The 576,716-nt window shown below is 41.9% G+C and overlaps 3 protein-coding genes across 20 annotated transcripts in view; 2 read left to right on the top strand and 1 right to left on the bottom strand.

The window, feature by feature from the left end:
• The window catches only part of sdccag8 (SHH signaling and ciliogenesis regulator sdccag8), a 263,176-nt gene extending 91,280 nt beyond the window's left edge, over positions 1 to 171,896 (top strand). For 3 of the 8 annotated variants that reach the window (XM_067988651.1, XM_067988652.1, XM_067988649.1), the window contains 6 exons: positions 30,269 to 30,411; positions 55,226 to 55,353; positions 63,799 to 63,907; positions 92,886 to 93,017; positions 159,207 to 159,351; positions 171,115 to 171,895. In XM_067988651.1, coding sequence (XP_067844752.1) covers positions 30,269 to 30,411; positions 55,226 to 55,353; positions 63,799 to 63,907; positions 92,886 to 93,017; positions 159,207 to 159,351; positions 171,115 to 171,132 — 675 coding nt within the window. In that variant the 3' untranslated portion in view covers positions 171,133 to 171,895. Of the gene's footprint in view, positions 1 to 30,268; positions 30,412 to 55,225; positions 55,354 to 63,798; positions 63,908 to 80,247; positions 80,412 to 92,885; positions 93,018 to 159,206; positions 159,352 to 164,596; positions 164,666 to 171,114 lie in introns of those variants that run through there. The other 5 variants (XR_010963604.1, XM_067988650.1, XM_067988655.1 and 2 more) reach the window with 5 other exon arrangements.
• Positions 171,897 to 187,604: 15,708 nt separating this feature from the next.
• On the bottom strand, positions 187,605 to 491,774 carry akt3a (v-akt murine thymoma viral oncogene homolog 3a). 9 transcript variants are annotated; one of them, XM_067988642.1, is made up of 15 exons: positions 491,480 to 491,774; positions 489,876 to 490,029; positions 442,671 to 442,826; positions 375,932 to 376,057; positions 303,884 to 303,995; positions 277,620 to 277,767; positions 253,136 to 253,267; positions 250,218 to 250,283; positions 248,930 to 248,998; positions 234,049 to 234,171; positions 226,067 to 226,195; positions 214,879 to 215,093; positions 208,978 to 209,065; positions 199,154 to 199,256; positions 187,605 to 190,121 (listed from the first exon to the last, which is right to left on the bottom strand). In XM_067988642.1, the coding sequence occupies exons 3-15, from the start codon at positions 442,702 to 442,704 to the stop codon at positions 190,036 to 190,038; spliced, it is 1,431 nt and encodes a 476-aa protein (XP_067844743.1). In that variant the 5' UTR covers positions 442,705 to 442,826; positions 489,876 to 490,029; positions 491,480 to 491,774; the 3' UTR covers positions 187,605 to 190,035. The 9 variants fall into 9 exon arrangements, with proteins under 9 accessions (XP_067844743.1, XP_067844744.1, XP_067844741.1 ...); XM_067988643.1 differs by lacking the exon at positions 491,480 to 491,774 and adding an exon at positions 445,471 to 445,565 and having other exon boundaries at positions 489,876 to 489,916; XM_067988640.1 differs by lacking the exon at positions 442,671 to 442,826.
• A 42,539-nt stretch (positions 491,775 to 534,313) lies between these two features.
• On the top strand, positions 534,314 to 539,601 carry zbtb18 (zinc finger and BTB domain containing 18). 3 transcript variants are annotated; one of them, XM_067988283.1, is made up of 2 exons: positions 534,314 to 534,473; positions 536,160 to 539,601. In XM_067988283.1, the coding sequence occupies exon 2, from the start codon at positions 536,174 to 536,176 to the stop codon at positions 537,749 to 537,751; it is 1,578 nt and encodes a 525-aa protein (XP_067844384.1). In that variant the 5' UTR covers positions 534,314 to 534,473; positions 536,160 to 536,173; the 3' UTR covers positions 537,752 to 539,601. The 3 variants fall into 3 exon arrangements, with proteins under 3 accessions (XP_067844384.1, XP_067844382.1, XP_067844381.1); XM_067988281.1 differs by lacking the exon at positions 534,314 to 534,473 and adding an exon at positions 534,484 to 534,693; XM_067988280.1 differs by lacking the exon at positions 534,314 to 534,473 and adding an exon at positions 535,305 to 535,563.
• Positions 539,602 to 576,716: the final 37,115 nt, after the last annotated feature.

Here is a 576,716-nt window from a genome sequence, read left to right as displayed (position 1 = left end):
AAAATGTTTAAAACTTCAGTCTCCCATGATTTTCCCATGTTTGGGTGACAGGCTATTTGCATGTCGAGGTTGAAGTACATTCACGATTAAGGAAGACTAAGTGAAAGGTATCTCTGATTCAACTGTTAAAAACACTGAATCCACATGTAAAAATATATCAACCCCATATTCTTTGAAATCTTGTGGCACAGTTTCATGTTCCCAGATTTTATTGCAGTGGGTGAGGAGTTTCTTCTTGAGCTTGTGGCCTGTGTGTGTAGATCTTTGCAGGGATATTGTCCGAACTGACTGCTTTTCCACCCGACATTTATTTGACCGTAAATTAGATTTCAGCAACGTCAAGTGGGATGGTAAGCTGGTCTTGCACATGTAGTGGCGGTCTGTTGTTTCACCGTCAACAGATACTGCAGAGGGTCAGTTGAGGACTTGTGCTATTCTTGCCCACACTCTCAAAGATATTCAGCTACTATCTGACTGCTTTACTTAGGCACAGCATTTTGGCCTTACAATCAACTTAATAACGATTGAAGGCATGGTCTAGCCCATACCCAGTCACACGTCCTGTGGTTATGATCAATAATGTACCAAGTAAGGTCACAGACAATTTCAGCTACTCGGTAGTGTTCTCTCGGAGAGTGTCACCATCCAGTGGTCAAATCAGTCACTAGTTCCATGTATTACACAAGTGATCATTAACATCTTGGATGTCACCCAAATAACACAGTCAATCAGGTGTCAGTGGCCAGAGCGAGCATGCAGCCAGGAGATTTTGTACTTGTTGGCTTGTTGAAAGATGGGCCTCGATGTTAACCCCCACATCTCCCGTCTTGGAGAGGTGGGACACTTCATTAACATATTTAAATCAGGATCCCACAGTGCTATTGGGAGCCTGATTTAAATTTAACTACTGTCGGCTGGGTTTCCCAAAACTCAAGAAACCTGGCAACGAAATGGAGGTGGGAACTGCTGGTTCCAGAAGGTAATTGCTTTTTATAGCACGCCTTGTGGGCCAGGAAGAGCAGGAGTGTTCACCCGGCCTCTCAAGGAAGCCTTTGGCCTCTTTTCTGCTGATCGCAGCCTATCTCTCCCCTGCCGTGATCGGCGACAAACATCCCCCCACCCCCAAAGCCCTGATCTGCAGCTTACGATCCCCTCCCGATTGCCAGGGACCATTCCTAAGTGTCTCCAGCTGCGGCCTCCTGCTGCTGATTTTCCCATCCAGCCAGCCTGTCGATTTGGAGGAAAGTGGCAGGACTGGGTGCCTAACATTGATGTTCTCAAGTGCTGCAGTATAAATGGAATTGAGGTCAGTCACAAAGGTCCAGTCCCCTTGGGATGGGTACATCATTCAGATGTTTGATTATAGAATCCCTAAAGCTATCTTCTACAGCGAGCTGTGGTCCAGATCTCTCAGCAGTGAAACTCTATAAAGACACACTAAAGGCCACCTTGAAATCTTGCAATATTAACTCCCAACAACTGGGAAAACACTGCCACTGACAGACTACGATGGCAGCATGTCTGCTGGATTGGTTTGAATGAGGCTGCGAGGTTGCAAGATTTGGTTGCCAAGAACCTGGCACATAAGGCAACCCATCAACTGCCTCATCTGGCTTTCAGTGCAATATCTGTGGCCATATAAGTGCACCCAGGATCGGGCTCTTCTCCCATCAGCTCACCCATAACAACTGAGACTCATCTGTCCTTTTGATGGGAGATGCGATCATCATATAGATATTATATACCCTTTGCTTTTTATTTATGTTAGTGAGGAAATTTACCATCCAGTACAGAATAGACACCCTCAAATTTCCCTTCTTGGCCACATGCCACTTATGCCAACTAATATCACTGCCATATTAATGCTGTTCTTTGGTTAGCTACAAGCAGGTGCACAACAGAAGTCTGATTGCATTCAATTGCCAAACAGTTTCTTCCCAGGTCTGCCTCCTACTCTATGGGTTAGTGGGAATGATACCTGTGCTAAATATAGTCATTTCTGGCCATACTGACCTTTACTACCAGATCTGCTTCCTACTCAGAAAATCTGAATTACCTTGTGTCCTTTTAGTCATGCAAGCCATTTCTAAATCAGTTCTGCCATTGGTATTGCACATGGTCACTTATTGGGGGTGGGGGGGGCAGTCAAAGACCCCACATTGGTCTTGTTTAGCTCCTTAACAGCAATTATCACTGGTTTCTGTTGGATAGATTCTTGCCACTGGTAATAATTTAAAACTCGGGAACTGAAAATGGGATATGACCTGTTCAACAGTAATTGTACAGAATTCCTGCAGCTATCCTGTTTGAATTACTTTTACATCCAATAGGCTAATAATAGTGCCTGGTATATTGAAAGTTGTAAGGGCCATTTGAGTACTCTAAAGGGTGAATCAGACTGCATCAATAAAAAAAATTAATTTGTTATTTTAAAAATGTTTTGTGACTACAAAAATATTGTAACGGTAAGATCTGTTGTCAAATTTTTTGAGAGCAGTAAATAATGTGATGCCTGAAACATGTATGTCATCCATATGTATGTGAGTCTGTTGGGCTCAGGCAGCAAGTTTGTCAGATTGTGGACTGCAAATCACTGCCAAATGAGACTGCTAAAGATTTTTTCTCGAAAGAGTTGTGAGCTGCTATGGGTTGGGATAGGTCCCAGTATATCACTCCAGTGCTACTTCTGTTTATCAGTATTGCTGTTCAGATGTCAGTGCCAAATATCCTGAAACATCTGTCAGTTTCACTGAACTGCAGTCTAGAATTTTAGTGTTTGTGAAGCTGCATTTTTGCTGCTGCAATCCAAAAATGGAGTAACTGTATTAACTATTCTAACCAAACCCTGTTAAATCATTTAGTTCCTTGCATAAAAGAAAAATAAGCATAAATTTTATTTCGTAGTGTTGACTGGGGATGTTAACATTTCAATTTTGTAACTGAATGAAAAATAAAACATTTTAGCTGCAGCAGTAAACCTTTTAACCAAGAGAAGTGCCACAAAAATTCCAGGGAGGAGATCTCATGTCAGTAGGGGCTATGAATTTCATTGCATTGCTACTTAACTGACTTTTTTTTTACCACACAGTCCCATGTAATTGAAATAAGAAATTTGAGAAAATAAAACTTAGTTCAACAGCAAAACAGTATAATGCGATTACTTTGAAAAAAAAATTGGTGAAAAACAAATTAAAGTGTCTGGTGAATTCAGCGCCCATTTTGTGGAAGTGCTGCAAATAAACCAACCCAAACATAAATGAGTACAATGTCAAAAGCTGACAAGAGATGTCTGTCTCTGCATAGTCACAATAACAGTTGATCTGTGAAAATTACCAGTGAGTGAACTATTCATTACTGATAAGAGCATAGGTTTTCAAACTGGGGTCCCCAGATGCTGGAGGATCCATGATGGGAGCCCAGGATGTCTATGCGGTCATTCCATTTCTTTATTTGTTGCATGGCATTTCTGTTGCTGTAATAAAAATGTTTTCTGTAATGGCAGTGCTGTTCTCCTTTGAGGAACTGACACGCTTTTGCAAGTTAGGATACCGGATCCGAAGATGTGTTAAGATTTGGATCTCACAAACTTGCATTCCTCTCGCAGAAAAGTTTGAAAGCCAGTATGTTAGAGCATCCATATCAATATGGACTACAGTGTCACTTTAGCAATATTATATTGTAATAGAGTACAGTATTAGTAAATAGAGACTGCAGTGGGAATAGATACAGCATCAATAATGCAAATATTCTACAGAAAATTATGCAAGTAGACTTGGGGGAGGAGGTTATGTATTGATTTAATTGTTATACTTTCAGGTGCTATGATGTATTGCATCTACTTTTTAAAAAAAATTATAATTGCAAGTAATCTCCCTCTACCCAACCCCCCCCCCTCTCCCCCCACCAAGCCCATTTTTCTGTCCCGGTTTCTCCAGGTTATGCACCAACTGTGGCCAAGAGACTGAGTGACCTGTTCCCAGGGTTCCACCAGTGCTATCTGGAACTGGCTGCTAGATGATGCATGAGAGAAGACAGGAGGCAACTTTCCCACCAACAAATGCCTGCAACAAAGTTCCTAAACTCTGTTCAATACTTCCAATTTGGCTGAGATTGGGGACTCAGTAGATAGAGGGATAGAACCACTTTCTGTGCCACTTGCTGCTCAGTGAATTGTGCAACAGTTCTGCACCTCAGGTTTTTTTTTTGAAGTCCATGCATTTAGACAGTATGGAAAAGTATTGTAGAATTTATTGTGGTCTTGAATAATAAAAGATATTTCCAGAAGTAAACTTCCAAAGAGATCCAAGTGCTTTATATTCTTTAAGAATCTAGATAGCCCAGAATTGTAGAATTGGACAACAACTTGATGAGGCTGATGGACAAGATTACATGAAGAAAATGTTAATTTATTTAAAAATGAAATCAGGACTCTTGGGCATTAAGCAAAGGAAATATCTCACAATTCTGAAACACTGCCTTCAATGTGACAGTTCTACATTGAACGTTTACTGAACTGACTGTTTTGTATAAAAATACAACAGCAAAGAAGGGCTGTCTACAGTCCCAGCTGGTAGTTGTGGCATCTAAGCCAGCACAGTGATTATACTTTGTTTAGTTTCTAAATTTTCTCAGCTTAATTAAGTTCTTTATCATCTTGAATTAACTTTGTAATCAAATGTCTTTTTGTTAAATAGTCAAGTCAATTGGTAATCTATGTGAGTGGGTCAGTGAGTGTAATTATTGCCGAACCATCCCGGTAACTGATCTTCACGTCTAGTACTGTACCTTCTGAATTATGATTTCTGATGTGAATGTAATGTGATATTTGTGTAATTTATTTAAAAGAAAATGCTTTGAGTGGCTGATGAAAACAGAATAAATTGAACAGAGTCAGAGAAGCTTGTTTGCTTTTTGTGCACAGTATGTTTAATACATTACACGAGACTGACAAAAATAACGTGCTCCCAAAGAACTATAAGCACAAAAGTATTACACGGTTTTGTTTTGATTCATAATCTTGTCTCCTACTTTTGCTGGACAGTGTCTATTTATGTACAATGGCAACCTTAATAACCTAACACAAAAATGTTTAAACTGGAATGAAAATGTATGGATTAATTATAACCCTTTAAAGTATTAATCCCAATTGTCATGTAAGCCATGCATAGCTGTTTATTCAATGTTAAATAAATCAAAAGCCATTTCATTTTGTTGTTTTAATGGTATACTTTCTTCAATACTACTTAACCTAAAAAAGATTAAATTAATCAATAAACATTCACTTTTCATCAAAGTCACCTTCTTTAAATAATCCCCTCCTGAACACACATTCAGTTTCTGTGCTTTTGGAGCACAGTAACAACCACGGGAAAATGCTTTGAGAACCTCATGAACATAGTATCATAGTATCGCCATAGTAGGTACAGCACAGGAGGAGGCCATTCATCCCATCGTGCCTGTGCCAGCTCTTTGAAAGAGCCATCCAATTAGTCCCATTCCCCTGCTCTTTCCCCATATCCCTGTAATTTTTCCCTTCAAGTATTTATCTAATTTCCTTTTGAAAGTTACTATTGAATCTGCTTCCACCACCCTTTCAAGCAGTGCATTCCAGATCATTACAACTCGCTGCATAAAAAAAATGTTTCCTCATGTCGCCTTTGGCTCTTTTACCGACCACCTTAAATCTGTGTCCTCTGGTTACCGACCTTTCTGCCACTGGAAACAGTTTCTACTTATTTATTCTATCAGAACCGTTCATGATCTTGATCACCTCTATCAAATCTCCCCTTAACCTTCTCTGTTCTAAGGAGAACAACCCTAGCTTCTCCAGTCTCTCCACATAACTGAAGTTCCTCATCCCTGGTACCATTCTAGTAAATCCCTTTTGCACCCTCTCTAAGGATTTGACATCCTTCCTAAAGTGTGGTGCCCAGAATTGAATACAATACTCCAGCTGAGGCCTAACCAGTGTTTGATAAAGGTTTAGCATAACTCCCTTGCTTTTGTACTCTATGCCTCTATTAATAAAACCTAGGATCCCATATGCCTTTTTAACAGCTTTCTCAACTTGTCCTGCCACCTTCAAAGACTTGTGTACGCACACCCCCAGGTCTCTCTCTCCCTGCACCTCGTTTAAAATTGTACCATTTAGTTTATCAAAAGCAAAATACTGCAGATGCTGCAAATCTGAAATAAAAACAGAAAATGCTGGAAATACTCAGCAAGTGAGGCAGCATCTGTGGAGAAAGAAACAGAGTTAACGTTTCAGATCGATGATCCTTCATCAGAACTGGAAAAAGTTGAAGATTAAACAGTTTTTAAGCCAGTACAAAGCCAGGGAAAGGGGGGGCAGTGGGGGAAGGGGAGGGGAGCAAAGAACAAAAACGAAGGTCTCTGATACAGTGAAGGGAGGAGTAATTAAATGGCAAAAGGGATGGTGGTGCAAGGCAAGGAGGGTGGTAATGGCACAAGTACAGAAACAAAAGATGGGTCTAGAGGAGCTGTAAATGGCAACATTAGAACAACTACCAGCACTTGCTGTCCAAAAAAAATGGGAGTAGTGGTTATGATCTGAAGTTATTGAAATCAATGTTGAGTCCAGAAGGTTGTAAAATGCCTAACTGAAAGATGAGGTGCTGTTCCTCGCGCTTCCGTTGAACTTCACTAGAACAGTGTCAGAGGCCGAGGTCAGAGTGGGAGTGGGACGGGGAATTAAAATGGCAAGCGACCGGCAGGTCAGGTCAGACTTGCGAACTGAGCGGAGGTGTTCAGCAAAGCAATCACCCAATCTGCGTTTGGTCTCCCCAATGTAAAGGAGACCGCATTGTGAGCAGTGAACACAGTATACTAAATACAGAATATCCACCGTTTAGTTTATATTGCCTCTCCTCATTCTTCCTACCAAAATGCATCACTTCACACTTCTCTGCATTAAGTTTCATTTGCCATGTGTCTACTCATTTCACCAGTCTATCTATGTCCTCCTGAAGTCTGTTACTATCCTCCACATTGTTTACTACATTTCTGAGTTTCATGTCATCTGCAAACTTTGAAATTATACTACCACTACTCTGCTTTCTGTCCCCGAGCCAATTTTGTATCCACACTGCCACTGTCTCTTTAATCCCATGGGCTATAATTTTGCTAACCGGTCTATTATGTGATACTTTATTAAATGCCTTTTTAAAGTCCATATACACAACATCAACTGCATTACCCTCATCATCCCTCTCCATTACTTTATCAAAGAATTCAATCAAGTTAGTCAAACACGATTTTCCTTTAACAAATCCGTGTTGTCTTTCATTTAGTAGCCAATACTTTTCCAAGTGCCAATTAATGTTGTCCCAGATTATTGTCCCTAAAAGTTTCCCCATCATGTTGGGCTGACTGGCCTGTAATTGGCGGGATCATCCCTCCTTTTTTGACCAGGGGTGTAATATTTGAAATCTGCAGTCCTCCGGCACCGTCCCCATACCTAAGGAGGATTGGAAGATTGAGGCCAGAGCCTCTGCAATTTCCACCCTTATTTCCCTCAGTAACCTAGGATGCATCTCATCTGGACTGGGTGACTTTTCTACTTTGAGTACTGCCAATCTTTTAAATACCTCCTCTTTATCTATTTTTATCTTATCCAATATTGCTAGTACCTCCCCCTTTACTGCCATAATGGCAGCCTCCTCTTCTCCAGTGAAGACTGATGCAAAGTATTCATTTACTACCTCAGCCGTACCCTATGCCTCCACAAGAAGATCTTTTTTGTCCCACCCTTTCTTTGACTACCCTTTTACTATTTATATGTTTATAAAAGACTTTTGGGTTCCTGCTAATGTTAGCCACTAATCTACTCTCTCTTTGCCCCTCTTATTCCTGTTTTTAGATCTCCTCTGTACTTTCTGTATTCAGCCTGGTCCTCTACTGTATTATGAACCTTATATTCGTCACAAGCATCTTTTTTTGTTTCTGTTTCATTTTAATCCCTATATCTTTAGTCATCCTGGGAGCTCTAGCTTTGCATGCTCTTCCTTTCCCCCTTGTAGGAATGTGTCTACTCTGTACCCGAACCAACTCCTCCTTGAAGACCTTCATTGTTCAATTAATGTTTTGCCTACCAATTTTTGATTCCAATCCACCTGGGCAAGTTCCCTTTTTAGCTCACTGAAATTTGCCCTCTTCCAGTTAAGTATTTTCACATTTGAATGTTCCTTGTCCTTTTCCATAACTATTCTAAACCTAATGCTATTATGATCATTGTTCTCCCAATGCTCCACCAACCCCACTTCATTCCCCAAAACCAGATCTAGCACCTGCTTAGGCTGGAAATACACTGTTCCAGAAAGTTCTCTTGAACACATTTCAGGAATTCCTCCCCCTCTTTGCCCTTTACACTGTTACTGTCCCAGTCTATATTGGGATAATTGAAGTCCTCTATTATCACTATTAATCATGAAATAATAGGAGCTTGTAACAAAGATAATACAGTAATCATGGGGGACTTTAATCTTCATATTAACTGGGCAAATCAAATTGACAAAGGTAGTTTGGAGGACGAGTTCATGGAATGCATTTGAGACGGTTTCCTAGAGCAATATGTCATGAAACCAACCAGGGAACACGCTATTTTCGATCTTGGATTGTGTAATGAAACAGGGTTAATTAGTAATCTCATAGTAAAGGGTCCTCTGGATAAGAGCGATCATACTATGATAGAATTTCACATTGAGTTTGAGAGTAATGTACTTAAGTCTGAAACTAGAGTCTTAAACTTAAATATAGCCAATCATATAGGTATGAGGTACGAGTTGGCTAAGGTGGATTGGGAAATTGAATTGAAGAGTTTGACGGTTGAAAAGCAATGGCAAATATTTAAGGAAATATTTCAATATTCTCAACAAATATACATTTCATTGAGAAATAAAAACTCCACGGGAAAAGTGATCCACCCGTGGCTAACTAAAGAAGTTAAGGATAGTATTAGATTAAAAGAAGAGGCCCATAATGTTGCCAAGAAAAGTAGTAAGCCTGAGGATTGGGAAAGTTTTAGAAACCAGCAAAGGACGACCAAAAAATTGATAAAAAGGGAGAAAATAGAATATGAGAGTAAACTAGCAAGAAATATAGAAATGGATTGTAAGAATTTCTACAAGTATATAAAAAGGGAGAGAGTAGCAAAAGTAAATGTTGGTCCGCTAGAGGCTGAGACAGGAGAAATTATAATGGGGAATCAGGAAATGGCAGAGACGTTAAACAAATATTTTGTATCTGTCTTCACAGCAGAAGACACAAAAAGCATACCAGAAATAATGGGGAACCAAGGGGCTAATGAGAGTGAGGAACTTATCAGTAGAGAAAAAATACTTGAGAAACTAATGGGATTAAAAGCCAATAAATCCGCTGGACCTGATTGCCTACATATGAGGATTCTAAATGAGGTGGCTGCAGAGATAGTGGATGCATTGATTATGGTCTTCCAAAATTCCCTAGATTCTAGAACGGTCCCAGCAGATTGGAAGGTAGCAAATGTAACCCCACAATTCAAGAAAGGAGGGAGAGAGAAAACAGGGAACTACAGGCCAGTTAGCCTGACATCGGTCGTCGGGAAAATATTGGAATCCATTATTAAGGAAGTGATAACAGGGCACTTAGAACACTGTAATATGATTAGGCAGAGTCAACGTGGTTTTGTGAAAGGGAAATCTTGGGCTCATAAGTGGCAAGTAACATTCGCGCCAGATAAGTGCCAGGCAATGACCATCTCCAACAAGAGAGAGTCTAACCACCTCCCCTTGACATTCAACGGCATTACCATCGCCGAATCCCCCACCATCAACATCCTGGGGGTCATCATTGACCAGAAACTTAACTGGACCAGCCATATAAATACTGTGGTTACGTGAGCAGGTCAGAGGCTGGTTATTCTGTGGCGAGTGACTCACCTCCTGACTCCCCAAAGCCTTTCCACTATCTACAAGGCACAAGTCAGGAGTGTGATGGAATACTCTCCACTTGCCTGGATAAGTGCAGCTCCAACAACACTCAAGAAGCTCGACACCATCCAAGATAAAGCAGCCCGCTTGATTGGCACCCCATCCACCACCCTAAACATTCACTCCCTTCACCACCGGCGCACTGTGGCTGCAGTGTGCACCATCCACAGGATGCACTGCAGCAACTCGCCAAGGCTTCTTCGACAGCACCTCCCAAACCCGCGACCTCTACCACTTAGAAGGACAAGGGCAGCAGGCGCATGGGAACAACACCACCTGCACGTTCCCCTCCAAGTCACACACCATCCTGATTTGGAAATATATCGCCGTTCCTTCATTGTCGCTGGGTCAAAATCCTGGAACTCCCTTCCTAACAGCATTGTGGGAGAACCGTCACCACACGGACTGCAGCGGTTCAAGAAGGCGGCTCACCGCCACCTTCTCGAGGGCAATTAGGGATGGGCAATAAATGCCGGCCTTGCCAGCGACGCCCACATCCCGTGAACGAATAAAAAAAAAAAAATCGTGTTTGACAAATCTATTAGAGTTTTTTGAGGATGTAACTAGCTGGGTAGATAAAGAGGAACCAGTGGATATAGTATATTTGGATTTTCAAAAGGCATTCAATAAGGTGCCACATGAAAGGTTGTTACGCAAGTTAAGGGCTCGTGGGGTTGGGGGGTAACATATTAGCATTAATAGAGGATTGGTTAATGGACAGAAAACAGAGAGTGGGAATAAACTTGTCATTTTCGGGTTGGCAGGCTGTACCTAGTGGGGGTACCGCAAGGATCGGTGCTTGGACCTCAGCTATTTATAATCTATATTAATGGCTTGGATGAAGGGATCGAGTGTCATGTGTCCAAGTTTGCTGATGATATAAAGCTAGGTGGGAAAGTAAGCTGTGAGGAGGACCAAAGAGTCTGCATAGGGATATAGACAGGTTAAGTGAGTGGGCAAGAAGGTGGCAGATGGAGTATAATGTGGGGAAATGTGAGGTTATTCACTTTGGTAGGAAGAATAGAAAAACAAAATATTTTTTAAATGGTGAGAAACTATTAAATATTGGTGTCCAGAGAGTCTTCGGTGTCCTGGTACAAGAAACTCAAAATGTTTGCATGCAGGCACGGCAAGCAATTAGGAAGGCAAATGGCTTGTTGGCCTTTATTGCAAGGAGATTGGAGTACAAGAGTAAGGAAGTCTTACTACAGTTGTACAGGGCTTTGGTGAGACCTCATCTGGAGTACTGTGTACAGTTTTGGTCTCCTTATCTAAGGATGGATATACTTGCCTTAGAGGTGGTGCAACGAAGGTTCACGAGATTAATTCCTGGGATGAGAGGGTTGTCCTTTGAGGAGAGGTTGGGTAGAATGGGCCTCTGGAGTTTAGGAGACTGAGAGGTGATCTCATTGAAACATATAAGATTCTGAGGGGGCTTGACAGGATAGAGGCTGAGAGGTTGTTTCCCCAGCTAGAGAGTCTAGAACTAGAGGGCATAGTCGCAGGATAAAAGATCGGCCATTTAAGACTGAAATGAGGAGACATTTCTTCACAGTGTTGTGAATCTTTGGAATTCTCTACCCTAAAGGGCTGTGCATGCTGAGTCGTTGAGTATATTCCAGGCTGTGATAGATACATTTTTGGACTCTAGGGGAATCAAGGGATACGGGGATCGGGCAGGAGAGTGGAGTTGAGGTTGAAGATCAGCCATGATCTGGTTGAATGGCGGAGCAGGCTCGCAAGGCCGTATGGCCTACTCCTGCTCCTATTTCTTATGTTCTATAGTTCTTGCATCTTTCTGTGATTTGCGTGCAAATTTGCTCCTCTATCTCCTTCCCACTATTTGGTGGCCTATAGTATACACCCAGTAGTGTAATAGCTCCTCTATTGTTCCTTAATTCTAACCAAATAGATTCTGTCTTTGACTCCTCAACTATATCATCCCTTTCCAGTGCTATAACAGTTTCTTTGAACAATACTGCCACCAACCCTCCTTTCTTTCCTTCCCTATCTTTCCTGCATAACTTATAGCCAGGAATATTAAGTACCCAATCCTCCCCTTCTTTGAGCCAGGTCTCTGTTATTATCACTACGTCATAGTCCCATGTGGTGACTTAAGCTTGCAACTCACTAATCTTATTTACCATGTTACATGCACTCTAAACTCATCTTAGACTGCCTTGCATTTGCTCCATGTCTGATCCCTCCTATTTCTAAACTATTCTTTACTCTAGTGCTACTTGTCCCTCCCAGTCCTCTGTGCACCTTATTTCTCCTCTCTAATGTTTCATCCTGGTGCCCATTCCCCTGCCAATTTAGATTAAATGCTCCCTCACAGCACTAGTTAACCTCCCCGCGAGGACATTGGTCCCAGTTCTGTTGAGGTGCAACCCATCCATCTTGAACAAATCCCTACTGCCCCAGACCTGATCCCAATGCCCCAGGAATCTGAAGTCCACCCTCCAGCCATGCATTAACTTGTGTTATCCTACTATTCCTATACTCATGGCACTGAGAGTAATCCAGAGATTACTACCTTTGAGGTCCTGCTTTTTAACTTCCTCCCGACCTCCTGAAACTCTGACTGCAGGATCTTGACCCTTTTCCTTCCTTTGTCATTGGTTCCCACATGGACCACGACTTCTGGCTGTCCCCCTTCCCCCCTCAAAATGTTCTGCACCCTCTCAGTGATGTCCTTTACCCTGGCAACAGGGAGGCAACACACCATGCGGGAGTCACGTCGGCAGTTGCAGAAACGCCTGTCTATCCCCCTGGCTATTGAAACCTCTATAACAACTGCATTTCTTTGGCCCCCCTGTGCAGCTGAGTCTCCCACGGTGCCGAAGATCTGCTCCTGGCTGCACTCCCCTGAGGTGTCAACATCCTCACTGGTATTCAACACTGAATATCAGTTTGCAAGTGCCACATACCCAGGGGACTCCTGCACTGCCTGCCTGTTTCTGCACATCTGCACACATATGACTTAAGTGAGTATCAAATAATTGGCATAACATCAAGGTCCCTCCTTCCCCCTAATTTTTCCGTCCTTTCTCAACAGTGTTGATTCTTGCTAGGGTACAGTTTCCATTAGCACTAGAAGCCTTTTGCTACCATATCCAAATGTTCATAAGTCTAGACAGCAAGTATCATTCATTGTCTATTATTTGTTGGAAGGCATCAAGGCCGAGCATGTCTTTCCCCGACACGCATACATATGAATGTACAGGACTAGAAAAGACCGCAGCAATCCATCTGGACACCGTGGAGAACTCCCCAGCTCTTCTTCGAAATAGTGCCGTCCGCCTGAGAGGGCCTCAGTTTAATGTCTCATCCAGAAGACAGCACCTCTGATAGTGCTGCACTCGCTCAGGACTTCACTGAAGTATCAGTCTAGATTATGTGTTGAAGTTTCTGAAGTGGGACTTGAACCCATAACCTCTTGACTTAGAGGTGAAAGCACTACCAACTGAGCCAACGCTGACACCTTTGGCTTACTGGCATCCATCTGTGCCGTGAAACTTCTATGGCTCCCTTGACATTCATAACTAGGAGGATTTATTTGGTGGTGTTATTCATCTGTCTGTTCGTACATAAAGAATAAGTTGCCACCTCAATCAATTAAAAAAAAAATGAGGAAACCAATTACAAAGTTAAGAAAATTTGACAAATGTTTTTCATAACTTTGTAATTGGTTTCTCATGTAAGATTCACAAAAACGGCCTCCACAATAACCAGTAATACTTCTGCCTATTTGTCTGTAAATCTTCTGCGCTAAAGACCAGTTTATCATCTCAAAAACTGAAATGCATGCTTAGCTTTCACCAGACTTCAACTGGGTTGTCTTGTCTGGGATTCTACTAAAAATGGGCTTCTTTGAATCTAAATGTGCTTCATACATTGCCGCTACAGTAATTCAAAACATTTCACTACATCTTCAGCAAATGTCAGAACTGATTTCCTCTTATCACACTTGGAATTTAACACCACATTCAATGGCTTGTGTTATGTTTTTGGTGAAGATTACTAATTTTACAACTGCGCAATGTAGTTTAGAAAGATATTTGCATGACCTTTTATCCTGCTATAGTTTCCTTTTGGAAGCTGTACAAGTCGTCTGTTGAAACATTCATCAACATCTGCTGAGTTATACATTCAGTGATTGTGTAACAAAAAAAAATGTAAGTGAAGTCCTACTATTTGCGAATCCTAATTAAATAGACGCACCGGGTCCATTCAACATGGTAACATTAACTTGGACAAAAAAAAAGGTACAGAAGCTTTAACTGAATACAGGAGTATGCAACAGTGTTTGGAAGGAGACGGAAAGCAGGCAGCACTGCATTCTAAAGCTCCACGTTGCTTAACCCATCTACTTAGCATTTATGAATATGGAAGTCCTTCTAGACATGCCAGTTTCACTGACAGGCGAACAATAAGCTTATCAACAGTCATGAAAGCAAGATAAAATGACTAGTTCAGGTGAAAGATCTTTCTTGGTTCTGTTTATAAAAAAAAAGGATGCTCCCGTGTTGAGGCTGCATAAAATCTAATGTAGCCATTTTAGTAAACTGAAAATCACAGGATTGTGTGAGGGCTATTTAGGGGGAATTCACACCAGTTCATTTTGTAATGGACTAGAAGCTGAACAAGAATTGAAAGAATAAAACAGGGGCTGTTGGAATTTCTTAAATATCTGACACAGCTCTTCAGGATAAACATGTCATCCATGTAGGGAGAAAACATTTCCTTTTGCGAGTTACCAGAATATTGGTCCATGTTGGGACCAATGACATAGGGGTGAAAAGGGAGGAGGTCCTGTTAAGGGACTATCAGAAGTTAGGAACTAAATAAAAAAAACAGATCACACTGGTGGTAATCTCAGGATTACTACCAGAGCCACGTGCTAATTGGCATGGGATAAACTGATCAAGAAGGTGAATGTGTGGCTGAAAGACTCGGGTGGGAAGAAGGGGTTCCATTTCATGGGTCACTGGCACCAGTACTGGGACAGGCTCCACCTGAACCAGAATAGGACCAGTGTCCTAGCGGAAATGATAAATAGGGCTGTGGATAGGACTTTAAACTATTAAGACAGGTGGAGGGATCTGGTGAAAATAACATAAGTTTGAAGATAAAAGAAATAGGAGATAAGAGTAAAGGTCAGATCAAGGTAAAGACCAAGGGTAACATAAATGGTCAGGGAACAAATATAGTTATAGAATTTCAAAATTCGCAGACGACACCAAATTGGGGTGTGTAGTTAATACAAAGGAAGAATGCGTCAAAATGCAAGAAGGCATTAATAAACTTGCAGAATGGGCGTGTAATTGGCAAATTAATTTCAATGTAGATAAGTGTGAGGTGGTGCATTTTGGTAGGAAGGATAAGAAGGCCACATATTGCTTGGATAATAAGAGTCTAAATGGGGTAGATGAGGAAGGGGATCTCAGGGTACAGATACACAAATCACTAAAAGTAGCGACGCAGGTTAATCATGTCATAAAAAGGGCAAACCAAGCACACGGGTTCATTTCTAGAAGGATAGAATTGAAAAGCAGAGAAGTTATGTTAAACTTGCATAGAACCTTGGTTAGACCACACTTGGAGTACTGTGCACAGTTCTGGTCTCCATATTATAAAAAGGATATAGAGGTTTTGGAGAAGGTGCAAAAAGGATTTACTAGGATGATACCAGAACTGAGAGGATATACGTATCAGGAAAGGCTAAACAAGCTGGGGCTCTTCTCTAGAAAAGAGAAGGCTAAGGGGTGACCTGATAGAGGTTTTTAAGATAATAGGTTTTGATAGAGTAGACGTAGAGAAAATGTTTCCACTTGTGGGGGAGTCTAAAACTAGAGGTCATAAATAAAGAATAGTCACTAATAAATCCAACAGTGAATTTAGGAGAAACTTCTTTACTCAAAGAGTGGTAAGAATGTGGAATGCATTACCACAAGAAATAGTTGAGGCAAATAGCATAGACGCATTTAAGGGGAAGCTAGAAAAGCACATGGGGGTGAAAGGAATAGAAGGATATGGTGATAGGGTTCGATGAAGTAGTGTGGAAGGAGGCTCATGTGGAGCGTAAATGCCGGCATAGACCAGTTGGGCCGAATGGCCTATTTCTGTGTTGTAGACTCCATGTAATACTGTTCTTCCCATGCAACGTGGGTGAGGACAATGGCCATCCAATCTGAATAACTCAACAAAAGAGGACAGTGTTTCTCGACATTGTTATGTGGAATTGGCCTTGGAGGGCGTACTGCATAGATTTACTAGAATGATACCTGGACTGCAGGGGTTAAATTACGAGGAGAGATTACACAAACTGGGTTGTATTCCCTGGGACTTAGAAGATTAAGGGGTGATTTGATCAAAGTTTTCAAGATATTAAGGGGAACCGATAGGGTAGATAGAGAGAAACTATTTTGGATGGTTGGGGAGTCTAGGACTAGGGGACATAGCCTAAAAATTGGAGCCAGGACTTTCAGGCAATGAGTGGTAGAAGTTTGGAACTCTCTTCTGCAAATGGCAGTTGATGCTAGCTCAATTGTTAATTTTAAATCTGAGATTGATAGATTTTTGTTAACCGAAGGTATTTAGGGACATGGGGCTAAGGCGGGTATATGGAATTAGGTCACAGATCAGCCATGATCTCATTGAATGGTGGAACAGGCTCGAGGGGCTGAATGGCCTAATCCTGTTCCTATGTTCCTATGAATGACTTCCTTTGTTTAATTGTAAACAATTTTACAACACCAAGTTATAGTCCAACGATTTTATTTGAAATCTACAAGCTTTCGGAGGCTTCCTCCTTCGTCTGGTAAATGTGACGAAGGAGGAAGCCTCCGAAAGCTTGTAGATTTCAAATAAAATCGTTGGACTATAACTTGGTGTTGTAAAATTGTTTACAATTGTCAACTCCAGTCCATCACCGGCATCTCCACATCATTCCTTCGTTTAGGCACTGAAGTTCTTTGGCTTTGTCTGATTTATTAATGTTTCTTCATCTTCATTGCTTTCTGTGACATACTGAAGAGTTAAGGTAATCAAACTTACTCCCAGATAATTTAAATGGAGAAATCCAATTCAGCTTTTAATGGTACTAAGAATAGGAGCTTTGTGTTTTTATTTTCATTTTTTGTAGGGGATACAGGAGAAGAGCTTATCTACAAATGAAGGAAAACAAAAAAAAACTTGGGGTGAGGAGAAAACTATTGAGCTAAGAAATAAAAAAATAGTTATTGGGATATGGAAGAGAGACTATAACTGAATGCTGTGCTAAGGCACAACAGATGTAAGACCCTTCTGGTTTTAACTCATTAAGCAGGATTGAAGAGGCACACTGTACAGTACATACACTTCAACCTCGCCTCCTCAGGCAAATCTCATTCTTCATCTGTTGGAAATCTAGTTGCTATAAGCATCATGCTTTACAAGAGTATGAGGCGAGACCTTTGGAAACTGAAAACAAGGATGAGGGAAGGTTTGAATAAGTACTTTAATTTCTGTGGCTGATATGTCTGCTTCAGACCTGATTAACCAGTCATCCAGATACATGTGGAATCATGGATGCCCAGAAACCATAGTTGAGCTGCAACTGCTGCAAAAATACACCTTTAATTGCCTGATGGTCTAAAGCTAGACCAGATGGTCGAGCTTGTAGGGATAAAATATCCTAGTCCGCAAAACCTGAAAAAGCCTGTTGTTTTTCTGTGCCGGAATGTGGAATAAGTATCCTTCGGGTCCACAGCACAGAGATAGTTGTCTGGTTGGATGACTTTCCTAATTATGCCTAGGGATGCAATATTAAAATACTGTGCGAAGATGCTTGTTTGGATTTATGAGGTCAAGCACAGGGCAATACAATTCTGATGTCTTGCAAATTAAGAAATACCTAAAAATAAAAGCTTTCATTCTAAGAATCAGCTTACACATGCTCCAAATGTAGTTATTAATTTCTTTGCAATATTTGCCGGTCTCTCTTTAGTAACTACGACTGTTACTCAACTAGTTAATATTTCTCTATTTAAGAAATTCTGTATTTGCTTATTTATTTCTAACATTTATTTTTGAGTCCTAATTGTGGATAAATGAAGTATCTGTGGAGTTACAGTTCAAGCATAGGACCTCCATCCTTTGGCATTCTGACATAAGCGATGAGACTCAAATGACACAGGAACTACCAGTCTGCACTAACAATATTTACTCATAATCTTATTTTATGTGAATTTTGTCCTCATCAAGATAAGAGATGTCGAGGCTTGGGATGGAGCTACAATCACAAATGCATGTGAGCTGACCACTTAAGTGTTTTAATTTTGGGCTCCAGTATTGCTTTGTTGATGTCATTCTTCAGCAGAGAAAGAGTTCTTAATACTGTTAGATGACCTCCTTTCTACCTCACATGCACAATGAGCAATCATAAAGGGCAAGGAACGAGTCATTTGAGGACTTGTGTGGGTGTTTTTTTTCTCATTATGTTTATATGGTCATTGTGAATTTTCTGTTTTTGATTGGATGACTTGTAACTTTTCGACACAGTCAAAATAATGTGGTGTTTTGGCTTTCTGAGGGGATGGTGAAGTGTTGCTTCATTCTCTATTTATAGATGTGGTGTGAGAGATATATAATCAGTATAAAACTGTCAACACATACTTGGGAGGGAGTCAGATGGTTAATGCAGCCTTAACTGCTAAACTGCTAAGCCTTTCTAGTGTTTATTAAACTCAGCAATAAGGCTGGAAAATTGTTGGCCTGTTAACTAAAGCAGCAGAGTACCACTGTGTCATAATATAATTCTAACTGAAAATTTTCTAGTATATTAATACTTCTAATCAAATATGTGGTAAATGCAATTATTACCTCAAAATGATTAAACAGTAATAGACCTCAAGGGAGAAGTACTTTCAATATAAAGTATTTCCCCCTCCTTCCCATCTCCCATCTAGCTTGTTGACATCTTCATATGTGCTGGTGATAAAACAGCTTGTGGAGTCCTGCCATGTTGAGTCTCTTGAATGGAAGAGATGAACTTGGATGATGTATCTGGTGGGACACTCTTTGGCCAACTGCAGTTGAAAAGAAGAGAGATCAGCATTCTCCCCACTCCTGGATGCTGATCTTGTAGCTAAAATATGGATTAAGGGCTTAAGCAACAGCTGAGACCCTTATAACCAGGTTAGCTGATCAGTGATGTTTTAGCTGAAAAACAATGTTCTCTGTTTTAACAAATGTGTAATATTTTTGTGTGTATATTGTTAGTTATAAGAAGCAATTTCTAGATATATTTCTACATATAATTTTTAAAACCAAAATATTGGGAGAGCATTGTAAATATTTCTGTTGTGTCCCTTGTCTTCAATCTGAGCTAATTCTGATTTCTCCTAAACATTTAAGGACAGAAATTGCGAGGCTCCACCACCAGCATAATGCTTCACTAGATCGGAGCAGGAGATTCAGAATTGAGGCTTGTAATATTTTAGCTCCATCTCCAACCTGGGTTCGAGTGTCTGGGTTTCAGTATTGATCCCCAGATTGTAGTATGCAGATTACACAACCTCTTTAACAATTATGCCCTAATAGCTTTGTTCCAACTTCTGCAACTTAATTAATACTCTTATTTTTTTATAAATTCACCATTTTATTAATTCCACCGTTAGTAGTGTCGAGCTGGCTCAAGCGCTGTCCACTTTATATCTCTTGATAACAATACTGTGGCCAAGTTGGTCTCTGCTGATTACTTGTTATTTTAGACATGTATACTGCTAAGAATCATTTCTATCTCTGTTGGGAGTTGACTTGATCTTATTTTGCAGGATGTCATCTGGCCCTGAGCCCATCCAGCTTCACAAAATACCAGAATGATCCAACTTAAAATTTGTACATCCTACTCACTATACCTCTATTATTCTTAATAGAAATGTTTCAAAATACTTCCCATTATCCAGTATATCACAATAGTTTCCATTCCATGTGTTTTGGCACTGTGAGAAGCTACGACCTTTCTGGATACACATTCATGATATAATCTGGAGTATCCTAAATCTGCAAGCGCAACTGACCTTTTGTTTTTACTTGGGACAGTGCCCTCGCTTCCTTCTAAGAGTCTGGCAAGATCCTAATTTTGACTTGAAAGAGATTTAGGGATTATGCCACTGAATAAGCCAACATATTCAACATATGCAGCCGAGGCCTGACTTTTTTTTAGATCAAAATTATCAAGGACCGCAAGTTTCAACAACTTTTGGATACCAACACTCCTCTTGATCCTTCTTCCCCATCACTTTCCTCTGACTCCATCCCTCCCTCCAATCTCACCCTTTGTCGTGTTTTCACAATCCCCTCTGACCTTCCTGTCTCTGACCCCGAACGATCAGTCCTCAGCAAAGGCCTCAGCTTCATCCCCACCTCAATTAATTTTGAGCTCGACACGATGCTGAGCTTTTCTTCTTCTTCCGTCGCCTTCAACTCCGCGCCCACTTCTTTGGCCAGGAGTCTTTGCCCCACCCCCCGCACAGCAGACCCTTTCTCCCACCTTCAGAATTCCCGTTCCACCTGGATCCCTCCCTCTGGCCTCTTACCCTCTCTTGATCATTTCATTGGGAACTGCCGGCGTGACATTGGCTGTCTCAATTTCTCTACTCCCCTCACTCATTCTAACCTACCACCCCTGAATTTGCAGCACTCCGTTCTCTCAGGTCCAACCCTGACATTGTCATTAAACCTGCTGATAAGGACAGTGCTGTTGTTGTGTGGTGAACAGACCCCTACCTTGCAGAGGCTAAATGCCAACTCTCCGACACCTCCTCCTACCTCCCCCTAGACCACAACCCCACCGCCGAACATCAAGCAATAGTTTCCCAGACCGTCACTGACCCCATCTCCTCTGGAGATCTTCCTCCCCCAACCCCGCACAGCCCGCTTCTACTTTCTTCCCAAGATCCACAAACAGGACTGCACCGGTAGACTCATCGTTTCAGCCTGTTCTTACCCCACGGAACTTATTTCTCCCTATCTCAACTCTATATTTTTCTCCCCTTGTCCAGTCTCTTCCGATTCTACATCCGTGACTCTTCAGGCGCCCTCCGCCACTTCAACAGTTTCCAGTTCCCCGACCCTAACCGCCTCCTTGTCACCGTGGACATCGAGTCCCTCTACACCTCCATCTCCCACCAGGACAGCCTGCGGGCCCTCCGCTTCCTTGAACGGAGGCCCAACCAGTCTCCATCCACCCCCACCCTTCTCTGCCTGGCTGAACTTGATCTTAGGTTGAACAACTCCTCCTTTGACTCCACTCACTTCCTCCAAACAAAAGATGTCGCTATGGGAACATGTATGGTTCCCAGCTATGCCTGCCTTTTTGTAGGATACATGGAACATTCTTTGTTCCAGTCCTACTCAGGTCCCCTCCCTCACCTCTTTTTCCAGTACATTGATAACTGTATCGGTGCCATTTCCTGCTCTCGCCCCAAACTGGAAAATTTCTTCAACTTTGCTTCCAATTTCCACCCTTCCCTCATCTTTACATATTCCATCTCCAACTCTTCCCTTCCTTTCCTCAACTTCTCTATCTCCATTTCTAGGGATAGGCGGTCAATCAATATCTACTATAAGCCCACCGATTCCCACAGCTACCTTGATTACATTTCATCCCACCTCGCTTCCTGTAAGGACTCTATTCCATTCTCTCAATTTCTCCATCTCCATCGCATCTATTCTAACGATATCACATTACATACCAGTGCTTCCGATATGTCTTCCTTTTTCCCCAACTGAGGATTCTTCTCCACTGTAGTTGACAGGGCTCTCGACCGTGTCCATCCCATTTCCCGCATTTCTGCCCTCACCCCTTCCCCTCCCTTCCTTAACCCATGATAGGGTCCCCCTTGTCCTCACCTTCCACCCCACCAGCCTCCACATACCATATGGTTCTGATGTTGCCATTTACAACTCCTCGAAACCAACTTTAGTTTCTTTACTTGTCCCATTACCACCCTCCTTGCCTTGCACCGTCATCCTTTTTGTCGTTTAAATCACTCCTGCCCTCCACCCTATCAGAGACCTTCCTTTTTGTTCTTTCCACCCCCACCCCACAACTTTGCCCGGCTCTTTACTTGCTTAAAAACAATCTAATCTTCAACTTCTTCCAGTTCTGATGAAAGGTCCTCGACCTGAAACGTTAACTCTGTTTCTTTCTTCACAGATGCTGCCTCACTTGCTGAGTGTTTCCAGCATTTTCTGTTTTTATTTATAATAAATTATCGCTATTTATCACTTTTAAAGGCGATTGACAAAAATAATCTAGGTAAGTTGATCTCTACGCCAATGAGATTCAAATGTTAAGGGGCATATAGTGAAATTTGGAAGAGGGAGGTGGGGCAGAAATTATTTTTGCACAAAGGGTAGAAGACTTGGAAAATAAATTACTGGGAAAAGTCATTGAAGTTAATGGGTTCAAGAGCCAACTACAGTTATTTCTGGAGAAATACAGGACTGAGGGATATGTTGGGACGGTGAGTTTCAGATCAATCAAAAAGTTATGGGTAAAATAGCCTTTTCTTGTTCCTAAAAATGTTCACTGGTGGTAAGTCATCACTGCAGTGTGGGTACATGGGATAAGAGGAAAAGAGGAAGGGGCTTTGTAACACCACCAATACACCAAGTGGTATTTATACTGCACTCTCCCTCAATTGCTTTTAAGAGGTAGTATCAAGTGGATTTACACTGTTTACTGTGCAGTACTATGAATTGAATTACACAGGAGTACTCATTTCAAGTTACACTGGACTAAAAGATTAAAACCAATAATCAGAAAGTAAGCTGGTGGCATTGCTTTGCCTGGGGAATTTAAAGACAAGAACAGTGTACCTAGATGGTCGGTGAGCTGAGGTGCTGTTGTCAACGATAGTTTATTTCACTAACATGCAGTACGGTTGAATCCTGATAAATACATAATTAGTTGCCAAAAATAAAATAAATTCCATGCCGAGATCAGGATTATATTTGAATCAGGATTTCTGTAAACTGCAGATAAAAAAAACAATTTGCAAATCTTTGTACCACAGCCCATTAAACGATTCATTCAGGAATTTAATTTAAACAAGCACAGCAGAAACACTTAACAAAAACATATATTTTACACTAAAATGATTAGACTTGTAAAATATGCCTTCTGTGGATACATTTGGCAGCAGATTGACTATGCTTAGTGTGTTGCTGATAATTGAGGACTGTTTGGGTCAGGAATTCCATACAGTAGGGGGGAAGGGAAAATGATTTGATACATTGGAATTCTTGGATCAGGGTTTTTTTAAAATGTATCCTTCAGTTGCATATTTGTAGTCTTAGCCTGGTACTAAGAAACAGAAAAAATAAAATCTGAAGGGAAAGTTGACTAACTAAGATGAAGAACCACAAGATCATTACTTTTCAAACATTTTTGCATAGGGGATCCTCTGCGAACATTGACATACTGCCACGGATCCACATGCAAATATTGAATTTTTCTGGAGATCTCTTCTCCTAATTTCCAAAAGACAGTATCAACTTCCCAGAAGAAAACTGCTATGTTGCAGAAAGTGTGTTTTATTAGTATACATGAACGTAAACGTTTTTTTTGTAAGTCAACAAATCGAGAAAAAATGAAGAATACAGAATTCTCAAGACTCTGTACTCACAGCATGTGGTATGCCCAGCCCCAGGAGGACAGAAATCTGATGATCTCACAGGCTACCTAGGATCCCAATGCACTAGTTTGCAAGCCTATACATTCAATCCAATTCCCTCCAAACTAGTCTTCGCTAAATTTGGCTCTTTACTTTCTCCTTATTGCACCTCCAAAGAATTTTATGATTTACTGGTATCTTTTCAACAATACTTTATAGCTTCGCACTTGCTGCCAAAAGCCAACTACAAAATATTTCTCAATGAAATGCTCTTCATTTCAACCCATGATAACATCTCTCCTGTAAACTCAGAATTCTAGACTGCATTTATTCAATACAAAATCAAATTTAAGGTTAATTTATGGCATTACTGGTGATGCTTGCTGTGGTTATCCTTCAAGGCTGAAGCAATGTTTGCTCTGGTTATGCCGTTTTTCCATTATTATACTTTACGATGAAAAGCCTTTTGGCTATGGCCAGGATCTAACTGATCTATTGTTTGCAAAGTCAAGCTTAACCTGAGTTTGTTCATAAAAATGGCTGGTGCATTTCAGAAAACTTTACTCATCTATTTTACTATATAAAAGTTTTGCATCCATCATATTTCCTGTGTCATAATTCGACATCACCCAGTAAATCCATGTAAAATTCTGTGCCACACTTGCACCTCGCTAGCTGAAACTTTGTAAACACAAAACAATGATAAATCACAGCTATGGAATTTATCAATCAATACATAGCGAGCGGGAATGAAAAGTACCAATCAACAGCATCAAACAACTTCCATTTGTAAATTGGCAATCAGCAAAATAATAGCGAGGAGTCAGTGAGTCAGTGAAGTTGCTCTAAATACTTTTTGAAAATATTGTTGACTGCCATCTTGGTTTCTCTGTTAAGGTGAGGACTACTAGAATAAAGTTTGTAGCAAAATAATGGCATTAAAAAATACAAAATAATTAAACATATCCATACGATAGCATATTCTGTATTTGAAATCCCTCAATGGTTTCCATCAGAGGCCTATGCCTCCCTAAGAAGCCTGAGGCTTGAGTTTAGAGGGTTTTTAAGAATCATCATTCTTAAAAAGGAGATCTGCGCATGGAGGCAGAGGGCATGGCTGATGTACTAAATGAGTACTTTGCATGTGTCTTTACTAAGGAAGGAGATGCTGCCAAAGTCACAGTGAAAGAGGAGATAGTTGAGATACTGGATGGGCTAAAAATTGATAAACAGGAGGTACTAGAAAGGCTAGCTGTACTTAAAGTAGATAAGTCACCCTGTCCAGATGAGATGCATCCTAGGTTGCTGAGGGAAGTATGGGTGGAAATTGCAGAGGTGCTGGCCATAATCTTCCAATCCTCCTTAGGCACGAGGGGCTGAATGGCCTACTCCTATTCCTATGTTCCTATATGGGGGTGGTGCCAGAGTACTGGAGAATTGCAAATGTTGCACCCGTGTTCAAAAAAGGGTGTAAGAATAAACCCAGTAACTACAGGCCAGTCAATTTAACCTCGGTGGTGGGGAAGCTTTTAGAAACGATAATCCGGGACACATTTAGTAGTCACTTGGACAAGTATGGATTAATAAAGGAAAGCCAGCACGGAATTGTTAAAGGCAAATCGTGTTTAACTAACTTGATTGAGTTTTTTGATGAGGTAAGAGAGAGGGTTGATTAAGGCAATGCGGTTGATGTGTATACGGACTTTTAAAAGGCGTTTGATAAAGTGCCACATAATAGGCTTATCAGCAAAATTGAAGCCCATGGAATAATAAAGGGCAGTGGCAGCATGGATACAAAACTGGCTATGTGACAGGCACCAGAGAGTAGTGGTGAACGGTTGTCTTTCGGACTGGATGAAGGTATACAGTGGTATTTCCCAGGAATCGGTACTAGGACCACTGCTTTTTTTGATGCATATTAATGGCTTGGACTTGGGTGTACAGGGCACAATTTCAAAATTTGCAGATGACACAAAACTTGGAAGTGTAGTAAATAGTGAGGAGGATAGTAATAGACTTCAAGAGGCTGGTGGAATGGGCGGACACATGGCAGATGAAATTTAATGCAGAGAAGTGCAAAGTGATACATTTTGGCAGGAAGAATGAGGAGAGGTAATATAAACTAAATGATACAATTCTAAAGGGGGTGCAGGAACAGAGAGACCTGGGGGTATATATGCACAAATCTTTGAAGGTGGCAAGACAGGATGAGAAAGCAGTTTTAAAAAAGGCATACAGGACCCTGGGCTTTATAAATAGAGGCATGGGGCCCGATTTTACCAGGGGTGCGGGTTCTCGGCGGGTAGGCCAGCGGGCGCGTTTTCAATGCGCCCGGTGAAATTAGTGGGTTGCCCGCGCGATCGTAGCAGGCAACACACTAATTGGATCCACTGACCTGCTCCTCCGGGTTCCCCGATGCTGATCTGCGACTCGGGCGGGCTGCGCATGCGCAGTAAGCTCTGTCAGATGGAGGCGCTCTATTTAAAGGGGCAGTCCTCCACTGACAGATGCTGCCACAAACAGCAAAAATTACAGCATGGAGCAGCCCAGGGGGAAGGCTGCTCCCAGTTTAATGATGCCTCATCCCAGGTATCATTAGATGGGGTGAGGACAGAGATCTTCCCCCCGGCGGGCGGGAGGAAGCGGCCCACCTCTGCCACCAAGAAGGCCTGGCTCGAGGTGGCAGAGGGGGTCACCTGCGCCACCAACATATCGCCCACCTGCATACAGTGCAGGAGGCGCTCCAATGACCTCAGTAGGTCAGCCACAGTGAGAACACGTAGTCTTTCCCCTACACTCCGCCTGCCACAACACTGCCCCCACCCCACATCTCCTTCGGCACTGCCAACACTACTCTGTCACATGACCCCTCATACCCACTCAAACCTCATCCTCAACTTACCTACACCTACTCACCTCGCGAGTACGCACCCCGCCACTACCACGCAACCCAATCCTCATACAATCTCATGGCTCTATCCCATGCTCACCCTCTCGTGCATCTCTCTCACGGCCAGCCTCACTCAACCTGCCACCACCTGTGCTGCAGCCACAGGGCATGCATCACATATGTGCAGTAGGCAGCGTAAGGCAAACGTGTCGTGAGCATGAAGGGGATGCACAAGGGTGTTTGACGGTTCGTCATGGTTCTTACTTCTATTGAATTAAAGAACAACTCACATCACACATTATATTGGCACCACGACTGCCATGTCTTCGCGAATCCTGTCCGGTTTGTGCAATAATGCCCGCTCCTGGGTATCCCTATGAGGACCCACCACTGATGCCACCCAGTGTGTCACTGCAGAGTGGGTGTAGGTGTATTTGCAGGGCTCTTCTGCGCAGACGACTGAGAGACATCGGGTATGTCCCCGGTTGCAGCCTGGAAGGCTGTGGAGCAGAAGTTCGGGGGGGCAGTGGTGACTTTGACAGCGACAGGTAGGAAGATGGTGCACGGGACAGCCAGGAGAAGCTCGGCATGAAAGAGGCTGCAGATGTCCACGGCGACATGTCGAGTGACTCTGAGCCTCCGTGTGCACTGCTGCTCAGAGAGGTCCAGGAGGCTGAGCCTCGGTCTGTGGAATGTGTGGCGAGGGTAGTGCCCTCTGCGACTCATCTCTCTCTGCGGTAGCCCTCCCTCCTGCTGTACAGGTGGATGTGTCACAGCACTCTGTTGTGGAGCTCCACGTGTCAGAGGTGGACGGCGTGGATGGCGAGGCTGGTGAGGCTGGTGATGCCGTTCGCCCTCCGAGGAGGTCATGGCTGCAGCTACGGCGACCCCCATCCGCAAGATGTACATCTGAGGTGGTCCGCAAGGTAGGTACATGTCTCCGGACCCCGGGGTAAGTGTGCAGGTTGGTGACTTCGACCATCAAGAGGAGGGTGGTGGAGGCCAAACTTTGTCCCAAATGACAGAGCGGCCTCCTGCAATGGCTGAGGGTCTCCCGCCCCCAACCTGTCAAATGGACCTTTGCAGCTGCCACAGGCTGACGGCTGCAACACGTCCATTTCAACTGGGACTGTTTCCCCCAGTGTGTGAAACAGTCCCATGTTTATCCAAAATCACACAGAGTCCCTTAATCAGGTCAGTTAATGACCTGAACAACCAAAGTAAATACACTCAAGTGGCATCCCGTTGGCTTTAATTGCCTGCGGGATTCCCACCAGCGCGGGCTGCGCACGCACCTCCGCACGTCAGCGCGGAACCCGGATGTGGGCGGGATCGAGGCGCGATCCGGTCCCGCTCCGGGATTTCGGGATTTTCGGGGCCCCCCCGCCGAGAACGCACCCGGTAGCGGGTGCTAAAATCGGGCCCATAGAGTCAAAAAGCAAGGAAGTTATGTTGTACATTTATAAAACACTGGTTCAGCCACAACTGGAGTATTGTGTCTAATTCCGGGCATCACACTTTAGGAAGGATATGTAGGCCTTTGAGAGGGTGCAGAAAAGATGTACTAGAATGGCACCAGGGATGAGGGACTCCAGTTACATGGATAGACTGGAGAAGCTGGGGTTGTTCTCCTTAGAGCAGAGAAGGTTGAGAGGAGATTTGATAGAAATGTTCAAAATCATGAAGGGTTTAGATAAAGTAAATAAAGAGAAACTGTTCCCATTGGCAGAAAGGTCGAGAATCAGAGGACACAGATTTAAGGTGATTGGCAAAAGAGCCAAAAGCAACTTGAGGAAAAACTTTTTTACACAGCGAGTTGTTATGATCTGGAACGTACTGCTTGAAAGGGTGGTGGAAGCAGATTCAATCTTGGCTTTCAAAAAGGAATTGGATAAATACTTGAAGGGAAAAAATTTGCAGGGTTATGGGGAAAGAGCGGGGGAATGGGGCTAACTGGATTGCTCTTACAAAGAACTGGCACAGGCCCGATGGGCTGAATGGCTTCCTTCTGTGCTGTAACCATTCTATGATTCATCACCAGCTGAAAAGACTCCACAACGAGCGGAGAAACATTTCGAGCATGCACCCATGCCTACAGCTCCCAGAATTTCTTTTTCTGTTTGACAGCAGACTGGCAAATTAGAGTTGCTGCCAGGACTTACTGTTTGTAAGCTTCACCCCTCTAGTACGCCTACGTTTCACTGGAAAATTCAGGAGGACAGAATCTCCGAGGGAAGCCATTTTTAGGAGCAGTGAAAGGAAATTGAATTTTTTTTGTATGAAACATCCAAACTAGATTGTACGTGAACTCTCAAATTTTTTCTTAAGGTTTTTTTTTCCCAGGAAAGCTATGTAACAAAGATGGCTTTGAATTTGTAATGAAGTGTGACACTTTGAAGCATGTCATGCTGGATGAAAAGTTTATATTAAAACAAAATGCCCACAATGAGTCAGAGGTTACGCTGTTGCAAGGAGATGTAGCTGGGCTAGGAAGTGATGGCTGGTATGTACATCTCTACTGCAAGAATTTGGAAAATATTTATAAGAGATCGGCTCATCCAGTAGGGACAGAATGGCTGAAGCTTTATTTTGATATATGGGCCAAACTACGTTTAACCTGGGAATGTTTAATGCTGACAACAGGTGGAAAAACGTGGTAAAGCATTCCAGTTTCCAGCTTGAGGAGCACAAAATATATCATCAAATAATATAAATTAACTCGTTTGTCACTGGCAATCTGTTGGTTCATGTTAACTATGGATTTGGTCAGCAAGTGGTTCCATTAAACAAATGGTAATCAGCATTTTTTTGTCCCTGGATATTAGTTTGAAACATCAATTGATAGTGACGGACTACAGAATTACAAAATTACTGTTGTTGTGCACTTTCTTTTGACATTTTAGGTTATTCCTTCTCTCAGTCCTCAATCAAGTATCTGAAAATTTGGGCTCTGATTTTGACCATCACCTTTGGTTTTAAGTTAGGTTGACTAGTCTCTGTGATATTAGAATATTGATGACTTATACAAGAGGGGAAAATGAAATGTTGTGTACCTGAGTGTACAACATAGTAGATTGATTTACACAGTGACAAAGTCATTGCGTTCCAATCAGCACAATTAAAACTGTAATGTAAAGTGCTATTTGTTAAAGCTAAGTTGTAATTTGAATGCCTGAATTTGGCTATGGTGTAAATAGATTATACAATATTTTAGTAATAAATGGAAAAAAAAGAGTTTAAATCAATAAAGTGACAGGACCTTAGACATAAATCAGCTGGTTGAGTCATGAGTCCAACATGTCATTTGAAGAGTGTGTAAAGATAGGAGTTGCTTGAAAGTAATAAGTTCTTTTCACTGATTAAATAAGCTGAAAGTATTCCATCACACTGCACTGGGAGAATTAGCTGAGAATATTCACTGGTCTGTGGTTTCTATCCTGTACATATAGTTGGTGAAAACAAAAGTGGCTATGTTTTAGAATTCCTATTATCTTGATTTTCATTTGATGGGAAGTCATCGCTGCAGTCCTGAAAGTTAATATAATTAAAACAACAATCAAGTTTTGACTGCTAAAAATCTCGTAAATTACATTTTTTTTCTAGTGCCCCCAACGTGACAAACAGTGCGGTTCTATTTACTTAACTGAGATTTTCACCTATCACGGTTTTACAGATTGGACTGTTGTTGTGTTGGAATTTGTTTCATATCTATATTTCTTCTTTAGGAGCTACAGAAACTTGAGCTGGAAACGAGTGAAACTAAATGCCGTTTGGAGCATGTCCAGCAGGATGCAGCAAGAGCGAAGGATGAATGTCTAAAGCTGATGGAACTACTGAGCAAATCTGAGCACCAACTGCACCTCACCAGGTACAAATAATCCTGTTATCTGCCAGTGGCACTTCATAACGCCAGCATCAAGCTGCCTGTTTTTACCGCAGGCAATAAAACATTTTACAGATATTTTTGGTGCTTTGCAATACCAACTGTTCACATTTTTGCCTACTAATTGCTGCGGTATTAACAGGTGAAGCTATTAAAATACCAAACTGCAGGTATGTAATTATAGAAAACCAAATGTGATGATTTTTCTAATCTGTCTTAAGGGAAAAGCAGCATGATGTTTGTAACATATGGACGGGTGATGGGATTACCAGATGTTCTGAGGTTTTTGTTTTTTTCTACTCTAAGATCTCTTGTATTCTGTCAGTTTGAGTTGTAATGATGTGGGGAACAGCACAACGTACAATATTGTATCATGATAAATGGTCTTAATAAGAGGTTGTTATAACAGGATGAGTAAGTCATTTGTATAATCATTTTTGTTTGTTTTTTTTGTTAACTTGTAAACCTTTGTTTATTTTCCTCTTTGTGCCAACAGCTACAGTACCTATTTAAATTAACTACTACATCTCGATCCGTGACTGACATAGTCACAATGAGTTAAGTCACACTTCAGTAATCAAACATCCTATATTGAATCACATTTTGATGGAGTAGAGACTCTGTGCAATGCCCCTTCACTATGGTAGCCAATTTCAGGTTCAGTCAGCCTTCATAAAATCCTCAGCCTTGAATTTTCTTTCCAATAGTTTTTTTTTCTATGATTTTCCCTCGTATTTTCACCGTCCCCCTCTTCCTGAACACAGTAAATCATGCTGGGGTATCATTCTTTGCACTTCGGTTACTCTCCAGCATTTTGTCCAAGTGATTATTCTTGGTCAATGTGAGATCATCACAGCCAAACCCATTCCTGCCTTTGCCTGACATCCATGCAGGAGTAGTTCTAACAGAGGGCATTGGATAGTCAGGAAAGGAAGAGCAAGCTCGCATTTAACACTAGCTAATTGTTTTCTCCCTTATAGGTGCTGAGGGCAATTGCAGTATCCTTACTGCTGCTCCAGCTGAGATCAGCTAATTTAGTATATAGTTAGTATGGCTCAGTACAGTGGTGCATTTATCTTCTGGATTACATGTTCTTCTTAGGATATATTCTGCCAATTGGAGCTTCCAACGCCAGGTAACACCTATAGAGGAGAGGGTGGGTGGATGACCTGCTTTCAGCCTCCGCCAAATCCGCTCTTTAATTGCTGGCTGGCCGTGCTTAGGAGTGTCCCATTTGTGACTATGCCTCCAATTTTCTCTTCCTCTGCATTAAGAAGCCTTGCACCTACAAAGCCCATTCCATGGCCATGTGGCCAAGATTGAGAAGTTAATAGTGTGGGGAATTATGGTGCAAATGTAAATCCAAAAACCCCATGGTACAACCTGTTGGCACTTTAATGTTTTGACTGCTGCATTTCTCTTTTCTAATATTTCTGGCGTTACGATAACCATCAAAATAACATGGCAGCAATAAATTATTTGAGTTTATTGGCAAAATTAGTTACAAAATATATACAGTATGACTTTGATAATCCAAGCATTCCATTATCCGTGTACCCCATTATCTGCTGATTGTAAACAATTTTACAACACCAAGTTATAGTCCAGCAATTTTATTTTAAATTCACAAGCTTTCGGAGATTTTCTCCTTCCTCAGTCCATCACCGGCATCTCCACCCCATTATCTGCGACAGTGTTCATGGCAATTGGGGCTGGGTCAGGAGAGCCGTAGTAGTTGGGTCTGGCATCAAGTCTGACCAGGTCAGAATCTCTGTCATGTTCATGTAGAGAGAACAATCTTACATTGAAATCAGCCAGAAAAGTAAATCCACTGATCGTGAATATTCCCTCTAGTCACCCCTATTCTGAACTATTGATTCTTCTAAAGATGTCTTTGTGGGGGGAAGAACACACAAGTATTTTCCATAAGAACCAGCAGGAATCAGGCTGCCAGCAGTCAAATGAGTAACCTTGTTTTAAAAAATGGGAAAATATAGGACTCTCAATTATCTGCCAGTTTCAATTATTTACTAGGGGTCCCCTTCATTATGTTGGACAATCAAGGGTATATAAAATATTTCTTCTGAGAAACTGTACAAAAAAAAAGTATCCCAAATTCGAACTCCAAAAGTAATTAACCATCATCATACTGCAGATGAGGCTACTCATCTAGGTACAGACTTATTCTGTGAGTTGTTGATGAGTGGATTCATCTGTTGGGACCCCTTCCTGTTTTGACATATTTTAATGCTGTGATGGTGGCTAAAATGTGACACTGTCATTCTCTTTTTGCTTTTCAATTGATGAAAAAAAATGGCATTTGGAACTATTTTTCAACTGTCAAATGTGTGATTTTTATGGGTTCTGCCATAAAAGTAGCAGATGGAAGTCAGAGTCAGTAAGTATGAGGTGGTATATTTTGGTAAAAAAATAAGTAATGGGGAAGGTTGGGTGACGTGGAAGGGCAAAGGGATTTGAGGATTCTGGTTTCAAAATGTTAAAAGCAGAACCTCAAGTGGATAAGGCCATAAAAAAAAGCTAATAGAATACTGGGTTTATTGGCAAGAGGTATAGAGTAGAAAAGTTGAGATGTAATGGTGAATCTATATAAAGCCCTAGTAAGACCACAGTTCTGTGTGAAGTTTTGGGCTCCACACTATAGGAAGGATGTTGAGGCAATAAAGAGGGTACAGTGCAGATTCATTACGATTCTGCCTGGTATGAGGAAATCCAAATCCAAAGACAGACTTGAAAAACTGGAGCTATTTTAATTAGAACAGAGGAGATTAAGGAGTGATTTGATAGAGGTGTTTAAAATTATGAAGGGATGGAACAGAGAAGATAGAAACAGACTTTTTCAGTGGTTATGGGGACATAGATATAGGACAGGGAGCAGGCAAAACATTTTTACAGACGGTTGAGAAACTGTGGAATGCACTTACCAGAGTTAGTGACTGAAGCAGAAACCAAGTTCAGAGAACAGACAGCACGAACACTACCAAGTTCAGAGAACACACAGCGCTGACACTTTCGAGTTCAGAGAACGCACAGCGCTGACACTTTCGAGTTCAGAGAACGCACAGCGCTGACACGTTTGAGTTCAGAGAACGCACAGCGCTGACACTTTCGAGTTCAGAGAACGCACAGCGCTGACACTTTCGAGTTCAGAGAACGCACAGCGCTGACACTTTCGAGTTCAGAGAACGCACAGCGTGACACTTTCGAATTCAAAGAACACACAGCGCTGACACTACCGATTTCAGAGAACTCACACTGCTGACACTACTGATTTCACAGCGATGCCAAAACTGCTCACTATTCCGTGATCATCCAAGAATGCAAAGATAACCCCATGGCTTCTCTTCTGCACTACAAACCATCTTCTTAAACTCCTCTCCCCTGCCTCCTCCACCCTCACCTCCTACAACAAGTGCGAGGAGCTCATGGACTACTTTGTCACTTAGATTGAGACCATCCATTCAGCTGCCTCTGCCGCTTTTATGTTCCCTCCTCCCCCTAGCTCACCAAGCCAAACTTCCCCTAAGGTCCCACCCTGCCCTAGCCCTAGAACTCGCATTTTTCTCTAGTTTCTCTCCTATATCCCCTCATGCCCTTTCCGAGCTCATCTTGACCATGAGACCCACCTCCTGCTCCCTCAACCCTATTCCCACCAAACAGCTGACCACCCAACTTCCCTTCCTGGCCGAATGTTAGCTGATACTGTTATCAGTTCCCTCTCCTCAGGTACTGTCCTCCTCCCCTTTAAATCTGCCGTCATCACCCCCCCTCAAAAAACCCACCCTCAACCCCTCTGACCTTGCAAACTACCATCCCATCTCCAACCTCCCTTTCCTCTCCAAAGTCCTTGAACTTGTTGTTGCCTCCCAAATCCGTGCCCGTCTTTCCTGCAACTCCATGTTTGAATCCTTCCAATCAGGATTCCGACCCTGCCACAGTACTGAAACTGTCCTTATCAAAATCACAAATGACATCCTATCTGACTGTGACCATGGCAAACTATCCCTCCTTATCCTTCTCAACCTGTCTGCAGCCTTTGATACGGTTGACCACATTATCTTGCTCCAACACCTCTCCTCTGTCGTCCAGCTGGGTGGGACTGCACTCGCCTGGTTCCATTCCTATCTATCCAGTTGTAGCCAGAGAATTACCTGTAATGCCTTCTCTTCCTGCTCCCGCACCGTTATCTCTGGAGCCCCAATGATCTGTCCTTGACCTCCTTATTTCTTATCTACGTGCTGTCCCTCGGCGACATCATCTGAAAACATGACGTCAGATTCCACACGTACGCTGTCGACACCCAGCTCTTTGTCACCACCACCTTCCTCGACCCCTCCACTGTCTCTGATTTGTCACACTGCTTGTCTGACATCCACTACTGGATGAGCAAAAATTTTCTCCAACTAATTATTGGCAAGACCGAAGCCATTGTCTTCGGTCCCCGCCACAAACTCCGTTCCCTGGCTACTGTCTGAGGCTGAACTAGACTGTTCGCAACCTTGGCATCCTATTTGACCCTGAGATAAGCTTCCGACCACATATCCGCTCCATCACCAAGACCGCGTACTTCCACTTCCGTAACATCGCGCATCTCCGCCCCTGCCTCGGCTCATCTGCTGCTGAAACCATCATCCTTGCCTTTGTTACCTCCAATGCCCTCCTGGTCGGCCTCCCATCTTCCACCCTCCATAAACTTGAGCTCATTCAAAGCTTAGCTGTCCATATCCTAACTTGCACCGAGTCCCGTTTACCTATTACCCCTGTGCTTGCTGACCTATATTGGCTCCCGGTCCGGGAGCTTGTTTTCAAATCCCTCCATGGCCTCGCCTCTCCCTATCTCTGTAACCTCCTCCAGTCCGACAACCCTCCGAGATCTCTGCGCTCCTCCAATTCTGGCCTCTTGCGCATCTCCGATTTTAAACGCTCCACCATTGGCAGCTGTGCTTTCAGCAGCCTAGGCCCTAAGCTCAGGAATTCCCTCCCTAGACCTCTCCGCTTCTCTACCAATCTCTCCTCCTTTAAGATGCTCCTTAAAACCTACCTTTTTGACCAAGCTTCTGTCCTAATATCTCCTTATGTGGCTCGGTGTCAAATTTTGTTTGATAATCGCTCCTGTGAAGCGCCTTATAATCTTTTACTACATTAAAGGCACTATATAAATGCAAGTTGTTGTTGTTGATCATGGTTGATTTGTATCTCAACTCCACCTACCCACCTTGGTTCCATATCCCTTAATACTCTTGCCTAACAAAAATCTATCAATCCCAGTCTTGAAATTTTCAATTAATCCCCAGCATCAACAGCTTTTTGGGAGGAAGAGTTCCAGATTTCCACCACCCTTTGTGTGAAGAAGTACTTCCTGACATCACCCTTGAACGTCCTATCTCTAATTTTAAGGTTATGCTTCTTTGTTCTGGTCTCTCCCACCAGAGGAAATAGTTTCTCTCTATTTACCCTATCAATTCCTTTGATCACCGTAAACACCTCTATTAGATCACCCCTTAATTGTCTATACTCAGGGGAATGGAAGTCTATGTAACCTGTCCTTATAATTTAACCCTTTTAGCCCCGATTTCATTCTGGTGAATCTAAGCTGCACCGCCTCAAAGGCCAATATATCCTTCCTGAGGTGCGGTGCCTAGAACTGAATGCAGTACGCCAGATGGGATCTAACCAGAACTCTGTATAGCTGTGACAGAACATCCTCCCCTTTGTATTCCAGCCCTCTTGAGATAAAGGTCAACATTCCATTAGCCTTTTTTATTATTCTTTTGTACCTGTCTGCTAGCTTTTAGTGATTTCTGTACTTTGACACCTAAATCTCTCTGTTCATCCTCAATTCCTAGCTTCTCACCATTTAGAAAATACTCTGATCTATCTTTCAAAGTGGATGACCTCACACTTCCACACATTGAACTCCATCTGCCACAGTTTTGCCCACGCACTTAATCTATCAATGTCCCTTTGCAACTTTCTGCTCCCATCTACATTATTTACTGTGCCACCCTAACTTAGTGTCATCAGTAAACTTAGATATACAGCTCTCTATTCCTTCATCCAAGTCATTTATAAATATAGTGAAAAGCCATACAGATCACTGGAGGACACCACTAGTCACTTCCTGCCAATTTGAGTACATATCCATTATCCCTACTCTCTGTCTCCTACCTACTAACCAATTCCCTATCCAATAGGTTGCCTCCAATTCCATGCACTCTTGTTTTTGTTAACAATCTCTTGTATGGAACTTTGTCGAGTGTTATCAGCATGATCTGTAAAAACTCCAACAAAACTCCCCTGTCTGCTGGAGCAGTGAGGCCTCCACATTGAGCAGCCTCCCACCTTGCTTTGACTCTGAAAATACTCCACACCAGACCAACCCAGCAATTGACTTGTGGGCCCCTTCAAATATGCGGTCCCCTGAATGGGCACTGCAAGATCATGCTGGATGCTGTAACCATTTCTCTGAGGCTGAATTTGACAAATTTACATAGTTGACTATTGTACATAATTTGAGCTACGAGGTTGGTTTAGTGAGGCACATTTCATTCAACAAGAATGGGTGAGGGCGATGTAATTTGGAGTGACATTACAGCTGAGCTGTAGCTTTTTAGCATGTGCTGTGAGTGACATCATTGGGTGGCCCGGAGCATGCGCAAGAGGACCTCACGTGTCGATCGAAAACTGGAAGTACACACATTGTCGCTAATCACTCCATCAAACTGAACTCTCTGGGAGACAGCTGCGGTCACTGATGGGGCATTGTGTGCGGGCCATGGATTGTTTTCAGATTTATTGGGTATAAAGTTGGCGGGGGGGGGGGGCAGTGGGGAGTCACCTTCTACATTACAAAGTAAATAGTGGAACTTCGTCCGATGACGTAACTTACCGCGCATGTGCCGGGCTTTCCGAGAAATCAACTCGCCGCCATTCATGCTCAAAAGCGAGATCCAGGTCTAACGGAAGTGAGGAGATGAACGTGATCCATCTCCCCATCTGGACCACGTTCTCCCTTTTACCCCCCCCCCCCCCCCCCCCAGACTTGGATCACATTCTCTCTTTCCTCCCCGCCCCGGTGCTCCGCTCCCTCTGGGCTCTCCCCTTCCCCCACCGCTTCTGCTTCCCCCCTGATTCTCAGGAGACAGCTTAAGAAATACAAAATGAGTTGGACAAAATGGGGGCGGATCAATGGTAAATTAAACTTCTTATGGACAAGTGTAAAGTACTGCTCGTAGGAAGGAAAAATGAATAACATAAGTACTCCATGAATGGTGTCAAAATAGCTAAGCATGAAATTGAGAGATTTCAAGTAGATTTGACGCTCAACAAGCACAGCAGCAATCAACAAAGTAAATAGAATGTTGAGCTATATAGTCGAAATAGTGAAGTACATGTCAGCAGAAATCATGCTTCAGTGGTTAGGCCACACTTTGGGTACTGTGTCCTGTTCTTGTCACTGAACCGTGAGGGAGACACTAAAGCACTGGAGACAGTTAGAGAAGAGCAATGAGGCTGATACCTAGTGCTGGAGGTCTGAATTATGAGGAAGGACTGGAGAACACTGAACTTTACAGTTCTAAAGGAGGAGGTTGGGAGATTTATAATCTAGTAAACAGTATTGAAAATATATATCCAGAATAGAACATAAAACTAAATTACAGGAGTAGGATGATTGTATGTTGAAAATAATCCCGCAGGCTAAGTGATTTAATTAACATATTTTTGGGAAACAAAACATTGCTTAATTATAGAATCGTTACAGCACAGAAGGAGGCCATTCGGCCCATTGAGCCTGTGCCGGCTCTTTGTAAGAGCAATCCAGTTAGTCCCATTCCCCCGCTCTTTTCCCGTAGCCCTGCAAATTTTTTCCCTTCAAATATTTATTCAATTCCTTTTTGAAAGCTACGATTGAATCTGCATCCACCTCCCTTTCAGGCAATGCATTCCAGATCATAACTACTCGCCATGTAAAAAAAAGTTTTTCCTCACGTTGCCTTTTGCTCTTTTGCCAATCATCTTAAATCTGTGTAGACTGGTTCTTGACCCTTCCGCCAATGGGAATAGTTTCTCTTTATTTACTTTATCTAAACCCGTTATGATTTTGAACATTTTTATCAAATCTCCTCTCAACTTTCTCTGCTCTAAGGAGAACAACCCTGGCTTCTCCAGTCTATCCATGGAACTGAAGTCCCTCATCCCTGGAACCATTCTAGTAAATCTTTTCTGTACCCTCTCTAAGGCCTTCACATCCTTCCTAAAGTGCGGTGCCCAGAATTGGACACAATACTCCAGTTGATGCCGAACCAGTGTTTTATAAAGGTTCAACATAAATGAGAATTGTTGAGTAGTTAGCAGTGATTTGTATAACATTTTGGAGACTAATGTAAAATTTAAAAAATATTTGCATAACCAAGCAACTCTTTATCCATTTGCCATGGATGATATATTTTTGTTAACACATGGTTTAAATGGAGACTGGTGCCATGTTTACATTGCAGGATAACTTCCAGCGGCAGTAACACTGAAGCAACTGTGTTACCTAATTGTAGGATTACCCACAGGGCATAATATAGCCAATCATGTGCCCACCACCAATCTTGTAACGTACCAGATTAGGAAGGGCTATTATTCCATAAATGTGCAAATAATATGTAACCCTGCCAGAAAAAAATACTTATCAATGTGCTTAAAGGCAGCTTCCACTGTCACTTTAGCAGGACTACTTATTGGCATAAAACTGCAGCTATCGTGAGTGGCTATCAGCCACTCTAGTGCTGCTCCACATATGCCATTGCTGGAGGGCATCTCTTCATGATGCCCACGGATCTGTGTGAAGCACAGATCATTGGGGCACCTATAAAATCTCTGAATCCCTCCTTCATGATCACCTGTAACTGCTCTGCAAATGAAGTTGATGCCTGTTATGATTGCTTCTTAGAGTATGAACCCCAAAACAACAGTGGGAGTATTCCTGAGAAATGCTCCTGCTATGTCTGTGGCCTGGGTTGCTGAGGTTTCCACTGCAGATGTCACTGGTGGTGCCACATGCTTATTGGCAGACTGCACTGCAGACAACAATGGATCCAGCCTAACCACATCACCTTCCACTGATGTGCATGGGGAAAATAAGTGTTCAATATGACCATGTGTTCTAACATCCTTTGTTAAAAAGCAGGCCTAATAAAGTCTGCAACCCCATGCAACTCAGGAGAGTAATTAGCATTCTGGGTCTCTGCACTGTACCTCCTGATCCTTCATCACTATTACCCCTTCATCACCAACACCATGGGCTCGATTTTACCGTCGGGTTTCCTGTGCGTTTCCAGCGGGGGGGCCCCGAAAATCCCGATCTCCAGGCACGTGACCGGATCGCGCCACGATCCCGCCCACTTCCGGGTTCCCCGATGACGTGCGGGGTTGCGTGCGTAGCCCCCGCTGGTGGGAATCCCGCAGGTAATTAAAGCCAGCGGGATGCCACTTGACAGTATTTATTTCGCTTGTTCAGGCCATTAACTGACCTGATTAAGGGACTGTGTGTGATTTTGGAGAAACATGGGACTGTTTCACACACTGGGGGAAACAGTCCTAGTTGAACTGGACGTGTTGCAGCCGTCAGCCTGTGGCAGCTGCAAAGGTCCATTTGACAGGTGGGGGGTGGGGGGGAGACCCTCAGCCATTGCAGGAGGCCGCTCTGTCACTTGGGACAAAGTGTGGCCTCCACCACCCCCCTCCTGACGGTCAGAGTCACCAACCTGCACACTCACCCCGGGGTCCGGAGACATGTACCTACCTTGCGGACCCCCTCAGATGTACATATTGCGGATGGGGGCCGTCGTAGCTTCAGTCATGACCCCCTCGGAGGGCGAACAGCATCACCAGCCTCGCCATCCACTCCGTCCACCTCTGACACGTGGAGCTCCACAACAGAGTGCTGTGACACATCCACCTGTACAGCAGGAGGGAGGGCTACCACAGAGAGAGACGCGTCGCAGAGGGCACTACCCTCGTCACAGGGTCCACAGACCGAGGCGCAGCTCCCCGGACCTCTCCGAGCAGCAGTGCACACGGAGGCGCAGATTCACTCGACATGTAGTCGTGGACATCTGCAGCCTCTTTCATGCCGAGCTGCTCCTGGCTGGCCCCAGCACCATCTGCTTACCTGTCGCTGCCAAAGTCACCACTGCCCTCCACAACTTCTCCTCCGCATCCTTCCAGGGTGCAGCCGGGTACACCGCCGATGTCTCTCAGTTGTCTGCGCGGAAGAGCCCTGCAAATACACCTGCACCTACTCTGCAGTGACACAATGGGTGGCATCAGTGGTGGGTCCTCATAGTGATACCCAGGAGCGGGCATTATTGCACAAAACAGACAGGATTCGTGGAGACATGGCAGTGGTGGTGCCAATATAATGTGTGATGTGAGTTGTTCTGAAATTCAATATAGGTAACACCCATGACAGACCCTCAGACACCCTTGTGCATCCCCTTCATGCTCACGACACGTTTGCCTTACGCTGCCTACTGCACATATGTGATGCATGCCCTGTGGCTGCAGCATTGGTGGTGGCAGGTTGAGTGAGGCTGGCCATGAGGGAGATGCACGAGAGGGTGCGTATGGGATAGAGCCATGAGATTATATGCGGATTGGGTTGCGTGTTAGTGGCGGGGTGAGTACTCGCGAGGTGAGTAGATGCAGGTAAGATGAGGATGGGGTTTGAGTGGGTATGAGGGGTGATGTGACAGAGTGGTGTTGGCGGTGCCGAAGGAGGTGTGGGGTGGGGGCAGTGTTGTGGCAGACGGAGTGTAGGGGAAAGACTACGTGTTCTCACTGTGGCTGACCTACTGCGGTCATTGGAGCGCCTCCTGCACTGTATGCAGGTGGGCGATATGTTGGTGGTGCAGGTGACCTCCTCTGCCACCTCGAGCCAGGCCTTCTTGGTGGCAGAGGCAGGCTGCTTCCTAACGCCCGCCGGGTGGAAGATCTCTGTCCTCCCCCTCCTCCTCACCCCATCTGGTGATACCTGGGGTGAGGCATCATTAAACTGGGAGCAGCCTTCCCCCTGGGCTGCTCCATGCTGTAATGTGTACTATTGGTTGCAGCATCTGTCAGTGGAGGACTGCCCCTTTAACTAGAGAGCCTCCAGCTGACAGATCGTACTGCGCATGCGCAGCCCGCCCGACGCGCAGACCAGCAGCACGGAGCCCGGAGGAGCAGGTAATTGGATCCCATTAGTGGTTTGCCTGCTACGATCGTGCGGGCAACCCACTAATTTCACCGAGCGTGTTGACCACGCTCCCGAAATCCAACCCGCCGGAAACCCGCAGGCCTGCTAAAATCAGGCCCCATGTGTTCCACTTTGTACATCCTTAAACTGCATAACTAAATTGCATAACTGCATTGTTGTAAAATATCTGGATGTGTGTGGGTGTTTATTCAAGTGTAAGTGGTAAATGGTGCTCTTGAGTGTGCCTTGTAGACCATTGGTTTCTTTTTGCTCTGAGAATAGATCCTATGGGATATTATGAGAAAATAAGCACACTTATTTGAGTGGTTTGTTGTCGTTATTTGCACTACACAAGAACATAAAAAATAGGAACAGGAGTAGGCCATATGGCCCTTTAAGCCTGCTCTGCCATTCAATAATGATCTTCTGATCTTCTACCTCACCTCCACTTTCCCATCCTATCCCCATATCCCTTGATTCCCTTGGTGTCCAAATATCCATCGATCTCAGACTTGAATATACTCAACGACTGAGCATCTACAGCCCTCTGGGGTAAAGAATTCCAAAGATTCACAATCCTCTGAGTGAAGAAATTTTTCCTCATCTTGGTCCTAAAATGCCGACCCCTTATCTTGAGACTATGACCCTAATTCTAGATTCTCCAACCAGAGCAAACAGCATCTCAGCATCTATTCTGTCAAGCCCTCTTAGAATTTTATACATTTCAATGAGATCACCTCTCATTCTTCTAAACTCCAGAGAATATAGGCCCATTCTACTCAATCTATCTTCATAGGACAACCCTCTTATCCCAGCAATCAATCTAGTGAACCTTTGTTGCACCCCCACTAAGGCAAGTGTATCCTTCCTTATGTAAGGAGACTAAAACTGTACACAATACTCCAGGTGTGGTCTCACCAGAGCCCTATATAAGAGTCCTTACTCTTATACTCCAACCCCCTTGCAATAAAGGCTAACGTTTTGCTTTCCTAATTGCTTGCTGTACCTGCATGTTAACTTTCCATGATTCATGTACAAGGACACCGAAATCCCTCTAACTACCAACATTTCTTAGTCTCTCACCTTTTAAAAAATATTCTGCTTTTCTATTCTTCCTACCAAAGTGGATAATTTCACATTTCTCCATATTATACTCCATCTGCCACCTTCTTGCCCAGTCACTTAACCTGTCTATATCCCTTTGCAGTCTCTTTGCATCCTCCTCACAGCTTACTTTCCCGCCTAGCTTTGTATCGTCAGCAAACTTGGATACATTACACTCATCTAAGTCATTGATATATATTGTAAACAGCTGAGGCCCAAGCACTGATCTTTGCGGCACCCCACTAGTTACAACCTGCCAACCCAAAAATTACCCGTTTGTTCCTACTCTCTGTTTTCTGTCCGGTGACCAATCCTCATTCCATGCTAATATATCACTCCCATAGACATGAGCCCTAATCTTGTATAACAACCTTTTGTGTGGCACCCTATCGAATGCCTTTTGAAAATCCAAATATACTACATCCACTAGTTCCCCCTTATCTACCCTGCTAGTTACATCCTCAAAAAATTCTAATAGATTTGTCAAACATGATTTCCCTTTCATAAAACCGTGTTTCCTCTGCCTAATCGTATTATGATTTTCTAAGTGCCCTGTTACTACGTCCTTAATAATAGATTCTAGCATTTTCCCTATTACTGATGTCAGGCTAACTGGCCTATAGTTTCCTGTTTTCTCTCTCCCTCCTTTCTTGAATAGCAGGATTACATTTGCTACCTTCCAATCCACGGGGAGCATTCTACAATCTAGGAAGTTCTGGTAGATCAAAACCAGTGCATCCACTGTCTCTGCAGCCCCCGCTTCCAAGCCCTAGGAATTAGGCCATCAGGTCCAGGGGATTTGTCAGCTTTTAGTCCCATTCATTTCTCCAGTACCTTTTCTTTGCTAATCTTAATTACATTAAGTTCCTCACTCTCATTAGCCTCTTGGTTCTTCACTATTTCTGTCATGTTTTTTGTGTCTTCTACTGTGAAGACAGATACACTAGTATATTGTGTGTGCACAGTTAGTGCATATAGACACATTAATGTAACATATCATGCATATATGATTTATAGGGTATATATCAGTTAGTCTATGCTGCGATCCAACTTCTAAAGTCCGAAAGCTATGCAGAGCATCACTCCCAAGTAAATTAGGAATTAATATTTTGCAGAGGAATTTAAATGAGTTATCCAGATGGGCAGATAAATGAAATATAAAATTTAATGCTGACAAGTGTAAAGTATTTTATTTTGGGAGAAGAATGAGCAGTGTATATATACAATAAAGGCATTAGAATTAGTACAATGAGACTTAGAGAAGCACCTAGAAATGACACAAGACTTGTCACTTTCAGTATTGATATAATGTGAAGAGGCAATTTACAAAGCCAATAGAACATTGTGATAGCCAGAACAGTGGAGCATGAGTCTACAGAAGTTATGCTGAGGCTTTCTAATGCACTGGTCAGACCTCGCTTGGAATAGTGTGTGCAATTCTGGTCACCACACATCAATAGGGAGGGTACAGAGAAAAGCAGTAGAAATAATCTTGTATAAAAGGCATGGATTATGAGGAAAGTTTAAACTCTTCAGTCTAGCGAGAATGTGGTTAATGGTAGGGGGGGGGGTGCAGAGGGGGAGAGAAGGTTCCTCATTAAGGTAAATGAGATATAAAATTGAACGCAGAATATTACTTTGAAGTGAATAAAGACAAGAGGACATACATTTCAACTAGTGAAAAATAAATTTAAAACAGATCTTAATTTTTTTATCAAAGGGAGACAGAGGTTTGGAATAATGTACCATAGTAAGTTAGTGGAGTACAAAATATAGTTGGTTAGTAGGCTGACTGAAAAGGAACATTAGAAGGATGAGCTGAATGGTCTTTATCATCATTGATTGTTTCCTTATGATTTCTTTTCATATTGTATGAGCGATTTTTGTTGAGAAGGTCCACCATCCCTTCCTTTACATGTGAATTATTCTTTTAAACACAAGAGCAGGGTGAATTGGGATGGCATGATTTGAACCATAGAAATTCCTTCCGGCATTGTATTCCCTTTGTCTTCATGGCATGTATGATGCAGTTTACATAGCCCTGCTACCTTCATTTTATTTACCATATCCTTGCCAACATTTCTCTGTGAATACAGCATTTTTATGCAAATATCTATTTTTTAACAACTAAATTTGCTATTAAATTGTTCTTCAGCTGCCAGTTCCCATAGTAGAGCGGAGAAAGCAGGGCAATGGGATTTGTTTTGGATTGCTGCAACAAAGAGCCAGCCCAGACACGATGGGCCAAATGGCCTCCTTCTGTACTGTATAGTTCATCCAATGGCAATATGAAAATAAACTTACTGTTTTTTTTAAGAGCAGCAGCTTGGATGACCCATTCTTGTTTTTCAACTGGGCCTTCACAATTGCCGCAGGACTTCCTAGGGCCAGTAAATATGCTGCTGATAATGTCATGGTCAGTTTGTGCATGTACAAATTAATGAGCCCAATGTTGCAACCAGATTACAGGCCACCAGTTGAATTATCTACTGTCTAATTTGGGAAAGGGGCACAGTTAGGTCACTCTCCCAAAACCCAATTTCAGTATAAAATAAGCTTAAGATTTTCCTTTATCTCCATATCTGTCCTGTACTACCTTACAGTGATACCCTTGTCTTACCTTTATGCTCTTTTTCTATGGTGTGCAGCTTCTTCTACACTCCCAGACAGGTCCTCTGACTAGTGGACACTGAGTTTTTTTTATTCGTTCATGGGATGTGGGCGTTGCTGGCGAGGCCGGCATTTATTGCCCATCCCTAATTGCCCTTGAGAAGGTGGTGGTGAGCCGCCTTCTTGAACCGCTGCAGTCCATGTGAGTTCACATCCTCTCTGACATGTTGTTACATATTTTGCCTCTGTGACATGTTTTGGGTCTTCCCTCCACACCAAAAGGTCCTGTTGTTCCTGCATTGTACAATTCAGAACCATCTGCAGGACGTCATGGAAAAGAAGCAATTTTTATGAAATTGCCACTCAGCTATTTCAGACAAATATTATGCAGTCTACAGATGGATTATCTAACCTTGCATTTGGCCAGAATTTGCTGTAGCCCATCAACGAATGGCGCCCGCTTCTAGTTAGACTTGCCCTTAAGCCCATTTAATCTCCATGATATTTTGTGCCGCATGTTGCTGGAAGTGCGAAATGGAAATAGTGTGGCGCCCTATACAGGGCATCTGGGATCTGAGTGAACAGGGCAAGAACTTAACCGATCAGATTGAAGGATTGAGAAATAAACAGCGCAAGGACTGAGAAGGAAGTGTAAGTTGGAACGGTGAATTCAATGTCAAATCAGGTAGAGAGGGAAAGAAAGATTGGATTGAAAGAGAGAAAAAAGAGACAAAGAAAAAGTTTTTTTTTAAATATAATTTTAAAAAAATCTCCAACAACAATTAAAACCAGAAGGAGTGAGACTCCATACTTGTAATAGTTAATTTTCAGTGCCAGAGAGGTTGACTGGCAATAATTAACACTTATCACATCGTTAAAAGGATACATCGACTGGACTGGACAAGCCCTAGCTTTCTGTGGCAAGTTTAGTTCATATCTACTGTGCAAATACATGAACTTCACGACGTTCAATGCATTTTAATGGTGAGGAAAGCAGCGAGATCCTGTTTTCACGAAGCTAACGGTGAAATGTCGCATCTCGGACGGCAGCTTTTGGATTTCCATGTTTAACCGCGCATCAGCCCTCGCCTGAAGTTGCTGTGCGATTTGTGCATAAATAATGGTGAGTGCCGTTAGCCTCACTGTTATTTTGACAGCAAATTCCGGGCCATTATTTTTGCTGGGTAAGTTGCTCGTTAGGCGCTTGAGCATATTATGTGATCGTTCTTACTAGTGCTGTGTGATAAGATTTTTCTTTTGTCTTTCCTACTAAATGCAAGTCTCATTTTGTTAGCAGGTTGTAAGTTATAGTCAAAAAAAAGGTATTTGATTCCCTTTTTGACAAAAAAAGGAAAATAGTTACAAATGGTCCTTGGTATATTTGGGAATATCTGTACAGTTGACAATGTAAAATGTTACTTCTTAAAAATTAGTGGACACATCTGTGTAATGAAACTTGCTATCCCAGCTGAATCAGACAGTAGTTATGATTCTGTGCAGGAGAGTAAATTTAGAAGTGTGTAATTCAGCATGCTCCATTTAAAAACCTTAAAAATTACTGTCAATTTTGAAAATGTACAGCTTATTTATATTAACAGACAATATTTGTAATATTTCAAATGTTTTCTCTTCTGTTGATTTACTTAAGATGTCAATTAATGTTGTGAAATATTAATACAGTAAAATAATTCCACATTTCATTTTTTTGATCAAAGATATTCTATATTTTATTTAAATGTGCACTTAAAAGGCACAGAAATATTCTTGTGGGCCTGAAACAAAGAGGTGCTAGCATTATCGGCATGCTTTTTATCTGAACTAATTACTATTTCTTTGGGTGCAAATATACACAATATACACAAGATTGTTGCATAGGTTTGACTATATGTTTGAATCTACTAGAAGGCAATGCATTTGCAAAAAAAATCTGTATAGTTATTTCATTCTGTAAATTGACAGAAACTTTTTTATTTAATTCTGTGGGAGCAATAGTTATTTCTGAATTGTAATCATTTAATCATGGAAACAGAATGAAGTGCATCTCCTTTGCTGAAAAAGGGTGGGAATTTGAAAATTAATAAAAAAAGTGAACAGATGCAGTAATATGCCAGAGGGAGATTAATGTGGAGAGTAAAATCTGTGTGCAACAAAACTGCAGCAAACATAGTCAGTGGGAGGTGGTTGTACAATCAGAACAGGGATAAAAGAGAAATTACAAACAACCCTGCACTTGTCAAAGTAGTGGTAATGAAATCCTGATTGTGCCAGCAGCGAGAACCTGTGTTAGCTCTTTGGGGTAAGGCAAGTAGCTGGATGCCAGGTAGGAGGGCAGCATGCATTGCTGGGCAATAGCCATGTTGCCTATAACAGATGGCAGGCAAAGATGGCAGGGGAGGGGCTGCTTAGCAGAACTAATCAGACAGTAACAGATAGGGCAGCTGGGAGGACTGACCACAGAGATGGGATCTGCTGGGCAACTGCAAAGTGCTGTGATGTTTACAGTGGTGCGCCTTGTGGCCTTGGGTAAGACCTTGCATTGTCTTTACTGATCTTTACTTTCAATCCAAACTGCACACAGAAAATGCCTCAATATCAATGACCCACTGTTCAGTTATTCCCACATAAAACTTAAAATCACCAGTAACTGTTAATTACAGAGATAACCCTTTGAGTATTCACACATTTGTAGCAACATGTTTCCGTGGCAAAACTCTTTCATATTTTTAATTAATTTTCCAAAGACTAGGAGATGGGTAAAGGATGAAGAATATTGTTTTCTAAGTATTTGAATAAAATATAAATATAAAGGTAAGAAGCTAACAAAATGTGTTGACTTTGACCTTTTTTACTGTAAAGTAGCTAGGAAAGATACAGTTAGGTGTGTGTGGTAGGGGGAGGGGAAAGATAGTGTCTATTGCTGTGCGAGTTAATGAAGAAACTGATTCTTTACCCTGAAGGGAAAATTAATTTTGGATATATTAAACAGGCATAACCAAACCAACACCCTGATTAATTAAAAAAGAGCTAAGGGTATAAAGAAATGTTTTAATTTTTTTTTTATCATTCTCCAATGTAAAATGTCTCGTGTTCCCATTTTACAGAATATTCTTAAAAATAAAACACAAAAGGATGTGTATTCTGCTACATGCTGCAAAAAAAATTCTGCAATCAAATGGCAAGTGAAAACTGCTCTCGGGAAAAATGAAATACTAAGTTTGATGCTGTTTTTACTAGAACAAGATAGATCAGTGTATTCTTCCTGCATTCATACTCCCTGGATCACTGTCACAGAGTTGCTTTCTAAATTCTCTAGCTAATTGATAAGCCATGAGATTGCAACATGGGGTCTGACAGATAGACACGTAGAAACATAGAAAATAGGAGCAGGAGTAGGCCATTCGGCTCTGTGATCAGTCTAATTGAGACACCAAGCCAACATACTCCTACAACCACCACAAAAAATTGCAAATCCTATTTGTAAAATTGTACCAGAATGATGCAGAAAAAAAACTGCTTCACCATATCTCGCAGACAGATCCAGTGAAATCCTGAAAAAAAAAATCTGCATCTACATCCTGTCAAATGCATTCTTCCCACAGCAATGTCAGAACAATAGTAATTACGGAACACTTAAGGAATGATTGAAAACCATTCCACTGGGGGTGTGCAGTGCGTTTCCACATTGTTCTTTCACCTCTGAAGCCAAGCTTTGAATTAAGTCTCAACTGCTGAGATGCTATCCTCCTCTCTCTTGTGACAGTATGTACTCTGTGTGAAATTAAATTGGGTAGTCTTAACCCTGTTCCCCATGTGTGTCGGTCCACAGCATAAAACTGCCCACAAGTCTGCAATGTTACTGAGCGAGACCGTAAGAATGGTTGATGTGGGAAATGGAAAAATTCATATTGGTGAAGTCGGGGTTACTCTGCTGAAGTTCATGCTTCGGCATAATGTTGGGCCAGAGTGGGAAAACATTTATTCCACATGTTGTCATGCTATATCAGACATGGGATTGTTTGATGCTGACACCGGTTCCATTGCACCATGCAATATATTCAGTGCCTTTATCCTGCGTACAACATGAATCTAGCATTTATGACGACTTCCTGCTCCCATTGCAGGGCCACAACAGCAGTGTACAATTGCAGGCCCATGTTCTAGTGCAGACCCACTTATCAGTTTACTTTTGAAAACATCCATACACCAACTTTAAAACATTGAGGGTGTTCTTGTATCCATGCACTGCAGCAGTTGACTCATTTTAAACAACTGCTGTATCAACTGAAAATGCTAGAAACACTCAGCAGGTCAGGCAGCATCTGTGGCAAGACAGAGTTAACGTTTCAGATTGATAATCTTTCGTCAGAACTGTCCACTGAAATGTTAACTCTTTTTCTCTCTCCACAGATGCTGCCTGATCTGATGAGTGTTTCCATCATTTTCTGTTTTTGTTTCAGATTTCCAGCATCCGCAGTATTTTGCTTTTGCTGTATCAACTGACTTGTCTTGCAAGCAAACTTTCTTCAGAACTTACAAAATCCAATTGAACTCAAAATTGTCAATTCTAAAACATAGTTCTGAAAAAATTAAACAAAACAAAACATGATTTAAATAGAATGATGTAATTGTGATTATGATACTCATACAGCTGGTACACCAGACTACCGTAACACACTCATAATGACTTCACTCTTGTGTTAGGCAGTCATGATAGCTCATATAAATATCAGATCACGCCAAGAGCCATGGGATATGTTCTGTGCAAATTGCACATCAAGCTTGTACTGCAGATGTTCAACACACAGCAACCTTTATGCATCTTTACATTTCCAGTCTGTAAAGTCTACATCTGTCAGGTGACTTAATGGTTATCTAAAGCCGATCCTTGTAAATGACAGCACTGAATAAGATACGATTATTACATGATAAACTCAGCGTGCGCTGTTGATGTATCGTATTGCAAAATAGGATTTGTTTCCATTGGTCTATTGCAATATTCTGAGTACTGAATTACCTTTGCATCTCATAGCATTCATACATCATTTTATATCAGCAAAATCAATATTGTTCAGCTTGTTTAAAATAAAGAAAATGTTTGCTTTGGATAATCTAAGAAATTATCAGTTTTCTATCTATTTAATATATATATACAGGCTTCAAAAGATTAATGTTACTGAGTTGGTTTTGCAAAATGTCCTAGCATAGCACTTTGTTCTGTTTAGCTAACAGTGGGGAATGTAGATAGACTAAAGACAGTGCATTTTCCAGTGACCTTGAGGAGCTGCACTACTTCAAGAAACAAGAAGTAGCTTGTGGTAAACAAAGTTCACTTCTGACAGATGGATTGAATGACAAAAAGATTGTGTGTGCCAGAATAGCCCTGGCAGAGGAGGAAATCTTTAGTGGAATCCAACAGGAGAGGAGGTGTGAACAGGTGCGGGACTGCTGACGGAAGGGGAACCAGATGGAGGGAGCCAGAGCCAGTTTAGTTAGAGGAAGGGAAAGGAGGAAAGACTATGGGATAGATGGCTAAATATATGCACAGAGGAGGGTAAATAACACAACAATCAAAGCCACCCGTGGGGGAGGAGGTTTGAGTGCTTAGTATAACAGAAACATATAGTAGGGCTTAGTTTGATTAATGTTGTTTGTGCATAAGAAGCAGATGATTAATGTGTTATGTGCAATGTACAAAATGCAGACAAATTAACAAAACTAAAATTGTTTAAATTAGGTCTTTGAACTATTCAGTGCTGTAGCAAGTTCTGCCTGCTGTCGTTTGGATTTTTGTTCATTAATGCATAGAGTGCACTGTATAGGATGTTGTTTTGTACTTCACTTCAAAGAAGACCTATTTAACACAAGTGATGAAGTAAAATAAATGGCATATTTGATTAATTTCTATGCAGCTTCTGATTTCTAAAACATTTTTTTTGTATAGTTAGATAGTTATAGTTGTATACTCAAAAAAAAGCTTATTTTTTTATTGGAACTTTGGTTCACCACTGTGGTTTCTACTCTTGTATGGTGTGGGGGGAGGGTGTTCATTGAAAAGCGCCCTGAAATGTTTAGGAATAGTCACCATTGTAGTGCACATCCTATTGTTACTTGCCATTTGTAAACAATTTTACAACACCAAGTTATAGTCCAGCAATTTTATTTTAAATTCACAAGCTTTCGGAGATTTTCTCCTTCCTCAGGCAAATATAGAAATATAGAAATTTGCCTGAGGAAGGAGAAAATCTCCGAAAGCTTGTGAATTTAAAATAAAATTGCTGGACTATAACTTGGTGTTGTAAAATTGTTTACAATTGTCAACCCCAGTCCATCACCGGCATCTCCACATCATTACTTGCCATTGGTATTCAAAGACTTTTTATGGAAGTGTTGACTCTATCAATACAAAGACTCTGTATTCAGAAGTTGAAGTCAAGGACCCCCTTGCAAATATTGACACACTGACGGAGATCACCTGTAAATGCTGACATGCTCCCAGCATCCCTCTGCTCTAACTTCTGAAAACCAGTGTCAGCAACCAATGGGGAAATAGTGTCAGCACTGCAGCAAACCATTTTTAAAAATGAATATACAACAACAGAAATACAATGCTAATAAGTCAACAAATATAGAAATTTGACAACAGAAAGCAAACTGACGATGAGGATCTCGGTACCCTAGTTTGAAAATCTATGGGTGAAAGAGTGTGTGTGACTCCTGGGTATTAGAATGTATTCTTGTTGGGCAGAGGGAGGCTGCCTAGGAAAGAAGAACAGTTGGAGAATGAGTTCCTCCTCAGTGCATTCTTGTGCGTCCCCTAGTGATCAATTTAAGAGTGACACTTTAAGAGACATGGGGCTCGAATTTACCAGGCCTGCGGGTTCCCAGCGGGTGGTCCTCCGGGAGCGTCGAAAACGCGAACGGCGAAATTAGTGGGTTGCCCGTGCGATCGTAGCAGGCAACACACTAATAGGAATCAATTACCTGCTCCTCCGGGGTCCACGGCGCTGGCCTGCGCGTCGGTCGGGCTGCGCATGCGCAGTACGATCTGTCAGCTGGAGGCTCTCTAGTTAAAGGGGCAGTCCTCCACTGACAGATGCTGCAACCAATAGAACAAATTGCAGCATGGAGCAGCCCAGGGGGAAGGCTGCTCCCAGTTTAATGATGCCTCACCCCAGGTATCATCAGATGGGGTGAGGAGGAGGGGGAGGACACAGATCTTCCCCCCGGCGGGCGGGAGGAAGCGGCCTGCCTCTGCCACCAAGAAGGCCTGGCTCGAGGTGGCAGAGGGGGTCACCTGCGCCACCAACATATCGCCCACCTGCATACAGTGCAGGAGGCGCTGCAATGACCGCAGTAGGTCCGCCACAGTGAGAACACGAAGTCTTTCCCCTACACTCCGTCTGCCACAACACTGCCCCCACCCCAAATCTCCTTCGGCACCGCCAACACTATTCTGTCACATCACCCTTCATACCCACTCACACCCCATCCTCATCTTACCTCCACCTACTCACCTCGCCAGTACTCATCCTGCCACTAACACGCGACCCAATCCTCATACAATCTCATGGCTCCATCCCATACTCACCCTCTCGTGCATCTCCCTCACGGCCAGCCTCACTCAACCTGCCACCACCTGTGCTGCAGCCACAGGGCATGCATCACATATGTGCAGTAGGCAGCGTAAGGCAAACGTCTCGTCAGCATGAAGGGGGTGCACAAGGGTATCTGAGGGTTTGTCATGGGTGTTACCCATATTGAATTTCAGAGCAACAAACAGCACACATTATATTGACACCACCACTGCCATGTCTCCGCGAATCCTGTCCGTTGTGTCCAATAATGCCCGCTCCTGGGTATCACTATGAGGACCCACCACTGATGCCACCCATCGTGTTACTGCAGAGTAGGTGCAGGTGTATTTGCAGGGCTCGTCCGCGCAGACGACTGAGAGACATCGGCGGTGTAGCCGGCTACACCCTGGAAGGATGCGGAGGAGAAGGTGTGGAGGGCAGTGGTGACTTTGCCAGCGACAGGTAAGCAGTTGGTGCTGGGGCCAGCCAGGAACAGCTCGGCCTGAAAGAGGCTGCAGATCTCCACGACTACATGTCGAGTGAATCTGCGCCTCCCTGTGCACTGCTGCTCGGAGAGGTCCGGGGAGCTGCACCTCGGTCTGTGGACCCTGTGGCGAGGGTAGTGCCCTCTGCGACGCGTCTCTCTCTGCGGTAGCCCTCCCTCCTGCTGTGCAGGTGGGCGTGCAACAACACCGTGTTGGGGGGATCCACGTCTCTGCGGCGGACGGCGTGGACTGCGAGGCTGCTGGTGCTGGTCATGCTCTTCGTCCTCCGAGGGTGTCCACACACCACCCAACTGGCAGGTGTTGGTCTGAGGGGTTGTGCAGGGTAGGTGTGTGGGTCCTCGGACTGGGGCTGCGGTTTCGTGTCGGTCTGTCCTCTGGCTTGGCGGGGGGTGGTGGAGGGCAGGGGTTGCCCTATGTGACGCGGTGGCCTCCTGCGTGGGTGAGGGCTCTCCCCCGTGGAGCGCACCTTGGCACCTGCCACAGGCTGCTGGCTGCAACACGCCTGGTTGGAGGGAGTCTGTTTCCCCCAGTGTGGGAAACTCACTGCCTTGAACCTAAAATCCCACACTTCCTCTTTTGACAGCTGCTTCAGCTCATTAACTGACCACAACGAGCAAGTTAAGTACTCTCAAGTGGAACCCCGCTGGCTTTAATTGCCTGCGGGATTCCCACCAGCGGGGCTTGCGCGCGCAGCCCCGCACGTCAGCGCGGTACCCGGAAGTGGCCGGGATTTCGTCGCGATCCGGTCACGTGACCGGAGATCGGGATTTTCGGGGCCACCCCGCTGGTAACCCGCCGGAAACCCGACCCTAAAATCGAGCCCATGGTGACAATTTGCTAGCCTATCTTTAGCTGGGGAATGGTAGCACACAGAGATCTAAAAAGGGACGAAAAATTAACAATATGAAATCAAAATTCTCTCTCAGATTATGCAGTGGCTTCAAGTGTACAGTAATGTCGTCAACCTAAGAAGAAAGAATGCACTTGCATTTATGTAGTGCCTTTCACAACCTCAGGATGCTTTACAGCCAATGAAGTACTTTGAAAGTCATTGTTGTCATGTAGGGAAACACAGCAAGGTCCCACTTGAGATTGTAATGACCAGATAATCTGTTTTAGTGAGAATGGTTGAGGAATAAATATTGTCCAGGGCACTGGGGAGAACCCCCCTGCTCTTCTTCGAAAATGCCATGGGATCTTTTACATCCACCTGAGAGGCTTAACGTCTCATCCGAAAGACGGCACATGCGACAGTACAGCACTCCCTCAGTACTGCACTGAGTGTCAACCTAGATTTTGTGCTCAAATCTCTGGAGTGGGACTTGAACCCACAATTTTCGGACTTCGAGGCAAGAGTGCTACCACTGCCTGACACTTAATAATATACTCTTAATCATTTCTACAACCCTTAGGGAATGGTTTATTGCAGTTGTCCTTGGAAACAGACACAATTTGTATTTTAACTATAACATTTAGTAGCTTCTGCACAAAAACATTATTGGATTTTATTAAGTGTCAACAGCAGTATCTAAATTAATCACAAAATACAAGCATTTAGTTTAAGAACATGCTGTTTTCCCTTTGAAATAAATTAAATTCATATGATGTTGTTTATAATCATGCAATTGTTTTCGCATTTAAATGTAGCTAATATTTAAACAGTGACTACGGAAAAAGTAAGTTATTATTGCAATCTGAATGTGTTACTGATTTAAAAAGTATTTTTTTTTGCCCTATACTTTTGACCTTGTTGCTTCTTTCAGGATGGAAAAGGACAATTTCTTCCGTAGTCACAGTGATGATGTCAAGGCCCTGGTCTTTCAATCCCAACATCGTGAGCAAGAGCTAACAGAAAAGATACAGCAAATGGAGACCCAGCATGATAAAACTGGTAGGTGGTAGGCATAGATTAGAGCCAGGACACCTCTCTTGCAGGCCAGGCCCATACCTCACTGTGAAATGACATCAGGAACACCTGTAACCTTTGGCTGGCCAAAGGGAGCAGATGCTAACTTCACCGGAGATTCCGAATTACATATCAGTTAGCGTTTAAAAGGGAAATGAAAACCGTTGCCCACTGTCTGTTGATTTCAGAGTGCTGCTCTCACATCTGTTGCACCATCTGGATTATGAGTTTATTTACCTGTGTTAAGAAACTTAAAGCAGAGTGTTGCCAGCATAAAGTGCAGAACAAAGGGGCTTCTTTTGGCTTGAGTTTAGGGCACACATGTTACATGAGGAAAATCGCATCAGAAGCTCAGCGGGAAATGCTGCAGGCTTATGTTTAAAACTCTGTTTGAATACCATCTTGCTATTGCCACATAAATTTGGAATAACTATTCTTAATAGGCTGACAACTTGGAATTGGTTTCTGAATTGGAATTAATCTTTAGGCTTTAGTCATCACCTACTATGTCAATTCCATTAAGTAAAATAAATACAAGTTTTAAAAAGGTATAGCAACCTGCCAGTCTGCTTCTCCTATGCTTTATTCTTCCAATCTTTAAATGTTATTTTAATCATCATTTGCACTTTATGTATGAAGCTGTTTTCATTATTTTTATCCGAAGGATAACTGTAGTATCTACAGGCCGGCATACTGAGTGAACATGTAATGTTTACTTTGGATTTCATAATATCATGTTATAACCATGCTGAACTACCAGAGGGAAACTCAATAAATGCAGCTTTTTTAATCAAGCCAATACCAGTATAAATATTTTTAAAACGAACACCATCTTGTGGATATGAATGTGGAGAGTAAAACTGAGGAGTCCTCGGTTATGAGTCAGAGTACATTCATTTGGTGATTTAATTTTCAAGCAGTGATCCCATATGTAGACTTAAAGGACAGACTCCAATCATGCTGTAGTCTTTATTTTTCTTGTACTGACAAGTAAGAAATTCTGATTCCAGAAGACATTCTGTGATGTTGTCGCAGAATAAGAAAGGCGGAACTTTGTTCCCAGTAAAATGCGAGAGTGTCTGTAAATGAATAAAGTGACACATTTTGTAAATTTACTGAAACAGTGATAATGACAGTTAAAATTTCTCATCTTCATGATGGGACTTTCTTCCACCTTATATTACCGGGGTGGGAATTGTGAGACTCTTATGGAGGTAAGCATCTCTGGCTGTTCTGATAAATTTTTTTAAACATCACATTTTAATAAAATGTAACTTTAAAGCATATTTTCAACAGCACCCCGATGGTTCAGTTGGTGAATGCATGGCCCAGTGTGGAATTAAAAATGATGTTTAAAAAAGTCATAGATGCTAATTAGTCATTGTGAGGCTTCACTGTACTGGCTTTTAATGGCATCCAAACTCCTAGCAAAAATTACAGTTGATCACTCCAAATCATCAGTGAATCTATTTATTACTAGCTGATCTCCTGTGGCACTGCTCGACGTTAGTCTAGGTCTACACCACAGATATAATGACTGCTGCTATGATGGAGCTGTGTTAACCTGACTTGTACCTTTAAGGCCACTGCTCCAGCGTTCCCTGTCTAGATAGGTACACCCTGAGGCTAATTGTTGAAGTAAGTTTCAGTAGATTGGTAGCTGCTTGGGGAGAGGATTAGTTATCAAAGTCAGAAAAGCAGTAGAAAATGACTGGATTTCTTTGGCATATTGAAGCCTGATGGACACAGACTAGACACAAGACTTGTCTATATATAAATGATTATGGCATGTGATTTGTTACCACTTAGGTCTGCTCAGAAATCAGCTCTTTTTGCATCATTGCATTATTTGGGAAGTGAATCACAGTAAGTGTAAAAATTTGTGAGAGTTGTTGTGCATTGTTGTACTGTGCCAATCACTTGCCTAATTGTGGTGGGAATAAAATTATCCTTTCTTTCCCCCCCCCCCAATATTATAATACATACAATAAGTGATTTATTCTTTTACATCTTTTCAGTGTTGCCAAGGTTACAGAATATTTCAGAGATACTTGTGTGTGTACATGAAGATTCTTTCCACTGCATGATCTTTTCTAATGTCATCTCATCATCGTGATCATTGCTCACGATCATTTGAGAGTGACTTTGTGATTTACAAAAGCTTTCGCAATTCCAAATTTAGCAAATAATTGCAGTCCCTTTCATGAAGTTAAGGAATATACTTAGAATACATTTCTGTATAATATGGAAGACTGTTATTTCTTGTTAGCAATTTTGATGCCATAGGGAAAATTTATAATGTGTAGATTAGTTAAATGGCTAGCTGGTCCCTCATGGCATTGCTCGTGGGGAGTTGTGTCTGTGTGACATCTACGACATTGGTGTCAGGGGTCAGTGTAGTGAAGAGGTACATCTGCAGAGGGATCATAGAATGCAAGGACAGGGAGACCCAAAAGGCAGGGAGAGGTATATCATACAAGGAGTTAATAATCAAGAAAATTTACAGAGCCCTGGGAATAGAGCAGAATGCTGGGAAAGGAGAGGCTTGTGAAGATGAAAGTTTCTGCATATAAGGTAAGAGGTATTGGTTAACTGTATTGATAAGTTTTATTTCATTTTTCAGGATCTTTAAGTACATCTTCATTATGTGATATAAGTATAATTTATTTTTAGTTTATTATAGAGTTGGTGAGGAAGCAGTTTGGCCATTGTTAGCTTTTCATATTTTCTTACCTTATGCCGTGTGCCTTTTTCTTTGTTTAAATGTGCAACTTGAATGAAAGGGATATCATGTTGAAAAAGAAATGATCGGTGTACTTATTGTTTTGGCTGTCAAGGGAGAAAATCAAGGACCGTTGTGGTTCCCTTTTGCTCTGATAATTCAATGTATGAATGAAATGATCATGTGTTTCAAAACTGTTTACATTACCCCCACCGTTCCATGCTTGCAAACAAAATTAAAAATGTGTATGGTAGTGTAGTGGTTATGGTACTAGATTAGCAAGTTCAAATACTGCCATAGGAAATTACTACTGCTACTGGTCGCCTACTCCACCAATGGGAGTGTGGCTGTGCGTGGGCGACATTTTCAACCTTCTCTGTTTTGCACGTGGTACCATGCAATGTGGAAGCCTAAGTTGTGTTGTTTTAAGTTCTGCATGGATCCAAGTAGTTCTTGGTTGGTCTCGGTCCATGACAGTCTGGAGGTAAACCTTAATTGGGATGCCTGCAGATCCCTCTTCATGTCAAAGTTCTCATCTGAAAGGGCGTTACATCCGCCCGAATAGTTGCACTCATCAGAGACGGACTCAGTCAATGGCAAGCTGAGAAATTGAATTCAATAAATCTGACATTTTTGAGGTTTTTTTTTCAAATGAATGCTTGTTTATTGAAGAATTTTTTAATATTGTTTTCGTTTTGCTTGGCTGTTTTTTTTAAGTAAAATTTGAATACAGAAGAGTAACAGCAACAGTGAGAAACCAGCTTGTGGTGGTTGAAGGTAATCCTGTGAAAATGTGGTATCCCACTGCTCTATGCAGTGTATAAATACATTTCAGAGTTGGCTTTTCAATAAATCACTGATCTGGACAACTGTTTCCCTTATATGGGCCAATTGGTCTCTTTCCCCACCCCCTCCCAAAATTTCTAACTTCCTGCTCAGTGTCCACTCCTTCCCCTTGTAAAGTGCTCCAAGATGTTCTTTTACACAAGGCCAGTTATATAAATGTACGTTGTTGTTGAACAAATTGTGCTTCAGTTAATACTGAGCCAGATTCCTATTTGGACAGCTATCTTTAGGGTTTATTTTTTTTAAAAAAGCTATAAATTTTCACACCTGTCCAACAATCTGTGAATAAGCTGCAAAGACACAAGACAGCTATGCTAAAATATACTTGTACTCCTGTTAATATTTAGAGTAGAAAAAAAATGGTCAGGAAAACAGAAATTTAAACTAACTCCGTAACAAGGTATTAAAATGCGTGATAATTTGGGTGGCTCCTGTCTATTAATTTTAATGCTGACCTTCAGGGACACTTTCAAGATGATAGACAATATCTTCTGGAGTGAGCTAAAAGCTGCTTCACATTAATATATGGGAGGTACTCGAGTGCTTTGTGTTTACGGTGACGCAGACTGAAATAAAATTGATTCAGTAATTACTTTCTACCGTTTTCATATTTTATGCAAATAATTGAAGGTAAGTTGATGAATACGAAACTGATCGTAGTACTGAGTTAACTAGCAGGACAAATTCCGTACAAATAAATTCCATATTAAGCAGCGTGCCTTTGAATGTCCTTTATATAGTCATCTGAAATGTTTCTGTAAATGTTCTAACTTACCATGCCCCCATTTCATATTTAGATTGATTAAATATGAGCACTAACGGTGTCTATGTTTGCAAGTAATTTGGCTTAAATAATTTGATAATTGTATAAAATGTTGAGATAAAATAATTCAAGGATGTTTGGCGAAATTAATTTAGTAAATTGTTATTTACAAGTGTGAACACTATTTACACTGCCCACATTTTGAAGCGAAATTTATCTTTCAAAGTGTAGTCACTGTAAGAACCGGTAGTGATGCAGCCTGGAACCCATGGCTGGCCAGTTGTCATGATGCAGAATCTCTGTGTATGCCACTTAATTCTGATTATAGTGAGGTTATGTTCGACATTTGCTTTTTTTTTACCCCATCTGTGAGTTTCTGATTTATTTTATAATTTTGATGACATTTCTGTTTTTCAGGTTGTCATGCAAGTGTGAAAATTCATTTTTTAACACTTTTTTACAAAAATGATAGCTGCAAGAACAGAAATTTGGCTTGGGGGTTGTAGGGCTAGCACAATTTGTTCAATAGCAACAATAACTTATGTTTACAGAGCCCTCCTTTTGGAAGTGCTTTACAAGGTTGTGGGAGGGGAGGGGGGAAGAGAGACAAACATGGCACAGTAAGGGATTTTGGGGAAGATCAAGCGCACAGTTGGGGAGGTTTTTAGGAGGTTTTGAAAGCAGGGAGAGAGATGGCAAGACATAATGGTTTTGGGAGAGAATTCTCGAGGGCAGGAGCATAATAACTCAAAAATTGGTCTCTAATGATATGGTGGAAGTAGCCTGGAGCCAAGGAAATGGAGAGGGTGCGAGCTGAGACATATAGCTGGAAAAGATTTTCCAAACAGAGTTGGATTGAGACAGTGGAGATATTTGAAAATGAGGATGAGGACTTTGAAGTCAATTTGGTGAGGCACAGGGTGCTAGTAGAACTGGGAAAAAATGGGATGATGGGCACGTAAGACTTTGTGCAGTCCTTTCAATGGCACAACCTGTATTTACAGTGAAATGGAGATACTGCAAATATAGGCATTTACAGCAACCACATTCATTAGCCTAGTGAATATCAACCACGTGGAGAGCAATCTAACACAGAGAAAATATGTGAGATACCATTTCTTTATGGCTGTAGAGATGATGGAAAAGCATTTGCTGCATGAGTGTATGGTTAGCAATTCTAAATGAGCTTAATGTAGAACCATTTAATAAGGGTAGGCAATAAATGCTCTCCAGGGCATCGGCATTATGCATTGGAATAAATAACCTCACTATTATGCAGAAATGAATTCTCATTTTACCTTTTATGTCGTTTTTATTCCGATGCAGTAAATACTGAATTTCAGGTATAATGTGCCCTTAATTGCAGTGTGCTATTTAGCTGTCACCCAAACACCAGGCTCGAATAAAACGCAACTCTATTTCAGTGCTGTGTGTTGTATTTTTCGCTAATGGGTAAAGCTGAAGGGTCGAAGAGATTTTCGATAATCTGATCCCAAGTGGATTCAGTCTGGCTCACCCCACATTCTGTTTGGCTTTTTTTTAAACAATTGCTAACAGTCACTGACAGAAACTAGCAGACTGTGAGAGGACACATTGATGCGATTGATGTGCACACTGGAACCAGAAGGTTGCCACTTTAAATAAGTAGTGTATTAGTGATGTATTGGTGCTTCTGGTTGAGATTGTGAGAGTTATGTTCCATCCTTATCTACAGTTTAAATTGTGACACGCAGCTTTGCAGAGATCAACAATCCAATTATTTATTTTTTGAAGATATAAATTTTGAACACACAAATTTTTGGTCTGGTTTTGTTGAGCATATTTTTTTTGCCTTTTGAGTTGGTACTGGAATTATACAGCTTTATTACAAAGTGAGTATTTAAACATATCTGAAACTCTGTGTGAATCTTTGCACTTAATTTGCAGTTCAAACATCCACACGCTATCAGTGTACTGAATTTATTCAGCAAAATGATCTTCATGTGGCCTTCATTCGAATATGTTTAGCCTATGGTGAACATTAATACTCTTTGTTTATACTGTTTTCCATCTATAGCAGTAAATTTCTGTTAGACTCTACTGGATTGTGAGGGGCTGGGTGGGGGGAAGCGACATAAAAGGTAAAATCAGCAGTGTCATGTATTTCCTTGTGCTGAATTCACTAATGGTCGTAATATACTTTTATGTATAGAGTCTGTAGCTAAGCAGTTATAAGCCAATCTAAGTAATGTAACCCATGCATGATACTGTATGGGGTAAGTCAGAGTTGTCCAAGCTTTTGTCTTCATGGACCACATAGGTGCATACCATTGAGCCTCGTGGCACACATATAGGCCTAGGATCAGGCAGACCGGTGTGCAAACTGGGCACAGGGAACGATCACTGCACCTCAACAGGTAGGCCTGAAGCACATCCGATATTGGGCCTCATTTAAATGACCGGCGAGCTGCAGACACCTGCTAGGCATTCCTCAGGTAGCTCGCCGGCGAAGAGGCTTAGAATTTCAGGCTGCTGCTTTGCCAGCAGCGGCCCTCAGGTAGGTCATTAAAGGGGAAGGGGATGCTAACAGGAGAGGGGTGACTGGGAATGAAGGGGCGATTAGGAGGGGGAGGCGATCAGGAAAGGGAGGGTGATCAGGAGGGGGGCGACCAGGAGAGGGTTGATTGGATAACCGGGTCAAGGTGGCGATCGGGAAGAGGGTCAGGGCAGGGAGCGGGAGTGACGCAAGCAGTGACAGGCAGCGGCCCACGGTTTTAATAGGAGATCGGGAGGAGCACTTGTGCTCCGATTGGCTCCACATTGAGGTACTTTTTACAAACTTACCTTTTTGGTGGCGGTCTGCAGCGGTCCCTTTAAGGACTGCCTGTTAGGCTGCATGTAGACCTGGTTTCCCTGAATGCAGCCATGCTGGCACCAGGGCAACTCAATTTTGCACAAAGGGGTTTCAAATAGGTGTTAGACCCTTTGCATATGCAAATAAGCGGCCTAATGCCTGTTTCAGGCACAGGCCCTGGAAGCCATTTTTTTGCCTTTACCAATAAGGCAGGCGGCGCACTTCCGGCTGGTAATGAGCGTGCACTTTCTACCTGCCATATTGGAGTCCTAGGCATCCATTTGGCGCCCGAGAAACAGACGTGGCACCATAAATCTATGCTTCCACTAACTTGCATATATGATAAGTTACTGATACTAATATCCATTAATGAGGCAATAATGCTAAAGAGAAAGGATATGATGGACCAACTAGCTTCCCACTGTGGTTCTATGATGTAAGATAATTCAAAACAAAATTATAGGCAGCTCTGCAGCTTGCACCAAATTCACAGTGAACTTTGAAAATATTATCACAAAATATTCAAATCATTTTTGTGTAAATGCTAATCTTCCTAGCTTATGCACATGATATGCACGTGTACATATGTTACAGGATAACAACCTATTAAAACAAGTTTGGTTGGTCACACAGATTTCAAACACTTGCAGCCATCCACTAACAAAGCTAAATTTCATACTTCCTCTCATGTTAAATACAGTGACCAGGTACAACTAGTGGTGGAAAGTTGGAATCCCAACTTGAATGCCAAGCTTGAATCTCAACTGGCATTCAGACCTGCTTAAACTTCTCAGATGGTTTTACCTGAATAATCTATCAGTTAGCTGGTCAGGATATAAAAATTTTAAATCAGGAAGCACTGCATATTAATGAGAATTCTTATTAAAACATGAATAGAATTACAGCATTGCAGCTAGATTAGCATTTTAGAAGCCAGATCATAATGCCAACACAAATCCATTAAAGTGAATGGGTTACCATTGGCATTATGATTGGAAAACATGGACCATTATGGCTCGGTGTCAAATTTTGTTTGTTAATACTCCTGTGAAGCGCCTTGGAACGTTTTACTATGTTAAAGGTGCTATATAAATGCAAGTTGTTGTAACAATTTTGTCTCACTTATTTTATTTCAAGTTGTCAAATCCTCAAGAGATAGAAGAATTGAGAAATGGGAAACCAGTTCAGAGGGAAAGGTCTTAATCACTAAGTCTAATCTCCACTTAATAGACCAATGTAATATAAGCTCTTTTGCTTTTATCCTAGTTAATGAACTGGAGGCACTACTTAGTTCCCAGAATACACTCATAAACAAATTGAAAGTAGAGTGTCGCACTTTAAGCCAAAAGCTGCAAAAGATCACAGAAAAAAACAGGTAGGAATTATTTCTGACTTTATCCCAAATCCTGAGTTTATAATTATTGCTATAAGAATAAGTAACTTCTAACTGTCTCAGTATTGTATTCATGGGATCTGATTATTCTGATCCCAATCAAAATTTAAGGGGCCTGGAAATTGTTTTCTGAGGCAGATGGGCTGTACATCCATATTTTGCTTGTATTAACAGTCTTGTTTGTAATATTGTCTTCTCTGATTTTCTGTGTCTACTGACTTGCAAGTAATATCCTACAATATACACACTATAAAAATTGCAGTCCCCCCTGAATTTTTCACTTGATGGCCAGAGATTCTGTCATTGTAAGATATTTGCACCGTAGCATAATGCTACTGAAAGGACCAAAAAAAAATTCCTCTTGTATTCGTCAACATTAGTGATGAATGTTTGCTGTTTTAAAAAAAAAGTAGGCAGAGTCATCTAGAAAGAGACGGAGGCTTGTTTATTCCAGGATTTAGACAACTTCCCCTCAAACCGTCAACATAACCCATAACTGAGAAGGAAACAAATAGTTAAGTCCAAGCAAGGCTTAGTTTATTATTTGTAATGAGCTCATGGCAGTGTTGGGATAGGAGCCCATATAGGCAGCAGCACTTTATAGGAAAATGCACGCTGTGGTATCATCTAGCTACTACCATGCCATGCAAAGGAAAACAAAGCGTCTACACCTTGTAAACCTCCCTGAAAGTAATTACAACAAGCAAATTATTTTGGTCACAAGCCCAACACGAGTAAGGCCAAATACAGGTTTTGGGTAGTTGCAAATGTTATGGCCTCTGCTGCTGCTCTGCAGTCACCAAGTAAGGGAAAAATAACTGCACCCATTGTTTTCCACTTTTTTAATAGCTTTTCCCCATATTCTCTTCTTTCCTCCCCTCTTCCCATGAAGGTGGCAACTCATGTTGGGGCGCAGTTCCGTAAGTGCCTGCCACCCTGTGGTACCTCACCCAAGTGGTGATTCTTAATGCATGAATCAAAGCCATGTATCAACTGGCTATTCATCTGTGGGGGCATCACAGCAGATGCAATCCCTTCCTCAGTTGATGTCTTCAGGCATAAGTTCCCTTAAATGGGGTGGGGGTGGGCGGTCATTGGATCATAATCATGAGCAGGAAAAGTGGCAGGAAATTCAGCTCCCTAGCCAAGGAACACTGAAAGCAATTAAGTACGCCATTGCTGCTTCAAGTGAGATCAGCTAACATCAACTCAGCAACGTGATGTAACCTAGGATCTGTATCATCTGTGTAGCTCAGTAGTGTTACATTACCCATTGAGCCATCTGAGGAGCCTCTTAATTATTAATAAATTTATCTAAGCATCAAAAGTGATATTTCACAGGCCTTGTAAAAAGCTTTTTCTTTCATCCCTTATTGAATGTTGATGATGATTGCTGAACTGTGTGGAAAATCCTGTCCAAATGTGGCCAGTAGTCTTTGATCAAAATTGACCTTTGCCTTTAAAAGCTTGAATCTGGCCTAATGAGCAAAATCATGAGATTATCTCAGCAATGTGATGATGTTGAGTGAAGTTATTAGATGTGCCTATCCTAGAAGGCTATTGAGGTCAGAAAGATAACTTCCTCAGTTTCCTTTTCTCTGGGGTTCTAGTACACCTATGGGGCCTGCCAAAGATGTTGTCAGAACGAGAATGCTAGTGGGAGACTTGATGCCTGGGAGACTGTAGCCAACTGAATCACAAAGAAAATTAAATGGAATGACAAGCTCTCTATTTGTAGACAGAGCTTCCCACGCTGGAGTAGATGGGAGCTAGGGGGGGAGCAGGTACAGGTCCAATCACAGTTGTCCATGTCGGAGTAAACATTATAAGAACCACCCATTTTCGAATCCTTAAAGATAGAAATGTAGGAATAGGTAGAAAATTGAAAGAGGGGAGAGATCGTGTTTTAGGCATTCCTACAAGCTTAGATAAGAGGGTGGGATTAATAGGAAAATTGAGGGAGCTAGCAACTGGTTAGGTGCAAGAGAAACAAATTGAAGTTTGTTAATACCTGGGATTCTTTTCTGGATAGAGGGTGATGGGTTTTGCCTCAATAGGACAGGCAGTAAGAGGCTTGTGAGTTGCAAAGCATTACTAATGAGAATTATTTAAATTGGATGAGAGAGGGAAGGTCCAGACGTTGCACAAGAACGCCAAGACTGTACAATTTCTTCGAGAGAATAAGGAGGCAAGGACCACAATTCAAGCAGGAGATCTTTAGGGTACAAGCTTAAAAAGGTGTATGAGAACTCAACAGCTAATAATAAAGGAAAATCAGGTGGAGTATAAGAATATAGAGTGGAAGCAAAAGTTATTAGAAATATTTAGAGTATGAAGAATGCCAATTAATATAAAGGGAAATAGTAAGGGATTTTATCAACATCAGAAGTAAGACAGTTAAAGGATATAGAATCATAGAAAATTTACGGCACAGAAGGAGGCCATTCGGCTCATCATGTCCGCGCCGGCTGAGAAACGAGCCACCTAGCCTAATCCCACTTTCCCGCATTTGGTCTGTAGCCCTGCAGGTCACGGCTCTTCAGGTGCACATCCAGGTATTTTTTAAATGAGTTGAGGATTTCTGCCTCCACCGCCCTCTTAGGCAGTGAGTTCCAGACCCCCACCACCACCCTCTGGGTGAAAAGTTTTTCCTCATTTCCGCTCTAATCCTTGTACTGATCACTTTAAATCTATGTCCCCTAGTTATTGACCCTTCCACTTTGGCTGATTAGAGATGATAAAGGAAATATTATGGAGCATGAAGAGATGCTAAATGAGTACTTTGCCTTGCTTTTCACAGTGAGTGGGCAAGAGAGGAGAAGGACTAATTAGATAGGATAATTATATAGAAGGAAGTAGTACTGAAAAAAATGGTGGAAGTCAAAGTGTAGAAAAGCACTGGGCCCTGATGGCATGGATCCTAGAATGTTGAGTGATCAGCGGGAAAATAGCAGAGACAGAACATAATCTTTCAAGTATCCTTGGATATGGCAGTTGTGAACTGGAGGGCTGTCAATGTAACATCTCTGTTCAAAAAGAGAGAAAGGGATTACCCAAATAACTTTAGACTATTTAATAGTGGGTAAGTTTCTGGAGGCCATAATATCGGATGAAATGAATACTCAGAAAGACAAGGTGAAGCTGGGGACCTGCATCATCTGTATAGCTCAGTAGTACAGTAGGCAATGCATTGACCCATTGAGCCATTAAAAAGATTAAGAAAAACGGGCCACTCTCAAAGGGAGAAGGGGGAGAATGGCTCTTTTTTCTTAATAAGAAAGTCAATAGAGAACTAGAAAGGGAAGGGACATAGCAGCAAATGCAAAAGAATGCACCAAAACATTTTTCCAGTATCATATACAGCAAGAGAGTAATCTGAGAGGAATTGAAAATCCTAAGGGACCCATATAGAGTTGAAAATGAGGATGAACAGAAGAGAATAAACATGCAAAATAACTAGTTCTTGGAGGATCTTTCTTTTAACTGTGGAGGACACTACTAATTTATTATCAAAAATCAAACATGGGTTGCTTGTGCTCCCGGACCTCAGAAAAGCAGAGATTCTAAATAAGCTAAAGGATCCAGAAAGCAATAATTCCCACACAGGTGAATTATACTCCAGGGCACTTACAGAGACAAGGGAGAAGATTTATGAAGCACTGATGGTCATTTTGCGAGGGTCCTTGAAAACTATGGAGGATTTGACAGACTGGAAACAGACAAATGTAAGTCCCATATTCAAGAAGGGTAACAGAGCCATGTCTGGAAACTACAAAACTGATGGCATCAATGGCAGAAACAAAATGGAACAGTACCTGTATGGAAATAACCTAATAAGTGACAGCCAATATGGTTCCATCATGAGTAGGTCTTGTCTGAACAATCTCATTGAATCCCAATTTGATTGGGGGGTGGTTGTGAGGAGGACATCAGTATTAAACAGGATACTTTTGACTTCAGAAAAGACTTCACCATGCTCCTTTACAAACTAAGTTCAGTCATATTGAGAGTAAGATATGGGTGTGAAATAGTAACTAGCTATAGCAAGGGAAGCTGTAGATAGTCTGGGAGAGCAAGATCGAAATGGGGAAGTATTTAAATGATGTGCCCCACAAATTGGTGCTGAGATCCACCTTGTTCCTAGTATATATGAGTGACCTAGATTTGCAGTCTCAGTGCAAAGTAGTTAAATTGCAAATGACACAAGTTCAGAGGAAGCAGCCAAAATCCTACAAAGAGCTTGATAAGGTCTGCAACTGGGCTGATCAGTGGTAGATGAAGTTCAATCCAGACAAATTGGAAGTAAAAATAGGAGGCACATGAAGTTTGTGGATGGGATAGGCTTTACCAAGGGATAAGTTGAAAGAGACCTAGGGTATTATTTTACTTGTAATGCACTGTGTCTAAACAGTATGAGGCACTAAAATGAACAGGATGCTGGGTTACATTGCCAAATCAATTGAGTTCAAGCCCCCAAAGCTCGTGATGAAGCTGCTCAGTGCTCTTAGGCTGCACCTGGAGTACTGCATATAGTTCTGACTAAAGCAACATACGTGGTTCATCCAGGCTTTAGAAGCAGTGCACAAAGAAGTAACAAGACTGATGCCTGGTATCAAAGGGATGAATTTTGAAAAACGATTATATAACTAGTGCTGTTCAGCCTCGAAGACTTATCGCAAAGGGTTGTTTATGAAGGTATGCAAGTTATTTAACAGAATAGAGAACGTAAACCAAGAACAATGCTTTCAGATACACAGATATATCCAGGTACACAGGTAGGACCTGAGGACATAGGACCAAGATTGTGAAAGGGTAGGTTTAGGACACACGACAGGAAGTGTTTCTTCAACTAGAGATCAACAGCTGGAAGCAGGTTGCCAGGAAGCGTAGTTGAGGGTAGAACACTGGACTCAATTAAGAAACGGCTAGATGCAGTAACCGTAAGATGATGTGATTGATACTCTGGAAAGATGAAATCAGGTAAGCTGAAGGGCCACCTTCATCCACATGTATTTTATGACAAGGTCAGGCCAATCATGATTTCAATCTCGTAGCTATTTCAGCAGCTCAGTCTCGGTCACAATTTCGAAACCTTATCAGAATATTTCATTAGGTCCTTCATCAAGAGCTCGTAGACATTATCGTCTTGTTATACACACAGTGAGAGTTAATGGGGCGGATGGAAGAGAAGGAGAAGTATGTAGGTAGCCCTTTAATACAGATTTTAAGACCCGAAGTGTTCACTTCAGAATTATTAGTCAATCAGTTGACAGGGGACTCTGCTCCATCCTCTTCCAACATTATTTCTGATTCCACTAATTCTTCAAAGACATTGAGAGGAACAGGGTAAGGAATGATCCCTGTAAGCCCCCCCCCCCCCCCCACCATGTGACTTTGACAGCCATAATTCTCATCTGGTCTCCTTCATAAAGAGACAATCATTTTACCTTCCCGACAGGCGAGAGCTTCTCTCCAAGAGTCTGGCACCGTGAAACATTCAGCCTCCAGCTGCTGGCTTGGCTGTTGAACAGGAATGGTTAAAAAGCCCAGGGCTTATGAAAAGAAGTGATAGAGATCATCATAGCTGCAAGGAAATCTACCACACAGTCTGTTTGTAACAGTAAGTGGAAAAGGTTTGCCATCTGGTGCCAAGATCATGGACAGGATCCCGTGCTGTGTAGGATCCTTGTGATTCTCGACTATTTGGGTATTCTGGTAGAATCTGGACTGAAGCCCAGTTTGATCAGAGTACATGCAGCAGCTTTCTGAGTGTCAGTATAAAGGAGCCAGGTGGGTTTTCATCCTATGCTGTCACAGTTTACAAAAGGAGTTTGGAAAGTCAGAACTGCACATAAGTCCTTCGCTCCCCAGTGTGAACCTGATTTTTTTTTTGATAATTGATTTGATTTTATCCCCCTTTTCCCTTTGTAGACTTTCACGTGCACCTTACACATTCCCTGGATGGGAGGACAGGATGAGTATTTGCTCCTAGATCTTCGCTAGCTCCCTTCTGTAGCCAGCCACCAGGAGATGTGCAAGTGTGACTCAAGGTGACAGGTCGGCCTATTTTCTTTTCTTCCCTGTGGCGAAGCACCTGTCTTCCACTCAGTGGTTTCCCACTGTGACCTCACTCAGGAACAGATCAGAAACTCACCCTGGAGGGAAGAACTGCTCTAATGTGTTTGCAGTTTTGCTACACATAGTAATTGCAGCAATTCTCGTCCCCCCGCTCCCCCCCCCCCACTTCCCTCACATGTGGGGAATCATTGGCATGGGTTCATCTCACACTGCTTTGCAGGGTAGAACATTGGAGCCCCAATCCACTGCACAGCTCCAAAAACCTGAAGCTCTTATAACCTCTATTTGGGCCCATGAAAAATGGACACTGAGTCTGTGAATGATGAATGTTAGTAGCTGATCTTCTTTATGTCCAGATAATTAAGGATGGTGAGCACTGTAACATTCTACATTCTTTCCTAGGGTTCCCTCTCTTTAAAAATAATCACTGCAACATTCCTTCTTTCTTGCCTTGCATTGGTCAGTGAAAGAGCATATGTTCAATTATTTTGATGTGTGAAAAAGCATGTTGTTTTTACCTGAATAGAACGAAATCTGTGAGAATACACAGTTGAGGGGGTGGTACAATAGGTTAGAATACCACCTGTTAAGCTCTAGTTTCAAGTCTAGCTCAGAGTGAATGGATAAAAGTCTTTTTTCTAATGACTTAGGATGATTAGTGAAATAAGTTTCAATGGTCTCAATTCAATTCATAGTGGGCATGAATCCATAGCATAAACTATCTATAATTTGCAACTAATTAGCAGTCTCTCTCAGACAGTCAACAAGGAGGTTGCAGTACAAACACTTTGTTTTCTCAGTACATTGTGGAGTTTTATTTGGAGCTGGTGTACTTGATCACCGCGTTTGTCCCTTCCGACACGGCGTGCTTGGCCTTCCCCGGGGCAGCAGCAGGCGCACGGCGGTCTGGATCTCCCGGGAGCTGATGGTGCGGCGCTTATTGTAATGGGCCAGGCGGGCATCCTCACTCTCAATGCGCTCGAAAATATCATTCACAAAGGAGTTCATGATACTCATGGCCTTTGAGGAGATGCCGGTGTCGGGGTGAACCTGCTTCATCACTTTGTGGATGTAGACGGAGTAACTCTCATTCCCCGACTTTCTCCGCTTCTTGCCGTTCTTTGCTGGCGCTTTATTCACAGTTTTCTTGGCACCCTTCTTCGGAGCTGCTTTCTTCCCCTCAGACATTTTCAAACTGTTTCAGACCCAGAAAAATGGAAAACAGTATAAGAGGTAGTTTTACCATTTTTGACTTGAGCTTTAGTTAACTTGAGAGTCGGCCATGCTGACACTGGCTTCAAGGTTTGGGAAAATTCTCCATTTTTTGGTAATGACACCCATAATCTGCAATCTATGTTGCTATTTCAATAGTCATCTAATCTCTTTTTTTACATTTTCCTTCTCTGTTGTATTATGTTTATTATTTTCTTTTAACTTCTCAGCGTGTTTTGTACTCTTTTGCGTTTGGTTCTTCACCTTTATTCCTCTTTTACCTTCCTACTTTTAATTCTATTTTTCTGATCTGTTCTTATCTTCATCATCATTTCTCTTTTTATATTGTAATATCTGTTTTTAAATGTGATTTGCCATCTTCATTTTTTCTTGTTTGTCCTTTGTTCTCTTTGTGCCTCTTTGCTTCATCTCCTCCATACTTTTACGTCATTCTCCTGATCTCACAAGTCTGACTACAATACAAAGGTACCCCACTTCTTCTTGTCCTCCCTCTCCATACGATGGCATCTGTTTTGCTTCCTACCACATCCCCTGCCTCTGATTCCTACTTTTCATATATGCTTGGCCGCTGTTCATTCTCTTCCCACATCAGCAGCTTTTCATCTGTACCATCCTACTCTTCTGTCATCAGACTTAGATCAGCTTCCTCTCTCATTGTGATGGAGAGTTTCGTTGAAGCTGTGGGAGGTGGAGCTTACTCAGACCCTCTCCAGTCACAGAAGGTGCTCCATAAACATATTGCCACACTGGGTGTACAGCACTTTCATTCACCTACAGGGGATTGAAATTCAGGCAACAACTTTGTTAAAATGGCTCACACAAGACTCTGAAACAGATGCATTAACTCGTGCACTAAAAATAGCCTATAGAGAAATTTAAATCTCAAGAAGTGTTGGTGAGCTGGACCTTCTAAAAACATCAATGGCACTCCGATTTGCTCTGAGAGACAGCAATCAATCCAAGGCCAGAGACAAAGGGAGCAGCTGGGCACAATCAAAAGGTCATGGATGTACGAAGGCAGTCTGCAAAGTGTTGCTAGTGCTTAGGTCAAAACTCTTTGTTTACACAAGGATCACAATTACAAGAGCTGCTGCAACTATATCATCGTGTTCTGTATCATTCCACTTTTGTATGATTATGCCTCTGTGAAACGCCTTGAGACGTTTTCCTATATTAAAGGTGCTATATATGTGCAAACTATAGTTGTTCTGTATCATTCTAAAATGCCTGTTCAGACTCTAATGACTGAAGATTTACACACCACTCCACTGCCTGTGGAACTTTCTTCCAGATAGCATCATTACCTAGAACCCTGCCAAAGACAAAATGCAGACCTAACTATCGCTTGCTGAACCCAGGATTAGACCATGCATTAGGCTGTGAGAAATCTGTGGTTTCGTTCTTGACACCGCGGTAGAAATTTCTCCAGATCCTTATGCAATAGGAACTCTGTAATAACTTTCAGGAACAACCAAAGCTATGTGAGACCTTTGTTCTTGTTACAGGACCCTGCAGCTACACTCTGTTGTTACACCAATTAATAAATAAATAAAGCAAGAATGAAGTTACATTCATATACCACTTTATTATGTCACGTTACAAGGAACTGCTTTGAATTTCAGTCATTATTATTATGTAGGTAAACACAGCTGCTGTTTTGCACATAACAATGCCCCCACAAAAAGCAATGAGAAGAATGACTATTTAATCTGTTTTTACTGCTGTTAGTTGAGGCAAGGAAGTTTTCTATGACACTGGGAGAACTCCCAGATCTTTGAATAATGATCTTCAACATCCACCTGATGACAGGAACCTCATTTACATCTCATCCACAAGATAGATATCGAAAAAAAAATAGCCTTACAGCCAGAGAACATGTGTAAAACTATCACTTGGAGAAGTGCAATGAATTTATTAAGCATCACTATTATTATTGACTAAATTTATCCTTCTCCAAGTATTTACAGTTTGGCAGCACAGTTTTGTTTTCATTTGATAGTTCTAAAATTACTTAGTTTAGATGAACCAGATGTTCCAACTTTTGCACTTCTCCTGCTGTGGTGCAGTGAATCATTGTTCTAAGAACAGATGATTTTTCTTTATTTGCAGTCCTGCACACGCCCTAGAGAAAACACAGTAATTCAACAAGACAAATGGACACTGTCCTGTTGAGATTTTTAGATGCTGTGGTCTTTGCTGCAAGTATACCTATCTCTGGACTAATCATTTTATTCTTGTTATCTGTGTCAGCAGTGGGTTTATACCATTTTTAAAATTTTGAATGTAGAGAATTACCAAAAAACTCTTTTGTCATTTAATTACCCCATTGTTGATAGAATACCCCTAATTATGCTTCAAAGAAATATATCTGTTACTTATATTCCTATAAAATGAAAAATAGTAGATAAATTTTTGTCCTCAACAAAGTGAGGAATGATGTGGAGATGCCGGTGATGGACTGGGGTTGACAATTGTAAACAATTTTACAACACCAAGTTATAGTCCAACAAATTTATTTTAAATTCCACAAGCTTTCGGAGGCTTCCTCCTTCGTCAGGTGAACGGTGTGGAAATGAAATTTTCGAATCCTTCGCATTTGAAAATCACAGAACAATGCCTGGTGATTACTGCCCGTTGCCAAGGCAATCACAGTGAGCAGACAGAAAGGTGTAACCTAAAAGGCCACCGAATACACAAACCCCCCCAAAAAAGAGAGAGAGAATACTCCAAGGCGGCCTTCGAGACACACGACAATGCAAAATCGTCGAGCAGAAATTGATAGCCAAGTTCCGCACCCGTGAGGACGGCCTCAACCGGGATCATGGGTTCATGTCACACTACACGTAACCCCACCAGCGAACAAATGTTATCTGTTTTTAATATAACGGGTCATTGACTGTCTTCCTTCTCTCTCTCTCTTTTTTTTTGGGGGGGGTTTGTGTATTCGGTGGCCTTTTAGGTGACACCTTTCTGTCTGCTCACTGTGATTGCCTTGGCAACGGGCAGTAATCACCAGGCATTGTTCTGTGATTTTCAAATGCGAAGGATTCGAAAATTTCATTTCCACACCGTTCACCTGACGAAGGAGGAAGCCTCCGAAAGCTTGTGGAATTTTAAATAAATTTGTTGGACTATAACTTGGTGTTGTAAAATTGTTTACAAAAGTGAGGAATGTTAGCGGTGGGGAATGCAACAGTTTTCCAATTTTTAGCAGCCAGCATCAATATCGAGTATAACCCAGCCAGATCCAGATGAAAGATCCCTCTGCGCTTCCCGAACAAAATAGACTTAACTCACCCCAAGATGAGCAACCTCCACTACACCAACAACAACTTGTATTTACATATTGTCTTTAATGTAATGAAAATCTCCTACAGCACTTCACAGGAGCGTTATCAGACAAAATTTGACACCGATCCACATAAAGAGATATTAGGACAGATGACCAAAAGCTTAGTCAAAGAGATAGGTTTTAGGGAGTGACTTAAAGGAGAAGAGAGAGGTAGAGAGGTTTAGGAAGGGAATTCCAGAGCTTAGGGCCCAGGCAGCTGAAGGCACGGCTGCCAATGGTGGAGTGATGAAAATTTGGTGATGTGCAAGAGGACAGAATTGGAGGAGGGCAGAGATCTCAGAGGGCTGCAGAAGATCACAAACTGTGTTGCATCTAGAGGGCTACAGAAATAGGATCGTGCAAGTTAGTGCAAGGTATCCAGGCCACTGTCACAATGAATTTATCCTACGATACTCAACCATTTCCCCCAATATTCGACCCTTCCACCAACTTGACAGATGGCTGCTAGGGGGGCAAGCGATATCCCCTACACACGTGACTCATGACACCCCTGTGCAAACCTCCACCGTGTCCTACATTTGCAGGAGGAAGAGCAACATCAGCAAACCTCATCGAATGAAGAAGATCAGGGAGAAGACGAGGAGGCAAAAGAATGAGGGCCACCTGAACGCCTTGCAGCAAGAGATGTGAGGGATGAGTTAATTGCTCAGTGATTCCGGTGACCTGCTCGTTCCCTGCACTGAAAAGCCCCTCTACATTAACAGTTGTTGTTATACCCCTCACCACTCCCTTAATTTTGTATTAAAAAAACAATGAAACCATTAAGCGAACTTCCATATCAGTGACATACTGACAATGCAGACTCAGAAGCTGCTATGAAATCACACTGCAGACCAAAGTACCAAAAGTGATAAAGGTGATGAATTTAATTCCCAACTCAACAACAACAACTTGCATTTATATAGCGCCTTTAACGTAGTAAAACATCCCAAGGCACTTCGAGACCGAGCCACATAAGGAGTTATTAGGACAGGTTGGTCAAAGAGGTAGGTTTTAAGGAACATCTTAAAGGAGGAGAGAGAGGTAGAGAGGTGAAGAGGTTTAGGGAAGGAATTCCAGAACTTAGGGCCTGAAAGTATGGCCGCCAATGGTGGAGCGATTAAAATCAGGGATGCGCAAGAGGCCAGAATTGGAGGGTTGTAGGGCTAGAGGAGGTTACAGAGATAGGGAGGGGTAGGCCATGGAGGGATTTGAAAACAAGGATGAGAATTTTAAAATCGAAGCGTTCCCGGTCCGGGAGTCAGTGTAGGTCAGCGAGCACAGAGGGTGATGGATGAATGGGACTTGGTGCAAGTTAGGATAGGGGCAGCAGAGTTTTGGATGAGCTCAAGTTTATGGAGGGTGGGAGGCCAGCCAGGAGAACGTTGGAATAGTCTAGTCTGGAGGTAATAAAGGCACAGATGAGGGTTTCAGCAGCAGATGATCTGAGGCAGGAGCGGAGACTGGCGATTTTACGAAGGTGGAAGCAGGTGGTCTTGGTGATGGAGCGGATATGTGGTCGGAAGTTCATCTCAGTCAAATAGGACGCCAAGGTTGCGAACAGTCTAGTTCAGCCTCAGACAGTGGCCAGGGAGAGCGATGGAGTCGGTGGCTAGGGAACGGGGTTTGCAGCGGGGACCAAAGACAGCGGCTTCGGTCTTCCTAATATTTAGGTGGAGGAAATTTTTGCTCATCCAGTACTGGACGTCAGACAAGCATTGTGACAAATCAGAGACAGTGGAGGGGTCGAGGGAGGTGGTTGTGAGGTAGAGCTGGGTGTTGTCAGCGCACGCATGGAATCTGACTTGTTTTCAGATTATGTCGCCAAGGGGCAGCATGTAGATAAGAAATAGGAGGGGGCCAAGGATAGATCCTTGGGGGACTCCAGAGGTAACAGTGCGGGAGTGGGAAGAGAAGCCATTGCAGGCGATTCTCTGGCTACGACTGAATAGATAAGAATGGAACCAGGCGAGTGCAGTCTCACCCAGCTGGATCAACAGAGGAGAAGCATTGGAGGAGGATGATGTGGTCAACCGTGTCAAAGGCTACAGACAGGTCGAGAAGGATGAGGAGGGATAGAATAATTGTCTTACATTCATTTCTTGTCCAAGTGTCTTTCTTATAAGAAAGTTTATCTACTCCTATGAGATCTTCCCCTAGTGGTCTCAGCAAAGCTGGTGGAAGACTTTTTTTATTCATTCATGGGATGTGGGCGTTGCTGGCGAGGCCAGCATTTGTTGCCCATCCCTAATTGCCCTTGAGAAGGTGGTGGTGAGCCGCCTTCTTGAACCGCTGCAGTCCATGTGGTGAAGGTTCTCCCACAGTGCTGTTAGGAAGGGAGTTCCAGGATTTTGCTGTTGTTGCTCATGTTGGGACCCTTGAGATGCTCATGGCTGATGACTCCTGAGTGCTTGGGCCTGAGGGGCCGACTGCAGACTGCTGCACCTCGGCTGCTGCCAGGCAGCCCAGCTGACTTGCTGGCACCATGTGGGTATTGGTTATGGGGATGGCGAACGAACAGACATAGCGACATCCTGAGCGAGGGCAACATGTACTGCTCCCATCACGCCACTGCTATTCCCGTGGAGCTGGAGCTCATCACTTCCAGTGATCTGTGGGAGAGCAGACAACAGGGGATGAGTGACTCTTTGAAAGCTCCTATCTATTCGATGTACTAATTTGTCCACAGTGTGCACATGTCTCTCCAATGTGGAGCCCAGAGCCTGCATGGTAGCCACTTGAGCTGCAAAGGCTGGTGACTCTGACTCTTATTGTGAGGGCCCAGCTGCAACGTCCCTGGAGGTGACCAAACTCTCCAAAGTAGACTGCAGAGTGCTGATGCCCTGGTAGATGACACCACACAGGCTGGAAGCAGACTCCTCCTTGCTTTCAACTATTGTGCTGAAACTCCTTGGCACGCCATCCAGTGTCTGGTGTAACTTCCATCTTCTATGACTAATGTATGATGTTTGCAGAACATTCTGCATCTTGCTGCTGAGATGCTCTATGGTATCTTGGTACTCGCCTGGAGCTGAGAAGATTCTTTCTTAACATCATAATGGCTATTCATGCATACTCCAGAATAATGCTTAAGGTTAATAATAACTCTCAAAAAACAAGTGCACTTCATAAAGACAATAGACAAGGATATTCTGTAACCCATCCTACCCTTTGCCTTAGTAATTGATGCATTAGTCACAGCAGCGTAAGTAAATGTGAGTATCTAAGTAACCTGCTCCTCCTCCACACACACACACCCACCCACACACATACCCACATATTAAAATACAATCCGTGTAGGGAATTGTTTTGCTGCACATGCTTATACAGCTTCCCTTTGAGCCCATGGTTTCTATGGATTTTGTAAGAAAGAAACAGCACTGGCTTCAGCCATGAGAGTGAAGAAACTTCAGTCCTCAATCCCAGTGCCTCCTACCTCCTCTTTGATGACATGAGAACAAGGCAGTCTTCTGTGCCTCTGAAATTCTTACCCAAAATGGCAACAGAATTCTATATAACCTAAGAGCCCTATGTTAAATCTGACCGAGAGTGACAATTCCTTAATTGGAATTGAGACGTGACCTTTTATGTTGATGGGGTAAGGATCTTAGTCTTTTCAGCTGTTCTGAGGGACTGCTTGCACATTGGTTGAGTGGAGAATATTGCTGTCTGTTAGCAGGTGGCAGGGCACAAAGCCCCTTGCCACATTAAATAGCATTTTACCAGGATAGTAGCCAATTCATGGCAAAATCTGAGCAACATAGGACGTCTGCAATTCAGCCATGTGGAATAACCTTTGCACCTCACTAGACAGCTTTGACCTTGTTGCTGAGGCAGGCATCTAATTTAGCAACCTGTTCTAACTTCAGTTCTGAATACACACCATATTGTTCTTCCTACAAACTAAGTTCCTACAGTGCCATATATCTATAGCATGGATTAGCTGTAAATGAAGAATATAACAAGTTAGAAAAAAGGTAGTTTCATTGCTCTCAAGTATTTCAGCCATCATTCATCACATGTTTACATACTCCAAATGCCATAGTTTCCACCCTCTTGGACTGATGTACGTTTGTCTCCTACTGGCTAGTAGGTTGGTGGCATAACAACTAGTTTCCACTGGGTACTTCGCCCAAAAGTTTTCTTTACCTACCTGGGTATATAGAGGTTCAAAGAATAATTGCATTCAGGGCAGACCAATTTTGCAAAGAGATCCTCAAACAGGCCTTAGGCCCTTTATTTGTATATGCAAAGAGCCTAACCGCCTGTTTCAGGTGTGGTAGACTTCTTTTTCTGCCTTTACCGACATGGCGGCAGCACACTTCCAGCATGGAATGTGCACATGCACACCGTGTGTCACATTGAACGCGCTGTCGCCTGTTTTACGCTTGTAAAATGGGCACAACGTCAGTCAATTTCTCGGCCAAAGTGTCAAAAGTGTAGGTCGGTCAGTAAAGGAAGTATGAGATTTACAGATGGCCCGTGATTGGATTGTTGAAAAGAGACTGTAATCCTGTAAACGTTCTGTTCTGTCTGAACTGTTAATTTACCAGAAAGAAAACCATAGACTTGTTGCTCCTTCAGAACTAATGAAACAGTTATAAAGTCTGTGTGCACTTTTTAAGTATTGATAAATTTACAGAAAATAGTTTGAAGCCAGGAGGTCCACATCCGGCCTGGGCTTGCTCCAGACAGTGGGATGAGTTGTTGATTTTCAAAGCTTAAGACTGTGCTAAAGGAGGTAAATTCCAACGTGGAGTGGGGGGTGGGGGGGTGGAGAGGAATAAATAAATGGACATAACTGTAGCATACTTTCGAACTATGAAGTCTAGTCTCTGTTGCCAAACATAATCCACTACAACGTGTTCTGAATTTTGTGCTGCTTTGATCCATATTGTTGTACTGCACCTGGGAGATATTATTGCATTTTTGTATTCAGTTCATTCTGGTAATAACCCTTAGTAGTATGGTCACTATGCAGTATTGAAGTTGGCAACTTAATAATTTTAAACCGAACAGCAAAAGCCTGGTTTTCCAATGCTGGATTTAATAAAATGCTCTGTATTTAGCTAAGGGTTCACACCACCTGGTGGCTGTCTGTTTATGTGTAGTTTCTTTGACTGTTGTTTTTCAATTGAGAAATCAAGGTGAAGGACCAAAATTCATGATGTAGGACACCACCAAATTTGAAAGAGCAAAAGAGGAGAGGTAAATTAGAAAGTAGTGATTAGGTGATGTAAAGCCTGAAGAGTGTAGGGGGAAGGAAAGAATGAAGGAGGTAATGAATTCAACAGCTTTGAGTTCCTGTGAAAGAATGAGTTGGAGTAGGAGTCTGTGCCATGACAGCATTGCCAAAACTTGTAATGTTTAAAGGGAGTCCTGTCTCAATGTTCAAGCAGGTATCTTAAGGTTCCACTACTCTTGCCTGTATGCTGCATCTCGAGTCCTTTCAGAATCACAAATGTTGCCAACACTGGATGAGTCTTGATTTCAACAGATTGGCAATTTAAGGAAGAGGAAGATTGTGGCAGATGGTGAATCTGCAGCTTAAGAGGAACCAGAGAGGAAATTTCAGAAGAGTACTCAGAATACTAATATTAATGAAATAAAGAAATGGTTGTGATGGGGTGAAGGAGGAATTGCCTGTTAGACTACTAGCTTTTTCTTGTATTCTATCCAGGAATTTAAGAGAGGGATTAAAAGAACCTCCCTAGATGTCTTGGGCTTTGGCTACACAGAGGATTAAGAGTTGATGAGGGAAAAAGAAGTGTTTGGCATGAAAGAGGAAATAAAACTTCTTGGAGGAAACTTCAGCAAAGATATGGGAGACCCATTTGAGGTATCAGGAGGTCGTGAGACCATGAAGAAAGACTAAGATTGGAGACATCATACTATTGTTGAGTGGTAACAATTGTTGGATTTGCAAAAGATGAAAAAACTCATTATACAGTGGTGCCTCTGCTGATAATGCTTGTGTGTGATCTTGGCCCTGATGAAAGCTGCAGTTGAACATGAAGAGTGACCAGTGGAGAAAAACCAACCCCCATGGAACCGATGCCTTCAAGAGTGGAGGAATTGGGGAAAAATTGGTTGAAAAACACATGCCTAGCTTGTTTGTCATTTTGTATTATGATGTTGGAGCCAGTTGTTAAATTCCATTGATGCCATTTATTTGAAGATCATGGAACTTAAATATTAATCTTATAAGGGTGTATGCAAAAAGAGATAACTAAACTACTGGTTGATGTTTATATGCTGATTTGGCTGGTGTCAATTATAAATCTAGCTAGTTCATCCTTTTGTATTGTGCTGTTACAAGCAGATTTGAAATTCCATGCATGCATGTGTTGCAAGTGCAAAATTTCATGCATATCTGTGCTGCAGGTATGAAATTCCATGCATACATCTGCTGCAAGTGTGAAATTTCATGCATAACTGTGCTGCAGGTGTAAAATTCTATGCATACCTGAGCTGCAGAGGTGAAATTCTATGCACACCTATGCTCCATAATAAGATGAAACAGGAAATTCCCAGCCTGATCACCTAAAAGGTTACGACTAATCCTTGGCAATCCTGCACAAAGTCAATGAACATTTTTTTTTTAAAAAGAGGTAGCATTTGAAATTCTAATAAGTATAACATAATGTATGAAGTTGAAAACCAAATCAAACTCTACCTGAAATGACACGTTAAGTCAATTACATGGCTTGCTGCAAAAGAGAAGCATTCAATTGTTGCTTACCTTCCCCAGAATCACAGCATGGTAGGGGAGCTCGGCCACATCACTCACAGGAAATGATGGATTTTGATAATGGAATTTTGTCAGTTATTCACAGTTTGAGAATTATCTCCATCTCTAAACTAGTGGTTAATTGTTTATATACCTTTGGTTTGACTGCTATTAATAATCTAGGCTGATACTTCAATGCAGTACTGAGGTCATGCAGTTCTGCCGAAGGAGTGGTCTTTCAGATGTGATGTCAAGCCACTCAGTTGGGCATCAAAGTTCCCACGGCACTTTTTGAGAAGGAATAGGGGAGTTTTCCCAATGTCCTGGCCAAGATTTATCCCTCAACCAATACCATTAAAACAGATTATATGGTCATTTATCTCACTGCTGTTTGTGTGACCTTGCTGCGCATAAATTATCTGCTGTATTTGCCTACAATACAGCCACGACTCAAAAGTACTTCAAGTACTAAAAGTACTTAGTTGGCTGTGAAGTGATTTGGGATGTCCTGAGGACATGAAATGTGCTATATATATATATATATATATGTATACACACAATCTTCTTTCCTTCTTTCTTTCCTTTTCTTCTTTCTTTCTTTCTTTCAAACCTCATCTCTGTCCAGTTTTGCACTGGGTAAAAAGTGGCAGTACTACTGTGCCATAATGTCAGATGATCTGTAGCTTTGCTTTACAGCTTTCTTGGGAAATTTTAGTTATTAAAATAAATACTTTGTATGTGTTGTTGTAAATAAAACAAAATATTGCAATATGTAAATTGTATGGAAACAATTTTGATCCAAATTGGAAATGCATGCTGAATTTTTGTGTTTGAAAATTTGATATGCTTTTATTCCTTTTTGAAATACTCCACTTGCTTTCTTCTCCTTTTGTCTAATTCCAAATCATTTGGCACTTTTCCTTTTCTCTAATAGACTGCTTAATATTTGCAGGGGAAGCTTGCCTTTATAGTTACACCTGCGTGACACTAAAAAAAAATCCAAGTGGGAGGTATTAACCAAATTGCCTGGTTAGTAGCAAAATGTTATTGTATTCTGCTATAAAAGAAGTGTATGGGAACTGAGTATTTGGGTAGTAGCATGTTTTTTGTTAACCCAGAGTGCATCCAGAAAACAGCCTGACAATGGAATCTACCCAGAAAAAAAGGCACATAATGATCTGTTTGGATTTGGGGTTTTTTCCTTTTCAACCACTATTGTTTGATGTTTCTAGGAAAGTAAATTTCTCACTCATTAGTAAATTGAAACATTTTTGCAAGTAGAGTTTAATATGAGGATGTGTTTTGGACAGTTCTCTTGGAGTTGGTATCCTCTTTAAATGTTGTAGCCAGATATGGTTACTCTGTAGCCGAGACATCTGTTAACTAAATAGCAGCGGGAGTCAATCCTGAGTTAAATAATTCTGAATTGATTACAGGACGGTTTTTCTTAATGTTATTGCCCATACAACAGTTGTGCAGATGTCTGCACATGTGGCATTGCAAATGATATGTAGCCTATTGCACACAAGCTTACCATAATTTGTTTCATCATGAGTGTTGCCAGCTGTCTTTAGGACATGAAAGAAATAGATTTTTTTTCACGCAGATGAATTAATTTTGTTACACTTCGACCATATCATATTGACAGAACCACAATATTTGCAATCTTGACTTCACAGTAATAGCGTAGCTATTTTTGGCAGCAGCATTTTTCTTAAATCTAACCCATTTAACTATTTCCTTAAACCCATCTCCCCTGCACCCTTCACCCTCATCTCCAACAAGCGCAAGGAACTCGTGAACTTCTTTGTCACTAAGATTGAGATCATTCAGCTCCCTCTGCTGCATTCCCCCCGCCTTCCCTCTTCCCACCAAGCCAAACCTCCCATAAGGTTGTCCCTGCCTTAGCCCTGAACAAGCATCTTTCTCTGTTTTTTCTTCTGTCTCCCCTCTACGAGCTCATCTTGTCAATGAGAACCATCGTCTCTCTTGATCCTATTCCCACTAAACTGCTGACCACTCAACTTTCCACCTCGCCACCGCCTCACTCAACCACTCCACTGCCTCTATGTTGTCAGCCTGATATCCACTCCTGGATGAGCCCCAATTTCCTCCAATTAAACGTCGGGAAGACCAAAGCCATTGTCTTCGATCCCACAACAAACTCCATTCCCTTGCTCTCCTTGCCATCGACTTAATCTGCCTCCCTGGCCACTGTCTGAGTCTGAACCAGGTTGATCACAACATCAGTGTCCTATTTCACCCCAAGCTGAGCTTCCGATCCCATATCCTCTCCAATCACAAAGATCACCTACTTCCATCTCCATAACACTTCTAATTGTAAATGGAATGGATTAAGTGTTGTGAGAGTCAGTGATCACGCAATTTTTGAGCAACAGCTGTCACAAAACATTTTGGATCCTAATTTTTGGCAGTCTACAGCAGTTAAAATTATTGTTCTTATTGGGATGTCTTACAGATGCTGGCCTTTAGGGCTTTGAACAGAAGCATTGCGTGCTGGTTTCTGCTTCACTTTCCTCAGAAGAGCCCTGTAGTACTCATATGTTCATAAAGTTTAAGGAATCAATCTTTATGATACTGCAGTTATCACAGTTTAACACATTAACAAGCAGGAAATGAGTCTCATGACCCCCATAAGAAACAAACCAATTGGGAATCTGGGTGTGTTAGCTGATGAAGAGTACAAAGATAATCTTCAAGTCAACTCCTATTTGACACGATTGCTTCACTGGAGAACCATAGAAGTTTATAGCACAGAGGGGGAGACCATTTAACCAATCCTGTCTGTGTTGACTATTTGCTAGAGCAAACTGAAACCACTCTCATTGCCCTACTCTTTCCCCATAGCCTTTGACTTTCCTCTGCTTCAAATGTTTATCCAACTTTCCCTTAACAGATGCTATGGTCCCTGACTCAACTATTCCATGTGACAAAGCAATGCATGCTCTATATAAAGTCTATTATGTATCACCTTGTCATATGTTGTATGCAAATCTATACGTACGACATCCATCACATTCCTTTTATCTATGCATTCCAATTTCCTTATAAAATTCAATTAAATTAGTTAAGTATGGCTTGCTTTCTACAAATCCATGCTGACTATTCTTGATTAGCCCATGATTTTCTTAGTGTTTATTGCTATGCCCCTCAAAATGGGCATCCTTCTGTTGCACTGAGGCGAAACTGAGGCAGAAGGGCCAAGAATGCCCCTTTCCACCTCATTTCCATGTCTGGCCTTACGTGCCTTGTGCCTGTTGTAGGTGCAGGCCCGGGTCTGCCTCTCTGGAGGTGCTGGAAATCCTGCGCAATGTACTGTGGACGGAGACATGTCATAATGGGTCCCCACCCCTTTTCCTCTCCATAGCACCTGGGAAACGAATGTTCCTAAGGCACCATAGAGAAGAATATCAAGGCCTAGAAATCTACCCAAAGCCTAAGTGAGACTAATTGGCCTATAATTTCCTAGCTAATCCTTTTCACATTTCTTGAGCAGGAGTGCTACTTTTGCCAATATTCACTCTTTTGGCACAATTATTGTTTGGAAATTTTTATTAGTAATGCTGATATCTCTTCTTCAGAGTCCTTCCGTATTCCCAGATGCATATTGTCTAGGCCTGATGACCGTTCTATTTTTAGTCCCATTAACTTTCCAAATCCATTGTCCTTTTGAATACTTATCCTCAGTTGAGATTCTTCCACATTCTCCTCAGGTACTCTTAGAGTCCTACTTTCATCTTTTAGTAGTAAAACTAATGCAAAATACTTATTTAGCAAGTCCACCATTCTCTCAAACTCAAGTACAAAATGGTATCCTTCATCTTGAAGTGGTCCCACCCTTCTTTAATTGATGTTTTTGCAATAGACTCCTAAACTTATGTCCGGCATCTTATAAGTAAAAAAGCAGTTAGGGAGAAGTTAGAACTCTTAAAGAATAAAAATGTTAGAGTCATTGAAGATGAAAAGAATATAGTAGAATTACTTAATGGCCATTTTCTAGAAGCATTCACTAAGAAAATACTGACTTCCTATCCAATTATTTTAGAATATCTAAGAGGATTCTGAAATCTTTGAAGAGGAGCTATTTGATAGATTAAAGGGATTGAAGACTATCAAATTCCTTAGGCCTGGTGGCATATATCCTAAGATGCAGAGGAAGAATTGGGGGGAAATCTGTGGGACACGGTTTATAGTCATGAAAAAGTCATTATGCACAACTCTTTAGGATTGGAAGCAAACAAATGTCTTCCATTTTAAAAGGGGCCTAACCTGATCCAGGGAAACCATAGTACAGTCCCACCCACTTATCTCGAACAAGTTTATGTCGATATCTGCTTATTTTGACAAAAAAAAGAAGTCTTTGCATATAATACCAAATACTTTACTGTTTATGTCGACGTTGACATAAATTCTGGCATGCTTAATTTTACAAATTTTTAAAGTCCCTAACAGTATTAAAGGCCGTTTATTACCACTTATGTCGACAGGCTCTTATCTTCATGTTGCAATGAGGGTAAATCTGCTGAAACAAGGAGGTGGAGAAACACGAAGAGCATCATTACACATGCGTTATTGTCGCTTTGTCTTTTGGGATTGTAGTCTTTTTGCCTTTGGTCGTCCTTTGAGAAAAGGTGGATGATGCCATCTGCCTACAACTCCCAGAATTCTATGGGGTCCCGGCTACATTTTAGGATCAGCTGACTAACTCGACCCAGTTGGCGAGTAGCAGTTTCGGGCAAACGTAACCATTTCTTGTAAATTTTATTTCGACGTTGGTTTGAGAAGCTGCAAAAAGTTGCCAAATCGATCAAGCAGATTCCAGGATAGAGTGAGGTGGTGAAAGTGAGATGTCAGTCATGAATCCCGAGTAGTGAGTGCCTTTTTTCTCAAGATCCACGTTTGTGGCAAGAAAGCAAAGCTCCGAGTGACTGACTATCTGGGCCCAGAAGTTCATGGAAGAAAACAGATAAGAAGAGGCGGGCAGGACAGAAACAGAAATCTGCCGACATGTCTCTCATATGTCGATAAACCGCTTATGTCAACAAAACAGAATGATCCTCAACTTGTTGACATAAGTAGGATTGTACCAACATCAATAACCTGCTTTAAAAAAATGTAAACCATTCTAAGGAGTATACTGGAGGAGTAGTTATGTAGCAATAGCTTAATGAGAAACAGCCAGTGTGCATTTAGAAAGGGAAGAAGCTGTTTGAAATACCTTGACTTCTTTGAAGCTGTTATAAACTCCTTATGATGTAGTTTATTTGAACTTTCGGAAAGCCATTGACATGGTTCCATTTGAAAGATTTATAAAAGAAAAATCCTGTGAATCTGAGATAGTATACAGGACTGAGTAAAAACGTTTGATATAAAATAGGAAACAGAGAGTACTCATGAAAGGTATCGTGTTAGACTGGGGGAAGGTATTGAGTGGAGAGTGGCAGGAGTCAGTACTCAGATCTCTGCTGTTTTCTATCTGCATAAATGACCAGGATGCAGAAATCACTTGTAAGATTGTGAAATTTGCAGAAAACACTAAAATAAGGATGGAGAATGCAGTTAACAATTTGTAAAAGAATTTACATCATTTATGCAATTAAGCAGATAAAAGCAGCAAAAGGAATTTAATGTATTGCATATTGGCCAATAAAGTATGACATATGTATAAAATTAAAAGAATCTAAGTAACACAGGGACACCTAGAAAGTGAGTGGGGGAGTAAAATGTTCATCTACAATGTGGAGAAGCAATTAAAAACAAATAAAATGTTGGATACATAGCCAGAACAGCAGGGTAAAAGTCTACAAAAGTTGTGCTGAGGTTTCATAATGCATTCTTCAGCCCTTATTAGGAGAACTGTGTGTATATATATCTATATATATTTATGTATATATATGTCTTATACAATTGACATGCCTCTGCTTAAAAAGAGAAATCTGTCAATTGTAAATGATGCCGGGAAGAGCAACAAGAATGATTCCAAGTGTAAATGGGATGAGCCATGAGGAATGATAGGAAAAGCTTAGGCTGTACAATCTAGAAAGGAGAACTTTAATGGTGGATACCATCGAGGTATAGAAAATATAAAATGGTATACATAAAGTGATCCTAGAGTATTATTTCAAAGTAAGTCAGGTCAGTAGGACCAAAGAAGATAAATTTAAACTACTGAAAAGTGAATCCAAAGTGCACATATAAGAGGGAAAAAAACTCAATTCAGAGTGATAAGCACTTGGAATAACCCACTGGGTAAGGTAGTAGAGTCAGGATATTGAGGGTGTTGCAGTTGGATGTTTGGCTGGGTGAATTAGAATACCAGATAGACAGTGGCTGATGGGTCACAGTTTCTCTTCCTCATCCATGACTTTTTCTCATGTTCCAATTTCTTAAACGTATGTTGAGAACTGATAACTTTAGTCCATAACAGACACCGGACTTGATGTGCACATCTTCAAACATATTACTGACACCTGGAAATTCACTTCATTATCACAAATTTTCTCACTTCTATTCTTCAGCATTTTGAAACTTTGTCAGCTGTATGTTTGCAGTGGAATTTCTATCATTTTTATTCATGCTTCCTTTTTGTGCGCATTAAAAAGTTGGATGACTATAATGCAGAACTGATCTTTACATCTGGTAAAATAAATAGCACCAAGTGGGGAAATTCAGGTTTGATTCCACACTTGGCTAAATTTCCATTTTCACCCATGTAGCTATGGAGAGCTGCCAAGCAAAAACAATGTGCAAAATTTTGCTCACAGTTATTTATGTGCAAATCGGACAGTAACTTCCAGCGACCGCACATGCGCAGTTAAACGTGGAAATCGGGAAGTTGCTGTCCAAGATGCGATGCTCCTCTAAAAGCTGCGTGAAAACGGCATTTGGCCAGCTGACTCACCATTCAAATGTATTGAACAGCGTGACATTCCTGTACTTAGCTGATAGATATGGACAAAACTTGCCAAAAAAAATTAGGCCTTGTCCATTCTGGTCTAAGCACCTTTTTAACGGTGTGGTAAGTCTTAATGACTGCCGAACAACCTCTCCGGCACTGAAAATTAATTTTTACGAGCATGGAGTCTCAATCCTTCAGCTTTTAATTATTGTTGGACATTTAAAAGATATTTTATTTAATAAAAAAAATGTTCTTATTTTCTCTTTCTGTCTCATTTATCTCTGTCTCTTAATCCAATATTTCTTTCCCTCTCTTTATTTCGCTTACTGTACCTGATTTGACATTGAATTCTGTATTCTAACTTACATTTCCTGCTCCTTAACGATTCTTCAATCTGATTGGTTAAGGGGATACACAGGTGCTTGCCTTGTTCACACAGATCCCAGATGCCCTTTAGAGGGCGCCGCGCTGGATGGATCTCTAACTTACAGTAACTTGCCGTGCAAAAGCTCATAGATGGGCAAGTGCAAGTCTAACGAATGGCTGGGCCGTTTGTTCGCCCTCACAGCAAAATCCAGCCCTATGTATTTACCTACAGATGTGGGTAAAAAAATCAAATGCGGAGTCTTCACTAGGACACTGTCACACACCTCCTGTTGGCCAGCTAAGAGGGTGGTATTTGAGGTGGCCTCTTAGATGGGGTAGGAGAAAGCAAAGGTTGGGGATCAAAATCTAGGTTGGAGAGAGGATATGTTCACCCTTGTGACAAAAATTAAACATTTATGTCTAGCTTTATTTCCTATGTTACAACAGTGACTACACTTCAAAAGTACTTCATTGGCTGTAAAGCGCTTTGGGACATCCTGAGGTCATGAAAGGTGAAACGCACGTCTTTCTTTCTTCTTTCTTTCTTTAGCTTGGTGTTGGCTCCTTTAATTCTGTCACAGTCTAGAAAGAAATAAAAAACAGCTGCAATTACAAAAATCATGCAAGGACTTAGCAGTTATTGCTGAGCAGTGTAGGAACAATGGAATCAATACCCTAACAGGAATATTTATCAAGGGCGTCCTTAACCCTTCAATTTAACTCTTCATCTAGGAACCATCAGGACTTTACCACCCAGTTTATGCCCAGGAGTTAATTACGCCTCAACTTGGCTCAACGAACTGTCTTATATCAACCAGTTTGGATTATATTAGTATTTACACTTCCAACCTCCCATCAGGATCCACACAAACTACTAAGTGAATGAATTAACCCTTTCTTGCCAATTATCAAAGAAGTCAGACAACAAAATTATGGACTAACAATTCTTATTTAATCTTAGAATCATATTTAGTAGCACTTGAACATAAACATTGAGTATGCAAATAATTAGTAGATGGGGTTAATTGATGAAATAAATAAGAGGTTGCAAAAGCAATTCAGCTCTGTCAGAATATTATAGCAATAACAGTTTTCTGTGTATAAATTTACAGTTGAGATTAGTGTCTGAGATTGATATAAATTGATGAAATTAATTTAGGATTAGACTCCTTAGGTATCTGACAAATTAACAGCATTAGATAGCCGGTCTATTGAATAGATGCTTGTAGTTAGTAATGTTTCCAAAACTTATACAACCCCCTTACGAGCTGCCGTGGGTGAACTGGTTACCTCATCTTCCTCTGGAAGGATGGTGTTAGCCTTCTGAGATGTCAGAGTGATGAAACTCTGTCTGTAGAGGTGCTATTTATTCCTCCTGGATCCTCTGCTCCTGGGTAAATTCACCTTCTCTGTTGGCAGCTGTATCTGGACTATCAGGTTTAATTCTCACCTTCCTTGATCTCAGGGAAATTTGTATATCTAAGTTGCACACTTGAATCCGGCTGGTATAATCACACAATTTTAACTTTTCTCCCTCACTAGCCCTTCCTTTCCAAGCATTGAGACTGATTACTGACACCACTTTGAGGACACACAAGGCAATCCTTAGGGCATTCCTCCTACAGCAGTTGTCTTGAGGGAGAAATCAAGTCACGCAATTCAAACCCAAACATGCTGTATGATTGGCAGCTTTTTGAATTGAACAGATAGTTATGTAAAATTCTGTCTATTCAATTTAGTTACTCTTTTATCAGTTTGCTTCTTTTAAAATCTTTGAATCAATCTGAAGCTTTCATACAGGTACTAGGCTTTCGGCAATCTTTAGAGTGATTCTGTCTGGAACTTTCAAAATGCTAACTAGCCAGGTACTCCCATTATTGGCAAGAATATAAATTACAACTACCTCACAAAAGTTAGTTATAATATGTAGTTTAGTATGGAGACTGGGAGTCATTTATTATTTTCCTTGTACGAAGAGTTAGTATAGTCTATCAACTGCTGCAAATATAAATTAATACTGTTATTTATTCACTTGTTCCTTTAACGATGAATAAATTTGTTTAGCCGAAAACAATGTCTGGTGTTTGCCATGCTGCTTCTTCTCGAAGATGTGAGGAGGATACCGTAGGGGCACAAGATAGAAACAGAAGCTAACGCAATCTAAAGACAGGTTTCTGTTTGTTATCCTCAGCGTGCTGTCAAACTTACCTTGATATCAGAGCAGGTAGAGCCACCCTCAAGAAAAATGTAGGGAGCACGGGCTCACCTACAGGAGTAGTCTGAAACACAAAAGTCAAAAATATATCTGGAGTAATAAAGATAAAAATAACTAAAAATGTAGCAGTCCTCATAGTAAGGCAATATACCTTTGATTTGTTCTCAGGATGTGGGCAACACTGGTGAGGCTGTACTTATTGCCCATTCGAAGTTGTATTGAGCAGGTAGTGGTGAGCCTTCTCCTTAAACCACTGTGGTCCTTGTGGTGATAGTGTTTCCAAGATGCTGTTAGGTATTGGAATTGCAGGATTTTGACTCGGCAATAATGAAGGAACGGCAGTATATGTGCAAGTTAGGATGGTGCGTGACTTGGAGAGGAACTTACATGTGATGATGTTCACATAACATTGCTGCTCTTGTTCTTCCCGGTGGTGGAGGTTGCGGGGCAAGTTGATAGAAACATAGAAAATAGGAGCAAAAGTAGGCCATTCGGCCCTTCAGGCCTGCTCCGCCGTTCAAAATGATCATGGCTGATCATCTAACTCAGTACCCCGTTCCCGCTTTTTCCCCATATCCCTTAATCCCTTTTGCATTAAGAAATATATCTATCTCCTTCTTGAATACATCTAATGACTTGGCCTCCACTGCCTTATGTTCTGTGGTAGAGAATTCCATGGGTTCACCACCCTCTGAGTGAAGAAATTTCTCCTCATCTTGGTTCTAAATGGCATACCCCATATCCTAAGACTAGACCCCTGGTTCTGGACTCCCCAGCCATCGGGAACATCTTCCCTGCATCTAGTCTGTCTAGTCCTGTTAGAATTTTATATGTTTCGATGAGATCACCTCTCATTCTTCTAAACTCTAGTGAATATAGGCCTAGTCGACCCAATCTCTCCTCATGCGTCAGTCCTGCCATCCTAGGAATCAGTCTGGTAAACCTTCATTGCATTTCGATGTACTGCATCCTGTAGGTACTACGTACTCCAGCCATAGTGCACCTTTAGTGGAGAGTATAAATATTGAGTTCAGGGGCAGGGCACCGATCAATTGCACTTCCTTATCCTGGATGGTGTCAAGCTTCTTGAATGTTGTTGCAGCTCACCCACCCAGGCGATTGGTGAGTATTGGATCACACTCTTGACTTGAGCCATGTAAATGGTGCAGAGGCATTGAGAGGTCAGAAAGTAAGCCACTTGTCTTAGAGTACCTAGTCCTATGCCCTGTTCTTGTAACCATGGTGTTGATATGGCTGGTCCAGGTAAGTTTCTGGTTGGTGGTGACCCTCCAAGATATTGATGGGAGAGGACTAGATGATGATTGTGTCATTGGAGCTCAGGAGGGGTGGTTGGGCCTCCTTTTGTTGGAAATTGTCATTGGTTTACACTCATTTGGCACAAATGTTACCTGCACTTGTCAGCCCAAACCTGGATGCTATCCAGGTGCTGCTGTAGGCTAGCATGCACTGATCCACAATTGCAGAAGTTGTGAATGGGACTGAACACTGTGCAGTCATCAGCGAACAGCCCCACTCCTGACCTTATGATGGAGGAAAGATCATTGATGTAGTAGCTGAAAATGATTGGGCCAGGGACACTGTCCTTTGGAAGTCTTGCATTGGTGGCCTGAGGTGTGATGATTGGCCTCTGACAATCAAAGCCACCTTCAGGTATGGCTCCAGCCATTAGAGGGTTTGCCATAGACCCCTGTTGACCAGATTTGCTAGGGCTCCTTAATTCCATACTCAGTCAAATGCTGCCTTGATGTTGAGGGCAACTATTCTCATCTCAGGATAGTGTGGTCAAACACGTCAAAGGCTGCAGAGAGGTGGAGGAGGGATAATGCACCACCGTCACAGTCACAGAGGATGTAATTTGTGACTTTGGTTAGAGCTGTTTCAGAGTCAAACATTTTGTATTAAATGATTAATATTTTCTCCCTTCCTCTTCCTTACCCCTTCCCACGACAACACATTTTCACACAGACAGGCATTATTGTTGTTTTTCTCATTCGGTGTTTCTTTCTTACATTTGGTCTTTCTTGATTTTCTCTCAACTATTCTCATCTGTAAAATTATATATTCCAGATCGGAGGTTGGGCAACTTTGCCAGGAGAAAGAGTATTTACAGGAAAGATTGGAGAAACTGCAAGCAAGAAATGACGAAATGGAAGACCAATGTATCCAGCATGGAACGATGCATGAGAGAATGAAGCAGAGGTATGTGTTCTTATCCTGAATATCTTTACCAGCAATTTCTCCATTTTGAGTTGGGTGTAAACAACGCATTCCTATAACAGGGTAAAAGTCTTGTACAATGGAACAGAACATTACTGTGTTCAGTGTGTTTATGTTCAGGTAAATTTTATTTTGAAACCACATTGGGGAACAGCCTAAAAATTACTTTTGTTGACTTCTAGATAAATGGGTACCTGATCAAAGCATGGGACCTTAATATACTCATACACTTTGATTATATATAATTTCTGGTCAAGGCATAACCCTTAAATGTACAATCCTTATCACATTATTAATTAATCTTCAATTATCTGTATTTTAAAAAAAATCTGTCATGAAAAATAAAATCTGCAAACTACAGTCATCAAAATGCCATAGGCATTACATATTCATGGTGACTACAGTTCATGCTTTCAATCAGTCACCATTGGAAATGTTGGAACAGGAGTGGCTTAATTTTTCCAGTATGTGTTCTGTTTCTTTTAAATGGTTTTACTTAAGAAGAGAAGATGTTGAAAAGCTTAATTGCTTTTCAATGTACTTTTGTCGATTTTGGGCCTCTTCACTTAGTGTCATGCTGTTGCTGTTCATCCTCTCACTACAACTGCGGTAGTAAATCTGCCTAGAATTGATGAAACACTATGTAAGAAATTCAGAATTTAAAAAATTTAACTTAACTCTGTTGCATAAACAGAACACACATTAAGGACCTGTGGTTTACAAAAGTAAGCCTGTCATTTCTGTCATGCCGGGCACAATGCTCTTGCTCAGTGCTACTTGGTTATGTGGTCAGCTGATCGCTGACATATATTATACATTGATCACTTAATTAACAATCTTTACTGAACAAAACTGATTTTCTGTATTTTCAATTATCTGCAATTCTTATAGATTTAAGCCACCCTTTCCATACTGGAAATCTGTTGTGGAAAGTTATATTATAAGACAAAGTGTTTTCATTCAAATTCAATAGTAGCATAAGTTGGATGAGATTCAAGTATTATGAGCTGGTTGTTTTTCTTATAAACAGTCTATAGAAATCTTTAAGCATAACTCTGATCCAAATCTAACATTTCTTGGCAAACTGGTGATTCATTAATCAGAATTCAGCTGCATCCCAATTAGGGATGCAATAATCTACTCCAATGTAAGTGTTCTGTTCAGATTGATTAGAATACACCCACATTTTACAAAGCTTAAAATCTGATACAAATTATTAAAAAAATTAAATATTTCCATTTAGAAATTAACAAAGAGAAAAGCACAAATGTGTTGTCAAGTTTACTTAAGTTGTTCACTGCAAGCCTTCCACTCTTCATATCCTCACGAAATGTTATATCTGCCATCTTCCTGGGTCCAGTGTCTATAATGGGAACAATGCCAATGTTGAGGTGACCACTTCACTATTAAAGTGATTAATATTTGAATTAATTTCTGTTTTGTGCAGTAACCACTTTTAATTATTTTCTTTTACTGTTCATTTATTTTATTACTTGTATTGCTGTTAATAGTTTGACATCTTTTCTTATGCTTCAATTTACCTAACCCAGGCTGAATTATATTAATCTTTACATGAACCAACCCTGTCAAAACTAGTACTGCAGTGTGAGTAAATCCCACTTACCAGAATAGTCATAGATCAAGTTGGATACAAAGATGCATTAACTAATACTTTTTTTAAACAATATCTTTGATAACGCAACTAACACTATCAGAAGGGTAAGCATTGTCAGAATTACAATAAGTACTAGGTCATATATTTTCAGTCAACAGAGTCTAGATTGTCATAGGTGCAATGGTAAGAAAGAAAAAAAAATGAACACTTTACAGCCAATTAAGTACTTTTGAAGTGTAGTTATTGTTGTAATGTAGGAAACTGAAGTGTATTACAATATCTCAGCCTTAACTGGGTTTTGCGAAATAACAATATCAGAGTGCTATGCTCAATGATGAAGATTAAAGGGCAGCTTAGCAAAGTTAAGTTTACAATTTGGACTCAACTTGCCACTGATAAGTGACCTCTTTCTTTAATAGGGTTGGCTGCTGTAGCATGAGGCAGTTTTGCCTTCCTCTGGGATGCTTGGCTACATTTTTCCTTTTTTTGCTAGTGCCCAGATTACAACTAGGACACTGGAGCCTTGACCCCAATTGCTTTCCAAGGCTCTTCCTTGCTTATTACTTTTTTTGCAAGACCCATTGCACATTACTCTGTCCATTAGTCTACAACTTTGAGAAGTCTTGTTCAGATCCCACTGAGCAGCTAAATTGAGAACTTTGATAACATTGGATGTAAAAGTCCTTTGTTTGAGTTTCAGCGTCGCAGAATTTGAGGATTAACCCTTTCTTTAACAGAATGTCTGTAGCGTATGCAGCCTGCTTTCCTGCAACAATATCTTAGCTGTTTCTTAAATGAGTCCAGTGCCCTAGTTTCTTCTGTTCCAGCTGTTCATCACCCTCTATGTCAAGGAATACTCCTGGCCTCTGCCTTAAATTTGTAATATCTTAAGCTAGTTTTAAAGTATCTAGTTACTTTATTCTATGCTCTGTACTTCTTTTCCTGAAACACCAGGGGTGATTCTAACCCTACCCACCCAGTGGAAACTGGCCAGGTGGCCAATTAAAATCACCCAGGTTACTTACCTGCCAGAAAACCACCAGGATCCCACCTTTCTGAATTGTAACCATAAGGCAGCGATAATACCCGGTCAAAGCCAGCGGGGTCCCTTTGTACATATGCACGTTGGGCCCTGATGACGTCATCGGGACTGCAATTTTAACTGAGGCATGAGCGCAGTAGCTGTTGTGGCTATCCTGCTAGGTGAAAGCCAGTTGGGAACTATCAGGAAGAAGAGGTTGGAACATGTGCTTTTTTTTCATTCCTTTGTGGGGCTAGGAGAAGGAGGAGTGCTCCTTCTGGCCCTACAAGGAAAGTTTAGGCTTGCCATGCTCCGTACTCCCCTCCGCCACCACCCCCCCCCACCCCACCATCCCGTCCCGAATGTGAGACCCTTGCGAAATGGCCTCTGCAGCTGATCCTGCCATCTACCTTCTGTCTGCAGGTGGCTTCTGGGATGTGCGGTTTTCAGCTGCTTCCATCTCATTCCTGGCGGGAAATCAGCCAGCGGGATTTAATGAGTCCTGGGCGTTGAAATAAGCTGGGCCTTATTTCTGGAGCAGTGGGTGATTTCCAACTTACCCACCCAAAACCTGCTTGGAGATAAAATCTGGGCCATTGGCTGCTGCTTGTTTGAATGTTGCCATTCACTTCCAGATACTCAAGTACTTTTCTGATATGTGCTACTGGTGGATGAGGTTCCCTGCAGCCAGCAAAACACTCAGGAAATTATCCCTTAACTCTGGTTTTATATCTAGGTTCTCGGCATCTTTTTCGATCTTTATTTAGTTATAAGCTGATCTCACTATTGTCCTTACAGATTTTGTCTTTACTACAATATATATCGCCTATAAAAAAAGCCACAGCATAGAGATAAATTTACCTTCTATGAGATTCTGAAGTGTGAACAGACACAAAATATAGCAAACTATGTGCTATTTACACAAAATTCTTCTTCTCGTGTTTTAAAACTATTTGATTTCAGAGAGTAGGTTATCTTAAATTAAGAAATATGAAACGTGATTAAAACATACCTGTGATTAACATAAGAACATTGGCACAGCACTTTGGTGCACCATTGCACTGTTTCACAGAGCCATTGGAAACAGATCACGCCCGTGTGCACCACATGGACTTTCCAATCTCAGCTATGGCATAAGGATAGGCGATAGAATCGTCACCCTTGCACACCTTTTGGCTACACATCAGTATTAACCCATATTTGGGAGCAGGTTGCTCGCCTGGTATCTTATTCAACGACTCAGATGAGGAAAAAATGGGGAAGAAATGTGAAATAATTTACTGCCAAAAAGTAACAATTGTAATAAATTAGTACAGTAATGAAAGAAGTTGAAAAGGCTTGTCTGTTCGGTGGTGCAATATACTTCACTGCTTATGCTGCCTTTACTGTAATACCTTCTCCATATTCAACCCATGCCTATAGTTGTCTTTCTACAGTGACCTCTTTCAGTTTGCCTATTCCAGCCTTGTTCTCCTACTTTTCCTGCAGCCGTTAAGAACAAAATTGTGGCTTTCCCCGTGCACACCAGTTTCACTTGTGTGTTGATCCTCCGTTATTGCCAAGAGAAATTATTTCATTCAGTACTGAAGACAACATTTGGCGTCATTCCCACTGTAGTTCTTAATCCTGGGAAAATGCCAGATGGTATAATTATTCCAACGGTACAGAGTGGATGTAACTTATAACAATTGGCCTTCCAATAGCAGTGTATAGTAAATAAATTATAATATTTTAAACCAATCACAGTTAAAACTGTTATTGGTAGATACTTTTATATTGGCAAGCAGGGTCCTGAGAGAGCAGTTCCAAAGTGGGGAGCTACGACCTTTGGACGTCACTTTAACCCCGTTGTTTTTGTTTACGCCATTGCTCCGTTCAAGGCCCATTAGAAGCCAATGGCCCACAGTTTTCATAGCAAAAGGAAGGTTGATCCGACTCTGTGGGCTATAAATTAGGCAACGTAGTGCCCGTTTTGTAGGCGCTATACGGCCTCCTAAGGACCCAAAATGGCATCCGAAGTGTGCGCACACGCTTCCAGCATGACGTGCACCGGACGCCAGCTTGGTAAAGGTGTTTGCGCACGTGCAGATAACGAATGCCGGGAGCGTGTAAAATAAGGAGAATATGCGTTAGATCAGTGTGCAATGCTGATTTAAAGGGACAGATGCCATTTTGGAATTCAATGCTCCAGCCAACACACTGTCTTAACCACGCACAGCTGAACAGGTTGTAAACGGCCTGGAGGACCCCCCCACGAGCGCTATTTAAAGGGATCATGCAGGTGTTGCTGGTTAGTTGCTGGATTATTGCTTCTGGCTGCTGGTACAATTGGACGTGTTTGTTGAAGCTTGCTATTCTTGGAGAAAGTTGCAATATTATATAGAGAGTGGTCTGGCAGGTCCTGCATTAGCGTTGGCGGCATTTACAACAGTTTGCTGAACAAGATTGCTGGCAAACATGAGTGGCCTGCTAGGGCTCCCACTGGGCGTTGAATATGACTGGGAGCAAGCAAAAAGGCCATGCAGAGCAGGTCAAGCTGTGAGGAAAGGGAGGAGGAGGAGGGGCGCAGGGTACTGAGCAGGAGGCCATATCCAATGAGGGCCCTCAGGGGCCAATTCTCTTACCTCAGCCTGAGTGAAGCTCAGTGCATCTGACGGCTGCGGTTCACGAAAGAGGCTTCTGACAGAGATATGTCAACTGCTGCAGCCACAACTACAGCTTCAGAGCAGAGCAAGGACAGCATTGCCTGAGGCTGTGAAGGTAACCGTGGTGCTGAACTTTTACGGCTATGGATCCTTTCAGGCCGCTGCTGGTGATATGTGCAGCATCTTGCAGTTTGCAGTGCACTGCTGCATAAGGAAGGTCACTGAAGCACCGTACAAGCTGCGCAACAGATTCATAACCTTCCCACTCGACAGAACGAGCGAGCACGAGGGTTTGCTCACATTGCAGGCTTCCCCATGGTTCAGGGTGGCCATTGACTGCACGCATATTGCCACGCGTGCTCCACGTCTCAACTCGGCCATCTTCATGAACAGAAAGGGCTTTCAATCCCTCAATGTGCAGCTGGTGTGCGACCACGTTTTTTTAAATATTCGTTCATGGGATGTGGGCGTCGCTGGCGAGGCCGGCATTTATTGCCCATCCCTAATTGCCCTCGAGAAGGTGGTGGTGAGCCGCCTTCTTGAACCGCTGCAGTCCGTGTGGTGACGATTCTCCCACAGTGCTGTTAGGAAGGGAGTTCCAGGATTTTGACCCAGGGACGATGAAGGAACGGCGATATATTTCCAACATTTGGAGGGGAACGTGCAGGTGGTGTTGTTCCCATGTGCCTGCTGCTCTTGTCCTTCTAGGTGGTAGAGGTCGCGGGTTTGGGAGGTGCTGTCGAAGAAGCCTTGGCCAGTTGCTGCAGTGCATCCTGTGGATGGTACACACTACAGCCACAGTGTGCCGGTGGTGAAGGGAGTGAATGTTTAGGCTGGTGGATGGGGTGCCAATCAAGCGGACTGCTTTATCTTGGATGGTGTCGAGCTTCTTGAGTGTTGTTGGAGCCGCACTCATCCAAGCAAGTGGAGAGTATTCCATCACACTCCTGACTTGTGCCTTGTAGATGGTGGAAAGGCTTTGGGGAGTCAGGAGGTGAGTCACTCGCCGCAGGATACCCAGCCTCTGACCTGCTCTCATAGCCACAGTATTTATATGGCTGGTCCAGTTAAGTTTCTGGTCAATGGTGACCCCCAGGATGTTGATGGTGGGGGATTCGGCGATGGTAATGCCGTTGAATGTCAAGGGGAGGTGGTTAGACTCTCTCTTGTTGGAGATGGTCATTGCCTGGCACTTATCTGGCGCGAATGTTACTTGCCACTTATGAGCCCAAGCCTGGATGTTGTCCAGGTCTTGCTGCATGCGGGCTCGGACTGCTTCATTATTTGAGGGGTTGCGAATGGAACTGAACACTGTGCAATCATCAGCGAACATCCCCATTTCTGACCTTATGATGGAGGGAAGGTCATTGATGAAGCAGCTGAAGATGGTTGGGCCTAGGACACTGCCTTGAGGGACTCCTGCAGCAATGTCCTGGGGCTGAGATGATTGGCCTCCAACAACCACTACCATCTTCCTTTGTGCTAGGTATGACTCCAGCCACTGGAGAGTTTTCCCCCTGATTCCCATTGACTTCAATTTTACAAGGGCTCCTTGGTGCCACACTGTCAAATGCTGCCTTGATGTCAAGGGCAGTCACTCTCACCTCACCTCTGGAATTCAGCTCTTTTGTCCATGTTTGGACCAAGGCTATAATGAGGTCTGGAGCCGAGTGGTCCTGGCGGAACCCAAACTGAGCATCGGTGAGCAGGTTATTGGTGAGTAAGTGCCGCTTGATAGCACTGTCGATGACACCTTCCATCACTTTGCTGATGATTGAGAATAGACCGATGGGGCGGTAATTGGCCGGATTGGATTTGTCCTGCTTTTTGTGGACAGGACATACCTGGGCAATTTTCCACATTGTCGGGTGGATGCCAGTGTTGTAGCTGTACTGGAACAGCTTGGCTAGAGGCGCAGCTAGTTCTGGAGCACAAGACTTCAGCACTACAGCTGGGATGTTGTCGGGGCCCATAGCCTTTGCTGTATCCAGTGCACTCAGCCGTTTCTTGATATCACGTGGAGTGAATTGAATTGGCTGAAGACTGGCTTCTGTGATGGTGGGGATATCGGGAGGAGGCCGAGATGGATCATCCACTCGGCACTTCTGGCTGAAGATGGTTGCAAACGCTTCAGCCTTGTCTTTTGCACTCACGTGCTGGACTCCACCATCATTGAGGATGGGGATGTTTGCAGAGCCTCCTCCTCCCGTTAGTTGTTTAATTGTCCACCACCATTCACGACTGGATGTGGCAGGACTGCCTTTCTTAGCGCTCTTAAGGGGTGCATCCCCAGTGGCTGCAGCATGGATGGTGGAAGGCTGCCAACCTTCAATTGAGAAACGTGCCAACGGTCATGGAGATCGACCTTGAGCAGCTCTGGGCCGAGAGGGCCCGGCTTCAAACTGCATCATCTAGGCGTGGGCTGCAGCAGTCTGACCTGGCTGGCTGACAGACAACAGCAAGGACACTGATGGGGTGGGAGCAGGAATGCTGTCGTCCTGAGAGAGGACAGCAGGTACGACTGCCACTAACACGGGGCGGCCCCTCGGCGCTCCTGGTGATCTGCTGGAGAAGAGATTGCTGAAGCGCTGTGATGCCCTGGAAGCCCCGTTCCACAGTGGTACCCAGAGTACGATATCAGCAATCTGAGCCTGGAACGCATCAGTCTGAACTTTCAGAACAGCAGTTTGAGCTCCAGATGAAGCATGCAGACCTTTGATGACATCTGTTTGTGCTGCAATAGAAGCCATTTGTGCTGCAATGGAAACTGAGACCTCGGTCATCAGACGCTGCATCATGGTGGGTTCCACAGGTGTGCTGATGGAGGTGACCACCCGTTCCATGTGGGAAAGGATGGGCTCCAAGCTCTGCATAAAGCCCTATGCCAAGTTGGAGCTGGACTCCTCCATGCCCCTTGACATTGTGCATAGACTTTCTGGCAGGCTTTCCAGTGCACCAAGCATTTGGTTGCGTACGCCCATCAGCCTTCTTGCGTAGCCTAGCCCATCAAAGTCATCATCTGACTCCTCGGCAGCAGAACCATTGTGCAACCTCGCTCTCTGGCGAGCTGGCACATGTGGTATCTGTTCCCCCCCCTGCCCTGGCTCTTGCGCACATGTGCCCGGTATCTCACCACGTGCAGATCCCTCCTCTAACCTAGCCTCTAAAAGACGCGCGGTGTCAGTATCTGAGCTGGTGGATGTGAGCGTCAGATCGAGTGACGGTGCAGATTCAGTGTCCGTGCTCTCCACCTCCTGCTCCTCCACCTCGGATGGTGCTGGCTTCAGTTCCTGGGTATCTTCAATGACAAAGGGAGACGGGTTCAGTTGTGGAACGGGGAGAAGAGCAAGTAAGACGTGCATGCCAACACCATCTGCAGCACGTGAGTCTGAAAAGATTGTGGGATGAGGGAGATGTGGGAAATGAGAAGGAGGATTAGGTATGCGGAGACCCCCATCGCCGGGAGCTGCAGTGCTGCCAGTGGCCACGGCCGTAGCAACGGCTCGCCCAATGATCCTCAGCACGGTCTCCTCCATGGGAGTGAGGACATGTAGGCATGCTTGTCCCCCATCCCCCGTCCATTCCTCCCTGCTGCTGGCTGTTATGCGCCAACTTGTCCTGCAACACAGAGGGAAGTATGTCAGTGAGTGTCTTGCAGGATGTTTGGGAGTTGTGCCTGTAACGGTAGAATAGCTGCCAATGTGTGTTCTTTTTTATTCATTCATGGGATGTAGGCATTGCTAGCAAGACCAGCACTTACTGCCCATCCCTAATTGACTTTGAGAAGATGTTGGTGAGCTGCCTTCTTGAACCGCTGCAGTCCGTGTGGTGAAGGTTTTCCCACAGTGCTGTTAGGTAGGGAGTTCCAGGATTTTGACCCAGTCACGATGAAGAAACGGCGATATATTTCCAAGTTGGGATGGCGTGTGACTTGGAGGGGAACGTGCAGGTGGTGGTGTTCCCATGCGCCTGCTGCCTTTGTCCTTCTAGATGGTAGAGGCCGTGAGTTTGGAAGGTGCTGTCGAAGAAGCCTTGGCGAGTTGCTACAGTGCGTCTTGTAGATGGTACTCGCTGCAACCATGGTGCGCTGGTGGTGGAAGGAGTGAATGTTTAAGGTGGTGGATGGGGTGCCAATCTAGCTGGCTGCTTTGTCTTGGATGGTGTTGAGCTTCTTGTGTATTGTTGGAGCTGTACTCATCCAGGCAAGTGAAGAGAATTCCATCACACTCCCCACTTCTGACCTTATGATGGAGGGAAGGTCATTGATGAAGCAGCTGAAGATGGTTGGGCCAAGGACACTGCCCTGAGGAACTCCTGCAGTGATGTCCTGGGGCATAGATGATTGGCCTCCAACAACCACTACCATCTTCCTTTGTGCTAGGTATGACTCCAGCCACTGGAGAGTTTTCCCCCTGATTCCCATTGACTTCAATTTTACTAGGGCTGCTTCTTGCCACACTCGGTCAAGTGCTGCCTTGATGTCAAGGGCAGTCACTCTCACTTCACCTCTGGAATTCAGCTCTTTTATCCACGTTTGGACCAAGGCTGTAATGAGGTGTGGAGCCGAGTGGTCCTGGTGGAACCCAAACTGAGCACTGGTGGGCAGGTTATTGGTGAGTAAGTGCCGCTTGATAGCACTGTCGACGACACCTTCCATCACTTTGCTGATGATTGAGAATAAACTGATGGGGTGGTAATTGGCCGGATTGGATTTGTCCTGCTTTTTGTGGTCAGGACATACCTGGGCAATTTTCCACTTTGTCGGGTAGATGCCAGTGTTGTCGCCGTACTGGAACAGCTTGGCTGGAGGCGCAGTTTGTTCTGGAGCACAAGCCTTCAGCACTATAGCCAGGATGTTGTCGGGGCCCATAGCCTTTGCTGTATCCAGTGCACTCAGACATTTCTTGACATCACGGGGAGTGAATCGAATTGGCTGAAGACTGGCTTCTGTGATGGGGAGGATATCGGGAGGCTGCTGAGATGGATCATCCACTCGGCACTTCTGGCTGAAGATGGTTGCAAACGCTTCAGCCTTGTCTTATGCACTCACATGCGGGACTCTGCCATCATTGAGGATGGGGATGTTCACAGAGCCTCCTCCTCCCGTTAGTTGTTTAATTGTCCACCACCATTAACGACTGGATATGGCAGAACTTCAGAGCATTGATCTGATCTGTTGGTTGTGGGATTGCTTAGCTCTGTCTTTAGCATGCTGCTTCAGCTATTCAGCATGCATGTAGTCCTATGTTGTAACTTCACCAGGTTGGCACCTCGTTTTTAGGCATGCCTTGTGCTGCTCCTGGTATGCTCTTCTACACTCCTCATTCAACCAGGGTTGAGAGAGGGATATGCCAGGCCATGTGGTGGAACACAATTCTGCTGCTGATGATGGCCTACAGCGCCTCATGGATGTCCAGTTTTGAGCTGCTAGATCTGTTCTGAATCCATCCCATTTAGCACGATGATAGTTCCGCACAACAAGATGGATGGTGTCCTCAGTGTGAGGACGGGACTTCGTCTCCACAAGGACTGTGTGGTGGTTACTCCTACCAATGCTGTCATGGACAGATGCATCTGCGACAGGTAGATTGGTGAGGACGAGGTCAAGTAGGTTTTTCCCTTGTGTTGGTTCTCTCACCAACTGCCGCAGGCCCAGTCTGGTAGTTATGTCCTTCCAGGACCCAGCTAGCAGTGGTGTTACTGAGTCACCCTTGGTGATGGACATTGAAGTCCCCCACCCAGAATACATTCTGTGCCCTTGGTACCCTCAGTGTTTCCTCCAAGTGGTGCTTAACATGGAAGAGTACAGATTCATCAGCAGGAGGTTTCCTTGCCTATGTTTGACCTGATACCATGAGACTTCATGGGGTCCGGAGTCAATATTGAGGACTCCCAGGGCCACTCCCTCCTGACTGTATACCACTATGCCGCCACCTCTGGTGGGTCTGTCCTGCCGGCTGAAAGGTATGATTCTGTCAGGCTGTTGCTTGACTAGTCTGTGGGACAGTTCTCCCAATTTTGGTACATGTCCCCAGATGTTAGTGATGAGGACTTTGCAGGGTCGACTGGGTCTTGGTTTGCCTTTGTCCTGTCCAGTGCCTAGTGGTCTGTCTGGTTTTATTCTTATTATGTCTTTTTGTAGCGGGATTGTACAACTGAGTGGCTTGTTAGGCCATTTCAGAATCAACCACATTGCAGTGGATCTGGGGCCACTTATAGGCTAGACTGGGTAAGGACGGCAGGTTGCCTTCCCTAAAGAACATTAGTGAACCAGATGGGTTTTTACAATAATCCGGTAGTTTCATGATCACCATTACTGATACTAGCTTTTTATTCCAGCTTTTTATTGTCTGAATTTTAATTCTGCAGCTGCTGTGGCAGGATTTGAACTCATGTCTCCAAATTGTTAGTCCAGGCCTCTGGATTACTAGTCCAATATCATAACCACTATGCTACCGTACCCTCGTGTGACCTGTGAGTTGTGGGTGTTTGGATTGCTGGAGTACTACTGTGTGAGGGTGAAATGAAGCATCTGAACTGCAGCGAGAATATGGATGAGAAGCGTTTGTTGGTGGGTGGGTGGCGGGGGATGTCGTGCGTGGAGCAGTGGTGCAGTTGGTAGGATGTGCCACTTGACACTTGCGTTCACTCACCTTGACCACTTGTGTCAAATCATTGAACTTTTTCCTACACTGCATCCATGTGCGTGGTGCAGTGCTCCTGGCATTCACCTCCAGGACCACTTCCTCCCACTGCTTCCATAGCTGGTGTCTGGAGGGTTTCCTGCCACCCTGTGGGCACAGGATGGCCCTCTGTACGTCCACCTGCTCCAACAAGGCCTCCAGTGCATCATCGGAGAACCTCGGTGCACGTTCTCTTGCAGGTCCAGCCATTCCAATTGTCTCCCTCCACCGATTGCATTGACTGTGCTGCTGGTCTGCTAGTAGTGCTGGGGCTTGCAGCCACTCACCAGCGCAGGTCGTGCTGGCTGCACGAAGGAATCAGGTAAATGACCAGGCAGCACGAATCTCACTTGCTGCCTGCATCTCAACCACCAGGTTAATCGTGCACCGTGACCCCCACGCCCGGATTCGGGGGTTGTCGAATTTAACCCCCTGTGTGTTTAGTTGTAAGTGGAGACCCAACAGAAGTTTGCACAATCCACAAAAATATGGGTCTCTGATGCCGTCAGGTCTCTGGGGGGTAGATTCTTTACAGTTGGTTTTATTTTGGTGTCACTGGAGTGTTTGTGCCACCAGTTCCTGGAGCACAGGTCTTGCTCAGCCAGCAGCAACCCCGAGGTAGGTCTGCTGCATCCCCTAAGGCCTGTGTTCAGTAAGATCAGAAAATGGGACTTCCCGCCAACTTTAGAGAATCTGGCAAGTTTACACTGGGGTTGCCACTGGTTGTGTGAGAATTGCACATCAGAACTTTTTGCTGCAAACACCCCACTGATACCAATATAAAAGGAACTTATATTAAAGAGAGCGATTGATGGTGGAAGCACTTCAGGTCTGCCGTTGATGGTGCCCCTTCAATGTGAAAAGGTCTAATTAATGCCTTTGGGACTTGCTTCAAATACCCTTTATAGTTAATGGTTACTAGTTTAGATGTTAGGAAATAATTGCTAATAATGGATCTTTGATGTTTGTGAATATATAAAAATATATACATCATAAGCACTAAAAGTGTTAACTTGCTGTTGGGCATTTTATACAGGTGGTATTTAAGATAGACAATACTGCATTATCTTACCCTATGATGAAGCCAGTGTGTTCAAAAAACTCTGTTTCTGTAGCCCAGTGGCTACCCTAATTTCCAGTGAGATATGTTTAATATTCTTTGTTTGCTAGTTTATACCAACAAATTCCTGGATTTTAAACAGGAGGAAGTAGTTTAGTGGTTATAGTACTGGTCTAGCTACTCAAAGGGTGAGCTCAGTTCCACGATGGCAAGCTGTAAAATTGGATTCAATAAGTTATGGGCTGGCCTCGGCAAAAGAATTACCATGAAAACTGCCAGTTTGTCGTAAAAGGCCAACTGGTTCACTGATTTCCTTCTTGGAAAGCAACTTGCGACCCCTACTCGATCTAGCCTACATGGGAATCCACTATGTGGTTAACTCTTAATGTTCTCTGAAGTGGCCTAGGAAGCCATTCATTTATGAAAAGAAACACCACCTTCTAGTGGCAGAAAGATGCAGCTTTGCCATTATTGCCCACATCCTGAGAACAAATAACAAAAACTACCTCTAATTGACCTTTGCTCATTTTTACCTGAAATTGATGAGAGTTGTTAACCCAAACATAGTTTCTCCAAATCTGATGAGTTTTGTGAAAAGTGAGAGATTTTGTTCAAAATGTCTTTCAGCTGCGTGTAGAGATAACATCTGATGTTATCTATAGTGTTTCTCCCATCTGGTCCAACATATCAAATTAAAAATATTTGTATAGCATCAAAAACCAAAAATGTATTTGAGAAAAAGTGATGTAACAGGTAAAAGTGAATTCGCATGCAAAAGTTTTTGCTGAGTTTTGAGTAATATTGAATTTCTGCTCCTATTCCCCCACCCCCAGCCCTAGAGTTTCCACCCAGAATATGTTTTTTTTAACATATCTGTGTCCTGTCCCATACTGTCACGCTTGCCTATCAGCCTTGCCCTCAATGACCTCTCGTGGCTCCCCATCCCCCAATCCATTGAATTCAAAATCTTTGGTTTAGTGTATCAATCCCTCCACAACCTCACCCACCCGACCTCTGCAACCTCGTTCAGCCATATGTCCCAGCTCCAGCTCTTGGTCTTCTGCTCTGGTTTCTTTTGCAACTTGCCTTTCCTCTGCTTCAGCACTGGTGGCAGATCCTTCAGCCATTTTAGCCCTACTCTCTGACACTCTATCCCAAACCCCTCCATCTTGCTATTGGTGTCTCGAACTTTGAAGTCCTCCTCAAGACCCATCGCTTTGACCATACCTTCAGTCATCTCCCTTAACGTCTTCTGTACTGCTGTTCAGTGTCGCCTTTACCATTCACCTTGGGGCATTTACTGCGTTAAAGGCACTCTATAAATACATGTTATTGTTCTCAAATTTTCACCTGATTTTAATTTAAAAAGCAACTAAAGAAATGGAACTTCAGATACTCTGCAGACAGCACCACTGAAACTCAATCTGCTTGCTCAGACAATATGTTAACCTCAAAGTCATTAGTGAACACAGAAACTGCTGGTGTGATCGTTAACAGTATATAGCTTAACCTGGGTACTGTATTAATTTTCATGGAGTTAACTCTTCTCTGCAGGATAAGTGGCAAGTGTCCCATCCCACTAACTTTAACTTGGGGCACTCGCATTCCAAAATGAATCTCCATGACTATGAGTCTGTCAGGAATCATTGTGATTAACAGCTTTATCTGAGTCTGGAGCTGTCCTGCAATCTGAAACAACATATTTTCAATGATACTGTGTCCAATTTTTCCCAATTTATTTTGTAACCTGAAATCTTTGTACTTGCATTCCAACACACAAAACCAGCAATTTCTAATGGCCCACTGTATGTTCCAATAACTTGATTCAGTGGGGTGCTTTCTAATGCTACTTGTGCATTTCTACATGTATAGTTAAAAGTACTACATGATGACTTATCTGTGTAGGGTCCACAGTGGGCACAGTAATGTGTAAAACTTTGTCACCACTATTCAATATAGAATGTTTAGGCACAGCTGTTCCAGCTCCACACAAAGCATCAAGGTGGATCTTGGACATGGGATGATAGAATATGGTGTGGGAAAGAAGAGGGCGATCTTAGAGACATAAAGCAAACAGGATAATACTTTTAATACTTTTTAAAATACTTTTAATACTCGGGATTGGAAACCATCAGGTCCTGGAGATTTGTCTACCTTGAGTCCCATTATTTGGTCCATTACCAGTTTATTAAAACTTATATTAAATCCACTAAGTACCTCCCCCTTGATTTACTTTTCGTCCTCTCCCTCCATTGTGAAAACGGATACAAAGTACTCATTTAATAAGTATTACTTAACAAGGAGGACAATCTTTTTCAAAACTGGGGAAAATCACCACGAGCTCATGAAACTTAGTTGATGATTTTTCACATCTCTATGATGTAAAATATTAACCCAGAAAGAATGGTTTGCATTTTGTGAAGATCTTTTACTCCTTTGCATACATGCACTGTGTGTGTGTCTGAAAGAGCAGATAAATTTGTGGAGATAGGTATTGTCATCTGTAAGGCCAGTTGCTCTTTTCTAGTTTATTTAACAAACTGCAAAAGAATAATTGATCCTAGTTGGACCAAGCTGTTTATCTTTGACCTCAAAGTTATTGGTGTAGAATGGTTGTCAGGATCATGGTCACCTTGGTGACTGTTTATGGGGCCATCTCAATTCAGTAAAGCCTATCCCACCACAAACACTTCTTTCCTTTTTATTACATTCTATCTATTTCATTCCTTTTTGAATTCTTTTATTCCACGAATTTTAGTTCCCATCAAATTACTCCAGCCCTTCAACCCTCCGAGAGATCTGCGTTCCTCCAACTCTGGCCTCTTGTGCCTCCCCCATTTCCTTCGCCCCACAATTGGTCGTGCCTTAAGCCGTATAGTCCCTAAGCTCTTGAATTCCCTCCCCAAACCTCTTCGCCTCTCTACCTTTCTCATCTCCTTTAGGAGGGTGCTTAAAACTTACCTCTTTGACCAAGCGTTTGGTCACCTGTTTCAATGTCTCCTTCTTTGGTTCAGTGTCAATTTTTTGTCTGCTTACACTCCTTGGGACGTTTTACTACATTAAAGTTGCAATATAAATGCAAATTGTTGTTGTACACACCATTCTCTGATAGAGGGGGCGTGGCAGATGACATGCTTCTAGGAGTCTACCGCTATCCCTCTTAATTGGTCATTATTTGGTGCCTGAGAACTATCTGGGCGACTTCTAGTTTTCCTCTACCTCCTTGTGGAAAAGCAGTCAGACTCTGCTCAGTACTTTGCACGAAGGTCCAGTGAAAATTAGGAACATAGCTTTGTAAGCACTGCTTCACACACACTATGTCCTGTTAGCAGTACATTGGTGGGTCAGTACGTTGTGCCACCAGACCGTCTGTTTCCTTCTTTCTGTCTTACCATTTCCCTTATGCATCGGTGGAAGCACTTCAGAAGACTTAGATTATGTTTCATTGTGCAAAGGAACATGGTTAAGGTCTGCCATTTAGATTTACCCAATGTGATCCTTAACAACTGAGGCACAATGAGGTTACTAAAAAGCCTATGATCAATGTCAAAAATGTTTAGTCATCTGTTGATCTATACACACGCGGAAATAAAATGGTGAGCTTACGTAGCAATGTTATATCTCTCAATATTTTATTATTAAATCTTAGTCACAAATATTTTTGTTTCCCCTTTTCTAATCTCTTAGTTTAGACAGGTAATTACAGAGCTACTGTGAGCTGGTACCTGTATACAAAAATTCTGTCTAAGAGGTTGGGTGTAAACACGTTGATTGTGACCTGCTTGGAATTGACCCATTCTGTTCTATTTATACATCCTCTAATTATGTGAACATTTGGAAATTCCATGCAAGTCTTAAACTCCAGTTACCAATCTTCATAGAACACTTGATTTTATTTTAAAACCAGCAAGTGAGCGCACAAAATTCAATTTCAGTTTAAGTCATATCAAGTTATTCTTTTTTTTAAGCAATAAAGATTTAATTTGGTCTTTATTCAGTAAAATAAAACAGTACTTGTTAAACTGTCACACTCTGCCTCAGACGTAGCACATCTTACTGAACAGATTGTAATTAAAATGTTTTTTTTACTATTTCAAAAAAATATGCCACCACCCTTTATAAAACTTGCAACCTTATGCTTTACATCATATTGGAATCATGTCCACTCAATCCTAGTTTCTTTCAAAATGGTCAGAATGCACCCAATTTATTTGTGAAGGTTTTTTTCCCCAGAATTAGCTGATATTGTCACTGTACTGGTGAGTTTTTGTACTCGATCACTTCCTGGAATAGCCTACTCTAGTCCGTTCAAATGATGAATTGGTGGCTACCACAAGTACATACGACAGCAGATGCTAGACCTGTTCCATCACATTGACATGTACTTTTCCAGTATTTATTCTGGCTTTTGGTTGGAGTTTATTTTGTATTCCCAATTGTGTTTAAAAACAGACTTAGAAGCCATTCAGTAGATGATTACAGATTTTCCCTGATTAATTACTGACTGGTGGTATATTATTCCTCCCCCCCCCACCTTCCCGGGTTTCTCATTGAAATAAACAGAATATTGGCACAGTGTTGCTGAGTGTTAAACCACTGTTGTCTAGTACCTTAGAGTCAGGACCCACATAGATTTGATCCCTATTCCACTTAAGTGCCAACATGAGCTAAATTAGAGGGTACAGAGCAAGAAATAAAAAAAAGAGCTTAAAGCGCCTTATACGACCTCTATAGCGATTTTCAGCCAATGAAGTACTTTTGAAATGCAGTCACTGAAATGCAGCAACCAATTTGCGCAGAGTAAGGTCCCACAAAGAGTAGTGAGATACATGACCAGATAACCTGTTTAGTGATATTAGTTAAGGGATAAGGACACCAGGAGAACTATTCTTTAAATAGTGCCATAGGATCTTTTATGTCCACCTGAGAAGGCAAGTGGGGCCTCAGTTTAACATCCCATTTGAAAGGTGGCACCTGTGACAGTGCAGCACCCCCTTTGAACTGTACTGAGGGGTCAACCTGGATAATGTGCTCAACTCTGGAGTGAGGCTTGAACCAATAACCTGCTGACTCAGAGACGAGAGTGCTACCACTGAGCCAAGGCTGACACCTTGGAAGTCACTAAAGTTAGAGCTTCGAGCATTTAGAATTTGGGGCATCTCCATGTCAAGTACAGAGGGGAGCGGAGAGGGAAAGAATTGGAAGCAAAAGTCATACTTGGGCAATTCCTTGTGGATGCTGTGGTTGGCTGCCCCATTTAGACTCTTTTGTTTTTCAAGGAGTAGGTGGCCTCCTTAGTCCTCCTACCAAAATGCACCACCTCACACTTATCCATATTGAAATTAATTTGCCATTCATACCCAATCGGTGGTGTTTGTTCAGGAAAATAAAACCAGGATTTCCAACTGTTTAAAAGTAGTTTATTGTCCTTCACCTATGTGCTACTTAGTTTACAGTGATAGCAGTCACTAACACCTAGTTATCTCACCAAGTCAGACAGTTCGGTGTTAAGTCATAGTTGACCACAATGTAGTGTACCATTACCAATACTGAATGGTGTCAGATAGAAGTAAAATTTTCTATTTATAAAGCACTTATCACATCTTCAAGACATTTCAAAGTGCTTCACAACCAATGAATTATTTTTTGATGTGTAGTCATTGTTGTTATGTAGACAAGCTTGAAAGCCAATTTGCACACAGCATGGCCCAATATATGAGATAACTTACGAAGTAATCTCTTTTTGGTGGTGTTGGTTAAGATAGGAATGTTGGCCAGGTCAGCAGGAGAACTCCCTGTTCTTCTTCAGATGGTGCTACATTCTCCTTAACAGACAGAAGGGGTCTTATCCAAAAGATGGTACCTTCAACTGCAGTATTCTCTCAGTCCTGCACTGGAGTGTCATCTAGTTTATGTGCTCAAATCCTGGAGAGAGGCTTCGTCCCATGACCATCTGACCCAGCGGTGAAATTGCTGCTAGCTGACCCAAACTGACACGAATCTACTAACCCCCACTGATCTACAAATCACTGATCTCCCATGCATTTCACACATTGTAAACTTCACTAACTTAACAAGATTCTGCAAAACTGTTGAAATGTGCACAGTGTGAAATGCATGAGGCTTAATGGTTGCAAACAGATGAGAAGATTGGTTTCAACTGACACATGAGCACGATTTTAAAAGCAAAATGTGGGTGCATTGGGGGCGGTGGGGGTGGGGGGGGGGAAGAAAATCAGGATTACTTGAAATGTGCATAAATGTAATTAACAATGATGGCAAACGATTTCAAAGGTGCCTCAACGTGTTTCCTGTGCTGTGTGAAACACGGCATGGGAAACTCGGCGGGTTGCAGCCGGCAGCCATTTGGACATTTAAATCCCCATTTAACAGATGGGGATAAAAGGTGAGTTATTGCAGCAGGGCATTCATTTCTCTCAGAGAAAGTTTTGGCTGGGCGATCTTTGTGTTTAGACTTGGAATTCTTGGTTTAAACTCAGAATTGTTCTGTTTGCACATTTTTATCTACTTTTTGGACACCCTCAAACTGACGACGTCAGGATGGGGGGGCGCAATGACTGCATTCACCAGTACATCCGAGGAGGAGGAACATCACTATCCTCGCCAGGCACGGAGTGCACTTCCACCACTTGCAGCTCCACCACACAGAGGTGCGCCACAGGCACCTGCACAAGAGCAGAGAGGGGAGCACAGAGGGACCGATGTTGGAGGAGGCACTATCCTTGTGAGAGGGTCTACAGACCGAGGCTGAGTTTCCTGCACCTCTCTGAGGAGCAGTGCCTACGGAGGCTGAGAGTGAGTCGCCAGGCAGTCGTAGACATCTGCAGCCCCCTTCATGCTGAGCTGCTCCCAGCTGGGTCTGGTGGCATCGCATTGCCCGTCACAGTTAAAGTGACCACTGCCCTCAACTTCTTCGCCTCTGGGTCATTCCAGGGCACGACCGGGGACGCCACCAGGGTCTCTCAGTCGTCTGCCACAAGTGCATAAGACAGGTCACCGATAGTTTGTTACGTAGGGCAACTTCCCCATGGATGACCTCAGCCAGACGAAGAGGGCAGTGGGTTTCCACTCTGTGGCTGGCTTCCCATGGGTACAGGGTGCAATCGTTTGCACGCATCTAGCAATCCGAGCACCTCCACACGAGCCAGGATTGTTCATCAGCAGGAAAGGATATCACTCCATCAACTCGTTTGCGACCACAGGAAAAGATTTCTTTACGTGTGTGCTAGATTCCCTGGCAGCTGACATGATCCATTCATTCTGAGGGAATCCAACATCCTGCCCCTCTTCCACGCACCAAACAGCCTTAAGGGCTGGCTCCTTGGAGACAAGGGAATACCCCCTGCACACGTGGCTCATGACACCTCTGAGGAACCCAATCAGCGAGGAACAGCTGCGATACAATGACAGCCACATTGCCACCAGGTCTGTCATTGAACATGTGATAGGACTGCTGAAAATGCGATTTTGGTGCCTGGATCGGTCTGGGGGAGCACTTCGATACGCACCAGCGAGATTGGACCGAATTATAGTCATCTGTTGTGTCCTGCACAACATTGCGCAACAGAGAGGATTACCGGTTGATGAGGCCCCATGCCCTCATCCAGCAGCTACATGTGCCATCAACATTGAAGAGGAGGCGGAAGAGGAGGAGGAGGAGGAGGAGGGGGGGGGGTTAGGAACCCACTGGCAGAGCAGCGGCTCACCTGGCTGCTAGTGAGGCCATGGAGTCACTAATATTTGAACGATTCTCAGAAGGACAAAGTGAGGATAGTCCAGTCCTCACACCACCTGAAAAGCGCAGCGCTAACACCAGCCCCCAACTCCTGCACAAAACAGTCCTACAACTACACATACACCCACTGTGAATGCAGATGCTGAACCCCGGGGGCCATCCTTTAAAAGGAGAATGATCGAGGGGCAGCCGCACATTTGCGAGGTACTAGAACAGGTGCCAAGCATACTCTCCACAACAGTGCAGAGGATCAAGGAGCCCACCTCCTGCATGAGTGGAATGGTGGCACAGGCATGTGCGGGAATGTCTGCGATGCAGAGAAGGCTAGCCTCCATTGAGCTTCAAGCATGGCTCACAAATGAGTCCATTCAGGGCCTGACAACGGCCATTCGGTCTCACGGTGAACAACATTCTGCTGCCTTAAACAGGCAGTCAGAAACTTTACAACAAGGCTTCCAAGGCATCATACATGCCCTCCAAACTGTTCTCCAGCTGGGTGGTAGGAGTGATGTGGGCTGGCCCAGGGGAGGGATGATGGCGAAAGGGAACATGGAAGTGGGGACGCTACTCAAAGCGCTCCCATGTCTCACCCGTTGCCTCCCTCTCAACCGATACCCACAATGCTGCCTCCTCTCCAGGTGACCGAGTCTGCCCCTGCACAGGTGCAGGTGGAGCAATCTCTGGCGGGGCCTTCACGGGCTCCAAAACCCAGAGTGCGTAGGCTTAAAGCATCTAGGCAGTCAGGGCATGAACGTGAGCAACCTGCCACTACTTCTGCTGCAGCCCCAGGGAATGCACCACGTAGAAGTAGCAGGAAGAGAAAGGCTAAGGTTTTGTGATCACAAAGGGTATGCACAAGGGTGTCTGACAGACTGTCATGTTTTTCATTTATATTTGTTCTTTGTTAAATTCACATTAAATGTCATAATTTTCACCATTACTGCCACGTCTTGCCCATTCTTGACTGCCTTTTGTGATAGCGCCCTTTCATGTGCTGCTTCATGAACGGCAAGACTTGATGTCACCCCCAGCCTGGAGAGGAGTGCGCCCACCGACGCGGACTCTCCACAGCTGCCCCTGCCACCAGTGTCTGCTTGTGCTCACTTGTGTGTGGTGACTCACCAGATGCCAACCCAACTAACTGACTAATAGGACCCACTGGGGTGTGAGTATCTGCGCTGGTGGATGGCTCGCTAAGATGTGACAGTGCGCCCTCAAAGGCAGGGAGCTCCTCTGAGGAATCGACCTCTCCCGTCCGTGCAGTCATTGAAGGGCCTGGAAGAGAACAGAAGGCAGTATTAAGCATCATCACAGATGAGTAATGTTGCCATGAGCATACTGAGGTGTTCAACATGCCAATCGTTCTTAATATCAATTCATGTTGTGTGTGATGAATGTTAAAGTTGTGTCACCAGACGTTTGTGGGATGCCAGTCTCTGCGTCCCCGACGGACAGGCACTCGAGGGTGCGGCTGATCTCCAGGGCGTCCTCCTCCGCTTCTGTGAGGACCACTATTTGTTGTGGCCCCCCTCCAGTCATCGCCCTCTTGTGTGCATTTCGCGCTCTTCTTCTACAAGGAAAGAAAGTATAGACGTGTGAGTGATTGAGGGTGAAGTGGTCAGCCGATGAATGCATTGCTTTGGAAGAGACTGACCATGAAAGAGATGCATCAGAGGGTGAGTATCAGACAGAGACATCACATTGGATCAGGATTGGGGTGAGTGGTAGAGGTGGGTTCATAAATGGGGAGGTGAGGAAGTGCTCAGGAAGTGAAGGTAAGTTGAGGATGAGCCTTAAGTGGGTGTGAGGAGTGATGTGATGGAGTAGTCTTGGCAGTGCAGAACGATGTGAGGTGAGGAGGGGGTGTGCGTGATGTGCAACACGGAATGCAGGAGAATCAGTAAGTGTACTCACTTTTGCTGACCTAGTTAGGTCATTGAAGCGCTTCCTGCACTGGACCCAACTGCGGGATATGTTGCTCCTGCTGATGACCTCCTCTGCCACCTTGAGCCAGGCCTTCTAGTTGGCAGAGGCAGGGTGCTCCCTCCTGTCAGACGGGTAAAATTGTTCCGTCCTCCTCACCCCGGCCATCAAGTGAGGCGTCACTGAATCTCTGAGCTGACTTGCCCCTCTGCTGCTCCATTCTGCCTCCTTGCTCCTTGCTTCAGCAAAAGCCAATGGTGCAGTGGCCCTTTAAATCCAGACACTCCAGCCGACAGCCCCGGGTGGGCAGTCCGCCCACTGCGCAGCTCTTGGACGGCAAACCCGGAAACAAGGTTAATGGCCACCAATTAAGTCGCGATCGCATGGGGAACGGTAAGGTTTAGTATTAGGGTTACCCTGCACGGCCATTGATCCCCCCCGCTGCCATCCCACCGACATTTTAAAATCCTGCCCCATATTTTTTTAATTCGTTCTCAGAATGTGGACATTGCTAGAGAGAGCCGCACTTTCTGTAGTCTCTCATCATAATTAAAGATACCCATGGAATAATTCTTAGTAAATCTCTATGTACTCTCTCCATGGCCTTGATATCTTTTCTAAAGTAGGACTCATGTTACATGTTTGGGTCTTCATAAAACCTCTTACTCTATTTATTATTTCAACTCTTGTAGTTTAGATGACTCCTATGGATAAATTCCAACTGCACATATCTTCACGAGTGTCTATCCTTGTCTTGAGATCTAGGTAAGCTTTTGGTTACACACTGAGGAAAGTTAACAGCAAACACTGTCTGGTAATTGCGTTTAGGCGCTGGCCTTATCTTATGTCTCCATAAGCTTTCACTTCACTCTTTGAAAATGGCAGAGCAGCATATCAGACCTTGTTTTAGGTTTAAATCAAGCAAATTTATTTTACAAAAAAAAGTAACATTCATAGAATATAGCTCTACATCTTCAGTGGACAATGCTGTTATTTTTTTTTTTTTATTCGTTCACGGGATGTGGGCGTCGCTGGCAAGGCCGGCATTTATTGCCCATCCCTAATTGCCCTCGAGAAGGTGGTGGTGAGCCGCCTTCTTGAACCGCTGCAGTCCGTGTGGTGACGGTTCTCCCACAATGCTGTTAGGAAGGGAGTTCCAGGATTTTGACCCAGCGACAATGAAGGAACGGCGATATATTTCCAAGTCGGGATGGTGTGTGACTTGGAGGGGAACGTGCAGGTGGTGTTGTTCCCATGCGCCTGCTGCCCTTGTCCTTCTAGGTGGTAGAGGTCGCGGGTTTGGGAGGTGCTGTCGAAGAAGCCTTGGCGAGTTGCTGCAGTGCATCCTGTGGATGGTGCACACTGCAGCCACAGTGCGCCGGTGGTGAAGGGAGTGAATGTTTAGGGTGGTGGATGGGGTGCCAATCAAGCGGGCTGCTTTATCTTGGATGGTGTCGAGCTTCTTGAGTGTTGTTGGAGCTGCACTCATCCAGGCAAGTGGAGAGTATTCCATCACACTCCTGACTTGTGCCTTGTAGATAGTGGAAAGGCTTTGGGGAGTCAGGAGATGAGTCACTCGCCGCAGAATACCCAGCCTCTGACCTGCTCTCGTAGCCACAGTATTTATATGGCTGGTCCAGTTAAGTTTCTGGTCAATGGTGACCCCCAGGATGTTGATGGTGGGGGATTCGGCGATGGTAATGCCGTTGAATGTCAAGGGGAGGTGGTTAGACTCTCTCTTGTTGGAGATGGTCATTACCTGGCACTTATCTGGCGCGAATGTTACTTGCCACTTATGAGCCCAAGCCTGAATGTTGTCCAGGTCTTGCTGCATGCAGGCTCGGACTGCTTCATTATCTGAGGGGTTGCGAATGGAACTGAACACTGTGCAGTCATCAGCGAACATCCCCATTTCTGACCTTATGATGGAGGGAAGGTCATTGATGAAGCAGCTGAAGATGGTTGGGCCAAGGACACTGCCCTGAGGAACTCCTGCAGCAATGCCCTGGGGCTGAGATGACTGGCTTCCAACAACCACTACCATCTTCCTTTGTGCCAGGTATGACTTCAGCCACTGGAGAGTTTTCCCCCTGATTCCCATTGACTTCAATTTTACTAGGGCTCCTTGGTGCCATACTCGGTCAAATGCTGCCTTGATGTCAAGGGCAGTCACTCTCACCTCACCTCTGGAATTCAGCTCTTTTGTCCATGTTTGGACCAAGGCTGTAATGAGGTCTGGAGCCGAGTGGTCCTGGCGGAACCCAAACTGAGCATCGGTGAGCAGGTTATTGGTGAGTAAGTGCCGCTTGATAGCACTGTCGACGACACCTTCCATCACTTTGCTGATGATTGAGAGTAGACTGATGGGGCGGTAATTGGCCGGATTGGATTTGTCCTGCTTTTTGTGGACAGGACATACCTGGGCAATTTTCCACATTGTCGGGTGGATGCCAGTGTTGTAGCTGTACTGGAACAGCTTGGCTAGAGGCGCAGCTAGTTCTGGAGCACAAGTCTTCAGCACTACAGCTGGGATGTTGTCGGGGCCCATAGCCTTTGCTGTATCCAGTGCACTCAGCCGTTTCTTGATATCACGTGGAGTGAATCGAATTGGCCGAAGACTGGCTTCCGTGATGGTGGGGATATCGGGAGGAGGCTGAGATGGATTATCCACTCGGCACTTCTGGCTGAAGATGGTTGCAAACGCTTCAGCCTTGTCTTTTGCACTCACGTGCTGGACTCCGCCATCATTGAGAATGGGGATGTTTGCAGAGCCTCCTCCTCCCGTTAGTTGTTTAATTGTCCACCACCATTCACGACTGGATGTGGCAGGACTGCAGAGCTTTGATCTGATCCGTTCGTTGTGGAATCGCTTAGCTCTGTCTATAGCATGTTGCTTCCGCTGTTTAGCATGCATGTAGTCCTGAGTTGTAGCTTCACCAGGTTGGCACCTCATTTTTAGGTACGCCTGGTGCTGCTCCTGGCATGCTCTTCTACACTCCTCATTGAACCAGGGTTGATCCCCTGGCTTGTTGGTAATGGTAGAGTGAGGAATATGCCGGGCCATGAGGTTACAGATTGTGCTAGAATACAATTCTGCTGCTGCTGATGGCCCACAGCACCTCATGGATGCCCAGTTTTGAGCTGCTAGATCTGTTCTGAATCTATCCCATTTAGCACGGTGGTAGTGCCACACAACACGTTGGATGGTGTCCTCAGTGCGAAGACGGGATTTCATCTCCACGAGGACTGTGCGGTGGTCACTCCTACCAATACTGTCTTGGACAGATGCATTTGCGACAGGTAGATTGGTGAGGACGAGGTCAAGTAAGTTTTTCCCTCGTGTTGGTTCGCTCACCACCTGCCACAGGCCCAGTCTAGCAGCTATGTCCTTCAGGACTCGGTCAGTCGTGGTGCTACCGAGCCACTCTTGGTGATGGACATTGAAGTCCCCCACCCAGAGTACATTTTGTGCCCTTGCTACCCTCAGTGCTTCCTCCAAGTGGTGTTCAACATGGAGGAGGACTGATTCATCAGCTGAGGGAGGACGGTAGGTGGTAATCAGCAGGAGGTTTCCTTGCCCATGTTTGACCTGATGCCATGAGATTTCATGGGGTCCAGAGTCAATGTTGAGGACTCCCAGGGCCACTCCCTCCTGACTGTATATCACTGTACCGCCACCTCTGGTGGGTCTGTCCTGCCGGTGGGACAGGACATACCCAGGGATGGTGATGGAAGAGTCTGGGACGTTGGCTGAAAGATATGATTCTGTGAGTATGGCTATGTCAGGCTGTTGCTTGACTAGTCTGTGGGACAGCTCTCCCAATTTTGGCACAAGTCCCCAGATGTTAGTAAGGAGGACCTTGCAGGGTCGACTGGGCTTGGTGTTTTGCCGTTGTCGTGTCCGGTGCCTAGTGGTCCGATGCCGGGTGGTCCGTCCGGTTTTATTCTTATTATGACTTTTCGTAGTGAGATTTTACAACCGAGTGGCTTGCTAGGCCATTTCAGAGGGCAATTAAGAATCAACCACATTGCTGTGGGTCTGGAGTCACATATAGGCCAGACCGGGTAAGGACGGCAGGTTTAAAATTAGTGTTTCACGTGAGACTGATAATTTAAAACAAAATTTTGGCATCTTAGCGAGGAAGATTAAACAAATTCTTTAGCCATATGTGGATGGTAATTAAAAATTTTCATTGGTTCATCAAAGTGAACCTTTTTATTTTAGCCAGTCATCTAGCAAGCATAATGTGCTAACAGCCCTCTTAAACAAACAAATCATCTATAAAGAATGGACTTTCAACAGAACAATTCGGCTTCATATATTTTGTAGGTTTCAACAGTTAGAAGTGGATTGATTAACTTCAACCAGGAAAGCTAAAATACTGGGGTTCTGCGCTCTAATTTGTAGTAGGACTCTGAGTATCATTGTGATGATATTCCCTTCAGCTGATCTTCCAACTTATGAGAAAAAATAAGATGTACAAAGGAGCAGCAGTTATCTTCCTGTCAAAGTCCAAGAGCATGTTTTCCATCAGAGCCAAATTATTTAATGCAAAAAAATTGTCTATTAAGAGGGAATACCTAAAGAGGGAGTGGGGCTGAAGATCTGCTCAGCAACCTTAACTGCAGTGGAATGGGAAACATGCCCTGATCCTGCCGGAGTATCTGGGATCTGGGTGGGGCCAGGTAATTATAATAAAGCAGGTGCCCGTGCTGTTATGGTCACTTCATGGGTGCCGTTGTAAGAGGGGTGCAAAATGCGGCACTTGACAGTCGCTCAGGGGAGAAGCAGCCACGGCCGACCGAAAATGCCAAAAGCAGTGGAAATTGGTCTTTTCTAAGAATGGCCGATCTCACTGTGGCTGCAAGCAGTTTTCTGGAGTGTTGTAGGCCAAGGCCCAAGCCTGGACACCCCAGTGGACTCCGCTTCCACTGCTCCTTTAACCTGGATGCCAGTATCTTGCTGACATGATGGTCACTTGGAGCAAAGGAGGCAGGAGCAGGAGGAATTCCGGAGGGTGATGCCATCCTACAGGCTGTCCCTCCTTCCTGACAACAGGCCATCAAAGGTAAGAATGGAGCTTCCACCTGCTCCCACCCCCACCGCCAGTGGGGATTTCCAGTGCATCAGCTTCAGGGTGGAGACCAGGCCCCACTCCATTTCCTGCTCCTTTTGTTCCACTCATCCCTTCTACAGTGGAATTCAGACCCAGACCCCAAGGAGATTCTGGGCCACTGTTTTAATAATAAAAATGTTTGGCTAACTTTTTTTTGGCAGGGGGAGGAGGAACATGTGTCATTTTCATCATGATGATGTCATGTACAAGTGACATGATGTTGCACTTTGACGTATCAACAAGTCATGTGTTTGTAAACGGACAGAAAAATTATTTGCCAAGCATTCTTTCATAAAGACAACACCCATTTAATGAATTGGTATTTTCTAATCTGTCACCTCCATGATGGGATTAGAAATATGATTAGCGTAGTGTTTGATGGAGAAGACGGCACCAGAACAGGCCTCCTTCTGCACCAAAATTTGTGTGATTTTAGCTTCTCTCCACTAATCCTATGTACAGCTATCAACAAAAAAGACTATTTAGTGTGCTAAGCACTAATGAATCTGGTCACATGTAGCTACTGAGATTGCAGAACACTTGTTTATAATCTAATTACTTATCTGTTTACATATCCGTGTGTCAGATTTGATGAAAGTTCCGGCAAGTGCGCACCTACCAGTGAAAACCACGGAGGGAGCCTTTCCATCATGATCGTTCATTATCCTACCCTAACAGGTTGGGATTCTAACCTGCTGCTGTCCAAGCTCATATGACAGTCCTTTGGAACAGCAGCAAGGTGTGAGCTAATATAGCTATCCTGGAAAAACACTGTTGTTTCTGGCCATGACATCAGTCAGGAGCCTGAGCGAACTCCAAGGCTCAATCATTCACTTCTGCTTCACACAAATTCTCAGTGACATGTCCGTTATTCACCCTAACCTGAAAATAGTTTTCAGTTCTTTTCTCAGATCAGACCTTTTGGCATTTTTATTCATGCCCAGAAAAATCTAATCTAGAGAACAGTTACTCATTTTGCACGTATTAGGACTTTTTAAATCTACGTTGATTTGGCAAAATCTGCTCGATATTCATTGTTTGTTTCATACAGGAAAGTAGGTCACCTAATTACCAAACAATGACAGAGAGCATATCACTTGGTGACTCACTAACTAATAAGGCCTGTCCTTTGGGGATTAGTCGCTTCTGCTGCAAGTTCCTTTGTAACTGCAGTGGCTCTTCTACAAAAGAAATTTGTAGATGAGACACGTGGCCTTCACCAAGTGCTTTCTCAGTACTGTACATTGTAATCTGGTGAGGTCGCAATTGTGCAACCACCGCTGCCTGCAAATAGCTGTTCTTCATTCTAAAAATATTAGAATGAATTCAAATGGAAGGAAAATATACCAGGAGTACTTTTTGTTCAAAGAATCATGAAAGCCTAGGAAGTACTTTTGGTAATATTAGCCGCCAAGTGTTTTAACATGTTCACATGGCATTCCTTTATCTGTTATACCACAAGCATTGACACGTTTGTGCAAAATGGGCTGTGACCTCTTAGCAGACAGAGGAAAATTGAGCCTCGCTCTCTGCTAGGTACCTCTGGTGATGTCACCAATGATGAGGAGCCCCACATATCTCCGAGTAATTCAGTGGGAAACTGTGGGGGCCATGACTTCACACAGGCCTGTGAGCTGCCCCAGAACCCAGGAAATCAGGCTACAGGCTGGGCTACAGACTATTCAGCCTGTAGCATGGATTCATGAGACGCCTTGGTGCACACCCCGGCCCCCCCCCCACCTTTAATGCCGGCATAGGCCTGGGGTGGTGAGGTGCTCTTAGGAGGTGGGGGGGGTCCCCACAAAAATGAAAACAGACAGCAATGGCTGCTTCTGTAGATGTCCTGAAGAGTACCCTAGCCCAGGGCGTTCAGGACTTGATTGTGATTATTTGGCCTGCTCTTACACAGACCATTAACTTAACTGAGCCCATGCCCAGCACTAGTGGGCTGCAAGGAGCGGGCGCAGATGTTGCTGCTTCTCATGACAGTGACGGTGTGCTGTCGTCAATGCAGCCCCCTCTGATGCCAGCACAGGAGGGAGCTTTTTTTTAAATTCGTTCATGGGATGTGGGCGTCACTGGCAAGGCCAGCATTTATAGTCCATCCCTAATTGCCCTTGAGAAGGTGGTGGTGAGCCGCCTTCTTGAACCGCTACAGTCCGTGTGCTGAAGATTCTCCCACGGTGTTGTTAGGTAGGGAGTTCCAGGATTTTGACCCAGCGACGACGAAGGAATAGTGATATATTTCCAAGTCAGGATGGTGTGTGACTTGGAGGGGAACGTGCAGGTGGTGTTGTTCCCATGTGCCTGCTGCCCTTGTCCTTCCAGGTGGTAGAGGTCGCGGGTTTGGAAGAAGCCTTGGCGAGTTGCTGCAGTGCATCCTGTGGATGGTGCACACTGCAGCCACAGTGCGCCGGTGGTGAAGGGAGTGAATGTTTAGGGTGGTGGATGGGGTGCCAGTCAAGCGGGCTGCTTTGTCCTGGATGGTGTCGACCTTCTTGAGTGTTGTTGGAATTGCACTCATCCAGGCAAGTGGAGAGTATTCCATCACACTTCTGACTTGTGCCTTGTAGATGGCGGAAAGGCTTTGGGGAGTCAGGAGGTGAGTCACTCACTGCAGAATACCCAACCTCTGACCTGCCCTTGTAGCCACAATATTTATTTGGCAGTTTAGGGCACAGTAGGCACTGTATGCGTAAGCAACATAACACTGCAAGGACATCGGCATCGTTGAGACAAATGCCACCTCAGTCCTCAAGGACGATCCAGTCCCAACCACAAACCTTTCAACCTTCTGACCTGGAAGAGTAAGGCGGCAATTCCGTGTGCTTGTTTTTTTTCCCCCAGAGAGGTCACCTGTTGTCCCTCTTGTATGGTGATTATTGTTTGTAACTGTGCTTTCTCAGAAGTATATATCAGTGGTTTTACTGATTTGCTGAATGGTTGTCTGAGCAAGGCAAGGGATCATGAAGAGCTTTATTGTGTCATGCAGATGAAGGGAATCCTCTTTATTGGAAGGTTGATGACGATCTTCTGGTAGGTGGCATGTGCTGCTCTTCCTCTCGTGGGTGTTTTCGTTGCGAGCAGGGGATTGATTTGAACCACATTCTTCATCTTCCGGCTTAGTGCTTGGAAGGCCCAATCCCTTTGTAATGGCCAAATTATGGCTCCCCCTGACCTGTCCAAACACAGGAAACAGAGTTTGAGAATTCTATTAGTCCGCTCCACAATGATCCTGGTGGTGCCCAAGGCTTCATTGAATCTGTTTTGGCCTCGGGGTCATAAGACGGTGTACAAATGCAAGTCTTGCTTCTTTCATTTACAGCCAGTGGTGTTAATCTGAGATTTGAATCTTGTTTTGCACAAATTTGTGACGTGTGATCCTCATTTTCTTACTTTTAAGATTGCTGGAATGTTTGCTCCTAGTTTAACTTGCCAGGTTAATAAACTTGATCCTCTGGTGGAAATTACACTTTACATGGTTTGGAATTTCGATAGGGTGGTCGAATGAGTGTCATCAATGTCGGAAAACTAAGATGCTGAAATTGTGGAAGTATAATTTTGTTGATGTTTGCAGAGTCTATATGAATACAACAATTTGCATTCATATAGCGCCTTTGCAATAGAAAAACATTGCAGTGTGCTTCACACAGGAAGCAAGGAACAAACAAAGAGCTTTTGTACGGGAGTTAAAAGGTGTGAGCAAAGGCTTGGTACTTGAGAAAGGATTAGCAAGGCTTTTAAAGACAGAGAAAGAGGTAGAAGGCAGAGGGTGTTTTTGAGAGTAGGGGTCAGGCTCTGCCACCAGTGGTAGGAGGGACACATTCACAGAAGGCCCGAGTCAGAGGACCGCAGGAGGGGACTTAAAACCACTGCAGATTGCAGCAGTATGGATTCGTAGATGAGAATTTCATATTCATTTTGCTGGAGGACAGGGAACCAGTCAGCGAGAATAGAGTTATGTTGGAATTGGGGGATGCACCGAGTGGTTACCTCGGGAATCATTACTGGGACCACTAGTGTTTCTAATTTATATAAGCAGATTCAGAAACTCAATGAAAAGTGGTCAAATTTACAGATGACACCAAACCAAAAGGGGCAGTGGAATCTGAGAAGGCAGCTCAGAATTTACAGAATGAGTTGGACAGAATATGTAAATTGGTAGAACAAACTCAAAGGAAATGAAAGTGGAAAGTACGAGACATAGAAAGGAAAAATAAATGACACATGAATTCTATGAATGGTGTTGAAATAGCAAGGATGAAGCCGAAAGAGACCTAGGGGCCTTAGTAGACTCTGTGTTCAACATGTCCAACCAATGCAGAGCAGCAATCAACAAAACCAATACATTGTTCAACTACATAGCCAAGTGAGAGGAAATTGTGATCAAACTTTATAGCGCTGTGATCAGACGGCATCTTGAATATTACATCCAGTTCTGGTTGCTAAGACACATGGGAGACATTTTAATGCCTGGGGATTTAGTTTTAATACTGTGAGATACTTGGTACGGTAGCCTTGTGGTTATGATACTGTTCTAGCAACCTAGAGGTTGAAAGTTCAAATCACACCATGGCAAATTGTGTAACTGAATTCAATAAATCAGGTAATTTATAGGCTTGCTTCAGAAAATGACGATGATATCTGCTGGATTGTTATAAAAACCCAACTGGTTCACTACCTGCCACGCCTAACTGGTCTATCCTGCAGCTGACTCTTAATGCCCTTGAGGAGAGAGGCGACTAGGGATAGACAATAAATACTACCTTGCCAGTGTTGCTCACTTTCCAAGAAGAAATTTTAAAAAGTGTATGTGTAAGACCCTTAATTCACTTTGTCCCAATTAGACCTCGTCATAGGTTTGATTCAATCCCTTAAAATCCTAAAACTGCAGTGAGGTTGAGAATATTCTGTTCCACTGTCTACGTTCGTCTTCAAGAGTTGTCCCTTTTTGGAAAAAGGTGGTGAGTTTCCTGTATTTGACAAAGTAGCAATTGGAGCTGCAAGAATTTCCTTACAAACTAGCGCAGCTATGTGTGGTGTGTGATAAATTTAAATCATTTGGGAAAACTCTGTAAAATGAGCTGAAAAGTAGACCTGTGCACTTATCATAGAAGAATGTTGTTCATTGTTTTAAATTGCTATAAAAACTAGAGTATATATTTCATCTGCAGCTTTTATGAATGACTGAGTTGCTCACACAGTTACAATATGTCACACTTCTAGGTTTGCAGATTGTTAAAAATCTATGTCAAGGTACAACATGTATGCCAGATTTTGTAGACTTTCTACTAATAAGTCACCAATGTGAAACCAGAGGCAGAAAATGCTATACAAGAATGCTCCATTCCTACCCCCAGCCAACATCAGCAAAGTGTCTATTTCCCAACTGCTTCAATAGGATGTCAATCTGGCAAGCTTTTACAGAATAGCTCTTTAGATGAAAATTGTTGCTGGTAATTTTTTTTTCTAACCAAATCTGTGGAAGATATAAAGACATTGCTCCTTGACATTGAAACTACCTCACACTACTAATTCTTACTTTGAGAAAAAAACATCATGGGTCCACTAGTACTAATGTTAATGATTTCTTAGTCTAGATTGCATTTATTTTAGCTCAAAGATTAATCTTCACTGGAACCAGCTACTGATGCATTGATGACATTTTATTTTGTTTAAATTCAACTGTGTGATGTTTTTTAAAGTTACACTGTCTACTCCAAAAATTGTTTTTTTTCTTGCCTGATAGTTGATTTGAACAAAATAACTTACTACCAGTGTACCCTGCAAGCATTTTATTTTCATGTGATAATTTGATTTAGCAAGGTGTGAAGATATTCCTGACGGTTGCAGTGTAGGAGACATGCCATATGGTCTTGTGACCAGACAGCCTATCCGTTCCTTTCAGTACGTCAATACCATTCACGTTAATGGCTTATTAGTAGAGTCACTTTAATTACTTTGTTAAAAAAAACTGAGAATGTGAAGAGCAAAAGCAATATATCTTTTTATAAACAAAAGTTTCTTGGCACAACAGGATGAGTTAGCTAAAAGAAGTAGAAGTAAGGTTGAAAGTATTTATTGAGAAAAATATATTATTCTTTTATACCAGTCCAGATTTTTTAAGAGGATTATGGAGTATAATGTAGACTTGAGGTAAGAAGGGTTTATTTTAAATCGGCCAATTTACTTTGGTTTCATTTTGTGTGGCAATAACAGTTAAAACTCACCAAAGTACAGATTGTGATTTTATTTATTTACTTTAAATCTTTTTAAATCCATGTGATTCCCAGTGAACTGTGTAATTCACAAGAAAAAAATAATTGGTGTGCTAACTTGAAACTCATTACAGAATGCTAAATTTGTGTGTGGTTGTATTATAAATATAAAATATCCTGTAGCACTGCCCACAATAAGATAAAGAATGTGCTTTTTTATAAGGACTTGAACTCTAGATCATATAAAACACAATTTATTATTCTTCTGCTAAAAATGTGGATGTGGATGTGTGTCCCTTTAAGGTTTCCAAGTCTAATTGCTGTTAAGTACATACGAATTATTGGGTGAATATTGGGTGAGTTCATAGAGGTCAGTTAAGAGGCCATAGACGTTCTGGCTCTGGTGTTTTGAGTTTTTTAATATTTTTTTCTCTGAGAGGGACAAAGTTTGACAGATAGGAGATGTGCTCCAGAGGTACAGGACTGGGTTAGTTAAAAGAAGTATGCTCATTTGTTTGTAAGATTGAAAGTATCCAATGAGAAAAATATGGTGAAATGCCTGTTTTTTTCATAGTTATTTGTGAATTGCTAATAAAATGGTGGGAACACATAACTTTGAAATGTGTATTTTCCAGGAATGAGACTATGTAAGCGGTAACGGGGTGGTGGGGGGGGGAGGAAGAGAACACAATCATGAAGCATGGTGTTCATTATCTTTAAGCAGCAAATGAATCATGTAACTAGTATAGTCAAAGTTAGTGAATGGAGTGGTGGAATGCGCATATCTTTTTGAAAATGGGTCCGTGACCACAAAGGAAAGCTAGATTTATGGACCATGTCCTGATGTGCATTTGACCTCTTTAATGGAGAAATGCAATGATAATTTCAACACAGGACAGCCCTCAAATATGCTATTGAGGGGGAAAAAAGCATGGCACTGTGTCACAGACAATGTGAACTCCTTGCACAATCCTGAGGACATGGCGGACAAGAACTAAAAGAAGAAAGCAAATTTAAGGCAACAATATTATTGTACGATTGGGTCAATTTAGGATCGATGTGAGGAAGTGCATCTTCACACAAAGAGTGATCAGTGCACGGAATGGACTTCCAGATAGAATAGTGGAAGTAAAAACTCCGAAATCGTGTAAGAAGCAATGAATACTGAAGTGGGAGATTCTCGGGGTCTTTCTGGATCGATAAATTAAAATGGGGACAAATAGGCTTCTGAATCTGGGGTTATATTGTCACCTAGTGAATATCAATGCAGGATCTATATTGACTTGAAGAAAACTCATAATTGCTAAAGATATATGCAAGCACTGAACTAACTCTGAAAAATGTTGAAAAGATGGAGCAAGCAAGGAAGTAGAGGTGAAAAAAAGCAGGGTTATGCAAATTATATTATACATGCCATAATGGGAAGGATAATGTACTGCAGAAAGGAATTTCCATTGTCTAGATCATCCTGTCTCAAACCCCACTGCTTTTATGTTTAACGGCAACACTGACATGTAGCTCAGGGCACGGATTGGAACAGGTGGTGGACCCTACACGCACAAACAACTCATTGTATAAAAGAATAAAATAGTAGATTTATTTTTGAGAGAGACTCTGGAAGGCATTGGGCCTGTGGATATTGTAGGGGTGCAGAAACCAACTACAACATGTCATATTAATCATATGTTCAGGAAGTTGAAGAGCAAGCCCTCAAAGGTGGTAATCTCTGGATTACTCCCAGTGCCAGGAGATAGTGGGTATAGGACCAGTAAGATAAGACAGGTTAACGTGTGGCTGGAGAAATGGTGCAAGAGGGAGGGCTTCAGATTCCTGGAGCATTGGGCCCAGTTCTGGGGCAGGAGAGACCTGTACAAGATGGACAGGTTGCACCTCAACAGGGCTGGGACCACTGTCCTCGCAGGGAGGTTAACTAGTGCTGTGGAGGAGGGTTTAAACTAATTTGGCAGGGGGAGGTGTACCAGAATGAAGCATAAGAGAGAAGATACAATGTGTACAGAGGACTGGGAGAGACAAACAGCATTAGGATAAAGAATAGTTCAGAAATAGGAGGGATCAGACACTGGGGAAATGCGAGGCAGACTAAGATAAATGCACATGGCGTGGTAAATAAGGTTGTGAGCTGTAGGCACAATTAGCCACATGGGATTATGATAACGTGGCAATAACAGAGACCTGGCTCAAACAAAGGGATGAATGGGTGCTTAATATTCCTGGCTGCAATGTACTTAGGAAAGATAGGGAAGGAAAAAAAGGAGGGGGCTGGCAGTATGGATCAAAGATATTGTTACAGCACTAGAAAGGGAAGATGTACTTGAGGGTTCAAAGCCAGAATCTATTTGGTTAGAATTAAGGAACAATAGAGGAGCTATTACACTGCTGGGTGTAAACTATATGCCACCAAATAGTGGGAAGGAGATAGAGGAGCAAATTTGTAGGCAAATTGCAGAAAGATGCAAGAACTTTAGAGTAGTGATAATGGGGGACTTCAATTATCCTAATATAGACTGGGAAAATAACAGTTTGAAGGGCAACCGGGGGAAGAATTCCTGAAATGTGTACAAGAGAACTTTCTTGATCATTGTGTTTCCAGCCCAACGAGGAAGGAAGCAGTTCTGGATCTAGTTCTGGGGAATGAAGTGGGGCAAGTGGAGCATGTTTCAGTGGGAGAGCATTTGGGAAACAGTGATCACAATATCGTTAGGTTTAGAGTAGTTATGGAAAAGGATAAGGAAAATAAAATGTGAAAATACCCAACTGGAGGAGGGCTAATTTCAGTGAGTTGAAAAGGGACTCTGGCCCATTTTGGGATTGGAATCAAAGATTGGCAGGTAAAACAGTAAATGAGCAATGGGAGGCCTTCAAAGAGGAGATAGTTCGGGTACAAACTAAACACATTCCAACGAATCAAAAACTAGAGTTCCCTGGATGACTAAAGATATAGAGATTGAAATGAAACAAAAAAGGAGGCTTATGATAAATGGTGGGCTCATAATTCAGTAGAGAACCAAGCTGAATACAAATAGTACAGGGGGGAACTGAAAAAGGAAATAAACAGGGTAGAGAGTGTATGAGAATAAATTAGCAGGTAACATAAAAGGAATCCCAAATTTCTTTTATAAACATATGATTAGAGGAAGGGTAGTCAAAGGAAGGGTGGGGCCGAATAGGGACCAAAAAGGAGATCTTCTTATGGAGGCAGAGGGCATGGCTGAGGTACTAAATGAGTACTTTGTATCTGTCTTCACTAAAGAAAAGGATGCTGCCAATGTCACAGTAAAGGAGGAGGTAGTAGAGAAATTGGATAGGATAAAAATAGATAAAGAGGAAGTACTTAAAAGGTTGGCATCGCTCAAAGTAGAAAAGTCACCGGGTCTAGATGGGATGTATCCTAGGTTGCTGAGGGAAGTAAGAGTGGAAATTGCAGAGGCTCTGGCCACAATCTTCCAATCCTCCTTAGATATGGGAGTGGTGCCAGAGGACTGGAGGATTTTAAATGTTGCACCCGTGTTCAAAAAATGGGAGTGAGACAAACCCGGCAACTGCAGGCCAGTCAGCCTAACATCGGTGGTGGGGAAACTTTTAGAGACATTAATCCAGGACAAAATTAATTGGCACTTGGAAAAATATGAGTTAATAAATGAAAGCCAGCACTGATTTGTTAAAGGCAAATCGTGTTTGACTAACTTGATTGAGTTCTTTGATGAAGTAATGGAGAGGATTGATGAGGGTAGTGCGGTTGATGTATATATGAACTTTCAAAAGGCGTTTGATGAAGTACCACATAATAGATTTGTTAGCAAAATTGAAGCCCTTGGGATTAAAGGGTCAGTGGCTGTGTGGATACGAAATTGGCTAAGGGACAGAAAGCAGAGAGTAGTGGTGAACGGTTGTTTTTCAGACTGAAGGGAAATATAGAGTGGTGTCCCCAGGGGTCGGTGTTGGGACCACTGTTCTTTTTGATATATTTAATGACCTGGACTTTGGTATACAGGGCATAATTTCAAAGTTTGCAGATGACACGAAACTCAGAAATGTAGTGAACAGTGAGGAGGATAGTAACAGACTTCAGGAGGACATAGACAGACTGGTGAAATGGGCAGACAAATGTTAAAGAAATTATACACAGAGAAGTGTAAAGTGATTCATTTTGGTAGGAAGAATGAGGACAGGCAATATAAACTAAATGGTACAATTTTAAAGGGGTAAAGGAACACAAGTCTTTGAAGGTGGCAGGACAAGTTGGGAAGGCTGTTAAAAAGGCATACGGGATCCTTTGCTTCATAAATAGAGGCAGAGAGTACAAAAAAAAGCGAGGAAGTTATGCTAAACCACTATAATACACTGGTTAGGCCCAAGCTGGAGTATTGTGTCCAATTCTGGGCACCACACTTTACGGAGGCTGTCAAAGCCTTAGAGAGGGTGAAGAGGAGATTTACTGGAATGGTATCAGGGATGACAGACTTCAGTTACGTGGAAAAACTAAAGAAACTAGGGTTGTTTGCCTTAGAGCAAAGAAGGTTAAGAGGAGATTTGACACAGGTGTTCAAAATCATGAAGGGTTTTGATAGAGTAAATAAGGAGAAAGTGTTTCCAGTGGCAGAGGGTCAGTAACCACAGGACACAGATTTAAGGTAATTGACAAAAGAACCTGAGGCAACATGAGGAAAAAAAAATTACGCAGCGAGTTGTTATGATCTGGAATGCACTGCCTGAAAGGGTGGTGGAAGCAGATTCAATAATAACTTTCAAAAGAGAATTGGATAAATATTTGAAGGGGAAAAATTTGCTGAGCTATATGGAAAGAGCAGGGGAGTGGAATTAATTGGATTGCTCTTTCAAGGAGCCAGCACAGGCATGATGGGCCGAATGGCCTCTTTCTGTGCTGTATCATTCTATGATTTTACGATTGAGGAAGAAACACAAAGTAAGACCCAGAGTATGGGTGATGCAGTAGCAGTGGGTGGAAGTTGATAAAGTGCCAGCAGGTGCAGGGCAGAGGTCCAGCATGCTGAGTTGCCTGGGGATACAGGACTTAGTGGGACTGCTTTACATCAGAGGGTATTAAAATACAAGTTTTGGGTAGAATAGTCACTTGCCTTCATGCACACTGCAGCGCAAGGTGGTATGATTAGCTTGGACCAACAGTGTGTATGGGCATAGTGATTGGACCAGCAGTTGTCTGTACTAAAGATCAGCCATGATCTTATTGAATGGCGGAGCAGGCTCGAGGGGCCTTGTGGTCTACTCCTGCTCCTATTTCTTATGTTCTTATGTCTACCATTGCCATGTAACAACACAATGATATCCGTAGCAAAGACCTCATTGACACTGCTATTGAGGCTTTGTGGTCCAAACTGCATCACTATCTGCAGAAGAGGAGAGATGCCGACATGCAGCTTTAATTTGCTTATAGAACGGTTCTAAGCAACCAAGAAGAATGGGTTCAAAGACCTCATACATGCCCAGTATTCTTGCTCACAGTGTAGTACAGGAGCAGACAGTTGGTACTCAAGTCAGCAGCAGTTCTGTGCCATCACGTATCCATGTCCAGGTGACAGTAGGCACCAGCTCTGAAAGCAGTGAGCCCATAGCAAGTCCATGAAAGGAGACCCTTGCACCAGTGCAGGTGCATCAGTGTTTACAAGCAGTGGGTTTTCTGTCTCCCTTGCAGCCAGCCAGTGCTACTCCCTCATCTAGAGTAACACTTAGCAGTTGGGCACATCATCAACCAAGGGTGACACACAAAGGGCAAACATGCAAGCAAAACATATTAAACACATGCGTCACATCACTGAAACACGTAATAAGATGTATTCACTTTTACTTGGAAAATATTTCAAATATATATTGATACAAATGGCAATGTGTGAGGATCAGCAGTTTTTAAAGCCCTGTTTATGTAACACCAGTTAATTTTGTTGTGAAAAAATATGCATCACTTTTCTTCTGTAGATGGTGATAATTATATTTAAAAAATCATATATGCTCTCAGATTCATCCAAAACTAGAATTTTAAAGAAATATTATGGATTGGGGCATCCTAGTGGCATACTGAACAGCACTCTGTATTTTCACCTCTCGGGCATGAGGGAGATTGAATCCAGCCCAGAATGAAAGTCTCCTCACTGTGCCAGCAGCAAGGGGTCTACATAAATTGAGTTTATAATAGCATCACAGCATCATGACACCTGTCATACCAGCACTAATCTACTTATCAGTATGAGTCTGACCACTCCTTTCTCCTGTACATCCTGCGCCATGCAATGCCAAAGGGTGCTCTGAGTTTCAGGTAGAACCAGAGCCTCATTGACCGCAGGAAGCGTAACTCAGCTGGTGTAAGTGAAGTGGGATCAAGAGTCTCTAAGTAAAATGGACATGATCAGAGGTTCATAACAATGAGAAGCAATAGAACTTTAGCCACGTAAATCAGTGCTACAGGGAGGGATCTCATCGCACAGTACTGCAGTACAACAATATTTCTGTAATTTAATCGAGCATTGGATATCTGGTATATCAAATGATCATGTGTGTTTCTGTTCTTTTTCCCTCAGTTCTTTTCCCTTTTTCTATTGAAAGTGGTAGCTCATATTGGGGTATCTAGAAAATGAAGCCCTAATAAACAGTGGGCGGTGCATCTCGGTGTAAGTGCTGAGATGTGCCCAACCCCCGACTGCTACTCCTGACACTGCCAAGGTTCCTGGAGTCCTGCAATTTAAATGCCTTTGGTGAGCCAGAGGCACATCTTGGAGGGCCCCATGATCTCCCCCCACCAAAGGAGCAGGAAAGTCTGGCCGAAGAATCTAAGGCCTGGGGGGAGGGGATTCCATATTCCCTCAGTGTTGCCAGGGTATTTGACTGTGAGAGAGTCAGTCAAGCCCAATCTTGTTCTTAGTTATTATTCACACATGTGCACTTTACAGCAGTGGTCCCTGGATAGGGATCGGGAATTGGATTTCACACTTGCCCAGCTCTCATCGAGGACCAGCTGTGATCAGCTAATTCAGCAGAGTCTAGGGATGAAACCCTAGGATTTGTATGACTCAGTAGCAACGTCAGTCAGCAGTTCCCCCACTGAGCTGCTGCTGGGGAGGGGGAGCCTCGTGTCTATAGCTTTTGGGAATCCTGTAGAGATACTAGTTCACACTTAACACTGAACCCAATCTTTGTGCATAGTAGCATGCTTGACATACAGGAAGAAAATGAGAATGTGATCTTCTTAAATCAGTAGGGTATATTAAGGCTAAAGGACATAAGAACAGGAAAGCAGAGCCGTGAAACTGAATGGAGTAAAAAAATCATACATGCAAGCAAGTTTGGTCTGATCAGACTTAAAATTAGTTGGGATAGCTTATATTTCAGAGAATGGCTCATTGATTGTTCGTATTTTTTAGCTGTATCTTGTGTTTTTCTCCCCCTGGGTTGTGGCTCTGTGTTTAAGGTGCACAGGGAATAAATGAAGTTCATGCTAAAAACATTTGTAATGTTTAATTTAGTAATCAATCAAAATCAAAGCCCTAAAATCCCCCTACTCTATAAGAACAGTTGCACACTGATAGCAGGTATTATACATCAGTATCTGATATATTTTATGTGCATCCTATTATTGCAGACATAAAGCAAAACAGAGATGCTGAGTCTCCTGCCATTCCTACACAACCTGTTTTTTTTCTCTTGATGGATGCTGATGGACCTGCTGTGCGTTTTTAGCATTTTATGTTTTTATTTCTGCACAATTCATTTTCACAAATTATTTATAGTTCTATCCTTTGAGAATTTTTTTTAAAACTTGCTTTATGTCACTTCTTCTTTGACCAACTGCTATATTTTTTTAGTTGCCCCTCTTTCCCCCGCCCCCCCCCAATTCATCTCCACATGTGACTCCACAACCCCTCACCCGGCTGTCATCATCCCTGTTGGTTCTCTTTCCCCCCACCCCACCCCCCCCCCCCCCCCATCAATAAGACTCCAGGCAGATGCTGAAGTTGAAGTGAAAACATTTGTACTATCAGCCTGCTTTATTCAGCAAGATAAAGGTGATAAGAAATGAGCAAGGAATGAAAAAGCTGAGCGTAAATTTACAAAAATAACCCATGGATGTTTGTCTAAAAGAGGAAAAAAATAATAACTGAACAGAGGAGGAAATACATTTTTTTTTAAATTTCAACAAAATCTTAAGTCCAATTTATTTCTGATTACAACTTAATTTTTCCGCAGGTGCTATGTTTTTATATCAGTGACACTCAATCCCTGTGAAACCAATGGAGACAGGAACTACATCATGAAATAAGCCAAAGCTGACTGGAAAGGGCTCTGTTTAAACTGGTTTCCATTAGGGTTTCAGATTTTATATTAATGTTCAACCTTCCAGAGTTATGGAGAATCACGGTAATTTTCACAAATCTGCGTTCCAGCCGTTATAGGAGTTGTGCCACATGGCGTGGCAGTGAGCATTGAGTCGTGGCATGGTCTCTCTTTCACTGCCCCACTCAGGTTCTGGTCGCAGCTTATGGAGGGGGAGATGACCGAGCTGAAGCAAGGGATAAATGAGGGCGAGTCCATCCTCGGCTCTCTCACACACTCTTCCAGCAGAGGCATAGAAATAGGTCGCATGCCTTCTCTGTAAGGTCAGCGAATAGGCTGCATCATAACTGGGATCTATTACTAAAAAAAACCGCATTACATATAGAACTACTTTTGGGTGCAGTGACATTTATTATTTCATAGAATTACATAGAATACGCAGCACAGAAACAGACCATTTGGCCCAACAGGCCTCCTCCCTCCCTACTTCATCTAACCCTATCAGCATATTCCTCCATTCCTTTCTCCCTCATATGTTTATCTAGCTTCCCATTAAATGCATCTATTCTAGTCACCTCAACTACTCCTTGTGGTAGCAAGTCCCACATTCTAACCACTCTCTGGGTAAAGAAGTTTCTCCTGAATTCCCTATTGAATTTATTAGTGACTATCTTATATTTACGGCCCCTGGTTCTGATCTCCTCTGCAAGTAGAAACATTTTCTCTATGTCTACCCTATCAAACCCATTCATAATCTTGAAGACCTCAATCGGGTCACCTCTCACTCTTCTCTTTTCTATAGAAAAGAGCCGCAGCCTGCTCAATCTTTCCTGATAGGTATAACCTCTTAGTTCTGGTATCATTCTAGCAAATCTTTTTTGCACCATCTCCAGTGCCTCTATGTCCTTTTTATAATATGGAGACCAGAACTGTTCACAGTACTCCAAGTGTGGTCTAACCAAGGTTCTATACAAGTTTAACATAACTTCTCTGCTTTTCAATTCTAGCCCTCTAGAAATGAACCCCAGTGCTTGGTTTATTTTTTTATGGCTTTATTAACCTGCATCGCTACTATTAGTGATTTGTGTATCTGTACCCCCAGATCTCTCTGCTCCTCTACCACCATTTAGACTCTTATTATCCAAGCAGTATGTGACCCCCTTATTCTTCCTACCGAAATGTAATACCTCACACTTATCTATATTAAAATTCATTTGCCAATTACACACCCATTCTGCACGTTTATTAAGGTCTTCCTGTATTTTGTCGCAGTCCTCCTTGATATTAACTATACCCCTAAATTTGGTGTCGTCCGCAGATTTTGAAATTGTACTTCCGATTCCTGAGTCCAAATCATTATGTAAATGGTGAACAACAGCAGTCCCAGCACTGATCCTTGTAGAACACCACTTCCCACCTTTTACCAGTTTGAGTAACTACCTTCAACCCCTACTCTCTATTTTCTGTTTTGTAGCCAGCTTGCTATCCATCCTGCTACTTGTCCCCTGACTCCTTAGTCATGAGTCCAATACGCAGTACCTTATCGAAGGTAGGCACAAATGTAGCACCTTGTATAGTCTAGCACACAAACAGCAATGAGATGGATAACTGCTTAAACAGTGTTTGGTTGAGGGAGGAATGCTCCTCTTTCAGTAGTGCCATAGAATACTTAACATCCACTTAAACCACCAAAACAATCAGAAAGGGTCTCTGTTTAATGTTCTATCGAGAAACAGCACCTTTGACAACGCAGCACTCCCTCAGTACAACATAACATTTGCAGCTCAGGTTATGGGTTTGACTTCTGGAGCCGGGCTTGAACCGGCAGACCTCTAACTCAGAGGTGGGAGCACTACCAACTATGGGGAGAAAATGACTTACAGAATGGTGCTGGGGAGGAGGGGGTTAAGTGTATATCCCTCTTATATAGTAATTACTGCAGACATTTATTTGTGTACATTGCTAATATTCTCCAATTGTAGGTTGCACCAATGAACACAGCCACATATTTCTTACACCGTAGTATTTTCTGAAAAAGCATTAAAAAAATTGAACTCTTCCAAATTTTATATAACGTCTTACTGCAGTCCTCAAACAGTTAATTGGGTGCACTTATTAAAAAGTTCAGTCAGCATTCCAGATTACATTTTTTTTTGTGGGCGTGTATACACTGAAGTTTATTTTTAAATCACAGCTACTTCAATGAAAAATATCAGCAGCGTTAACGTCCCTTCATTTTAATTATTGTGAATTGAGCTCAAATATAAATGTAACATGTTCAATATTTTTCTTCCATCTAATTTTTAACCTGCAAATAGGAAAATTCTGAAGAACATAACTATTTAAAATTAATGCAAGCGGTTAGAATTTTTCTCCACAAAAATTTAATTGGTTTGCAATTTGCAGAGATGTGATTTTACCAAGATTCTGCTGAATTGAATTATAAACATATCTAAATCTAGAAAGCACTTTTTTATATTGGCATACGAATGCTTGACATGTTGATATGACATTCTTCTGTCCACTATGTTAACAGAAGTGTTAACTCTTTAATGCCTCGATTAAAAGAGAAGATAGAGGAATGTTGGGCAAGCACACTGAGCAGCTGTACTTAAAAACTGCAAACAGTCATTTCCAGGCTGTAAATGTGCGTGAAGCATATAGTGCAAGAGGTGAAATTCCTCTTACAAAATTAAGTTAATTTTTTCAAAATGGAAGCCAGTTGCTGGGTACCATCACTAATTCCATGACTGAACACACACGCTCGTACATACTTATTTACATAGCACAACTTATCCCCATCTCATTTTATCATTTACAAGTTGTGAGCCAGAATATTATTGTGTAATGAAATTGAACAGAACTAATCAGCCTCTTAGATTTATATTATCCTTTTTTTAAAAATGTACTTTGTAAAGAATTTCTTCTTTTAATTTGTACTCTTGCGGTGAGGTTTTTTCAGTATATTTCTGTCAAAATATTTGCAGTAACACGCTCTCATCTTCATTGTTCACACATTTCAACAAAAAAAAAAGCTGTGGACCTTTAAGGAAAAAAAATAATCTACAAGCAGATGTGCTGCTAAATCTACAGGCTTCTGACAACCATATGGCAACTTAAAGAAAGATGGTTAGAGCGTCTGGATTAGCAAAGAGTCAGAATGGAGAGCCATGTGTCGTTTTGGTGCAGGCAGTTGTTTTAGCTCTCCGCAAAAGGCTTCAGGAGATTGTGTAATGGAACAAATGGCATTCGTAGCTATAACAGCCTTACCGCTGCTGGAGAGGCAACCAGCCCGAGGCGGGTACTGCTTCATCTGGTTCTGTTTTTTTTACCTAAGAAAAAGCTACAGGGAAACTTTGAAATGTTCAAGATATTAGTACCCAAACTTTTATCTGCTTGCCCAAAAGCTGCTGAGCAGAAACATTGCAGCAAGAGGCATTCTGTGTGTAAAAAGTTAACACATTTGTAGTCACAGTTAGTATCTAGCTGGATTCAGTGGCTTAACCTGGAGCCACCACACATGTCACTGTTGAAGAGCTTTAATGCTCAAGCTATTGTGGTGGTGTGATAAAATACTTCCATTTTTTGGACTCCATTTTACTTTAGTGATGGTTGCTATTTGCCCTACATTTTAATGTAGTTGTTTAATGCTGACATATTCATGGGGATTTTAATTTCATGGATTTTATTTTTCTACCATGAAATTACAGGTCTACAAATATTCTAAGGCAATCTACAGTAGCTTTGTTCCTCTCCCATTAATTTAGTAATATGTGGAAGTCTTTACATACTAGTCTTTATTATTAGTAAAGCCCTGTTGGTTTATTTTAATTTCTACTGTGATTTCAAAATATCATTATGGAAGAACATGACAAGCTATGTTTTCTCCCCACTTTCTTGTGGGTTTCGTGCTCCACTTACAGCGGACTTTGTCCTGATAAAGATACAAACGGGTCAAACCGCGTCTGCTTGAAATCCAGTTACTTCGACCGGACGTGACTATCGATCTGTCTGGACACGCCAGTAACACGTGCATTGCTTTTCTGTACAAACATCAATAGTTCTCCCTGGCTTTCGACTCTGCTCCCCCACCCCATGCTTCACCCATCCGCCCACCCACCCGGTTCTGGAAGTGTTTCTGATGAATGTATTAATGTGTCTGCCTACATCTCACAAACAGAGCTGGGGGTTTTTCTTTCAATTAGACACAAAGCAACATATTTGTGAAACGATTCTTAAAATAGTTTGTCCGAATTAGATAAAATAACTCGTTTTTTTTAACAGACCAGGCTATTTGTAATGTTTTAAGAAAGTTTTTCCCACCCTTTGTATCCAGATTTTTTTTAAAGCTAATTCTGTTAACTCCCTAAAATATTTTGTGGAAGGAGGTTTTGCTTTTATTGAGAATCTTTTCACACACTTTTGGTTTTAACCCTTAGCAGACTGTCATTAAAACGGAATGTTTCTTCCCTGATATTCAGTGGCTAAATGCACCACCTGAGCCAAACAAACTGGAAGATCCCAGGTTCAATCCCTGGTAAGAACCGAGTTTGCCAATTTTAGCTGGGGAGCCCTTACATTTGGCCTCAGATTCATTCAGCTAGGGAAGGGGAAAACTGGCCAAGGATCCTACCCCTGATCTCAGTCCAATGAGCTCAGCTGGGCACCGGTTGAGAACAGGATGGGGCTCTGCTGTGTCGACCCCCACCCCACAGTTCAACAGGCTGCTGACACTCACACATGAAGAATGGCCGCACAGGTTACCAGCACCTGCGGAGCTCTAGCCCAGCACTCCAGAAGAGAGGGAAGGAAACTGGAGGGAAATGTAAAGCAAATAAATAGATAGTTTTCTTAGGGAGCAGTTTAATTGATGCCAATATTTATTGGCCATGTTACACAACTGTATGAAACATCATTTCCGGAAACATTGGACCTGCAGATTCCAATTAACCCAATATAGTGTTCTGGTTCAGATTAGTTATTACCTTCTGCAAACAGAACTAAATATCAAAGAAACAAAAGGAATCTTTCAAAATGGACAACAAAGAACAACACTCCAGTTCACGTTTTCAGGATTTTACAGAATTCAGGTGATTATATTATCTCCATTGAAATATGCATTCAACGATAAAATATATAAAATATCAGATGTTGTACCCAGTGTGTTATGGTGCTGATTTACCAGCATACTATGCCATGGAGTGATAGCACACAGGTTTCTAGCTGTGATTTCCCTGCACAGTGAGTTCCTGATCTCAGCTGAGCTATGACAGCAGAGGCCAGGTGCTTACCTGCAAGGAGGGAGAAAGCAAAGGGACAAGTCTACTTGGGCTGCTCCCACACAACCTCTAGCAGCTGGAATGGCCATGGTGGGGGAGGCTTGTGACCTTTCCCCTTTCCCCTCTCCTCCACTTCCCAGCATTCATTGATCAGGGAATGGTGTGTCAAAGCGACTCCCAAGCGAGGCAGGAAATAAGTTGCAAAAAAGAAAGGGTAAAATATGTCTCATTATTTATGGTGTATGTAGCAGCACAGATGCAAAGAAGAGAGACTGCAAACACTGAAAAGCTGAGATAAAAACAGAAAATGCTAACAATACACAACAGGGCCATCAGCATCTGAAAAGAGAAGTTAATGTTTCAGAGGTAGAGCTTTTTTCAGATGCTGACGGACTTCTTGTATATTTCCGGCATTATTTGTAACTTAGAGTTACACAGGGGGTAATCCTAACCCAAAGCCCGGAAGGGGGCAGGGGGTTCGAATCGCGGACAGGAAACCCGGAAGTATGGGTTTCCCGGCTGTCCCTACGATTTTGACGTAAGGACGTCTTTTATTTTTTTTTGTCGGTTTGCCGTCCGACTGACCGGCCTGATTGACAAGGAATTGATTGCAAGGAAGAGAATGTGAAAAGGTAAATCTTCAGGTAAGTCTTTTATTGTATGGATGGGGGGGGCATGGTGGGCACAGGGGCACCGGTGGGCATGGGGTCATGGGAGGAGGTGGAGTCAGTCATCGGAGGAGTCCGTCATGGGCGGGGGGGGATCGGGGGTCAACGCGGGAGTCCGCGATCGTTGGGAGATCGGGGAGGGGGAGCCTGCGATCGTTGTGAGGTCGCTGCAGATAGGCTTGTAGGGCCTGGGGGAAGCACTCCTGCTACTCCGGGCCCACAAGCAGTGCCAGAAAGGCACTTAGCTGCAGTTTCAGGCCTTCTCGCCTTCTTTCGCGTGGCGTGAAGGACAAGGCCCCGGAATCCCAGCCCCCAGGGGTTGAAATCGAAAAACCTTTGAAAATGGAGGCCCGCAGCCCCCTTGAAAGGTTTTAGTGATCAACCCACCTCCTGGCAGCGGATCGGTTGCCCACCCCTCGTCCTGCCCCGGTGAAAACCGGAAATGGGCGGGTTGGGTGCAGGTTGGGGGCGGATCTGAAATAGATGCGATTTTCAATGCCCCCCTGTCCCCAACCCACCCATTTATCAAAGTTAAAATTCTGCCCATAGAGCCTACAGCACAGGAACAGGCCATTCGGCTCAACTGGTCTGTGTCAGTGTTTATGCTCCACACGAGCATCCTCCCACCTCTCTTCATCTAACCCTATCAGCCTATCCTACTTTCTCCCTCATGTGTTTATCTAGCTTCCCCTTAAATGCATCTGTGCTATTCACCTCAACTACTCTGTGTGGTAGCGCATTCCACGTTCTAACCACTCTTTGGGTAAAGAAGTTTCTCCTGAATTCCCCATTGGATTTATTAGTGACTATCTTATGTTTATGTTGTGTGCAGCCATATGGCTGTATTCGGTATGTTGTCAATTTAAGAGTTGAGGGACCTGGATTTGCACTGGGGACGCTAGCAACAAACACTTAAGTTCCTCTCTTCTATTTCAGCAAAGACGCTAACCCGCTTCAGAATAAATAGATCTTGTTAAAATAGCATAGGAAGGAATTCCAGACAAACGTGTTTAACCTCCGTGCACTGGTATTAAATGAGGGGCTGGGGTTTTTGATTTTAGATGTTGTGTTCAATGTTCAGAGATTTTTGATGCTGACATGCGAGGAGCTAGTCTGAGGAATTTATTTTTATAAAAATCAGTACAAGCTGGACTTGATGAACCTGATTATGGATGCTGTTGAAATCTCAGATAAAAATATAGAGCTCCATCTGTTTCAGTAGCGACTTTTAGAACAGCAGGAAACACAGCAAAAACAGCATTTTCGGCAGATGCGGGTCAGAATTCAGTGTTTAGGTAAGTAAGTCATCTATTATAATCTAGTACCAGCAACTAGGAGGATTTTTTTTTTAAAATCTCTGAGCCAGGAAAATGTGGTTATACTTATTGTTGAGGAAGCTCGTACAGCACATAGGAATGTAGAGGAACAGAAAGGACCATTAGTCCACCAGGCCAGTCTCAGGGCCTGAAAAACATCAGATTCTATTCCCCTCAATCTCTTCCCTCACTAAACCTCCATCTGAAGGGCCCTATGTCTACCATAAAAACCTGCTATAAAAATCTATGAAAGCAATTATGGAATTAACATCATTTTTATGCAATCTAAGGTGGGAAATCAATGTTTATTGACCCAATGCATGGCCCTCGAGGCTAAATGCAAAAGAAAAATAATGCAGAAACATTTTTAAATGGTTACAAAACGAACCTTTTAAGGAGACCACCGCTTTGAATATAGAACTAACTGAATCCAATGGACTGAGGCACATTAGAAAATAGTTTACATCAGCAGTTTTCTATTGTACAGGAAAGATAAAAACAAAAGTCTGACTTACGATGGCATTTTGGCGCAGAAAGTCAGGGTACCAGTATGCTATGGAGATAATGTGATACGAGTTTGCATCTGTTGGGGTCCCCACATTGTGAGTTCCCAATTTTACCCATGACTCAGAGAGCTTCAGAATGAACGCTGAATTATCCACGGCTGTACTCTCACATATTTTAGTGACCTGTGGAATGGGACATTGGCAGAGGTATGAGACTAGGTAGCAGGTCGGCCCTCTCAGCCAGCAGTTGGTGCATGGAGTGAGGGGGACCCTAAAATAGAAAAACAATTGAAATTGAGAAAAGGACTGTACCTACTATTTATTGTTGGGCAGGGCGAGGGGAGGAGGGATATAGGAAAGTTTGGGCCACTGATGAACATAATAGCAGACTTTTTCCTCTATAGAAATAAAATGGTGAAAGGTAACAAATTATTATCCCACCCCCTGCAAAAAGCATAGCCTGTAATTGTTTGTTAAAAAATTATAAAGCTTTAAATATATATTTTTGGTTTGAACTATATGAACCAGGAAGGTCTCTGGCTTGATCCCCAGTCAGTGTGGAGTTATCTGATCTCAGGGCAGCTTCCCTCAGTTAAGGACTGTAAAATCACCATGGCTCCCACTCCATGAATCCCTGCTGGAAAAGCACATGAGTGAACAGTGGGTGACGATAAGGCCCGTCCCTGGTGATCTCCATAGTTGGGAACACTCACCTATCGAGACTAACACATGAATAATCTCCATTTGAGCTAGGTAGCAAGTGGGAGTCAACCCCTTCAGGAGGAGGGGGAAGTTATATACCTACAAATAATGGCATTTGCAGAAACCAATTGTGCCCACATTTTGAAACAAATCTAATCTGAACCGTTCCCTAACAAAGAAAAAAATGCACAAGAGCGAAACGTAAACTGCAAGACATCAGTCAGAACCAGGGGCCACATCTCGATACTTGAACTGACACGAGTACGTCATTGCACAGGAGCACAGCAGAAAGAATGTGTGTTTCAGTATTCTACGCATTTAAACTCCATCATCACTAAATGGTTGGAAGTCTCAAGGTCCCTGATTCACCAGCTATATCAAAAGGAATAGAAAGTGTTAAACCAGTTTGTGTCTGTACTGAGACAGAAGCAAATCCCATCACATTCCAGGGATGCGCTACTAACACTGGCATTTTGGAGCCTTCCAGTTTCTTCTACCATCAGGAGTTGTGAGCGCATAGATGCCATGATTAATGTCGCAACAATGTCACTTTAGATAACAGTTACACTGGCACTCGGAGCTCAGCTGTCTCATTGTAACTTCCTTCAGGTAGCAGTAAGTGTTTAAAGTGGTGTGATATTTAACAAGAATTATCTGGGTGGAAGTAATTCCAACTTAAGTATTTCATAAACATGCCTTAAAAAAACAAAAATAATTGTTAATTTCTCCCATTTGGAAGGGCAAATTCCAACTTCATTTGACAGACGCACTTACTTGATGTGTGTGGTAGGTCTGCCGTCTGCACTCTCGTTATATCGAACAAGGATCCACAACTTTGCTGGCCTTGGATGCCAAATAGGACTAAAGTTTTAAAAAATCAGTAGCAGCTGGGGCTTGAGTTGGAATTTCTCCTCTTGGGTAGGAAATATTCAGATAATTTTTTTCCCTGGGGAGTAGTTCAAAGCGACTTCAGGCCTCCCGGATATCCTGATATCACAGACATTCCTGTGTGCTTGAGAACACTCTCTTTCATTTTGTTCTGCATAAGGATAACTATCCCACCTCTACCATTGGCCTGCATCAGTCTTCTCTTCAGAGATGTGAGCACTTGAGATCAGTATAGTCCAGAAGGACATTATTTAAAATTCAGTTGGATGCTATGATGGGTACTAAAGGGATGGGCCAAATAACCTTTTGTCATGCCTGATTCTTCTAATGTTTTTCTTTACTTATTAAACCATTGCTAATGCAGTATTCTCTTACCAAAAGATAACCCTAGGATTGGCCAGATGGGTTGTCGTGGTGTCTTTCAACCCTGTATATTCCTATGTAATTCTATGCTGCCTGTTTACAGCATAGAGCAGAATGGCTAGAAAGTGAATTGCCAGCAGTACGAAGCACTTGCATGCCAAATTACCACAAAGCAGTTTACATCATGCTACATTGGACCAATTTCACCGTCTGTAATCTCTTTGCTGGATACCGGATATAAAACTAGTGCAGGAGCAGATTCCAGGACAGTGGGTTCTGTACTCGTTTTGCACTGATGCCGTTTAATCGGGAGAATTTACTGATCCAAAGCCTCCTTTGTAAATGAGGCTTAAGAAACATTTCAGCTCAGGAATCCTGTAGACTGACTGCCCACCAGTTCTTTCAAATGAAAGCTGATTATCATTTCCAGAATAAATCTGTACATGGGGCTACTGTTCAAAATCTGGTGTTTACAGGGGTCATTCTGAGCTTCTGTACCCCCGGTGATAAGTTATGCTCACAGGGAGTGCAGGTCAAAGAATTGGGGCTACTGTAGCCGATCTCCAGTCTGCACCCCCTCCCTGTGAACATGGTTACCCTGCTGGGAGTGCAGAATTACCCCTTATTAGTCACCCTGATCTGACCAGCTAATTGTTTTTGCTTTTACTCAGAAGTGCTTGTGGCTACAGTATATGGAATTGATCAGTTTATCACGTCTCATCTGATTTGGACCAATTGGAGAAATATTTCCGTTGAGTAAATGCTAAGCCCATTTTTCAGCTTTAGGTGCTGTTTATGTGAAGAATTATCCATTTCCAGTTGAAAGAAAAATAAGAGTTCTTGCTTGCATTTAGGTAGCACTTTGTCATGTCATCAAATGTCTCAAAGCACTTCACACAATTAATTAGTTTTTTTATTGAAATGCAGTGATTGTTCTTATCTGGGCAAACTCAGCGGCCATTCTAAACAAGCAATATCCCAGAAACAGCAATGTGATGAACGGCCAGTTTATTCTTCTTTCTTTTTGCGGTGGTGGGTGCGGAAGGAATGTTGGCCAGGAATTGCACTCCCGACTAGGCCTGAAATTAATGTTGAGAAGTGAAATTTGTATCGAAAAGTTTCAGAATAAGAATGTTGAGAAGACTAATTATAAATCAGAAATACTGTACTACCTCTGTCTGTCTCTGGTAATTCTCATTTTTGTATCGACAGATTTGGGTTTTATATTTAGTGCTGTGGGGTTCCTTATTATTAACCTACTCCCTGATGTTCTGTGACTGTGACTTTATTGCCCAGTTTATTATAGAATTAAAAACTGTCTTTGGTTGTCAGCATTTTTTTCTTTCTGTTCTGACTTAAAGACTTCAGTTAGCATAGGAACCACCAGATGGGGTCCTTTGACAAGGGGTCAGCAGGGAGGCTGCCACTGCTGTATAGAGAGGGTGGAGCTCAGGGACGTGCTTTCAGGAATAACAACATTGCTTTGTTTGGTCAAGGGTAGTTATCAGCTTTTCTGCATTAAAATCTAATTAAGATGTGTGCCAGTAAATGGAGGGTAGTTATTGTATTTGTTAGTTTAGCTGCTGGACATTGATATAATTTAATCAGCCTCCTATAGTGAACTCTGCCTTGCAGAATCACTATAATGTGCATCTAAGCTAGGCCTTCTTCAGAAAAAGAGACCGTACAAATGATAGCTTTAACCTGTAAAATCTGTGACAGTGACTGACAACCAGAGGATGTTGCAGAGCATGACTAACCCCTCGAGTACTCGGCAGGACATGAATATGCTGTTTTATTATCACAAAATATGTAGGAGAATGAGGTCCAGCAACTTTAGAGTGCTAAAAAAAAAATGTGAAAACAAGATGCATGTTACTGATATTTTCCGGAGGTGGTGAAAAGAGATTTCTCAAACCTTTGAAAATTGGCAAAAAACATTTAGAAGATTAAACTGTTGACTTTTAAGCAAAAGGACATTTGAAATACTATAAAGAGGACCTGCTATTCTGACATCACCTTGTGCCCTTGGTCTTTATGATTATTAACTGACTCACTCAGCAGTGAAATATTAAACCCCAGTTTGCTTCCATCTCAGGTCAGACACACGTCGGGTTGGCTCAGTGACAGCACTCTCGCCTCTTGAATCCGAAGGTTGTATTTTCTAGCTGCACTCCAGGATTTGAGTGTATAATCTAGGTTGACACTCCTGTGCAATACTAAGGGGGTGCTGCACTGTTGGAAGTGCGGCCTTTAGGATGAAACATTAAACTGAAACAGCATATGCTTTGATCCCTGTCTGCCTGTTCCGGTGAACGTTCAAGTAAATGCTAAAGCTTCCAAGACACTTTCTGAAGAATGACAGGTAGTTCTCCCACTGTCCTGGACGACATTCCCTTTTCAAACAAAACCACCAATGTGCATTAACTCACCATTCATTGTGGGATCTTGTAGTGTGCATAATGACTGCCTCATTTGCCTACATGACAAACATTTCAAAGTAATTCTTTGAATGCAAAGCACTTTGAGACTTTTCTGAGAGATATGATAAGGTTTTAGATAAATGAAAGTCTTTGTTGCCACCTCCAGACTTGACTATTCCAATGCTCTCCTGGCTGGCCTCCCATCCTCCACCCTCCATAAACTTCAGCACATCCAAAACTCTACTGCTCATATTCTATCCCACACCAATTACCATTCACCTATCACTCCTGTCTTTGCTGGCCGACATTGGCTCCTGCTCCCCCAACCCCATAAATTTAATGTTTTCACCCTGGTGTTTAAATCACCTCACCCCCTCAATATCTCTGAAACCCCCCTTCCTTTTTTTTTTATTCGTTCACGGGATGTGGGCGTCGCTGGCAAGGCCGGCATTTATTGCCCATCCCCAATTGCCCTCGAGAAGGTGGTGGTGTGGCTTGCTAGGCCATTTCAGAGGGCAATTAAGAATCAACCACATTGCTGTGGGTCTGGAGTCACATATAGGCCAGACCGGGTAAGGGCGGCAGGCTTCCTTCCCTAAAGGACATTAGTGAACCAGATGGGTTTTTACGACAATCCGGTAGTTTCATGGCCATCATTACTGTACTAGTAATTTCTGAACTCTCCATTCCTATGACTCTGGCATCCTCTGACCTCTTGTGCATCTGCCCCCTCCTTTTCTCTCACTATTAACGGCCATGCCTTGAGCCACCTAGGCCCCACCCTCTGGAATTCCCTCCCTAAACCCCTCTACCTCTCCTTTAAGACCCATCTTCAAACTCACCTCTTTGATCAAGCTTTTGTTCACCCTTCCTAATAACTCCTTTTTTGGCTCGGCGTCCATTTTAAAAAAAAATTCACCTTTGTGAAACACCTTGGGACGTTTTTCTATGTTAAGGCCGCTATATAAATCCAAGTTGTTTTTTCATACCTAAAAACAAAGTCATATTGTGATAGAACTTGTGGTGTTTGCGGTCACTGTCACGGCGGCTGTATGTGATAAAAATGAAAAAGTTCATTCTTAATATTTTGGGATTCGTTCATTAAGTTTAAATGGGCAACAGCAATGATGCAAAGCCTGCCATTTCAAGTCTATCTAGGTATTTGATATGGTTCTGGTCAGGGATTTTAAATAGGATTCATTAAGTGTTGTGCATATATTGTATACAGCATTATTTTTTTGATATAAGTATCTTCCTTTAAAGACCTGAAAATGCTCCTTTGCATTGTTGGTGCGGCAGATCTGACAGCAGTTTCCTAGCTACCTTCCAGCAGGTTGCCAGCTAATTCACAGTCATTCCTGTGCACGTTGCTGTGGAGTAACAGAGGGAGCAGCCAAATCCTGCCGCTCCTGCTGGGTTAATCAATCCTGGTGGAGGCCTGACTCGGGCACGGCACGGAAAACCTTTTGACAGCAGGTGGGGGTGTTCACAGGTAGCACGGTGCGCATGTAACAAATGGTATCTGACAGAAAAAGTGGTGGGAGGTCGGGATACCATTATATATTTATGAATAAGGCACGCAGGACTGCTGACAGGAGTGTACTCTTGATGAAACAGGATGTCTTCCACACGGAGTGTGTGCTTCTGATTGATTTCAAGTAAGGAGGAATGTTACTTGTATTTTTAAAGTTGTATCAGATTTCACATATTTCAAGGAGAGGAGAGGTCAGGAACTTCAACATTTTTCCTCTCTACCACACACGAAAGTTCATTTCTTTTTACTATAATGCACCTAACGACGATATGTTAGTAAAGCAGCAACATCTGAAAGATGTATCTCAAGAAATAGAGGCCTCAGTATCATCTGTCAAATAGATAAGGTTGAGGACTATTTTTTAAATGTTTGTTTGATGAGCTTCGCACCTTTCAGTCATGTTACTTTTTTTTTAAAAAATTTGGAAGCTAAATTACTTTGTATTTTCTCCTCATTTGTTGATGATGTGCTTCCTAGATGGCCTTCTTGTAGCCTCTGTTAATGCAGTTCTGACAGTGATCACTAGGAGGTGCACAAGAGGGGTCAGATCTCCCTTCAACTGTCCCTAACTCCGTGTGGGCGCATCGGTGCAGGAGAGATAGGAAACTCAGCAGAGTGTGAAAGTTTGGACACACGCCCTAAGAGCACCAACTGTGCTGCCCTCAGTACCTTCACTTTTAATTTTTCTTAATCCCTCACGTGTGTTTAAACAATCTCACGGCTTGTATTTCTATATACGTTTGTATATAATATATGGAAAACGCACCAATTTACACAAGAAAGGGTGTGACAAATGTACAGTTGTTTGTAAGGGAAACGTGCTGGAAGAATCGTGTGTCAGTTTTGTCACACTGACACATGACCCACCTCTTTGACCAAGCTTTTAGTCACCCCTCGTAATCCCTCCTTCTTTGACTCAGTATCCATTTTCCTCATACCTCTGTGAAGCGTCTTGGAACATTTTGTTACATTAAAGGTGCTATATGAATACGAGTTGTTGTTCTTCACTTGAGCCACAAGCTCAGGCATTCTGATGGCATGTTTTTATTGTAGAACAGCTTCCAGTGGCAGTGCTCCTGCAATGAGGTGGGGCTGCTGGGAATCTGAATTCACCCCATTTAGACGCAGAAGCAAATTCAAAGCACAAGTCAATATAAGATTCAATAAAAGTATAAAAGACTGGTGATGGAGAAACTAATGAGATGAAAAATAGACAAATCTCCAGGACTCGATGGTTTCAACTCCAGAGTATTAAAAGAAGTAGGTGAGGAAATTGTTGATGTGTTAGTCATGATCTTCCAAAACTCTCTTGATTCAGGAATTGCTCCCTTGGATTTGAAAACTGCCAATGTCACTCCATTATTTAAGAAGGATAGGAAAGATAAATTAGGAAAGTATAGGCCTATTAATCTAACATTCGTTGTGGGGAAGTTATTAGAATCCATTATTAGAGACAGAGTGACTGAGCATTTGGACAAATATGAGCTGATTAGAGAGAGCTAGCATGGATTTGTAAAGGATAAGTCATGTCTAACGAAACTCATTGAATTTTTTGAGGGCGTAACACATGTGGTAGATAAGGGACTGTCTATGGATGTTATTTATATGGATTTCCAGAAGAAATTCAACAAGGTTCCACATAAGAGATTGTTTCCAAAAATGAGAGCACGTGGAATTGGAGGCAGCCTATTGGCTTGGATAGGGAATTGGTTAGGCGGTACGAGACGGAGAGTAGGGATAATGGGTATGTACTCAAATTGGCAGAAGGTGACTAGTGTCCGCCAGGGATCTGTACTGGGACCTCAGCTTTTCACTATATTTATAAATGAGTTGGATGAAGGAATACAGAGCTGTATATCTAAGTTTGCTGACAGCATTAAGTTAAGTGGCACAGTAAATAGTGTAGATGGGAGCAGAAAGTTGCAAAGGGACATTGATAGATTAAGTGAATGGGCAAAATTGTGGCAGATGGAGTTTAATGTGGGAAAGCGTGAGGTTGTCCACTTTGGACCTAAGAAAGATTGGTCAGAGTATTTTCTAAGTGGCGAGAAGCTAGGAAGAATGCGTCAAAATGCAAGACATTAATAAACTTGCAGAATTGACGTGTAATTGACAAATTAATTTCAATATAGATAAGTGTGAGGTGGTGCATTTTGGTACAAAGAATAGGGAGGCCACATACTGCTTAGATAATAAGAGACTAAATGGGATAGAGGAGCAGAGGGATCTGGGGGTACAGATAAACAAATCACTAAAAGTAGTGATGCAGGTTAATAAGGCCATAAAAAAGGCAAACCAAGCACTGGGGTTCATTTCTAGAGGGATAGAATTGAAAAGCAAAGAAGTTATGTTAAACTTGTATAGAACCTTGGATAGACTATACTTGGAGAACTGTGTGCAGTTCTGGTCTCCATATTTTGAAAAGGATATAGAGGCACTGGAGAAGGTGCGAAAATGATACACAAGGATAATACCAGAATTGAGAGGATATACTTATCAGGAAAGGCTGAAGAGGCTGGGGTTCTTTTCTATAGAAAAGAGAAATCTGAGGGGTGACCTGATAGAGGTCTTTAAGATAATGATAGAGTTTGATAGAGTGGACGTTGAGAAAATGTTTCCATTTGTGGGGGAGTCCAAATCCAGAGGTCATAAATATAGAATAGTCACTAATAAATCCAATAGGGAATTCAGGAGGAATTTCTTTACCCAGAGAGTGGTTAGAATGTGGAACTTGTTACCACAAGTAGTTGAGGCAAATGGCATAGATGCATTTAAGGGGAAGCTAGATAAGCATACGAGGGAGAAAGGAATAGAAGGGTATGCTGATAAGGTTAGATGAAGTAGTGTGGGAGGAGGCTCATGTGGAGCATAAACACCGGCATGGACCAGTTGGGCTGAATGGCTTGTTTCTGTGCTGTAGACTCGATGAACTTTGGTTGAGCAGAGAGATTGAGAGGTCCAAGTAGAGAAATCACTAAAAGCTACTGGACAGGTACAAACAATTATTAAAAAGGCTAATGGAATGCTGGCCTTTTTCTCAAGAGTGCTGGAATAAAAAGGGGTGGAAGTTATGTTACAGATGTACAGAGCTCTGGCCAGACCCCATCTGGAGTACTGCATTCAGGAAGGATAGATTGGCCTTGGAGGGGGTGCAGCGCAGATTCATCAGAATGATACCCGGACTAAAAGGGTTAAATTATGAGGACAGGTTGCATAGACTAGGCTTGTATTCCCTTGAGTATCGAAGATTAAGGGGTGATCTAATTGAGATGTTTAAGATGATCAAAGAAGTTGATAGGGTAGATAGAGAGAAACTATTTCCTCTGGTGGGAGAGTTCAGAACAAGGGGGCGTAACCTTAAAATTGGAGCTAGGCTGTTCAGGGGTGATGTCAGAAAGCACTTCTTCACACAAAGGTTAGTGGAAATCTAGAACTCTCTCCCCCCAAAAAGCTGTTGAGGCTGAATCAATTGAAAATTTCGAAACTGAGAATGATAGTTTTTTTTAGGCAAGGGTTTTAAGGGTTACGGAAGCAAGGTGGATTTAAGATACAGATCAGCCATGATCTAATTGAATGGGTGGAACAGGCTCGAGGGGCTGAATGGCCTACTCCTGTACCTAAGTTCCTAAGTCGCAACACTGAAATGACCATGCATGGCAAGGTCACTTGTACATAGCAGCATATGCGTGTACCCCTCGGTATGTGGTCCTTCCCAGTGTCGGAACGTCCGCAAAGGCTGACAATGGGAATTTGGCCTGAAGCAGAACAAATGGCAGCCTCCAGATTCCAGCACTGTTGGTGTTTGCCATTGGAAATCCATGTCCGGAGCTGGTCTCAGTACCTCTGGGGGCACTAGCGTGGCTTTGTTTATGCTATAGCACTGTTAATATAAATGCAGCATTTAAGAGGGGTGGCTGAAGACCCATTAGTAGTGCTCAAGTTTCCATTTGTTTGAAGAACCCCACTTGCCTCAAGCAAATGCTGCTTACTCCAGAAAACAAGATGCTAACTGCTGTTGCCAAGGAGTTGTGCACAGATAACCACAGGAGAACAGCTGTTACACAAGGGATAGTAATGTCCAGTGATGAAGCAGTGGTAACGAAGGGAATGTTGTGACAGAATTGCCCTAAATGTTAACTACTCAACTTCTTTATATTAATGTGAAGTAAATTGCTGCAATTTATTAACAAATGTAATAGAATTTTAAAACAGCAGATAATAAGAGTCTAAATGGGATAGAGGAGTACCGTGCATTAGTTATCCCCACAGACGGGCGTAGGATGGCAGTGCACGGGTCTAATTACCCATATCAGAGAAATAGTCAAGCAGTGGCTTGGCACTTCGAAGATACGAGAGTGAAGAGTCTAGTGCATCTGTCCCATTACTACCTCAATTACTGGCCTAGGAATAAGTCTCTAAGCCTGCCCAAGAAATTATATTTCTCTTTTGCAAAGACACTAACTCCTTGGGCCAGCAGCTCATTCAAATTGTCGTTCTTCATGTGAGTGTCAATCACAACCACATGTCACAATCACAACTGATCCTGCACTTTCCAGCAGGGGTCACTGGATAGCTATCAGAAGTAGGAACTGATCTGGCTGATTTTTTTCCTTCTGAAAGGGATTGTAGCAGCTCCAACCAGAAGCACCTAACTCAGCACAGATCAGGGTTGGAACCTGTAAGCTCCACTTTGTATGGCAAAGTAATGTTCTGGGCAGTGCCATTAACTATTCAACAATTGACAGAGCCTAGATAATGATTCATAGCACAAAGTGACATATAAAGAAAAGGGAAAGATAAACTGGAGATGCATTTTTTTTTAAAATCCTGCCGGTTTTAAAAGGTAATAAGTGACATTTTTCCATTCTGTTTGTATTGCGTTGATTTTAGCATTAACAGCAATTCTGGGAGACACAGCATCAAAAGCATATCTGTTATTTCTTTTTGTAGCAAGCACGTGATGATTGCCAGAGGTCTTGACAGCATATACTTCTGGCTTTTGGTTTTAAAAAAATGATTGAAAGACCTTTTATCAAAAAAATCTTAGAAGTATCAAAGACTTTTTTATCCTCCTTCCTTGAGTGCCTACTACATACTTTTATACAGTATGTTATACGCCCATAATCGTTAACTTGCAATTTATTAATAATAGTAAAGCTTATCATAATGAAATTGAAAGTGTCTAACTGATTAACCCTCTCTGACCCGTGTTAATAATTCTTAAGATATATATACACACCTTCCTGTTTTTGCTGTGGCCAAAGATTATATCAATATCAGAAGGGAATAACACATTTTCTCTGCCTTGTTTTGCAAAACAAATTCATTTTATTTGGTAATTAGGTTCCAAACTTTTAATTTTAACCCCCTGGTAAAATAAATGAGTGTTTGGAGTGGTAGGGAGTCTCCTTCCAGCAGTGATGTGAACAACACGAGGCTTTAACTGCTACATACTGTAGCTCTTATTTCAACTCAGCTTCCCTTTATGAAGTGCAAAAAACATTTTTTTTTAATTTGGAAAAGAGAAAACAACCTTTTGAGATGAAGCAGATTTGGTTTGCCGCTTAGTACCGAACCCATCTTGATTTATTTTTCAAAACATGCCATTTATTTTTAGTTGCTTTATCACATATTTATTTACAGTGGGGAGAGAAGCAAAATTAATAGAAATTGCACTACAGACTTATTTTGCTACTAACTCGGGTATAACTAACGCTGGAAAAGTCAGATTTACTATTTATGCTACAATAGCCTTTGCCTTTTTCTCTGGTCAGGTTTCTCCCGTACCCTCCTGATGCCAGTGGCTCCTTGCTGGGGAGGGTACAGATTGAGGGATGTCAAGCACCCCTAAGTACACTGCCCAAGTGATCATTACTCCTTAGTGAGTCTGGACAGTGAGCGCTAGCAAGCTATTCAACTACATGGGACATCACGATTAGGGTTCCTCTGATGCCACAGCGAGTTTAGAAAGTGAATAGCTGAGGTCCCAGTTTTGACCCCACCCGGTCTGTGCTAATTTAGCTGATCTCGCTGGAATGGTGGTAAGAGCAGTAAAACTGGCTTTAGGGAAGGGAAATTGGCCAAGGTTCCCACTCCTGTAATTAGTCTACTGAATAAACAATAGACTTATAGAGGATGTTGGTAAAATATTATTCCTGGATGAAATTCTACTCTACTACATCTGTATTAGAATTCTGTCTAAATGGAAGTGATTTTAGTAAATTGAAATTACAAAAAAAAAAATTGCATTTATACAGCAAGGTTAATGTTGATAAACATCCCAAGGTGCTTCACAGAGACGTAATCAAAGAAGAATGGATGCTGAGCCAAAGAAGGAGATGTTAGGAGGGTGACCAAAAGCATGGTCAAAGAGATAGACTTAAGGAGGGTTTTAAAGAGGAGACAGAAGTGCAGAAGCGGCTGGGTCAAGGGAGCAGGAAGTGGATCTTATGGACAAGTTGGAATCCGAGAGGGAATGAGGGGAGATTGGAGAGGACCTGTGGAAGACACAGGATCAGGGCTAGGGCATGGGGGAGCCTGTGGGGAGGTTTGGCTTGGTGAGCAAAAAGGAAGGGGGAAGCAGCAGAGGCAGCTGAATGGATGGTCTCAATCATTGTGAGAAAGAAGTCCCTGAGCTCCTCACACTTGTTGGAGGTGAGGGTGAGGGGGCAGGGGAGAAGGGTTTAAGGAGCTAGTTGATAATGGAGAAAAGGAGACTGGGGTTATCTTTGGTCTCCAGGATGATCCTGGAGTAGTGGATGGTTTTGACGGATGAGAGGGAGGCCTGACAGCACTTGATGTGGTCCAGCCAAATCTGGTGACGGATGGTTAAGCACACTCAAATCTGCGCCTTGGACTTGAGGGAGTGAAAATGGGGGCCATACCAGGGGGAATGATGAGTGTGGAAGAGAGTTAAACGTTTTATTGGAGTCAAGGGCATCAAAAGCAGAGGTGAGGAAAAGGTTGAGCGGATTGATAGCTTATGATGAATGGAGGGCCAAAGGCTAGGCAGTTGGGATTTAGAAAGTGCAATTGTAAGTGACTTGGAGGAGAGTTTTTTTCCAGGGATGGATACAAAAGGAAGTGGGCTTGGAAGGGGGTAGGAGAATCTGGGTGGTGAAGGATACAGATTGGAGATAACAACCATGGGAGATGGCAGGCTGAAGGAGGTGGCACACCTAATTCTGTCCTGATACAGCGTCCACATATGCACACTTCCAGCAGGGTGTATTGGACTGTAATCAGGAATGGGAATGCTAGCCAGTTTTCTCTCCCTGAGGCCAGTAGTTGTAGTCCTGCTACCATCTCAGCTGAGAACAGTTAACTGAGCACAGCCTAGGGATCAAACTTTGAACCATCCTGGTCTGCACGAATCGGCTACTCACTTTCTAAGCTCTCTGTGGCTTCAAGGGGCTGATTGGCCTACTCCTGTTCCTATCTTCTTATGTTTCTAATCATTGCCGTTTTAAATCTAATTTACAATGTACATCAGTGAATCTCATCTTGTAAGCATGATTGTATTGGTTGCTTTGGCAGGCAACCTTGAGGCTGTAAGTGTGGGTGTTGAAGAGCCTCAGTGAAGTGCTTTATTGCTTCCAGTCACGACAAATAACATTTTTAAAAAATCTTTAAAATGTGTCAAGGACGATTTGACAATAGTTGCACACTTACCTTCTGTAACTAGTCCACTGAATAAATAATAGGCTCATAAAGGACATGCATGCTTTTTTTTATATAGTCTAAGAAAAACACACGCAGATAGCAGAACTCAGCCAGCTGAGTCCTGATAAATGTGTAAGTAATTTGCCAAGAAATGTTATGCTTTAATTAGGATTTCTTACAGATTGCTTGTGCAAAATAACCAATTTGTACTGAAATCCATCTAATGATTCCTTCTGCAAGTGAAGCTAAATTAAACAACACAAACACTAGGTTTCTAACATATTCCTGCCTTGATGTGAAACTGGAAAATGGATTGGCAATAATTAGGGTGTTGAACATTGAGGGCATGAATAAGGAAGTAAAGCATTATTCCTGGATGAAATTCTACTCTCTGCTGCTACATCTGGATTAGAATTCTATCTGAAGGAGTAAATAGTAAGTGACTTTAGTCAATTGAAATTGAAAGTTCAGGCAGGCACCTGTTTAGTGGATGGCAGCTGAGTTGCTAATGAAAATTATGGTGTTTCTTCATTCCTGGAATCGTCCACACACTCTAGGATTAGCCATGGTAATCCTCAGCGTTCATTGGGAAAAATCATGAGGACGGGTGTGTCCCTTTAAGATTTTTTTTAATGTCTGTGACATTGTGGCATTGCCCATATGACCATCTCATCAGTCATAGCACCAAGAAGAGGTGAGGTTTCCAGCAAAAAGGGAAGGAGTGGGAAGCAGTAGGGGCCTCTACCAAAGATCAGCCTACAGCATCCCCCTCCTGGTGGATTACAGAGCAACCAAAGCCACTGAGATAACCCAGTGAAGTTACCCATCCATCTCAGTCATTCCAGGGTGAAATGGGATATAAAAATAAATTTTAAAAATGTAGGTCTTGTCCATGTTCAGATTTCACTTGGATAGTATCCTAACTAAGTTGAGTTTGACCAAGCCTAAATATTCCTGCCTTTACATGTACAAGAAGTATTACAAGCTGTATTAACTGAGCTACTTTATTTCTGAACATGACACAGTAAAGGTTCCATGCACCTGATGGGGAGAAACTTCACCAGCAAAGTATATAGTCCAGAGACAGCAAGCAGCAGATCCTACCTTCCTGTAACTATTTTAATATAAACACTATACCTGAATGTGAGTTATACTTCTCCTGAAAGGAAGTCTTAGTTTCAATCTGGAACTATCAAATACAGAAAGATGGACATTAATTAACTTACTAGAACTAAAACAGCAACAAATTGTACATTAATTAGCTGTCTAATCAGTTGGCCTGAAACACAGCCAAGATCAGATGAGATTTAAATGAATGCACAAAGGGGACCTGGCCAATTTAAATTGATATTGAACTCATTTAAATTATAAAATTGTGTTAGCACCACTTACTGGTTTAAGTGGCTAGGCTACTTCGTCTGGCTCTCTTTGCACAGTTCAAACCTGGAGCACTGATGTTTGATGTGCTTTAGTGGGCCCTGACCATGCTTTTCTTCACTGGTTATCATTGAACAGCTACAATCAAATTGTTTTGTCAGCAATATTAGAACTAACTTCAGCTTGTTTAGAAAAAAAAATACTTGCTTTGGGATAAATTAAAAAAGAGCAGAATTGAGCTTCCTTGAGTGGAAAACACGAAAGGAGGGACACTCATCAGTGTGCCAAGGTTTGGGGAAAGAGAGTCAGGTATATAAACCTTTAGAGGCTGTAAATATTTGTGGAAGGAAATCAAAGAACATTGTCTGGGTCTCCAACTACAGACATTTCTACTCACTCTCCTTTGTAGCTATTGGCTAGACATCTCCGTATGATATTTTCAAGCAGAAGTGAGGAGCTCCCTATTCTAAACTGTTCAAAGCCACTTCAATACTTGACTGCACCTTATTCATTTAACAGCCCTAAAGAGTGGTATGTCCAGATCAGATGCTTTCTAAAGACATGTGCAGATCTGAGCCCCACTTTTACAGTCCAAACAAAATCAGTGCTGCACGTGCCTGTGGTTTGGTGCAGTTGTAGCAGCCGCACTGAATTTTGCAATAAAAGGCCGTATCTCCCCCTATTTTGAATAGGCTACTGCCACAGGAAACGTTTAGCTACAGAGCTTGGTCTGTAGCTTACTTGTCTGAGAAGTGCAAAATTCAATGAGGCATTAGCTCTTAAAGGGTTGCAGCTCACTGTTAAAAGGCAAGTTGTAGCGTTGACAGAAAAGTGAACTAATTGCACAGCACGGTGGAATGACTACAGGAACAGGATTATCTGTGATGCCACTCATATCGAATAGTTTTGCTGCGCTTGATGTCAAGGCTCAAAATCCTTAGGACCACCAGAGTTTTGATTCTAACTATTGAATTAAAAATCAGAACTACTCCGAATAGAGACCAAGTTTACCACAAGTTTATGTTGTTACAGGGCAGAGGATGTTTTGAATTTATCCTGAAGTGGCATCTGTGGTTGTTTTCTGTCTTTGCAGACTGCAACAATTGGACCAGCACAGTCAGGCCAGTGCACAGCAGGTGATGGAACTATTGGACAAGCAGAATGAGTTGATAAAAGAAAGACAAACCCTCTTGGAAAAGGTGCAGTGCCTGAAATCATCAGGAAATGTCACAGGCAAAGTAGGATTCATCTCTTATTTATACCACATTAATCTGAGATTATTTTAGTAAACATGATCCCAAATGATATCAGTCACAGCCAGCCCCAGTGTTGCATTTTTGGTCTGAGAGAGCAGTCTTGACAGCAGCCTCTTGTACCTTACTTACACTGCCTAATTCATTTAAAGGTGAAGGATAGTCGAGCGGAGAGGCCTTTTTGTTTAAAGTACTCCAACATTTTTTAATTGAAAAAACATACTGCCAGAAAAATAAAGTTTTTTAAAATGTCAGTTTTCTTAGCTGTTCAGAAACTCTCCAGATTCAATCTCCTCACTGACTCTCAGGGTTCAATCTCCTCACTGACTCTCCAGGTTCAATCTCCTCACTGACTCTCCAGGTTCAATCTCCTCACTGACTCTGAGAGTTCAATCTCCTCACTGACTCTCCGGGTTCAATCTCCTCACTGACTCTCCGGGTTCAATCTCCTCACTGACTCTCCAGGTTCAATCTCCTCACTGACTCTCCGGGTTCAATCTCTTCACTGACTCTCCGGGTTCAATTTCTTCACTGACTCCCAGGTTCAATTTCTTCACTGACTCTCCGGGTTCAATCTCCTCACTGACTCTCCAGGTTCAATCTCCTCACTGACTCTCAGGGTTCAATCTCCTCACTGACTCTCCGGGTTCAATCTCCTCACTGACTCTCCGGGTTCAATCTCTTCACTGACTCTCCGGGTTCAATCTCCTCACTGACTCTCCGGGTTCAATCTCCTCACTGACTGTCCGGGTTCAATCTCCTCACTGACTCTCCAGGTTCAATCTCCTCACTGACTCTCCGGGTTCAATCTCCTCACTGACTCTCCAGGTTCAATCTCCTCACTGACTCCCAGGGTTCAATCTCCTCACTGACTCTCCGGGTTCAATCACCTCACTGACTCTCCGGGTTCAATCTCCTCACTGACTCTCCAGGTTCAATCTCCTCACTGACTCTCCGGGTTCAATCTCCTCACTGACTCTCCAGGTTCAATCTCCTCACTGACTCTCCGGGTTCAATCTCCTCACTGACTCTCAGGGTTCAATCTCCTCACTGACTCTCCAGGTTCAATCTCCTCACTGACTCTCCAGGTTCAATCACCTCACACACTCTCAGGGTTCAATCTCCTCACTGACTCCCAGGGTTCAATCTCCTCACTGACTCTCCGGGTTCAATCTCCTCACTGACTCTCCAGGTTCAATCACCTCACTGACTCTCCGGGTTCAATCTCCTCACTGACTCTCCGGGTTCAATCTCCTCACTGACTCTCCGGGTTCAATCTCCTCACTGACTCTCAGGGTTCAATCTCCTCACTGACTCTCCGGGTTCAATCTCCTCACTGACACTCCGGGTTCAATCTCCTCGCTGACTCTCCAGGTTCAATCACCTCACTGACTCTCCGGGTTCAATCTCCTCACTGACTCTCCAGGTTCAATCTCCTCACTGACTCTCCGGGTTCAATCTCCTCACTGACTCTCAGGGTTCAATCTCCTCAATGACTCTCCAGGTTCAATCTCCTTACTGACTCTCAGGGTTCAATCTCCTCACTGACTCTCCGGGTTCAATCTCCTCACTGACTCTCAGGGTTCAATCTCTTCACTGACTCTCCAGGTTCAATCTCCTCACTGACTCTCCGGGTTCAATCTCCTCACTGACTCTCCAGGTTCAATCTCCTCACTGACTCTCCGGGTTCAATCTCCTCACTGACTCTCAGGGTTCAATCTCCTCAATGACTCTCCAGGTTCAATCTCCTCACTGACTCTCCGGGTTCAATCTCCTCACTGACTCTCAGGGTTCAATCTCTTCACTGACTCTCCGGGTTCAATCTCGTCGCTGACTCTCCGGGTTCAATCTCCTCACTGACTCCCAGGTTCAATCTCCTCACTGACTCTCCGGGTTCAATCTCCTCACTGACTCTCAGGGTTCAATCTCCTCAATAACTCTCCAGGTTCAATCTCCTTACTGACTCTCAGGGTTCAATCTCCTCACTGACTCTCCGGGTTCAATCTCCTCACTGACTCTCAGGGTTTAATCTCTTCACTGACTCTCCAGGTTCAATCTCCTCACTGACTCTCCGGGTTCAATCTCCTCACTGACTCTCCAGGTTCAATCTCCTCACTGACTCTCCGGGTTCAATCTCCTCACTGACTCTCAGGGTTCAATCTCCTCAATGACTCTCCAGGTTCAATCTCCTTACTGACTCTCAGGGTTTAATCTCTTCACTGACTCTCCAGGTTCAATCTCCTCACTGACTCTCCGGGTTCAATCTCCTCACTGACTCTCCAGGTTCAATCTCCTCACTGACTCTCCGGGTTCAATCTCCTCACTGACTCTCAGGGTTCAATCTCCTCAATGACTCTCCAGGTTCAATCTCCTTACTGACTCTCAGGGTTCAATCTCCTCACTGACTCTCCGGGTTCAATCTCCTCACTGACTCTCAGGGTTCAATCTCTTCACTGACTCTCCGGGTTCAATCTCGTCGCTGACTCTCCGGGTTCAATCTCCTCACTGACTCCCAGGTTCAATCTCCTCACTGACTCTCCAGGTTCAATTTTCTCATTGACGTGCCAGGTACTGGAGCTGTTGGACTCCAGAAACTGCGCTCCGACTGAGTGTAGAGATTAGCAGCTAGGTCAGTCCCCCAGGGTGTGAGTAGATCTTCTTTCTTCACTTTGTCTGATCTCTCCACTCGCTGCCACTTTTATGATTGAGGCGTGTTCCAGATACTTTCTATCATCCCCGGGGCAAAAGTCACCTTCCACAGTCCAGTCTCCACTCCCAGTGAACCAAAATGTGACCCTGTGTCTTATCTGGGATAAGAAGCCACAGGATGAACAATGAACCCCTTTATTGTTGAGAGTCATACGGAGCATATGCAGTTTGCCACTGTAAGCTCTTTATTTCTGAATGAAAACTAAAGTTCTGAAAGACCGCATATCTCAGCTGCAGATACAGATGACTTTATTAAGAGGCAAAATTATAGTGCCTTAGATCTCCAGCAAGTCTTGGAAGTAACAAGCATCCATGATTGAGAGGTTCTGAATGAGATTGGATGCTCACAGATTGCCCTAATAGTCCTGACTTCCTAGCTGCCTGACAAAGCAGTAATACACTGAAAAACAAGAGGTGCTGCCCTGGGTTAGCAAGATCAAAAAAGTATTCTTCACAATCAGTCAAAGCTGTCAATCAAAGTGAGGTTTAAAGACACAAAGCACAGGTTTCCTGATCCAATTTTTAATATCTGTAGAACAAAGCAACACTGGCACAATAGGTCATTCCCACACCTCCCAATGGAATGCCAATACAGATGATGCTTGGCATTTGTAATACTTGTTAAGTAATCTGCATAAACAGAGGTCAGACACTCACTTTGAAGTGTGTGGATTTGCTCCCTCTTGCAAAAGCAGACTGCTCCCAGCTGCCACAGAAAACTATTTTTTCATTAGATACAGAACTGACACTGACACAAATTTCCATGAAAATGTATAATATGCAGATTCTTAAGGACAGACCCCTGATCATATACAGCTGCTTCAGGTGGGAGCTCTCTATCTGGGGGAATCCTTAGTGTGACAGTCAGCAGAGGATGGAATTGAGACTCTGGGTCTCCTGCTCCATGACGCAGCTGCATAAATACACTGCAGTACCAGGCACCATGGCAATAAGTCACTGGCCTCCTGCCTTCAGATTAACTGCATGTTTCTTCCATACTTGGTTGAAGGATTAGTGTGATGCGCCTAGACTCCCCTCCCTCCTCCTAGAGATTTAGAAGTCCAAGTGTCACACTGCATGCACCACCATGTAACTAACATAATAACTAATTAACTTTTGGAAAAACAATGTAACTTAATTTTCTTTGCTTTAATTATTGACTCCAGTTATCTTTATTATTTTGGAGCAACATTTATGTACTTGAGACTGTGCATGTTTCTTTCCATCAAGATCTGCCACTCATATTAGCTCCAATGGGCACTGGTTTGGACACAGAGCTGTCTGTATGGAACAAGTAAAACAATCTTCCTCCAACAGCAGTGAAGACTTCTGGATAAACACCAATGTTTATTTGTTACTCTAGGGATAATTTGATAACTAAGGAATTAAATATAAAAGGACAGGAGTGAAAGTACTTAGAAACTTAACAATTTTATACAGCAGTATACTGGTAATTGGGATATCATGATGCTTGGTGGTTTGCAGTAAACTTATCTCAGAAATATTACTGTGAAAGTATGCCCCTTCAACTATTGTCTTTCAAACCTTTCTTTTAACCCATAAAATACATATATAACCCATAATATATATATATATATATATATCAATACTGTAAAGAAACAAGAATGCAGCATCTCTGTATGCCCATTGTGGTGTCAAATGTCATCTTAGTTTCAGAGAGGGGAGATCAGTGCTCTTTTCATACAGTAATATTTAGTGCTAGTGTAAATAAGAAGGCTGTCATTAGACGTAGGTTAAACCCGCCAATTCTGAATGGGTAAGCCAGGCCCTTCTGTCTCCTGGCTGATGTAGTACCAAACAAGCATTATATCTACACTTTAATTTTAGAGCATGTTTGCCCTCAGAGAAGCCCTATGCCTATTTGATGTTTTGATAGCAGCACATTTGAAAGGTCGGGCACTGAGTGCCATCTCGTCTCACTCAATTGTAAATGTACACAGTCTACTCTCATTTCAGAATCACTCAATTCAAATTATTGGATAATTCAATTTTTTTAGTTGCAAAAAAAAACAACTATTATCAGTAAATTGTAATTGTATAAAAGCGGCTTTCTGAGATTTTTATAAATGTTTCATTTACTCAACACACCTTTTGTGAGACTGAACTTTGAAGGTCAGAATGTGAGTGTGAATATTGATTTTGTGTTCCTGTTACAAAATCATTAACAACATGGGTTATGTACAGGAGGGCTGCGGCTCCTGCAGAGACAGGTTTCTGGTCAAAGAGGTGGAAAGCCTGTAAAAGAAAATCTGATTAAAATATCACAAAAGTGGCCAAAAATGGAATAACCATTAGGTTTTGGTCTTAAAAGAAGCAAACAGAAAAAAAATGGCAGATTGTGTGTTGAGCTGTAAGATTAACTCTTCTATTACTGTCTGTACTCCGAGGTTGGATACTAACTGAAAGCTGACGGTGGTATTATCTGTTTCACAAAACGGGGCAGTAAATGTGACTTTCTTTTCTTTCTCTCCATTTCTTTCTCTCCTGCTAATCTATCCAGAAGGAATCCAAACTTTGAAATGAAACCAGAAATACACAGGAAGTCAGTCAGCAACAAAAGAGAAGACAGGTTAATGTTCCACTTTTATTTCATACTTCTAACCATTCACCTAAAATTTGTCACATTACATTTAAAGGTCCTTTCTCCTTAAAAATGATGTTCTCGCAGACAAGAAATTCTTGTTTTTTTTCCAAACATCCACTACATAGGACAATGATTTTGATAGGCTGTTCTGAGTTTTCCAGAATGTTCTTACTGTAAAAGCTGTCTTGAATGTGACACCTGCATCATCATTGTTACTCCTCTCCTCATGCACTGAATACATCCAAACACAGTCTTGCTTCCAATCAAGAAATTCCTGTTGATACTCGCGGCTTGGATTTACCAACGGAATTGGACATAAACTGCACTTCTGCCTGTAGGTATAACTTTGCCGAGAACCAGCCCAATTTTCCTCATTACATCATCATTACATATTCATGGTAAATTTCTGCCGCTATTAGTACCCTCCATTGGGCAATTTGTTCTGGGGGGTGAGAAAATCCAGTGCTGTTACAGTAGCTGAAAAGGCCAAGGCAGCCATGTTGTGTCGGTACCAACGTGGCTGACTGCAAAATGCGGTGCTTCTTCAGGGCACCGAGCCCACAAATTTAAAGACTCTTCAGCTGAGTGTTACTGTCTGTAATCCAGCAAAGGAAGACCCAGCTTTTCAGCCTGAGGGAAGGAGGCCCATGATCCAGGAAGGAGAAGGCTTTGGCAGCGAGTGCCACCTCACCCCTGTTAAGGAGTGCATTCTGAAATGTGGGTTGTATTCTGTATGATTGCATGCAGAGTGCCTTCACACTCTTTACTTTCTTCTTAAAGGGGAAATAGCCCACAACCAAAGACAAGGAAGTACTGTCTCAGTCCCCCAAGACTCCTGTACAAATCATCAGTCAGCCACTATAAAAAATTATGAAGGGGTTCAATAAGGTAGACGTAGAGAAGATGTTTCCACTTGTGGGGAGTCCAAAATTAGGGACCATAAGTATAAGATAGTCACTAATAAATCCAATAAGGAATTCAGGAGAACCTTCTTTACTCAGAGAATGGTGAAAATGTGGAATTCACTACCATGTGGAGTGGTTGAGGCGAATAGCATAGTTCAATTTAAGGGGAAGCTAAATAGGTACATGAGGGAGAAAGGAATAGAAGGATATGTTGATAGAGTGAGATGAAGTAAGGTGGGAAGAGGCTTGTGTGGAGCATAAACACCAGCATAGACCCATTGGGCTGAATGGCCTGTTTCTGTACTGTAAATTTCTATGTAACCCTTCTGCCACTGTAGGAGAGTGAGATTGAAAGAGTGTGCAAATATAGGCACCAAGATGAGGCACGGTGCCCTTAAACAATAGGGAGATTGTCAGATTTGTCGTCAGTGAGATCTTTTTGATACTGACTGGATATGTGCAGAATGATTTGTGGTGGTGGGGAATGCTAGCACGAGGGAGTTCTGGAATGATTTGCAAATGGGAACCTTGATAGTTGAGGAGGAAAGATTAATGTCAGCAAGTGACTCAGCTCATTTTGTTGCTAATGATGGGAGGATTCAAGACCATGACCAACGGGCAGGCTTGATCACTGGACGAATCTTTGGTCCTTGACACAACTTAGATCCTGGAGCACAAATGTCAGGCAGATCATTGCTCTGATCTCCAAGCTGGCCAAGCTTTTCCAGTCTTTTGTTCACCAGGCAAGCCCCAGAGTGTTGATCCACAGGCAAGTTTCTATCTTCTAATCACCTGTATGAACCAGAACTTTCTGCAGCTCAAATTTGGCAAGACTAAAGATATCCTGTTTGGCCCCCGCCTGATTCCATCCCCCTTTTCTAGATTCCCGCTCAAGCTCAACCTGACGATGCAGAATTTTGATGTCCTGTTTGACTCTGAGTTTGAGCCAAGACCACCTATTTCCAACCATGAAATATCGCCCATCTCCATCCGTACCTCACCCCCACTGCCACTGAAACTGTCATTTACACTACAGATGTTTCCAAATTACTCCCAATTAGCCTCTTGATCTGCCTGACATTTGTGCTCCAGGCCACAACTCATCCAGAGATTTGCCACCTGGAGCCTATCTGCACACCTATCTCACTCACCTATGTCCCCTGTTGTCACCAACCTTCATTGGCTCCCTTCCCATCAGTGCATCAACTTCAAAATCCTTACCCTTGTCTGTAAACCGTTCCACGGCCTCGCTCCACTGCAATCTTTTCCAAATCTTCATCCTTGCTCTTCCAACTCTATTCTATTATGTGTTCCCCCTCTCTCTGCTCTACTAAAGGTGGCACGGCTGCAGCCTTCTCACCCTCACACTCTGGAACTACCTTGTTTAAACCCTCCCCACCTTCAAAAACCCCTTTAAAACATACATCTTTGATACACCTTCAATCATCTCCTTGGGTCCAACCCCAAAATGTGAAGTGCCTTCTGATGTTTTGCTACTTAAAGCTGCTATATAAATGTAAGTGTAAATGTGATATTGGCTGCCCATCCAAACGTACAGTCAGGAAATGGTAATCGACTGGCTATATATATATATTTATATATAAATATAACATGTACTCAGAGTACAATGTACTCCCCATATCTGTAGAAGTTAAGAAAGAACCATATAATTCTTCGATTTAGAAGTGTACTTTATCTCCCATGGAGAATTGCACTCAATATTGTAGATTATAGGGGTACCACACATATGTACTGCCCTTGCCCATTCTCTCCAACTGTAGCCCCATATCTAAACTCCTTTTCTTCTCTAAGTTCTTTGAGTGTGTCGTGACTCCGAGGTCTGTGCTCACCTCTCTCACAAATCCCTTCAGTCCAGTTTCCACACTGCTCCCAGCACCACGGTCAAGGTCATCAATGATATCTTCTGTGACTACAGCCATGGCACAATATCCTCCTTGTCCTCCTTAATCTGTCTGTGGCATTTAACATCCCTACCTCACTCCCACCACCATTGAAATTATTATCCACACCTTTGTCACCATCTTCCTTGCCGATCATCTCCCTCCATAAAGTCAAAACTGTGCCACACACGTCTTGCCCTATTCACCCATCACATCTGTTTTCGCTCACTAATATTGGCTCCATTCCCTAATGCATCAAATTTATAATCCCTGACCTCAGCTACAATTCCCTCACTAGCTTATCTCACCCTACCTTTGCAACCTTCTCCATCCTTATGTCCCCTCTGGTCCTTTCACTCTGGCCTTTTGTGCACCTCTGCCCCACTTCGGCCTCATCTGCAACTCCCCAAATTCTTCTGCTTCTCTGACCCTCCTCAAATTTAAAAGTAAGTCACGTTGCATAGACGAGGAAGAGCAAGTGGTGGTGGCAGAGGTGGAGAAAGAAGCTGATGCCTGGATGGGTATCTCGCATGTCAGTGGCCCTTTATACCATGGAAAGTGCAACTGAGCAATGACATTGAGCAGCAGTGTCATGCTTCTATTGCTATTAAGTGGGAAAAGAAGAAGGAAGTGCTGGCTATGCTGACTGTTGCATCAGTCACATGTTCGATAAATGTGTGAGAAACAAATGGTCCCACCCCTAACCTGGAAAGAGGCATGGACATAAAAGTTGAGGGTGGTGGTAAATTTGTCTAATGCTGGACCTATAGTTGGCTATAGGTTTCCTTGCAGTAGATGGTACAGTTCTACAAGAGACTCCCTGCTTATCCAGAACCTGCAGAGGCAGTTGTCCTCATTCATTGCCAAGCATATGTTAGGGCCTGCAGAAGTAATTGGTAGCATAATAGTGGGTGTGGCCTCTGGTGTGCTAATCTTCCTGGCATGCCTTCTTTCAACTTGTGCTTTAAATATATGATTGAAATGGTACTTTAAAACTAACCCTCATCATTAATTATAAGTTGACTTAGTGACCACCATGGGACGCTGCAGCTTGTACTTAGATACCTTGTCACTCCTATGTAAGTTTGTGTTGCAAGTGTTTTCAAAACATTTTTTTTAAAAATGGCACTAAAAAGGCATTGGAAAAAATAAAATACAGCACCTGGCCCTTTAAGAGCTCCATCACACATGGAGCTTCCCTTTTCAGCCACTGCAGTTGGCCAGACAAAACAATCCAAATCAGCTGTGCTTTATTAACACATATTTAAATTAACCACTGTACATTTTGTGTGAGAGGACTTCAGCGTGATCGGAAGATTGTATGCTTTGCAAATCAGGTGGTGATCCTGCAAAAAAGGGATTCCCTGCCTGATTATCTGGTGCCCACTCGGGACCAAGTCACCAGATGGAAAATATACCCTATCCTAGCTGCAGCCTGCTAAATAGGACTACAATACTTCAACAGAGATAGCTGTACCTCGCAACCGTGAAAATTTGAGCCTCAGCTTCTTGAGGATTCTCACGCATCGGTCAGCTTTTCCAGCCATCCTCACCTAATTTGTTTCAGTATAGATCAGATTTAATTACTAAGACAAAGAGCTAAACATTTTAAGGAAGAGTTTGCAGTCTTTATATAGAGGTGGGGGTGAGGGGAAACATATCATGATCAATCTGTCTCGAGTTATTGACTGACCCTTCTAAGCACGAATATAATGCACTGTTGATTCACTCACTGTACAGTTCTTTCTATATATACCTGCAGATATAAACTGTATACGAGGGCCACTGCTTGGCTTTCAGATTGGGATTTTACCAAGCTATAGGGGTGGTGGTGGGACAGAGGAAATCGGCTTCATGTTGAAGTGCAGTAGAAGCAGGAATTATTGAGCTGACTCATACATTTCTATCAGGTTTTATAGAATTGATTATTTCTCAAATGGTAGACAAGTTTATTGATTTTTTACAAAGCACAGATATGATACAATATTTATCCCTTGGACAACAATGAAGAACTATCACATTGTAATGCTATCTGAAGTAAATATTTATACAGTATGTGACTACATTCCTATGCTTAAAGTACACCCACTATATTTAATGGGTTAAATCATATAAATTCTTATTATAAAGAAAGCAATATATGTGTGTGTATATATATCAATAAATTGTTTGACTGATTTCAAGCTAAATTGATGTAGAATATAAGAGTTATTTAGTTGTGGGAGCCTTATGTCCCTCCATTATCTGCAACCTGCATTAAGAACAGGTGACTATTTAGGATTAAATGCTTCTTAGATTCAGCAACTTTAAAAACATTCTGAGGTGTTCTGTTGCCATAGGATCAATGGGGTTGATCCATGAAAAGGAATGGAATCAGTACTTTCTACAAAATTTATTATGTTTAGGTTTTTAGTAGCATTTAAAATATGTAGTAACTTGGTTTGTGTACTTAATGCATCTTTAACGTGTAGTTGTGTCGCAGGCTGCAATCTCAGCAAGCATCAGTTTTTATACCCGTCCCTGTAGAGTGCATAAATGCTAATTAAGCTAATGTGAGAATTATAATAATGTACGTTTTAATACTGAGGTACAAATAGTATTTTAGAAAGTCAAAAAGTGAGGGAAAAGCATCAATTGTAATCCTTAGAATGCCAGCAGGACCAAGGAAACTCCTTGTTGCTCTTGTACAGTTCCACCTGGGCTGTCTATCCCTTCACCTGAAGCGTACACACATGCACTTTCCGGTAGGGGTCACTACATAGTGATCAGGATCAGGAACCCTGTTCAACCCGTGAGTATTGAGGTTAATTGTATTACCCTAGCAGTGATGGAACCTGGGACCCACCAAGTCATTGGGCTGCCCTAGTCGAAATGTTTATTTACATGAAGCCTGCAGACCCAACACCTTTCTAACCGCTAGTTAATCCACTTGTTCTCTACTACTGTTCCCCAGGCACTTCACATTTTTTTTAACATGGAATTTTCAAATGACCATAAAAATACATTTTATGCATTGAATGTCTTAGTTAGTTGTTTCCCACACATTCTATTAAATTAAAAAGGATGTAGACTTTACCAAAATGTATTACTAGACCATTTCCTTAAACAAAATGGACTGGCACAATTTAATGAAGTGAATGAAATGCTACGGCAATTCTCATGTTATACGCCCCATCAAGTGAAGTCCACTTCCTGTTTTGCACAGCTGCACAGCCCTATGCAAACCAAACTGGTCACAGTAAACAAAATCTGGTACTGAACTTGTTTCTTCTTTCCTTGAAACAGGAAGTTCTACAAAATGTGCTTGAAAGCAACTTTTGTTGCTGTTAGTCACTGCTTTGAACAATACTTATCTAATGAAACTCATTTTCAAATGCAACAGTTACTTATGGGCTACATATTTACTCAAGTAAAGATGAAAATCACTGGCATGACAGTCTGTTTTTCAGAGGGAAGCTTGTGAGAGACTGAACTGTGAGACTTTCATAAAACACTCGTTTACTGGAGCAGCAACTAACCACTGGTGAAATTCTAAGAATCCAGCAGATGTGGGAAGTGGTGCAGTAAATGGAGGCTTATTTGCTGAAAACCAGACTTAAAATATCCATTTTTTTCTCTCCCTTTTTAGCCTCCTGTTATGTCATAAGACAGAGAAGCAACAAATAATCAACTGGATGTCAGTCTGCAGCAATACAAGAAATTTTACATTTTTATTTGATTAGCTTTGTACATATTTTTGATATTAAATGACTAATTACAGATATACTGTAAAGATATAAAAGTTTAAGTGTGACCATCTAATATAGCCATACCACCACCTTGGTGAGGGACAGTTTGCTCTAAAATACTATTACAATTGTAAATACAACTTTTTACACTACTTTAGTGATCCTCATGTACCAACAGATGGCTGAGTGCTCGTTTTCAGTTGCAGATAAATAAATATGCTCGTAACCTGGTCAGACCCACCTAGTAGTGTTTCCTGAAGTGATGTATATGATTTTATAAAAATATTTCTTTATGCTTCTCTGCCTTGCATCACTTCAGTTGACAACAGTGGCTGATCCCCTGTTTACAGACAGTAGAATTTTCTTTGTCTTTCTTGTTGCTAAGTGCATAGCAGCAAATATTGGCAGCAACATTCCATTACTAAGATGGTAGCAAAACTGTGTGCATACAAATCTTTTATAATATCTTTACCAACTGTGAGATATTTAACCTGGGATTCACAGACAACTTGACAGCAGCCTTCTTCAGTGCTTTAATTCTGAACTGAAGAAATACTTGTATAAAAGAATGCCTGTGTAAATTATTTCATATTTATCTTAATTGAAACTCAGCTAATGTGAACCTTGAGATGCTATCAATTCAAAATGTATGCAAAAAGTGAAAACTATTTTGATGTTTACATTAAAATTTATTTTCCTACAAGCACTAGAAATGTGTGTGAATAAGCAGCCTCATTCTTGTGTGGAACCTGATCGAATCATAGAAATTTACAGCACAGAAGGAGGCCGTTTGGCCCACCTTCCAGCTCCTGGTCCATAGTGCTGTAGGTTATGGCACTTCAAGTGCTCATCCATGCACCTTTTAAATACGATGAGGGTTTCTGCCTCTAACACCCTTTCAGGCAGTGAATTTCAGACCCCTACCACCCTTGGTGAAAAAAATCCTCAACTCCCCTCTAATCCTTCTACCAATTACTTTAAATTTATGCCCCCCTGGCCATTGACCACTCTGCTAAGGGAAATATGACCTTCCTATCCACTCTATCTAGGCCCCTCATAATTTCACACACCTCAATTAAATCACCCTTCAAACTCCTCTGTTCCAAAGAAAAAAACCCCAGCCTATCAAATCTTTCCTCCTACCTAAAATTCTCAAGTCCTGGCAACATCCTTGTAAATCTCCTCTGTACCCTCTCTAGTGCAATCACATCTTTCCTGTAATGTCGACCTCACGAGAACTGTACGCAGTACTCCAGCTGTCGCCTAGTGTTTTATACAGTTCTAGCATAATCTCCCTGCTCTTATATTCTGTGCCTCGGCTAATAAAGGAAAGTATCCCGTATGCCTTCTTAACCATCTTATCTACCTGTCCTGCTACCTTCAGGGATCTGTGGACATGCAATCCAAGGTCCCTCTCTGTTCCTCTACACCTCTCAGTATCCTCCCATGTATTGTGTATTCCCTTGCCTTGTTTGTCCTCCCCAAATACATTAACTCACACTTCTCCAGCTTGAATTCCATTTGCCACCTTTCTGCCCACCTGACCAGTCCATTGATATCTTCCTACAGTCTACAGCTTTCCTCCTCACTGTCAACCACAGGGCCAATTTTTGTATCATCTGCAAACTTCTTAATCATGGCCCCTACATTTAAGTCTAAATCACTGATACATACACACATACCACAAAAAGCAAGGGACCTAGTACCAAGCCCTGTGGAACCCCACTGGAAACAGCCTTCCAGTCACAAAAATACTTCCGTCGCCCATTACCCTTTGCTTCCTGCCACTGAGCAAATTTTGGATCCAATTTGTCACTTTCTCTTGGATCCCATGGGCTTTTACTTTTCTGACCAGTCTGCCACGTAGGATCTTGTCAAAAGCCTTGCTAAAATCCATGTCGACAACATCAAAACGCGCTACCCTCATCGACCCTCCTTGTTACCCTCTCAAAAAATTCAATTAAATTAGTCAGACACTACCTTCCCTTAACTGTCAACTATGCTGATTGTCCTTGATTAATCCGTGCCTTTCTAAATGCCGATTAATACTGTCCCTCAGAATTGTTTCCAATAATTTGCCCACCACCAAGGTTAGGCTGAGTGGCCTGTAATTATTTGGTCTATCCCTGACTCCCTTTTTCAACAACAGTACAATGTTAGCAGTCTTCCAGCACCACGCCTGTAGCCAGAGAGGATTGGAAAATTATGGTCGGTGCCTCCGCTATTTCCTCCCTTCCTTCTCTTAACAGCCTGGGATACATTTCATCCTGGCCGGGTGATTTATCTACTTTCAAAGATGCTAATGCCCGTAATACTGCCTCCCTCACTATATTTATCCCATCCAATATTTCACGCACCCTCCTTAACTACAATGTCTGCATCATCCCCCTCTTTTGTGAAGACAGACACAAAAGTATTCATTAAGAACCATACCCACATCTTCCGCCTCCACACATAGGTTACCTATTTGGTCTCTAATAGCCCCTACTATTTCCGTAGTTATCCTCTTGCTCTTTATGTAGTTATAAAACATCTTTGGGTTTTCCTTTCTTTTACTTGCCAATATTTTTTGACTTAATAACACAGTTTCTAATGTAAAGATAAATGGGGAAGGTGGTAAAGAATGACATATTTACAATGGCAATCTGGTCTGCTAGTATTAAAATTGTAACTATTTAAGGTTCAAGCAGAATAAGGTTTCACTTTGATGGTTATTGCTCAGGGCAGCTCATAAAGTTACACAACATACAACTGATTGGTTGGTATTAATTGATAATGGGGTTACTTAAGATTTAATTGCCAAAAGTTTACAAAAATCTTTAGTCTTTAGACCTAATACTCTGAAAATAGCTGTACACTGAAATTTGCAATCACAATATGATGACTAAACACGGTGGCTGCAAAAGGAGCTCCTTAAGTTTCCTGGGGCACTAGAAAGGCTTCCAAAAGGCACATTAGTGGTAAGAGGATAATCAAGAAGTGAGGAGGGATAGGGCTACCAGTAGATGAAGGAGGCAAAATGGTAATGGAGAGTGAGGGGATGGCAGAGATACTAAATAAGTAGTTTGGGTCAGTTTTACAAAGTAGGCAAATGTTGCAATTGCAGAACACCAGAGGTGGATGTAGAACAGTTAATAGAGATTATTCGAAGAGAAATGGCAATAAATAACATAATGTAGACAAATCACTGGGCCCAATGGTTTACATCTGAAGGAAACTAAGGAAGAAATAGCAATGGCTCAAAGTTTTTCAAAATTCTGTGGAAAGGAAAATTAAGCCAAAAAACTGGATAGTGGCAAATGTGACACCCATCTTCAAAGAACAAGATTGGGCTCAGCTGCAAAATTATAGGCCAGCTAGTTTTACTTTGGTAAACTACTTGAGTTTATCATACAGGATGAAACTACAAAGCACTTGGAGGAATACGAGTTATTGCACAGATGTCTAAAAGGCATGCTTGACCAACCGTGCAGAATTATTTGAAAAAATGACAAAAAGAGGATGAAGGAAATGCAGTGGAGATGGTTTCTTATGGATTTTCAAAAGCATTTGGAATTAAGGGGACTGTGGCCACATGGATGTGGTGAAGTTTGGAGGGCAGAAAGAAACGTGTAGGGCTAAAAGAAAGTTTCTTGGGCAGTAAAGAGGTGGTGAATGATGCTCCACAGGGGTCTGTGTTGGGGCCACACTCCACCATTGGCAGCCATGCCCTTCAGCTGAAGCACAGAGTACATCACAAACAGAGTGGATTGTGAACCGAGTGGGAACTTGAGAATTTGGTGAGAGTGGGAATTGGGTGTCGAGGGGGAAAGGAGGTGGTAGAATTTTTTTTAAAGCAAGATAAAAAAAACAAAAGACAAAAAAGTAATTATCTATAAATAAATATAGACTAAGATATGGCAAAGCAGGTGGTTTGTCTGGACTGCAGTACGTGGGAGATTGTGGACAGCAAGAATGTCCCGACGAACACATCTGCAGTAGATGTCTCCGGCTCGAATCTCTCCAGAGTCATTGAGCTGTAGTGCGAGTTGGAGACACTCCGACAGAGAAGGGAGGGGGAGGAGTAACTGGACAGTTTGCTCTGGACCTCAGTCATACCTCAGAGAAGGGTACAGAGTCAGAACGGGATTGATATGACCAATAGTGTAGAGTAAGGAGAACACAGGTGAGATAGAGAACGAGGATCCGCAGAAACTAATCCAATACAACAGGTACAATGTACTTGCTACTTATGAGGATAAGGATAAAGCCTGTTGGAAAGACAGCCAGAATGCTGACCATAGCACTTTGGAGCAGGAGGCTCTCCAAAAGGAGAAGTGTGATGTGGTAGTTTTAGGGGATTCAATAATTAGGGAGACAGATAGCAATCTTTGTAAGCAGGATCGAGAGTCCCACATAGTATGTTGCCTACCTGGTGCCTGGGTGAGGAACATCTTGAACTGGCTTGAAAGGATATCAGAGGGGGAGGATCCTGTCGTTGTGGTCTATGTTGGGTCCAACAACAAAGGAAAGAATAGGCAAGAGGTCCTGTTCAGAGTACCAGGAGCTAGGGGCTAAATAATCTGTGGATTATTACCCGAACCACGTATAAATTGGTGTAGGGATAAGCAGATTAGGTAGGTGAACACGTAGCTGAAGGAATGGTGTGAGAAAGAGGGGTTCCATATCATGGGACACTGGCAGTACTGGGACAGAAAGGAACTGTACCATTGGGACAGGCTCCACCTGAACCGGGCAAGAGGATAAATAGGGTGGTCACAGGGACTTTAAATTAGTAAATGGGGGGGGGGGGGGGGGGGCGGCGGGCAGAGGCTCAGGTGGAAAAGGTAGTATAAATAATAATTCTAAAACAAACAAAAAGGGAGTAGAGTAATAGTCACAAATTATGCTTTAGGCACTACAAGTAAAGGAAAACTAAAAGATGTAAAATAATTAAATCAGGAGAAAGAAATAAGAAATGTGTGACAAAAACATTCGAGTTGAAAGACAGGTTAGAGTACGTGGCCCAAATAAGTGTTCTTTATAAAAACACATGGAGTATAAGGAACAAATTAAATGAATTGCAGGTGCAAATTCAACTTAGAGGGTACGACATGGTAGCTATTACTGAGACATGCCTGCAAGACGGTCAGGACTGGGAACTGAGTATGCCAGGTTATAAGTTCTGTAAGATGGATAGGGAAACTGGTAGAGGGGGAGGAGTAACCTTAGTGATTAAGGATGAAATTACTTCAATGGTAAGAAAGGATATAATGAGAGGTAAGCAGGTAGCAGAGACATTATGCTTAGAATTAAGAAATATGGATTTGTTAAGGGAAGATTGTGTCTAATTAACTTGATTGAATTTTTTGAGGAGGTACCAAGGAGGGTCGATGAGGGAAGTGCATTTGATGCAGTCTACAAGGATTTTAGTAAGGCTTTTGACAAGGTCACACATGGCAGACTGGTCAAAAAAAGTAAAAGTCCATGTGGTCCAAGGGAAAGTGGCAAGTTGGAGGCAAGTCTAGAACTAGAGGGCATAGTCACAAGATAAGGGGTCAGCCATTTAAGACTGAGATGAGGAGGCATTTCTTCACTCAGAGGGTTGTGAATCTTTGGAATTGAGGGCTGTGGATGCTGAGTCATTGAGTATATTCAAGGCTGAGAGATAAATGTTTGGACTCTAGGGGAATCAAGGGAAATGGGGATTGGGCAGGAAAGTGGAGTTGAGGTTGAAGATCAGCCATGATCTGATTGAATGGCGGAGCAGGGTCGAGGGGCCGTATGGCCTACTCCTGCTTCAATTTCTTGTGTTTTTTTTTTATTCGTTCATGGGATGTGGGCATCACTGGCGAGGCCAGCATTTATTGCCCATCCCTAATTACCCTTGAGAAGATGGTGGTGAGCCACCTTCTTGAACCACTGCAGTCCGTGTGGTGAAGGTTCTCCCAAGTGCTGTTAGGAAGGGAGTATGTTCTATGTTCAAAATGGCTCAGTGGCAGGAAACAAAGGGTAATGGTCGATGGGTGTTTCTGTGAGTGGAAGGTCGTTTCCAGGTGGGGTTCCGCAGGGCTCAGTACTAGATCCCTTGCTTTTTGTGGTATATATTAATGATTTAGACTTAAATGTAGGGGGGCTGATTAAGAAGTTTGCAAATGATACAAAAATTGGTTGTGTGGTTGATAATGAGAAGGAAAGCTGTAGCCTGCAGGAAGATATCAATGGACTGGTCAGGTGGGCAGAAAAGTGGCAAATGGAATTCAATCCAGAGAAGCGTGAGGTAATGCACTTGGGGAGGGCAAACAAGGCATGGGAATACACAATAAATGGGAGGATACTGAGAGGTGTAGAGGAACAGAAGGACCTTGGAGTGCATGTCCACAGATCCCTGAAGATAGCAGGACAGGTAGATAAGGTGGTTAAGAAGGCATATGGAATACTTTCCTTTATTAGCCAAGGCATAGAATATAAGTGCAGAGAGATTATGCAAGAACTGTATAAAACACTAGGCCACAGCTTGAATACTGCGTACCATTCTGGTTACATTACAGGAAAGATGTGATTGCACTAGAGAGGGTATGGAGGAGATTTACGAGGATGTTGCCAGGACTGGAGAATTTTAGCTATGGGGAAAGATTTGATAGGCTGGGGTTGTTTTCCATGGACTGAGGAGGCTGAGGGGAGATTTAATTGAGGTGTATAAAATTATGAGGAGCCCAGATAGAGTGCATAGGAAGGACCCATTTCCCTTAGCAGAGGTCAATAAGCAGGGGGCATAGATTTAAAATAATTGGTAGAAGGATTAGAGGGGAGCTGAGGAGAATTGTTTTCATCCACAGGGTGGTAGGGGTCTCGAACGCACTGCCTGAAAGGGTGTTAGAGGCAGAAACCCTCATTGCATTTAAAAAGTACTTGGATATGCACTTGAAGTGCCATAACTTACAAGGCTGCAGACCAAGAGCTGGAAAGTGGGATTAGGCTAGATAGCTTTTTTGGCCGGCACAGACACAATGGGCTGAATGCCCTCTTTCTGTGCCGTAAATTTCTATGATACTATGAAAAGGATTTAAGATTGTAGTGTATAGGCCGCCTGGTAGCAGCTGTGAAGTAGCAGAAAGTATAAATGCAGAGATTAGACAAGCATGTAGCAAAGGCAGGGTGGTTTTAATGGGGGATTTTTACTTTCATATAGATTGGGATAAGCAGATGAACTCATGTCAGAAAGGTAGTGAATTTCTTGAGTGTGTTCAGGACAACTTTCCACAACAATGTGTCCTAGAGCCAACAAGGGGGCAGGCCATATTAGATTTAATAATGAGTAATGAGCCAGATTTAGTTAACAGCCTAACGATGTGTGAACATTTATCCAATAGCGATCATATAATTGAGTTCAACGTTGTGTTTGAAAGGGAGAAACCCGCAATAGCTACTAAGATTCTAAATTTAGGAAAGGCCGACTTCAACTGGATGAGCAAAGGCTGTTCATAGTAAATTGGGCAAATCTGTTAATGGGTGAAATGACAGAAGATCAGTGGGAGGTGTTCAAAAAAGAATTGAATGTGTTACAGAACCAGTTTATACCCCTAAGGGGCAAGAAGCTCTACTTGCCAAAAAAAAACAGGCGTGGACAACACAAGAGGTAAGGGACAACATAAAACTAAAAGAAAAAGCATACAAAAATGTAAAAAATAGCACAGCTCCTGGCGACTGGGAGAGATACAAAGAACAACAAAGGATGACAAAATAAGTAACAGCTACAAAAAGGGAGTATGAAAAGAAACTTGCAAGGGATCTCAAAATCAACAAACGTTTTTACAATTATATTAGGAAAATGAGGGTGGTCAAGAGCAACGTGGGCCCTTAAAAACTGATAATGGTGATATTGTAAATAAAGATAAGGAAATGGTGGACACGTTAAATAATTACTTTGCGTCAGTATTTACAATAGAGGAAGAGGATAGCTTGCTGGACACCCCAAGGAAACTGATTTTGAATCAGGGACAGGGACTCACCATAATTAACATAAGCAAATTAACAGTAATGAAGAAAATAATGGCACTAAAGAGTGACAAATCCCCAGGACCAGATGGTTTTCATCCCAGGGTTTCAAAGGAAGCAGGTGAGAACATTGCAGATGCCCAAACTATAATCTTCCAAAATTCTTTTGATTCAGGAACCATTCCTTTAGATTGGAAAATTGGGACATATTGCTCGGCTATTTAAGATGAGAGGGGGAAACCAGGGAATTATAGACCAGTTAGTTTAACATCAGTGGTCGGGAAATTAAGAGAGTCTATAATTAAGGATAGAGTGACTGAACACCATGAAAATTTTCAGCTGATCAGAGAGCACCAGTATGGATTTGTAAAGGGTTGCCTATGCCTGATAAACCTGTTTGAATTTTTTTGAAGAGGCGACTAAAGTTGTGGACAGTGGAATGTCTATGCATGTTGTTTATATGAACTTCCAGAAGGCATTCGATAAAGTCCCTCATAAGAGACTGTTAGCTAAAGTTGAAGCTCATGGAATTGAGGGCCAATTATTGACCTGATTAGGAAATTGGCTGAGCAGCAGGACACAGAGAATAGGGATAATGGGCAGGTACTCAAATTGGCAGGATGTGACTAGTGGTGTCCGGCAGGGATCTGGGTCGAGGCCTCAACTATTTACTGTATTTATTAATGACTTAGATGACGGAATAGAGAGCACATATCCAAGTTTGCCAATGACACAAAGATAGGCAGCATTGTAAGCAGTATAGATGGAAGCATAAAATTAGAGATGTTAATTAAGTGAATGGATTTCAATGTAGGCAAGTGTGAGGTTATCCACTTTGGACCTAAAAAGGATAGATCAGAGTACTTCCTAAATGGTGAAAAGCTCGAGCCATGATCTCACTGAATGGCAGAACAGGCTCGAGAGTCGAAATGGCCTACTCCGATTCCTATGTTCCTAGACCCTAAGCTCTGGAATTCCTTCCCTAAACTTCTCCACTTCTCTCTTCTTTAAGATGCTCCTTAAAACGTGCGTCTTTGACCAAGCCTGTCCTAATATCTGTGTGGCTCGGTGTCAAGCTCCTGTGAAGCGCCTTGGGACATTTTTACTACATTAAAGGCACTGTATAAATGCAAGTTGTTATTGAAAGTGAGTGCTATAGAATTACAATGCAAAGACCGTATTATAGTGGAAGGTAAGAGTAGGGAAGGTGGGCTTTCTGGTTATGTTAGGTGGGCGGTTCTTATGGCGTGAGGGAAAAGGAAATCGAAGGAAATGGAGGTTTATACACATACACTCCATAAATATTTTAGCTGCTTTTGTATTTATTTTGTGCTTTACTAGTGCTAACAGATCCTGACTTGAGTCTTGTGCAACCAGCATCAACCACAAACTTGTTGGATTTGCCAAGGCTTTGGGAACCTTGCATTGGCTGTCAGTGGCACTAGCATCTCACTATCCAAATGTAAAAGGAGCCTTTGTTTCTGTGTGCGTGGTGGTGGGGAGGGGATTTGTGTGCACACTCATGCATGTGTATATGGGGATAAGGGGGGACGAGACTGTGTGCATACATACACACACAACCAGGTGTGCGTCTTCGAACAGACTTAAACACAAGCCACAGCTCCCCTGATGGCTCAGTAGTAGCTCAGGCAAATTGGCCGGGAAGATCCCAGGTTTGATCCTAGCCTATGTTCAGTTTGCTGATCTCCGCTGTACCTGACCTGGGAATATTTGAAGATAAGCATTGAGTACCACAAAAAAAGTTTCATTTTTCCAGTACCAGCAGTAACGTTCACCAATTGGATGTGTGAAAAGCTCACCAACCGGCAAAAATAGAAAAGTAAGCCCTAAAACATCTCTTCTGTTCAATTTGCAAGTATCATATCTAAAATGAACTCATTTAATAAGCAAATAGGACACAATGGTAACCTGGACATAGACATCAAATGCATCCAAGCCTGAGAGGGAACAGAAAACAATGCTGCAGACACCTGCCTCCTTGTGTATTTTTGTGCGATAGACTGTGTTGAGGGAGTATCAGAATTGGTGAAGGACACCAATCTGCATGTGTGTAGTGGGGGGTGTAATGTGAAGAGTATGAAAGACTCTAGAATAGGCATATAGGTGGCAGATGCAGTTCATGTAAAAATGTTAAGTAATATATTTCAGAAGAATAAGGAAATGTATAACTGATAAGGCTGTAAAATGGCCAACAAAATCCTTGGTTTTATATATAGAGACATAAATACAAAAACAAGGAAGTAATGTTCAACTTTTACAAGCCCTTGGGATAGCCAGAGTTGGAGTACTGTTTTGTGAACCCTATTAAAGGCAGGCTATAAAAGCAATGAAAAAGGTGCAGTATATGTTCACTAGTTTTTTTTTAAACCAGGGATGAAGGGTCAAGTTATGAAAAGAGACTTGAGAAGTTGGGGCTTTTTTATTTTAACTGTAACTGAGAAGGTTAAGGGATGGCCTGATAGATGTCTTCCAGGATTATAAAAAGTTATAAGGTAAATAGTGATGCATCATTGCCACTGGTTGGCGAGATGTTAACAAGAAGGCACAAAGATGATCACAAAAAATAATTCAAGGAGGGGTTAAGAAAAATCTCTTTACACAGAGGGTAGTTAGAATGTGGATTTCTTTGCCACAAACCAATGTTGAAGCAGAGTCCAAGGGAATTAAATAGGTGTTTGAAAAAACATGTAGGAGGAGCAACAGAAAAGTGGGATGAGACTAGGTGGCTTGTGAAAAAAACTACTAGACCTAATGAGCCAAATGCCAGTTTCTATTCTGTAATGATTTAAAGTATCATAACTGAGGACAGGAATGTCTCTGGCTTGTTAAAATGAAAAAGTGAGATTGATTTCACTTTGAATCTCCTACATTTAAAATGAAAAAGGAAACCTCATACCTTTATGGTGAAAAAGATTAAAATCCCATAAAGGTGATGCAGATAAACATACAATTTGAGTTTCTAGACCCTCTTGACAAACCTTGATATAGGGTGGTGTGTTTTCTATATATTTTCAAAATAGCAGGGGATAAAAAGCTGCAATAGCTGCTAAATGTACACTACCGAAGGTAAGTTTAAATCTTCAATTAAATGGCTGTTGGAGATAAAACAAGTCAATTTATGGATGAGTTATTTTTTTCCTTGGTTTCATTAAGTTACTCTCTTCTAATTGTCATTATATGCCTTTAAAGTAGAAGATAGTCTGGACACCGAGGCAGCGTACACTACTTAAGGCAGGTGACCTTAATATTCTTTCCTTACAGAGTTGAACCATCTGTGGAAGTTCCTCCTAAGAAACTTTATGGGAAGTATATCTTACTTAAAAGTATTCCCTCTAGTCTTTGCTTCTCTTTTAATTCTAATTAATGATTAAAATTATAAATAGATACAAGTGATAAAAATGCACATAAACTGCACAAGGCTTCAGGTAAAATCCTATTGCTCCTGGGAATCTCACTTCAGACAACTGGCTATGGAAGTGGAACAGCACATGTTGGTGCTGGCGGTTTTGAAAAAAGGAAAGGACTGCCAATTACCCTTTAGTTTTAAACTTGACAACCTTCCAGTGTGATCCTATTTTAGTAATTTACTGCAATATAATAAATTACAGACAAAATCAACTCCAAAAGTGAATCTCAACTGTTTACATCATAATTTCAGTTTGAATTCTTCCCTTTTTATTGTACAATGACATTTTGGACACCATCTACCTGAATGGAGATAAAGTTCATGAAGTATTCTTCTGCTGCCACTAGAGGCCTCTACTACATACATTATCAGGCAGCATGGAGCAAGAAAAGGGTGTTTGACTCATCCGCAGTTACCTCTGGAATCCTCCAAGAATCTATCCTTGCACTCCTATTTCTCATCTATATGATGAGAAACATCGGCAACATCATCCAAAGACATGTCAGGTTCCACATGTATGCTGACGATACCCAGCTGTACCTCACCACCAACTTTCTCAACCCCTCCACAGCATCTGTGTTGTTAAGACTGCTTGTCCGACATCCAGTCTTGGACAAGCTGAAATTTCCTCTAATTAAACTCTGGTAAGACCAAAGCTACTGTCTTTGCCCCCACCATAAACTCTGTTCCCTAGCCACCAATTCCATCCCCCTCCCTGGCCTCTGAACTAGACAGTCCATAACCTCAGCATCCTATTTGACCCTGAGCTGAGCTTCGGACCCCATATCCTCTCCATCACCAAGACTGCCTACTTCCACCTCAGTAATATCGCCTGTCTCTGCCCCTGCCTCAGCCCATTTGCTGCTGAAATCCTCATCCATGCTTTTATTACCCCCAGACTCGACTATTCCAATGCTTTCCTGGTCAGCCTCCCATCTTCCACCCTCCATAAATTTGATCTTATCAAAAACTCTGTTGCCCGTATCCAAACTTGCACCAAGTCCCGTTCACCCATCACCCCTATGTTCACTGGCTCCCGATCCAGCAATGCCTCAATTTTAAAATTCTCATCCTTGTTTTCAAATCCCTCCACGGCCTATCTCTGCAACCCTGCAACCCTCAGAGAACTCTGCGTTCCTCCAACTTCGTCCCAGCATTAGCGGCTATGCCTTCAACAGTCTTAAGCCCCAAGCTCTGGAATTCCCTCCACTAACACATGCTTCTGCACCTCACGCTCCTCCTTTAATACACTGCTTAAAACCTACCTCTTTAAATAAACGTTTGGTCACCTGTCCTAGTGCCTCCTCCTTTGGCGAGACTATTTTTATCTCAATACCACTCCTGTGCAACTCCTTGGGACCGTTTACTATGTTAAAGATGCTTTATAAATGCAAGTTATTGATTATGGTTTTTAAAATGTAAATGTAAGCATGTTACTTGACTTGGAAGAACATAGATTAAGAATTTGCAAGCATCGAGGAAGCACCAGAAATCATAACCTATCCTTCCCCACCCCCTAAGGTAACAGATAGATGGAGCAGAAACCCAGCAAAAGCAGTTATGCTGAATCAATTAACTCCTTTGAAAACAGCTGGGTAAATAGCTGGATTGGAATTGAAAATTACAGGGTTAAGTATAGACCAAAAGTAATGAGAAGCCAACAGGAAGCCAGTAGGAATACTGAAACCATCTCAAGTAACAATAAAGTATTTTTCAAATATATGCCCAGCAAAAGATGGTATTTATAATAAAAGGGTTAAAAACATACCTGAAAACTACAATCCTGTAGGATTGCAGGAAACATCTATTGCAGGAAGTCTTGAAAACTACCTTGATGGATTAACTGGGAGAACACTTATTAAAGGACAGTCGGCAAGGGATCAGGAAAGGGAGGCAATTAACTAACCTTCTGGAGATTAATGAAGACCAGTACTGACATCTAATGTATGAGGAATGCAGCTAATATATATTTGGTTTTGACAAGGTTCTACGTCTGTACTTAATATTTAAGGTAAAAACTCAGAATAGGAAGTAACGCATGATGCTAGATATAGAGAACTTGGGGGAGCAGTCATCTTGAGATGGAGGGAAGTTACAAGCAGATTATCCCAAGTCTTGATCTTGGCACCCTTTCTATTTTTAATATATACTAATCAACTTCCCATGACATTGTATACAAGGAGTCAAATGCAAGTGTAGTCTTCAGGGCAAGGATTAATTGGACCAAGGCATGTAGATGTAATTTAATTCCCATTTAAAAGTCACGCCTTTTGTTTTCATCTTTGTCTACTTAATTTTTAAATTACAAGTTAAATAGAAAAAGTTACCACAACAGCACCAACATGGAAGGATGGTGTAATTACAGCATGGTGAGTTTACATAGGTAGTTTCTATTGTGGACATAGGAATTTAATGAAAGTGCATGCTGACATAATTTTTTTAATATATACTAGCCAATCTTCTGTGGCATTGCACATGAGTCAAGACCAAGTGTAGTCCAGATGAGGCAGATTGAGTGGGAGATGTAATTCTGTCCCTATTTTAAAGTCGTACATTTTATCCTTATTTTTATATAATACTTTTATTTGATATTATCTAGTTAAAGAAAAGAAACAACTTGCATTTATATAGCACCTCAAAACATCCCAAAGCGCTTTACAGCCAATGTAGTACTTTGAAGTGTAGTCACTGTTGTAATGTAGGAAACAAAAGTTACAGCAATTCAGAAATCTCAGAAGTTAAAATATTGTTTGGAGTATAGGAGATTCTCTACAACAGTGGCTGGAGAGCTGGGACAGAAAACTGAGGAGCTATAGTGCCACCACTGGTAGGTGGGTGTATTTACAGCATAAGTTTACATTAGCAATTTCCATTATAAATGTGAACATAGAAATTTATAATGGCAAAAGTTAACATAGGAAGTATGTGCAGATGTAAGATTTTTAATATACAGATCATTGATAATTTTATCAAGATATATTAAGCAACTTTGCAGATGATACCAGAGACAGGATAAATAACTAACAAAGCAAATAGATTCAGAAGGACAATAGCAAAATATTGCAAATGCTGGAAATCTGAAATAGAAACAGAAAATGCTAGAAATACTTAATAGGACAGGTAGCATCTGTGGAGAGAGAAACAGAGTTAACATTTCAGATTGATGACCTTTTGTCAGAACTGGAAGAAGTTAGAGATTTAACAGTTTATAAGCAAGTACAGAGTTAAAGAAGGGGGGGGGGGGGGGGAGAGAAGGAAAGAACAAACGAGAAGGTCTGTGATAGGGTGGAGGGCAGAAGTGAATATATGACAAAAGGGATGATAAAACAAGATAAAAGGGGGTGGTAAGGGGACAAGTAAAGAAACAAAAGATGGGTCTGAAGGAGCTGTAAATGGTAACAGCAGAACCATTACCAGCATCTTATGATCTGAAGTTGTTGAAATCAATGTTCAGTCTGGAAGGTTGTAAAGTGCCTAATTGAAAGATGAGGTGCTGTTCCTCGATCTTCTGTTGAGCTGTAGGAACAGTCCCTCTTTACACTTGATTCCTTACCTGAGCTGGAGCTCTGCCTACCAGGATCCAAACCCCAGGTCTCTGTGCCTGGGGGAATGCAGGCTTGGATAACCTCTGGGAAAGATGGTTAGGTTGAGGTTCATTTTGTTGAGTTTGGGTAAGTGTTTCTATTTTTGAAAGTTATGTGACACTGGAAACAGTATAAACAGGTATCTTGGGGACTGGACCTAAGGAAGTATCCATGACCCTCTGTGAATTATGAAACTGGTGCTGGCATCTTCAACAGCATGACCAAGATAAATTAATCGAATCAAATTGAGGTAAACCTTGGTGGGCCAGTACTAAAGTGTAGCAAGTATTGGCATTGGTAGAGTGGTGTCAACTACCAAGGAAAACTAAACTCAAAATGTTTGAAGAAGTAAAAAGCTTTTGAAAAGTTATTACACAAACATTGCTAAACTACAGCGAAAAAGTGATAAATGGCTACACTGAAACAACTTCTGTTGTGTATGGACACTAGGTCAAGATGGCTACCAATGACCGGAGAGAAAAAAAAACTATGAACGCAGTTTAAAACAAAGTCTTGTATACAGCAGGGATGTGGGGAGAACATATTGCCAAAATAGCAATGCAGTGGCACAAAGTTCTTAAGGAGATAATTTCCAAGATAATTTCTCTCTTCCTCTCCCCTTGTAGTGATTGGTCCGTGGAAATGGAACAAATGAGGAAGAAATACAATTTTCATAGCACATCTGATGGTGGAAGCAGTGAATATGGTTGGGGTGGGGGGGGGGGGGGAAGACCATATATACTCAGAATTATGCAGAGCTCCTTTTTAACAAAATATCAAGTATAGAAGGAAAGATGGCTTCGTGGATTTGGGCACCAACTAGTCCTACAATAAGCCATATAGAACAAAGGGCACCAGGTACAATTACTGTTTTCAGTTAGGATGCTACAATCAGCCTTTGTACCCTGGGCCAGGAAGGAAAGATAAAAAAATCAAGCCAGGGTATTCCCAATCCCAATCAATCATATATCTGGATTAGCTTATGATCAAGTTCAGATCTAAGGTTCATTAGTTATTAGTATGCCAAAGCTCATTGTATAGGTTCACATCTGAAGAACAGCCCCTTAGGCAAAGGGCTGCTGGCACCCAGAGAAAGGTACCCTAGTAAGAGACAATGCCTTCAGGAAAGGAGGGGAGAAAATTGTGGAAAATATTATGAAGTGAAAATTGAGATAGGTTCAAATACCCATTCATTAGAAATGGAATCAGTATTTGCAAGATTAACTACAATATCTTTACAAAAATCACATAATTAATGTTCAGATCTTCAGTACAATTCAAATTTTAAATGTCCAACAAAGAAATAGGGTAAAACTTCAGTAAGCAAGTCAAACAGCTGTTACATGGCAAAAATTAAAATCTACAGGACTACAGAGCTAATAAAACACAAAGTACTTGAACATTTACAGAACAGTAGCTTCTGCTTTTATATATGATAGGAATATATATCACTCCAACCTCATTCAGCTATTGATACAGACACTCCAGTGTTAACACTGCAATGACATTCATTGAACAGTATTTTAATTAATGACTGAAAAAATTACATGGTTATGACCTAATATACTGTTGAATTAACCTAGATAATTACCACAACAGTTGAAAATGTTTGATTTAGAGCTTTGCTGATTTAAAAGACTACAGTATAACTGAAATAAAGTGAATAGCATCTGCTTTTTTCTCGAGACAAACAGTTAAAACAATGAGAAAATGCAAACCTAATTTGCAATATTTTAAATAACTTCAATATAAATGTTAAATTTGGAAACATAAAAAAAAAATTTGGTTTAAAAACATCTGAAAATTAGCAGCCCTAGAAATATGTTGAAGTATTTTATGGACCAGTGTTCGATCCATGACTTTGAAAAGGTTCCCCAACTGGTCTGAGTTGCATTTCATATGCTACTGTCAAATAGACAGACACAAGGTAACAATCAAAATTAGTAAGTAGTAAGACTACACAACCCAATAGTGGATTGACGTAGTGCTTTATTTAAGCAGTCTGTAAGAAGGAAAATAATGTGCATCCCTATCATATACATTTATGTGTAAAAATACTAAGGATGTACAGTGTACAAAAACATTTTGTTGCAGTTTTTCACATCCTTGTGGGTCATATACTTAAGGAAATAAACAGTTAAATTTTACTGACAGTAATACAGTTCACTAAGGTTCTTAGTTCCTTCTGCTTACAATTCTTAACCATATGACTAGATCTTTATGGATTTAATGATAGAACTAGCAAGGTCAAGAACTTTCACAAATCCTAGGCTACATAGAGGCAAAATTAATGACCAGTTTAAGAATTTAAAATAAATACTTTACATTTTTTTTCATGCTCATCTGTAATACACTACTAGTAGCAGATACAGGAAGTTCTATTTTAGACAGTACAAATAGTAGCAGCAAAGTGTGTACATTGAGGTGTAATATATAGACCCTGCAGTTAGTAGAGGACCCCACCTTGTCACCTTGCCAGTATACTGTAGTAGCAATGCATGGCCTCAACAAGGAGTGGTAAACCTTGTGAAGTTGCAAATAAGGTGAATACATGTGTTATAGTCATAAAAGCATTTAGATTCAAAATGCCACAGGAATGTGACAGTAAATGGATTAGTGTTAAAGCAAAGCTGTGGAATCTTCACAATCAAACAGGAATGACCTGTTTGCCCAAAGATGGCTGCAGTACAAGAGGGCATACTCAGTCAGTTAAGGTCATCACAAACTGAATCCTTGAAGATCTAGACTTTGCACAATATATGAAAGCTAGGCAAAGTACACAACTTCTTATGGATTGACAGTTTGAAAAACCTTGTACAAAAAAAAAGCAAAAATAGACTAGCACTGTAAAGTTGGTCAACCACCATAACCTATAAACTTCCAGTAATAACTGTTCACTGATGGTGGAGCTTATCTGACACAAACAAACAATCATTACTACTAAAAATAAATACTACTTCTGTTTAACGTGTACATTCAAAATTAACACCAGAAAGAAAGCTAGTCCACAAGTTTACAGGCAAACATTGATGTTTACCAACCGAGGCTGGGTGACACAAATATTCTACCCACATAAATTTGGTGAAAAGCATAAATCTGAACATTATGCCTGTCTACATTCTTCAGCCATCGTAAAACATATACAGGCAGAGGTGCAGAGTATCGATCCATCAAAGTTGTAAAAAAAAAATCTGCGATTGCACTTGATAAGTCTATAACAAGTCTGGTGGACTGGCTAAAGCCTTCAGCTACATGGGTTGTACTAACTTTAACATTGACAGGGATTGAGTCCTGGCAACTGCTCACAAATTCCCATTTTCAGCCAGCTGTGAATGATGCCAGCTCGTTTCTTCAGTGATATGTCTAACAAAAATCTTGCATACTTGCCATACATCACAAACAAATGCTTGCTATGAACAGCAGAAATGAATACAACAAAAAGGTACACAAGTCGCATCAGATGCTTAAATTTCATTTTTTGTCATTATTGTGAAATTTTGCCAAATGACTTCTTCAGCCCCTATTAAAACTCTGTTCCATTTACAGGCTGAAATGCATAAATGCTGCATCATGTACAATACATCCTATTAGGACTTCATATGTTTAAAAATACTCTTTGCAGAACAATTATGTCAAAATAGTAGGAGGTAACAGCTTGAATCTTCAGACTGACATTTAGATTCATGCAAAAAACATTCAACTCGAAATAATTCCTGAAGATGCCCTGCCTTTGAAATCAAGTATAGCTCAAACTCTTCTATTGTTCAGGAATGATTTCCAGTGATACACCATGACGACAGCTCAGCAGCATAAAAACAAACAAACATGATGTCCTATTCTCTTCCACTGGCAGAGTATGAGAACTGGGGGAAATGTGGCCGCCTTTCATTATCCATGCAGTCCATACCATCCTCATCATCTACGAACAAACAAAAATAGAAATCTTTAAGACATTTTACTTTACAATAGACCAGGGTAAGCTTAAATTAATTTACAACCTTCATATCTTGGAGCCAATTTTTTAAAGCATGAAACTGAATTGTTTAGGATTCTGTTCACTTTATGATTATATATATCCCACAGGGCACAATAAAATTATTCCAGCATGCCACACCAATTAACCACTACAACTGCTAGTTTTAGTTATACATTATAACAATTCAATATTGTATTAGGACTAAAATATATTTGCTGAATCGTAGTATCAGAAATAATACAAAGAACCAACATGTTTTCATGAATAGAAAATTTTCATTACATGTTTCAATAGTACATCCAATTTGCCAAGGCACAATAACATATCTATCTGTGTTGATTATTGCAGCTAATAAGAAAGCTGCACATAATCATATGTACAGAAACAGATTTCAAGTTTCTAATAACGGTAACAAAGGGGGAAAAAAAATCACTATAAAAAAATACTTTCATATCCATTTTTATTTGAGCCATTTCAAAACCTGTATTGATTTGGTAGTACCTGAAATTTAGCATACATTTTACAATATACAGATTATAATGACATCATTCATAATATATACATTGTTTAGTAGAAATTGTGGATTTATAGTAACATTGTAAAAATAAATCAATTTTGTTAATGGAGGTAGCCTGCTTCTTACTTAACCGCACATTGGGTGTATTTTAAAAGGAAAGGCTTTGTATGGTAAGTTTCAATATAATTCTTCAAAAGGAAGTTAAGACAATGGGCGATTAGGTCAAAAATAACAGACGTCCTTCCTTTGACTCCTTGGGCTCGATTTTGGGATCGTGTTTCCGGCGGGTTCCCAGCGGGGCGGCCCCGAAAATCCCGATATCCGGTCACGTGACCGGATCGCGACGAAATCCCGGCCACTTCCGGGTACCGCGCTGACGTGCGGGGCTGCGCGCGCAAGCCCCGCTGGTGGGAATCCCGCAGGCAATTAAAGCCAGCGGGGTTCCACTTGAGAGTACTTACCTTGCTCGTTGTGGTCAGTTAATGAGCTGAAGCAGCTGTCAAAAGAGGAAGTGTGGGATTTTAGGTTCAAGGCAGTGAGTTTCACACACTGGGGGAAACAGTCCCTCTCCAACCAGGCGTGTTGCAGCCAGCAGCCTGTGGCAGGTGCCAAGGTGCGCTCCACGGGGGAGAGCCCTCACCCACGCAGGAGGCCACCGCGTCACATAGGGCAACCCCTGCCCTCCACCACCCCCCGCCAAGCCAGAGGACAGACCGACACGAAACCGCAACCCCAGTCCGAGGACCCACCCACCTACCCTGCACAACCCCTCAGACCAACACCTGCCAGATGGGTGGTGCGTTGACATCGTCGGAGGACGAACAGGATGACCAGCCCCAGCAGCCTCGCAGTCCACGCCGTCCGCCTCGGAGACGTGGCACCCCCCAACACGGTGCTGCGGCACACCCACCTGCACAGCAGGAGGGAGGGCAACCGCAGAGAGAGATGCGTCGCAGGAGGCACTACCCTCCGCACAGGGTGTACAGAGCGAGGCTCAGCTTCATGGACCTCTCCGAGGAGCAGTGCATACGTCGGCTGAGAGTCAATCGCCACGTAGTCGCCGACATCTGCAGCCTCCTTAACGACGAGCTGCTCCCTGATGGACCAAGCAGCATCTTCCTACCTGTCGCCGTCAAAGTCACCACTGCCCTCAACTTCTTCGCATCCGGTTCCTTCCAGGGTGCCACCGGGGACATCACCGGGGTCTGTCAGTCCTCTGCACACAAGTGCATAAGGCAGGTCACCGATGGGTTGTTCCGCAGGGCCTCGCACTACATCAACTTCGCCATGGACGAGCGCAGCCAGATGGAGAGGGCGGTTGGATTCCATGCCATGGCCGGCTTCCCACGGGTGCAGGGTGTAATCGACTGCACCCACATCGCAATACGGGCACCTCCGCATGAGCCAGGGCTGTTCATCAACAGGAAGGGGTATCACTCCATGAACGCCCAGCTCATCTGTGACCACCGCCAGAGATTCCTACACGTGTGCGCCAGATACCCCGGCAGCTGCCACGATGCCTTCGTCCTCAGGGAGTCCGCCGTTCCGCCCATCCTGCAGGCACCCAACGCCGGCAACGGCTGGCTCCTCGGCGACAAGGGGTATCCCCTACACACGTGGCTCATGACACCTCTGAGGAACCCCATCACCGAGCCGGAGCGTCGGTACAATGACAGCCACACTGCTACCAGGTCTACAATTGAGCAGACCATAGGGCTTCTCAAGATGCGCTTCAGGTGCCTTGATCGTTCTGGGGGAGCGCTGCAATACACACCATTCAGAGTGGGACGAATCATAGTTGTCTGCTGTGCCCTGCACAACATGGCCCAACAGAGAGGGGTGCCGCTGGAGGAGGCCCCATCCACACCCGCCACCCACATTGAGGAAGGCGAGGGCGAGGAGGAGGAGGAGGAGGAGGCGGAGGAGGAGGACGCGCCAGAGGATGTTGGACGACCCATGCGCCGAACCGCGACTCACCGGGATGGGCGCCGGGCCAGGGAGGCACTCATACGTCAACGGTTCTCCTAGAGTCAGACACTGCGAGGCGCTCGCATCTCCTCACCTGCACATGCGAGCGGCCATACCAGCCCCCTCCACTGAAGAGTGCTGCCAGTAATCCTGCACCCACAGCAGTGTGCCCAATGGGTGGCAGCAGGTGTTCGCCGTCATGATGGCCTCCACGGAACGCACCTATTGCACAAGCCGCGGAAGAATGGACGAGAGGTGGCAGGAGTGGTGAGAATAGAGTATTTAATATCTCCAATGTGACATTATATTAAAAAAAAATGTACAAATTAATAAACACCCTGGTGTATTCCCTTTGTGATTATAACGCCTTTGCAATTCTTTTCCGGGAACCCCTACGTGGTACTACCCCTGTGGCTCCAGCAGAGGTAGTGGCAGGTTGCTCGTGTTCTTGCCTTGACCGGGTAGATGCTTTTGGCGGACGGCCCCTGGGTTTCGGTGCCCATGACGGCACCTCCACAGACTGCTCCTCCTGCACCGGGGCAGGGGCAGACTCGGCCACCTGGAGAGGAGGCACCATTGCAGGTACTGGTTGAGAGGTGGGCGACGGGTGGGACGTGGGGGCGCCTTGAGAAGCGTCCCCGCTTCCATGTCCCCGGTCACCATCATCCCTCTCTTGGCCTCGGCCCACATCACCCCTTCCACCCTGCTGGACGGCAGTTTGGATGGCATGTGTGAGGCCTTGCAAGGCCACCCCTAGTGTATCCGTCAGCCTGTTGATGGCGGCGGAATGTTGCTCACCCAGAATCCGTACAGACGTTGTCAGGGCCTGCATGGACTCGATCTGGAGCTGTGCGTGACGCTCGAGGGAGGCCAGCCTGTCCTCCACCGCAGACAGTCCCGCACCTACCCGCGACACTGTCGCCAGTACCCTCCTGTGCCTGCGCCACCAATGCCCACATGCAGGAGTTGGACTCCTCCATCGCCTGCGCTATTGTGGACAATGCGCGCGGCACCTCTCCCAGTACCTCAGCAATTAGCTGGTGCCCCTTGACGACTCTCCTTTTCACTGGTGGCCCCCTGGGTTCAGCATCTGGGTCCGGCTGAGCAGAGCCTGGAGATGAGTGCTCCCTCCGTCGCGGACCCTCCGCGGCTGCCCCTGCCACCAGGGTCTGCTCATGCTCACTCGTGCGCGGTGACTCACCAAGTGCTACCCCAACTAGTTGGCGAGGGGGACCCACCGAGGTGCGTGTCTCTGCGCTGGTGGATGGTTGGCTCTGATGTGACGATGCACCCTCAGAGACCGCCATGTCCTCTGAGGAATCGCCCTCCACGATCGCTTCACACACAGACGGACCTGCAAGAGAACAGAGGGCACTTTGAGGCATGTGGACCAACTTGACAGTGCGCCTGATGGCAGGTGATGATACGGTAACTCGCGATCATGGGTGTTGAGTGTCAGCTTTCCCTTACCGGCCGTTTCGGCAGCGACACACTCGCCATCAGCCAGCGACAGGCAATGTCGCGTGCGGGCGAGGTCGAGCGCCTCCACCTCGGCGTCGGTGAGCTCCACCACTTGCGGCGGCCCACCTCCGGTGCGTGCCCTTTCCCTATTGTTCTTGCTTCTCTTCTCCTGTGAAGGCAAAACACAGATGTGTGAGTGGGTGCGTATTGCATCGTGAGACGCATCGAGCATCGGTGTGGTTGGGTTGAGCGTGGCGCGGATGGATGGGAGGATGCGTGGGCCACGTGCCCATCCCATTGCATGGGGATTGGGGTGTGTGGTAGTGTTCGGGTGGGGTCAGGGACGGTGGGTACTTGCGTGCACGGTGAGGATGGTGAATGAGTGGCTGTGAGGATTGCTGATGGAGCGCAGTGGTGGCTGTGCAGGAGGGGTTGTGATCTGTTTGGCGTGATGGTGGGGACGGGATGTGGGAGGGTGCGTTGGTGTACTCACCTTGCCAGACCTAGTCAGGTCATTGAAGCGCTTGCGGCACTGCTCCCAAGTCCTTGGGGTGTTGCCCCTGCTGCTCACCTCCGCCGCCACCTCTGCCCATGCCTTCCTGGTGGCGGCGGCAGGGAACTTGCGTCCATCTTCTGGGAAGAGCGTTTCCCTCCTCCTCCTCACGCCCTCCAGCATCAGCTGCAGTGCCAGGTCTGAAAAACGGGGCGCAGCCTTTCCCCTTTGCTGAGCCATCGTCTCAAACCTCTTGCTTGCAGCAGGAGGGGCTTTGGGAGACTGCCCCTTTAAGTGGAGCTCCTACATCGCGTCGACGGTACTGCGCATGCGCAGCCGGCCGGCACGCAGCTGGGGAGCGGAGAACCCGGAAGCAGGGCTTAATCAGGTCAATTATCCCGCGATCGCGTGGGGGACGCACACGATTAGCCGTTCGCGTTTTCCACGCTCCCGGAGGACCACCCGCTGGGAACCCGCAGGCCTGCTAAATTCGAGCCCCTTATGTTGTACACAGCATCGTTTCTGTATTCAATCTTTCCTCTCAATAGTTTGAACTTTATCAATGAAGTGCTGCTCTTAGAACATGCATGTCCTTCAAGGTGCTATTCTTTCTCTGAAAAGGGAGGAAGTGATTACCTGGAAATAAAACACCATTATTACAATACATGAAGGTAAGTTCTCTACTTGTATTGGCAAATGCCTTTCTAAAAATTCAGAATAGTTTTACCTTTTCCTAAAATTCTAGGTCACTGCAGCAGATGGACAAATATATTCTTCCACCCCTTTTGAAGTCCTCGGGTTTGCATCAATGTCATGCAAAGAATTGATATATAAAACATGATAAAAGTGGACAATAGTAACACTATATAAAATTAACATATGTATCACTTGATCTTCTGTCTGTTCCTCCAATGTGTTGATTCTAATAATACTTGTTGTCTTGTCATCACTGCAGACACATTTTCAACTTTTGTCTGATGTATACTTTCATTGTTGGGTCAGCAGCAGGTACAGTTTCTTAAAGTGCAGAAATTAACCATGTAGAAATGAAAGCCTGTTTTTGGAGATGCTGCATCAATCAGACATCTTTTTTTTCCTGTTTCTTTCTTGTTGCAGTGGAAAGTGTCTTCAGGCACATTTTGTGGCAAATGGAACAATCAATTTATTCTCCAGTGCTACTATAAAATAAATTGATACATGTTGCCAGACAAAATCAGAAACAGGAAATGTTTACACTGAGAGGAATGTACTATCTGAAGTACAGATTCCACTCGCATAACAGCAGCGATTTATCTTGCTGAAATGGAAAATATGCAAACTGAATTTTTTCTACCAGGTGATCAAGGAGCAGACGATCATGGCCCATGTCCTTGGCATTGGTACCAGAATTTAATTTAAAACCTGGAACAAGACATTGGCCTCCCTGAGAGGCACCGGAATGAATGGATCAATATAAATTAATTCCTCATTTCTTCAGTAGACCAAATCATAGCGAAAGAAAAATGTTGTCCTTAACCCACGACAGGCAAGACTGCAATTACTTGGGTATCCACTAAACTGACCCCTGCGCGTTATTCTCTGTCCATTGATGAACTAAGTAACATATAAATTATTTGTCCTTGCTGTGTGTACACAGTGAGAATAATTCTTTCAAAAGCAAAATACTGCGGATGCTGGAAATCTGAAATAAAAACAGAAAATGCTGGAAAAGCTCAGCAAGTCAGGCAGCATCTGTGGAGAAAGAAACATAGTTAACTTTTCGGGTCGAAGGCCTCTCATCAGAACTGGAAGATGTTAACTTTACACTAAAAACAGGAAACCTCCTCTGAGGAGCCTGCCAATTGCACTCTACAACCAGGCAGTAAGAAGTACATAAGAGCAATCCAAGGCAACTGGCTTGCTGTTTTTAATTCCCTCCATTGAGAAGAAGCTTACTTGCCGCTTAGGTTGATCAGAAGCTCGCTGCATGGAAAATTTGGGGTAAACCCACATCCGACCATTCTGTTGCATAGTGCATAACCACATTCGGAAGTGTTACTGTTGTTTCTCCATCCCTGAGAAAGCACCCAGCCTCTTATTCACACCATGGACTTTGACCATGAACCTAGGTCACATCACTCAATGATTTAAGTGCAGTTACCCTAACATGATGTGCCACCATGCTTTTTTTGGTATTTTAGATATAATTATAGGACCTGGATATTGCAATGCCTTGAATAGGCTTTTCTCATTCCTCTATTCTTACAATATAATGCAGAGTATCTATTCCTTAGCCATATACATGTGGCAGTCAATATCTCAGGAAGACAGACAGCAGGGTTAAGTCTGATGCTGGTTATAGATTCGACTGTCTCCTGCCAACTAAGTCTTTGATCTCAGCTTGGGATCATAACTTTGTAACACACATGCCAATACAACCTCTATTCAAATATACCACATCTCTGCCTACTGTGGTGCTGAATATCTAAGGGACTGAATGGCACACTAATCTTCATGTCTGTGATTTTGCTGTCACACTTAAGTGGCTCTTAGTGGAGATCTTCAGGTCATCAATCTCAAATAGTTTGGATTCAGCAGAGTAATCAGAAAGGATTGGTCTGATTGCTCTCATGATGAATATGTTGAGCAGTTTGTGGCTTTTTACATAAGGCTCAAGGGAAACTTGCTTAATTTTCTCTGACTTTCATTATGCTTTTGACTCTGTGCCTCATGCTGCCTTCTTGAAGATTAAAAAACCATGAGGGAATTCACGCAGGTTTTGAATTTTATCCAGGATATATACTCCTAAATTTGGTGCCCACCATGATTGATATTGCACTGAAATGTCAGGCCACATTATGCACTCAAGTTCCTGGAGTGGGACCCATAACCCTCTCACTCAGAGGTGAGAGTGCTTCCACTGAGCCACATCTAATCACCACTGTCCTAATGCATACAGTGGTTCTAGCAGGACAAGCAATGGAAAGCTTACCAGTACCAGCAGCAAGTGCACGCGAACACAATCACCTCCAAGTCACACACCATCCTGACTTGGACACATATTGCCCTTCCTCCATCATCGCTGGGTCAAAATCCTAGAACTCTCTATACCCAATACCACTGTGTGAGTACCTTCACCACATGAACTGCAGTGGTTCAAGGCGGCGGCTGCCTACCACCTTCTCAAGGGAATTTAGGGATAGACAATAAATGCAGGCCTTGCTAGCGACACCCACATCCAGAGAATTATGCTGCCAGAATCCTCATGCTAACTGCAATATTTTCTTCTGATTTTTTTTTTCACACTCTTCATATCCTTTTCAGCTTTTGTTACTCCATATCCTTTTTCTTGTGGCATGTCAGTTGCCTGTTTCTCTGGGTTCAACAATATACAGGCAACTACGTAAGCTCAAGAATGCAGTTAAGTTCAGACGTTTGTATGCAATACCTGGTATTTTCTGCCATTCCATTTGTCCAATAAAGCACTTAGTACCATTGATCCAAAAATACCCAGACTTAGTAGAGTGACGACAAAAGAAAAGCAAATCTGACAAACAGTTTAAGGTGTACATATACTAAATAGTGATGTACAACAAGGTACGGTATGCTGGAATACAGTAGTTACATCATAAAAGTTAGATATAGAGGCTTCATTCATAAACACGAAATGTCTCGAGTGGGATATTCTGCATCATATTTTAAGCCATATTTAAAAATTTGACATTTTTTCATACAACAGATTTATGCTTAATAATACAATTAGTGATTGATTTGTGTTATGTGCAATCTGGGTTCCACAGGATGTCTTTAAATAACTTCACAATCAACTGCAAAATGTAGATTAAAAATTAATTTTGCCACACAATTTAAGAGTGCTCAGTTCAAAATATGCAATTATTCTCCCAAAGTTAATTTCATACAAACATAAAACCATGTGCTTTTGCCTCAAATACAAAAACATAGTTACATTTCAGATCATTTACTTTGAAACTAAGTTTATGGTAAAAAGGAACTCATTTCCCAAAAGCTGATCTGGCTTCCAATTGCAACCATAAATGCGACAACTTCAGTTGATTCAGAGTAAATTAAACCCACTTTTTTTAATATGGATTTTATTTATTCCAAATTTTCTAAATGTGATGTTCCCACTAGTACAGATCCTGGCAGGCTCCACAGCTAAATTCACAGAAGTAAAAAAAGCTCTGTTGTTGCCAGCCCACTTCCCACGCTCTTGCTCTTCCTATAAGCTGCTTTAACAATACATACTACTTACATGCATTCGCTCTGTTCTTCTAATCATAGTAGAATGGAGCAGAGGGTGGGAGAGATAAGAAAGTGTGGCCGTATGTAATTTAAACATTATTTTTCCAGTTCCATTTTACTATATTGAAATAAAGTTCTAATAACCTTCTGCTTATTGAAAACTTGAGGCTAAGAGATAAGATCATTTACGGGGAGGACATGTGGCAGGCAGGGGACCACATTTACAATCTAATACTGTGAGCTGAAAAGAACTAGTACACACAATGCAGAAACTTATTTTGCATGGTTACTTACATTTTTCGGGGGGAGTTATTGTAATGGTCTGAGCTGTGAACTCTTCATCAAAATACCTTGTATCTGTCTCAGATGAAACCTGAGGCTTGAAAGGAGGTAAAAGCTGCAAGAGAAGGAGCAAAAAAAAAGGATATTTAAACATGTAGAGGATATGACTGGCTACTGACAGGGCTAAACACTTCCCTACTACTCAAATGATCATGGTTATGCAAATCATGTTTATTATACATATATCAAGGCACTTCAAATATAATTATCAATCACATCTGAGCAGCTATCAAGCACACATTGCCTCTGAATGCCTATGCACTAACCAAAGGACAACTTTCAAACCTTTGCACAAACACCGCACATTACTGCCTGTATTACTGAGCCAAAATGATAAAGACCATTGTTAACAGCATATGATTTTCTGACGAAGCAGACTTTTGAGGTTTTGAAGCAGGATAATTTAAACAAAAGCAGTGCATTAAACATAAGCACAGAACAGTAGGCTTCCGTAACTAATTTAGTAATCTTGGTTAGACAAAGGAAGGTTCTACCACATAAAATTCCTCCCTCTAACTGCTTCCAAGAATGTAACCCTCAATTGATATCCATAGAAATTCTACAGACCTCAGGTCAGTGACTTTCTGTTTTTACTTCAGCACCTTCAATAATCTATTTGTAGCCCGATAACTGCAGCTGAAAATTTTCACAAGTACATTTTTGAAACAGTTGTCTTTACAAAGCAGGTATAACTAAGGGGAACTCTGTCATCATCCTCTAAATAGATGAAACTGTTCAATTCATTAGTTGGTTTTCTTTTCCTTCTAATCCAGGAAACAAAGACCAGTGTTCAGAAAATGAAATTAGTATTGTCAATTAACAAAACCAGCAGAGACTAAGAAGTAAAAGATTTTTTTGCCTCAGTCACCAGTGGTGTTTCTACACTTCACCAGTCCTGTCTTGGCTATTTTCAGGTGCCTCTGAAGGAAAAAATCTAAATATTCTGCATTCTGCATTCCAATCTTTGAAAAACAAAATTTAAAAAAAACTTCTATCGCCAACCCCCTAATAGGCTGTAAATTTGATCATAAACCCCATGTACTTATGCTGCTATATTAATTAGACCAAAAGTCTACCAAAATTAAACACATTTTTAAGAGTGCTGATCTGTTGCACACTGATTTTGGTGTTGACATTAGGGGACTTCATATCAGCATCTGCACCTGACCCAAGATTTTGGATCTCCCCAGTGCTCTTCTCTTAACAAGCAACAGATTTGCTTTTAAAAAATACTACAAAGCACTTCCCTGTCTTTTTTGTTTTTGCCAAAAGGGCAGGGAAGCGCTTTGCTTTGCAATGTTTCTGAAGGTAATATACCACATACAACTACTTAATTAATCAAATTATCTGAAAAGTCTTTTGGCAACATTTTAAACTCAATGCTACTTCTCCACTCTACACACTTGTTCATAGAATCTTAGAAATGACAACAGAGGTAAAATTCAACTTCACTTCCAGGTTTTTATATTCAAAGCCCCAAGTAAAAAAACACAGAATATTGTTGCCTTTTATGGCCTTTTCTACCCGCACATCCGCCTTTGTAAGTTCTTTGTATCCACACCCTTAAGTCTCTCTTTCTTCCTCCACTATGGTAAGAATCTTACCATTTAGTATATACTTCATTTCAATGAATATACTACACATTTCTCTGCATTGATTTGCATCTATCAATCTGCCCATTCTGCTAACCCCTCTATGTTCTCCCTCAATTTACCATAAGAAAAAAAGAACTGGTATTTATATAGCATCTTTCATGACCTCAGGACATCCCAAAGAGTTTTGTAGCCAATGAAGTACTTTTGAAATGCAGCAACCAATTGCACATAGCAAGGTGACACAAACAGCAATGAGATAAAATGACCTGATATTCTGTTTTTAGTTTTGTTGGCTAGGACATTGGGAAAACCTCTCTTCTTTGGGACCTCAGATTAACTTCTCATCTGAAAGATGACATCTCTGACAGTGCAGCACACCCTCAATAATGCACTTAAATGTCAGCCTAGATTATGCAATCATGACTGGAGTGGGGTTTGAAGCAATGACCTTCTGACTCAGAGGTGAGAGCACTCCACTGAGCCAAGGCGGACAGCATCTCCCCTAATTTGGTATTATAAGCAAATTTCATTACCATTACTCTTGTGCTCCTATCCAAATCATTAGTATAAATGAAACAATAGAGGCCCCCAACACAGATCCGAGCCAAACTGTCCACATCATACCAATTTGAAAAACATCCATTTACCCCTACTTTGTGCTTCCTGTTCCCAATCTACCTTTACACATACAGCTAGATTTCCTTTAATATTATGTACCTTTTCATAACAAACCTTTTATGTGGAACCTTTTGAAAATCCATCCACAGCATACCCTTTATACACTGATTTCCTCAAAAAAAAATTCAGTTAAGTTAATCAATCAATTATGGTCTATTCTTTACAAATCCCTGCTGCGTCCCCGATTACTCATGCTTTTCTTTGTTCATTAATCGCATCCTATATCATGGACTAAATCCCGATGTTTACCCACAAACAAAGTGGCCCTGTTTTGGGGCTTCAAACTTGTTAAGATTCCACTTTACTATCAACAGCTTTAAAGTTAGTCAGCGACAGGTCCAGTGTCCAACACAGATGAACATACTTTCTAATCCTAAAACTTTCTTTCTACAGCAAATTAAAATACGCCAAAAGTCATATACCGTAGTGCATGTTAAGGAGTCTGTATAAATTCTATTCCATTTGATTTGTGAATTGTGTGCTCTTTCGGATAATCAAAACCGCTCTAGAATATACAAGGTATGATTTCTTGTAAGTTACATTGCATCTGTATTTGAAATTATCCATCACAGTCATCAGCAATTAAGACTGAATGCAACCGGTACTAGGATACGGCAGTATATTGGTTATAGTACTGGACTAGCAAGGTTAAGACTTAAATTACCACATTCAAAAAATGTGGTTGACTCTGTATGCCCTCTAAAGTGGCCTAGCAAGCCACTCAGTTATACAAACAATTGTTACTATCAAGGCATCTAGGGGTGGGCAATAAGTGCAATCTTGCCAGTGTCGCCCACATCTAGCGCAGAGCATAAACTTTACCTGTCATGGTTCCATTCTGCTCTCAGCATCCATCTGCAGGACATTACTTAAACACCACTATGAAAAAAACAACTGTCACTGTTTAAAAACAAGCAAAAAAATCCTCACAGTAAAAAGTGCCACACTGATTAATACAGGATAATTCCTTGAGACAGCAGTTCCTTCCTGTTGAGAAGGACATTCCTCTTAGAGCAACATTTTACCAGTCTTTGACAAACTGGGATGGGGAAAGGAAGTGAAGTAGAAGGATCAATACTTAACTTACCTCTTGGCCAGTCAGTCAACAAGCAGTATTTATCTTCCCTCTTATAAAGAACATGGATGCACTGGGCTAACGTGCATGGGGTTAGGGTGAAAATCAATAGAGAAAAACTTTTTTGTACAAAATTACCTTTTGCTTGCTTCCTTTTCAGGTTGCCTGTTTACCTCATTTCCATGCAGCCTTTTAACTGGGAAAGCGCACACTAAATTTCTTCCTTTCTTCAACTCCTACACTGCTCTGTACTCATCTATCAAGATCCACACTTTTTATAAGATCATGTCAGCTTTTTATACATAAGGTTCATTGTTCTGCCATCACAACCCAATCGATTTTGGTGAACAGCTAGAAAAGCAAGTAAACTTGTGTGCAGTTGACGAAATTCAGTGTCAGAAAGATTTTTTTAAATTCTTATCAGGACTTGCTACTCTTTCCTTCTAAAAGCTATAGGAAGATAGATATTCTTAAGATATATATTGCCAAGCTTAGAATTCAAATTTCAGTGTCATGGGGAGGTATATGAAAGAGCACATGAATACTCAATGTTGAAGTAACACTGCTCTTCACTGAATGGTTCTGGCTGTATAAAACAGGGCAGTGTCCTAGGCCCAACCATCTTCAGCTGCTTCATCAATGACCTTCCCTCCATCATAAGGTCAGTAATGGAGATGTTCGCTGATGATCGCACAGGGTTCAGTTCCATTTGCAACCCCTCAAATAATGAAGCAGTCCATGGCTTGGGCTGCTAAGTGGCAAGTAACATTCGCGCCAGACAAGTGCCAGGCAATGACCACCTCCCCATGACATTCAATAGCATTACCATCGCCGAATCCCCCACCATCAACATCCTGGGGGGTCACCACTGACCAGAAATTTAACTGGACCAGCCACATAAATATTGTGGTTACAAGAGCAGGTCAGAGACCGGGTATTCTGCAGCGAGTGACTCACCTCCTGACTCCCCAAAGCCTTGCCACCATCTACAAGGCACAAGTCAGGAGTGTGATGGAATACGCTCCACTTGCCTGGATGAGTGCAGCTCCAACAACACTCAAGAAGCTCAACACCATCCAGGACAAAGCAGCCCACTTGATAGGCACCCCATCCACCACCCTAAACATTCACTCCCTTCACCACCGGCGCACTGTGGCTGCAGTGTGTACCATCCACAGGATGCACTGCAGCAACTCGCCAAGGCTTCTTCGCAGCACCTCTCAAACCCGCGACCTCTACCACCTAGAAGGACAAGGGCAGCAGGCACATGGGAACACCACCACCTGCACGTTCCCCTCCAATTCACACACCATCCCGACTTGGAAATATTTCGCCGTTCCTTCATCGTCACTGGGTCAAAATCCTCGAACTCCCTACCTAAAAGCACTGTGGGAGAACCTTCACCACGCGGACTGCAGCGGTTCAAGGCGGCGGCTCACCACCACCTTCTCAAGGGCAATTAGGGATGGGCAATAAATGCTGGCCTTGCCAGCGATGCCCACATCCCATTAACGAATAAAAAAAACAAGGTACTGGTACAAAACATAACTGTCCAATTGACTTGTAATTAGTAGGCCAAAATTTCCTCAATGATTTACACTGCTGTTGCGCCTTTAAAAAGCACATTACATCTGCCACTAGCTTCTAGATGGAGATACACTTGTTGGCTAGGGGCTGCAGTAAAGTTTCCTGGGTATGCTCTTTTGCATATCCACTGGTGCAATCACTGGAGTAAAACTGGTGCAAGCAGCTGAACTAGCAGAAAATGTTTGTGTAGCCTCTTAAATGTACTGTTCAGCCTGCACTATTCAGCAGAACACTGGGGGACAAAAGATAAGGCAGGAACACTGTTCGGCTCTTTAATTTCTCTCTCAAATTACTTCACTGCATGTCTTACCAATATTTTTTATTACACTTTGACAGAATTATGAATATTCAAATGCCATCTGTGCCCAGAGAGCAGCAGGGCATGGCACCAAGAATTCACAACTTCACTCATTCAGCCCTCCTCGCCCTCTTAGGGGATGGGGGGCACTGAAGGCAGGACAAACAGACTCCTGGGTGTTGATGCCACCAAGTCATACCGAATTATCACTCATGCCACCTGGAGGGAGGTGGCACTGGCATTGTCTGCCAATTCCCTCACCCCCAGGACTGCAGAAAAGTGCTGCAAGACATCCCATATCCTCAGCAGGCAAGGCTGCACAATGCACATTGCTCCCTTTGCTTCCTTGCCCAGCCTAGGCACCAGCACACTTTTCACCCTCTTAAAGCAATACTTCCAGAACTAACCCTTCACAATGCTCTCTGGTTGAGGCGCCTCCAACTCTCTATTCTGCACTATAGCTACACAGCTCCCCTAAAACACAACCCCAAATCCCTTCCTCCACTTTAACATCCTAACATTTATTACTTCACCTCACCCATGTCCCACTCCTCAACTGCCAGCCTCACCCTCATTTACTTATCTTTTTGCAAGAGAAATTGGTGCATAATGCCCAAAGGCAGGCAACCAGAGGAGGCTTTCCCACCTCAATCACTTTAAGGATAATGACAGGCAGCTTCTGGGCAATCACTCAGTTCTTGCTGTAGGAGATGCAGAGGTCGGGGGCATCTTGCTGATGCCTGATTACCAACTGAGCAACTGGCATTCCTGTGTGAAGAATCACACAGCCACAAACTTCCACCCCAATTCTCTATCTCATTAATCCCAAGAGGGTGATGCTCATCCATCCTTGCCTTCTACCATCCCTTCCTACAAATTCACCTTAGCAATGGGCAGCACAGGAGGAGGAATATGATGGTGAAGAGGATGATGAGGATCAAACCACCCAGGACTCGAAACTGCATGATTATGCCGTCCCTCAGGGCAGCAGCACATGCCAGACCTCCAGCCACCACTCCCTCGGAGCACCCTCCAAAGATGCAGCTAGTAGCAACTCTATGCCAGGTGCCAGTTGCCATGGGACTACGGTCACTTCAGTCCCATGATCCTTTTGCGCAGCATTAGGACTCATTCATGTCCTGCAATTCTGGCTCTCAAGTGGCACCTAAAAGATGCAAAAGAATAGGCGCCCATAGGGTGCCATACCTGCTCCTGAGCACCCCTAATGTTGGATGGGGTGAGGTGTGCAGGGGGGGGAGGGAAGGGGGTTCCAAATATTTTTGCTGTTGATCCGACCCTTTGAGAAGCAGTCAGAAGCAAGTGCAGGTGTCTGTAGGCAATGCAAAAGAAAAACCACTTTAAAAAATGTTTCCTACCTTCAAAGATCTTCAATAAAAGATCTGCAGGCTCTTCTCTGTCAGGAACTTCTCATTTCCACCTTTAACAGCTGATCCTGACAGCTGCTGCACCTAATAGAAACAGGTGTAACTTACCCGAGTATATTAGCAGGGTAAGTCCAGGAAACTTCCATCCATATCCGCTAGCTGCCAGGTGGCCACATGTAAATGAGGCCAGTGGCATCTGGCAGGTGGATCACGGAATGGCTCCAGAGTTGTGAGGAAGCTTGGGGGAAGCTATTTAAAAGCACACAAGCGTAGTAAACAGCTTCCCTAAAAGTTTCCTTGCTCGAAAAATTGCCTCGCCATTCCAGCGCTGCTAAAGCACTGGAAACAGTGAGGAAATTCAGCCCCTATATCAACCAGCTGATCTTCTGTAGCCTTACTCAGATTTTTTTTTTAAATCAAGTTTTCTAAAATGACCGTCTCTCTGCTTACCTCCCTCTTTTTCCCCCATGTCTCTCTCTTTCTTTCATTGACTTAGTTTGTCTGATTCTCTCCTGCATATATTTCACTGTATACCTTTTACACTTTCTTTCTCTCAAATATACACCCTCTACTCTGTATGCGTCTCACGCTTTCTCTAAATATCTCTCTGCATCCACCTGTCAGAGATTTGGAACCAGACTAGGGACCTATTGATAGCCACAGAAATAATCTCATCTCCCTCGCTGGGTACAATGTGAAAGCTCTGATCCTCAAACTCCTTTTGGAAGATTCTGGTTGCCACAGAAACACTTCAATCAAATTATAAACCAGGAGATAGCTCCCATCAGCATCTGCCTCCCAATCCCATCTCCAGTCTGATCTGTTTGGCTTGCTTATTGATTTTTTTCTTGGAAAGCTGAAGAAAAGCTAATGTCCACTCCAATCCTGATACCTCCTTTGCTGAACTGCTCCATGGAAGCTTGAAACACCAGACTGAAAGCGAGCAGCCAACAAACTGTAGTCTTAAAATAATGCAGCACTTTCTGATGTTCATATCTTAAACAATTAAATGTTCATTTGCTGTCACAAAACATGTTCCTTTAATGATTTACTCAATAAAGCCCAGGGCACATAGTAAGATGGGTACTAGAGCCAGGTGAGAAGAGGCTATCCAGGAGGAAAGGGCCTGTACCACAGGCTGAATTGTCTTCTTTTTGTTGCCATTCAAATGTGGAGTTGTAGCTCTGATCAGAACTGGCATATTTGGGAGTAGCTACGATACATATGGGTGAGAGAGAAGTTGGGGGTGGGGGGGGGTGGGGGGGGGGGGAAGAGAAGATTTTAAACTGATGAGTCAGGCCAATTAGCCACGTGAATAATAATACATTAACGATCATAGGTTAGCAAGGATCAATCAGAAATAAGGGATCTATAATATACATATTTACACCTATACATGCACCTTGTCACAAGATAATTACAGATTAGGAAGGCCATTTGGCCCACCTTAGATCATCCATCCAGAGAGATCTTAGAGTACACCCACCTCAGCATTCCATTGTTCCTTAAAAGATTCCATGATTTTTGCTTCCATTACTTTTCCTGGAAGTCTATTTCATATGTTGATCACTTTTTGTGTGAAGAAGAATTTCCTGACATGAGTCCTAAATTTATCTTTTACTAGCTTGAATCTAGTATGAGGAATGAGAAGGATAGGATGCAGGGGTGAACAGGACAGGATGTAACAGGGGAGTGATGGGTACAGGGCTTGAACGGTACTGTGAAAGGAAAGGGTGTTGGAATGGAGAGAGTGCAATGGGGATTGAATGGCGGGAATGGGCAGTGGTATTGGAGGCGATGGGGGTGGTATAGAAGCAAGAGAGACATGGTGGCAGGGGAAGTAATGGGAATAGACCTGCCGAGGTTCACCATCTACATTTTCCCCAAACCTGCCACTGGAAAAAATGAACTATAGCAATTAAATATTTTTCGAAGCCACAACCTTGTAATCGACAGGGATCTAAATGAAATTAATAATTGTCATCACTATTTTGCAGCTTAGTTTTATTCCTTTCCCCATCAACTTTGTTGTGCTCATACACAACTCTAGAACATTTCAGGTGTGATTCCACGCTCTGTGCTCCCCTTAGGGAGGTGTGCTAGCAGGGAGCATAGGTTGGGGGTAGGGCTACAACACTGTAGTCTCGATTCTTCAACCTGCGTCTCCTGCGAGCTCAGCTCCCCACTGGGATCACAGATTCATTATAAAATAATTTTCTTCATTCAAATTTTGTCCAGTCCTCTCAAAGGCACCAACTCATTCTGGGGTGTGTTCCAAGTGCAACAATTGTCTTCTGGTAACTCGCCTAAGTGGTTATTTTACATAAGTGAGCATAGGCAATGAGTGTTTGCTGGTTATTCAGTCATGGGGGATTAAGAGCCAACATGATCCTGTATTCTCCCCAAGTACACACACATGCACTTTCTAGCAAAAGTCATTGGGTAGCAAGCAGATGTGATTAAATTTTCTTTTCTTTAGTCCAGGGGGTTTGAGGTTAGTTGAAGTGCCCTACTGCTGCCCTGGCTGAGATCAACTAACTCAGTATAGACTAGAGATTGAAACTGGGACATTTCTGGTCTGTATGGCTCAGTTTTATATTGTGCAGCCATATACTAACTGGGCCAGTGGTGGAGCTTCATAAGATTTTAATAGTTTACAAATAATACAAAAATTCCAAAAGCAAATCTCACACGGTGGGATTAATATTCTCCTCAAAACAGAAAAATAAAGTGACTATCAGATTGTAATTTAAAAATAAAAATATAATTTAATGTTAATGTGTGGCTAATGGGCTAATTATTAAAAACCTGATGTTTAAAATTTAAAAAAAAATTAGCAAAATTCAGTTTTCCAATTTTCAGCTGAAATGTTCCAGGATCAAACAGACTCAACCCATGCCATAATCAGAGGAGTAATCCACTGAAAGCAAGGGAAGCAACATAAATTTGATGAAAGTATTAGATATTGAAGATTTCAAAATGATAAACACCATAATTTGAATAAGTGCCTTACTAACTGCAAGAAATTTTAAAATGTTCAGATATTTCAAGTGGAGATTTACTTTAAATCGATATATTTTTTCCAGTTGCTGATTAAGGAAACCATTAGCTGGTTGACCCTGAGTTAGCACAAGAAGGGATGAATGAAGTACACCAACCTTTTTGTCATAAACATCTTGCCAGTTGATTCCACTAAAAAAGCTGTGTTGCATGATGTCCTTTGCATCTTCTGGACCTCCACCAAGCCTGATGGCAAAAAAATCAACAGTACATTTCCAATTTGTCAAAACAATTCTCCTTCACTCCTTAGTGATGCTATTGTAGGGATATTAAGTTCTTGCTAGCACTATATAACGAGACTGTGTTACATATTTAAAATGCATTACCTGACAAGTCTGAAAATTAAAACTGAACTCTGCTTTAAAAAAAAAATATTCATTTTTGTGAATCTACCAATTCTTCTCTTCTCTCCCAAGCTACAGACCACCTGCTGCTGAGAGATGAGGGTGCAGTGAGCTCCCAATCCACCATAAATGCCCATCATCCCTGCGTGCTGGAAGATGCAGGACAGCAAAATATGGATGAGACTACCTACAATAAATGTTTTCTCCTATTAAAAAAATATAATTGATAATATGGCAAACTAAAAAGCTGCTTTTCGAATTCAAAATGAGCAGACAGTGATACATAATTTTGGTGCACTGGGCCATCGGGAACAGAGCCAGAAAAGCTGTGTTCCTCTACTGTTCTGCCTGGTGGTTAGTTACAGAATGACATTAGTCTGAGACAAGGTCATCATCTAAACATCCTTTTGACTGAGGAGAGAGAAATTAAAAATGGGGGAAGAAAGACACTGGGTTAGCAATACTACCCCATTCATCCCTGGGACCTTGATTCAAATCTATTTCAGACAGATGAGATGAAAGTTTCTGCTTTATCTCTACTAGCTGCAAGGGCAGCTCTTATACACTTCATTAGAGTGCTGCCTCTGGTGGAAGGGAACAGTCTCTCCTGAGTTGTTCTTTTTCCTGCCTCCAGGCCCTGCAAAATACCGATGGTAACAGCTGCTGTTGCATCTTTTGTCATCAGGATTGTCTTTTTGTCCTGGCGGTGTCTGTATAGCAATACATTCTAACATTGTTGTCTAGTACTGACCTTCCCCAATATCAGGGAAGGTCCATGGCCAGAATGGTAGCTTTGCAGATATGACTCTTTGGCATTGCCACAAGCAGAAGCCATTCCACAATATAAATGACTTATTAGTAAAACGAGTTCAGGCACTTTCAAGCCAATTCCTAGCAGGCATGTATCCATACCAAAGAACTGTCTGTAATTTGACACTAATTGTCAGTCTCACTCAGAAGCCATAAGGATGACAGGTGCAGGAAATGAACATGAGTTTAAAGTGTTGGGAGAAAGCCCAAATTATAACAAGAGGCACAAATAGGTAGTTGTAGATTGGGCTGGCTATTCTGGGACCAGGGATACAAGGTAAAAAGGGTGCATGTTATACTTGGGCATAAATCACAGCATTACTGTGCATTACACCAGCTCGACCATGAATTATTTAAAATTATTAAAATCCTAAAATAATATCAAGAGGTATTTGCACAGAAAAGTACAGAAGCTTAACTAGGCATCTAACCTGCACTATACCTGACTTGGAGTCACTGATGTGGATATGGATTTTGGAAGTGAAAAAGTATTCAAGTTCTCCTACCTTGATTAACACAAAAAAGAAATAAGAAGGGGTAAGGGAGAATGAATAATGACCGACTCTCAAAATTTATCAATAAAATGGACATCTGTTTCAAACTTTAAATTGGCTAGACTGGGTTTCCCTGCCAATGACTCAGAAAACACCAGGCTAAATTTTTCCACTTATGTTCTCTTAGCACAGAGCCTTCTCCTTTAAGAGCACAAGTTGGGAAAACACACTATTCTCCATCCATTAATTCTAAGAGATGGAAAATCATGGACAGCATGCATGTAATTTCCTGGTGGGCAAAGTTCCATGTCAACAATACAAAGCGGAAAATCTACCATACCACCATCTTAGAGCCAAACAGACCAGGAAGGTCCCATGTTCGATCCCAATTTGTGCTATATTATTAGGTGTGACACTAACAGGGGTGGTACAACATCTCTCAGACCCCACTGCTTAGGGAAGGGAAATCAGTCTTGGTTCCAGCTCCTGATCATTACTCAGTGAACCCTGCTGGAAGTGCACATTTCTGGATGTCAGATGAATGTACGATTGGGCTCAGCCAAAATATTCTTGACATTATTGATTAGCACTCACCATCAAGGTTCACACATGAATAGCAGCCACTTGGGCATGGTACCAGAGGATGACGGCCACCCACAGAACTAGACACCAGTAATGGAATCAATGGTTCAAGAGTGGAGGGGGAAGGAATATATGTACCAGCTCATATTGTATTAGCAAAGCAAAAGGCTTAGTTATTTTATACTTAAAAAATGTTCTATAAAATTGTGTAACATTACTATTCAATGTCATGTGATACTAATTGTATCTATTATGTCACATATTCAGTGCTGTGGATAGTCTATTGAGCCTATTAATAAAACCAAGTCTGAAAAATATTTTAAATTGCGTTTATTTCAACAGTATCAGTTTCTTAATTGTATTTTATGAAGGGGTGTGTGTGTGAGAGAGAGAGAGGGAGAGGAAGAGGCGAGGAACATAAAATATAAATATCCAAATGCAACAAAATTAATGTTTAGAAAATTCTACATGAAAAGGTACACTTCAACTAACAACCTTTCACAATGCAGGTTCCATAGCACACTTCATACAATGTCTGAGATAGCACGGTAAAACCAAATGTGCAACATCTGGAGTTGTATTAAGTGTTTAACATGCTGGCACTAAAATCTTATTAATAAGGCACTTAAAAGCTCTAGCATTATGGGTCTACTCAGGTTTAAGCTGTCAGCCAAATAACCAACAGCCATCATCGTTGCATTATCTTTCCATTTTATTTAAGCGCAGATATTAAAAGGACTCAACAATTAATGCAATTAAGTACGTGGCACGTCACCGAGAAAACCTAGAACATAGTTAATTACTAGAATAAAAATTTCTTGTCCAACTGAAATCCTAAAGAGGGTAATGAAATACTCTCCACATGAAGATAGTAAGATTTATTGATTTTATCATGAATGGGGTAGATATTCTTTGTTTGAAGCAACCACATGAAGTTGGGAAAACTGGTCAGAAAAGATGTACTCAGATGACTGGTCACTTACGTAATACTATCGGTATCAGATCTCCCCTAATGGTGCTTATGGTAGGCCAGAGAATACACTATTTTATCAGGCCCAGTGGTTTATAACGCGTAACACAAGGTATTATTCAGTAGTTGTTTGTAATTTGGTGCGTTCCTTTAAGGCCACAAATTGCAATTCCATATCAATTAATGGTTGATTGCTCGCAGCAGATCCTCACGTTAATTACAGGTCAAACTGGTTTTCCTTCAATTTTTTTTTGCGTGCAACACAGAAATTTGAATGTGTGTGTGATGGACGAATCTCAAAATTTTTATATATCCACTAGCGGATCTGGTTGACCCAAGCTTCTGGTTACTTAAAAATTACATTTTATGACCTTAAAAGGAACAAATATCTGCCTTCGCAACGGAAGAAACATTATGCATCACACGGTATAATACTCCTGCCCTTTTAAAATAGCACATCATCTAACTTACCATAAGTAATGCCACAGGAGATGCAGTAATATTAAAAACAGCATGTCTGTTCACACAGACATCACATTTCATGACAGATGCGAAGCAATCTTAAAATACTGTGTGCTTCTCAGCTGCAACTTGAAACTGACAAATATATTCCAATCGCCACAGTTCTTTGACCAAACAATTAAACTCTGAGCTTGTGTTTACTTAATAACAATTAGCTTTGTGGCCTTAAAAGATAAAGCTCCACCATAACATAATAATAGTAAACAATTTTACAACACCAAGTTATAGTCCAGCAATTTTATTTTAAATTCACAAGCTTTCGGAGGCTTCCTCCTTCGTCAGGTGAACGATGTGAAAATGAAATCCTCGAAATGAAATCGCATTTATAATTCACAGAACAATGCTTGGTGATTACAGACAGTTTTTTCAACTGCCCGTTGCCAAGGCAATCAGTGTGCAGACAGACAGGTGTTACCTGCCAGGTCTCAGAATATACAAATCACCAAAAAAAACAACAAACAAACAAAAAAAAACAGAGATAGAGAGGTAGAAAAAACTGTCTGTAATCACCAAGCATTGTTCTGTGAATTATAAATGCGATTTCATTTCGAGGATTTCATTTTCACATCGTTCACCTGACGAAGGAGGAAGCCTCCGAAAGCTTGTGAATTTAAAATAAAATTGCTGGACTATAACTTGGTGTTGTAAAGTTGTTTACAATTGTCAACCCCAGTCCATCACCGGCATCTCCACATCATAACATAATAATAAGCATTCGATGGCATGACACTCCAGTCCTTATAAAACAATGCATCATCCAGCACTGTTGAGAAAGATTTCAGGAGCTTATTTTTAAATAAATAAATTTAAAGTATTGTCCCCAGTGGATGTCCACCATACTCTAAATGTCATACTATGATGCAGGTGCAAAACAACTTAAAAAAAAGAGCCAGGCATTTCATATTCTTCTGAGCTGGTGCCCGAATTTACTACCACTTTACAACCTTCCGGACTCAACATTGATTTCAATAACTTTAGATCATAACCACTGCTCCCATTTTTTCGGTCAGCTAGTGCTGCTAATGGTCCTGCTGCTGCCATTTACAGCTACTCCTGATCAATCTTTTGTTTCTTAACCACCTTCTTTGCCTTGCACCATCATCCCTTTTGTCATTTAATCACTTGCGCCCTCTACCCTATCAGAGACCTTCCCTTTTGTTCTTTCCTCCCCACCCCTCCCTCCCTTTTTCTGGCTCTGTACTTGCTCAAAAACTTTAACTCTAACATCTTCCAGTTCTGATGAAAAGGTCTTTGACCTGAAACGTTAGCTTTGTTTCTTTCTCCACAGATGCTGCCTGACTTGCTGAGCTTCTCCAGCATTTTCTGTTTTATTTCAGATTTTCAGCATCCACAGTATTTTGCTTTTGGTTTACTAGCAATGTACCGTGCTCTAACTGACCTCACCAATTTACACAATTACAATTACCAGGTCTACCACTAGGAGTACTTGAACATTGGTCTCCAAGGGACAGACTAGGTTAGCATATAATCATGACTATTGTGATCCAGACCACCTCTTAGTAATGCTGCAGGAGTCTGCTAGCAGTTTATAATTCTCACAGATGCGTATATTTATAATTTTCTGAAAAATTAATTGAAATAACACTTGAGCCCCAATTTTAACCAAATCGCCCAACAGGAATGTGGCGGTTTCTGGTCGGACACCCATTTTACACCCCGCCCGATTTTATGCTCCATAAAATCGGATGGGGTATAAAAGGGGCCTCCAAACTGAACCCTTCCCATTCCCGCCAGGCAGGTAAGGTTAAAATCAGAGCTTTGCTTACATACACCATAAAGAAATTACCACACGGCAATAGGCCATTCCATCCAACCTGTCCGTGCTGGTTGTATTTTCAGTAATTGTATCCTGACATGCAAAATGCTTCTATAAGCTGAAACTTCTTACCCAAAACTGATCAATGAAAGAGGTTTCAATTTCTAGCACCAACTTTAGGATATTCACCCAAATGCACACAATAATACAGATTAATGCTGATAGATGCTTGTGCAGGTTGTCTCACATAGTAAGTACATAATTCTTGCAGAAGTCCCAGACAAGTTGTTCACTGAAAACTACAGACATCTCAGATACCTGTAGCTTTACACATTCAGCCAATACCCTGAAACTCTGTCAGGTTTGCAGATCTGGAAATAGTATTGTTCCATAAATTACCCAAGAAACTGCACATGTAGCAGACTGGAAACAGACTACAATGTGGAATTAAAAAAATTTAACAACTGTTAAGGATGTTCCAACAGAAGAATCATAGATACCTTTTATTTGGATCTTTTATAAGTAATCCCGACAGTAATGATTTTGCATCAGATGAAAGAGTTCTGGGGAATTTAATGTCCTCCATTAGGATCAATTCAAAAAGCTTCTCATGGTCCTGGTTGTAAAAAGGTAGCCGGCCACACATCATCTCATACATAACAACACCCAGACCCCACCAGTCAACAGCGCGGCCATAGTCGTTGTCTTCTAAAACCTGTGCAAGAAAACAGACAAAGGATATGTAGTTTACCATAGCTTGAATCCCAATTTTGAGCTTCACGTTTACCCAATGTATTAATAAAAGCAAATTTTCATACAACTTTTGAGTTAAACTTTATCAAAATCACACACTTTAAAATGTCACTGTCTAAAATAAAGAATCACCTCAGAGGCTCTCATTCTTACTAGAATGCATAGTGTTTTACGTGCATATGCAATTTTAGCCCGTTTTCTTAAACTACCCAAAAAGTTTAATTTTCTCCTGTACATAAATCAGAATATCAGGGTACATATCAAACATTTTCTACAGATATCACTCTCCTTCCTCAAGATCTCAGTAAGAGCCTGACAATTTTTTCACCTAATATTTCCAATATAATTGAAACTTTCCTATAAGTTTCCCATGGCAGAGTACATTCAAACTACAGCTCTATGCTGAATATTCTGCTTGTGCTCCAATGCAATGAAGGGAAAACCAGGTTGTGCCAAAATGCAGACAGATATAGCAGGATTTTATAGAGACAGAGTGAGAGATATCACAGGAACAATGAAAGGTTGGAAAGCTTGCAGAGGACAGAGTTGCCAGAAGTCAGTTTGCCAGAGACATGTCTAGACAATTGATGTTGTTTGGCATGGTGTCTCAGATTTGATACAAGTTTTTATTTATCTTTAAAAAGCCTTTTATTACAGTTTTGATACATATATTTACCACCCTTGCATATAAGAAGCACTCCAAAACAGCCCTCCTTCAGGAAAAAATATTGACTGCATCCCCTGATTTAAATTGCTTTTTTTATGCTTTATAGCTGCAGCCCATGTGTAAGTTAATGTTATGTGTAAATAAAATCTGCCTCCTTTTCAGCTATTGAAGGCTTCACATTTGTGATATCCCAATTGTGTATCAAACAACATACAAACTGTCTTCATTTTCCCCCCTTTTTTGGTTAGGGGTAGAGAGTAAACAGTGGCCATGACCTGTAGTATATGTTTGAAGTAAGAGTGAGAACTCTTGACACAATCCATAAAAAGAACATGGCAAAAGAAGTTAATTATATATTGTGCATGGTTTGCTGAATGAACACCATTTAATGTCAGAACCATTTCAACCATGGCTTTAGCCTAAATTTCAAGTAGCTACCATATAAACTTTCCCCATAATGTTTTGATCCTACTTTGGCCAATTGAGTTCTAACATATCAGGCATCCATGAAATCCATTTGTGTCAGGTGAGGCCTCCCACCAGGAACACATGCAGAAGATAAATCATCACTCTGGGCTACGTTAGGATTCCTGACCATAGGCTACGGTTTTACCAAACAATTACTCCACAAATATTATTAAAATTGTTTTAATAGCAGAAGTGCCCGAAGCATCAGATAGTGAAATAAATGCTTATTAACATTTGAAAATGGTCCATAGAGTGGAATCAGAATGGAATATGGTAGGCAAATACATAACAGACACTTATATTCAAGTCATATGATTTGAGTCAGACTTTAGCCAGGACATAAACTTTTCCTGATGTCAATCTAACTTCCAGTTTCTACTGAAATACATATATAGCAAAAAATGTTTCACAAGTTATACATTTGAAAAATCATCTGTCATTCGCAGATGCAGGCATGAATCATATACCAACATTGCCAGATATTTCAATGCCTACCAATATCCTCCCAATACAGCTTGTTCGTCTGAGATGATTTGGTTTATATTTATCAAAGTAGAAAAAAAATTGTAGAAACATATACTGCAATACTTTATTAAATGAAATGGATATTTGGCTGCATTTTTTTTCAAATCTATGGAACAAATCCTGGGGTAGGGAGTTGGGCAAGACTTTACTAACGTTAACGGAGAGAAATTTAGAGAACTAATTTTTAAAAATAAACTGGTATTCAATATAGGTGGATGTATGGTGGTACAAAATACTGGAGCTCCAAAATGCTTTGCTAGGAAGTGATAAAAACTTAATTTGTGCCATGACTTCTTAGTGTGCTCCCAATCTGAGCTGAATGAATTGGAAGATGGTGAATGGGGAGGGGGCTAGGATGGGGGTGGAAGCTGGTGGTGAAGGGGAAGAGTAGGAGGACGAAGAGGGGATAGAGGGCGAGCAAGAGGAAAGGAGAAGAGGGAGAGGATATGGAAAGCAAGAATAATATATAAAAACAGCAACTGAATTTTATGGCAAAGAATGACTGCTGTGACTCTTCCCCTACCCCCTCCCCCAATGTAATAATCAGCAGCCATCATTTTTTTAAAATCACAATTTAATACATGGGCCTCGAGTGGCCCAGCAGCTGACCAGCGAAGTGGGGAGAAGCAGCAGCCCAGCAGTGAGGGGGGCATTTGAATATAGTGGCTGCTGAGCAGTTAACTGCAGGGCGTAGAGTAGCAGGGCCGTAAGGATGGAAGATTGGCGTGCATAGACAAGCGACAGCGACAGGCAATAATGGCCCAGTGGCTAAATAGTCGTGGCTGCTGAGAACAGGTCACAAGACTGCTGTATTGGTGAGCTGTCATTTAAAGAGCGCTGGCAGGGGAGAGGTAGTGCAAGGCCCCTTATAGGGCTACCAGACTGACTGGCATTCACCTCAAATAGCTCAAATAACCTCGAAAGCTTACAGCGAGGAAGATAAAAAATTAAAAGATGAGAAGCCTCAGTTTTAAAAGTTCACTTACCTGAAAGGAAAAATTATTTGGGGAAAAGAAAATCAACAAGCTGCGACATACACATCTGAAATTTGATCTACAGTACCCAAATTGTGCAATTACACAGCGTGACAAGTTTACAAAGGCAAAACCAACTATAAATGTGAACATTGCAATTTATAATAAAAAGCTGACTCTGAAAGTGACAACAGGAAGTCAGGCTCTGCATGCTTATTTGGGATTTTTAGTAAGATATAGAAAGCTATAACATATATAAATATTAAAATATCTTATATCTAGTGTATTAAAAATTTCACATCTGCATGTATTTCCTGTCTACTAAACCTTGTATCTTCATCTTGTCATATTTTTGTCAGACCTCATCAACTTTTACCATCATAAACCGCTATGTCCATTTATAATAGAAATTGTATGTAAACTTGTCTAGCTGTATTTACACCATCCTGCTGGTGGTGGCGTTGTATTGCTCCAATTCTCCAGTTCCTCAGCATGTACTACAGAAAAACTCCTATACTCCAACCAACTCCACTTCTCTGGTTCCCAAACTGCTGTAATTCTGCCATACGTATTTGAATAGTAATATACAACCAAAGCATATTATATTAAAAGAATGTAGGGGAACTGATTTTTTTTAAATTCAAGGCTGGCATTTATTGCCATGGTTGCCTTACAGAAGGCAGTGGTGGGCCGCCTTCTTGAATCGCTACAATTATTCTTTGTAGCGGTTTGATACAATTGAGTGGCTTGCAGAGGACAGTTAAGAGTCAACCACGGTTGGTGTGGGACTGGAGTCACATATAGGCCAGACTGGGTAAGGACAGCAGGTTTCCTTCCCTAAAGGGCATTAGTGAACCAGTTGGATTTTTACCACAAGCCGACAGCTGCATAGTTACTTTTACTGATACCAGTTTTTTATTTCCAGATTTTTAAAAATTGAATCCAAATTTTCAAACTGCCAATTTGAACTTGTATTCTCTGGATTATTAGTCCAAGACTCTAGATTACCAGTCCAGTAACATAACCACTACGCTACCATACCCATTTCATGTCTAATTATCCGCTACCCTCTAACCAACTGAAGACTAAATAGATGATCTGTTTTGGCATTGTCAGAGGTTACTGTGTTACCTTATGAAAAAGAAAAAGAGATTAAAACAATCCTATACTGGTAACAGATAGTCAGAAAAAACAAAGTTTCAGAACAAAGACAAAAAGGGAGCAATTAGGATAGGTAATTAGACAACTGGCTTCATTTTTAATCAAATTTGTCTATATTTGACAAAAAAAAATATTTACATTGCTCATAATATCTGAAGATGACCATCACATTTAGGATCAAAACACTACAAGAACTGATATAGTCATTGTATATATTTTATTACATGCTTAAATGAAATAAAACCTTGACAGAATAATTAAATGCTTTTTCACAATGAGTGATAACACCTAGAATATTTTACTCTAATGAAATACAGATTTTAAGTAAACAGAACACTTTATAATGTCACGTGATTCCGTTAACTTAATGCAAGTCTTTATACATAGTCAAGATGACTCAACACTTCAGGCATAATAACATCGTTTATCCTTTAAATAAATGCTAATTAAATTTGTTCTAATATGTTTAATATATGGTTATTGGATCAGCATCGTATTCTGTGGTACTGTATTACAAAATATCAGGTCATCAAAAACAGGACATGTCTGGGGCTAAATTGCTCAAATCACTGATTTTGCTATTTTACAAATCACACTGCCATCTTTCAGAAGTCAACTGATCCACATGCTCATCTGTGGTCCCATGCCCATATTAATATTTTAAGCGTACATTGCAGGTTTACATGTTGAAAGCCTGCAGGTTGCACTTTATGTCAGGTTTCAGGTTCCGAAACAGGATCATTAACACAAATTCAGTAAATGTCATTCATCTTATAGACCATTCATCATTTTATCACATCAAGTAAGCTACTGGCCACATATATTGCTGCATGTTATCTTTGTGACTTGCCTAGCTCCCTATATATTCCACATTGTATTTTGCTATTGTCACTGACTCAAACCCTAAGTATGCTATGATAAATGTTTAGCATAACCCTATTAGTCCCCTATTGCTAACAAAAAGCGGCATCTTAAAAACTCAAAGCAGAAATTATCACGGTGAGCATCACAATTTTTGGATTTTTATGCGAAATATTCTCTTGGACTGTGTCACCTGTCACTCCTGTAAGCAGGCCTCACATCTCTTACCATCTAGAGTGTACTTTTTTCTGCTCAATATCTAGTTAAATGATAGCATGGCCCAGATATCACAACAGTGAGCCCTTGCTTTGTAGAACAGCTACTGAAATGTTCAAGTTGTCCTGTCAAAATTCTCCTTTCTATACAAAAGGTGGGCTGAAAAGATACTTTATCAAAAGAACTGGCTTATTTTACATAAAATACTTGAGTGAACAATATACAGTTCACAGTGAGTGCAATCAATTTTCTCATGCTGTTCGCTTATAAGAACATAAGAAATAGGAGCAGGAGTAGGCCGTACAGCCCCTCGAGTCTGCTCCGCCATTCAATATGATCATGGCTGATCTTCTACCTCAACTCCACTTTCCCGCCCTATCCCCATATCCTTTGATTCCCTTAGCATCCAAATATCCATCGATCTGAGTCTTGAATATACTCAACGAATGAGCATCCCTCTTTGGGGTAGAGAATTCCAAAGATTCACAACCCTCTGAGTGAAGAAATTTTTCCTCATCTCAGTCCTAAATGGCTGACCTCTTATCTTGAGACTATGACCTCTGGATTCTCCAGCCAGAGGAAACAGCCTCTCAGCATCTACCCTGTCAAGCCCTCTAAGAATTTTATACATTTCAATGAGATCACCTCTCATTCTTCTAAACTCCAGAGAATATTGGCCCATTCTACTCAATTTCTCCTCATTGGACAACCCCTCATATCCCTGGAATCAATCTAGTGAACCTTTGTTGTACCCCGTCTAAGGCAAGTATATCCTTCCTTAGGTAAGGAGACCAAAACTATACACAGTACTCCAGGTGTGGTCTTACTGGAGCCCTGTATAATTGCAGCAAGACCTGAAAAAGGTGCAACTAGGTATCAGCCATGGCTCAGTGGTAGCACTCTCGCCTCTAAGTCAGAAGGTTGTGGGTTCAAGTCCTATTCCAGAGACTTACGCACAAAATCTAGGCTGAAAGTCCACTGCAGTTCTGAGGGAGCGCTGCACTGAGGGACGTGCAATCTTTCAGATGAGAAAAACCATCTGTCCTTTCAGGTGGGCATAAAAGATCCCATGGCACTATTTCGAAGAACAGCAGGGGAGTTCTCCTCCAGTAGCCTGGCCAGTATTTAACCTTCAATCAATATCACTAAAACAGATTATCTAGTCTTGTGGAACCATGCTGTGTGCAAATTGGCTGCCACGTTTCCTACATTACAACAGTGGCTACACTTCAAAAGCACTTCAGTGGCTTTAAATGGTGCTATATAAATGCAAGTCTTTCTTTCTTTTAAGTCTATATAGATGGGCTCACCTTAACTTTTCAAAGCTAAGCTGGTACAGACTTTTAAAACACAGGCTGCAACAACACAGGTCACCCTGCATTTGAGAGAGAAGGAGAAATAAAGAGAGAAAACCAAAGTGTTTGGAGCTGTCCCTCCCAAAGTCGTCGAGATAAGGGGGCTCAGTCTACTGAGCTGTCAATCGCAGTTACAAACGTGAGGTAATACCTACCCTTTGATGAATGAGCAGGAGGCACCCAACTGTCTGCCGTAACTAAGTAGTCAGAATGATGCCTGGGCCCGCAAACGTTGCAAAGAGTGATCTATTCACAATAACCTGAAATGTCTGAGATTATACATAACGATTTTAGCTCTATATAGACAACTAACACCTCAAAACACCAATGTGACCCAAAATCAACTTTCATAGCGCTGGCTTTTTGTCAAGAAAAAAATGGTGTGTGTAGCCTTGGAAGCTAACCCCTTATAAGCGGAATCTAATATTACAGAATTACAAGTTTAAAAAAATAGCTGATGCAACCCAGGCAAAATCTAATTCATCACAGTGGATAAGATCTAATTTTTATTCCTGTCTTCATGAAGCATCTTCCTAATTTTTCAGATACTTGTCTTTTTTTAAAAAAAGAGAACGCCCATCAACAATAACAGGTGAAGGGGCTATAGAGAACGCTGATGTGCATTCACCTCTACATTTAACTGGTCATAATCTCTGACATACTAAGCATTCTCAAGGGCCTTTAGAATCCAAATAATTATTTTCTTATATACTCCATACTATTCAAGTTTCCTATATACTCCATACTGCCAAGAATTCAATATTAATGATCAACAAACAAAATCAAAGCCAGCTTTGAAGTCCAAAAAAATACTGTTATACCAGGAGTCAGAAGTCATGACAACACTCAATGAGCAGTTGCAGAAAAGTTACAATATCTTGCAGCAACCCTCAACAATGTTCAGAACACTGGTTTCTCTTCTCACACAAAAATACCAAGAAATTTTTTTAAAAAGCAAATAATTTTAGCAATAGTTATTTGCATTCTTACTGTGCTGACATGCTTAGAACTGAGCCATGAGATTGACGTATTAAATTACATTTTTTGGAAAACCTTTATGTTGTATCTTTTCTAACAGTATTTTGTAGTTAGCCCAACACTAAGAATCTTTATACATTTATGTCATATCTTTCATTCCTTCTTATGAGGATATTCTCTGAAATAAGATTTCTTGCAACTTCATAAAATTTTCTACCCCTCTTCATATATTTTCTTTTTAAAAAAGTGGCATAACGATGCAACACGTTGGGGTGCCAATGCCTACGGCCTTAGATTGTTGTAACAAAATTGTCAAGTGATCTGCATTATTGTGGGAAAGGGTTGATTAAAGACCACATCATTCTCCATTAGACAGTGGAACAGTGAAAAAATTCAGGATGAACACCACCCCAGACTACTCTTCCACACTGCCCATCAATTAGCTCTGGGCAACACTCGCTACATTTTTAAGGAAGAGCACTTGTAAGGAGATGCAAAAAAGGAACTGCAGCTATCCTGCTTTTGCTAATGTTACTGTACTACCATCTATATAAAGGCTCATCTGTAAAGCAAATGCAACATTAAAAGAAATAATGCGTTAAGGTACACTACAAAAATAAATGAAACTTAAATTGACTTTTATGGCAATGCAAAAATAAAGCTTGGCTGGATTTCAAATTTGCCACAGGAAAATATCTAAAGCAACATTTTCCCAAGACACAACACTGTATCTTATAACCAATTCAGCTAAAGGTATGACATTTTATTTTTGTTGAACATGCTCTGCTCACTGGCATGGTTCTATGCCCTCTCAAATGCTCATACTCTTGCAAATGGAACAATGACAATGAACAGACAGCTGCAGGAACTGGTACAGGAAGAGGACAATGGCAACATTTTGTGGTGTCTATAGTCATGACCAATTGAACGAACTAGCATATCAATGTTAACAAACTGATTTATGCCTGGCACACTAGACAGTTCAATTTACACACTGACCAGATTACATATTTGCTTCTGAACAAATTCGAGGCAAGGATTTCATAACCTGTAGGATTTCATAACCTGTAGATTCTTAACAACATTTTTCTTATCTTCCCTCTTTTTCCTGTGAAAAGCTGTAAATAATTAGGATTGTAGTATTACTTTCAACCTTGGCGTCCTATTTGACTCTGAGCTAAGCTTCCGAACCCATATCCTCTCCATCACCAAGATCGCAAACTTCCACTTCGTAAAATCATCTGATTCCGTCCCTGCCTCAGCTCATCTGCTGCTGAAACCCTTATCCATGCCTTTGTTACCTCCAGAGTCAACTATTCCAATGCTCTCCTGGTTAGCCTCCTACCTTTCACCCTCCGTAAACTTGAGCTCATCAAAACTCTGCTGCCTCTATCCTAACTCGCACCAAGTCCCTTTCACCCATCATCCCTATGCTTGCTGACCTACATTGGCTCGCGGAACCCCGCGATTTTAAAATTCTCATCCTTGTTTTCAAATCTCTGCAAGGCCTCGCCCCTCCCTATCTCTGCAACCTCTGCCAAACCTACAACCCTCCAAGATCTCAGTGCTTGTCCATTTCTGGCCTCTCGCACATCCCCGATTTTCATTGTTTGGCCCCAAGCTCTGGAATTGCCTCCCTAAATCTCTCCGTCGCTCTACCTCTCGCTCCTCCTTTAAAATACACCTTAAAACCTACCTCTTTTACTGGTCACCTGTCCTAATATATCCTTATGTGGCTCGGTGTCAAATTTTGTTTGATAATGCTCCCGTGAAGCACCTTGGGATGTTTTACTATGTTAAAGGCGCTATATAAATACAAGTTGTTGTTGTATTGTTATTGATAATGTTGTTGCAAATCCGGATATTTTGTTTTAACCTCCTCATATTTCAGACATGGTAGAAAATAGTGAAGGATAAAGTCAATTGCTTGGCTCATCACTTGGGCATTCCTTACAAAGAGCCATTGGTAAAACACTGGCCAACATTTCACAATCTACAAAGTCTTTGGTGCATCCTGCTTTCACTCAAAATGGAATATATGCTGGCAACGAGAGTTTTTACTATTGTACAACAGCTCTAAAGAGCATTTTACTGGGTTCCACAACTACCTGTACCACCCTCCCCATCTGCCATTATTTAGCTTCCACTTTTTGCGAGAACACATCATGATGCAAATATCACCCAGCACTTGAGTTATTTGTTGGCACCAATGAGTGTCAGGCCTCTTAAAATTTATTTTCACATGTTTGAAGTTTAAAAAAACCCACACAAAATGCATTCTCTACACTGAATTTGCAAAAAACAGTTTTTATTCTGTTTCAAGCCTCTCATTTCAGGTAACTAAAATCTAGAGAATGAAAATTGCTCACTTCAGTTTACACTGAATAAAAAAATCTTTCTATCTTAACACTATTCAGTGTTTAAATTATATTCTACACCATTAACTATTTGTGCATCACTGATGCCTGACTCAAATTGAACAAATTCAATGAAATATCTATTGCATGTCACATACCATATCCATGGACCATTCTGACATGCTAATGAACATGTAAAGGAAGCATTTTATTCATAGGTCTTTTAGACAGTGAATTAATTGGAGTTTCACAAAATCTTTAAAACAACATTTACACAGGTGCCTTGAGCCGAAAGATTGTGAGCAAGCATGCTTGTTTGTATTTTCTCCATTTTCCTTTTCTTCGGAAGTCTGCCCCATCTATTTACTGACCAAGAAGATAACTTGCTTCCAGTCCACTGCCAGTGTCACTCTGTAACCAGTCATTAAAAGGTGTGGAAGAGTAGACTTGATGGCTGGCCCTCTGAGTACTCCCCCTTGTGGGTTACTGTCTGCCCTTTGCTTGGCACAGCTTAGATCTGAACTCACCACATTGATATTTGCAGGTAACAATTAGCATCCAAAATATATGTAAATTATTTTTTTAAAAAAACAGTAGGGGATAGAAAATGCACATTTTAATAGTTAATGGAAAGTACTCAAAAAGTTAAAAGTTACATCTGGTGTCAAAATTAGGGCCTACTTGATTGCTTTTCTCAACAGTTAAAGCAAACCATTCTAAATGCTGAATTTCCAAAGGTTAAAGCAAAAGGTTATTTAGTAAGTGTTCTTGAAAGCCTCTCAGAACTGATTTCATAATGCAGCTCTGACTACAGTTTGAAACAAGTACTAGATGTCTGAAGCAGCCATAATTATTATTTTCATCCCTAAAGGGTCATTCAGATCTCCAACAAGGAATATTCTGCTGCCATCTTATTGTGAAAACCATTCTTTCACTCTTCACTCTTAATAGGACAATTTTCTTCTCCGTTCTGTATTCGGCTCATTGAGAATTAACAATTAGGTTATCAAAAACACTTAAATAATTGCAGCAAAACTATTTTACAATTGCATAGTTTTAAAAAGGATTTTGCCAGGGTGTAGAGCCTGAAGAGCTTTATATCATTTTCTTCATGATAATATCACAAGCAAGTGACACACTCCAATAAGATTATGTCGCTATGTCATGTTTGGCAAAGAAAAGATAATAGATTAACCAAACATCTTTTCATGAAGTTAGTAACCTTTTAAAATATAACATTCTGAAATCATTTTAGCAGCTTTTCTTTAGCTCATCTCCAGCCTCTGCTAGGATATCAGCATGAAAGCATAATGCAGCAGCACTCCACAAATCAGGATGGGAAGATCTGGTGACTTCAATTATAATGACCCTACCTCTGGAGCCAAGTATTCTGGTGTACCACAAAATGTCTTCATGGTAGCAGCATCTGTAATTCCTTCTTTGCAAAGTCCAAAATCTGTGATTTTGATGTGACCATCTTTGTCTAACATTAAATTCTCCAGCTACAAAAAAAAATTGAAGAATTGATTTGTATACTATATTGCAAAAATAAGTAAAGCCAACTGTCATCAGAACCTACTACAATGAACTAAAGGGGAAGGGGATGTGGAGTGCTTTTTATTCAAAACACTCCATTTTATAGAAGAAAATAACAGCTTCAGAAGAATCTTGATAAATGTTTTTTTTAAATCAATTTTCTTACTGACACGAATGGAGAACCTCAAGTTGAGTCTCCTCCTCTTCTGGCCATTCTGGAGATAACACCAATGGAGAGTGTCCTGCAGCTCCATTAGAAATAGCAGGAAGCGTGACTTTAAACTGACCTGAGAGTCGCAAAACCCCAACAAACCACACTGCAGAAAAGGGTCACAGTTTGCACAGGTTCTAACATGGCTTCCTGACATACAGCTCTCAGGCCGTTTTGAAGTTGTGCTCCTACTGTTACTAATGGAGCTTAACAGGGATGCTCTCTATCACTGAAACAACCTAGCACAGAAGGAGACTATGCTTGAGAATTCACCTGCCAGTAACGAAACATTTCCTTGGGCTAAGATTTTCTTCTATAAAATATTCACCTAGACTTTCCTTACCCTTTAAGATAAAGAGGTAATTCTAGCAGTTTCATTACCCTCCCCTCCCCAAGGACAAATTGTAAAGTTTACATTTTAACACACTCTAAAAGGATGTTTCTTCTGACAAAGTTCCATCAATGAAAGATGGTTTAATCATCTAATAGATTTGAAATCCGATTTACCAGCCTGCTCTTATGTTGTTATTCTGGCCACCTAAACAGACAGTCACAACAGTCAGAATACAACAGCAACTTCCATTTATATAGCACCTTTAACATAGAAAAATGTCTCAAGGCAGTTCACAGCAGCATAAACAGACAAAAATAAACGAGCTAAAGAAAGAGATATTAGGAGGGGTGACTAAAAGTTTGGTCAAAGAGGTTGGTTTTAAGGATGGAGAAAAGGCAGAGGGGTTTAGGGAGAGAATTCCAGAACACAGGGCTGAAAGCACAGCTGCAATGGTGGGGCGATGGGGGTAGGGGATACACAAGAGGCCAGAGTCAGAGGAACACATCATTCTCGGAGGCTTGTAGGAAAAATTAAACTTTTTCTTTAGGATGAGCAGGGACTTTGGGGCCGATTTTCGGATGGCCGAGTGGATGTGTTGGGGGCGGGGGGATGCCTAAAATGGCGGAATCCCAGAGAGGGTTCGGAGTCCGGCTCCAACCCGCTGACTTCCGGGTTCCCCAGTGACGCGTTCAGGTGCGCAGGCAGCTCCCGAATGCGGGACTCCCACTGGCAATTAAAGCCACGCGATGCTGCTTCACAGTTAGGTAGATAGTTGAGGTACTTGACAGACCTCTGAGTGGAAATTTTGGCAGGTGTGCAATTTTGAAAGAATCTCAGCGTGTTTCCTGTGCTGTGGGAAACACTCCCTGTTGGAGCAGACGTGTTTCAGCCAGCAGCCAGTGGGAGATACAATGGGTTATTTGACAGGTGGGGGGAAAACCTCATTTATTGCAGCAAGGCACTCTCACCTCAGACAAAGTTTTGGCTGCAACACCTTTGTCTTTCCACTCGATTATCAATTTATACCCTAAACTCTGCTGTGCAAACACATTTACCTACTTTGTGGACCCCTTCAAACTCACACGATCAGGATAGGGGCGCCATAAGCTGCATTCATCACTTCATCCGAGGACCAGCAACATCACCAGCCTCGCCAGGCGCGCCGTCCACCTCCGCCATGTGGAGCTTCACAACACAGTGCTGTGCCACAGGCACCTGCACAACGGCACGGAGGGCAACAACAGAGAGAGCGACATCACAGGAGGCACTACCCTCGCCACAGGCTCTACAGACCGAGGCTCAGCTTCCTGGGCCTTTGAGGAGCAGTGCATACGGAGGCTCAGAGTCAGTCGCCAGGTAGTCGTGGACATCTGCAGCCTCCTTCATGCCGAGCTGCTCCCGGCTGGCCCGAGCTGCTCCCGGCTGGCCCGAGCTGCATCTTCTTACTTGTCGCTGTCAAAGTCACCACTGCCCTCAACTTTTTCACCTCCAGATCGTTCCAGGGTACCACCGGGGACATCGCCAGGGTCTCTCAGTCGTCTGCACACAAGTGCATAAGGCAGGTCACCAATGGCTTGTTTCGCAGGGCCTCGCACTACGTCAACTTCCCCATGGATGACCTCAGCCAGACGGAGAGGGCAGTGGGATTCCACGCTGTAGCTGGCTTCCCACAAGTGCGGGGTGTAATCGATTGCACCCATATAGCAATACGAGCACCTCCACACCAGCCAGGACTGTTTGTCAACAGGAAGGGCTATCACTCCATCAACGCTCAGCTCATCTGTGACCAACGCAAGAGATTCCTTCATGTGTGCGTCAGACACCCGGGCATCTGCCACAATTCCTTCATCCTCCGGGAGTCCAACATCCCGCCCCTTTTCTACGCACCGAACACCCGCAAGGGCTGGGTCCTTGGGGACAAGGGATACCCCCTGCACACGTGGCTCATGACACCTCTGAGGAACCCCGCCGCCGAGCAACAGCGTCGATATAACGACAGCCACATCGCTACCAGGTCCACAATTGAGCATGCTATAGGGCTGCTCAAGATGCACTTCAGGTGCCTTGATCGTTCTGGGAGAGCGCTTCAATACGCGCCAGACAGAGTGGGACACATTATAGTCGTCTGTTGTGCTCTGCACAACACGAGAGAGGTGCCGCTGGAGGAGGCCCCATCCACATCTGCCACCCATATTGAGGAGGAGGAGGAGCAACCCATGGGCAGAACAGCGGCTCACCTGGCTGCTCATGAGGCCAGGGAGTCACTGATATGTGAACGGTTCTCCTAACATCAGACAGTGTGAAGAGTCCAGTCCTCACCACCTGGACAGAGCAGCGGCCACACCAGCCTCCACCCCCCCTGCACAAAATAGTTGTGCAACTACACATACACCCACTGTAGCGTGACCCAATGGGTGGCATCAAGTATGGGTGTTCATGGTGAGCCTCATGAAAGGGACTTATTACACAAGCCAATCAAGAATGACCAAGGTGTGGCAGTAGTGGTAACAATAATAATATTTAATGTGCCATTAACAAAAATCAAATATAAATAAAAAACATGATAAATCGTCAAACACCCTTGTGCATCCCCTTTGTGCTCACAAAACCTTTGCCGTACGCTTACGAGTACTCCTATGTGGTGCCTCCCCTGTGGCTGCAGCAGAGGTAATGGCAGGTTGCTTTTCATGCCCTGACCGATTAGATGCTGTGGGCCTACACCCTCTAGGTTTCGGTGCCCGTGAGGGCCCCTTCATAGCCTACTCCACTGCTCCTGTGCAGGGGCAGACTCGGCCACCTGGAGGAGGCAGCATTGCGGGTACTGGTTGAGAGGGGGCAACAGGTGAGACGTGGGGGCGCTATGAGTGGCGTCCCCACTTCCATGTCCCCTTTCGCCATCTTCCCTCCCCTGGGCCAGGCCCACACCACTCCTACCACTCTGCTGACGGCAGTTTGGAGGACATGTGTGAAGCCTTGTAAGGCCAATGCCAGAGTATCTGCCTACCTGTTTAAGGCGGTAGAATGTTGCTCACCCTGAGTCCAAAGGGCCATGGTCAGGGCCTCAGTGGACTCATTGGTGAGCCGTGCTTGAAGCTCCATGGAGGCAAGCCTTCCCTCCATCGGCGACATTCCCACACTTACCCGCGACACTATCTCAGATGTCCTCACGTCCCTGTGACAGTATCTCAGAGATTCCCTCCTGTACCCGTGCCACCATTCCGCTCATGCAGTAGTTGGACTCCTCCATCCTCTGCGCGATTATGGAGAGTACGCTTGGCACTTGTTCCAGCACCTCGCAAATGTGCTGCTGCCCCTCGATCGTTCTCCTTTTCATGGATGGCCCCCAGGGTTCAGCATCCGTGTCCAGCTGAGCAGAGCCTGGAAAGGAATGCTCCCACCGACGCGGACGCTCCACAGCTGCCCGTCACCAGTGTCTGCTGGTGCTCACGAGTGTGGTGACTCACCATGTGCGACCCCAACTAAGTGAGGATGGGGACCCACCAAGGTGTGTGTATCTGTGCTGGTGGATGGCTTGTTCAGATGTGACGGTGCCCCCTCAGAGAGCGGCAGGTCCTCTGAGAAATCGCCCTCCGCTGTCACGGCGGTCGCTGAAGGCCCTGTAAGAGAACAGAAGGCAATATTAAGCATGATGACAGATGTTGAGGTGCTGAAGATGGCAAGGCATGTTAACATCATTTGCTATTGCGAGTGCTGAATGTTAAAGTTTTATCACCAGCCGTTTGTCGGGTGGCAGTCTCGGCATCCCCGAGGGACAGGCACTTGAGGGTGTGGCTTAGTTCCAGAGCCTCCTGCTCCGTGTCAGTGAGGACAGCCATATGTTGCAGCCCCCTCCGGTCTTCGCCCTCTCCCGTGCATTCTGGGCTCTCTTCTCCTATAAGGGGAGAAAATAGAGAGGCGTGAGTGAGGGATGGTGGAGTGGCCAACCGCTGAATGCATTGGTTTGGGTAAGGCTGACCATGAAAGAGATGCATCAGAGGGTGAGTATAAGACAGAGCCATGATATTGTATGAGGATTTGGTTGAGTGGTAGTGGTGGGATGAATACTGGGGAGGTGAGTTAGTGCAGGTAAGTTGAAGATGAGGTTTGAGTGGGTATGAGGAGTGATGCAATAGAGTAGGGTTGGCAGTGCAGAAGGAGTTGTGGGGTGGGGGCGGTGATGTGGAAGACGGAGTGTAGGAGAATGAGTAAGTGTACTCACTTTGGCTGACCTAGTTAGGTCATTGAAGCGCTTCCTGCACTGGATCCATGTGTGGGAGACACTGCTGCTGCAGGTGACCTCCTCTGCCACCACGAGCCAGGCCTTCTTGGTGGCAGAGGCAGGCCACTTCCTCCCGTCCGCCAGGTAGAAAATATCCCTCCTTTTCCTCACCCCATCCAGTACGACCTGGCATCAGTAAATCTGGGAGCAGCCTTTCCCCTGGTCTGCTCCATTGTATAATTTTGGTTGTTTGCTGCAGGAGCATCATTGGAGGACTGCCCCTTTAAATAGGGCTCCTCCAGCTGACAGCCTGTGATGCGGGTGCGCAGTCCGCCTGCTGCGCAGGTTGACGACGGGAAGCCTGGAAGCCATGGTAAGTGGCTTCAATTTACCCGCGATCGCGTGGGGAACGGACGGATTTTACTGGGCGGGTTACCCACCCAGTCGTCCCCCCGCTACCATCAAATATTTACTATTCCTTTCTTTCATTCAATCTAAACTATGTAATTTGTGGATGTCATAAAATTATAATTTCTCAGACTCCTCGCATTTTCAATACATCTTACAAATTGAAATGTGGACATATATAATAAACCATTATATGTTATGATTTTCTCTTGACAGCCAGAAAACCTCAATCAACCCACTTAAACATTAGCTAGTACTAAGCAACGTATTTTATAATGCAATGAAGCAAACAAAAATGGCAGTCAATCCCTGCTTAATCGATCATTTCATAGAAATTTACGGCACAGATGGAGGCCATTCGGCCCATCATGTCTGTGCCAGCCAAAAAAGAGCTATCCAGCTTAATCCTATTTTCCGTAGCCTTGTAGGTTAAGGCACCTCAAGTGCACATCCAAGTACCCTTGAAAGATGAGGGTTTCTGCCTCTACCAACCTTTCAGGCAGTGAGTTCCAGACCCCTACCACTTTCTGGGTGAAAAAATTTCTCCTCAACTCCCCTCTTATCCTTCAACCAACCAATCACTTTAAATGTATGCCCCCTGGTTATTGACCTCTCTGCTAAGGGAAATAGGTCCTTCCTATCCACTCTATCTAGGCCCCTCATAATTTTATACACCTCAATTAAATCTCCTCTCAGCCTCCTCTGTTCCAAAGAAAACAACCACAGCTTCTCCAATCTTTCCCCATAGCTAAAAATCTCCAGTCCTGGCAACATCTTCGTAAATCTCCTCTGTACCCACTCTAGTGCAAACACATCTTTCCTGTAATGTGGTGACCAGATCTGTACGTAGTACTCTAGCTGTGGCCTAGTGTTTTATACAGTTCTAGCATATCCTCCCTGCTCTTATATTCTATGCCTTGGCTAATAAAGGAAAGCATCCCGTATGCCTTCTTAACCACCTTTTCTACCTGTTCTGGTACCTTCAGGGATCTGTGGACATGCACTCCAAGGTCCCTCTGTTCCTCTACACTTCTCAGTATCCTACCATTTATTGCGTATTCCCTTGCCCTCTCCAAATGCACTACCTCACACTTCTCTGGATTGAATTCCATTTGCCACTTTTCTGCCCACCTGACCAGTCCATTGATATCTTCCTGCAGTCTATAGCTTTCCTCCTCACTATCAACCACACGGCCAACTTCTGTATCATCTGCAAACTTCTTAATCGTTCCCCCTATATTTAAGTCTAAATCATTGATATATACCACAAAAAGCAAGGAACCTAGTACTGAGCCCTGCGGAACCCCACTGGAAACAGCCTTCTGATCACAAAAACGCCAGTCAACCATTATTTTCAGAATTCTATTTCAAACTGGTTAAATTCCTTTCCCTTCCCTCCCCAAAATCTTTTAATCAAATTTACACACCATTCCTCTTTCTAAAAGTGTTAGGCAATCTAGCCATGGCTGTGACACAGCTTCTGTTGCAACCAATAGAAACTGTACAGGAACCATAAAAACTTAGAGCACAAATGGTGGCCATTTAGCCCATCATACCTGTGTCAGTGCTTTGTTAGAGCAATCTAAAACTCACCCAACTGTCTTGTTCTTTCCCCAAAGTCTTGTATCTTTCTCTGCTTCAAATATTTATCCAATTTTTCCTTAAAAGAAGCAATGCTCTCTGCCTCAACCACTCCGTGTCAAAGCATTCCATGCTCTAACAAATATGTGAAGAAATTCTTTGTAACCTATCTCCCAACTCCTAGTAACAATTTTAATTTGATGACCCCACTTCACTGACTTCTGTTGTGCCTTCTGCAGCCTAGACCCCATGCTCTGGAATTCCCTCCCTAAATACCTTTGCCTCTCCAGCTCCCTATCCTCCTTTAAGACCCACCTTAAATCCCACCTTTTTGACTAAACTTTTGATCAACCCACCTAATGTCTTCTTTAGCTTAGCATCCATTTTTTTTTATTACACCTCTGTGAAACACCTTGAAACATTTTTTTCCATGTGAAGACACTATATAAATACAAGTTGTTGTAGTTAAACTATATCAGTTACAATTTTGATGTATACATTAAATATTGCCTGCACATTGTATTTGAATAAATGGCTATTAGATAGGTTAAAAATAAAATAACAGTAGCTTGGTGGCTTAGTATACTGTGCTCAGGTTGGCATCCAAGGTTCATCATATGGGAATTTGCCATTTCAACCAATATTGGCTGGGGAATTAACCAGATCACCAAGACTCTTCTTCAGAAGCAAAAGAATAGGAAATGAGAAGGAACAAACAACGTTTTGTCCGTCCACACTCAATAGTGACTGTTTATGGAGAAATGTTGGTAGGACCTGGCAGCAAGCCACTGCCTGCCCTCATAGTTGAAGGCGAGTGTATGGGAAATTAAATAAAATTTGGGGAAATAAATTAAAAATGTGGACAAAAAAAAGTTTTTTAAAAAAGGAAATAACATTTTAAAAAGGTCTTTCAAATTCTTAAGAGAAATCAACCGTGTCCATTATTACAATAATCTGAGGTGGGAACAGCAGGTTCAGCTGTTGCAAGTAGGTTATGAATAATTTCAAGTGTGTTCCTAGTGTGAACAAAAAGGAAAAAAAGAACAAATTCTGATTACATTGTTACCTTGAGATCTCGGTACACAATCTTCTCGGAATGCAAATAATCTAGAGCTGAGACAATTTCTGCGCCATAGAAGCGTGTGCGGTCCTCTGAGAACACTCGTTCTCTCGACAAATGGAAAAACAGCTGCAGGGTAAACAGCGGGGACAGTATTGTAATAATTACTGATTTAGTAGGGAAAATTAACACAAACATAAAACACCTCTCATCACCATATTGTGATGATAGATAGTGTACCCTTGGTAGACACTGATGGCTCCTAGACGGCAGCTGGCTCATCTTTCAAAGTTTCCAAGGGGAAATGTGAGCTGCTAAATCAGCTTTTTAATCAATATACCAATCTTGTTCTAGACATTCAGTGCACTGCCTATTTAACCTCCTACTTACTCCTGAAAAAAAGTGCAGCAGTGCGATCTAATTATCCTTTTCATATTGTCAGATGTTGAGCTGCATTGTCAAATACCTGTATGTTCACACTGTCATAGGCATTCATACAAATTACCACTGTTACCTTCAAACAGTCCCGTATTAATTGACCTGCCATCAAAATTTGCATAAGAAAGACCTGAATATGTCAAACAGGGATTAGTCATCCTAACTAATCTAATGCTGTAGCCACCAAATTTCACATATTGGAACTAAAGGGTCCACTGAGTCAATCCAAGTCTTTTCTGAGATTTATTAATATTTTGTGAACATTTTGCTAAGGATAAATGCTACATTATGCAATGCTGCATTCTGTGATTAACACTAGTTGAATTAAATGGCTGAAATTGCATTACATTTTAAATATTTTTAATAACTTAATTTTATACTGATTCTTTTAATTGATTTACACACAGGAATACAAAATGAAAAATCTGAAACTAATTATTTTAAAATTGTGACCACTTACAATTTTATTCATTTATGTAGGAAAAAGTTATACAAGTTATAGAGACGGCATGGAAAACAAAGTTGTTGTTGTGTTTTGTGGTCAAGTTAAAAAAAACTCAACATTTTGGATTATTGCTCCTTGATGTCCTGGGTTGCAAAAATATGCTTAATAGTCATGACCTCATGAGCACAGGCATATCAAAATCCTATTACTTTGGAATATTAAGACAACACACAAACTTAAAACTAGCAAAAATACTGAAAATATTAATTGCTTTACTCGGAAAAATTTCTTGAATATTTAAAAAAAACATGTATTTAAATGCCCTTAACTTTATGTCCCAGTTCTAACTTTTATATAAAGTTTACATAGCCCTAATCACCCTACTTGTAGTATCAACAGTAAGATGCTAATTACCAGTTATAGTCGACTGCTGAATTTCTTTGACTCAAGGATCTTTGAACATTTCATAACTATAGTACCCCTTCGCAATCTGGTGTTTCTTACTGCATTTAATTATTTAATAGTATACAATATCACAAGGTAATTACAGATAAGGAAGGTCATTTGGCCCATCTTACTTCATTCATCCAAAAAGCCACTAAAGCCCACCACTGTAGCATCCAATTGCTCCTTGAATGATTCCAGAGTTTTTGCCCCTACTGCTTCATCCAGGGGCCCATTTCATGTATTGATTACTCTTTATTTGAAATATTAGTTGATATCAGTCCCAAATTTTTCTTTTGCTAGTTTGAATCTGTGTTCGCTTGCCTTACTCTCACAATGTACAGTAATTTTTCAGATTTACCTTTTCCATACTCTATACCAGAGGCTCCCCAACTATTGTTGCTTAGCCGTCCTTCTGAGATTCATGTCCCATGCAAACCCTCTCTTCTAAAACAGTATTTTTGCATAATTGATGTTAGTGTATATATAGCTGGTAACCCAGAATACTTCAGCAGTTTTGTCACTGTAGCTGTTTTAATTCTGCTCCCGTACACTTTTGGGTTTTAATATGAAGTACCATCGTATCATCAGAACTCACTATAACTGTATAAGCAACTTCACTGATAGGAAAACTGTGGGCCTCTCTGTTCTTCGGGTTGGGGATACAATCCAGGTGCAGGATGAACAATCCTCTGCAGACGGAACTAGCATGGGTCTGTGGTCAGGTTCTTTGGCGGTAGAACAGGGAGTTGCATTGCTTTTGAAGAGGTAAAATATAAGTTTATTTTCTACTTTCAACATCAAGGACCCATGAGTGTGGATGCCATTATTCATTTATTTCTCAATTTAAGATGATGCCAAGCAAGCAGCAACACGAACCCAAACAGGGCAAAATAAACTTCCCAGAATGGTGCAAAGCACTGTGCAATAAAGTAAATTGAGGCTAAGACATGTTTTTTAAAAGGAGGGCCATTTATCTATTTCCTCTAAACGTCACGGGGACCCGAGGGCTCACGAGGACATCGATACAGGGGCAAAAAAGAAGGGACGCTCCACAGAGCTATAGAGCTCGGCGAAAATAACTTCCAACAGATTTTTGAAGCAGAGTAAGGAGTGGGGGGCACAGATTTGCTGCTATTTATCTACTTCTCTATGGCAACGGGGACCCCAGGGCTCATGTGCACTTCCAAAAAAAAATTATGCTGCACAGAGATATAGACTAGAAGGCAAAATAACTTTTTCGTTAACTGAAAGAAACACATTTAAACTGAGGAGTATAGTCACTGTAAACTGGAATTATTTACAGTGGATGCCTGAGTTTTAGACAGTGCAGATTCAGGAATCAGCAGTGTTAAGGGGAGTGCTGCAGCACCACCAATGGTGAAAATACATATCGCAGTCATTACCTGTTAGTGAGTTACAGCTAGCATCCACCTTGTGCCCCCTTATAACTTTGTAACACATTGTTGCATTATTGGTCATCTACAAAACAACCGACTATTATATATTAAAGATAGTAGGTGAGTCACAACATTCCATTTCAAAACGCATTGTAAACCCCTATGTCAACTGTCTTTATGGCATTTTTCCATTAGATTTACCTGTAGGTGGTGCTGTGATAGTGGTTTTTAATGTTATTAACTCCCAAACTGCCAACACAATAGCTGCTAATTTACATTGAGAGCTAATGGGCTCAATTTTGAAATGGTGGCATGTTGGCAGCCGGAGTGGTGGTGGGGGGGGGGTTGGGGGGTGAAGGTGCGCATGGCAAACCTAACTTTTCCGATCGCGATGTAATTGATGGTGATTAAAGTAGTTTCCGGGTTTCGTGCCCGGCAGCCAGCCTGTCAATCAGCCTGAGTGTGGAGGGCACTGAAGATCGGGGGGGGGGGGGGGGGGGGAGAGCGAGAACGAGAGCGAGAGCTTTGTGCAATGGTTTTTTATTTAATTTATTTTGTTTATTTTTACCTGATCTAGCCCTTCACGCCTGGTTTCAGAAAGCCGCCCAGGTAAGTTTAAAATTGTTTCAACTATCTACTACGTCAGAAATAAAGTACCTTAAGTACCTCAATGAGGTACATCTAGTTCTTTAACTATCATTCCAGATGCGTGAAGTGCATGCGCGCACACAGGCGCGTCTGTGGGGAACCCGGAAGTCGGCGTGTTGGGAGCCGGCTTCCGAACTCGCTCAGGCTTTCCCCGATTTTTGGAGCTCCCCCACTTCCAAACTTTGATTTGAAAATCGGGGCCAATGAGTCTGCATGTAGTTGCAGGCGTTGTTGTGGAGTTACCTAAGATTCTGAGCCTCCAACCAAGTCAGCCATATTGGTAAAGTAAAGGTAAGGAGGAAATTTTAACTGTAAATTTAAATAATGTTTTTAAAATTTTGCACACACAGATTGCCTGGAGCCTCCCTTTTGGGCCATCTCCCTGCAAGCTCTCAGTCACTCCATGGGTTGTTTTTTCTCTCAGGCCTCTAACTCCACTTTGAGCTCCCAGACTCAGGAAAGTTTGAAGTGCCTAGCCTCCCCCTATCCCCCACCATGGAATTCCCACCAACTCTGCTGGCTGCTCTTCCCAATCAGCTTTCCTGGCACCTCCCCTTCTCCATACATGGCACCTTGGAAATGCAGCAATTCTTTGACCCTAATAGGGCACTTCTTTACTACCCACTACCCGATGAGATATGCCAATATATTGAGTGGTCCTGAATGCCACAATTTGGTAGAATTCAAGTAAACAACTGTTGTGTTTAGATGGATTTGTGAAGGGAAATGTCAACTAATGCAGGATAATGAGGATATGTGCAAACATATCTGGACATCACTGCAGGAGTTCCTCAGGGCAGTGTCCTAGACATAACCATTTTCAGTTGTTTCATCAATGACATTCCCTCCATCATAAGGTCAGAAGTGTGGATGTTTGCTGATGATTGCACAGTGTTCAGCTCCATTTGCAATCCCTCAGATAACGAAGTGGTCCGAGCCCGCATGCAGCAAGACCTTGGTAACATTCAGGCTTGGGCTGATAAGTGGCAAGTAACATTCGCGCCACACAAGTGCCAAGCAATTACCACCTCCCCTCGACATTCGATGACATTACCATTGCCGAATCCCCCATCAACATCCTGGGGGTCACCACTGACCAGAAACTTAACTGGACCAGCCACATAAATATTGTGGCTACAGGAGCAGGTCAGAGGCTGGGTATTCTGCGGCGAGTGACTCACCTCCTGACTCCCCAAAGCCTTTCCACCATTTACAAGGCACAAGTCAGGAGTGTGATGGAATCCTCTCCACTTGCCTAGATGAGTGCAGCTCCAACAATACGCAAGAAGATCGACACCATCCAGGGCAAAGCAGCCCGCTTGATTGGCACCCCATCCACCACCTTAAACGTTCACTCCCTCCACCACCGGTGCACCGTGGCTGCAGTGTGTACCATCTACAAGATGCACTGCAGCAACATGCCAAGGCTTCTTCAACAGCACCTCCCAAACTCGCGACCTCTACCGCCTAGAAGGACAAAAGCAGCAGGCGCATGGGAACACCATCACCTGCACGTTCCCCTCCAAGTCACACACCATCCTGACTTGGAAATACATTGCAGTTCCTTCATCGTTGCTGGGTCAAAATCCTGGAACTCCCTACCGAACAGCACTGTGGGATTACCTTCACCACACGGACAGCAGTGGTTCAAGGAGGCAGCTCACCACCACCTTCTCAAGGGCAATTAGGGGATGGGCAATATATGCTGGCCTTGCCGACGATGTCCACATCCCATGAATGAATAAAAAAAAAAAATCGGGATCCAATGTCAGTCTCGCTTGACACAACACAGCATTTTTTGTATACATACATGTGCATACACAAAGAAATCAAAAAATTTGGTGTGCCACATCATTCCAATGCAAATCACATTAAAATAAGTTTTAAAAATTCTGTTATTTATATACACGTTAGCAACACATGCATCCCATCTGTATAGGATTTCCTACCAATGGCAGCTGATTATGCTAGAAATCTTAAAATGAAGAAAATTAATACACCAAAAAATTTCAGTTTACAAAAAATGTGGTTAGCATTTGAATCAAATTGCAATTTATTTACAAACAACCAGTGCAGTGCCTTCAGAATACTTTCAAGAGAAAAACTGCTTTGTGACTTTCCTTATTTTATCTGCAACGGGTCTTAAAATCCCCATGACACATCACCAGTTATTTTAATAGACTGCTACAATATGCAGTGTTTCCTAGTAGTTTAAATGAGCTAGAACAGGTACGGCCTGCTCCCTCAGCTACTGTTACTCTCCCTTCAGATTTCGAATCCCCTTTCCCAATGCTGTCTGCTTTGCTCCCAGTTCTGGGTGACAGCTCTAGTCACTCTATGGTGAGTTGTTGCATTTCGTGAATGAAATGAAGATGCATTAAGACAAGCAGTATAAAACCAAAAGTTGATAGGAACAGGAGAATCAGAATCTGAAAGGAAGAGTTACTCCAAGCAAAGCTTCTTGAAATTAATGGGTTTATCAGTTAAAAACATACAGGTAAGATGTTATAGAGGAAAAAAGACTGGAACATTTTAGTCTTGATGATTTAATGCCAGAAATGTTTGCAAAAGACAGAGTCGTAGTGCCACAGTGTATAAAGAAAATTCCAACAGAGGACAACAACTTTCCTTTCTCAGTATGGTAACCTGAATTTGAAATGAGAAAATAACATTGCCATTTCAATTAATTTCTTTACAGTTTGATGCCTTGGATTAAGTACAGCACTGGACTAGCTCAAGTACCCAAGCTAAATCTGAGCACAATTTTTTTGTGTGACAAGCATTTACTCTGTTTTATTTTTGGATACATTTGGAAACTATAACCTACTATTATCATAGGTTTTTCCACTAAAGATTGACGAGAACTTTTTCTTCTATTTAGTACTTTTGTCTTCTGCTTCCAAATGTTAGGGAGTCTCTCCGTTTCAACAAAGTTATTTTTAAATTTAAAAAAATGCTGAAGACAATTTACAAAAAGACATGGAGGAGTGAAGAGAATAAAGCAGAAAGAGTAAAAAAAAGGGGCTAGAACATTCACAATACAGTATGTCATTTTAACTTAAAACTCCATACAAATGGGGTCTCTCGCTGCTTCTCTGCTCTCCACCGGAGTCCAAAATCTCCTCTGAAAGACAGAGTTCTCCCCTTGTCTGTCCCTTTCCATTTGTTTTTAAATTTTGCAACAAATAATGGAGAACTGGATAAAGCCATACAGCCAAGAGTCAGCTACCTTATATGACATTACAGGATTTTAAAAAAAACATTTAAAATCTTCTTAGAAATATCTCATCTGCAGGACTGGGGAAAAGCCATTTCATTTTATTTTTAAACATTCCCCATTAACAGAGAGGGGATTTCAACTCTGGTCTTTTAACCTCATAGGATTTTTAAAAAAGGATTTTTTTTCTACTGCAGGGAGACTGGCAGCAGGAGATACCTAGATTTTGGAGGGGCCTGCAGATTCTGAACATAGGGGAGGGGAGAAACGCAGGCCAGACCTGAGTAGAAGATAACAAATCATCGTTGGGGCCTATTGCTCTATGCTGCAACTATCTTCACTTTTAGCAATTTTCTTTAAATGTACATTTTTGTCTGGTGATCTCAATATGCATTCACAGAGGAATCCTGCAGTCTGATGTTCTCAGCCTGCTTTGGAAATAGTCTGCAATACAGTATTCATCAAGTGTATTGAAGACATTGAGGAACAGTAAAACACTACCTGTTAGGCTAACCCTACAGAAAGGGTTATATATTATATACCATAATTCCAGTTCTCTCAAAGAATCTTGTAGATTTATTTGGGTATACATGTATCCAGCTATCAGAATTTTTCACATTTCATCTGTACCTTTACATGAGACCTACTGCAGTGTGCACTGACCCTCCTTTACATTCACCAGTATAACAATACTTCCAACTTTCCCAAAAGTGAGTGATGAACAAAACTGTACACTTGTAGGGTATATATTACATAACTAAATGTATGTATGACTTTCTTCTTGAGAACAGTAATTACAGCAGCGAGGAATGTTAGTGTGCCTGCTATAGATATGGTTTTTCTTATTCTTTAAAAGAAGTTCAACTTCCATGTATAAATACATTGCTGTCATCTCACAAAGGAGAGGTATTACTTGAAACTCTATCCATTTAAGTGAATCACACAGCAAGGTACTCTGCTGTTTAAGAGGACTTCCTCTGTTCCCCTTTGTTCTTTACAGGAAAGAGGCAACAATGAAACACCAAAAAGCTGCAGCAACATTAAAACATTCAGCAATAAAATGGCACCATGCCTAGCTAGGCCAGAAAGAGAAAAAAAGCTAAGTCAGAAGAGAGATGCATATGCAGAGGTTAAACATTTCAAAGAATGAAGACGACGATATCAACAGCATATAATCTATCATTCTTCTGTATTCATCCAATCTTCACATACAAATTGGGGAACACCAAAATAATACAAAATTTAGCAATGGGATTCTGAGCACTTATATCTTCAGGATAGCATGGAGCACAGCAGCATCAATACATTCAAAAAGCAAAGAAACTGCAGATGCTGGAACTCAAACAAAACAGAAAACTCTAATTCTGAAGGGTCTACATTGGAAACATTAATTTATTTGTTCTGGCCACAGATGCTGACTCACCTGCTGAGTGTTTCCATGGGACTGTTACGTACCACTGAACACCCAAATCAGAACAAAGGTTCAATAATAGCCCCCTTAATAAGCATGTAAGTGCTAGAAATAGAGCTCAATGCTTCAATCCAACTATAGTGCGCGCAAATTGGAGCACTACTAGCGGAAGCAAGGCATAGAAAAGCCTGCTCTACAGATGAGGTGCTGGAAACCTTTGCGGATGGCATGTGGGAATGATAAAAACTCTGTTGTTCAGAAAGGTAACCGTACAAAAAAAAGGCTCAAACAGGTGTGGGGAGCAATCATGTAGGAGGAGAATGCGGTGTCAACACACGGCACTTGAAAGGTCGTTGATGTGAGGAAAGTGCCAAATTAAGCAATAGGGATCACAGTCACACTAGTACATATGAGCATGACAGACACTTCTATCAATGTAAGATAATTGGCAATCTAACAAAGTTGCTGGTAATAGCTATGTGTTCCTGAACAATTTCACACAAGAGCAATAGTTTACCTGAATGTATCCAGCAACTTCCTGGAAGTGTGGTGCAAAAGAGAAGTAATGGGGATATTTCAGAAGCACTAACAGGCTGGGAGAGCCATTTATACTTACAAACTGAAAAAGATTGTTAACTCATTATCGTTATACATAGGTAAACCTAACTAAATAAAAGTATTCAGTCCGCTTTGCCAATATCAACTAGGAAGCTACCTGAGATTTCATTCTGCTAGACCTAGCAACACACTATTCTACAGCCGTTACTTCTCTGTACAAAATTACATCTCAAGCAATGTATACTGTTATTATCTTTGCAGAAGATGGCAAGAGTCAATATGCCAAGACTAGTGGTGGCGGGCAACAAATAAAAATCCTTGCCGGATATGAGGAGGTCATCATGGATTGGAAGGTTGTACGTTGCTTGAGACATCTGAAGTTTGTGGAGACAATACTCTTATTTTGTGCAATGTTGATCACCTACATCTACTGTGCAATTATTTTTTTCTCATGGGTTTCAATGAGATACAAAGTGGCGTTTGAGTCCTGGCACAAAATATAGGATGTACTGTCATTGCAACAACATGTTAACAATGCCTATGTTGTGCACCATCAACATCACTTAAAGCAAATACCAGCATAGGCACGGACTTGAGGTTATTAGTGAGTTTCAGGAAGGAACACAGTGGGAGTCACTGATCACAGATGAATAACGGGAGAAACGAGAGATGAAGAAGGGCTAGTTCTTGCTGAGTGGTGTACAGCATGGACACAGACCCTGTTGAGTTGTGTTGCAATTTCAACAGGCAGAGGCAAGACGGGCCAAATGACCTTCCTCTGTGCTGTAATTTTTGATTCTGTGACCTCATGGGACCCCCAAATGAAACAGAGGACAAGTATGAAGTGGTAAATGAGCCACTTGCCTCATTTCGCAAGAGATTAAAAGTTGGTTTGTTTCGACTAAAATTAGGGATTTTACCACCAATTTAGACACTGTTCTAAATAAATGGTTGTTTGCTCTGCAGAATGCTATTACTGAGCACACAGCATCAGTGGCATCTGTAGAGAAGATGTCATGGTCACAGGGAGCAAGCACAATGGAATGTCCTAATGATAATTTTAAGGTGTTGAAATCCAAGAAGTGATAAGAAAGTTAGAAAGGTCACTTTTGACACACTTGCTAACACACAGTGCTGATCACCAGGGAGGGATTCAGAGACCTGGCAGCAATACAAGTTTCAGAGAGCAGCGGATAGCGTGATTACTTTACCTCCACCAGCAGCATGCAAGCAAAAGCAAAGGAATAAGCGAGTAGCTCTCAAGTCGCAACTAACGTCTTGCCAGCATCTGTCTCTGGATAATGGAAGCACATCCTTCCCACTCATTCAACACACAGGAACGTCAAAGAACCTTTTGACTGAAGAGGCAAGCTGCTCAAGAATTCTATTCTTTTTTGTACTTCTTGACAATTATTTTTATTGCTAATATTAATAAAAAACAGCAGTAACAGCATTGCCTATCTTTGGATCAATGACAATGTCTTGCAGATGTTTTAATGCAGGGGATCTGCGGGAACGTGTCAATATTTGCAGAGGATTCTCCAAAGAGGAAAGTTTGAAACCACTATTTTAAAAAAATGTTTAGAATGGTCTTAGGCTTTTGGGTGCTTTTAAAGCTTTTTGAGGTTACTCTGACTCAATCAAGGCGTTTCCTGAAAAAAGCAGCTCCTTCAGAGCGCAACCATGCCACGTTGCATAGGACAAGATGCTTGGAAGATGTCCTAGCTCCTGTGTCCAATATGAACAGCAGACTGCTGTTGTAAACTAGCCAGACAGCTAAGCTGCAAGATAAATACAGATTAGGAAGGCTATTGCAACCATTTTAGTCCCTCCATCCAGAAAGGCCCTATTGTTTTCTCTATTTAATCATCTAGTTGTTTCTTAAATAATTCCATAATTTTCAACTCCACTTAAAAGTATATTCCATGTGAACAAGAACTTCCTGACATCAGTTTTAAATTTACTGTTAGCCAATTTGAACTAGTAGCCCCTTATCCTATTATCGCACTTTAGTTTGAAGTAATTATCCAGATCTTTCTTTTCTGCACCATTTACTATTTTATGTAACCCTATAAGGTCATTGCTCAGTTGCTTCCTTTCAAGAATGAAAGGCCCAAGTTTATCCAGTCTTTGCTCATACATGAGTCCTCTGAAGTTAGGGAGCAGCCTTGTGGCTTTTCTCTGTACTGCCTCCAGTGCTCAAAATGTCTTGCCTAAGTCTCAGTAACTAGAAATGGACAAAATACACAAGGTGTGGTCTGGCCGGAGCACTGTGCAGTTTAATCACAACTTCCTCTGACTGGACTTTAGTGTTTTGGTTATATAATTCATGATTCAATTTGCTTTCTTGATTGCTGCTCTACAGTGGTTAGACATGTTGAACATTGAGTCTACCAAGACACCGCTTTCAACTTTGTCTTCCGTTAAGTCAACACCATTCATGAAGTACTTTTTGCCCAATATATTAAATTTGATCTGCCGTTGTTCTGCTCACTTACATATTTTGTCCAACTGATTTTGTATTTCTCCAGCTCCCTCCTCAGCATCAACTACAACTTCTAGTTTTGTATCATCTGCAAATTTAACCAATTTCATTGGTCATTGATCTGTTCCTAATACTGATCTCTAAGCACCTCACTCAGCAACCCACCCTCTTTCTAAATAGTACCTGGTGTTTTCTACCCAGTCAATTTCTTATTCATTCCCAAGAGCTAGAAGAGCAGGGCAGAGGTGCTGCGTACTTTTTGACAAGTGGCTCACCTCCTGACCCCACAAAGCATCGCAACTGTCTACAAGGCTTAAATCAGGAGTGTGACGGATTATCCACCGCTTGCCTAGATGGGTGCAGCTGCGACAACACTAAGTTCAACACCATGCAGGGTAAAGCAGTCTTCTTGATCTGCGCCCCTGCCACTGGATTCAATAGCCATCCCCTCCACCATCAGCGCACTATGGCTGCAATATGTACAATATACAAGATGCACTGCAGGAATTCACTGAGTTTATATCAACAGCATGCCCCAGCTTTGCTATCTCTACCAACAAGAAGAATAAGAGCAACAATATCATGGGAACATCATCTCCAAGATCCCCATCCAAGTCGCACACCTCCATGATTTGGACATATTTCACACGCCTTCATCATAGCTAGGTCAAAATCCTATAATTCCCTAATGACAACATGGGAGCACCAATGCCATCAGGACTGCTACAGCTCAAGAAGGCAGCCCACCAGCACTTTGTCACGGCAACTAGGGGTAGACAATAAATGCGGCCTTGTCAGCATCGTCCACATTCTGGGAACAAGAAAAAAATTACCCTGAAACCGCATGCTTAACTAGTAGTCTTTCATGCAGAACGTCCTCAATTTTTTTTTTAAGTCTTTGTACACCAGTTATAGTGGGCTGTCCAGTTGGCATGCCACCTCCTCAAAAAAAAGTCAAGGAGATTAGTAGATCAGGATCTTCCCCATCAGCATTCATGTTGACTACTTTTTACTAGATCTATCCACATTAACCTCTCTCATTCCTGGCAATAGCAAGAGTTCAGGTATTTCCCACGTCAATCCAGGTACACTGTTCATGCACAAACATACCCCAATGTGCTTGGCAAGACACCGTACACATTCACAGCACCCCCTGAGAACACATCAACTGGTACCTTTCTGAATAGGAAATTTGGAAGGCAGAGGGACATAGACATTGTAGATCCTAATTAGAATGGTAAATGCCTATACTGCTTGAAACAACTTTTCCTAGTTTTTTTTTGACGTTCACATAAATGGAGCCCGCTGTAAATTTAAATACAAGCGATATCTATTAAGTCAATAATAGTATTCATGCTTGTCCTAGGAAGTAAAATTGACATTATGTGGAGTTGCTACTTACTTCAGGTGACTACATGTGAAACAGAATCATCAGGAACACAAAAGGGCCAACCACTGAATGAGTAATGGTTTGGTGGTGTTCCTCATTTCACTGATCCATGGTATCATCCATAAATCTTTACTTTAAGGTCAAGCAGGACAGACAGGATGCAATAACACCCTCACAGAGAATGGGATTCAAGAAAAAAAAAGTCTTGAATCCTTACTTTAGAAAAGCACTCTACTTTCTGCTGAAAGGGTAAGCTAGGTTAGTGCCAAATGCCAGAGATTATTTAAAAGGGCATGTACACCATAATTGATAAGGAATGTAGTGAATTAGCTAATAAACTTGAGTTGAAGATTGTGTGGAAAAGCTGACCGATGCCTGCAACCTGGAGTGTGGAGTATGGTTCAACCAGCAACTTAGATGCGATTAAAAATGGAAGTACTTGTGCCAAGGAAAAGATACTTGCTTCAGCCTCATGGGCATTCCAAGCCAACAGATGAACAAGTGTGGAAAGTCTACATAATCTAAGTCAAGAGTCCAAAAACAGAAACCTTGGAGGCTAGTGTAGTGGATCAAAGACACAAATGGAGATTAACAGTAGGATGCCCTAAGTTTCCAAGATGGAGACCTTGTGCTGGTGGAAGCGTTGCTGTATAGCGCCTACAAAAAGAACCAAGTGAGGCTTAACGACCCGGATGTCACCATGATAAAAGATAAACAGTGGCAGGGGAAAGGGAGGCAAGCATAGCTGTTGTCTCCAATATAACTACAGAGGAACCAAAGACTGAGTTGCTTAGTCATGCTGGAAACTGGTGCCAGAATGTAATACAGCTCAAAAAACAGGAAGAAACGATCCAGTGTGGCAGATGAATCTTTAGTTACTAATGACCAGTAATGATGATACTGATTCTTGATCTACAGAGAGGCTGAAGTGAACTAAGAATTTTTGAATTTTAGCTGTACAAATTCCTAGGATTTTAGTTCAATTAAATCTGCCTAGAAGCCAGATTGATCCTAAAGTCCTGAGAAGGAAGACTTCATCTCTGATCCTAATGTCAAAGGCTCCAAGATGAAAACCATCCTCTCCCAATTCAAAGCAAAAAACTATCCCTGGAATAGATGTAAAACTAACATACGTGCAACAGTTCTTTTTGAAGAGGAAAAACTAAAGCTGACATCAGCAAAGAGTTACTTGGGAGTGCAAGCTAATAAGCCTAGGGCTTAGAGATACAAATAGGCAGCCAACATCCAAAGGTGAGGTACCACAATTATCCTTTAGGCAAAGGTGGAAACCATCTTTTCACCACTGTTACTCCCTCAGTCTGGCTGAGAGAAAATAGCAGCAAGAAAAAAAATGCAGCTTTTTTTTTGGATAAAATGCTAAGAAATAGGACTAAACCTAAAACATATCAAAATCAATAGAAATGAGAAAGCGCCGGAACTAATTAAATACTTCTAAGTCAATAGAAAAAGAAGAATAGATGTCAACTATTATGGCATATAAAGGAGAGCTCAACACTTGTGCTGCAGGGCTCTCATAGGTAAATTTAAAAAAAATATATGATTGTACACATCGATAAACCAAAGTGCGTGTTCAGTTAAATGTAACAAGAACAGTCATTGTGCTAAGCTATATGTGAGCAGTCATGTTAAATGTTTAAAGGAAAATTACTGATATAGTCATTGTCTTATGGGAAGGATGTCATGGAACAGAGTTTATTTTAATAAGCGTGGACTGAAGATAATCTTTTCCAGTGTGACTACGTTGCCTATCCTATTTAAAATAACATGAAATTATTAAAATATTAGTACAGTTTGATTAAATGCTATGCTTTATGAACACAAATAATGTTTTTTTAAAAAAACAGCATTACTTTCTTTCCAAAAAGAATCAGTTTAAAAAAAGTTACTGTTAAACCTTGTAACCCCGTAAAAATTTAAACATTCATGGTTTACATTCTTTTGTTTTGTGCTGTTTACTTGAAAAATATTTTGAACCGTAGGCGGATGACATCATTGGGTGTATTTGCTTACTGCCCTGACCATGTGAGAGAGTTGAATTAATATACAGCTGATGCTGAATTATCTGGGTTTATGACTATCTCTAAGGTTGATTCATTTCTGATACAGTCAGACTGACTCCTCAAAACTGCTTAAAAAGTTTTACCAATTGTATCCCATTACTGCCACTATGATTTGCCATCTGTTGTCAGCCCATAGTGGGACAAGCATCAGGTGACAGAAAGGGAAGGTGATTTTTTTTCCCCTTAATATGTTACACAGATATTCATTATCTTGCTCTACTACAAACTGATTCAAGTTTGAAGGGAAAAAAAACACCCTAATTTATTTTCTTACAAGAAAAAAATAGAAATCAGTATAGTTAGGCACTGCAAAATTAATATAGAACACTGCACTGTTCACCATACTTCTCTTTTTAAATAAAAGGCTTACCTCTCCACCATTCACATACTCCATGACAAAACATAAACGATCTTTAGTTTGGAAAGAATACTTCAAAGACTGTAATAAAAAGAATCATAAGTATACAGAGAATTATTTGAGTTATTTAGTTTTGATAGTTTTCACATTGCTGTATAAAACAAAATGACTCAAGATTTTAATAATACAAATGTATTTTCTTGTAAGTGCCTCTTATAACTAATTTTGATATAAAAAAACTGCACTCTCAAAACAGCTCTAATATCACTATAGGTGATGAAAGGTGTCAAATGCTTTTCAGCTAGCAAATGGGAATAGAGCTTACGACACGCTTTTCTCAGGTCAACTTTCATTTGCCCTTTATCTAGTGGGATTTCACCCTCACAGATCTTCATAGGATTGTAATAGAATAATGATAAAAATGAAAAAGTTCCACAGAGACTGCCTTCTGCTACCAGATATTGCTAGTTCACGTCACAATTTAAAGTAGAGCATTTTCAAAGCTTGTTAGAAATACCAAAATTATTGTGATTCATGAAAGGGAACAGAAAATATGACATTTAAAGGGCAATGATTTATTAGAAAATGTTTAACAAACTTTCTTTTGTTTGTGCTATCAAAATAGCCAGAAGTGCAAAGTACCACTTTCATCATGATGACTTCACTAACAAGTCAAGGTGATTGAAGTATCTGAATGTACTTAATATCATGTTGTGTGTTTACAAAAGTTTGCAAAATACTTTTTCATGAAATTTATATTTCTTTAAGGGACCACTTAAATGAACTGTGTTTTTAAATAGAGTGAAAGTTGCAACCATGATATTTTACATTGTAAATGTAATGACAGTGTACATGAACTTTAAAAAAAATCGTAAACAGGCTCACATGTAAAATGCCTCAAGAAATAAACTACTTTTTTTGATACGACTTCATTATGACCTGCTTTATTTTGCCTCTGCTTGTGGTCTGCAACTGATTGCTGCTACAAAAATTGCGGGTAGCTTCCTCACACTACATTAATTTTACTTCATAAATATATCAGTTAATACATTTTCAAATTCAGGATTGCATGTGCAGTGCCCATTTCAATGTTTTAATTTCAATACAGAACAGATGTTGATCTATAACTGTGTAGATAAGATATAACTAACAGTCACTGTAAGCACCAATTATTCTCTGTAGGTCTGGTTAGTACCAAAATATGTTATAAATTTAATAGAAAAACAGCACAGCGCTTAGATCTTATATCCATTCATGTCTGAACAGCAGAAAAATTACTTTATGGTCTTATAGTACTTACCGTTAAAAACGGATGCCTAGTGTTTTTTAATACTCTGCTTTCTGTAAGTGTGTGTGCTACCTCATCCTAATAAAAGGGAAAACAATTTTTAAGTGCAAGCCCTGTATAGGTAGCTGACCTTCAGCATAAATTTTAAAATAAACCTTTTTCATTTTAGTTTTGTTACAGGTTTGTGGACCAAAATATTGCATGTTATAAAATAATTAGAACTTCTACAATTAAAAAACCTAATGGGCTATTAAATACCTACTGAACAGAAAGTGAAAAAAGAGATATGCTTTGTTAAGCTTTTTCTGATTGAGAGCAGCCTTATGAAACTCTTCCTGTCCAAAAATATTAAATAATTGATGATTCAATTTAAAGACACTTTTCCTTCAACACCTGCTTTTACAAGAACACAAAACTACTAATGGGTGGATTTCTCAGGATTCAAGAGGAAGAAATTGCAGAGGCTCAGTAAAAGCAACTACTGAAACCCCATATTTTTGTTACAAGGCAATGTTAGATATAGAATACTGTATAGCATACTGAAGTTAAAAAGGCAAATGATTAGAAAATAAAATTATAGAACATTATAAATACACCATCACAGTTGTGATCAATGATCTATGTCATAAATTTTCCCAAGACAATACATTCAAACAGTGAGCTGGATCAGATTAGTATATTTAAAGTGCATTATTAATTATTTTAAAATTAAAAACAAACATCCAATTTAGTAAGATCAGCACTTATTATATTGAAGACAGCAGACTTCAAAAGGCTGCATTTTAATTTTGTTTAACTTTGGAAAAAAAAACCTAAGCCCATGTTTCCTGCCCAAAAATCTATGACTGGTCATTGGTTAGTATGACATTTGCTGTGTGAGGGCAACAGAGACCTACTCTCATTGCAGCATCGCCATATGGATGGACCTAGGAGTGTTGCAGAATGAGGAATGGTCTAGAAGATACATAGACAAGCTACACCAGCAATTCTTGGGGTCCCTCCACATCCCCACACAGCCGCCAACCCGCCCCCCACCCCAATTCATTAAGACACAAGTGTGTTGTAAAATGCATGAAGAAATTAAATTGGCCCGTAGAATATTTACACACTGCAGTAATAAGAACACAGTATTTTTAAATGCCGGAATATTTTGATCCAACGGTTGTATGCAGCTTTTCTGCATTACGGTGAGTTTTACGGCCCACATATTTGCACGGGGCCCCTGGTGGAGGCCCCAATTTAGCTGTGGCCTCTAGCCATGGGCCCTGTAGGCCCATGCATTAATCCGCCCCTACCATCAAATAAAACAAGTATCATGACACATCCTATGCTATACCTAAACTTATACTTGAATATGTGTAGTGTACCACTACATAATTAATCAATCACATTTAAAATAAATCTTACCAATTTAGTAAATGCTTGACTATGGGAGAAAGGGGGAAATCAAACCGATCCGCCAAATGTTTTACTTTTCCCTGGTTTCTTCCCACCGCACACTTTCTCCAATTGAGCACATAAGTATAAATCTTCTGTTAATTCAGGTGGCTACTAATCTAATCCCAATCCAATTATTAGGAGCATGCAAATGTCATAGACTGATTGGCAGTTAATTTAACAACAGGTGCTTGGCCACCATTTGGCAGCTTCTCACAACGGGGTAATTGAACTCAAGAGCTCACCATGTAGGGAACAGTAGGTACAGACTTGCATCCCACTATTCGGTGGTAGAGCGCATTGGAGAATTCATGAAAGTGGCTTTGGATTGCAGTCATCAACAAAAAGGTACTGAGTTACACTGTTCTATGGTGAGGTGGCTAATTCTGGTGAGTATAAAGGTGCAGCAATCCTACTTTTCTCTGCCTGCGGAGCAATTTTCTCAAGGCTCTTTTAATTGATTTGCAATGTTTTACAGGAGTCATAGATCAAGGTCTGTTACATTGACAAATTAATACAATCTATGGTATAATGAGGTATATTTTGGCATAGTGCAGAGCAATGAGTGGAATATGTTAATGTTGGCAGTTATGGAAGTTGAAGGTTGTCTGGGTATTTTATATATCTTTAGGTGATATAGATTCAAAAGAACTCTATACATTTTTGATGTACTGCTTTTGGTTTGGGTGTTTAAGAAGCCAGCTGGGAAGTGTTAAGCTGATAGGATTCTACACAACTAGCTTAAGGCAGGTGTTGGCTCAGTTTGTTGCCTTTTTCATAACACTGTACTTTCACAAAGCGTGAGTCACTCCACCCTGGCTGTGAAAGTTGCCTTCTGGTTGTGCGAGTGCCTCATTGGTTTGTTGGGAGTGGTTCCTTGTATGCTGCTGTGCAAGGGCATGTATTTTGCTCTCCACAGTCTTGGGCAGGAAATTGCAAAAGTGATGTTGTCACCTCGAGCACTGTTATAATACTTCTCCATAGCACAGTGCAAGACAACTATTAGGAATGGAGGACAAAGTGTGAGTCAGAGTTGGATTTAGCAAAAGTTGTTTTTTTCCCCACGCACCTACTGGTGTATTTCTTTAAAGCTTTGTTTCCCCTTTTGTATGGAGTTCATTTTTGATGCAGATATTTAATATTAGAAAAAATGTTATCTGGTGAGTCCAGTGACAAAAACTATAGTATATATAATAGTCACTGAACAATTCATTAACAGAAATTCTGCACATGAATTCAATAAGTGATTTACAACCTAGGAGGCAAAAAACACAGCAACACACATTTAAATGTATTTGGACACCTTTGTAGTTTTGATCAATATATGTAACAAAGCAATTCTAAATTCTACCAAGGTATTCATGTAAAATTTGATCTTTGTTGCTTGTATTTTTCTACTTTGCTTGAAAACATAATCACTACTTTACAATTCCAACTACAAGAATATTAACATCTTCAGTGTTGCTTCTAAAAAGTAAACCATTTGTGCCTACCTTTGCAATAATAATTTCTTTCTTTAGAATCTTCATTGCATAATATTTCCCAGTTGCCTTTTCCTTGACTAAAATTACTTTTCCAAAAGTGCCTTTTCCCAGTAGTTTTAAATAATCAAAGTCATTCATAGTCTGTAAATAAAATGAGGGGGGAAAAAAGTCAACAAAATAGAACTGTACCACAGATAGGTATTTGGAACTCAATAGACAGAACCAGTTGCCACATATGAAAAGCAAGAAGCTTGGTTGAACTGCATTCAAACTATTACAAAATGATCAATTAACCTTCAGAATCATTATTTTCTCTTTGGGGCCATCAGTTTTGTAAGTTTTTAACCTTACATACTGTGATCCTGGGAAAAATATCCAGTACAGTAATAAAACTCCTCAGATGTCAAGTGTAGTTTTATTATTGTATTAACCAAGTACAGAAAAATAACAAAAACTAAACACACATTTTAAATATAAAATGTAAACACTTTGCTTCTGCTTGCCCTGTAACCTTTTCTTGCTCCTGATCTTTCTTCCCTGTTCTCTCTGTCCTATTATTTTAATCTCTTCCCCCAACTGTCCCATCCTCCTCTTTCACCAATCCTCCCATCCAGCGACCCTCTATATACTCTGTTCCAATATTCAGCCACCCCCTCAACTGTACCATCTCACATGGTCTTGAACATGGACAAGGCCATCTCCCACGATGTATCCCTTATCCACCCACATCCCTTTCCCGCCTTCCAATCCCATTCCTTTCTGTGTCATCTTGGGTAAAACTATCCCAAATCACTTGCAATTGCACTTTCAAGCTGATAACTACCTAGCCTTTGGCCTTCCTTTCACCACAATACTTCTGCAGCTGTTGATTTGTTCAATCATTTCCTCACCTACACCTGTGATGCCTTTGTCTCCAGGAAAACTTTGCGCTCTCCTATCCTGGTCATTCCCTCTTTATGGCCCCCATTTTTGGTTTTTCAAATCCAAGGGGTGCAGATTTGAGCATATCGGACACACAACTGGTTTAGCCATCAATCACCAGATCTGGCTGGACCACAGCACGCACTTTCAGGCCTTGTTTTCCTCTGCCAAAACTGCCCACTTCTTCAGGATCATCTTGGAGAGCAACAATAACCACCAGCTTATTTTCGCCACTACCAACCATCTCCTTAAACCCGTCACCCCTGCCCCTTCCACACTCACCTCCAACAAATGCAAGGAGCTCATGAACTTCTTTGTCACTAAGATTGAGACCTTCTGTTCAGCTGCTATCTCTCCCCCCCCGGCACCCCCCTTACCCTTGCCTAGCAAGCCAAACCTCCCCCAGGCTATCCTAGCTCAGATCCCACCTCTTTCTCTAGTTTCTCTCCTATCTCTCCTAATGCCTTCTCCAAGTTCATGTCCACAAGACCTACCTCCTGCTCCCTTGAACCCATTCTCATTAAACTGCTGACTCCCTCCCCCCCAACTTTGCTTCTTGGCCCCACATTGTAAATAGTTTCCTGTCCTCAGATACTGTCTCTTTCTCTCAAGTCCGCCAACATTACCCACTCCTAAAGAAATCTGACCATCAACCCCTCTGTCCAAGTAAACTACAGCACCAGCTCCAACCTCCTTTCCTTCCCGAAGTCCTTGACTGTGTTTTTGCCTCACAAATCTGTGCCAACCTTTCCCGCAACTCCATGTTTTCCCTCCTTGTCCTCTCTACAGCCTTTGAAATGGTTTACCACCAATGCCTCTTCTCTATTGTCCAGCTCAATGGAACTGCCTTCTCATCCATGCTTTTGTCAAATCCAGACTTGATTATTCCAATGCTCACCTGGCGGGCCTCCAATGCTCCATGTTTTGTAAACTTCAGATCATCCAAAGCACTGATGCCCATATTCTATCCTGCACCAAGTCCCTCATCACTCCTGTCCTTACTAATTTACATTGACTCCTGATATCCCAAAGCCTCAAATTTAAAATGCTCATGCTTGTGTTTAAATCCCTCATGTCCTTACCCCTCCCCATCTCTAACCGTCTCCAGCTCCACTCCCACCCCCTACTACTCTCTGCACTTCTGACTTTGGCCTCTTGTGCACTCCCATCCCCGTTTGCCCCACCATTAGTGGCCGGGGCTTCAGCTGTCTAGGCGCCGCATTATTAATTCCCTCCCTAAACCCCTCCACCTCCCTCTCATCCTTCAAGATTCTCCTTGTTTAACCAGGCTTTTTTGTCACCCTTCTTAACATTTCCTTCTTTGGCTTGACATCCATTTTTTTTCTGATTACATCACTTTCAAGTGTCTTGGGTTATTTTTCTACATTAAGAGCACTATATAAATGCATGTTATTGTTTTTCTAATATATTCTACATATTCTAACCCTGTTTTCTCTTTTGAAATTTAAAATTTATTTCCCTTATTTTTCAGCTTCCCTGTTTCCCACTGTTGATTTTGCAGCCACTGAGTATCTTCTACCAAGATTTTGTCAGTGATTATTATGCAAATAAAACCAGCATTTGAAAATTAAAATTTATGCCTCAATCTCAGATTTCAGGTTGCATAAACGTGGCTTATATTGCCTTCAGTATAAAAGATTGAGGGGTGATCTAATAGAGGTGTTTAAAATGATAAAAGGATTCGATGGGGGAATCCAGCTCAAGGGGCCATTCAGGAGTGAAATCAGGGGCACCTTCACACAAAGGGTAGTAGAAATATGGAACTTTCTCCCCCGAACGGCCATGGATGCTGGGTACATTGAAACTTGCAAGACTGAGGTCCATAGATTTTTGTTAGGTAAGGGTATCAAGGGATATGGATCAAAAGCAGGTGAATAGAATTGTACAGATCAGCCATGATCTAATTGAATGGTGGAACAGGCTCGAGGGGCTGAATATGACCTGTTCCTATGTTTACTAGTGTTTAAATATCTATTTGGTAGCATGGAGTGGCCCAGACAGGGTCTATATTTTACCCTGAATTTTCTGAGTCTGCCAGAGGTTTAATGTTTTGATTGCTTTTTGCCACCCCTACCTAATCTGGTCTACATATGACTCCAATCCTGCACTGTGTGGCCTAGCAACTATCGCTACAAAGTTCAATAAGAGAAAGAAGATCGGATAGAACAATCAAGCATTGAATAAGCATACGACATGGTCTTCTCTGCAAAGTCCTCCTCACTAACATCTGGAGGCTAGACTAATAATCTAGAGAACCCAAGTTCAAATCCCACCATGGCAATGAGAATTTGAATTCAGAAATAAAAAGCTGGTATCAGTTTAAAAAAAGTGACCAAAAGCTATTGTATTCTCGTAAAAACCCAACTGATTCACTAATGTCCTTTAGGGAAGGAAACCTGCTGTCCTTACCCGGTCCGGCCTATATGTGACTCCAGTCCAACACCAATGTAGTTGACTCTTAACTGCCCTCTGAAGTGGCCCAGCAAGCCACTCAGTTAAGTGCAACTAGGGATGAGCAATAAATGCCAGCCTTGCCAGCGATGCCCACATCCCAAAAAAATTTAGATTAAAAAAATTACATCAGCTAATATCCTGGACTCCTCCATCACCATTAGTGGGTATGGCCAGTCCCACTGGCAGGATAGACCCATTAGATGTGAGGGCACAATGATAAACAGTCAAGTGGGAGTGGCCCTTGGAGTTCTCAACATTGAATATGAACCTCATGAAGTCTCATGGTTTCAGGTCAAACAAGGCCAAGGAAACCTCCTGCTGATCACCACCTCCCCCCTCCCCCCCCTCAACTGCTGAGTTGTTACTCCTCAATTTTGAACATCACTTGGAAGAAGCTGAGGGAAGCAAGTGTACAGAATATAGTCAGGGTGGAGGACTTCAAAGTACACCACCAAGAGAGGCTGGGTAGTACTACCACTGACCATCCTGGCCAAGTCTTGAAGGACATAGCCACCAGACTTGGCCTGCATCAGGAGGTAAGGCAGCCAACATAAGTAAGCAACCTTCTGGCTCTCATCCTCACCAACATACAAATACACATCTATCTATTGCACCATTGGCAGAAGTGACCACCACACAATTTTTGTGAAGACAAAGGTCTCGTCTCCAGTGTAGTATAGCACTTCTACCAAGCTAAGTGGGACAGACTAAGGACATATCTAGCAGCCCAAAACAGGGACTCAATGAGGTGCTGTGAGCCTTCAGAATTGTATTCTGCCACAATCTGCAGCTTCATGGTCCTGCACATCCCTCACTCTGATCACCATCAAGCCAAGAGACCAACCTTGGTTCAATGCGGAGTATAAAAGGAAGTATCAGGAGCAGTACCACGCATATCTTAGAATTAGGTACAAACCTAGTGAAGCTCCAACACAGGGCTACCTGCATGCTAAACACCAAAAGCAGCAGTCTATAGACAGAGCTAAGCTGTCCCCCTACCAACGGAGCTCTAACTATACATCTAATTGAGAATGGTGATGGAAAACCAGGCAACTAAGAGGAGGAGGAGGCTCCATGAACATTCCCATCCTCAGGGCAGTAATTGGCCAGGTTAGATTTGTCCTCTCAGCATCCTCCCAATCATTATCAAAGTGATAGAAGAAGTCATCAATAGTGCCATCAAGCAACACCCACTTGGCAGTAACCTGGTCACTGATGCTCAGTTCGGGTTCTGCCAGAACCACTCGGCTCTAGAATACAACACAGCCTGGATGTATACATGGGTGTAAGAGCTGAATGCCAAAGGACAGGTAGGAGTAGCTGCCTTTGACATCAAGGCAGCAATCAACCTAGTATGGCACCAAGAAGCCCTAGAAAAATTGAAGCTAATGGGGATCAAAAGGAAAACCCTCCAATGGCTGGATTCATACCTGATGCAAAAGAAAATGTTTGTGGTTGTTGGAAGCCAGTCATTACAATCCCAGGACATCATTGTAGAAATTCCTCAGGGGACCGTCCTTAGCCTAACCATCTTAAACTGTTCATTAATGGCCTTTTCATAAAGTCAGCAATGGGGCTGTTTGGTGATGATATGAGTTTTCAACTCCATTCACAACTCCTCTGATAATGAACTAGTCCACAACAGCCTTAAACAGGACCTGGATAACATCCAGATTTGGGCTGATAAGCACACGCCCCAAAGGGTCGCAAGGATCATCATAGAATGCTGCACTCTGCACAATTTTGCACTGAAGGAAGGCCATCAATTCAGTTTTGATACAATGAGCCAGTGTTGCCCAAGGAAAGGGAGCTGCGGACCCCAGGAGATGAATGTTTAGAGGGATCATCCCTGGCTGCTGCAAGGGCCATCCAAAGTCAGACCTTGCAGGATGTGTTCAAGCATTGATCAGTTACTGCGGCATACTGCACGGTCCCCTCCTTCTGGGCCAGTTGACAAGAAAGTGATCTTCCTTAAAACCACTACCAAGCCTGCTGAGCAGTCCTCGATGCCTTACAGGACTGTGCCATATTCATTAACTGAATATAAATGTCCATACCAGTGGAATGTTCCCTTTCAAACATTACCTAAATGGCAATGAACAACAAAGTGCAAGATAAGTGCAAAATGTACAGTAATCAAAAAATGTTTTCCATCTGAAACAAACGCAGTACTTCGTATTTGCACCAATTCCCCTTGCTGACTAGGAGTCACTTCCTACCCCTTCATCTGTTACTACTTCTAAGAGCCACCTCAGGGGCAGGCTAGCAGGAGATTGGTGGCTTCCATGTGCTGTACAGAAGGGTCATGGGTTTGAGGTGGCTTTCGGCTTATGGCAGCTGGCACCTGACAATGAGCTGCTGTTGGCTGCATCTCTGGAGGGTAGCCTGGTCTTGCCCGCCACCATCTGCAGGCATTGTGCTCTGAGGGAAAATGTTGGGAGTCATGGCATGTGTTCCTGTCCTGAGAGTCGGCAATATCGGGCACAAGAACTTCAGCCACTGCCATTCCACTGGGCTCTGGATCGGTAGCTCCACTGATCTGTTGGATGGCTAGTCCAACGGCAGCCCTGAGGCATAGCTGTTGCTACGGTCTGGAAGCTGCGAATAATGCTGCACTCCATTCTGTCCCCAGTTGCCTCCAGAGGTGCAGTCTGTCCTTCCATGGAGATGGAGGCTCCGACTGGTCCCTGGCTGCCTCTCATCTGGGGCTCTATTGCATATGCCACTTGCTGCATTGTTGCCTGCGAGGAAGACAAACCTTTAGAGATATTGCAGCAAAAGAGAGATGTAAACTCAACAGTCACATCTGATAATTGCCACACATCCTGGGAGATTATCCTCAGAGCCTACACATACGAACCATGTTGCTCAAACATTCTTTTTTTCAAGTGAGAGCTCGTGAGTTATGGGTCCCACGATTGTGAAGCCATTGGAAGCCTTCTGCTCAGCCTCCGTAGATCCTTGTCTACCTTTTATGCTGGAAGATTCTACCAGTGATACTTCCTGGACCTCACTATGTACATTTCCTTGGTTGGAACTCCCTGAGCTGGTGCCTAGGAGAGAGGAAGCAACTTCCACAAGTGACAAACTGGGCAGGGTTGGGAATGAGGTAAATGGGGTGGAATCAGACTGCTGGCTCTGTGTCATGGCCTGCTGTCTGCTCTCTTCCTCCGCGTCCTCCTTCAGAACTACCACTTCCTTATCCGCTGCTGGGGATGGGCTCCAGTTCACCACCTCCTCTTCCTCAGAGTCCTCTTCTGCCATTGGAGGCCCCTGTGCTTGCGGAGAATCTTCAGGATGGGGGCAGAAGGTGAGAAGGTGTGAACATTCTGTCCTCGAGATGAAGGCACGATGAGGAAGGGGGTGGAAGATTGAGTGTGTGGGGTAATGCTATGGGCTGCCAGGGCAAGGATATAGGTGTTGAGGTACTCACCTGGCACTGGGAATCTTCCGGCAGCCTCAGCATCACCTGTAGTGATGGGGCTATGCATTCCCTGGATGTTCAAGGCTTTCTACTCCTGGGAGGTCAGGAGTCTTCAGGTGGGGATGTTCCTGCTGGTGCTGAGCCTCTTCTGAAGATTATATGCCAACTTCTCCTGCAAAAGATAATTAAATGAGAGTTAAGTTTGCCGTTAAGGATTGTGTGGCAAGAGTAATGGGGGAGGTAAGGTGAGACACGGTTCGATTTGGATATGTCCGAGTGGAAGAAAGTGTTTTGGGGTGGTGCAAGGCAGTTATTCTGTGCTGGGGAGGTGTGTAGCCATAATGCGACATAGGGACTTGTTGGTACCCATAAGCAGAGCGGAGTGTGAAAGGTTAGTAGTATGAGTGTTGCTTTAAAAGGGTTGAGTGTGGTAGTGGCCAAGGTAGACAAGGAAGAAAGGGACAAAGTGCTTTTAACCTTACCTTGCCTGCCCTGGTCAAGCCGTTGAACTTCTTCCAGTATTGCTGTGCAGTCCTCGAGGTGAAGGAATTGGCATTGAATGCCTAGGCTACCTCCCTCCATGCAGCAAGGCTGACACTCCTGGGTGGCTTGTTGCCTGGCACACATGGAGTCAGTCACTCCTGTCTTCCACCTCTTCAAAGAGAGCTTACAGGTCTTCTTGTGAAAAATGCACAGCCCTTTGGTGCCCTGTCACAATGTTTCTTGGACACAGCTGAAATGGGAAGATGCCCTGAGCGTTCAAATGCCATGGGGTCAAGGATAGAATCGCCACAGCTTCCTCTTGCCGAACTCAAGTGCTCTGATGAAGAATGCAGTCTTTACAGAGGCCAGATCAGTTCTGCATTAAAATTTCCTGGGGCCTGCGCTGCTCACAGCGTCTTTACGGCACTATTATGCCACTTCATATGCAAATGAACTTACCCAGTAAATTTTCTTGCTACTCCCCAGGCTGGCATATGGCGATATTTTCTGGTACTATAACGGCGCTATGGACATCAAGGAAATTCAGGGCCTATTTTTGACAAAAGGCACAGCACAATTTCAATAAGGTGATTACAGGTGTCTCAAAGTTTTATTATTTGCTTCACCTTTTCATAAGTTAGCTCAAAGGATCTAATAGATGATGCAGATCTTTACTGCTTTATAGGCACTTCATTCATTTAATCCTATTCAATTTTTCATCAAGGCAAACTAGGGTTCTAGTCATTGCAGGGATTTAACAATCCAGTTGGATTAAGAATATGAACTAAGCAGCAGGGATTATAATCCCTGAGTGAACAAATGAAAATGACAGACGAGAAAAGACCCATTGGTCCATCTGGCCTGTCCTATGCCTTATGCATCACGATACAGACACTCCCTACCCACCCGGAGCCGTATAATCTCCTGGGAGAGGCGAAAAACCAGATAAAAACCCAGGCCAATTAGGGAAAGAAATCTGGAAAATTCTGCTCCAATCCCTTAAGGCGATCAAAACTAGTCAAGATCACTGCACTGACCCTGAATTTATTAGTGTACCTACCTCTAATACGGTGATCTCTGCCCCAATCAGAAACAGGTCCAGCTCTCTCTAAGGAATACAGCAAATCAGCATTCACCTCATGAGCTGACAACCTATTCCACTAAGAAAAGAACTGCCTGACATACAATCTACTTCTGCCCTTACATAACTTGCAAGCATGACGCCTGGTCCTCCTAAACTGTCCAGTTAAAATAATTGATCCACATAAACACAATCTAGTCCCTTCATTATATGATAACCTCTATCAAATCGCCCCCAAGTCTAAAGTATACAGACCCGGCACTTTGGGCCCATCTGGGTAACTATGGCGTTTTAAACTGGAAATTAATCATGTAGCCCTCTTATGCACCCTTTTCAAAGCCTCAATATCCCCCACCACGTGAAGAGAACAAAACTGGACAACGTATTCTAACTGAGGTCTTGTACAAGGACAAAATGGAATGCTTTGTTTTGTAGTGAATTGTCCTGTGAATACAACCTAGAACCCTGTTTACTATAGATTCATGGCATTGGTCAACAACTCTGGGTTACTAGTCCAATACCATAAACCACTGTATCCCCTAGAGTTATTGATATGTGCATTAGGCCATCAAAAATGTGAGAACTGCCTGTTGGTGTTTCACTACAATTTCTCAAGATAGCCATCTGCAACATTGAGTGTTAATGAAGATTAAGAAGATCCCAATGGATTGAAAAGAAATGAACAACCTCATACCCATATTCAAAAAAGGTGGTAAAATAGACCCATTAATCTTACATCAATAACTGGCGAAATAATTGTAATGATTATTAGGAACAAACTTGAGGACTACTCGTACAATGATAACCTACGAAACAGCAATCGACACAGCTGCAGAGAGGGAAGGTCTACTTGACAAGTCTCTTAACTTTTCTGAGGCAGTGACATCCCAAGTGGAATTTGGGGAACATTATGATGCGTTGTAGCCCAACTACCAGAAGGTTGTTGACAAAATTCTAAATGGGAGTTCAAACCAAAACCTGGATATGGATAAGAAATTGGTGAAATGAAAATAAATAACTTGACAGGCTCGGCAAATACTAAGTGGAGTGTCCCAGAGACGAGTGCTTAGGGTCCCTACTGTTCCTAATTTACATCTATGACTTGGATTCAGAAGCTAAATGTAAATGTCAAAATTGCAGATGACTATGCACCTGGGAGGCAGGGTGGGGGTGGACGGAAGGCAGTTGAATATAAATACCAACAGATAAATTGTGCAAATGAAATGCAATATGGTTAAGTGTATGGTACTGTCCATTGGAAAAAAAAGACAGCATACCTATTCTATGAATTATTTCAAATTAGCTAAGGGTGAAGTTAAAAAAGAGATCTACACTGATTTTAGATTTCAGCCCAGGTCAGCAAACTAAGTTACGTGCTCGTCCACATTTAGTTTAATGATGTGTTCTAGTCATTGCTGAAAATGCTGTGATCATTATCTTCAATCTTTGAAAGTTCTAACAGAATTCATTCAAAAAAGTTGCATCCATTTAGAAGGAAAGGGACACACAATTATAAGATAGTTTTTTTTGCAGTGGATACAGATTTTGAATTCAACATTTGATATGAATCAGATGTTTTCCTGAAAATAGTAGAAATTCAAAAACTAGTTAGACTTAATTCATTTTAAGTCTATACCCTGGGGACAAACAAACACTGTTGCAAAAAGTTTTTCTCTCTCATGTAGGTGAGTGTAGGTAGTTGATGCTAACAAAAGGGAAAAGTAATTTGAGATAGCCGAATGGGAGCACTCTCAAAATACAGAATAGGGAATTTGCACCTCTTGAAGGAACAACGGTCTCAGGTATTTTTCAACTGCATTGCTTACTGCATGGCATGTAAAAGACAAATGAACAAGGTTTTCTTTCTGAAGAATTGATTGCAAAGAAGGCAGGGAACAGAGAATAAAAAAAACCAAGACAATGCATGAAGCTGCTGCTACAAATGAACAATGGAACATTTCTATAATATATGGGCAGATTAAAAGAAAACATGCAAATTGAGATTTAGAATGGAAGGTTCGTGGGATGTGATGCCAAGGATGACAGGACATGTAAATGTGATCTTAAAGATAAACCAGTTACTGGACATCCTGTAGGTGGAAACTGTCAAAATTTAGTGAAACCAGTATGAATAAAGTTTGGGTTGTACAAATAGATTTTAGAAGCTGAATGGGTTATTCTCATTCAAATTTTTCTTTTGTTCTTAGATGATCCAGACATTGATAAGTCATTTAATAAATTTCATGAAAACCTAAAAGAATTTGATAGCAAATTAAACATTTGTGATAATATATACAAGACAGAAATGCAGGGCCCAGACAATTTTCAAAAGAAACCTCCAATTTATCTGATGACAGGGTGACACTTAACAAGTCTGAATAAAATATGTCAATGTATTTTTGAAGTTAGAGTTGACAATTACATTGTTGCTAGATTGATAGACAGACAATGCTATAATAAACTTTATAACTATAATCCCAAATTACATTACTACATGGAGAAATAAAGAGTAAAAGTTGTATTATTTATCTGGATAAAAGCAAATGTCTATCTTCCTATTTGTAACAAAATGGTTGAAACTGCCTTAAAAAATCAGTTCTTTTCAACTTTTGATTAATCATTTTGAAATTATCTCATGTTCAAAATGATTTCAGTCAGTCTATAGTGACTAATTATGCCATTAACTTCCATTCAGCCTCTGGTCAAGTCACATGATCATGGTAAATGTTGCAATAGTGCTAATAGCTCTGACAGGAAAGCAGGATTGTTTGCTTCACTTAGCAGCTGACAGTAGGTCCAAACCAAAGCAGTGCCAAAACAATTTGCACTGGAGACTAGGTACTGGACAATATTGTGCCAAAGCAATTTACACACTACTTTTTGTCACTTCAGATGTCAAAGCAATGACAGAGCTTCCCCAGACAACACACAAGGTAGCTTAACAGCTGCCTGAAGCTACCTGCAAACCATTTAGAGTAGGCAACTAATTATACCCAACAGATTGCATCATCACTCTTAATCAGAGTTGATCAATAGAATAAAAGAAAAACATGTCACCTCTGAGAGACAAGTGAGATGCACCAACAAAAGAGATTTAAGGAAAATTTCTTTAGCAACCAAGCTTAATACATCCTTTTTATCTTGTATCAATGTACATGAGCTGCATGTTAAACCTCTGACAATTTAGCATTGGTATCACAAAAAGTACATTTTCTCAGCTCAGTCATGAAACTGCTACTCTTTCTTCAAATATATTTAATTTGCTTCTATGAAGTGATTTTTTTTTGAGTTTGTGAGTGGGTTTTTCTTTTACACTGAAGATGGCAAATGCAAATAAGATCTTGTAATATGCTTTTAAAGTTATTTTCTTCTTGTTTTCCTTTAACTCCCAAATTATAGTGCACCAATTTTACAATATGGACCTTTTTCATTGGACTATATTGTGGGCTTAAGTGATGTGTTGAAGCAAAGATTTAAAATCTTTATATATGACTATTATTTTTAAAAAGTTTGCTGTTACTAACTTGAGTTAGACCTTTGCTTCAATAAGGAATTTACATTATAATCTGATCATCACTTTGTATTATGGAAAAGGGAAAAGCAAATACTTGAAAACTGATGACTGGAATTTCCGTAGGGATTATCCTCATTGTCAGTTGCAACTTCAGCATAAACCCCCAAAAAATGGTATAAACGGCCATTTATGCTGTTTCTCCTGGGTTTTCGCTGAAGTTATGGCAGAAGTTCAGGGAGCCCCTCAGAAATTGTCCCTGAATTTCCATTTCAAATTATAAAGCAGAATTTTAATAAGACAAGTATAGATAATACAGGCTATTTGGCTCATCCAGCTCAATCGTCCATAAAAACCTGTAATTCTCTTCCCCATCACAGCATACAACTGTACCTAGAGATTTTGCATCCATTACCCTACCTGGAAGAGAATTCTAGCAAGAACTACTCAACTACTTGATTTTTAAAAAAAGGCTTTTTCTGGAGATCCAAATCAGTCCCAAACATTTTATTTTTTGGATTCAAGGAAAATTACTGGGCCAGACAGTTTGTAAGTTTGCAGCTTCCTGCTTGTGATGCTGAAACAAACACCAACAGTTTAAAAAAAAAAGATGCTCAAATGTCAAAAGTAGTCTTATTATTGTAATAAAAAAATCCAAACAGCAAAAATATAACATCTAAAACACAATTTTAGTTCCAAATTTTTTTAAAAATTGAACCTTTTAAATTCTGCTCACCGTACCATCTGTCTCTTTCCCTATTCTCGTTCCCATTTTCTCTCCAGTTAAGGCTTGGCAATCTAACATAGAATGGCCATAATAATAGGCAGTGTTGGAAATAGAAAAATCTCACTGGTGGTCTTTTGAGGTTAAGGCATCTTGTTGAAATGGATGGAATTGTACTTTGTCTCTTGCTTATGCCTGTTGGCATATCCACTTATACCAACAGTGGATATACAAAATGGAAAAGTTTTCTTTCTCTAGCATTGATATCTTTCCACATGAAAAGCACAAAAAATATTTACCAAAAACACTCAAAGAAAACCTGTCCAATATTCTGGTGCATCGTATTGGCAATCCAACGCAGTACACCATACAGCTAGAGGGCGAAGCTCTGCATGCACAATCTTCAGTCAGGTATCTCTAAACTAAAATGAATATATCAGTTCCTCATCTCAGTTGTGCCAGTATAGGGAAAAACCAAGGGAAGGTAAAACCCCTCCCCCCCAGGAGAAATGGAAAGAAAAGTGAAGGAGATCCACCCTAGCTCACTGTTGTAGACCTCTTCTGGCCATTTCAGCGTAGTAGTGGTGGAAGCCTGGGGCAGGTCATTCACACACTTAGGGAAATGTATAATACACCACCTCGAAAAAAAGGTGACTCATCCTCCCAAAAGTACACCACACATTTAAATTAAGCCCTGCCATTAATCGTTACTTGTAATCAACCCAAACTGAAAGCATACAATAGTTTCATATCATTGAAACCAGGAAATAGAATTCTAATCAACGGCTACCATCTCCATAAACTAAAAAAGTATTGCAGAATAAGTAGCTATATTATGCTAACATACCCAGGGATGGATAGACTAGGGACAACCAGAAGGGCAGGAGTGCAACTACAGACAGATTTGTACAGGTAATCAGTGACTGTTTTTAACACCGTATTTGAAGTGGACAATTAGAGTAGATTTCACTTTTGGCAGTCTACTAAAACTGGTTAGTAACCCACAAGTAGATGAACACTTTAGATCTAGTGTTCACTGAATAATTCATATTTAATATCACAATTAAAACCAAGTCCAAACACAAGAAAAAAGGATGTGAAAAAGTATATTCCCACGAGGAGAAATGTAGTAAGACTTGGACCACAGTGACTGCACAAGAATGGGCAGCAATGGATTTACAAGCAACAGGTTGTGCCTCACACACCCACTACAATTCTCTAAGTTGGTTGATATAATTCACTTGGATTTCAGAAGATGTTTGTTAAGATTCCATTTATTAGGCCAAGAAAGATCAAGGTTCACAGAAATAATAGCAAATGGGATAACAAGATTGCAAACTGACCCGGTAATAGAAAACAGAAGGTGATTATAAATAGTAAAAGCTCTGTTAAGGGAGTAGCATTCTGCATGGTTCTGTTCTGGGTCTGCTGCTGGTCATAACATGCATAAATGATACAAGTGGTATTTTGTTAGTAAATGTTACAAAATTTGCTGCTGGTGATTATAAAACAGACTGACAGTATTTTAAGAGATCTGCAGTAATTAAGCTGATCAGATAACAATTGGCAGACGGATAGTGGAAAAAATTTAAGTTGTGCACACTGGAATAGGAAATGAATTCTGTTCACAATCTGTGGATCCTGTTTTGAAATGTCCATTACCAAAGATTGAAGAGGAAAATTATTTGGTGATTATCAATCAATAACAGTATATAGTCAATGTGAAGCTGTTATGCACAAAGTATTTCATATACTGAGATACAGCACAACAGCATTTCACTAGAAGCTGAAACAAAATACTTTATGCATACATAGATCATTCGTGAAGCCACATTTGGAATACTGTGTGAAATTCAGGCACCCCACCTTCAAAAGAACATCGAGTCACTGAAGACGGTTAACAGAAAAGTTATGAGGAACATTCAAACACTTAGGGTCAAAGTCATGGAGAGATTCACAAACCTGAACTTGTTTTCATTAGATAAAAGAAACAGGGCAGACATGGGGCCAGAATTTGCTGTCAAAATAACGGTGAGGATAATGGTGTTCCAACATTATTTATGTCTAAACAGTACAGCAACTTCAGGTGAGGAGCGGATGCGCGGTTAAACGTGAATATCCAAAAGTTGTTGTCAGTGTTGCGTCGCTCCACCATTAGCTTCACGAAAACAGCATTTTGTTGTCTGCCTCACCATTGAATGCTATGAAGTTGTTGTATTTGTGCGGTAGATACGAACTAAACCCGGCACAGATATTTAGGGCTAGTAATTAGTCGCATAAGTACCCTTTTAACGACATGACAATTGTTAATTACTGCCATTCAAACTCTCTGGCACTGAAAATTAACTATTACAAGTGTGGAGTCTCATTCCTTCAGATTTTGAATTTTTTGGGGAGATTTTAAAAACATCAAATTTGTTTTTAGAAAATTCTTTCTTTTCCTTTGTCTTAATCCAATGTTTCTTTCCCTCTTTATTTCTCTTTCTGTACCTGTTTGGACATTGAATTCACCCCTTTAATTCCTCTTCCTTCTCAGTCCTTCTGCTGTTTATTTCTCAGTCCTTCTGCTGTTTATTTCCCAGTCCTTAAATCTCATTGGTTAAGAAGATACCATGTTGGTTGCCCTGTTCACTCAGGTCCCAGATGCCCTGTTTCCCTCGCTGCACCATTATCAGCTCGCACTTTCAGCAACTTTATGAGCAAAAATGTTTTGAGCTGAAGGATGCAGGGGCAAGTCTATGGCAAACACTGTTAGATGCCCTGCAACAGCAAAATCTGCCCAGGATCTAAGCTTTTAGAAGGCTGAGAGGAATGGGTACTCTCAGCCTTCTAAAAAGCTTAGATCCTGGGCAGATTTTTTAGCTTGAACTGAAAGTGCAGAACTAGAGGCCATATTTAATTTATAAATTAACAAGGCTCAACTATATAGATTTCCAGATAAATCAGTTAATGCTGTGACAATTAACAAATTTATAAAAAACAGGTTGAATATCAGGTTAGAAATGAGTTTGAGATTTACGGGGATAAGTACAGATAAAAATAATTGAATGCTGTGTGGAACCTGATGGCTTCTCAAATGCCAAAAATGTGAAAACTTCATGCAAAGGAAAGCGAATGGCGTAGCACATATATGCAGAATGCAAACTTAAATAGGCATAATACACATTCTGGAGTTTTGCTTGTTCTACTTTGGGGGAGGGCAGGAAGAAAATTTGCAAGATTCTTGATTTAATGGAATAGGTATAGGACAATGGATTTAACGAAACACATTTTTTTCTTATTCCATGCTTTCTTGCAACATTAACAGTGATTTTTTTTAAAAAGGTATCATCAATATTGAAACAGTGAGCAAAAAATAGTTGAAACTTCCATTATAGTGAAGCAGTAATTCTAATTTTTCCCATCTCCTCGCCCCAAAAAAAGCAAATCTTTTGGCAGGTGTTTTCTGGTACCTCATATTAGCCAATTTTCACTTCTGAACCTTGATTGTGAACATGATTATAGCATAGACTGATCTTGTTATCATATGATATCCATCTTTCCAGCAGTGGTTGCTGGATAGTGACCAGGAGCAGGTATCGGTCAATTGTTCTCATCTCTTGGCTGGGGATACTGAGTCTAATTGTACCACCCCTGCTATCTCAGCTGAGATCAGCTAACCAGGAATCCAACCTAGTTTTAAAAGATATTTCAAAAACTTTCACCAACTTCTCAATAGAAGTATAATTAAAAAGTAAGTCTTTTGTACAATCTTTTGGTTTTCTTAAAGTGTGTCAGTGCGCACACGCACACGTTTTTTAAAAATCTTTTAAAGTATCTAATTTGTTTCCATACTTTTAGGGATTATTTATGCTGAAGAAATGTGTTCTAAAATGTGTGGTCTCAATATATTATCACACCATGCAATTCTTTTCAACTGTAAAGAACCAGCAGCCAATGGTATTTAATGAGGGAGAGAAAGATCACTGATCTCGAGCGCTCTTTGTTCCTTATGCTCAGCCTTTCATCCAATAGCCTAATTGAAGATGATGATCACCCTAGCGACCCACATGAGTCAAAGTACTAAACATATAAAAACTATGAGTGCCAACAAATAAGTAATATTAAACTTAGGTTAAGATACTGGACATGTCATTTTTTTTAAAACTTCCTTTTCAAGTAATAGCTTTCATTTAAATTGCAAGATTGAAGTACAGTCATCATTGGCCTTTATTTCAAGAGGATTTGAGTACAGGAGTAAAGGTATCTTACTGCAATTCTATAGGGCCTTGGTGAGACTGCACCTGGAGTATTGTGTACAATACTCAATTTTAGTCTCCTTACCCAAGATATACTTGCCATAGAGGGAGTGCAACAAAGATTCACCAGACTGATTCCTGGAATGACGAGATTGTCGAATGAGGAGAGATAGAGTAGACTACGCCTGTATTCTCTAGAGTTTAGAAGAATGAAAGGTGATCTCATTTAAACATACAAAATTCTTACAGGGCTCGACAGGATAGATGCAAGGAGGATGTTTCCCCTGGCAGGGGAGTCTAGAACCAGGGATCAGAGTCTCAGAATGAGGGGTAGGCCATTTAGGACTGAGATGAGGAGAAATTTCTTCACTCAGAGGGTGGTGAATCTTTGGAATTCTCTAGCCCTATGGAAGCTCAGCCATTGAATACATTCAAAACAGAGATCGATAGATTTCTAGATATTAAAAGGCATCAAGGGATATGGGGATGGGACAGGAAAATGGCGTTGAGGTAGACGATCAGCCATGATCTTGATGAATGACGGAGCAGGCTTGAGAGGCCGGACGGCCTACTCCTGCTCCTATTTCTTATGTTCTTAAATACAATGCAATAACCACATGAACACCCCTTTCTGACTAAATGCAACGTCCTGCATAATAATCTTTAAGAAAAGCTCAATTTTCTTCATGTCTTGTACAAATCTATTCATAGGAGCCATTGTTAACAATCATGTCTTATGTTCGAGTCATTACTGTCCTTATTTTAGTTAGAAAAAGTTCTCAATTCCTGGATAAAGTATCATTTAGGGATGGAGTATCACATCACAATTTTTTTTAGAATGGCTGAGAAAAGTGGGAAAATAAAAAGAAACAGATCTAGACAAGGTGTCCTAGTACATGAATCACAAAAAGTTAAAAAAAAGAGATGGTTCGCTCGACTGATTCCTGGGATGAGGGGGTTATCTTACAAGGAAAGGTTGGACAAGTTGGGCCTGTATACATTGGCATTTAGAAGAATGAGAGGTGATCTTATTGAAACATATAAGATCCGGAGGGGACTTGAAGGGGTGGATGCTAAGAGGATGTTTCCCCTTGTGGGAGAGACTAGAACTAGGGGACACAGTTTAAAAATAAGGGGTCGCCCATTTAAGTCGGAGAGGAGGAGAAATTTTTTCTCTGAGGGTTGTGAGTCTGTGGAATTCCCTTCTCCAGACAGGGTCATTGAATATTTTTAAGGCCGAGTTAGATAGATTCCTGATTAACAAGGGAGTCAAAGGTTATAGTAGGTAGACAGGAAAGTAGGGTTGAGGTCACAATCAAATCAGCCATGATCTTATCAAATGGCAGAGCAGGCTTGAGGGGCCGAATTGCTTACTCCTGCTCTTAATTCGTATGTTCGTGGACCAGTTCTTCCTGTTTAAATAATTTTTTTTTCTAGCGGATTAGCACGGTTTTGCAAATGTACCATTCTCTCTGCTGCAGGATAGAGTAAAGCAGCATTGCTGTGCCAATCATCAGAACATAGTTACTACAAGTTTTCATTTGGAAATGAAAGTAGAATGGGGTTATTGAAATACCATTCCTTTGTAATTAACAATAGACATCCCAAAGTAGAAGATATTTTTGGGACGGGAAGGAAGAAAAGTAACCATGTAATATTGTTTTATATCTTATTATTGTACCTGATCGTATCATTCATAAGCAAGCAATTAGGATTGTCCATCCCATGTATACACCATAGATTTCTTTTCAAACAATCCTAAAATCTGAATTTCTGCCTGCACAGTCACTTTTTGCTGCAGAAACCAAGAGCATTTCTTGCAGACAGCAGCAACAAGTGACTTTTGAATATCAGTGTCATTGGTTAAACTTCTGCTAACTGATCAGAATTTGAAATCTACACATTGCTTGAAAATACTACATTTTGTATTATAATAGCTAATCTCCCATGTAGTTGCTCACAGCAGGTCAGAGGATACAGGTATTTATAACAGAGTGGAAGTGGTTGTATTGTGGCATTAGTTATGACATGAGAATATTAATGGGAGCAGGTTATTTGATGTGTACAGTTTTCAGAGGGCTGTTGAAGTAATTAAGTGGGCTAGTGAAATGAGCACTGCTAAGGAAACTATTAGAGATTTTATTGGGCAGGGCAGTTGGTACTTCGGAGTATAGTAGTGAAAGGGGAAGGAAGGATGGTTGGTAGTTCAGGGGGTTGAGAAAGTAAGAGTGAGGAGTTGGACGGTGCAGATTTTGGGTGTGTGGGTGGAGAAAAAAAAAGCAACAGGGAACAGGAATTGAGGGAAAAAAAACAGGAAAGAGGAATTCCAAAAGAAAAGGCAAATGGGGAACAAAACTTAGGATGGTGGGGAACAGATGAAAAAAAGCAGCAGGGAGAAAACATAAAACTACAATGAAGATACTGAAAGTAGAGCAGAGGAAGAAAAACACACCATACAACTGGGCTATTAGGAGAGTAGGAAAAGAAAAAAATACACAGTGCAGCAAGGATACTGGAAAGAAACAAAGCAGACAACAAGCCTTGAACAAGAGAGTTCAAGCCTCCAAAAAAGACAATGCAGAGACCAAAAAACAAGCAGGGTAAGAACAAAGCTGGGAAAATGTACCTGGAGAGCTGTTGCTGGAGTTAGGCATACTGATTGCAAGGGGCTGAGAGGATCAAAGCTGGAATTGATCACATTATCCATCAGCCAATCAAAATGAAATAAATACCACCCCAGCACCAACTTATAGGCCCTGACATTAGCGGGGAGGCGGGATGGGCGATTGGGCGCGTGGGTAACTCGCCCAATAAAATCTGTCCGTTCCCCACGCAATCGTGGGTTAATTCGAGCCACTTAACATGGCTTCTAGGTTTGCCGTCCGAAAGCTGCGCAGCGGGCGGACTTCGCACCCACATCACAGGCTGTCAGCTGGAGGAGCTCTACTTAACGGAGCAGTCCTCCAATAGCTGCTCCTGGAGCAAACACCCACACAGCACAATGGAGCAACACAGGGGAAAGGCTGCTCCTAGATTTAGTGATGCCTCACTCCAGGTGCTACTACATGGGAGGAGGGATGTCTTCTACCCAGCGGACGGGAGGAAGTGGTCTGCCTCTGCCACCAAGGCCTGGCTCGAGGTGGCAGAGGAGGTCACCAGCAGCAGCACCATCTCCCGCACTTGGATCCAGTGCAGGAAGTGCTTCAAATGACCTAACAAGGTCAGCCAAAGTGAGTACACTTATTCATTCTCCTACATTCCGTCTTCCACATCACCGCCCCCACCCCCCAACTCATTCTGCACTGCAAAAACTACTCTATCACATCACTCCTCACACCCACTGAAAGCTCATCCTCAACTTACCTGTACTTCCTCACCTTCCCATTAGTCACCCCACCACTACCACTCAACCCAATCCTCATCGAATGTAGTAGCTCTGTCTCAGACTCACCCTCTGATGCATCTCTTTCATGGTCAGCCACACCCAAACCAATGCATTCATCGGTTGGCCATGTCACCACCACTCACTCACATGTTTGTACTTTCTCCCCTTATAGGAGAAGAAAGCCCAGAATGCACGGGAGAGGGACAGGACTGGAGGGGGGCTGCAACAGATAGTCGTCCTCACGGACGCAGAGCAGGAGGCGCTGGAGCTGAGCCGCACCCTCGAGTGCCTGTCAGTCAGGGACGTCGAGACTGGCAGCCGACAAACGTCTGGCGACAGAACTTTAACATTCAGCACACACTATGAATTGGATGTTAACATGCCTTGCCATCTTCAGCACCTCAGTATGCTTATCGCAACGTGACATATCTGCGATCATGCTTAATATTGCCTTCTGTTCTCTTACAGGGCATTCAGCGACCGCTCTGACGGCAGAGGGCGATTCCTTAGAGGACCTGCTGGCCTCTGAGGGTGCACAGTCACATCTGAGCGAGCCATCCACCAGCGCAGATACACACACTTCGGTGGATCCCAGCCCACAGTTAGGGGGTCGCACATGGTGAGTTACCACACACGTGAGCATGAGCAGACACTGGTGGCAGGAACAGCTGTGGAGAGTCTGCGTCGGTGGGAGCACTCCTTTCCAGGCTCTGCTCAGCTGGACACAGATGCTGAAACCTGGGGGCCATCCCTTAAAAGGAGAACATAGAATGATTGAGGGGCAGCAGCACATTTGCGAGGTGCTGGAACAGGTGCCATGCGCACTCTCCACAATCGCGCAGAGGACGGAGGGGAGTCCAACTCCTGCATGAGTGGAATGGTGGCACAGGTATGGGAGGGCATCTCTGAGATAATGTCAAGGGTAAATGCGAGAATGTCTGCAATGGAGGGAAGGCTAGCCTCGCCTCCATGAAGCTTCAAGCACGGCTCACAAATGAGTCCATTCAGGCCTTGACAATGGCCATTTGGACACAGTGAACAACATTCTGCCGGCAAACTTAAACAGGCAGGCAGATACACTAGCACTGACCTTACAAGGCTTCACACATGCCCTCCAAACTGTCGTCCAGCAGAGTGATAGGAGTGGTGTGGGCCTGGCCCAGAGGAGGGATGATGGCGAAAAGGGACATGGAAGTGGGGACGCCACTCAAAGCTCTCCCATATCTCACGTTGCCCCCCTCTCAACCAGTACTTGCAATCCTCTACAGATGGCTGAGTCTGCCTCTGCACAGGTGCAGGTGAAGCAGTCTTTGGAGGAGCCCTCACGGGCACCAAAGCTCAGAGGGCGTAGGCCCAAAGCATCTAAGCGGTCAGGGCATGAACAAGAGCAACCTGCCACTACCTCCGCTGCAGCCACAAGGGATGCATCATGTAGAAGTAGTCAGAAGCAAAAGGGGAAGGTTTTGTAAGCATAAAGGGGATGCACAAGGGTGTTTGACGGTTGGTCATGTTTTTTATTTATATTTGCTTTTTGTTAAACTGACATTAAATAATATTATTGTCACCACTACTGCCTTGTCTTGGCCATACTTGACTGGGTTCTGTAATAAGGCCCTTTCACGAGGTTCACCATGAACGCAGATAGTTGATGCCACCCATTGGGTCACTCTACAGTGGGGGTATGTGCAGTTGCAGGACTGTTTTGTGCGTGGGCGCTGCTCTATTCAGGTGGTGTGAGGACTGGACTCTTCACACTGTCTGATGTTAGCAGAACCGTTCATATATCAGTGACTCCCTGGCCTCACGAGCAGCCAGGTGAGCCACTGTTCTGCCCACAGAACAGCGGCTACTCCTGCTCCTGCTCATGGTCCTGGTCCAGCTCCTCCTCCCCCTCCTTCGCACTCTGTCTGGTGCGTATTGAAGCACTCCCCCAGAACGATCGAGGCACCTGAAGTACATCTTGAGCAGCACTATAGCATGCTCAATCGTAAACCTGGTATCGATGTGGCTGTCATTATATCGACGCTGTTGCTCGGTGATGGGGTTCCTCAGAAGTGTCATGAGCCACGTGTGCAGTGGGTATCCCTTGTCCCCGAGGACCCAGCCCTTAGGGGTGTTCGGTGCGTGGAAGAGGGGCAGGATGTTGGACTCCTGGAGGATGAAGGAATCGTGGCAGCTGCCAGGGTATCTGGCACACACGTGAAGGAATCTCTTGCGATGGTCACAAACGAGCTGAGTGTTGATGGAGTGATAGCTCTTCCTGTTGATGAACAGTCCTGGTTCGGGTGGAAGTGCTCGTATTGCCATACGGGTGCAATCGATTACACCCTGCACCTGTGGGAAACCAGCCACAGTATGGAATCCCACTGCCCTCTCTATCTGGCTAAGGTTGTCCATGGGGAAGTTGACATAGTGCGAGGCACTGCAAAACAAGCCGTCTGTGACCTGCCTTATGCATTTGTGTGCAGACGACTGAGAGACCCCAGCGATGTCCCCGGTGGAATGATCAGAAGAAGTTGAGGGCAGTGGTGACTTTGACAGGTAAGAAGATGCTGCTTGGTCCAGCTGGGAGCAGCTCAGCATGAAGGAGGCTGCAGATGTCCACGACTACCTGGTGACTGATTCTGAGCCTCTGTATGCACTGCTCCTCAGAGGTCCAGGAAGCTGAGCCTTGGTCTGTAGCAAGGGTAGTGCCTCCAGCAACGTCGCTCTCTCTGTTGTTGCCCTCCATGCTCGTGCAGGTGCCTGTGGTGCAGCACTGTGTTGTGGAGCTCCACGTGGCGGAGGTGCATGCCGTGCCTGACAAGGCTGGTGATGTTGCTCGTCCTCGGATGTAGTGGTGAATGCAGCCATGTCGCCGCACCCCCCCCCCCAACCCCCCAATCCTGGTGGTGTCAGTTTGAGGGGGTCTGCAAAGTAGTTAAATATGTTTGCACAGCAGAGTTTTGGTTGGAAAGTAAGAATTTTGAGTGAAAACACAAAGGTCTTGCAGCCAAAACTTTGTCTGAAGTGACAGAGTGCCCTGCTGCAATAAATGACGTTTTCTTCCCACCTGTCAAATAAGCATTTGCATCTCTCACTGGCTGCTGGCTGAAACACGTCTGTTGCAACAGGGAGTGTTTCCCACAGCACGGGAAACACGCTGAGGATGCTTCAAAATCGCACCCCTACCAAAATGTCCAGTGAATCAAGTAGTTCAAGTACCTCAACTATCGGACAAACTATACAAATCATCATCCTGCCGGCTTTAATTGCCAGTGGGACTCCCGCATCCGGGAGGCACGCGCGCACCCAGACGTGTCGCTGGGGAACCCAGAAGTCAGCGGGTTGAAGCCGGGCTCCGAACCCGCTTGGCATTTTAGCGATTTTCGGAGCCCTCCCACCCCCAACGCACCCGCTCAGTCACCTGAAAATCGGCCCCATGGACTCAGCTAGCAGAACTGAATCACAGATCAGTATAAATGAAAAGCGTGACAGGGAAATAGAATGTAAATAGCATGATACAAAAATGTGATTCTCAGGAACTAAGTGAGATGGAAGCTTTAATATATTATAGATAGAGAACAGTGATCCAAAAGAACCTGATTGCTGTAGGACCTCACAAACTCTCATCTAGTTGATGACATCAATGCAGAAGTGATTTTAAAAAAAATACTAGGTATCTAGCCGATCATGGCCAACTTTGCTCTTGCAATTTATATTATCTGAATCCTCTAACTGGATTACTGCTTTCTAATCTGTTGCAACCCATTCAGTAACTTCCAAGAATATTTCAAAGACATATTATCTGTACAATAGAAGATTAAACTAATCTTGTATAAAGAGAAAAGTATAGAATAACGACTTCAGCAGAAAGTATTTTACAGAATAATGATTTATGAATAAAGTTGATAGTAAACCAATTTGTCAAAAAATAAAACACCTCAGCCATTTGAAAGCAAAAAGTAATTTAATGAATCTAAAATATTTTCAAACTGAGAGGCCAGCCCAGATGTTATTTTTCAGTAATTAGCTACATGTCATGTAATATCATGTTCCCCATCATAGCCTCTCCATTCTCCTCCCCTTTCCCAAAGGTCATTGTCCATAGTATCTCTTTCAACCTTATAATGAAATACTAATAGATTTCTTTCTGCATGTGAGGAGTGCTATATAAATACAAGTTGCTTTTGTAGAATTATTGGAAGACTTAAATGGTACACCAAAATATTACAGCTTATTTATTTTATAAACAGCAGTAATTGCTCTTACCACTCTGCGTTTGGGATGACTAAGAGAGGTATCCATTTCATCTTCCCCTGTGATATCTAGATTGGGACTGGAGCTGCAGTTCATTCGATCTTCCTCTTGTCTTTGAAGTCTATCTGCTACTGCCTGGATAGCTTCTGTCCATTCTTCCCTGAATATTTAAAACAAAAAGTCTTTGGTATTAATACAAACGTGTACTCGATGGTAGATCTGTAGAAGTTCTAAACTATAACCATAGAGACTTGTGCACTCTCTCATGACATTTGTTGCTACTCTGAATAGAAACCAAAAAAATGGGCAGAGTGAATTGTTACTCAGGCGTAAAAATCTATTTTCCAAAGACTAATTGCTACTAGAATCCTTGCACGGTCAGTTTTTCCACAAAACTGCATGGCTTACCTTAAACCTAAATAGGGCTGTGTAAACAGATTTTACATTCAGATATTCTACCAATTATTAATGAAGTGATTAACTAATTATACAGAAACTTTTTTTTTTACTGGTTTAACACAAGTAAAAATCATTAATTAGATGTAAATTTAACACAATTGAGAACATGTTAATCTTGTATCTAAGTCTTCTCATTTATTAAATCTCTAGCTTATAGCTGAGAAATTTACTGTGATAGAAAATGTAACTTTTAAAGGGATGTCAATTAATCGCAACTAACTTCTGCGATTAATGCTATAATTTTTTTTGGCAACTAGTTTTTTAAAAAACACGTTAATCACAGAGGTTACATGGAGTGCACCTCGAAGTCACTTACAGCCTTCAGTACAACTTGTACCTCTGTACAATTCTGCGCATCCGCGGCCATTATGTCCTTCTGCGCATGTGTGCAATTGCTAAAATGACAGTAGAGAGTGCAGCAGTGTCATTCAGCATAGAGCCCGAGGCCAGCTACAGGCATTCTTCTCCATCAGACCTGGGCCCAAGGAGGGCCTGCGGCCCCATGGATCGCCATTGAAGGTCTGTAGTTTAGAGTGTTGTCGTGGTTAAAACAAAGATTTTAACAGCTTAAAATTTTTAAATCGCAAGATTCACTGTGATTAATTGTTTTAAATTGCTTGCCAGCCCTAATATATGTGTGTATACATCTTCTATGTAGGAGGCATGCTTCATTAAAACTGCTATGCAAACATTTACAATGGAAATCCCAATGTTAAAATGTCAATACTTACCTGTAATGACAAAAAATAATTTCTCACGTTCAAAGTAATTAAAAATTTTAAAATTGTATATTTCACAGTAACACTGAATTGTATTTGGTGTTCTTAACGTTTTTATTTGAAGGACTCAGCCTATCACAAAAGCCAGGCCTTAGACTTCATAATTTTGCTTACAGCAGGTATTCTACTAATTTAATATAGATTTATGCAGTCTGAGCATGTCCAAATTCGCAGGATGCATCAGTATCATTTAGTCAGCTGAACTACTGGAATATTTTTCATCAGCTTCTAGTAGTTTTTGCTCAATTGTTTTTAAAAATATTGACAGAAAAACTGGAGGACAAACTTAAGTGTTGTATGCGAGAGGGTGAGGCAAACGAAAGACTGTATTTTTGTGTCTGTAAATTTTAGAAAACATTTAAGCAAAGATAGTGCCATTCTCATCCTAATTTGAGTTAATTTTTCAAAAAAACAGAATTTTGGAGCAGAGATAGTCTAATTATCACCCACCTTTAGTTGACAGAAAATGTAAATATTTTAATTACTGACACCTGTCAGAGACAGACATAGCAGACAGTGCATTCTTCGACTTAAAACAAATTGAATTATGAAAGCGAACAAAGCTTCTTTAAGGACAACTGATGAATGAGGATGGGGAGAGGAAAAGAGAAACAATTTGAAGGTGAGGAATCGTCTGGCTTCTTGTCGTAAGAACATAAGAAATAAGAGCAGGAGTAGGCCAAGTGGCCCCTCGAACCTACTCTGCCATTCAATAAGATCATGGCTGATCTTCCACCTCAACTCCACTTTCCCATCCTATCCCTTGATTCCCTTAGTGTCCAAAAATCTGTCAATCTCAATCTTGAATATACTCAACAACTGAGCATCCACAGCCCTCTGGGGTAGAGAATTCCAACGATTCACAATCCTCTGAGTGAAGAAATCTTTCCTCATCTTGGTCTTAAGTGGCCGACTACTTATCTTGAGACTATGACCCTTAGTTCTAGACTCTCCTGCCAGGGGAAACATCCTCTCAGCATTTCAGTGGAGTTGAGATCGAAGATCAGCCATGATCTGATTTGGCCATCCGTATGGCATATTCCTGCTCCCATTTATTATGTACCCTGTCAAGCCCTCTTAGAATCTTATATGTTTCAATGAGATCACCTCTCATTCTTCTAAACTCCAGAGAGTATAGGCTCATCCCACTCAATCTTTCCTCAGGACAACCCTCTCATCTCAGGAATCAATCTAGTGAATCTTCATTGCACCCCCTCGAAGGCAATTATATCCTTCCTTAGGTAAGGAGACCAAAACTCTACATTGTACTTCAGGTGCGGTCTCACCAGAACCCTATATAATTGTAGCAAGACTTCCTTACTCTTATACTCCAACCCCCTTGCAATAAAGGCTAACCTACTATTTGCCTTCCTAATTGCTTGCTGTTACCTGCATGTTAATTTTGTGATTCACATACAAGGACACCCAAATCCCTCTGACAATCAACATTTCTTAGTCTCTCAACTTTCAAAAAATATTCTGCTTTTCTATTCTTCCTACCAAAGTGGATATTTTCACATTTCCCCACGTTATACTCCATCTGCCACCTTCTCACCCACTCATTTAACCTGTCCATATGCCTTTGTGGCATCCTCACAGCTTACTTTCCCACCGAGATTTGTATAGTCAGCAAACTTGGATACATTACACTCGGTCCCTTCATCTAAGTCATTGATATATATTGTAAACAGCTGAGGCCCAAGCACTGATTCTTGCGGCACCCCACTAGTTACAACCTGCCAACCCGAAAATGACCAGGTTATTCCTACTGTCCGTTTTCTGTCCGTTAACCAATCCTCAATCCCATGAGCCTTAATCTTGTAAAGCACCTTATTGAATGTCTTATGAAAATCCAAATATGCTACATCCACTGGTTCTCTCTTATCCACCCTGCTAGTTACACCCTCAAATAACTCAGATTTGTCAAACATGATTTCCCTTTCATAATATGATTAGGCAGAGTCAACACGATTTTATGATTTTCTAAGTGCCCTGTTACTATGTTCTTAATAATAGATTCTAGCATTTTCCCTACGACTGACGTCAAGCTAACTGGCCTATATAGTTCCATCTTTTCTCTCTCCCGCCTTTCTTGAATAACGGAGTTACATTTGCTACCTTCCAATCTACAGGGAGCGTTCTAGAATCTAGGGAATTCTGGAAGATCAAACCAATGCAGACACTAACTACGCAGCTGCCTCTTTTAAAATCCTAGGATGTAGGCCATCAGGTCCAGGGGATTTGTCGGCTTTTAGTCCCATTAATTTTTCCAGTACTTTTTCTTTACTAATCTTAATTACTTTCAGTTCCTCACTCTCATTAGACCCTTGGTTCCCCACTACTTCTGGTATGTTTTTTTGTGCCTTCTACTATGAAGACATACAAAATATTTGTTTAACATCTCTGCCATTTCCTCATTCCCCATTATAATTTCTCCCGTCACTGCCTCTAAGGGACCCATGTTTACTTTTGCACTTACAATCTGTTTTTATATTTCTTGCTAGTTTACTCTCATGTTCAATTTTCTCCCTGTATCAATTTCTTGGTCATTCTTTGCTGATTTCTAAAACCCTCCTGCTCCTCAGATCTACTACTCTTTTTGGCAACATTGTAAGCCTATTCTTTTAATCTAATACTATCCTTAACTTCTCTATTTAGCCAAGGTTGGATCACTTTTCCCATGAAGTTTTATCCTCAAGGGAGTGTATATTTGTTGAGAATTAAGAATTATTTCTTTAAATGTTCACCATTGCTTATCTAGCATCATATTTTTAATCTAATTTGCCTCTCCAGCTTAGCTAACTTGCCTCTCATACCTACGTAATTGGCTTTGTTTAAATTTAAGACCCTAGTTTTGGACTTAACTACATCACTCTCAAGCTCATATGAGCACTCTGCTCCAGAGGATCCTTAACTATAAAAGATTACTAACTAACCCTGTCTCATTACACAATACTAGATCTAAAATAGCCTGTTCCCTAGTTGGTTCCTTAACATATTGTTCTAGAAAACTGTCTCTAATGCATTCCATGAACTTGTCCTCCAAACTACTTTTGCCAATTTGGTTTGCCCAGTCGGTATTAAGATTAAAGCCCCCCCCCCCACCCCCCACCACGATTATTGCATTACCCTTGTTACATGCTCTTTTAATTTCCTGTTTCATACGCTGTTCACCATTATAACTACTGTTAGGGGGTTTATAAACTACTTCCACCAGTGTTTTCTACCCCTTAGCTCTACCCATACTGATTCTACATCCTGATTTTCTGAGCTAAGATTGTTTCTCACTATTGCCTTCATCTCATCCTTTATCAGGGCTACCCCCTCCTTTTCCATTTTGTCAGTCTTTTCTAAAAGTTAAGTATCCTAGAATATTTAGTTCCCAACCTTGGTCACCACTACGTCACAGTAATGGCTACTAAATCAAACCCATTTACCTCTATTTGTGCCATTAACTCATCAATCTTGTTACGAATGCTTCATGCATTCGGGTATAGTGCCTTTAATTTTAACTTTTTACTATTTTTCCCAGGTGTGACCTTAGTCACTAATGCCCTATTGCCTTTGTTAAACTCTGTCCCTTCCTGACACACACTGCTAGTTTTTAACCCAAATTGCTACTCTGCTCTACAGCCTTGACCTTTCTCTTCAGACTTATAAATTTCTTACCTGAACCCGCCCCCCCCCCCAAACTCTTATTAGTTTAAAGCCACTCATTACAGTCAGTGCTGGATTTCTGTTAGTCTCCCTTTCCATCCCATCCCCCACTCAAACTTGTGCTTCTCCTCATCCCCATCATGTCGTCTTCTCCTCCACCTTACCATTTCCCTTCCCAACACCTCATTCTCATCACTACCCCAACTCTACCGCTTTGAACTACACACTCAAACTACTGTATCTTCCTCTCTCCTTTGTTCCATTGTCACATTTCACCTGTAATCATCCATCCATACTTCTTCACTCCCTGAAGTGTGGGTGCCTACAGGCCTGAGGCCCCCTCACAATCAACCAGTTTCCCTCTTCTGCTCCCCTATCCTATTCTCCTTTCCCATCTGTTTCCCTCAAAGAGGCTTTGTATGCTTTCAGAATTCAACTTTTTAAAAAATCAATTTAGAATGAGGGAAAAACTGCCTATCTTTCTCTTTTTGTCTCATAATTGATAAAAATTAATATCTTTGTCTCACAGGTATACATGATTAACATTGATCTTTTCAGTCAACAAAATATTGTTGAAGTAATCAATTGACTTCAAACTGCGGTCTTTGATTTTGAAAATGAAATGAATACTCTAACCATCTCTTTCTTTCAGACTTCAGTGTTACATCGAAACTACAGCAAAGAAACAGGCCATTCGGCCCAACTGGTCTATGCCGGCGTTTAAGCTCCACATGAGCCTCCTCCCTCACTACTTCATCTAACCCGAATCAGCATACCCTTCTATTCTTTTTCCCCTCATGTGCTTATCTAGTTTCCCCTTAAATGCATCAATGCTATTTGCCTCAACTACTCCTTGTGGTAGCATGTTCCACCATCTTACCACCTGTTGGGTAAAGAAGTTTTTCCTGTCTATCTGCCTCTCTTCTCTCTTTCTCTTCTTCCCTCCCCCTGCTTAGTTAATACACTTTTTCAAGTTTATAGAACATAAAAGTTACAACAGATGTGTAATTACAATAGTTTTTTTTCTTACACACTCCACCTCACTGTACTTTTAAAAAAAATATAAATTTTACCTCAGTATAGCGTTTGAAATTTGTCCTATTATTTTTCAAAATTATTTGAAGAAAAGCTTCTAGGTAGAAAGAGCTAGGTGGTAAAGAAAAACATTGCATTGATACAACTGATGGAATGGTGCCTGGAATTAGATGTGATGCACATGTTCAGGCTGCACAATCCAAATTCAATTAAGAGTCACAGCTCTCAGTTAAAATATCAAGTCCAAGCTCAGGAACTTAGGAGAAGCTGAGGCCTTCAAATGAAAACTTTAATTAAGGCAATAAAAGACAAAAAAATTCAATGGATAACTTTAATCAAGTTATTGAGAAATATGTATTTTTAAAACATTTTTATTTTGTTCAAACTCTTATTTTGGATATTAGAAATTTCAGTTACAGGGAAAAAAAATGGCAGATAATTTTTCAGAAAGCATTTTGAATGATTTATGGGAACCCAGAGGCCAGATTGGGCATTATCAGCCTAATATACCTTTAACTATAAAATAGCAGCTTTTACGTATCACACAATGCGATACCTTTAACATTGAAAATACCCATTATCATGGCATCACCTACAGGAATAACAGGTTCTGCAGATATTTAAAATGAGTTTTCAATGAAAATCGTGCCCAACTGAATATATAACTAGTCTATCTCCTGTGGTGTTGCACATACGACCTAGTACAATGTTAATGGTTAAGCAGCTAGAATATGGGTAACAATGCAGGTGGGGGAGGAGGATCAAAGGAGGAGAAGGTGGGGGATTCCCTAAAGGAGGGAGTACAGGAGGAACAGTGGGAAGGGGAGAAGGGGAGTTTGGGAGATGAAGAGGAGAAGAGATGGGGAATAGGGCAGGAGAGGGTGAAGGATAAGGGGCAACAGAAGACAATGATCTAGATGTGTAGTACTGGTCAGGACACCTTTCTTCATAGTGAGGAAGGAGGCATGGCACTTGGCCAGGATCCATTTCTTCATGGTGATGGAGGAGGGGGAAGAAGGGAGAGGAAAAGGATGGGAAAGGTAGAGGAAAGGGAATGGGCAAGGGGAGAAGAAAGGGAGAGGAGAAGAGGAAAGGGCAGGATAGAGAAGAGGGGGCAGTGGTGAATGGGAAGGTTTGAATGGCAGTGTAACAGGGCCAATTTTCCTCTCAGTGGAAGGAGGACCTGCACTGGGCCAAGGTGTGATTCCATCTCCATCAGAGTCAGTATTTTTCTTCTTTATTCCTCCTATGTCAGCAATTCATAAATTCCACCCTGACATGATAAGGAAGTGATGCAAGGCCAGTAAACTGTTCTCAGCACTCTGCTCTACAGTTAGTTGCAGTACTTCTACCAGCAACTTCATGCAGATATCAAACCCAGTAAGTACTTCTCTGTAGTGCACATCTGCGGTGTATTTTGTTCATGAAGAAAAACATCGGGTTGGGGAGATTCTTGTATCAGCACTCTTGGAAAAATAGGCAGGTGTTGAAACAGTAAAAATATGACTAGTGAGCTGAAACTATGATTTCATAGAATTGTCAGATTTTCAACCTAGCTAGCCTAATCTTTCTAATTCTTTAAATTGCTTAGCCGCTACAAAATTTTAACAGACCAACACCCAGAGAACACTACTGGGATACAGATCTTGATGAATCTGACATCACATGGTAGCCAAACAAACATGTGGATTTTTCCCAGGCTTCGTTCATGCAACATTTTGTTTTCTCTCACTTTAGTTATTTTGAATGAGAAAACAGCTATCAGTGGAAATTGACTAAAAAACCCACCAAAACCAAGCTCCAAACACATCTAAGCATGAAGGAGAGAAATCAAGACTTAAAGTGAGCTTTGTATGTGATGTTGAAGTTCATTCAAAGAATGAGAAGGAACAAAGTCAGTTCATGTGAAATTTGCCCTCATCTGCTCAACCTTACATGTAAAAAAAATGTGCCAAACTAGGACTGAAACTAGAGTTCTATGACTTACCTTTGTGGCCAATTTACATCGGGAAGACACGAAGAGCTATCAGGTCAAGGGAATATTACTTCATAAGAGCATGCAAGTCAAGCCTTGTAACCACACAGCAATTAATTTGGAAACCCTTCGAATACTGGGCTGAAAAATGGTAATTGCGAAAGTAGAATGAGCTTATACTTCACCAGATAATTTTGGACAGCTAACAAGTAACAAATATATTAAGCTACCCCTTCAATTAAATGTGTCTTAGATTTACCCAACATTTTGTTTCCAAATAAACCATTAAGTGCCAACACAACTTGCAATTATATAGCACTTCAATGTAGAAAAATGTCCAAAGGCACTTCAGGAGGTATAAAATCTAGCCAAAGAAGCAGATATTAGGAGGGGTGACCAAAGGTGTGGGTTTGAAAAAGGCTCTTAATCAAGGAGAAGAATGTGGAGTCGCAGAGTGGTTTTGGGAGGGAATTCCAGAGTGTGAGGCCTAGGCGGCTGAAGGCATGCCTCCAATGGTGGGGGTAAAGGGAGGGGAAATATATGAGGTCGGAGTAGGAGGAACAGAGTTCTGGGAGGCAGGTTGCAGTGTTGAAGGAGATCACAGATGAGAAGTCTAAATTTGAAGCACTGAGAGCCGGTGTAGATCAGCAGGGACAGGGTACTGGGTGAGCAGGGCTGTGCAGGATAGAATACAGGAAGAGGAGTTTTGGATAAACTGAAGTTTACGGAGGGTGGAAAATGGAAGGCCTGCCAGGAAAACATTAGAATATTTGAGTTTGGAGGTGACAAAAGCAAGGATGAGCATTTCTGTTGCAAATATGCTGAGAGAATATATAGAAAATTGATGCCGTTTTGAACACCTGTCCTGGCACAAACACTGACCAGTGGTTGCAGGACTAGAGTCAACTGAGGATGGTCTCATTGTCACTCATCCCAGATAGCATCTATAGAATAGCACTTAAAAATTCCCCAGTCTGAACTGCAATTGAAACTCGATAAAATCAAAAATTTTGACAAACTTCTCCTCTACACATCCAGTGACTGAAAGTGAGGACATAAATTTGCAAGAGATCAAAGTTGGTCACTGACAACAGGATAAGAAGTGAAAGCCTTCTTCAAAGAAAGGCTTTTACAAGCAGAGAAAACAAAGATGATCTAACTGGCCTTGGTACAAATTTTCTTAAAGGGATACTGTTGCAAGCAATTGCACCATTGGGTAACACCAATTCCTAATTGTTTATGGAGACTGAACTAAAAATTAATGTTGGGAAATTCCTTGGAGTTGCTCCCACTCCGCCGCAATTCCGATGCAGCTTCGAGGAATTTCCCAATGGAAGTGTTTTACTGATGCTTTATGTTATTGAAATTTTTTTTTAAATAAATGGGAGGGAACACTGTACCACCATCCAACACCAATACCAGTGTTCATCTAAATTATAATTCAACCTACATCAAAATGACCATACAAATTAAAACTGGAAAAATGTACAAAAATGTTCAAATATGCCCAAATTATGGTGTTCAGTAGAATTTCGTTTAAAAATGTGAATAAGTTACATGTATACACAAGGTTCATTTTGAGATCTTCATTGTGGAGTCTTATGACAGTGGCATTTATTAAATTATATAGTACAAAATTAAAGAAAATTACGATTTTGTAGGTTAAAATGTTTCAGTGTGGAGGGATACACAGAAAATAGCATGCCACTTAAACCATTAATCTTTTGAGTCAAGTATATACTCTTTCATTTGGCAATTATATTCCTGTGTAATTATTAACTTTGATATCAAACTAGAAGGATACATCTGATGTACAGTAATACAAATCCAATTTTGAAAGAAATACTTGCATTTATATAGCGGCGTTCACGACCTCGGGACGTCCCAAAGTGCTTTATAGCCAGTGAAATATCCTTTTTTTTTTTAAAAAGTGATGTCACCCATTGCAATGTCGGAAATGTGACAGCCAATTAGCGCACAGCAAGGTCTCACAAACAGCAATGTGATAATGACCATATAATCTGTTTTAGAGATATTGGTGGAGGGATAAATATTGGCCTGGACACTGGGAGAACTCCTCTGCTCTTCTTCGAAATGTGCCATGGGATCTTTTACGTCCACTTGAGGGGACAGACAGGGCTAAAGGACGGCTCCTCCGACAGTGGAGTATGCCCTCAGTACTGCACTGGAGCGTCAGCCTGGATTTTACGCTTAAGTATTATAGTATGGTACAGCACAGAAGGGAATGCGACCCATCGTGCCTGTGCTGGCTCTTTGACAGAGCTATCCAATTAGTCCCACCCCCCTGCCCTATCCCTGCAGTCCTGCATATTTTTTCCTTTCAAGTACTGATCCAGTTCCCTTTTGAAGGACATGATTGAATCTGCCTCCACCACCCCCTCAGTACATTCCTAACCACTCGCTGTGTAAAAATGTTTTTCCTCATGTCACCTTTGGTTCTTTTGCCAATCATCTTAAATCTATGTCCTCTGGTTCTTGATCCTTCCACCAGTGGGAACAGTTCCTCTCTATCTACTATGTTCTGACAAAAGGTCTTCGGCCTGAAACGTTAACTCTGTTTCTTTCTCCACGCACTTGCTGCCTGAATTGCTGAGCTTCTCCAGCATTTTCTGTTTTTATTATCCCCTACTTTTATGTTGACAGCAGACTTCAATATTATGGTCCTTTTCTCAGGTCTAAATTATCTATATGTATCGAAAACAAAATATGACCCAGCACTGACATTTTCCAAGCTGAGAAACACCCATTAATCTGAGAGGAGCCGAGCGGAGCGGAGGGAGCGTCCGATAAAAGGCGGGATTTCAGAGCGCTGAGAACAGCTGAGAGGAGCCGAGCCGAGCGGAGGGAGCGTCCGATAAAAGGCGGGATTTCAGAGCGCTAAGAGGAGCCGAGCCGAGCGGAGCTGCGACCGAGTTCGAAGTGACGTCAGGAATCAGATCGGGACGCGACACAGGGGAGGCACCTGATTGGTGAGTAGGTTCAGGTGAGTATTTCTACTTATCGACAGTAACTAAAGTAAAAGGAAAGGGAAGGTCTGCAGGTCTTATCGGAAGTAGCGTTTATTTTTTAGTGAATCAAGGTCCCTAGTGTAGTTAACATTCTCTAAATTGAGAACAATTTAAAGGAGTAAACTCCTTAAAGGGAGTGGTAAGTAGTTTTTCTTTCCTTTTTTTTTCTCTTGACATTGTAGTTGTTCTTAAGCTAATTTAAGGGTTAAGTCATGGCAGGAGATCCCAGCGCCGTGTCATGTTCCTCTTGTGGGATGTGGGAATTCAGGGCTCCTTCCTGTATCCCTGATTCCTTCACCTGCGGGAAGTGTGTCCAGCTGCAGCTATTGTTTGACCGCTTGACGACTCTGGAGCTGCGGATGGATTCACTTTGGAGCATCCGCGATGCTGAGAAAGTCGTGGATAGCACGTTCAGTGAGTTGGTCACACCGCAGATAAAAATTACTGAGGGAGATAGTGAATGGGTGACCAACAGACAGAGGAAGAGTAGGAAGGCAGTGCAGGGGTCCCCTGCGGTCATCTCCCTCCAAAACAGGTATACCGTTTTGGATACTGTTGGGGGAGATGGCTCACCAGGGGAAGGTGGCAGTGGCCAGGTTCATGGCACCGTGGCTGGCTCTGCTGCACAGGAGGGCAGGAAAAAGAGTGGCAGAGCTATAGTGATAGGGGACTCGATTGTAAGGGGAATAGACAGGCGTTTCTGCGGACGCAACCGAGACTCCAGGATGGTATGTTGCCTCCCTGGTGCAAGGGTCAAGGATGTCTCGGAGCGGCTGCAGGACATTCTGGAGGGGGAGGGTGAACAGCCAGTTGTCGTGGTGCATATAGGCACCAACGATATAGGTAAAAAACAGGATGAGGTCCTACAAGCTGAATTTAGGGAGTTAGGAGTTAAACTAAAGAGTAGGACCTCAAAGGTAGTAATCTCAGGATTGCTACCAGTGCCACGGGTTAGTCAGAGTAGGAATGACAGGATAGCTAAGATGAATACGTGGCTTGAGAGATGGTGCAAGCTGGAGGGATTCAAATTCCTGGGCCATTGGAACCGGTTCTGGGGGAGGTGGGACCAGTACAAATTGGACGGTCTGCATCTGGGCAGGACTGGAACCAATGTCCTAGGGGGAGTGTTTGCCAGTGCTGTTGGGGAGGGTTTAAACTAATGTGGCAGGGGGATGGGAACCGATGCAGGAAGTCAGTGGGAAATAAAGTGGTGACAGAAACAAAAGGCAGTAAGGGAGAGTGTACAGAACATGACCGGACAGATGGTCCGAGAAAGCAGGGCAAAGACCAAGGGAAGTCTAGATTAAACTGCATTTATTTCAATGCAAGAAGTCTGATGGGCAAGGCAGATGAACTCAGGGCATGGATGGGTACATGGGACTGGGATGTTATAGCTATTACTGAAACATGGCTAAGGGAGGGGCAGGACTGGCAGCTCAATGTTCCAGGGTACAGATGCTATAGGAAAGATAGAGCAGGAGGTAAGAGAGGAGGGGGAGTTGCGTTCTTGATTAGGGAGAACATCACGGCAGTAGTGAGAGGGGATATATCCGAGGGTTCGCCCACTGAGTCTATATGGGTAGAACTGAAAAATAAGAAGGGAGAGATCACTTTGATAGGATTGTACTACAGACCCCCAAATAGTCAACGGGAAATTGAGGAGCAAATATGTAAGGAGATTACAGACAGCTGCAAGAAAAATAGGGTGGTAATAGTAGGGGACTTTAACTTTCCCAACATTGACTGGGACAGCCATAGCATTAGGGGCTTGGATGGAGAGAAATTTGTTGAGTGTATTCAGGAGGAATTTCTCATTCAGTATGTGGATGGCCCGACTAGAGAGGGGGCAAAACTTGACCTCCTCTTGGGAAATAAGGAAGGGCAGGTGACAGAAGTGTTAGTGAGGGATCACTTTGGGACCAGTGATCATAATTCCATTAGTTTTAAGATAGCTATGGAGAAGGATAGGTCTGGCCCAAAAGTTAAAATTCTAAATTAGGGAAAGGCCAATTTTGATGGTATTAGACAGGAACTTTCAGAAGTTGATTGGGAGAGTCTGTTGGCAGGCAAAGGGACGTCTGGTAAGTGGGAGGCTTTCAAAAGTGTGTTAACCAGGGTTCAGGGTAAGCACATTCCTTATAAAGTGAAGGGCAAGGCTGGTAGAAGTAGGGAACCTTGGATGACTCGGGAGATTGAGGCACTAGTCAAAAAGAAGAAGGAGGCATATGACATGCATAGGCAGCTGGGATCAAGTGGATCCCTTGAAGAGTATAGAGATTGCCGGAGTAGAGTTAAGAGAGAAATCAGGAGGGCAAAAAGGGGATATGAGATTGCTTTGGCAGATCAGGCAAAGGTGAATCCAAAGAGCTTCTACAAATACATAAAGGGCAAAAGGGTAACTAGGGAGAGAGTAGGGCCTCTTAAGGATCAACAAGGTCATCTATGTGCGGAACCACAAGAGATGGGTGAGATCCTGAATGAATATTTCACATCGGTATTTACGGTTGAGAAAGGCATGGATGTTAGGGAACTTGGGGAAATAAATAGTGATGTCTTGAGGAGTGTACATATTACAGAGAGGGAGGTGCTGGAAGTCTTAACGCGCATCAAGGTAGATAAATCTCCGGGACCTGATGAAATGTATCCCAGGACGTTATGGGAGGTTAGGGAGGAAATTGCGGGTCCCCTAGCAGAGATATTTGAATCATCCACCACTACAGGTGAGGTGCCTGAAGATTGGAGGGTAGCAAATGTTGTGCCTTTGTTTAAGAAGGGCGGCAGGGAAAAGCCTGGGAACTACAGACCAGTGAGCCTGACATCTGTAGTGGGTAAGTTGTTAGAGGGTATTCTGAGGGACAGGATCTACAGGCATTTGGAGAGGCAGGGACTAATTAGGAACAGTCAGCATGGTTTTGTGAGAGGAAAATCATGTCTCACGAATTTGATTGAGTTTTTTGAAGGGGTAACCAAGAAGATAGATGAGGGCTGTGCAGTAGACGTGGTCTACATGGACTTCAGCAAAGCATTTGACAAGGTACCGCATGGTAGGTTGTTACATAAGGTTAAATCTCATGGGATCCAAGGTGAGGTAGCCAATTGGATACAAAATTGGCTTGACGACAGAAGACAGAGGGTGGTTGTAGAGGGTTGTTTTTCAAACTGGATGCCTGTGTCCAGCGGTGTGCCTCAGGGATCGGTGCTGGGTCCGCTGTTATTTGTTATTTATATTAATGATTTGGATGAGAATTTAGGAGGCATGGTTAGTAAGTTTGCAGATGACACCAAGATTGGTGGCATTGTGGACAGTGAAGAAGGTTATCTGGGATTGCAACGAGATCTTGATCAATTGGGCCAGTGGGCCGATGAATGGCAGATGGAGTTTAATTTAGATAAATGTGAGGTGATGCATTTTGGTAGATCGAATCGGGCCAGGACCTACTCCGTTAATGGTAGGGCGTTGGGGAGAGTTATAGAACAAAGAGATCTAGGAGTACAGATTCATAGCTCCTTGAAAGTGGAGTCACAGGTGGATAGGGTGGTGAAGAAGGCATTCAGCATGCTTGGTTTCATTGGTCAGAACATTGAATGCAGGAGTTGGGATGTCTTGTTGAAGTTGTACAGGGCATTGGTGAGGCCACACTTGGAGTACTGTGTACAGTTCTGGTCACCCTATTATAGAAAGGATATTATTAAACTAGAAAGAGTGCAGAAAAGATTTACTAGGATGCTACTGGGACTTGATGGTTTGACTTATAGGGAGAGGTTAGACAGACTGGGACTTTTTTCCCTGGAGAGTAGGAGGTTAAGGGGTGATCTTATCGAAGTCTATAAAATAATGAGGGGCATAGATAAGGTCGATAGTCAAAATCTTTTCCCAAAGGTAGGGGAGTCTATAACGAGGGGGCACAGATTTAAGGTGAGAGGGGAGAGATACAAAGGATCCAGAGGGGCAATTTTTTCACTCAAAGGGTGGTGAGTGTCTGGAACGAGCTGCCAGAGGCAGTCGTAGAGGCGGGTACAATTTTGTCTTTTAAAAAGCATTTGGACAGTTACATGGGTAAGATGGGTATCGAGGGATATGGGCCAAGTGCAGGCAATTGGGACTAGCTTAGTGGTATAAACTGGGCGACATGGACATGTTGGGCCGAAGGGCCTGTTTCCATGTTGTAACTTCTATGATTCTATGTCTAGACCCTTCATGATTTTGAATACCTCTATCAAATCTCCTCGCAACCATCTCTGTTCCAAGGAGAACAACCCCAGCTTCCCCCGTCTATCCACGCAACTAAAGTCTCTCGTCCCTGGAATCATTCTAGTAAATCTCTTCTGCACCCTCTCTAAAGCCTTCACATCTTTCCTGAAGTGCGCTGCCCAGAACCTGGATACAACACTCCAGTTGTGGCCGAACCAGTGTTTTATAAAGGTTCATCATGACTTCCATACTTTTGTACTCTTATGCCTCTATTTAGAGATGATGTGGAGATGCCAGTGATGGACTGGGGTTGACAATTGTAAACAATTTTACAACACCAAGTTATAGTCCAACGATTTTATTTACCCCCAGATCTCTTTGTTCCTGTACCCTTTTAGAGTTGTGTCCTCTTGTTTATATGCCTCTCCTCATTCTTCCTACCGAATTGTATCACTTTACATTTTTCTGCGTTAAATTTCTTCTGCCACGTGTCCACCACCAGCATGTCTATATCCTCTTGAAGTCTATCACCATCCTCCTATTGTTTACTACCCTTCCAAGTTTTGTGTCATCTGCATATATCAAGAAAAGCAGTGGTCCCAGCACTGACCCCTATACACCTTCCTCCAGTCCGAAAAACAACGGTTCACCATTACTCTGTTTCCTGTCACTTAGCCAATTCTGTATCCATGTTACTACTGCCCCCTTTATTCCATGGGCTGCAATCTTGCCAATAACCCTACCATGCGGCACTTTATCAAATGCCTTTTGAAAGTCCATATACATCAACTGCGTTGCCCTCATCTACCCTCTCTGTTACTTCATCAGATTCGTTAAACATGATTTGCCTTTAACAAATCCGTGCTGGCTTTCCCTAATCAATCCACACTCATCCAAGTGACTTAATTCTGTCCCGGATTATCGTTTCTAAAAGTTTCCCCACCACTGAGGTTAATCTGACTGGCCTATCGTTGCTGGGTTTATCTTTACACCCTTTTTTGAACAAGGGTGTAACATTTGCAATTCTCCAGTCCTCTGGCACCACTCCCATATCGAAGGATGTTTGGAAGATTATGGCCAGTACCGCTGCAATTTCCACCCTTACTTCCCTCAGTTACCTAGGATGCATTCCATCTGGACCGGGTGACTTATCTACTTTTTAAGTTCAGCTAGCCTTTCTAGTTCCTCTTCTTTATCAATTTTTAGCCCATCCAGTATCTCAACTATATCTTCTTTTACTGAGACTCTGGCAGCATCTTCTTCCTTGATACAGATGCAAAGTACTCATTTAGTACCTCAGCCATCCCCTCTGCCTCCATGAGTAGATCTCCTTTATGGTCCCTAATTGGCCCCACCCCTCCTTATTACCCATTTACATGCGTGTAGAAGATTTTTGGATTCCCTTTTATGTTGGCCGCTAGTCTATTCTCATGCTTTCTCTTTGCCCCTCTCTGTCCTTTGTCCTCTGATTACCAGCCCTTCTGTCACTGGAAACAGTTTCTCCTTATTCACTAACAAAACCACTCATGATTTTGAACACCTCTATCAAATCTCCTCTTAACCTACTCTGCTCTAAGGAGAGCAACCCCAGCTTCTCCACATAATTGCAGTCCCTCATCCCTGGCACCATTCTAATAAATCTCTTCTGCACCCTCTTTAAGGCCTTGACATCCTTCCTAAAATGTGGTGCACAGAACTGAACACATTACTCCAGCTGAGGCCGAACCAGTTTTCTATAAAGCTTAGCATACCTTCCTTGTTTGTGTACTCTATGCCTCTATTAATAAAGACCACAATCCCATATAACTTTTTAACGGCCTTCTTAACTTGTCCTGCCACCTTCCACGCTTTGTGTACTTACACCCCAGGACGGACGGACGGACGGACAGACACCCCTGGGGAACACCACTGTATGCTTCCCTCCAGTCTGGAAAAACAACTGTTCACCACTATTCTGTTTTCTGTCCCTTAGCCAATGCTGCCACTTTCCCTTTAATCCGATGGGCTTTAATGTTGATAACAAGTCTATTATGTGGTACTTTATCAAATGCCTTTATCAAAAGTCTCTGGAGTGGGACTTGAACTCTCAACCTTCTGACTCAGAAGCAAAGTGCTACCACTGAGCCAGGGCTGACATCTTTATGTAGAACGTGTGTGATGTATAAATACACTCAGTTTTAGGGAAACAAAGTCACAGCAAATTTTATTTGTACAGCCTGTCTGGATAAAAATATTGAGTAACATTTCCATTATATACTGCTTTTACAGTAATAAGACCAATAACCTAAACTGCACAAAAATATTTATTCAATCATTCTGACTCCAGTTGTCAGCTTTTAGTCACACTGACATATCACCTCCCTCCCAATCCAAGAACAGAATCCACCGCCTAACTGACAATACACCCTGCTGAATTCAAATAGAGAGTTGTCACAGTAGCTATGAGTGTCAACAATCAAAGCCCTGCTGTCCTCTGAGAGCCAAGCGTAGATCAATGGTAGCAAGGTTCCCCCTGCCGCTCCCCCAGTGGTGAGTCAGAATTCCCAAAACGTGACAGTCTTCGTTAAAATTATGTTTGCTAAATGATATGACGACTCAATTATCAAATTTGCTGATTACATTTTTATTGGATTAATCAGTATTTCCCTAAATCTAAGTGTTCCATAGGGTGAGACCGTCTTTCTTTGGATACATTACTATTCAAGGAAACCACAAACTAGTATCACATCTGAATTACTGCCTCCTCCCCAAATTTCTTGATCAGAACTCTTCTTGCAGCTGTTAACATTTTCTGTGGTTGAACTGAAGAATTGGAAGAGTATTACATTTTGCTTTGAGTTCTAAATTATACGGTAATTCAATCCCACTTATTATTGTAGATTAGCTGATTATCTTATTAGTTTTGGTCAATGCTCAATTGAGCAAGCTTGCTTACAGAGCTTATCCTGATTTTGAATATTACAAGTATTCCACTTTACCTACCTGAATATTGTGCCCAAGAGAATCCTTTGAATTACATTCAGGAAGTAAGAAAACCTACACTTTTCAATTAAATGTTTCCTGGAGTAGTACCCTGACACTACATATCACAGTTGGGAGAACGAGTGTTCACTGCTATTTACATTGTATAACAATGCCTATAAATTCTAGCTGAATAGTCCAAACAAAAACAATTCTGCACTTACCATACATTTAATCTCAGATAGCTTCAGGAGTAATTTCAAATTAAATGTTCACTTTTTATATTTTCCTCCCGTCCTCTTTAGGTTCTCATGACATTATAGTTTTCCAACTAAGCAGACTAACAAGTGGCATACTTCCAAAGCTTCTGCTAATATTCCCACTAATCAGGCAGGAGAACCTCTTCAGTACTCACTCTTTGTTTTTGCATCCTGTCCACATAGCCCAATTGCAACTGGGAACTTAGTGGGAAATGAAAGCTTGTAGTATGTCATTTTCCAATATGTTGTGCCGTCTCGCCATCTGCCCCAAAGCAGGCCTTAATTTTGATTCAGCTGTAAAATATGTCTGGAATTTGAGACCTTGCATTTTGAATTTATTAAAAGCACCAGGCAGTTCACACTTAATATCCATTTACATTAAATGTGTCATGAACAATAGCCCCTTTTTGATATTCCTTCCTTCATCAAAGCAGTTCTGATTGCAAGCACACACTTGAAATGCCAGGACTCTACAAAGTCCTATAACTACCAAGGGTAGATGAGTATTTTCATACATTTACAAAAACTATCTTTACAGCAAGCATGTTGTTTACAGTGTCATTTAATAACATGCACTTTGATATTTAAAAACAAGGTCACTCACCTGAACATATATTTCCCAGCCTTTTACAATAAATGAGTGAGATTAGAAGTATCCAGTAATTTTAGGTTGGTCCTGTAGATGTAACTTTCTCATTCTTTGAACCGTATACATATAGAATATTTTACGAACTGAACAAGAGAAAATCATCTTGCATATCAGACACTTCAAATTTTTTGTATGCCTGATATCCCATTCAGCTATACCGTTACCCTCATATTGGAACACATCTCAGTTTCTCCTGACTGGAGCAGGTGGCAACAAAGTCCTGAGCTTGTACACTGGCATCATAATGTATGTTTGAATTATAAGCCCCAGTAATTCCTAACAAAAAGGTCAGATGGAATATAAAGGGTTAGGCAAGGAAAGAGCTTTGAAAAATTAAAACTCCCCCTACGATGGGCAATCTATTCCTCATTAGTTGATTCCAAACTAAAAAAAAGAGTATAACAAAGTAGTTCGACAAAATTGCAGGTATTTCTTCAATGATCTGATTATTGTAACTCATAGAAAGCTTTGCTGGGTTGCAACAATCTCACCTCTGGGTCAGGGGTGGTGAATTTGATCTCATAATCTGAGCCAACACTGCAAGACACCTGTCTGATCAAAACAAAAGTCCGCAGAAAACAACGTAGTTATGGAGCTGTGAAATCAACATATCCTTCTCAACCAAACCGATCAAAAAGAACTTTAACCTCGGAAACCTATATGGCAACTCAACACAAACAGAAAATGTTTGAATGATCAAACAATCTGTTTTTGGTAGTGTTGGTTGAGGAACAAATAGTGCCGGGACCCCATAAGAGCTTCCTGTTGTCCTTCCAATTACGCCATGGGATCTTCTAAATACACCCAAGAATGGCAAACAGAGCTTCAGTTTGATATCTCACTGGAAAAACAGCTCCTCTAATAATGCAGCACCTTCCATTTAGTACTGCACAGAAGTGTCAGCCTAGATTATAATCTGAAATCCATAGTGCTACTAACTGAACCAAGCTGACACTTGCTCTCTCTTGTTGAACTGATTCTTCAGAGAACTTAAAATCATGCATTTAGAATCATGCCACTTCCAAACACCCCCAATGAAGTGAGGAATTTTCTGGGCTGTTCCAGAGGGATGCAGTGATAGATATCGCAAAATATGAAAATGGTGGCGTATACCATACCAGACCCACACAATTACAAAAATAGGACAAGTCTTAACCACAGTTGAAACTGAAGAAATCCTCCAAAAAAGGGCATATGTAAAACATGTACAGAGTTGGGGTGGGGGGGGGGGGCATGGCTGTCTTTCCATTTCCACCTACCCATATGTTCATTATACAGATTCAGTCTCCAAATTTGCACTGCTCCACAACCCAAAAATAATGCAGATTATTGTGGAGAACTACTCTAGCCTGATCAATTGGGTGATGAAAAATGTGAAAGATTCCTAAACAACAGGGCAACATTTTACTCAGGGTGATGCCTGATTTAAATGCCAAATACTCCAGGATACAAGGGAAGGAAGCTGGAGATATATTAAGGAACATAGTCTGTACAAAGGGATATTTCATACTCCTTATGCACTTCTCCAACCATTCAATTTTCTTGAGCAGCACAAATGCTCGTGGCCTGCAATTTAGAAGCCAAGGCAAAAGTAGGGTCAACAGAGGCCGGCTAGCTGCCTCAAAACAACTGAAAAGGTGACAAATCACATTAGAGAAAATTGATCCATGGAGAATAGAGTACAAGGAGATTCACCAGGCAAAGATTTCTCCAGATCCCATGGCTCTAGCACACCTTGTATTCTATTCTATCAAAAGGCCTATTATTATCCAAAACAAGGACTAGGCTAAATTCATCTCAAACAGACATAGAATGTATGATTTTGAGAAGCTGCCAGACGTTGTCAAAGTAACTCTCACAAATTAAACCTGAGAGATCAAATTATTCAGATGGGTTGCAAAACTTTTCATAAACATTTTGGAATCATAATGAAAGCAAGAAATAGACCAGTATCAGGTATACTCATATGATTTTTTTCCCCCTCTGTCAGGGTCAGAGGGATTGAAGTATTTTTCTAAATTATGGGTCAGAGCAAGCAGTAGAAATTTTATGAAACGCTTTCAGGACTAAAAGTGAGTATGGTAGGAAAACCATCTCGGTTAGGAGCTTTGTTAAAGTGAAGAGTGTTTAAACTTGGAATACCTCATCTATAGCGATGTGGACAATATAGTTTTGGATGTGCCTTTCATCTGGGCAGTGAGGGAGAATGAGCAAGTATTCCTGAATAACATCTGGGGATGCGCTTTGACTTTTGATTTATACAGGTCAGAATAAAATCTTCTGAACACCTGGTGGATACCCTTGGGACTAGTGACAACTTGGACACTTTCACCTACCCTGCCTCCTTCAAGCACACGACAATCAATGGCCCAGTTTATCGTTGTGCGTACAGAAATGTGCATTGGTAAGCCAAATTATTCGCAGCTAAGTAATAATTTTGAATAATAGCCTTAAAGTATCCATTACTGTGAAGCTTCAGACAATATTAAGATTCAATGTGGAACAATCCCTGTGCGGTAGGCCTCAGGCACACCCAATATTGCGCCCCGGGCCTCATTTAAATGAGACCAGCAAACAGTGCTGGGCAGTGAAGAGGCTTAGAAATTCGGGCCACTGCATCGTTGGCATCAGCCCTCAGATAAGAGCTAAAAAGGAGAAGGAAAGGTAATCGGAAGGGGGCATGAAGTGGGAAAGGACATGAACCGGTAGAAGGAGGGCGAAGCGGAAGAGGGTCGTTCGGGCGACCGAGATGGGGAATTACAACATCGGAATGGGGGTCAATCGGTACATCGGGACAGGGGAGCGATTTGGACATCAGGCAGTGAAGATCTAAACATTTCCTGTGGGGCATGGAGGAACACTCATCTTCCTTCTGGTCTCAAAGCAAAGTTAAAAAAAACTTAGCTTGAATGGCCTCTTCTGCATCCGATCCTTAATTGCTCGTGTTGGAGTTAAAATCGTGGTCATGGCCCAATGATGACATCGGACCACAACCTGCATATTTAAAGAAGGACCCGCCAGTTTCAGGCAGGTACCATTGCCACCTGCTCAGAAGGGCAAGTTAAAATTGAAGATGGCGAGATCCAGGCGGACCAGTGTCAGATAACTTAGCAACAAAGAGACTGAAGTTGGTTTGAATCGTCTCCAATGATATCAAAATAACTTTATACAATGGCTAGGACCACCTTGAGCTTCTGTTACCACTTTTCACAGGCCTACTTTTCCCATCTGGATTTAAAATTGTTAAAACGATCAGATGGTCAGCTCTGAAATGGCACAGTGTGAATCGTGGTGTTATCACTTTTCTACAGTTCAAGTTCAGTCACAAAAGGGAGAACTTAAACAACAAAACACAACTATATATAGCTTTCAGAAAAATATCTGATTCACAGGCCACGTTCAAGCCTTAATCATAGTCCCAAAATTAAATATCTTCCTGAGCAAAATCTCACAAGATACTGTTAAAAACGGTTAATCCATAGTCTTCAGGCTCCATGCATAAATACTTAAACTAAACTGCCAGCATACTGAACAAATTTCATGCAACTACAGCATTCCTCCATGAGTCTACAAATATAACTTAGTTCCTGATTCTTCTTAGCCCTCATTTGTATTTTTTCTTAAAAGTTTAACTTTTTTAAATCTCTTCTTTAACTTTTGTTTAATTATCGTTAGAATGAACTACTACATGGAACCAAACAGGACATAAAATACTTGCAACTTTATTGTTTTGTGTTTTGCAGTAGATTCAAGTATCACACCAGAATTTGCTTGATATTTCTCAATTCTTCTGCTATCTCAACAAAAACAGCTGGCACTGGTAGCAAATGTGAAAGACTTTGGGGGTCATTTTAACCCCCCAAGGACGGGTGGGTTGGAGGCGGGTGGGAAGGCAAAAATAGTGAAAATGTAAAACGCGACCCCAACCTGCCCACTTCCAGTTTTAACAGAGGTGGATCAGAGGGCAGACGACCAATCCGCTCTCAGGAGGCATGCCGGTCATTAAAATCTTTTAAGGAGGCTGAGTGCCTCCATCTTAATAGCTGTTTTATTTTTAACTCCTGGGGGCCAGGACAATTAGGGATGCGCAATAAATGCTGGCCTTGCCAGCGACACCCACATCCCATGAACGAATAAAAAAAAAATTCCCGGGCCTCATGATTCTCGCCACTTAAGAGGAAGCAAGAAGCAACGGATCAACAGGCAAGTGCCTTTATTGCACTTCTTGTGGGCCAGGAGGAGCAGGAGCTTTCCTCCAGGCCCAACAAACTTACCTGCTACGATCTGACACACGCGATCAGCCAACCCCCCCACCCACCCATCCCCCATCCACAGCTCAGAGTAAAATTCCAGGCCTTTGACTCTAAAACAGGACAGAACATGTAACATTTTGAACTAAACTGACTGGTTTCAGAGTTGACAGTTTAATATTTTAACAATTTTAAAATCGGTTGACCTCCCATCCACCAACTTCTGTAAAAATCAGCGCAGCCAAAAGGTGGAATTTTTTTATTCAAAGTACTCTTTTTTTTTTTTAACACCCTTGATTTAACTTTATCAAAAAAAGATAATTTCATTGCTGTTATAGATTTTGCCTTGCTGTTAGGCCATTATGGTGACATCAATTATTATCCCAGAGTGCTTCATTGTTAGCAGTGAAAAGCAGAATAGAGTAGGATTGAAGTCAGACTGACCCCGAGGACCATACTGGGACACCAAAATAGATGCCAATTTTTCAGCCTGTAGTGTGAGTTCCTGCCCTAAGGCATATCTGAAGTTACATCCCTCCACCTCCATTTGCAATTCAGTGCTCTGGGATGTTACCAGCAATTGCATCACCACAGGTGCCTAGCAGAAAAGGTGACTATACCAGAGGATCTCTACGTGGACAATAAAATTTGCATTTTAGAAAAAAAAAATATTTGGCAAGGGTATTATTTTCTAATATAAAAAAGGGGTTATACTTTCCTTCTCCTTTAAATAATGTAAAAACTGCAAATACTAATAAAAATTGTCATTCATTTTTTCTTCTCAGGGACAATAATGTTTTCTTTTGTTACTAATCCGAGTTGCTGGCCTTTATTTCTCCCTTTCCAATATGCCAACAAAATCTCTGCTTCCAACTTTTTATCTCTCCCACAGAACTTGAAGGGAAAAAATGTGCAGGGCTACAGGGAAAGAGTGGGGGAATGGGACTAACTGGATTGCTCTTATAAAGAGCCGGCACAGGCTTGATGGGCCGAATGGTCTCCTTCTGTGCTGTAACCATTCTACGATAACTACTGGAAGTATGTCAGCTAATGCAGGTCTGGGAAGACACATATGAAGATCTGGAATAACCACCGAGAAACTTGAAAGGAGTTGGAACCTAATGAGGCCTTCAATCATTTGAGCTTTTCAGGAATCGGAGAACTTCCTCTTCCACGTCCCATGACAGTGGATGAGTCGCAGTGGCCTGTAAGAGCAATGTTACATATAAACCTACAGATTAGACTAAGTGCTTCTAATAAATGAAGACATTAAGAATAGATTCAATAAAGGTAATGAGGGGGATTTTTGAAATTGATGTAGTATTTTTAAATGTGATAAAGACACTAATTTAGAAAAATAACACCTTTTGCTAAGATTTAGTTGTTCAGTTTGTTGGAAACCTACATGAAGGCTACAATAGTGTTCAATGACAGACTAAAAACAATTTGTGACGGTACTTTCAAAATATATCTGTTCCAAAATGCAACATTTTCCTTCATCCTTTAATAGCAGTAGCACATATACATATCCTGGAATTGGTCAAACCCTCTATAAAACATACAATGAGTTTTCACTTGAGATAAGGTAAACAGGACAAGAATTACCAATTTATCTTTCCAAGAGTGTGCAAGATGGTTTTGATTCATTACACACCGTCCTCATTTTTTTCTTAAATTACATACAAGAACAGTATTTTAAAAAACTCCACATTTTAATATAAAGACCTAAAATAGATTTATATGGAATGGATAAAAGAATACTCAAATTCTTAAAGCTAGCCTAGATTTCAAGCAAATGCATGTGTTATTTGACAGACTGATTTAAATGTCGAGTTACAATACAGTTCTGCAGATCTTTTCAGTAAGTATTTTTGGGAAAAGGACATCAACACGTCAAAAGTCACATACATATTGGTATAATTGATGGGCAGCAGTAGAATATAATGAGTATCAACCATTTCATAGAATCATACAGCATAGAAGACCATTCAGCCCATCGTGCCTATGCCGGCTCTTTGAAAGAGCTATCCAATTAGTCCCACTCCCTGCTTTTTCCACATAGCCTTGCAAATATTTCCTTTTCAAATATATATCCAATTCCCTTTTGAAAGTTACTACTGAACGCATTTCCACCACCCTTTAAGGCAGTATATTCCAGATCATAACGTTTCACTTGTAATCACATATGCCTCAAAAGTATACACTGCAGTGAAACCCTTTGTATTCTATTTAAACATGGAACATAAATAGCCTCTACAGGTACAAGTGTGCACAAGATGGGGTCACTTCAGACTCCCATAATTCTGGCGCTGAATCAGACCTAAGCTGTGTCACTACAGACTGGTACTGTATTTATTATGTAATGATTTAAAAAGAATTGTAAAAATATATAATTTTTTTAATTCGTTCATGGGATGTGGGCGTCACTGGCAAGGCCAGCATTTATTGCCCATCCCTAATTGCCCTCTAGAAGGTGGTGGTGAGCCGCCTTCTTGAACCGTTGCAGTGCGTGTGAAGGTTTGCCCACAGTGCTGTTAGGTAGGGAGTTCCAGGATTTTGACCCAGCGACGACGAAGGAACGGCGATATAGTTCCATGTCGGGATGGTGTGAGACTTGGAGGGGAATGTGCAGATGGTGTTGTTCCCATGTGCCTGCTGTCCTTGTCCTTCTAGGTGGTAGAAGCCTTGGCAAGTTGCTGCAGTGCATCCTGTAGATGATACACACTGCAGCTACGGTGCGTCTGTGGCAAAGGGAGTGAATGTTTAGGGTGGAATGCACGTAATATATGCATGGAATCTGTTCACCATGAAAACTTGAGAAGAAAAATCTCAACAAAAATGTTGACAGTATATTTTCAAACATTTGAGCTATTCAGTCATGGGCAAATTGAGATTTACCTTTATCGGACAAGTGTAATTAGAATGTAAGCACCAGTAAGTACAGTCATTATTTATTTAACAATCACTGTCACATGTTAGACCTGCAACTATTACCAAGACAACTACAACAGACTTAAGTATCACTCACACCTTTCTTCAGGAGTGTCCACATGAAAGGTCCTCTCTATGACAGTGGTCCATTGCAAACATCTGATAATAAATGTGTTCGGCCTTGGTCGTTCTGTTTTCATTAGTTGGCATTCTGCAGGAAACAACAAGACTGACCATTACCTTCAATTTCAGATTGGTTTATCAATGCAATTTAGTTTATTGGGTGTATCAGCATCACTACAAAAAGTTTGAAAAGTGATCAGGAACCCATACTTTGGACTTGTTCATTCAGTAAAATGGTCAATTTTTGAGATAAATGATACAGAAGCCATATTATTCCAAATTAACAAAACTTCATAGCAAGTACCAATATTTAGTTGTTCAATTTGCTGGAAGCCCTTACAAAAGCAACAAAATAACATTCAATGAGAGACTAAAAACAGAGTATTGTCAAAATACATTGTTCCAAAAATCAGCATTTTGTTCATTCTTTAATAGCAGTAGCACATATTCATATTCTGGAATAAGTCATATTCATATACTGAAAAAACAAATTAACAAAACTTCATCACAAGTACCAGGAATTGAGTGGTAATATTAGCTGCCTTCCCTTGTTTATAAATGTCTCCTACAAAATTGAAGCACAAGATAATGACATGGTAAGATGAGACCAATAATCTGAATTTTGTTATATTTTTTCCAAGAGAGGGCAAGGTTGAAGATAGTGATGCTTTCCTCTGGAAATGAATTGGATTGAACAGTCACGACAATGATCTATCATAAGGTTTAGAATAGCTTTGGAAAAGGACATGGACCACTCAAGTAAAAATACTCAATTGGAGGAGGGCCAATTTCAGTGGGATGAGAACAGATCTGGTCCAGGTAAATTGGAATCAAAGACTGGCAGGCAAAACTGTAATTAAACAATGGGCGGCTTTTAAAAGGAGAGTGGGTTCAGGTACAATCTAGGTACGTTACCACGAGGGAGAAAGGTAGGGCAACCAAAGCCAGAGGTCCCTGGATGAGATAGAGAGTAAGATGATGCAGAAAAAAGGGGCATATGACAGATGTCAGGCTGATAACAAAATTTGAAAGCTCAGAGGGGAAGTGAAAAAGGAAACAAGAAGGGCAAAGAGAGAGAATGACAATAGACTGGCTGCCAACATAAAAAGGGAATCCAAAAGTCTTCTACTGGCATGTAAACAGTAAACGGCTAGTCAGAGGAGGGGTGGGGCCGTTAAGGATCAAAAAGGAGATCAATGCATGGAGGCAGAGGGGATTGGCTGAGGTACTAAATGAGTACTTTGCATCTGTCTTTACCAAGGAAGAAGATGCTGCCAGAGTCTCAGTAAAGGAAGATATAATTGAGGTACTGGATGGGCTAAAAATTGATAAAGAGGAGGTACTAGAAAGGCTAGCTGTACTTAAAGTAGATAAGTCACCTGGTCCAGATGGGATGCACCCTAGGTTGTTGAGGGAAGTACGGGTGGAAATTGCAAAGGTACTGGCCATAATCTTCCAAACATCTTTAGATTTGGGGGTGAAGAAGACTCGAGTGTGGCAAATGTTACACCCTTGTTCAAAATGGGTGTAAGGATAAACCCAGCAACAAAAGGCCAGTCAGTTTAACCTCAGTAGTGGGGAAACTTTTAGAAACGATAATCCGGGACAGAATTAGCAGTCACTTGGACAAGTGTGGATTGATTAGGGAAAGCCAGCACGGATTTGTTAAAGGCAAATAGTGTTTAACTAACTTGAGAGCTTTTTTAAAATGAGATAACAGAGAGGGTAGATGAAGGCAATGCGGTTGATGTGGTGTATATGGATTTTCAAAAGGCTTTTGATAAAGTGCCGAATAGGCTGGTCATTGAGATTGAAGCCCATGGAATAAAAGGGGCAGTAACAGCATGGATACAGAATTGGCGAAGTAACAGGAAACAGAAAGAAGTGGTGAACGGTTGTTTCTTGGACTGGAGGGAGTAGAGCGGTGCTCCCCAGGGGTCGATACTAGGACCACTGCTTTTCTTGGTATATATTAATGACTTGGACTTGGGTGTATAGGGCACAGTTTCAAAATTTGCAGATGACACAAAACTCGGAAGGGTAGTGAACTGTGAGGAGGATAGTGATAGACTTCAAGAGGATATAGACAGGCTGGTGAAATGGGCAGACACGTGGCAGATGAAATTTAACGCAGAAAATTGCAAGGTGATACATTTCAGTAGGAAGAATGAGGAGAGGCAATATAAACTAAAGGGCACAATTCAAAAAGAGGTACAGGAACATAGATCTGGGGGTATATGTACACAAATCGTTGAAGATGGCAGGGCAGGTTGAAAAAGTGGTTAAAACAGCATATGGGATCCTAGGCTTTATAAATAGAGGCATAGAGTACAAAAGCAAGGAAGTCATGATTAACCTTTATAAGACACTGATTCGGCCACAGCTGGAGTACTGTGTCCAGTTCTAGGCACCGCACTTTAGGATAGATGTGAAGGCCTTAGAGAGGGTACAGAAGATTTACTAGAATGATTCCAAGGATGCGGGACTTTAGTTACATCGATAAGCTGGAGAAGCTGGGGTTGTTCTCCTTGGAACAGAGAAGGTTGAGAGGAGATTTGACAGAGGTATTCAAAACCATGAAGGGTCTAGACAGAGTAGATAGAGAGAATCTGTTCCCAGAGGACATCGATTTAAGGTGATTGGCAAAAGAACCAAAGGTGACATGAGGAAAAACTTTTTTTTTAAAAAACACAGCAAGTGGTTAGGGTCTGGAATGCATGGCCAGAGGGGATGGTGGAGGCACAATCAATCATGGCCTTCAAAAGGGAACTGGATAAGTACTTGAAAGGAAAAAAATTGCAGGTCTATGGGGATAGGGCGGGGGAGTGGGACTAGCTGGATTGCTCTTGCATTGATCCGGCACGGACTGTAACCTTTCTGTGATTCTCTGACAGAGTGGACTATAACAATATATGGAAAGAATGGGCTTTTCTCAAAGCACAATTTACATATCTTTATTTCCCAACATACGAAACACCAAGGGCTCGATTTTAAAAGGGCGGCGGGTTGGCAGCGGAAGCGTCAATGGGCGCATGGCAAACCAGACTAATAAAAACTTACCGTTCCGCAAGCGATCTCGACTTAATTGGTGTCCCTTAACCTCGTTTCCAGGTCCGAAAGCTGCGCAGTAGGTGGACTGCGCACCCACATGACAGGCTGTTAGCTGGAGCACCTGGATTTAAAGGGCCATTGCTCCAATGGATTTTGCTGGAGCAAAGAGCAAGAAGACCCAGTGGAGCAGCACAGGGGCAAGGCTGCTCCAAGATTCAGCAATTCCTCATTTCAGCTGCTACTGGCCGGGGTGAGGAGGAGGAGAAGGAGGAAACTATTTTACCCAGCCGACAGGAGGCAGCGCCCTGCCTCTGCCACCAAGGCCTCGCTCAAGGTGGCAGAGGAGGTCACTAGCAGCAGCAACATATCCCGCACCTGGGTGTGGTGCAGGAAGCGTTTCAATGACCGTTTCAATAGGTCAGCAAAAGTGAGTAGACGTACTGATTCTCCTGCATTCCGTGGTGCACTTCAACCCCCCCACCCAACTCATTCTGCACTGCCAAGACTACTCCAGCATATCACTCCTCACACCCACTTAAGGGTCATCCTCAACTCACCTGCACCTCCTGAGCACTTCCTCACCTCCCCATTTGTGACCCCACCACTACCACTCACCCCAATCCTGATCCAATGTGATGTCTCTGTCTGATACTCACCCTCTGATGCACCTCTTTCACAGTCAGCCTCGCCCAAAGCAATGCATTCATCAGTTGGCCACTTCGCCATCACTCACTCACACATCTGTACTTTCTCCCCTTCTAAAAGAGAGCGCAAAATGCACACGAGAGGTCGAGGACTGGAAGGAGGCCACAAGAAATAGTGGTCTTCACAGACATGGAGGAGGATGCCCTGCAGATCAGCCGCACCCTCGAGTGCTTGTCCAAGACTGGCACCCCACAAACGTCTGGTTACACAACTTTAACATTCATCACACAAATCATGAATTGATGTTAACAATGCTTGACATGTTGAACACCTCAGAATGCTCATCGCAACTTGACACATCTGAGATGATGCTTAATATTGCATTCTGTTCTCTTACAGGCCCTTCAGGCAGTGACGGCAGAGGACAATTCCTCAGAGGACCTGCCGGCCTCTGAAGGCGCACAGTCACATCTTAGCGAGCCATCCACCAGCGCAGATACTCATACGTCGGTGGGTCCTAATAGTCAGTTAGTTGGGTTGGTACCTGGTGAGTCACCACACACAAGTGAGCACGAGCAGACATTGGTGGCAGGGGCAGCTGTGGAGAGTCCGCATCAGTGGGCGCAGTCCTCTCCAGGCTCTGCTCAGCTGGACGCAGATGATAAACCCCGGGGCCATCCTTTAAAAGGAAACTGATTAAGGTTCAGCAGCACGTTTGCGAGGAACTGGAACAGGTGCCTCGCATACTCTCCACAACAGCCCAGAGGATGGAGTCGTCCAATTCCTGCATTAGTGGAATGGTAGTACGGGAGGGAATCTCAGATAGTGTCGCAGGGACGTGAGCAACTGTCAGAGATAGTGTCGCAGGTAAGTGCGGGAATGTCTGCGATGGAGAGAAGGGTGGCCTCCATTGAGCTTCAAGCACGGCTCACAAATGAGTCCATTCAGGCCCTGACAACGACCGTTTGGACTCACTGTGAACAACATTCTGCCACCTTAAACAGGCAGACAAAAACTTTACAACTGGGCTTCCAAGGCATCATACATGTCCTCCAACCTATTCTCCAGCAGGTTGGCAGGAATGATGTGGGCCTGGCCCAGGAGAGGGATGACGAAAAGGGACATGGAAGTGGGGACGCCACTCAAAGCGCTCCCGTGTCTCACCCGTTGCCCCCCTCTCAACCAGTACCCGCAATGCTGCCTCCTCTCCAGGTGGCCGAGTTAGCCCCTGCACAGGTGCAGGTGGCGCAGTCTTTGGAGGGGCCCTCACGGGCTCCAAAATCCAGAGGGCGTAGGTTGAAAGCATCTAAGCAATCCAGCCACAGACATGAGCAACCTGCCACTACCTCTGCTGCAGCCACAGGGGATGCATAGAAGCGGTAGGAAGAGAAAGGCTAAGGATTTGTGATCACGAAGGGTGTTTGATGGACTGTCATGTTTTTCATTTACATTTGGTTTCTGATAAAGTCACATTAAATGTTATCATTCTCACCACTACTGCCACATCTTGCCCCTTCTTGACTGGCTTTTGTGATAGCACTCTTTCATGTGCTTTACCATGACCGGCGATACTTGATGTCACCCATTGGGTCACTTTAGAGTGGGTCTATGTGTAGTTGTAGGACTATTTTGTGTGGGGGTGGCTGGCTGGCTGGTGGTGGCGCTAGTCTTTCCAGGTGGTGAGAGGACTGGACTCTTCTCACTTTGTGATCTTATGAGAACTGTTCACGAGTGACTCCCTGGCCTCACGAGCAGCCAGGTGAGCCGCTGCTCTGCCCACGTGTTCGTCCTCCTCCTCAATGTGGATGGCAGATGAGGGCATGGGGCCTCCTCAACCGGTACCCCTCTCTGTTGCGCCATGTTGTGCAGGACACAACACACTACTATAATGCAACCCATTCGCACTGGTGCTTATTGAAGCGCTCCCCAGAATGATCAAGGCACCAAAATCGCATCTTCAGCAGCCCTCTCGCATGTGGCGATGTGGCTATCATTGTATCGATGCTGTTGCTCGCTGATGGGGTTCCTCAGAGGTGTCATGTGCCACGTGTGCAGGGGGTATCCCCTGTCCTTGAGAAGCCAGCCCTTAAAAGGTGTTCGGTGAGTGGAAGAGGTCCGGGATGTTGGATTCCCTCAGAATGAACGAATCGTGGCAGCTGCTAGGGAATCTGGCGCACACGTGAAGAAATCTTTTGCAGTGGTCACAAACGGGCTGAGTGTTGATGGAGTGATACCCCTTTCTGTTGATGAACAGTCCTGGCTCATGTGGAGGTGCTCGGATTGCTATATGCGTGCAATCGACTGCACCCTGTACATGTGGGAAGTCAGCCAGAGTGGAATCCCACAGCCCTCTCCATCTGACTAAGGTTGTCCATGGGGAAGTTGGCGTATTGCAAGGCCCTGCGAAACAAGCCGTTGGTGACCTGCCTTATGCACTCGTGCGCAGACGACAGAGACCCCAATGTCACCCTGGAATGATCCTGAGGCGAAGTTGAGGGCAGTGGTCACTTTAACTGCGACAGGTAATGAGATGCCACCAGGCCCAGCCGGGAGCAGCTTGGCATGAAGGAGGCTGCAGATATCTGTGGCCAATTAGCAACTCACTCTCAGCCTCCGTATGCACTGCTCCTCAGAGAGCTCCAGGAAGCTCAGCTTCGGTCTGTAGGCCCTCTGACGAGGCTACTGCCTCCTGCAACGTTGCTCCCTCTGTTGTTCCCCTCTGTACTCTTGTGCAGATGTCTATGGCACAGGTACTGTTGTGGAGCTGCAAGTGGCGGAAGTGCATGCCGTGCCTGGCGAGGATGGTGATGTAGCTCGTCCTCGGATGTACTGGTGAATGCAGCCATCGCACCCTCCATCCTGATGGTGTCAGTTTGAGGGAGTCCAAAAAGTTGGTAAATGTGTGTAAACAGAACAATTCTGAGTGGAAACCAAGAATTGTCAGTCTAAACACAAAGATCTCCTAACCAAAAGTTTGTCTGAGAGAACTGAGTGCCCTGTTGCAATAACTCACCTTTTATCCCCATCTGTCAAACAGGCATTTAAATGTCCAAATGGCTGCCGGCTGAAACACGACTCGTTAACATGGCGTGTTTCACACTGCACAGGAAACATGCTGAGGCAGGGTTGAAATTAGCTTGCCTTCACTCTTAATTAGATTCATGTACATTTCAAGTACTTGAATTGCTTGTTTAAATATCATCTCGCCGGCTTTAATTGCCAGCAGGACTTCCGGGTTAGGGAACTGCGTGCGCACCCAGATCACTCTGGGTCGTGCGCGTTCTTAGGCGTGTTGGATCCAGTTTTTCTGCCCGCTCCTGGAAATCACGATTTTCTTTGCCCCCAACGCATTCGCAGTTCCGTTTTAAAATCGAGCCCTATAAATGCAGTTACTACATTTTATGGTGTGAATAACCTAAAGTCATATCAATCAAGTTATTCATTTGTCTATTTTAGTCAAATTGCAGATGTTAGAAATTCAAACACTAATACCAACATTTAAGATATCTGCATTTTATAATAAAAAATGAACACTGTAAATAATGAATATGGGCTGCATCGCATGGTTACATCATTTGTAGTCGGCTCCCAAAAATCAGTGTTATGATGAAGATCTACTGTATATGTTTTTGATAGTTTGGCATTAGAACTTGCTTACAGCTAATAACATGCTGAAGTTGGAAACAACTATAATAAAGAAAAATGCTTCACAAAATTCACCTTGGTGGATGCCGGGAGAACAGAGCACTTGGAGAAACCGTAGAATACAAGCAAGCAAGTCCTACATTTCCCCAATGCGTTGGGCATGCGCCACCAAAACTGATACAGGAAGTCAGTTAATTCTGCATTTCAATTTCTGCATATGATGGGCAGTTTCAAGGAACAACATGGTCTGGAAAGAAGTTCCACAAGCAGGAGAAACTGTGACGTTTTGCCACAGGAGTCCACTGCAGACTTTTAGGATTGGCAGAGATATTGAGATACAACAGCTGCAGCTCTAATGCTCTTAGTATAAACTTGGAAGTCTCGATGAAGCATTAGTAACTAGATGTTGTTCCAACCACAGTATTGCAGAGGACTGACAGCCCAGGCTCATTTCTTTGATGTGGTAAAGGGTAGAGTTGGTTAAAAGTACAGCATAAAAAGTAGGCACTCTCAACCAGTGAACTATAAGCAACTTATTATGCAATTCAGAAACAGATGTAAATATCAACATGTGTTAATAACACCAAATCAGGACATGGAAAATTGTGAAGAAGAATGCAGGAGGGCATGGACAGGTTAGGGTAGTGGGCTCATATGTAGCAAATGCAGTTCAATGTAGATAAATGTAAAATAGTACATCTTAGGGGGGAAAAAGAAAATGGAAATTTATCCTAAATGGTAAAATTCTTAATGGAGTGTAGGCATGAAAGAACTCGGGATGCAGACACTAATCGTTAAAAAAAAATTACAAGTGGAAAAAGCCACGAAAAGGGCAAATGCAATTCTGAGCTTTATATATAGGAGCACTGAATACAAATACAAGGAGATGACTGTAAATCTGTATTGGCTAGGCCACAACTGGAATACTGCATATGGTTTGCACCCAATTATAGAAAGGATGTTGGAGCCATGGGAAAAGTGCATGTACCATTTTTGGAAAAATACAGGAGGACATAGGCAGGTTAGAGGAGTATATGTGACAAGTACAATTTAATATAGATGCATGTGAATTGGTACATTTTGAGAAAGAGAATGGAAATTAAATTGAAGTGTTTAACAGGTTTTAAAGGGTAAAAAGTGAAATATTTCCACTGGTTGATGTATTGATAACAAGGGGCACAGGTTAAAGATTAGTACTAAAAGCATAAACATTTAGAAGATTTTTTTTTCACAAAAAAGGTTATTAGAGTATTGAATGCATTACTGCAAATGACTATTGAAGAATAGTCATTCAAATCAATTAAGGAGGAATTAAATAAACACTTGGAGTGGGAAATGAAATTACAGTGCAAGTGCAGGGAAATGATATTACAGTGCATCCAGCACTGGCACAGAAACAAGTAGATATCTCCAATGTAGAGCTAACACTGGCACAAGAAAACAGCCTCACACTGTGCTAAAATCTCTGATTTCTAAGTCTTAAAAGACAAATGCAGAGTAACCTGCACAAATGTTGTTCACAATAAATAAAATATATAACAAATGAAAAGGCGGCAGCACTACACTCTCTGATTGGGTATGATAGTAGAGTGGTTATGGTACTGGACTAGCAATCCAAAAGTTAAGAGTTAAGGACCTGAACTGCAGATCACAGACTGCGGTGTGTTCACTGTCTTCAGTTGTTCAAGTTCGAAAGGGCAAAGTTGGGCAGGGCAGGGCAGGAGGGAACTTTTTTGATCATAACTAAAATGATTCCTCAATTAGTTGTCCCTTCTGGAGATAATATTTTAAAAAAACTTCTAACACTGCTAATATTCTCATGTAACTGCTTTGTGTGCATATGTTGTGATGTCACCATGCAAACACCATGATGTCATCAGGCAAACAGATCTCAACTAGCTCAGATTGGGATTTAGACATGCCAGCCCTCCAAATTCCAAATGAACTTGGGAGTGATTCATTCGGTGTAATTGTTGGCCTGTGAATGCACGATTAGTCTACTCAAAATTTCCTGTTATGTTTTCCTTAATATAATTTGACAAAATATTTTGTTTTGACTCCCTTGTGTGTAATCATTTAAGAGAGCAACACAGCTTGCCCATGATGGTGAGAATGTCTAATCTATAAACTGAAGCAACATATTCCAATCAGGTTTTTTTTAAAAAAAGAATTGGTTACACCACGGTGAAGCTCAGACAGCAACATAACTGAGAATGCGTTTTAAATTATATTTAGATTTCCATGTCTCCTCTTTGTACGGTCGAGACAAGCAAATTAGGAACACTGGGTTCCTATTTTAAATAACTGCATTTAACACCTTTTAAAAAAAATGTCTCCCTGTAATTCTTGCATATTTTGAAAGCTGGAGAGGAAAGATTCAAAATGCTTTTGGAATTTGAATCACAAATACATTAAGAACCACAAACAGTTCAACATCCATAGTACTCTCAAAAAATTGTGAAATGGTTATATTATTTAGTGCAAAAATGTTAGTAAGCCTCAAAGTTTATTTTTCCTTGCCTTGGAAAGGATCTCCTTTCTTAGCTGCCACAGAAGCCCACAAAAACCTAATTATTCATATTGCCATTTCTGCTCTATCCAGCCTTCCACAATGCTGCAACTCATTTCTTGGTGCTTAAGAAAATTAAACAAAGGTTGACAGAAAATATGTTTGCGTTCTGTAGTGTTGTTGGAGCAAAATAGTTCTTATTTTTCTTCTTCCCCAGAAATCATTGAACTAACCAGTAGTCAAATTACACCATTTACAATTAAAAGGACTATTTTATAATTAAAGAACCAATGAGTACAGAGTTTTTTTTTTGACAAGTTTGATCTCAACTGAGATTAATTTTTTTTAAGTCTACATTTTCATCATAATAAAAGTTGGATAATAGCCACTAATGGACAACATGAAATAGAACTGAATTGACAACATTCAGTTAGGATAGTAAGAAGGTGACCTACCCAACCAGTGGTGCACAATGCGAAACAGAAATTGCAACACAATGTGTTAGAAATGTTGATCCAGATTCATTAATTCACACAGTAAAACATTTTTGAAATATGATAAGCTCTTTCACTCCCAATTAAAGGCTACTGGCCAACTTTCTAAAATGTTAACTACTACATCTTCTGTGGCTTTTTAAGCTGGAGGATAAGGTGATTTATAATATCAGATGTAATATACCATATTTAATAATAAGGGGAGTGTTTACATTTTTATACACCATTTCTAATGGCATATCCCACTTTTTAACTTGATACAATTATTGAAACAAGTAGTCAGTTTGTCTGAGACAGATGTCTGAGGGAGAGGCCAAGCCACTTGATTCAAATAAAAATATCTTTTGGGATGTGTTCAAAAATGAGTTTGGCAGCTTTCTAAATAAAATAATAGTCATTTAAATTTGTTCGGTCCTGGTCCTTTTTTTTAAAAAAAAAGGTATTAATCAATCTGGTTTTTTTTCAAATTATAGAGTTTGTTTGAAGCCTTAAGAGAGATAGTCAGGCCAGACAGCTTCCGTAGATGGTGAGAAAGGGAGAATAACTGTTTTGTAAGAATATTACTCATGATCGTTTAACATAGCAATTATAAACATTTAGTATATCTGTTTCTGTTACATGAGAAACTAGCTAAATTTAGCTACTGTTTAAAAAAAAATTATGTTACTTCCACTATTCGCTTCTTTTACTTTTTAAGAAATCTGTTTGGCAGTTAAAGCTGGTCAAAATCTGGGTTTTCCTCTGCAGTTACTTTCCACCACACGTGATGAATAATTGTCCCAAATTAGGGCTAAAAAAAAGATACATTTAGGACCCGGAGCAGCGAGTACAATTCCACCAAACTACATTTTCCTATCCTTGGTCAAACTAAAACACTCAATTTTGATGCAGGTGTGAGCGTTACTAAAAAAGAAAAGACTTGCATTTATATAGCGCCTTTCACAACCTCAGGACATCCCAAAGTGTTTTACATCCAATGGTGTACTTTTGAAGTGTAATCCGTCATAATGTAGGAAACGCGGTAGACAATTTGCGCAGAGAGGTCCTACAAACAATAATGTGATAATGACCAGATAATCTGTTTTAGTGATGTTAGTTAAGGATAAATATTGGCCAGGACACTGGGGAGAACTCCCCTGCTCTTCTTCAAAATAGTGACTTGGGATATTTTATGTCCACCTGAGAAGGTAGACGGGACCTCGGTATAACGTCTCATCCAATAGACGCCACCTCCGGCAGTGCAGCACTCCTTCAATACTGCACTGAAGTGTCAGCTTAGATTATGTGTTCAAGTCTCTGGAGCGCGATTTGAACCCACAACCTTTTGACTCAGAGGCGAGCATGCTACCCACTGAGCCACAGCTGACAAACTAAACTAAGTATATTGGGAGGGATATGTTCACCAACTTACACATTGGGGCAATATTGCATAATTTCTGATGTAATTGGTATGGCTGAGAATGAGCTTGGATCTTCAAGCATCCAAGCAAGGTCTGCAGAGCTTTATCCTGATGCACTTGCATGTCTGGTTGCTCAATCTCCTGTTTGAGGGTCAGAGGATGTTCTAGAATAGTGGTATTTACAAAAGGATGCATTTGCTGTACTCTCTGATGAACTGTAGATGACATTTTCATTCGAGCAGCAATGATATTGTTCACCTAGTGTTTCCTAAGTCCTAAACCTGTCACTCTCTCTGTTAAGAACAGGTTTCAAGTCAAAAATGTATTCAAAATGCCAAAAGGGGTTTTAGTTATTTTATTTCTTTATATTTAATTGCCAATAACTTAGTTACATCTGACACACATTTCAACTTTATATTTTAGGGTTAAAAAAAAGGGCATAGTCACTAAAATGGCAAGCCTTTAATAACTACAACCAATGCCTCTTTTATATTAGTCATGCCAGCAATAACAGCCCTGACTTCAGTAGCAATGGTAATATAAATGAGATGGAGTTAATGCCGCCAAAATGGTCAGAACCTACTGCAGGAGCCAGTGAGTACAAATGGTTGCCAATGCAGGATGCCATTATTTCTGCCCACGGACAGGTTGAGCACTCAGCCCACGCATATAGGACAGTAATGCCGTTTACACATTGGCAAACTGTACAAATCTTACCTGACATTGAGAAAGGCCAGCAGCCAGAAAACCAAAGACTCAATTAAAATGTTTAAACAACTGCAAATATGTAATCTTGCACGTGCTCACTGCGGTGCTTGAAATCTGGGGTAGATTGTAAAGTTATAGAATTCAAATCAAGTCAGCAAGTAAAGCACCATCATAGTCATGGTAACAGCAATATTACTTATCTTGATATCACAATTTTTCACATAAATCTCCAATTTACATATATAACCAAGCTTTTACTCTATCAAGTAGCCTCTCCCAAATGGCTCAGCCAGTTTAGTCAGTAATTAACAGTCATACAAACTAGAAAGATCTATCCTAAGTTAGCTGATCTTAGCCAGCACAGCAGCAAGTGGGCTACAATTAGCCTCAACACCCCTGGGTTAAGGGGTGGGGGAGGGGGAAAACATTAATCGGCTAGAATTCCTGCCCCTAATCAGTATCTACCAACCTCTGTTGGAAGTGCGCATGTGGACGCTGGGTGAGGATAAAACTAGCTCAACCATAGTACCCCCACCCTCCAGGTAAAATCGCTGCCAACTTTCAATACCGAGGCTCACGCGTGATCAATAGCCACTTGGGCGAGGTACTGGAGGTCACCTTGCACCTGCAAAACTATGCCCTAGCAAGGAGTCAACATCTTCAGGAGAGGTGATAAGGAGGCAGAGAGAAAAATCAGCAGAGAAAGATTGAAAATAAAAAATATATATATATTAGATGCATAATACCATTATCGATTCACATAATTTCTCCTGAACAAACTGGAATTCTAAGATGAGAAGCAAATAGATACAAATATTGACACTATACATTGTATCTGGCCAAAATGTTTTAGAACCCAGCTAAAAAGAGGTTGCCAAGGATTAAATGCATATTATGTGGACACTACTTAATAGTTAAAGTGATATAATTTTTTTTATTCCATTCATGCTGGTGACCACATAACATATCAATGGCAAACATTGAGTTAGGAAAACTTTCCTCATAAGTGAAACAACATGTTATTGAATAGGTAATTGTTGAGCCTTCCATCTATATTGCAAGTTTTAGGAGGTAAGTTAATTTATTTAAAAACATTAGGCTAGTAAAATTGATGGGTTAGTAGATCAGAACACAGTCTAATGAGCTGTGTTCCTAATGAGCACATGTCCATAGCACAGAAACTATCCTTAACTTGGCACTAATTAGCACCAAACTCCATTCACTCTCTGGGAGATAACAAATACACAGTGTAGGAAAAGGAAATGACGTTGTGGATGGTGCTTTTCTGAGGTTTAAGTTAGGCCACAGTTAGGAAACAGCTAGCTGGAAGGATAATCACGTAAAAGCATTAGTCAGCTTTAACGATCTGCTCAACATAATGTTTGGAAAATACATTATGCAAATTATCTGTCTTGCAAACAGTATCAAGAGAAACCATCTGCACATTGGTCAATGAAGTGACTATAACACAAGGTATATCTTTCCTGGTGCCTTCCGACCTGCACAAAACAACATAATGAAATCAATTGGTCCACCCAATTTGCCAGCTCTCGGTTTAGCAATGGGTTTATTTCAAGTTTTCATGCAAAACAAAACAAACAGCTCTCAAGACCAGCAAATGCCTTTCATTCCATTTATATAGAATGCTAACACCAAAACAGTACATCAATTCAATGGAAGAAGCATATAGAGATAGGAAATAAAAGTACTGAAATTTTACCCGAGACAAATAACACATGCAACTTTGGGTGAAATAAAAACAGCAGACGTGATCTTATGACTGCCATACTGAACACCAAACAAGACAAAGTGGAACTACCACAAAAATTTGAATTTCTCCAACTCCACACGCTGAAATAAAAACTCAGCCTTCAGTGCAAGAAATTTAAAGTTCACAAGAAATCACAGGTTCAAATGGGTTTGATGTAAGCTTGTGTAGCAGAAGATTCAAGTCCCAGTCATGTGTTTAGTTTTCATGGAAACAGCTTGACCTTCCACGTACCACAAATCTTGATACCCCTGGTTGCCCACCAACTGAATTTCCCACCAGCAGGAGATGATAGGCTCTGACAGCTGCCACGTGAACAGTGAACAATCTGAATGATGGACTCTGAATAAGTCAGTCAGGATAGCTGAAATGTTATACCTAATGGGTTGCAAGTCATGATCCTAGCACCAATGAATACATTTTTCTCAATTTGTATCAGGACTTTTATCAAATCTTTGGCATTACAAAAGTGTTCTGTCACTGCACAAAGGAAGCTTCTCCAGAACTAATTGTCAGAAAACAGCTCTTTTTGAGCCATGGCTCACTTTTCATTTGCAAAAGCAGATTGTAACTCCACAGAATCTTTAAGTTTAGAGTGAGAAGACCAATAAACCAAATTTGCTTCTGCCAACAACACTGATCTTCTTGGATATTGTAAATGATCAAGTGAGAGAAGGTGTACAGGAATTTCCTGTACCAAGAGATTAAGAGACTATGACCACCTATATAACACTCTCAGTTCATACCTCAGCCAATCTGCCACTGAAACCCTCAACCCATCTGCCACTGAAACCCTCAACCATACATCTGACATCTCAAGACTCGACTATTACAATACTATCCTGGCCGACCTCCCATTCACCCCCGATAAACTTCAGCTCATCCAAAACTCCGCTGCCTGTATCTAATTCTGCACCAAATCTTGCTCATCCATCACCACTGTCTTTGTGGAGCTACATTGACTTCCGGTCCACCAACACCTCAAATTTTAAATTCTGGTCTTTATGGTTAAATCCCCTCATGGCTTTGCTCAACAAATTTCTAACCTCCTCCAATCCTAGAAACTACCCTCCCCCCACCATCCCGGAAAGTCGCTGTTTCCAGCCTTTTGGGCATCCACTCTTCCAACATCCCACCATTGGTGGCTGTGCCTTCAACCACCAAAGCTCCATGCTCTGGAACTTCCTCCAAAACACCACTGCTCTCTGTAAAAGCCACCGCTTTGAGAAAACTTGTGGTCACATCTCCTACTATCTCCTCCTTTGGCTCAGCATCCATTTTTTCCAATACCTCTGTAGGGCCTTGTTGTATTTTAGTACATTAGAAAAGGTAAATGTCAATTCAAGATATTGTTGTTGTATCATACCTCATTGAGGAGATCTATCCATGCTTCACTGATTTGTTGCAGACCAGATTTTTTTTATTCCTTCACAGGATGTAGGCGTCGCTGGCAAAGCCAAAATTTATTGCCCATCCCTAATTGCCCTCGAGAAAGTGGTGTTGAGCCGCCTTCTTGAACCGCTGCAGTCCATGCGGTGACAGTTCTCCCACAGTGCTGTTAGGATGGGAGTTCCAGGATTTTGACCCAGCGACGATGAAGGAACGGCGATATATTTCCAAGTTGGAATGGTGTGTGACTTGGAGCGGAACGTGCAGGTGGTGGTGTTCCCATGTGCCTGCTGCTCTTGTCCTTCTAAGTGGTAGAGGTCGCGGGTTTGGGAGGTGCTGTCGAAGAAGCCTTGGCGAGTTGCTGCAGTGCATCCTGTAGATGGTACACACTGCGGGCACAGTGCGCCGGTGGTGAAGGGAGTGAACGTTTAGGGTGGTGGATGGGATGCCAATCATGTGGGCTGCTTTGTCCTGGATGGTGTCGAGCTTCTTGAGTGTTGTTGGAGCTGCATTCATCCAGACAAGTGGAGAGTATTCCATCACACTCCTGACTTGTGCCTTGCAGATGGTGGAAAGGCTTTGGGGAGTCAGGAGGTGAGTCACTTGCCGCAGAATACCCAGCCTCTGACCTGCTCTTGTAGCCACAATATTTATGTGGCTGGTCCAGTTAAGTTTCTGGTCAATGGTGACCCCCCAGGATGTTAATGGTGTGGGATTCGGCAATGGTAATGACATTGAACATTACGGGGAGGTGGTTAGATTCTCTCTTGTTGGAGATGGTCATTGCCTGGCACTTGTCTGACGCGAATGTTACTTGCCACTTATGAGCCCAAGCCTGGATGTTGTCCAGGTCTTGCTGCATGCGGGCACAGACTGCTTCATTATCTGAGGGGTTGCGAATGGAACTGAACACTGTGCAATCATCTGCGAACATCCCCATTTCTGATATTATGATGGAGGGAAGGTCATTGATTAAGCAGCTGAAGATGGTTGGGCCTCGGACACTGCCTTGAGGAACTCCTGCAGCAATGTCCTGGGGCTGAGATGATTGGCCTCCAACTACTACCATCTTCCTTTGTACTAAGTATGACCCCAGCCACTGGAGAGTTTTCCCCGATTCCCATTGACTTCAATTTTACTCGGGCTCCTTGGTGCCACACTCGGTCAAATGCTGCCTTGATGTCAAGGGCAGTCACTCTCACCTCATCTCTGGAATTCAGCTCTTTTGTCCACTGGAGCAGAGTGGTCCTGGCGGAACCCAAACTGAGCATCGGTGAGCAGGTTATTGGTGAGTAAGTGCCGCTTGATAGCACTGTCAATAACACCTTCCACCACTTTGCTGATGATTGAGAATAGACTGATGGGTTGGTAATTGGCCGGATTGGATTGTCCTGCTTTTTGTGGAAAGGACATACCTGGGCAATTTTCCACATTGTCGGGTAGATGCCAGTGTTGTAGCTGTACTGGAACAGTTTGGCTAGAGGCTGGTCTGGAGCACACATCTTCAGCACTACAGCCAGGATGTTGTCGGGGCCCATAGCCTTTGTTATATCCAGTGCATTCAGCCATTTCTTGATATCACGTGGAGTGAATCGAATTGGCTGAAGGCTGGCTTCTGTGATGATGGGGATATCGGGAGGAGGCTGAGATCCACTCGGCACTTCTGGCTGAAGATGGTTGCAAATGCTTCTGCCTTGTCTTTTGTACTCATGTGCTGGACGCGGTCATCATTGAGGATGGGGATGTTCACAGAGCCTCCTTCTCCCATTGTTTAATTGTCCCCCACCATTCATAACTGGATGTGGCAGGACTGCAGAGCTTTGATCGGATCCATTGGTTGTGGAATCGCTTAGTTCTGTCTATAACATGTTGCTTCCGCTGTTTAGCATGCATGTAGTCCTGAGTTGTAGCTTCATCAGGTTGACACCTCATTTTTAGGTGCGCCTGGTGCTGCTCCTGGCATGCTCTTCTACACTCCTCATTGAACCAGGGATCATCCCCTGGCTTCTTGGTAATGGTAGAGTGAGGAATATGCCAGGCCATGAAGTTACAGATTGTGCAGGAATACAATTCCGATGCTGCTGATGGCCCACAGCGCCTCATGGATGCCCAGTTTTGAGCTGCTAGATCTGTTCTGAATCTATCCCATTTAGCACGGTGGTAGTGCCACACAACACGTTGGGTGGTGTCCTCAGTGTGAAGATGAGACTTCATCTCCACAATGACTGTGTGGTGGTCACTCCTACCAATAATGCCATGGACAATTGCATCTGTGACAGGTAGATTGGTGAGGGCAAGGTCAAGTAGGTTCTTCCCTCGTGTTGGTTCACTCACCACCTGCCGCAAGCCCAGTCTGGCAGCTATGTCCTTCAGGACTCGGCCAGCTCGGTCAGTCATGGTGCTACCCAAGCCACTCCTAGTGATGGACATTGAAGTCCCCCATCTAGAGTACATTCTGTGCCCTTGCTACCCTCAGTGCTTCCTCCAAAGGGTGCTCAACATGGAGAGGACTGATTCATCAGCTGAGGGAGGGCAGTAGGTGGTAATCAGCAGGCGGTTTCCTTGCCCATGTATGACCTGATGCCATGAGATTTTTTGGGGTCCGGAGTTATTGTTGAGGACTCCCAGGGCCACTCCCTCCTGACTATATACCACTGTACCACCACCTCTGGTGGGCCTGACCTGCCGGTGGGACAGAACACATCCAGGGATGGTGATGGAAGAGTCTGGGATGTTGGCTGAAAGGTATGATTCTCTGAGTATGGCTAAGTCAGGCTGTTGCTTGACTAGTCTGTGGGACAGCTCTCCCAATTTTGGCACTAGTCCCCAGATGTTAGTGAGGAGGACTTTGCAGGGTCAACTGGGCTTTGTTTGCCTTTGTCGTGTCCTGTGCCTAGTGGTCCAATGCCGGGTGGTCTGTCCGGTTTTATTCTTATGCCTTTTTTTTTTAAAAACGAAATTGTACAACTGAGTGGCTTGCTAGGCCATTTCAGAATCAACCAAATAACTGTGGATTTGGAGTCACATATAGGCCAGACCGGGTAAAGACGGCAGGTTTCCTTCCTTATAGAACATTAGTGAACCAGATGGATCCCAGGAGAACGGAACTATCCAAATTGCTAAAGGTATCCCTACCTCCTGAAGATTGGCAGCCTAATCTGTGAGCGAAGTAGTCACCAAGATGAAATAGGGTAGATGCTGAGAGGTTGTTTCCCCTGGCTGGAGAGTCTAGAACTAGGGGGCATAATTTCAAGGGGCCGGCCATTTCAGACTGAGATGAGGAGGAATTTCTTCACTCAGAGGGTTGTGAATCTTTGGAATTCTCTGCCCCAAAGGGCTGTGGATGCTGAGTTGATGAGTATATTCAAGGCTGAGATAAACAGATTTTTGGACTCTGGGGGAAATCAAGAGATATGGGGATCAGGCAGGAAAGCGGAGTTGAGGTTGAAGATCAGCCATGATCTTACTGGATGGTGAAGGCGGCTCGAGGGGCCGTATAGCCTACTCTTGCTTCTAATTCTTATGTTCTTATGAAACTAAATAGGCTCAGTAAGTTTACTGCTTGAGACCATGCTTTTTAAGGGATCAGCCATCTACTGATCAATCTTAATATATTTCTATTTCAAACCACATTTCAGTATCAATGTGCAGAGCATTTAATTGCCAGGACCTCATGAAGAATCTTGTGTCCAATACCAAGCTTCTGGCTGCCATCAACCTCAAAAGCTACATAATCTAAAAGCATTCCAATGGTAGAAAGCCTACTTAAAATGGGATCCTATGATAAATAGAAACTGTACTGGTTGTAACTGATAGTCTTGACTTATGAGTCTCCCATCTACGGTCTGCTGAACTGCAGCTTGTTTGAGCAGGAGATATGATGAGATAATCAATGAAATAAGAGGTAATGTATAGGCTGCAGACTGAGGGAATTTGCCATTATAGACCAGCACTTTGTAAACACTAAGTGCTGGTGAGAGATCAAACAGAACAACCATGCACGGATTATGGACTCCCTAATGTTATGCCTCAAGTACTTTCCGTGTGGCTTTCTGTCAATGCCAAGTATGAATTCTTGGGGTTCATGATCTCCATTAAGTCCCCAAGGCATATTTCTTGAATTACTTCTCACAATAAACATGCTGAACCTTTCTTTCAGGGTGCAAGAGTTCAATGCCACAACAGATCTAAATCCTTCTCCTTGGGAACCACGAAGTAGCAAAGATACAACATTGTTTTTTCCTGGCCTAAGCCCAAGGATATTTTCTTTATGGCCTAAAGGAACAAAATCAAAAGCTTGTTTGAATGAGAAATGGATTTTCACAACCTTGAGGGAGATCCTTTAAACTGAAAGATATAGCTTCCCGAACCATCAGTCTCATTCAACAAATCCAACAGAACAAGGTAATTCACTGATGGATTGAACTACAACAAGCAGCAGCATTTATATAGCACCGTCAACACAGAAAAATATCCCAAGTCACTGAACAGCATTGGATGTGGAAGTGGGGGTGAGACATTGCTGAAGTGTAATATCAAATAGCAGCCAGGTTATTATTTTGGGCATCTTCTCCTTGACCAGATCTATTGAATCTTGATAGAAAGCTTCCTCTGGCACCAAATGATTACCTTCCACCCAAAAGACAATGCATCCAGTCAAATGTACAAAAAATTGTTTTAGGAACTATGCTAGTAATAGTTTATAAGCTTTGGTCATAATCATAGTATCATAATACATACATCACAGGAGGAGGTCATTCATCCCATCGTGCCTGTGCCGGCTCTTTGAATGAGCTATCCAATTAGTCCCATTCCCCTGCTCTTTCCCTGTAGCCCTCTACATTTTTTCCCTTCAAGTATTTTCCAATTCCCTTTTGAAAGTTGCCATGATGTGGAGATGCCGGTGATGGACTGGGGTGGACAAATGTAAGGAGTCACACAACAGGTTATAGTTCAACAGCTTTATTTGAAATCACAAGCTTTCGGAGCTTTGCTCCTTCATCAGGTGAAGTCAGGCTTCACCTGACGAAGGAGCAAATCTCCGAAAGCTTGTGATTTCAAATAAAGCTGTTGAACTATAACCTGGTGTTGTGCGACGCCTTACTTTTGAAAGTTAGTATTGAATCTGCTTCCGCCATCCTTTCAGGCAGTGCATTCCAGATCATTACAGCTCGCTGTGTAAAAAAAAATGTTTCCTCACGTCGCCTCTGGCTCTTTTGCCGATCTGTGTCCTCTGGTTACTGACCCTTCTGCCACTGGAAACAGTTTCTCCTTTTTTAACTCTGTCAAAACCAAACATTCATGATTTTGAACACCTCTATCAAATCTGCCTTTAACCTTCTCTGATCTAAGGAGAACAACCCCAGCCTCTCCTCTTAACTGAAGTCCCTCACCCTGGTACCATTCTAATAAATCTCTTCTGCACCCTCTCTAAGGCCTTGACATCCTTCCTAAAATGTGGTGCCCAGAATTGAACACAATACTCCAGCTGAGGCCTAAGCAGTGTTTTACAAAATGTTAGCATAACTTCAATGCTTTTGTACTCTATGCCTCTATTAATAAAGCCCATGATCCCATATGCTGTTTTTTAAACAGCCTTCTCAACTTGTCCTGCCACCTTCAAAGATTTGTGTACTTACACCCCCCAGGTCTTTCTGTTCCAGCACCCCCTTTAAAATTGTACCATTTAGTTTATATTGCCTCGCCTCATTCTTCCTATCAAAATGTATCACTTCACACTTCTTCACGTTAAATACAGACCCCAGGGGAACACCACTGTATACTTCCCTCCAGTCTGAAAAACAACCGTTCACCACTACTCTCTGCTTTCTATCCATTAGCCAATTTTGTACCCATGCTGCCACAGTCCCTTTAATCCCATGGGCTTCAATTTTGTTAACAAGTCTATTATGTGGTATTTTATCAAATACCTTTTGAAAGTCCATATACACATCAACTACATTACCCTCATCAATCCTCTCCGTTACTTCATCGAAGAACTCAATCAAGATAGTCAAACACGATTTTCCTTTAACAAATCCGTGCTGAATTTCATTTATTAGCCCATACTTTTCCAAGTGCCAATTAATTTTGTCTCAGATTACTGTCTCAAAATTTCCCCATCACCAACATTATGCTAACTGGCCTGTAATTGCCAGGTTTATCCCCCTCCCTCTTTTTTGAACAGGGGTGTAATATTTGCAATCCTCCAGTACCATCCCCATATCTAAGGAGGATTGGAAGATTGTGGCCAGAGCCTCCGCAATTTCCACCCTTACTTCCCTCAGTAACCTAGGATGCATCCCATCTGGACCGGGTGATTTTTCTACTTCGAGTACTGCCAACCTTTTAAGTACCTCCTCTATCTGTTTTTATCCTATCCAATGTCGCTACTACCTCATCCTTCACTGCTACAATGGCAGCTTTGTTAATGCTTTTTAATAACTTCCACCACCAGAAAAGAATGCCTCAGTAAAAAGCATTGCTTGTGGTAGGCAACAGGCAGAAGACACCTTTCAAATAGCATAAACTAGTACAGTGCTGCAGAAGACAGATTGCATCGGTATTTTTCAACTTAATTCAATCCCCTGCCAAGAGCGTGAACAGGTGCACTGATTACATTTTATGGGGATAGGTGGGAGTGAGAGGAATTTGGGAGTTATGGACCCTTGAAAATAGCAGTTATGGGGAAGTTACTGGAGTCTATTATCAGGGACAAAGTGACCAAGCACTTGAAGTATGAGCTGATCAAAGACAAAGACAAAGGCAGTCAGCATGGATTTATGGGTAGCTCATATTTTATTACTTCAGTTGAATTTTTTGAAAACATAGCGAATAGGGTACTGACTATGGACTTTCAGAGGTATTTGATAAGGTTCTGCAAACCAGATCAAAAATGAAAGCACAAGGAATTGAAGGTAACCTTGTGACATGCGTTGGTAATTAGTTGGGAGGTAGGAGACAGAGTTGGGATAAAGGAAACATTCTCTGATTGGCAGGATGTGATAAATGGTGTTACACCCCAGGAATTTGAACTGGTGCCTCAGCTTTTCACCACATATATTAATGATTTGGATGAAGGCATAGAGAGTTGTATCTCCGAGTCTACAGATGACACTAAGTTAGGAGCATAAGAAGTTGTGTGGATGGGAGCAGGAAGTTACAAAGGGACATAGACAGACTAAGTGACTGGGAAAAAAAATGACAGATGGAATTCAATGTAGGGAAGTGTTAGGTCATCCAATTTAGACCCAAGAAAGAAAAATCAGAATATTTTCTTAATGGTGAGAGACTAGGAGCTGTGGAGGAGCAAAGGGATTTAGGTGCCCTTATTTAAGGAAGGATATACTTGCGTTGGAGGCTGTTCAGAGAAGGTTCACTAGGTTGATTCCGGGTATGGAAGGGTTGTCTTATGAGGAAAGATTGAACAGGTTGGGTCTATACTCATTGGAGTTCAGAAGAATGAGAGGAGATCTTATTGAAACATACAAGATTCTGAGGCGACTCGATAGGGTAGATGCTGAGAAGATGTTAGCCCTCATGGGAGAATCTAAAACTAGGTGATATAGTCTCAGAATAAAGGGTCGCCCGTTTAAGACTGAAATAAGGAGGAATTTCTTCTCCCAGGGGGTCATGAATCTTTGGAATTCTTTGCCCCAAAAAGCTGTGGAGGCTGAGTCATTGAATACATTCAAGGCTGAGTTAGAATGTACTCTGGGTGGGGGACTTCAATGTCCATCACCAAGAGTGGCTCGGTAGCACCATTACTGACTGAGCTGGCAGAGTCCTGAAGGACATAGCTGCCAGACTGGGCCTGCGGCAGGTGGTGAGCGCACCAACACGAGGGGAAAAACTTACTTGACCTCGTCCTCACCAATCTACCTGTCGCAAATGCATCTGTCCATGACAGTATTGGTAGAAGTGACCACCGCACAGTCCTCGTGGAGACGAAGTCCCGTCTTCGCATTGAGGACACCATCCAAATGTTGTGTGGCACTACCACCGTGCTAAATGAGATAGATTCAGAACAGATCTAGCAGCTCAAAACTGGGCATCCATGAAGCGCTGTGGGCCATCAGCAGCAGAACTGTATTCCAGCACAATCTGTAAGCTCATGTCTTGGCATATTCCTCACTCTACCATTACCAAGAAGCCAGGGGATGAACCTTGGTTCAATGAGGAGTATAGAAGAGCATGCCAAAAATGAGGTGCCAACCTGGTGAAGCTACAGCTCAGGACTACATGCATGCTAAACAGCGGAAGCAACATGCTATAGACAGAGCTAAGCGATTCCACAACCAACGGATCAGATCAAAGCTCTACAGTCCTGCCACATCCAGTCGTGAATGGTGGTGGACAATTAAACAACTAACGGGAGGAGGCTCTGCAAACATCCCCATCCTCAATGATGGCGGAGTCCAGCACGTGAGAGCAAAAGACAAGGCTGAAGCGTTTGCAGCCATCTTCAGCCAGAAGTGTCGAGTGGATGATCCATCTCGGCCTCCTCCCGATATCCCCACCATCACAGAAGCCAGTCTTCAGCTAATTCGATTCACTCCACGTGATATCAAGAAACGGCTGAGTGCACTGGATATAGCAAAGACTATGGGCCCCGACAACATTCCGGCTATAGTGCTGAAGACTTGTGCTCCAGACCTAGCTGCGCCTCTAGCCAAGCTATTCCAGTACAGCTACAACACTGGCATCTACCCGACAATGTGGAAAATTGCCCAAGTATGTCCTGTCCACAAAAAGCAGGACAAAACCAATCCGGCCAATTACCGCCCCATCAGTCTACTCTCCATCGGCAAAGTGATGGAAGATGTCGTCGACAGTGCTATCAAGCGGCACTTACTCACCAATGCTCAGTTTGGGTTCCGCCAGGACCACTCGGCGCCAGACCTCATTACAGCCTTGGTCCAAACATGGACAAATGAGCTGAGTTCCAGAGGTGAGGAGAGAGTGACTGCCCTTGACATCAAGGCAGCATTTGACAGAGTGTGGCACCAAGGAGCCCTAGTAAAATTGAAGTCAATGGGAATCAGGGGGAAAACTCTCCAGTGGCTGGAGACATACCTAGCACAAAGGAAGATGGTAGGGTTGTTGGAGGCCAATCATCTCAGCCCCAGGACATTGCTGCAGGAGTTCCTCAGGGCAGTGTCCTAGGCCCAACCATCTTCAGCTGCTTCATCAATGACCTTCCCTCCATCATAAGGTCAGAAATGGGGATGTTTGCTGATGATTGCAGAGTGTTCAGTTCCATTCGCAACCCCTCAAATAATAAAGCAGTCCGAGCCCGCATGCAGCAAGACCTGGACAACATCCAGGCTTGGGCTCATAAAAGTGGCAAGTAACATTCGCGCCAGACAAGTGCCAGGCAACGACCATCTCCAACAAGAGAGGGTCTCAACGGCATTACTATCGCCGAATTCACCACCATCAACATCCTGGGGGTCACCATTGACCAGAAACTTAACTGGACCAGCCATATAAATATTGTGGCTACAAGAGCAGGTCAGAGGCTGGTTGTTCTACGGCGAGTGACTCACCTCCTGACTCCCCAAAGCCTTTCCGCCATCTACAAGGCACAAGTCAAGAGTGTGATGGAATACTCTCCACTTGCCTGGATGAGTGCAGCTCCAACAACACTCAAGAAGCTCGACATCATCCAGGACAAAGCAGCCTGCTTGATTGGCACCCCATCCACCACCCTAAACAAACATTCACTCCCTTCACCACCAGCGCACAGTGCCCACAGTGTGTACCATCCACAGGATGCACTGCAGCAACTCGCCAAGGCTTCTTCGACAGCACCTCCCAAACCCGCGACCTCTACCACTTAGAAGGACAAGAGCAGCAGGCACATGGGAACACCACCACCTGCACGTTCCGCTCCAAGTCACACACCATCCCGACTTGGAAATATATCGCCATTCCTTCATCGTCGCTGGGTCAAAATCCTGGCACTCCCTTCCTAACAGCACTGTGGGAGAACTGTCACCACACGGACTGCAGCGGTTCAAGAAGGCGGCTCAACACCACCTTCTCAAGGACAGTTAGGGATGGGCAATAAATGCTGGCCTCGCCAGCGACGCCCACATCCCATGAACAAATAAAAAAAAAGACAAATTTCTGATCAGCAAGGGAGTCAAAGGATATGGGGAAAAGGCAGGAAAGTGGAGTTGAGGTAAAAATCAGATCAGCCATGATCTCATTACATGGCGGAGCAGGCTCGAAGGGCCAAATGGCCTACTCCTGCTCCTCTCTTATGGTCTTATAGTCCATGTACAGAAATCACAAAGCGATTAAAAAGGGTAATGGAATGTTGGCCTTTATCTCAATAGGGTTGAAATTCAAAAATGAGGAAGTGATGCTCCACTTGTACAGCCTTGGTCAGACTCCAGATTTGGGCGCCACATGTTAGGAAAGATATATTGTCCTTGGAGGAAGCATAGCGCAGATGCACCAGAATGGTACCGGGGCTTAAATAATTAAATTATGAGGACCAGTTGCATAAACTTGGTTTGTATCCCCTTGAGTTTAGAAGGTTGAGGAGTGATCTAATCTAGGTTTTTAAAATGGTAAAAGGGTGCGTTAGGGTAAATACAGATCAACTATTTCCTCTGGTGAAGGAACCCAGAACAATGGGGCATAATCTTAAAATTAGTGCTCGGCCAGGTAGAAGCAAAATCACACAAAGGGCAGTGGAAATCTGGAACATTCTTCCCCCAAAAGGCTATGGATGCTGAGTCAATTTAAATTTTCAAGATTGAGATCGATAGATTCTTGTTAGGTAAGGGTATCAAGGGATATGGAGAACAGCAGGTAAATGGAGTTGAGGTGCAGATCAGCCATGATCTAACAGAATGATGGAACAGGCTCAAGGGGATGAATGGCCTACTTCTGTTCATTTACTTCCTAATTCTTAGCAAGAGTTGTGCCAAGATTGGTTCAATTAAAATAAACCACAGTAGGACAACAGTCAAAATAGCATAGCTAAAAATGATGAGACATGAACCACAAAATAAACTCAACTCAATAAATTTTGAAGTAATCTGCTTTCTTACGAGCCCAAATACTACAGATGGGGATCGGTTCTGATTAGTAGCATCGGAAAACCGATCAACGATAATTGAGTTTATTCTAGTGTTCTTGCAAATACTGACCATAATATGAATGAATTTGATGTTAGGTTGGAGAGGAAGAAGGAAGAGTCACAAACCAAGATTTTAAATTTAAGTAAGGCAAACTTTAAAGTGATGAGAAATAAATTGACCACAGTAAATTGGGCTAAACTGTTAATGGATGAACCTCAGACAAACTGTAGGAAGTATTCTAAGTAGTATTTGGTATGATGCAAAACCAGTCGATATTCCTAAAAGGCAGAGGCTCCACTTGTAGGAGAAGACAGGTTAAATCATGGCTGGAGAAATGGTGCAGGAGGGAGGGCTTCAGATTCCTGGGGCATTGGGACCAGTAAATGCACGTAGCATGGTAAATAAGGTTGGTGAGCTGCAGGCACAAATCGCCACATGGGACTATAACATAGTGGCAATAAACAGAGACCTTGTTCAAAGAAGAGGAGGATTGGGGACTTAATATTCCTGGCCACTAGGTATTCAGGAAAGATACTAAAGGAAAGAAAGCGGGGGACGGGGGTGGGGGGGGGGCGTGACAGTATTGGTCAAAGAAACTACTATAGCACTGGAAAGGGATGTAGTAGTTGAGGAGTCAAAGACAAAGACAGAGTCTATTTGGTTAGAATTAAGGAACAATGGAGGAGCAATTATGCGTGCGGTGTATACCATAGGCCACCAAATAGTGGGAAGGAGATAGAGGACCAAATTTGCAGGCAAATTACAGAAAGATGCAAGAACTATAGAGTAGTGATAATGAGGGATTTTGATTATCCCAATATAGACTGGGATAATAACAGTGTAAAGGGCAAAGAGGGGGAGGAATTCCTGAAGTGTGTTTAAATCTGAGATAGATAGCTTTTTGGCAACCAAAGGTATTAAGGGATATGGGCCAAAGGCAGGTATATGGAGTTAGATCACAGATCAGCCATGATCTTATCAAATGGCGGAGCAGGCACGAGGTGCTGAATGGCCTACTCCTGTTCCTATATGTACAAGAGAACTTTCTTGATCAGTGTGTTTCCAGCCCAACGAGGAAGGAAGCAGTGGTAGATCTAGTTCTAAGGAACTAAGTGGGGCCAGTTTCTGTGCTGATGCACCGGTGATCACAATATCATTAGGTTTAGAATAGTTATGGAAAAGGTCAAGGGAACAATCAAGCTTAAAAATACGTAATTGGAAGAGATCTAATTTCAGTGAGTTAAAAAGGGATCTTGCCCAGGTGGATTGGAATTATAAACTGGTAACAGTAATTGAACAATGGGAGGCCTACAAGAAGGAGATAGTTCGGGTACAGAGTAGATACATTCCCACAAGTGGGAAAAGGAAGGGCAACCAAGGCTAGAGCTCCCCAGATGAATAAAGATAGAGATTAAAATGAAAAAAAAGGCTTATGAAAAATTTATGGTTCATAATACAGTAGAGAACCAAGTTGAATACAGGAAGTACAGAGGAGATCTAAAAAAGGGAATAAGAAGGGCAAAGTATGAGAACAGATTAGCGGTTAGCATAAAAGGGAACCCAAAAGTATTTTATACACATATAAATAGTAAAAGGGTAGTCAAAGGAAAGCTGGGGCTGATTAGGGACAAAAAAGATCATCTTGTGGAGGCAGAGGGTATGGCTGAGGTACTAAATAAATACTTCACATCAGTCTTCACTAGAGAAGAGGACGTTGCCAATGTAGCAGTAAAGGAGGAGGGAGTAGCGATATTGGATAAGATAAAAATAGATAAAGGGGAGGTACTTAAAAGGTTGGCAGTACTCGAAGTAGAAAAGTCACCCGGTCCAGATGGGATGCATCCTAGATTACTGAGGGAAGTAAGGGTGGAAATTGTGGAGGCTTGGGCAACAATTTTCCAATATCCTTCGATATGAGGGCGGTGCCAGAGGACTGGAGGATTACAAATGTTACACCCCTGCTCAATAAAAAGGGGAGAGGGATAAACCCGGCAATTATAGGCCAATCAGCCTAATGTCAGCGGTGGAGAAACTTTTAGACAATAATCAATTGGCGCTTAGAGAAGTACGGGCTAATAAATCCTTCATCACGCATTTGTTAAAGGAAAAATTGTGTTTGACTAACTTGATTTGAATTTGTCGATGAAGCAGAGAGTAGTGGTGAACGGTTGTTTTTCAGACTGGAGGGAAGTATACAGTGGTGTTCCCCAGGGGTCGGTATTAGGACCAGTGCTCTTTTTGATATATATTTATGACCTGGACTTGGGTATACAGGGTAGAATTTCAAAGTTTGTAGATGACACAAAACTCGGAAATGTAGTAAAGAACGTGGAGGGTAGTACAGACTTCAGGCGGATATAGACAGACTGGTGAAATGGGCAGACACATGGCAGATGAAATTTAATGCATAGAAGTATGAAGTGATACGTTCTGGTAGGAAGAATGAGGAGAGGCAATATAAACTAAATGGTACAATTTTAAAGGGGGTGCAAGAACAGAGAGATCTGCCACCTTCGAAGACACAAATCTTTGAAGGTGGCAGGACAAGTTGAGAAGGCCGTTAAAAAGCATATGGGATCCTGGGTTTTATTAATAGAGGCATAGAGTACAAAAGCAAGGAAGTTATGCTAAAGCTTAGGCCTCAGCTGGAGTATTGTGCTCAATTCTGGGCACCACACCTTAGGAAGGATATCAAGGCCTTAGAGAGGGTGCAGAAGAGATTTACTAGAATGGTGCCAGGGATGAGGGACTTCAGTTATGTGGAGATATTGGAGAATCTGGAGTTATTCATCTTAGAGCAGAGAAGGTTAAGGGGAGATTTGACAGAGGTGTTCAAGATCATGAACGGTTTTGACAGAGTAAATAAGGCGAAACTGTTTCCAGTGGCAGAAGGGTCGGTAACAGAGGACAGAGATTTAAGGGATTGGCAAAAGAATCAGAGGTGACATGAGGAAACATTTTTTTCTTATGCAGCGAGCTGTAATGCACTGTTTAAAAGGGTGGTGGAAGTAGATTCAACAATAACTTTCAAACGGGAATTGGATAAATACTTGAAGGGAAAAAATTTGCAGGGCTATGGGCAAAGAGTGGGGGAGTGGGAATAATTAGCTCTACCAGAGAGTCGGCACAGGCACAATTGGCCGAATGGCCTCCTTTAGTGCTGTATCATACTATGATGTGTAGTTGAGCAACTATGGCCAACAAATGAAATAAGAGACAGTATCAAGCTAAAAGAAAACGCTTACACAAATGCAAGGAAAAGTGTACATCCAACGTACTTGGAGAGCTATAGAAAGCAATAAAGGGATACAAAGAAAGTAATAAAAGGTGCAAAAAGAATATGAAAAAAAACTTGCTATAAATATATTCAAGGAAAGATAGTGGTGAAGGGAAATGTGGGCACATTAAAGATGGATGTAAGTAAGACTATAACATCAGCATATGACATTGACAGGCAGAAAAAGACCAGTTGGTATATCAAGCCTGCCCCACACCTCATGATGAATAATAAGAAAATGGTAGACTTGTTAAATGAGTACTTTGTATCCGTTTTCACAGTGGAGGAAGAGGACAAAATACCAGCAGTACAAAGGAGCTGAAAAATAAATCTTCAGGAGGTACTTAGTAGATTTAATAAGTTTTTAAAAAACTGGTAATGGAGAATATAATGAAGATTTGTCTATCTTGAATCCCAAGACCTGGTGGTTTCTAACCCAAGTAGTAAAAGAAATAGGTGAGGAAATTCCAGCTGCATTAGTCGTAATTTTCCAAAGCTCTCTAGATTCAGGAATTATGCATTTGGATTGGAAAGTTTCAAATGTTACTCCGTTATTTAAGAAGGGAGGGAGGGAGAAACCAGGTAACTACTGACTTGTCAGTTTAACATCAATTGTGGGGGAGTTACTCGAATCGATCATCAGACAGAGTGACTGAACATTTGTACAGTAAGAGCTGATCAAAGAGAGTCAGCATGATCAGTGAAGGGTAGGTCATTTCTGACTAACCTAACTGAATTTTTTTGAGGTCACTAGCATGGTGGAAAGGGGACTGTAAATGGATGTTGTCGATATGGACTTCCAAAAGGCATTTGTTAAGGTTCCGCACAAGAGATTATTAGTAAAAATGAACGCGCACTTTGCAACATGGCTTGGTAATTGGGTGGGACATAGGAGCGAGAGTGTAGAGATAATGGGTTCATTCTCTGATTAGCAGGCTGTGACAATTGGTGTTCCCCAGAAATATGTACTGGAGCCTCAGCTTTTCACCATATATATTAGTGACTTGGATGAAGGAATAGAGAATTGTACATCTGAGTTTGCAGATGATGCTAAGTTAGGAGGCACAGCAAGTTGGGTAGATGGGAGCAGGAAGTTACACAGGGACATAGGCAGACTAAATGAGTGGGTTAAAGTATGGCAGATGGAGTTCAATGTGGAAAAGTGTGAGGTCATCCACTTTGGATCTGAGAAAGACAAATGGGAATGTGGAACTCGCTGCCACATGAAATGGCTGAAGCAGATAGCATTGATGCATTAAAAGGGGAGGCTTGATACAAACATGACGGAGAAGGGAAGACGCAGGATGAAAAGAGGTAAATAGAGGAGGAGGCTCGTTTCGAGAATAAACACCTGCATAGACTAGTTGGGTCGAATGGCCTGTTTCTGTACATGTAAGTTCTATGTAATTTTCTGTAAATGTATGCAGGATAAGCATGCAGGATAAATACATATCCAGGGTTAGCAAGAGAAACCTAAGCATGACCATACAACGGATCGACAAGACTATTAAAAGTGAAATAAGGGAGAAAAACTTCTATTCATTCCATCTTTCTCCCTGCAGAATTTGTAGAACATTCAGAAATACACTGAAAAAGTGGTCAATGAGGAACCTGGAACTGAGCATAACTGTATATACAAAATATAGAAGTAAGAAATTCTCCCCGTAATGAGAGGAGAGGAAGAGAGGCACGCACACACACACACACACACACACTGAAGGATGTTAATGGATCAAAACTGAGGATAAACATTCATAGGAACATAGCAACAGGAGTAGGCCATTCAGCCCCTCGAGCCCCCTCCGCCATTTGATAAGATCATGGCTGATCTGTGATCTAACTCCATATACCTGATTTTGGCCCATATCCCTTAATACCTTTGGTTGCCAAAAAGCTAGCTATCTCAGATTTAAATTTAGCAATTGAGCTAGTATCAATTGTCATTTGCGGAAAAGAGTTTCAAACTTCTACCACCCTGTGTGTAGAAATGTTTTCTAATCTCGCTCCTGAAAGGTCTGGCTCTAATTTTTAGACTGTGCCCCCCTACTCCTAGAATCCCCAACCAGTGGAAATTGTTTCTCTCTTTCCACCCTATCTGTTCCCCTTAATATCTTATAAACTTCGATCAGATCACCCCTTAACCTTCTAAACTCCAGAGACTACAACCCCAATTTGTGTAATCTCTCCTCGTAACTTAACCCTTGAAGACCTGGTATCATTCTAGTAAACCTACGCTGCACTCCCTCCAAGGCCAATATGTCCTTCCGAAGGTGTGGTGCCCAGAAATGCTCACAGTACTCCAGGTGCGGTCTAACCAGAGTTTTGGATAGCTGCAGCATAACTTCTGCCCCCTTGAACTCTAGTCCTCTAGATATAAAGGCCAGCATTCTATTAGCCTTATTGATTATTTTCTGCACCTGTTCATGACACTTCAATGATCTATGTACCAGAGTCCCTTTGGACATCCACTGTGTACCCTAAGTCCCTTTGGACATCCACTGTTTTTAATGTTTTACCATTTTGAAAGTACCCTGTTCTATCCTTTTTTGGTCCAAAGTGGATGACCTCACATTTGCCTACATCGAATTCCATTTGCCACAGTTTTGCCCATTCACCTGATCTATCAATATCCCTTTGTAATTTTATGTTTTCATCTACACTACTTACAATGCCACCAATCTTTGTGTCGTCGGCAAACTTAGATATGAGACTTTCTATGCCTTCATCCAAGTCGTTAATAAATATTGTGAATAATTGGGGCCCCAAGACAGATCCCTGCAGGACTCCACTAGTCATATCCTGCCAATGTGAGTACCTACCCATTATCCCTGCTCTGTCGCCTTTCGCTCAGCCAACTTCCTAACCAAGTCCGTATTTTTCCCTCGATTCCATGGGCTTCTATCTTCGCTAGCAGTCTCTTATGTGGGACCTTATCAAATGCCTTCTGGAAGTCCATATAAATAACATCCATTGACATTCCCCTGTCCACTACTTTAGTCACCTCTTCAAAAAATTCAATCAGGTTTGTCAGGCACGACCTACCTTTCACAAATCCATTCTTTGCTCTCTCTGATTAACTGAAAATTCTCGAGGTGTTCAGTCACCCTATCCTTAATTATAGACTCCAGCATTTTCCCCACAACAGATGTTAGGCTAACTGGTCTACAATTCCCTGGTTTCCCTCTCTCTCCTTTCTTAAAAAGCACAGTAACGTGCAATTTTCCAATCTAGAGGGACGGTTCCTGAATCTAGAGAACTTTGAAAGATTATGGTTAGGGCATCTACAATGTGCTCACCTACTTCCTTTAAAACCCTGGTACGGAAACCATCTGGTCCTGGGGATTTGTCGCTCTTTAGTGCTATTATTTTCTTCATTACTGTTGCTTTACTTATGTTAATTTTATTGAGTCCCTGTCCCCGATTCAATATTAGTTTTCTTGGGATTTCCAGCACGCTAACCTCTTTTTCTACTGTAAATACTGACGCAAAATAATTATTCAACATCTCTGCCATTTCCCCATTGTCAATGACAATATCCCCACTTTCAGTTTTTGAGGGGCCAACACTGCTCCTGACCACCCTCTTTTTCCTAATATAACTATAAAAGTTCTTCGTATTGGTTTTGATATCCTTTGCAAGTTTCTTTTCATACTCTCTTTTTGTGACCCTTTGTTGATCTTTGTATCTTTCCCATTCGCCAGGATCTGTGCCATTTTTTGCCTTTTTGTATGCCCTTTCCTTCTGTCTTATACTGTCCTTTACCCCTTTAGTTGTCCATGGCTGTTTTTTTTGGCAAGTAGAGATCTTGCCCCTCAGGGGTATAAACCAGTTCTGTATCATGTTAAATGTTTCTTTAAACATTTCCCACTGATCATCAGTCGTTTTACCCATTAACAGATTTGCCCAGTTTACTGTGGACAGTGTCTCTCATCCCATTGAAGTCGGCCGTACCCAAGTCTAGAATCTTAGCAGCTGATTCACTTTTTTCCCTTTCAAACACTACCTTGAACTCGATCATGTTATGATCGCTATTGGATGGATGTTCATGCACAGTTAAGCTGTTGAGTAATGAACCAGAGTTATCACTAAATCTAGTATGGCTTGCCCCCTTGTTGCCTCGAGGACATGCTGTAGAAAACTATCCTGGACACACAAGAAATTCACTACCTTTCTGACAGTTGCTAGTCTGCTTTTCCCAATCTATGTGAAGGTTAAAGTCCCCCATTAAGACCACTATGCCTTTGTTACATGCTTGTCTAATCTCTGCATTTACACAATCTAGCACTTCAGAGCTGCTGCCAGGGGTCCTATACACAACTCCCACTAGGGGTCCTATACACACTATAGTCTTAGATCCTTTCCTATTTCTCAATTCAACCCATAATGTCTCTGTTGGCTGCTTACCTCTCATTATATCCTCCTTTATCATTGAAGTGATTTCATCTCTAATCACTAAGGCTACTCCTCCCCCTCTTCCATTTTCCCTATGTTTCCTGTAGACCTTATAACCTGGTACATTTAGTTCCCAATCCTGACCATCCTGCAGCCATGTCTCAGTAATAGCTATCATGCCATACCCTCCAATTTGAATTTGTGCCTGTAGTTCATTTAATTTATTCCTTATACTCCGTACATTTGTATATAGAACTCTTAGTTGGGCCACACACCCTAGCCTGTCCATCAGCTTTGATGCTGGGTTAATCACTTTACACCATCTAGTTTTCACTTCATCAGAAGTGCCTAAAGTACACTTTCTTTCTGCTGCTCTATGCTTTTCCCTTTCACTTGTTCCTGAACAGCTATTTGTACTATTTGTATTGTAAATTTCCCCTGGATCCTCCCCCCTCTTGCTGCTTTCAACTTTATACTCTTCTGACTCTCCGCTCAGGTTCCCATCCCCCTGCCACTCGAGTTTAAACCCTCCCCAACAGCAGTAGCAAACCCCCCTGCGAGGATATTAGTCCCGGACCTGTTGAGGTGCAATCCGTCCGGCTTGTACAGGTCCCACCTTCCCCAGAATCAGTCCCAATTCCTCAGGAATCTAAATCTAAACATAAAATAGTTCATACTAAATGATTACTTCTTCCAATACAGACTAAGGAAGATACAACATCCAGGCTTGGGCTGATAAGTGGCAAGTAACATTTGCGCCAGACAAGTGCCAGGTAATGGCCATCTCCAACAAGAGAGTCTAACCACTTCCCCTTGACATTCAACGGCATTACCATTGCCGAATCCCCCACCATCAACATCCTGGGGGTCACCATTGACCAGAATCTTAACTAGACCAGCCATCTAAATACTGTGGCTACAAGAGCAGGTCAGAGGCTGGGTATTCTGTGACGAGTGACTCACCTCCTGACTCCCCAAAGCTTTTCTACCATCTACAAGGCACAAGTCAGGAGCGTGATGGAATACTCTCCACTTGTCTGGATAAGTGCAGCTCCAACGACACTCAAGAAGCTCGACACCATCCGGGACAAAGCAGCCCGCTTGATTGGCATCCCATCTACCACCCTAAACATTCACTTCCTTCACCACTGGCGCACCGTAGCTACAGTGTGTACCATCTACAGGATACACTGCAGCAACTTGTCAAGGCTTCTTCGACAGTACCTCCCAAACCTGCGGCCTCTTACCACCTAGAAGGCACATGGGAACACCACCACCTGCACGTTCCCCTCCAAGTCACACAACATTCCGACTTGGAAATATGTCACCATTCCTTCATTGTCGCTGGGTCAAAATCCTGGAACTCCCTACCTAACAGCATTGTGGGAGAATCTTCACCACATGGACTGCAGCGGTTCAAGGCGGCGGCTCAGCACCACCTTCTCAAAAGCAATTAGAGATGGGCAATAAATGCTGGCCTTGCCAGCGATGCCACATCCCATGAACGAATAAAAAAGTGTTCCTCATAGTTAGTGATATTTCACGTAGAATTAATGTCTAAACTAAATGAGATGGAGATGCTAGACATGTTAAAAGAACATATCTAAGCACGCAAATAAATCCTGAGGGTGGATGATATTTATTCCAAGATGTTAATAGAGACAAGGAACAAGGTTTGCGAGGTGCCAACGATCCTTGAGGGAGTAAATGAACATGGGACGTTTCACCAGACTGAAAAGCTAAGTGCCCATTTTCAAAAAAAGCAAGTAAACTGGTCCATGCGACAGAGAGGGAAAAAAAATTGAGGGGGCAATTAAGGAATTAAAGAAAATGTTACATTTGTATAGCACCTATTGCATTTCTCAAAGGTCAAATAGCAGCCAACAGATTCAGATGGTTATAGATTCTGCCTAACCAAACATCTTGACCTTTTTTTTTGAAAGTGACAGTACCTAAACCAAGGTATGTATTTATCCTGCATGCTTTTATATTTATCCCATTTATCCTCTATTGACGCCGTCCAGAGCATTAGAATATTTAATCTATGAACATGATGTAGTTAAGATTTCCAAAAAGCCCTTGACAAAGTTAAACAGGAAAGGGTGCTACTTAAGTTTAAATTGGTAAGGATTTAAGTTAAAGTTGGGAATTAATAAAAATTGACTTGAAAGATAAGCAGGAAGTCCTGGGGAACGAAGGAGTCCTGTATAAAGTGGACCAAAAACTGGTATAAAGAACTGTACATAGGAAGAAGAAAAAATGACATACGTACATCCATCCATCCATCCATGAATGTTGTTGAAATAGCCACGGGTGAAGTGGAAAGAGATCCAGGGTATTAGTACTCTCAAAGCTTAACAGTTCTAATTACTGCAAAACAATCAAACAAAAACACGAACGCTAAAATGAAAGCATACAAGTCAAGTCAGAGGACGTTATTCTTAAACAGTACAATGCTCTCATCAGACCACATCTTGAGTAGAATATCCAACTCCGATCACTGAGGTATAAAGGAGATATTCAAAACCTGGAGGCACTGGAAGAAAAGCACACTCTAATATTGGAGATTGAGTTATAAGGAAAGATGGGAGAAACTGGAGTTTTCAACTTTGAAAAAGGTGACTGAGGAAACCTTGTAGAGGTATTACAAGATGGTGAATGGTATAAGAAAGGTAAATCTGAACCACATCTCAAACTAAGCCACGACAGTAGGACAAGGAGGGCACAAGGTGAAACTGGCAAAGGACAAACTTAGCACCGAGAGTGAGAAATTCTTTAAGGAATGGATTTCTGCATATGGTAATGGAAGTAAAAATCTTTGAATCATTTAAGAAACAGCTAGATGCTGCGATTAAGGGCCTGTAGGTTGTTTCATGATGGATAGCCTAAGATAGGCTGAAAAGCCTTCCTCATCCATATCAATCTTGTGATCAAGAACAGTCTTTTCTCATGTTATTTTTTTCTGCTGCACCTTGATTTTTCTACATACATAAGCCAAAAAAAGATTTTGAACTGACTATATGAAGGAATCTCATCATAGTTTCAGGAAAATTATATTGCCTCAATAACCTGATTGAATTCTTTAAGGAAGTGACCGAATTAGTGGGTGATGGCTGTCCAGTAGATGTTATATACCTTGATTTCCAAAAAGCCTTCAAGAAAGGTGTCGTATAAGCACCGATTGGAAAAGACTAAATCATATAGGGTTGGCTGGCTGATATTAGGCTGCTTAGGCAACTGGTTACAATCTTGTAGGCAGAGGATCATCATCAACGCGAGAATACCTTTTATGCAGGGCTATTGCTGTTCAACATCCTCATTAATGATTTGGATGAGGGCATTAATGGAACTGTTCACAGGTTTGCAGATGACACAAAAAATGTGCACAGGAGTTGGAAATTTAAATTTTATCAATAATTGACCCACTGGAGGGTAACCAGAATGATACCCAGACTTAGGCTCTTAGTTATCAGGATAGGCTCCAGGAGTTGATGCTATTAAAGAAACTCAGGCTTACAAAGGCTTTTAAAAAGATGAATTGATTAGATTCTATTCAGTCAGATAGGTTATTTGAGGTGGATAAGGATGGTAGGTCTAGAGGTATCCATATAAAATACTTAGGCAATGGGATAGGTTAGATATAAGGAAGCATTTCTTTTACCAAAGTCAGCGTCCTCAAATAGAATACAAAAGCATGCGGTGAGTCTGGATTCCCTACAGTCTTTCAAAAGGGAGCAGGACAAGTTCCTGAGAGAGCATGACACTTCCATTATAGAGGGTAAGATACAGGTTAAATGATTAGAATAATTGATGGGTCTCCTGACCTTTGCTTGACAGCTTTAAGTGTTTGGAGAGAAATTTTCCAGATATTTTCCTCAGGACTTTAAGCTTCTCCAAGGAGGGTGTATGATTAGGGTGCATGGGTCAATGGTGTACATCGCTGCACCATATCTGGATGGGATGCGGTTGATAGACAAACGGTCTTCCCGGCTGTCTTTTTGTATGCTCATACATTATAATTGCACGATTTGTATGATGCTGATTAGATCATCACATTAATAGAATCCATTAAAAAAAAACTTCCTAAGCCTAAAGTCAATCAAAATATGACATTCCATTTCATCCTATTCAGTCAAGTCCACAATGGCACTACGGCCAATATGCAAAATAATTTACTGCTTTTATGATTTTGCTCATTATACACAATCATAATACCTGGTTGAATAGAAAATACGGCATTAAACGAATGCAGGCTTGGAAAGTGATAATTTTGAAAAATTGGATAATTTTTTTTGAATTTATAGTTTGTTTTACTGAAATCTTAGTGACAAAGTTTACATATTTATAAAAAGAAAAAGAAAAAAAAATCGGTCTGCTCTTCTGGCATAGGCAGGAGATTTACTGCTTGGTGTTTGAGCCATTTATTTACCAAGATATGTGCGATTGTGTTCAAACTTTCTGCGTCCATGCTGCTTGATGTTGAGTGCCCCATTATGTACAACAAACACTCGGGGACAAGTTTTGGCAGGAGAACATATAATTGCAATTTGCTCCGTATGTTTGTCTCAAGACCATCATTTCAGAACAATAGCTGTCTTGATGCCCTGTGATAACAGAATGTGCTTCATATTATGTGAGAAAACTTTGATAGTGATTTTTTCAGCTATCAGCCTAAGGAACTACTTGTGATATTGTGCCTGAATCTTGCCTCCCTTTGAAAGGATTTATGATGTGGAGATGCCGGTGATGGACTGGGGTTGACAATTGTAAACAATTTTACAACACCAAGTTATAGTCCAGCAATTTTATTTTAAATTCACAAGCTTTCGGAGATTTTCTCCTTCCTCAGGTAAATGTTTCCTGAAACATTTACCTCAGGAAACATTTACCTGAGGAAGGAGAAAATCTCCGAAAGCTTGTGAATTTAAAATAAAATTGCTGGACTATAACTTGGTGTTGTAAAATTGTTTACAATTGAAAGGATTTAAACTGTATGGTCCTGAAGTGCTCTGATGCCAATGAGATACCATCCCCAGCCTAGTCTAAAACTGGGCATGCTTTATACAAACAATGACAGACAGGAAAAGATCCTCTTGTCCATCCAGCCTGTCCCACACAATTGTGATACATACATATTGTATCACAATATATACACTCCCACCTCACCCAAAACCATGTGATCGCCTGGGAGAGGCGAAAAAACAGAAAAACCCAGGCCAATTGCAGGGGGTGGGGGGAGAAAAAGGGTAGTTCTTCTCCAAACCTGTAGGCAATCAAAACTAGTCCAGGAGATCACTCAGGCCTTCATAATTCTATGCATTACCTAACTTTTGTAAGAGGTGATCTCTGCCAAAGCCAGAAGCAGGTCCAACTCTCGCTTGAAGGAATTCAGCGAATCCGCATCCACCTCACGAGGCAGCAGCCTGTTCCAGAGGTCAATTATTCTCTGGGAAAAGAACCACCTCCTGACATCTAACCTAAATCTGGCCTTATACAACTTAAAATTGTGACTCCTGGTCCTCCCTAACATATTTAATTGGAACAATCTGTCAACTCAAACACAATCTATTCCCTTCATCATCTTATAAACCTCCATCAGATCACCCCCAAATCTACGCTTCTCTAAAGTGTAGAGTCCCAGCTCTTCCAGCCTATCTTGGTAACTAAGATGCTTTAGAGATCTATGCACTAGAATGCCCATATCTTTTTCTTTCTTCATCTGCTTTAATGCTTTTCCCCGAAGGGTGTATGTATGTTGAGCTTTCTAGCAAATTATGTTTAATTTGGAAAAGTGCACTCACAAGGCCAATCCCCCAACGCAGCTTGAGCCGCCTGAAGTAGTCGAGCATTGTCTGCAGTCCTATCACTCGCAAAGATCTAGATATCATCTGCAAATTTGCAGATCATGCCCCTAACAGGTGTTGGGGTGCATTTACAGGACAATTCACTAAGACAATTCACCAACACCTATATCTAGATTAATAAAAATACTAAAAAGAGAGCAACGGTCTCAACACCGATCCCTGTGGGACACCACTGGTGACCTGTCCCCAAACAGATCCAAATCCATCTTTAACTACTTTCTGCCTACGGCCTTCCAACCACTTCTCAATTCAGCTCAACATATTACCACTAATACCAGAGGCATCGATCTTGTCGAGAAGCCTCTTGTGCAGTACCTTGTCAAAAGCTTTTTGGAAGTCTAAGCAGACAATGTCTACTGGACTTCCCTCATCTACCATCTTGGTAACTTCTTCAAAAAAATTAAATTTGTAAGACATTACCTTTTTTTGAAGCCATTTTGGGTTCCCCTAATATGTTCCTCTCTATCCAAGTAATCGTATATTGCATCCCTAATGATTCCCTCAAGCATCTTTTCTATTACTGATGTCAAACTAATGGACATATAGTTACCCAGGTCTGTCTTGTCACACTTTTTTTTAAAAAAAAGATGGGGACTACATTAGCCTCCTTCCAGTCTACGGGAACGGTCCCAGAGTGCAGTGAGCTATTACAAATACAGGCAAGGGGCTTGCACAAAATGTGTCCCAACTCAGAGGACCCTCAGGTGGATATCATCCGGCCCGGCTGCTTGATCTATTTTCAGATTCTTAATTCTATCTAAAACAATGCATTCATCTATGTTAATATTACTAGTTTTATCATTAAATTTTTAACAGTCGAGCACTGTCTTCAAGAGTGAAGGCCGAGGCAAAGTACTCATTTAATATTTCCACCATACCCCAGGAATCCTTCATAACCTGAACTTGAGCATCCTTCAATGGCCCAATACAGTCTTTGACAGTTCCGACTTTTCACATAACTGAAAAAGCTTTTCCCATTACTTCAACAATTGTCTACAATCCTCTTTTCCTTTATCCTTTTAGCTGATCTAATAGCAGCCTTTGTTTTCTTTAGCTGTTCCTTGTACTGAGCTGTTTAGATGAGTGTTAGATGCCTTTAGATTGTAGAAACATTTTTGTTTACACCTTATTTGTCTTTGTACACGACCAGTCAGCCACCTTATCAATATTTATGGTGCAAAAAGTTACTTTTAACTATTCCAAAAGACCCAACCATCTTATTTGTAGCTATGTTTTGAGAAAATGATTCAACCAATGTGGTTCTAATCATACTATTTCCCTGAATGGCCCCAATGTACATTGAAATCTCTCCTTTACCTGAAGCTATGCTTCAACAAACTGGAACTAGAGGGAATAAAGCTATATGGATTTGAAAGATATCCTTCCAGCGAATTTAATGCTTACAATTGGCCCCATGAACAGAGCATAGATTGTCCAATTCAGGAAATTACGCATCGTTGATAAACAACAGAAGCATTTCTCAGGGTGCCAGTGACTGCTAAAAATCCATGACAACGTAGATCTTGAAACCACGTATCAGCATGGACGAGAGGCCAAAAGGAACTTTGTCTTCATCAGAAGGTAATGTTCCCAGGCCCTACTTCTCCAGTAGTGCTAAAGAGAAAAACAAAAAAAACTTTTAAAATTGTTTGTCTTTGTTTTTGTATGGGAAGTAAATTCAACTCAATTTAAAAGATCAACAGCTACTTTGAGTAGAGACTTAACGCAATGTCAGATTGCGACTTATTCAGGACAAATGTACTTCATGAATTGTACCTGTTATAGATTCTTCCAAGTGTTTAGCTTCATCAGAATGCTGCTGGATGTGTTCCTGCATTTGCTATGAGATGTGAAATTAGGCATTTCTGAAAAATAACCTTGGACAACTAAAAAACCTTTTCTTTTCAAATTTAAGAAAAATATTTTGTCAATGTAATTGATAAGCTAATCAAATACACAAGGTTAATTTGAAGCAAAAGGATCCACCCCATCATTTAGTAGAACCACATGCAGAACATTATTTTTGTCATGCATTTAAACTATGGGTCTTCAGATATATGGAAATATCCAAGACTAGGTGGTTAGCTGTCCCCACTCTTTTACAAGGCAAACCTACTGTGTTTAAGAACTAAAATACTATGCTACCACACAATTTAAACTGCAGTTATATCAGAGTACAATTGTATTTTCCAGTAGAATAACATTGTCAAAGCACCACCATTATCAGGATCTGTTATTTTCATGGAAAAATCATACAGAATCATGGAATGCGATCCCTAACGTGCCAATAAAAACCCAGAAATCCCATGTAGTAAAAATGGAATTTGACTTATTTAGTAACCTTATACCAGGGCCTTCATTATAATATTTACAAAGGTATGTTAATCCCCTGTGCAGTAATGTAAAGCTCAATATTGCTTCACTTCAAAAGCACTTCAATTCAAATCACATCTGCTGTTTTATGACAAGTCTAGTCAACAAAATAAAAAACGCAACCAACTAAAATCAAAATACCATCACTCCCACCTGCACAAATTACATCGAACAGAACATATCTCACATTCAGATATTGATAACTGCTCCAACATCATTCCTGTGGCATGCAATGTCATCCGAGCCCCTGGACACCTTGCTGCCCATGTGTTGCTCAGTAACTAATTCTAAACTATTGCTTCTCTATTTAAAAAGAGTGTTAGCACCTCAATGGCTCAGTGAATAAATGCACCACATTATGCAGTAACAAACCACAGGCCAGAAAGATACCAGACTCAGTCCTTGGTAAATACCGAGTTAGCTGATCTCATTCATGGTAGGAATGGGGATGCTACTGTTAGCCTTAGCGTCAAGGGAGGTAAAACAGCCAGAGTTCCAGACAGTTATTCAACTGTCCTTGTGTGAAGGTTGGGAAGAGGACCAAATTGGACACAACTGTGGTACATCTTCACAGTCAAATAGCCATCAACACTCGCCATCTATGCTCACCTACAAAAAAAGTCACTAGGGCGAGATACTGGAGAAGGGTTGAATCATACATAAAGCATAAACCACTGCTTTCAGGAAGAATGAGTAAGGGGAGAAAAATTGGAATGTGGAAGGCAGAGAATAAAATACAATTTTAAAAAACTACCAAAACAACTAAGTGCATTCAAATTAATTTGATGACTTCAATTAGCTTACAACAGAAATGCTGATGTTGTGATGCTGCCTAAACTGAAAATGAGTGAATAAATTGAAGAAACCCAACAATCCTAGCTGCCCTCCAATATTAAAATTCTTGGTACATACAATCTATGAAGGGAAGACAAATATCTACAATCCAGTGAATTACATACAATACACAGCAATCTCATTTGTGCAAATTAAATTGAACTTTCTGGGAACACTGGCTTAACTGTATCAAAATAACTTCAGAAGTATTACCCACCCCTACCCCACCAAAGATCTTTAGCCCAAAAAATTACCGTTGTTACACTATTACACAGTGCTTAGGAACAGTTAGACAACAATCAGTTTCAGTCATTTGTAAACCAAGCTCTGGTTCATTCTATTTCTATTTTGCAAGAATGACTGCAGTGTTCCTAGGGTACCAGAATTCTTGGATACATTGTTTACCCATGTTAACAGTACCACTTTGTAAAATTTCTCAACCAACCAATTATTGATTTGGCATTTAATACTCCTACTTTTTGGTGCTTACATTAGATTATCATCCATTTAAACTAAATCTATCTTCAATCATTGAGTATATATATATATATATATATATATATATATATATTTTCCCATGAATAATGGAGTTTAAGAGCTAGTCGTTGCAACTGCAGAAACTGCAACAAAGTCAAATCAGGATTATTCACATCTCCAGACTTCAGGATTCATTCGAAGATATAATTGTTGACTTTGTATTATAAGAGCATATTTATTGATTTAGTATCGTAAAGTTACCTGATAGTTCTACCGAAGATTAATTTTGAAAATCCTCAGGCTATAATAATAATAAAAATCTAAAAATGACACCCCTAGATAGATTGATTACATACATAGACATACATACATCAAAAGAATAGCTTGAAGTAAAAGAAATTCTCCTGTGAATATATATGGATTATATTACTTATTCACTTGTTCATCTTCTATAAAATAAATTTGCTTAATAATAACAAACTTAAAATGAGGTCTGAAGTTGAGATACTTTATCGCTAACCGAATACGGCAGAGATCCTAATTCCCGTAGCTAAAAATAATCTAAGGATAGGTTGTTCCATTTGATCCCCTGCACGTTACTAAAAGCTTACTGATACCAAGGCGATTGAAGATATGCTCTAAAGCATAAGGAGTTCGGACTCATCTGAGAGTGATCTAAAAATTGGAAGCCAAAATACCTAGTGTAAGGGTAGAAAAGAACTAACATAACACCCTTATTTTTAAAATACAGTTTATGACTTTTACCAAAATCATCAATGGCAATCCCTCTCCAGATATTCTCTGCAGGTGTGCAAGAAATGTGTGTTTTTTACTTGCTTCCATGCTGGATTTGTCTCCTGCCCATAGGCCAATCTTCATTCCTCTCCCCACCCACCCCACTCCCAGAAAGAAGCAAACTGCCACTTAAGTTATGCTTACATAATTAAGGAAGAATTTCCCAATTAACTAAGAATATCCAAACTACATTTGAAGAATGAGGAAGAATATACTGGAGGTAAGTCACCTTGCTTTCTTATTTACCTTCCATACATCTCCGAATTATCCCAAAATAGCAAAAGTGGGATCTATAACTAAGGTTTAACATGTACCATAGAATCATTGAATGGTTACACAGCACAGGAAGCAGCCATTTGGCCCAATGAGCCCGTGCCGGCTCTTTGTAAGAGCAATCCAGTTAGTCCCATTCCCCCGCTCTTTCCTCGTAGCCCTGCAAGTTTTTGCCCTTCAAGTATTCATCCAATTCCTTTTTAAAAGCCACGATTGAATCTGTTTCCACCCAGTCAGGCAGCGTATTCCAAATCATAACTACTCACTGTGTAAAAAAGTTTTTCCTCATGTCACCATCGGTTCTTTTGCCAATCATCTTAAATCTGTGTCCTCTGGTTCGCAACACTTCTGTCAATGGGAACTGTTTCTCTTTATTTACTTTATCTAAACCCTTCATGATTGTGAACACTTCTATTAAATCTCCTCTCAACCTTCTCTTCTCTAAGGAGAACAACCCCAATTTCTCCAGGCTATCCATGTAACTACAGTCCCTCATCCCTGGAACCATTCTAGTAAATCTTTTCTACACCCCCTCTAAGGCCTTCACATCCTTCCTTAAAGTACAGTGCCCAGAATTGGACACAGTACTCCAGTTGTGGCCGAACCAGTGTTTTATAAAGGTTCAACATAACTTCCTTGCTTTTGTACTCTATGCCACTATTTATAAAGCCCAGGATCCTGTTTTTTCAACCCGCTTTCTCAACCGGTCCTGCCACCTTCAAAGACTTGTGCACGTATATCCCCAGGTGTCTTTGTTCCTGCACCCTCTAGAATTGTACCATTTAATTTATATTGCCTCTCCTCGTTCTTCCTGCCAAAATATATCACTTCACACTTCTCTGCGTTAAATTTAATCTGCCATGTGTCACCCATTCCACCAGCATGTCTATGTCCTCCTGAAGTCTATTACTATCCTCCTGAAGTCTATTACTATCCTCCTCACTGTTTACTACACTTCCAAGTTTTATGTCATCTGCAAATTTTGAAATTGAGCCCTGAACACCCAAGTCCAAGTCATTAATATATAGATCAAGAAAAGCAGTGATCCTAGTACCGACCCGAGGACAACCACTCTATACCTTCCTCCTGTCCGAAAAACAACTGTTCACCACTATTCTCTGTTGCCTGTCACTTAGTCAATTTCATATCCATGTTGCCACTGCCCCTTTTATTCCATGGGCTTCAATTTTGCTGACAAGCCTATTATGTGGCACTTTATCAAACGCCTTTTGAATGTCCATATTCACATCAACCGCAGTGCCCTCATCAATCCTCTCTGTTACCTCATCAAAAAACTCAATCAAGTTAGTTAAAAACGATTTGCTTTTAACAAATCCATGCTGGCTTTCCTTTTTTAATCCACATTTGTCCAAGTGACTATTAATTTTGTCCCGGATTATCGTTTCTAAAAGCTTCCCCACCACCGGGGTTAAACTGACTGGCCTGTAGTTGCCGGGTTTATCCTTACACCCTTTTTTGAACAGGGTGTAACATTTGCAATTCTCCAGACCTCTGGCGCCGCCTCTGCAATTTCCACCTAGTAAACCATGTAGTTCACTAACTGAGCCAAAACTCATGCTAACAATGCCATTGACCTTGCTTTACACTTTAAAATCACATGTTTAAAGATGCTTAAACAATATGTACATTAGCTCATGGAAGAAACATACCAAGATCCTACAAGAAAATTCTATTTGGGCATAGTTTTCAAGACACTAAAGAAGCAAATGGTTCAAGAAACACCCTGATAGTACTAACCTGTAAACAAATGGAATTTGGCTCTAATCCCAGTTCAAATAAATATTGTAAATACTCTACAATACAATGCACCTCTCTCACTGGAAGGCCATCTAAGCCTTCAACAAACTTGTTCTGCTTTGCGAAGTAAGCCCTCATCACGTTTTAGGATTTTATGGCCACTTTGGAATATTAAAAGAATTACTTATGATGTTAGATTTCTAAAGTATTCAAACATATTCAAAAAAGAGGTGGAGTCAATAGGTAATTAAGATGCTAATGAACCAGCTTTAATATGATTTCCTATAGACTGTAAATAATATGATATATTAGCTTGTCTTGGTAATTGAAAAACACATCACACCCTTTGCATTGGAAAGTCTTTGATGCTATACTCTGGCCATGAGTAGCAAGAGATAAAACTAAGATGCAGATACAAGCAGTAAGTTTTTGCTTGAAACAGGATGCTATGCAGGCAGTTAGGATTTTAAAGAGAAAGCTGTGTTGGTTTTCATGGAGACCAAGAGGTCAGCTATATTGGAAGACATGTTAAAAGCCATCTTGTTTAAACTATGTTTCGGAATGGCAGCCTAGTAATGGATAATAATTTTTTAGACTAGAATGGAAATCAAGGAAGCAGCAGAGATTCTGCTGCTAATTTGATTAGTTGTTTGGAATTTGCTAGTCTAGCCTGTGCAAGGTGGTGGTGGGGGGGGGGGGGGGGGGGCGATTTTGAGCAGATGGCCTCTGTATGGGAAATGGATAAGGAAATGAAATCTGTGGAAACAGACAAGACAGTGTAAAAATGTCTTTGTGGTAAGTGCCGAGGTGAGGGGAACAAGGGTCTATAGACTTGAGATTCGCCAGATTCCCAAGATTGACTAGTAATCAGAGATGGAAAGAATGTGCTGGTTGGTAAGGTAGCTGGTATTTACTGATGCCAATTACAAAGACACTAGAGTGTTAATTCCGCAGAAGGGCACCATCTGCTCAGACAAATGTAATAAAGTTCATGTAACGTCTGCTTTGAGGCTTCTTTAAAAAATCTCAGCACCATCTTTTCTATGAATATTCCTTCTAGAAAAGGATAAATGGTTATTAAACAATTCAAGTAGACCTAGACATGAAACTATGGGGGTTAAATTGGTGAACCCCGAAAATGGGCACGAGAATCACTGTACGTGATTAACCTGCACCCGGTTGTTGAGATGCTGGCAGCACTTAACATTCATGCTGCCTGGTGATTTCTAAGATTGCTGCGTGCAGCCAGTGCTACCTGCACTGTTGAGTGGCTGCTCACCAGCAGGGGGCCCAGATATGACGAATGGCCGGCACCACTTAAAGGCAGCCTGCATCTCTTAAAGGGAAGGTGCACTGTGGCTGCAGGAAGTGGTGGAAGTGAATGGCGAAGTGTGCTATAATGAAGCATGATGATGATGATGACGATGATAACTCTGGAATTTTTAATAAGCAACAACTTGGCTGCTCAAAGTTTGCGAGACGCTTATATTTTCAAAATATAAGCTATGGGTCTGAACAGAAATCAGAAACAACACACAAAAAACAGATGCAGGTCCCATCCTTATGTTTACAAACTGTTGAGATCCTTCAAAACATTGAATAAAGGTTGCTCAGCACTACACCCACCAACCAACAAACTCTTTCAATCAGTATGCTTCCAATCAGATGTTTCAACTCACCCTCACATATTAACACTGTTGCAAGCCGCACATCCACAACTCACAGGTCACACACACTGGCAGCTATTTAACCATGACAGCCACATCACCCAAACATCTTGCAGGACATTCACCAACAAATGTCCCGCTTTCTTGCGGGAGAAGGTGGCGTATTACAGGAGGCAGCAAGTGGCAGTGGCTCAATGGAACATGAACCTGCTGTCCTCTCAGGATGACAGCATTCCTGTCCCACTCCACCAGTGCCCTTGCTGTTGCCATTCAGCTAGCCAGCCCACTCCCTGTAGAGTACGGAAACTTTATTATAGGAACATAGTAACAGGAGTAGGCCATTTAGCCCCTCAAGCCTGTTCCACCGTTCAATGAGATCATGGCTGATCTGTGACCTAACTCCATATACCCACCTTAGCCCCATATCCCTTAATACCTTTGGTTTACAAAAATCTATCAATCTCAGATTTAAAATTAACAATTCAGCTAGCATCAACAGCCATTTGCGGAAGAGGGTTCCAAACCTCTACCATCCTTTGCGTGTTGAAGCGTTTCCTAACTTCAATCCTGGCTATAATTTTTTAGACTAGGTCCCCTAGTCCTAGTATTCATGTATGGGAAACCTCCAAAAACAGGTATAAATGCATCAGCAGCCAGAAGCAATAATCCAACAACTAACCCCGTAACTCCTGCATGGTCCCTTTAAATGGCGCTGGTGAGGGGGGTCCTCCAAGCTGTTTAAGTCCTGTTCAGCTGTGCGAGGTTAAGACAGTACGTTGGCTGGAGCGTGGTTGGAGCATCTGTCCCTTCAAATCAGCGTTGCACACTGATCTACCGCACAATCTCCCTACTTTACATGCTGCCGGCGTTCATTAAGTGCGTGTGCGCAAACACCTTTACCAATATGGCATCCAGTGCATAGACATAGAGAATAGAAACAGAAAATAGGAGCAAGAGTAGGCCATTCTGTCCTTCTCTGCCATTTAAAATGATCATGGCTGATCGTCTAACTCACGCGTGTGTACATCATGCCAGAAGTGTGGACGCGATTTTGGGTCCTTAGGAGTCCACGTAGCACCTACACAACGGGCGCTACGTAGCCCAATTTAGCCCCGTGACTTCAACGATTGCACCAAATAAAGTTTGGCCATCAATGAATCAGAGCTTTCAGCTAGGTACTGAATATCTCAACATTATAAAACCTTCTAGATGCCATGACTATCAGTCACTGAAGGCAGACTACCTCCATTAAATAGAATTGAAGCAAGAGGCAACCCACCTGTGGAAGATCATTCCAAGACAGAAGGTCTAATCATCAGAATGTAGTAAGAGGAGAGCATTCATTTTTTTCTGAAGAACACTAGATCAAGGAATATTGTACAGGCTTGTGTCCTACAAAGTTGTCAGAAGAAAGTGTAAATTTTCATAACAAAACCCAAGGACATGTTATTTGGTTGAAAAACTTCACCCATGCATTCCAGATCAGTCCGGCTGGAAGTCAAATACCCTAGTTTGCAAAGGAGGTTCAGTATCTGATGACTGTTTGAAATCTAACCCAATCAAAATGATCAAGACCACAGTTATGCTGTCTCTTGATTGAGCTCTGTTCTAATATAAGGGTAAGGAATCTTACAACACCAGGTTATAGTCCAACAAATTTATTTTAAAATCACAAGCTTTCGGAGATTATCCCCTTCGTCAGATGAATGAGTGAAAAGGTTCTCAAATCGCATATCTTATACTATGTTGGGACAGCATCACACCAATCAAAAGGTGTCGTTGTTATTCAAACAGGCCAGTCACGGAGAACAGCACGTCCCAGTACACTGGATATACATTGTGTCGATTACACAGGCAGGCAGAAAGAAACTCAAAATGGCAGAGAGAGAGAGAGAATTTTAAAAAACATATAATTTTTTTCCCCCTTTTTGCTGGTGGGGTTACGTGTAGCGTGACATGAACCCAAGATCCCGGTTGAGGCCGTCCTCATGGGTGCGGAACTTGGCTATCAACTTCTGCTCGATGATTTTGCGTTGCCTCAAACAGACCGTCGTTCGCAGCAAGTTACCCAGTTTTCAGGAGAACAGCGTCCACGACACCACACAACCCTGCCACGGCAACCTCTGCAAGACATGCCAGATCATCGACACGGATACCACCATCACACGAGAGGACACCACCCACCAGGTACATGGTTCATACTCCTGTGACTCGGCCAACGTCGTCTACCTCATACATTGCAGGAAAGGATGCCCCAGAGCATGGTACATTGGCGAGACCATGCAGACACTGCGACAACGGATGAACGGACACCGCGCAACAATCGCCAGACAGGAGGGTTCCCTCCCAGTCGGGGAACACTTCAGCAGTCAAGGACATTCAGCCACCAATCTTCGGGTAAGCGTTCTCCAAGGCGGCCTTCGAGACACACGATAACGCAAAATCGTCGAGCAGAAGTTGATAGCCAAGTTCCGCACCCATGAGGACGGCCTCAACCGGGATCTTGGGTTCATGTCACGCTACACGTAACCCCACCAGCAAAAAGGGGGGGAAAAATTATATGTTTTTTAAAATTCTCTCTCTCTCTCTCTCTGCCATTTTGAGTTTCTTTCTGCCTGCCTGTGTAATCGACACAATGTATATCCAGTGTACTGGGACGTGCTGTTCTCCGTGACTGGCCTGTTTGAATAACAACGACACCTTTTGATTGGTGTGATGCTGTCCCAACATAGTATAAGATATGCGATTTGAGAACCTTTTCACTCATTCATCTGACGAAGGGGATAATCTCCGAAAGCTTGTGATTTTAAAATAAATTTGTTGGACTATAACCTGGTGTTGCAAGATTCCTTACATTTGTCCACCCCAGTCCATCACCAGCATCTCCACATCATGGCTAATATAAGGGAGAATATAACAAATGAAAGACTGTTGTTGAGAGATTGAACCGCAAGAGACGACTGATTAGAGTTATGTCAAAAATGAAATATTACTGTCTTGGTTTATAGCTTGGTTCGAATTTCCTCTAATTCAACCACAATAGGAAGAGTTTAAAAAACAGCTACATTTAAAGTCCATGTACCCAGCCTAAATCAATACAAATGTTGCAAGGACAGTCTGGTCTGATCCACATGAAACACCATAACAGTCAGATGAGACATCAGTTTAATATCTCCTCTAAAGGACAGCATCTCCAATAAGCAGGGAAGACGCTGCAGTTGACCAGAGATAGCCAGCATGGATTTTTAACAGGTAAGTCATGTCCAACAAACCTAGTTGAATTTTTTGAGGCGGTAACAAATGTTGAAGATAAGGAAGTATCTATGTATGTTATTTATATGGACTTCCAGACAGCACTGGACAAGGTTCCACAAAAGAGACTGTTAACAAAAATGGGAGCGCATGGAATCGGAAGTAACCTACTGGCTTGGATAGGGAATTAGTTACGGGGTCGGCCATTTAAGACTGAGATGAGGAGGAATTTCTTCAGAGGGCTGTGAATCTTTGGAATTCTCTACCCTAGAGGGCTGTGGATGCTGAGTCATTGAATATATTCAAGGCTGAGATAGATAGATTTTTGGACTCTGGGGGAATCAAGCGATATGGGGATCGGGCGGGAAAGTGGAGTTGAGGCCGAAGATCAGCCATGATCTTATTGAATGGCGGCGCAGGCTTGAGGGGCCGTATGGCCTATTCCTGCTCCTTTTCTTATGTAGGAGAGAGAGAGTAGGGATAATGGGTATGTACTCAAATTGGGAGGGTGTGACTAGTGGTGTCCTCCAAGAATCTGTACTGGGGCCTCAGCTTTTCACTATATTTATAAATGACTTGGATGAAGGAAGAGAGAGCCATTTTTCTAAGTTTGCTGACAACACAAAGTTAGGTGGCACAGTAAACAGTGTAGATGGGAGCAGAAAGTTGCAATGGGACATTTACAGATTAATAAGTGGGCAAAACTGTGGCAGATGGAGTTCAACGTAGGGCAGTGTGAGGTAATCCACTTTGGAAGAAAGATAGATCAGAGTATTTTCTAAATGTTGAGAAGTTAGGAACTGTGGATGAGCAGAGAGATTTAGGGGTGCAAGTACAGAAATCACTAAAAGCTAGTAGACAGATATAAAAATTATTGAAATGGAATGTTGGCCTTTATCTCAAGAGGACTGGAATACAAAAAGGGGTGGAAGTTATGTTACAGCTACACAGGGCTCTGGTTGGACCCCATCTGGAGTACTACATTCAGTACTGGGCACCGCATCTCAGGAAGGATATACTCGCCTTGGAGGGGGTGCAGCGCAGATTCACCAGACTGTAAACTGGGGCGAAGTGTTAAATTATGAGGACAGGTTGCATAGACTAGGCTTGTATTCTCTTGAATATTGAAGATTATGGGGTGATCTAATTGAGGTGTTTAAGATGATCAAAGGATAGACAGGGACTCCCCCATTTCTCTAATGGGGGAGTCCAAACAAGGAGGCATAACCTTAAAATTAGAGCTAGGCCATTCAAAGGTGATGTCAGAAAGCACTTCCTCACACAAAGGGTAGTGGAAATCTGGAACTCTCTCCCCCAAAAAAGCTGTTGAGGCTAGGGGTCAATTGAAAATTTCAAAACTGAGATTGATAGATTTTTGTTAGGCAAGGGTATTAAGGGTTACAGAACCAAGGCGGGTAGACAGAGTTAAGATACAGATCAGCCATGGTCCAATTGAATGGCAGAACAGGCTCAAAGGGCTGAATGGCCTACTCCTGTTCCTATGTCCCGATTTTCAGAACCCCATCCGAACACTTACTGAAGTGCCAGTGAGTGGCCAGGGACTACTCGATTTTCTGCAGGCCGGCAATCACTTCCAACCCACTTCCTACCTGTTCAGGGCCAGGGTCAGGCATGTTAATGAGGCCCGGCAGTTAAAATCGCCATGGCCTCATTCTGCCGCGGAGAGGCAGAAAATTGACTCGCCAGTGGAAATTAACAACGGTTTCCAATGTTTCTGTAAAACATTTGCCTGAGGAAGGAGAAAATCTCCGAAAGCTTGTGAATTTAAAATAAAATTGCTGGACTATAACTTGGTGTTGTAAAATTGTTTACAATTGTCAACCCCAGTCCATCACCGGCATCTCCACATCATCTGTAAAAAAGAGCATAGCTCAACAGTAAATCTGAAGTCTATACTGGTACCTAATGACGTATATCTGCAAAAAAGAATACAAGTACTAGTCTTAATATGTGACACAAACTGAATGCAAACAACAGTGTAGAAATATTTGAGATTGGGATTTGTAAATTAGAGTATGCAGGAACAAAAAATTGTTGACACACATTGTCACAGCCAAGATTAAAAATATTTACACCTAAAGTACATATGGAAAATGTAGTTTCTGTATGGTAGAAATCTGATTTCAATAGCAACCCCAAAGCAATGTTACAAACAATTTTACACTCTCTTATGCACAAGATTACAAGGCCTTTCAAATTACCATCTGCGGTCATTCGGAGTTCAAAACCGTATTGCACTTTCAATAACAAAGTTTCACTAACTACACCATCAAAAACAAAAAAGAATCACTTCACTTTAACAGCTTTTACGGCAGAGGATAGGGTGGAGTAGTCGGTAAGAACAATGCCCCTTCACCTCTGGGACCAAAGTTTAAAAACAGCCCAAGTGGGGATGGGCATTTGGCTCATATGAATTATTTTGCAATTTTAAATGTAAATATGATAAAGGTAAACGGTGACAGTCCTAGCTATAAGTTATTTGTCTGTACAAAGTGTTGATCCCCAATAAAAAAATCCCATTGAACTTCATGCTGTTGTCCTATCATCAGTACCTCTTCTTTGCCATAGAATGATGTGGAGATGCCGGTGATGGATTGGGGTTGACAATTGTAAACAATTTTACAACACCAAGTTATAGTCCAGCAATTTTATTTGAAATTCACAAGCTTTCGGAGGCTTCCTCCTTCCTCAGGTGAATTCACCTGAGGAAGGAGGAAGCCTCCGAAAGCTTGTGAATTTCAAATAAAATTGCTGGACTATAACTTGGTGTTGTAAAATTGTTTACAATTGCCATAGAATACCACTAACCTTCCAAAACATCAAAGCAAGAGAACGTTTTCTCCTGAGGAAATTTGAAAATAGCTAAAAATGCATTTGAAAACAAAGCAGCTGTTTATTCTGTCATTATTTGATGTGGTTTTATTTTTTTGTTGTTCACTGTGGAGGGGCAGGAGGATTTGCAACTCAATGTCAGGCCAGACCTAGTTAGCAGCACCACTGATTTTCTATTTTTTTGCTATGAATTTTTCAATGTAGCTCCAAACTGCCACCAAGTCAGTTTTTACTTTAATTTAAATTCAACTTCTCAACATGGAATACAATAGACATGTCAAATGTTTGGATTAAGTCCAGGGTAATTTAATTTAACCTGTAGTAAAGCAAGAAACAGTCATAAGAACATAAAAAATAGGAGCAGGAGTAGGCCATACGGCCCCTCGAGCCTGCTCCATCATTCAATAAAATCATGGTTGATCTTCAATCTCAACTTCACTTTCCCGCCCAATCCCCATATCCCTTGATTCCCCTACGGTCCAAAAATCTATCGATCTCAGCCTTGAATATATCTGGCGACTGAGCATCCACAGCACTCTGGGGTAGAGGATTCCAAAGATTCACAACCCCGAGGGAAGAAACTTTTCCTCATCTCAGTCCTAAATGGCCGACCCCTTATCCTGAGACTATGTCCCATTTGTTTCCCTTCTCTCTGAACCTCTTGTTCATGTCATTTTAAACTTGAGAAAAAGCACATGATAGTTTTTAAACCCCTGTTTTATTCTGAAAGAATCCCAAAGGAGCAGTGCTCAGAGCAGAACAGCTCCCTGTATGAAACTCTCCTGTTTGCTTTACTTTGTACTCATGGCCCATTGGAGGCCAGAAACCTGTGATTCCCATAATTAAACTCCCATTCACACACAAGGAAATCCACTTGATCTCATCATGCCCTCACCACTTCAGGTCACTTCAACAGTAAAGGCCATTTCTGATCACTTCCTCTTGCACATTTTTCTGACCCTCCATTCTCTCCTCCTTCTCTTGAAACACTACCCTCTAACATCCTCAGAACTCAAGTTTAGTTTCAAACTCCCTTTCACCTATCACATCATGTGCTAACATTGAAACTTCTGTCAATCTGCTCCACAACTACCATGCCTTCACTTTCAACATCCAAGACACTTTGCTATAACAGCCATCTCCAAGGACCCAAGCTTAGTTCAATTGTTAACACTCTTATCGTGGAGTCAGAAGACTCTAGGTTCAAGCTTCACTGTAGCAATTGAGGGCATAAACTAGGCTGACATGCCAGTGAGGTACTGAGGGAGTGTTGCATTGTCAGAGATGCCATCCATTATATAAGACCATTAAATTGAAGCTCCATTTGCTTGTTCTGATGGTTCAGGTTGTTGTCGAAGGTTTTGTTACATAGAAATTACAGCACAGTAACAGGCCATTCAGCCCAACTGGTCTATGCTGATGTTCAGGCTCCACACAAGCCTCCTCCCACCCTTCTTCATCTGTTCCCATCAACAAATCTTTCTATTCCTTTCTCCCTCATGTACTTATCTAGCTTCCGCTTAAATGAATCTATTCTATTCACCTTCAACTACAGTACTCCATGTGGTAGCAAGTTCCACATTCTAACCACTCTGGGAAAACAAGGTCCTCCTGAATTCCTTATTGTATTTATTAGTTTTTTATTGGCTTTCTCCCAATACTTAACATGTTCATGGCACAAGGCAATTTCCAAATTTCTATAAGCAGTACCTTTACGCGTGCTTTGAGTAAGATTATGCATATTTGGCCATTTCTAGATGAAATACTATGATAATTAATGTTAGGTACATTATTACAGAATTTAAAAATGTATGTAATACAAGACAATGAAAGTATATATATTAGGTGATGGTGTTCAATGATTTATCCGGTATTAGTGGGCAGCTGAAACTGAACTCAATAGCTTTTACAACAACTTGCATTTATATGACCTTAACATAGTAATCATCCCAAGTTGCTTAACAAAGCAGAAAAAAGGCATTGAGCATTAGTAATAGAGTATGGGGAGGTGACCAAAAGCCTTACCAGAGACGCCCACATCCCTTGTCACACGCCCTTGTCAGTAATTGAAACCTGGGAGGTGGCATGATAACGTTAAAGGGATAGCCACAAGGGTGAGTGGAGGAATTGACATGTGAGGGTATGAGGGTAAAGAAATCAGAGGAGAGGGGACAAGAGGAATTTAGGCAATAATTGAAAACAAGAATAAAGAGTCACTTGGTGTAAAGATTAAGCAAATAAAATTACACAGCCAGCATTTATTGCCCATTCTTGGCTGCCCCAAGAAGATAGTGATATAACAGAGTGGCTTGCTGGGCCACTTCAGAGGGCAGTTGAGAGTCAACCACATAGATGTGGGACTGGAGAACTACCCTGTTCAACTCCCAACTCCTTTTGCTTTGGACTTTGCCTATCACAATGTTACTGTCGACCTACTTCTATCTTCAATTCCCTTGTCCCTACCAATTCCTTCACAGTCTCCGACTCCTGCTATTCCTTTGTACAATTTCCACATCAGCACTCAGTGTTGGCCACATAAGGGCCACATAACTGACTGTCCTGGCGGTCTTAAACAATATTGCTTCTCTCGCTCCATGGCCAAATACCTCTACTACTCCATGATTATCCTGGAAATAAGGACAATCCCAAATTCCTCTTTTCAACTAGCAACTGCATCCTTCAACTTCCTTCCTCCGCTCCGTCCACCCTTAACTCAAACGACAAGCATAAGGAACTCAAACACTTTTTACATTTTTAAGAACACCATGTTTCCTTCCCCAAAGGATATTAATGAACCAGTTGGGTTTTTAAGGCAATATGACACAGCTTCATGGTCATTTAAAAAAAAAAACTGATACCAGCTTTTTATTTCCAGTTTTTTCTTTAAAAACTGAATTCAAATTCTCAAACTGCCATGGTGGGATTTGAATTCATGGCCTCTTTCTGTGCTGCAGTTTCGATATAACACTGAAGCTGATGTTCCTTGGATTCTTTGTCCAGGCCTCTGGAATATTAGACCAGTAACTTACCACTACACACTGTACCCACTCAAAACGAGGACTCCAAAGGAGAAAGAGACTTGTATTATATAGCTCCTTTCACAACTTCAAAAAGGTCCCAAAGCACTTTACAGCTAAGCAAGCACTTTCTTGAAATGTAGTCACTGTTGTAATGTAGGAAACGCAGCAGCCAATTTGCACACAGAAAGGTCCCACAAACAGCAATTTGATAATAGACCATTAGGGATAGAAGCAGGAGTAGGCCATTCGGCCCCTCTAGCTGCTCCGCCATTCAATGAGATCATGGCTGATCTGATTTTTACCTCAACTCCACTTTCCCGCCTTTTCCCCATATCCTTGGACTCCCTTGCGGATCAAAAATTTGTCTAACTCAGCCTTGAATGTATTCAATGACTCGGCCTCCACAACTTTTTGGGATAAAGAATTCCAAAGATTAACGACCCTCTGGGAGAAGAAATTCCTCCTCATTTCCGTCTTAAACGGGTGACCCTTATTCTAAGACTATACCCCCTAGTTTTAGATTCCCCCATGAGGGGCAACATCCTCTCAGCATCTACTCCATCGAGTCGCCTCAGAATCTTGTATGTTTCAATAAGATCTCCTCTCATTCTTCTAAACGCCAATGAGTATAGACCCAACCTGTTCAATCTTCCCTCATAAGACAACCCTTCCATACCCGGAATCAACCTAGTGAACCTTCTCTGAACTGCCTCCAATGCAAGTATGTCCTTCTTAAATAAGGGCAGCAGAACTGTACGCAGTACTTCAGGTGTGGTCTCACCAGCACCCTGTACAATTGTAGCATGACTTCCCTGCTTTTATACTCCATCCCCCTAGAAATAAAGGCCAATATTCTGTTTGCCATCCGGATTACCTGCTGCACCTGTAGGTTGACTTTTTGTGTTTCATGTACGAGGACACCCAGATCCCTCTGTACCGCAGCATTTTGTAGTATTTCTCCATTCAAATAATATTTTTTATTTTTCCTCCCAAAGTGGATGACTTCACATTTTCCCACATTATATTCCATCTGCCAAATTTTTGCCTATTCACTTATACCTGTCAATATCGCTTTGCAGGCATTTTGTGTCCTCATCGCAACTTGCTTTTCTACCTATCTTTGTATCATCAGCAAATTTGGCCACAAGACACTCTGTTCCTTCATCCAAGTCATTGATATATATTGCAAATAGTTGAGGCCCCAGCACTGAGCCCTGCGGCACCCCACTAGTTATAGATTGCCATTTTGAAAATGACCCTTTTATCCCGACTCTTTGTTTTCTGTTAGTTAGCCAATCCTCTATCCATGCCAGTATATTACCCCCAACACCATGAGCTCTTATCTTATGCAGTAATCTTTTATGTGGCACCTTATCGAATGCCTTTTGGAAATCCAAATATACTGCAACAATTGGTTCCCCTTTATCCACCCTGCCTGTTACTTCCTCAAAGAACTCTAATAAATTTGTCAGACACGATTTCCCCTTCATAAAACCATTTTGACTCTCCTTGATTGTATTATGAGTCTCCAAATGTCCTGATACTACTTCCTTAATAATGGATTCTAGCATTTTCCCAATGACAGACGTTAGGCTAACTGGTCTATAGTTACCTGCTTTCTGTCTCACTCCCTTCTCGAATAGGGGTGTTACATTTGTGTTAATGACCAGGTAACCTGTTTAAGTAATGCTGGTTGAGGGATACCGGGGGAGAACTCCCCTGCTCTTCTTCAAAATAGTGCCATGGGATCTCATGCCCACCTGAAAGGGCAGATGGAGGTGGGGGGGAGGGGGGGGGGCTTCAATTTAACATATCATCCGAAAGACAGCACCCCTGCCAGTGTAGCACTCCCTCAGTACTATGCTGGAGTGTCAGCCTAGATTTTGTGCTCAAGTGTCTGGAGTGGAAGTGGATCCCACAACCTTCTGATTCAAGGGAGATGGAGATGAGGGCAAAATGCTCAAAAGAGAATTTGCTACTGGAGTAGGGTGAAAAGCTGATATTTGACCTGGTGTTAAGAGCAATTTGGCAGAAAATGTACTGGAATGTGTAGCCAGAGCAGCTTTGGGTGAGGGGTTGGAGTCACCATCAGTGATCAGGTTTTGGGCAGGTTCAGTATGTCAACAGACTCATCCAAAATTGTCCTACATTAGTGTCCTGTAGAAGAAAACCTATCAGTTAATTAACATAGCTGTAGGGAAAGTTTATTCACTTAAAACATATGTTCAACACTGAACAGCTGTGAGCTTTAATAGGCATTTATTGAAATGCTTATTAAAACACACAAACTACATTATATGCAACATGCAGATTCACTGCTTAGAAAAAGGTAACAGCTTTTCAAAAAGTGAATATCATACTCATTTAAAAGAGGAGTTAAATTCATAAATTACCACACATTTTATCAAGTTTGACATCAAAATGCCAGTAACTTTCTGCAAGGTTTGATACTGTAGTAAGATGGCATGAAATACATTTCAAAACAAACACATACTGCTATTAAAGCTCAATCCATACAATGCCTTACATAGATTTAAAAATCATGTAACAGTTCATTGTTGACATGTTCAAAGTACTGCATATCAGGATGATACCAACAATGAAAATCTAAACAAGGCTAGACAAGAGATACCAATTTCCAGAAGAAGGAGGCATAAAGATAGCCAATAACAGGTCAAATAATTAATTTAGGAGTTTCTTTATAGAGAGAGTGAAGAAAATGTGAAACTCGTTACATGGAGTGGTTGCAGCAGCTAGCATTGACACATTTAAGGGGAGTCTTGATGTATACATGAGGGAGAAGGGAAGAGAGGGTATGGGGACAGGGTGGCGAGAGATAATTAGAGTACCAAGACCACCTACTTCCACCATCGTAACGTCGCCCATCTCCACCCCGCCTCAGCTCAACTGCTGCTGAAACCCTCAGTGTCTTTGTTACCTCTAGACTCGACTATTCCAATGCTCTTCTGGCCAGCCTCCCCCTTGCACCCTCCATAAACTTGAGCTCGTCCAAAACTCTTTTGCCCATATCCTAACTCGCACCAGGGCCACTCACCGTCACCCGTGATCGCTGATCTACATTTTCTCCCGGTCTGGCAAAGCCTCGATTTTAAAATTCTCATCCTTGTTTTCAAATCCCTCCATGGCTTCACCGCTCCCTATCTCTGAACCTCCTCCAGCCCTACAACCCTCCGAGATCTCTGCGCTCCTCCAATTCTGACCTCTTGCGCGTCACCGTTTTTAAAATCGCTCCACCGCTGGTGGCTGTACCTTCAGCTGCCTAGGCCCTAAGCTCTGGAAGTCCCTCCATAAACCTCTATCTCTCCCTTCTAAGACACTCCTTAAAACCTACCTCTTTGACCAAGCTTTTGGTCATCTGTCCTAATATCTCATGTGGCTCAATGTCAAATTTGTTTGATTACACTCCAGTGAAGCACCTTGGGATGTTTTATTACGTTAAAGGAGCTGTATAATTGCAAGTTGTTGTAGGAGGAGGCTCATGGAGTATAAACACCAGCACAGACCATTTGGGTTAAACGGCCTGTTTTTGTGATTCTATGTAGAACAAGAGTAGCAATGTCACCGGAATGCCTTCATCTGCAAATTCTGCGCCAAGTCACACATCATCTGACTTAGATATATAACTGCCATTCATTCATTGTCACGGTCACTATTTTGGAACTTCCTAACATCATTTTCAGAACACCATTACTACAAGGACTGCAGTGGTTCAAGAAGGGTCTCCAGCAGTTTCTCAAGGAAATATGGCCTTAGCAGGTCACCCACATCCAAAGAACACATTTAAAAAATGCAAGCATAATTGCCTATGGATTTAGGCAGCACAGTGGCATCAAGCATTACAGCATTAAAACTCAAACATACAAAGTGAAGGGGAACATATATTTGATCTCCACTCCAATAAGTACCTGATCAGAGGGGATGGAAAAATTAGAGTTGGCTACAGGGAATATTGACAGCAGTAATGGGAACAGGCCAATTATCTATATCAGAAGTCTGAAAGACCAATGAGGGGGGAAATTTACAATAGAAAATATTATATAAAAATAAAGTAGGAAAATATTTTATGATTGTTTTAGCAATATTTGTCAGAGTGCACATACCTTACTTCCAAAATTATAAACTCTGCCTGCAGGAAATATTACGCTGTGTTGTTGGTACATTCTTAAATCAAGATGTCAATGCAATCATCCTCTCATGGCAAGGGCCTTGTTGATGAGTGAATGGACATTCAGGAGGGAAATGTAGAGAGGCACAGTGAATGTTCCGCTGGCAGAGATCAAGGGGGCAAAAGACTGATGGGTCGAGGTAGGGATTGGGGGGAAAATACCCAAGAGGGAAGAAATAAAAGCTGTGCTGAGTGGGCAACAGGAAAGAAAGGGGACAGGAGAAAAGGCCTGAGAGAGACCAAGAGGAAAAGAAAGAGATGGGAGTAATGGGTTCAGGTCTAAAATGCACACGTGAATGGACACAGAGCATTCAGGTTACACAGGCATGGCAGAGGTTAAGAGATATCTCCTATCAGCTGGTTCAAGAGTGACATGGACAAAGGGCTTGGATTGATGGTGGCGTACTTACACTTTTGGTCAGCCAACGGTGCCAGTGAGGGTGAAAGACAGAAGGAGAAGCCAGTTCCTGCTCTCTCTTCCATTTGAATGGTTTTTAATCTTACTTCAAGTGCCTTCACAAAGGGATATAGCAATAAAAAAAATCAAGTCCTTAATGAAAACTAGCTATGGAATCAACTATATTTCAAATATTGTATCAGTGACACCTCCCAACAATAAATAGCTTTTCAATTCCATATGCAGTTACTTGAAAAGACTGTACAAAAAAAGTACTGTGCTGCACATATAGGAAACTGTACATTAATTGCTAAACAACAGCTACTGCAGAAATTTCAAGTACAACTATTCTCTATTATTTTTGCCTGATACAAACAAGTAATAATCACAATAATCCATTACAACAGTGGCAAATAAAACCTCTTCAGATAACTAATACGAGCAAGCAATATAAAGTCTCAATCTTGCACAAACCTTCTATTATGCTATACAGCCTGAGCCTTTTGCATTACGGAGCTTGATAACCTATTCAGAAGACTTATTGGAGTGTGAGCTCTACGTTTACTGTAACAGAGCATGTTTTAGTTGAGGTCAAGTTCAATTTCCACTTTCTTTTGTCTGTTAATGGTCCCAGCTGCTCATACATAATGGAATTATCTATAACCAAACCTTTTTCCTTTCTACCAATCACATCACACAAACAGCAGGGCTTGCTCTGACTGACTGTTACCACAATGGGTAGAAATAAATTTTTATTTGGCTAGTGAACTGATTTTAAAAGCGCAGGGCTGGATAACATTCCTCTGTTTAATGGATTCACAAGTGCACATGAAACCCAAATTTTCTGTTTAGTTTAATAACTGAGACAAATACTAGAGAATGCATTACAAGATGAATTCAATATTCAAGTTCAGCAATGGCAACCACAAAAATTAGGATCAACACTTTATAAATGTCTAAATTACATTTTAGTAATACACACACTGTAGCTCTGTAAACAGCACTACTTCGCAGTAAGATATCCTCTTTAAGTAGGTGACAATGTCAAAAGAATACTTTCTGATCACATGAAGCAGAGGCACATTAAAAAAAGCAAATACATATAACTGAGAGATGATGCAAATTGTGAATTAAAATTCTAAAACTCAGACAGTTATGTTCTGATATAATAAACAGGAACATATTTGTAAGTACAACATAGTAATATTAAATAAAAGCATAATATGTTGCCTGCATCTCACTTCAGGTATTTTAACAAGTGTATTTCCTTGCCACAGTGTGATGAGAACACGAGATAAGTTCTTGCAAAGTTTAAGTAAGCATAGCATTAGATCAAGGACATTATGCAAATTGGGAGGTTCATCCTGAAATAAACAGTATTGTTTTAATATTACAAAATGTATTTTTGACAATTTTATAAAGTACCTCTATTATATATTAAAAATCAAAGAGTGGGTCAAGCATACTATTTCAAATAAACTGAAAAATCCTACCTCACACTAATCTCAGTAAGAAAATGAAGTACTGTATAAAAATGTCAGCATTTACATGCAGTATCGTTATGTCTGTAGGTGGTGTTCTAAATGGTTCATTTCATAGAATCAGAAAGGTTACAGCACGGAAGGAGGCCACTCGGCCCATTGAGTCCCTGCCAGCTCTATGCAAGAGCAATCCAGCTAGTCCCATTCCCCTGCCCTATCCCTGTAGCCCTGCACATGTTTTCCTTTCAAGTACTTATCCAGTTCCCTTTTAAAGGCCACGATTGAATCTGCCTCCACCACCCCCTCGGGCAGCTGGCTGTGTGAAAAAGCTTTTCCTCATGTCACCTTTGGTTCTTTTGCCAATCACCTTAAATCTATGTCCTCTGGTTCTCGACTCTTCCGCCAATGGAAACGGTATCTGTTCTGTCTAGACCCTTCATGATTTTAAATACCTCTATCAAATCTCCTCACAACTATCTCTGTTCCAAGGAGAACAACCCCAGCTTCTCCATTCTATCCACGTAACTAAAGTCCCTCATCCCTGGAATCATTCTAGTAAATCTCTTCTGCACCCTCTCTGAAGCCTTCACGTCTTTCCTGAAGTGCAGTGCCCAGAACCTTTTTTTAATATTCGTTCATGGGATGTGGGCGTCGCTGGCAAGGCCAGCATTTATTGCCCATCCCTAATTGCCCTTAAGGTGGTGGTGAGCCGCCTACTTGAACCACTGCAGTCCGTGTGGTGAAGGTTCTCCCACAGTGCTGTTAGGAAGGGAGTGCCAGGATTTTGACCCAGCAAAGATGAAGGAACGGCAATATATTTCCAAGTCGGGGTGGTGTGTGACTTGGAGGGGAACGTGCAGGTGGTGTTGTTCCCATGTGCCTGCTGCTCTTGTCCTTCTAGGTGGTAGAGGTCGCGGGTTTGGGAGGTGCTGTCGAAGAAGCCTTGGCGAGTTGCTGCAGTGCATCCTGTGGATGGTACACAGTGCGCCGGTGGTGAAGGGAGTAAATGTTTAGGGTGGTGGATGGGGTGCCTATCAAGCGGGCTGCTTTGTCCTGGATGGTGTCGAGCTTCTTGGGTGTTGTTGGAGCTGCCCTCATCCAGGCAAGTGAAGAGTATTCCATCACACTCCTGACTTGTGCCTTGTAGATGGTGGAAAGGCTTTGGGAGTCAGGAGGTGAGTCACTCGCCACAGAATACCCAGCCTCTGACCTGCTTTTGTAGCCACAATATTTATATGGCTGGTCCAGTGAAGTTTCTGGTCAATGGTGACCCCCAGGATGTTGATGGTGGGGGATTCGGCGATGGTAATGCCGTTGAATGTCAAGGGGAGGTGGTTAGACACTCTCTTGTTGGAGATGGTCGTTGCCTGGCGTGATTGTTACTTGCCACATATCAGCCCAAGCCTGGATGTTGTCCAGGTCATGCTGGACACAATACTTCAGTTGAACTGGACACAATACTCCAGTTGTGGCTGAACCAATGTTTTATAAAGGTTCATCATGACTTCCATACTATTGTACTCGATGCCTCTATTTATAAAGCCCAGGATCCCATATGCTTTTTTAGCCGCTTTCTCAACCTGCCCTGCCACCTTCAATAATTTGTGCACATATACCCCCAGATCTCTCTGTTCTTGTACCCCTTTGAGTTGTGCCCTTCAGCTTATATTGCCTCTCCTTGTTCTCCCTACTGAAATGTGTCACATCGCATTTTTCTGCGTTAAATTTCATCTGCCATGTGTCTGCCCATACCACCAGCCTGTCTGTCTCCTCTTGAAGTCTATCACTATCCTCCTTACTGTTTACTACCCTTCCAAGTCTGTCATCTACAAATTTTGAAATTGTACCCTGTACACCCAAGTCCAAGACATTAATATATATTTCCATTTTAAATGTCACATAACATTGAGTTTTACCCTCCAACTTCATTGCAAAGCCGCTACATTGCCCAGAATCTATTTGCTTTGATCACAGACATGCTGGGCCAAAGGCAAGTGTTTCCTGAAGTGCAGCCTCTGACTTGTTGCCAAAAGATCAGTTTTGTCTCCCTGCCAACCCGGTCCCATCTCTACCTCACTGTTACCTGCTACTGGATCTCCCACTGTGCAATACATCACCTACCTGCCTTACTATCTGCTTCCAACCACCCTAATTGCTCCTTAGACTGCCCTAGATTCCTGTTTGCCTCTCCTTTCCTTTCTTAAACCATCATTGTGGGTCGCCCCCATTTCTCTGCCACCTCCCGTTCTGTGCCAATTCAGTTCCGTGCCCCACCACAGTCTGTCTCTCTGCTGCTGCTGCTCTGAGATCCTTAACTGCTAATTCTTACCCAGCTCTGCTGCATGGAGTTGTTGGCTTCCCAGCCTATTCCCACACCGCTAGTTGCTGCTCTGCTAGCTAAATAGTTTGTATCCTGGTTGGCCTGCCCGATGAGGGCCAACACTGCTGCACACTGCACTTCTTTGAATTTCAATACTCTGAAATGGATTATTCTTGGAAACAGTAACAAACTAAAAAAGGAGTATGGACCGTCAGGGGGAGGGGCCATTTGCAACTAGTGCTGGGGACCTTAACACAATGTCCAAAAGGAAACAACCCTCAAGACAAAATATTCGAAGTGACTGATGAATAGCCACATTGTCCATAATTCTGTGAAACTCCCCCCTCCTCCGCCCAAGACCATTTTCAGCCATTCCCTTAGGCAGAGAAGCATAAATATGTCCATCCACATCACAACCCCCATCCCGCACCCCCTCCTCCAGTCAGGCAGCTCGCTACTCCAAAATTACAATTACCTGCAAAGCTATTTCCGGCCACATCTTTCAACTTAGATGTCCCACCACACCCATGTTTAAATACCTCCACTCTTTCTTTCCAATTATGTGGAAAAACTGTTCTCAACTTCGACAGTAGCATCCTCTTTAATGCGCAATTTCCTCTCCTGACTTTCCATCCACATCAATCTATCCAAAAATGATCTTTCCTCCATTTTCAACACCTTCGTCCCACTAGATAACAATCTCCACCCTCACTATCATCGCTCCTGGTACAACAGCAAGGCTTTTGGACTGCAGATGACAGTTCAAGTAGCATCTGAGTATCCTGGCTGTCCACCACCAGATCTGACAACCACCTCAAGCAGTTCCTCAACTATATCTGTGTAGCTATTATCATTCTGGTGAGCAGGGACATTCCTAAACTCCTTCTCTTTACTATCTACTGCCTCTTTTATCTTTCCCACCCCTCCCCATACCCTCCACCTTCACCTCAGATACTAATGTAAACAATCATGAATTTTTGTTTCCAAAATCAAGGCCATATGTTTGCCTACCTTTGCCTCCTCTGTCCTTCACTCCTCATAGTCCCCTTTCCTATCCAGCACCAATACAATCTGTAGCACCTCCTGCATCTTCCTCCTTCCTCAGACTCATCGCTATGAAACCCAGTACCAGCTTCCTCAACCTTTTTCTATTCCAGCTCCAGATCGTCCAACCGTGGCCCCATGCTTGCAACCACCATTGTCCTCCTCTTATACTCAGGGATTTTCCCCACCCATTTCAAAATTGCTGTTAACATTTCCACTTTAAGTCTACCTTCGACTCCTTTAAAATCTCAAACTACTGCTGAATCTCTACACGCTAAATCTCAAACTACTGCTGAATCTCTAACCATGTCACGCTACACGTTACCCCACCAGCGAACAAATGTTATCTGTTTTTAATATAATGGGTCATTTGCTGGCTCTCTCTGCCTTCCGGATGTTTCTGCCTCTCTCTGTGTTTTTTTTTCTCTGTTTTTTTTCCCTGTTTGTTTTTTTGTTGAATGTGTATTCGGAGGTTCTGCAGGTAACACCTCTCTGTCTGAACACGGTGATTGCCTTGGCAACGGGCAGTTGCAGGGGCAGTCTGTAAACACCATGTATTATTGTTCAATATGTATAAATGCGTAGGCTTCAAGGAGATCTTGAAACATTTGCCTGAGGAAGGAGAAAATCTCCGAAAGCTTGTGAATTTAAAATAAAATTGCTGGACTATAACTTGGTGTTGTAAAATTGTTTACAATTGTCAACCCCAGTCCATCACCGGCATCTCCACATCATGACTGTCCTTTCTGTCCAGCTTCCTTAAAAACACCACTGCTACTCAATGTGTTCTTCACTTCTCTATGATTAGTGATTCCAATCTACTCGTCAATCTAACCACAGCATTGAGACCACGTTTGTCAAAGTCAACAATCACATCCTATATGTCCACAACGACAACTGTCATCCTCAAACTTCAACCATATTAGCTATTCCATCCTCTTCTGCCACCTTTCTTCCGTGGTACCATTCCTGTCTGTCTTCAACATTTTCTCCTTCAATACCTGCATGGTCACCTTCATTGTTCCTTCATTTTGTCCTTGGCTCCCTCATAATGATCATCTACATTTTACTTCTCAGCAGCCTCAGCCCAAGAAAGCAGTCAACCTCACCATGCATGCCAAAGACACCTCTACCTTTTTGACACTTATTTATTCAAGGACTGTTGTTATAATATCTATCCAACATCAGGTCCTGGATAAGCCAAAATTTCCTACAGCTCAACAATCAAAAATTCTGAAGCCATTTTGTGCACCTGTGGTCAGCACCTGTGTGCCTCTGGCCTCAAGTTAATCAATCTCCCTGGCTACCCGCTCAAGGTGAACCTCGTGATGCCCAACTCTGGTGTTCTGTTCAACCTGGAGATGAGCTTTAAACCCGATATTGAATCCATTGCCAAGTCCACCTCCTGAATATTGCCAAACCCTGCACTGGACCCACTGTTGTTGAAACCCTCAGTGTATTAATAATCTCAAGGATAGATTTATTAAATGCTTTCTATGGCCGTCTTCTCCATCTCCATCCTTCACAACTTCAACTAATCTAGAACCCTGCAGTCGAATCCTTGTCACACAAACTTCCTCACATTCATCACCTCTGTCCTCATCAAGCACTATTTGTTCTTACACCCCAGTAAATTGATTTCAAGAATGTTTACCTCAAACTCTCACTCCACTGTGTCTAGGAAACTTTCTACAGCTCTTCATTCGCACTCTACATTCCTCTGACACTGGGTTACTGCTTGGTGCCCATTCATTCCATGTCACCATTGGAAGACAATCTAGAACAAGGTGAGCCGAAGATGGGTGTATTATTTAATGAGGCACATCAGTTTTACCTTATCACACTGTACATCAGCCAGTCAGCTTTTGCCAGACTATAAAACAAAGCCAGTAGAATTGTAGACAACTCCTATGTGGGGTGATATGCCTAGAAACACCAAGGTGAATAAAAATGGATCCTCCACCATTTCCATTCACATGGGCAATGAAAAACAACGCTTTACAGTAATGCTAGTAATAGCAGAAAGCTACCAATATTTGTAATACTAAAATGAAAGACACTATTCAAGATAAAATTCCAACTGGCATATACATATGATCCTAAGTTAAAGGGCTGCACGATACATGATTTAATGCAGCAATGGATAAGGAGAAAAATTGATGGCAAAATGCCTCGCTATATAAGTATACGCTCAGCTTGTATGCCTTCCATGGTAATTTTATGCTGACCTATAAAGAGCTGACCATAGTCATAATGCCAAGAAGGATGATTAACTGCAAGTGGTGGATCTGGTTGTAAACAAACAATTAAGGACAGTTGCAAAGTAAATATTACAAATGGCTTTGGATGGGCAATCAAACTGAAACCAACAAGTCACTTACAGAATCCTGGACTGTTTCAAATCCATTAGTAGATTCTTGAAAAACTGAACTCCATTATTTGGGAATTTTTTAAAAAATGCTTCATCTCTAACCACATGGATGGAAGAAATTATCTGTCTGGTGAGGGGTCTCAAAAAGTTAGAGGAACAAAATTGAACAGAGGTACTGTATTTTTTTTCTCTTTGACAGCTGTCAAGGAAAATATTGTCCATTGTTTCAAGTACATCATTGCAATTAAAATGTTTAAAACTGTAAACATATATTTGCAGAGGTTTTTATTCCCCCCCCCCCACTGAGATTACTGTTGTGTTGTGACTTTTATACAAGGGAAGACTATATGTGCATCAATATGGTAGCTTTTGTTGTACCTTTATACTTACCTAGGAGGATACTATTTTTCGTTCAGAAAACTAGTACTTATGGTGAAGTTTGCTATGATTTATGGTTATGGCCTGTTACTGCCCCAAGGCATTTTCACTTCAATTACAAATATTAGGTTTGTTATTTGTGCGTTATAGTTCCTAAATTAAATCACTAAAGCATCTCAATAAAAACTTGCACAATGATTACATAAACACAACACTCAATGCATGCATGTTAAATTGTCCTCCACAAGTACACCAATGCAGTCCAAGAAAACATCAGGAATACAAATACACAACTCATAGGTCTCAAGCTAGGCAAAAACACATTCCAATATTTCTAAACTTTGAAACTGTTTCAAATTTTTGGGGTTGATCTTACATATTTAGCCAAGGAGTGAGGCTATTTGATTTAAATACATATGCTAGAAGAACCAGCATTATGCTTTACTTATCCTACATAGCTGTAGGTTTTTCAAAATACAGGCAACTTGCATTTATATTGTGCCTTTAACATAACAAAACATCCCAACGTGTTTCAGATCTAACCCAAGCAGGCATAGGAGGCAAAATTAGAGGACGTAGCCAAAGAGGTAGGTTTAAGGAAGCTTTTAAAAAGGTGGAGTGTCGATGTGCTGATGAGTGAAAAGCCAATGGAGTCATCAAGGATAAAGGTGACAAGTCAGCAGTACTTCATGCAGGATGGGATGCAAGCAGCAGAATTCTGGATGTTGTTGTTTATGGGGGGTGAAGCTCAGGAGACCAAGGAGGGCACTGGAAGGAAATATTACATCTGGAAGTAGCAAAGACATAAATCACTTTTTCTGTGGCATTGGGACAATAAAGGGAATGGAGATAGGTGATGTCATGAAAGTGAAAAGTTTAAAGTCTTGATGGTGAACTTGATGTGAGATTTAATGTATGGCTCAGAAACGATACCAAGGTTACGCACTGTCAGATTGAGCCTGCTCAGAAAACTAGAAGGGGAAATGGTATGAAGAGCTACAGTGTGGAGTTTCCAGTGGCTATAAATAGGATGGCTTTGGTTTTGCTAACAGAGCTGAAGGAAGTGCTTACTCATTCGTGATGAAGTGAGAAAGACAGTCGGACAGCACAGCAATAATTGTGGAATCCAGGATAATGGAGGCAAGGTGAAGCTGAGTATCATCGGCGTACAAACAGAAGTTCACCCCATGCTTCCCAATCATGTTGCCAAGGGGCAATACACAGGTTAGAAATATGACTGGCACAAGGAGAGAACCTTTGAGCACACCAGAGATGACCGTATAGGCATTGGAGGAGAAGCCACTACAGGAGGTGTGGTGGCTAAAGCAAAGTAGGTAAGAAAGGAATCATGTGAGGGCAGTGCCATGGAGGATCAAGGAGGAGAGACACTGGAGGAAGATGCTGTAGTTATCCTTGTCAAATTCCAGAAAGATCAAAGAGAGTTAACAGCAGCATTGTCACAGTCACAGTCACAGAGAATGTTATTAGTGACTTTGGTTGGGCAGAAAGAAAGCCAAAATGAAGGATTTGAACAGGGAATGGTGGGTATGGAGATGGTTAGTGGTGTTCCAGTACCTTGGGCAGAAAGGTGAAGTTGAAGAGCACAGAGGGGGCAAGGGTAGCCTCTTTTTAAATATGTATAAAAAAGCACAGGTAATTTCAACAGTTTTGAAAGGTGGGTCGAGGTTGGATGAAAACAGTACCTGAAGAAAGGGAGCACTGGGCCAATAAGAGATAACTCAGTAGTCATGAGCCAAGTCAAAGGAGATTATGTGAGCATGAAGTGAGTTTCACACAGGCGCCTAGTTTGGTGAGGGCTGGGACAGAGATATGCTGAAACTAAAGAATGTTGTGGCATTGGAACAGGGGTAGGGGGTGATCTGCAGCAACCTATGTATATGGCTAAAGGGAAAGAAACTCTAGGGGTTAGTAATTTTTGTTCATATTACTGTAGAAAAAAATGAAAGCCTCACTTACAATTTAAAAAAACACATCAATTCTATTGCCGAAACGGAGACAATACCCCACATTTCTTCTATAAAAAGGAGTCCTTTAAACAAAAAATTTGTCCCTCTATACTTTCATTCCCCTTCAATATATGTTGGTACATTTATGAACAGCGGTGGAATGCTCTGTCCAGTAAAAGCACCTTCAGAAATTTGAATACAGCAAACCTTTTAATTTAGTACAAATTAAGAGATTTGTTAAAACACAAGAGCTCAGTACATTTGATTGCTTTTTAAAATCTCATTCTGAGGTAATATTACACATATCTGGAAAACTGAATATGATTGTGCAAAGACTTACTTGCCACAGAGAAGTTGTTTAAAGGGTATGGTAGATCTGCATCTTGAGGCTTCTCCTTATATCCTATGAAGGATCCATCTGTCTTCAATAGAAAGTACCTTGGTCTCCAGTTTTTAATATATTCCCCTACCAGGAAAAAAAAAGAGTAAAAGATACTAAGCAACTTTTCTGAATCAACTATCTTTTACAAGAAGTAGATTATGTCCTATTTCCCATCCTATAAATAACATTTACAAAATGACATGCCCTTTCTCGGAAATAAAAATGTTTATTAAGGAAAGCAGTTCAAAGCTGAGCCAGACCATTACTTCTAAAAATTGACACAGGTCTCAATGAAGTAAACTTTTACAGCACATATTCAAAATGCTATAAAAATATAACTCCCTATAGTCTCAGTAGATAATTGCTGTGGTACTGAGCCAAACAGACCAGGAAGGTTCGATTCCCAATATGTCCCAAGTAACCTGATCTCAGCCCGGGTGGCAGTAGAAGCCTCACAACTGGTCTGGGCTTGTGGAAACAGAACATAAGAACATAATAAACAGGAGCAGGAGTAGGCCATACGGTCCCTCAAGCCTGCTCCGTGATTGAATATGATCATGACTGATGATCTACCTCAACTCCACTTTCCTGCCCTATCCTCATATCCCTTGATTCCCTTCGTGTCCAAAAATCTATCGATCTCAATCTTGAACATAGGAACATGAGTAGGCCATTCAGCCCCTCGTGCCTGCTCCGCCATTTGATAAGTTCATGGCTGATCTGTGATCTAACTCCATATACCTTTGGCCCATATCCCTTAATACCTTTGGTTGCCAAAAAGCTAGCTATCTCAGATTTAAATTTAGCAATTGAGCCAGTATCAATTGCCATTTGCAGAAGAGAGTTCCAAACTTCTACCACCCTGTGTGTGCAGAAATGTTTTCTAATCTCACTCCTGAAAGGTCTGGCTCTAATTTTTAGACTGTGCCCCCTACTCCTAGAATCCCCAACCAGCGGAAATAGTTTCTCTCTATCCACCCTATCCGTTCCCCTTAATACCTTATAAACTTCGATCAGATCACCCCTTAACCTTCTAAACTCCAGAGAATACAACCCCAATTTGTGTAATCTCTCCTCGTAACTTAATCCTTGAAATCCGGGTATCATTCTAGTAAACCTACGCTGCACTCCCTCCAAGGCCAATATGTCCTTCCGAAGGTGCGGTGCCCAGAACTGCTCACAGTACTCCAGGTGTGGTCTAACCAGGGTTTTGTATAGCTGCAGCATAACTTCTGCCCCCTTGTACTCTAGTCCTCTAGATATAAAGGCCAGCATTCCATTAGCCTTATTGATTATTTTCTGCTCCTGTTCATGACACTTCAATGATCTATGTACCTGAACCCCTAAGTCCCTTTGGACATCCACTGTTATTAACTTTTTACCATTTAGAAAGTACCCTGTTCTATCCTTTTTTGATCCAAAGTGGATGACCTCACATTTGTCTACATTGAATTCCATTTGCCGCATTCACCTAATCTATCAATATCGCTTTGTAATTTTATGTTTTCATCCACACTGCTTACAATGCCACCAATCTTTGTCATCGGCAAACTTAGATATGAGACTTTCTATGCCTTCATCCAAGTCGTTAATAAATATTGTGAATAATTGGGGCCCCAAGACAGATCCCTGCAGGACTCCACTAGTCACATCCTGCCAATGTGAGTACCTACCCATTATCCCTACTCTGTCGCCTTTCGCTCAGCCAACTTCCTAACCAAGTCCGTATTTTTCCCTCGATTCCATGGGCTTCTATCTTAGCTAGCAGTCTCTTATGTGGGACCTTATCAAATGCCTTCTGGAAGTCCATATAAATAACATCCATTGACATCCCCCTGTCCACTACTTTAGTCACCTCTTCAAAAAATTCAATCAGGTTTGTCGGGCACGACCTATCTTTCACAAATCCATGCTGGCTCTCTCTGATTAACTGAAAATTTGCGAGGTGTTCAGTCACCCTATCCTTAATTATAGACTCCAGCATTTTCCCCACAACAGATGTTAGGCTAACTGGTCTATAATTCCCTGGTTTCCCTCTCTCTCCTTTCTTAAAAAGCAGAGTGACATGTGCAATTTTCCAATCCAGAGGGACAGTTCCTGAATCTAGAGAACTTCGAAAGATTATATAGTTAGGGCATCCGCAATGAGCTCACCTACTTCCTTTAATACCCTGGGATGGAAACCATCTGGTCCTGGGGATTTGTCACTCTAGTGCTATTATTTTCTTCATTACTGTTGCTTTACTTATGTTAATTTTATTGAGTCCCTGTCCCCAATTCAATATTAGTTTTCTTGGGATTTCCAGCATGCTATCCTCTTTTTCTACTGTAAATACTGACGTAAAGCAATCGTTCAACATGTCCGCCATTTCCCCATTGTCAATGACAATATCCCCACTTTCAGTTTTTAAGGGGCCAACACTGCACCTGACTACCCTCTTTTTTCTAATGTAACTATAAAAGTTCTTCGTTTTGGTTTTGATATCCCTTGCAAGTTTCTTTTCATACTCTCTTTTTGTAGCTCTTACTATCTGTTTTGTGACCCTTTGTTGATCTTTGTATCTTTCCCATTCGCCAGGATCTGTGCCATTTTTTGCCTTTTTGTATGCCCTTTCCTTATGTCTTATACTGTCCCTTACTCAACAACTGAGCATCCACAGCCCTCTGGGGTAGAGAATTCCACAGATTCACAACCGAGTGAAGAAATGTTTCCTCATTTCGGTCCTAAATGGCCGACCTGAGACTATGACCCCTAGTTCTAGACTCTCCAGCCAGGGGAAATAGCCACTCAGCATCTTATACATTTCAATGAGATCACCTCTCATTCTTCTAAATTCCAGGGAATATAGGCCCATTTTACCTAATCTTTCCTCATAGGACAACCCTCTCATTCCAGGAATCAATCTAGTCAACCTTTGTTGTACTCCCTCTAAGGCAAGTATATCCTTCCTTAGGTAAGGAGACCAAAACTGTACACAGTACTACAGGTGTGGTCTCACCAGAGCCCTATATAATTGCAGCAAAACCTCATTACTCTTATACTCCAACCTCCTTGCAGTAAAGGCTAACGTACCATTTGCCTTCCTAACTAATTGCTGTACCAGCATGTTAACTTTTGATGATTCATGTACAAGGACATCCAAATCTCTCTGAATACCAACATTTCTTAGTAAAAAAAATTTTTTTTTAAATATTCTGCTTTTCTAATCTTCCTCCCAAAGTGGATAATTTCACATTTCCCCCGTTAACCAAACAGCCAGGGTCCCACTCTCAATCACAATTCAGTGGACCTATTGAAAAATGCATGGCAGGTGATGACAGGACTGGGCTTGGCTGTCATGCTCCCCTCTCCCATTGTCTACTTGTTTGCCAGCACTGTCAATTCACACATGAAGATAGTAAAAATCACTACATCCAAGAGAGGAAAAAATTGGAGGAAAAGAATTGATACAACTCAGTACTAGACTATCAGTTTGCATTTATAAATTAGGTTAGTTAGAAAGCAGTCTAGATCAAAACCTTTAAGTTCCACATCAGTGTTGTCAGATAGAAAATCGCTGACCAGCACAGGTGTGGCTACAGCGACACCATTTTAGTCACATGCACTAACTTTAGTAGAAAATGCCTTACTCACAATACAGGTGAGTAAATGTACTTTACTTAAACATCTACCACCATTCAGTGCAAAATTTTGCAGTCTCTCTCTTTCACCAAAGTTTAGAATGGAATTAATTTATCAGACAGAGTGCAGCTTCTGGGCTTTTGTCCAGCAGTTACTAGCGGTACTCTGACTTCATCAGAGTGACGGCTAAGAACATTGACTCATACGACGAGACCTGCCAGACCCACTCCAGCTTTCCATCCAGGATGCGGTTAGATGCTGCTTGCCCTGGTCACGCGTGCCTTATTGAAGCTGCTCGTTAATGGTTGGGCTTGCTTTCTTCTGCTAGCCTGGAGTGGTTATTGGTGAGCTGACCACAATGACAGCTCCCCTTGCCATACAATATTGCTGGTGTTTCCATGGTGCTGAAATCTGGCGTTTTCACCAGTGTTACACAGATAACCAATAGCAGTAATCAAGGAAGTAAAGCATACACACAATCAAAAAACATTCGCACATTCTGCTTTTCATCTTACCATTTTACCAATAAACGCACAAAAAGGTTAAAGTACACATGCATACAACATGCAAATGTATCGAGGCCACATGCCCGATGACGGTGTTTATTACTCAATTTTTATTTAATCTTCTGGATTTCCAATTAGCCATGTGTGGACAATGTATTGGACCACACTGTTCTACATGAATATAACTTTTGCCCATATAGACAAGGTTACATAACTCAAAGTGCACTGGAAATTAACATTCCTCAGCATAACACTACCGTGTATTGTATTGGAGCATTGAAACTTTAATTTATACCATTATCAACTTTTAATAATTTGGAAGTGACTAATGTAAAATACTACTCTATATGACAACTGTTCTTTTAACTTTTTGAATGCTCAATATAATAAAAGCCTAGTCTGCCATTTGTTAGTTGAGTTCATGGGCAACATAAATATCATACCACCAACATATGCTGGATATACCATTAAGTCATGTAAAACTAAAAACAGGTTAAAAAAAGACAATATACAAATTTACTTGCATGGAAAATATCACTGCTACTATTCTGAAAACTAAAAATGTTAGACCACTGATAAACCATGCATACAGTGTCAACATAGTCATGCAACAAAATATTGGATTTTAAAAAGTATATTTGAATACAAACGTATATTTGAGGGTACCGTAAATCTCTAGGTCTAACTCATCGGCAATGTAAACGAATCCATTTTTAAAATCTTCCAGCCAAGGCACGGCATGCAAACTTCATACCACAGAACAAACAACCCAGGTTTATGTTCATAATTCCCTAGAGAGTAATTTCTTGATCTTGGGCAGCTTTTGAGAAAACATACCAACTTTGCATCTGTCTTCACCAAGGAAGAAGATGCTACCAGAGTCCCAGTAAAGGAAGATATAGTTGAGATACTGGATGGGCTAAAAATTGATAGAGGTACTGGAAAGGCTGGCTGTACTTAAAGTAGATAAGTCACCCAGTCCAGATGGAATGCATCCTAGGAAGCTGAGGGAAGTAAGGGTGGAAATTTCGGAGGGTCTGGCCATAATCTTCCAAACATCCTTAGATACGGGAGTGGTGCCAGAGGACTGGAGAATTGAAATTGTTACACCTTGTTCAAAAAAGGGTGTAAAGGTTAAACCCAGCAACTATAGGCCAGTCAGTTTAACCTCTGTAGTGGGGAAACTTTTAGAAACGATATTCCGGGACAGAATTAACAGTCACTTGGACGAGTGTGGATTGATTAGGGAAAGCCAGCAGGGCTTTGTTAGAGGCAAATCGTGTTTAACTAACCCTATAAAGAGTTTTTTGATGAGTTAACAGAGAGGGAAGGTGAGGGCAATACAGTTGGTGTGGTGTATATGGACTTTCAAAAGGCGTTTGATAAAGTGCCTCATTGGTAGCCTTGTCATCAGGATTGTGGCCCGTGGAGTAAAGGGGGCAGTAGCAAAATGGATACAGAATTGGCTAAGTAACAGGAAACAGAGAGTAGTGGTGAACAGTTGTTTTTCGGACTGGAGGAAGGTGTACAGTGGTGTTCTCCAGGGGTCGGTGCTGGGACCACTGCTTTTCTCGATATATATTAATGACTTGGACTTGGGTGTACAGGGCACAATTTCCAAATTTGCAGATGACACAAAACTTGGAAGGGCAGTGAACAGCGAGGAGGATAATGGTAGACTTCAAGAAGATATAGACAGGCAGACACGTGGCAGATGAAATTTAACGCAAAAAAATGCGAGGTGATACATTTCGGTAGGAAGAACAAGGAGAGGCAATATAAACTAGAGGGCACAATTCTAAAAAGGGGTACAGGAACAGAGAGATCTGGGGGTATATGTGCACAAATCATTGAAGGTGGCAGGGCCGAATGAGAAAGCAGTTAAAAAAGCATACAGAATCCTGAGCTTTATAAATACAGGCATAGAGTACAAAAGTAAGGAAGTTATGTTGAACCTTTATAAAACACTAGTTCAGCCACAACTGTTGTATTGTGTCCAGTTCTGGGCATCGCACTTTATGAAAGATGCGAAGGCCTTAGAGAAAGTTCGGAAGAGATTTACTAGAATGATTCCAGGGATGAGGGACTTCAGTTACGTGCATAGACTGGAGAAGCTGGGGTTGATCTCCTTGGAACAGAGAAGGTTGCAAGGAGATTTGACAGGTATTCAAAATCATGAAAGGTCTAGACAGAGTAGCTAGAGAGAAACTATTCCCATTGGTGGAAGGGTCAGGAACCAGAGGGCATAGATTTACGGTGATTGGCAAAAGAACCAAAAAAGTGACATGGAGAATAATTTTTTACACAACGAGTGGTTAGGATCTGGAATGCACTGCCCGAGGGAGTGGTGGAGGCAGCTTCAAACATGGCCTTCAAAAGGGAACTGAATAAGTACTTGAAAAGGAAAAAATGTGCAGGGCTACAGGGATAGGGCAGGTGAGTGGGACTAGCTGGATTGCTCTTGCATAGAGCCAGCGCGGACCCGATGGGCTGAGCGGCCTCCTTCCGTGCTGTAACCTTTCTATGATTCTAGAGCCTTACTTCCCCATGGAAAGGAAGGAGGCAACAGAACGCACATAATAAATTCGAGGGCGACTAATCCTGGGCTACTCTTCAGTATGTCAGAGCAGGTGACGCATTTATTCTTGGGGAGGAAAACACATGGGAAAAAAGAACAACATTTAAAATTAAATCAGGAAAAGAAAATTGGAGAGGAACAAATCCTCATTAACAATGCTCATTAGTAAGCAGCACTATTAAAAGTGCTTTAAATTATAGAGCACTTTTATATTGATAGTGTGCCAACAGCAGCAGGCATGCAATACTCTCATTGTCAACCAGTGACTACAATATAAAGAAAGTGAACTTCATACCACCGACGTAACTTTTGGAAATTCTAAGAGCGGAGATTGAACAAAATCCAGACCTTTCTTTATGGACTCTCCAACAGGAACTGGTGGCACATTGCAAAGGGGAATAAAGCATTTGGAAAGCACAGGTCTTCCTGACAGCTACGGCCCCCAAGCTCCAAAACTAAGAGTACCTATGGTACTCAGTTGGAAACTTTTGTGCTCTGCCAGCAGATCATTCACTGCCCCTCAGCATTGTTTCTAGATTGTCAATGACCAAGGGCCTTGCCAGTCACGATTTACACTGACATCTTTGCTTTGACTGAAACTTGGCTCACAGCTGGTGACACCTTGCCCTCAATGAATCCCCCCCAGCTAACCTTTCTATTACCTGTCCTGCCCAAACTGATGTATTGGTGGTGTGGCTTTTCATCACCAAGGCACGTCTTGGTATCTCCCACTACTCTTCCTAAGGGCACCTCACCCCTCTCATTTAATATCCCCACTACCTACTGCCCCACCAAGCTACACCTCCAAGTTTCTCACCAATATAAACTCCTTCAACCTCTTCACTGAGTGGCAACACTCCCTTGGTGATTTCAATCGCCATCTCAGTTCCCCATGCCATCATTTCTCTGAATTCACTGCCTTCCTGTCCTCTCTAAACCCGTCTCTCCATATAAACTCTCCTTCATATATTCATGGCCACCACTTCGACCTGGTCATTTCCCATGGCCTCTCTACTCCAATAATCTCGATCACAGACAAGGCTATCTCCAACCACTTATTTGTGACTCTTACCACCCACAACCCCTCCCCCTTCCAACCCTACATCTTTCTGTGTCCATCCCTGCAAAAAAAACTCTCCCCTTAATCACTTACAACTGCAGTTTCTAAATCTCAACTGCCTAGCCTTTGACCAGCCATTCACCACGATATTTCTGCAGCCTTTCATCGGTTCAACCCAATAAAACTATTACTCTCTCCCATCCCAGTTCACTGCCCCCCCCCTCCCCACCAGGTATGGCCCCATCCTCACTCCCTCAAGTCCATGGGGCACAGATTTCAGCGTATCTGGCACACAACTGGTTTAGCTATCCATGACACATCAAGAACTATCGGGCCTCACTTGCCTCTGCCAACCACCCACTACTTCTGAAGAGCAAAGATAACCCTGACCTCTTTTGTTCACAACCATCCATCTCCTTAAATGCCCTTACACCCCCTCCTCCAAGTGCGAGCACCTCATGGACTTGCTTTCCCCCTGCCCTAGCCCCAATCCTGCACCGGTTTCTAGTTTGCCTAGTGGCAAGGCTGAGCAGATTTGTCTAGTGGCAAGGCTGCAGGGCCTTCACAACTGCAATCCGATACAGTTTCTCAAAGTTTAGAAAAAATCTTTGGATGTGGGTATTAAGAATCAACCACATAATGTGGGCCTGGAATCACATGTAGGCCAGACCAGGTACAGGCGACAGGTCCCTTCTCTGAAGGGCATTAGAACAAAGAGTGATTCTAGGAACACTATTGTAGTCGTCCCAGCTGAACTAGACGGAGATCGAACCAATGTGACGGGGAAGGGCGCGAAGGGGACAAGAGCGAGCATGCTTCATTTGAAGGCTATATTTGCAACACTGTGGTAGACTGACTAGTATAATGTTAGGATAAAATAGTCGCTATTTTGTGTCACAGTGTGATACCTTTAACATTGAAAAAGGACCATCAAATCACCACCTGCAAGAGTAACTGGTATTGTAGGTACATACAACAAACAAACAACAAAAACAACGTGCAATTATATGGCACCTTTAATGTAGCAAAACGTCCCACGGCGCTTCACGGAAGTGATCAAACAAAATTTGACACCGAGCCACATAAGGGGATATTAGGTCAGGTGACCAAAAGATTGGTCAAAGAGGTAGGTTAAAAGGAGCATCTTGGAAGGAGGAGAGAGGAGAGGTAGAGAGGTGGAGAGGTTTAGGGAGGAAATTAGAGAGCTTAGGGCCTAGGCAGCTGAAGACACGGCCGCCAATGGTGCAGTGATTAAAATTGGGGCTGCGCAAGAGGAGAGTTAGGATACGGGCAGCAGAGTTTTAGATGAGCTCAAGTGTATGGAGGGCGGAAGATGGGAAGCTGGCCAGGAGAGCATTGGAATAGCCTAGTCTGGACGCAACAAAGGCATGGATGAGGATTTCAGCAGATGAGCTGAGGCAGGGGCAGAGACACGCGATGTTACAGGAGGTAGAAGTAGGCGGTCTTGGCGATGGAGCGGGTATGTGGTCGGAAGCTCATCTCTGGGTCAAATCAGATGCCAACGTTGTGAACAGTCTGGTTTAGCCTCTGACAGTGGCCAGGGAGAAGGATAGAGAACAGAGTTTATGGCAATGTCATATAGTGAGTTTTCATCAAAACAAGAGTCTGTGTACCAAATTTAATATATTAGATAAATTTGCACAGTTCATGACTTCTCTGCACAGATAAGTATTTAAATCACACTAAATGGTTGCCATTAAAGTTTTATTAAAAGCACAATAAACGTTCTTGTTTGTGTAAAGCTGAAGTTCTGATGGCCTTTTAATACATTTTAACGTCATGCTACTTACATTTCCTTAAAAAATCTTTTCTGAAACATGCTTTTCCAAACATTATGGCTTTCTCTGTAAATATCAAAATTTAGGAGGTCACAATTCCATAAATAAATCTCGTCAGCTGTGCTACTGCATTTTCCCTTGTTCTTCTGACCTATTTACTGCTTGCACGTGTGTACAGAAACATGATCCCTTGCCAATGACATCAGCAGTTAGGTATACAGTAAGAGAATAGGATCTCGACAGAACCAGTTTATGTGGGTGAGCACTGCACTCTGTGAAGTCATCATATTAGGGAAAAGAATGAACAAGTACTTCACAGCCAATGAACTACTTTGAAGCACAGTCACTTATGTAGGTTAGCTTGGCTGCCAACTTGCGCACAGCAAGGTCACACAAAGCAATGAGATAAACGATCAGTTAATCTTTTTAGGTGGTGTAGGCTGAAGGAAGAAGGTTGAGCAAGACAGCAGAAGTCCATACTCTTCTTCAAATAGTGTCATGGGATCTTTAACAACAACTTGCATTTATAAAGCACCTTTAACATAGTAAAACGTCCCAAGGCGCTTCACAGGAGTGTTACCAAACAAAATTTGACACCGAACCACATAAGGAAATATTAGGACATGTTGGTCAAAGGGATAGGTTTTGAGGAGGACAGAGGGGTAGAGAAGCAGAGAAGTTTAGGGAGGAAATTCCAGAGCTTAGGGCCTAGGCAGCTGAAGGCACGGCCACTATTGGTGGAACGTTGAAAATCAGGGATGCGCAAGAAGTCAGAATTGGAGTACAGAGATCTGAGAGGGTTGTAGGGCTGGAGGAGGTTACAGAGATAGGGAGGAGCAAAGCCACGGAGGGATTTGAAAACAAGGATAAGAATTTTAAATTCAAGGCTGCAAATGTAGGTCAGTGAGCACAGGGGTGATGGGTGAACTGGACTTGGTGCGAGTTAGGATACAGGCAACAGAGTTTTGGATCTCAAGTTTACGGAGTTGCAAGGTGGGAGGCCAGCCAGCCAAGGGAGCATTGGAATAGTTGTCTAGAGTCTAGGTCCACCTGTAGAGGCAGATGCGACTTTAGTTTAACATCTTACTCAAAACATGGCACCTCTGACAATGCAACACAGTAATGCATTGAAGCGTTGGCCTAGATTAAGTGTTCAAATCCTGGAATTGGACTTAAACCCCAAACCTTCTATCTTAAAAGGCAAGAATGCTACCACTCAGCCAAAACAATACTTACAAAAGTAAAAGGTGTTAAAGAATATGAAAAAAATGACAGAATTAGGATTGTAAACATCTGCCCTGGCTAACAAAATAGTGGAGCATGCTTGACTGGCTGAATAGCCAATGCCCATTTCTATATGCTCCACCATCCATTTAGATATCTGTTGCTTGGTTACTGATTGTCTTGAGCCAGAAAATCTTAGGAAGCATTTAACTGTTGAAATTTTCAACTTGCTTCATACAAGACCCTATGGTAAGTTGGGGCACATCAAGTATCCAAATATTAAAAATGGTGCTCCACTCTAATTGGTGCAATATTGGATGAAAATATATGACAATTTCTAGACCCAAATGAAACAGAAACACAACTTGGTAGATTTCTGGGTGAGTCTTTAAGGTTGTCTAATCAGAATGCACAATCAAATGCAGCTTATAAACAAGAGGTCCGCAGTTTGCCAATTCTTTGTGGTAAAACAATTAATAGTTTAACATGCAAAAAACTTGAAATCTCATATTTGCAAAGGCTCAAACTGCAGATCCATTAACTTCCGAAGAACTAAATTAAGGGTCCAACTGGGAATAAATGAAGGCCAATCAGGGCAAAATTGCTAAATAGCTTGCATAAAACTAATCGGTGATCCCTTAATGAGCCAAACACAATTGGGTCATGAAAAGACTGAAACAGCTGCAATAGAACTTAAACAGACTCCAAACCAAGATTGTAGGTACTCCTGATTGTGAAGGGTATCACGCAATAGGGCTAGCCGGGTTTAAAGAACATCACTGTACAAACTCTTTCCACGAGTTTATAGCCATAACGTACACCCTATGCAAACTGACCATGTATCTAGCATCAAAGGTAGGAGATTGTTCTAGCAGTCATTACCTTTCAATAGCCAGGCAGTCAACCACATCTCTAGGTAAGATAAGAGAAAACTGAGGAAATAGACAGACGCTTTCTTATCCAAAAAAAGAGACCACGCAGCTCCCAGGCTGACGTGACCTCGGCTCTGGCACAGAAATACAGGAGCGCATGGTTATCTGAGGAGGTGAACAGGTTCAGGTCTGGGTATCACCAAATCTTGAAAATTTACAGTTCCTTGGAAACTTCCTCTCTCAAAAATTAACAGTGAGATGATTGAGAGCACTCATCACTATATTGTCTACCCAAAAGTATTACCTCATGATGCAGTCACCAATGAACAAATCCTTCTGTTTTCTTGACACTGCAGACGAATATAGTATTGCCCATCCATACACATACAAATTTGCATCGCTATGGATGTGGGAACGTTCCACAACGAATCTTACCATCCTCAATTCCTGGTGGTTGAAATGCCATCATCCATCTGCCCCGAGCTCCTAGAGATGGGCATCCATCCTTGCCAGATGCAGAGATATAGCCACTACCACCATAATCCCCTGTAGAAAGTTCCACTGTAGTGACAACCATGTGAGCTCCAGAGCTGATGTTTGGTCATTCCTTACCAACTAAGAGGAGCTCCGAGAGGACACCACTGGCTGAGCAGGTTGAGCTGAACCAACATCATGCAGTCGTGTGTTTGGAACCACAAAGATGACTGCTGCCATCAGGCAGAGTAGCTGTAGATAATTTTTGCTGGGATCCATAGCCCCTCCTACAGAAACCATGGAATATTGTAAATCAGTCCACAGGTAGAAATATTTTCTACTACTTAGTTCCAAATAGCTTCCCAAGAATGTTTTGTTTGATAAGAACATAAGAAATAGGAGCAGGAGTAGGCCACATGGCTCCTTGAGCCTGCTCCGCCATTCATTCAATCAGATCATGGCTGATCTTAGACCTCAACTCCACTTTCCTGCCCCATCCCCATATCCCTTGATTCCCCTAGAGTCCAGAAATCTGTATTTCTGCCTTCAATATATTCAACAACTCAGCATCCGCAACCCTCTGGGGTAGCGAATTCCAAAAGATTCACAACCCACTGAGTGAAGAAATTCCTCCTCATTTCAGTCTTGAATGGCCGACCCTTTATCCTGTGACTATGCCCCCTAGTTCTAGACTCTCCAGCCATGGGAAACAACCTCTCAGCATCTACCTTGTCCACCCCCCTCAGAATAGTTTTATTTCAATTAGATCACCTCTCATTCTTCTAAAATCCAGAGAGTAGACGCCCATTCTACTCAACCTCGCTTCATAGGACAACCCTCGAATATCCCAAGAATGAGTCTAGAGAACCTTCGTTACACCGCCTCTAAGGCGAGTATATCCTTCCTTAGATAAGGAGACCAAATCTGTACATAGTACTCCAGGTGAGGTCTCACCAAATCCCTGTACAATTGTGGTAAGACTTCCTTACTTTTCTACTCCAACCCCCTTGCAATAAATGCCAACATTCCATTTGCTTTCCTAACTGCTTCCTGTACCTGCATACTAACTTTTTGTGTTTCTTGTACAAGGACACTCAAGTCTCTCTGAACACCAACATTTAATAGTTTCTCACCATTAAAAAAATATTCTGTTTTTCTAGTCTTCCTACCAAAGTGAATAACCTCACATTTCTCCACCTGCCACCTTTTTGCCCACTCACTTAACCTATCTATATCCTTTGGCAGACTCTCTGTCCTCCTCACAGCTTACTTTCCCACCTACCTTTGTATCGTCAGCAAACTTGGATATATTACACTAGGTCCCTTCATCTAAATCATTAATGTAGATTGTAAATAGCTGAGGCCCAAGTACCGATCTTTGTGGCATCCCACTAGTTACAGCCTGCCAGCCTGAAAATGACCCGTTTATCCCTACTCTCTTTTCTGTCCATTAACTAATCGTCTATCCATGCTAGTATGTTACCCCCAACCCCATGAGCCCTTATCTTGTGTAACAATTTTTTTTATGTGTCACCTTATCGAATGCCTTTTGAAAATCCAAATATACGACATCCACTGATTCCCCTTTATCTACCCTGGTAGTTACATCCTCAAAAAAAACTAATAAATTTGTCAAACACAAATTCCCTTTCATAAAACCATGTTGACTCTGCCTAATCATATGATGAGTTTCTAAGTGCCCTGTTACCACGTCCTTAATAATGGATTCCAGCATTTTCCCAACGACTAATGTCAGGCTAACTGGCCTGTAGTTCAGTTTTCTCTGCCTCCTTTCTTGAATAGCGGGGTCACATTTGCTACCTTCCAATCTGCTGGGACTGGTCCAGAATCTAGAGAATTTTGGAAGATCATAACCATGATCTTTTTTGCAACTGGATTATAAAGCCCAGATCCTGGATTAGATTGTGTATGTGCTGCATGGAGATCCCTGTGGACTAACAGACTCTGCACCCTGGACATGAGATGCAGTTATCATGAATAGGCACTTTTTAACAATTCTGGGTACCAGTGAAAGGCCTTGAAATTGAACCAGAGACACACTCCACAACATTTCTACATAGCAATATGAAAAGTAGGCATCTTTTAGGTCTATGGCTGTAGAATATACCACCTGAATAATCTGAGGCAGTGTGGCCATTATAAACTTTTCCAGTTTGATGAACCAGTTTAATATCCTGAGGTCCAGTATGGGATGGAGACCTCTTTTTTGGAATTATATAATATCTGGAGTAGTGCCTGTTCTCTGCTGCTTACTGTGAACCTTTGTTTCATTACACCCAAAGATATCAATGTCACTCTCAATGGACAATACAATTATGAGGAAGCCTCCAAGTAATCTGCAAAAGTAGTCCATTGGTTCTAAAACACCTTGGAATGTCCTGAGGATATAAAGAGCACTATATAAACATAACTTCTTTTGTCCTTAAATCCTGCAAACTCCTGTACCTGTCCACTATAAAAAGCCTTTCCATCAAAGTGTAGTTGCAATTGCAACTCTGATGAGTAATACCACATCATTCTATCCTTTTAAATTCTTGACTTTCAACTACTTATCTAATTTCCTTGTACCCCAGACACACTGATAGGAATATGGTTGTATGTGGAAATATCAAGGATGAGGCAAATTAATTTATCTTTCTCCTTAATGCATAGACTTCCAGAATATTTGAGAGAAAAGGGAATCCAGTCAAAAGTGGTTTCTTCCATCTTGCTGATCTTAAAAAGGTGTTCTTCAAAGTGAGCAAAAGCTAGTCTGTGTAACAGCTACTACCTGATGGAATGGTCCCTCACCTTTTTCAAGCATCAACAGCTTGTAACAATGGATGCTCCACTAGCTATTGCTGGACACAGGCGTCTACAGTCTTGTCTCCAGAGACCTGGCTGTTCTTCCTTATATTCCAGTCCTATAAAAACAGAGCAATGTTTATGTATCCGCCAAGCTTCTCTTTGAACTTGAGAAGTACTTCACAATAGCATTACAAAACATCAACGGGAATTCATACTATCACCGTCCATGGATAGAGACTATTCATGTTGTCACAAGACTATTATGAAATAATAGTAAGTGAGGGAAAGGGAAAATTCATTATTAGAGCACCCTACTCATTTGTCCATTTGTAGTACACTTGATTGAGGAGGGAAAGAAGGAAATCCTAATCAATTCAGCCACAAGGAGTAGATGCTCCACATCACAAAATCATACATGAAAAGGATATTAGAATGTTGGGAGGGCAGCATGTCCATTGTGACTTTCTCCAAATCATCCAGCAGTGAAAATTTGGAGTAAGCGACAATGGGCAAAGTGCTATCTTCTACTCCAACACCAGAACAGTACCTTTTTCCTTAGCCTTATACAGCTTCAGGGTAGTTTGTTTAAGAGATCTGTATGTTTTAATCACAGCTTCCAGACAGTTTGCTATCACTGAAGGACACTGCCTCAAATTGCCAAGATGACTAATGTAGTGGTTACCCTTAGTACAGTTTTCTTTCAGTTCTCTTCAACTTGTCTCTTCTCCTCCCCTGTAAGCGCAGACAAATGGCTGTTCTTCCACGTAGGATCCGGGTGAAAAAATTGGAAGGGGGAGGATTTGAACCCTGAAGTACCAATCGCCAGGGAACAGGCCAACATAAAGTACAATACATGAAGACCCACGTGCTAGCTCATTAAAAAAACACCAGACCCGGTAGTTATGTTTATGTAGGTGACCAAAATAGCCGCCCTGAATTTCTATAATTAGTGCCAAGATGTTGGGGACAGGGAGGTCACAGATCTGATGTCATGATGATAGTAATCACTGATGAAATCCCAACGAGACAAAAAAGAATTAAAAACCTTAAAGTCATGGCTGAGCCTCTCTGGCTCAACTCTTTGTGGCTGACTTCGGAATATCATTGTGTAGGGATGGAAGCAAATTGCCCAACAGCTCTCCCTCTTGGCTACTGATGGCACGTGCCATGTAGACTGTGAACTGGAAAAGAGAGGTAGATAGTGTTGCCCTCAGATAAAATAAACTGTTCCATTACAGATATCCTTCTATACTATGAAAACCAGCTTTACTTGTATCCAAAATTCTTCAAACTTTTTTTAAAAAAAGTCATTACATTAGTACTTCATTAAAATAAATTGCCAATCACTGATCACTTGATAATCATGCTGAAAGATAAAGCTTCAATATGGGATGCAAAAGAATTCACTAAATTTTTTCAATAACCTGCTTGATGGCATGAGTAAAATAATTGGGCTGTATTCAGTGCCCCAAATGGAAGGGACATATGGTACGCAGTGATTCAGTTCCTGAACCCTGTGGTTATTGTTAGTTTGAGCATGACTCCGAGCTAAATGAGACTCTGGGATCCTAACATGGTGTTAAAAACCCTGCAGCTGGGAGTCTTATAGTTACTGTTGGTTTCTAACAGACCTCCAGGTCAATCTGACTGAGATAACACAGCATTATTTTTTTTGTCATCATTAACATATAAGCAAACTGCCACAAAGCTCGATTCTGTGGAGAAAAACACAGACTTGATGTGAATTCTGTTTTTCTAACTCTACTTGGACACACACACGCGCGCACACACACAGTCGAGGAAATCTGGAATTCACCCCCAAAAATCTAGGTCAATTAAAAATTTCAAAACTGAGATTGAAAGATTTTTGTTAAGCGGGGGTATTAAGTGATATGGAACCAAGGCAGATAAATGGAGTTAAGATGCAGATCAGCCATGATCTAATTGAATGGTGGAACGAGCTCGAGGGGCTGATTGGCCTACTCCTGTTCTTCTGCAATATGGGTCTGCTAAGCCCCAGTGACCTCCCTGTCACTCCAAGCAGAGGCACAGATGAATTAGGTCAGTGTTATCCCATAGAAGTCACTGACTAGCCACTAACAGTTATGGCAACACCATTTTAGCACATGCATTAATTTTAGTACGAAACACCTTACACACAATGGGGCAGAGTTGGCACTTTAGGCATTATCGGCAATTGGGCACAAATTGCGCCGGCTAGGTTATAGTTCGAGTTTCCACTGAAATGCATTAACATAATCGCAAACGTAGAATCTTCCATGAATCAGCGCAATCTGACAGCTTAAACAGGGCGTAATAGTTTTTTTCTTTGCAATAAAAAATATTTAAGATGTATTTGAGAGTGGTAACCTAGTGCAGTTTTATTAACGGAGCTGAAAATGGGATCATCACAAACAATAAGCATTTTTAATAAGAGTGTCTACTCCTCCACCTGCGAGTAACTTGATTTAAAATCACTGAAAATTACTTTAAAAAGTTATACTGAGCTATTTACTACTTTCATTGGTGTACACTAGTCAGTTTTAGTAAATTAAATTATTTTTTAAATATGTAAAAACATTTAAAACGTGCCTACTTGTGCCTGTGCACCTAAGAAAACTAGCTTAATTTGAAGATCCTCCTTGAACAGCTGCTATAGGTGGAGACTCGCCAACCTTGTTATTTCGGTCAAGGGGCGTGGCCAGTTTTATGGGAGGGGCCAGCTTCAGCACAATGATTTTTGACCCGGCGCAAAAGATTGCGGAATCTCAAATTACGCTGGATGTAATTTACGCCCAGCGTACATTGAAATTCCTCGATCTTTCACGTTGATTCTTCCAGATTGCGCTGATAAAACCAGCACAATCTAGCGGAAACTCTATCCCAATACAGATAAATGTAGTTCAGGTGTATATTTACTTAACATCTAGCACCAGTCTCTCTTTCGCCAAAGTTTGAAATTATGTTACGAGTTCATCAGACACAGCGCATCTTAGTGCAGCTTCTAGGTTTTTGATGGCAGTTGCGAGTGGTACTTTGATTTCATCAGAGTGATATGCGAGTCAACATTTTCAGCAGAGAAGTGCAAGACCCACCCTTGCTCTGCATAGGGTGGTTGGATGCAGATTGCTCTTTGCAATGACATGCCCTATTGGAGCTGCTCGATATTGGTTGGACTTGCTTTCTTCTGCTGGCCTGCAACAGTTATATTGGTCGAGCTGACCACGATAGCAGCTCCCCTGTTCAAACAATGTTGCTGGTATTTCCATTGTGCTGAGGTATTTACCCGTATTACACACCATTTTAGCAGATAACCAATAAGCAGTAACCAAGGAAGTATAGCAAACACAATGATCGAAAAGCGCTAGCAAACTCTGCTTTTCATTTCACCATTTTAAATCAACAAATACACAAAACGGTTAAAGTACACATGCCCAACAACAGTGTCTACTACTCATTTTTTATTTAATCAGAAATGCAATTCTCCACATCTGGATTCCCAATTAGCCACATCTGACTAGTAGCTAACATACTGGACAACGCTAAATTAGGTGTTAATAAGTCTAGCGGAAACACTATCCCAATACAGGTAAACGTAGTTCACATGTATATTTACTTAACATCTAGCACCATTCAGTCTCTCTTTCACCAAAGTCATTGGAATAGTATTTTTTTTTGAAAATACCTACCTGTCTTCTGTATATACTCATGAGCAAATTCTACTTAAAAAATGTTTTCAGGAGGAAAAGTTTGAAGATTGAGAGAGATAGATAAGCCAGTAGTGATCAGTTTTCTTTTGCCCTCCTGTGGATTAAGCTACTCTGCAGTATAAACAAAGCAGTAGGAAGGAATCCTGAATCTTTTAGAATGTGGATCTGTAGTATAAACAAATAGCAGACTCAAAAATTTCAAAGTTTGCTGATGACACAAAACTCGGAAATGTAGTAAACAATGTGGAGGGCAGTAACAGGCTTCAGGACAGAAGACAGACTGGTGAAATGGGCAGACACATGGCAGATGAAATTTAACGCAGAGCAGTGTGAAGTGATACATTTTAGTAGGAAGAGTGAGAAGAGGCAATATATACTAAATGGTACAATTTTAAAGGGGGTGCAGGAACAGAGACTTCTGGGGGTGCACATACACAAATCTTTGAAGATGGCAGGGCAAGTTAAGAAGGTGAAGTTAAAAAAAGCATGTGGGATCCTGGGCTTTATTAATAGACATGATGTGGAGATGCCGGTGATGGACTGGGGTTGACAATTGTAAACAATTTTACAACACCAAGTTATAGTCCAGCAATTTTATTTTAAATTCACAAGCTTTCGGAGATTTTCTCCTTCCTCAGGCAAATGTTTCAAGATCTCCTTGAAGCCTACGCATTTATACATATTGAACAATAATACATGGTGTTTACAGACTGCCCCTGCAACTGCCCGTTGCCAAGGCAATCACCGTGTTCAGACAGAGAGGTGTTACCTGCAGAACCTCCGAATACACATTCAACAAAAAAACAAACAGGGAAAAAAAAGAGAAAAAAAAACACAGAGAGAGGCAGAAACATCCGGAAGGCAGAGAGAGCCAGCAAATGACCCATTATATTAAAAACAGATAACATTTGTTTGCTGGTGGGGTAACGTGTAGCGTGACATGAACCCAAGATCCCGGTTGAGGCCGTCCTCATGGGTGCGGAACTTGGCTATCAATTTCTGCTCGACAATTTTGCGTTGTCGTGTGTCTCGTACTCCAAGGCGGCCTTCGAGACACACGACAACGCAAAATTGTCGAGCAGAAATTGATAGCCAAGTTCCGCACCCATGAGGACGGCCTCAACCGGGATCTTGGGTTCATGTCACGCTACACGTTACCCCACCAGCGAACAAATGTTATCTGTTTTTAATATAATGGGTCATTTGCTGGCTCTCTCTGCCTTCCGGATGTTTCTGCCTCTCTCTGTGTTTTTTTTTCTCTGTTTTTTTTCCCTGTTTGTTTTTTTGTTGAATGTGTATTCGGAGGTTCTGCAGGTAACACCTCTCTGTCTGAACACGGTGATTGCCTTGGCAACGGGCAGTTGCAGGGGCAGTCTGTAAACACCATGTATTATTGTTCAATATGTATAAATGCGTAGGCTTCAAGGAGATCTTGAAACATTTGCCTGAGGAAGGAGAAAATCTCCGAAAGCTTGTGAATTTAAAATAAAATTGCTGGACTATAACTTGGTGTTGTAAAATTGTTTACATTTATTAATAGAGGCATAGAGTACAAAAGCAAGAAAGTTATGCTAAACCTTTATAAAACGCAGGTTAGGCCGCAGCTGAAGTATTGTGTTCAATTCTCGGCACCACACTTTAAGAAGCCTTAGAGAGAGTGCAGAAGAGATTTACTAAAATGGTACCAGGGATTAGAGACTTCAGTTATGTGGAACAATTGGAGAAGCTGAAGTTGTTCTTCTTAGAACAGTGAAGGTTATGGGGAGATTTGATAGAGGTGTTCAAAATCATGAACGGTTTTTATAGAGCAAGTAGGGAGAAACCGTTTTCAGTGGCAGGTGGGTCGGTAACCAGAGGACACAGATTTAAGATGATCAGCAAAAAAGAGCCAGTGGTGACATGAGGAAACATTTTTTTTAAATTGCAGCGAGTTGTAATGATCTGGAATACACTGCCTGAAAGGGTGGTGGAAGCAGATTCAACAGTAACTTTCAAAAGGGAATTCGATAAATACTTGAAGGGAAAAAATTAACAGGGCTTTGGGGAAACAGCATGGGAAAGGGACTATTTGGCTAGCTCTTTCAAAGAGCCAGCACAGTCCTGTGCTGTACCTACTATGATATGTCTGATATGATAAATCTCATTATCTGCACTCCCTCTTGCAAGATGCAACACTTCAATTTTGACCAAGTGACTTTACCCAGTCAATACAAATTATAGGTAGTTTTCTCCCGTTCATCTGGAGTCTATTTGAAACTACCCAAGCTTTATTCCACTTAAGACTATGAGGTGACTACTGTTCCACTCTGAATGCAAGAGGGAAAGTAGTGAGTGGACGTTGTTCTCCCAAAACAGCATCTATTCATGAGTGAAGATAAAATCACTGTACATCACTGCATGACGCATTCCCAATTGGCATCAAGTTTTAGGTTGGCAACTGTAGCACTTATCAAACTTCAGCTTTTTCGGATGAGTTTTGTTATTATTCTTAAATAAGCTACCAGGTACCATATAACATAGGAAACCCAAGTAATGCCCTGGTTATGCGATACAATTGCTGCCAGTCAATACTACTGCCGATTTTACAGAAACAAAAGAGTTTGGATTTGTTAGCAAGTCCATTTGGTCTCAATATTACCCTGTAATTTGGCACGTGCAAGTCAATTTTTCAAGATCAAGTTTTAAAAGAATTGGGCAATCCTGGTGAGCAGAGTCTTGTGTATGTTTATCAATGCTTCCGAGCTCTGCTTTCCTTGACTCACAATAAATGCAAATAGGCAATAGAATTACAGCTGCCTGCTTGCACCACACTTAATGTTCCCAATATCCAACCTCTTGGTGTTGCATAACTAGGGCTTCAGTTTGAAACTTGCAGCTAACCTTCAGCACAACAAAAGTTTTTTTTGTATGCAATAAATATTTCTCAAGAGCAGGGGAACTCTATATGCACTCATTCAAAAAAACTGCAGATCAACCTGGCGCACACATACTAATCGGGTATCTTTGCTGCAATTACGTTTTCATGGTCGGGGGTGCCTCTACAAAAAAGTGCAAAACTATTATGCAAATAAGTTCTACAGCACCTACAAAGAGACAATGAGAGAAAATGAAAACAATGCGGGGGGGGGGGGGGTGCATAAGATGGAAGCATACATTAATCTTAAAAATTATCTGAATGTATTTTGAAGAAACAAGAAGTTGTTAAACATATTAAAACCACAAATTGCAATTTTGACATCAAACAATTTTGGCAAATTTGTGTCGTCGTTGTACCTGCTACACAGACCACCTCGAAACAATATCTGATGTTCAATGCAAGAGAATTACAGCATTGAAATACAGTAAAACTTTGTTTGATGAAAGAGACAATATATTGCCAGAAGCCACAGCATCATAGAGCATTTTGAACTCTTGTCAGTATGCTGTTTGACATCTGCACATGTTTATGCGTCTCTCCAATAAGCTCTTGAACACCCTGCTGGAGCTGTCATTTTTTTATTCTTCCTATCTGGCAGATGGCAAGTCAACAATCGACATCAACAGCAGCAATGCCTCACCGCAGAATTGCCTGCTCCTTGCGTCACAGACACAATAATAAACTCTTTGTTGTTCCCCCACAATACAGCTGCTTAAACCACTTTGGTATGAAGCCGGTCTGTTGAAAACACAAACTCCCTTCTGTCAGGGGTTTGTTTAAAAAAAAAACGGCAAAATGTTAAATAACCAAAGCCACAACACAGCTGCAAACAACCAGATACTTCAAAAGCTCCTCCCTAACAAAGACCCTGAAAAGGGGCTTGTCTGTGGCTTATGGAGCAATTAAAAAGTATGACAGCTTGTTTTGCGCATACAACAACTGGACAGACAAATTAACTGCAGATCATAAAATCTACACCAGCTATTTCCAGATTTGCTAGCTTTTTAAAAATGTGTTATGTACAACTTTTAGTGTGTGTACAATTTCTAATCATTACTCTTTATATCAAACTATAGCAACTATTACAAATAAGGTATTTATATCAACTGCTAGACACTTCCTCAATCATTACTGCACTGAAAGCTGCGACTTAATCTGTGACCTGTTTATCCACTTTCCCAGCTAGAGAAGGATTACATGGAGGTCAGCAGCTGTGAAAAGGAAGGGAGAATCAGTTAAACAAGCTGGACAGGGCCATAGCAAGACTTGTCTCTGTTAAGCACATTTAAATTCTCTTTCTGATTCCCTCAATCTCTCTAATACCACTGGACTACAGTTATTTTCTTTACTATTTTATGCATGTAACTTCCATTATGCTCCCCGCTCATCTGCCAAAAACAAAATTACTTAAAAAGAGAAGCTGACCTCCTGGGGTGTTGCTCTTGATCAAAAATAAAGAATAGTGCCTTCAACAATCCCTTGATTTGTCAAGAAAAGGGTCCCAGCCCAGCTAAGTTCAATGTGTAAATTAAGGTGCCCTGAATCAGCCTATGTCAGTTTAACTCAGTGATAGCACTTTCATTTCTTACCCAGGGGTCCAAGTCCCACTCTAGGAACTGAACATTTAATCTAGGTTAATACTTCTGTATAGTATTGAGGGAGTACTACATTGTTGGAGGTGTTATCTCTCAGATAGGATGCTAAACCATGGGATCCTCTTTCAGAATGGATCCCATAGCACTACAATTAGGACAATGTTGTCCAATATGTTAACCACGTGACAATTTAGAATCAAGATGTGGCTTTTTGCATTCCTGTTTAGTAAATTAGAAAATGAGTAGAGGCTCATGACCCATGGTTATGTGATCTCAATACTTATTCACACGACGTATGCATGTCTACTTAACCTTTTTGTGTGTTTGTAAAATGGTAAAGATGAAAAGCAGAACGTGAGTGTTTTTTTTGATCGGTGTGAGTGCTTTACTTCATTGGTTACTGACTGGTGGTAAATGTTTGTTAAGTAAATATACACATTAAGTGCATTTACTTGTATTGCGTGGGTGTGTGCAAGGCGTTTTCTACTAAAATTAGTGCACGTGGCTAAAACATTATCACTGTAGATACACCTATGACTAGTCAGCAATTTCTATTGGACAACACTGGAATAGAGTAGGGAGTTGCTCTGGCCAACAAGGGGCCCTTTTTATAAATTAAGGACAGCAAAAGAAAATATGAAATGCAGGAGGAACTTTTTTTTTAAAACTAAAAGAAGATGGTAAGTATGGGGAACGGGGTGGAAAAACAAACCTTAATGGGTTTCAAGGAGAAACTAGACAACTGCTTGTCAACAGATGGGATTCGAAGTTATTACATATGCATAGGAATAGGTGGGCTAGATGGACTAACTGTCTTCTCCTACCTGAAACAGTTGCTATGTTTCTATGTTATATTTCTCCTTCAACCAACATCAAAAAAAGTTAACTGGATATTTAGCTCATTTGCTGTTTGTGGGATCTTGCTGGGCACAAATTGGCTGCCATGTCCACTCATGTAACAGTGACAACATTTCAAAAAGTAATTCATTGGTTTTGGGAGGTCCAGAGGACATAAGACACAAGTTTATTCTTTCTACTGAAAACTGCGTTGCTGCTCATGTCCCATTCTCTAATTCTCAGTATCCCCATCTATGTCTTTATTTCTATTGCTCACTGTGTGACTGTCATCACACACCATCTTTGCTTCATAATTAATTGTCTTCAACTCTCTTTCTCCCTGTATGTCTGCCTTTCCCTCTTTTTTTCTGTATGTTCTGCCTACATGTCACTGTACTTCAATGTAATTCACTGCATGTGATGCATTTTCAGATGTTTCTGAGATGCACTAAATGTAAACGTGTCTGTATTTGTATCCTACAGTCTCTCATATGCTCCTCACACAAGTCCCTTTAAAAAAGGACTTGTCAAAGATGCTGTCTTTCGATGAGACATTAAACCAAGACATCTGCCCTCTCAGATGCACATAAAAAAATTCCATGGCACTATTTGAAGAGCAGCAGGGGATCTTCTCCCGGTGTCCTGGCCAACATTCATCAATCAACATCACTAAAACAGATTATCTGGTTATTTACGTCACTGCTGTTTGTGGTACCTTAATAAGTGCAAATTGGCTGCCACTGTTTCCCTATATTACAGTGACTACATTTCATTATAGTACTTCATTTGAGTGCTTTGGGATGTCTTCATGTTGTGAAAGGCACTGTATAAATGTAAATTCTTTATTTTTCTTTACTAGATCTGGAGCTGTGAGCCAGACTAGTATGAGTGTGTTGGCAATCCCAGCAATGTGTGGGTGGCAGTGTGGGAAATGGGCAGGCAGGGACTAAAGCATAGGAGGTCAGTAGGGTACAAAACTGATTGAGAGAGTACAGCAAAATGCGGCCCAGAAGGGAAGGAGTAGAGCTACAGGGGGAAGAAGTGAAGCAAATCAGGGTGCTGCTGCACAGCAGGAGGGTGGTTTTAAGCAGGCAGACAGAATCACAGTGTCAAGACTAGATGAGTTGATCTCTCAAGTGCTGATCCTGCAGTGGTTAAGAGGCCAATGACAATCACCATTCCCACCCATTTTATTTTTCTTATCCATCTCCTCCCTTCAGCAGATCTCTTACTTCCCTCAACAAAATCTTGTTCTCGCTCTCATCCTCCACCCCACCCCATTCCCTTGCCAAATCGTCCCCTCCCATCGACAGGATCGCTCCCTATCCCCTCAACAGGATATTTTTCCCCCTCTTTCCCTAAGAGGATATCTCTCTGCCCCCTCCCCGTGAGAGAATCTCCCTCACTCGAATTAATATGATGTATCTCTCTTTCTCTCCCTTCTCTTAATAGGAACTCATGCTTTCTACCCCCTCAATAGGGTTTCTCGCACTCCATTTGGAGGCTGAGGGCATGGCTGAGGTATTAAACGAGTACTTTGCATCTGTCTTTACCAAAGAAGACGACGCTGTTAAAGTCACAGTAAAAGAGGAGGTAGTTGAGATACGAGATGGGCTAAAAATTGATTAAAGGAGGTACTAGAAAGGCTGGCTGTACTTAAAGTAGATAAGTCATTCAGTCTGGATGGGATGCATCCTAGGTTGCTGAGGGAAATAAGGGTGAAAATTGCAGAGGTGCTGGCCATAATCTTCCAATTCTCCTTAGATATGGGGGTGGTGCCAGAGGACTGGAGAACAGCAAATGTTGCACTCTTGTTCAAAAAAGGGTGCAAGGATAAACCCAACAACTACAGGCCAGTCAGTTTAACCTCGGTGGTGGGGAAGCTTTTAGAAACAATAATCCGGGACAAAATTAAGAGTCACTTGGACAAGTTCGGATTAATAAAGGAAAGCCATCATGGAATGGTTAAAGGCAAATAATATTTAACAAACTTGAGTTTTTTGAAGAGGTAACAGAGAGGGTTGATGAGTATATGGACCTTCAAAAGGCATTTCATAAAGTGCCACATAATAGGCTTGTCAGCAAAATTGAAGCCCATGGAATAAAAGGGGCAGTGGCTGCGTGGTACGAAATTGACTAAGCGACAGGAAGCAGAGTAGTGGTGAACGGTTGTTTTTCGGACTGGAGGAAGGTATACAGTAGTGTTCCCCAGGGGGACAATAGGAGGACCACTGCTTTTTTTGATATATATTAATGACTTGGACTTGGGTGTATAAAGGGCACAATTTCCAAATTTGCAGATGACACAAAACTTGGAAATATAGTAAACAGTGAAGATAATAGTAATAAACTTCAAGAAAACATAGGAATGGGCGGACACACAGCAGTTGAAATTTAACGCAGAGAAGTGCGAAGTGATACATTTTGGGAGGAAGAACAAGGAGAGGCAATATAAACTAAAGGGTTCAATTCTAAAGGGGGTGCAGGAAGAGAGACCTGAGGGTACATGTGCACAAACCTTTGAAGGTGGCAGGACAGGTGGAGAAAGCAGTTAATAAAGCATACGGGATCCTGGGTTTTATAAATAGAGGCATAGAGTACTTTTTTTTATTCATTCATGGGATATGGGCGTCGCTGGTGAGGCCAGCATTTATTGCCCATCCCTAATTGCCCTCGAGAAGGTGGTGGTGAGTCGCCTTCTTGAACCGCTGCAGTCCGTGTGGTGAAGGTTCTCCCACAGTGCTGTTAGGAAGGGAGTTCCACGATTTTGACCCAGCGATGAAGGAACACCGATATATTTCCAAGTCGGGATGGTGTGTGACTTGGAGGGGAACGTGCAGGTGGTGTTGTTCCCATGTGCCTGCTGCTCTTATCCTTCCAGGTGGTAGAGGTCGCGGGTTTGGGAGGTACTGTCGAAGAAGCTTTGGCGAGTTGTTGCTGTACATCCTGTGGACGGTACACACTGCAGCTACTGTGCGCCGGTGGTGAAGGGAGTGAATGTTTAGGGTGGTGGATGGGGTGCCAATCAAGCAGGCTGCTGTGTCCAGGATGGTGTCGAGCTTCTTGAGTGTTGTTGGAGCTACAGTCATCCAGACAAGTGGAGAGTATTCCATCACATGCCTGACTTGTGCCTTGTACATGGTGGGAAGGCTTTGGGGAGTCAGGAGGTAAGTCACTCGCCGCAGAATACCCAGCCTCTGACCTGCTCTTGTAGCCACAGTATTTATATGGTTGGTCCGGTTAAGTTTCTGGTCAATGGTGATCCCCAGGATGTTGATGGTGGGGGATTCGGTAATGGTAATGCCGTTGAATGTCATGGGGAGGTGGTTAGACTCTCTTGTTGGAGATGGTCATTGCCTGGCACTTGTCTGGCACGAATGTTACTTGCCACTTATCAGCCCAAGCCTGGATGTTGTCCAGGTCTTGCTGCATGCGGGCTCGGACTGCTTCATTATTTGAGGGGTTGCGAATGGAACTGAACACTGTGCAATCAGCAAACATCCCCATTTCTGACTTTATGATGGAGGGAAGGTCAGAAATGGAAGAGTTTAGATAAAGTAAATAAAGAGAAACTATTCCCGTTGGCAGAAGGGTCGAGAACCAGAGGACATAGATTTACAGTGATTGGCAAAAGAACCAAAAGGCGACATGTGGAAAAACTTTTTATGCAGCAAGTAGTTATGATCTGGAATGCACTGCCTGAAAGGGTGGTGGAAACAGTTTCAATCATGGCTTTCAAAAAGAAATTGGATAAATACTTGAAGGGAAAAAAATTTGAAGGGCTACGGGGAAAGAGTGGGGGAATGGAATTAACTGGATTGCTCTTACAAAGAGCCGGCACAGGATCAATGTGCCGAATGGCATCCTTCTGTGCTGTAACCATTCTATGATTCCATAATGGTGGCTTACTCTCTCTTACCTCAGCAGATTCTCTCTTCCCCCCTCAACACGATCTCTGTCTCTTCCCTCAAAAGGGCATATATCTCTTTCTCCTACCACCCTGCCATCCAAACAGTAAATCATTACTCTCCCCTTAACAGAATAAGTCTCATATTTCCCCCCCCCCACCCACCCCCAAAACAGCATCTCTCTTCCTCTATCTCTTCCTCCCAGGATCTCTCACTCCCCATCCATCAATAAAGTTTCACTCACTCCCCGCCTGTTCTCCCATAACAAATCTCTTTCTCCCCGTTTTCCACCCCCCCCCTCCCCAACCTACCTCGCCATACTTCTCTCTTCTCTCCCCTGAACAGGTTTCTTTCTCTTCTCAACAGAAACCTTCTCTCCCCACTCCTAAACTGGATCTTTCAATTCCCTCTACCAATAGAATCACTTCCCCTGAATAGGCTCTCTCCCCCTCCCCTCTCCAAATCAAACAGGGTTTCTCTCCTCTCTCACACCCCTCCACCCCAAAACAAAATCTCTGTTGCTGACACTAAACAGAATGGGCTGGGGTTTCTACTTGGGTAAATTGTGCCAGCGCATTGTATGCCAAGTTTCCGCTAAACTTGGCCCCTAAGGGTCAAGAGCTCTACTTGCCAAAAAAGTCATGGACAAGAGAGAGGTAAGGGACAACAAGAAAAAGCATACAAAAACACAAAAAAAAAGCACAGATCCTGGCGACGGGGAGAGAAACAAAGAACAGCAAAGGGTGATAAAAGATAATTGTAAAAAATTTACAACACCAAGTTATAGTCCAGCAATTTTATTTTAAATTCACAAGCTTTCGGAGGCTTCCTCCTTCCTCAGGTGAATGTTGTGGACTATAACTTGGTGTTGTAAAATTGTTTACAATTGTCAACCCCAGTCCATCACCGGCATCTCCACATCATGATAAAAGATAGTAAGAGCTACAAAAAGGGGAGTATGAAAAGAAACCTGCAGGGGATATCAAAATCAATACAAAATATTTTTACAAGTATATTAGAAAAGAGAGTGGTCAAGAGCAATGTGGGCCCCTTGAAAACTGATGTGATATTGTAAATTAAAATAAGGAAATGGAGGACGTTAAATAATTACTTTGCGTCAGTATTTACAGTAGAGGAAGAGGATCGCTTGCTGGACACCCCATAGAAACTAATTTTAAATCAGTGACGGGGGACTCACTATAATTAACGTAAGCAAATTAACAGTAATGAAGAAAATAATGGCACTAAAGAATGACAAATCCTCAGGACCAGATGGTTTCCATCCTAGGGTTTTGAAAGAAGGGGGTGAGAATATTGCAGATGCCCTAACTATAATCTTCCAAAGTTCTCTATTCAGAAACAGTTCCTTTAGATTGGAAAATTGCACATGTCACTCCATTCTTTAGGAAAGGGGAGAGAGGGAAACCAGGGAATTATAGACCAGTTAGCCTAACCTCTGGTCAGGAAATTACTAGAGTCTATAATTAAGGATAGAGTGACTGACTACCTTGAAAATTTTCAAATAATCAGGGAGCCAGCATGGATTTGTAAAGAGTAGGTCATGCCTGACGAACCTGATTGAATTTTTTGAAGAAGTGACTAAAAGTAGTGGACAGGGGAATGTCTATGGACATTGTTTATACGGACTTCCAGAAGGCATCCGATAAAGTCCCTCATAAGAGGCTGTTAGCTAAAGTTGAAGCTCATGGAATGGAGGGCAAATTATTGACCTGATTAGGAAATTAGCTGAGCAACAGGAGACAGAGTAGGGATACTGGCAGGTACTCAAAATTGGCAGGATGTGATTAGTGGTGTCCCACAGGGATCTGTGTTGGGAGCCTCAACTAGCCACTGTATTTATTAACAACTTAGATGACTGGATAGAGAGCCACCTTGTTAAATTACAAAGAGAGATTACACAAACTAGGATTGTATTCCCTGGAATTTAGAAGATTATGAGGTGATTTGATTGAAGTTGTCAAGATATTAAGGGGAACTGATAGGGTAGATAGAGAGAAACTATTCCTGCTGGTTGGGGAGTCTAAGACTAGGGGACATGCCTAAAAATTAGAGCCAGGGCTTTCAGGAGTAAAGTTAAGATTGACTTCTATACACAAAAAGGGTGGTAGAAGTTTGCAACTCTTCCACAAACGGCAGTTGATGCTAGCTCAATTGTTAATTTTAAATCTGAGATTGATAGATTTTTGTGAACAAAAAGGTATTAAAGGATATGGAGCTACGGCGGGTATATAGAGTTAGGTCACAGATCAGCCATGGTCGTATTGAAAGGCGGAACAGGCTTGAGGGGCTAAATGGCCTACTTCTGTTCCTATGTTCCTAAATGCATTAACAATCACTAACGTAAAATCTGCCATGAATCAGCACAATTTGGCAGCTTAACATTGTGTAATTGTTTATTTTTTTCTTAAATATATCAATGAATATTTTTGATTGTAAGAAATGCATTTAAGAGTGGTATCCTGATGCAGTTTTATTAATACAGCGTTTATCACCAAAAATAAGCATTTTTAACGTCCAGTCGAGTAACCCGATTTAAACTCACTGAAAATTACTCAAAAAAACTATACTGAATCATTTCCTACTGTCATTGGTGTACACTAGTCAGTTTCTTTGTAAATTTATATTTTTTACTATTTAAAAACGTATAAACTACTAGTGCCTTTGCGCCCAAGAAAACTCGTAATGTTAAAACCTTCCTGGAACGGCCGCAGGCTGCGCAATCGGCAGAAACTCACCATCCTCGTTGGTTCGATCTGGGGCATGGCCAGTTTCAGCAATTTTTTTTAAGCCAGCGCAAAAAATCATGGAAACTCAAATTAAGCTGGACATAAATTACGCAAGCGTAATTTGAAATTCCTCCAAGTTTTGCACTGATTCAGCTGGATTGCGCTGAAAAAGCCAGGGCAATCTAGCAGAAACTCTGGGCCAACACTAAACAGGATGTCTGTCTCTCTTTTTCACTCTTTCCCCCTGCCCCAAACAGGATCCCTTTCTCTCACCCCTTGAAAAGAATATCTCTTCTCCCACAAACAAAATGTCTCTCTCCCCCCTCCCTTCCCAAATAGGATCTCTCTCCAAATGAACAGGATGTCTGTCTGTCTCTCTCTCTCTCTCTCTCTCTCTCTCTCCCCCCCCATCACCTTGAACAGGATTTGCTTCTCTTTCTCACTTCAAGTCAACGTGATTATATCACTCCTTCTCCCTCCATCAGCCTTAACAGGATCTCTGTTTCCCTCCCCTGAACAGGATGTCTTTCTCTCTACAAGTAGGATCTCTTTCACAACCAAGCGATCTCGATACCGCTTCACCACTCCGCAGAAAATTTCTATCTTACCCCCAAGAGTTCTGCCCCAAAAGGGCTCTCACTCTCAAAGGCAGAATATCTCCCTCCATTACCTTTCTCTCCCTCTCCCCCACAAACAGGATATCAACCCCTCTAACAGTATATCACCTCAGTGTTTCCTTCTCCTAATGGGATATCTCTACTTGCCACATCTCTTTGTAGACCCCTCTCCCTCTCTCTCTTCCCCCCCACCCACCCTCAACAGGATAGCTCCTCCTCTCTTCAATAAATGTACGGAATCTCACAACACCAGGTTATAGTCCAACAGTTTTATTTGAAAATCACAAGCTTTCGGAGATTATCTCCGTCAGGTGAGTGAGTGAGTGAATGAGAGGTTCTCAAATTGCATATCTTATATTAGGCTGGGACACCATCACACCAATCAAAGGTGTCGTTGGTGTTCAGACAGGTTAGCCACGGAAAACAGTAGGTCCCAGTATACTGAATACACAATGGGTCAAATTACACAGACAAAGAGAGGAAGAGACCCGAAAGGCAGAGAGAGAGAGAGAGGGAGAGAGAGAGACCTGTCTGAACACCAACAACACCTTTGATTGTTGTGATGGTGTCCCAGCCTAATATAAGATATGCGGTTTGAGAACCTCTCATTCACTCACTCACCTGACGAAGGAGATAATCTCCGAAAGCTTGTGATTTTCAAATAAAACTGTTGGACTATAACCTGGTGTTGTAAGATTCCGTACATTTGTCCACCCCAGTCCATCACCGGCATCTCCACATCATCTCTTCAATAAGCTGTCTCCCTCTATCTTCAACGGATTCTGTCACCCCACTCTCCTCTCAGAATTCCTTCATTCTCACCCCTTTAACAGTATCTTTCTCTTTTCATCTCAGTAGTCCCTGAGCTGAAGATCTCCCTTTCTCTCTAAATCACTTGCTTTCAACAGCATCTCCCTTCAAAGACCTTTCTCTCATCCATGATCCCTCAACACAGTCTCTCCAACACTTCTCCCCTCAACAGTATTTCTCTCAACCCCCCCTCAAAAAAATCTCTCATCCCCCAGGAGCACTCTTACCCAACAGAACTTCTGAGAATTCTCTCCCCTCCATGATTAAGCTCGGTTTCTCCCCCTTAACAGGTTTTCATCCCCCCCCACCAGAAATTGTTCTCCCACACACCATCTCCCCTCAACATGATCTCATTCTCTCACCACTTTTCCCCCCCCCAAACAGATTTTTTCCACCTGCTTTACAGGATCTCTTTCTTTTCCCCTCCCAAGGATCTCAATCACCTTAACTTTTCTCATTAGATTTCTAAATTAAGACAATAGAACAGTGTAGTGACTTGGGTAAAGGTAAGCAGAGTGTGACAGGAAGGGACAGAGTTTACCAATAATAGTGCAACAAGGTCAAAGCAGGAAAAAAGGGTAAAAAAAATTAAAATTAAAGGCACTTTATTTGTGCAATTAATTCATCTATCTTGTTACAAATGCTCCGTGCATTCAGATAGAGATAAATGGGTTTGACCTAATAGGCATTACAGAGACATGGTTGCAAAATGACCACGGTTGGGAACTAAATATTCCAGGGTACATGACATTTAGAAAAGACAGGCAGAATGGAAAAGGAGGGGGTGTAGCCCTAATAATAAAGGATGACTTAAGGACAGTGGTGAGAAAGGATCTTGGCTCAGAAGATCTGGAAATAGAATCAATATGGGTGGAAATTAGAAATAACAAGGGACAAAAAACATTGGAGAGAGTAGTTCATAGGCCCCCTAATAGTAGCAATACTGTTGGACAGAGTATTAATCATGGAATAATGGGAGCTTGTAACAAAGGAAATGCAGCCATCATGGGGGACTTTAATCTGCATATAGACTGGGCAAATCAAATTGGCAAAGGTAGTTTAGAAGACTAGTTTATGGAATGTATTCTAGACGATCCTCTCCAATTGTTGTCATTGTTTAAGGGATTGTGATGTGCATTCATTGACCGTTTTGAGTACTAATGGGTTCTTAATGTCAGAGATACAAACTCCATTATTGAAACAACACAGCTGATGTGAATGGTTCGCAACAACTTAAAACAGTGCTCATTTTTGCACATGTTTGCGTTCAGCTTCCAAAACGCCAGACACACAAGATATGGTTAGACCTCCGAGTAAGGGCTCTTTTAAATTGCTATCAAAAAGATTCACAAAAGTCCATTAACAAGTAATGCAAAAAAACAAGGTGTTTTTATTTTAAGCAGTGTTTCTACAAGAAAGCCTATTGTCTCTTTTCATGGATCAAATTGTTTGGCTGGTAAATTTAAGAGACAGTAAAAGACTTCACAACCTTTTCAAACAATTGTACAAAAATTCCTAGCTTGCACTGCATACTGATCCATCGAAAACATACAGGCAAAATAACTGAAGCCAGTCAAGTTAGTAAACAGTACATTTTGATACCTGATAGAAAAGAAGGTTCTTCGTTAAAAACAGACCCAAGTATTAGTTGTTTACTGTTTTCCAGATAGCTATGTACATTCAAAAATAGACCTGGTACGGTCATCTTTGTCCTTGAAATAATACGCATCCTCCACACATCATACAAGGTGTAGCCCAAATTTACAGGTTCTGGGGAAACCACATACATGAATGTCTTCAAGGTGTCACAGATAGGTAGTACTGCATGTATAGTCTCCTACTCCTGTGTCATGTAAAGCCCTAGGACCTGTACCATTGTGCCAGTTCATAATGCTGAACTAACTTACTTCCCCTATATCCTGCAGTGGTACATGCAGGTAATTCATCTTTCTTCTTTATGCCACATCTTTCACGTATCACAGGGGCATAGCAAAGCACTAAAAAGTTTGTGGGGGAGGGAAGAATGGCCCTTAAGCCCTAACAGTAGCTGCCAGAACCCATTTGCCAAAGGTATTATCCTGTTCTGCAATTAAATCTAGAGTAATGTTTTGTGATTATGCAAGAATTGCTTCACATGGCAGCCCTCATATACTATGAATTGGAACCCAATGGGGCAATGCCATAAAGGAACTACGAAATAGGTGGAATGACCTATCCCTGGGCTTCTTCCCTGCAAGATAACATTTTTTTATATAATCTAATTGGAACTGGAAAGCAACTTTAGGTAAAATGTCTGAGGATTTTAAGGAGTGTCAGAATGCCAAATTGAATACAGCTGACCTACAATAAAAACCTGCAGTTTATTAACTTTTTCTGAAGCTACCACTAACCGTGCCATTTTTATATACCAGCAACTTAAACTCACACATTCAAAAAACTTTTGAATGATAATTGCATTAATTTATGAAGAACCAAATTAATTAAGGTTTCAATTAGGAAACAATGAGGATCTAATGCTCACAATTGCTATACAATTTGCATAAAATAGGCCACAGGTGATCCCCTAATGATTCATATAGAACTGGGTCATGAAAGACTGAAATAGCCACAAACCCAAATAGAACTAGTTAGAGCAAAAAGAGGTACCTGTTGTTGATACTTTGTCCCTCCAAACCAGAGAAACTTTTGGCGGTATGCAATATTCAAGTACGCATCATCCAGATCTATGGCAGCTAGCCGATCCCAGAGCATCATCTAGATCACATCCTCCCATCTTCAAGTAGCCTGCCTCTGACCCAACTCACCCCATGTAGAAATTGAATCTAGAGATGATTAATGCATTACTTTTCTAACCAAACTTCTGACCTCCACCCTCCATAAACTACAATGCATCCAAAATTCAATCATCCACATCCTGTCCCACATTAAGCCTGTTCCCCAACACATTAAATTTAAAGTTCTTAGCTATAAATCCCACACTACGTCTGCAATCGTCATCAGCCTCATATCCACACCTGCTTCCTCCAGGTCCGTGTCTTTAGCCTTCTGTGCCTACCCTCTTCCTGTGCTCCACCAATGGCAGCAGACCCTTCTTGGTCATATTCTCTGGAGTTCCCTCCCTAATCTCTCTGCTTCTCTTTCTCAATCTTTATAAGCCTTCTCTTCAATAATCATTTATGGCTAGCTCTCCTAACTCTCCCACAAAGGCTTGGCATCTATTTCTTCTTCTGTGAAATACCTAGGGCTATTTTTCTACTTTAAAAACCTATATGTAATACAAGTAATTGATGCTGTAGTATAGAAATTCCATCATCCACATCCTGTCCCACAACGCACTGAATCACGTCCCCTCCCCCCTGTTCTATTTTGTGACTGCTATACACCTGGAGTAGAAAGCAGTTCTATCCTGACAGGGGTGGACTCTGATATTAATAGTTTGTCTATTTCAAATTACACTCAATCGCTTTAAGGAAATTTGGGGTGTAATTTTGCTTAACAACTCTTGGCTTCAATGGGCTTTAAAAAGGTTTGAGACGACATTACAATCTTACAATGTGTCAACTCAAGGCCGAGTCCTCAGCACCATTCAGTACTGGTATCTGCTTTAACCATCAATTCATGCTGATGTCTGTGTTCAGCAATGTCTGATGGGGCTTGTCTGGATTTCTTAAGCTTACTGTGCTTATCTATCTTGTTCGGAGTAACAGGGAAACAAAATACTATTTATACAGTGCCTTGAACACAGCAAAAATGTCTCAAAGCACTTCAAAGGGGAAAGGAGGTGAAAACAGATGCAGAACAGAAATTTAGAGAAAAGCAAGGAGAGGTAACAGAAGGGGAGGTTGAAGATGACAGTTTTGAGGACACTTTTGAAAGTAGGGAGAGATGAAGCCAGGTGGTAGTGTTTAGAGTGTGAATTCAGAGTGCCATGTAGTGCTGGCTGAAGGCTTTGCCACCAATAGTGGAGCAGGATCAGGCAAAAGTACAGACTCAAAAATCAAAAGTACATGCTAGGATATAGACCTGTAAGAGATTGCAGAGGGAGGGTGGAGAGATTCATAGGCAAGGTGAGCAGGAGTTCTGGATAAGTTGGAGTTTGCATAGTGTGTAATTGAGGATGGTGGATGAGGAGAGGGTCGGAGAAATTGTGCCTAGAGGCAAAAAAGCTCTGAATTAATGCTCCAGCAACAATGGGAATGAGATAGAAATGGAGACAGGCAATATTGCAGAGGTGGAAATAGGTGGGCTGATGACACACGATGTCGGGTTTGAAGCTCAGCTCAGGGTTGAACAAGGCAAAAAGCAGCCAAGGAGGGGAATGGAATCAGAGGCAAGTATACAGGTTCTCTAGCAAGAACCAAACAAGATGGTTTTGATCTTGCTAACACTTAGCGTGGACAAGCAGTCAGACAACACAGCAACTGGTGTTTGGGAGCACAGCATGTAGGAATGGAAAGAACGTCTGCAGACGTGTAACCAGGGGGGCAAATACTGAGGTCTGGGAGGATTGGAAGAAAGATCTTGTGGTGCAAGAGGACTGGGCGGAGGGTGCTTGGATGTGGAAACACTGGGATGGGGGTCCAGTGATGCATCGAGTCTGCAACACAGAAACAGGCCATATGCCGGCTTTTATACTCCACATGAGCCTCCTCCCTCCCTACTTCATCTACCTTTATCAGCAGCCCTTCTATTCCTTTCTCCTTCGTGTGCTTATCTAGATTCCCCTTAGATGGATCTTATGCTATTTGCCTCAACTACACCTTGATAGCACAGTCCACATTCTTACCACTCTTGGGGTAAAGAAGTTTCTCCTGAATTCCCTATTGGATTTATTAGTGACTTTTATATTGATGACCTATCAAACCCTTTCAACTATCTTAAAGATCTCTATCACATCACCCCTCAGTCTTCTCTTTTCTAGAGAAAAGAGCCCCAGCCTGTTCAGCTTTTCCTGGTAAGTATATCCTCAGTTCTAGTATCATCCTTGTGAATCTTTCTTGCACCTTCTCCAATGTCTCTACATGCTTTTTATAACATGGAGGCCAGAACTATGCACAGTACTCAAGTGTAGTCTCACCAAAGTTCTATACAAGTTTAAAATAATATCTCTGCTTTTCAATTCTATCCCACTAGAAGTGAACCTCAGTGCTTGGTTTGCCTTTATGGCCTTATTGACCTGCATCATTACTTTTAGTGATTTGTTAGCTGTACAGAGACCCCTTTGCTCCTCTACCCCATTTAGACTCTTATTATCTAAGCATTATGTGGCCTCATTCTTCCTACCAAAATGCACCACCTCACACTTACCTATATTGAAATTCATTTGCCAATTACACACCCATTCTACAAGTTTACAATGTCTTCTTGCATTTTAACGCATTCTTTGTCGTGCAGTCTGGGAGAACAGAGGAAGAGGTTCCAGAGTGTGGAGTACTGGGGTGGTCCCAGGATGTCCAAGCAGTGAAGCAGCATCGGGCAAGCAGCCTAACTTTCTAAGTTCTGAGGGTGGAGCAGTGGAAATCAGAGACACAGTGCCACCTATCTTGGAGACAGAGCTGCAAGAGCTCAGAGGTAAGTAAATAATAGTTTTTTTTTAATTAGTTCATGGGATGTGGGCGTATCTGGCGAGGCCGGCATTTATTGCCCATCCCTAATTGCCCTTGAGAAGGTGGTGGTGAGCCGCCTTCTTGAACCGCTGCAGTCCATGTGGTGAAGGTTCTCCCACAGTGCTGTTAAGAAGGGAGTTCCACAATTTTGACCCAGCGACGATGAAGGAACGCCGATATATTTCCAAGTCGGGATGGTGTGTGACTTGGAGGGGAACATGCAGGTGGTGTTGTTCCTATGTACCTGCTGCTCTTGTCCTTCTAGGTGGTAGAGGTCGCGGGTTTGGGAGCTGCTGCAGTGCATCCTGTGGATGGTACACACTGCAGCCACTGTGCGCCAGCGGTGAAGGGAGTGAATGTTTAGGGTGATGGATGGGGTGCCAATCAAGCAGGCTGCTTTGTCCTAGATTGTGTCAAGCTTCTTGAGTGTTGTTGGGGCTGCACTCATCCAGGCAAGTGGAGAGTATTCCATCTCACTCCTGACTTGTGCCTTGTAGATGGTGGAAAGGCTTTGGGAAGTCAGGAGGTGAGTCACTCGCCACAGAATACCCAGCCTCTGACCTGCTCTTGTAGCCACAGTATTTATATGGCTGGTCCAGTTAAGTTTCTGGTCAATGGTGACCCCCAGGATGTTGATGGTGGGGGATTCGGTGATGGTAATGCCGTTGAATGTCATGGGGAGGTGGTTAGACTCTCTCAAGAATATAAGAAATAGGAGCAGGAGTAGGCCAATCGGCCCCTTGAGCCTGCTCCGCCATTCAATAAGATCATGGCTGATCTGATCCTAACCTCAAATCTAAAGAACACAAGAAGTAGGAGCAGGACCCGGCCACTCAGCCCCTGGGCTGTTGGAAATGGTCATTGCCTGGCACTTGTCTGGCGCGAATGTTACTTGCCGCTTAACAGCCCAAGCCTGGATGTTGTCCAGGTCTTGCTGCATGTGGGCTCGGACTGCTTTGTTATCTGATAGGTTGCAAATGGAACTGAACACTGTGCAATCATCAGCAAACATCCCCATTTCTGACCTTATGATGGAGGGAAGGTCATTGATGAAGCAGCTGAAGATGGTTGGGCCTAGGACACTGCCTTGAGGAACTCCTGCAGCAATGTCCTGGGGCTGAGATGATTGGCCTCCAACAACCACGACCATCTTCCTTTGTGCTAGGTATGACTCCAGCCACTGGAGAGTTTTCCCCCCGATTCCCATTGACTTCAATTTACTAGGGCTCCTTGGTGCCACACTCGGTCAAATGCTGCCTTGATGTCAAGGGCAGTCACTCTCACCTCACCTCTGGATTTCAGCTCTTTTGTCCATGTTTGGACCAAGGCTGTAATGAGGTCTGGAGCCGAGTGGTCCTGGCGGAACCCAAACTGAGCATCCGTGAGCAGGTTATTGGTGAGTAAGTGCCGCTTGATAGCACTGTCGATGACACCTTCCATCACTTTGCTGATGATTGAGAGTAGACTGATGGGGCGGTAATTGGCCGGACTGGATTTGTCCTGCTTTTTGTGGACAGGACATACCTGGGCAATTTTTCACATTGTCGGGTAGATGCCAGTGTTGTAGCTGTACTGGAACAGCTTGGCTAAAGGCGTTGCTAGTTCTGCAGCACAAGTCTTCAGCACTACAGCCAGGATGTTGTCGGGGGCCCATAGCCTTTGCTGTAAGCATGACAGACAGGTGCAACAGAGATTGGGTGAAACTGTTATAGCAAGTAAATGTTACACTAAATAAGTTTTAATCCTATATAAATGGACATGTTGCTGCTGTTAATGTAGGGTCTACAGAGTACAACTTTTCTTTTGTATGCCTCAGTTGAAGAAAAGCCATGTCATTTAATAATTTTCTTTTTTAAAAAAAAAGTTCTTCTTCCCCCCCCATCCCTGATGCCAACCTTGGGCTTCTGGGTAACCTGAAAAGAAAACAAATAACCTGATTAGCTGGTTTGGATAGCAGAGTACTGGATCCTCTAACACATCCTACTCCTATGGAGAGTCTAGAGACTTTGTCCCAAACTTTGGCAACCAGATGTATGACACAAGGAGCAAAGAGCATTTAGATGGGGAAGAATGAAGTCATGTAGTGGCACAAGTCCTGAGGCTTTTTATAACCCAGGTGTTCGGGCAATATTATCACATGCATGTTTTAACAAGTGAATTCCCTAGAACCTATCAAGCTGGGCTATCATCCCAAGACATCCTGGTTGGCTAAGCTGAGCTTCTGACCCCATTTCCTCTCCATCACAAAGACTGCCTACTTCCACCTCCTTAACATTGCCCATCTCTGCCACTGCTTCAGCCAGTCTGCAGCTGAAACCCTCGTTCATGCCTGTGTTACCTCCAGATTCGATTATTCCAATGCTCTCCTGGCTGGCCTTCCCTCCCCCCACCTCCTCCATAAATTTCATCTCATCCAAAACTCGTACCAAGCCCCATTCACCCAACACTCCTGTGCTCGCTGACTTACATTGGCTCTCAGTCCACCAACACCTGGATTTTAAAATTCTCATTGTGTTCAAATCCCTCCATGGCCTCACTTCTCCCTATCTGTAACCTCCTCCTGCCGTACAACCCTGCTCTAACTCTGGCCTCTTATGCATCCCCCACTTCCTTTGCCCCACCATTGGCAGCCATGACTTCACCATCAAAGCCCTAAGCTCTGGAATTCCCGCCCGAGACCTCTTTCCTCCTTTAAGATGCTCCTTAAAACCCACCTCTGACCAAGCTGTCAGTCACCCATCCTAATATAATCTTCTTTTGCTCGGTGTGAATTTTAGTCTGTTTATGTTCCTATGAAGTGCTTCGGAAACTTCAGAGTTAAAGGCAGTATATAAATGCAAGTTGTTGTTATGGTGGCAAAGGCAATCTAACAAACCTCTGAAGTTGTTTCCCAAAAGACTTAAAAAATTATAAGCAATTTACCAGCCTGTATTGGTACAGAAAATGAAATTCCTCATGGTCACTATGATTTCCTGGAATTTGTACTGATTGTCTTCGGGGCTCGCAGAAGAATTTTCCAGAATTTTTTTTATCCCCCTGAATTGCCATCGGGTTTTTTTTGCCTCTCCCAGAAGATTACATAGCCGCTGGGGAGTGGGGTCACATTATTACTGCAATTAAGCATTGTATGTGACATGCTTGATGGACCAACTGTCATTTCCTGTCTGCCATTTTCATATGTTCTTAATCTATAAACACCTCACATCCATTGTCCTAGTCCCGGGTGCTCAGCAGGAATAATCTTTCATAAACCCTCCCTCAGACTGTGAACATAGAGAGATAAAAAGAAAACTGAGACAGAAATGCTCACTGACAGTCAATGTTTGAAATAGAAAGCTGAGGGCAAGCATTTGCTGGGCTCAGGCAGTTAGAATGCAGGTAGTTGGAAGCTATTTTCTTGAAGTCAAGCAAGACTAACCACTGAGGTGGGGAAGCATAGTGTATTCATTATTTTGTATTATTACATGAAGATCGGTTGTACTGATTGAACTAAGTGCATCCAATCCTAACTCCTTCTCAGTTTGTTTACTTGCTAAGATATAAAGCAGCTTAAATGATTCATACCTGGCCTTCTCATATCAAGAGTTTTTTCAGTCTTCTTTCAAAAAGATTGCAGATGCTCACATGGAGCCACATGAAAAATACATGAATCTTAGTTCAGATCACAAGGGTGTACTCTTGTAACACACTGGATTATGCTATCATATAGTTAAATATTGGAAAGTATAGATGCTGCCCTAATGCAAGGCATTCAGACCACTTACAGGAGTGATTTGCATTGCTGTACCCAAGAGAATATCTAAGGCAATACCCAAACTTGTAACAATGCCACATTGTGGAATGATGAGGCATTGATATGCGGCCATAGTGAGCATCTGATATCAACTGTACCAAGGTGAGGAGTTGCTGAGTGGCCATTTCACTTACGTTGTTAAATACTGAGTAACTCCTATGACATTTAATCAATTTCTTCTGTTGGAAATAAAATGGAGTCCCAACTCTAACGGCATTCCATGGGCAGCTGGGGTTGTTCTACTTGGAACAGAGATGACAGTTGCGAGGAGATTTGATAGAGGTATTCAAAATCATGAAGGGTCTAGACAGAGTAGATAGAGAGAAACTGTTCCCATTGGCAGAAGGGTCAAGGACCAGAGGACACAGATTTACAGTGATTGGCAAAAGAAACGAAAGGTGCCATGAGGAAAAACTTTTTTTTTAAAAAACACAGCAAGTGGTCAGGATCCGGAATGCACTGCCAGAGGGGGTGGTGGAGGCATATTCAGATTCAATCATGGCCTTCAAAAAGGAACTGGATAAGTACTTGAAAGGAAAAAATTTGCAGGGTTACGGGGAAAGGGCAGGGGAGTGGGAGTAGTTGGATTGCTCTTGCATAGAGCAGGCGTGGACTCGATGGGCCGAATGGCCTCCTTCCATGCTGTAACCTTTCTATGATTCTATGAAATGAGCAGTGACTGAAGGCACTGAGTAAATAAACAGCAGGTGTTCCAGGAGTCACTGGGGAGGAGGGTCTAAAGCTGCAAATGGCCCCTAGGCTGTATTAAGAGTACAACTGCACTAAAAATTGACCCAATGGATTAACAAGGTACCATTTGCTACAACATTGAACTGTGTCCTGGTCTATTTTGGGTTATTTATCTGATCTCAACTAGGATGAGGGTGCTTTAACTGGACTCTGTTCTTTAGCTTTGGAGGGCAAGGAGGAGGAGAACTGGCCTGGGTTCATGCTGCTGGTTGCTACCCTAGATCTCTAGTTGAAATGCACATGTGGACGTGGGAGGGCAGAATTGAGCTTGATTGAGACAGCCCCTACAGTCAAACAGCCTATGTCCAAGCTCACAGATGAAGAATACTATTTAGGTAGCTTACTGAAAGGTCAGTGTATGGGTCATTACCCCTTTTTCAAAAAAAAAGAAAAATTCAGGATGAAAATGTGATGAAAAATGGAAATAAAATATAAAAAAGATCCAAAGAAAAAGTTCCTGTTCCAAGAATGGCATTAAAAGACACCTTGCTGTAACATTCCTTCTGTTCATTCAAACAAAAACAATTATAAAAGGTTCAAAACGTTCTACTAGTTTTGAACAGCTATTCCCAGTACAGGAAGTGCCAGCAGCAGGAACTTTTTGTTCACCATTATATCATCCCTAAAATGAAGCAAACTGGTGAATCCACAGTAGTTCTCAGAAACTCAAGTGTTTATAGCTGATGCCAGTAGGATTATTCAGTCGGACAGAAAGTCCCAACAACTGGACCATAAATACATTAACACTGATCAAGTAGAACTGCACATGCGCATACAGATTATACATCTTTATTTTTATTATGTACACATACACAGACACACCAGTGTATTCAGCTGGTGGTACAGAAAGAACTAATTTGACTTTGAATGAAGGAACGGAGTACACAACATAACTACCTGCTTATCCCTATACAACAGTTAATTTTACTGCTAATGTCAAAAGCCTCTCATTTACAACTATTAAGATAGCAAAGCCAAATTCCCAGTCCCCCCAGCACCTTTAATTTAAAATTCTCATCCTTCTTTCTCTTTAAACTAATGTGGCCTCACCCTTCCCCATCTCTAACCTCCAGCCCTACAACTTCCCCTTCCCCCAAGCTAGACATCCCCCTCCCACTAGCTCACCATTGGCATGCTTTCAGTCACCTTGGCCCCACGCTTTGGAATTCCCTCTATAAACCCATCTGCCTCTCCATCTCCCTCTTCTCAAGAATCTCCTTAAAACATACCTCTTTGACCAAACTTTGGCTCACCCCTAATATCTGACTCAGCATCCATATTCTTCACACCACTGTGAAATGTCTTGGGATTTTTTTTCTACATTAAAGATGCTACACAAATGCAAGTTTGTTGTTGATGTTTCTGAAATTGATTCATTTCATATCAGCTTTGTTTTATAAAGCCAGCTATATATAAATGAATCAGTGAAATGAAAAGAACTCAAACTTAAGTTGAAACTGAACATTTTTCCACGTGCTACACCTAAAAATTACATGTTTCTTGATTGTAAGATCCAATTAAGGATCCTAGAAAGGATTTGAGACTTTAAAATCTAAATTCAAAATATTTTAAAACCAAAACTTCAATTCAAAATTACAATATTATCTTAATTTGAGTTACAATTTCCACCGGATCAACAATGCTGCCATTTTATACTCCCTCTATAATAATGAAAAAAATACAAAAAACTCAAACTATGAAAAATATTAGACAAAGATCAATTTTCCACAAAAAGACATCCCAAACGATGTATACTATTTTGCCTCCCACGCTCATGACTGTTGAGAAAATAATAGGGAAAATAGCTGATTAGCTGTATTTTCAAAACTTAAAACCCTAATTAAAATGGATTAAACTGTAATACATTACATTTTTAGACTACAACAAAAACATTTTTTTTTAATTCAACCCCTAAACTGACGACATAGAATGGAAGGGACGGAAGATAAACCATTTACGGGAGGGTCAAAGCTTTGGTCACTTTATGTCATCATGTCTGGTTAAACTGACAATACAGCTCTAAAACCACCTAACAAGTGATTAATTTCTTCGGATAAGTGGTACACCACAAAAAGTTTTTATGAGCAAGTAAAACTGATCAAGCACGGCAGGAAAGCTGAACAGGGAATTCTACTCACACGACTTATTTGAACAAAAGCAGTATGTTTGCATAACCGACTCCATCCCTCTCCTTGGCCACTGTGAGGCTGAACCAGACCGTTTGCAACCTTGGCGCCCTATTTGACAGAGAAGAGCTTCCAACCACATATTCACTCAATCACCAGGACTGCCTACTTCCACCTCCGTAACATCGCCTGTTTCCGCCCCTGCCTGAGCTCATCTGCTGCTGAAATCCTCATCCATGCCTGTGTTACCTCTAGACTTGACTATTCTAATGCTGTCCTGGCTGGCCTCACATCTTCCAATCTCCATAAACTTGAGCTCTTCCTAAACTCTGCTGCCCATATCCTAAATTGTACCAAGTCCCGTTCACCTATCACCATTGTGCTCACTGACCTACATTGGTTCACAGGCCAGTAATGCCTTGATTTTAAAATACTCATCCTTGTTTTCAAATCCATCCATGGCCTCGCCCCTCCCTATCTCTGACCTCCTCCAGCCCTACAACCCTCAGATCTCTGCACTCCTCCAATTCTGGCCTCTTGCACATCCCCGATTTTAATCGCTCCACCATTGGCAGGCATGTTTTCAGCTGCCTAGGTCCTAAGCTCTGAAATTACCTCCCTACACCTCTCTGTCCTCCTTTAAGGAGCACCTTAAAACCTACCTCTTTGGCCAAGCTTTTGGTCACCCGACCTAATATCTCATGAGGCTCGGTGTCAAATTTTGTTTTATAACGGTCCTGTGAAGCACCTTGGGACGTTTTACTACGTTAAAGGCGCTTTATAAATGCACGCTGTTATATAACCACACCGCCTTCTTCCAAATATTTTACTTCTACTTTCCAAAAAAAAGGACCTTAAAATACACAAACATTTTCATGACATCTCCATTTCTTATTCTGCAATACTAACAGAATGATACAATTGTATCAGTACCTCAAGGAAATTAATTACTGGGACATGAAAAGATGAAAAGGGTGCAGTGTAGATTCGCTACAATGTTGCCAGAGATGAGGGATTACAGTTATGAAGAAATACTTGAGAAGTTAATAGTTTTTCCATTAGAGCTGAGAAGGTTAAAGGGTGACTTGACGAACATCTGCAAAATTTTAAAAAGATTTATGATAAAGTAAATAGTGATGCATTGGTTTCAGTGGCTGTTAAAATGGTAACAAGAGATTGGTAGGATTTAAACTCTCAACCTCTGGGTTGCTAATCCAGTACTATAACCACTAAGCTACCATAGTTCCTTTCTCAGGGTAGGGGATGTGTGCTATGACAGAACCTAAACAGTAAAAAAATCAAAATTGACTTTTTAAATATCACGTGTTCTTAAGCATACCCACTACCATGCTGCCTTTGGAATACATAGAAAATTGTAGCAAGCAAAATTAAAGAGCAGGTAAATATTGCAAGTCATGTCATTTTTGTTTAACTATATAAATGTCAGATTTGGTAGAATTCACTCACAAATCTGGCATTCACGTTTAACCAATGGTGCAGCAGTCCAATTTGAGCTAGGACAGTGTTGTCCAATACATTAGCCACTAGCCACATGTGCCTAACACAGAATCTAGATGTGGCTAATTGCAGTTTTGATTAGTAAATTTTAAAAAGTCCCCCTCTCTCCCCTCCGCCCCACCCAAGCCCAATTTCCTGACCCCCATTTCATCGGCTGCCTATCTCCCTTGAGCCCACATCCCTGTCCTGCATTTCCCTAGACTCCCCACCCTCTCGAGCGGTCTCCGGATCCTATATGCCAGTCTCCCTTTCTCTCCCAAGCTCACCATCCTCCAACCTCAGTCCCGTCAACCTCTCCCCGACCACCAGTCCTGTTATCCACTCCCTCTCTCCCCACCAGCCCTGAGCCTCAAACTCCCAACTGCCCCCAAGTCCCAATCTCCCCACTCCCTCCTCCCTCCTCCCCGAGTCCCAACCTAAGTTACCCAACTTTCCCCCCCCCCAACCCAATTTCAGTCTCAGTCTCCCAATCTTCCTGAACCCCCTCCCCAAATCCCAATCTCAGTTTCCCCCCCCCCCCCCAACCCAGACCTCTCCATGCTCCATCTCTCTCTCCCTTTCACCTCCTGGTCACTTGAGAGCGCCTGCTCTCTGTGCCTGCGGGAGCGGTGAGGTCATGGAGCAGGGGTGAGGGGGCTGCTGCGAAGCAAAGTTTAAAAGCCACCGTTTTCCCGGGCTGTGAGAAGCAATACCCTGGAGATTTGTCCCCCATTTCGGGACACATGGCAACACTAGTCACGGGATATCATGAGCCTGATTAAACTGTATCATGGGCCAGATCCGGCCCATGGGCCATCTGTTTGATAACCCTAGTTTAACGTCTCACGCAAAAGACGGCACCTCTGACAGTGCAACGCTCCCTCAGTACTGCACTGGTGTGTCAGCCTATATTTTGTGCACTGAGACATGCGCTGTATTTTCTGTTTTTTTGAATGCATTTTTTGGTATAAGTATATGTCACATTAAAAATCTTCCCCAAATGCAGGTTCTTAAACATTCTGTGCCTAATGTGCATGAATTATGGTTAAATGGGCATTTAAATAAACATTAATCCTTCACTTTTGGTACTGCTAGAAGCTGCTGATCCCAGAACCCTTAAATTTACAGAAATTCCCTTAAATTTGGCTTAGGAATTCCACTAGCTTTTAAGCGAAGTAAATATTTTACTTGTGTAACCCTTAACACATTACTAACCTGTTAGCCAACTTCCGTTGTCACGGTTTTCTGTAATGGTACAAAAAATGTATTGCAAAGCAGTTTGCTGAGTTCAGTTGTTCTGAATAGAGCCGAGAATTTCAAGTAAAAGATGTAGACGTTGCCTGCCAGAAGAATATGATTTCTCTTCGGTTGTTGTTAAACTTTTAATTTCTGATTTTCTTAAAATAACTGTAGAGAAACATATCATCTTTCTTCTCAATACACTATCACATTTCTTGCATTCTTAGTCTCTAACAGTGCTTTTATATTGCTACGTTGTTTCCTCCCCTCCATGCGTGCTCGCCCCCTTTAGCCAGTTGTGCTGGGATCATTTGCAGCCCAATATTTCATAGGTGTACAATGCCACTGGTTTTCCAAGTTTAGAGACGTTTATACTACGGAGTACAGCAGGCTGAGGGAGACCTGTGCAATGCACCTTCTATTGGTAGTACCTGCATAATGCAAAAAGCACCAAGACTTCTGTGACTTTTTTTAAAAAATGTTTTTCCTCTATCTAATCTTTACTACCACCACCACTACCACCCACCTACTAGATGGCGTACAGCTACAACTTTGCCAAATGAGACAGTCTTACTGAAATGTGCATGCTCAGTGAAATACAGACTCTTAGCACATGAATTTGTACACACACTTGGCAAAGGAGCATATGTTCATGTTTAAAATAGTGTTTCACTACAATATTCAACTGGGTCAAAATTTCAAATTATAGAGAGAGAGAGGAGGATAATGATAACAGGTTACTATTAATCTTAATGTCTTAGTATCTTTGTTCACAGGGACCGTTACATGACCCTTCAGTTTTTTTTTTAAAAACTAAAAAATAATTTTCTTTCCACTTTCTGCCCTCTTCTGTTCTCCCTACCAGATTTCTGCCCATACTAATTTGAAATCAACAACTTTACACAAGACCAACGGAGGCTAACTTATCTGCTTGAAAAAATACATCCACTCATGCATCCCCCTCAAAAGCCTGGTTAAGATTAAAACTTGCGACGCAGAAAACAAACTCGGTGAAATAGTTCCTCCTTTAGTTAAAAAGTATTCTGCAGAACACTTTTTTTTTCTCTTTTTACAACATGGAAACAGGCCCTTCGGCCCAACATGTCCATGTCGCCCAGTTTATACCACTAAGCTAGTCCCAATTGCCTGCACTTGGCCCATATCCCTCTATACCCATCTTACCCATGTAACTGTCCAAATGCTTTTTAAAAGACAAAATTGTTCCCGCCTCTACTACTGCCTCTGGCAGCTCGTTCCAGACACTCACCACCCTTTGAGTGAAAAAATTGCCCCTCTGGACCCTTTTGTATCTCTCCACTCTCACCTTAAATCTCTGCCCCCTCCTTTGGGAAAAGATTTTGACTATCTACCTTATCTATGCCCCTCATTATTTTATAGACTTCTATAAGATCACCCCTTAACCTCCTACTCTCCAGGGAAAAAAGTCCCAGTCTATCTAACCTCTCCCTATAAGTCAAACCATCAAGTCCCGGTAGCATCCTAGTAAATCTTTTCTGCACTCTTTCTAGTTTAATAATATCCTTTCTATAATAGGGTGACCAGAACAGTACACAGTATTCCAAGTGTGGCCTTATTAATGTCTTGTACAACTTCAACAAGACATCCCAACTCCTGTATTCAATGTTCTGACCAATGAAACCAAGCATGCCGAATGCCTTCTTCACCACCCTATCCACCTGTGACTCCACTTTCAAGGAGCTATGAACCTGTACTCCTAGATCTCTGTTCTATAATTCTCCCCAATGCCCTACCATTAACGGAGTAGATCCTGGTCTGATTCGATCTACCAAAATGCATCACCTCACATTTATCTAAATTAAACTCCATCTGCCATTCATCGGCCCACTGGCCCAATTGATCAAGATCCCGTTGCAATCCTAGATAACCTTCTTCACTGTCCACAATGCCACCAATCTTGGTGTCATCTGCAAACTTACTAACCATGCCTCCTAAATTCTCATCCAAATCATTAATATAAATAACAAATAACAGCAGACCCAGCACCGATCCCTGAGGCACACCACTGGTCACAGGTCTCCAGTCTGAAAAACAACCCTCTACAACCACCCTCTGTCTTCTGTCATCAAGCCAATTTTGTATCCAATTGGCTACTTCACCTTGGATCCCGTGAGATTTAACCTTATGTAACAACCTACCATGCAGTACCTTGTCAAAGGCTTTGCTAAAGTCCATGTAGACCATGTCTACTGCATAGCCCTCATCTCTCTTCTTGGTTACCCCTTCAAAAAACTCAATCAAATTCGTGAGACATGATTTTCCTCTCACAAAACCATGCTGACTGTTCCTAATCAGTCCCTGCCTCTCCAAATGCCTGTAGATCCTGTCTCTCAGAATACCCTCTAACAACTTACCCACTACAGATGTCAGGCTCACCGGTCTGTAGTACCCAGGCTTTTCCCTGCCGCCCTTCTTAAACAAAGGCACAACATTTGCTACCCTCCAATCTTCAGGCACCTCACCTGTTGCTGTCGATGATTCAAATATCTCTGCTAGGGGACCCGCAATTTCCTCCCTAACCTCCCATAACGTCCTGGGATACATTTCATCAGGTCCTGAAGATTTATCTACCTTGATGCGCGTTAAGACTTCCAGCACCTCCCTCTCTGTAATATGTACACTCCTCAAGACATCACTATTTATTTCTCCAAGTTCCCTAACATCCATGCCTTTCTCAACCGTAAATACCGATGTGAAATATTCATTTAGGATCTCACCCATCTCTTGTGGTTCCGCACATAGATGACCTTGTTGATCCTTAAGAGGCCCTACTCTCTCCCTAGTTACTCTTTTGCCCTTTACGTATTTGTAGAAGCTCTTTGGATTCTCCTTTGCCTTATCTGCCAAAGCAATCTCATGTCCCTTTTTTGCCCTCCTGATTTCTCTCTTAACTCTACTCCGGCAATCTCTATACTCTTCAAGGGATCCACTTGATCCCAGCATGTCATATGCCTCCTTCTTCTTTTTGACGAGGGCCTCAATCTCCCGAGTCATCCAAGGTTCCCTACTTCTACCAGCCTTGCCCTTCACTTTATAAGGAATGTGCTTACCCTGAACCCTGGTTAACACACTTTTGAAAGCCTCCCACTTACCAGACGTCCCTTTGCCTGCCAACAGACTCTCCCAATCAACTTCTGAAAGTTCCTGTCTAATACCATCAAAATTGGCCTTTCCCCAATTTAGAATTTTAACTTTTGGGCCAGACCTATCATTCTCCATAGCTATCTTAAAACTAATGGAATTATGATCACTGGTCCCAAAGTGATCCCTCACTAACACTTCTGTCACCTGCCCTTCCTTATTTCCCAAGAGGAGGTCATGTTTTGCCCCCTCTCTAGTCAGGCCATCCACATACTGAATGAGAAATTCCTCCTGAATACACTCAACAAATTTCTCTCCATCCAAGCCCCTAATGCTATGGCTGTCCCAGTCAATGTTGGGAAAGTTAAAGTCCCCTACTATTACCACCCTATTTTTCTTGCAGCTGTCTGTAATCTCCTTACATATTTGCTCCTCAATTTCCCGTTGACTATTTGGGGGTCTGTAGTACAATCCTATCAAAGTGATCTCTCCCTTCTTATTTTTCAGTTCTACCCATATAGACTCATTGGGCGAACCCTCGGATATATCCCCTCTCACTACTGCCGTGAAGTTCTCCCTAATCAAGAACGCAATTCCCCCTCCTCTCTTACCTCCTGCTCTATCTTTCCTATAGCATCTGTACCCTGGAACATTGAGCTGCCAGTCCTGCCCCTCCCTTAGCCATGTTTCAGTAATAGCTATAACATCCCAGTCCCATGTACCCATCCATGCCCTGAGTTCATCTGCCTTGCCCATCAGACTTCTTGCATTGAAATAAATGCAGTTTAATCTAGACTTCCCTTGGTCTTTGCCCTGCTTTCTCAGACCATCTGTCCGGTCATGTTTTGTACACTCTCCCTTACTGCCTTTTGTTTCTGTCACCACTTTACTTCCCACTGACTTCCTGCATCGGTTCCCATCCCCCTGCCACATTAGTTTAAACCCTCCCCAACAGCACTGGCAAACACTCCCCCTAGGACATTGGTTCCAGTCCTGCCCAGATGCAGACTGTCCAATTTGTACTGGTCCCACCTCCCCCAGAACCGGTTCCAATGGCCCAGGAATTTGAATCCCTCCCTCTTGCACCATCTCTCAAGCCACGTAATCATCCTAGCTATCCTGTCATTCCTACTCTGACTAGCCCGTGGCACTGGTAGCAATCCTGAGATTACTACCTTTGAGGCCCTACTTTTTAGTTTAACTCCTAACTCCCTAAATTCAGCTTGTAGGACCTCATACCGTTTTTTTACCTATATCGTTGGTACCTATATGCACCACGACAACTGGCTGTTCACCCTCCCCCTCCAGAATGTCCTGCAGCCGCTCCGAGACATCCCTGACCCTTGCACCAGGGAGGCAACATACCATCCTGGAGTCTCTGTTGCGTCCGCAGAAACGCCTGTCTATTCCCCTTACAATCGAGTCCCCTATCACGATAGCTCTGCCACTCTTTCCTGCCCTCCTGTGCAGCAGAGCCAGCCACGGTGCCATGAACCTGGCCGCTGTCACCTTCCCCTGGTGAGCCATCTCCCCCAACAGTATCCGAAACGGTATACCTGTTTTGGAGGGAGATGACCGCAGGGGACCCCTGTACTGCCTTCCTACTTGAAAGACAAGTTTGTGCATAACTACACCACTTGATACTGTGGCACAGTTCAATTCCCATCTGTGCTGACCTCAACCAGGAGAGCATATGGAGCACTACAACTGACCTCAGTCTTAAACACAGGGAGGGAAAAATAAGCCGTTCACACTTGCTCTTCACTGAATCCTGGTGAAAAGTGTGTGCGTGTGTTGAGGGACAATGGGAGAAAGCGTGAAAAAAGTCACCAGTTTGTTTACACTAACAGCAGTGCTATCTGATTATCAAAATTGAGTTAATCATTTGGCATTTCCCTGTTCAACTACAAATAAAGTACACAATCCTATTAATGTAGGTCTCTCAAAACTTCGGAATTCCGATGCACACACAAACACACTACTTCAAATTTGCTACGTGCAGAGACAGCTTCCCTCACTGCTAGCTAGGTTAATCCTCACTCAGCAGATGCAAACACAGCAACTCAGGAACAATGGGCTGTGTACGGCCTGTAACAATGGTCTGTTTTCAAATTAACGTGAGTTAGTCGTGTTTTGCAACTTTTTAAAACTAAATACCACCACAAATGCCTGTTTTCACATATTTACTGCTCAATTTGGTTTTAACAGTAGATAGGAACATTTTTGCATAAGACCAAATCAAGAGCAGAAAGCCCCATTACTATTATTAATTCATGCTACTAATGTTCTCTCAAAAAACTGTCAGTCATCTTACATTTTTAAACACTAAACTTTGAATTTAATTTTTCTTGCTCCTCCCCTCCTGAAGGTAATTATTCCTTGCCAGCGTATGGGTCCACAGACACTAGACACCCTCCTCTACCTCATCCAAGTGACCATACTGTAAACCTTAGAACAGTCTGCTCATGCTCAATGTCCATCAGGGCAGCATCACAGTGGAACCCAATTCTGTCCTCACACAAACTCTACTTTCAGCAGAAGTCACTGGAATGCAATCAGGAGTGAGAACTAAAAATAATTTCTCCTCTTTAAACCAGTGATGCTGAGAATAACTGTAGCAATAGTACGGCTGTCCTAGCAGAGATCGACAAATCCAGCACCCACCCCAGATCAAATGTAGGACTTTCCTGTTCGGTATGGTTCAACTCTTCACTGAGCCATCAAGGGAGCTACTAAACCTCCAGTTTCAAGAATCCTGTGCCATCACTCGAGCATTTAACAGACTTCTGACAAGTGCAACAGGCGTATAGGTTATTTTCTGTCAACAAGGAAACCACAATCTAAGATGCCGCTGATCACAGAGATTATTTGTCTGCGAGCAGTTCATAACCAGGAAGCACAATTATTAAATTTAAATAAATGTTATCCCTTGGCTGAAAACTTGAGATTTCAATCTCCATTTTGTTTAAAGGTCTTTGAGGATTTGAGAGTTTCTCTGCTTTTCTAACAGGATGAGGGGAGAAACTCATGCTGATACACAGATTACATGCTAGATAATTTTGCTCGAAGTGCATAGATGTGGTCGAAATCTCTGCAACTGGCAAGAGGTAAAAAAATCCCATCAAAACCCAGGCTTTTGAGATAAGCCACAGCCTCAAAGTAAAAACTTTAATGAAGGTATTAAAAGACATTAAAAAAAATTCACTGGCCAAATTTTCATCAAGACATAAACAAAAAATTTAAAACATTAACAATCGGTAACAAATTAGCAAATTTTTTTTTAAAAAGCCTCTTGCAGGGTCCATTGGTATAGAGCTCGACAGCTTACAGTACTTTTATTTTTTTTTAATTAATTAGCAACCAAAGAAACCATATAATAGAATTTAAATGCATACACTTTTGTAGACGACGACAGATTCACAATAACAGGAAATGAATCTACTCCTATTAGTAACTAGAGGCAATGGAAAATCATCCCAACTCAGCCAAATTGAGAAGGTTCAGAGTTGGAGGCCCAATTTCTTAGACCAAAACTGCCACTAACTCAGTACAAAAATTACACCAAAAAAGAACATTTATTTTAAAGCTACTACATCTAATGTCTTAGGAACATAGGAACAGGTGTAGGCTATTCATCCCCTCAAGCCTGTTCTGCCATTCAATTAGATCAAGGCTGATCTGTACCTGACTCCATTTACCTACATTTAATCCAGGTCAGCTGAGGCGGCAGCAAAGAGGAGCGGCGCATAAAAAGGCGGGAGTCTGGAGCGCAGGATCAGCTGAGGTGGCGGAGCATGGGAGTGGCCCATAAAAAGGCGGGAGTCTGGAGCGCAGGATCAGCTGAGGGGGCATAGCAGCCCATAAAAAGGTGGGAGTCAGGAGCAGCTGAGGCAGCTGCACAGAGGAGCAGCCCATAAAAAGGCAGGAGTCAGGAGCGCAGGATCAGCTGAGTGCGAGCGTCAGGGAGAGAGGGAAAAAAAACAAAATGACATCAGCACAAGGGAAGGAACTGATTGGTGAGTTGCTGATTGGGGGGTGTTTCTTTTTTACTTAAGTCTATATTTTTGTTAAGTTTAGTTAATAATCTAATAAACCTAGGCATGGCAGGGCAGCTCAAACCCGTCGAATGCACACCTTGTGCCATGTGGGAACTCCAGGATGCTTCCTGTGTCTTGGAAAACCACAGGTGCAGGAAGTGTCATCAGCAGGAGGAGCTTAAGCGGCAGCTGGCATCACTGCAGTGTGTCCACAAGGACGAGAGTTACGTAGATAGCATGTTTCAGGAGGTGGTCATCCCACAGTTTGTGTGTGCAGGCAGAGAGGGACTGGGTGGCCGCCAGACAGATAAGGAGGACCAGGCGGGTAATGCAGGAGTCCCTAGTGCATCTTGCTCTCTAACCAATATTCAGTTCTGATTCTGTCCCATCTGAATCTACACTCAAGTTCCCATCCCTCTGCCAAGCTAGTTTAAACCCTCCCCAACAGGAGGGCTGTACGGGGGCGGGGGGGGGGGGGAGAAAGGGAAGAGAAGAAAGGTCAGCAGAGCAATAGCGATAGGGGATTCTATAGTTAGGAGAGCAGACAGGTGTTTCTGCGTCCGCAGATGCAAGTCCAGGATGGTATGTTGCCTCCCTGGTACCAGGGTCAAGAATGTCACTGAGCGGCTGCAGAACATTCTGGAGGAGGAGGGTGAACAGCCAGAGGTAGTGGTCCATATTGGTACCAACAACATAGGTAGAAAGAGGGATGAGGTCCTGCAGAAAGATTTTAAGGAGTTAGGAAAGAGTGCAAGAAGCAGGACCTCAAAAGATAGTAATCTCCGTATTACTAGCCCGGTGCCACGCGCTAGTGAGTACAGAAATAGGAGGATAAAGCAGATGAATGCTTGGCTGGAGAGATGGTGCAAGAAGAAAGGTTTTAGATTCCTGGGGCACTGGGACCGGTTCTGGGAGAGGTGGGACCTGTACAAGCCAGATGGGTTATACATCATCAACAGGGCCAGGACCAATCTCCTTGTGGGGAGGTTTGCTAGTGCTGTTGGGGAGGGTTTAAACTAGCTTGGCAGGAGGATGGGAACCTGAGTGTAGATTCAGATTGGACAGAATCAGAACTGGAGATGGAAGGCAGAAAATTAGTGAGTGACTTCGGAAGGCAGAGGAAACATAGGTTAGAAAATAAACAGCAAGGGAGTTTGGCAGTGCTTAAAAAAGGTATATACCTCAATGCAGGGAGTATAGTGATTAAGGCAGATGAGCTAAGGGCACAGATAGATACATGGCAATACAATATCTTAGCTATTACAGAAACATGATTTAGAAGGGCAGGAATGGCAGCTCAATATTCCTGGTTATAGGGCTTTCAGACGAGATAGAGAAGGGGATAAAAAGAGAGAGGGATGGCAAATTTTGGTTCAAGAAACAATTACAGCTGTGAGGAGGGATGATGTGTTAGAAGGATCATCAAATGAGGCCATATGGGTTGAGCTAAGCAACAAAAAAGGGGCAGTCACACTACTGCGAGTGTACTATAGACCCTCAGTTAGAGGGAGATAGAACAGCAAATATGTAGACAAATTTCTGAAGTGCAAAAACAGTAGGGCAGAAATAGTGGGGGATTTCAACTACCCTAATATTAACTGGGACACAAACAATGTGAAGGGTAAAGGATATAGAGGGCGCAAAAATTCTTAAGTTGCATTCAGGAGAACTTTTTTTTAAGCCAGTACGTAGCAAGCCCAACAAGAGCAGGGACAGTTCTGGATTTAGTTTTAGGAAATGAGGCTGGGCAGGTGGGAATAGTATCAGTGGGAGAGCATTTTGGTGGAAGAGATCATAATTCAGTTAGTTTTAGCATAGTAATGGAAAAGGACAAAGACAGAACAGGAGTTAAAGTTCTCAATTGGGGAAAGGCCAATTTTACTAAGCTAAGATTTAGCAAAAGTGGACTGGAAACAGCTCCTTAAAAGGTAAATCAATGTCAAAGCAGTTGGAGGCATTCAAGGGGAAGATTCAAGGAGTGCAGAGTAAACATGTTCCCACAAAGAGGGTGGCGCTGCCAAATCTAGAGCCGCCTGGATGTCAAGAAGCATACAGGATAAGATGAGGCAAAAAACAAAAGCTTATGTCAGACACAGAGAACTCAATACTACAGAAAGCCTAGAGCAGTATAAAAAAAGTGCAGGGGTGAAATTAAAAAAAGGAAATTAGGAAAGAAAAGAGAGGGCATGAACAAATATTGGCAAGTAAAATCAAGGAAAACCCAAAGATGTTTTAAGAGCAAGGGGATAACGAAGAGTAGGGCCTATTAGAGACCAAAAAGGTAACCTGTGTGTGGAAGCCGAAGATGTTTGTATGGTTCTTAATGAATACTTCGTGTCTATTTTTTACTATTCGTTCATGGGATGTGGGCGTCGCTGGCAAGGCCAGCATTTATTGCCCATCCCTAATTGCCCTCGAGAAGGTGGTGGTGAGCAGTCGCCTTGAACCGCTGCAGTCTGTGTGGTGATGGTTCTCCCACGGTGCTGTTAGGTAGGGAGTTCCAGGATTTTGACCCAGCGACGATGAAGGAACGGCAACGTATTTCCAAGTGGGGATGGTGTGTGACTTGGAGGGGAATGTGCAGGTGATATTGTTCCCATGTGCCTGCTGCCTTTGTCCTTCTAGGTGGTAGAGGTCGTGGTCGTGGGTTTGGGAGGTGCTGTCGAAGAAGCCTTGGCGAGTTGCTGCAGTGCATCCTGTAGATGGTACACACTGAAGCTACGGTGCGCCGGTGGTGAAGGAAGTGAATGTTTAGGGTGATGGATGGGGTGCCAATCAAGCGGGCTGCTTTATCATGGATGGTGTCAAGCTTCTTGAGTGTTGTTGGAGCTGCACTCATCCAGGCCAGTGGAGAGTATTCCATCACACGCCTGACTCGTGCCTTGTAGATGGTGGAAAGGCTTTGGGGAGTCAGGAGGTGAGTCACTCGCCGCAGAATACCCAGCCTCTGATCTGCTCTTGTAGCCACAGTATTTATGTGGCTGGTCCAGTTAAGTTTCTGGTCAACGGTGACCCCCAGGATGTTGATGGTGGTGGTGGAATTCGGTGGTGGTAATGCCACTGAATGTCAAGGGGAGGTGGTTAGACTCTCTCTTGTTGGAGATGGTCATTACCTGGCACGACTGTTACTTGCCACTTATCAGCCCAAGCCTGGATGTTGTCCAGATCTTGCTGCGTATGGGCACGGACTACTTCATTATCTGAGGGGTTGCAAATGGAGCTAAACACTGTGCAATCATCAGTGAACATCCCCATTTCTGACCTTATGATGGAGGGAAGGTCATTGATGAAGCAGCTGCAGATGGTTGGGCCTAGGACACTGCCTTGCAGAACTCCTGCAGTAATGTCCTGGAGCTGAGATGATTGGCCTCCAACAACCACTGTCTTCACAAAAAGAGAGGGATGATGCAGACATTGTAGTTAAGGAGGAGGAGTGTGAAATATTGGATGGGATAAACAGAGAGAGGAAGTATTATGGGGATTAGCATCTTTGAAAGTAGATAAATCACCAGAAATGGATGAAAAGTACCCCAGGCTGTTAAAAAGCCGGGGTGGAAATAGCGGGGGCTCGGACCATAATTTTCCAATCCTCACTGGATACAGGCATGGTGCCGGAGGATTGGAGGACTGTTGTACCATTGTTTAAAAAGGGAGTGAGGGATAAACCAAGTAATTACAGGCCAGTCAGTCTAACCTCAGTGGTGGGAAAATTATTGGAATCAAATCTGAGGGGCAGGATAAACAGTCACTTAGAAAAGCACGGAGTAATCAAAGACAGTCAGCACGGATTTGTTACAGGAAGGTCGTGTCTGACAACTTGATTGAATTTTTTGAGGAGGTAACTAGGAGGGTCGGTGAGGGTGGTGCATTTGATATAGTTTACATGCATTTTAGCAAGGCTTTTGACAAAGTCCCACATGCAGACCAGTCAAAAAGGTAAAAGCCCATGGGATCCAAGGGAGAGTGGCACGTTGGAGCCAAAAGTGGCTCAGTGGCAGGACGCAAAGGGTAATGGTCGACGGGTATTTATGTGACTAGACGGATGTTTCCAGTGCGGTTCCACAGGGTTCAGTACTAGGTCCCTTGCTTTTTTGTGATGTATGTATGTATGTATGCCCGCCCGTCCATCTCTATCTATATAAAAATGATTTGGACCTAATTGTAGGGGGCACGATTAAGAGGTTTGCAGATGATACAAAAATTTGCCATGTGGTTGATAGTGAGGATGAAAGCTGTAGACTGCAGGAATATATCAATGGACTGGTCAGGTGGGCAGCAAAGTGGCAAATGGAATTCAATCCGGAGAAGTGTGAGGTAATGCATTTGGGGACAGCAAACAAGGCAAGGGAGTACACAATAAATGGGAGCATACTGAAAAGGTGTAGAGGATGTGAGGGACCTTGGAGTCCATGTCCACAGATCCCTGAAGGTAGCAGGATAGTAGATAAGGTGATTAAGGCAGCATATGGAATACTTTCCTTTATTAGCCAAGGCATACACTATAAGAGCAGGGAGGTTATGCTGGAACTTTATAAAACACTGGTTAGGCTACAGCTTGAGTAATGTGTACAGTTCTGGTCACCACATTACAGAAAGGATGTAATTGCACTAGAGACGGTACAGAGGAGATTTACAAGGATGTTGCCAGGGCTGGGGAATTTTTAGGTATGAGGAAAGATTGGATAGGTTGGGGTTGATCTCTTTGGAACAGAGGAGGCTGAGGAGTGATTTAATTGAGGTGTACAAAATTATGAGGGGCCTAGATAGTGTGGATAGGAAGGACCTCGTTCCCTTGGCAAAGAGGTCAATATCAAGAGGGCATAGATTTAAAGTGATTGGTAGAGGATTAGAGGGGAGCTGAAGAAAAATGTTTTCCCCCCAGAGGGTGGTGGGGGTCTGGAACTCACTGCCTGAAAGGGTGGTAGAGGCAGAAACCCTCAATTCATTTAAAAAGTACCTGGATGTGCACCTGAAGTGCCGTGACCTACAAGGCTATAGACCAAGTGCTGGAAAGTGGGATTAGGCTGAGTGGCTCATTTTCGGCTGGCACGAACACATGGGCCGAATGGCCTCCTCTGTGCTGTAAATTTTCTATGATTCTATCCCTTAATACTTAGAACTAATAAATGTCAATCTTAGTATTAAAAATTTCAATTCACCCAGCATAGCCTTTTGGGAAAGAGAATTCCAGATTTCCACCACCCTGTGTGAGACAAAGTATTTCCTGATTTCACTCTCTAATGTCTTACCTCTAATTTTAAGATTGTGCCCTCTTGTTCTGGATTCCCCCACAAATGGAAATAGCTTCTCTGTATCTACCCTATCAAATCCTTTATCATTTTTAGATCTCAACTAAATCGCCCATCAACCTTCTAAATTCAAGGGAATACGAACCAAGTTTATCCAACTTGTCCTCATAACTTAACCCTTTACACCTTGATAAGATTCTGGTGAATCTGCACTGTACTCCCTCCAAGGCAAATATATCCTTCTTGAGGTGCAGTGCCCAAATCTGAACACAGTACTACAGGTGGGGTCTGACCACGGCTTTGTACAACTGAAGCATCACTTCCTCCCCTTTTTGAACCCGTGCACTAAATTTTAGTGATTTGTGTACCTGGGCACACAAATCCCTTTCCTCCTCCACAGTTCCTAGTCTCTTGCCATGAAGAAAATATTCCGATTTGTCTTTCTTGGATCCAAAATGGATGACCTCACACTTCCCCACATTGAGCTCCATGTGCCATAATTTTGCCCACTCATTTAATCAGTCTATGTCTCTTTGTAACATCCTGCTCCCATCTACACAACTTATCATGCCTCCTAACTTAGTTTCATCTATAAACTTGGATATACGACTCTCTATTCCTTCATCCAAGTTATTGATATACATGATAAAAAGCTGGAGGCCCCAGTACAGATCCCTGGGGAACACCACTTGTTACATTCCACCAATCATTATATATACCCTTTATCCTTACTCTCTGTCGCCTACCTCCCAATCAATTTCCAACCCAAACCACAATATCATTATTTTGTTTGATCCTAAAATAACCTAACAAAAAAGGGACCAGAAACAGATTCAACAGATTACAGTTTTATTTTACTATGAATAAATTCTGGTTTTGGTGCTTTTTTTTATTAAAACAATAAAAAAAAGCACCAAAATGTTTATCACAAAGTTAAAAGAAAGACTGGTCAGAAGGGCAAAGGTACCTTGAAATGCAGAGCAGGAAGAATTGTTTAGTAATGTAACAGTAGAGAAGAGGTTGAAAACCACAAAAGATGCAACGACGGTTGAAACTGAGGATGAATATAAAATAGCTGAAATAATAAATGATTACTTCCTCCAAGCTTTCACTAAGGAAAATACAAGCAACATGATCACCATAATTAGTAATACTCCAAGTACGCTTAATGACTGACAAATGAAATGGAGGTCTTAGACAGGCTGAAAAAGTTCAAAGCAAGTGAAACCCCATGGATGGATGGTACAAAGGATGAAATCTGTAAGTTGTATAGTCATTATAACGGTGTAAATTAACACTGGCGAGGTCCTGCTACACTGGAAACAAAACAGATTTAGGCAACTATAGGCCCATCAGTTACTCATCAATACCAGGTAATACATAGTACTACGCATTTACGTCAACATGTTGAAGACCATTCCTATTTTGTCAACATTAGAGACAAGTTGGCAGGTTTCCATTTCTGTCCTTTTTCAGTGTTAATTCAATTTGTCTTTCCTGGATTCTGGGCTGGGATAGACAGTCACTCAGTGCTTTGCTGTGTCGCCACAAATGCCACTCTTAATGAGAAAAGGTACTTGCTACTCGGGATTCATGGTTGACATCTCAGTTTCACCTCTTACTCTCTATTGCAAAATCTGATTGTTATTTCCTGGTCTGACAAATCGGTCAATGTTTCTAAAGGGGAGTCTTGGGAGTTGTAGGAAGATAGCGTCATCCGCCTCTTTTCAAAGGACAACCAAAGGCGAAAAGACTACAATTCCAAAAGACAAAGTGACAACAACAGATGCGTAATGATGCTATTCGCGTTTCTCCTCCTCCCTGTTTCGGCAGATTTACCCTCACCGCAACATGACGATAATAGCCTGTCGATATAGGTGGTAATAAGAGGCGGCCTTTAATACGGTTAGGGACTTAAAAAATTTGTTGAAGTAAGCGCGCCAGAGTTTATGTCGTCAACATAAACTGTAAATATTTGGTAATATTGTACAAAGAAGGAACTTGAAACTCACTTTTTTGCTGAAATAAGTGGGATGTCAACATAAACCAGATTGAGATAAGTGTGTAGGACTGTATGGAATTATTTATTCAGGTATAATAATCTAGTAACCTGTATGATAAATTTAGTAATCAGTAGCCAGTACAGATTTGGAATGGTAATATAGTGTCCAACTTACTTTGGAAAAAGTGGACTGTTGAAAATCCTACAGTATGATGTATCTAAACTGCCACAAAATCTTGCAGTTTACAAGAAAAACTGCTACTTAAGTTTGAAGTCAGAGATTTAGTGTAAAACCTGGGAATGCATAAGGAATTGACTGAATAGGAAGGAATAGGTAATTGTTAAGGAGCGTAATGTCAGGGTCAGTAGGAATGGAGAAGAGGCAAGAATTGAGGTAGTGCTCTAAGCATCAAGGTTGGGGCCCTCTGTGGTTTCTGATTTATATAAATGACTAATTTAGAAGCTCAATGGAAACTGGTCAAATTCACAAACAACAAACTCGGGGCAAGTAATTGAATCTCAGGAAGTGGCCAGGGACCTACAGAATAGTTTAGGTAAAATATGCAAGTGGGCAAAATAGATGAAACTTAATACAGAGTAAAGTGGGCAAACAGAATGATTTACCATATAGCTAAAACAGTGGTTAGAGGAAGTCATGCTTAAACTATACATGCTCTGGTCAGACCACACCTTGAATACTGTATCTCTGGTCACCAAGATTCAATGGAGACATTAAAGACAAAGCAGAGGTAGGGCAGCCACAAGACTAAAACCTAGCATCAGAGGATGATGTTACAAAGAAAGAGAAAGAGAAACATTCCCATTCAGCCTTGAAAGGTTGTAAACAATTTTACAACACCAAGTTATAGTCCAGCAATTTTATTTTAAATTCACAAGCTTTCGGAGGCTTCCTCCTTAGTCAGGTAAATGAGAGGAGATCTGAGAGATATACAAGATCACCTATTCTTCATACAAAAAGTCCCTGTGCTACTACAGCCACACTCCCTTCCACATTACTTTACTGGAGACATTCCATTCCTTAAGGGAGGCTAACGGGTTTCTAGAATGCATATTCCAAGAAATATCACAAAAGCAGAACAAGACAGCTAAAGTGGAAATTGATAAACCTCAATTAGGGTATGAACAGGAGACAGCAGGTAGTGCAGTAATCTCCAAGAGTGTTGAATTAGCAAATGGGTATTCAGTGCTGTGTATTTGTGACAATGACCACAACTGAAAGGAGGGCAGCCACGAGCAACACCACTGCACCGTGAAGCAGACAATTGCTGGGGTTGGCAGTGAACCGCAGAAATTTAGTAATAACAAGGGATTCCATAGTCAGCGAAATAGACAGTTGCTTCTGTAACCATCTTGAATAGTGTATTACCTCTCCAGTGCCAGGGTAAGTAATTAACAGAGTGCATGCAAAAGATTTTGGAAGAGGGAAGAGGAACAACTAGAAGTCATGGCTCATATTGGAATCAGTGGCATAGGAAGAAATAAAACATTTTAAAAAAAGGTCCTGCAAAGGGAGTTTTACAAATTAGGTGACTGATTAAAGAACCTAAAAGGGTAGTAATCCCAGTGCCATGTGCTAGTCAGTATAGGAATAGGGAAGTAAGTGGAGTGAATGAGAGATGATATAGACGGGCACGGTACAAATTCCTCAGACCAGTTCTGGCAAAGCAGTGGCCTGGAGAGTACAGATAGGGTCAATATCCTCACTGCAAGAGGAACCAGTGCAGTGGGGAAGGGTTTCAATTCATACGTCTAAGGAGAAGGAGAAATAAGACAAGGCAGCAGAAGAAAAGCAAAAGGAGCAAGAGATATTGGAAAGAGAAAATAGAAAAATTAATAACAGATCAGGAGGAGGAGAAAGTAAAAAAAGAAAAGACAATGAGTAAGAGGGAGGGAGAGAAAAGGGAACAAAATAAAGGAGGAAGGAAATGGAAGAGGAAAAGAGGGAGAGAAACAGCAAAAGACAAAAAAGTCAGAGCAAAAACACACAAGGTACATAGGGGGCACAGAGAGAAATGAGGAGAGCCAATGAATAGAGAGCGTGCACGAGACCACACAAGGACACAAGAAAAAGAAAAAGGAAAGAGACAGAGAGACAATTAACACATTGAATGCAGGAGGCTGAGGAGTGTGGAGGGGATAGGAAGAAACATTCTATTGGGCTGTCAGCAGCAGCTTTGGTTCTGCTGGAACAGAGGACAGTTGCAATCAGGGTTTAGTGGGCCTACATTATAAAACAAGTAACTTCCAATTCACCGGAAGCAACATTAAAGGGATCTATTAGTAACATGACAATATTTTAATCCAGCAGTTGTAATTACATACAATTACCAGCTAACAGAAATAGGACAACGTGGACTAAATGTTTCTATAAGAACCAAATAAACATTTATGTATCATAACCATCCATCTTTTTTCATTTAATTATAAGGAATGACAATCTTTAAATTGCACTTCAACTGCAGTATTCATATTTCTCCCTCTCTCTGCAGTTAGTCAGCATTGTTTGGGGTGCGTACAGTCTCTAGGTCACCAGACAATCGCTAATTTTGTATCTATGAAGTCATTATTAAGCATTTGCAGCTTCATACATCAGCTACTCAAATGGAGAATACTCAGCAAATTTATTATGTGGATGCCATTAATCCTTCCTTTAGGGAAGCAGAAATCTAAACAGATCTAAACCACATCAAGTTTCTTTAACAACAATTATCCACATAACTACATGCTACACAAAAAACAGGTGTTTCATTTCACAAGCAGAGCTAGTATTGGGCATTCAAGTGTGTGCTAACTATGAAGTGTGATGGGAAGAACAAATAAGGCAGCTGCATTTGGACTAATTGGATGTTTGTTGCAATAAGTTGGCTTTTTGTTGCTTCAGTATTGTACCTCAACATTCCAACAAAGAGTGTCATTAAAACAGTAAAAAAAAGGGGAAAAATGCATTTACAAAATTCACAGATCCATGGGCCGGAAATTGCTCATAAAATAACGGTGAGCCTAACAGCACTCACCGTTATTAATGGGCAAATCAAAGTGCAAGTTCCGGCGACTGCAGATGCGCAGTCAAATGTGGAACTTGCTCTTCCTGATTCCCTGCTAATCTGAGCTTCGCGTTAAAGGCATCTTGCAGGCTAGAATCAATGGACCAGCGTAAACTTGCTGCACTGCCCAGCTGGAAATGAACTAATCTCACCAGAAAAAAGGTCAGCTGAGTTATATCAGATCTAAACTAGCTTTTAACAGCATGGCAAGTATTAATGACTGCCAAACAACCATTCTGACACTAAAAATTAACTTTTAAAAAAATGTGGAGTCTCATTACTCTCTATTTTAATAGTCTCTGGACATTTTTTTTAAATTAAAAAAAATGTTTTATCTGATTTAATAGTACATTTACTGATCTTATCTGCCACTTCCTGGTATAGTTTGCGTGGTTTCCAAATAAGCTTCACTTCCTGGTTCTCACACCATGGCATGCTTCAAACTGATTAGTTGAGGGGACAGAGAGATCGGGAGAGCTCAGAGAAGCCCGGGAAAGAACACTGGACTTGTTTATGCTCACCAGTGAAGGAAGTTGCTGCTAACAACCAAGGATACTTAATGTGAGAGTTTAAATCTAATTAGCGGCGAGCCCTGTTGGTTTGCCGCTCAGAGCAATTTCCGGGCCAATATATATTAAAATCAGTAGGTAGGTCACATGCCTGTTGAAAATTTCAACGTAAACATTTCCTATAAAAATTCCAATGTTAAGATGTCTGTGTTTACCAGTGACATTTTCCTGTAACCCCTTTAGGTGATGCTCAAATAGAATTTCCAATGTAAATCTGATTACTGACCTATAATGACTTCCAGTAACACCACCACATAGTGCTGCATGATCTTTGCCCACAAATCACAAAAATATTTGGTCCACCTTTATTTCCCCTTCAGTTTTTTCAATTTCTAATGTCCAATGCAAGGTTCTTTTTGAAAAAAAAATCCATATTTCACAATAACAATTAAATTTATCATTTGAATTATCTCTTGGGTCTGTGAATGCCTTCATTAAAGCTTTTAGGTCTCAGCCTCTTCCAAAAGCCTGGGTTAGGCCTTGGCATTTTTGCCCAGAGTTGGTATTTCTACCCAGAGTTGTGATTCTGTTAGTTGAATGCAGATTGTTCAGTCTGAACATGTAGAGTACACCTAAATTCCCTGGACACATTCTGTATTGTTCAGTCAGCTCTACAGATGGAATATTTTTCTTTAGATTCTAACAGTTTCTAGATGAACTGTATTTCAAAATTGTTTAAAGAAAAGCTGCAGGACAAGTTTCGAAAGCTTTATTCTAAGTCTCTTTGAGGGAAACAGATAAGAGGGAAGTGTAAGAGGAAAATGAGTTGCATGTGAGGGGGCCTCTGGCCACCTTCCTTGGGGTAGCAGATGGGAGCGAGGGAGGTGTGGATAAAGGAATAAAGGCGAGATAAGTGACGAGTGAAAGGAAGGGGAGGATACAGGGATTGAGCAAGTATTTCAAAAAGAATTAGAGGCAGCAACAGGAATGAATAGGAGTAATGACAGGAATGAGGGGGTGGTAGGAAGCGGATGGGGTAGTCAGAATCAAATGGGTGGGGATACAATGAGTGAAGAGGTGAGGGGAAAAGATGGGAATGGAGCCAGAGGGCCAGCCACATTTTTCTCACTATTTTCATCAGGAAATATCACCAGTGGCTCCTTACCATGTCACGGCGCCCAACATCTCCCACCTAAAGAGAAGATGATAAAGACAGAGAGAAAGAACAAAAAGAGTCAGAGGAGAGAAGCAAAATAGAAGAGAGAAAGGGATACAGTAGATAAAAAAGGATCAGCAACACAAAGACATGAGAAACTATATTCTCCAACCTACCATGTGCAATCCCACAGGAGATCCACTATTAAAAAAAGTCTTGCATCTGCACACTTCCTGCTGCCACACTTTCTTCCTGTGTCACGTTTGACATTTTCCCATGTCCAAGTGTCACACTTCATAACACCTCAGTAATGCTTTAAATCCACTTTTCTGCTTATCTTTCCACTTACCTCCCTCTAACTGGCTGGTTCTTCGCATGTGACTTCTGGTTCTCCCAGCTCCATTATTCGGTCACCCACTTCCTGTACCACTGTTGTCAACTGCCTGATCATGGCCTGAGACTTACTTTTAATTTGCTGCCCGGAACTCCTGGCCTCCATACTTTTTCTTTGGTCGCCCAGCTCCTTTGGCCTCTTTCGCCTGCTTTGGCCTGCCACTATTTTCAGCCTCCTCCACTGAGCATCTGGCTATGCACCCACCTCCGCTTCAGTAGTTAGACTTCCTGAAAAAGTTAGGGCAGCACCTGACTTCTGCGGCTGACAGAAAGCAAATGCAAAACTTATTGAAGAACAAATATGGATTTACATAGCATTTTCACATCCTAAAGATGTCCCAAAGCACTTTACAGCTAATTAATTGCTTATGAAATGTCGTCCCTATTGTTTTGCAGGCAAATGTCAGCCAGTCAATTTGTATACAGCAAACATCCACAAACAGCAAATAAGATGAATGACCAATTAATCTGTTTTTGATCGTGTTGGTTGAGAGCAGAATGTTGGCCAGAACATAAGGCGAACTTCCTGCTCTTCTTCAAAATACTGCCATGGGATCTTTTACATCCACCCTGAGCAGGAAGGTGGAGCCTCGATTAAATGTCTCATCCAAAAGACAGAACATCGAACTAATATGTTCCAGTTCGGAGGAAGGGTTCAATACCCGAAATGTCGCTGTGTTCTCTCAACAGATGTTGTCTGAACTGCTGAGTGTTTCCAGCATTTTCTGTTTTTGTTTCAGGTTCCCAGCATCTGCAGTATTTTGTCTTTGATGCACTTAAGGGGAAGCTAGATAAACATGAGGGAGAAAGGAACAGAAGGTTATGCTGATAGGGTTAGATGAAAAGGGATAGGAGGAGGCATGACCAGTTGGGCCGAATGGCCTGTTTCTGTGCTGCACATTCTATGTAATGTGATAAAGCATTAATAAAACTGGTCTGCCACCAAGCAGTTCAGCTTGCCCATAAAGACCATTAGAATCAGTTCTATAACTGCTTTGTCAGATGTACTGTCTTTTGCGGGCCGGGGGGGGGGGGGGGGGGGGGGGTGACTTTTTACAGGGGCTGATGGCAGCGTGGACTGATAGGGGCATGGAAGAGGATGGAAACGAAGTAGTGGTTAGAAATGAAGCCTCGGATTTTGGTGAGGTCAAGGTGGCGGTCATGGGTGTCTGAAGGAAGTTAATGTGCAGAATGAGGTTAAATTAAACCAAGATGGTGGAGAAATTGGAAGGGAAAGGGTAGAGAAATTTGCGTGTATGTTGAATTCCCCACTGGAAGATACTGCAGCGAGAAACTAATCAATCAATGAACTTAGGATGGCAGTAGATAATGAAGACTGATGGGGAAGAGAGAAGCATTGAGCTGCTCAAAAGAAGAGGAAAGTCAATAGGTAAAAGGTGGAATCTTGAGGCCAGCCATCGGAAACCTCAGAGCAACACATTGCAGGGACACCATCTTCAGGATCCTCGTATCAAATTACTGAAAACATTTTTGCTTTTGACATATATTATGAATATTGGATAACTTTACAACTGTATATATTTGTATAATTAAGCATTTAATCCTATTTACAAATTATATATGATATAATTCAATACATTTGGTTGGGATCCATGTATGCAATTAAGATATTTCTAAATTTTGTATACTATATATAGTTTTTTTTATTTAATGCATTGTTGTATATCTGTATGCTTCAGATGCTCATCTATTCTAATTAAATCATGCTAAAAGGCAATTGAGGGACACACTTCTGTAACTGTAATCCACAAGGGACACATTAATTTCCTTAACTGCACAACATGCACAATGACATCTCTATATTAAACAATCCTTTTTTATTTTTATCTATGGACAACGCTATGGCAGATCCACCAGTATAGAGAATTTATGTGACAATTCAATTTTCTCAAGGGTGGTATTTAAAGAGATGCAATTTTTTGATAGATACTGTTGGGTTATATTTGCTATAAGGCAGAAACTATAGTTTTACCAAAAACATGTGTTCTAAAGTTTTCCCTTGAGGTTAATAATGTCTTCAGCTACAGTTTTGCTATTTTTAGTGACAGGAATCCAGCTTGATGTGCCCATGACATAATTGCTTTGGAGGTTGATAGTTTATTTGCATCTTGAAAACAGGAAAACTAGATTTTACAACAGTTTTGAAAGATCCTCCTCATATTAGCCTATTGCGGCAGGGAGGCACAATAAGCTGTTTTGCATATGTATGGTTTTACAAACAGTATTCTGAAAGGAGATAATTATCTTTACCACTTTACAAAAATATCTGTAGCAATCTTACTTGAATTTTTCTCATCATGCCTCAAAGCGACAGCTTTAAATTGGTACGGTCTCTGCAAGACTAATTGAAAGTAGTTTTTCTTCATTGCAACTTTGATTCTTTGATGTATCATAGTAAATGGATTTTGTCCCTCCAATCTCATTGATTCCAGCCATTGGGTATTTTTACAGTGGTAGATCATGGGGTGGTCTGGAATGATTTGATGGGGCAGTGTGAAGCTCCCCCTTTCCTCAACGTTAGAAAATATTACTGCCCATTTTTTTAAAAAATCAGTTAGGGTGCCTTTTTCATAATATATGTACTATTCTCTCACTTTGAAGAGGCAATCACCTGCTCAGTTGTCATTTTCTTCCTTTTAGCCTGGCATTGTGCAATTACCAAAAATCATAGACCAAACATTATTTAAAAACACTTGGTTGAAGTTGTAGCTGGGTCTGTCTGGTTGTGAGTTCCTTGTGGTTTAGTTGATTATTACTGTGCAGTTACTAAATTGCTCACCAATTTGTGAATACTGATTCAAACTGGGAAGCAAATATAATTGAGGCGAAAACAGACAGCAAGTTTTCTTACCCAAGAGAGGGGAATTTTCCCAAGTTGCTACCCAGTCTTGCCAAGAAATACGAAACAATGCTGTCCTGGTCGGAGGGGTCATACTAGCCTGGTGCCTGCAAAAGTCCACAAATGGAGAGTAATTCTAGGAAAATTACTGTTACAGCCAAGAGAGGAACATAATTTTCTCCTCCTGGGCTATCAGAGCACCTGGATCCAGGTAGATCACTATGGCACTCCTGTCTAAGGCTACGTGATCAGTTGTTGATATACAATGACTAAATAAGTCAAATTACGTTTTTACAATACATGCGATTTCAGAATTTTTACTGGGGATTTAGGAATCAAATTCGATTAATTCCATCCACCTTTCCATGCACGTGACTAGACTGCTGTATAAAAGATAGAATAAAACAAGAAACAAAATTTCACATTTCCAAATTTGCTTCCCCCCCCATCTTTAAGCAGCCAATTCTACAATCACTGAAATCTCCAAGGAAGGTGCAGGTAGACAATAGAATTACATAGAATGTACAGCACAGAAACAGGCCATTAGGCCCAATAGGTGCCGGTGCTTATGCTCCACACAAGCTTCCTCCCTCCCTACTTCATCTAATCCTATCATTACATATAAGAGCCTTTTAAAAATATGTAAAGTGAAAATGTAATACAAAGTCGCATTTGGGAAGCTATTCAGACTATTGTTTCTTGCACATTTCAATTGGTTGTTGGTTGCTTGTAACTGTAGCCCTCAATTCAATTAAACCCAATGACTGTCTTTAATAATTTTATGCTTATGCAGAACTAATAATTTCCATACACGCTATTTTGCCTTCAAATAGAATAGTATGGAACCAACTCAAGTACAGTCCCCTACACTAGAACAGACTCAAGTGACAGAAATAACTAAGATTGAACCCATGAGCAAGCTCAAAAATATTGGAAGCGGCAGATTCCTCCACAGCCTATGCAGCACATATCACATACATATACACCCAAAGAATCTTAAAACAGGTTGCTCTCAGGTGGCTTATCAAACCCACACTGTTAATGGGATATGGTTTGTCTAGCCTCTTAAGACAAGGTCAGCATCTTCCCCCAAAATCTCTAATGTAATGGATATCCACAGGATTCATTGAAATCAAAATAGAAGACAGATAACACTCCTTTCTCAACTAAAAAAGAAATGCAACTGCAAATGCTGGAAATTTTACACAAAAACAGAAAATGTTGCAGATGAGTCAGCATTTGTGAAAAGATACAAGCTAGTTAATGCTTTGGGCGTAAAACACTCATCAGAACTGTTCCTCTCAGCATTGCGCTCCAGAATATCCATTCATTTGTGAAAAAGACCCCTGTCATCCATGACCATATTGTGGATGATAGCGTGGACTTTGAAACTTAGCTCACGGGTACAATACCTTTCCCTTTTCTAAAGCCTCCACAACTAGTTATACTTTCCATCAGTTACCCTCCCAAACTGCTGCAGTAGCCATGCAGTTCTCATCAACAAGTCACACCTTGGTTCTTATGCTACTCTAGGCACATAGAAGCAGTAGCAGGCCATTCAGCCCTTTGAGCCTGTTCCGCCATTCAGTTAGATCATGACTGATCTCTACCTCAACTGTATTTACCCGCCTTTGTTCCATATCTCGATACCCTTACCCAACAAAAAGCTATCAATCTCAGTCTTAAATTTCAATTGACCAGGCACCCACAGCCTTTTGAGAGCGCAAGTTCCAGATTTCCACTACCTTTTGTGAAAAAGTGCTACCTGATTTCGCTTCTAAAATGGCCTAATTCTAATTTTATTATGCCCTCTTGTTCTGAATTCCCCCACCAAAGGAAATAGTTTCTCAGTATCTACTGTTTTCTAGAACAATATGTCGAGGAACCAACTTGGGAACAGGCTATTTTAGATCTAGTACTGTGTAATGACACAGGGTTAATTAGTAATCTTATACTTAAGGATCCTCTGATATCATAATATGATAGAATTTCATAAAGTTTGAGTGTGATTTAGTTAAGTCCAAAACTAGGATCTTAAATTTAAACAAAGCCAATTACATAGGTATGAGGGGCAAGTTGGCCAAGGTAGATTGGGAAATTAGATTAAAAGATATGACAGTAGATAAGCAATGGCAAACATTTAAAGAAATAATTCATAATTTTCAACGAATATACATTCCCTTGAGGAATAAAAATTCCATGGAAAAAGTGATACAACCGTGGCTAACTTGAGAAGAGGCTTACAATGTTGCCAAAAAGAGTGATGTGGAGATGCCGGTGATGGACTGGGGTTGACAATTGTAAACAATTTTACAACACCAAGTTATAGTCCAGCAATTTTATTTTAAATTCACAAGCTTTCGGAGGCTACCTCCTTCCTCAGGTGAACGATGTGGAATTTCCACATCGTTCACCTGAGGAAGGAGGTAGCCTCCGAAAGCTTGTGAATTTAAAATAAAATTGCTGGACTATAACTTGGTGTTGTAAAATTGTTTACAATTGCCAAAAAGAGTAGTAAACCTGAGGACTAGGAGGGTTTTAGAAAGCAAACGATTACCAAGAAACTGATAAAGAGGGAGAAAATTGAATGAGTGTGCAAACTAGCAAGAAACAAACACAGATTGTAAGAGCTTCTACAAGTATGTAAAAAAAGGTAGAGGTTAGCAAAAGTAAACAAGGGTCCCTTTGAGGCAGAAACAGGAGAGGTTATAATGGGGAATAAGAAAATGGCAGATGTTAAACAATCATTTTGTATCTGTCTTCACAGTAGAAGACACAAAAAACATACCGGAAATACAGGGGAACCAAAAGGTCTAATGAGAATGAGGAACTGAAAGTAATTAAGATTAGTAAAGAAAAAGTACTGGAGAAATTAATGGGACTAAAAGCCGACAAATCCCCTGGACCTGATTTAAAACCCGAGGATAGAGGCAAACAGGTGGCTGCAGAGATAGTAGATACATTGGTTTTGATCTTCCAGAATTCCCTAGGTTCTAGAATAGTCCCTGTGGATTGCATGGTAGCAAATGTAACCCTGCTATTCAAGAAAGGAGGGAGAGAGAAAATTATGGAACTATAGGCCAGTTAGCCTGACATCAGTAGTAGGGAAAATGCTACAATCTATTATTAAGGACGTAGTAACAGGACGCTTAGAAAATCATGATATGATTAGGCAGAGTCAACACAGTTTTATGAAAGGGAAATAGTGTTTGATAAATTTATGAGAGTGTATTTTGAGGGTGTTACTAGCAGGGTAGATAAGAGGGAACCAGTGGATGTAGTATATTTGGATTTTCAAAAGGCATTCGATGAGATGCCACGCAAGAGGTTGTCACACAGGATTAAGGCTCATGGGACTGGAGGTAATATATTAGCATGGATTGAGGACTGGTTAACGGATAGAAAACAGAGTAGGAATAAACAGGTCATTTTCGGGTTGGCAGGTTGTAACTAGTGGGGTGCCGCAAGGACCAGCACTTGGGCCTCACCTGCTTACAATATATATCAATGACAGATGAGCAGATTGTACAATGTATCCAAGTTTGCTGACGATACAAAGCTTGGTGAGAAAGTAAGCTATGAGGAGGACGCAAAGAGGCTGCAAAGGGATATAGACAGGTTAAGTGAGTGGGCGAGGAGGTGGCAGATGGAGTATAATGTAGGGAAGTGTGAAATTATCCACTTTGGTAGAAAGGATAAAAAAGCAGAATTTTTTTTTAAAAAAGGAGAGACACTAAGAAATATTGGTAGTCAGTGGGAATTTGGGTGGTCCTTGTAAACAAATCAAAAAGTTAACATGCAGGTACAGCGAGCAATTAGGAAGGCAAATGGTATGTTAGCCTTTACAGCAAGGGGGTTGGAGTATAAGAGTAAGGAGGTCTTGCTGCAATTATACAGGGCTCTGGTGAGACTACACCTGGAGTAGTGTGTACAGTTTTGGTCTCCTTACCTAAGGAAGGATATACTTGCCTTAGAGGGAGTACAACAAAGGTTGACTAGATTGATTCCTGAGATGAGAGGGTAGTCTTTGAGGAGAGATTGAGTAGAATGGGCCTATATTCTCTGGAGTTTAGAAGAATGAGAGGTGATCTTGTGGAAACTTATTAAATTCTTAGAGGGCTTGACAGGGTAGATGCTGAGAGGCTGTTTCCCCCGGCTGGAGCGTCTAGAACTAGGGGTCATAGTCTCAAGATAAGGGGTCGGCCATTTAGGACCGAGATGAGGAATTTCTTCACTCAGAGGGTTGTGAATCTGTGGAATTCTCTACCCCAGAGGGCTGTGGATGCTCATTGAGTATATTCAAGATTGAGATCGATAGATTTTTGGACATTAAGGGAATCAAGGAATGATAGGGCAGGAAAGTAGTGTTGAGGTAGATCAGCCATGATCTTACTGAATGGCAGAGCAGGCTCGAGGGGCTGTTTGACCAACTCGTGCTCCTATTTATGTACTGTAGCGAATCCCTTTATCATTTTAAACAACTCAATTAAATCACCCCTCAACCGTCTAAACTCAATACAAGCCAAATCTATGCAGCTGGCCCTCAATTAAATCCTTTAAACCCTGATACCATTCTAGTGAAGTTGCTCTGTAACCCCTCCATGGCCAATATATCTTCCCTGAGGTTCTCTACATTAAGGGTGCTAATTAAATGCAAGTTGTTATTGTTGACTATCAAGGATGGATGCAGAGACTGACTGCCCATTCAACTTATTAGTTTTGGACACAATCTGTGCTCACAAGGTTACCACTGCGTACCTGATCAGAGTTCAAATAATGGGCCAGAATTTGCCGTAGCAGGGTATCTAACGGTGTCTGCCATTAGGCAGACTTGCCCCTGCACCCTTAAGCTCAAAAAATTTTTGCCCGCAAAGTTACTGAAAGTGCAAGCTGATAATGGTGCAGCGAGAGAAACAGGGCATCTGGGACCTGAGCGAACAGGGCAAACCAATGAGATTTAAGGATTGGGAAATAAACAGCAGAAGGACTGTGAAGGTGTGTGAATTAAAAGGGGGTTAATTCAATATCAATCAGGTACAGAAAGAGAACTAAAGAGAGAGAAAGAAAGACTGGATTAAGAGCTAGTGAGTTTAAGAATAGTAGGATAAGACAGGTTAATGCATGGCTGGAACAATGGTACAAGATGGAGGGCTTCAGATTCCTGGGGTATTGGGACCAGTTCTAGGGCAGAAGAGATCTGTTCAAGATGGACAAATGTCCACGCGGGGAGGTTAACTAGTGCTGTGGGGCAGGGTTTAAACTAATTTGGCAGGGGGATAGGCATCAGGATGAAACATTAGAGAGGAGAAACAAGGTGCACAGAGGACTGGGAGGGACAAGTAGCATTAGAGTAAAGAATAGTTCAGAAATAGGAGCGATCAGACAGGGGCAAATGTGAGGCAATCTAAAATAAATTTAGAGTGCATGTGCTCAATCGCACAGAGTGTGGTAAATAAGGTTGGCGAGCTGCAGGCTCGAATTGCCACATGGGACTATGATATAGTAGCAATATCAAAGACCTGACTCAAAGAAGGGAAGGATTAGGTACTTAATATTCCTGGCTACAAGGTATTCAGGAAAGGTAGGGAAGGAAAGAAAGGAGAGAGGGTGGCAGTATAGATCAAAGAAACTAATTTAGCACTGGAAAGGGATGATGTAGTTGAGGAGTTAAAGACAGAATCTATTTGGTTAGAATTAAGGAACAATTAAATTTCGGCATTACCATCACCGAATCCCCCACCATCAACATCCTGGGAGTCACCATTGACCAGAAACATAACTGGACCAGCCATATAAATACTGTGGCTACAAGAGCAGGTCAGAGGCTGGGTATTCTGTGGCGAGTGACTCACCTCCCCAAAGCCTTTCCACCATCTACAAGGCACAAGTCAGGAGTGTGATGGAATACTCTCCACTTGCCTGGATGAGTCCAGCTCCGACAACACTCAAGAAGCTCGACACCATCCAGGACAAAACAGCCCGCTTGATTGGCACCCCATCCACCACCCTAAACATTCACTCCCTTCACCATTGGCGCACAGTGGCTGCAGTGTGCACCATCCACAGGATGCACTGCAGCAACTCGCCAAGGCTCCTTCGACAGCACCTCCCAAACCCGCGACCTCTACCACCTAGAAGGACAAGAGCAGCAGGCACATGGGAACAACACCTTCCTAACAGCACTGTGGGAGAACCTTCACCACATGGACTGCAGCGGTTCAAGAAGGCAGCTCACCACCACCTTCTCAAGGGCAATTAGGGATGGGCAATAAATGCCGGCCTCACCAATGACGCCCACATCCCATGAACAAATAAAAAAAGAGGGGCTATCACGCTACTGGGTGTAAACTTTAGGCCACCAAATAGTAGGAAGGAGATAGAGGAGCTGATCTGCAGGCAAATCACAGAAAGTGCAAAAACTATAGAGCAGTGATAATGGGGGACTCCAATATAGACTGGGACAGTAACAATGTAAAGGGCAAAGAAGGGGAGGAATTCCTGAAATGTGTTCAAGAGAACTTTCTGGAACTGTTTCCAGCCCAACCAGGAAACAAACAGTGCTGGATCTAATTCTGGGGAATGAAGTGGGGCAGGTGGAGCATGTTTCAGTGGGGGAGCATCTGGGGAACAGTGATCATAATATCATCAGGTTTAGAATAGTTATAGAAAAGGACAAGGAACAATCAAATGTGAAAATGCTTAACTGGAGGAGTGCAAATTTCAGTGAGCTAAAAAGGGATCTTGCCCAGATGAATTGGAATCAAAAATTGGTAGGCAAAATAGTAATTGAACAAATGAGAGGCCTTCAAGGAGGAGTTGGTTTGGGGACAGAGTAGACACACATACCCTACGAGGGGGAAAACGGAAGGGCAACCAAAGCTAGAGATCCCTGGATGACTAAAGATATAGAGATTAAAATTAAACAGAAAAGGGAGGCTTATGGCAAATCTACAGGTCATAATACAATAGAGAACCAGGTTGAATACAGAAAGTACAGAGGAGATCTATAAAAAAAGGGAATAAGAGGGGCAAAGAATGAATAGGAGAATAGATTAGTGGTTAACATAAAAGGGAACCCAAAAGTCTTATATAAAAACATATAAATAGTAAAAGAGTAGTCAAAGGAATGTGGGACCAATAAGGGACAAAATGGAGATCTTCTTGTGGAGGCAGAGGGCATGGCTGAGGTACTAAATGAATACTTGGCATCCGTCTTCACTAGAGACGAGGATGCTGCCATTGTAGCAGTAAAGGAGGAGGTAGTAGCGATATTGGATAGGATAATAAATAAAGAGGAAGTACTTAAAAGATTGGCAGTACACACAGTAGAAAAGTCACCCGGTCCAGATGGGATGCATCCTAGCTTACTGAGGGAAGTAAGAGTGGAAATTGCAGAGGCTCTGGCCACAATCTTCCAATCCTCCTTAGATATAGGGACGGTGCCAGAGCACTGGAGGATTGCAAATGTTACACCCCTGTTCAAAAAAGGAGGTGGATAAACCCAGCAATTACAAGCCAGTCAGCCTAACGTCAGTGGTGGAGAAACTTTGAGACACAATAATCCAGGGCAAAATTAATTGGCACTTGGAAAAGTATGGGCTAATAAATGAAAGTCAGCACAGATTTGTTAAAGGAAAATCATGTTTGACTAACTTGGTTAAGTTCTTCGATGAAGTAACAGAGAGGGTTGATGAGGGTAGTGCCGCTGATGTGTATATGAACTTTCAAAAGGCATTTGAAAAAGTACTACATAATAGACGTGTTAACAAAATTAAAGCCCATGGGATTAACTGGACAGTGGATGCGTGGATACAAAATTGGCTAGGGGACAGAAAGAAGAGGGTAGTGGTGAACGGTTGTTTTTCAGACTGGATGGAAGTATAAAGTGGTGCTCGCTAGGGGTCTGTATTCGGACCACTGCTCTTTTGGATATATATTAATAACCTGGACTTGGGAATACAGGGTATAATTTCAAAGTTTGCAGATGACACAAAACTCGGAAATGTAGTAAACAATGTAGAGGATAGTCACAGACTTCAAGAAGACATAGACAGACTGGTGAAATGGGCAGATAAGATTTAATGCAGAGAAGTAGGAAGAATGAGGAGAGGCAATATAAACGAAATTGTACAATTTTAAAGGGGGTACAAGAACAGAAAGGCATGAGGTGTGGGGGGGTGGGGGGGGTGTACGTACATACATACAAAAGTCTTTGAAGGTGGCAAGACAAGTTGAGAAGGCTGTTAAAAAAGGCATAGGGGATCCTTGGCTTTATTAATAGAGGCATAGGGTACAAAAGCAAGGAAGTTATGCTAAACCTTTATAAAACACTGGTTAGGCCTCAGCTAGATTGTTGTGTTCAATTCTAGGCACCACACTTTAGGAAAGTTGTCAAGGCCTTAGAGAGGGTGCAAAAGAGATTTATTAGAATGGTATCAGGGATGAGGAACTTCAGTTATGTGGAGAGACTGGAGAAGCTGGGATTGTTCTCCTTAGAACAGAGAAGGTTAAGGGGAGATTTGATAGAGGTGTTCAAGATCATGAATGGTTTTGATAGTTTCTCCTTATTTACTCTGTTTCCAGTGGCAGAAGGATCGGTAACGAGGACACAAATTTAAGGTGATCGGCAAAAGAGCTAGACGCAAGGAGGAAACATTTTTTTTTTAAAAACGCAGCTATGTAATATGTTCTGCGACGCGCTGCCTGAAAGGGTAGTTGAAGCAAAGTCAATAGTAACTTTCAAAAGGGCATTAGATAAATACTTGAAGGGAGAAAATTAACAGGGCTATGGGGAAAGAGCAAGGTGAATGGGATTAATTGATTAGCTCTTTCAAAGATCCGGCACAGGCACAATGGACCTATTGGCCTTCTCCTGTGCTGTACCTACTAAGATATGATGGAGAGGGGAAAACGGAAAAGAAAAAAAAATGTAAAATTTGACTATTTGTATTTGAACACTGATGTTACGGCTTTTTTGTTTCCCATCCTGTGTCATATGGGTACCCAGGAAAATCAAATTTAGATACAACTAGTTGTTTTTTTTTTAAGTATTTGTAGCAATTTTCTGAACCATAAACCGGTTCTGAAATGCTTACACAGGAACACAGTCCTATTGTACATATGCCTACAATACATTTTTGTGAAATGCAACCTCATCGGGAAAAGGAAACTAAACAGTGATCCAAAAACAAAATGTTTGTTTTTAACAGGTTAGTGCCACTATTTGCATCCAAATAATGGCACTTTCTTCACCAATTATGTAGCCTGCTTTTGGAAACTGGCAATTTTATGAACTCTTGCATTTTCAACAGTCCTTTGCTTTGTTTCATCCTAATGCATTGCTTGAGTTTTACAGTACACCCAGTGGCTACCCGTGATTTGAATGCCAATTAGCACACTTTCACAGTCACCAGACAATCCTACGACTAAAAGGCCACAGTAGGGTCAAACAACTGTCTGGACTATTTAACAACCAAGGAGGACAGATCTGCAGCCAACTGCCATCCATGCAAGGTACTTCATGGAAACAGCAGTTCATTTCACTAGGTTGTTTTTAAAATCTGGTTGCCATTGAAAGAATTGTTGCTAGGTTTCTTGCAACTTTCCACCTGCACGTCAAAAAGCAAACCACAAATGTATTCAGGAGAAAATGTACAGAATTCAAATGTATTCAGGACAAATAGGGAAGGAAATAAAAGGAGGGGGGGGGTTAGCAGTATTGATCAAAGATACTGTTACAGCCCTAACAAGGGATGATGTGCTTGATGGTTCAAAGACACATTCTATTTGGTTAGAGCTAATGAGCAGAAGAGGGCTGTTACGCTGCTGGGTGTATACTACAGACCACCAAATAGTGGGAAGGAGATGGAGGAGCAAACGTGCAGGCAAATTTCAGAAAGATGTAAAAACAAAACAAGAGAGTAATGATAATGGGGACTTCAAGTATTCTAATATGGAACAAAAAAAACAAAGGGCAAAGAGGGGGAGGAATTCCTGAAATGTGTACTGGAGAATGCTTTTGATCAGTATGTTTCCAGCCCAATGAGGAAGGAAGCAATGCTGGGTCTAGTTCTAGGGAATGAAGTGGGGCAAGGGGAGCTTGTTTCAGAGGGAAAGAATTTAGGAAACAGTGGTCACAACATTAGGTTTAAAGTAGTTATGGAAAGGGACAAAGAATAATCAAAGGTGAAGATATTCACCTGGAAGAGGGCTAATTTCAGTGAGTTGAAAAGCGATCTAGCCAGGTGGATTGGAAACAAAGATTGGCAGGTAAAACAGTAAATGAGCAATGGAAGGCCTTCAAGGAGATAATTCGGGTACAAACTAAACATGTGGGGGAAAGAAAGGGCATCCAAAGCTAGAGCTCCCTGGATGACTAAAGATAGAGATTAAAATGAAACAGAAATAGGAGGCTGATGATAAATGTCAGGTTAATAATGCAGTAGAGAGTCAAGCAGAATACAGAAAGTGCAGAGAAAAAGGAAATGTAGAACTAAATAAGGAAATAAAAAAGGGGCAAAGAGAGTGAGAGTGTATGAGAAAAGATTAGCAGGTAACATAAAAGGAAACACTAAAGTCTTTTAGCAACATATAAAAGGAGTAAAGGGATAATCAAAAAGGAAAGGGTGAGGCAGATTAGGGACCAAAATGGAAATTTGTGGAGGCAGAGGGCATGACTGTGATACTAAATGAGTACTTTGCATTTGTCTTCACTAAAGAAGAGGATGTTGCCAATGGCACAGTAAAGGAAGAGGGGGTAAAGAAATTGGATAGGATAAAAAGAGATAGAGGATGTACTTAAAAGGTTGGCAGTGTTCAAAGTACAAAAGTCACCCAGTCCAGATGGGATGCATGCTAGGTTGCTAAGGGAAGTAAGGGTGGAAATAGCAGAGGCTCTGGCCACAATCTCTCAATCCTCCTTCGATATGAATGGTGCCAGAGGCCTGGAAGGTTGCAAACGTTACACCACTGTTCAAAAAAAAGATAAACCCAGTAACTACAGGTCAGCTGGTGGGAAACTTTGACACCATAATCTGGGACAAAATTAATTTTCGCTTGGAAAAACATGGGTTAATAGAGGACAGCTAGCATGGATTTGTTAAAGGCAAATAGTGTCTGACAAACTTACATAGAAATACATAGAGTCTACAGCACAGAAACAGGTCATTTGGCCTAAATGGTCTATGCCGGCGTTTATGCTCCACACGAGCCTCCTTTCTCTCCACCACCCCCCCCCCACCTCTTCATCTATTCCTATCAGCATATTCTTCTATTCCTTTCTCCCTCGTGTGTTTATCTAGCTTCCCTTTAAATGCATCTATGCTATTCGCCTCAATTACACATTGTGGTAGCAAGTTCCACATTCTTACCACTCTCTGGGTAAAGATGTTTCTCCTGAATTCCCTATTGGATTTATTAGTGACTATCCTATATTTATGGCCCATAGTCTTGGTCTACCTCACAAGTGGGAAACATCATCTCTACATCTACCCTATCAAACCCTTTCATACTTTTAAAGACCTATGTTAGGTCACCCCTCAGCTTTTCCTGATAAGGACAATACACTCATGAATCTTGTTTGCACCTTCTCCGGTGTCTCTGTATCCTTTTTATAATATGGAGACTTGATTGAGTTCTTTGAAGTAATGGAGAGGATTGACGACGGTAGTGCGGTTGATGTTGCACATAGACTTTCCAAAAGTGCCACACAATAGACTTGTAAGCAAAATTGAAGCCGATTGGATTAAAGGGGCAATGGCAGCGTGGATATGATATTGGCCAAGAGACAGAAAGCAGAGTAGTGGTGAACGGTTGTTTTCCAGACTGGAGGGAAGTATACAGTGATGCCCCGAGGTCGGTATTAAGACCACTGCTGTTTTTGATATATATTAATGACCTGGACTTGGATATAAAGGGCATAATTTCAAAGTTTGCAGATGACATAAAACTCAAATGTAGTAAACAGTGAGGAAGATAGTGGCAGACTTCAAGAAGACAGACAGATGGGTGAAATGGGCAGACACATGGCAGATGAAATTTAATGCACAGAAGTGTGAAGTGATGCATTTTGGAAAGAAGAATGAGGAGAGGTAATATAAACTGAATGGTACAATTTTAAAGGGGGTGCAGGAACAGAGACCTGAGGGTTCACATACACAAATCTTTGAAGGTGGCAGGACAACTTGATACAGCTGTTAAAAAAGCATATGGATCCTGGGCTTTATAAATAGAGGCATAGAGCAAGGAAGTTATGCTGAAACTTTATAAATCACTTGTTAGGCCTCAGCTGGAGTATTGTGTCCAATTCTGGGCACCACACTTCAGGAAGGATGTCAAGGCCTTGGAGAGGGTGCAAGGAGATTTATCAGAATGGTACCAAGGATGAGGGACTTCAATTATGTGGAGAGACTAGAGAAGCTGAGATTGTTCGTCTTAGTTTCTCTTCTTTTACTCAATCAAAACCCTTCATAACTTTAAGCGTCTCTATTAAATCTCCCCATAACCTTCTCTGCTCTGTTTCCACTGGCAGGAGGGTCGGTAACCAGAAGACACAGATTTACAGTAATTTGCAAAAGAATCTTAGGGGAGTTGAGGAGAAATGTTTTTACGCAGCAAGTTGCTATGATCTGGAATGCAAGCAGGTTTAACAGTAACGTTCAAAAGGGAATTGGATATATACTTGAAGAGGAAAAATTTGCAGGGCTATGGTGAAAGAGCAGTGAGTGGGACTAATTGGATAGCTCTTTCAAGGGGCCAGCGCAGGCATAATCGGTCGAATGGCCTCCTTCCATGCTGTATGATGCTATAATTCTACGAAGGCAGAGGCAGTGGTGGATGGGTAGATTTGATTATAATAATAATAGTTATCATCAGCGTACATGAGGAACTTGACCCCGTGTCTTTGGACGATGTTGCCAAGGAGCAGCATGCAGATATGGAAGAGGGAAGGGCCAAGAATAGATCCTCATGGGACTCAAGAGGTAAGGTGCAGGGCAGGAAGAGAAATCATTGCTGGAGAAGTTCTGACTACACAGTTGAATAGGTAAGAGTTGAACCAAGCAAGAGAAGTCCAACTGAGCTGGACATGAGGAGAGGCGTTGGAGCAAGACAGTGCGGGTGATTATTCAAAGACTTCAGAAACGTCGTGAGAAAGGAGGCAGGATAGTGCACCACAACACAGCCACAGATAACGCTATTTGTGACTTTGATTAGGGTCAATTCTGTGTTGTAGCAGAAACCTGATGAGAGATTCAAAAATGGAGTCAAGGACTATGGAGGGGAAAGGGGGTTGGAGATGCAGTGGTACTATATAAAACTTTAAAAGTCTTAAAAATCGGTCAAAGTACTGGTGATCAGACTTTTGGCAAGCTTAAGAGAAAAAACACATTTGCTTAATGTTTTCAAATGAAGGTCAAGGGGAACTCCAACTATCAATTTTGGCAGCTTTACAAAAAGTCTGTTTCCTGCACTTGGGAATTCCTAACTGTTCAGCACAATAAGGCAGATTTAGTCATATTTGCACTGCAGAGTTTGATAATGCGTGTGCTATGGAATTTAAATGCATTAAAAAAAAAAGGTATTTTAGCATGTGTTATAGTATTTCCCTGACAGTCAATTTTCACATTAACCATGGGAATACACATGACAAGTCATCGTTTAAAGTTTTTGTTATTATCAGAGAATGGAAAAGCAAATACATTTCCAGTTTCATAATCTAATCACTAATGCATTAACTATGTTGTTAAATAGTTATTTTTCATACTCATGCAAAATTCTGCAATTACAGACCCTACAGAAAAAAACAAAGCCACTTTAGGCTCATAAAATAAATCACTTACAGCACTACATTATGTAGTTTTTGACCAATATGCTTCCCCACCCACTTTAAAACAATGGGCCAATATTACTATTTCTTTATCCATACATTGTTCTTAATACTAGCAGATTTACCTTGGTTTTGCTCAAGATGAGTCAGAGATCGACTCATTGACACGAACTGCAGTGGTTCAAGAAGGCGGTTCACCACCACCTTCTCAAGGGCAATTAGGGATGGGCAATAAATGCTGGCCTTGCCAGCGACGCTCACATCCCATGAACGAATAAAAAAAAAATTCCACTGTTGCACGTGGGAGGAGACACTGGACGTGGAAGGAGTGCACATCTTCAGTGAAAAGTTAGAATGCAGTCTGTAAAAGGTCTCCCCACAGTCATGTATTTATTTTCCAGGAACCAATCAAGAAACAATGTTTTGCTCACCCACTGTAGTCAATAAATAAATACACTGTTATATAAATAAGTCCTTGCATGTAATGTAGGGGAGCTGCTCTTTGCGGTCAATCTACTAGGTATTGCTTTGCATATCAAAGGACAAAAAAAACACAACATTCCTTCTTTACCAACCATCTCTGCAATAGTACTTAATTGGTAAATCGTTTTAAATTCAGGGCTTTTATTCAAAAATCCCTTCGAAACCCAAGTAATGGTACATTCCTCCTAGAATTTACTAGATGTTTAAATGAAAAATAGTTATGCGTTCTCAGTGTAAGCAACTGCTGAAAGCATTTAGAATATATTACAAAATATTTTAAAATGGCACCTTTCAAATTTGGCATTGTTTGAAGTTTCATCTGTCGCACATGTAACAAACTGTTAAACACTTTTTTTTGCAATAAAACTGGAAAAACAAGGAGAAAAATCAGTGGGAAAAATGCAACCCCAAATGCCTGAGTAAATTCAGAAAAACAGGAAAGAGTTTTATTTTGAACATAACTAAAACTCAAGAAAACAAGCAGTGAATTACCATCGAAATGACAGCCCACAATTAGTTACAGTTTACGTTCACCACTTTTATGGGATTCACCATCAAACTCTCACTTAAATTGGGGGGGAAAAAAACTATCTAGGGATTAAGATTATTAAATATTTTCTGAATGGTGACAGATTGGGAAAAGGGGAGGTGCAACGAGACCTGGGTGTCTTGTACACCAGTCGCTGGAAGCGAGCATTCAGGAGCAGCAAGCAGTTAGAAAGTATGTTTGGCCTTCATTGCAAGAGGATTTGAGTACAGGAGCAGGGATGTCTTACTGCAGTTATACAGGGCCTTGGTGAGACTACATCTGGAGTACTGTGTGCAGTTTTGGTCTCCTTATCTGAGGAAGGATGTCCTTGCCATGGAGGGAGTGCAACAAAGGTTTACCAGACTGATTCCTGGGATGGCAGGACTGACGTATGAGGAGAGATTGGGTCGACTAGGCCTATATTCACTAGAGTTTAGAAGAATGACAGGTGATCTCATCGAAACATATAAAATTCTAACAGGACTAGACAGACTAGATGCAGGGAGGATGTTCCCGCTGGCTGGGGAGTCCAGAACCAAGGGTCATGGTCTCAGGATACGGGGTATGCCATTTAGAACAGCGATGAGGAGAAATTTCTTCACTCAGAGGGTGGTGAACCTGTGGAATTCTCTACCACAGAAGGCAGTGGAGGCCAAGTCATTAGATGTATTCAAGGAGATAGATATATTTCTTAACGCTAAAAAGGATCAAGGGATATGGGGAAAAAGCAGGAACAGAGTACTGAGTTAGACGATCAGCCATGATCATTTTGAATGGCGGAGCAGGCCCAAAGGGCCGAATGACCTACTCTTGCTCGTATTTTCTATGTTTCTATAAGAGTAAAATTGAAGAACCCATGTTTATTGTTGTGGCTGCAGCCATTTACCTGCCACTATGGTGATGATAGTTCAAGATTATACAGAGGGGGAAGATTTGCAATCTCTTTAATAAACAACGTCTTGGTGTGTGACTCCGGAGTCAGCCTTTGATCAACAACCTCAGTCTTCACACAACTATCAATGTGGTAACTATCGATGCACTGCTGTCCTTGCTCCATTCTTAACTAAGAATGAAAGGCTGCCATTTGCTGCAGTAGAAAATACAGCCCCACAGCAATATAATCCAGATCTATGATTTTGTTTTTATTCGTTCATGGGATGTGGGCGTCGCTAGCGAGGCCAGCATTTACTGCCCATCCTTAATTGCCCTCGAGAAGGTGGTGGTGAGCCACCTTCTTGAACCGCTACAGTCCATGTGATGAAGGTTCTCCCACTGTGCTGTTAGGTAGGGAGTTCCAGGATTTTGACCCAGCGACGATGAAGGAACGCAGATATATTTCCAAGTCGGGATGGCGTGTGACTTGAAGGGGAACGTGCAGGTGGTGTTGTTCCCACGTGCCTGCTGCTCTTGTCCTTCTTGTCTGCGGGTTTGGGAGGTGCTGTCGAAGAAGCCTTGGCAAGTTGCTGCAGTACATCCTGTAGATGGTACACACTACAGCCACTGTGCGCCGGTGGTGAAGGGAGTGAATGTTTAGGGGGATGGATGGGGTGCTAAGCAAGCGGGCTGCTTTGTCCTGGACAGTGTCAAGCTTCTTGAGTGTTGTTGGAGCTGCACTCATCCAGGCAAGTGGAAAGCATTCCATCACACTCCTGACTTGTGCGTTGTAGATGGTGGAAAGGCTTTGGGGAATCAGGAGGTGAGTCACTCGCCGCAGAATACCCAGCCTCTGACTTGCTCTTGTAGCCAGTGTTTATATGGCTGGTCCAGTTAAGTTTCTGGTCAATGGTGACCCCCAGGATGTTGATGGTGGGGGATTCGGTGATGGTAATGCCGTTGAATGTCAAGAGGAGGTGGTTAGACTCTCTCTTGTTGGAGATGGTCATTGCCTGGCGCAAATGTTACTTGCCACTTATCAGCCCAAGCCTGGATGTTGTCCAGGTCTTGCTGCATGTGGGCTCGAACTGCTTCATTATCTGAGGGGTTGCAAATGGAACTGAACACTGTGCAATCATCAGTGAACATCCCCATTTCTGACCTTATGATGGAGGGCCTAGGACACTGCCCTGAGGAACTCCTGCAGCAATGTCCTGGGGCTGAGATGATTGGCCTCCAACAACCACTACCATCTTCCTTTGTGCTAGGTATGACTCCAGCCACTGGAGAGTTTTCCCCGATTCCCATTGACTTCAATTTTACTAGGGCTCCTTGGTGCCACACTCGGTCAAATGCTGCCTTGGTGTCAAGGGCAGTCACTCTCACCTCACCTCTGGAATTCAGCTCTTTTGTCCATGTTTGGACCAAGGCTGTAATGAGGCCTGGAGCAGAGTGGTCCTGGCGGAACCAAAACTAAGCATCGGTGAGCAAGTTATTGGTGAGTGCCGCTTGATAGCGCTGTCAACGACACCTTCCATCACTTTGCTGATGATTGAGAGTAGACTGACCGGGCGGTAATTGGCCTGATTGGATTTGTCCTGCTTTTTGGGGACAGGACATACCTGGGCAATTTTCCACATTGTCGGGTCGATGCCAGTGTTGTTGCTGTACTGGAACAGTTTGGCTAGAGGTGCAGCTAGTTCTGGAGCACAAGTCTTCAGCACTACAGCTGGGATGTTGTCGGGGGCCATTGCCTTTGCTGTATCCAGTGCACTCAGCCGTTTCTTGATATCACGTGGAGTGAATCGAATTGGCTGAAGACTGGCTTCTGTGATGGTGAGGATATCGAGAGGAGGCAGAGCTGGATCATCCACTCGGCACTTCTAGCTGAAGATGGTTGCAAACGCTTCAGACTTGTCTTTTGTACACACGTGCTGGACTCCGCCATCATTGAGGATGGGGATGTTTACAGAGCCTCCTCCTCCCGTTAGTTGATTAATTGTCCACTAGCATTCACGACTGGATGTGGCAGGACTGCAGAGCTTTGATCTGATCTGTTGGTTGTGGAATCGCTTAGCTCTGTCTATAGCATGTTGCTTCCGCTGTTTAGCATGCATGTAGTCCTGTGTTGTAGCTTCACCAGGTTGGCACCTCATTTTTAGGTACACCTGGTGCTGCTCCTGGCATGCTCTTCTACACTCCTCATTGACAATTGTAAACAATTTTACAACACCAAGTTATAGTCCAGCAATTTTATTTTAAATTCACAAGCTTTCGGAGGCTTCCTCCTTCGTCACATCATGACTCCTCATTGAGCCAGGGTTGATCCCCTGGCTTGTTGGTAATGGTAGAGTGAGGAATATGCCAGGCCATGAGGTTACAGATTGCGTTGGAATACAATTCTGCTGCTGCTGATGGCCCACAGTGCCTTATGGATGCCCAGCTTTGAGCTGCTAGATCTGTCCTGAATCTATCCCATTTAGCATGGTGGTTGTGCCACACAACACGTTGGATGGTATCCTCAGTGCAAAGACAGGACTTCATCTCCACGAGGACTGTGCGGTGGTCACTCCTACCAATACTGTCATGGACAGATGCATTTGCGACAGGTAGATTGGTGAGGACGATGTCAAGTAAGTTTTTCCCCTCGTGTTGGTGCGCTCACCACCTGCTGCAGGCCCAGTCTGGCAGCTATGTCCTTCAGGACTCGGCCAGCTCGGTCAGTAGTGGTGCTACCGAGCCACTCTTGGTGATGGACATTGAAGTCCCCCACCCATAGTACATTCTGTGCCCTTGCTACCCTCAGTGCTTCCTCCAAGTGGTGTTCAACATGGAGGAGGACTGATTCATCAGCTGAGGGAGGACGGTAAAGTGGTAATCAGCAGGAAGCTTCCTTGCCCATGTTTGACCTGATGCCATGAAATTTCATGGGGTCCAGAGTCAATGTTGAGGACTCCCAGGGCCACTCCCTTCTGACTGTATATCACTGTACCGCCACCTCTGGTCGATCTGTCCTGCCAGTGGGACAGGACATACCCAGGGATGGTGATGGAAGCGTCTGGGACGTTGGCTGAAAAAGTATGATTCTGTGAGTATGGCTAGATCAGGCTGTTGCTTGACTAGTCTGTGGGACAGCTCTCCCACTTTTGGCACAAGTCCCCAGAAGTTCGTGAGGAGGACTTTGCAGGGTCGACTGGGCTTGGTTTGCCTTTGTCGTATCCAGTGCCTAGTGGTCCGATTCAAATTGCAGTCTTCATTTTCTTCTGATAAAATATCTGGTCTAGAGATGCATGTGCATTGCATCCATGATGTCAACATAGCATGTACAACATGCAATGTACATACCAACACCATTGATGTAATGCACACACATCTCCAGATGTAATTTTTGATATGAGAATGATGGGAAATTTGAGGGGAGGGTCCTCAAATTCAAGAGGAAATTATCTTTTGCCAATTCACCACCTGGAAAAAATCCAAGAACTTATTGGTGGAAATTAGTAAAAACTGATTTTAATGGTCCCTAAATATTGTAATCTAAATTGCTTTTCTTCAGCAAATTATCTCTGAAAGTGTTGAATTTCATGTTTTACCTTGTCTTCAATGTTTTATGGCAAAAAAATTGCACTTATGGTCCTGAAATGGCTTCCTTGGGATTTTCATTCTTAGTAATTTTCCATTGGAGGCAGCACGGCTTACAAACAGCAAAACCTGGCACACTGTGAATGATGAGTATTGCTGTCTACCATAAAAATTTGTTGAACTTGTATGCACCGATGCATCCTGGGAACTGCGGCCACCAGCTTAAATCTCCACAGCTACTGCGTGAGCTCCAGGCTCAGGCTTCTCACAAAAGGCACAGGCCTCCAATGGAAAACAGGCATTGCAAACACAAAAAGTGCTATTGTATAGGTAAGTTTATGCATTCTCATATCTATTATGTTTCAAATCTTAGTTCCATTGGTAAGATAGCGGCCAAAAGGATTTCCAAAAAACAAATTGCTGCAAATATTTTTTAAGTAACTGTTATAACTGTCCATTTTTTATTTATACCTTGTGAACTTCATGATTGGAGATTTTGTTCCTGCTTGGTACATTCTCTACTTGTTCAGCTATGATTTGTTGCTGTTTTACTAATATGAAATTTGAGACAATCAGGTGCAATTGTGACAGAAATTTGCATACAGGCATCACAGCCCACCCAAAGTATGACAGATAGAATGTGCACTAGACATACAATGAAAACAATGCTTGGCACTTAGTTCCTGGCAAATAGACTAGTAAATCTCAGTACTTATTACATGTAGAATACTACACTAAAATTACAATTGCATCAACGGATCATGTTTTTTTAAAAAAGAAAAAACATTTACTGCTAGGTTAAATTGTAAGAAGATGAATAATTGGATTCAAGAATCTTGTTCTTGAAATTGTCAACTGCAAACATACAAAAGGTGGGGACATAGCAAAGTTGAATCTGAAGTGACCATGGAAGCGTACAATGTTATTTTAGTAATTTGTTAACATGACCACACAGGTGGAATTACTATTTCATATAAATCTGAAAAGTTTGTAGTAATTTCTTTAGAAGATGCTCTGGCATCCACGTATGCAGAATTTCATATGCTTTTCATGGCTTTTCCCAGGCAAAATTAGGCACTTTGATTATCCTCTCATGTAATGCTGCTATTTGGCACATGCACAACTGAAGAAGATTAGAATTTGCACAAAAATAAGCTATAGAAACTCATTTGCCAACCAAGATAACCGTAGAAAGTTTTCAGGCTGCACAGATTCTACAAAGCTTACTGAACTGCTCAGAAACAGCTTAAGCATCTGTTGCTGAACTGAAAGCATGCTCTTCACCCTACTTTCCATTCAAACTTTTGCCACTGAAAACCCAGGCAAAATTGGATTCTTTCCTTGCCTTGACCAAATAGAAGATGTATCAATTTCATTTAACAAGTTCCATTGAGCCACAGTGATTTCTTGCAGTAAAGGGAAATACAACCCATGTTATTTTTAGCTTTTCCATTTGTTGGGTTTTATTGGCATTATCAAATTAACCACGAATGTCGAATTTACCTGTCTGATGGAATTTTAATCAGAGTTTTAATCATAGTTTATATAAATATACCTAATTCCAGAAGATATTATTGACATGGTATTTTCAGAAATTGTAAATCACATACTCACAGGGCTATTTTTTCCAGAACTGAATAAATAAGCCATCCTGGAAAGCCAGCAAAAGCTGGCCAACAGCTTTTTAAAAACCTGACGGTGTCTTAAAATCTGACAACTCAAAAACAACCATGGATATAGTTTATGACATGTAGTTACACTGAAAGTGCAGTGGTGAATGAACTTGTCATAACACAAGTGGCAGGTATATATACACCCAACATTCCAACACTTGTATAGCAGAAAATATAGACATAGGAGTTTGCAAGATAGGACAAAAAAAACAATGCAGTCCACCTGGCCAGTCCCAATGTCTCAAATTTGGCAAAAATTGGAATTATTCTCTCTCACTTGTTATGAAGAAATTGTAAGCTATTGTACGTATGTATTGATGCTCACTTTTGTTTTGAAGTTATTTGTATGGTTTTCATGGTGACAGAGAGGTACTTGTCTTCTACTCCCCCAAGATCAGAGAGACATTCTTCCTCTCCCTCCTCAAACCCCAGTTCATTCTGACACTCTTCTCCCTCTCTGCCCACTCAGATCTCACTGATATTTTCATCTCCTCCCACTCAGGTTGCAATGCTACTCATCTTCCTTCTACTCCACCCTCAGTCCATACTGTCACTATTCTTCCTTCAGTTCAAGCTGGCAGTCTCCTCATCTTTCCCCCCAGTGCTACTCAACATCAACTGTCCATGTGAAATGACTGATATGTACATGGCAATGAGCCCCTGTTTGACAAGTTGCTGGTAAACCAGATACTTGCCATATTAATTGCATAACTCGAAGTTTTCAACAAGGATTATTATGATGATGCAAAGTATCACAGCAAGCTTCTTGTACTGGCCTGCGCATCATGCCTCTCAAACACTACAAATGAGTTTTGAAGCCTTATGATATTATCCAATCTTGTTTAGGAATGCAGTTCACTAATTAAAGACAATATAATTAAGCAGTCAAAATGAAGGTGAAGCGGAGATAAAAGATAGGGAGAAAGTAGGAAAATGGGCTTCATTTGAGCAGAAACAGATAAGTGGACTGTGTAAAATCAGCCCAGAAGACGAGCCTAAATTCAGCACGGGCAAAAGGACCGAATGGCTGCCTCCTATACTAAAATTTTGGTTTATAAAAGACCACACTTTTTTTTAAATCATAGATTTTCAAATTTTTCACAAAAATAGCCTCATAGTTTTAGAAGCCATATCTTAATTGAATATGGGAGAGCCTAATTAGCAAAAACATTTTGACTTGGCTATCAATTCTTATCCATTATTGCTTAAATTCATCTAATAAAGCTTCTGTCAAGATTATACTGTGTGTGGAATGCCAACAGACTAAAATTAAGTTGTTCCTGCTCATAATGCACAAATGAAGTTTTTAAATATATGGCAACTAAAAGTGAAAAACAGGCAAATCATTGTTATGCTTCAAGATCTTTTGACCATTTTGCCACAAAGGATTTGGAAAAAAAAAGTTCCTTTAAATGTTGTGTTTTAAAGCATAACATTCACACAAGTTTTAAAAAAAAGTCTGAGACGATAGGTAGTTATTGCTTCCTCACAGACTGTAAATAAGCAATTCGTTAGCCTGTCTTGGCAACTGAAAATCACCGCACGTCCATTGTACCGGAATGTGTTTGATCCAATTTTCCGACTGTGAACTGCAAGAGATAAAACAAAGATAGGCACAGATAGGTAGGCTTTTTGAAACAGGAAAGCTCTGAAGGCAGTCGGGTTTGTTAAAGTCAATGGGCTTTTGCTGAGGCAAAGAAGTTAGAAATGCTGGAGGACAGTTAGAAATCATCTTGTTTAGGTCATGCAAGACAACCCTGGGCAGTATGGCATGTTCTTTATTATGCAATGGTAAATTATACATTAAATTAAGTGTAACCGCTCATAACAGCTGTTCTGTACGTTCATATTGCTGTGAAATAAAGCAGCTTAATAACTCGTAACTGGCCTCGTCTCAACAAGTATTTGCCCAGTCCATCTTCAGAGATTGAAGCAGCGTTCGTGTGAAAGAAATTAATATTCAGTTCAGATCAACAAGGGGATGTTATTGTTACATCCCAGATTACGCAAGTACATCTAGCGCAGTGTCAATCAACTTCCGTAGAAGACCCTCCAACAACAAACAGGTGTGACTGACATCACTGAACCCAACATGGGATCGACACCAAAATTAGTAACAATCATATTCATATGGAGTAGTTACACATTTTCACACTTCTTGTACCCAGCATTAAAATTAGACATTTCCAGGTCAAGTGCTACAGTACTAAGATGTACAGTAAAGCTCCCTCCCTCTGCACTGCTGAGCAGTCTTAACGACAACATTGTGATGTTTTAGTTTCCCTCTCCAACTAATCTATGACCTCTAAGTGAAACTGCTAATTTAATGTTCAAGTTATAGATAGTTTCATGCTGAGGACTCTCACCCAAGAACTAGATTGAAACTGTCCAAAAGCATTTCACATAGAACCCATAGAAACATCAAAAAGAGCAGACTTTATCCCATCAGTCTGAGCTGGATTTCAACCATGGTCCCAGAGGTGAAAATGTGCCATGACTCTACAGACTGAAACATTCAACTCATCGCTAAGGCTTACAGATAAGCTATTTTTCTGACTGTGCAATTATAGACTCCTGATCAGAATATTACTCAATCTCTTTACAGAAGTTTGTTACCAAAATGCTCAGAAGTTCGTTTTTAAACACCATCAAGCACCATTTTCAAATATTAACACTCAAAATATGTGACAGTACTTGAAAAATTACTTAATGATTTTGCAACCAAAAAGGTTCTAAATGTGAATCCATTGTCAGTCGCTGCTACTGAATGCTGTGAATTAGTGCCTGTATTATAGTATGCATTTCACTAAAACTTCTGATGGATTCAAACTCTTTCCAATGTGTCTAAATTATTGCAGAAAAAAGTATCCATTATTCCAATTTAAAATTCAATGCATCATAACAAGAAATGTTAAAACCTACAAACACTTAGATTTTAAAGACCCAATTTCATTCTGCATTGAGTTGTGAAGACAATCATTAAAACAGTCTGGAAGAAAGAATATTCTAATGGCAACAATTAGGTCACATTCACAGCTCCCTATAACCTATTCAATAGGTAGCTGAACAGTATGTGGAAAACAGACTTGTATAGAAACAGAAGCAAAGCTAAGATTGGAGAATGTGAATCACTTTAAGCCACTTGTAAGTATTCAGAAGAGAATCCAAAAGTTAACATTTATCAGCCAGTATATATGTTTATTGTTACTTTGATATACTATTAGAATACATTTCTAAATTTGCTTCCTGTGTACCCAATTCCTACTCTAGTTTCTGGTCCTATTTCCACCACCCACAACCCTACTTCCCACCCGATGTGCCCTGCTGTGTTTTCTTTCTCCCCTACTAGCTGCTTTTCTTCTCAACTCCTTCCTGAATGTCGAACCCAATTATGCTTCCTTTTTACCCCAATATCCACTGCTCCCCTTCTTCCCCATATGCAGCTTCTCTTCCCACCAACTCAACTGCTAGTCAGCTGGCCAGACTGTACTTCCTCTGTGCTCTTCCCCTTCCTTACTAATTAATTTCTTCCCAAACATAACTACTTCCCACATATGAAATTGACGGCAGGAAAAGACCAGCTGGTCCATCAAGCCTGTCCCACACTCATGGTAGCTACAGCATCACGATTAGACACTTCCACCCCTCGCAGCCATGTAATCTCCCAGGAGAGGCAAAAAAAAGTGAAAAACCCAGGGCCAATAAGGGAAAAAACTCTAAAATTCCTCTATGACCACCTCAGGCGATCGAAACCAGTCCAGGAGATCACATGGACCAGTGTTATCTGTAAAGCCACTTACTTTCTATATGATATGATGCATGCCCCAGTCAATCAACCATAACTCTGCACCCAAACCGAACCACACTGCTTCCAACCATCCACTATTTGTTTTCTCCCCATTGCAAAGTTCTGCCTGCCACACCAAACCCGATTTTGCTTTCTACCACCCACTATTTTCTCCCCCTTCCACACCTAACTCTGCTTAATATATCAACTCTTCCCTACACTGTACACTTCCTATAAGTGTGTCCCATCATTGGATTTTTTGACCCTTTTACAAGGAAAGGATCCAGATATGAATTAATTTAAATTGTGATATTATGTTAAAGCTTGCTTCACAGGAGAGAGGATTGGCAAGTGTGTATTAGGTTTCAGATGAACCCAACAGCCTGGAAACAATAAAAAAAAAATTGACATTCCAGTGACCATTCATGCTCATTTCTGCAAGAAAAAAATCAGATTCATTTGAACTATGTAGGGTCATTGCAAGATAGGCTGGTGGACTCTGTTCTTTGGGGGGATGGGGCTAGTCAGTTTTGATCAGAGTCAGGCTTTTAAAAAAAAACACAAGATACGAAACAAAAACAAAAACAAAAAGTCAGGCAGAAAAGTGCTGCGTAAAGCTTTAAAAAAGGCAGGAGACTGCAGTGAGCGAGGTGAAATTCTGGGCTGCAGGACAGGATGTAGAGAGATTATTCTGTTCAGGTTAAGTAAGACAACCCAACCAGAGTGGAGAGAGCACCACATTCTTTATTTTGTTTACGTGAATTGTAGTGTTCACAGTCTGCATTTGGAGAGATTGAAGAAATATATGCGCAAAAGACAGATATCCAGTCCAAATCGTAAGAAGGTTTATATAGTGCCTTTAACATAGAAAAACATCCCAAGGCACTTCACAATCAAAATAAAAATTGACATAGAACCAAAGGAGGAGTTGTTAGCAGGAGTGATCAAAAGCTTGGTTAGAGGTGGGTTTTAAGGAAGAGACAGAGGTGGAGCAGCAGAGGGTTTTAGGGAGGGAATTCCAGAGCGCGTGGCCTAAGCGGCTTAAGACTCGGCTGCCAATGTTGGGGAAAGGGAGGGTCGGCCCACAAAAGGCCAGATTCAGAGAAACCAAAAGTTCTTGGGAGTGGTAAGAGATTATTTTGGGTTTGGAGCAGGTTGTATGAGGTGACAAAGGGATTTGAACACAAGGACGAAAATTTTAAATGTGAGGTGTTGGGAAACCAGAAGCAAATGCAGATCAGTGAGGACAAGGGTGATAGGTAAGCCAGCATAGGACATGAGCAGCAGAGTTTTGGATAAGCTGAAGTTTATGGAAGGTGGAGGATGAGAGGCTGGCCAGGAGAGTATTAGAATAGTCAAGTCTCGAGGTGACAAAGGCACAAATGAGGGGTTAAGTAGCTGATGGACTAAAGTAGGAGCGGAGACGGATGATGTAACGGAGATGGAAGTAAACAGTCTTTGCGATGGAGAACATCTGCAGTCGGAAGCTCAGCTCAGGGTCAAATAGGACGTCAGAATCGCAAACAGTCTGGTTCAGCCTAAGACGGTGGTTGGCGAGTGGAAAGCTGACAGCTTCGATCTTCCAAACATTTAACTAGAGAAAATTGTGATTCATTCAAGACTGAATTTAGGACAAACAATCTGACAACAAAGGCAGTGGAGGTGTTGAGAGGTTATGGAGAGGTAGAGCTCAGTGTTATCAATGTACATGTGGAACCTGATACCATGTCTACAGATGATGTTGGGGGGCAGCATGTAGATGAGAAAAAGGAGAGGGCCAACGAAAGATCCTTGAAAGACTCCAGAGCTAACGGTGCAGCGGCTTGAAGAGAAGCCATTGCTGGAGATGCTCTGGCTACAAATGGATAGGTAACAGTGGAACCAAGTGAATCCAATTCCACTGAGCTGGACAATGGAGGAGAGGCATTGAGATGGGGCTGTACTTTGCAAGGACAGAGGGTTGAGGGTGCGTTTTGAGAGGGTTGATGACAGCAGTTTTGAAAGGAAAGGAGACAGTACCTGAGGAGAGGGAGCCATTTACACCGTCAGTTAGTACAAGTAGACATAAGGCAGTGCGAGTCAACTCCCATAAGACATTCAACCCACTTACAGGAGCAACTGACACCGCTGAACTCGAGAAGGGACCTACAGCAAGGCACTTGAATTCATAACAAAATGTCATACCTACACCTAACTGTCACATAACACACTTATTGTTACAAAACAACACTACAGGAGATCTGCTAGTAGCTTTAAAAAAAGTTGTGTTCTGAAAAGATTTCATATGACATTCTTGAGCTACTTCTATTTTAGTAAAATATTTGCAGCAATATAAACCATGGCCAAATTAAAGCTAAATTTAAAACTCAAGCTTAACATCTGCAAAAAGCGGTCAGCAAGACAGAATGAGCAAGCCATGTGAAAGGTTCCAAACAGTTCTGTGATGATTCCCTGTTGCTCCTGAAATGGGTAAAATATGCTTTTCTTTGGTTTACTCTTTGTATACAAAGTATTTCTAGTGTATGTTACTTCTTCGTGATAAAGCTGTAATACAATCTTGTTTCTTGTTAAAACCGAAATTAAAACAATCTTTGAAATTTTATATTAAACATACATCAATATTTAGAATAAGAGTATTTTCCTATATAAATTTAATTTTTTTCCCCCATTGAGATATCCTACTGACAATTTGTTAAACTGTTAAAAAGTTTTACGCCAGCTCATAACAGTGCAGAATGAAAATAAGCCATTGTGATTTAACTGAAGAACTCAAATATTATTAAAAACAATAAATTACAGAAGCTGCAAATATTACTACATCTAATTTATTTTAGGTCCTACTAACAATTCAAGGCTCAGGTCCAAAGATTAGATTAGGGATAAAAAGTTTTGAAGCCACATGATAATTGGCATAGAGATAGGCAGATCAGGAAGGTGAATGCATGACTGAAAGAGTGGTGTGGGGAAGAGGGGTTCCATCTCATGGGACACTGGCACCAGCACTGGAACAGGAACAGGAAGGAGCCGTACCCCTGGGACGAGCTCCACCTGAACTGGAATGGGACCAGTGTCCTAGCGGAAAGCGGAAATAAAGCTGTCGAAAGGACTTTAAACTAGTAAGACAAGGAGAGGGATCTGGTGAAAATAACATATCTTCTATTTCTTTTATCTTCGGACATAAGAGTAAAGGTCAGACCAAAGTAAGGATCAAGGATAACTAACAGTCAGGGAACAAATGCAGTTATAGAAGATGAGTGCAAAATGACTGTTAAAAATGTGAGGGGAACAATTATTAAAAACAAATTAAATTACCAGCACAGCAATGTGCACAGCATCTGAAACAAATCAGGGGAACTGGAAGCAATAATTCGTAGCGAGGAGCCCGATGTAGTAAGGATAACTGAAACGTGGCTACGTAAAGAACAGGATTGGCAGTTAAATATTGCAGGATATAACGTATTTAGAAAGGATGTGGAAGGAAGAGTGGGGGGGGTGGAGTAGCTGTACTAATTAGAGGCAACATAATGGCAATAGGAAAAAGTGACATAAGTAACACTAAGATAGAAACAGAATCTATATGGATTGAGACAAAGGATCAGAAGGGATCGATCATTTTACTAGGCATATTCTACAGACCACCTAATAGTGGAAGGGAAGTGGAGGAAGAAATATGTAGGCAAATCTATGAAAGCAGTAAAAAAAACATTGAATAATAATCATGGGAGATTTCAACTATCTCCAAATAAGAGGTAGGAAAGGGAAAAAGGGAAATGGAGTTTTTAAACAGTATGTACATGACTTCTTTCTTACCCAGTATGTGAGCAGCCCAACGAGAGGGAGACATTCATTAATCTAGTAATGGGAAATGAACCAGAGCAGATACGAGCAGTGAGGAGCGCAGGGGAACATCTAGGCAATAACAATCGTAACATAATATGGTTTACAATAATGATTGAGAAAGACACAAAACAAAGACCAAAGTAATAGATTGGAAAAAAGATAATTTTGAGGGGATGAGAATGGATCTAGGGCAAGTAAACTGGAAAAAATATTGACAAAGATAGAACAGCAGTGGGAAATATTTTAAATGGTGATCAAGAGAGTTCAGGAGAAATATATTTCTCTTAAAAAAAAATTAGCCAATAATGAAACACCATCATTCACCATGAATAAAGAGATACAGGTAAAAATGAAACAAAAAAGGCATAATCTAAGTACATAGCCAATAATGGAGAGGATGACAAAAAGGGAATACGAAGAGGTTAGGAAGGATGTCAAAAAAAATATTAGGAAAGCAAAGAGGAACTATGAAATTAAATCATCAAGGAATATTAAAAGAAATAGTAAAATATTCTACAGACACACAAATCAAGATAGGGAGGGATAGGGCCACTAAGGGATGCACAAGATAACCTCACAGCTAATGACCGCAAAATGGCAGAAATATTGAATAGTTACTTTGCCTCAGTATTTATCAGGCAGGCTAACAAGGTGAGTATGACATTACAAAAAGGAGATCAAAAAAGGTATAAAGACATTTAAGATAGAAAGGAGGGAGATAATTGATAAACTAAATCAAACTCAGAGAGGACAAAACCTCTGGTTTGAGATGGATTGCGTCCAGGCATATTAAAAGAAGTTAGAAGAAATAGCAAGAGGCACTATTACATATATATAAAAATTCATTAGAAAAGGGAATAGTGCCAAAGAACTGGCAGACAGCTAATGTTATCCCTATATTTAAAGAGACACTTAGAACAAGTTTAGAGAACTATAGACCAATTAGCTCAATGTCGGTGATAGGAAAGATAATGGAATCTTTACTCAAAGATGTAACAGAAAAACATCTAGAAAATGAAAATATAATAAAGAGTTGACAGCACGGGTTTCAGAAGGGAAAGTCACGCATGACCAACCTTACTGAATTATTTGAAGTAGTAACAGGAAGAGTAGAAAAGGGTAATGCAGTAGCTGCAATATACTTGGATTTTCAAAAGGCCTTTGATAAGGTACCGCATTGTGGACTCATGACGAAGGTCAGAGCATGTGGAGTCAGGGAACAGGTAGCAGATTGGATAGCAAGCTGGCTACAAAACAGAAAACAGAGTAGGCTGGCTACTCAGACTGGCAAAAGGTGGGAAGTGGTGTTCCACAGAGACAGGTGCTGGGACCACTGTTGTTCACAATTTACATCAACAATTTGGAATCGGAAGTCAATTTCAAAATTTGCGGACGACACAAAATTGTGGGGGGGGGGGGGGGGATGTAGTTAATACAAAGAATGTGTTCAATGCAAGACGACATTAATAAATAAATATATAGAGGCATTGGAGAAGGTGCAAAAAAGATTCACAAGGATGATACCAGAACTGAGACGATATACTTAACAGGAAAGACTAAGCAGGTTGGGGCTCTTCTAAAAAAAAACGCTGAGGGGTGGCCTAATAGAGGTCTTTAAGATAATGAAAGGTTATGATAGGGTAGACGTAGAGAAAATGTTTCCACTTGTGGGGGAGTCCAAAACTAGAGGTCATCAATATAAGATAGTCATTAATAAATCCAATAGGGAATTCAGGACAAACTTCTTTACCCAAAGAGTGGTAAGAATGTGGAACGCGCTACCACAAGGAGCTGTTGAGACAACTAGTATAGGAGCATTTAAGGGGAATCTAGATAAGCACATGAAGGAGAAAGGAATAGAAGGGTATGCTGATAGGGGTAGATGAAGTAGGGAGGGAGGAGGCTCGTGTGGATCATAAAACGACAACATAGACCAGTTGGGTCGAATGGCCTGTTTCCATGCTGTAGACGCGATTAATTCAATTACCTTCTTAAAGTTGAACAGTAGCAAGCTTATCAATATCAAAAGAAGACAGTTTCATGTCAGATTAATAAAGTATTAAAAGGATTCTCAATATTTTTACTCCTTTACTAGGTTGGAAAGTTTATAATTACCACGATGTTTGTATGTAATTTACATTTTATACGTGAAAAATTACAGTATCTCTATATAATAGATGATATCTAGATTGCTGGATTATACTTGTTTTGTTTCCCATAAATGACCACAGAACGTTTTGGTGACACATTAACCCTCCAAGACAAAGCACACAAACACCAAGTACACACATACCACTATATGTATTCCCTTCATATCTGAACAGCTGACACAAGAAAAATGGCAATAGACTAAGAACTGACAAAACTCAAACTGCAGGGCAACACCATTGGGTTTACATTCTGCAAGCTGCTGGCTCCTGGTGTGTATTGTTTATTTAAACAAAATGTTTTTTGATTTGTTCTTGGAATGTGGGCCAAGCTAGCAAGTCAGGACGATATGTAACTTGGGTTGGGAACTTGATGGTGTTCCCATGATATTACTGCTAGTGTCTTTCTTGATGGTAGAGATCATGGAGCTGGGGGTGCAGACTAAGTAAATTTGGTACTTGAATACCAGGTGCTGCAGCAGGTTAATACATTGCCTTTTCACCAGTGACCAGGCTGAAATCCATAGCAGAATGTTTGGATGAAAGCCTCCTCCCTTTCAGCTGTAAGGTTTCTACATTAAATGAGTTTAGCAGTCTCAAATCAAGTTCTTAGTAGGTCCTTGCCCAGGCCCAAAACACAGAATGTCCCACAATTCACCACAAACAGCTACTAATTGGCACTTTTATTCAGAAGCAATAACGACAGCCAAGACATAAAATGGAAAAACTCACCACTGATCCAAGGCTGAGATTAAAGCACATTGTTGAGAGAGTAGAGATTTGCAGCATCTAATTGCGGCATACTCCTATCCTCACTGCTTCATGCTAACACAAGTGGAAAAAGTACTCCATTTCCAAGCACCAATATCACTCGCCTTGATACACATGAAAGTTCACTTTTTTTGCATCCTCTAGTTCAATTTTTTTTAAAATATCTACTCAAAAAATTAATTTTATTGAGTGCTGAAGACATGATACAGGGAAATAGCAGCTTGGAAGAGAGTTACTGATCCCAACAGCATCGGAAACTTATCATTGGACAGTATTGTTAATCCAGGATCCTTCAGTAATCTAGTCATTGCAATGGAGTATTACTTTCAGCTGCTACACACAACTGGGCTAAATAACTGCAATCTAATTTCCCCAATGATTTATTTAAACAAGAATTCTCACAAACATGTCAGAGTTAATCCTGACCCCTTCTAAGGATTCTTTTTAAATGCATCTGTAATAAGTTCTCTTTTTGAAGAGCTGCAATACAGTTTATAGTCCATTGGTAGGAGATCTAAAAAACATACACTAAGACTGCACTCTTGTGTAGAATGCTAACCTATCAGTACATCCATTATTTAATTTATCCAAACACTGAAACCAAAGCAATTCTAACCACTGTGCTATCTGTTGTATTGAAGACAGGCCATCAATACAATCACAATACCACACTCAGATTCTGAAGTATCAACTGACAGAATCTTACAGCACAGGAGGTGGCCATTTGGCCCATCATGCCTGTGCCGGCTCCTTGAAAGAGCTGTCCAATACAGTCCCACACCCCAGCATTTTCCCCCACATCCCTGCAAATTATTCCTCTTCAAATAGATGCCCAATTGCCTTTTGAAGTTCCTACGGAATCTGATTCCATCACCTTTTCAGGTAGTGCGCTCCAGAACTTAACAACCCTCTGGTGAAAAAAATTCTCATTTCCCCTCTAGTTCATTTGCGAATTATTTTAAATCTATGACCTCAGGTTACTGACCCACTTGCCAAAGCAAAGTTTCTCCCCACTTGCTCTATCAAAACCCCTCAATTTTGAATACCTCTATTAGGTCTCCCCTTAACCTTCTCTGCTCAAAGGAGAACAATCCCAGCTTCTCCGATCTCTCCACATAACTGAAGTCCCTCATCCCTGGTAAACTTCCTCTGTACCCTCTCCAAGCCCTTGACATCCTTCCAAAAGTGTGGTGCCCAGCATTGGACACAATACTCCAGTTGAGGTCTAACCAGTGATTTGTAAAGGGTTAGCGTGACTTCCTTGTTTTTGTATTCAATGCCCCTATTTACAAAGCCAAGTATCCAGACGCTTTCTTAGCCACCTTATCAACTTGCCCTGCCACCTTCAAAGATTTATGAATATGCACCCCCCAGGTCACTCTGCTCCTGCACCCCCCTCAAAATGGAACCATTTAGATTATACTGTCTCTCCACGTTGTTCCTCCCAAAGTGCATCACTTCACACCTATCCACATTAAAGTGCATCTGCCATGTGCCTGCCCATTTCACCAATCTATCTATGTCCTCCTGAAGGCTGCTACTATCCTGCTCACTATTTACTACGATGCCAAGTTTTGCATCATCCGCAAATTTCAAAATTGTACTCCCTATGTCCAGGTCATTTATATACAAGAAAAGCAATGATCCAAATACCAACTCCTGGGGGACCCCACTGCATACTTCTCTCCAGTCAGAAAAACATCCATTCACCACTACTCTCTACCTCCTATCCCTTAGCGAATTACATCCCCACGTTATCACCGTCCTTTTAATACCATGCACTTCTATTTTCCAAATAAGTCTGTTATGTGGTACTTTATCAAATGCCTTTTGAAAGTCCAAATATCTACTGTACTACCTTCATCAACGAACTCAATCAAGTTAGTCAGTCACGATTTTCCTTTAACAAATTCATGCTGGCTATCCCTTATTAGCCCATGCTTCTCCAAGTGAGAATTAATTTTGTCCTGGACAATGGTCTCTAGTAGTTTTCCCACCACTGATGTTAGACTGATGGTCTATAGTTACCAGGTTTATACCTCTCCCCTTTTTTGAACAGGGGTCTAATATTTGCAATCCTCCAGTCCTCTGGCACCACTCCCATATCCAGGGTGGAGAGCTTCTGCTATCTCCACCCTAACTTCCCTCAGCAACTTAGAATGCATCCCATCTGGATCGGGTGACTTGTTAACTTTGAGGGATGCCAACCTATTTAGCACCTCCTTTCTATCTATTGTCATCCTATGCAATATCTCTACTCCCTCCTCTACTGTGACATTAACTTCACCCTCTTCTTTTGTGAGGACAGATGCAAAGTACTCAGTTATGCCCTCTGCCTCCAAAAAATGATTTCCTTTTTTGTCCCTAATCAGCCCCACCATTCCTTTAACTATACTTTTACTTTTTATATGTTCATAAAAGATTTTTGGGTTCCCTTTTATGTTACCCGCTAATCTTCTCATACTCTCTCTTTGCCCTTCTTATATCAATTTTCAATATCCCCCCGCATTCTCTGTATTCTGCCTGGTTTTCGACTGTACTCTGTACCTGATATTTGTCATAAACCTCCTTTTTCTGTTTTATTTCAACCTCTATTTCCTCTGTCATTCAGGGAGCTCTAGCTTCTCAAATCACTGAAATTGGCTCTCTTCTAGTTGGGTAATTTCACCATTGATTTTTCTTTGTTCTTTTCCATAACTACTTTAAACCTCATTATTACCCAGATGTTCTCCCACTGAAACACACTACTTGCCCTACTTCATACCCTAGAACTAGATTCAACACTGCTTCCTTCCTCATTTGGGATAGAAACATACTGATTAAGAAAGTTCTCCTGTACTCATTTTAGGAATGTTTCACCCTCCTTACCCTTTACTCTGTTTTTTTTCCCCCAGTCTGTATTAGGGTAATTGAAGTCTCCTACTATTACTGCTCGATTATTTTTACATTTCTCTGAAATTTGCCTACAGATTTGCTCCTCTATCTCCTTCTCACTATTTGGGGGTCTATAGTAAACACCCAGCAATGTAATGATTCCTTTTCCGTTCCTTAACTCTACCCAAATAGATTCAGTCTTTAAACCCTCTAGTATATCGTCCCTCTGTAGAACTGTAATATTATCCTTGCTCAATACTCCCACCTTCCCTCCTTTCTTTATTCCTTTCCTATCCTTCCTGAAAACATTGTAGCCAGGAATGTTTAGTTCCCATTCCTGCCCATGTTTAAGCCAGGTGTCCATTATAGCCACTATATCATAACCCCATGTGGCAACTTGCGCCTGTAACTCGTCAAACCTTACTTGTAACACTCCTCGCAGTAACACACGTTTTCCAACACCATACTAGTTGGCTTCACTTTTTTCCTCCATCTAATTCCTGCTCTTCCTACACTATTCTTTGTTCTGTTGCTGTTTGTCCCTTCTAGTTTTCTACACACCTTGTCTCTGCTCTCTGCTGCTGCATCTTGGTGCCCCTCCCCCTACCAAATTAAGAAGAAAGAGTCAAACTGGACTCCTCCGGAGGGTCGCTGCCCTCAGCTTGACACATACGCTCAAGCCGACAGGAAATGAGTCAATGCCAGATTCATCAGCCGCACTCACCAGACAGTCCAGAATGTCACCCGAGCACAACGCAACGCCATCGACGCTCTCAAGACCAACCACAACATCGTCATTAAACCAGCGGACAAAGGAGGAGCCATCGTCATACAGAACAGAACAGAACGGACTATTGCAAAGAAGCATACCGATAACTGGACAACCAGGAACACTACAGACAGTTACCCGCAGATCCGACCAAGGAACACACCCACCAGCTCAACAAACTGATCAAGACCTTCGATCCAGACCTTCAAAGCATCCTACGCGCTCTCATCCCACGTACTCCCCGCGTGGGAGACTTCTACTGCCTCCCAAAGATACACAAAGCCAACACACCCGGACGTCCTATCGTATCAGGCAACGGAACCCTGTGTGAGAACCTCTCTGGATACGTCAAGGGCATCCTGAAACCCATCGTACAGGGAACCCCCAGCTTCTGTCGCGACACTACAGACTTCCTACAAAAACTCAGCACCCACGGACCAGTTGAACCAGGAACACTTCTCACCACGATGGTCGTCTCGGCACTCTACACCGGTATCCCCCACGATGACGGCATCGCTGCAACAGCGTCAGTACTCAACACCAACAACAGTCAATCCCCAGACGCCATCCTACAACTCATCCGCTTCATCCTGGATCACAATGTCTTCACCTTCGACAACCAGTTCTTTACCCAAACACACGGAACAGCCATGGGGACCAAATTCGCACCCCAATACGCCAACATTTTCATGCACAAGTTCGAGCAGGACTTCTTCACTGCACAGGACCTCCAACCAACGCTATACACCAGATACATAGATGACATTTTCTTCCTATGGACCCATGGCGAAGAATCACTGAAGAGACTACACGATAACATCAACAAGTTCCATCCCACCATCAAGCTCACCACGGACTACTCCTCAGAATCGGTTTCTTTCTTGGACACACGAATCTCCATCAAAGACGGACACCTCAGCACCTCACTCTACCGCAAGCCCACGGACAACCTCACGATGCTCCACTTTTCCAGCTCCCACCCTAACCACATCAAAGAGGCCATCCCCTATGGACAGGCCCTGCGAATACACAGGATCTGCTCAGACGAGGAGGAATGCGATGGACACCTACAGACGCTGAAAGACGCCCTCGTAAGAATGGGATATGACGCTCGACTCGTCGATCAACAGTTCAGACGGGCCACAGCGAAAAATCGCATAGACCTCCTCAGAAGACTAACACGGGACGCAACCAACACAGTACCCTTCGTCGTCCAGTACTTCCCCGGAGCGGAGAAACTACGCCATGTTCTCCGCAGCCTTCAACATGTCATCGATGACAACGAACACCTCGCTAAGGCCATCCCCACACCTCCACTACTCGCCTTCAAACAGCCACCCAACCTCAAACAGACAATCGTTCGCAGCAAATGACCCAGCTTTCAGGAGAACAGCGTCCACGACACCACACAACCCTGCCACGGCAACCTCTGCAAGACATGCCAGATCATCGACACAGACACCACCATCACACGAGAGGACACCACCCACCAGGTACATGGTTCATACTCCTGTGACTCGGCCAACGTTGTCTACCTCATACATTGCAGGAAAGGATGCCCCGGAGCATGGTACATTGGCGAGACCATGCAGACACTGCGACAACGGATGAACGGACACCGCGCAACAATCGCCAGACAGGAGAGTTCCCTCCCAGTCGGGGACCACTTCAGCAGTCAAGGACATTCAGCCACCAATCTTCGGGTAAGCGTTCTCCAAGGCAGCCTTCGAGACACACAACAACGCAAAATCGTCGAGCAGAAATCGATAGCCAAGTTCCGCACCCATGAGGATGGCCTCAACCGGGATCTTGGGTTCATGTCACGCTACACGTAACCCCACCAGCGAAAAAAAGTTATCTGTTTTTAACACAACGGGTCATTCTCTGTCTTCCTCTTCCTTTCGGATGTTTCTCTCTCTCTGTCTGTCTGTCTGTCTGTCTTTTGTTCTGGCCGTTTGTGTATTCGGTGGTCCTGTAGGTAACATCACTCTGTCTGAACACTTTGATTGCCTTGACAACGGGCAGTTGGAAAGATTATCTGTAATCACCAGGTATTGTTCTGACTATAAATGCGGTCATGATGTGGAGATGCCGGTGATGGACTGGGGTGGACAATTGTAAACAATTTTACAACACCAAGTTATAGTCCAACAATTTTATTTTAAAATTCACAAGCTTTCGGAGGCAACCAAAGTGTTCAGACAACACCTATCTGTCTGAACACTTTGGTTGCCTTGGCAACGGGCAGTTGAAAAGACTATCTGTAATCACCAGGTATTGTTCTGTGATTTATAAATGCGAGAGGTTCGAGGATTTCTTGACATTCACCTGAGGAAGGAGGAAGCCTCCGAAAGCTTGTGAATTTTAAAATAAAATTGTTGGACTATAACTTGGTGTTGTAAAATTGTTTACAATTATAAATGCGGTAACCTTCCATGGAATCCCACACTTGCTCACCTAACGAAGGAGAAAGCCTCCGAAAGCTTGTGATTTTCAAATAAAACAGTTAGACTATAACCTGGTATTGTAAGATTCCTTACATTTGCCAAATTAGTTTAAGCCCTCCCCCACAGCATTAGTTAACCTCCTCACGAGGACATTGGTCCCAGCCCTGTTCAGGTGAAACCCGTCCAGCTTGTACTGGTCCCAATGCTCCAGGAATCTGAAGCTCTCCCTCCTGCACCACTTCTCCAGCCACACATTCACTTGCACTACCTTCCTGTTTCTGTATTCACTAGCACATGTCATTGGAAGTAATCCAGAGATTACTTTGTGGTCCTGTTCTTTAATCTTTTTCCTAACTCCTGAAACACTGCCTGTAGGACCTCAATCTTTTTCCTATCTATGTCATTGGTTCCAACATGGACCATGATTTCTGGTTGTTCCCCTTCCCCTCTCAGGATGTCCTGTACCCAGTGATGTCTTTCACCCTGGCACCAGGGAGGCAATACACCATTCAGGAATCAAGTCTGCAGTTGCAGAAACACCTGTCTATCCCCCTCACTATCAAATCCCCTATAACAACTGCATTTCTACACTTTCTTATGCTCCCCTGTGCAGCAGAGTCTCCTACGGTGCCGTGGATTTACTTCTGACTGCACTCCCCGGAGGTAATATCACCCTCACTGGTTGAATACCAGTTTGAGTGTGCCACAATCCCAGGGGATTCCTGCACTGCCTGTCAGTTCCTTCTAGTCTGCCTGGTGGTCACCCACTCCCTCTCCTCCTGAACTCTCTGTAGCTGCGGGGTGACCACAAAACTCTCAGCTTCCCGTATGCACTGAAGAGATGCCAGCCGCCCCTCAAGCTCTGACATCAGGCCATCACATTCCAAAACTCCATTAATGGACCCCTGTAGCTAATAACTTTAGAAAGATCATTCATACTGCTAATGAGCACAAAATCACATGACAATATTGTACGCTGAGCAGAAATTATATGTAAAGGAGACAAGGCCAAGAATGGATGTTAATAAAACTGGCTTCAGTACTTCTGTTCATTCATGGAATCACTTAAGTATTTTGTTTTAAAGCTAGTGTTCCTTATAAAAAGGTGCTTTCTGAAAGTTGTGACTGCAATGCTGAGAGAGGAAGATAATTAATAATGTCCTTTATATCTGCATGCAGACTGATTTACATAGACTTTTTTAAAAAAAAATATAGATAGTAAATACCAGGGGTTTCAACATTAATTGAGAATCAGATTATTTTGTAAACCACAAGAATGGAACTTCAGCATTTTATAAATGGCTAAACTGAGGACATGACTTTCTGTAAACAGGTTTTTTTGTGAGAATCTTTACCATTTATGAGGGTTTTTTTCTTGTGGGGGGGGGGGGGGGGTTCTTCTATTTGTAGGCATATACCAACGTGCCAGTATAGTGCTCAGTGACATTCACAGAAGAGCACTATACTTAATTGCCATATCTATTAGTTATCATTACATACACAGTACATATTCTAATAGATTACTCCACCAAGTTACTATTTAGTTATTGAGTATTAACATCGAACAGTACATAAGAATTAAGTTCTGACACATGCTGAATTATCTGAAGGCATCATTACAGAATCCCTTTGCCTTTGTGCAAGAGAAAATAAATAATTTACTAAGTACTGGTTCAGATCTCACTTAAACACTTGGCCTTCTCTTCTAAACAGAGGCTATGGAGACAGGGGAGACTCTACTTTATTAAATCTTGTGGATTAGGCGAGAGCTGCACACTATAAGTGGGAGTATCCACAAGTTTTCCAATGTCTTGCTAAAAAGAGTACGCAAAGCCAAGAACAACTCTGGTAACAGAAGATGTGAAGTTGTATAAAACCAAAAAGCAGGATCCTAACCAGCACCCCCCCCCAAAAAAAAGTCTTCATTAAAACCTGTCAGAGAATCCACCCTTAGCATCTCTACTAACCAAATAGCCCATTTTGACTAATTCATATATTTTCAAAGTTTTTCCTGCTGCAATTTATGTTCAATCAATTCGGAACCTAAATATTCAAGGAATAAAAGTATCCAAAATGCTGAAATAATAGAAAATTCAAGCACATTCATACAATACACCAAAAAAAATGAAATACATATTAAAAGGCTGTGGAAATCATGGGCACCAAAGATGGATGCAAGAGTATGATTGAGCAGGTCGGCACCTGCCAAACATGTAAAATATTTCAACTCAAAAGGCTATATCATCAAAAGAATTATTCAACAGTTGAATAGTCACTAATAAGGTCATACACACATACAAACCTTGTCCGGCGCATGGGATTGGGGGTAACATTTTAGCATGGATAGAGGATTGGTTAACAATCTGAAAACAGAGTGCAGGGATAAACGGGTCATTTTCAGGTTGGCAGGCTGTAACCAGTGGGGTACCACAAGGATCGGTGCTTGGGCCTCAGCTGTTTGCAATCTATATTAATGACTTGGATGAAGGGACCAAGTGTAATGTATCCAAATTTGCTGATGATACAAAAGGTAGGTGGGAAAGTAAGCAGTGAGGAGGACACAGAGTCTGCAAAGATATAGAGGTGGGCAAGAAGGTGGCAAATGGAGTATAATGTGGGGAAATGTGAGGTTATTCACTTGGATAGGAAGAATAGAAAAACAGAATATTTTTTAAATGGTGAGAAACTATTAAATATTGGTGTCCAGAGAGACTTCGGTGTCCTGGTACAGGAAATACAAAAAGTTAGCATGCAGTACAGCAGGCAATTAGGAAAGCAAATGGCATGTTGGTCTTTATTGCAAGGGGATTGGAGTACAAGAGTAAGGAAGTCTTGCTATAATTGTACAGGGCTTTGTTGAGACCTCACCTGGAGTACTGCGTACAGTTTTGGTCTACTTATCTAAGGAAGGATATACTTACCTTAGAGGCGGTGTAACGGAGGTTCACTAGATTAATTCCTGGGATGAGAGGGTTGTCCTGTGAGGAGAGGTTGAGTAGAATGGGCCTATACTCTGGAGTTTAGAAGAATGAGAGGTGATCTAATTGAAACATAAGATTCTGAGAGGGCTTGACAGAGTAGATGCTGAGAGGTTGTTTCCCCTGGCTGGAGAGTCTAGAACTAGAGGGCACAGTCGCAGGATATGGGGTTGGCCATTTAAGACTGAGATGAGGAGGAATTTCTTCACTCAGGAGGGTTGTGGATGCTGAGTCATTGAATATATTCAAGGCTGAGATATAGATTTTTGGACTCTAGGGTAAATCAAGGAATTTGGGGATCGGGCAGGAAAATGAAGTTGAGGTTGAAGATCAGCCATGATCGGAGTGAATGGCAGGACAAGGCTCAAAGGGCCGTATGGCCTCCTCCTGCTCCTATTTCTTACGTTCTTGCATGGTGATGCACAATCAATAAGAACATGAGCCACTGTGATGCTGCTGAGGACATTAAGACCAATTACTTAAGTCACCTAAAGTTAACACATAAATGAGTTTTCTACTTGACAAACAGGTTTATGACAAGACTTTGTTGTTTTCAGAGAAGTTTGAATTTAAAGCTAAATGTATACAACGAAGCCATATGTAAAAAAAAAGAAAATATTTACACACAAGAATTTACTCAAAAGCTATGTTCTTTCATATTTAAGAAATGCAAACTAAAAAGGATGTCATGGCCTTGGTGGGGGTGCAGAGGGGATTTACCAGCGATGAGGGACTTCAGTTATATGGAGAGACTAGAAAGCTTGAATCATTCTCCTTACAGCAGGGAAGGTTAAAGTGAGATTTAATAAAGGTGTTCAAAATTATGAGGATTTTGATAGAGTAAATAAGGAGAAACTGTTTCCACTGGCAGGTGGGTTGCAAAAGAACCAGAGAGGAGATGAAGAGGAGATTTTTTTTAATATATAGTGAGTTGTTATGATCTGGAATGCACTGCCTGAAAGTGTGGTGGAAGCAGATTCAATAACTTTCAAAAGGGAATTGGATATATACTTGAAAAAGCAAAAATAGCAACGCCACGGGGAAAGAGCAGAACATAGGAACAGGAGTAGGCCAATCAGCCCCTCAAGCCTGCTCCGCCATTTGATAAGATCATGGCTGATCTGTGATCTAACTCCATATACCTGCCTTTGGCCCATATCCCTTAATACCTTTGGTTGCCAAAAAACTATCTATCTCAGATTTAAATTTAGCAATTGAGCTAGCATCAATTGCCGTTTGCGGAAGAGAGTTCCAAACTTCTACCACCCTTTGTGTGTAGAAATGTTTTCTAATCTCGCTCCTGAAACGTCTGGCTCTAATATTTAGACTGTGCCCCCTACTCCTAGAATCCCCAACCAGCAGAAATAGTTTCTCTCTATCCACCCTCTGTTCCCCTTAATATCATATAAACTTCGATCAGATCACCCCTTAACCCTCTAAACTCCAGAGAATACAACCCCAATTTGTGTAATCTCTCCTCGTAACTTAATCCTTGAAGTCCTGGTATCATTCTAGTAAAGCTACGCTGCTCTCCCTCCAAGGCCAATATGTCCTTCCGAAGGTGCGGTGCCCAGAACTGCTCACAGTATTCCAGGTGCGGTCTAACCAGGGTTTTGTATAGCTGCAGCATAACCTCTGCCCCCTTGTACTCTAGTCCTCTGGTTATAAAGGCCAGCATTCCATTCGCTTTATTGATTATTTTCTGCACCTGTTCATGACACTTCAATGATCTATGTACCTGAACCCCTAAGTCCTTTTGGATATCCACTGTTTTTAACTTTTTACCATTTAGAAAGTACCCTGTTCTATCCTTTTTTGATCCAAAGTAGGTGACCTCACATTTGCCTACATTTAATTCCATTTGCCAAGTTTTGCCCATTCACCTAATCTATCAATATCCCTTTGTAATTTTATGTTTTCATCTACACTGCTTACAATGCCACCAATCTGTGTCATCGGCAAACTTAGATATGAGACTTTCTATGCCTTCATCTAAGTCGTTAATAAATATTGTGAATAATTGAGGCCCCAAGACACATCCCTGCAGGACTCCACTAGTCACATAGAAGTGTGGGACTAATTTGGTAGTTCTTTCAAAGAGCTAGCACAAGCATGATGGGCTGAATGGCCTCCTCCTGTGCTATAATATCATAAAATCTTACATGAAATACTTTTTCCAATACTATAAAGGAAAAACAAGTTTTAAGCATGACATCAAAAATCAGTCCTTTAAACCATGCACCAAAGTGTGAAATACAACTCATTTCTGCAGATTAACCCATACCCAAGTAATAACGAAAGACTCCAAACTGTTAACACTGCAAATGTGACCAATACTCAAGAGTTTAGACAATTAAAATGCAAAGTATAAACTGTAAAGTAATTATTGTAATGTTTCAGTGAAATTATATTAGGATCATACCTTCAGATGCTAAATCTGTTGGCCTCATCTTAATCTAATTTTCCCTGCAGCACCTCTTATTATAGTAGCTGCTTTTCCATTTCTACAATAAATCAGCTGCAACAAGAATCAGCGATCTTTTTAAACCACAAATCAAAATGTTTCAGATTATTCTGCAGTTACTATTTACAGATGCATCAACAAGACACATGATCAATTTCCTGGGACAGTTTGTTTTTTCAATAGGAAATTCTATTTACATATTCTAACATTAATTCTGCAACAGTAGTTCATAGTTCCATGATTTGCAGGAGGTGAACACTGCAGATTCAATGTCTGTGTGCAGTGTTTAATGCTGACATGACTGAAATTTAACACAGAAAAATGTTAATAACTAAAATAGATTATGTTATCAGGAAAATTTCTGAATATTGATTATTTTAATAAAACCATCCTTAAAATTCTAAGCAAATAAATGGGCCACTTCAGTTTTAAGTTACAAAAGGTGTCACATTTCTGCTCACATTGCAGACTAGACCATCAATCCCTTCCCTTCTACAACAGCACAGCCAGATTAAAAGTAATCATACACAATAAAGGGCTTTCTGAAACAACATTACGAAACACAGCATTTCTAATTGAGCACATTTTTCAACAGAAGAACTGTAGTCTGAGTTTTACCAAGGTTTAAAATGAATGTTGAACATAGGTTTAAGTACCAATCTGTCAAGCCTTGATAGCAAGATTAAAAACAAACCTACATTTTGTCATTAACCTTTACCTCTTCCATACAAACACAGACCTTAATATATGTATGCACTATGGCCACTCCCCCCTTAAAACAATAACACTAGATGCTACAATTAAAACGCCATAGTGCTAGAAAAATGCACAACCCTCCACAGGGAGGCAAGTCATTGTGAAGTAAACAGGAAATTATTTTGTCATTTCCAAAGTCCCTAATCACTTACTCTATTTTTAAGATCACACAAGCGAATAAACATACGCCACTAAGGACCAACGGCAAACATTACCACTAAGAAACAATTGAACACAAATGAAACAATGGAACTAAGCCAAAACTAATATATAAACAGATCTGTTTCCTATTTTGAATAGTATCTAACAAATGCGCAACTCGAGTATGCGTGACTCAAAACAAGTTTTAAAAATCTGATCGAAAATTATCTTGTTGAAGCGACGGGTCAAACAAAATTGAAACGTAATGTTTACAAGCCACAAATTAAGTGAGTATTACGCCGAATACGTCAGCGTTGAAAACATGCTGCCGTGTACTGTTTCCACACAAACACCTCCATTGATACTCTTTTCTCTCACCCCCCCCCCCCCCCAATTCATCCATCCTCAAAATCCGGTTCCATTCTTTAATTTGCTGCCAATTTGGGGGAACACAATACAATAATAATAGCAACCTTACCCCTTTTCTGCACCCATCCTTCCTTCACAATGGTTATATCGCTCATGTTAGCGATTCCCCCCGAACCCAGCTAGCCGAGCAAGTCGTCTTTTGGACTGGCTCTGCCCTTCCCAACGCTCTCCCCTCACGGCGACTTCCAATCCGATAGCCACTGCTGTCAGGGAAAACAAGACCGCAACTTGAACACAAAAGAATTACGCACTCAAATGATCACAACATTTCAATCTCAGTCTTGTAATACTTCAATTACATACTTTTCATCAGAAAATTTAAAACTGAAGAAAAACCGTTTTCACAAACAGGCCTCCACATAATTAGGGATTACATAAGCGGGCTTGGTTCGTTAGTTTGATCTAATAACGAAAAGTTACTTAAAAACAAAAATTAAAAGATCTAATAGGTCCATTTGAAGAAAAAACACGTATAATCAAATTATTTCCATGCATAATTGGGAATGCTATAAATGGTCGGTTCCCCATATGCTATTTTAGGCAGGATTCTTCAGTGCCGATAATTTATTTTAAAACTACCAAAGGCTTGACTTCACTGATCAATTTTATTGCCCATTGTTTTTTTCAACCTTGTTCATAAATCTATTCACTTACACTCCACCCTTCATTGTATCAGGACAGGTTTATATAGTATTAAAAAAAAATCTATTTTAAAGCCGAACTTAACTGTTTGTCCTTCATATTTAAACCATTAACATTTAGTTTAAAAACAAATTAACATTAGTATGAGACATAAACATTTCTACAGCAGACGCGGTCAGCCTACACCCTCCTCCACCCAAGGCCATTTACTTTTATAACTTCAAAATAAAAACCGTCATTGTTGAGGCAATAAAGCAAAATTAAACAAAAAATATCCAGGAACAAACACCCATAACAACCTCACACGTGTGATTTTTTCAGAAATCAGGACAAAAACAATCTGTCGCCGAATGAGACTGGTGTGTTTGAGCATCTCATTAAAAAGGATAAAACGTGTTGGGTGAACCTGAAGGAAGTATAAGGGACTGTCTGGCAGGATTATAATAAGCAGCCGCCGCTTTATTTATTCTTGATCGGCTGTGCAAAAAATTATTCCAGAAAATGGAAATTACATCTTGTTAAAAAAAATCACACAGGCCTTTCCACCCACCAGCATCCCCCCCCCCTCCTCCTCCTCCTCATCCTCTTCATCTAGATAAATTCAGCACTCGCCAAAAAAAACAAGCAGTCGTGCAAGATTGCAACGAAACAGCAGCAAATAATAATGACAGTTATGGTCGGACCCTGCCGCCGCAATTGTGGTGTGAATGGTGCAAAGTTATTGGGGTTAGTTAGTAGTTATGGTGACGGAGGAGGCTGATATACACTAGGCCACAATCAGAAACCCCTCCTCCCCCTCAAATACAAAGTCTCCCACTTTTCACATGCACCGCCCGCCTCAAGTCGTCCTTTTTTCAAAAACAAAATACATTTAAAAACACTGGCGGCCTCTGCAGGAGTGGGGGGCGGGGGAAAGAACCGGGCCGACGGCGATCACTCGCCAGCGGCTAGCTTCCCTAGCAAATCACATCCCATCCCACCTAGCCAGACATCTCCATCCTCCTCCCTTACCTTCACACTCTGTGCACCGCCGGCCGGCTTGCCGACCGACCGACCGACCGAAAGACCCAAAACACCACACTCAGTAGCTGTCCTTCGGGGCGGCGCGGCACGGCTTAGCCCCAGCTGGGTGCGTATATTTTGTTGTTGATGTTGATGATGATGATGATGATTTTTTAAAAATATATATATAATTAATTGTTTCACATTGAAACTCCGGCTCCTTCTGTTCTTGTTGACTTTGAAGGGAAAACTCCTGACGTCACTAACGACGTGTCTCGTGCTTCGGCCGTTACTGGAGATTTGTTTCCCTCATCCGCTCGCGCTGCGTCCTCGGGAGGAAATGTCGCGAGATCGTCGGTGCCGTTCATACCTCGGCTCGCGCAGCCCCCGCACCCTGTTTTTTTTGGCGGCAGTTTGCTTTGTGTTGAATTTGGACGTTGGAGGCAGCGGCGCGTGAGAACCAGTTGAGAGGACACGTTCTGTCTCTAAGAGAAATATTTTATGGGATGAAAAAAATAATAATAGCAACTTCATCATGCATTATTTTAAAACCTATTTTTTTTTCTTTGCATAGTGCGCTGGTGTACACGAATTATGTGTACATACTAGAAAGATCACCATTAAGACTGACTTCGGTAGGGTCTTTAATATAGATTCTAGTCCAAATAATTGAGTGTTGGGACTTAAAATTAGTTGTTACTAAAAAGGGGTTATCATTTTTAATGGGGCTAGTATTGTATTAGAGGAAGGGAAGATACTCTCTACTTGTAAATGTAGTGAAAGCTAAACAGATAGTACTATGTGTCACTGCACCGATGTGCTATATGTTGAAATGGTGAGATACAGGTTCTCCCCTACATCCCCCCCCCCCCCATAGTTGATTTATTTGCCCACAAATTTGAAGGAGGAGTTCATACTACAATGAATAAAATAGATTCAATTGTAACAGACAGTCTTTACAGTGAAAACCTTAGTTTCTTTAGGAAGGATTCTAGCTGCTCATGGTTGTTGTTCCAAGTACACCACGTAGAAGATTTTGCCAATTTAGGACTGGTTTATGTTTATATACAAGATATATTGCAAGTTATGGCTGTTAGTTCACAACTGTTAAATTGATCACAGGTGCAGTCATGTCTCTAAAAATGTATGGGTGGCTACTCAGACTAGCATAAGGTGGGAAGTGGTGTTCCACAGGGACGGTGCTGGGACCACTGTTGTTCACAATTTACATTAATGATTTAGATTCGGGAATCGGAAGTACAATTTCAAAATTTGCTGACAACACCAAATTGTAAACAATTTTACAACACCAAGTTATAGTCCAACAATTTTATTTTTAATATTGTTGGACTATAACTTGGTGTTGTAAAATTGTTTACAATTGTCAACCCCAGTCCATCACCGGCATCTCCACATCATCAACACCAAATTGGAGGGTGTAGTTAATACAAAGGAAGAATGTGTCAAAATGCATTAATAAATTTGCAGAATGGGCATGTAATTGGCAAATGAATTTCAATATAGATAAGTGTGAGGTAGTGCATTTTGATGGGAAGAATAAGGAGGCCACATACAACTTGGATAATAGTCTAAACGGGATAGAGGAGCAAAGGGGTCTAGGGGAACAGGTATACAAATCACTAAATGTAGTGATGCAGGTTAATATGGCCATAAAAAAGGCAAACCAAGCACTAGGGTTTATTTCTAGAGGGATATAATTGAAAAGCAAATAAGTTATGTTAAACTTGTATAGAACCTTGGTTAGACTACACATGGAGCATTGTACACAATTCTGGTCTCCATATTATAAAAAGGATATAGAGGCATTGGAGAAGGTGCAAAAAAGATTCACAAGGAGGAAACCAGAACTGAGAGGGTATCCTTATCAGAAAAGGCTGAACACACTGGGGCTCTTTTCTCTTGAAAAGAGAAGGCTGAGGAGTGACCTGATAAAAACCTTTAAAATAATAGGGTTTGATCGGGTAAATGTGGAGAAAATGTTGCCACTTGTGGGGGAGTCCAAAACTAGAGATCATAAATATAAAATAGTCACTAATAAATTCAATAGGGAATTCAGGAGAAACTTCTTTACCCGAAGAATGGTAAGAATGTGGAACGTGCTAACACAAGGAGTAGTTGAGGCAAATAACACAGATGTATTTAAGGGGAAGCGAGATAAGCACATGAGGGAGAAAGGAACAGAAGAGTATCCTGATAGGGTAGATGAAGTAGGGAGGGAGGAGGCTCATGTGGAGCATAAATGCTGGCATAGACCAGTTGGGCCGAATGGCCTGTTTCTGTGTAGTAGTTTCAATGTAACTTGCTAAATTAGCATATCTCCCTTTCTGCTCTGTTTCCAAAATTTTGCCATATCTATGGAATGAAAGCTCTTGCTCCCCCTCTGTCTTAGCAGTAAGAGCTTTTCATGAAATTAGTTTGAGGAATCTCAACCCAGAATGTAATGGAAGTGAAATGCCGAAACTTCCGCAATCTCACTCTATCTATAACCATGCTTTGCAGTAGGAAATGGGAAAAGTCATGCTGAAACAATAGGGGCGGCACTCTTCTGAGATTAGGAATAAGCAATATTGTTCGGACAGAGTAGTTTATGGTTTCAAAGCAATCTGTTTTTTCTTTTTTGAATTTATTTAGAAGTTTAGAGAGTCAACTGTATCTTGTGTTGTATAATGTTTTATGTTGGAGATGTTAGATTTTGAATTTATTGCACAAACTTTCCACTGCAATACTTTTTTGGATGAACCTTTGAGCTCATCAACACAAGTCACTACTGGGAAAAGGAATCCATTTTCCACTTTATACCAAATGTTAGCATCAAGTATGCTCAGGTCAGATATTGTATAAACCAGGTGCAGAGAGAGTAAAGCTCCTACTGTGGCCAGTAATGTACTTAACCCCTGAATTCAGAAAAGTCCTCCTACTGCCCAGTATGGATTTTCCATTTCCCACACCAATCACTATTATGGCCTCTGAGCACGATTGCCAAATTATGGACAGTTTTGAGCTATGGAGTTGTCGTCAATGGGAACTGGGTCAAGTGCCCAGATGCGCCTTTTGTCAGTCACTTCATAGATCCTCCTGAAGAAATTACATTTGATGAATTCAATATAAAATAGTATTTAATTTTCAAATTATGTATAGTGTCCATGGGCCACTGAGGAAACTGACTTGACTCTTCCATGGATTACTCAGTGGTCTTCCATAAGCAGCTGAAGTATTGGAAGACTGCTATAAGTAAAAGGATTCCTGTCCCCTGGAAGAAGTTGATTCAAATGGTTACACATCAGAATCAAAAGTTATATTTTCAGACTTCTTCAAATGGTGATGGGAGCATACCAAGTATATCTACCTGGTAGATAGCATAAAGCTGTTCCAAAATTCTTCTGTTGATGCCCCTTCAATGAGAATGGAGTATGCAGCCTAGTGCACCCTTTTTCAAAGACACTCTTGGTCGCACTTTAAGGTTTAATGGAATACTCTTCAAAAACAAAAGTGGGTATACTCTACACCCAGTTCCATGCTTCTAAAAAGTGGGCATACTATTCAAAAATAAAAAGTGGGTATAATCATTATACTGCCACTACACAACTAGGTAAAGCTGGGAGATTGCGTTGCAGCCATGAACCTTGAGAGCACATACTTTGACTAAGGCTCCTGATGTTCAGGGATAAAGGACTAGATTTTAACTTGGAGCCGGGAAGAGAGCGGGGCGGGGGGAAGTTTATCGGACGCGAAACCCAGAAATAAAGTTGCTGGGCCGGAATCTGCGATCGTAACTTTCGTGCCCGGCAGGCTGCCTGTCGGCTGGGAAAGCAACCGGGGAGAGATCAAAGTTTTCAGGGTTTGTATAGGGGAGGTCAGGGAGAGATTAGGATCTTTGGGGGTTGGACGGGGGTGGGGGGGCGCGGAGGTTGGGGAGTGATTGGAACCTTTGGGGGTTGGATGTGGCTTTCGGGAACAGATTGGGATTTTTGGGGTTTGATGGGGATGGGGGGAGGTGAGCAGTCGGCCATCGTTGGGGAAGTGAGCAGTCGGCCATCGTTGAGGTCTCAGACACGGGGGGGGTGGTGGTGGTGGGGGTCTCGGACATCGCAGTGGGTCAGCTAATCATGGGGTCCGATCGCAGCAGGTAAGCTGGTTGGGCCTGGAGGAAACACGCCTGCTCCTTCGGGTCCACAAGCAGTGCAATAAAGGCACTTGCCTCATGATCTGGCCCTACTGGCTTCAGGAAACCCGTGCTGGAGGCGTTAAATTTAAAGATCAGTAAATTCAATCTAAAAAGACCTAAGTAACCTCTCATAAGGACATTAATTGCTGTGATAACTACCCGTCCATCTTCTCGACTGCGACAAGAAGGTTACTCGCATGCATCCAAACAGCCTCCTTTAAACCCGGAAATGGGCACATTGGAGCCGGCTTGCGGTCAATTATTAAAAATCAATTATTTTAACTACCCACCCGCCCCCAACCCACCCGTTCTTGGGTGGTTAAAATTCCCCCTGAAAGAGTCAGTACAAGTATTCCTTTTCCTCTCAGCACTCAAACAGTGTACAAAGTATTTGTCTCATGCCTGAAAATTAGGACAGTCTTTCTGATGAATGAAATAGTCTGTATTTTACAGGCACTGATGGACTGAGATTTAAAATCTACCTGGAAGACATTTTACTGTCTGAACTGTTCTACAGTGAGAGGTATGTAAGTAGAGGATATGGATCAGGAACTCATTGAATATAATATTTATCCAACTGGTAGGCCGGATCAAACAAAACACAAGTGGACAGTTTATTGGTGACATGTTGGTTGCTAGATGTACATTTGTTGTTTAATGTTGAATTTCTCTAGCACATAGGTGAAGGAAAAATACAATCCTGGTCAAAACAGAGGCACTGGCAGGGACACTACAGTTGGCCATAGCATTTCTAGGTTAGGGAGGAGAAAGTCGTCCAGGGTTCCTGCTGTTATTGTGTGCATGGACATAGGGTGAGGAAAGGATCAGGCTTGTGATGCTCCTGGTGTCAAATAGTTTATCAGAAGTCACTATTAAAGTCCACGCAAGAGCAACAGTCACTTGGGCGAGATTAGGGAAGGTAAACGGTATCCATGGAACTGCAAGAAGCTGTTGCAAGGGAGGAGAGAAAACTGGTGGAAAATGTTTGCACAGAAAAAATCCTCGTTAAAATAGAGAACGTTAAGATAAGCCTGAAAGAGTGAGACTTAGTATTGGTACCAATTTTAAGAAATCAGATTGTTATATTTTCCTTTTCTCTCTATTGTACTAAAAAAATTAACTCAGTAATACCTCCCAGGTAATTTTCCCCATTGATGTCTTCAATGGTGTTGAAGCATATTATTGTTTTACAGCTTTATAGCTTTTAAAAAGCGTACAGATGATGGATTACATTTTGGAATATAATTTAGCAAATTAGAAATCCAAATAAGTACTAAACCGATAATGTGGCACTTAATAGAAATACAAAATTCCATGAAAATATCTTTCACACTTTAGGTTAAAATATTATAGCTTTCTTATAATTAATTACATACATCCTAAAGGAAACAAGCACCTTATAGCTGTACTCGTGCTTCCTGCCTCAAATTGTGGTGGATTATGTTGCTCATCTGTTTCCGAGTGTATCGGTTATTTAATTCTTTGTGCCCAGATAAAATCTGTAAAATCTTCGTTTCATAAATGTCAGTGATTTATTTAAAGTACAAATTAATTTGAAGAAAAAATCTAGAATGAGACTAATGATCAATTAATTACAGATGGTGCTGTTACAGCAGCATCTTGTGAAATTAATAATATATAAAGTATCATGAATGACATTTAAAAAAAATGTTATTTGCCTATTCTGGGCAATCTATTTTAAAGTTATTTGACTTTGGTACTTCAATGTATTAATGCTATGGAGTGATATGATTGTGATGATGAATTCCCCACACAGTGAGTTACCGATTTTGTCTGTACTATAAGGAAGTGGAACCTAGTGCAGCAGAGGCCAGGGGCCGATTTTTGGATGGCCGAGTAGGGGCGGGGGGGCTCCTAAAATGGCGGAATCCCGGAGCGGGTTCGGAGCCCGGCTGCAACCCGCTGACTTCCAGGTTCCCTAGTGACGCGTTCGGGTGCGTGCACAGCTCCCGCATGCGGGATTCACACCGGCAATTAAAGCCAGCGGGATGCTACTTTACATTGTTACTTAGATACTTGAGGTACTTGACAAACCTCGTTGAGTGGAGATTTTGGCAGGGGTGCAATTTTGAAGGATCCTCAACGTGTTTCCCGTGCTGTGGGAAACACTCCCTGTTGGAGCAGATGTGTTTCAGCCAGGAGCCAGTGGGAGGTGCAAAAGATTATTTGACAGGTGGGGGGAAAACCTCATTTATTGCAGCAGGGCACTCTGTCACTTCAGACGAAGTTTTGGCTGCAACACCTTTGTCTTTCCACTCAAAATTCGTAATTTATACCCTAAACTCTGCTGTGCAAACACATTTACCTATTTTGCGGACCCCTCAAACTCACACCGTCAGGATGGGGAGCGCCATCACTTCATCCGAGGATGAGCAACATCACCAGGCACGCCGTCCACCTCCGCCACATGGAGCTCCATAACACAGTGCTGCGCCACAGGCATCTGCACAAAATAGTCGTGCAACTACACATACACCCACTGTAGAGTGACCCAGTGGGTGGCATCAAGTATGGGTGTTCATGGTGAACCTCATGAAAGGGACTTATTACACAAGCCAGTGAAGAATGGCCAAGACGTGGCAGTAGTGGTGACAATAATAATATTACATGTGCCATTAACAAAAATCAAATATAAATTTTTTTAAAATGACAAACTGTCAAACACCATTGTGCATCCCCTTTGTGCTCACAAAACCTTCGCCTTACGCTTGCGAGAACTCCTACATGGTGCTTCCCCTGTGGCTGCAGCAAAGGTAGTGGCAGGTTGCTCTGGTTCATGCCCTGACCGATTAGATGCTTTGGGGCTACGCCCTCTGGGTTTCGGTGCCCATGAGGGCCCCTCCAAAGAAGTCTCCATCTGCACCTGTGCAGGGGCAGACTCAGCCACCTGGAGAGGAGGCAGCATTGTGGGTACTGGTTGAGAGGGGGATAACGGGTGAGACGTGGGGGTGCTTTGAGTGGAGTCCCCTCTTCCATGTCCCCTTTCGCCATCATCCCTCTCCTGGGCCAAGCCCACATCCTACCATCCTGATAGACGACAGTTTGGAGGACATGTGTGAAGCCTTATAAGCCCAGTGCCAGAGTATCTGTCTGCCTGTTTAAGGCGGCAGAAAGTTGCTCACCTCAAGTCCGAAGGGCCGTTGTCAGGGCCTCAGTGGACTCATTGGTGAGCAGTGCTTGAAGCTCGATGGAGGCTAGCCTTCCCTCCATTGCAGACATTCCCGCACTTACCCGCGACACTATCTCAGATGCCCTCACGTCCCTGTGACAGTATCTCAGAGATTCCCTCCTGTACCTGTGCCACCATTCCACTCATGCAGTAGTTGGACTCCACCATCCTCTGCACGATTGTGGAGAGTGCGCGTGGCACCTGTTCCAGCACCTCGCAAATGTGCTGCTGCTCCTCGATCGTTCTCCTTTTAAAGGATGGCCCCCAGGGTTCAGCATCTGAGTCCAGCTGAGCAGAGCCTGGAGAAGAGTGCTCCCACTGATACGGACTCTCCACAGCTGCCCCTGCCACCAGTGTCTGCTCGTGCTCACACGTGTGGTGACTCACCATGTGTGACCCCAACTAAGTGAGGACGGGGACCCACCGAGGTGTGTGTATCTGCGATGGTGGATGGCTCGCTTAGATGTGATGGTACCCCCTCAGAGGCCAGCAGGTCCTCTGAGGAATCGCCCTGCGCCGTGACAGTGGTCGCTGAAAGCCCAGTAAGAGAACAGAAGGCAATATTAAGCATGATGACAGATGTTGAAGTACTGAGGATGGCAAGGCATGTTAACATCATTTGCTATTGTGAGTGCTGAATGTTAAAGTTCTGTCACCAGCCGTTTGTCGGGTGCCAGTCTCGGCTTCCCCGACGGACAGGCACTCAAAGGTGTGGCTTAGTTCAAGAGCCTCCTGCTCCGCATCCGTGACAACGACCAGATGTTGCGGCCCCCCTCCGGTCTTCGCCCTCTCCCGTGCATTCTGGGCTCTCTTCTCCTACAAAGGGGAGAAAGTGGAGAAGCGTGAGTGAGGGACGGTGACGTGGCCAATCGCTGAATGCAATGGCTTGGGTGAGGCTGCTCGTGAAAGAGATGCATTAGAGGGTGAGTATGAGACAGAGCCATGACATTGGGTCGAGTGGTAGTAGTGGGATGAGTACTGGCGAGGTGAGTAAGTGCAGGTAAGTTGAGGATGAGGTTTGAGTGGGTGTGAGGAGTGATGCGATAGAGCAGTGTTGGCAGTGCAGAAGAAGGGGCAGTGATGTGGAAGACGGAGTGTAGGAGAATGAGTAAGTGTACTCGCTTTGGCTGACCTAGTTAGGTCATTGAAGCGCTTCCTGCACTGGACCCATGTGCGGGAGACGTTGCTGCTGCTGGTGACCTCCTCTGCCACCTCGAGCCAGGCCTTCTTGGTGGCAGAGGCAGGCCACTTCCTCCCGTCAGCTGGGTAGAAAATATCCCTCCTCCTCCTCCTTGTCCCATCCAGTAGGACCTGGAGTGAGGCATCGGTAAATCTGGGAGCAGCCTTTCCCCTGGTCTGCTCCATTCTATAATTTTGGTTCTTTGCTACAGGAGCAGCATTGGAGGACTGCCCCTTTAAGTAGGGCTCCTCTAGCTAACAGCCTGTGATGCAGGTGCGCAGTCGGCCCACTGTGCAGGTTGACGACGGGAAACCCAGAAGCCACGATGAGTGGCTTCAATTTACGCACGATCGCATGGAAACGGACGGATTTTACTGGACGGGTTACCCACGCGCCCAGTGGCCCCCCCCCCCCCCCCCACTGTCTTCCCGCCTCCCTGGTAATATCGGGACCCGGGTGTTTTCCTGGGAGGAGGGAAAACTGAAGGGTGGGTAATTCAGGGCAGCTTTTGAATATCTCCTAGGACTAGTCCAAGCAGGTTGCCTCTTTGCACAGTTGGCCAAGGTTTGGAGAGATGTAAAGAAGGAGAGAAAACAAAATACATTTCATTTTAATTATCTGCCCAGTGACAAAATGCAATGCTTTCACTTTTTAAAATTATATTTCAATGTAAATACCCTGAGCCACTTTGAGTGTCGCAAGAAAAACATTATTTGTTGAAATATAACTGTATGCCTTTAATGGCGGCAAAATTTTTATTTTGGACACTTTTTGCTGTACTGTCATTTATTAATTTGGTCAAAAGTTCTCTCCTGTCTCAACTGGAGGCATTGACTCCTTGCTGGGGGACAGTTCCACAGATGATCGCCCCTCTCTGGCACCATGCCCCAATTATCATTCTTCATATGTGAGCCTTCACAGTGATTCTCAACAGGCTATGTGATGACAAGAAGCATCACACATAAGCCCAATCTTGTCCTCAGCTGGAATCATGAACCCTGGCAGATTTTCCCCTCCCTAAACTAGAGGTGCTGAAGTTAATTGTCACACTTGTACCGCCACCTCAGTTCAGATCAGCTAACTCGGCACAGACTAGAGATCCAAACTTCTTGGTCTGTGTAATTTAGCTACTAATATGGATACATTCACTGTGCCATTAGGGAGCCCTGTGGCAGTTTTAGAAAGCCTGTTCTTGTACTAACCCAAATGATTCAACCAATCAATTGTAACATTACAACAGTGACTACACTTCAAAAGTACTTCATTGGCTGTAAATTGCTTTGAGACATCCCAAGGTCGTGAAAGGCACTATATAAATAGGAACATAGGAACAGGAGTTGGCCATTCAGCCCCTCGTGCCTGCTCCGCCATCCGATAAGATCATGGATCATGTGATCTAGCTCCATAAACCTGCCTTTGGCCCATATCCCCTAATACCTTTGGTTGCCAAAAAGCTATCTATCTCACATTTAAATTTAGCAATTGAGCTAGTATCAATTGCCGTTTGCGGAAGAGAGTTCCAAACCTCTACCACCCAATGCAAGTCTTTCTTCGTTAATGAAAATATTTTTTATTAATATACCCTCGGGGTATTTAGGTACACTTTCTTTTCATGTTTCCCAACAGTATTTATTTGTCTTTTGGCATATGAATAGTAGCAATTCTGAATCCTATAGTAAACACAAATTACTTCAGTTGCCCCCCCCCTCCCCCCGCCCCCAACGTACATTTTAGTAAAATTCACGCTTGTCCTGTGTGTTATGCAAGTGAAGCTCTTTATAATCTTGTTCTGGTTTTATTATAGAATGGTATATCTATATTAACATAAGCAATGTTTATCCTTTGCACTTTTTTGCCAAACAATACTATTGTAATATAAAGAAATAGTACCACTTTAATTTCCCTCTGGGCTGTTTTTACACCATTAGTAACATAAGCAAAAACCTCCTACCAAAAATATCAGTCAAAAAATAACAAGAATAGAGCCAAACAGTTTTTAAAAAATATATAATTAGCTTTATCTGAAAGTATTACATGTATAATGTTAGTTATATTAGTTAAATCTACAGTTTTAGACTGCATGTGCAAGAGTATAGGAACAATCTGTGCTGTTCTGACAGATAGTTTTCAAATTAATGTAAGATTGATTTATTTTCTTTGACCTCCCTGTCCTTGAATTAGGAATTCATGAAACTGATTATATGATGTAATTGCATTGGTATTTGCATCAGCTATGTGTTTGTTTTTAAAAAGATTAAATCAAACTAGTCAAAAACTCTTAGCCAAATGACAAAAATGCAGCAGATAAAGCATCTGCTTTAGTGTGACGTTTCCCTAATAGGCAACAGAGCAGACTTTCCAGTGAAGGCTATTCCTTGCTGTTCTACAAACTAAAACAAATTATAAAAGTGTTCTGAAAATTGAAGTTACTTATAGACCAAGCAAAGAACCCCTTAACTAACATGCAAATTTCACATTCAGACAAGTGTTTGCGCTTTTAAATTTTTACTCCACCACTGTGTTTTCTACTGATCTGGTTACAGAACATTGTTTCCAAAAACAAAAATCTGACCCCATTTTTAAGCTAATTTCTTTTCACCCTCTCTCTTTGGTCTGCCTAAATGGCTAAAGTTAGAAGTTTAGGATTTATTGCTGCTTTGCTGAAAAGTTAAAAGCAGAGGAGCAGTCCTGCAATGCAGCTATTTTCCATATGAAAATACCACTGATGGAACTGTAGGTGCTTGTTCCTGGCAACTTGCAAGCTGAGTCCATTTCCTAGGCAGCACACATAACAGACAGGTTTTCAAGTTAAGTTCTGTGAAGCCCTTCCAACAACAGACTGTTATTTTTGTTGTCTTCCATCAAAAAAAACAACTTCAAATGTGAGAGTTGCTTCCATTTCTTCAGAAAGCCTTGTCAAAAAAAAACTAAAATGCACCAAAAATCACTGCGGATTGAATGGTTTGCTCAAGACCGGTAAATGTATTTACAGGGAGTCAATCTTCAGAACTGTGTCTGCAGTCTAAACCTTAAAAAAAAACAGATTACAGCGAGAATTGTTGAGCACAGCAGGCTGTGGATGGTGGGTCAGTTAAAATTTTCAAGAGTGAGATTGATAGATTTTTGTTAGGTAAGGGTATCAAAGGATATAGAGCAAAGATAGGTAAATGGAATTGAGGTACAGATCAGCCATGATCTAATAGAATGACGGAACAAGCTCAAGGGGCTGAATGGCCTACTGTACCTATTGCATTTGGTCCTGGAGTGATCCTTTTCAAGAACACTTTTTTTCTTCTAATGCAACAATCTTACTCTATCACTCACTCAAAACTATTTGCATTGGCAGGTGCTGAATTGATACTGGTACTATATCGTACAGGAGCATCTGCCTTGAAGTCCGCTGCGGCAAGAATATATGTTGTCTTAGATTTAATTACTATTTTCATTTTTTTATCCTGAGTGTTTCCTCGGGTCCCATGTGCCTGGCCATTCCCCTATGACCCAGAGCATACGTTTCCAATATGTAGGTAAATATAGTGACCTTGTCACTATACTTCAAGTTACTGGAATTAATAAAGTGTCAGCACGTGATCTCCTTGTTTTCAATAGGTGGAAAAATATATGCTCTCAGACTATGACTCAGGCTAAAAACCACTGGACAAATTTATTGAACATTAAACAGGCAAATAAGCAGTACTTTGTACAAACAGTATATTTACAGTAATTACAAGCTTTACTAATCTCCTCAACCTCAAAGATGCTTCTACTGTGCTAACCCTCAACATTAAGCTAGCCTTTGAAATTCAGGCACATTCTTCTTGCATGGCTACAACAGAGTGCTCTGACCAGGCTTGTAGACCTGATGGCTCTAGACTGACTGATGTTTTTGTACAATACCGCTCAACATACAGCTGCATATTTCTTTGAAAAAATCCTAGAACAAAAGGACATTAAAAAGCAACTCTCAAATAGTTTGGATGGTCAGTCACTAAAAGGATTCAAAGTGCCATTTATCCACACAAATACAGCTGCCAAACAGGTAACTGTAAATTGCTCCACAGGATGTTTGCATTTGAATTAAATGGCTATTGATCTGTTCGAAAAACTGTGAATGACTTGGGGTGAATCTCCATCCAAAGGCACTGGCAGCAATCAACCCAAGCATATCAAGGTCTTCCTGAACTAAGCTATTACTCTGCCTTGTCCAGTGTTGTGTATATCAGTCAGTCTGGAATATGTATTCTCTGCAGTCTGAAGAAATAGCTCACAGTAACCAGTTTGAACCCCGTACATGCTGCAACCAACAAGAAAGAATCTAACAAATAATCCATCAAAGACAAAAATGTTCTATACAAAGCTAGGCTTAGCTGTGGAAAGTCCTTGAACAAGGATGTTTCTCTATGAAATCCTTCAAAATGGAATCCTTCGTCATGAAAGGATATGCCTTAGTGCAAGCAACAATTAAAGATATGATGCTGAACAAGATTCACATTCTGTGGTGGTCAAAGGGGAAACCATCCAATGGCTGGAGTCATACCTGATACAAAGGAAGATAGTCGTCCTAGCTGGAGGCCAATCGTCATAGTCCCAGGACATCGCTGCAGGAGTAGCCCAGGAAAATGTCCTCAGCCCAAACATATTAAACTGCTTGACCAATGACCTTTCCTCCATCATCAGGTCAGGAGTGGACTGTTAGCTGACGATTCAACTCGATTCACAACTCCTCTGATAATGAAGTAGCCCACATCAGCCTACAATAGGACCTGGACATCATCCAGGCTTGGGCTGACGAGTGATAGGTAATATTCATGTCACATAAGTGCCAAGCAATGACCATCTCCAACAAGAAAAGACCTGACCACCTCCCCTTGACCTTCAAAAGCACCACCAATACTGATTTCCCCCCTCTGCCCCTGCGCCACATCAACATTCTGGATGTTGTCATTGACCAGAAGCTTCACTGGACCAGCTATCAACACTGTACGTGACTGCAAGAGCAGGGCAGAGGCTGAGTATACTGCTATGAGTGGATTACTTCCTGACCCCTCAAATCCACCATCTGTGAGGCTCAAGGAGTCTGATGGGATACTCATTATCCATTATTAAGTGGTTTTGATTCAGTTTATTGCTAGAATCATCTAAAGTCCCTGCAAAGAATACATTTTTCCATCAGTGAATATTATTTTTGAAGAATTCAAACTACTTCAAAGATACAGGGGGAAATTTAACCCCCAAGAACGGGTGGATTTGGGGCTGTAGGAAGTTAAAATGAATGACTTTTCGAGCACGACCGCAACCCGGCTCCACGTGTCCATTTCCGGGTTTAACGGAGGCGCGTTTGGATGCGTGCAAATAACCTACTTGCCGGAGGCAGGTCCCTAATTAGTGCAGGTGGGCAGGTAGTTATCGGAGCAATTAATGTCACTGAGACAATTAATTAGGTCTTCTTAAATTGATTTTAAGAGACCTTCAAATTAATGCCTCCAGCACGAGTTTCCCAGAGCTCGTGAATCTCGCCAGTGAAACGGAGGCAAGAAGGGCCGGATCCATGTGCTAAGTGCCTTTATTGCACTTCTTATGGGCCAGGAGGAGCAGGAGTGCTTCCCCACGGCTCACCGAGCTTTCATTTTAAAGACCCTGCGATCGGCCGACCTCCCCCCGCCCTTCTCAATCGCCCCTCCCATAAAAGACCTGAAGACTGATCTCTCCCTGACCACCCCCCCCACATACAAACTCCGAAGACCCCGATCTCTCCCCAACCCTCCCCATACAAAACCCCGAAGACTGATCTCTGCTCGACCTCCCCCATACAAACCCCAAAGACTGATCTCTGCTCGACCTCCCCCATACAAACCCCGAAGACTCCGATCTCTCCCCAACCTCTCCGGTACAAACCCCAAAGACTCTGATTTCTTCCAGGCTGCTTTCCCGCCCGACAAGCAACCAGCCTGTCAATCTGGCTGGCTGCCAAGCGTGAAACCTGGTAGAAAAAATGTAATCCTTCGATTAAGTTGTGATCACAGAATCCGACCCGCTACCTTAATTTCAGGGTTTCGCGTCTGTAAATATTCCGCCCGGCTCCGAGTAAGTATCGGGGCCACAGTGTTCATGACCTTGTGGTGCAATCTGCTGCCCATAGTTTTAGTTGTGTAGGCCAAGTTGCTTAAATAATCTCAATACTTCCTAAACATCTTCAGGCAAAACAGCTAAGACTGTCAGACAAGGGAAAACTACACTTTCAGAAAAAAAGTTGCTTTGTTTTTTAAAAAAACAGCAAAATCTGAGAGTCATCCAAAGAATGATTGCCAAAGGGTAACCAATTCTTAAGTGGCAGACCACCTTCAATCTAAAGCAAAACATACTCTAGACAGCAATTATACTTTTATTTGGCAGAATCCACGAGACATGGAGAAGGAAACCAGCAGAGTAGGAAAAAAAGTATCTAATCTTATGAATTCCCTAACATGTCACCAGTGACATTCAGTTGCTATTTTCCTGGTCCAGCCACCAGTCATCAAGAGATGAAAGAGGCATCAAACTTAGTGTTATGAGATGATCTAAAACTATCTTTTGTTCAAAAAGTCTCCTTTTTATCAGTTACTTTCTTCTAGCCTTTGCATTCTATTAGACACATACCAAAAGGATTTGAACAATATATAGGGAGTCAGCCAAAATGCAATATACCTTCTGTTGATTAGGCGTTAGCTCAGATACCAGAGTTTCTTCTCGGAAAAAGCTGACATCTGCTTTCCTTGGGGTTTGGCCTCTCAGTGCTACCATCACTTCCTACATTTTTTCCTTTTTAAGATCATGGAGTTTAACCAAGAGTCAGCATAACTATTTTACTGATCCCGTTATTTGCTCTACAGACAAATATTTCTCTGAGAATGGAATTTTTGATTCCAGGCCATCATAATGTACAAGGTATGAATCCAGTTCTTGCAGAACAGGACCCATAATCAGACTGTACATTGTTAGATGTATAATTATATTAAACATTGACAGAAGAACAAGATATGTTCCCCTCTCTCTGCTGGCAAGATTGCAGGGTGCAAATCCCTCAGATGCTCTTTTGTCTTGTGTTCAAGAACTGAAGAAATGATTCTGTAGATATTCCCTCCATGTCTTCATATTCCATAAATTCTTCACAATGTCTGGGTTAGCAGAGCAATTATGAGTCCATTCATGAGGGCTCAATTCATACATACGTTCGGTCTAAACATCTTTCACCCGCAAGTTATTTACATGCTGGGTCCACTGTTCTAGAATGACAGTTAAATCCACAGTTCCTCTCAGCACATTCCATAGATGATTCACCTGTTGAGGAATGCAGGATATTAAGTGAAGCCCCGTACCTTCAGTTGTAAATATGCTCTTGAGACCCAAAAGAATCTTTCACTACGAAGGCAAGTAATGGCAAGTGGAAAAGATTCATTTTGTGCTTCCAGACAATTGCCTTACAACCACGAATTTGTTCCGGCAATCTGACTTGTTTTCTAACACTTGTTAGAAATACTCAAAACTACATTCCTTAGAGATTGAATGCTGAACACATAGACCCCTCTCCCCTTTAGAATTCTGGTATACTATTAGTCCTACAATCTTCTAGAACCCAAGCTTGGCAATGCCTAAGCAAGACTTCTTGACTTACCTGACTAATTTTTCAACATTGGTGGTATCCTGAACTATGGGCCTTGACCCTTCAACTAGGTTTCTCAATTTATAAAAAGTTGCAATCAAAGTTTGCGTAAATCCAAACAGTCATTTAATTTGACAGGTGATATAAGATTTTACTATCAATTTTACTATATATAGGTTGTCGAATGTATATATGTTTAGGTGGCTGGTTGAGAACCACTTGGGTTTTAAAAGACTCTCAAGGTCATGTAGGAGGAAGGGAATGAAGTAAGGAGTGTTACGTTTTAAGGTTTCTTTTACCTTTTTTAAACCCTAGATATTTTTAGTTTCTGTGTTTCAGGCTTTCATAGGCAAGCCCTAGCTTCCTATGTGCCATGGAGTGTTTTCACATGCCTTTATATCTAGGTAAAATTCATAGTTTTTTTAAAAACATTTTTATTAATTCTCGGGATGTGGGCATCGCTGGCAAGGCTGACATTATTGCCCATCCCTAGTTGCCCTTGAGAGTCCTGCTAGGCTGCTTCAGAAGGCAGTTAAGAGTCAACCATGTTGGTGTGGGACTGGAGTTGCGTACAGGCCAGACTGGGTAAGGACAGCAGTTTTCCTTCCTTAAGGGATATTAGTGAACCAGTCAGGTTTATACAACAATCTGACAGCTTCATGGTAACTTTTACTGATGCCAGCTTTTTATTTCAAACTGAATTCAAATTCTCAAACTGCCATGGTGGGATTTGAACTCATGTTCTCTGGATTATTAGACCAGGCCTCTGGATTACTAATCCAGTAACATAGCCACTACAATACCATACCCTTTGTGCCCAGGTTACACACACGCAACCTTTTATTTTTAGTTATTTCAGCTACTGGTTCTTTCTTGTGCCTTCATTGGGATCCTCGTCTTTGAAAGGTGGCAGAATAACACTACGGTAGACCTTATTTTAGGTTTTAACTGCAAAGCAAATTTATTAAACTATAATTAGAACAAATAGTAGCAGTAACACAAATGTTTTCACAGTAGTTGTTAAGCTCAGCTAGCTCCTCGTAATAGAAAAACTTTGCAACTGCTATGCTAAGCTATGAAGCAAGTCATTTTTCTCCCATAGTGGTTGTTTTTATTTTCTTGCCAACTAAGAAAATGTCTGACCTCACTAACTCTCTTCAAAGGCTCCAGACAGAGTCACTGATTTGAAAAAGATAGGATGATCAATTTCCTTAGACTGGAACCAAATAGAATTTAAGTAAAATTACATTCTAAAAATTCTGCTAATCAAAAATGTATTTGGAAAAATCTCACTGTTTGTATTTGAATTGAATGGCTTGGCTTCAGACAAACTGATTAAATGTTGCAACAAATGTATCAAAAATGAGTTGAAACATTCTTCTGAGAGTGAAGCTAGTTTTTAGCTCCTCTGTGCTATGATACAATTAAAGAAATTTATACCAAGCTAATTCTTGGACAAAAATTCTTACTTGTTTCAAGGAGTTCCACGATTTTAAGGTGCTGGAAAAGAATGAATTAAAGTGATAATATGGTAAGTATTTCAGTGCAGACAGAATTCAGGAAGAAAATGGAACTTGCACTTATTTAGCACCTTCTCACTTCCTCATATTGTCTCAAGCATTTAACATTAATACATTATTTTTAAAGTGTAATCATTATTGTTAAGTGGGCAACAAGGTACCGCAAGGTCCTACAAACAGCAATGGTGATGAATAATCAGTTAATCTGATTTTGGTGATGTTGGTTGAGGCAAGAATAAAAATTGGTCAGGCCTCGAACTGATGTCATCAGGGAGGTGGCATGCTCATGCTTCTGCCTCCTGCCTGATGCAATCGTTCACCCCAAAATTGACCCTTATACCTTTAGATATGAAACCAAGGATTCTGTAGTTTTGTTTTTAATGGCCTTATCTACCTCCAGTGCCACATTTCATGACCTGTATATCTGCACACTAATTTCCCTTTGCTCCTCTACTCCAATTAAAATCTTGCCAACTAAGACACATTTCTTTCCCTATTACTTCCAAAATATATTACTTTACATTTTTCTACATTGACTTGCATCTGCCACCTATCTGCACCCAAGCACAATACAGCTTCAGCATGAAGGCTTCAGAATTAAACTCTCTTCATCTGGCAATGTTGTTTAGCACTCTATTTGTTTTGTTGATTGCTGCAATGACTGGGCATGGTCAGTCTTCAGCTTATTATCACTCCTAGATCTCTTTTAGTCTTTTACCTAGTCAGTTCGACACCATTCATTGAATAAGTATGTCCCCCATATTTATTTTCTTCCCACTGTGTAACATCATGCACTTACCTTGCATCTTTCACCGGCCATAATTCAGGCTACTTAAAAATATTTTATACATCCTTCTGTAACTGGTTCAACTGCTCTCCTAAGTTTAGTATTATCTATAAATTTGAGCAACTTGCATTGCATTTCGGAACATTTATCTAAATTAGAAACAGTGGAGGCCCCAGGGTCACTCCACTCGGTACAAATTTCCAACCGCACACCTCTGAGTTTTAACTGGCAAACCCACTCACTGCCTTAAGCTTGTGTAACAACCTTTCATTTTGGACTTTATCAAAGCTTTTCTGGAGGTCCAGACACGCTGGGGGGAAAATTCGATCGGGGCCGTTTTTGGGCGTAGGTAGCAATGATGTGCTATTACCAATGACCCCTACATAGGCAGGATGCAAGTTTCGGCCCACCGGAGGACTTACCTGCAATCAGCATTCCATTCCAGGCCTTGCATGTGGAATCATTGCAATTTGCACTTTCCACCAGCAGAGGGAGCTCAATCTCTTAAAGGGGGGATGTTTCTTAGAAACCTGTTAATTGCTGAAAATAATAGTCTACTGTCTGCACGGAGTCTGAATGGAGATCAGACATTGCACACGTAAAACACAGATGCAGGTTCCATCCCTATGTTTATACACTGATGAGTTATGTTAAAACATTGAATAAAGGTTGCGCACTACAAAATCTCACACCCTCCAGTCTACACGCCAGACCTCACCAATCTGCCGATCTGAGTTGGTACCAGGCCTGCGAGAGTGCATGCACCAAGGTTCTCTGATGATGCACTACAGACCTTGGTGCAAGAGGTGGACAGAAGGAGGGACATCCTATATCCGCAGGGGTGAGAGGGCAAGAGGCCCTCCAGACATATATCCAAAAGGCAGCGGGGGACGAAGTCAATGCCAGGCACACAGCATCATGAACATAGAGGCAGTGCAAGAAGAATGCTTTGACATGAGTGGTGAAGAAGAGTGAGGTCAACTATCAAGTGGCGTCTCCTACCAACTGCACCACGCACCAACAAACGCTTCCCAACAGTACTCAACTCTTCCAAACAGATGTTCCCCTCACCCTTACACATTACCACAGTTTCAAGCCGCCCACCCACAACTCACAGGCCACACACACTGGCAGCTATTCAAACCATGACAGGCACATCACCCAGATACACGTCCCGTTTTTTTGCAGGAGAAGGTGGCGCATATCAAGAGGCAGCAAGTGGCAGTGGCATTTAGCCCATTGAGCCTGTTCCGCCATTCAATGAAATTATGGTGGACCTGTGACCTAACTCCATGTACCCGCCTTAGCCCCATATCCCTAAATACCCTTGGGTCACAGAAATCACAGAAATCTATCAATCCTAGTTTTAACTTTCACAAGTGAGCTAGCATCAACTACTGTCTGCAGAAGAGCGTTCCAAACGTCTCCCACCCTTTGCATGTAGAAGCATTTCCTAACTTCACTCCTGCACGCCCTGGCTCTAATTGTTAGGCTATGTCCCCGCATCCTAATATTCAAGTGTAGCAGACCTCCAAAAATAGTTACAAATTTTTCAGCAGCCAGAAGCAATAATCCAGCCACTAACTTGTAAATTCTGCATGGTCCCTTTAAATAGCGCTGGTGGGGGGGTCCTCCAGGCACTCTAAGACACGTTCAGATGGTCGGGGTTAAGATTGTGCGTTGAATTGAGCGTTAAGTCCCAAAATGGTGTCTATCACTTTAAATCAGCGTTGCACACTGATTGAAGCCATTTTCTCCCTACTTTACATGATTCCAGCGTTCATTATCTGCACCTGCGCTAACTCCTATACCAAGATGGTGTCCAGCGCACATCACGCTGAAAACGTCCATGTGCATCCAAGACGCCATCTTGGGTTTTGGAGAGGCCGTGTAGCGCCGAAACAACGGGCACTACACAACCCAATTTAGCGCCCACTGTACTATGGGGATTTCCAATATCCACTTGGAATGTCATTTGCTCAAAAAAAAATTCAGGGGAAGGCCATTCTTCTCATTGGTTAAGTCTCTCTCCTTTCTAATTAGATATCTTCTACTTCCATTATTCAGCAATGATATTATGCAAAATCTATTTCTCCAATCACATTCCAGCAAAAAACCCTCTGAAATATAGCCCTTCACCCGCTCCATGAAATCCTAAAAATAAAATTTATTTCATAGCACACAAAAAAGTCATTTTTATCCAAAAACTAAGCTCCAACATATTTTTCATCTTTTCTCATATCTATAAAAGCATAATAGGCCCTGCAAGTCTTTGAACACCCTGGACATAAAATACAAGGTTCTTTCTCCCCTCCTCTTTTCTCCCTCCCCCAACCACCCAATATTTCATGATCTTAACCCGGCCAGCTGCCTTCCAACAGAAATGTTATCAACACATCTCCTTACGACCAAGCAGAATAGTGAGGTGCAGCAGTTAACTTGAAAGAAAGGAAATTGGGAGGGAGGTACTGATTTTTTATATATATATATATATATATATATATGTATATAGAATCATAGAATTGTTACAGCATGGAAGGAGGCCATTCAGCCCGTCGAATCCGTGCTGGCTCTACAGAACCACAAAAAACTTCTCCGTGTGGCATTCTCCAAATCAAGACCAATTCTTAAAAATTCTATTGTAATCCTGAGAAATTGCTTAATCTCTTCCTTGCACTTATATCAATAAACTCCATATTTGTTACAAAAATGGTTTGTAGCAACTCACACATTGGGTAAACTTTAACTTCCAGCCAGGAAGGGAGCGGGGGGGAAGATTTCCGGGTGCGAAACCTGGAAGCTAAGTAGGAGATCGTGACCTTAATGAGGCCCATCAATGGTGCTTCTGGGTTTCGCACCCGGTAGCCAGCTTGATTGACAGACTGGCTGGCTGTCGACAGTGAAAGGAGCTGCATGTCAGAAAGGGGGACAGAAGGGTGAGAGAGATCATCGGGCTTGGAAAAAATCGGAGTGGGGGGTCAGGTGGGGGGACGTTGATATCACAGTCGTAGATCGGAGGGGTCAGTCACCACTGTGGATTGGGGGGGGGGGTCATTCACCATCGTGGATCTGGGAGGGGTCAGTCACCATCGTGGATCGGGGGTCAGTCACCATTGTGGATTGGGGGGGGGGGTTCAGTCACGATCGTAGATCGGGGGGGTCAGTCACCATCGTGGATCGGGGGGTCAGTCACCACTGTGGATTGGGGGGGTCATTCACCGTCGTGGATCTGGGGGGGGGTCAGTCACCATCGTGGATCGGAGTGGTCACCATCCTGGATCGGGGAATGGTCACCATTGTGGATTGGGGGGTCATACACCGTCATGGATCGAGGGGTCAGTCACCATCGTGGATCAGGGGTCAGTCAACGTCATGGATCGGGGGGTCAGTCACCATCGGGGTCAGCCATCATCGTGGCTCAGGGGGTCAGCCACCATCGTGGATCGGGGTGGGGGGGGGTCAGTCACCATCGTAGATCGGGGGGTCAGTCACCATTGTGGATCGGGCGGGGGTCAGTCACCATCATAGATCGGGGGAGGTCAGTCACCATCGTGGATCAGGTCAGCAAGCATCGTGGATCGGGGGGTCAGTCACCGTCATGGATCGGGGTGTCAGACACCGTTGTGGATCGGGGGGACAGTCACCGTCATGGATTGGGGTGTCAGACACCGTTGTGGATCGGGGGGACAGTCACTGTCGTGGATCGGAGGGTCAGTCACCATCATGGATCGGTGGGTCAGCAAACATCGTGGATTGAGGGGTCAGTCACTGTCATGGATAGGTGGGTCAGTCACCATTGTGAATTGGGGGGTCAGTCACCATCGTAGATTGGGGGGGTCATTCACCATCATGGATCGGGGTGTCAGTCATCGTCGTGGATCGGGGGGCGGGGAGGTCAGTCTCCATCGTGGAATCAGCCACCATAGTGGACCGGGGTGGGGGGGGGGGTCAGTCACCATTGAGGATCCGGGGGTCAGCAAACATTGTGGATTGGGGGATCAGTCACCAACGTGGATCGGGGGATCAGTCACCAACGTGGATCTGGGGGTCAGCAAACATTGTGGATTGGGGGATCAGTCACCATCGTGGATCGGGGGATCAGTCACCATCGTGGATCGGGGGGGTCAGCCACCATCGTAGATTGGGGGATCAGCAAGCATCGTGAATTGAGTGGGGGGGTGCGACCGATCGCTGTCCTGTCAGTCAGGTGAGCTTATTGGGCCTGCATGAAGCACTCCTGCTCCTCTGGGCCCACAAGCAATGCAATAAAAGCACTCACCTCATGGATCCGGCCTTTCTCGTCTGCTTTCACCTCTCGTGATTCAGGGGCGATGGGAAACCCGAACAGGTACAGTTAAATTCATTTTAATTGTCCAATACACAAAATATTAAGTACCTCAAGTATCTCAATGAGGTACATTGCCCCTATAAGTATCGGCCCGCCGGCTTTAAGTGGGGGCGGGACTTCCTGGTGTCTGCACTCCACACGCAGACAAATCTTCCTGGGTTAAACCCAGAAGTGGGTGTATTGGAGCCGGGATGCTGTCCCACTCCGAAAACTTAGCATTTTCACTGCCCACCTGTCCCAAACCCACCTGTTCTTGGGGGTTAAAATTTACCCCATTACTTTAAAAGATCCTTAGAAGTTCCATGTCTCATCAGTCTGACTTCATCTCAATGTGTACTCTTGACTGCCCAGCAAGACTATTAATTCTTGGCATGTACAGACAGAGTGAAAGCTGCTCTGACCTCCTGGTTATTTATTTACTTTTTAAAGAAAAATTTAGAATACAAATAACATTCAAAATCAACAGTTTCACTATTTATCAAAAAAAATTATTCACCCATGCAAAATATGACTATAGTTTATTCAAATTGGTGTTCACTAACAAAAAACAATTAATGCACTACACTTCCATTAGAGATTTTTGTCACCTGAATATTAATAACTTTCCCAATTGCATGTTTTCCCACTCTTCCACATTGTGCATACAGCTACTGCAATTTTCAGTGTTCTATATAAAATCCTGTCAGATTATGACTAGGGCGTAGCACTGTAGAAACAATACGGGCAGCTCCATGTCACGGGTCTAGAACCATTATCTCAACAGAAGTACCAATACTAGAACGTAATTTTAAAAATTACTAAAATTACATTTATCAGTGCATTCTTGCTATAAGCAGAATGGCCCCACAATGCTGCAACAATATTTTTTTTAACTACAAATGGTTGTCCATTTAGTCATGGCAGACTCTACTATATGTATTCATTTGGATCACTGGCTGTTAGAAGAAATCTTGTCACAACATTTCCAAGCATGTATGTCCTATGACAGCAGTGCACAGGGACTTCCTAATATATTGACATAACCTTTATTGCACTATTTTACAATACGAGATGGAATGAACAGTATCCATATCTTACAGCTGACTATGGTATATGATTACTATTTTACCATATAATCGCTGTACCTTCCATTGCAAATACATTGCAGTATCTCCCTACTTCCCCTTTGGCTCTGTGTACAGTAGATTAAACATGGTTCATGTCAATATGAATCATTTTCCCTGTACATCTTTAGGATAGAAACAGATTCAGAATGAGGTCTAGCGAGTCTTTACCAATGTCGTTAACTGTAATGTTGTTTAAAATTAACAAGTTTCTTTGCAAATGCAGTAACACAAGGAGAACATGTGCGTTTACATTAATGGGCTGGACGTTGCTGTGGGCGGTGAACGAACGGCGCCTGCCGTTTTTTAGACTTGCACTTGTCCATAAACTTTCTGAGCTTTTGCATGGCAAGTTCCTCTAAATTAGAGAGCCAAAAAGCACGGCGCCCTCTACAGGGCATCTTGGACCTGTGTGAACAGGGCAAGCAGCTTTGTATTTCCTTAACCAGTCAAATTGAAGCATCGTTAATAACAGTCCAGTCAGAACCAGGAAGTGTATGTTAGAATAGTGAATTCAATGTCAAATCAGGTACAGAAAGCAAAATAAAGAGAGGGTAAGAAAGATTGAATTAAGAGACAAAGTTAAGAGACAGAAAGAAAAAGTAAACAAAATATATATTTTTTTAAATGTCCAACAACAATTAAAATCTAAAGGAATGAGACTCCACACTTGTAATAATTAATTTTCAGGGCCAGAGAGGTTGTTTGGCAGTAATTAAGACTTACCACACTATTAAAAGGGTACTTACACTTGAAGTGACTTGACTTAACTTTTATTGGCGAGAGTAGTCTGTATCTAACAGGTGAGTACGGGAACTTCATGCTGTTCAATACATTTGTAAAAATAGTTTAAAGGCTTTTAAAAAGGGATAAGAGCAGAGTTCAGGTCACAAACAGTGATACAGATACTCCAGGTGAAGGGAATACTAAAATAACTAAAGTAGTTACAGCAGGAGTGACAAATAAGAAACGTGGTAAGTTGAATGGTGTGTGAAAGACAGCATCAGGGCAGAAGGACAGGTTAGGGTCTCTTGCCCAAATAAAAGTTTTATATACTAACGCACAGAGTATAAGAAATAAATTGTGTGAATTAAGAGGCTCAAATACAGGGTATGACATGGTGGCCATTACTGAGACATGGCTGCAAGCTGGTCATGATTGGGAGTTAAATATTCCAGGTTATAAGGTTTTTAGAAAGGATAGGGAAACTGAAAGATGAGGAGGGTAATCAATAGTACCTTATTGATTAAAGGTACTATTACAACATTAGTAAGAGAGGACATAGGTATGGGAAAGCAATCAGCAGAGACTCTATGGTTAGAATTGAGGAATAAGAAAGGACTTAAAACTGTAATGGGAGTTGTCTACAGGCCTCCTGATAGCAGCAATGAAGTGACAAAATATATTAATTCAGAGATTAGGAGGCTTGTAGCAAAAGCAGAGTAGTTTTAATGGGAGACTTCAATTTTCATATAGATTGGGAAGAGCAAAGTAGCTCAAGTCAGAAAGGTAGTGAATTTCTTGAGTGCATTCAGATAGTTTTCTGGAGCAACATGTTCTAGAACCAACAAGAGAGCAGGTCATACTAGATTTAGTAATGAGCCAGACTTAGTTAATAATCTAATAGTAAGGGATCATTTATTAACTGTGATCATAATATGATCGCATTCAATGTTAGGTTTGAAAAGCAGAAACTTAACTCAGTTACTAACATTCTAGAAACATAGAAAATAGGAGCAAGAGTAGGCCATTCGGCCCTTTGGGCCCGCTCCGCCATTCAAAATGATCATGGCTGATCGTCTAACTCAGTACCCTGTTCCTGCATTTTCCCCATATCCCTTGATCCCTTTAGCATTAAGAAATATACCTATCTCTTTCTTGAATACATCTAATGACTTGGCCTCCACTGCCTTCTGTGGTAGAGAATTCCACAGGTTCACCACCCTCTGAGTGAAGAAATTTCTCCTCATCTCCGTTCTAAATGGCATACCCCATATCCTGAAACCATGACCCCTGGTTCTGGACTCCCCAGCCATCGGGAACATCCTCCCTGCATCTAGTCTATCTAGTCCTGTTAGAATTTTATATGTTTTGATGAGATCACCTCTCATTCTTCTAAACTCTAGTGAATATAGGCCTAGTCAACCCAATCTCTCCTCATACGTCAGTCCTGCCATCCCAGGAATCAGTCTGGTAAACCTTTGTTGCACTCCCTCCATGGTAAGGACATCCTTCCTCAGATAAGGAGACCAAAACTGCACACAATACTCCAGATGTGGTCTCACCAAGGCCCTGTATAATTGCAGTAAGACATCCCTGCTCCTGTACTCAAATCCTCTTGCAATGAAGGCCAACATACCATTCGCCCTTCTAACTGCTTGCTGCACCTGTATGCTCGCTTTCAGCGACTGGTGTACAAGGACACCCAGGTCTTGTTGCACCTCCCCTTTTCCCAATCAATCAACATTCAGATAATAATCTGCCTTTCTGTTTTTACAACCAAAGTGGATAACCTCACATTTATCCACATTATACTGCATCTGCCATGTTCTTGCCCACTCACCCAACCTGTCTAAATCACATTGGAGCCTCTTTGCATCCTCCTCACAGCTCACATTCCACCCCAGCTTAGTGTCGTCTGCAAACTTGGAAATGTTATATTTAGTTCCCTCATCCAAATCATTGATATATATTGTAAATAGCTGGGGCCCAAGCACTGATCCCTGCAGTACCCCACTAGTCACTGCCTGCCACCTGGAAAAAGACCCGTTTATTCCTACTGTGTGTTTCCTGTCTGTCAACCAATTCTCAATCCATGCCAGTATATTTCCCCCAATCCCATGTGCTTTAATTTTGCACACTATCCTCTTGTGTGGGACCTTATCAAAAGCCTTCTGAAAATCCAAATACACCACATCCACTGGTTCTCCCCTATCTATTTACTAGTTACATCCTCAAAAAACTCCAGTAGATTTGTTAAGCATGATTTCCCTTTCATAAACCCATGTTGACTTTGTCCAATCCCGTTAATGCCCTCCAAGTGTTCTGTTATCACATCTTTTATAATAGACTCTAGCATTTTCCCCATTACTGATGTTAGGCTAACTGGTCTGTAATTCCCTATTTTTTCTCTCCTTCCTTTTTTAAATAGTGGGGTTACATTTGCCACCCTCCAATCTGTAGGAACTGTTCCAGAGTCTGTAAAATTTTGGAAGATGATCACCAATGCATCCACTATTTCCAGGGCCACTTCCTTTAGTACTCTGGGATGTAGATTATCAGGCCCTGGGGATTTGTCAGCCTTTAGCCCTATTAATTGTCCTAGCACTATTTTTTTACTAATACTGGTTTCCTTCAGTTCCTCCCTCTCACTAGACCCTTGGTTCCCTAACATTTCTGGGAGGTTATTTGTGTCCTCCTTTGTGAAGACAGAACCAAAGTATGTGTTTAATTGTTCTGCCATTTCTTTGTTCCCCATTATAATTTCCCCCATTTCTGACTGTAAGGGTCCTACATTTGTCTTCACTAATCTTTTACTCTTGACATATTTGTGGAAGCTTTTACAGTCAGTTTTTATGTTCCCTGCTAGTTTACTCTCATACTCTATTTTTCCCCACTTAATCAATCTCTTTGTCCTTCTTTGCTGAATTCTGTCCTCCTTTGCTGAATTCAATAGTGTACATTTTGGTAAGGCTAACTTTAACGGGATGAGACAGCAAACTGGTTAGAACTATTATCGGGTAAAACTATTTAGCTTAATACAGGACCAGTGTATTCCCCTAAGGGTCAAGAGCACTACTCACCAAATAAAACAACCATGGTGGATAGAAGAGGTGAGAGATAACATAAAACTAAAGGAAAGAGCATACAAAAGTGCAAAGAATAGTGTAGATCCAGGAGACTGGGCGAGATATAGAGAACAGCAAAGGAAGACAAAAAAGATAGTAAGAGCTGCAAAAAAGGAATACAAAAAGAAACTTGCAATGGATATCAAGATTAACACTAAAAGATTTTACAATTATATTAGAAGGGAAAGGACAGTCAAGGGTAATGTGGGCCCAATAAAAACAGATGCAGGTAATATTGCAAATGAAAATACGGAGATGGCAAACTTGTTGAATAATTACTTTATGTCAGTCTTCACAGTAAAGGAAGGGGATAATATACTTGACATTCCAGTGAACCTAATAATGAATAAAGGACTGGAACTCACTAAAATTAACATAAGCAAGAAAGCAGTATTAGAAAAAATAATGGCACTAAAGACTGACAAATACCCAGGACCTGATGCTTTCCACCCCAAGGTTTTAAAGGAAGTAGGTGGAGGAAATTGCAGATGCTTTAGCCAAATCTTCCAAAACTTTCTCGATTCAGGAATTGTCCCTTTAGATTGGAAAATTGCAAATATAACTCCATTATTTAAGAACGGTGAGAGAGAGAAACCAGGAAATTACAGACCTGTTAGTCTAACATCTGTTGTGGGAAAGTTATTGGAATCTATAATTAAGGAAAGGGTGACTGAGCACTTAAAGAAATTTGAGCTGATTAAGAGAGCCAACGTGGATTCGTAAGGGTAGGTCATGTCTAAGAACTTAATTGAATTTTTTGAGGAAGTACCTAAAGTAGTAAACAGAGGAACATCTTTGGATGTAGTTTATATGGACTTCCAGAAGGCATTTGATAGGGTTTCACATAAGAGACTGTTAGCTAAAGTTAAAGCTAATGGAGTTGAAGGCAAATTATTGACCTGGTTAGGAGATTGGTTAGGCGGTAGAAGACAAAGAGTAGGGATAATGGGTATGTACTTAAATTGGAAGGAAGTGATTAGTGGTGTCCCACAAGGGTCTGTGCTGGGGCCTCAACTATTCACTATATTTATTAATGACTTAGATAACACAATAGAGAGCCATATATCCAAGTTTGCCGGTGACACAAAGATTGGTGGCATAGTCAGTAGAATAGACAGGAGCATAAAATTACAAAGAGACAATGATAGATTAAGTGAGTGGGCAAAACTGTGGCAGATAGATTTCAACGCAGGTAAATTTTGGACCAAAAAAGGATAGATCTGAATATTTTTTAAATGGTGAAAAACTAGGAACAGTGGAGGTCCAAAGAGATTTAGGGCTTCATGTACACAGATCACTAAAATGTAGTGGTCAGGTACAAAAAATAATCAAAAAGGCTAATGGAATGTTTGCCTTTATAACTAGGGGGCTAGAATATAAAGGGGAGGAAGTTTTGCTACAGCTATACAAAGCCCTGGTTAGACCACATCTGGAGTATTGTGTACAGCTCTGGGCACCACACCTTAGAAAGAATATAATGGCCTTGGAAGGAGTGCAGCACAGATTTACCAGAATATCACCAGGGCTCCAAGGGTTAGATTATGAGGAGACATTACATAAACTAGGCTTGTATCCCTGGAAATAGAAGGTTATGGGTGATTTGATTGAGGTTTTTAGGATTTTGAAAGGAATTGATGGGCTAGATAGAAACTTTTTCTGCTGGTGGGGGAGTCTAGGACAAGAGGACAATCTTAAAATCAGAGCCAGGCCATTCAGGAGAGAAATTAGGCAAAACTTCTTCCACAAAGGGTGGTAGAAGTATGGAACTGTCTCCCACAAAAAGCAGTAGATGATAGCTCAATTAATAATTTTAAATCTGAGATCAATAGATGTTTGCTAGCCAAGGGTATTAAGGGATATGAAGCCAAGGCAAGTGGATGGAATTAGGATACAGATCAACCATGATTTCATTGAATAGCAGAAGAGGGTCAAGGGGCTGAATGGCCTACTCATGTTCCTATGTTCCACTGATTTAAGTGGACATTCTATGGCGCTATTCGAAGCCAGTAAGGAGTTTGGTGTCCCAGCCGATATCCCTGCCTCAACCAATACCACCAAACACAGATCATCTAGTCATTCATTTCATTTTGCTAAGTGCATCTTATCACATCTCTCAAATGTCCCAAAGGGCTTCACATATAATGACTTACTTTGAAGTGAAGTCACTGTTATTATATGGACGCGTATGTCATCCATTCTGTGCACAGCAAGGCCCTACAAATAGCAATGAGATGAATGACCAGTTAATCTATTTTTGGTGGTGTGGCTTGAAAAATGTTGGCCAGGACACCTGAAGAACTCTGCTCTTCTTTGAATAGTGCTGTGAAATCTATCACGTCCATATGAAACAGGCTGATGTGATGTGAAATGAAAGCCCAATCTAAGACATGGCACCTTCGACCATGCAGCATTCCCTTAGTGAAGTGTACTGCACTGTTATCTGCAAAACAACCACTGTATTCAAAATAATTGTATATGAAAAGCTTTGAGATCTTTAAAATTAAAATACTAAATTTGGTTAAAATCCTAAATGCTTGGGGGTGGTTCACTACATGGGTAATCAATGCCCCGATTTTAACTCGGGGTGTGAGTATGGTGTGCAGGGGCCAGGGTGGTTGGGAAGCTTCTACCCGAACCCAAGGGGGCCGGTGAATGGCAGCGGGATATCATACAGCAGGAGGTTGTTACCGGGGACTCGAAGGAACGGACCCTGGCACCAAGGTAAGTGATGAGGAGTGGTCCAGAGGCAATCGAGGTTGTGGAAGGGGGAGGGAAGCCCGGGGTGGGGGAGGCCCAGGATTTCCTTAAAGAAACCTTAAATGGATTAAAAATTCTAATTTACCCGGGCCTCTTCTAGCCCCGATCTTGCCTCCCGTCAGGTTTCCCCGGCGGATCCGACACTATGCGTACATTGTGCGATCTGAGGTAAAAATCGCATCGGTGTCTGAATGACGTTATCGGACCCCATCTTTTAAATAATAATGAGGCCTTCATCTGCCTGCGATGGACGGCGCTGATGCTGCTGAAAACCTGGCAGTTAAAATGGCGCCAAGCACAAACCCTGTGGATATGGTTAAAATCAGTTTTCAACTTTCTCAAATCAGTTGTAAATATTAATTGAAGTAACCTGTAAAATAGAGAAAGAATAAAGCAAATAGAAATGTATTGATCCCAACCTTACCACTGTTTCCATTTTGGAACTCACTCCAAAAGGTTGAATATCTCATGTTCAGTTTACACTAGTCTCAGCCAAACTATTGGTTTCTTTATTCCTTTCATGGATATCACTAAACCATTTCACTTTATTATTGTAACAACTCATCCAAACCTTCCATTAAATTAAATGGTCCCATAAAAAGGCATCTGGTTGATCTTTGTGACTGTGAGTTTACATTATATTTCATCATATTTTGGCATTATTTTAGATTAATTCTCAGTTTCACTAATATTGATTTCTTGGATTGGTAAATCACATTCCCCACTATATCATTCCAGTCAAATTATACAGCTGTGCTGGGGAATTGTATGTTTTTTCATCTGCACCCTATAAATTTTCTAATACATTATAGTCCTGGTGCTGCAGAGCCCTCTTAGGGCAAGAATTTGTGGCAAAGAAACTCATCTCTCTGATCTCCTGCTCGCTTGATCCTACTCCCACTAAACTGCTGACCATCCAAGTTCCCTGCCTAGCACCCATGCTAGCTGATATTGTAAACGGTTCCTTCTCCTCTGGTATTGCCCCACTCCCTTTCAAATCTTTCGTTATCACCCCTCTCCTCAAAAAACCCACCCTACACCCCAGTCCTTGCAAACTACCACCCCATCTCCAACCTCCCATTCCTCTGGTGTCCTTAAACGGGTTGTCGCCTCCCAAATCCGTACCCATCTTTCATCCAACTCAATCTTTGAACCTCTCCAATCAGGTTTCTGTCCCTACCACAGCACTGAAACTACCCTAATCAAAGTCACAAATGACATCCTATGTGACGGTGGTGCACTATCCCTTCTTGACCTGTATGCAGCCTTTGATAAGGTTGACCACACCATCCTCCTCCAATGCCTCTCCTCCGTTGTCCAGCTGAGTGGGACTGCCCTCGCCTGGTTCCATTCCTATATCCAGTCGTAGCCAGAGAATCATCTGCAATGGCTTCTCTTCCTGCCCCTGCACCATTACCTCAGAGTACTTTTCACTTTTGGAAAAGCATTCCTATTTAGTTGGATTTTGCTCCCTGCAATAGTTCCTGTTGTTGTGGAGGGCTCCATTTTTGCATCTTAAATCTTGTTTTACAAAACATTTCCCCCTTAGTATTGTTGCTTGGTGTTGCAAATTGAAGGTACCATCAAACAAAGTGCTGAGGATAGGAATTTCTTGTGTAATTCCAAAACTGCTACACAATTTAGTGGATGAAAACAAGTTCATGGGGGGACCGCAAATACAGGTCCAACAGGTACACCTGAGCCATTATGTGCACACTTGTCATTATTCCAGGATCCGTATTTTCAGACCCAGACATTCCTACATGGGCACATCAGAAGAGATCTATTGATGCTGCCTTCACCTCACAAGGGATGTTGTCGTAGAGCAACACCATCTGCTACAGACTGACCTACAGAAAGCCTCTACAACAGGGACCACTCTTCCTGTAGCTGTGAAGGTAGCCCTAACACTAAGCTTTAATGCCTCTGGATCCTTCCAGAAACCCACAGGAAATATGTCAAATCAGAAAGACCTGCTGGCTGTAGATGCATTAAGCAATGTTTGTACACGAAACACCTTTTCTTAATGGAAATGAGGTGTCAGCTGGATAGGGCGCAGAGCTTTTGCCAGGTGGCAGAGTTCCCAAATGGACAGGCATCCATGTGGCCAGCCTACATCCCTTGTGAAAGTACATGTAGTTTCTGGTGACACCATTGATTCTCAACGCACCTTAAAAGTTTTATGCATCACAGTGCAAGCTATTTGTGTACCCCACAAAAAGTGAGCCCTAAAACATTTTGGCAATAAAAGTATGTGTGAAAAAAAAAGGGAAAAGTCGTCCCCATTTTTCGTGTGTGGGCAACCTATTAGAAGGAGAGGCTTAACCTCACAAAATTTGCTGAGGCTAGCCCTCCCTGCTGCCTACTTAAGTGTACCTGCACCATGGGCAGATACTGCCGTGATATTGCTCATATCAGAATTTTGGGGCTCATATATCAAACTCCCTTCCCCCTCCCCCCATGTGTGGTGCAGCCCTGAAGCATACAGACTAATAAGGTCTATTGTAGCCTGGCTGAGTGAGGTAATCTAGGATTAAGTTGGCATTGGGCTGCCACAACTGACTTCACCCCTGGCTGTGGAGGGAAAAATAAAACTCAATGAGGACCCCTCTTGATCAACTGCTGCCAGAAATATATGCCTGCTGGGCAAGTACAGAGTCAGGCACAGCTGTTACAACCCCCATGATCAAATACTTCACTGATGCTCACTGTCCATGCTCACATTTGAAGAATGGACATTTGTGCAAGGTACTAAAGGGCTCTCATGGCTTAGGCACCATACCACAGCATGATTTGCCACCTTCAGGAGAGAAAGGGTAAAAGATGTATATTTGTGTGAGAGAGAGAGAGACACACACAGACATATCAGCAAAACACAGGATTTCTATTGCATTACTCTCTTCTTCAGATCCTGTCTCTAATCCTGCTTCACAGTCACATGTTTTATTGCGATTTTAGTGCTCTATAACCGATTTACATAGGATGTTCATAGTTACCTGTACTACTCAGTAGGTTTAGACTGTAAATGGTATGTACAGCTTCAACCTCATAGACCGCACTGTTTTTTCCTGAGTTTTGGATACTGTACTTGCCAGATTTACTTTGAATGTTTTTTAAACAAAGGTTAAAACCCAAAATCCATAGTGAACAACCCCAAGGTTGAACAAGACAAATTTAGGAAATCTTTATTAGGTGGTACTAATCTGCATTTTAAACGCCTGACGATTATAGGAGGAAGGAAAGACTGACTGAAATTGCACCTTGGGATATTAATGTATAAATGCCTGATGAAGTCATCTGAAATTCCTTTCAACTATTCTGGCAACTGCATTAATGCATTTAAAATAAATGGGAAAATAATTTTTGGTCCAGTGTGCTAGTATCCCACAGCAAATTTCAGGGCCAGAGAGAGGTAAGCAATTCCACAGTTTTGAGGTCCTGGGAAAGAATGAGTTTGAGTAAATTTTAAATCATGATTTCAATACAGTGAGGTTGGTGGAAGAATTGTATAGAACTGTGTATTTGCAGCTTAGAAAAAATTAGAAAGGAATATTGAAAGGAGCACTGACCATGGAATTACTGATAAAATGAAGAGACGTAAAGATACACGTGACCAGAGGAGTGAGAGGGATCAGCTGCCAAATGACCAGAGGTATCCTGTGCACAAGTTCAAAGGTGGTGTTAGAAAGGCCTCTAGAGATTTGGGGCAATATTCAACTCTACAAAGCACAAATCTCTTCAAGAGTTAAAAGTTGTTGAAAAGAAGTGTTTTTCACATAAAAACACTAAGCTTCCTCAAGGCAATTTTAACAATTCGAAGTAGATAGTGCAGCCAAGAATGTCAATAGATGAAGAAGGGTGGATCTATTAAAGATGAGAAGTAGTAACTGTTGGTTGGACTTGAGAGATATGAAGAAGCTGTGCCTTTTGAAGAACTGACCTCTGCAACCAAATTTACAACATGCACTCCCAGCGAGTGAAACTCGGTGTAGGAGTGTGAATTTGTAAAATCTACCCTAAGCTTTTCAGTGGGCACGGTGGAGAGATCAAGAAGTGATTTAAACATTATACCACAAGAGTGGAGAGAGTTATGTATATTCTGAGGAAGTTGATCAATATAGAATGGAATCATCAGCAAAAGAATGGATAGGGCTACATAAATGGAGGAAATAATTGACATGGAGAATGAACAAAGTGGGAGAGAGGATAGAGTCCTGGGGAACACAGTTTTTGAAAAAAGAAAAGAATCGGATTAGCCATCAACTGTAGTACAAATAGAGCAATTTGAGAGAGTACGACATAGCCACGAACAAAGCTTTGATGAGAAGTAACTTGCTTAGAAGTACATTGTGCAGACACTGTCAAAGTCTTTGGTGAGATCCAAGGTAATGACAAATGACTCACTAAATTGTTCACGTTTAGAGTTTCAAAGATGTTTAAAATAGAAAATAGGAAAACAACAAAAGTCAAGATGGGAAAATTCAATTCATCCCATTTCAGCTCATCTCTCTAGTGCCTTAACTCTCCAGCATCCAACTGCATTTTAAACATCACTAATCTGTTTATCTATAATACTCTGCCCTAGTATATTATTCCAAACATTCATTACTATTTGAGTAAGGAAGTTTTTCCTAATGCCCATTTTACATTTGCACTAATTTACATCCTCTGATGCTACTTTCTTGACTTAATTCAATTAATATAGGAAATGAGTTCATCAATGGAAAAGCTATGTTGAAACCATACTGGTGATCATAAATTAAGCCTGAACTTTGACAATAGCTAATTTGAGAGTTAACAACAGCTAACATGATGTTGTGAATTACCAATGTAAAGGCAAAAGGGTGGTACTTGAAAGGGGAAGAGAGCACCTTTATTGGATGTAGGATTTTGAGAAAATTTCAAGTAGAAACAATGATTGACTGAGAATAAGAGTGGTTAAAGAATTAGTATGAAGAGACAGTGTAGGATGGGTACATTCAAAGAATGATGGAAGGGATACCATAAGGACCAGAGGTCTTAATGGATTCGGAGAACAGACCGGGTATCGATAAAACTTGAATGTCAGCCATAATGGCAGAAGACCGTGGAGCAATAGCTGTTTTGTTTTAACCACATCATTGAGTATGTTTCAATGACTAAAATTTTGGCAAATTTAATTTAACATTGTTAAATACAAACCATTGCATATAGATAAAAAATATGGAAAATAAGTGTACAATGAATGGAACTAAATTAGCATGGGGCATGAAATAATATCATGGGATATTAATGTATGGACACAACATAGTCAGAAATGTCTTCCTTTGATATTTTAGAAGGCAAATGGATTACTTTCCTTTATTAGCCAAGGCATAGAATATAAGAGCAGGGAGGTTATGCTGGAACTATATAAAACACTGGTTAGGCCACAGCTTGAGTGCAGTTCTGGTCACCATATTACAGGAAGGATGTAATTGTACTAGAGAGGGTACAGAAGAGATTTACGAGGATGTTGCCAGGACTGGAGAATTTTAGCTATGAGGAAAGATTGGATGGGCTGGGGTTGTTCTCTTTGGAACTGAGGAGGCTAAGGGGTGATTTATTTGAGGTGTATAAAATTATGAGGGGCCTAGATAGAGTGGATAGGAAGGACCTATTTCCCTTAGCAGAGAGGTCAATAACCAGGGGGTATAGATTTAAAGTGATTGGTAGAAGGATTAGAGGGGAGCTGAGGAAAAGTTTTTTCACCCAGAGGGTGGTAGGGGTCTGGAACTCACTGTCTGAAAGGGTGGTAGAGGCAGAAACCCTCAACTCATTTGAGAAGTATCGGGATGTGCACCTGAAGTGCCGTGACCTACAAAGCTACAGACCAAGTGCTGGAAAGTGGGATCAGGCTGGGTGGCTCATTTTCGGGCGGCACGGACACAATGGGCCGAATGGCCTCCTTCTGAGCCGTAAATTTTCTATGATTCTATGATTTTAGTGGAAATAAGTGAAAAGTAAATTCAGAATGTGCTAAATGTTTGGAATACTTTGCTAGGCAGATAATAGAGATGAAAACACTGTGATTATTCAAGATACAGTTGGATGTCATGATAGGACAGTTAGGATACTAGAAAGATGAGCTACAATGGACCAAAAGGCCTTTTCTCATCCCTGACTTTTCTTGCGTTTTCCTCTAGTTTTGTCCTGCTGACAGTGCAGAATTGAAAGCGTGATAAAGACTTGGTAAATATCATCAGTGACTGAGACAGTCAAATAGGGTTATGTGGGTGGGGTTCAAGTGATCAGTCTCCATGACAATACAAAAAGCTTCCAGAGCACTGAATTTAAATCATAATTGCTCATCTAGTCAATGAAAACTTTGTAAAATTTTTCTTGCATTTTTTTTGTATGCAGTTCTTCCATATTACTGGTTACAGTAGTAATCTCAGATTGGAATGCAGACCTTTATGGACAGGTCAACCTTCCAACTTTAGTCCCATGTTAAGCTCAAAGCAAATGTCTCCATTCTTCTGCTACTCATTCTTCAGTACTTTCTAATTCCTTTTAAGTGGAGAGTTGTGAAGATACTCAGTGCAGTTAATCAAACATTTTTTGTTTCTATGCTCTTCATTCCAGTAGGTATATGGACAATATGTTTGCCATCTGTTTCTGTTCTGGGCAGCGATCCATCAACAAAGTCAATCTTTGGAAGAAAAGAGAACAAACATTCTAGTTCTGTTTCATACTGTGTAGCCGCATCAGGGCAATATTATCAATAACCAACATAAACTAGCTTCATTTTAGAAACAGTAAGATTTTTTTCAACATCCCAGGAAACAGTCCTTTTTATTAAAATTGGATAGCCGTGTGATGAAGAATAGAATACTAGAGCCTGGTCTTTAGTTGCTTCCAAGCCTTTATTCACAGAGATTCCCCTTACACACACACCACACCCTAGCTAAGCTCTCCTATAAAAAGGATACAAAAGAGTCCCCAATTGATACTCACCACCTGAATACAATTAATACTAATTGATATAAATCATACAATTAACATTTTTTTTCTTATGATATTGTTCAAGCTTCTGAGAGGGATTGGAAGATTTTTTTTATCCCACTCCTTTTTGAAATGTGTTGTTTCCAAGCATATATCACTAGGATTTAAAACCCACTACACTAGGACATAGCTGCGGAATCACATAAGAGTACTTTAGAATAATTATCTACTTCTATTTCTGTATATCTTATGCATTTAAAGAATTAAAGCAACTTATTTTATTGCTTTTACATTGTAATTATCAGGCAAAATTCCATGAACATTTGATCTGTTTTACATTCCTCAGCCTTAGGGTGGTTTTAAATGATCTCAAGCACTCATGACTCCAAACTGACAATTGGTCTTTAGAATATAATTACCTCAATTCTGGTTTACCACATTCTGAGTTTTCTTTTTTCATTTACCCATCAATCCACGTTTTTTTCCTCCCCAAAAGTCAATATCGTAAAAATAAAGCTGAAGTCTATTATTTGATATACTAGTAATTCAAGAGACTGGGTGTGGAAGGATGCGAACACTATCCTTTAATTGCTGAGTCAAATCCAGATGAATAGGATATTAATTCCCTTCACATATATATAACTATGTAAAAGTCCTAACTGAAATCAGTTTGACCATCTCCATAGAGCAGAGACGGTTAAGAGGAGATTTGATAGAGGTGTACAAAATCATGAGGGGTCTAGACAGAGTAGATAGAGAGAAACTCTTCCCATTGGCGGAAGGGTCAAGAGCCAGAGGACGCAGATTTAAGGTGATTGGCAAATGAACAAAAGGCGACATGAGGAAAAACTTTTTTACGCAGCGAGTGGTTATGATCTGGAATGCACTGCCTGAAAGGGTGGTGGAGGCAGATTCAATCTTGGCTTTCAAAAGGGAAAAAAATTGCAGGGCTACAGGGAGATGGCAGGGGAGTGGAACTAACTGGATTGCTCTTGCAGAGAGCCGGCATGGGCTCTATTGGCCAAATGGCCTCCTTCTGTGCTGTAACTATTCTATGATTCTATGATTTCAATCTAGCTCCAACTGAGGAAGAATCCACAGCACAAAGCTTGTCTTGAATCCGGGACTAGCTCATCAATATTACTCAGGTCATAAAAAACAAGATTAGCAAATGAAAATGCCATGCTAGTGTGGTTGAAATATTTATTTTGAGTTTTATGCAGGAAGTAGAGGGACATTGTTTTTATATTGAAGCAGTCTTGTGACCTGAGTGTGATTGATTTTTTTCAACGAATGCAAACTAGAACTATAAATTCCCTATCATTTCTAATAATTTTTCTGAGCAACAAATCTTTGAAATGGTTTTACTGAGGATTGATTATATATCTGGAAGGCATTTAATACACCCTTCGGTCATGTGAGATAACGTCCACCTCTGGTCAGAAATGATTCAAAAAATTAACAAATGTCAACTGAAAATGAATTCTGCTTCTCTGAAATGTGGATGCAGTAAATTCCAGCATTTATGTTGACACATCTATGCTGCCTACATTGTGGTGCAAAATGTGGAACTCCTTTTAAAGAAACATTTTTCAAGTGTGGTTTGCCTTTTCAGTCACAAAGCTAAACATTTTAAGTAGCTCTGTGACAGTTGCTACACTTTAATATTAGTAGCACTGACAACAGAACATTTTTTATCTAAATCATACTGTGGGAATTTTCAATATGGCTTCCTAAATGTTATGGAGGTTAAAGTAGAGCTCATATTATAATAACATGACTAATCACTCTATAACTTTAACTTCCTACAATGAATAAGGTCACATGAGTACTATAAGCTATTGTCTAAGTATCTCTAAATAGAAAACAGTGCATATATCTAATATTTCACAATATTTAAATTTGGTAAATTGTTAACCTTATAATGTACGTTTATCCCCATGTTCACCATTACTGTCACAATCTAAATGTTCATAATACTAATGCTACTTGGATTCAAAACAAATCTCTTAATCATCGTGCCTCCAAAGAAAATATTGTCATTAGAAGCATTTGTGGAAATTTCGAAGTGATAAATTTCTATCCACTAGGATCACATCCAGATCTTTACCTTTTCACCTCTTAATGCACTGTTCTTAATAACACTTACTTCTACTCATCACTTTATAAATCTCTAGCCTAACCCACACTTGCAAGCCCGTTAAGGTAATCTAGTGGTTATGTTACTGGACTAGCAACTCAGAGGTTGGGAGTTCATATCTTTCACCATAGCAAATTGTAAAATTGAATTCAATAAATCTTTGTAATGTTTGGGCTGGTACCAGAAAAAAATTGACCATGAAAGCTGTTGTGAAAACCCAATTGGGTCACTATTGTCCCTCGGGGAAGGGATACTGCCATTCCTACCTGGTCTGGCCTACATGATGTGGTTGACTCTTCATGCCATTAAGGCAATTAGGGATGGGCAGTAAATACCAGAACAAATAATTTTAAAAACTATCATTGATTGACTAAGATTGCTGTTTTGATCATTATCAGCCCTTTATATACAAAGCAGAATGTCCATACATTTGGCCTCTATACTACCCAACAGCCCACTCAATTGCCTTTGTCAGTTTCCAGTGGTGGGATTCACACTGCTCATTTACCTTCTAAATTCCTCTCTAGAAAAATAAACCAAAGGAATGCTACCAGGAGGTATCGTTATTCTAGACTCGATATCTCAAACAAAAAGGCTTTCTTAACACTATGGGCCAGTTAATTGAGCCTTCATTCTTCTTGCTTTGTACTATGGAAGTTGGGCTGGCTCCATCTTGCAATAGCATTCCCCTGATTTCTCTTGCTGGAAAGTAAAAGGGCACAGCGTTGCATCCTGGCACCAGCAGCTGAGAATGGCAGCCGGGCAGGTCAGGTTTCAGAACAGAAGCACAGAATGTGGGCTGGGGCATGATAGGCAAAGACATTGAGGTGGGAGGGGAAATGGGACTATGGCTTCACTAATTAGGGTTTATGGGTACAATGATGTAATTTTTTTTGGGGGGGTACAGAAAATGTGCCTCAATATAAATCAAACCCTGACTATAGTCCTATACATTTATTTTGCTCTATGACACTGTTCATGTAATTTGTTCATTTAAATTGCACCACTGTGCTTCAGGGATTTAAATAAAAACAGATTGCAAGTTGTTAGTAATTTTAAAATGTTTACATTTAGACTGCAGAAATGATTTAGAAGAGTGTAATAAACTATGCAAGTATAGTATAGGCATCATAACACACTTATCCAACAATATTGGCCACCACTTCCCTGAACAGCACTGGCTCTCGTTTCTGTTTTGAGGTTATACGGTATCTTATGTGTCCTTTATCTAACTAATGTCCTGTATTCAAACTTCCCCAAAAAAAGTCCTCCACAGTGGTTGACTCATGAAAATTACTGTGTATATATGTTGCCTCAAGAAATAAATAAACTTGGGTTTATTTAGTATCTGCAGACCACAGACACGTAAGCAAATGCTGATCACTAAGACCAGGGATTTTGTGCACAGATAAGTTTGGCACAGATGGAAAGACAGCACAGTTGGCACAAATGGCACAGCTGGCATCAATGGCACTGATGCACAGCTAGTACCTTTGGCACAATTGACAGTGTCAGTGTAGTTGGCACAGCATGAACAGCTGGCACAGAAGTATTACAGCTGGCAATATTGGCATAGTATAGTCTTTCTCCCCCCATCAATTCTTATACAACTTTGGTAAGGTTTGACTTCATATTGTTAGTACTTTGCATTAAATAAACATGCCTGTTTAGTTTATTTCTGTGGTTACCAATTCTGGCTATTTTTATAAAGGATAGTTATGCTACTTTATCTAAGATCTCAAAAGCAGCTGACAAAAATGCAGTGATATAAGTCCCAAATTTCCTAGAATGTCAGCGTGCCCCAGTTTTCATGTATGTCCACCCTAGTCGAATAGCATATTCCAAAACCATGCATTTGGTGCTGTTTCAGATAACATTCATTTTCAAAATGTATATATATCCAAATGAAAATGACAGATAAATTGCTGATGGAGCCAATTAGTTGCCTCCCAAAAATCCCCATTCCTTCCTCCAAAAATTTAATAACATTATATGAAATTTGTGTTAACCAGCTTGAAGGATGGAAGGCTTCAATTAGTACCATCAAATGAGAACTGAAAAAGAGAGACTGTTGCATGCCAAGCTCTTGTTGCATAAATGCCATTGAAAATTTTCATTGCCCTGAAATTAACTCTTAATTATTAAAGCAAATAGCAAGTGCAGGTTGGTCTGGAACACAAGCGGTTGAACAGTTGACTCTGAAATATAAGGTCACAAGTTAAATACTTAGGTCTGTCTGTCCTGTAGACTCACCTCAGATGGGTGAGTTTTGTTAGTTCTCAGCTGGACTCTTCCAACAGATTACCATTCTGAGAGGGAACACAAAAGCTGGTTATTAGGGCCACTCTGCTTGAACTGTGCTATTTGCTATCAATCCTGAATGACTGACAGCGGCCATGGTGAAATCTGCAGCCAGGAATGTCTAGTTATTTGGTTTTAGTTGCCTTAATTGCATGAGTTTCGCTATTATGTTTGAGCTACAGAAATGGTGCACCATACAGAAGAGGATTTTGTTTGTTATTTTATTTGGAGGCAAATGGCGTCATCCAGATTTAATTGTGCCTCCTGTAGACTAGTAACAGTAATCTCAGAACAACATCAAAAGCAGTCGTGGACACGTTTGCAACCTAGGTAGTTTAACTGGAAAGGAGTGAAAATTTGGAGAAAATATTTGCAAACATGTTTTTTGAAAGACAAAAGGAGCAAACATGGATTGCAAGTTTCCAGCAGTGGAGTGACCTACTTTACAACATCTGTAAACATGTGCAATGTGTCATGTTCTCCTTTTCCTATAGTGATTTTATGTTTTGAAATATTCTCAAATCCTGGCCCTTGATGTTTAATTATAGTTTGCGTATTATCGCACCTAAACTTTTAAGTTTTGATCATTTTCTTAAGTGCGCTGGAAATGTTTTTTTTTAAATTAGGCTTCCGCTTTTGCAAATGTTGATTAAAAAACTGCTTTGCAGCTTTCGCAACGTCAAAGATCTCCCTGGCGCTAGAGGTTTGATTGACGCTTCTAATAATTGTGAATTGGTGAAGATGATGAAAACTTAAGACACTTCGCCAAGTGAAGGATGACTACAACTCCCGAAATGCATTCCACCCTCTTCCTCCTCCCCCCCAGCGTCCGAAGACGCGCAAATTCCCTCTTTTGCTTGCTCACGGTTACTCCGAAACAACCTACCCTGAAAGCGGAAGCCCCGCCCACTTTCCGATCCGATTGGCTGGCGGGATCCCGGACACTCTCTTTCGGGAGGTTGCTGGCCGATTCCCGGCGTTTTTTGTGGTCGGCCAAGACTTCAATGAAGATATGATGTCACTCACACTTCCTCTGTCAAGGTAGGTAGAGAGCACGGAATAGCAACAGCTCTGCAACATCTGGCCGCACTTATCCCCAGCGCCCTATGTGTGTGTGTGTGTCTATCTCTCTCATGAAGTCCTGAAAGTCATTGGCTCTCTCCTCCTCCTCCTCCCCCCCCCCGCATTCCCTCCCTCCCACCTCCTCCTACTTTGCACTCGCTGTTCCCGAGGCAGAAAAGTGCCCCCCTTTTTGCTTCCTGTGAGTATCTCTCAGAGAATTAAATCCTCATGGATTTCCTCTTAACAACTCCGGCTATGAAGGGGAGGAGGGTAAAAGGAGAGAGAGCGAGAGAGAAGGGAAAAGGGGGAGGCAGTGTTGCCAGAAGCGGCGCGTAGTTACACTATTTGAAAATGTTACTCTTTTCCCTCTCAGTTGTTGCGCTGCGTTGTTGCTGGTAACCGTTCACGCGCTGGCGGTGGAACGGGAGCCCAGATCGTTCCATCGGACAAGAGGAGGAGGAGAGGAGGAGGAGGCAGCGGCTGCAGCCTGTTGTTACTTTTTTTCTCTCTCTGTGTTGTGGTTTGACTGCCGTCACCATGCATTGAGGATCGCTGCTGTTGCTGCTGCAGCACATTTAACAGGTCGCCCTGTAGTGTTTTTTTTTAAACAGTGCTCTGCGGCCGCAGTTTATTTGTGTCATTTCAAGTGAAGTGGATATTTTTGGCAACAAAAGAAAATAAAGGGGAAGGAGAGTGGGGTAGAGACAGTGCACTGTCTTGTACTTTATTTGTTTTTTTTTGGAAGGGGGGGGGTCCTTCCTTTGTAGCAGATAATGTATTCAAACGTGAGATTGGTGGCAGCAGCAGCAAACACGACACGAGTAACATATGGCATTAAAAAGCAGCACAGCTGGAGGTAGCATTTCCATTTGAAGTGATGTCAGAGCAGCTGACAGTCTGGCATTGCTGGGTTTTTTTGTGTGATCTTGCTCCGTGTGCCGGTATCATTCCTCTTCAGTCTGCTTTTTTAAACTTGACAGACCGGAGTCACAAAGATTTAGCGCACCATTGAAGGTGTTCTTTTGGGGACTGATCAAGAGAAGTTGATCTGTTTTTATTCCTGTTGCAGGTAGGGGGGATTTTTTTCTTTTTTTTTGCAATTACTGGTAGATATGTATGAAATTATTTGTGTTTTATTTTATTTTGAGTTGACAGATCATTGCTCTTAGTACAAGCTAATTTTTTTCTTAGAGTTTGCGGTAATAGTGACTAATTTGGGATTCGCAGATTGCAACGCGTGGAATTGCCCAGACAGCTGTAATCGCACTCCATTCTTTAATCTCTTTATCTGGGCAGCAGCTGCCATATGGCCATAGTCATCTGTATCAGATGTTTATAAGCTTCGTTTTCGTCCTGTCTCTGTCCTTTTAGGCATCTAATTTGATCAACAGTACCTTACTGACTATCATGTAATCTTTATTTTTAGCCATTTTAAGGATTAGCAATTGGGACACAGGGCACTTAATGTGATTGAGTTTGAGTCTTGTGGCAGTTTACGTGTTTTTTTCCTTGTATGCACTACTAGAGCAACATCAAAACAATTTGTTGTTCAAATATTTTTTCTATTGTGTTAACTTTTATCAGCAGATTACAGGATACTTTGGGGCTTTGCTTTTTTTGTACTTATTTATTTCTGCAAATGTTAACAAACTTTGTCTGCTACAGGTTATGAAGACAGCATGGAGTTTCCAGACCATAGCAGACATTTGCTCCAGTGTCTGAGTGAGCAGAGGCATCAAGGTTTTCTTTGTGATTGCACTGTCTTGGTTGGAGATGCCCAGTTTCGAGCCCATCGTGCTGTGCTTGCTTCGTGCAGCATGTACTTCCATCTCTTTTACAAGGACCAGCTGGACAAAAGGGACATTGTTCATCTGAACAGCGACATTGTTACAGCCCCAGCTTTCGCTCTCCTCCTTGAATTCATGTATGAAGGGAAAATCCAGTTCAAAGATTTGCCTATTGAGGACGTACTTGCAGCTGCGAGTTACCTTCACATGTATGACATAGTGAAAGTCTGCAAAAAGAAGCTGAAAGTAAAATCAACTACAGAAGCAGACAGCACCAAGAAAGAAGAAGATGCCTTGAGCTGTTCCGATAAAGGGGAAATCTCCTCTGAGAGTAGTGCACATGTAGTGGGGGAACTGGCAAGCGAGGAAGAGGAAACTGAGGAGGAAAAATCGATTGCTACTGTGTCGAGCAAAAGGGACATAGTTATTGAATCTGGGAACATGTGGATGAGATTGCCCTCTGACTCAGCAGGCATCACTCAGCCTGGCGTGGAGGTTGAGGCACATGCAGTAACAGCTGGAAAAACAGTGTCCAGTCCCTGCAGCTCAACAGGGCCTTTGTCCCAAAGGTCTGCCAACTCCATTAAGGATTCAGCAGATGTTGACTGTGTGCTGGATTTGTCTGTCAAGTCCGGGCTGTCAGGGGGAGAGAATGCCAGCCACCCTTATGTCTCTCCACATGGGGACGGTTCCAGAAATAACCTGGTGCAGGTTAAAGTAGAGAAAGAAGTGTTTTCCGACGAGGAAGGCAGCAGCACTAATGACTTTGATATGGAACAAGGTAGCACTATGAAAAACGGTGCAAGCACTATGAACAGGGTTCGTTACGACTCACTCCATATGTCCGCCAGAAGAGAAGCTTCTGTTTCAAGCGAGATGGATCGAGAGGATCGAGCCAGCGACGACGAGATGATAACCCCAGAGAATGATGGAGCCCAGATGGAAGGGAGCATGGACAGCAGCTTGCTCCCTTACTGCTCTAATATACTCGGCTCTGCCGGTCAAATCTTCATGTGTCCTCTCTGCAACAAAGTCTTTCCTAGCCCGCATATTCTGCAGATCCATCTGAGCACGCACTTTCGAGAGCAGGATGGCCTCCGCAGCAAGCCTGCCACCGATGTCAACGTTCCCACCTGCTCGCTTTGTGGGAAGACTTTTTCGTGCATGTACACCTTAAAACGACACGAGCGAACTCATTCAGGTGAAAAGCCATACACTTGCACTCAATGTGGGAAGAGCTTCCAGTATTCGCACAACCTGAGCCGTCATGCTGTTGTTCACACCCGGGAAAAGCCACATGCATGCAAGTGGTGTGAGCGCAGGTTCACGCAGTCGGGTGACCTGTATAGACACATTCGAAAATTTCACTGTGAGCTGATAAACACACTCTCTGTTAAAACAGAGTCACTTAACTTGCCTGCGATGCGAGACTGGACCATAGAAGAGAGCTCACAAGAACTCTGGAAATAAAATCTAACTGTGGAGCAGTCTGAAAAATCAAGTTTCTGGTAATTTCTTCTACAGCCTTTTGGATACTGAATTCTCTCCACATAATAATAGCCGTAAATACTGTTTGTCACAACACATAATCTACAAAAGTGAGATTCTGTGATTCATAATGCAACGTAAGGTAAATAAGAATTAACTATTAAACTCAACACTTATTTAATACTCTAATTTTCTTTTTTAAATGCACCCCTGCAGTTGTTGAGTGTACTGCAAAGGATGCTGCTGTATAGTTCATAAGGTTTTGTTGTTGGAATTTTGAACAATGAATCACTAATTCCTTATGGTTTTCATCGAAACATGTTAATATTTTAATGTTGCACAATTTCTGGATATTTAAAACTTTTTTTTGTACAATGCTGTAAAACAAAATAATTATGAATTTCTTTTCCATATGCCTAGGAAAATGCATTTGCAAATGAATGGTTCTTTACCTTGTTTAATCTTAACCAGAAACTTGATGTAATTTAGATTCTAAATGTGTGGGATTTTCAGGCAAATTAAAGCTGTAAATGTGAATTATATTACTGTACATCCTACTGCATTGAATGGATTTAATGAACCTGATGGATTGTCCTTATGCTCTTAGTCGGGTCTTCTGAAAGTAAATATTGAGGCTATAGAAAATGCATGAGTTTTATCAGATGTTTTGGGGTTTTCTTTTTGCAATTCTATGATCTTGGCAAAGTGTGTAACTTAACTTTTTATTTAATTGGTGAAAGAAATACTTTTTTTCCTTGAGACGCATTTTTTCCAAGTGCGGTAGCACCGTGAAAAATGTCACTGGTGTTGCGCAGCAATTTAATTTTTTAAAAGTGTACTGCTATGCAGTTTCAATGTGTGAAGCATCTTTCCCAGTCGCCTGTGTTCTCGTATATATTACAGAAAGTGGTACAGCACAAATTCCAGTTGAAGTTCCCTGCTTTTATGTGAACAGAATTGGTGATGGTTAATTGAAATCATTCGATTACTTTGGCCATGAAGTTTTAGGGGGGGAGGGGAGGACTTGTGAACCCAGCTTCGAAGAGGGGGTTCATTATATTATGTGTAACCAAGCAGCTGAAGTTGCTGCTTGGTATGTGTGTGGTTTTAATGAACAACACATATGGCAAGTGTTTTGCACAGTGTTTGTTTTCCTGTCTTGCACTCGCAATAAGGTCTATGGGAGTAGCATGGAAACATGGCCGTTTTCCCCTTTTTATTGTGGGTTATTATGTTTTATTTTTTACTTGACCGCCTTAACTACTGTAAACATAGCTTATTTTTGTGCATAAAGGAAATATGATTATTAATGGAAAACTAGATTGTGTATTGCTGGATTGTTTTTTTTAAAAAAACGGGTCAAATGAGTTTTTCTTTTGGCTCTTGACATTGTTTTAAAGCTGTGAAATGGCCTCTAAGATTCTGTAATTATGCTAGTTACTTGAAGAATTTAAATGTCTGACAAAAGTATGTTGAACTGTAGATTTAAAAAAAAAGAAAAATGTTTAGATAAGACAATCAGTGTCTTTAAAATGAACAGCTTCCTTGGTTTTCCCACGTTAGTTTTCTTTGTGGTATTTGTGAGTATGACTCTCAATTCCTTTTCCTTACAGATGACCTTCTACTAGTTTTATTTTGCCCCCCCCCCCCCCCCCCACATTCTACCTTTACCTGGATTTAGACTGACGTTAGCCTTGACAATCATAGTCTGTTTTTAATTTTTGGAACGAGGGGGGAGTAAATTATAATGCTGTTTAGTTTTGTACCTTGATGTGCCGTTGGTGGAATTTTTAAATTGTGTGCTAACTGCAATAAATTATGTAAACTGAAAATGCTGTTAGTTGTCTTTCTTTCTGCTGAATATGTACGTTCTTGGTGCATGCATAGAATCATACACTGGACATCTGAGCTCGTGACAATTGAAACCTCCAACGCGCTTTAACCAATTATGGCTTTCTTCCACTTTATTTTTGTAGGCACACCTTAATTGAACTTTTCCAAGTTGCTAAAGCACCCAACTTGTGCACATATTTAATTCTAAATCTAAAAGATTTAACTTTGGATAAAACTTTTCGTTCAGCTATCTTATTCATTGGTGATGTATAAAGTAGTTTTAGCCTGTTAAAAATTGCATCCAATGTATAGATTCTTTTTCCTTGTAATTTTTTTCCTCAAACAAAATGAGGATAGGTATGAATAAACATTGTTTCCGCAAGATACTTTTATTCTAATAAGGCTAAATCACAGATTCTTTATTACATTAAATCACTTTTTTTCGAAAAAAAGTTTAAATAAGAAAAGCTTAAGGATCCATGCATTTCCCTTCATTCTTCAAAAAAATTTTAAAATTCTTGTGTTTTGTAGATTTTTGCTATGTGGACAGAATCCCTTTGAAAACTGCAAAGGACTAGGGTACCGAAAGGGTTAATCTGTAGATAACAAAAGCTGTTTATGAACAGTTCTCACTTGCCGAAATACTGCAGGGATTACATTATCCGGATGCTGGAGGGGAATGTACCACCACCTCTGATCTATAATTTGCCAGAGGAATCCCGTACGGGCTTTTGATTGTCCAATGCCAGCGGTCCCCAAATCAGAGAGAATGGGGTAGGGTAAACAAAATAATTGAAAGTATTTATCTACAAGGTTGCTAGTAGTTCTTCCTGTTTAGGGATGCATTCATTTTGCACTGTGAAAAAAAAGATGATAATGGGGACATTGTTAAAACAACATCTTTAACATTTTGGATTGTTCAAAACAATTGAGATAGCTATATATTCAAAGTAAGGCTGTTTAAACATCTGCTCTATTCATACATTTTGCCCTGAAACCATGGTGCATTTTTTTTTCTCCCCTGTAAATTTAGGTCAGTAATTTGTATCTGTCCTTTGTTGGGAAAAGGGAAAAAAAAACAGGCCAAAAGGGCAGCTGGTTAAACATTTGGCTGTGCCGAAGGGTAGCGGGCACAACATGCTGGAGTTCTGCACTTGACCAGTTTGAATTTGTATCTGCAGTTCCAAGACAAACTTTTTTTTTTCCCTTTGTTTTTTAAAAATGGAAAATAAAGAGTTCAAATCAAACAGACCACTGGATTTTTGCTTCTTTCAACCACAAATCTTCTGCTTTCCTAACCAGTGCACTAAGAGACAAACAACAAAAATTAAAACAAGCGAGTGAGAAACATCATAAATATTCATTCTCCAGGCCGAATGAAGTTGCAATTTGAAGCAATGTGTACTCTAGTCGCAACATAGTATGGAAAGTAAACTTGGACTTTTTAAAATAAAGCAGTGTGTGATATGACCAATTGTGATTATAAAAACAAACCCATATGCCTTTTTATGTGCCATTGAGTATTCTACTAAATACAAGGAACCAATTTTTATGATTTAAACTTTTAAAGATCCAATCTTCTACAAATTGCCATATTTTAATTCATTATACAATTCAGTAGTACACTCCGTTGCAATTTGGTCCATGAAAAGAGTTGTTCAATTTTGCTGTGGCTATATTGACATATGAAGTTTTCTAAATTGACTTGAGTTGTTTGTAGAAGAGATGGTTACAGGAATGTAGAAAAAAGTGAATGTTATATTTTATTTTTATTCTCCTCCCTCTTCCTCCCCCCCCCCCCCATTTTTCTACTGGGCATTTGCAATTTGTAGTAATTAAAATTATGCAGAACATTATGTGAATGCTGTATGTCACTTCTGAATTGCAGCTTGCAACAAAAACCCAAATCGCAGTCTTAAACATTATGGGTGGTGTTTGATTGTGCAGAGGCCTTTTTATATTTTCTTAATAAACAAAAAGGCAAAATGAATTGTACACACAGTAATTTGGGAAATGAAAGCAAAAGCATCGAGGCAAGTGCATCTTTGAGCTGCTGGGAGTGTATTCTAAAGCTGGGGGTGGTTCTCCTTTCTGGTGCAGTATAATACTGACCTAAAATACCATTCTTAGGAGGGGCAGACAAAAACTGAGGGCACTACAAAATCCTTGTACTGTATATGATGTTTATGAATGTTTACAAGCTAGCTTTTTTGGGGGCGAGAGGGAGGCAGGTCAAAGTAAGTCCATTTCCTATTTGTCAATTTGAGTAAGTGATATGGTCCATCCACGACTGTATGTAAGATTCTTTCTTCCTTGAAAGGTGTATTTATAGGTGACTCCCCATGCAGTAAATGTCAACAGATATATATATGGTATTTCAAAAGGTGGTCTTTACAGAAGCCTCGGCAGAGGTGCAAATGGGTTTAGGGGAAAAGAGAAGGCATCATAATGGGGAGAGGGGAAGAAAGGAACAAGCCTCTGCAGGTGGGGTATTGGAGAAGGGAAGAATTCAAAAAAAGGCACATCAATATTTTTTCTTCACACTGCTGTTGTTGAAGGAACAACCGGAAAGCTTGGATTTGGTTTGGAGCATTCTTGGAGCTGGGAGTGGTGGAGGAAGGTCTAACATGGCAGTGCATGCAGATCACATAAAAACATCAGAAAACTTTTTATGATGATGTAAAATAAATGAGAATTTAGATTCCATGTCAGAATTTCTCCAAAAAGAAAGTGCAGGCATAATGGCCCTGGCCTGCCTTGTCATTACAAGCTCACAGTTACACTACTTTTTTTATCACATCCCACTGTTAGACTCTTGAATGTGATTGAGTTGAAATATACTGCTCCGTAAGTTGGTTTCCTGTCACCTATTGACTCCTCCCCAAAGGGTCACCTGCTGCCTTCCATGAGTGGTAGGAGAGGACAACAGAAAAACACTCATCGCTTGACTTCAGAAACCGTTAACATTTTGTCCTATGAGGTGATAACCAACTGTTCCTAGGGTAAGTATCAATGTAACATTTTTGTAACAATAATGCAGAATTTTAGTACTACCTTTTTTAGCAGCCAATACTTTCTATATTCTAATGGACTGTTATGTCCTTTCCAATAAATAAATTGAAATTTGACAAACATAAATTACACCTATCACTGCAATTGAGTGAATTATCCTTGCTCGTTAATCTTTTTGAATACTATAGTATTTAGTACTAAAATCAAGATTGCACTTTTTTAGCCACCAGATTTGCCATGAATCACATGCAATTCTTTAGTTCTGTACCTTGTATGAATTGCATTTCACAATCGTTGAAAATTAAATGAAAGAAAAGCAGCACACATTTTGGAAGATTTAAGTTCAGAAGAATGATCTGACTACTCTGTGTTGGAACTACAATGGTTTCCTAGTTTCTGCGTCTTGATCAATGGTGTAGAAAGCACGCGATTCAGTTCATCCTAATCTATAAATGTATGCCCAGTGTAGCAAGGCCAGGCTAAAAATGGCAGTTTCTGCTTTAAACAGTTGGTTTAGTGCTAAGTTTAAATTCTCTATAGGAATGGAGAGCCATTTGGCAGATTTCTTCCACTGTAAACCATAAACATTCCAACTATGCTGTTTGTCACTCAATCTGATTTAACTCCATTTCTTGAACTGTCTTTTTTTAAAAAATTCTCCCAGGCAGGCTGCCAGATGGATTGCTGACATCTTTTGGGTTTGTTGTGCTTGACTTGCACCTTCTGCTAACCAATCACAGAATGGCTGCTTGGATGGCAGTCCGAAGCCCAGACCATCCTGCTTATCCAGCTGGAAGAGGATGTATGGGCAATAAAGTGCTTTATAAATAGAGAAAATGGGGTAGGGGAAAAAAAAATCCAAACTCAGTTCCAAAGTTGTAATCAAGTTAGAAAAAAATCGTGACTCTTTAAACATATCTGTTGATGATGTAATTATCCACATTAGGATATTTCCAAAATGAGATTTTATTACAAGTAACCAGATGTTAACTGCAGAATTTTTGTGTTAATACGCAAAACAGTGAAGAAGTCATATAATTGACAAGATGCTGAGGTTCTATTTCCATCAGATAAAATTAGACCTTAAACCCAAACTACACAAGAGACCATTGGTACTGTACAATAAGAGTACAGAGAAAGTGTGTGATACAATACATGTTCAACTTAACCATCCCAAGTGAGATCCACTTGTCCATGGTACTAGAGGCCAGCTGGATGGTCTAGACCATACTGCAGTGTGAATCAATACTTCCCAGAGTGAAGGCATGAACACCGCAAAAAAACCACAAATGCTTGGGGGGTGATTTTAAACCCCTAGAACGGGTGGGTTGGGGGGGCGGATGGGAGTTGAAAATAGTTGGTTTTTTTGGGTCGCACCCGCAAAATTTTCGGACTTTGCATTCCCAGTGGGAAGCCTGTACTTTTACCCGCCGACGTTAAACACGAAAATAAAGCCAGGTTGCGGTCGCGACCCATAAAACAACTATTTTCAACTCCCATCCGCACCCAACCCACCCGTTCTCGGGATTTAAAATCACCCCCCCCCCGATGTTTTAAGTGATGTCAACGGCCCATTATTTCTAGCCAATAGTACTTATCAAACTGTGTATTTATTAGTAATGTGACAAACTTTGAATTTTGGACGATATCAATACAAATAAAATTTGTATCTACTTTAAGGATAGACTTTAAGAACCATTTGAGTTTCCTCAATGGTTCAGCTGGTTTAAAAAGGTAGTGTGTAACTGAGCCACTTCCAACTAGAAGGTCCTAAGTTTGATTCCTAGTCTGTGCTGAGTTAGCCAATCTCACCTGGGCTGCTAGTAAGAGTGTTACAATTTGCTTGGGAAGGAAAAGAATCAGCTAGGGTTCTTGCTCCTAATTGCTATCCAGGGACCTGGATAGATAAAGACAGGATCAGGCTTGGCTCTGATGTTCCCCAGAGGTGAATAGCCTGCTGCCACTCACTCTGGGCTTACAGATGAAAAATGACCACTTGAGGAAGGCCTCAGGCAGGTACGGGCACCCATAGCCTTCACCATTCTATTCAACTGCCGTGGGTTGGCATGTAACAGAGAACAATTATTATTAAAAAAAAAGCAGAGAAAATATTTTTGCAGTGTATAGCTGCAGGTACATACATATATATTTCACATAGAAAATTGGAACTGTAAGCTCAAACTCAATTTTTCTCCCCTAAGAAACCCTTTCTGTGTTCCCACATTAACTGCACTATTTTGCCAGCTGTGCTGTGTTTGCATTGCCTGGTGTAGCAACTGTGGTATTTTGTCATACCCAGCTCGATTGCCTCATGAGAAATATTAACGCTACCCGTTAAATCTGTTCTACTGGAATTTTTTGTTGACGGCAGGTATAAACATCTTTATAAACGTATATATGTGTTCCAGGAGAGAACGGTATAGTGAAAAGGTAGATAGGTAAGGTTGAGATGATACAAAAAAATAGAAAGGCTTGTTGGGCATAATGGCTCCTTTCTAATAATTACATTAACTGTCACCTTGCACTGCAGAGAGAAGCAGGAAGCACAAGACAAAACATTCCACACCGATATGCCTTTATGTTGCTGCTGTGCTTTACTCTTCCCCAAGCAGCGTAAAGTTCTTTCATCTAGCGTATGCTTCCATGTTGTACTTTTATGTCTGGATGATTGCTCAGCTCACCACAGCTCTGGGACACCTCCTATAAATTTCCAATTACAGTAGTGAATGTTACAGAAGTAGAATTATAGAATTGCACAGAATTGTCCAACAGGTTTATTTTAAAAGTTATAGTCCTCTTTCAGTAGTGAAAGTGCCGTATTTTTGGTGCTAAATTGTTTAGCTACATCACCAAGTTCTCCGTAATTCGAGGGGGTGGAAAGAGTAAAAAAATGGTAACTCTTGATTGTAAATTGCTATCTACATCTACACTGATACATTTCCTTGTCTGTTAAGCTATGTGGCCACATAGTGTCACACTGATGTCGCAAGATCACAAGATAATTACAGATGAGGAAGGCCATCCAGAGAGATCATAACATCCCTCCACTGTAGCATCCAATTGGTTCTTAAATGATTTGAGGGTTTTTGCCTCTCTATCTAGAAGTCTATTCCACACAATGATCACAATGATCCTGATATCAATCCTAACGTTACATTTTATTAGTTTGAACCTGTGTCCCCTTGTTCTACTCCCATGGTTTAATTTAAAGTAATATTCCAGCATAACTTCTTTCCATATCCTTAACAATCTTATACACTTCTGCAGGATATTGGGCTGGAAATTGCTTTTAAAATAACGGTGAGCCTAATATCGCTCACCTTATTAATGGCGAAATCGAGGAGTAGGTTCCGGCCACCGCACATACGCAGTCAAATGCAGAAATCCGGGACTTGCTCTTCTTGGTTCCCTGTGATCTAAAAGCTTCGTGTTAAAGGGACCTCGCAGCTGCAATCAATGGACCAGCGTGAACTTGCTGCACTGCCCAGCTGGAAACGAACTAATCTCGCCACAAAACAGGTACGCTGAGTTTTTCAGGCCTAAACTAAGTTTTAACAGCATGGTAAGTATTAATGGCTGACAAACAACCTTTCTGGCACTGAAAATTAAATTTAAAAAATGTGGCGTCTCATTCATTTAATAGTTGTTGGACATTTAAAAGAAAAATTACATTTTTAAATTTTTTTACTTTTTCTTTCTGTCTCTTTTATCTCTCTTTTAATTTATTATTTCTTACCCTCTCTTTACTTCGCTTTCTCTAACTGTTTTTACAATGATTTTACTGTTGTAGCTTTCACTCCATGGCTTTGACTCTTTGCGGCTGGTCAAGGATGCTGCAATCTGATTGGTCGAGGGGAGGAAACGATCCTCTTGTCACCCACATAGGTCCTAGGTTTGCGGGAGTTGACACTGGACTGTTTTCAGGTTCCCATTAGAGGAAGTTCCCACAGTAAGACAGCGGATACAATGTGGGTAAGTTAGTATGTAAGGAGCAGCAAGCACGGGTTGTTCACCACTCACAGCAGTTTCCAGCCCCATCTCTTGGATGTCTCCTTTCTAGGCTGAAAAGCCCAAATTTCGAGTGTTTCCTTGTAACTCTGTCAGTTTGGCTTTGTGGTAGCACTCTTGTCTCTGAGTCACAAAGTCGTGGGTTCGAGCCCATAATGCAGGCTGACACTTCAGTGCCGCACTGAGGGAATATCAGAAGTGCTGTCTTTTGGATGAGATGTTAAACCGAGGCCCCATCTGTCTGCTTAGGTGAGAGTAAAAGACCCCATGGCACTATTTGAAGAAGAGCAGAGCAAGTATCCTGGTCAACATGTATCCCTCAACCAACAAACAGATTAACTGGCCATTTGTCTTATTGCTGTTTGTGGGACCTTATTCTGCACAAATTGACTGCTGCATTTACACTTCTTGGGGAGGAATAAAGTATTGCCTACAAAACAACAGTAGCTATACTTCAAAAGTAACTCACTGGCTATAAAGCACTTTGGGAATTCTTGAGGTTGTGAAAGGCACTATATAAATGCAATTTAACTCAGACCCCTGACACTAGGGATCTTCTCTGCGGTGCCTTCAGTGCTTGAGTGTCTTTTGTTTCAAGGTGCAGTCTGACCCGGAGCACTGTACAGTTTGGTCAGTACCTCCCCTGACTTATATTCTACTGTTTTGGCTATGTAGTTCAACATCCTATTAGCTTTGCTGATTGGATGGTTGGATATGGTTGGCGTCAAGTCTATTAATGCTCGTAGGTCTCTTTCAGCTTCAGCATCACTCCTGATATATTTTACCCCTTTTGTGCGGCACTTTTTTGGATTAAATTTCATCTGCGTTTGTTTTGCCCACTTACATTTTTTATTTAACTTATTCTGTAATTTGTGAGTTGCCTCTGTCCTCCTAGTTTGGTATTATCAGCAAATTTGACCAGATTGCATTGAGTTTCTGTATCCAGGCCATTTATGTACCTTAGAAACAACAGTGGTCTCAATAAGACACCCTATTCAGTACTCCCCTCCCCACTCTGACATAACTCCTTTAATGAGAACTTGTTTCCTATCCTTTAGCCAATTTCTTATTCATTCTCAGTGTTCGCCCTGAATCCCTTCAGTTTAACAGGCTTTGTGCTACCCTAAGAACTATAAAGCCAGCTACACCTTCACCATGACAAATGGGAGCTTTAGCATTTTTTTCAAGACAGTGAAATTGTCCAGACAGAGATACGCTATAGAAAATATAGCACTGGGCGAATAATGGATTGTTATGCTGGTTAGTGAAGGGTAAAAAGAGAGTACCGACACAGATGATTGGCATCATCCAGAGAAAGGCCTAAAGGGATATTCCTTGTTCAAAAAAAACTATATTTATAGGAATTAGTCCAGTCTTTTTAACCCTACTATGAGCAAATGTATGTTTTTGTTCCCGTCCTAGTCTCACCAACTACTTACTGTTGTTCCATTGGAAACTTTATTGTATGAAAATATTATAGATAAACACATCATTTGAATGCGAAGCAGTGGTTATTCAAATAGTATATTTTTGCATCTTATTATGAAAGCATTCAAACTTATCCTTTTCTTTGGCTCAATGTTGCCCTCCCCAGGCTTCCCAGGGACCGACTCTTGTCGGGATACAGATCCCCAGGCAGCAGCAGCACTCTGACTTCTCACCCAAGTGGCTATTCTTTACACATGATATTGTGTGTTGGCAGGCTATTCAACTGTGGGGTCAGATCCATGTAAAAGAAAGAAAGAACTTGCATTTATATAGTGCCTTTCACGACCTCAGGACATCCCAAAGCGTTTTATAGCCAATGAACTACTTTTGAAGTGTAGTCACTGTTGTAATATAGGAAATGCAGCAGCCAATTTGCGCACAGCAAGGTCCCCCAAACAGCAATGAGATCATGACCAAATAATCTTTTTTAATACTATTGGTTGAGGGATAAATATTGGCCAGGACACCCGGGACAACTCCCCTGCTCTTCTTTGAAATAGTCCCACAGGATCTTTTACATCCAACCAAGAGGGTTGGAATCGTTTAACATCTCATCCGAAAGACGGCACCTCCAACAGTGCAGCACTCCCTCAGCATTGCCAGTGTCAGCCTAGATTTTGTGCTCAAGTGTTCTGGAGTGGGGCTTGAACCCACAATCAACTGAGTCACGGCTGAGGCCGTGTAGTTCAATAGGTCCATTGTTATTAATAAGCACTGATATTTATGAGACTGCTAATGTTCTAGTAGCTCTCTTCCACTAGCCATTAGATTTAGTGAAGATGATGAGAAACCTATTCGCAACACCATCCATTTTCCATAATGCAAGCTGCGCTGCCACCTAGAGACAATAGTTTGTAATACTTGGCTTCCAAGGTTAATTGTGGATCTGGTGTAATGACTCGAGAAGGATAAAACCTGGCATAAACATCGGCACTACTGCAGTTGAGATTATTATCCCATGCATCCAGTTGGCAGAAGGGATTAAGTTGTCAGCTCTTTATGTATGCATGTGCATATTTATGAAATCAAGATGATTCTTTCATGTCTTTGTAAAGTTTGATGCTTTTTTTTTGTTTTAAACTCTTTCTTCCCATTGTAGAGCGAGTTCCACAGCAGGAAACAACATTAAAATTTTATTACATTGACAACACTCAAATGTTAATATTTATCCCCGAAGCACTGCTGCTGATATCGTAAAGCCTGACGCCAGTCAATGATATCACCGTGACAGACAATGATTGCACCACATTGCAATGACCAAGTGTCCGTGTGGGGAGGGAGAGCTGGACCCAGCTTTTAGAAATGTCCCTCTGTGTTCAATTATTCTGTAACATTAATACTTAGAGTGGTATCATCACTATGACAAAGGCAAAGTGAGGCAAATTGGTAAAATTTCTGTTTTTTATAACTTTAGATACACATGGTAACGGCAAGTGGAAAATTGGTTACAGTTAGCTGTAAATAATAGGGAGCCTCTGTGAGGGGGGGGCTAGATGTAACTGATAGGGAGCCTCTGTCTCTGTGGAGGGGGGGTGGTTAGCTCTAACTGATAGGGAGCCTCTGTCTCTGTATGGGGAGGGGGGGGTGGTTAGCTGTAACTGATAGGGAGCCTCTGTCTCTGTGGGTGGGGGTGGGGGTTAGCTCTAACTGATAGGGAGCCTCTGTCTCTGTGTGGGGAGGGGGGGTTAGCTCTAACTGATAGGGAGCCTCTGTCTCTGTGTGGGGAGGGGGGGGTGGTTAGCTGTAACTGATAGGGAGCCTCTGTCTCTGTGGGTGGGGGTGGGGGTGGGGGTTAGCTCTAACTGATAGGGAGCCTCTGTCTCTGTGGGTGGGGGTGGGGGTTAGCTCTAACTGATAGGGAGCCTCTGTCTCTGTGTGGGTGGGGGTGGGGGTTAGCTGTAACTGATAGGGAGCCTTTCTCTCTGTGAGTGAGGGGGGGTTAGCTGTAACTGATAGGGAGCCTCTCTCTCTGTGAGTGAGGGGGGGTTAGATGTAACTGATAGGGAGCCTCTCTCTCTGAGTGAGGGGGGGTTAGATGTAACTGATAGGGAGCCTCTGTCTCTGTGGGGGGGGGCGGTTGGTTAGCTGTAACAAAATTTGAGCCCCTTTGTCCCTGTGGGGGGGGGGGGGGGGGGTGTGGAGGGCGGAGTTTAGCCGATATACGTAACTGGCCAGGTGCATTCCCAGGTACAATTCACCAGGTCAGTTCGCCATTTTGTTGGTGTCACGAGCTGTACTCAGGAACTAGTCAGTTGAGAGGCTGTGCGATGACTGGTTCAAAATGTAAACAATTTTACAACACCAAGTTATAGTCCAACGATTTTATTTTTAATCCCACAAGCTTTCGGGGGCTTTCCCCTTCCGCAGGCGGTGTGGAAAAAATGAAATGAAATGAAATGAAATAAAAATAAAATCGTTGGACTATAACTTGGTGTTGTAAAATTGTTTACAATTGTTAACCCCAGTCCATCACCGGCATCTCCACATCATGGTTCAAAATGGTTCATGTACAAGGCTGCAGACTGGGAGAAGTAGACAAATTCATTAGGCCAGAAATTCTGGCAATGCGCTGGTACTGCTGGGATTGAGGCAGGCCAGGACATCTACCCAGCCATCTGACCTAGCTGTTATCCCATCCCAAATCCTGGGGGATGCTGCAATTAAATGTTAGGATCACCAACCGATACCAATGCTGCAGGGGCACTTGCCCCTTGGACCTGATGAAATTTTTGAAGAGGCACCCAGCATCCCACATGGCTCCAGTGCAATATGCCAACAATTAGTAATTGTTAGTTCCACGACACCCTATCACACTTACCTCACTCACAAGTTCACAAGTGTCAGTTCATAGGACATTTAGCTTGCTTATGGAAACTGCTACTCTGCTGGGAGATAGTTCAAATTGTAACAATCACCCATGATAAAGTAATTAGGAATGTGTGTTATTTTCTGGTCTGTTATCCACCGGTACAGTGGATTATTAAGACTTATATTTGTATGGTACCTTATCATGTCCCTCGGAAGTGTCTCAGACTGCTTGACATTCAATGAATAACTTTGAAGTACAGTGACTTATGTAAACAAACACAGCAGCCATTTTGTGCACAGCTCGATTCTGCAAACAGTAATGAGGTGGATGACCAGCTAATCTGTTATTGGTCATGTTGATTGAGGTTGGGACGCGTGGTGGGTGGGGGGGGGTTTGGAATGTTAATCATCATACTGTGAGAAATTCCTTGCTCTTTGAATAGTTGTATGGGACCTTTAACATCGAGCTGGACCCAAGAACAGGCAGAGGGGGCCTTAGTTTAACATCGCGTCTGTAGGATAGCACCTCGAACAGTTCAGCACTGCACTGGGCTTTGAACACCACAAACTTCCGACACTGAGGTGAGTTATACTACCACCTGCATCAAGCTAACACTTAAATAGGTAAGAAAGAAATTCTCCTTTCACCTTAGGGACCCAGGTTCAAACCCATCACAGACTGACAGCACAATGGAAGTCTTCTCTCTACATTGGCTGTAGGGCTCCTATGTGAAATGAGTTTGGATAGTTTCAACCCCAGGTGCAGGTCTGAGGCACTAAATTGGTACTTGAAATCAAATCACACTGAAGAGGAATGGTTTGTGTGGCAAGTGTCAAAATTGCTACTGGTGCAATTGGTACTGCTCCTCTGAGGGTGGGGTTTAGCAGCATCTCTTTGGGGGCACAGTACATATTCTATGGATGGCCTGTGAAGTACTTGCCTCGATGCAAAAAAACACAAAAATATTCCATTCCCCAGTACTGAGACCTTTGACCTAGGTGATCAAAAAACAACTTAAGGAAAGCTTACTTTTCCTGTTCAACAGAATTCACTGTGATTGTGTAACTGGGTCACGTTATTTGCATGTGGCATTATTCTAATGCACGGATCTTCCAGCTTTCTCTCAGTATTTAACCTGTAAGGTCTCATGGATCTTATTAGAAAATCAACAGAACTCCCAGTAGAATATGTACACGGTAAACTGTGCACTGATACTATGATGTCATTTTTAAAGGTTTTAAAATGTCCCCATTCAATAACTTTATAGCTTTATAATTTCCACTTGCCTGGATGAGTGCAGCTCCAACAACACTCAAGAAGCTCGACACCATCCAGGACAAAGCAGCCCACTTGATTGGCACCCCATCCACCACCCTAAACATTCACTCCCTTCACCACTGGCACACCGTGGCTGTAGTGTACCATCCACTGCAGCAACTTGCCAAGGCTTCTTTGACAGCACCTCCCAAACCCTCGACCTCTACCACCTAGAAGGACAAGAGCAGCAGGCACATGGGAACAACACCACCTGCACGTTCCCCTTCAAGTCACACGCCATCTCAACTTGGAAATATATTGTTGTTCCTTCATCGTCGCTGGGTCAAAATCCTGGAACTCTCTTCCTAACAGCACTGTGGGAGAACCTTCACCACACGGACTGCAGCGGTTCAAGAAGGCGGCTCACCACCACCTTCTCAAGGGCAATTAGGGATGGGCAATAAATGCTGCCATCCCATGAAAGAATAAAAAAAAACTTTTTAGCTTTATCACCTCTTTAAAGTCAGGGCATGCAAGAATGCTGATGTTGCAGGTCACAAGGGTCAAACCATTAGCTGCAAATGGGCACTTCAGCCTCTGTGACTTCTGATGGTGGAGATAAGTTTTTTTTTAAATTAACAGTTTTACAGTTCTAAATTATTTTATTCAGAAGAAAGTCCAAACCATAAAGATGCAGATTTTCATACAATTTTCTATATACATACGATGACTCTGTGGGTGGAAAACAATGTCCCTAATACTTGAGGGGAAAAAAAGAATAGAAAATGCTAGAAATGCCCAGCAGGTCAGTCAGCAACTGAAGGAAAAATGGTTCTGCTGGGACCCTTTATCACAATATACATATTTGTGCTGCTCACAAATCATCCATATACACGTAGTGGAATTGAAAACACAAACTCACCTTTAACAGAATAAGAAGTTTAGGAATTTTCAAACTGGCCTTTGACATGACTAAAAATGATAATATTATGCCATATCTGTATTTCATATTTTCTTCTGTGTTCTCTCTTTTCATTTCTTCTACTTTAATTTTTTGTCCCCAAACTATTCCCATCATCAACTGCAGTTTTACTCATAGCTCGAGTGGAATTCTTGAAATAAATTGAAGCGTTCATTACTAAACGAGGCCTGATGCAGTACATCGGGAAGCCAGCAGGGGCCAGAAAAATGTCATATAAACTACTGGAACTGTGGCCTCTTGCTCCACCAAATGGTGAAAATTCACATTTCCCTCTACATTAGGATCACCAAGATAAGTACTGAGGGAGGCCTAACTCATTCCTTCTCTAGGAAGGGAAGGTTCTCCCTTTGTAGCATCTAACTGCCTTTTGACTGATCCCAGAACTTTTGCTCCCACTTCCTACCATTTCAGGTATTAATCAATCTATCAGTCTAATTAAAGACTTGTTTCTGACATCTAAGGTTGGGTTTACTTAAATCATAGAATCATGGAATCGTACAGCACAGAAGGAGGCCATTTAGCCCATTGAGCCCGTGCCGGCTCTTTGTAAGAGCAATCCAGTTAGTCCTATTCCCCTGCTCTTTCCCTGTAGCCCTGCAAGATTTTTCACTTCAAGTATTTATCCAATTCCTTTTTGAAAGCCACGATTGAATCTGCCTCCACCACCCTTTCAGGCAGCACCTTCCAGATCATAACTACTTGCTGCATAAAAAAGTTCTTCTTCAAGTCGACTTTGGTTCTTTTGCCAATCACCTTAAATCTGTGTCCTCTGGTTCATGACCCTTCTGCCAATGGGAATAGGTTCTCTTTACTTACTTTATCTAAACTCTTCATGATTTTAAACACTTCTATCAAATCTCCTCTTAACCTTCTTTGCTCTAGGAGAACAGCCTATCCACGTAACTGAAGTCCCTCATCCCTGGAACCATTCTAGTAAATCTTTTCTGCACCTGCTGTAAGGCCTTCACATCCTTCCTAAAGTGCGGTCCCCAGAATTGGACACAATACTCCAGCTATGGCTGAATCAGTGTTTTACAAAGGTTCAACATAACTTCCTTGCTTTTGTACTCTATGCCTCTATTTATAAAGCCCAGGATCCTGTATGCTTGTTTAACCGCTTTTAGTCCAAGTCATTAATATATATCAAAAAAAGCAGTGGTCCTAGTATCGACCCCTGGGGAACACCACTGTACACCTTCCTCCAGTTTGAAAAACAACTGTTCACCACTACTTTCTGTTTCCTGTCACTCAGCCAATTTCGTATCCATGCTGCCACTGCCCCTTTTATTCCATGGGCTTCAATTTTGCTGACAAGCCTATTATGTGGCACTTTATCAAATGACTTTTGAAAGTCCATATACACAACATCAACCGCACTGCCCTCATCAACCCTCTCTGTTACCTCATAAAAAAACTCTATCAAGTTAGTTAAATGCGATTTGCCTTTAACAAATCTGTGCTGGCTTTCCTTTATTAATCCAAACTTGTCCAAGTGACTATTAATTTTGTCCTATATTATCGTTTCTAAAAGCTTCCCCACCACCGAGGTTAAACTGACTGGCCTGTAGTTGCCGGGTTTAACCTTATACCTTTTTTGAACAAGGGTGCCACATTTGCAAATCTCCTGTCCTCTGGCACCACCTCCATATCCAAAGAGGATTGGAAGATTATGGCCAGCACCTCTGCAATTTCCACCCTTACTTTCCTCAGCAACCTAGGATACACCCATCCGGACTTGGTGACTTATCTACTTTAAGTACAGCCCGCCTTTCTAGTACCTCCTGTTTATCAAATTTTAGCCCATCCAGTATCTCAACTACCTCCTCTTTTACTGTGACTTTGGCAATATCTTCTTCTTTGGTAAAGACAAATGCAAAGTACTCATTTTGTACCTCAGCTCCATGCCTAGATTTCCTTTTTGGTCCCTAACCGGCCCCACCCCTCCTCTTACTACCCGTTTACTATTTATTTGCCTATAGAAGACTTTTGAATTCCCTTTTTGTTAGCCCCCAGTCTGTTCTATACTCTCTTATTGCCCCTCTTATTTCCTTTTTCACTTCTTCTCTGTACTTTCTATATTCAGCTTGGTTCTTACTTGTATTATCAACCTGACGTCGGTCATATGCCCCCTTTTTCTGCTTCATCTTACTCTCTATCTCTTTTGTCATCCAGGGAGCTCTGGCTTTGGTTGCCCTACCTTTCCCCCTCGTGGGAATGTATCTAGACTGTACCCGACCTATCTCCTCTTTAAAGGCCGCCCATTGTTCGATTACAGTTTTGCCTGCCAATCTTTGATTCCAATTTACCCGGGCCAGATCCGTTCTCAACCCATTGAAATTGGCCCTCCTCCAATTAAGTATTTTTACTCTAGATTGCTCCTTGTCCTTTTCCATAACTAATCTAAACCTTATGATACTATGATCACTGTTCCCTAAATGTTCCCCCACTGACATTTGCTCCACTTGACCCACCTCATTCCCCAGAACCAGATCCAGCAATGCCTCCTTCCTCGTTGGGCCGGAAACATACTGATCAAGAAAGATCTCTTGAACACACTTTAGAAATTCCTCCCCCTTTTTGCCCTTTACACTATTACTATCCCAATCTACATTAGGATAGTTGAAGTCCCCCATTATCACTACTCTATTGTTCTTGCACCTGTCTGTAATTTCCCTACAAATTTGCTCCTCTATATCCTACCCATCATAGAATCATAGAATCATAGAAGTTACAACATGGAAACAGGCCCTTCGGCCCAACATGTCCATGTCGCCCAGTTTATACCACTAAGCTAGTCCCAATTGCCTGCACTTGGCCCATATCCCTCTATACCCATCTTACCCATGTAACTGTCCAAATGCTTTTTAAAAGACAAAATTGTTCCCGCCTCTACTACTGCCTCTGGCAGCTCGTTCCAGACACTCACCACCCTTTGAGTGAAAAAATTGCCCCTCTGGACCCTTTTGTATCTCTCCCCTCTCCCCTCTCACCTTAAATCTATGCCCCCTCGTTATAGACTCCCCTACCTTTGGGAAAAGATTTTGACTATCGACCTTATCTATGCCCCTCATTATTTTATAGACTTCGATAAGATCACCCCTTAACCTCCTGCTCTCCAGGGAAAAAAGTCCCAGTCTGTCTAACCTCTCCCTGTAAGTCAAACCATCAAGTCCCGGTAGCATCCTAGTAAATCTTTTCTGCACTCTTTCTAGTTTAATAATATCCTTTCTATAATAGGGTGACCAGAACTGTACACAGTATTCCAGTTGGTGGCCAATTGAATATATCCAGTAGTGTAATGGCACCTCTATTGTTTCTTAACTCTAACCAAATAGATTCTGTCTTTGACCCCTCCAGGACACCTTCTCTCTCCAGTACCACAATATTCTCTTTAATCAATTAGGGCAAACCCCCCCCCCCTCCTTTTTTCCTTCCCTATCTTTCCTGAACACCTTGTATCCATGAATATTTAGTACCCAATCCTGCCCTTTTTTGAGCCAGGTCTCTGTTATCGCCACTATCCGATTAGACCCACTCCCCCTGCTCTTTCGCCATAGCCATGCAAATTTTTCTCCATCAAGAACATATCCAATTCTCTTTTGAAAGTTACTATTGAATCTGCTTCCACCACCTTTCAAGCAGTACATTCCAGATCATAACAACTCGCTGCGTAAAAAAAATTCTCCTCATCTCCCCTCTGGTTCTTTTGCCAATTATCCTAAAAAATATAGAGGTATGCACCCTTTTGGATCACGACAGATCAGCTTGATATAACTAATGCAGACTCCAATGATTAAATTGCTATTGAGTCAGGCAGAATCTTGCTTTGCCCAGTAATGATGCTGGAATAAATTTTACCCACAGCTTTCTTGGTTTATTGCACCTCTGGAAATTAGCAATCAACACAGTGTTGTGATAAAAAAAAACACTCATTAGTTCTCTAATTTAGACTATTATCATATTAGTTGTAATGGAGGCTACTAAATGAATATTTAAATCTGCAATTTAAAATGAATAAATATCCAAGCCATTGTGTGCTGACAAATATATTTGAACTAAAACAGCTTATTAGACAAATGTTTAGCAGCTGTACTAATCAAGTATATAATATACCCATTTTGCTGAGCAAATGCACCATTATAAAATAGGTAACAATATGATTTACACTTAAAGACTAGCACTGATGACCAGTCATAAGTTCTTTAGCTGTATCTCCAATGAAGCAGCCTATGTTGGCATACAGCAAGGCTCAGACAACATGCAAACATAGGCTCACAAGCAGCAGATAACAATCATGCCATACAAGTGCCAGGCTATGACCATCTCCAACCAGAAAAAGCCCAACCACGAGCCTTAAAGAGGGTCACCAACTCTGGTTGGACATATTCGAGGAGGGTTTCAACACATGACTTCCTGCCTCCAACAGCCCCGCCTCTGCACCACCATCATTGGTTGCCCGGCATGTCCATCCTCATTGTGAAACGCCTTCCCACGCCAATCGGAAAGTGAATAGACTCTTCATTACCTGATTGGATGATTCTTGACTGTTGGTCAAACAGTCTTTTTTCCCATGTCTGATATTTTTATAACTAATTTTAAAAAAGTGTTCAAAGAACATTTTTTTAAGAACACAATTTTTTAATGCCCCTATGATTTTTCTCCTGGGTTGCTCACAGCAGTGTCCTGGAGATTAGGCTTTAATTTCTGGAGACACCAGGGCAATCCTGGAGGGTTGGCAATGCTAGCCTTCAATGGCACCACCATCCCACCATCGCTGACCACCCACCATCAATAGCTTGGGGGGGGGGGGTGGTGGGGGCGTTGTGGGTCACCATTGACCAGAAGCTTACATTGACTAGCAATATCAACACCATGATTACAAGAGCAGGGCAGAATCTAGGTGCCGTGCATCGAGTGGCTCACCTCCAGATCCCTCAAAGTCTCTCCACTATCTACAAGGCTTGTCTGGAATGTGATGGAATACTCACCACTTGCTTGAATGGGTGCAGACACAACACTAAAAAAGCTCAACACCATGCAGGACAGAGCAGTATACTTGATTGGCATCCCTGCCACTAAAGTCAACATCCACCCCCTCCAGCACTGGCTCACTGTGGCTACAGTATGTATTATCAAGAGAATACACTACAGTAACTTGCAAAGCTTATTTCAACAGCACCTCCAAGCCCCATTACCTCTACAACTGAGAGGGACGAGAGCAGAATTGCCAAGGGGGCACCATCATCTTCAAGACCCCTTCCAAGTTGCACACCATCCTGACTTGGACATATACTGTTGTTCCTTCATCGTAGCTGGGTCAAAGCCCTCGAATTCTCTACCTAACACCATTTTGGGAACACCATCACCACAAACACTGTAGTGGTTCAAGTAGAAAGCCCATCTTCTGAGGGGCAACAAGGGATGGGCAATAAATGCAGCCTTGCCAACATTGCACAAATCCCAAGAAAAAAAATCTTTCACTGTGGAACAGAAAAGTTTCATGTACACATGCTCCCAGGAGCTATTTAAGTTAATAATTTTATGCTATTGATGAAATACTTTTCTTGAGCATATCTGGAAAAAGGGCAATAAACATAAATCATTAACTGCATCATTTGGCAAGTAAAGAAAACTTTGTTACACAAAATTAATTTCAAATTGCTAAATTTGTCTTTTTTTTTATTCGTTCATGGGATGTGGGCGTCGCTGGCGAGGCCAGTATTTATTGCCCATCCTTAATTGCCCTTGAGAAGGTGGTGGTGAGCCGCCTTCTATGAAGGTCTGAATAATATGAATGTACGGAGTTTGATTTGTATTCAAACAGATGAATATTAGTGAAGTTAAATTGTCTGGTTTAGAAATAATAAATGATATTTTCTCCAAAATTGCACCTCCTGCCTTCCCCTGGCTCACCCAGTGGGTAGTCATCTGTTCGTTCTGTTGATGTGTTTCCATAAAATAACTAATCAGCGAAGCTTATACTACATCAGGCTGAAAGATGTCAGCATTGCTATGTACCTTACACTTGCCTGATACGTATAAGGTCATTTCCTCCAACTAAACATTAGGAAGACCAAAGCCATTGTCTTCATCCCCCATCACAAATTCTGGACCCTAGCCACCAAATCCATCCCCCTACGCGACCCCTGTCTCAGGTTGAAGCAGATTGTTTGAGACTTCAGCATCCTATTCGACCTCGAGTTGAGCTTCTGACCTCAAAGACCACCTGCTTTCACCTTTAATAGTCCGCCTCCACACTTGCCCAAGCTTCCTCATGTATCATGTGGAGGGTAGGAGGCCAGCCAGGAAAGCATTGGAATAGTCAAGGTTGGAAATGACAAAGAGGGTTTCACCTCCACCCTCCGTAAACGTCAGCTCATCCAAAACTCTGCTGCCCGTATCTTATCCCGCACCAAGCCCTCTTTGATCTACTTTGGCTCCCAGTCTCCCAATGCCTGAAATTTAAAATTTGCTTCCTCATGTATTGATCCCTTTATTGCCTAAGCCTTCCTGTCTCTGTAACCTCCTCCATCCTTACAACTCCCCCAAACTCTCCGTTCTTCTGACTGTGGCCACTTATGCATCCATCCCGCCCTTCACCCCACCACTAGTGACAACATTTTCAGCTTTTTCATCCCTAATGTCTGGAATTCCTTCCCTACACCTCTCCATTTCTCTCTCTACCTTTAGAAACTGACTTAGCTACCCCTCCTAATCTCCCTCCCCATTGCTTTTCCTGATCTTATTATCCCTATCTTAATTAGCACGTGGCTCACGTAATAATCCAGAGATTACCACCCTCGAGGTCCTGCTTTATTATTTAGCGCCAGCTCCTGATACTTAGCAGGTCCTCCTCCCTATTCTTTCCTATGTCGTTGGTTCCAACATGGATCGTGACAACTCGTTCTTCCCCCCCCATCCTTTTCCAAGTTCCTTTCCAGCAGCTTTGAGATAGCCCTTATTCTGGCACTGGGGGTAGACAACACACCTAGTGGTGGGTAGTGACAAGTGATAGCCACACACACTTGTTTCAATGACAGTATTAATTTGATACTGGGGCATGGAACATTCCCCACCATGACTCATGGCAAGAATTGGAAGAAAATGAATGATCTTGATTATCCCTACTTGTTAAGTACCACAGACTTCTGTACATTCTTCAGATTCATAGATTTCCACACAGTATCTTTTGTATTGCATATTTTATAGACTTTTCTAGGTCTCCCAGATATGCACCCCGGAATTAAACGGAGAGAGTGATCAGTTGACCATGGAACTTCCTTATGGCGCAGCCTGGGCAGTCAGTAGAGGCTGCTGACGTGGAATAAGAGATGGAACGTTGGTTGATTTTGCCATTTTCCTGCCGACTGTCTGGGGTGGTACATCTAACAACCCAGCAGAAATCGGGTGGTACATCTAACAATCCAGCAGAAATCGGGAGGTACATCTAACAATCCAGCAGAAATCGGGTGGTACATCTAACAATCCAGCAGAAATCGGGTGGTACATCTAGCAATCCAGCAGAAATCGGGCGGTACATCTAACAATCCAGCAGAAATCGGGTGGTACATCTAACAATCCAGCAGAAATCGGGTGGTACATCTAACAATCCAGCAGAAATCAGGCGGTACATCTAACAATCCAGCAGAAATCGGGTGGTACATCTAAAAACCCAGCAGAAATCAGGCGGTGCATCTAACAACCCAGCAGAAATCAGGCGGTGCATCTAACAATCCAGCAGAAATCAGGCGGTACATCTAACAATCCAGCAGAAATCGGGTGGTACATCTAAAAACCCAGCAGAAATCAGGCGGTGCATCTAACAACCCAGCAGAAATCAGGCGGTGCATCTAACAACACAGCAGAAATCAGGTGGTACATGTAACAACCCAGCAGAAACTGTGAACTCGGGATCTGGAGTCGCCAACTGTACATCTCATCTAAATCTGATCTGTGACACAGCAACATGTGACATCATGTTTTTATAATGACCGGAAAGATCCAGCACACAAATACACACAGAAAGATTATATCCTACAAGATACAAGCTTTGTAATTATGAGAGAGCATTGAGCTGCCGAATGGGAAGAATTTAATGAATTATAAATGTTGAAGTAAACATCAGCCATTACTTCTGCTTAATGGAAAGGGGAGATGGGATACAACATATTGTAACATGTAGCAGGAGCCACTGTTTTCTCCTCTCTCTTACAGAATGAATGTTGTCGGTTTTTACTGCAGGCAAAGAAAAACAAGATTAAAAAGGTAAGTTCCAAAACATAAAATGGTGGCAAAAGTAGGCTGAGTTGGATATTTGACTTCCAACTTGAATTTCATGAGCTCAAGTCCCATACCTGCCCCATCATTCTAACCCACTGGCCTGTGCTGGGTATGGTAAAGGGTAGAGTTCTGCAGAGGGAAAGTGCTCGATCTCAAAAGGGAAAAAACATATCAAAACTTTGCCCTGCTAGTATCACACCCTTAATGGCTTCCCATAGACTAGCACAGCTGATCCCTCCTGGGTGCTGAATGATGTGCAATGTCAGGTTAACATAATTGCAGAAGCAGAAGTAGAAATAATCTGTGCTCTAAAGTGACCAAAGCATCAATTGGTTGCATGCTACAGTACTTTTAAAAGCTCTGTATGTATTGTGCATCATTTTAATAAATCAGACTTAACTCAGCAGCAAAAGCACAGCCACTACTAAAGGTAAGCAAGTCTTTCCAAAAGAAAATCTGATTACTCATTTTGATAAGGTGCTTGTTCTCATGATTCCCAATTTTGTCTGGGATCTCAGGAGTGGAGTGGACTAAGGCCAAGTATATCCCATGGGGAGGAAGGGTGTTTTAAACAAAAAGATCAGGGGCAAGTTGCCAGCTCTTAGTGGCTGCTCTGAGCAGCATTGATAGAGACCTCAAAACCATCAAATTCATCTGGCCGTTATCGGAGGAACTGTACAAGGGGAGAGGGGAAAATATAAAGTCTCGTTCAGCAAAAAGTACTGGAGTCATAAGCCAGGATCATGAGTTCGTATCCCAGCCATGCCCGACATTTCACTCATTGTCCAAGTTTTGACAATTCTTAGCCAAGCTACTACATAGAATGTCATGCTGCAACCATGTGCCCCCTGACCAAGGGAAGTAAAAACAGATGGGACCAGTCAACTGATCACAGGTAACCATAACTGTGACCATAATGAAGTCTATCCTCCAGCCATCGTAGTAGGAAGAGGGGAACAGAGGGAGAAACTAAGGCAAATAACTGAAAGCATGGAAAAGCATAATTAAGGAATAAAACTTGCTCAAAGACACTGTATATGTGCATGGTCCAGATAAAGAAACTGTTACATTTTAATCCATGTTGATTAGCAAGGGATGTCACATTGGACTGTATTGATTTGTTAGCAAATGATACAGCCAACAGCTGCTTGAAATAGAAGCAATTACCCAGACTCTCTTGACATGTTTCACTAGTCTGGTTCAATTAGCTTGGTTTGCAATTAGAAATGCTTATTGAAGAGCCCAACGAACCTCACACGGTTTCCTCTTGTCCATTATATGAGGTAAGTAAAGCAGATATTATTCAGTGTATGGACATCATTAATAATCATAATCCATGATGGGCTGTGAAGCTTTTAATGAAAATTTTTCACTAGGATAAAATTGAAGAAAAAAAGACAATTTTATATGAAATACTAAAATATAGAACCAACTTTAAAGAGGAAAGAGGACAAAAATAACTTTAAAAACCATATTTAAAAACATTTGATGTTGTATTTATGCTAGCATATGGCACACAAGAGTAAAAAATGAGCACTTCCAGTAATATTTATTGCAAGTCATAAATTAAGTTCTTTCCCTTCTTTAATCCATTACAGCTAAAAAAAACGACATTGCACCAGACATATATTTCAGCCAGCAGTATATAGACAATAACCGGAGCGAGGTCATTTAATTCCATTGTGCAATCCTTGATCTATGCAGGATATGAGTCTGCAATAATCAGGATGTGAGTGTGCCTCTATCCATCCCTGGCTACAGTCTCTTTCAACACAAAAGTGGCACAGATTGCGCTGGAGTTGCCCAATGTTCCAACTATGGGTTGCCAACCTCCTGCCAGCAGCATTTGTTATCAAGTGCCTTTGAAGTTCTTTGGAGTGATCCTCAAGGAAAGGGAAGCCCTCTTAGGAACAGTTTACCCTCCATCTGGTGCTAACTATATTTTTATCTATCTGTCATATACCATTGATAGAATTCAGTCATCAACCCTGAGATGCGTCATTCTCTTATCTGCAACTCACTGGCATCATGAGGACTCTATAGATAGCAAGCCAAAGACCACTATAATCATATTGCACCCTGCTTTCCATTCACCAATGCCTCACCCAGATGATTGTTCCACAGCTGGAGATACTGCTTACTTTGATCTAGCATTGACTGACACCCCTGATCAGATGAAACCAATCAATAGAGCACCAGTTGGCATTTCTGACCACTATCTGGTCTGCAGACAAGTGGCCTTTTGTTGACATCTTGGAAAGGAATACCAAACACAAGGCTTGTCTGTTAGACTTGGCCAACTGGAATGGTGTCAAGCAGCAAGTTGTTAGTTTGGACTGGCAGCCAATCTACCTGTTAAAAGAACCACACTTCAGCTAGGCTGAGATCAAACAGATCTTATCAGGTACTACAGAGTGCAAAATCCCATTCAAGCAGCTACTTTAATGAAGCACAATGTAATATTGTCCAAAAAGCAGAAATCATTTAGTAGATAGAGAAGATCATGCAGCCAAAATGAAAGGAAAGTGTTTCTTAATAGTTCTGGTAAGAAAAGGTACTATTATCAGATCTCTAGAGGTACAACTCCAATATCAACTCAAAATGCATGATTCTCAGATAGTCTTCAAGGAGTGGTGGAAATTGGGTCTAACTCCATAATCCTTACTCTTCCTTCAGGATGGAATAATTACCACTCCTCTGTGCAGATGATGAAGCTGCTGCAAGTCATCTATTTCCCAAGGTCAGTAGCAGTAACTCAATTAAGTGAGTCAAAATCAAGCACAAGGAAGTTAAACTTCTATAAAAGCTTGTTGCCAGAAAAGTTAGTGCTCCCAATGGTATGAATGACCTCCTGGTTTATAAATTGCATTTGACCCCATCAGCTGATTTTGCTTCATCTGTACAGAAATCAATAAGTATTGCATCTATTAAAATCGGACCTTGATAACTACAGACCAGTACCCTAACTGCTAATTGTGTCAAAGCTCACTGAAACCATATTGAATGAGAAACTAACAGCACATCTCAATCACAAATAGATAGCGTGTCTCCCATTTGGCTTCAGACCAAATTGGTCTCCTTGTTTCACTCAATCTCATGGTCGGGAAAAGCAGAGAATTTCTTGATGCAGTGGCCCTCAGCATTTCTAAAGCTTCCAACATGGTTTTGACCTTCCCAACCTCATTAAGAAATTGGCCCTTTGTGGCATAAGTGGTGACCGGCACTGTACAAGGTTATGACTAGAGCAGTAGCAGAAGACATGTTATAGTTTAACCTTCAGCTCCATGTATACACCAGGAACACAAGAGCTGCTGGAGCTGCATCGTGACCTTCTGTACTAATTAAAAATGCCTGTACTAAATACTAATGATGATACTTCACACACTTCTTGGAATCATAGAATTTTACAGCACAGAAGGAGGCCATGCAGCCATCACTCCGCAGTTAGCTTGCTGAAAGAGCTTTCCTTGTAGATCTGTTCCTCAGCCCTTTCCCCATCCCTTTCTTAATTTTTCTTCTTCAAATATTTATACACTTCCCTTTTAAAAGCTACAATGGATTCTATTTTCACCGCAGTTTTTGGTAGGGCATTCCATGTCCTAACAACTGGCTGCATTAAAAAAAAATCTCCTAATCGCTCACCTTGTTCTTTTGCCAATGGCCTTAAATTTATGCCCTTTACTTACTGATTCATTGGCTGGTGGAAATAGTACCCACATGATTTTGACTATCTCTATCAGATCTCCTTGATTATTGTTCTAATGAAAGGAGCTCCAGTTTCTCCTTACAATTATCCCTGTTGTCATCTTAGTGAATCACTTCTGCACCCTCTCCATGACCTTGACGTCCTTCCTAAAGTCAGGCACAAAATTCTAACTAATCAATGATTTGTATAGGCTTAGCATTACCTGTTTGCTTTTGTACACTATGCCTATACTTATAAAACCCAGGTTCGCATATGCTTTTTCTTAACAGCATAGTCGACTTGTCCTCCAACTTTCAAATATTAGTTTGTTTTTGCCATTTAGAGTATATTTCCTCTCATTCATCCTCCTAAAATATATATATCACCTCATATTTCTCTGCATTATTCATCTGACATCTACCTCCCCAATCTACTAAAATGAGAGAGAGAGAGAGAGAAAGAGAGACAGATATAAGTCCCAACACTGACCCATGGGGGCACCAACGTCTAAATCCATTCAGTCCAAAAACCATCCATTAACCACTACTCATGTGCCTTAATTTTATCAGAAAGTGTCTCCTATCCAGCACCTTATCAAACATCTTTTGATAATCCAGATACACAGCATCCACTACACTTCCTTTATCAATACACTCATCTAGTTCTTCAAAGAACTCTAACTAAATCAGTCAGATACAACTTGCCTTTTACAAATCCATGTTTTCCTGGGTGAATATTAATGTTATAATATGAGAAGCTTACTCACTACCTATGTTAGGTTGACTGGTCTATAGTTACCTGGTTTATCCCTTGCTCGCTTTTTGGGCAGAGGTGACATTCCTCTAATTCTCTGACACAACTTCCATATCCAAAGATGTTTGAAAGACTGTGACCAGAGCCTCTTCTGCTGCCTGTGGAATTGTCTCCCAGAGAATTGCAAAATGTAGACTTATCATTTGCTGAGTTGGGACTGTTCAGGGATAAGTTAGAGTATGGGAAATCTCTGACTTGACTGTACTATTTGTCCAGGTCATCCTGTGCTCTCAACAAACCAGGACCGGGATCACATTCATGAGAGCTGTAACTAGTGGGGTGCCGCAAGGATCGGTGCTTGGGCCTCAGCTATTTACAATTTATATTATGACTTATATGAAGGGACCAAGTGAAATGTATCCAAATTTGCTAATGATACAAAGCTAGGTGGGAAAGTAAGGTGTGAGGAGGACACAACGAGCCTGCAAAGGGATGTAGACAGGTTAAGTGAGTGGGCAAGAAGGTGGCAGATGGAATATAATGTGGGGAAATGTGGAGTTATTCACTTTGGTAGGAAGAATAGAAAAACAGAATATTTTTTAAATGGGGAGAAACTATTAAATGTTGGTGTTCAGAGAAATTTGGGTGTCCTCGTACAAGAAACGCAGAAAGTTAGCATGCAGGTAAAGCAAGCAATTAGGAAGGCAAATGGCACATTGGCCATTGTTGCAAGGGGGTTGGAGCACAAGAGTAAGGAAGTCTTGCTACAATTGTACAGGGCTTTGGTGAGACCACACCTAGAGTACCATGTACAGTTTTTATCTCCTTATCTAAGGAAGGATAAACTTGCCTTAGAGGTGGTGCAACAAAGGTTTACAAGATTGATTCCTGGGGTGAGAGGGTTGTCCTATGAGAAGAGATTGAGTAGAATGGGCCGATACTCTCTGGAGTTTAGAAGAATGAGAAATGATCTTATTGAAACATATAAGATTCTGAGGGGGCTTGACAGGTTAGATACTGAGAGGCTGTTTCCCCTGGCTGGAGAGTCTAGAACAAGAGGGCACAGTCTCAGGATAAGGGGTCGGCCACTTAAGACTTAGATGAGGAGGAATGTCTTCACTCAGAGGGTTGTGGATCGTTGGAATTCTCTACCCCAGAGGGCTGTGGATGCTGAGCCATTGAGTATATTCAAGGCTGAGATAGATCGATTTTTGGACTCTAGGGGAATCAAGGGACATGGGGATAGGGTGGGAAAGTGGACTTGAGGTCAAAGATCAGCCATGATCTTATTGAATGGTGGAGCAGGCTCGAGTGGCCGTATGGCCTACTCCTGCTCTTATTTCTTATATTCTTTTGAGACTTCTCATTATAGTTGTTTTCAGCCACTCCCTAGTACCACTCTAAAAAGGGAGGAGGCTGGAATGCTTTTGAATTATCCAGCTATTTGGTGAAATAAATTTATTGACAGGGAATAAAATCCCAATTTACCAATGTCAGGAGTGAACTTAATTTGGACTAGGAAATATTACTGAATTTATAATAGTTGTAAATTTTACCCAGTGAATAATTGCTATTTAAAATATAAATTGTTACCTCCCCTGGAAATTAGGCTTTACAGATACACTGATATCAGTAAACTTACTAGGTCTAACCATAATTCAATTCAAGGCTATCAGAATGGAGGATGCTCATTAGAAATTAATAAAACCAACCAGGGAACGATCACCCAGTTAAGAACAATAACTTTAATGTAGTAAAACCTCCCAAGGCACTTCACAGGAGCATAATCAGACAAAATTTGACAACCAGCCAAAGATGATGACATTGGGACAGGTCAAAGATGTTGGTTTTAAGGAGTGCCTTAAAGGAGGAGAGAGAAATGAAGAGGCAGAGAGGTTTAGGGAGGGGATTCCAGAGCTTGTGGTCTAGACAGCTGAAGGCACAGCCGCCAATGGTGGGGTAAAGGAAGTCGGGGATGCACAAGAGGCAAGAATTGGAGGAACACAGAGTTCTCAGAGGGTTGTCGGGCTGGTGGAGGTTACAGATTTAGGGAGGGGCGAGACCATGAAGGGATTCGAACACAAGGATGAGAATTTTAAATTTGAGATGTTGGTATACCGGCAGCCAATGTCAGTCAACAAGCACTGGGGTGATGGATGAAAGGGACTTGGTGCAAGTTAGGATACGGGCAGCAGAGTTTTGGATGAGTTCAAGTTTATGGAGGGTGGAAGATGGGAGCCAGGAGCCAGGAGAGCACTGGATTAGTAGTAAACAATTGTTTTTTTATTATAGTTCAATGTGAAGTTATTGGGCTTAAACCATTTTAAAATCTATTGCAAAGATAAATTAACTAGAGATCTTGCAGCTTTAAAAAAAAGTTATCTTGAAAATTAAGACATATATATTTTGGTATGTGAGCTTTGCTGGCAAGGCCAACATATATTGCCCATCCCTAGTTGCCCCTGAGAAGGTGATGGTGAGTTTTCTTCTTCAACCGTTGCAGTCTATGTGGTGAAGGTTCTCCCACAGTGCTGTTAGGAAGGGAGTTCCAGGATTTTGACCCAGCAACGATGAAGGAATGGTGATATATGTCCATGACAGGATGATGTGCAACTTGGAGGTAATGGTGTTCCCATGCAGTTGCTGCCCTTGTCCTTCGAGCTGATGGAGGTCATGGGTTTGGGAGGTGCTGTCAAAGAAGCTGTGGTGAGTGTATACAATTCATATAGCACTCCCCTAGTACAGATATTAATCCATTCAAAATAAACAGGTTATCTCCTCTGTTAAAGTAGCTGACAGAGGAATGTCCACTATTTTCACAAGAGTAATTTCTACCCTTTAATCTTTTATCATTGAAGTGGGATCTTGCTAGTTGTGACAGACTGTGGACCTGATAACCATGGAGGCCATTTCAGCTTCAAATATCCATGCCACCACGACAAAAGAAACAGCGATAATTGATGCAGCCAATGTCTTGTTACTTGACAAAGGAGGGCTAAAACAGAAACATATCACTGCGTCTTCCTCAACGTTGACAATTTTCTGTGCGTGTGTGTAGGTTGAAATCCTGGCCGTGCTCATCTCTACATATTTTCTCTTGGAAAGGCTGAAGAATGTCAGGACCAGAGGCGCCAATCAAGTTAAAAGAATTCAAAGACCAGATTCCCTGTACTGCAAGCAACTTATCCATTAGGTACAGTCTTTCACATTACATTGTCCTCTCTGGCATATTTAAAGATCGTCATACATGGAGGTTATTTCACAGGATTTGGGGTAAATGTTGTTTTGCTATTTGAATGAGATTTAGTAACCAGAAACTTGAGGGAGTAACAGGAATCAATATGATGACTTATTACAATAGGCACTGTTGCCCATGGACACCTCCCATCGTATTATCTAGTTATTATACAACTGTCTACTTGAAAAATGAATGTCTGTTTTCGTAAACGATTTGTTAACGCATGGCGGCCGATTTAGATGAGAGGTTCTGGTGGCAGAAGGGAGTTGCCAAGTATTTAAAGTCTGGGCAATGTTGGGGTTAGCTTGCTGTCCATGAAAATTCTATTTTGATGCTTAGTTGTCTGGGATAAAGTGGAGCTGAAAAATATTTTGCTGATTTAAGAAAAGTAAAAACCGTGAATATTTACAGATTCCCACACTGATGCAGCATTTGGTTGCACTGTGTGAGGCAGGGGGAAAGAGTTCACAGGGGCTGCAGGGTGCCGTGAGTGGCAGCACTCATTTTGCATTCAGTATCAAATTCTCTCCGTGATTTTTGAGTGCGACAAATACCTGTCATTTAATGAGACCCTGCAATAAATTACATGTCACACACTGCAGTGTGACAAATTCAATGAGGTAAAAATAAGGCTTTGAAACCTTCCTTTATTAACATTAATTTACGCTCTCCTGTAATGTTTGGAGGAGCACAAATACTTTGTGTCGCCGAACTTTAGTTAAGCGTTTGGCACTTTTAAGCATGATCTGCAGGCCACAAGTGCCTTCTGCGTCTTCACAAGTTGCATGTTCATCCGAACAAGTGTTTCGTTTTTCCATCACCTCTAGCTTTCTCCCACCCACAGCTCATTTCCTGGCTGAGAGGCAAGCAACCTGCTCCGAGGTCTCTGACTATTGCAGCTTTTGATCAAACTCAGGGTAACGCACATGACACATTTTCCTTCCCACCCTACAGGGAAAAACATCTGGGATCCAAAATTCCTGACGGTGAATTTTAGCAAGAAAGTAGACACGAGTAGGCAGACGTAGAAAGTGCGAATTGATTATTCATCTATGTTTACTGCTGGTCTGATAGAGTCAAGAACATTAGCGGAAAATTAGTAACATTGATTCTTGCTTATTGCGGCAGCACAAATCAAAAAGTGAGTTTTTAATTACTCCAAATCAGAGCTGGCATCAACTTACTGAATGGGTAGTATCATCACAGCAGCCAATCCCGTACGGTGGGGGAAGTTTGGTGGGAGTAAATTCATTTCCATGGGGATCCAGAAGTGACTGTCCTTATATTTGTAAATGTGACCACGCATCTAATGTGTGGGAAAAAATATTTGTTAAAAAGGATAAAGCGAAAAGCTATGGGGAGTACCTTTGTTTAAAGGACTCTCCCATTTTATAGAAGATATAAATAGTAATCGGAACAGATTTTTACCCTACAACAGACATGTAGTCCTCAAGTTGCGATTCCTTTGTCAGTTGGCCATTTCAGTGTCGTGACCAGTGGAGAAAGTTCACATGCATCCTGGAGTGGCTCCATACAAATAAGCTATGGTTGGGTGGAGGGGAGAATGTAGGTTTTCAAACTGGCCTCAACCACCAGACTCCAACAACCGCACTACACCAGGGAACTCTGCATCCCTAATCTATAGCATGGTTTCCTGAGTTCCCATGCTTCTGGAGTAAAGCAGATGTTTGGCACTGTTTCAAAATGTATCAATGCAGAGGACTAAGGAGTTGGAGGAAGGCTGTTGGATTGTCAGAGACACCAATACGTGCTACATTGTCCGTCAAAATGGTGCTTTTTATATTGGATTTGTCCTGTTGCTGACTATGCTGACTTCATGTAGACAAATCTCTCATTACATTTTGGAATGTAGATTCTAGTCAAAAGTGCATCAAACAAAGCTATCTTCAGAATTTTCTTTTTTTTTGACAAACCATTCTGGAAAGATGGGAGTCAAGCAATTTCACATTCTTTAGTTGTACCTCAGGATACTCTTGACAATTATCAGTTCCTAGAAAACCCGTGCAAACAAAAATCCAAAGAAACTATAATTCATAAACCATGAGTAGATTTTTCCATAATAAAAAAAAGTCTTAAAGCTCCCCAGTGAGAGGAAATATATACTCACGTAAGAACTACTTTTTCCCGAGTCAAGGTGAAGACACTGGCAGAGCTACATATCAGATTTGATCAATTCCAAGACAGACAGGGAGAGGAATAATGAAGCACTATTGGTGACAGTAGAAAAGAACTAGGGAGTAGTTTGGAGCTACAGTACTGCAGGATTTAGTGGGCAACAGAGTATTTATACCTGCAATGTCCCAAAACATTTCATTTAAAATGAATGATTTTGAAAGTGAAGTAACTGTTATTATGTAGGGAAATGCATTTAACATTTTGTACACAGCAAGAGCCCTTAAACAGCAATGATACGAATGACCAGTTAATCTGTTTTTGGTATTATAGGATGAGAAAGGAATATTAGCCATGACACTGGGGGAACTCCCAGCTCTTCTTTGAAAATAATTGATGGGATCTTTAACAACTCCCTGGACAGGCAGGCAGGTTTAACGTCTAAGGACAGCATCTCTGACAACACTGCACACCCTCGGTGCTACACTGGAGCATCAGCCAGTGGAGTGGAGGGAATACAAAGGAGACCAGAGTTGGATGGGTATGTGCTGGTATTTCAGGCGAGATGAGGTAGGCACGGGCGTGGCTATGGAAGGATTTGCAGACGAGGACAAGAATAAAGATTGTGAATTCAATGCTTTGGGGAATGTGAGGAAATTGAAGGTTGTCAGGACGTGGGTAATAGGGGAGTGGGGAACAGTGCGGGACTGGGTGATGAAGCTTTGGGCGTGTTGGGAGTTTATGGACCTTGGGAGGCAATCGAAGAGTGTTGGAGAAATCAAGCAATCTTCTAGAAGCAATTTGGGAAAACTGTGAATATAACAAATGGTCTATACGAGGAGGCAGCGAAGTCTGATGCTTGATGCTGGTCCTTGTGGGAAACCTGGTGACAGCGTTAAAAAAAAAGAGCAACCGTCTCTTGTCTGTGATTAGGATTCACCATCCACTCAGAGTTGAGGTTAGTTTTGCTCCAAAGAACTAATGAAGACACAATACAAACACATTACTGCGTCATATAAATAAACCTACGGATTATTTAGCGAGGTATACGCAATGCATTATGATTATCCATGTTGACTTTCTGCACTTAAGTACTTGTCGAGCGATTACAATGTACATAAGTAGTAACAAACTCGTGTGCCCTTTGCTCGAACAATATTTTGAAGTTTGGAATGTCTTAACTGCTTATAATCCAATGCACATTTTGTTATTAAGATAGTGGAAAAATCTATGGCTGGATGTTTCTTATTCTGGACAGGTCCAGCCGGCGTGGAAGAGATGTCAGATAGGCCGAGTACATGTTGCTTGTTCACATGGGAATTGGTAAGGCAACCAATACTTGTACACGTCAGTCTGGGAAAGATACAGAATTGAGTGCGCAAATGCAATTTAGTCTACTGATAACTCAAAGTTGTTATTACAATAAAAAAATGTAATTATACAATAATTTGAATTAAACAACCTAAATTACACAGCAAAGCAGGAATTATGCGTTTTTTTAAAAAAAATGATCAGATCACTTAAATTTAATGACAATGAATTCTAGTAGAACAGGGAATTGCGTGATCTAGAATATTGCCTCCTTTTTGGGACCTGATTTTGAATTATCTCTGAGGGAAATTAAGAGCGAGTAAAGTAAACTTGAACAAGGCCCACGGCACAAACTACCTATAATTCAGCACTAATGGGACAATTTTCACAATGAAGCCATTACGAATGCTGAGGAAACTGAAATTCGCACAATAGTGTATTAGGTATTGCTGCATGTTGTTGCCAAGGAACTTTTGAACTGTATTTGATACCCACTTATGTTAGGCTTCATTATAAACGATTCCCCAGCAATAGTTACAATGTCTTTACTCGTGAGCAGAATTTAAAACGGTTTTTTTTAAATGGAAGCCATTACTGAGACGTGGCTGCAAGACGGTCAGGAATGGTAACTGAATATACCAGGTTATAAGGTCTATAGGATGGACAGGTAGAGGGGGAGGAGTAGTCTTAGTGATTAAGGATGAAACTACTTCAATGATAAGAGAGGATATAACGAGAGGTAAGCAGACAGTGGAGACTTTATGAGTAGAATTAAGAAATAGAAAAGGATTTAAGACTGTAGTGGGAGTTGTGTATAGGCCCCCTGGTAGCAGCTGTGAATTGGCAGAATGTATAAATGCAGAGATTAGACAAGCATGTAGCAAAGGCAGAGTGATTTTAACTTTCATATAGATTAGGATAAGCAGACGAGTTCATGTCAGAAAGGTAGTTAATTTCTTGAGTGTGATCAGGACAGCTTTCTGCAACAATATGTCCTGGTACCAACAAGGGGGCAGGCCATATTAGATTTAATAATGAGTAATGAGCCAGAATTAGTTAACAGCCTAATAGTGTGTGAACATTTATCCAATAGCGATCATAATATGATTGAGTTCAAAGTTATGTTTGAAAGGGAGAAACCTGTAACAGCTACTAAGATTCTAAATTTAGGTAAGGCCGACTTCAACGGGATGAGACAGAGACTGTCCACAGTAAACTTGGCAAATCTGTTAATGGGTAAAACGACAGAAGATCAGTGGGTGGTGTTCAAAAAAGAATTTAACGTGAAACCAAACCAGTTTATACCCCTAAGGGGCAAGAGCTCTACTTGCCAAAAAAAAAGCCATGGACGACACAAGATGTAAGGGACAACATAAAACTAAATGAAAAAGCATACAAAAATGCAAAAAATAGCACAGATCCTGGTGACTGGGAGAGATACAAATAACAGCAAAGGATGATAAAATAGATAGTAAGAGCTACAAAAAGGGAGTATGAAAAGAAACTTGCAGGGAATATCAAAATCAACACAAAAAAAATTTACAACTATATTAGGAAAAAGAGGGCGGTCAAGAGCAATGTGGGGTCCTTAAAAACTGATAATGGTGATATTGTAAATGAAAATAAGGAAATGGTGGACATGTTAAATAATTACTTTGCATCAGTATTTACAATAGAGGAAGAGGATAGCATGCCGGACACCCCAAGGAAACTAATTTTGAATCAGGAATGGGGACTCACCATAATTAACAGTAATGAAGAAAATAATTGCACTAAAGAGTGACAAATCCCAGGGACCAGATGGATTCCATCCCAGGATTTTAAAGGAAGTAGGTGAGAACATTGCAGATGCCCTAACTATAATCTTGCAAAGTTCTCGCGATTCAGGAACCATTCCTTTAGATTGGAAAACTGCACGTGTCACTCCATTCTAAGAAAAGTGAGAGAGGGAAACCAGGGAATTATAGACCAGTTAGCCTAACATCTGTTGTCGGGAAATTACTAGAATCTATAATTAAGGATAGAGTGACTGAACACCTTAAGTTTTCAGCTAATCAGCGAGAGCCAGCATGGATTAGTAACGGGTAGGTTATGCCTGACGAACCTGATTGAATTTTTTGAAGAGGTGACTAAAGTAGTGGCCGGGGAATGTCTATGGATATTGTTTATATGGACTTCCAGAAGGCATTCGATAAAGTTCCTCATAAGAGACTGTTAGCTAAAGTTGAAGCTCATGGAATTGAGGGCAAATTATTGACCTGGTTAGGAGCAGCAGGAGGCAGAGAGTAGGGATAATGGGCAGGTACTCAAATTGGCAGGATGTGACTAGTGGTGTCCCACAGGGATCTGTGTTGGGGCCTCAACTATTCACTATTTATTAGTGACTCAGATGACAGGATAGAGAGCCACATATCCAAGTTTGCCGATGACACAAAGATAGACAGCATTGTAAGCAGTGTAGATGGAAGCATAAAATTACAGAGATATTAATAGATTAAGTGAATGGGCAAAACTGTGGCAAATGAATTTCATTGTAGGCAAGTGTGAGGTCATCCACTTCGGATCTAAAAAAGGATAGATCAGAGTATTTTCTAGATGGTGAAAAGCTCGAAACAGTGGAGGGTCCAAAGAGACTTAGGGGTCCATGTACATAGATCATTAAAATGTCATGGACAGGTAGAGAAAATAATCAAAAAGGCTAATGGAATGCTGGCCTTTATATCTAGAGGACTAGAAATCAAGGGGGTAGAAGTTATGCTACAGCTATACAAAACCCTGGTTAGACCACACATGGGAGTACTCTGTTCAGTTCTGGGCACTTCAACTTAGGAAGGATATATTGGCCCTGGAGGGAGTGCAGTGTAGATTTACTAGAATGATACCTGGATTCTAATGGTTAAATTACGAGGAGAGATTACAGAAACTAAGGTTGTAGTCCCTGGAATTTATAAGATTGAGGGTGATTTGATCAAAGTTTTCAAGATATTAAGGGGAACTGATAGGGTAGAGAGAGAGAAACTATTTCCGCTGGTTGGGGAGTCCAAGACTAGGGGACATGCCTAAAAATTAGAGCCAGGACTTTCAGGAGTGAAGTTAGGAAATACTTCTACATGCAAAGGATGGTAGAAGTTTGGATCTCTCTTCTGCAAATGGCAGTTGATGCTAGCTCAATAGTTAATTTTAAATCTGAGATCGATAGATTTTTGTAAACAAAAGGTATTAAGGGATATGGGGCTAAGGCAGGTATAAGGAGTTAGGTCACAGATCAGCCATGATCTCATTGAATGGTGGAACAAGCTCAAGGGGCTAAATGGCCTACTCCTGTTCCTATGTTTTATGAGGGATTAAAGTAGACCTCAGCAGCAGACATCTCTGACTGGGTATTTTTGTAAATTTGAGACCCAGGCTTGACCAGTCTCAGGCCTCCAATGTAGTTAAATTTTAGAATTAAATGTTAATTTTAAATGCTTACAGTTACTACAACTTACTTGCAGTTACTTACTTTTAAATAGTTGGAATTCATTCAACTTAAACTTTCAGTTGGTCCCTCCAATGTGGTCTTAGATCTGTTTGGATTTTTCTAACCACTTGGTTGATACCATGTGGTTAACAGATCAATCAGAAAGCAGAGAAATTCTAGTCACAAAAAATAATGGGGTGAAAAATTGGCTGGCCATGATCCCAACAATTACGCCAGCACTGTGCCCACCGGTGCAACACCTGCCTGTGCCCTCCAGTGCTTTCTGGATCATTGGGAGGGCACCACATTTGCATGGGGCTTGCAGGTTTCCACATCATGACAGGTGCATCTCAGGCTCCCATCTGCCCCATGCTGCCAGAAACTCCATTGAGGCCCCCATGGAAACCCCATACCTTTCTCCCTTTGGCCCCAATGTAAGGGAGCCCCGAGATTAAAATTTTAAGAAGATTTCCACATCTTCAAGGGTCCAGGTCATTTTTTTTTTTACAAATTACATAGAATTTACAGCACAGAAACAGGCCATTCAGCCCATCTGGTCTATGCCAGTGTTTGTGCTCCACACGAGCCTCCTTCCACCCTACTTGATCTCACCCTATCAGTATAACCTTCTATTCCTTTCTCCCTCATGTACTTATCGAGCTTCTCCTTAAATGTATCTATGCTAAATTTCCCCAGCC

Source organism: Heptranchias perlo, chromosome 8 (assembly GCF_035084215.1).
Source record: "Heptranchias perlo isolate sHepPer1 chromosome 8, sHepPer1.hap1, whole genome shotgun sequence".
In the NCBI taxonomy this organism is placed as follows: Eukaryota; Metazoa; Chordata; class Chondrichthyes; order Hexanchiformes; family Hexanchidae; genus Heptranchias; species Heptranchias perlo.
This window is presented reverse-complemented; position numbering and strand designations above follow the sequence as displayed.

Coding starts and splice junctions, on each gene's coding strand:
- zbtb18 (XM_067988283.1), top strand. CDS start 536,174: ATGGAGTTTCCAGACCATAGCAGACATTTGCTCCAGTGTCTGAGTGAG.
- akt3a (XM_067988639.1), bottom strand. CDS start 388,210: ATGGTTGTCACTACAGTGGAACTTTCTACAGGGGATTATGGTGGTAGT. Junction 376,058..388,068: donor ACCACCAGGAATTGAGGATG/GTAAGATTCGTT, acceptor TTTTCCTGGTAG/GGGAATATATTAAAAACTGG. Junction 199,257..208,977: donor AAGATGTTTATGACAAAAAG/GTTGGTGTACTT, acceptor CTTCTCTTGCAG/CTTTTACCTCCTTTCAAGCC.